The sequence below is a fragment of the Falco cherrug genome, chromosome 1 (assembly GCF_023634085.1).
Source record: "Falco cherrug isolate bFalChe1 chromosome 1, bFalChe1.pri, whole genome shotgun sequence".
In the NCBI taxonomy this organism is placed as follows: Eukaryota; Metazoa; Chordata; class Aves; order Falconiformes; family Falconidae; genus Falco; species Falco cherrug.
In genome coordinates this window covers 117,789,293-118,219,788 of record NC_073697.1, presented here as the reverse complement: position 1 = coordinate 118,219,788, position 430,496 = coordinate 117,789,293, and the positions used below count along the sequence as shown (strand labels likewise).

The 430,496-nt window shown below is 47.0% G+C and overlaps 1 protein-coding gene across 1 annotated transcript; it reads right to left on the bottom strand.

The window, feature by feature from the left end:
- Positions 1-15,062: 15,062 nt before the first annotated feature.
- Positions 15,063-261,141, bottom strand: SHISA6 (shisa family member 6). The gene is given in 8 exon segments (XM_055700786.1): positions 15,063-21,302; positions 28,442-28,594; positions 40,705-40,767; positions 202,231-202,326; positions 245,072-245,232; positions 259,889-260,481; positions 260,483-260,818; positions 260,904-261,141. Coding segments are annotated over 7 exon segments (1,701 nt in total). The 5' UTR covers positions 260,567-260,818; positions 260,904-261,141; the 3' UTR covers positions 15,063-20,751.
- Between the last annotated feature and the right edge of the window lie 169,355 nt (positions 261,142-430,496).

Sequence of the window (430,496 nt, the reverse complement as noted above, 5' to 3'; positions counted from 1 at the left end):
ACCAGAACTGTGAGATGTGGGAAATTGCTCGGGGGAGCTGAAGACACTGGGAGAAAGCCTGTAGCAGGCAAAACTGTAGTCAGTCAGATTCCTTCCCAGTGGGTCAGGTCCCACATCTAAGAGAAGGGAAAACTTCTAGCAGACGTGCGGAAAGGGCAGTTGGGCAGATGAAGCCTGTTGTGGGCAGGTTGACTTCTGTAGCTTCCGCTTTGTGTGCCGTTTGTGGTGTGGGCTTGGTCTCCAGACTGCAGGCATGAACACCTCCAGGGGGATTTGTCCCTGGGCTTTACCTGAACTATGACATTGCATCTAATTTCTAGGATCAGGTGTGGAAGGGCATCCTGGCCCTGCGTCCAGGGATGATCAAGACAGACACAAACTATGTCCCTTTGCCTGTTCCTGTTTCTTCTGGAGGAAACCTACAAGGATCCACGACATGCTCTGCTTTGGATAGGTAAGCACCAGAGCCTTGTGCTTTAGATGCAGATTTTGCATGTTGGGAGACCCTTGCCTCTGTTTGCTAAAGTAGGGGAATGAATCCCACCACCTGTAGCTAGACAAGGGTGCTAATATCTACTGGGCTTGATGCACTTGGCTGACTTGCCCGTGGCTCTCCCAAAGCAGAATGGAGAACGTTCCTCACCCAGTGCTGTCCACACCTGAGCTGCCCTTGAATGCCGGGACATTTCCAAAGCCCCCAAAGTACATGAACAGCATGAAAACGCCACCTGGGATGACCAAACTAGATGAGGTGCTTAGCAAGACAGCACAAATGAAAGGCCATATGGAGCCGCTCTAAAGCAGAATTAAATGACAGAGAGAGAATTATTGCCAGACTTTGAGACTTTATAGGATACGGGTCTTGTCAGATGAACAAATGATGCAATTACAGGTTGGGCTGACAAAGGTAACTGCATAGGCGTAATAGAGCTGTTCCACAGGAGGCATTTCATTTAATAATGCATAATTTGCTAATAAAATTTTAGTTCAGGACATGCAGAGTGAGGGGGTGGGGATGGCTACTTGGCTGATATTAGGAGGAAGGACTCCCCCAGGGATCATGGTCCTGGTGTGCTCTCACGGTAGGGTGATTTTCTTCGCTTCTGCTCCCCATCCCTGGAGATAGGTCATCACAGGACAATTTCCAGAGATGAAACCATCCCCATTTTGACTGTGTGCAATTCACTCAGTCCTCTGTCTCCCGTGCTTTAGCCCAAAGTGTGAATTGGCTTCTCAGGGAAGGTGCTTCCAAGGCTAATTAGAAGAACCAATCCTGGCTCCACTTGGGGATCACAGTGGAGCCAGCACCACGTCATGTTCAGCAAGCTGTTTGCTTGACCACAGGTCTTTGATCCTGCCCCTTCTTTGTACCAGCCAGGCTGGCTTTCTTATCTGTTGGCTTTTGGGAGTCATTTGTTCCCAGATTTTTTGGTTTAGGGACTTCTGGGCTGAGTCAATGACAGCACCTGGTGTCAGCCCAAGCCAGGTTGGTGGGATAGGAGAACCAGGGACCTGGGGTATGTGACAGAACTTCTGGAGCAAAGTGTCAGGCTCATTGCACAGATGATAGTGTGTGGGAAAAGGAACAAGAGGCATCTCAGCAGATTAATGAGACATTTGATTGCCATCTGGGTTATACTCAACTTCAGGTGACCTCTGTATATGGGAGCAGTGCCAGTAGGCAGAAGAATAGAATAATTGGTATGAGTTAATGCAGATAACAATAAAAAAAGCTCTATTAACATTGAAAAGGGATGGGAGTGAAGAAGTGCTTTGTTAGGGGCCATCTCTTCCCCCTCAGTCTCCATGTACACACAGTAGATTGCCTGGTTTAAGGTTAGATCTGTGTCTAAGGAATAGGCTGGGACTGCTGTGAAGTGAGACACATCAAAAGAACTTCCTCCCCACCCTGGCCACCACTTGTAACCCACCTATTGCTCCATCATTCATCCCTGGGCTTATGATGAGCTGATCACAATATGACAATTAGTGATGGCTCCTCCAAACGTTCCTTGTGGCCCCATCCTCAGATCTGTGTTAAACCCTTCTAGCACTCGGTTGTGTTATACACAAAATATACATCGCAATTATTCATAATTATTTTAATAATATATGATTTCTAAGACATCATGGCAGCCAAAAGGGTTGTACTGGGAAATCAAGATGCATCCAGTTCTCCCCTCACAGAAGAGAACAGCCTGAGGCAGTTCATTGCCCATATCCATCTTCAAACAGGCCAGCAAGCAAATGCTTTTGGTCTTCCTGGAAAATTGTTTGATTGGTTAAATGTAACAGAACAACACGGACTTCAGGGCAATGGATCACCGAGACACTAAGAAAAGGGCAGCCCACAGAGATATCTTCCAAACACCCATTTGTTCGGAAAAGAAGCAAGGTGTGTGTTGGCTGGCAGATCCAGATGGAAGGTCCCGTTCCCCAAGAGAGTCTGGGGGAGGCAGAGTGTCCCAGAAGCAGGTGAAGACCATGTGTACAGCCCTAAAGGGGATTTTGGTGCTTTGCCAGGTCATTGCTGCACAAACACTTGGTTACCCAGTTCTTTTAGATTCCACAGAAGATTATCTCATATTTTAACCTCTCCTTGCAAAGAACAGTGAGGAGAACGTGCCTGTGTGTGAATGGGCTCTTGGAGCAGTTAGCTAGAATTGAAGCACAAACATCTCTCTCTGCAGAGCCCATCAGGAAACTGAGGATGCTCTGGCAATGCTGCGGGGGCCAGTTGCTGTTGCAGGCTGTAGCTAGGGCTGTTTCAGAGAGCAGTGTGACAGGTGAAACCACACCAGACCAAGGACTTGCCTTATCCACAAGGGATATCTTGAAATAATTAAGAGAGGGGGAGCTCAGTAGTTCTGTAGGTGCTTGTTCCTGTATCGTCCTTCCTGGTAAAGATCTGCATCCTTTTTCTATTCTGAATTCCTATTCTGAATTTCTGTTCTGAATGCCTGGCTTCAGCTCCCAGGCACTGGTCCTATTATTGTCTTTCCCAGTTTATCGAAGAGCCTTTCGGAACTTAGTGGTTTTCCACATTAAGTTACTTACATGTTGGGAGCACATTGCCTTTCAAGCATCTCCTTAATTAGCCGAACAGATCGAGCTTTTAAATCCTTCACTTCAAAGTGTCCTCTCCTACCCTCAAATCATTATTATGGCTCTTTTTTGCACTTGTTTGCTTTTTGTCATGCCTCTAGTCTGTGCTGCTGGCCTCAGTCATCCCCAGGAGTTAGTCACCTCCCTGCCCTGGTCCCTTTCCTCTGTTGGTACATCTAAGAACAGTGTTAGCTTTCTTGCTGCTGAGTCACATTGAGATGCTGTGCTACTCTGACCCATCAATCCAGGTCAGTATTGGTGCTTTTGGGATCAGCTTTGGTCACAGCTGCATCAGCTGCAAAGCCACGCCAGACCTGTCCACAATAACACCAGGGAGTATAACTAAAAAAAAAAAACCAAACAAAAGGGAAAAATTTGTATGATGTAAATTGGATCTTGGCTGCGCTCATCAGCTTTAAAAACAGCTGCTCTGGGTGCGCTCCGGTCTGCTGTTGCCCTCTGTTTCGCAGAGCACAGCATCTGACAGCTCACCCGAGGCCGTGGCTGCCATTCTTGGTGGAGCTGAGCGAGGGGCAGAGCACTCACCATCGCCAGGCTGCCCTGAAGTGTCCTGGTTTCTGTAGGAAATGATGCCAGCCTCCCCCCAGCCTTTGCCTCAGTCCGCCCCCGCAATGCCCAGTCACCACCTCCTCACAGTGCATGAACATGGAAGGGTCTTCTCACGGCAAACCAAACGTGTCTGGTGTGCAGCAGTGGCAGGAGTTAGGAGGAAAGGACAAGGGACAGCATGTGCGACCTTTCCTGGGCTTTTTTTTCCAGCTGCATTGACTGGATGCTCCCTGACCTGGGATCTGCATCTGACTCTGCATGGAGAGCAGAGCAGGAGGGGTGCAGGCTGGAGGAAAGAAAGCAGGTGTGTTCCCATAGCTCTGTCCTACCTCGGTTATCACAGTGCCCTTCGATACTCACAGCTGATCCTGCAGCGCTTCTGCCCTGCTGCTGTCATGCAGGCTTGGTGCACATGGGGATGAACATGCCACTAACTCCTATTTTTCCAAAACGGGTCAGCAAGTCTTTTAGTGGGTTTTCTGGGCAGCAATCAGGGAAGACCAAGTGCTCTGTCGATATATTTAGAGAAAGTAAAGGAAATGTATCTAGAATTTTTTTCAGTTTTCTGTACAGGCAGGACTGGTGATGTGCTGTGAACACATCTCCCTCAAAGAACTCCTCCAAATGCACCCTCATGGATGCTGGAGCTCCCATGATCACAGACCTGGAGACTTTTTTTCTTTCCTTTGGGAGAAAAGCTCAGCTCCCTGTGTACCCTCCTGAGGTGTGAGTTACTAGTTGGCTGCAGTGTTGTTGAAGAGGCTGGCAGGACAGGGCTGCTGTACTCTGCATGCCCTTGAGGTGGTACGACATCTCCCAGGGAATTCTCAGCACTGTGTCCCACCTCCCTGTGCACATGAACATGGAGGAGGTCGTGTTCTGCAACCTGCTAGGGATGTCCCTCCAGGGCTTTCCATGTGGGATGATGAACTTCCTTCTCTAAAGGACATCACAGCAGCTGGGCTTTGGATTAATCCTGGAAATTTGGTTCACAACTTCAGACAAATCAACCAGGACAAAAAAACAGGCTCTGTCCACTTCAGTTGCAGAGTACCTCAGCTATGCCTGATGCAGCTGTGCCCAGATGTGCCTGGGGTTAGAAACATGTCCTGCCTGTGTTGGCACAAGTTAATTAACAGCCTGAGCTTCCACAGAGTGATGTGACCATACGCACAACCATCACAACTACCCATGGATCCCCTGCGTCTCCATGCTGAAATCCTTTATCGTTTGGTTTAGGGCTACTCTGTTCAACACAGCCCTGCTGAGGGCAATCCCTACTCTGGGATCCAGTTACCTGGACCACACACATGGCTGAGGGGAAGATGGAGCCCCCATGTCCTAGAGAGCATGGCAGGCTGTTCAGGCTGGGGGGACACACTTGGAAGTGGTGGCTACGTGTTGTGGCTCTGTAGTGGTGGTTAATTACAAGCCGAGAAGGTGGCTGCTGGCTTCTGAGACAATGAGAAATTGTCCCGTGTTACACAGAAAGCCTTTGAATTCCAAAGCACCAGAGCCCAGACACTGACTAATAGGCTCTGCAACAGGTGCTAATTTGAATTTACCTTGGGAAAAAGATGTGATCTGGAAGGCAGATTAATCACAAAATCCAACATTTGACTAAATCCGTTTCTTGAGCTCCTTGATCTATCCAATTACTTGCTACCAGGCTACCTAGGAAAAATACCTTCTAACCATAACAAGGGTGGGTTAAAATAATGAATTAGCACCCCCAGTGCTCACAGCTGGGCCCTTAAGGGAGGCAGCAGGTCCAACATAGCCTGGCATGCCTGGAGGATGGGTGATTGCTGCTCCAGCGGTGCCTTCTCCCAGCCAGCACGTGGCAGGCTCCAGGAAACACCCAGATCTCCACAATCCTGGAACGGTGCTTAAGTGTGAGTGTTTCCCATGCAATGAGTGAATATGAGCAGACTGTCATATTCTGAGTGAATTTGTTCCTGGCAAAGTCACGGAAGCGCTCAGGAGCAGGGATGTGGATGAAGGTTACTCACAGCTTGGGTTGTCCCAGTGGGAAGGCAAAACGAGCCTGTTACTGGTCTGGAGCCAGCACAAAGCTGTGCCTTATGGTGAGAGGGGCATCTCTGGGCACACACACTTTTCTGGTGACTAATGGTGGTGCTGAGTGAGCTGAGGCCCTGCAGTGAGCTCTTTGGGGAGAGATCCAGGCCATATATGACCAGCACCCTGCAGGGCTCCTGAACAAGCTGTCCAGCCAGCGAGCAATCTGGCTCTGCAGCCAAATCTACAGCCAGCGCCCCTCTGCCAGCAAACATCTGGAGCTCTTGGCCCCCTTCCTCTGTGTCAGTATGCATGGCCTCATGATTGACAGGCAAATGTCTTCTACTGTCTTGCTTGGGTTAAAAGCTGTTCTCTGCTGCTGCGAGCGAGTGTGTGGGAGGAGGATGCTCCAGTGGGTTGGGTTTAAATCTCCAGCAGCAAAGTCACATGAGTATTGAAAATAATCCTGGGGTCTGTGGGGAGTGGTGCTGGGGTGGGATGGACTGCACGTACTGCCGCAGGGGCAGGATCACTGCTAGCACGCAGGGCAGAAAACAGCAAATCAAGACCCCTCAGCTGTGTCCAGCCTCTGCCTTGCAATGGCTGCAGCAACAGGGTGTCCTAGGAGCAGAGAGAGGAAACCACCAGCCAGGTCCTAAGTTGCTTTGGTTCCTCTCCCTCTCCAGCAATAGCAAAGATGTGCTGTTTTCCTACCAACTCGCTTGCAAACAAAGGTGGCACAAGTTGGCTGTGCTTAGTGGAAAACAGCCCAGCCTGGAAGGACAGAGCAAGCTGATGGGTGACCTAGCTGCAGTAAACTGATTTCAGCATGTCAACAGCCTGAGGGAGCTGAGTTAGCGGAGGAGATTAAACCAAAGTCCAAGCTGGCTGCCAGATTCCTCTGGTGGTGAAGCTTTTCCATCACGGTGTGCTGATTATATTTAAAGCAGCTATGCATGTCCCCAGGCCAGGCTCCCTCGAACCGGAGCAGAACAGACAGACCAGACTGTCCATTCAGCGTTCCCAGCACTCCTCATTTGCCCATCTCGGAGGCTCAGGTAAAAGTAGCTCTTCAGTCCCATAAACAGGGGGTGTTTCTGTGTAAACAGCCACTAAGAAAGCCAGGGTAAATGCCTCTTTATTTTGCTCACAGCAGGCAGCTCAATTTGTCTCTAATGAGCACTAACACGCTCTCCTGCTATTGCTCATAGCAATTACTCTGGACTCACTAGTTGCATACAGATAATTTGGCTAACCAGCTAACAGCCTGTGCCATGCAGCAATGTGTTTGGTGGCTATTCCTGTTAAACACTGTGGCGAGGCCACTGGGCATATAGGAACAGGCCAGTCAGTGTTTTAATATGGGAGAATGAAACGAAGAGGAGAAATGAAAAGGAGAGGGAGAGAGAGGAAAAAAACCCAAGGGAAAAAACCCAGGTGATGCACAATACAGTTGCTCACCCGCCGCTGACCGATGCCCAGTTCGCCAGCAGTGATCGGCAGCTCCTGGACAACTCCCCCCAGTTTATACACTGGGCATGATGTGCTGTGATATGGAATATCCCTTCGGCTGGTTCGGGTCAGCTGTCCTGGCTCTGCTCCCTCCTGGCTCCTTGTGCACCTCCGCACTGGCAGAGCATGGGAAACCGAAAAGTCCTTGATTTAGAGCAAGCACAACCACAACTAAAGCGTCACTGTGTTACCAACTTTATTCTCACACTAAATCCAAAACACAGTGCTGTACCAGCTACAAGGAAAATTAACTCTACCCCAGCTCAAACCAGGACATGCTACACACACGAGGGCACAGTTCAAGCTCGGTTTTTGGTTTAGGGCTACTGCATTTCCCTGTTCCTGAAGTGCCTGGTCATACTTCATGGAGTGTGAAGCCAGGGATGTATTTGCCTTCACACCTGAGCACAACACAACAGGTCAGTACCAGCCTTCCTGCCTGACATTTTTCCTATTAGAAAATTACAGTCAGGGATCCAAAGAATCCTAAATTAACCTTAATATTTATAATGGGCTTCAAATGAGATGGAGCAGTGCTGTCACATACAAAGGTGGCTGCTATAACACGCATGCTCCTTGCGGAAGACACCATGATTGATGGCGCAGTAATTGGAACAGCGTGATGGCTTCTTGATAGAAGGATGGCTTCTGGGTAAGTGGTTAGGGTTTTTTGTTACTAATTAGATTATGTTTCATAGCAGACTTATCCCAGAATTTAAAGCTACCTCAGTTTCTTTTGGTGCTTGCTTTGTCTGCACAGTACTCGTGTGTAAATGTGCTTGTGTTCTCAGGGCTGGTGGGAAATGCGTGGTCCTGGCTGCTCAGGTCTGCATCGAGAGATTCTTTCCAGCTGGTTATTGTTTTCCCAAACTTTACTTAGGGTGATGTTTTTCAGGAAAGACGCTACATCAAATTGAAAACTGGACAAGATTCATCCAAAAGCTATTTGAAAAAGTTCAGAAGTGTGAACTTTGGGGGTAGGAACTAACGGGGATGTGACAGGAGGTTCGGCCAGGTAACAGCCCCCGTGTCATGGATTTTCTATTCTTACGAAAATTCACCCACTTTCAGGTGACTTTATAAGCATTAATATAATAAACATGGCTTCCGTGGCCCAGCCTGCCCTTGCTGCCTCCTGACACATGGGTCAGCCCAGCGCCATCTGCTTCCACCTCTTTCTCCTGCCGGGCTGGGTGGAGTGAGGGAGCCAGAAATGAGCAGAGTTTTCCTCACTAGCCTGCGTTTCATGCAGCCACTGCTGAGCCTACACATCAGAGGAGGGGGGAGAGGTCTGCTATGCATGCACAGCGTCTGCAGCTTGGCTTGTAGGGAACCAGGGAAAAGTGTGGTCAGAGCGGGACAGGAGAGGAACGGGGGTGAACTGGGCAAAGCTGTGGGGAGCTGGTTGGTATCTAAGCTGGGAGCTGGCATGAGGAATATAAGGGAGAATTGGAAGATCAAGCTGGGATTGTATGTTACAGAGTGATTATTAAAAAGAATGAAACTGAAGTGATTCCCCGTGGCTACATACAGCTCTCGAGCAGTTAGGAAACACTGACACCGAAGGAACTGTGCAGCCTGCGGGTCCATTACACGGCTGCAGAGAACTTTTCTTGTGGCCTCGTCTCATGCACTGCACCAGACCTTACCTAGGGATGATCCAGGGATGGTGCTGATGGGACGATGCTGCCTGTAGAGCCCTACTTCAAATTCAGAAGCAGTTTTGGGCATGGAGCAGGGAAGAGCTACCGGCTGGTGTTGGATGGGGTCGTGGGCAGAATGCTGCCTGGAAGTTCAGTGTCTGTGTCTCCATGTGCTGCCGGGATAATCGTGCACAAGAGACGGTGCTGACTGTGCCTCATTTTCTGGTTACGATGGCACCTGATTCGCAGTAATGCTCCAAATTTATAGCTGCAGCTGAGGCTTTTCCTTCAAACCCCAAAAGTGCTGTATGATAGTAAATCTAAAATTCTGTTCCTTTTATACACCCAGCCCTCAGAATTCACTAGCACATCTACTCTGGCCTTCCCAAGCCTTAGCTCTTTGTCTGTACAATGAGGATAACACCAGCCCTTCATCTGGGTGCCTGGAGATAAACTCAGCTTTATACAGCCTCGTCTATGATGGTGATGAATGCCACAGAAACGACTTCTGGAAATGAGTCATTCCTTTTCCAGTGAAGGGTGTGGGATGTGGACAGTGAAAAAGGCATCCTCTCTCAGGGCCAGCACTAGGAATTTGTCATCTGCTGTGAATACCAGGCTGACCAGCGAGCAAGGAGGGGACAATAATGGATGGCATTTGTTCCACCAGGGAGCACCGTTCATGCTGGCCATGAAAGCATGTGGCACAGGACCTGGGCACTGTTAGCTGAGGCATAAGGTGGTGGTGTTGAAATGGTTTTCTTTCCTGGGACTTCAAAGAAAGCAAGAGCATCAGGCCAGAGACTCCTGCTCAGAAGGCACAAGCACACACTGTTTTAAAGAAAGAGGGTCGTCACTGGGGTGAGAGCGGCAGTTCAGGCACTGCAGTCAGAAGGGGTTCTAGCCAACAGTGAAATCTTCAAAATCTTTGAATGAAGCTTGCTTTCATGCTGACAGGGGTTTGATGGCAGAGAAAAGAAGTGTGCCTTCTCTTCACAACTAACTTTATGTACTTTTTGATGCAGAAAAGAAAAAGGATTATTGCTTTCTCTCAGGTAGCATCTTGCTGTGATGGTTATTATCATGGCATCGTAGCTGTTTGCTGTGTTTCTGCACAGACACTGGACTGCTCCAGCCCATTCCTCCCTACGCCTGCCCTGTGTTTCTGACCGGCAATGGCCCTGCACACAGAAATGGTGCCTCCTCCCTCTCAACCGCTAAAGCATTTGCCAAGTATCATGGTGCATGTTCCCTGCTTGCGTGCTCCGCCATCATCTCCCTGTTGGTGTAAATCAGTCTCAAGTCATATGTGAGGAGCAAAATGTGGGCATAAAAGGTAATTTAGAGGAGAGCTGCAAGCAGCTCCTCTTAGTTCTTTGCACGCTTTCCCCTAGTGATTTGATTCATTAAAGTCCGTTTTCCTGAGGAACATGGTCATACCATCACCAGGAGGCAGGTGGTTGCCAGCATCCCTGACTGGACATTCACCTCCAATATTGTGGATGGGGCCAGTTCAGATCTGAGCTCTTCCAGCCAAGAAAATGCTCACTATGTCTCCTGCGCAGCAGTGAAGGCATTGCAAAGTAGATATGTACTGCTGAGCTAGCTACAAGGCCGGTCACGGGGGCTACAGAGCTGGGCTATGATGAAACAGCGGTGGCCCACCCAACCACTCCAGGCTGTGGCAGAAACAAGGACCATGTAAGGTATACAGGCTTCTACCCAGCACAGGCTTGTCATCAGGGAGAGGGGATGGCTATCTCCATCTCGGGCTGCTGCATCAATAACATGATTATCTTTTCCTGGATCGATTCCTGAATTTTCAGTCCTGTAGATAACCAAGCTACATGCCTGATTATGCAGAGCTGCTGCCAGCCCCTCATTCAAGCATGGGATGACTTTGCTCTCCAGGAGCCATCCTGTGAAGCCCCTGCTCCTCGCCAGGGTCTGCTGCATTGAAGCAAACGACCACAAAAGGAGCACAGTCCCCAGCCTGAAGGTAACGAGGTAGCTCCTGAGCTTTGTTGTAGCCAAGCAGAGTTTTGATCATTGCAGGCACCTCAGCCTGACATATAACCTACAAAATCCCTGAGCGGGTCCAGCTCCTAAGGAGCTCTGAGGCAGCAGTTTGGCACCAAGTCTTCTGAAAGACCATTAAGTCAGCCCAGAGTTGATTTCTGACCTGACGTAATTCTGTCAGGCAAGAAGAGACAGCAAAAGGAGCAAAATCCCCACTTTCCGGCCCTTTTTGGATAGTGGAATGGCCATGTGCTGCAAATCACCTGTGAGATTTGTCCTCTGCCCGCTCCACGGGACCTCCCTCTCCCACAGCAGCCCTGTGTGGCCATGCAGAGCTGAAGCACACTGCCCTTTTGGCAGATGCTGAGCTTTGCTGGCAGCCGAAAGTTTGAATCAAAATAAAAAGTGCTTCCCAAACCTGGAGGCAGAAAAGAGCTACTACCTGGCATTTCGACAAGGAGGGAGATGGGGGAACTGCGTCCTTATTCCCAGTCTGCTCCTGACTGGGGTGAGTCACTTCCGAAGGTTGCTCCTTCTGATGTCCTCTCTGCTCTGCAGGGAATGGTAATGCTCCTGAAGGCTCTTGCAAAGTGCCATTAATTATTAAATGCCTTTAAGCGTGTTACTGCCTGGGAGGAAACACCTTGTGGAAACAGATCCCTCCTTCGTGGGCAGAAAACACTTCCAGGTTTGAAGTGAGCTGCAACTCATAGAAGAACTCACTGAGTTGTAGGTTTTGTCTATTAAAATAGCTGAGAGAAAGGTGGTGTCCTGTTCAAAGAATTACTGTGGCAATAAGACTTAGCATTAGCAGCCACATAGCACTTATTACAGCAAGAAACATTGCCCCTCTAGTCTCTCCTGGATGGTTTGCTCCAGAAATAGTCTATCTGGCTTCAGCTTTCACCAGCTGGTTCTTCTGATGCCGGATTAAAGAACTCTTTAATACCCTACACTTTTCACCCCCTTAAAACGCTTATACCTAGTGACCAAGTCACCTCTCAGCCTCTCGCTATGAACTAAAATGCTGAGCTTTGTAAAAACTTCGCTGAAAGGCATTTCCCCAACTCAGTATTGAGCTGGGCTGCTGCTGCACTAAGGCATCTTCCTCCATCCCAGACGTCCCACTCCAGGTCCTGCAGGACTGAATTCGTCTGTGCCATTGTAGCACTCGCTGTTCAGAGGACTCAGCCCTCCCTTCGCTCAGAAGTGCCTTCTTTTGTTGCTTTTTTGCATTGCAAACCCTCTGTGGTTCCGGAAACTTTTAGCAGCAACAATTTCAGCGTTATTTCCAGATTGCTGAGCTCAATGTTGAAACCTCTGTGGTCTTGTACTAAGTTCTGCCAAATGCCACTTGCCACAGCCCTTCAGAGGGTAAAACCCACTGAAACCCACTGCCAGCTCCTCTCTGCTGCACCCCTGTAACATGAGCGTTCTCAGGGATATGCAGTGACAAAAATCTTAATCAGATTGTCAAGCAGCACATGATCCAGTACTGTAGGAAAAGTTAAACATTGCATCTACACATCAACCTTGCCAGCCCAAACTGTAAGAACATTAGAGAATTAATTCAAGTTTGTTTGACAAGATCTGCTTTTCTTAAACCCATGTTGACAGGTGTTAATTATCCTGCAGTCCTTTAATTCTTTATTTCCCAACATCTTTCCGAGGCAACTGAGAGCAGTGCTGATCCTTTGGTTTGGGAAACATTCCCATATGTGGTGCTGGAGCCCAGGAGTTGCGGAGAGCTGCTTGGAAGATGTGATTGATGGAGCAGCCACCCCTCCCACTTGGACTTCTGTCCTCCTTCACACTTCCACAGCATCTCTGGGGTCTCCTGGCAGTGTTTCTGGATTTTGCCTTGCAGGGAGTAGACACGGTCCTATCTTTTTTCACATGTGAAGATCTTAGCCTTCCCAGACAGAAGGATTGCTGCTTTGCTAATTGAATACTTTGCCTCCCTGAAGCTCTGGCTCTGCTCTGTGCTGACCCTGGGGTGAGGACCTGATACCAGGACCGTGCTGTAGGAGTCACCTGTGTTGAAGCTGTCTCCATCAAGGAAAAGAAATGGCTGGCAAAATCCAGCCCTCTTGTTCCTCAGGTAAGCCTACACCCTTACCATCACACCCATCACCAAGTCCTTCCAGATAAAGGTCTTTTGTTTGACAGGCCCCTGCCCCCAGCTGTCTTGCCCTTTCTGTGCTCTGCTACCTCTGGGTCCTCAGTGAGGTTATCTGCCGGGTCATGGGGAGCTGCTCAGCCTGCCCCTGTCCCACCAGACAGGTCTGCCAGATCGGCTCTGCACCATGCGCTATTCCCCAGAGAGGTGAAGTGGAGCCTTCATCACCACACCTTCCCCCAGACACCATGGAACTGTGCCATGCTCTGGCTAGGTTGGTGCCAGCAGAGGGCAAGGACCACTGCCTCCTGCCGTGCAGCCTGGGGACATCCCTGCTGCATCACCCAGGACATGGCACTGGCTGGATGGGCCAGGCGCTTGCTCTCTCCCATGACATCCACCAAAGTGTCCCTCCAGTCACACATGTGAGGCCATACCCTGCGCTGCAGGGACCTGATCTGGGTGGTGCCAGCCTGCCCAGGCCACTAGAGACACCTCTCTGGGCCACCACCGAGATCCTGCAGAGATCACTTAGTGGTGCCAGTGAAGACAGCCTGAACGAAGGCTGGATAACAGAGCGTAAGCTCTTCACCAAAGTACCAAAATAAATTATTGCAGGAATTGGAAATAGTGGGATATATTGTCCTGTGAGGTAAGAATTGGCTCCAGCTTTATCTCGGTCATCATTGGCTCACAGCACCATAAATCCTGCTATTCTCTCTGATACCTTTTATGGGAAACGGAGAAATTAGCTAATTCCCCATCGTTCCCTCTCCACTTATTAGTGCTACAAAGGATTGGGTAATTATGAATAGAACTGCCTGGCAAAATGAAAATTCTCCCTTAAAAAAGCATTTTCATTAACTCTGCTGGGTTCTTGTGTTTCTTTAGATGTACTGATCATGCCTTCCTGACACTGAGCTCCGCTCTTATGGAGCCAGCAGACCCCAGGCACTAACCTGGCCAAAGGGCTATGAAAGGGCTTCATCTTCCCACTGGACCTGCCCTGGAAGGGGATTGCCTTCTCTTGGTGGTGGTGGGGTGTTACTCAAAGTGCGTTTAAGCTGAGCAGCAAAGCAACAGCAAGCTGTGCCTGAGGGAAGGCTGCAGAGCCTGGGGCTTGGTGGGTGGGTGATGGTGATGTGATCACCCCTGCACCACACCAAGGCATGACTGGGGAAGGATCCCTGGGGCATTAGCCCTGGGATGTTATCTCAGCAGCAGTCCTTGAGCTCAGGGCCAGAGCAGCAAGGTGGCAGAGAAGGGGCAGGGCAGAGACGTGGCACAGGTGGGTGAGGAGAGCTTCTCCCCAAGCCCTGCAGTGCAGGGGCGGGCTGCCAGCAGCCCCACGGTGCGAGGGAAGCAGCACCCACAGTGCCTGCCCCCCTTCATCTGCTCCCAGTGCTGTGAAAGGGTGCCGATGCCTCCACAGTTTTTAATTCCCGCAATCCTTCCCTATTACCAGCTATCACATTTTTAATGTAAGCAAATTTACATAATGCTGAAAGCAAATTAATATGAAAATGGAAATATAGGATTTGACACTTCCTCCACAAAAAAACAAGAGAAAAACCTTCCACGTTTCCCAACTAGACATAGTAGTAACAGCCCCAGGCTCAGAGCTGGTAGACACGAAAATGCAGTTTCACCCTCTGTGGTAGCAGTCGGGGCTGGTGAGTGAGGAACACGCTCTGGCTTCTTGGCACTTCTCACATCTTGGAAGAATGACAGGGAAACTCCCATGTGTGCGGTATTGCCAACATCAAAAGCAAAGCCTCTGTTGAAGCCTCCAGCCCTATGGGACATTTCACAAGTTCCGACTTTGCAATACAAGGCTTTCTAGATGGAGAATGAATCATAGTTTACAAATGCAAAATTAAAGAAGGGCAACTTTAAAATAAAATCTTACAGGCTGGCATGACAAAATTTTACAGCAAATAGTAACGTCTCACTTTTCTCCCCCTGCTATATTCTGGCATGATGGTGGAATGCAGTTAATAAATGTGTAAAAATAATGACTCTTCCAGACCTTGTAGCATTCATTTTAATAGGCGCTATTTAACTACACACAGAAATATAGATATCTACCTTTCCAACGCTGGTTACAAAGATTGGGAAGGCTGCCAAGAAAATGGCCTTTTTTTCCCCCAATAGATATCAAAAAAGAAACAATTTATATGTTGAAATTGCCTTTATTTTTTAATCCATAAATATTTGTTACTGACAAAAGTGGAAAAATCCTTAAGACTCTAAATTTTACTAAACTGATAATAGTTTTGTTTACAGTACATACAGAATGTGCTTTTACAGGTAAGTATAACAACAAGAATAATACAGAGAAAAACAGTCAAATACTGCTCATCTTGAAGCTTATTTAATGGTTAACCAAGAGTCTGTGCAAAGTTACAGATACAAATGTACTTCCTCTTCAGTACTACTGTATAATAAACATGGAATCCATAAACTGGGCTAAAGCACAAAAATATCCACTTAAACCCTCTTAGGAAATATTGTCCCCCAAACTAAAAATATTACAGTAAAAGTGTCTTTCTCAGAGCCAAGAAATTCTTGCTACAAAAACGTCTAACGTGTTTGCAGACAGAAGGTCGGGAGCCGTTAGGAAGCACACGGGCAGGGTGATGGACACACGTCTTCCTGCAGCGGAGGCGGTGGGGATGGAGCATCCCGGGCATCGTGCGGTCACGGCAGAGACACGGGACGCCGCTTTGCTCGCTACTGAGAGGAGAGATCTCTTTCAGATTTATGATGATGTGCTCCAACGGGATCGTCCAGCTGTCCCCTTGCCCCTGGGCTGCCAGCGGGTGAAGTATGGGTTGGTTTTCCCAGCTGGGCTTTGGGCTCAGTGCTGGCACCTCCGTGAGAGCCATGAACCACCCGAGGGGCTGGGAACGACACCTACCACCCACTTACAGACGTACAGCACAGAGGTGGCTGCTCTCTAACCAGCAGCCCCAATGCAGGCTTATTGCTAACAACACTTTTTATGAAAAGATTTAAGCCCCTTTCTCACTTATTTCCCCCACTGACTTCTCTCTCGTCTGAAATATACTTGACCGCGAAACCTGCATGTCAAATAGATTTCAGCAGAGTCCCTCCTTCCAGATCAGCACTGAATCTGAAACAAAACTGAGACAAGCTATTTCTCTATCACATGAACTGAAGATGGCAAATTGATCACAAATTAGAACACTCACTTCAAATACAACTAAAGTTACCCTCTTTCATGAAGTTGTGGTGGAAGAAGATGAAGACATCTTCCCAGCCACCAGGAACTACCCATCTCTTACAAAACCTTGATGCCAGGCTCTCGCAGATTCCTGGTGGGAATGCTTCTGATAGACACAAGAACAGAAACACGCATGCGGGAAGCCCAGGTTCATGGGAGCAGCTCTGCAGCCAGCCAGGCTGGCAGAACAGCAAACAGAAATGAAACCTAGGTCAGGAAAGGAGGGCTTACTCACTGGTAACTGTCCGTTTCTTCCCACCCACCCCCATCCCCCAGTAACAGATCATTATTTATAAAAGGAACATTAAAACATTGAAAAATATTTCGTTTTTCCTTAAAACACAATTCACCGGCATGAGAAGACTTTTATGACAAAATTTCCATTCCATGTGGTGCTCTCTGTGGTTCATTAAAAACAGGTTTCCACATTTCAAAGAGTGATTTAATATCGTTTGGAAGCTTAAATTGGTACTGGGTCAGTCGGAACTTAATGACTGCATTTTGCACTATGTATGTATATGTATGTGTTCGTGTGTATATACATATACATACATGTCTCTGTATCAATGACAGAGTTGTATAAAATCCAGTGCAGCTCACTGTTATGTGTTTCTGCTTGGGGAATGCAAATAATTATCAGTTTGTAGGAAATAATATAAACTTTTCTCTTCCCCCTCCCCCAGTCCCTGCACATGCACTCTGGGAACTGGGTGCTCCACAGATGTGTGTTCCCACCTGTGGGTTGGAGATAGACAGATCAATTCTTCAGAGTATATTAGATTAATCAAGGCAGATTAAATTTTACTATACAGAGGAATTTGACTGCTTCCTGCTTTTCTCCTGAATGCAGAACGCTACGGTGACTCAGCCAAGAGGAGAAGAAAGCAGAAAGGTCAAAGAGCAGGTGACAGCGTCCCTTAGAGCTGCTGCCTGCTCGGGACCCTGGCCAGAAGGAGAGCAAGGGAAATCTGGGCAGCTGCATCCCCCCACCCCAGCACTCTCATTCTGGACAGACGCCGGGTTGCAACACATCAGACGTGATGTGGCAGGACAATGGTGACAAACAATATTAATGAAAATGCTTTGCTGTTCTACAGTGTCTGTGGTGAGAGGGTCTCAAAGCACTTCATAGACGTTATGGGATGAACCCTCATAATGCCTCTGCGGAACAGGAAAGTGTTACCATCATCATCACATGTTGACCACGGGGAACCAAGTGCTGGGGACCAGGCTGTGGATCACGACACCTAGTCCTGGACCAAGTGTCCTTTCAGCGACAAACTCTCAGAATGAAGAATAAGGGAGAAAATGACGTAAGAACACCTCTGTGTGCTGAAATGGCTACCAGCCTGTTGCAGCACACAAAGCAAGCCATGGGAGCACATGGTGCCCAGGAGCAAAACGTGGTCACTCAGGGCACGGTGTTTCCAAAGAAATTTGCTGAAAATTTTCTGTGGTGGTGGCAGTCCTGAAGAGATTTGACCTAGAAAGGCGTTTGGATGGTTCTTGTTGGACACATCCACTTGAAACTGTTGAGTGGGTGTGAAAGACGAGGAAATGGGGCTAAGATTTCTTTGGAGGATTATTGCCCAGGTAGGACAAGTTAGCAGAGGGCCTGTGATACGTGTCAGTCAGAATAAGAGAAGGCTCTGAGGTCAAATGGCCTGGAGCACAGCACAGCATCTGCACAGGTTACTTGAGTGAAAAAATTCCATATTTGTATCTTGACCAGCAGCTTCTTAGTTCACGAATGGAACATTTAGGTGAAGACTAGAGCTTGAGACATACAGCTATGGAAATGGAAAGAGAGCAGTGTTCACCTACCCATGGCCTCACTTGGTCACCTCTGCTCCTCCAGCTCTGCCACCTCAACTCCTGGAGACTCTAGGGTGGACCCTCCTCTCCCACAGTGTTCACATCTCCCTGCTTGCAGAGGGGAGATCCTGGCTTTGCTTGGGCCAAGAGAGAATGGAAGAGCCTCAGAACCTCAGCAGGGACTGCCTCCCCATCAGCCATGTGCGTTCCTCTTCTCTTCACAAGAGTCACAAACTTCGGTCTGTGGGAAGGTCAGCAAGGGCAATATCTTCACAGGGCATGCCTTCTGTGAAGGAATATCCATTGACTGAGCTGAGGAGCTTGGAGGTAGTCAGGGGAGAGAAGTGTCCATCAAGGGAAGGGGTCAGGAGATGAGGTGTGAGCCTTTCGTCTCTTGTCCCTCCCGTGCCATGAACTGCCACCTTGATCCATAGACAATTCAGGTTGTTGCCTAGAATGGTTTTGCCCAAGGCTGCGTGGTAGTGATCATCTGAACCGTGGAGACTCTTATTTATTCCTTCCCAGCTCAGTTTCCATCAAACAAAGCCCTGGTGCTTCTCACAGATGGAGTCCTTTCCCAACACAGCCTCCATCAGGCAGGGCAGAAGCAAGCTCATGAACTAGGACCAGCAGCCCCAGGACAGTCTGGGAAGGGGAAAGGCTGCATGGCTATCCCACCGAGGTCTACCTCTAAATCCCACCAGGGGAAGATGGCATGCTCCTCCTGCCTACCCTGCACCAGCAAAACCTGGTGCTGCATTGTGAGCCTCCACACAAGTCTCAGGCTCACAACAACCTGCAATCGTATGCTACAGGACTGACGTGTTGACCTGGGAACATCATTAAGGCCAGGAGGTGGGAGGTATTTAAGGAGAGGGAGAAGGACAGAGATAATTTAAATGAAGTTTAGTGAAGAGATGGCTCTTCACTAGGAAAAGATTCAGCGTGGGAATGTAGGACGTGAAGAGAGCAGTACTGCATGGGAATGTGTTTACAGCCTGAAGTCGGTTGTCGTTTCACCCAGAGGAGATCACACATGCTGTTTGCTTGGCAGCATGGGGGTGTGCATGTGGTGGGGCTTGGAGTGCACACCACGGATGGTGTCCAGCACTGACAGTTACAGCACCAGGTCTGGCTGGCCTTCAGAAACCTCTGAGACCCTTTCCTGGCCACAGAAGTATGTCCCAGTCTGAGTTCTACAGAATTTGGTAGGAACACAAATACAAGGGGGGAAAAATAAAACTGAAACAAAACCAAAGCCAACAAAAACCAAAGCCAAGCCCAATCTGGCTAGAAAGCCGAAGATAAAACCCTCACAAATTCTGGACCCACGAGTCTACCTTTTAAAGATTTTACAAATATACAGTATCTAATTAGCATTATATCAGATATACAACATGCCCATTTATTATAATTATGCTGATATATAATTTATATGCATGAAATGTAACTGTCTTCATGGTTAGGATTGGTACTCAGTGGAATTTGAATTTGGAAGGTTTTCTTGGGGGGCTATTACATGGAGAGAAAAATCATGGAAAATTACTGACCTGCTTTTTGGTAGAGAGAGACACCCTCAGCTTTGTGCTTCTGCTAAGGGCTACAAAAAGATTTGCTACGTATGGAGTTCTAGGTCGTAACTGAGAGGAGAAGATATGTTCAGAAACTGGGGAACTGGTCTGCGATTCTGTGAACTGGGCCAGTGGAGAATGCTGTCAGCAAAAAAAAAACTTCTGGGGAGCAAATCCAGGCTTGGTAAAATGTGGGGTAACCTCGCCTTGCAGGGGTCTCGGTGGAGCCAGGACCTCCCCCCGCACAGGTCAGCAGTGGAAGCTGAACCAATTCTGGTGCTTTAGGTTCAGCAGTGGCGAGAAGCTGGAGGAAGAGAAGCCCCAATCCTCCTTCCTATTTACACGTTGGAGACATCGATATACTAGAATGAGTGGAGAAAAGGGTCTAACAAGCATTTCAGCATATTTGTGCTTATTGAACACATCAACCCCACTACTTCCTACACTGAGAGAGCAGGCGATTTGTAGGCACTAGTATGTTTTTATATTATGAGTATATTTAATATAAACTAAAACCTTATTTCTCAGCCAGGCTATTCTTGTCCCTAGATCTGTCAGTCCCCTAGGAAGGTCTGCCCTTGAGTTCACTGCAAGGGTTACAAAGAACAGATGTATGGTGCTGGCTGATACTGAGCGGTCCAGAGGTGGTCCCCAGCAGCCAGAAGCTTACCTACTTGCTACAGAAAGGCCAAAGATGAAGGCTGGCATGAGGACCGAGAACGGGGCCCCTTCCCCCAAGGATGAGGTGCTGCATGTTGTCCTCCCTGTCATGGGCTGCATGAGACTGCTTCTACTTGTAGCAACTGAAAAGTCCTAAGTTCGTAAAAACAATGAGATGATGCAGGTGAGCCCTTGGAAGGAGCCATCTATTACTATGGCTTTCTTTGACAGAAACTGATGCACGTCAGGAAATTTCCTCTATTATCCCTCCCTATCATCTGTTTGCTTGCTCAGGTTCTTCTTATGTCACCGATGAAGGGGTGGCTTTAAAAACAAGGTGGATGGGACTGTCAGAGAAGTCTTTTCAGACACTGAGTTATTAGAGGTTATCTTGGCCTATAAGGCCACTGCAGTATGGGGTGCTGTGGCCACCCCAGTCCTTAATGAGTATCTACAATGCACGAGGTCATATCAAACAGTCACCTCTGTTTTGCTCGCTGTGCGGTAGTGGTGGTGGTGTCCTGGGATATAATGCAGTTGTTCTACCGTGTTGTGCCGTCGGGAGGCAAATGCTTGGCGCTTGGCAGAGGTTGGGTTCATACCTAAAGTATTGTACAAGTTATTTGAGGCACTAGGATGGGAGTGCATTTTTGTCATCCTGTAGCGATCCAAGACGGGTGTTGATACAAAGACGTCTGTGTGTGACAATGCCCGTGACATAGACTGCTCGGGGTACCCTGACCGCTCCGGGGAGAGCAGGGGGTCTTGGGAGTGGAGGCGCTCTGCGGACAAAAGCTGCTCGTCTGAGAGGATCCGTTCATAGGACATGCTAAACTCCTCGGGCATGATCCTCTCAGGAGACAGCACTCTGTCCTGGGACATGGCCCTGATGGGGCGGCGAGGTCTGTCCCTGTGGTTGGTCTGTTGAGACATCTTGATGACGTTGATAGGGAGCGTGCCCCGGGCTGCCAGGTCAGGCAGGTGTCTCCTCCTCATGTAGTATTCATCAGCCTCTTTGTCAGCTGTGGGAAAGGAAAGGGAACGGTTAGAAATGTCAGAGCGTTGTCCCACGGGGTGAGAAGGGGCTGTGTACAGACACAGCCTTGGAGCAGCCTCCTGGTGAGACCCAAGGGACCACCTGCCAGCGGTGGGACCTGGGCATGGACACCCACGTCAGGGTGCTGCCTGTTGGGGAGACGCCAGCCCTGTGTGGGTTGTGTCCCCGTGGGCTGATGGCAGACAGGGAGAGGTATAATCGCATGCAGGGGGGTGTAAGTGCCCGTGCAATGCATCACACCTTCTTGCACCATGACACAACAGGCCCCGTGTGCTGCCAAGTCCAGACGGTGGCATCGCATGATTAACACGAACGGTGAGTTATGGAGCAATTATCAAATCTGACCTTCACGATACACTTATAAAGAAAGCACAGGGAAGGTGAGCTGAGGCAGACAAGTTCCCCATGTGAGGAAACTCATTCCTCGTTTCTGGCCTCAGATGTGGATGTGCTATGAAATCATGAGTTACCTCATCACATTTTTTATTACTATTTTTGAATATTTGTAAATGTGATCACAAACCAGGTTTGGTAGGCATGGGATGCTCTTTCTGAGATACTGAATCATCTGCCTAAAGTTTCTTTTTCTTCAGACGCCTTGGTTGATATAATAGACTTTGTCCCATGGAATGTTTCTTGGTAAGTTTGCTGCTTCTGTGTCTTAATTGATCTCTTTGTTGCTCAGAAACTCAGCACAAACACGCATGCATGCGCTCCTCTTGGCTTTCAGAAAAATGCTTCAGGCTCAGAGAGGTTGTTGGCTACTGCAGCTGTATCCTGATACAACACTTTAATCCTACAGCAGCTGGAATCACCTGGTTCAACCAACATGTAATTTGAAGAAACAACTTCTCAATTATTTCAGATTTTTTTCAAAAAAACCCAGCAACAGAAACACAAAAGCTTTCTGGTAAACCCATTTGATATTCATGTGCCTTAAACTGGGGTACTGAGGTTACCTACCTGGAAGGAGCACGAGCAGTCCTTGGGCTTCAAGCCCAATGCAGTTTGTGAACTGTCTTGATGTGCCTGTGGCTGCAGAGGTATAAAGTGTGGAACACCAGTCCCTCACCCTGGTTACCCAGAGCTCTCCTGGACTGGCGTGCTTGCTGCTGATGGGATTTGCTCTCCAGAGTATGTATTGTAGGAATGAGTCTTTTTTTTGCAATCAAAAACTTCTTGGAAGAGTATCTCATTACAGATGTCAGACAGCAGCTCCCCTGGCCTCAAACTCCTGTGTCTTTAAAATCACCTTCTAGGAAGCCTGAGAAGGACTGGGGAAATTCCGTATGGCTACAGCAATTCTAGACATTTTTGTTCTATAATGTGGCCATAGACAGACTTGCACACACTTAGTGTGCACAGGCTTGATAATGATGCTTGAAGCTGGGTGCAGAATAGAGGCTAAGCAATTAGTACTCTGGCACTTGGCCTCTGTTCTGGATGAGAGAAGTTGCACTGGATTTGCCCAAGTGACTCTAAATAGATGTAATTAAAGCAGAGAATGTCCCAAATGGAGATGTGCTTGGATGCTCACACCTGGCTGTGGTAATTGCCAGCTACAGCTAAACCAGCTTATGCAAGGTTTACGGTGGTCAGAGCCTGCTAGTGAGCCAGCAGAATCGGCTGATTAAAAGTGGTTGGAATTTTTTCCTTGCTAATTTAGATAAAAAATGCAGCATGGTATACACTTTAAAAAGTTTTGCCAATTAGGAGCATTTAAAAAGATCCTTTCCTTCCCTTTTCCAACCCTGTAAACAGTGTAGCAGTCTGCATGGCCGCTTGCTGGCAGTGGCTAAACCATCCAGGGAACTGATTTCATTTCAAAGGTGCTTCTAGGCTCGTACAGGCTGTCTCCTCCCGTGGTGCTGAGAGACACACATCGATGCTGGCACGGCTATCCTGAGAACATTGCAGGTGTAGACAAACTTCACATCTCCATCTCAAAGGAATCAAAGCCCAAACAGCGTTTTCCCGTGAACAACAAGCTGGTTTAAGCAGGCACCAGACAGACATTTAACAGGCTGTTGCCTCTGAAAGGTGGTGGCAGCTCGTCGGTGTCGCTGAGCCAGTCATGGAGAACGTAGCTTGAAGAGAGGCCGAGCGTGCTGTATCACACGTGTGCCTTCATGCCAGGGGAGAAGCTCAGCACAGCTCTGTAAACAAAGCAATTCTGCACCCAGGGAAAGCAGTGCAACAAATACAGCTCCAGGCTTTTGAGACTGGAGGCACCAGGTGCTTCACCCACTGCGCGGTGGGGGAAACTGTGGACACCAGGTTGCATAGTTTGCTCGAATCAAAATGTCTCCAGGACTTGAAACCATCCGGTCTGATTCATCCCATCCGCATTGCACCACCCAGTTCACTGGGGTAGTGAGGCTCTGATACTGCTACCCCTCATCTTCTCATTGATGCTCATGCGATAACTGACATTTGTAATTTTAGCCACAATAAAACTACAAATATGCTTCTCCCTGATGGATGTGCTTAAAAATTCAGAAATGCGTCCTAAGTGGATTCACAAAGGCCAGGAATGATGAGCAGACAGAAGGAAATCACTGATGTATTGATTGACAGAAATTTCTCTTTTTTTAAATCAGTCTCATACTTCTGGGGCTTCACTTGTTTTTTTCAAACATTTGGAAGTGGGATTACTAGAAACCACATTTTCTGCACGATTTCTGGGCTTTTTAGTTGTGGGGGTTTTTTCTGCCCCTTCTTTCTTCCTTTGGCAGTTTCTAGAATATTGACCAGGACTGGTCTCACCAGACTTTGGGAGTGTTTGTCTGACCTGGCTTTGGGATAAACTGATTTGCCCTCAGATGGCTTTTCCACCCCACCCCCTCCCATTTGGAGGGAGACCCCCAAATGGGTGCTCCTACCCACACATCCCACCTCAACATGTCTAAGATGCCAGAGCAGAAAGGCAGAGCACAGCTTCCCTGGCACTGTCATTAGAGAAACAAGGTGCCTTTGTGGCACTCTGGGAAGAGAATGTGGAAAAGCCAAGGATACTTTTTCTTCCCTTGGTTATATGTTAACATGGTTAAAATATGTATACGTGTATGTGTGTAAAGCCATCATAGTAATTCCTTTGCTTTTCTTAAGGGTAATTTCTTTGCTTTTCTTTCTCTGCAGTTCCAGTGTATTTCTTCTTTGGGCTTGTCTCTTCTGTTTTAATTGGCTTTAACATTTTAAAGCTGCCTAGTCATTTGTGATGATTCTTTAGCCAATACCAAGTGGTTTAATATGCCTGAAAATATTAGCTTCCTGACTGACTGACCTTTCTAACTTAGCTGGAAACAGCGATTCCCTGGAGTGCTGGGCAGGACAGAATTAATACAGCTGCTGTTGCTCCGCCGTGCGTTCCCACACCCACCCACCCACCACAGCTTTTCCCACACGCCAGCCTGGCACGGGGCTTCCCATGGCGGTGGTACCCTGACCCTCGGACCCCTCAGAGACCCTCCTGCCCCTGCACAGGCAGCAGCCCTGGGTGGGTTTCCTGGTGGCTGTGCCGTGAAGTTAGAGCTGGGGAGGCAAACAGCCAGGGAAGGTGGAAGCTCACTGCTCTCATGGGACCGGCTTCTGGGCTGGCTTCTGTGCAGCCAGCAACCTGTTTCCTGCTGCTCCAGAAAGGTCTGGCTCATCTTCAAGCCCTTGCTCTGGAAGGAGAAGCAGCTGTGGAGCTGTTTTCTCAGTCAAATGCCTGCAGAGGTGAGTGCCTGCCCTGCAAACCCAGCGGTGAGGAGCTCCCCTCTCCAAGCTGGGCACCCCCCAGGGACTCGCAGGTGCTGGCAGCAGGTAGAGCTCATCTCATCCTTGTTGCACCCATCACTTAGCTGAGTATCCCAAAGTGAGACATACTTCATTAAGCTCTAGGCATCAAAAATTAGGCTTTCTATCCAGCAAAGAGCTAGGTAGCTTACCAGAGCAACCCTGGTGTCAGTGAGGAACTGGCACCTTCAGAGGGTCCATATGGAGACGCCCACCCTTTGCTGGCTATAGGGATGCCTGCACCTACAGACAGAACAGCTGCCTGACAGCTGGGTGGCTAAAGAAGGGTGAGGTGAGTCTGGCCATACCCTTGCTGAGCTCTGCCTCCGTATCTCTGGCAAGGAGGTACCAAATATTATTTCTTCCTGGCTATCCCTTGATTATTCAATTTAGATGTTTTGGGGCAGAAACTGTCTTTCACTATCGGTCCCTGCTAACGGCAGGAAAATAAAGTGACCTTTAGCTGTCTGCCAAGCCTGAAGAAACCCAGACAAATAGCTGGAACAGTTTAAAAAAGTATCTAATGTCTTTTGTTTTACTAAGAAGTAAATATGTTTGTTAACGAGCTCTTCACAGCATTCATTTTTTTAATCACGGCAGGGAAACAAGTAATTTTAAGCATGAAAAATAAACCCCCAATAATCCATTTGCAAACCCCAGTGTTTAGGTATTACTTCTTCTGGATTGTGTGTTGCCTTTAGCTCCTTCATATGGAATAGGACAATGATGTTGCTGGCATTTGACAAGGGAAGGTCTAGGAGCTGGGTGCCTGTTTTCCTTTGGCTCTGGAGAAGACCATCTATAAGTGATTCTGTGATTCTAGAGGTGCTGAGTATATGCAAGCCCAGTGGGAGCGTGGAGTGCTTAGCACTTTTGGAGCTGAAACTGCTTATTTAGTTAGTCAGACACAGAGTGTGAGGCAGTTGGTTTGACATTTGTCAGGTGCTTTGCAAGAGTGTGCAGGAATTTCCTTCAGGGTTGATGCTGCTGGAAAGAAGTGGGTGAAGGAACCCCACTCCAGCCGATGGCCAAAGACTGACTTGAATGTTCTTAGATTCGTGTTGGCTGTCAGGTATCCTCTGCACGGGGACAGGGATGTTAACTGTCAGGGAAAGCTCAAGAGAGGGACACTGACTATGCCCAGCACATTCTTGAGAACGTTTAATCTTGGTACCTTAACAGAAGCTTATTTTTTTTTTATTTTAGACACATACCTAGGAAATGCAGTGGCAGAGTTCAGTACATAATCCCTTCTGCTGTGATCTACTGAGGGACAGGCTGGACAGGCAGGGGACTGTCCTTTCTCCAGCTGCTGAGCAAAATTTTCTGCACCCAATGGGTCAGACTGCTAAGACATCACTTAGTAAGGTACTGCTCGGTGCACAGATAGCATCGCCTCTGTGTGAATGAATTTATACTCGGTGTGAGTCGGTTAAGCATTGCAGAAGTAGGTAAAGGACAGCATTCAAATCTGACATACATTTCCAGATGTTGGCTGTGGTGGAAGGGGTGGGAATTTCAGTTAGCCATTTGTGGGTTTTTTCCCTGTTTCAGCGAGATACATCAATATCTTTAACTTGGAGCTCAAGGAGATTTCACTGAGCATCTGCACACAGTAAGTAAAGCAATGAATGTACCACGGACTGGAAGAGGCTCTGACCATCCCCCGCCCAACAAAACAGCCATTGCTGGTATCCCTGGTGGGCACTTCTCTAACCTGTTCTCAGTGAAGCCAGAACAGAGGCCTCCCAAACCTGGCATAGGACATATGTGCCCCAGGTAACCCCAGGCACTGCAAATCAGTTTCAAATGGAACAGCAGGTTTTGGGGTGACCCAGAGGGTACATTTCTTGTTCTGAGAAATTTTCATTTCAATTGAGAAATGAAAATCAATCATCACCTCAAAATGGGGACATTTTAAAGCAGTAATATTACAATGCCATGATTTCAAAGGTTTTCCAATATCAGATAGTATCATTAGAGCTGCTCAAGAACATGAACAGTTCATCACTGGGATGCAGCAAGGGGAGAAAGCTTATGGCTGGGAGTGTGAGGTCCAAATATTACCAGGGAACAAAGCTCATGGCAGAAGCAGAGTTGTGTACATGGCACACTGAGGTGGGAAGAAGTCAGGCTCCTAGCACAAAATACCTCATCTCAGTTCTCCGACACAGTTAAGTACATGCTTACTTTTAAGCACAATAAATGTATTTGCCTTAATGTTATATATGTACATAAGTCCCACATTGAAATGCCAAAGAGTGGGCTGAGGTTTTTATGTGCTACATTTCCATTCCATTTTGTCTTCTGAAAAATCTACAGAGATGTCTTATTGATAGTCCAAGGGCTTCCCTGCCACTTAATTTTGTATGTCTCACTTAGCTGGCTAAATTGGGAATGCAGGTTTTATACAGACTAGGGAAGTAGGATCTGCTCCTCATCCTCACCTCCCTTCAATGAAGCTATTGCAAGTATAAACACCTACGTTATTTCTCTAAATTACTCAGTGTGAATACATGGCTGCATCCAGAAAATGCTCATGGAAGCATACATACTACAAACCTAGTGTCAGTCTGGAGAGAGCATTTGCCCACACAAATATCACTTATTTCATAATCCTACAAAGCTGGCGAGTTTGCCACCAGCAAAGGTGATGGGCTGAAGCATCACAGGAAAGCTGGCAGAACAATGCAACACAAAAATATCAAGAAAGGACAGATACTAACTAGTGTGAACAGGGTAGCGAGCAACATGCTGAAGGACCAGAGATGCACCATGGACCAGTGTACAGCACAGGTCAGGACCAGACCCAGACCCAGACCCCACAGAACGGCGGGTCACAGCACTGCTCAAGGCAGGCAGACGTGCTTCTACCAAAACAGATGCTCCCAACCATTTCAGCAGCTTTCTGTTCACCTGGGTTTGTCACCTGGTTCCAGCTACCACAGGAGATGGTGAAGGTATCTGCCCTGGGTGCTCTGAGGTGAGCTCAGCTGATCTGAGGCAGCCAGCTTGGCTCATGTGGACTCCAGCAGAAAGAAAAAGGATTCTCAGGTGACTCAGGAGCAGATACAAGGCAGAGCAGTGGGAGGCAGCACGGCAGGGAGGTCAGTAAGCAAATAGCCACATGTGCTCTCACAGTAATGAAGTGACTCTTTCTCTATAGTCTTCCTCAATGGGAAGCAACAGCCAAAAGAATCATTACTGGACACACCAACTTGGGCAGTAAAATGACAGAAAAATAAGACGGTTATTGCTTTAACATTGTGCCCACTGCGGCTTATGAGCAAATGAGATACAAAGGAAATGAAATGAGCTGACACCTACTTAGTCTCTTCAGAGAAGAATATTTACTTGGGTTTGTCTTGACGGCAGATTCATACGATGGTGGGAGGTGAGAGAGGTTCTGGAAGGACCGGGAGAAGGACAGGTCATAGGGTTCAGTAGCAGAAGTAAGGATGTTGTTCATTCGTGGCTTGTCTGAAAAAAAAACCCAACAAACAGAACAGAGAAAGGCATGTCTTACAGTGTGCACCAAGCTCAGCTGAGAGGCAAGCCCTCCCCTGAGCTCCAGCTGGGAGGAGAGCTGCGTCCGCGTCAGCCTCAGCGACAGGCTGAGGACATAATTCAAACTGGCACCAGCAGATCAGTGAGAAATGGATCCTGTGGCATTGTTTCCTTGTCCACAGTGATGATGGAGAAAAGCAAACTGCTGCCTCGAAAGTGCCTGGACCAGCCAGCTCTCCTCACAGCGGGACGGTGGGGCTGGTGGGCTGTTAGTGCCCTCACTTACCAGGGGGGCTGTGCCACAGCTCTGGGACCACCCCACGGCAGCCTGCATGACTTGGGCAGCATCACCTCCCCTTACCCCAGCAAGATGTGCTTTCCCCACCCCCATAACATACGGGGTTTTTTTAACCAGGGCTGATAATCACATTGCTCTCGCATCATGCCAGATTTCTGTTTAATGCTCTCAACCTGGAGGCTCCTGGCAAAGCCAGCCCATGGCCTCAGGGGTTTTGGTGGGCTCTAGAGATGTTTGTCCTTCCCCTGCACACAGAAAAGTGTGAAGGGGAGCTGTGGGGGCATATCTGGGGACGGTCAGAAGACAAGGCAAGGTTTGGAGAGGTTCATGAGTCAGGAAAGGAGGTGCCATCCCTGAGGGGCAGAGGATGCCCTTCTACTTATTTTCCTTTTGTTGGTCACTGGGGGAGTCCCCAGCCAGTGTCAGAACACCCACTGACAGGTTGGCAATGCTGGGGGTGCTGTCAGTGAAGATTAACGTTGAGCCTGGATGTTAAAATTCAGGTCCAGATGATCTGCAGAGCTTTGAAATCTTGGTCCTTTGCTCCAAGCTGGATGGAAAACAGACTTTCATCAGCTCAGCCAAGGGACAGGGACTGGTTGAATTGCATTTATAACTCCCAGATGTTCAGATATTAAAAAAGGCAGATACAGGAGTATTAAAAGGAGCAGAAGCATCAGTTATTAGAAGCAAAGCTAGAACAGACTACAGTGAGCTCTGTGAGAGCTTGCAGCAGTGATGGGATTGCATTAGCTGAGTCAAAAGGCCAAGGAGGTGCCCACTTCAAGTATGGTCTGAAAACGAAATCATTCGTACCCTCAGCACATGTTGCATTGCTTTTCATGAGCTTCCTCACAACAAAACTCCCTACAGAACAAATCCCAACAGTGCACTCTTTCCCACCTAAGTCCAGGGTATGACCATGAGTGGAGGAGCACTTTCCCCTCTCCTTGAGCACCAGTCTGGCACCAGCATGGGATACCCCAACCTGTGCAACCCCCCACTGCTGCCAGTGCAGCAAAGTCAGGGGGAAGGAAACTGCTCTGTCAGGAACAGGGGCTTTGCATGTTCCAGCAAGCACCTGTGTGCTGTCCTCGGGGCTCAATAGCTGACAGCCAATGTCAGCCGCCCCACAACAGCCCAGCTCTCTGCCAAAGCATCATTTTGTTCCCAGTTCTGAGAAATTATAAGGCACTTTCTTGCAGAATTTAGCAATGGTGAAAATTTCCTCTTAACAATGCAATAACCATCTTGGCTAATAAACTCTTCTTTCCTATTGCTTATGTATGTCTCTGCACCCCTGGAATAAGGTTATTGTCTGGCAAAAAAACCCATAGCCCCAAGTGAGCATATAGCTAATGTGTCATCTCTCTGAGAACATTATTTTCTTGCTGATGACTTCAATCCATGTCTAATAGACTGACTGCAGGATTAGGAAGTGCATCACATTCATCAGAGTGCTGGAAACAATTGATTAGATATTATCCAGTAAACAGAGACTATATCAGCATTGAAACTATGTCCCCACTCCTATTTGTGCTTGTGTGGCAAGGACCCTGGGGTAACATCTCTTTGCAAATTTCTCAGCCAGAACCTGTATCTAATCTCCATTTTGCGTGAAGGTTTGGACATGCTGAAATAAGCCCAGTCATATGTATGGAACTTGTGTTCAGTGCCAAAGCAGGAGCATTAATTGACTGCTTGCATGAGGTGTGTGAAATTAAGTGCCACGCATTTATCTGATGGGCTTGTGCAGAATCAGTACATCTTCTTACTGCTTTTTCCATCCAGTCAGTCAGGAACAGACAGTAATGATTTTGGCAAATGACAAGTCACCTTGAAATCCACTACCCATCATTCAGCCAAATAAGGGATAAACTGAAATGACCAAAGATAATTTCAGGTGGTTTTTTGCATAATGCAGTTTGAGGGCAAGATCAGAGAACTGAGACTCTAGTAAGGAGAAATATCTTGTGCAATTTATATTCTATGACCAGTTCAGCAGAAGTTTCTCAGTTGTTCTTCACTCCTGCAATATATTTGGGTCATGTTTTTCTCTGGTCTCTCTTATTCTTTATTTTTTTTCTTCCTTTTTTTTAAAAAAAATTTGTTTTGTTTTGGTTTTATGGTGTTTGTTGGCTCCTATGGGAAATGAAGGACATAATTAACAGGATGCAAATAATAAGTCTCCCCATTCCCTGCAATACAGCTAAGGTTAGAATTCTGGTTCCCCAGAATTCCCACTCATTCCAGTCCAGCTCTACATTCTGAGCAATGGGAGATGACCACTGGTGGGTAATCTCCCATAGTTACTGGGTTTACCTTTGAAAGTCAGTATTCGTCCACATTTTGCTCACTATCATCCTGCAGCCACACACCATTTTATGCTTCTCTGATACATCATGCATTCTGGGCACAATTTGTCAAGTTATTTGCAGAGGACCATGGGGGAAAGGAAGCTCACCCAGTACATGGCACATGCAACAGAGGTGGGAACATCATCCAGCAGTGTTGTTTCTCTTGGTTTCTGAATTGTCTTTGCTACAGCTTCAAAGCAACCATACCTTTTACAGCTAATGCAACACCTTAAATTCTGTCAGTGTGTCTCCAACTCAGCAGGAGAGGGCTCAACTCTGCAGCATTTCCTCATCTTCTGAGCATCAGCGGTTTCACAGTGCTCTGACCAGAGTGCCGTGTTGCTCCTGCCACTGGCAGGGCTGGTAGCATGGCACAGCACTGCCAAAAACTCACTAGGCTGCACAAAGGTGGCACGATAAGCTCAGGAAGGGAGCAGGCACCTCTGTGGAGAAACACTCTTCCTTTGCAGCTCTAATCTCTCTCCTTGGATGCCTACCAAACAAGATCCGTGCATTTCTTTTGCTTCATAAGCCAGAATTGTTGGACCAGTCCAAGCCCTGTTGTATTTCCATGAGAACCAGGGGACCCCTGAGCCAGGCTCAGGAAGGCTCCCCTGCTCCATTCAGAGCAGCCTCTTGCACAAACCCTTGGGAAGGGGCCACCCTGGAGCAGAGCTCTGCGCTGAGGAACCGGGAGCACTGCCTGCACCAACACGCTGCCAGAGGAACACGCATCCTGCCAAGTCCTGTGCCCTGAAAAGGAGATATGGCCTGCAGGTGGCATGTCACCTGCATGGGTGCTGGGGAGCTGCAGTTCCCCTGTGCACTGAGGACTGCCATTACAGCTGGCCTCTGAGCGCGAACACAGGTTTGCTCCGTCGCTTTATGCACCCACTCCACTGTTTTGTAATCTATAAAGGAACAAAAGTCCCTCTAAGTCACGAGCGACCCTCGTTTCGCTGGCTGTGCTTTGCAAACTTTCTGCAAGCACAGGGCTCAGAGGCAGTTTCAGGATTTCTAAAGCTAGAGACTTGTGGAGATTAGACCTCCAGTCTTCTCGAAGTGTCTTGCTCTGCCCCTGTTCTTGGAAGAGAGTTTCTGTTTCAAAGGGTGTTTACACGAGGCGCAGAACCTTTCACATACAAGGACAGGAGCAGATGATACCCAAGACAAAAAAAAAGTGAATTTATGGCAAAGTTTTAAACAAAGCTCAAGTGGCAAAAGGGATGTGCTCCATATTTGCATATGAGTCTGCACATATGTTGTGTGAATTCTGCAAGACATTTCAACAGATGCCTTTTAAAACATTCACCCAGAGAAAGCAAACAATGTCACCTAGGAGAAGCTGATACAACCAAGCCTTCTGCTGCTCAGCTTCAGCTCAGCATAGCTTCAGTCCTCTGTCAAAGCACACACTGCTCCACCAGCACTGCCTTCTGCTCAGCCATTTGAAGGCTCAGACACAAAGTCTTCTCCAGTTCCGATACAAGCTCTTACACAGGACCACACTCCTCAGAAAAACCTGGTAGTAGCTGATGACATTTGGCAGCTGCCTGTACCAAGACTTTGCACCTCTTGAGCCATCCTGGAAGCGACATACTGTTACAGCAGGCAAAGAACTGATGTTCACAGGCTCGAATTAAGATTTATTACATATATCTTCAATGTTTGTGGGGAGAACTATCTGTGTTTTCACACTTTTTTGATGTTACAAACACTGTTATTAATAGTCTTTTGCATCTCTCATGAAGAATCTCAAAGAAGTTTATACGTTTTCAGGTCAGATCCTCCATGGTGTAAATCAGCAGCTCTCCAGTGAATAGCTGCCCTCATTTATATGAGCTGCAGAGGTGGGATTTTAAATTCAGTCAGTGATAAAAAAATGCTGCATAGCAGGATTATGAAGATTAGGTCTTCCAGGGCTCTTGGCTGAGAACTGGCCAGCAATCAGAAGGGGCAAGATGTGAAGAGGATGAGGTACACCAGCACATTGCAAGCTGATGCCCTTAAATGCTACAATATATACACACAACATAATAATGTACCTGAATCATATCACCTTGGGGCTATTAACATGAAGATGCTTCTGAGTACACAAAGTACTTAACTGAATGTAGCATAGCTACACGCTACAGCACAGGCTGGAAGGAATAATGTTGCCAATTAAAATCAAAGGAAAAACTACAGAAAGTAGAATTGCACTTAGCAATCACAGCAAAAGACATGTTCACTTCTTGAGTTTGCTGCCTTTTCGTGGGGATGCAGAAAACAACAGGCAGCTCTGGCACCAGAGCAGCCAGCATGTACAACTGTGCAGAACTGGGACTAGGACTAATTCTTGCTCAATTTGAGACCGCGCAATTGAAAACCATCAGCTGTCAATTCATCCCACCACTGCAAGTGCCTCATGCTCAGAGCTTGCCATTGCATGGAGGGGAAGCTGGTTCAAAAAGGAAGATGCATCTGCATGTTTGGTCCTGGCAGCAGACAAAAAAAGGTAAAGGTAAAGCCAAAAAGCTGCTGAGATAAACAAACCATCCATCCTGAACAGGCCACGTGGGATGGTCTCCTAAGAGCCCTTTGGGGCTAGGGTGAGGCACAAGCTTCCAGCAGGCTGAGGGCAGTGCATGGACCCCCCCAGCCTGCTGGGGGAACACAGGGAGCTCCGCACCCATGGCACTTCCAGTAATGTAAATGGCAAACCCCACTTTGTCTGAGCCGTTTTACATGTTCTGATGTTCATGATGCTGTGATTTTGCCTCCAGAACTTTTGGTCTTTCTCACCCGTCTCACATTCAGTAGGAATAAAGATGCTGCTTCTCCTTGCTTACGGTTTGAGATCTTCTACTTCTGTAAGAGGAACCTGAGGCCAGTGTCAGAGTTATTTGGCTCGTGTTGGCCCCCTGCTCAACAACTGTATTGCCACAGAGAGAAGCTCCTCAGGCTCCCTTCACAGATGAGGGTGGAGGCACAGTTACACAGCTGAGTTTTACCCCATGAGGTTCAGCATTTTATTTATGGTATGGTAGTCACCTGCTGGCTGGAACATGGGCCATGTCACGGGTGGCAGAACAGTATCTGTCTGCAAGTGAAGGCCCTCATGCTCAGCAGATGGGCTGCACCTCATGCTGAGAGGCTGTTTTAGCCCTGCCGTACTGAGACCATGGAAAGAGAGATTCCTTGGTCCAAACTCACAATGTATTTGGTCTAAGAAGCAAAGAGCAGCTTCCTCAGTGCTGAGCACTTTCAGGAAAGCTGCCACTCAAGTCCTTTATCTGTTCTCAGCCACAGGGCTGTTGCCTGCCCTCTGCATCACCGAATAAAGGCAGGTCAGCACACATGTCATCAGAGGGTGGTCACGTCACTGTAGCTTAAGCGTGGCCCCCCCAAAGCAGCACCTCCCTGCATGCTGGCTCTGCACTGTAGGGCACCCTTAGCAAAGTCTCAGGTCAAGACAGGTAAGTGGCGACCCCGAGTCACTAACGACTTTTCTCCAATCTGCTTCGTAATTGTGTAACTGGAGCTGTATTGCAGCACAATAATCTGCGCACTTCGCTTTGCAAAGTGGGTGGGCAAAGCAGCTGAATCGCTAGCTGGTATCCCCATCCCAATCCCAAACTGCACAGTCGGAACGCTGGCATGAGGCTGCCCAGTCCTGTCGGGTTTACCTGGTTCATCTCTCTTCCCCCGTTCATTAAAGCCCTGCTGCTTTGCAGGAAGAGCAGTGTATATAATGTATCTATTTGTTCTGTAGGTTATATTCTAGAGATCTGATTATCTTCTAATTTCCTCACATATATTTCTACTGGGGATAAATCTAATTTAAACAGTCCTTAATTGTTATGATTTTGTAAACAGTGTCTTAAACACAATAGACACAAAACTCTCAACAAATTGCTGGAGGAGATGTGACAGTACAGGGAGTCATTTTCATATCTTCTGGGATTGTCCCAAATTGAAGCTTCTGGTCTGATGTTAGAAAATTGATGCAAGAATTATTTCAGCAATATATCCCCCAAAGCCCTATTACTGTGTAGGAAGGAAGATGCCCTGGATTTTTGAAGTGAAGAAAAGAGAAAGAAGGAAGAAAAGAAGGAAATACAAGAAAGAAAAGAGAGCAAAGAAGGAAGGAAGAATGAAAAGAAAGAGAAAGGATGGATGAATAAAAAGAAGAGAAAAAGCAACAAAAGAAAGAAGGAAGGAATATAAGAGAGACACACATGCATACATATGTATCTAGGAATTTGTTTAAAGTTCATATGGGTACAGCTACGAAATGAAATTTGCCTCCATCAGAGCAAGCACAGACATCACCTATGGAAAAACACTTGGCCAAATTAAAAACTTGATGTGAAGCCATTTGTTGCTTATGGTGGTTTGCCACATTTTGTGAGATGACTATCAAATGCAATGAACTGACATAAAAGTTATGATATGAACCTCCTGCTAACCAACTATATTATTTAGCAATGTTCTTGTTATTTATATAGATTAAAAAATGTTTATACAAAACTCTTTTGGTTAGCATAATTAAATACACATTAAATATAATGAGATTAAACTTCAGTAGCCATAAAAATAATAAACTTTACAGAAACTGAGCCCAGGCAGTCAACATATATCCCTGTAGCTAATGCTACACTGCCTCAGTTCTGTTTTGTGCCCCTAGTTTCTTTTTTCCCCCCATTTTAATGCTTTTATAAGACAAAAATTTTATGTGTTTATTTTGTATAAAGACTGAATAGCTACACAAGATAAATTAATGTGTCTAAAGATTTGCTTGCATTTCATATTTAAAACTTGTTTGTGCTTAGAAAGTAGCAACCGAGCGCTTACATTCACCTTTTAAATACAGACCCACATTTCCAAAAAATGCTGTAGAGTTCTTCATTTGCAGCTAAAATCTGCAGCTGATGTAGGACTAAAGTCTAGAGCTAGGGAAACCCACACCAATCTTCTGATTTCAGTGGAAACGAGGTCTGAAGTCTGTCACTGAAAGCAGAATTTAGGCTGAGGTCTCTAAGGGACTGTAGATAGCTCCGTAATGGGACGTTTCGTGTATCAACACCAGAAGAAAATCGACCGACTTTAAGATGTGGGATACTCAAAGTCTTGCTGGCTAATTCAGAGCCTTCAACAACATCAGAAATAAAATCCTGGTATTGCAGAACACAGGCTGACAGCCTCACTGCCTGTGGTCATTCCCCTTGATCTCCATTGGAATTGCCTTCCCCAGCACATCGCATTTTCCCAGAACAGGACAGACATACATTTCGCCCCTCTGCAAATCCTCTGCACCAGCCAGGCAGGGAGGAAAGGGAGACTTTCTTCTCTCTTTCTATTAACTGCGCTGTGAACAGCACTATGCTAATTAAATCATAGCAGCCTGACAGAACAGATTATGTATAATCCCACCATTAATTAATAGTTATTCCTTTCTGCAACAGAAGAGTTCAGTGTAATCACACCGGTGATCTCACAGCCACACAAGCACTGCGATGGGCACAAACGCCTTTGCATCCAGAGGCTGCGCACCAAGAGTGACAACCCCCCAGGGCAGGTTAAAGCAGAGGGTCTGGGGGGCTTTAACCCTGGGAACCTGATGTTGGAGCTGAACCGCTCGGAGAGCTAAGGGCAAATCTGCTTGCTTTTTTTATTTCCCGATTCCTTGTGAGCAATAGGTTGTCCTTATCCCCTTTCATTTGTTTCTTTGCAGGTAAAAAACTGCCCCAGCAACACGAGGGCGCGCCAGCATGCGGTGCCGATGGACATCGTGTGTGCTGCTGGAGGGGCCACGGCAGTGGCATCCGCAGGGAGCAGGACACGGGCAGCGTCAGTCCATGGGAACAGCCGTTCACCGTCCTCTGCCTTTCTCAGCTGAACAAAGACAGCGCTGCTGCCAGGGGTGCAGCGAGGTGCCCCCAGAACGCTGCCTGGTGGAATGGCTGCCCCACTGCGAACCCCAATCACTCCCGCACACTACGGTCCGGTTAGGATTCCCAAAACCTTTGGGGAAATGAATGGTTTGGTGCCATTTGCTTACATTTTGCAAAGGACTAGCCAGTACAGGAAGGGGAAAGGGGGGCATGGGGAACTTGGCTTCCATCCCTCCGCCACGAGGAGGTCTCCTGCGGAGCCCTGAGCCCCACGTCTGCCACAGGCAGGTTGTGGAAAGCCTCTGCTGCCCAGCACTGGGTTATACGAGTTTGGAGACTCATTGTAATGGGAATTATAGGAGAAGGTAAGAAACTGGTGAAGTTCCTATGACAGTAGGAGATAGGAGAGAGATCACAAGTCCAGAGCAGCTGAGCTCTCATCCCGACAGCTATTCCAGTTTTCAACAGCTCACACTTCCCTTCACATATACCATGCCAAGTGCATCCCTGCTGGATGGGGCAGATCTCAGGGATACTGTAGGGAGCTCCTCCCGGCAGGGAAGGGATTCTCTGGCTGTTTGGGCTGAAGCGTTTGTTTGGTGGCATGCCACCTACAGCCACTGCCCTGCTTGCTCTGTGCTGGTAGCCTGAAAACCTTTTCTTGCTTGTTTTACTTCAGTTAAGAGTGAGCTGAACTCAGGCCACATGCAACACAGGGCATGTCTTGAGCCTCACACTCGCTTCCTTCCCTCTTCTGCTCCTTTCAGGTGGCGTCACTGCATGGTGGGTGCTAGAGATAGGTTAAGGGACAGAGTTCATGAATGTGGTGTTCAGAAAGGCAACCCCCATCCACTTACAAATTTGCATGATCACACAGAAAATGCAGCCCATGTCCTACCAAGGAAGGGAATTAAACTAAATCCGTGGTGTTGCTGAACTATCTCAGAATTTCAGCAGTATTATGCATACAGCAAGCTCTTTTGGTGCCTTATTTTAAAGGTCCAAATATCTTTTAGACTCACCAAGCAATGGCTCACCAGCAACAACACAAATGAATATCACGAACAAAAGCGCCCACGACCCTATGGATAACTTAGGAACAAAATATAACTCGGAATCGTGCGGTTATTTGTAGTCAGATCATTCAAGTCACTTTGTACAGCTACTGAGATAAAGTAAATGCAAGAAACGAGTGGAGAAAAAAAGTGAAAGTTTCTAATCCAGACTGTGAGTATATCTGCTTTGATTTTGGTCTCTCAAGTACATTAAAATGAAAAGCATCTGTGAGGGCCAGAAGGAAGTTTAACTGTTTTAGCACATGTTGTTACCTTGAGTTACTCAGTGCAATAGGGACCCGATGACGGAGCTACGTTAAAACGTCTGGGCAGCGACAAGGGTAAACGGGACCCACCTGGCTCTGCTGGGGCAGCTCTCAGAGCCCAGCACGTGCTACATTTGAACAAGTAGTAACACCGGAGAGAAGACGATGCAATTACAAACCCTCTTACTCCATCTTTTTCTTCTCTTTTTCTCAGGAAGGTAAAAAAGGAAACAAAATAAGTCGTCTAAAGATCATTTGAGGCTGTCAATTCAGGTTCAGTAAATACTCCCGCGTTACTGCCAGGATTAAAGCTGACGTTATTTCTCCTGTGTTTTTTGGGAGACAGAAAAAAAACCAACCCACCCTAATAACGTAGTCTTAAAACTTAAAATAACTTGCAGGCCATGGAGCTGCCTGACCCACCCTCCAGGAAGCAGAAACACCAAAGGTTTCAGGTGACCTTTTCAAGGGCATTTGTTCTCCCACCCTTTTCTGCAGCCAAGCAGCACGAAAATCTCCGTACAAGAGCACAAATGCACAATAATCAATTCCAGAATAGTTATCAGGATGAAGTTGCAGAATTAAAAACAAAAGCCAGAACAAAAAGAATAACAAAGACGACAGAGATTCAGAGCTGCAAGATGTGTATATTAAGATGATATTTGCCCATCACTTACTGGCTCCCCAGCAGAAGGAAGGTTCCAGCTGCAAATGCTGGAAGAATATATCACATTCAAAGGGTAAAAGGGTGGAGGGAAGAACAAGGACAAGGACCAAGACAAGGGACCAGCAGATGGGAGAAGAAAGCGGAGACCTGAGGGTTCACTCAGAGGTTGGACAGAGATGGGGGAACCACTGATTTGGGTGGCAGGTGATCTGACTGGGGTCTGTGATTGCCAGGATGCAGGGAGGGAGATGCTGCCACCCTCTGCTGCCAGTCTGAGGCCAAGGAAACCAAAAGGAGGTAGGAGCTAGGGCAGAGGAGGGCTGGGGGGGCAGGGCTGAGCAGAGAGGGGCAGGGTTTCTGGCCATGGAGGAAGTGAAGAAACATCTACAGGCTGGGATAAGGTGGTGGAGACAAAGGGAAAGGAAAAGGAGTATCTTCAAATAGTGTCTGAACTCTTGAAACTGGCTAAAGATTGACATGGGGCATCCCCAAGTTTGTTAGGTCAGGAGGACTGGATAGAGAGATGCCAATAAACATGCTGAACCACGTGCAGAGGTAAGACAAACGAAAATCATGAAAATCATGTTTTTTCAGAGCTCAGCAAGAGCACAGAAGGGGTATTGACACTTAGGACGCTGTCTGGGTGCAAAGACCAGACTGAGGGAAGCTCTGGAGGAACTCTGGAAGGGCTGCTCTCACCCTTTGGAGGGATGGGCAGACAGGTTATGTGGTGGTGACAGGCTGCCCCAGGCATCTCCCGAGGTGTCACTTCTGAGGTTACGGGAATAAGTTAGTGCTGGTCCACCCCGTGCTGGGTTTAGGGACATGAAAGGTGCTCTGGGTTTCATAACTTCCTTGGGTCAGGGAAACATCACGTTTCCGTAGTAAAATAAAGGGGATTTGGAAGGGTGTGAGAGCAACCCCTGGAACTGGTTGAGAAAGAGGTGCTTCTGTTTATGAAAGTGGGCAGATGGAGTCCTGAATCGCTTCGTGGTCTTTACCTATCCTGCATGTTAGAAACCAGAGAGACATTGTGCAGTGAATCAGGGGCTTCAGACAAGCAGACCCATGCACGTGTGGGCTGGGCAGCTTGGATTTAGTTGCAAATCCAGACTCTGGCCACATATTGTTATGCCAAAACCATGTCAGCTCAGGAGTGCTTGCCCCATGTTCATTGTCCTAACCTATCTTAGAAATATGCACAAGCAGCACTATCAGCTGAGTGGCTTGGCTGATAAGATGGGCTTTTCTTTGGTTATCATTTTTACCGTTTTGGCCAGTTAAATCTAACAGCACTTTGCTGATGTAAAAGGGGGAAAGGAGCAATCAGACGTGAGGAAACACAAGGATGACAGGTAAAATTGTAAAAGACTAGGCCATATTTCATTGTGCACACCATTTAAAAATATGGTCCCATGTTTAATGTTAACGGAAACCATCATTCATGCATCATTGCCATAGGAACATTTCTATTAACATTAAACATACTTTGATACCAGTAAATGTTACTGGCTGGCAGAGGAAAGTTACAACATGTGTAATTTTGCTCTTTGTTTTCTCTTACCATGTGTAGGTGTCTGGGTGGCACTGTTTAGTATCAGGTGATTATAATTTTGTTCTTGGTCATCTGAAATTCACAGAAAAAAAACTCCTTTAAGAAACAGCTTAGCATACCCACGATCTGCAGATGATAATTACAGCTCACAGTATTCACAGGAAATCTCAGCATGATTAAAGAAAGGAGAAGAAAATGCTTAAGAAAGCAGAAGATTCTGTTATGTAGTTCACTTAAAATTCCAGATGCACGAAGAACATGATAATGGGAAGCTGCTCCCCTTCTGCTGAGCCTGCAAATTAGAGTTATCTGCGAAGGTAAGAAGCATGTCCAGACAGGACCAAACCACAGCTGGTGTACCAACATCAGCAGTGTGTTCCTGGGAGCTGCTGGAACGTGCAGCCCCTACTCCACTGCTCCCCCTCCATCCAGCACAGAAGTTTTCAGCATCTTAACCCCAGCTGTACAAAAACCAGTCTCTCCCACTGTGACCACACCACAACAACAATGTCCTGTGCGAGTACAGGGAAAGATCAAATAAGTGGCCTCATAAATGCAGGGAGTAGAGTTAAATAGCTGCACATGGCCTCTAGATCTTTTTCCCCTGAGAAGTGGGAATCCTGTAAGACCTGATGCATTCAGCATTAAATGCGCTGCGCTGCAAAGTAGGAGGAAGGATCTAGCACTGAGGTTAGTAACTACCATTTGGGTGGGAAAACAACCTTCTCTCTTTCTCACTGTAATAAAACCATTAAAGAAGTGACTGCTGATAGGCTTCTATCATCTCTAGCTTCCAGACGAGCCTTCAAGAAGGAATGAACTCTGTCTGGATCTTTACAACCCATTATGGAAATGTAGGGTGAGAAGAGATTTCAAGAAATCTTCTTGCACCTCATACTCTCCCAGTGCAGGATGGGCTAGTCTTGACATCTAGTCTGCTATTCTTAGAAACCTATCACTGATATTTCACTTTCTCCCCAGAAGATCTGTTTCATTAGGTCTTTCTTACTGCATTTTTAGGGCAATTGTTTCTTTCTTCTCTACCAGGGACATGGAGAAAATCCCCTTTATTTCTGCAGTAGCTCTTTATGACAAAGCTGTTGCTATGTGTTCTCTTAATTTCATTCTTCAGGCTAAACAATGCCATTTCCTTTATGTTTCCCTATAAAACTTGCTTTGCTTTCGATTATTGTCATTCTAGCCTCCTGGGTTCTCTCCAGTTGACCTACATCCTTCTCAAGTCTGGGGCACAGTCTGGGACATGTTTCTGAGGAGAGACCTTACCAGTACAGGGTGGAGTGGCTGGGTTTTTCCCAGTCATCTACTCTTGTTCACACAAACTTGCATGGTATTATTTTTGCCTGTTTCACAAAGTTTGTGATACTTCATGATTCCTTATTGCTTTTCCAAAGAACTGCTACCTGTCAAATCGTTCTCCAACATATACAAAGCTTTTTAGTATTCCTGTTTCAGTCCAATGCATAGCATTTTTCTCCACTTAATCAATTTATTTTCAGCCTATTTATCCAATTTGTCAAGAACATTTTAAATTCCAATCCCATCCTCTAATAGACTTATGGTCATCCAATCTTCATATCATCTGCAAATTTAATAAGCAAATTCCTTTTCCACCAGTAACAAAAAGGCTAAATGCAGAACCACATCAATTCAGCCTCCTACGGATATTTAGTTACCTTTTGTGGTTAGTCAGCTGTTGTGGCACCTACCCCATAGAGGTTCATTCAGAACATGCTTCTCAAATTAGTCTCACATTACTTTCCCAGAAACTACTGAAAATCTTGCTAACGTCATGATCCTTAATATAAGTTGTTTCCTCCTGGCCACAAAACACAGTGGAAAATAAAAATAAGATTTGTTTGACGTGATTTGTTTCTGAGAAGTTCATGTTGGCTGCTACTTTATCTCGCTGGAAACTCATCTCCCTGCACAGCATGCTGAGTGTCTATGCACAGACAGGATTAAAGTCAGAGGTTGTTTATTTGGATGACAACAGGCTAGACACCTTAGCTTAGTTACTTCTCCATCTGGAAAATAAACATTATATACACAGACAGCTGAAAATATAAGGCATATTAGCCTGGCTGCCAGTATGTGATGAGCAAACCTTGAAAAGAGACCAGGTTCAGATAAATGCCTGAAGTGCCCTTGAATAAGTGGCATACAGGTCACCTACGTTAGAATTTCCCTTTGGATCCTCCACTGCTGGCTAGTTTTAGTGAGCCAAAATCCTGCAGTAACTGCTTCCATGACTTTACTTCCATTTCTGTTCCTCCATATAGTCTAATTTCACTTTAATATGAAAACTAGAGCAAAAGATGGGTGGGACATTAAAAATTGGGTATTTCTGAAATCCCTGTAGCTGTCTGGAGGGATTTTCAGAGATATGGGATCAGATGGGACACTTTGCACCTAGTTCCCAGCAAGCATGACACAAAACCCCACTCACTAATTTCTGCATTAGGTTTTGACTCTTTCTGGAGTTTAAACAGACCTTTTCAGTAACATGATTTTAAAAGATTGTATATGATGATAAGTCTGATACATGTCTGAAAGAAAGAGCTGCAGTATTTCTGGTCTCCTTTACCAAAATCAGCAATACCATTTAGGTCTTAACTGAGTCATCTGGCTTTGACTCCTTTTAGATCTTTCATATTTTTTTTTGGTGTGACTAAGAAACCAATTTATTACTAGAAAACTCTTCCACATGTTTACATGTCTAGATCATCAGGCTTATCAAGCAACAACTCAATTATTCTTTTAGATAACCTAATTATTCTGTGCTTCTGAAAAGCTGTGGGACTAAGGTCTGGGGCAGTCTGTATAGACTTATTCAGATTTTGTCCATGACATTGTCAAACAGAAATGTACTTCGAATATTACTGGTATTTAGTCATTCTAGTGGGGCCACTGCAACTGCCAGACACACAGATCTGGAGCAGTCTCTGCAGAATCTTTAGGGGTTTTGGTTGCAAAGGCAGCTGGTTTGTACGGTGTACATCAGGGATGTCTGTCCCTGAGAACTACTGTTTCTCTCCTATGGCTGGTTTTCTGTTATCAAGTTCATAAAAAGCACAGAATCACTGAGGCTGGAGGCACTTCTGGAGATCATCTAGTCCAACGCCCTGCTCAAAGCAGGGTTAGCTACAGCGGCTTGCCCAGGACCGTGCTCATTAGGGGTTTGAGTACCTCCAAGGATGGAGACTCCAAATTTTCTCTGCAAATCCTCTTCCAGTGTTCAACCACCTGCACATTAAGGAAGTTTTTTCTTATGTTTAAGTGGAATTTTCTGGATTACCCTTTGTGCTCATTGCCTCTTGCCCTGTCACTGGGCACCACTGAGAAGAGCCTCACTACCTTCTTTACTTACACATAAATACTATTTACATACATTGATAAGATCCCCCTCAGCCTTCTATTCTCCAGGCTGAAAAGATCCAGCTCTCAGCCTCTCCCATCACAACAGATGCTCCAGTACCTTAAACATCTTCCTGGCTTTTGGCTGGACCCACTCTAACTTGTCCATGTGTCTCCTGTATTGCAGAGTCCATACCTGGTCCCAGCACTTACAGATGTTTCTCACCAGTACTGAGCACTTCCTTGACCTGCTGGCAACGCTCCTCCAACAGCAGACCAGGATGCTGGTGGCCTTCTTTGCAACAAGGGTTCATTGCTTGCTCATGTTCAGCTTGGTGTCCATCACATAATTTATTGGTTATTTTATCGACCACTTACTACCTCATTTATAAGTTATGACATCTCTTTTTTCCAAGTTGTAAACTAGGTAGTAATGAACCTGTTGTATTTTTTTGATGACCTCTCCTTGACATTTGCAGCTGATAAGTTCATTGAGCATGACTATATTGCTATACAGCCACTTAGAACTGTAGAATCATTTAGGTTGGAAAAGACCTTTACCATCATCAAGTACAACCGTTTACCTGGCATTGCCAAGACCACCAGTAAACCATGCCTCTAAGCACCACATCTACACGGTTTTAATACCTTCAGGGATGGTGATTCCACCACCTCCCTGGGCAGCCTGTTCCAATGCCTGGTCACCCTTTCAGTGAAGACATTTTTCCTAATATCTGATCTAAACCTCCCCTGGCACAACTTGAGGCCATCTCTTGACTTTCTCTCAGGTAGCTGTAGAGAGCAGTAAGTGCTGAGTACATCTGCCCTTGTCCTGCTGGTACTTCTCCCCTGAAAGCCTTAGAAAGTCAGCTATTTCCCCAAGGAGGCCTCCATCCTTCCACATGGGCTGTATAGTACCGTGTAGTTCCTGTGCTAGTCCCTCTGGGTTTCAGCCAGGTGTAGGGTGCAGTCATACAAGGTAGCTAAGGACAGCAAGGACTTCCAGCCTGCCTACAGCAAAGCTGATTTACAAATCGAATCACAGAAAACATCCAAACTGTTTGTCTTCTTCTCAACTAATGCTGCTCACACACTGCAGGAGCTGTCAGATAAAAGGTTACACAGAGACAGAGACACGTGTGTGTGAAATGCAAGTGTTTAAAGCAGTAGCAGATGTAGCTTGGACACGTTAATTGTTCCAGAAGGGAAACAACAGAGGCTGCTCTCTCCTGAAAACACAGACTACTCCGGTCCAGTCAACTTACACAACCTCACTCCTGGGTGGAATTTTGTCTTCACTGAAGGCACCTGTGTCTACATGAATAGGAACTACTGTCTTCTGGTTCTGATCAGCTTTCCATTTCATCCCAAGTACTTTCTCTTTCCCCTTCCCTTTTTTCCCCTCGAAAAAACTCAGGTGCTTTGAGGCTACTGCTTAAAAAATGTCATCCAAAATAGTCAAACCCTGAGTTATTGGTATTTTCATGTGGCTGAGCTAATCAGGCATCTGAATGCAGCACCATTTCCCACTTCTGTAGCCTATTGTAAACACGTTCTAAGCAATAAAAAGCTTTAAAATGATGGCTGAGCCATCCTGCACCTCTTCAGGTTTAACAAGATAATGCTGTTAATTGTGAAGTGCCAGTTAGGCAGAAGCATATCTATTGTAGAGACAAAGATCTGAGTTCAAAGCTATTTAGGAGGAAACTCCATTAGGGAAATAAAGGATTCACAGTGCGCTGAATTGCCAGACCACAATACGAAATTTCTGAGCACAGCTGGGGGAGAGATCAGATACAACAACCAGCAGAAAGAACGAGACATTTTGCTGGCAGAAGGGAAACCAGTGCTCCTAGCCCCTTTGCAACTGGGGGGAAGGCATGCAGACAGCCAGGGGGATTCAGGTCCTGACACCCTGGTCAGACCAGGCGTGTCCTGCAGGATGAGGTGGTTTCTGCTGTGCCTGGAGTCAGGGCTCAGGCAGCTGTCTCGAGGTACAAAACCCCAGGTAACTGATGAAGAAAACTAAATAGTCCCCAAAGAGTTCCCATTGCACATCTTGCCCAGGAGATCCTCTTAAGAAACAATCTTTTTGTGTAAGGACTTAACCTTTCCTTTGGTACTTGGTTTTAGTCTTCTCTAGGGTGTATTTTTTCAGTCTCAGGGATTTTGTATCTTTTTTATTGTTAATAAAACCTAGATTTATTGTGTTCTATAATGGAAAAAATATCAACTGTCAGAATATGGAAAGAAAATGCTGTATTTTCCAGCCTGTCTTCCCTAATAAAATTCCTTATAAAAACTGCAAAGCAAGGATATTTTTAATATATGCCAACTATATTACAGATATATGACAGTTCTGACAGTCATGCAATATTTTGCATTAGTTTTACAGCATTTCTTAAAACATTAGAAACTGCTCTGAAACCTATAGTCAACAGGACAAAAGAAAAAGACTGAACAGGAGCAGTCAGCCTGTGAAATGCAATTCCTCACCTTCTGCCCCTCTGGTCTTTTCAGCAACCTCAGCGTTTGCCTACCTTCAACCATTACTCCCCAGCTAAGGTTTTCAGAGAAGGATGCAACAAGCGGTTTATTTTTTTGATGACAAGATAACTGTTCGGCATCCACACTAACGCCGAGAAAATCCCTTTCAACAGCTAATCTTCCAGACTACTTAAAGACCACAAAAGACTTCAGGCTGTAGGAACTGAAAGAAATGCAGACCACAAAGGCAAGGAGGAAAGCAGACCAAAAACCTAGCCATGAGAACGTAAACACTTTCAGCATATAACTACTCATTTATCATCCGCCTGCACCCCTCTGGCATTTTCTACTTATAATTTGCAGTCCAGAGGGGAACCCTTGAGCAAATGTCCTTTAACTGCTGCTGTGCTGGTCCAGCAAAGCTGAGCAAGGTGCCCGGGCAAGGGGAGCAGGCATCATTCCTTTGCTCTGCAAAAGCTTTTACCTTTAGTTTAGGATGGACTGAGATGGTGACAGATGGCAGCTTCCAGCACTGGGGGTCCTCCCAGGCAACTGGGGAGGCCAAGCCACAGTCCTCTGCTCAGGAAGGCTTACCCAGCCAGCCAGGACTCTGCAGTGCCTTATCACAGGTGATGAGCATATGAATACTTAGCCTAATAGATCATTAAATCCCAGCTGTCTTTCATGTACGTTAGCCAATAACTAATTACTTTATACTTTTAGGCTGTGCATATCCTGCTTGCAGAGTGTTCCTGCACCTGGCTAACGATACCTAAATGAACTGACCCCCAAAAAAGGGACTGTAGCAAGGGGCACGCAAGACAAAACCCAAAATTAAGCTACTAGTAAAGTCAGCATGTCAGTCATTAAAAGGGTTGCAAATGCCAGATTAAAGGCTGTCCCCAAACCCTTAATTTGATATTCCTTATGTCAGGTTTTTGTTCTACCATTCTAGCCTATTTTTCAACTGTAATCCTGTGACTCATTCATTGAACAGGATGCTCGGGGAATAAGGCAGCTACTCAAGAGTTATTTTAATCCTCATTAAGCGGTGAATGGCCCTGTTCTTTAGTATCCCACACCATCCAAATCCTGCACTGATTATGGAACTGTTATTTTCCATGCAGGCTTTCCTCTAGCACTCATCTAAGCCTCACAAACAGCTTCCAGCCTCCCATCGCAGGTGGGGTGGGGTCCATCAGCCCCAGATTTAGGCTGAGCCAGAGAGCAATTGTACTTGCATCTGCAAGGTTTTAGTACTTTTAAGGAACAGCTGTGGAACACTCAGGTCAGATTTTTCAGATCACACAGGGGACTTTTAATAGGTTTTTGCAAGCATAAATCAGATGCTAATTAATCATACCTCTTTTGTGGGGAAGGTAAAGCAGGTGCAACTGTTCCTGGTTCACATGTGGGGAAGATGAAGAAAGCAGGTGGAATCACTTCTCTGCAGCCATGCAGTAACACAAGGAGGGCTGGAAATGCTCCCCCAGCCCAGCTCAACCCCAGGCTTGTTACTGTCCATCACAACCCTGCCGGGTGCAGCGGCATGAGCATACCCTGCCTGCCTGGGGCAGCTCACTAGAGCTCAACACTTTTGCACATCATGTTGCAGGTGTTTGAAACTTAAGGAACAAGAAACTGAAGCAACTTCAAAAGGCTTTGATTGACTGACTGACCCAGCCTCTTCCAGGCCTTTCCCACGAGGTGTGCCCTGGGGTTTCACCTACACCAGCAGAGCCTCCCAGGGGTGCCCCAGCATCCCCTGACAGCAGCTCCCCCCCGGCCCGCCCCACTCTGCACCCTCCTGGGCAGCAGCACCGAGGGAGGCTGAAGCTGTCACTGCTGGCACGGTTGCTGCGGGGCTTGCTGGCACAGCAGGGGCAGGCAGGAGGCTGCTGCTTCTGACACCTGGAGCCACCACAGGCTGGTCAGCAGGACCTGCACGGTGCTCTTGGCTGCAGGAACCCCCTGGCAGAGGTGACAGAGGAGTCTGGGTGACCTGGATGCTGGTCAATGCCTACCCTGCCCATCTCCTGGGGCTGTCACTCATGCCTGGTGTTCCTCACATCTCAGGTGCCACACACGTCCCTCCCTCGTGGGACAGCAGTGACTCACGCCCAGAGCTGCTCTGTTCAAACTGTGCTCAAGGCATATTTTATTTAGAAGTAACTTAAAACTGTATGAGTTAACATTTCACAGGGAACTTCAAGTCAGTCATTTGCTACTTGTTGACCTCTTGTTTTTACAGTCAAAAAGGAAGTCTTTCTAAACTGTAAGTACTTGTATGTAGCTACAGGAAGAGTTTGGTCTATTAGAAAGAAGGGAATAGCAGAAACCATCACTCTGTATGAAGTACATGACTTTTGTCATGTACTTGCTTCTGACTCAGCAAGTTCCCAATGGAAAGCTTGGATTTTACTGTTGGCCTTGCTGCAGAAACTGGGTTTTATCAGCAAGGTTTTTTTTAATGTGAGTGTGCAGGTATATCTACTGGCATGTAACATAGGAGTACGTGTGCTATCTGCATGTAGATGCTGATGCGAACATCTAGGTACCACCTGGCACAAAAGAGGGCATTAGTGGGGACAGGAGTCATTTCGCTTCTTCATCTTTGTGACTTTGCAACAGGCAGATGTGTGCATTGCAGCCATAACTGCTTCACAGCAATGGGTATTGTTTATTTGGGTTTTTTTAAGGCTATAGGACATGGAGGCTTAAAGGAACTGTAAGAATTCAAGGAGGAGGTGAACGTACAGCCACAGGTGGGAACAGCTGCAATGGGCACTGAAGTTCTGGAGGTTACATCTCTGGGAAACCAGCATAGCTGACTGACCTGCACCAAAAGACATGTGGAAAATAATCCTTCTCCTCCAAATAGCTGAGCAAAAATGGGCAGCATGAGGAGGACTATCTTGTACAACAGAGCTTCAGCTTCACTCACAGAAATGTCTCCTCTGTCGAAAGCACGTGCAAACTCACACACTCGTTCACGGTGGATTCCCTTCCTCCCACACAGCCCTTACACCAGTGCTGGAACAAGCACCCTGTAAGCCGTGCCCACCCATGAACTCCCTGCGCACAAGCACATGTCTCCGTCTCAGTGCATTTATGTAGATACTCACTGACTCTTTCAAAAGCATCAAAGTGCCAAACTGCAAAACCAAACCGTCTGGAAGAGCTTGGTATGAGGAAAACACAACTTTTGTTTTTGAGCAACTATAGCTCAAAAGTACACTTACAGAAAAACAAAACCACAAGACGATTTCCCAATCTTGGCTAAAATGTTACTTTAAAAAAACAGCAACGCTGCAGTGAAGATAAAGGTTACACAGAGCTCCAAATCTCTCTCTCCAAGGAAACTGATGCCTTTTGAGGCATCTTTGGAAAGGCTGTTTTCTTGATGAAGAATTTTTTTCCACTGTGTGGGCAACAGAGTATGAGGCCTATCAAAAAGGGCAGCTTTTTCCAACGTTAACAGAGCCTTGCTAGGCTCACCAGCAGAAGGCTCTGGAAAAGGGACATACCCTGCACGGGAGTTTATCAATGCCAATGCCTCTGCTTTTAAAGAGCAGTAACTACAGTGACACCCCCAAATGGGAATGTTTGAACTCACTTTTGATCTACACCTTAAAATCTGTCCATAGCATTCCGTCTTTTATTTGCTCTGATTTTCTTTGGCTTTAATTTACTTAGCGCTGCCTGTTCTCACACGTTCCAGCATAAATCAGGAGAAACCAGGGGTAAAATGAATAGATGAAACCCAGATGAAGAGAAAGAGCAAGGACTTTCTGGGAGAGAAAGCTCTGCATGGCTGGTGGCAAACCCCACAGAACAAACTTAGCTGGTGTTGACAGTCAGTGCCTGGGATCCCCTCTGTGTTTAAGAACTTCACACTGACTTCCCAAACACAAAGTAATTAGATAAATATGGACTGGTTTGCTCAAAAAATCAAACAGCTGAGCAGGCTGCATGACTAACGTTAGACAGCAATGCACAAACAGCATCTGGGGGAGCAGTCCTGGATGCTAACCTTTGGAAACACATTTAAAATACACAGATCACTGTGAAAACATATGGTCAGAATAGAACAAAATGTGTCCTTTAAAGGGCATTTCTGAAGATGAAGTTGATTTTAGAAGATATAAATAGTATGGGTTTCTAAAGCAGGATTAGTTAAATGCAATTTTTTTGTGGAACACAGCCAGCTATTGCACATTCAGAGTGGAGAGATAATTATGCTAATACCTTTGGAAGAAACACATGGTCGTTTTTAACCCCATGGTATTGGCAGGAAGAAGGAAAGGGAACACGAAGTCCTCCCCCTGGTTTTCCCTCTTTCATAAAGAGAAACAAAAAGTGAGGATGAAATCACTGCAAGAAGGGTTCTCCAGTGGGGGCGGACTGGGCTTCCACCTTGAGATCAGAAGCCAAAGACCTTCTACACTGCTGTCCTTACGCTCTCTTTATACTGAAAAAACCACAAGAATTAGCAGAAAGGTAAGTGCAGAAACCTCCTTGCTTGTTACTCTACAAGCATAATTCACAGGAAAAAAAAGTGTGATTTGGATTTCCATGGAATCAAATCGCTCAGAATCAGTGTCACCCCTGTCACCCAGGGCAAACCAGGAGGATGCCCGGAGGCCACAGCGAGGAGGGTGGGCTGTCAGCTTCCACGGAGCAGTCCAGAGGCCAGCAGGGCTTTTCCAGCCTCTGTTCTGGCTTAGGAGTGATAAATGTGCCACATTATAACCAACAGGGTGATCAAGATAATCAGATTCTTAAGCTATAAATTGGTTTTAAATCACTCTCCAGTTACAGAAATTCACTTGGTCTTAATCTGCCAGCAAGACATGGCCAGCCTCAGGGCGTGTGGACAGAGAAGCAGGGATTTTATATCACACAGCTCCCAGCCAGGGGCCAGGAACAAGAACGTGCGTGTCCTGATTGTTTGAAGTTTATTTCATCCTTTTGCTGATTTCTGGCATTTTCTATTCCTAGACACCAGACTTGTTTGCATGCTTGTTAACTGCTAAACATGGCTTTGGGCCAGTACTTCATACACAATTAAGATCCAGATACGATCTACCGCTGATCATATTCTTAACTTTAAGCATATAAGTGAAGTCACTAGCACTCTTCAAGCCCTTAAAGTGAACCATGGGCATAAATGCTTTATTAAAGCAAAAAAAAGTGGCACTACGTTGAGGAAGAAGTAAAAGCTCTATTTAAACCCATCCCTAATCCTAGCAGCAATTAAGCAGATGGTTAACTTTAAGCATCTGCTTAAGTCTAACTGAAGTCACATTAAACAGTGGCTTTCAAAATAGCACTTCTGTAGAAACAGGTGTGTGACAGTATCCAAATCTAGCTTTTTTACTAGTAACTACCTTTTCTGTTGCAGTGTTTCCATTCTATCAGACTTGATGTGGGAGTTGACACATGCTCTTTGAAGGAGCTGAGGACAGATGTATTAGCTCTGAACACCAGCATTACTATGTCCCTCACATGAAACACAGATCCTTGGATATTTCATGCCTGCTTATTTTAATTTATCAAAAATAAATATTTATTTTAAAAGCCCTTTCCCATATGTCATGATTAGAAATTTTCTGCTTGACCAACTCAAAAACAGTTGAAATGATAAACTATTTTTTTAAAAAAAAATAATTTCTTTTTGTGTGTTTGTAACAGAGCAACTTAGATGTTGGGAAAATCTGATTACTCTTCAAGAAAAAAGGTTATTTAAAATTAGAAAATCTGGATATGCTTAGAACAACTTGTTTTCTTTTTTTGGAAAGCAGGGTGGAGGTCTACACAAGTGGGTGCCATCTCTCTGATGTCCAGTATTGCCCTTAGGAAGATTTAAAAGTCCAACTAGTCCAGGAAACTTGCCTTGATTTCGGTATGCCAAATTCCTTGGCACATATAATGTTTGGGAAATCCTGTGATAACCACTGAAGTTATATCTCTAAAATTAGCACTGCTAGTTGTGGCATCCTGGTAGCCCTTTCCACAGAAAATGAGCATCCTCTGAAATAAGTGTTTCTGTGTCCAGTTGTTCCAGTTTTAGCAGAAGTACAGCATTTTATCATCAATCTTTAAAGCCCCAGGTTCTTGAACCATTTGATTAGGTAGGAATTTCATCTGCCTTTTAATGAAAGATCACTGCCTCCCTTTTTGTATAGAAGAGGCAACAGCAGCACTTTGCACCTTGAAGGCCCTGAAGGCAAAAGGCAAAAAAAAAAGACATCATTTATTTATTTTGAACCCGTGGGTTTTTTAATCCAACCTCATGTTTGTTTTCAGATCTCATTTGTGGTTTAACACATGTGGCTTGCAATACTGAAACTCCCCTGATAACTTATGCAATATTTACTACCTTTTGGTATTGAAACCTGGCAATATGGCAGGGTATAATATTTATAGCAGTATGAACTACTCTCCTGTAGGTAAAGCAATTTCTATTTATTTACTCACTCACTGCCTTCCATGGGAATACTTCTGTTAGCAAATTTGATACTCAGCTATGCTTGCTGGAACAGCTTTTTTATTTTTTTTAAATTTTATTTCTGCACCAAGCTAATCAAGGCCAAGCAAAGCAGTTCTGTGGTCATATTAATTGGATGTAAGTGGGTGATGTTACTGAAGAGGGTGGTCCTTCTGCCTCCTCAGCCCTCAGCCACATGATTCTCCTGCCTCTTTTGTGAGTGTGTTAGTGTATAAATGACCTTGCAGAAATTTTTCCCTGCTTTTTTTGTTTTTCTCATCCAGGTTAGGTTTTTTGCTAGATTAGGTTCCTGCTCTCCTTTTGCATACAAGGACGGGAGACAAGGTGAGCAGATGGACATGGCGATGAGGATGCAGCTTCCCCTTCCAGAGGTAAAAGATGTTTAGATCAGATTGAAGCTACTGGGGTGATGTGCTAAGTGACTGGTTTCCTTTAGGAATTCTGGTGCAGATGTAAAGCTGCTACAGGAACAAAACTTGCATAAGCACATGACCTGTGTCTTCAGAGTAAGGATCACAACCACATTTCAATAAGAAAGAATGTTTGTCCAAGCTAGACAGTTTCTCAAGCATTACAACTCTGTTCTCTGAAACCTGCAAAACCCTCTAGTTCAATAATTGTTAAGGACCACCCTGTAGCTGGAGGAAAATCCAGACTTAGATAGACCAAAGCATTTCAGATGAAGCAAAACACTTCAGATAGAGCAAAGGGGTCCAGCTGCATCCTTGTGAATGCAGCAAGCAGTCCCGTCCATAGCTTTTGGGTCAAATATCCCTGAGACAAGGGATCCTAACAATTACGCTGCTTATCATGAGGGCTGTCCCTGGAGAGGGAGGACAGCAAAGACATGAAACAGAATATGAAGAAAGCTAAACTACAGATTAAGTCAAGCAAAGCATGCCAGGCCCACCCCAGTGCAAAACACTGACCATGCTGCCTCCACCCTGTGCAAGCATCTCTCTGTAGCACTCACCTAAAGAGGAGCATGTAGTAAGTCAAGAGTTCAACTTCAAGTGAAAGCACATTTGTCTGGAGTAATCTCACAGACAGACATCTGGAGTGATATTTACAAAACAAATATGATTGTTTCCTCATGCTGATCTGGACTCCTTTCAAGGCCCACAGCAACAAACACTATGAGGCCAGGCTGCTTCTCGTGTGAGATCCAAATCAGAACACCTTTGCAGCTGGAGACCAACTCATTGTGCCTCACACAGGGCACCAATCATCACAGCACAAGCAAGACCTGCAAGGCTACAACAAGGCTTTTATTATCAGTCAGATTCTACAGTCTGTGCTGTTGCTCCTTCCTCAAGAAGCCAAACCACACTGCTCCTCCCCTGCCCAACCACCTCTCCCACACTCCTCAGGGCTATTTAACTACTTAGTGAAATGAGCTACAGCTGCACATCATCCATGTCAATCAGCCCACTGCCTTTGCAGCAGGGCCACAGCTGCATATGATTGATGTTAATCAACCCACTGCCTTCATTCCTCTACAAAACACCAGGGCAAGCCATAGCTATGTGAACATCCTTCTTCCTCCCTGTTCATTCTAAAAGGCCTCCACAGCTTGGGGTAAATCCTTTACCTGGAAACTGGGAGAAGAAAAAGGAGAAGTTCCCTGAATAGCTAAGCGGTTCTTGCAGGATACAATAGAGTCATAGAATCACAGAATGGTTTGGGGTGGAAGGGACCTTAAAGATCATCCAGTTCCACCTCTCCCACCATGGGCAGGGATACCTCCCACCAGACCAAGTTGCTCCTAGTCCTGTCCAGCCTGGCCTTGAACATTTCCAGGGATGGGGCATCCACACTTCCCTGGGCAGCCTGTGCCAGCGCCTCATTGACCTCACAGCAAAGAATTTCTTCCTGACATCTAATCTAAATCTAATCTTTTTCAGCTTAAAGCCATTCCTCCTTGTCCTACTGCCTTGTCACTACTACCCCTTTTAAAAAGCCCCTCTCCAGCTTTGTTGTCAGCCCCTTTAGGTTCTAGAAGGCTGCACTAAGGTCTCCCTGGAGCCTTCTCTTCTCCAGGCTGAACAAGCCCAGCTCCCTCAGCCTGCCTTCATAGGAGAGGTGCTGCAGCCCTCTGAGCATCTTTTCCTTATCCACCAAGCAGTCCATCCATCACATCCATGTCTCTCCTGTTTAGAGACAAGGATGTCGTGTAGGACAGAGTCAAGTGCTTTGCACAAGTCCAAGTAGATCACATCAGTCACTCTTCCCTTATCCTCTGATACTGTAACCCCATCGTGGAAGGCCACAAAATTTGTGAGGCACAATTTGCCCTTAGTGAAACCATGCTGGCTGTCACCGATCACATCCTTATTTTCCATGTGCCTTAGCATAGTTTCAAATAATAGTGTACAGGACGTTTTCCCAATGCAGAGAAGGACTATTTTCTTCTCCCTTTTCCCTGTTTCACTCTCCATCTGCTTTCCCCCTTCAGTGCCATGGTAAACTGCTGTCCATATGGTGCTGACACACTGCAGTGTACATAGTCCAGATGCAAAGCATGTCCCTTGAGGAAGGTGACTCCCTCAGCACCAAAAGACAAGCTGCAAAACTTACTGGGGAGGCAATTCTAAAAGAAGAGACCTAGCTCCTGGGAGCCAGGGAGGAACAACCTGAGCAGGAGGTGATGTTATCTAAAACCCTACACAGAATCTACAACCATTCTGAAACAATTCCAAAAACTTAGAGACAAACATTTGGTTGTTACTCCAGGTCTTTGTCAAAGACTAGATGACTGCAGGTCATGAAAGCCTTGAGTGTGTGAAGCTATTCCTGGTGGTAAACATGAGGTGCTCAACATAAGCAGTAAGAGGAGGAGGACATCTCTTTGGCACTGATCACATTCAATATGCCATACAACACTTGTGGTGGTGCTCCAGTACAGCCAGGATGGCACTGTCCTCATCACTGCTGCCCAGACTATGGGCACAATCTGTTTAAGGAGGTAGATCTCACCAATGTAAAGACACACAACATAACGGAACCACAGGTCCATCAGACCTACTGTCAAGTCCCTCATAGACCCTTCTCCCATCCCCTAGTTCACATGGTCCACCACTATCTCAGAGATTGGAAAGCTCACGCTGTATGAGCTGGTAATTCCAGCTGCTTTCCTTGTGCAAAATATCTGAAAATCGCTGTGCTGGTGGCCACTGTCACTTAACTTGGCATCTTCAGGAGACACCTGACTTCCTCTCACCTTGTGTTTTATGACACCTATTTGATGCTGTCAAAGAGTGTTCTGTACACGAAGCTAGTAAGGTGTCAAGTGCCTGCCAGCCAAGTCCTCTTAATTGAACAGCTAAACTGGAAACAACTTTCTTCCTTGCAGTTCCCTTTCCCAGGCTCTTTTCTGGAGCATTTCCCTTTGGAGAGAGATACATTTATCCAAAATCAGGCTGGGGAAATTCTACCGAATACAAGGACAGCCTCATTTCATGTGACCATTTCACAATTGCATACATGGGCTCTCCTCCCTTGAACGCAACTTTTGTTTAGCACCATATGTATTTATCTTGGTCTCTGTTACCCAGATCACCTCCAGCTGCTGCTTTAAATGTGGGAAAGCCAATTGCACTGAGAAATGCAGTGCCCTGGAGCAATACACATAAAGGGCTGAGACTCTGTGCTGTAGCAAATAATGTCTACCATTTATTATGTGAAAGTCAGTGATACATAGCAGCTGGGGGGTGCTGGGCAATGTGGATTCTCCATGCCTGGAGGGACTGAGCTGGTGCCATGCTATGGTGGCACTTCTGGCTCTTTTTCCTTCTACAGTCCTGTCTCCCCACTCCTTCAAGCTGAGCCACGGTGTGGGGAACTAAATTAGGGCATTAAGCAACCAAAACTTTTTTTTTTCATAGCTGGATCAGTCCTACATTTTGGTTGACCATAGGACTGTGATGACAATGAGCCATGGGGATGAAAGACAAGGCTGAAGCTGCCCTTGTGGCATTAAGCACTAGAAACCCACAGGCTTAGAAAAGTGAGGCGGCATAGGTGGCTGTGAGTGGAAATCATCTGGCCAAAAGCCTCTCCTCAGTACCAGGTGCACTCGATGTGATCAGCAGTTATAAATACAACCATGTCAGCTGTGAGCATGTTTCATGGCTCCTGGGCCAGGGTCTCAACACAGCTGATGGCTGGTTTGCGGTACAAAGCAGTCCTAACCCAGCTGCAGGTGCACAGCAAAGCAGCGTCCGTTAGATGGCAAGCGCCTCTCTACCATGCGATGGATGCACTCTAGCCATGTGTCTGCCCATCTGCCTGGCTTAGGGCATGTGTCTGGGGAAAACACACTTGGCAGTACCATGCATTAGGTGTGGCATGGGGAAAAAAAAAATCAAAAAATTCCAAGGATTATACAACAGTAAGCATTTGGTCCAAAATGTAAAATCAGCATCCTTGAAGGGAAGGAGCTGCCCCAGATTTGAGCCAACATCTGTTACAGGGGAGAGTATCTGGGCTCTAAGAGCCACTCCCCATCTGCTCAATGGTATTCTTGCTCAGGTTTGGTGCAGGGTTTCAGCTGAGCTACGACGGCCGAGAGCAGCTTCTGTGCAAACCCACAGCCTTGCAGACTGGGCTCCCCGTGGTGCTGCTGGCCCTGCTCTGCCAGGACCCTGCAAGGCCACCGCTGCTGTCACTGCCAGGAGCCCTGCAGCTCCCTCTACCAGATGAGGTGTCTTACATGGGCCATCCGACATCCAATGCATTTACCATGGCCAGACCTGGCCTGGGCTGCCACTTTCCTGGGACATTCACACATTTCTGCATTACTCCTCTGTGGTTATTTGTCATCCATAAAACTCAGAGTGCTTTGCAAAGCAAACCAGGTATCCCTCTCCTTAGCTCAGCCATGGGGTTACAAGCCCTGGGGAGCCTGTGGTGGGCTCCAGTGCTGGAGCACACTGAACACAGATGTTGTCTCCTCTGCTGTACCCCAAAAGCCAAGAGGGGGCTCTGGCAGCCTGCAGAAAAGTGGACAGGAGTCTGAGGACAGCTCTGTCCTCACCACCTTCACCGGTCCTGAAATCCCCTAGGGAAAGGCACCAACCGGTGTTTGCGTTTGAAAGAGAAAGCCTTGCGCCCCGGTAAGCAGGAGCACAATTCAAAAGGGCTAATGTAATTGCTTTGCCTTTTCCATCAGGGAAAGTTCATTGAAAGTCTGATCTCCTCTCTCTCTCCTCCTCCTCCCAAATCTTTCCCGGGAGGGATGTTGGGAGGGATGTCTGCAGCCCTGACATCCAGGAATCAGAGTCCCCCAGTGCAGTGCTAAACCTCCAAAACACTCAGGCTGTGCCAAACCCCCGGATTTGCCATGTTCCCCAAGAAGGACTTGGCACAAACACTGCCTGTGGGCTGAGCTGGCAAGGGCGAGGAGAGCCTCAGTGCTTCACATGGCAGCAGGGTCACAGGAAAGCTTCTGCCTGGAGTCAGTGGCCAGAGCAAAGGGGTTGTGCTGTGGACGGGTGGTACTGGGACGTGTCATTTCCACAGAGTCGTCCTGGATGCCCTTGAATTGCTCTGCCAAGGTGCAAGTGAACCCCGGGGACCTGCACACTCTGCAACCTGGCTGCACTGCTACCTGTGTTGCACAGGCTGGAAGAAGATGATTTTCTAAGAGTACCTGGGATCACAGCCCGCCCTTTGCATCCACAGACCTAGCAGCTTCTAGTTCTTGCTTAAAATGTCACTGAGTTTTCTTGCAGTTTAATATTTTGATCAGGCTTATTTGCTCTGAAAGGCTATGGCAGTGACTCACTGTGATTTGGGAATCTCTCTTGCCAGTCCCCACCTGCACACATGCAACTAATACGGTTCACTATTTTCATTACACTCTGCTCTTTCTGCTGCTCTCAGCTTTGCCAGCAGCCTGACAGCTGCCGACGATTCCCTTCGGAGAGGCTTGCTCCCCGCCGAGCACTGATGGCAGGAGGGAGGGCTACGGGAGAAGATGAGGACTAGGGGAACATCCCTTTGCAAACTTGCTCTTGGCAAAGCAACACACGATTATCAGAAAGTCAGTTTTCATTTCACAGCAGCCCTCCTCTGCACTTGAAACCCATGCACAGCAGGGAAAGACTTTCCAGGGAGAGAGCTGTGCTATCAGTCCCAGGCACTCGGGAGAATGGTGAAGAGCAACGCGGATGGCAGCGTCTGATGTCCCTCAGGTCCCAAGTCCTGTCTGATGTCCCTCAGGTCCCAAGTCCTGTCTGCTGTCCCTCAGGTCCCGAGCCCTGCCCGCAGTAGGCACCAGCTGCCTGCCACGTGGAACAGCCCACACCCACAGCAACGGGGCCTTTTGCTTTCCACATGCAATCCTGGGATTCTACTTGTAGGGAGGTGGGGACTGCTGCTGAATTTTGGACCTAAGATTTTACTAGGTCTTCCAATTTTTGGTGGCAATTATGGATTTATTAATTTAATAAGTTATTACTATTCGTTAATGTCAACAGACCCTGTTTTTGGTTATCAATATAATATTTTGGGTTTTTTTAACTTGCCTAACTTTTGGCTTCACAGCTTCTGGATTTTACATGGGTTTGTGTAAAAAGAACAAAAAACTTACATTCTCCCCTTTTAAATGCTAATGGATGTCTCTTGTGCTAAGGAGCAATGAGAAGCAGATAGAAGATCAAACAGATCTGTTTTGATCATGAGTATATCTGGGCTGGAAATTAGAAGGTGGTGCTGAACAAGCCACCCAGTGAGGTTCTGAAACCCACCAGGTAAGAGGAAAAGAGATGAGAAAAGTGATGTTTTTAAAGTGGGAGATGGTAGGAAGTTAAGTCACTTGTGAGAGCAGCCTGTAACGATCTTGGTGACACCTCAGTGATCCCTTTGAGCCTGATGATCCTGGGACAGAGGAGTGTCACAGGCAGCATCCCCTGGCTCACAGCTCTGTTACAGGGAAAACACTGGCACCTCTCAGTGCTGCTCACTGGAGGCAGGCTCAGAACAGACTGTTGAGTGAGACTTGGGATTTTTCCTGTTTCTTCTCTCCTGGATATTTTGCATTCTGCAAGTGAAGCAATGAATCGTGATTCATTAGCTCCTGACCAGAATGCAAAGGCTGGGTCTGGCAGTTCTAAAAGCGGGTGATGAAAGCACCATAATTTCATTGAGATGCTCCCTCCCATGCTGTAGCTGTGCAGTGCTGGGGCTACAATGCCGCACTGCTTCCCAAGAGCACAGCGCAGCTCGGCAAGGGGCCGTGGCCAGTGGTTCAGCATGGTGGGAGCTGACTGACAGTGAATGAACATGGCATCTTGCAAAGAATTTTAGCACACTTGAAAAAAATATTGCTTTAAATCTTTAACACCCACCACTGAAACACAGCTGCTCTGGGGTGGAACACTGCAGCCATTCAACAATTCATGACAATGCTAAAAATGGATGAGTGGGATTATAGTAACGGTGAGTACAATTTGCTGCAGGATACAACTGCTGGGATGTCTATGCAGACAGCAGCTCCCCAGGCTCTTGAGAGACAGGAGCATGATATGGACTAAGAGCAGCATTTGCAAGTCGTAGTATGACCAATGCTTGAGACAAGAATTTCTCGTGCAGGAACATAAGCTGGGTGCATAAGACAGTCTAGAAGATTTCATTTAGTCTTTCCCTCTTCTTTCTCCTCTCCTCCTGCTCTCATCTCTCTCCCACTTTGCCAAAGAGCTCCTTTCTCCAGTATAGCATGGATTGCAGGCAGTAGGGAGAAAAGCAGAGAAGCAAGGCTGCAGGCTAATGAGCACCGTATGGGCTGACATGTGATGTGGCCCATGGCAGTAGCTGTCATGGCTTGTCCTCTCCTCTCCATCATCTCCCCACCCCTGTGCACTAAGAAAAAGAGAGACAGTAGATTATGGTACAGAGCTGCATCAATGCTTAGGGCAAAATCCTCGTTTCTTGCAGAGGTCAGGCTTGCTGGCTTGGGCAAGGCTGGTTGGGCTGAGCGTTAAGGAGCTGAGCTGCAGGATGGAGTAGAGGGAGGTGATGTACCTAGGAGGAGGATAGGAAGGCTGGGTTACACTGCTTATTGGGTGTTGGAGGGGCTCAGCTGTGGCTTCAGGCAGGGGGTCCTCAGTGGAAGGCAGAGTGCAGAACTAACAACAGCATGGACAATTTTTCTGATAAAGGGAGTATGACAGCAGCTTTCAAGGGGAAACTTGGAAGTAGAGGTCAATATTCTCTGGGGAAGGGGGTTTGCAGACTGGGACTCAGCATGCCGGGGAGGTAGGAGAAGGGCTTGTGGAAAAAGTGAGAGAAGGTACTGCTCCTTAAACAAGGCTCCACAGTGCTCAGCTCACCAGAGCCAGCAAGTCTCCAGCTGCCTGGGAAAGCACTGCAGCAACAGCGCCTGTCTTCGAGGTTGCTGTAAGTGACACAAGTCTTAAGTAACATGCAACCCGTGAACACAGCATTAAGCCAGACCAGGATATAAAAAAGTATAAATCGCACACTGTAAGCTCTCAGCCATCCATCCCAGACCTCTGCCAGAACAGTGTAGCCAGGGTGAAGGGCTGCACAGCCAGAAAGCTTTGGCTTTTGCTACTCCCTGACTCGCACTGCGATGGGTAGCTGCCTAAGCATTTACAGTGTCCCACGTTAAGCCTGCCAGATGAAACTATTCTTATTCATAGATACTCCCTGAGGCTGGGCAGAGAACAACCATTCTCTGAAATGTTTGAGGTCTTCAAAATTGGCTTTTGTCGCCTCATCAGGGAAGAAAGAGTTATCTACTGATGGACCCCTCGACAAATATCTGCAGTAATGAGACAGGAAACAGGAAACAGGACGATGGCTGAAAGCAAGCTCTGCCCCAGTTCTGCCCAGCAAGCTGTCACGGCTGCTCCCACCCTGCAGTGGGAAATCAGCAAAGCAGAGCCCATATCAGCGTTAGACTGACTCCCAAAGGTCTTCCAGCTCCTGGCAATCCAGTGGGTTACGTGAGCTGTGGCTCCCTGCTTGAGGGTCTTTTTGCCCAGAGCTTCAGTTTCCCTCCATCTGGTCTGGCAGAGACCCCTGCCCTCTCTGTGCTAGTGTGGCCTGATTAGTCCATGGCTATGGAGCATGGGGACACTATACCCGGGGGGAAATTCCTGAGCCAGCCTCAGCAACGGAGGGGAAATGACCTGGTGAGGGTACATCACTCTCTCTGCAACCCCAGATCTCCCCTTCCCCACACTACTTAGAGCCCAGCCACCCCCTGGCTCCTGGCACTCCTGGCACTCCAGGTGTGGAGTTTGACATTGTCACACGCTGCCTTCCTGCTCCAGCTCTGCCACCTGCGTGTTGGAGATGTATCAGCCTGGTGGATGTTCCATGTGCACCCTGTGGCCTTCCTAGGCATGGCCACCATCCAGTGCCATCAGCTGTCTCTCTGCTGGAGGCAGAAACATTGCCTGCCCTTGGGGCCAGGGACGAGGTAACCCTGCTGCTGTACCGTGATGTCCTCCAAAGAGTTGTTGCTCGCTCTGTGCTGATGGACCTGAGGACTCTGCAGCTGCCATGTCCCATCTGCTATTGCAGAGATGCCAGCAGGTAGAAAAATGGGTTCTAGGGAGCAGAAAGGCTCTGGCAGTATCTATGGTGAGGGTAGATGTGACAGTTTGGAGCAGATGGCATCTCTTTGTGGAATCCTGAATGAATTCCAGCCCTGGGAGCACTCTGGGAGGCTCAGTGGAGATGCAGCCATCAGCCCAGGAGGGCTCTGCCATGAGCTCAGGCTTCTGGGGTCCAAGCAAGTGCAGTGAGATCGTGTCCCCTGTGCAGTGTCACAACATGATGACTGTGGCTGCACCTCTGCAGTGTCAGCACTGCTGGGAGAGCAGAGAGGAGGAGGGGAGGCAGCCTGCAAGCTCTCCCATCAGCACCCCCATCAACATAAAATGGGTGCAGGCAGAGAATCCTCTCTTCCCAAGGGAGCTGCAAACAACTTTCTGGCAACATGTTTCCTCCTCACCCTCCTGAAAGATTATTCCCCCTCTTTTTACAAGCAGAGGGCAGTGCCAAGGAAGCATAGCCATTTTGCTGCAGCATAGCGGCAGCATTTGGCACGTGGCCATGCACGGGGAACTTCGTTCAGCAATGCCACCTTGGGGGATGGCCAAAGAGTGCAGAGGGGGAGCACTGATGGGGCAGGGCCCAGGGTCTCTTCTGGAGAGCAGCCCTGAAGGGAAAATTGCTATGGAAGAGCTAACCCAAGTGAGTGCCAGCAGCTTCCAAAAAAAACCAAAACCCCAAACCCAAACTGACAGGGAGTGCTGAATACTTCCCTGCTCACTCTTTTCCTGCAGCAACCATGCCAGGGAGCTGCCTGCCCAAGAGCTTCTGTTGAGTGCTCACCCTCTGGCAGCAGCTCGGGTTTGCAGGGAAGGTCTCAAGGGGTGGCTTCCTGGAGAGCAGAATGTCCTTTCTGCAGCAAAGCCTGCTCTCCTTGGGACGTGGTCCAAAGCCATGAGGCCCCATTGCAGCAAACGCTGAGCATCCAGTCCAGGGTCTCTGAGCCTGATCCAGAGTCTCAGATGCAGGAGAAAGATCCCAACACTCCTGAAAGGAATTGTAAAGCAGCAGCCCTACTGAACACCTGCTTTGGTCTGAAGCCTCCGAAGATATAAACCTCCTCCTGTGAAAGGATCCTGAAATGACAGGCAGTTTCTAACAGCACTCACTCTCCTTGCCTTTCTGAACTGCAGCTCGATGAATGTTTGGAAGGCAAAATAGCTGGTTGGTGAGGCTGCTTGTTGGATCGAGACAAAGGCGGCACTATCCCAGGGGCGTGGATGAAGACACTAAGGACTGTTTCAGAGCATGTCAGGCAGTAACAAAGCAGTCCCATGTCTGGCTCTTCTAACTTTACATGGCATTTCATGGGGCTCAGAACAACCCTTTTGTATCAAGCCAAACTCCCAGCAGGCACAGGGGGGATTTCACCATGGAAGATGGATTTTCCATGCATGAGCATCTTCCCATGTAGATAACACTCCATTGACCTCATATAACTGTCACAGCACAGACCCACATCCCTGCTTGCACAGAGGAGCATCTTCAGGTATCTGTCATCTGTTTTCTCTTGTCATTAATGTGAGCTCCTTGCTGCATATGCAAAGCTGTGCAGCTCACCCACCGGCCTGCACAGCACACGAGCATGTCCCCTCATCACAGTGACAAGACAGCCCTGGGAAAACCCAGCCCTTGTTCCTAACTGCTGTGCAAAGCAGTGCAGTGCCACTGGAGGCTGTGGTGTGTGGCTGAGCGTGGGACTCACTGCCCCTACCTGAGTTGGGTGGTCTCTGCTTCCCCCTTTGTCCTGTTGCTTTCAGCAGGCTGGGGTTGGAGAAGCAGGTCCCTGGTGAGCTCTGCATTTCAGAGTCCCGTAGCAATTCCCATCTGTCAGCCCCAACCTTGTCCTGCTTCTGCCCGTCTCTCTCTAGTCACTCCTGAATTAAAAGCCCTTTCTGTGCTTTGCATGCTGCAGTCTACAGAGTTGTATCTCCTGACTGCCAGCGCTGAGGCGGGTTCTGCTCACAAACAACCCCCCAGAGCCACTCTTCCCTATCTGGAGGGTGGAGGAGGGACAGTTTATGCAGAGCACAGAGGCATCAATATTTCAAAGCTCCTAATGCAATCTCTCCATGAACTCTCTCTGCTGCTCTCCTGTGCGTGCCTCTTGCTAGATGAATCATTAGCAGGGGAACCAGACAGGAGTCTGCAGCGTTCAGGTTGACAGCAGAGACCAGTGACACCACTTGGTCCCCATCAGGAAGTATTATTGCAAACCGCTATTGTCCAACAAAGTCTTCACTTGCTCTGTACTTCGGGTTTCCGAGAGTTGTGTGACCAAAGTTGCCCCCGTCTCCTTGGTACCAGATCCCTTTTATGAGTGCAGCACTGTATCTAAAGCTAGGCAGTCCCACAGACACCCTTCATGTTCTAGTCACGTATTTTCCTGTTTGTACACTATGTTGTCCATGATATTCATGTCCTTTCCCACACAATATGTACAAGGCTGCTGTCTTTGATGCACCTGTCCTGCAAGACCTTATTATCTGCCATCTCTGAGACATAGCTCTTATCACCAGCTGCTGCATGTCTTTGGCCCTTGATGCCTCTCCAGCCATGTCCTGTTCAGATCCTCAAATCACCTGATGTCTTGTTGCTGCCCTTCCACACTATTTTTTCACTGAATGTGCCTAGAAAGGTCTCTCTGCCTTTGAGCAATTTAAAGTTGAAAGTGGTCAAAGCTGAGATATAAAGAACTGCGTTTCTAGCCAAGATACCTCCAGGAGAGAGGGGCGAAAGGCTCTTACAGCTCTGTTATTTGCAGCAAAATTACAAGTCTGGTCCTGCTTAGATGGCAGCAGATAATAGTGTTTCCAGCAGCAGTGTGGGTGATGGGTAACGTGTTCTGTCAATACTGGGGACAAGGTAACTGAACTGCTCTGCTGGGCATGGCCAAAGTCTGCCTCCAGGATTCTGAAAGCAATCAAGGCATGCATATGCAAAGGAGTCTGCCCAGCTTGGACCAGGAGGTCCAGGCTGGGCTCAACCACTGGTGAGAACAAGGCAGCTCTTCACGGAGCGTGTGCCCTTGTACTCAAGGAATAGGTCGTAGTTATCTCATTACAATCTCAATTTTGTCATGGTTTTTGTACAATTTTAATTTTCCTTGATATGCTGTGTTCTAAACACTAAAGGATGCCACCAGCTGTATCCCAGGACTCTGTGACCCAGCCCTGCTTATTTTTTCTTACAGGCATCAGCAGATGGAGACTGATTTCTGAGGCATGCAGTCAGTGTGGCAAACCCCAGCCAGATCCTGCTTCTGTGTATCAAACTGAGCTGTAGCTCAGCCCTGAGTACAGTGCGCTCTCTTCCTCCTTGCTCTCTTATTTACTTGGACCTCTTGAACTGTACTTTTAAGGAGGAGATCGATCAGTCCCTCTTAAATTTCCCTGCAGCCTCAATACTGCCCTGGTGAAAAATGCAAGGATGATATTGTGAGGGCAATCCCAGCACTCCTACCAACCCAGTTAGGTTTGCAATCAGCACCAGTGATCAGGGCCTCTTTCCCTGAGGACAAAAAGCCTCAGAGACATAATTTCATGCTCTTGCTGTCAGCTGCCTTGCACAATTTATCTTCTCATTACCTCTTTAACAGCATTTCTAGTCACTGACTGATCGAGGAAAATAACTCTTGTGGTGGAGACATTGGCTTTGGAAATAAAGCAGTAATATTACTTTGCAGCAATATATATGCTAAGTTTCTGTAGCTGGTGCCCAGATGAGATTGGGAAGGTGGAGGACAACTGGTTTCCAGTGTCCAGTGAGCTGCTGGTATTCAAAGGTATTTGTTTCTGGCTGGTATAAAGTCACCATAAGGCAAGCGGCCTTATCATAGGAGTAAAAGTTGGCCAGAGAGAAGAGGGAAAGGCTGATCTGAAATCAGTACGAGGCAGCACTTACACACTACAGACTGCTGTGTTATAGCAGGTATTTTTAAGAGGACTTTGGTCTTTTGGGTACTCCATGGATGTCCTGCTGCCCTCTAAATGGGGTTGGAGCCCCACTGTGACCTCCAAGGAAGAAGTGAGAAGAAATTACTCTAAGAGAAGAACATCGGACACTAATGACTTGGCAAAAGAAGCAAGCATGTAGATCATACTGTGTGCAGAAACACCACTCTAGGTGGGACAGCTTCCTCCACATTCACCTACAGCCAGGACATCCACCTGCAAACATGCGATGACAGGGAGCTCACTGGTTTGCTTTCTTGGTTGATTCTGCTACTATCGAAGTCCCTACTTGGCCTCATAGTTTCTTCTCTGCATAAATCTCCAGCTTTCCTGGAAATCTCAGAAGGTCCTGCAAAGTTCAGTTCTGAATGGTACCGTAGCGTGTTATGGCAGCTGCAGCTGTATTTGTGGGGTTTTATGAGGACTTTCTTGTTGGACTCCTCTCCAACAGGGAGAGCTGCTTTCTCCCTCTTACTGGGCAAGAGTGCATGTCACAGGAGTCCATAGCTATGTGATTCAGCAAGGAACCAGAAATGCTTTGATCCTGGAGGCACTCTGTTTTCAGAAAGATTCAGCATCTTGCCTGGGCAGCATAAACTTTTTTATGGTAAATTTCATTTTGCTGTGAATTCAGCTTCCAAAGAAAATAGTATTACAAATATTTTGACCAGCTCAGTGCACAAACAAGCCACTGGAAATCTAGAGGCGTGAGGAGACACCTTTTTCCAGGTGTGGGGAGTGGACCACCAGTGCACTGAGTTGTAACTTCCCTCCAAGGGCAAACCTCTCTCAGCAGAGCTAACCCAAGCTATTTGCAAGGAATAATACAAAGGAAAGCAGCCTGCATCCTATGTTTGAGATTCCAACTCAGTAACCACTGTTTTACTTGGGATAATTAATGCTGAAATTAAAGTTCTTCACCTCATCTGTTTACTGTCCTGCAGGACTTGTCAGGAACTAACAGACAAATCTGAGAAATAAATCAGACTTAAGGACATGATAGTTGAGTTGTCAACTCACGATCAGTAGGTAATCCATGCTGCAACAGGAATGCCTCACAGCCCATACAACTAGCAAGGTCCCTGTGAGGAAGGTTAAAGAACAAGTCCTCCCAGGTGCTCGTAGCCCAGAGGCAGCTGTGGGTTGGTCTCTGAAACTCTACTCGGAGGTACCATGTGATACCTGAGCACTGGAGCTTGACCTGCTTTGACAATGATGGTTTCCATCAGCACCAGTGCCACTGAGAAGATAAACATCTAGAACCCAGCCATTTCTTTTCCAGGAGAGTGGTGGTCTGTGGGACATGTCACTCATTACTTTGTGCAGTGAAACAGGGATTAATTACTACCTTTGCACAACGTTGGTTCAAAGAGCAACCCGCCAAGGTCTACTGTGCTAAGGAAACCTTCTAGTCTAAACAGGTGAGACAGATGATGAGTAGTTTAGCAATAAGCATGTGAACAGCCCAGAAAATGTTTGAGTCCTGAGTCCAGCAGGTGCTTTGCTGGGTCAAGATGTAGGCTACAGAGGGAGAGCCTGAGAAGTGCTCTTGCCAGGAGGGATAAGCCCAGCTGTTATATTGCCATGTCTCTGAAAAGGTCAGTGTCTCAGTCCCTCCAGCTTCCATTTCTTTAGGAGGAAAAAACATACTGAATAAAATATAGACACATCAGCAAAGATGATGTTGGCATAGGAGTTCCCCTAGCTCCACTTGGTCCCAGCTCTCCGAGCTTGTTTTGCTATATTTGTTTCCACATGTTCCCCATACACTGGTGTGTTTCAATCCCTGAAGTGAGATGGGAGCTGTCACAAATCATTACAGCATGCACATCTCCATATCTCCCCGCATCCCTTGCAGGGCTGTTGGCACTGCTTGTCACTATGCAGCAGTTCACCTAGGCGGACCCTTCGGATTTCCCTGCTCTGTGCTGCTCTACAGCTGCTGAAGGCAGTGGGTGGTGTGGAGAGCCTGGGGGAGTCCACTGGAGTGGAAAAGGTTGGTGCGGTGAAAAACGTCTCTGCCTCCCCAGATGGCTGTGACAATGGCTAAGGGCTGATCCGAACATGCTCGCTGTCCCTGCTGGTTTCACACGCCATAGCCAGTCCCTGCACAGAAGCCTGAAAGGGAAGAGCAGCTTGCCACCTTGCCATGGCTCAGACTCTGGAGGGGTTGAATGTGGGCTGGGCAAAGGTCTTCTCTATCCAGTCTGTCAGCAGTTCTCCCAAGCTCCGTTCCTCCCAAGTGTATCCTAGCTGCTTTCTGAGAGGTGGGCTGCACCCAGCAAGGTGGGCAGGCAGTGCCCCACGCACCGCTCACTTCACCGCCAAGGCAGAGCCTCCAGGTCTGGCTCAGGAGGCACCTTTGAAATAAGGAGCTGTGCACAGCTGCCCTCCCTGAGCTGAGCTGCTGCTCCCTGAGATGGAACCATTGCCACTCTCTCTTTGCCTCAGTGATCTCGAAAACAAAGTCCACAGGGCTCAGATATAGCTTGTGCTGGAGGGTCTGGGATGTCCTCCCAAGCCTGGTGACCCAGTTCAGCACAGTGCCAAAGCACTGGTGCAGGCACTAGGTCTGAATCCTTGGCCAGCACCTCCAGCATGATCTTGCCCATTAACTCTGCATAAACAAACAATCACTTATAACGTCAGGGAAAATAATCTCACCCATAATCACTGATTAGAAATGTTTGCTTATGGCTGGATATTTATAGCCTACAAGAGGTAAATGTCACCCTCATTGCCTGCATTGCATGGGAGATATTGTTTAATTAGCAATCACAGCCTCTGGGCTGCTGCTGTTTGGAATGGGAGATGAGTGCTGCTGTGCTTTATTTACCCTTTCTTCTTCTTTTCCTGTTCTTGTTCAGGAGTGGGATGTGGCCTTTCTTATCTGCAGTTGCTCTGACACCCACAGAGCAAGCAGGGCACTCTTCTGAGATGCCCTCTTCCAGGATCTGTTTCTCACACACAACAACCACAGCCATCTTAGTCTCTGGCTGTGATTTATACTGTGTTTCCTGACTGCTGATGCCTTCCAGTTGCTCAGCCACGGCACTCCAGCAATGTTGTTCTTCCTAAGGACATTTTGGCAAGAGGGTGGAAGAGGTAAGAACAGTAAGTTCATACTGGTGGAAATGCCTTAACCTTCCCAAATTTGGGGTAGATTTCAAGGCAGGTTGTTCCTTAAGGAAGCCCAGCCTAAGCCATCTGAGACCAAAGATTAGACCAGATCACAGAGGGGAATCAGCTGGAGCAACCCTTGCTCAAAGGAGACCAGTTGTGAGTTGAGCTCTGCAGCCCTGTGCTAATGGAGGCAATAAGGGGACTGAGGGAGTATGGCTTCAAGTCAGAGACAAACCAGAGGTACCTGAGCTCCTCACACATCTAGCAAGTTTGACAGGACCTAAAGAAGTGGGCATGAAGGACCTCTGAAGTCTCAGGATAATCTCAGTTTTCTAAGAGGTCAGGAAGGCTCGTGCACTTTGCACTTCAGCCTCAGGTGGGATCAGTAGTGAACAGGACATGCTTATGAGCCTTTTTTCCAGCATCCCAGATCTGCTGTCCTTGATGTTTGTTGGACACACTCAGAACTACTCAAATCCCCCAGCAGCCTCTGGAGACACAGGCTGTGATTATCTCATCTCTGCAGACAAGGAGTTTGTACATGCTCTGACAAACCAAACTCTGGAGCAACAATCTGTCAGGAGTCTGCTTCACTCACTTAAGACGATGGCAGGGCTGAGTTTCTTCCTTCTGTTGGTACTGCAGGAAGACTATTATAAAAAAGCCAAAAGACACTCAGAAGCTCCTAACCCCCCCTGCTATTTCTCCTTCTTCTTTTTTTTTTTGGGGGGGGGTGGTTTTTTTTGTGTCTAGAGTAGCCAAACGCCTTCCCATGCTTCCTCTGCCAAGACTGGAAGCCAGTGACAGAAGTGTCCTCACAGCACTGGGGCAATACCTCATACCAGCTAGATGCAGAAAGGCCACTATATGTGGCAATGATCAATGAGAAGTTTGTGCACTCTGTTAGCCATCAGGACAAGAGCGACCTGAACTTGGCACCAAGGAGGCCATCCATGCTGCTCTGCTCCTGTAAGTGTTGGAGGAGTGAGCTGACTTGTGGAGGTACACAAGGCCCTTCTGCTGGCAAACAGGTTCTCGAGGCAACAGCACATCTGTGCAGCATAAAGCCAATGACCCAGTAACACTACCACACTGCTGGAGCCCAAATCAGGCCTAACCTGGGTTCCCATGGTACGGAGACACTGCTCCACCACACCTACCTACAAGAGCCCTGCCTAACGTGGGGAGCACCCCCAGAGCCTGGAAGAGCTCAGAACTGTTCCATTTGTACAGGTGATGTACAGGCAGCATGCCAGTCATCCTGGCACTGTTCCTGTGAGACACCGCAGGGTTGCACGGGTGGGATGCATAGACCTTATATTTAGGTTCTGAGCTGCAAGTGCAGCCCTTTGGCTCTGCATTATCTTCTGGGAAAAACCTTTCTTGTCTCTGGCCAATGCTCATACCTTCCTAGGTAGCTGTTTTCAGTGTAACTTTAATCATTGCCTCATTTCCTTTGTATTCCCAGACCATGTACCCAGGAGACTGGGAGGAATGTATCTGAAATCACTTACGCTGGGCAGAGATTTACTAGGCAGTTTTATGAGGCTGTAACTCGTCCACCCACCTCCTCAGCTCACACACACTCTCCTATCACACAGCACAGCTCTCCCCTGTTCAGATCAGGCCCTGACACAGCTGCCCTCCACCTGACTGCACCCACCCAGACCAAAAGGTCTAGGGAAAAACACTGTTTCCTCCCTAGCGGTCGTGCTCAGTGCTATAAAGCACGGAGGTCTGTGTGCTGTGGAAGTCCCAGGTCCTTTGTGGCCAGCAGAAAACTTACGCATTAATGTCTATCATCCATTCTTCTAAGAATGGGCTGAAATGAACTTATTTCACAGAAACCTGACATTTTAAAATGTGCTGAGCAAAGATGTGCAAGGAAAAACTAACTTTGCACTTCCCCCATTCCTTGTAAGTCTGGATATTTACTTGGTGCAGGATTCGCTTCAGCCAACTGGAAGTCAGGCGACTTGCCTGAGCTCTGAGTTCTCAAAGGAGATGGCTGTTCATGATTTTGAAGAGTCAGGATGAAAAGCGCCTGGCACAAGCCTGTGATAAGTGAGCACATGGAGGCTTTGGTCTCATCTTACCTTCTCCATGCTCTCCATCTCTGCAGCCTGGCATGTGAGCACTAGAATTGCACTTGGTTTACACTGCATAGCTACTCCTTCACTAAACTACAGCATATCTGAGAAAATAATTCTGCCTTTCTATGTAGAAATGGTTTGTTACAATCTTGCACCTATAGAACAACACGATATTAGTTCATGCCTTTGCCATATTAATCCTGGACAGAGACCACAGAATCACGGAATGATCAGGGTTGGAAGGGGCCTCTGCAGATCTTCTAGTCCAGCCCCCTGCTAAAGCAGGGACTCCTAGAGCAGGTTGCACAGAGTCACATCCAGGCGGATTTTGAACGTCCAGGTGGAGGACCTCACACTTGCCTTTGGACCTCATGAGGTCCCTCTCCACCCTGCCCGGGTCTCTGACTGACAGTGCAGCCTCTGGGGTATCAGCTGCTCCTCCCGGTTCTGGGTCATCTGCTGACGTGCCGAGGGTGCCTCTGCTCCTTCAGCCAGGTCAGTGGTGAATAAGTTGACCAGCTGATCACTCATTATTTGTCAGCCTGCTTCGTGCACAAATGCTTCACATCCCAGATCGAGTGGAAGGTCTTACAGCAAAGAGTGAGGTGATACATCACTATTTATTACTGCCAGGATGGTGAGAGGACGCACAGATATTCTTCAAGATGCAGCAATTCCTAGGGAGCCCTGGGCTGTGAGGAAAGCTGAGCTGGCTGGTTCAGTGACTGAGCTAGTCCCCAATGGCTTTGGACTTTGAGAAAATGGCACAGACACACGAATGAAGCAGCAGACACATCCCCACCACAGAGAAAGGACAGGAGCCCAGGAAAGCAGAAGCACAGGCTTATGAACAAGGGATCCCATAAGAATACAGAGAGATGTTTTAGGGAGGCAGTGGAGGGAATGAGGAGGCTGATATTTGCAGTGGACCAGCCGTGGACTTAGCTGCTGCAGATGAACTAAGCTGCTTGTGGTGAGGTTTCAGCTTAACTCAGGCACAGAGAGGGTTTCTTGGTTTTAGGAAGGCTTGGGGCAAAGGGGTGCTATGCAGGGGAGAGAGGCATGAATAGAAAATCAACAGGTATAAAAAAGTGGGGGCTGCAGAACTGGGGCTAAGTAGGGGGTGTGAACACCCTATCTATCAGGGAAGAGAAGGGCTCAGCTGTGCTGGTGTAGGCACAGGGGACTCGGTTGTGTAGGTGGAAAGTGGGCAACGGTTATAAAAGCAGGGTACTAATAAGAATATTCTCCCATTAGAGGAACAAGGGTAAAGCAAAGTTCCGCAGGGACTTGAGAGCTGGCATTGCCCTGGTCAGGCAGGGAGGCTGTCAGTATTTCATGGAATGGGAACAGGGCAACAGGAGTTCACAGGCAGCAGGTGGGTAATAGAGGAAACTTCAGGTTTGTGGGGTAGTTACAGTGATGGGCAGGGGCTTACCCCCTCATTGGCATATGTGACCTGCAGGAGCACTAGGTCTGTGTCAAATCACCTGTGCCACTGAAAGAGTTAAGAGGTGCTGGAATATGGTAGAAAGGAACTTCTGCATTTGTTCGTTCCAGGCGATGTGTTAGAGCTGGGAAAACCATGGTCTTGTGATTTACTGAGGGAAAGAGGTCACAACAGCAGCTGGAGTTCAGGGGGTTTGTATAATGCAGGTACCTGTGTGGAGAAGGTGCAAGGGCCTGGAGATAGCTGCTCCTCTGGTGCAGGGCCTGGCTGAGCTGACACTGGGGGAAGGTGAGCAGAAGTCTCCCCATGGTCAGGTGCAGCTGGAGGAGCTGGGGATCTGGGTACCCCATCCATCCTGGATGTGCTTGGTTCTCACCTTTCCTTAGCCTCAGCTGCTAGCTGATGGCCATGGACTTGATGGACCTTTGGACTGACCTGGCATGGTCACTTGGGCCAGTGATTCAGCTGGCTTATTGCTAGTGGTTTGACATCTGAGAAGGAAAGCAGCCAACAGAGAGATGAGCTAAGCCACCCAGTAACAAGACTTGGGAAAGGATAGCATTCATGTAATTGACAAGTGAGTCAACGGCAAAGCTGAACACACGCATGTGAACTTCTCCGGGTGGGTTGAGGGCTATGCTTAGCCTGCCAGGCTGTCCGCTGTAGGAAGACTCACTTATTTTTTGATACAGATAATTAATTACAACCTCTCAGAACAAGACAGCTCGAGACACCTGCATTAGTATGCTTGATACAGTTCAGAGGTGCAGGTGAATTTGGGTGTAACTGGCAGCTCCATGTCCAGCTGTGCTTTAGTAGGCTCCAGGGTGAGAAGCAGCACATCGCTGTGCAACAGATGCCCCATGAGGTGGAGCACCAGAGAGGTTAGAGCTAAAAGCCACAGGGAGCTTTTGAGTAATATAGCCCTGAGCACCAGAATGCCACTTCTCTCTGTTTACTAATGCATTTGGGTGTCTCAGTCGACAACAGTTGCCTTGTGTCTTTTAAACATGCTCTATTAACTGCCATCACATTTTATCACTCCTCCGGCAATATCCAGCAACACCTTTATAATTTATTGTCATTAGTTTTATTCACGACCATCACAGAGGTCACAGCATGGGGGGGAGAACAGCACTTCATCCATTTCACCACTAAACATGTTGGAATAATAGCTTTTCAAACAGCTGATGTTAAGTAGATATGAAAAGATAATGAATAATGAGGAATAAGGGAACTGACCTTTTTCAGACAAGAGGCTCTTTCAGCATCGTGACACTTGGAAGTTGGGTGAAATGAACCTTGACTTCCAAGACTGCTTTTTGACACCTCTGATACAGAAATCTCCCTCTGAGCTGGTCCACTCAGAGTCCCTTTACAGGTAGGAGGAAGTAATGGGAAGCGTTTCAGACGTGTGTGTTGAATTGTACTTTAGAAATGCCAGTTTCTTTCTGGTGAACCTGAAGAGACCCTGGGGGGGGGGTGGGGGGGGGGGTGGGTGCGTGTGTGTGTGTATCTTAGATAGAGATGTTTGTATGTGGCCAGAAGCTTTCTATACAGACAACTTGTACTTCGTGGCTCATACGCTCAGGGGAATGGAAATGGGCTTTGCACACTCTCCCAGCTGGTTTACTGCTGCAGGTGACACTATCCAATCTGCAGAGGAACCCTGCAGAACTCACTTTCAGGCATGGGGACTGTGGAGCTCACTGAAGACACCTTTTCAGATCATAGACTGAGTCTTTTTGTACAGAAAACAGAGCACAAAGGGGCACATGTGAAACCAGATGGCACCCTAAGATGTGCTCAGGATGCAGCTGGATTCACACCCAGCTTAACAGCTGAGCAGCATGTTGAGGACCCATTGCTGAAACGATTCTGATGTGGCCCAGGTCAGAATGAAAACCTTAACCATGCAACATGTGAGAAAATCCTGGAAGCTCCATCACATGCAAAATTCCAGATAGTGACTTCCCTCCCCCCCCGCCCCCCCCAGCTCCCCCATAAAGTCTTGTAGGAGGGAGGAAGATACAGGACACACAATTGTACAGATTTCAAGGGATATTTAGGACTAACTACTTCAAATAAATCTGTGGGTTTTTTCCATGAGGCAAAATGAAAGGGGGAGGGGGAAGGAGGAAAAGCAAGTTTTTCTGCAAAGAGCAAACACTTGCTCTACTTCTGTGTTCAAAGAGAAAAGAAGCACTTCAGGTAATTCCTGCTGTGGCTGCCACCCCAAATTTAGCACACTGTGGGCCAGGGCAAAAGAGCAATCTGACACAAAGCTTGGTAGTTTGGTAAATGAAAATAGATTTTCAGCAGAATTATAATTTTTCCTTCTTGGAAATCTGCTTGTCTGTCTCTGTAACTGAAGGGCAGAAAGGACAATGGCCTAAGGATCGAATAAACTCAAAGTGGTTTGGTTTTGACCAGTCCCCAGAATTGCAGAAATTTGGACCAAGAAGTTTCTTCTACAGAACATAAGAAAAAGTGAAGAAAGTGTTTCTGATACTCTTGATTATGCAATGAATATTTCTGAGTTTTGCATACCTCCATGCAACCTTCTCTTTCCAAAACCTGCTGGTGCTTCAGCCAAAAGGCTCCCCAAACATTTGTTACTAGCACTTTATATATTTTTATTGAGAATTTCAGTAGAAATATTAAACAGAAATGGCCTTAAGCCTAGCCATTTAGGAGCTCAGTTAACCTCCTTCTATCCTGACTCTTCCCTTTAACACAAGTCCTTTGCTGTCTTTATGCAGTTCCTCCTTTCCCTTATAATTCTTCTTTAATCCTCATTTTTCTCTAGCATCACTAATCAGTTCCTCATGTGACACCATATCAAATGCTTTCTTAGAGTCCGCAAAGATGGTATCTAGCATGTTTCTTTTGTCTAAAAACTCCATTACCTTATCAGAGAAAGATATCGGATTAGCTTGCCACAATCTCCTTTGGATAAAGCCATGCTTCATTCTAGCCCATTTTGCACTTAGATCCATGCCTTTAATTACTTCTGCCTTCAAAATCTATTCCAAAGCCTGCATCAAACTGAGTTTATCTTTCAGGCTCCAAATCATGTTGTTTGCCCTCCCATATCAGGATCCTATGCCCACGGCAGATGGCATCTGTTTTGTCCCCAGCAAAGGTACATCTGAGTGGGGTGTGCTCCCTCCTGGGCTGTGGGGCTTGGGATCAGGAGGGGAGACCAAACCTCCCAGATGCTGACCACTGAGGCACAGCTGAGAGGCGTTTCTGGCAGACTGGGTAGCAGTGACTGCTGGAAACAGGCTCACAGAGACCTCAGATGTGGCACCAAGACAAGACCCTAAGAGTAGGGTCCCTTAGAGGGACTGTGTAGGGTTTGCCATTTCTTTCAGGTTACTGGATTGAACAGGTCTGACTGAACGGACCTATCTTTCCCAGCTGCTGCTCTAAACCAAATTTAGTTGGTTTGAAAGCTGCTTGTCTGATTTGGCCAGTTTTAAGGAAAACACTTAAGGAGATCCACTTCAGAGCTGTGGGTGGGGTAGGAGACCTAACAGTAAATGGCCATTTTCCAAGCCTGCAGCCACTGGCCTGGTGGGAGAGATTCACAATCCTGCAGTGCTGCTGCTTGTTTCAGAACCTGCAGTGAAATATCTGGTGCCTCTTGGGGTTGTGCGTTAGCTCCTGTAACCAGCCTCTGCTTGGCTACACTTGCTCTGTCTCCATCCTGGTGCTCCGACTGTCCATCCTGTTTCTGATATCCTAGTCGACACCCACATCATTAAAAATGGAAGCCAAGTCCTCCTTTTATTTTGGAGTCTTATTGAGGATGGCTTTAATTTAACATCCTCCTCATTTTGCAGTAGCCTCACTAATTCTTTTCTCACCTTCGTTTCATTTACATAACCAAAGAGGTTTTTTTTTTTCCTTTGGTTTAACACGTAACTCACTTTGACACTTGGCAGTTCTGCCTTCATCACTATGCTTGTTGACCTCTAAGATGTACTATTTTGCTGATCAATCTCTTTTAGCTTGGTTTCCCAAAGAAAAAAAAGATTTTCATTCTCCCCCTTTGTCTCCTGCAATAACTTTCAAACCCAATGGCCAGTTTCATCCTCACCTGAAGGGATGGTAGAAGCACCTACGATAATTAAGATTCTGTAATTTTTTTTAATAATTGACAGCTGAGTAGATGAGAGACATTCAAATTAGTGTCTCCACTGAGGGAAAGGGAAGCATCTCTCAGCCATTATATATTTAGTTTGGCAGCTGCCTTCTTGTCAGCCAGCACAAAGAGCATGCATGGACCTTCAGGCTGCCCACAGCTAGTGCAGGGTCTTGCCAGGCAGTGGTGATAAGTGGTATGGGAGAATTTCTTTAAGGTTTTGGCTGAGGTTTCTGTTGTTTTCATTTTTTTCTGTGGTGGTTTTTTTGGTAGATGGCGTGCAGGGCACAGGACACATATCCATAAGCAAACATGCTTTCCTGGTTGCACTGTGTACAAAACAAGTTTCTTTCCTTCCTTCCTTCCAGGCTCTGCTTACTCCTAATATGCCATTTCTTAATCCAGTTAATTGTGGAGCCCTCTTCCCTGAAAACCTTGCCTGGATACAGACTCCTAATAGTTTTGTGCTGGAATTTGGTATGCTCTTTCTGAACTGACGTCGTAGAGCTCTTCAGGCCTTGCTAAACACTTCCCTGAGATTATAAGAGGTTTTGGTTTTGAACTGAAGAACTTTACCCACAGATCCACCCTTTGTCCTATTTTTTAATTTCGGTTGAAACCTTTTATGACCATTCCACCCATGGTCATTTTGTTCCACCTGTTGTATGTAATGCCTGACAACTCCGCAGTGCAGGTATTGCCTCTTGCTTATGGAGTGACTGTTTGGTAAAGAAACCCATGAGTTATCATGTCCAAGATACCAGAGTTTTACTACTGTGAGTTGTTCTTGTTTTAAATTATTACCTGGGAAATTAATATCGCCCCGTCATGACAAAATTCCTCCGCTAATAGTCCTCAAATGTTTACCCATTTCCAGGCCCAATCCTGCAAGTTTTCATCTCATTGTAAACACTTCTCCTGCAGAACGTCTTTTACCATTCTGCCCCAGACTTTCTAAACTTTTTTCCAGTGCCTGTTTCAACCCATCATTTCAACTGGTGCATGATTCAGTGCTCAGTTCTCCATATAATAATTCACCCACATCGATAACACATCCTGCAAACTCATTGACTGATTGAAGAGTGGCCTTTTCCCATTAGGGACAATTTCAGCACAAACATCTGGCTTTTGGGTCATGGTACAACCTTTTTCTTTGCAGTCTGTACAGACCAAGGACTATAAATTGAAGGCAACACAAAACAAGGATGTGGCGGCAAAAAAGCTACCTTACCCTTAGCTTTACCACACAGTGCAAGCTACAGAAAAAAAGCTGAAAACCCCAACTTCTGGTAAGAGGCATTGTCAAATACCATGGCAATTCTGGCTTCTAAGGACTTCATCTAATTGGATTAGTCTCATTACGGGAAAGTGATTGGACTTGTCTGGCAATTAAACTGAAGTCCACTTACACACCATATGGCAAATGATTTGGTTCTTTCTTCAGTCATCAGACAAAGGTGTTCTTCTATTGCTCAGTTTTATGGAGGACAATTCTTTCCAAACAGTGCTTCCCAAAAAGTAACCTTTTGGACCTGGAAGAGTGTAACTTGCAGGTCAAATAGAAATGGAATTTGTAGTGTGAAGTTTCTCCTTTCTGCAGCCATTCTCTACGAAGGGTGTTCCAGCCTCCCTGGCAATCTGGGCCTGCTAATGCAGGGACACGTACAAGAAAAGCAGTGTGCTCAGGAGAGTTAAATGCTTTACCCTACATGTAACTGTCAGATATTTGCATCCTCAACTGTGGGCTAATGAAGTCTTTAGCCTGCAAACAGAGTGAAAATCTGAGTCAGGCTTCAATAATCATTCTATTATCAGTGCACAGATCAGAAGCTGCTCTCTCCACCTCCCTTTTGATATACAGCCAGCTATTAGGGAGGCTCTGACACAACGAAATCAGCTCTGTCGTGCTGCTGTGGGATGAGCTGAACGCCCCGCAAGAGGTGCCTCGGATGACTGTGGCTCTGCGTAGCTGGAGCATTAGCTGAATGCCCCAGTGCGCCCAGCAGCACTGTGCAGGCTGCCAGGGAGGCAGCACCGTTTGCACCATTTGCCACCAGCTGAAAGAAAGGTAAAGCAAAGCAAGAGAGTCGATTTTTCATACATATTTGCCTAATTTACACCCAGGCTTTTCAGCCTCGAACCTCACGTGGGCAGATGTACATAGGCGTTTTGTGCAGAGGATTTGGCATTGTGGAACTTGTGCCCTGGAGGATCCTGTTGCAAGTAACTACTTTCCTTTCATTGCTTTAGTTTTTTAAATAGGTACTAAAATTCCTGAAAACAGTGAATAGAAGTTGGGCTTGTACTGCCCAGCCTTCTCTCACAGCTTCAAATCCTCGCTTAAGGGGTAAGTAACATCAAATGCTCATGAAATGCCTCTGACTGATACAAGACAAGCCCTCAGAGAACGGATCTCACTATTTACTCCTTCAACAAATACTTCCCTGATGTTTGGTGCATTCCAGCAACCAAATAAAGGTGAGAGATGTGTCAGCACCTGCAGCAGGGCTGCAGTTTGTGAAGAATCGGGAAGTGATGCAGATTCAAGAGGGAAGCTGAGGCCCTTGTGATGGAGACTTGTGGGCTGTAATTATTTCCCAATTGGTAATTCAGATGTGTTGCCTTGGAAAGCAGCAGATGGTAATTACATTCCATTAGATGTTTGTATTTACTGTGGAGCTGTTTCAGTCCTTTCAGCATGGGGTGGAGCTGGGGCCTGGCTGAATGGGCTGGCTGACATGCTTCCCAGGCGTTGGAGCCGCCAGTGCCTGGTATTTGTTGGGGAAGTGCATGAATGCTTCCACCAAGCAAAATGGGCAGAGATAGGAGCCACCCCAGCGACTGGGGTTCAGACCTTGGGAGGAAAAGCAGAAATTTGCAGTAAAGCATGAGCAGGCTGAAGCATAAGAAGCCCTCCACTCTGGCTGGGGACATGTTATACCCTGTCTTAGAGAGTTTATTCCTTTTGGCTCCCATATGAACATGCCCTTCCAATTCTTCATGCACTAGATGAGATGGTCCTATTCTGTTGCCTCTCTCCATGGTACAGACATTAGGTACCTGGCACTTCCCAAGCAGCACTCAGTCCTTTCCTGTGCTCTGGAAGAGAATTGATGTTATGAAGGGAAAGAGGTGTCGTGATTATGGGTAGGCAAATCTTGGAGTAGAAGGGCGTAACGGAATTGACACAAATCTGCATATGGGCCTCACAGAAGAATCACCCTATAGATTTGTAGGCATCAGAGACAGCAGGAGTCCTGTATATCCAGGGGAGCACAGCAGGAGATCTGGGTATGTCAGTACCACAAGGTCATAGAGAAAGCAGAGAGTGTTCAGAACAGCCACAAAATAATTGAAGGACGAGCTAAATAGGAAAGATTAAAGCCACTAAATTATGCATGGCTTGGCCAAACAGTGATTAAATAGCTGGGCAAGGAGCAAAACTGTTTAGTGTAGTCTGATGAGGCACAGTCTAAAGTTAAAAGGTGAGACTGATGGTGGGAAATGGGGGCTGCACAATAGCGAAAGTTTTCTAAGGCAGTCTCTAATACTGTGTAATACTATATTTCTGAAGGGTGGTAGAAATCCAATTATTTAAAACAAGACAACGAAATGCTGGAGAATATGCAAAGGGACAAGTGTGCTTTGCCCAAGGCACAGTACCAGAGCTGCCTGCGAGAGCTTGTGGTGCCACTTCCAACGTGCTGCTCCGTGCTCGCTCTGTTACTGCTGATCCAGTTAGCAAAGGCTTCCCTGTGACAGGCTGTATGCATTTGGGGGAAGGTCTTCAAAATGTAGTTTGAACTTGGACCGAGTTTTCTTGTTATTACCCAAATTGTAGCAGGGAAAAACAGCCCTGGTGGAGATCAGGTGTGTGGTGGCTTTGTCTGGCCAGATCTTAAACACCTCCAAGGGTGGAGAATTCTTTGTGAAACAGATATATAAATACGATTTTGTGATATTCATAGTAATCCCTGCACTCTTGAAAAAACCGCTAGAATGGCAGTAAAAGGTTCTTTTCCTAGGAAGACCTTCTGAGGGGCACTGGTCAGCTGCAAAGTGTCCTGAGGTCCATTGCCTTTGCATGTGGTATGCAGCCTGCATGGACTGAGTCATTGGTGTTTTCAGGGTGTACTCTAGAAATGAAGAAGATTGGAAGGCCTATGGGGATACTTTAAGAATAAGCTTTCTTTGTAAGTGTAAAATATTATTCATATCCATGATAATTATTAGAATAATAAAGATCTCATTACAGAACCAGCATGACTATTCTCAGGTATTGCACTGAGTCCTCCTTGGGAGATGCATCAGTGTAAGATACGCTGATGTTGCCTTCTAGCAGATACATTTGAACAACTTGTGCTAATTAACATTAATAAATATATGCTAAAAGCATAACTGGAAACAAGGCTACAGCACACAGCTTTGGCTACTGATTGAAAATTGTACTACCAGGTAAAATTTTCTGCTCACTTTCATTATAAATCTTCAAGGGACTTTTATGATTTATGCCTGCAATCAACATAACATTTGGCTTCTGCCATGGGCTGTATCTACCCTGCTCATACAGTTGTTGGGCATCCCTTAATGCAGCACCTAGGTGCCTCACAGCCCGCGGTGTGGTTAACCCTGTAACAGACCTATGAGCTGTTTTTCTGATGGACACAAAGGCCTAAAATTTGCCAGTATGGTTAGGTATTTCTTCTTGACTGGAGATTAAGGTTGTAGAATAGAGGACAACTGTTGACACAATGCTAATCTCGAATGTTGCCTGTTTTCCACCTCTGCTGTCCCATGGTACCTCACAGATAATGGACACAGGAGACCTAACTTGTGCCAAAGCCACCAAGCCCACAAGGGAACAAACTCTCAGCATCTCCCTCCAGAAGAGGTTTTCGTGGCTTAGGCTCCTGTACGGATGAAAGCACAAATCTGGCCTGGTGCTAATTTCTAACCAGATGCAATGTCAATGGCACATTTATACACTTTCTCATTCCTTTCCCTCTGTTTCAGACCAAACTGCCCACTCAGTTGATGAGAATCCACTCCGCAGCACTAGCGGGGCACCTCTCCTGGGCTGCGGGTACTGCCAGACCAGCAACATCCAGACCTGGGTTGCCCACAGGACCTGCCACCTATGTGATGGAATGACTGGGGCAAAGCAGGGGCATCTGTCTTTACCAAAGTTACAGAAAAACTAATGATGGAAAAAAGTCATGACCCGCTGTCACACAGATGGGGGGGAAAGAAATTGCACTATTAAGTCAGTAAATCCAAAACAAGAAAGAAGTAATTTCAAAGGCAGTATACATCTGAAAGCACTGGTTGTCATAAAAATACCAGTTCTCCTCCATAGAGTGACGATTCCCCTTAAGACCAACTACATTTAACAGGCTGGGTGTGAAGGTCACCTTCACCCCAGATTGTGTGCTGGTTTTAAGTGTCAGGCTCGCACTGACTGTCCTGTATCAGCTATGTAGACCAGCTGCTCCTCTCAGGGTGCTCCCAAACCGCTGGGTACCAGGCAGGCACTGATCCCCTTTACATCATCATCACAAAGAGCGTATTTCCCATTTCAGCCGAAGAATCCCATTAGGCATTTGGGCAGTCTTAGTCCTCAAGCAAGCATCAGCATTTCTCCACAGAACATTTTGGAAAATTATCTTTTTTAATAATTTGAAAAACAAACCAGCTAGTCCTCCCTGTAGCCCTGTAAATTATGAATAAAAATACCTTCCCTTTCTCCCCAGCTGCTTCACCTGTGGCTATGGCTTGGTGAAATGGGCAAGATGCTGAGCAACCACCTCTTCCCAACAGACCTCTGCATTCCAGCTGGCTTCCTCCAGCTCTACTGCTCTGGGATGCTCTGCTGTGGTATCATGCCCACCTTGTGCCCTAATCAGTGGGATGAGCACAGACAGCCATAACATCATAGCACCCTTGTGTCGTCACACTGGAACGAGCCTGCAGAGCCTCTGATGTGTTTATATCGTACCCCACTCCCCTGCAGTGCCACTGCCAGTTCCATGTGCAGGGGCTGAGGCACAGGGAGAGATGCTGAGGGTTCCCTAAACCACGTGTGCCAACGGAGATAATCCTGCCTGAGTCCTGGGCTGGCACCTGTGTCTCTCCACAAGAGCAGTGAGTTGTGCTTAGACACGCAGCTGTGTGAAAAGAGATTTCTGGTTGAGGTGTCCAGCAGTGGTTACCCTGACAGACCCTGACAGACAGTGCCCCTTTGTACTCCCAGTTTTTGCTTTGGCCAAGGCTGATGGCCATTTGCAGAAGAAATCCGTTGCTCTCCTGAAAGTGCCGATTTCTCTTCACTGACTAAAGAGGGAGCCTATGCACTTACATACAATGTGCTCCTAAAGTGAGACACTTTAAGCACCAGCTTGAAACTGGTCCTGACGAACCTCTGCCTCCCCCTGTGATGTGCTGTGTTGAATAGAGACCCAAGAGGAGAAACAGCAGAGGAGAGCATGTGCTGGGGGCAGTAATAGATTGCCGGTGACAGGCTGAGCATCAGCGCTTGCAGAAGAGCACCCAGCAATAAGAATGTTTGACTAAGAGCCTCCAGCACAGCCACTTGAAAAGGTCAACCAAGCAATAACCAGGGCTCACTTCTGACTGACTTTGCTGCTGGTTATTATAGACACATGTGTGAAATAATGATGGGGAGGGAGGATATTCCAACTGTCACAGCCCCCTGATAAGATTTCAGTGGTGACTTGCAAGAAAGCAGAAGGTGAGACCAGTCTGCCCGCCATGAGAGTGCAGCCAGGTACGTGCCGCCGTGCTGGACAGCCTGGTAGGCAGCACACTTTGCATCACGTAAGCTGCTGAGCAAGGCAAACGTTTTAACGCAAGGGAGTGCTCAGAATTATTGTAATTCATAAATAGCACAACAAAAGAACTATAAATCCTGTTAGAATTAAATACATTATTGACATATTAATACTTTTATATATATATTATATATATATAATAACTGAGATATGCATGCTTAGTAACAAACACCACAATATTTCTCTCTGGAACTATTCAGTCTGACTTTCTTTGGTTAAGAAATGAGAGGCAACCATGTTTGGGGAACAGCATGTCTCATCCCTGCTACAGTATCTGACTAGGAAAGCTGCTTTGAAGCACTTTGGTATTAAACAGGGAGAAAGGAAAATGGAAACCTCACTGTGGAAACTAATGATGAACTCATCCAAGTTAAAGCAAAAGACTGAAAACAGTTCTAAGCAGTTTAATGACAAAATGCTCTAATCCAATGCTGGTGTTAGAGTTTCATTTGTGGCAGAAACTATACCCACAGGAGTATGGATGTGAATAAAACATTTCATTTTATGGCCACAGAAAGAGGAAAAATACCTTTTGAGGGGTTTAAAAGCTCTTTCATCATTATGCAATTGTTCTGCAGAGCTTGGGAAATCCTCTAGATATAGAATAATTTTTGGATCATATATATGAAGGGTCTCTCTGGAAATGCCAACGAGGGGTGACAGCAAGGTTTGGTACACTTACCCAGGTACTGTGCTTTCCATGCCCTGGGAAACACCCTGGGGAGAGCATTCAGGGAGCAGCATGCATCAGAGTCCTACAAAATGAATCTTAGCAATTCATTTTCCAATGAACATATGAAATAGAAGTTCTAAAGAACCTCCGAGGCATCCCACAGAGCTACACACCACCTAAACAAGGCTGGCTCTAACAGCCCAAAGGACTTTCATAAGCTGCGCCCCAGCAGCTGACAGCACAGGTCAGCTCCAGCCCTCCTCAGATTTGACATCTGCTTTGATAAATGTGCAGTGTGTGGTCTCAGGGAAAAAACAAAGCCCATTGGCATATTTGTGATATGTAACTGGCACATGGTTCTGAATCCAGAGGATTTCACAAGGTAAGCAGATATGGCTACAAGCCAACCACCTTCCTGAGGGAAAAAAGGTGAACAGAAATGAGGCGTCAACATTCCTCAAAACCTTTTAAACATCAAAGGACCATCATCTCAGAGAAGCTTAGGGATGCTTCATCTGCAGTCTCAGACACCAAGAATTCACAAGCTGAAGCCCAGCCAGATTCTCTCAAAGAGAAGAGAGACGGGGAGGAGACAGGCAGCTCTTCCCATGCACTTTGAAATTTCATTTACATTCAACAGCAGCAAGGAAACTATGAATATAACTGGGCAGGGAAGAGACCAGCTTTCAGAGCTCGCCTCACCTCCTACAACTCTGATTTGATTTGCAGAAACCCAGAGGGAGTAGGGAAAGCAGTTTGAGTAGTCGGGGGGCTCTAAGATTGCATCTTTTCTTATTACTTTCCTCTTCTACAACTGCACTTCCAATTCTATAACCAGGAACTTAATCTTCTTCATAATACAGATAAACCCATGCGAGATTTCACTTGCTTGCTGTTTTGAACGAGTACAGCTGGAGGGACTATGTTTGTCTGAAAGCAATTACCCCCCCTATACAGGTAAATTCCTGGGCTGTTGGACTCCAGAATGAATTAGAAAATTTCAGTGTATTGGCACGTTTCTTGCCGAGCTGCAAGGAATATCTGGAAGACTGCTTATTGCCAGCTGCAGCTCATAGGACGGCTTCTGGGAGGCATCTGCTGACAAGTAAGTATTGAAGGGACAATCCGTGTCACTACCTACTGCTGAGTCATCATTCCCTCCCATAGCAATGCAGTGGGCCAGGCCAGGGGAAGCACAAAGTGAGGAAGAAGAGGGGCTATGTCTTCTCTGTAAATATCCATTGAGGATACTCAGGCTGTCCTCAGACTCTGGCTTTAGTAATTTTTCAGGTGAGAAGGGCTGGGCTGGGTCCCCGAGATGCCAGGCAGAGAGCATTTCTGAGCCAGCATTGATTTTTTTCCCCCATTTCCTTTGTTTCAAGAGCAGTGACTGAGCTCTCACATTGTAAACCAAACTTGTTTACCAGGGCCTATGCTTTAAACCACCATACCATTCTTTCAACACCGCATCGCATGTTCCATTATGGAGGATTCAGAAGGCAACGCTGTCTAAACACCGCTCCCGCTTCAACACCACCTTGGTGGCATTTTCCAGTCAGTGGCATAAAGACTAACAGCTGCCTGGTCCTGTGCTACAGGATTGAGAGCACAACAGTGATGATCTCCTGCTCACCACAGCCCTGCTAGATCTGATCCCCAAGTGCATTGCTCCCAAAGATGAGCCTAGGGGGAGGGGGTGACCACACTCAGGGTGCAACTGGAGGTGCCAAATTGTCCTACATGCAGTGTCATCACTGGGTAGATTTTATTCCACCTGCCTGAAACAAAGGCAGCTCTGGGACAGATGTGGAGGGCATTTCACACGGCATGGTTCTGTCATGTGGGGGTCAGGTTGACATGGCCATACCAGTTTGGTCAGTACAGGAGTCACCATGTCTAGTAGGGGAAAAATCCTTCTGCCTCCCTCTGTGCCCCCTGCTGCCATTTCTCCCAGGGGCACAGCGGAAGGTTTGCATCTTCTGCTAGGTGTCCCAGAGAAGCACCCTCGAGGTGCTTCCTCCTGCAGCTTGGGTCTTCCCTCTCTCTTCCTATTGTTACTGCCCTAATACAAAACAAAGTTGAAGGACTGAGTTCATACAGTAACAAACAGTCACAATCTCCTTCTCCATGAAATTAGTTCAGAACAAGAGCAATAACTTTGAGGATCCCTAGTGCAGATTCTGCAAGCCCTGGGTGCTTTGGTGCTCCCAAAGGGTCACTCCACATTTCACCCCTCATGGAACTGGGAGCAGAATGCAGCTGGTTGCTCAACAGCCTGGAAACATCTGCTTTTAGATCAGGCATAAACTTCAGCCTGTTTTCTGCGAGCTTGAAAATATGAGTCAGCTCAGGTCAGAAAGTTGCCCCTGCAGCAGGCACCTAAGTGCTGAACCATTCATTTTGCTCTGTGGAAGACAGTGGAAAGGCTGTCTGGGAAACTAACAGGAGGCTAAAAATAAAAGGATTCTTTTGAAGTTGTTCCCCGCTGCGCACAAGATATACTCTGAGTAAGAGGAGGCAGTAAGCAGGGACCTTGCTATAGCTGTGAAGAAACAGCTTCCCTGGAGAGAAAAAGAGCTTCATGACAACTGACTCCCTGGAAGGAGATGCTGGGATGCAGGCTGCGAGGGAGGGAGGCACCAAGCCCTCTTCCCTGTGGAGGTTGGGCACCAGTCCTATGTGGCCGAGCTCCCCCCTTCCCCAGACACTCATCCCAGGCATCCTGTGACTTCTTGTGCCTTTCAGAGAAAACACTTGTGAGTTTGATACAGCCTTCGGCAAGGCTGGTCTGTCTCCACATTGAAAAATACAAAGCGAGAGTGGTTTCCTTCAGATATGAGACAGAAGAAAATTTGGTTTCTGACTGAACTAATGTCTTGCAAATCAGAAATCCAGAGAAACTTTCACTTCAGCAACAATAATATGCTATGTAAACAAAACAGTATTGGTCCCTGGTAGCTGCTCAGTGTAATTGACACAAGCTGCAGTGAAGCAGACAGAAATGTCTTTTCCTCCCTCAGATTCCCTGCTCAGCATCTCCAGTTAAATTCAGGCTCCTGGACTTTCATGTATCTACTTGCACAAATCCTCCATAATATCCTTTATCCTGGCTGGCTGTCAGGACATACCATACGTGACATCATAATTTCTGCTGATGTATCACAGTTTGGTAAAGCAGGTGAATAAGCAGCAGTACAAGAGAGAGAAAACATGCTGGGATGGTCAGTGTAACTGATCCTGTGGTTTGTGCCCATTGTCAAGTGGTTGTGCCCAAAGGCGGGACGACTGAGGAGGGACGCAGAACCTCACATGAAAGGTGAATCAGGTATTTGCACTACTGTTATCTAAATGGTTAATGGATGACAGGATTCTAATTAACATCGAGAAGATACGAATTAGTTTTGTAATTTTGCAGGCTGCACTGAACAAATACCTGAGAGATCTTAGGAGGGATCCAGTTTTGTGCAAGATCTCCACAGTTCACCACCCCTCAGTGCTGCTGGGGCTTCCCACTGCTCCTGGGAGGACAACTAAGCACCGATGGAACCAGATGAAACAGCCACGCTGAACGGCACAGGCAGCACCACCAACAGAGAGCGTTTTGCCTTTATGTTTGCCTTTATTTACAGGATGTTTCCCCCAGGAGACAGAAACAGCTACCTCCTTCTGAAGTTGGATACCACTTTACTTAAGCCATCTACATTTTCCCTATACACTGCCGTATTTTTGCACCCAGATTCCAGTGATTCTTTCCATTCATGGTCCACACAAATAATTAAAAATACATTTATTCGCTTGTGGCAGCCCATTTATTGAAATTGCCTACTTGTGAGATTGTCATTCTCCCACAATCTAAAATTCTGTACTTTATTCCAGCCACTCTATTTATTCCAAGGTATTTTTCTGTCAATCTCTATTTACACTGCTTTAGTATTTTTCAAAACAGTTGATTAAGTTTGCAATAAATTTTGAAATGTGAATGAGAATCAAAACAGGCCAATAACATTTTCAGCCACGCATATAGAGCCATCATCTGTTATTGGTACTCTTAACACGGCTATGAGTCTCATAAGAAGCCACCTGAAATACTGTATTTATTTTGACATGAGATTACAGTGGAAAGAGTTAAGAAACCAGGAATAAATTTAATAGGCCAGGTGACTAAGAAACTGATGAAAAACAAGGCACTATACCCCATATCTCAGATACATCTTTTAGCAGTCTGAATAGCAAAACAGCCTGCAGATGTTTTTATTAGCCCTTGAGCAAAGGTGCAAGCATATAGGGCTAACATAAAGACCACTTTTACTCAAAGTTTATATCATGAATTTTCCAATTAAGAAAATAAGAAAACAGGATGTATAGTTAAGCTTAAATATAGATATATCCAAACTTGTGTAAACACAGAAATTAATAATTAGTGCATGGTGTGGCAGTGGACATGCTGCTCCAAGTACAAGCTAGTTATAGAAGTTATACAAGCTAGGCACTGTACTATTGTTTGGTTCCTAAAATCCTTATTTTACAAACATTTAGGCACAGGTGAGGTCTCACAAGAGCAGAGGGGCTGTCACCTCCCACAGCCAGACAGCTATTTTTCTTTTGTTGCAGCCTGGGATGTGGTTGGCTTTCTGGGCTGCAAGCTCACATTGCTGGCTCAAATCTAATTTCTCATCCACTGGTATCGCCAAGTCCTTCTCTATAGGCCTGCTCTTAATTGCTTCATCCCCCAGTCTGTACTGGTACTGGGGACTGCCCTGATCCAGGGGTAGGACCTGGCACTTGGCCTTCTTGAAGTTCATGAGGTTCACATGAACAAACTCCTCTAGCCTGTCAAAGTCCCTGTGGATGGCATGCCATCCCCCAAACAAATCAACCACACCTTTCAGCTTGGTGTCACCTGCAAACATGTCACTAGTTGTGACTTTTCATGTTGTTAAATCATCATGTTTCCTTTCTTCACCAGCAAAGCCAATGTCCAAAACTTCCTAAGGAGTCCATATTGAGTAACAAGTGCAACTAGAAAAAGTCATCCAGCTTCCTCCCGTCATCCAGGTAAATGAGAAGAAAACCCCTGCCAAAATATATGCTGCAGGAAGACCTGGCTTCAGGATGAGATGTGGGCTTTGCAGGCCCACCACTCCGTCCCTATGTCTGAGACGGGGACTCTCGGGCCATGTAGTAAACCCACCAGGCTGCTCAGCGCTTCCTTTGTCAAAGTGACTGTGAAAGTTGACATTGCAGGTCTGCAATCCCTTCAACAAGTTAATCACTAATGAAGGTTAATTATCAGAATAGTGTGATTGCAGGCATGGAGCTTTGTCATTTCTAAGTGGTTACAATTACAGTCTCACCAGCAGCAGCTCCTTTGGCGTGAGTCATGCAGAAAATACCTATGGGTGTACAGCCTGTTGAAGCAAACATCCCCAGGTAAAAAATACTGTTTGACCCCTGTTCCTCCAGGAAACCTGCACCCCCAACAGCTATAAATCAGACAGACTTCCTAACAGATTATGCTATCAACAGAGACAGCTGGAGGAGTTCAGGGATGGAAAATGCCAATAGAGCCACACAGCAGAATGGAGTGTTGCAGATGTGGGATTCCATAGCAGAGCTTTTCCTCAGGTGGGGAGGTTTGCTTTGGGGAGCCTCAGAAAGGCAATGAGATTTTCTGGTGCTGGTGAAGCAAGTCTGCTTTGTGCAGGTCTATATTAAACTGCTTGGTAGTGACACAGTGCCCTTGGTACAGTGGGTGTCTCTTATGGGGAAAGCAGTCGTGAGTGAAGTGGAAAAATAGTTGGCTTTCAGAGCAAAACTTCAGGTGACTGAGGAGGAATGGGGTAACTCCAGGAGCTCTCCTTGTGGAGCATGTTGAAAAAGGGCCCCGTCTCTCTTCAACGCTGGACTCTCCATGCCAAGATCAACATCAACAGGCTGGAAGGAATTCAGGGGAGATCACTCTCCCTGGTGCCTGGGAGGATTGCTCTGTGGAGGATGGCCAGGGAAGTCACTTTTACCTAACGAGACTCCCTGGCAACGTCAGCAGGCAGAGCTGATGGTGAATTGGAAGTGAGGAAGGTTAAAGGAAAACGCTGCTGTTTGGGGAGGTGTAGGGGCACATATCACAGAAACAGTGAATGAGTTTGGGCCAATGGCAGCAAAACGTGAGAGCACAAAGTGTCTCAATAAAAGCATTTAGGTAGAATCAAAGAGGAACCAGGATTTATGAATGGATTATGGTCACAGCATTACCTATACTAGGTAAGACCTGGACAGCTTCTAGGAGATACTTTCATCCCCTGAACAGACAGATCACCAAGCCTGCTAGAGGCTGGACAGAGGGCTGCAGGGTGCTTGTCAATACTGAACTGCTGAGATGCCGTGTTTGGGACTGATGGATGGCCGCAAGGCAGCTGCTGCTATTGTGGCAGGCCACATACAGATAGCTGATCTACAAAAAGTAATCTCTAGAGACCCAAAGCATAGCAAACCATGGAGAGTATAGGCATCTCGACTTTTTATCATGCATACATGCTGAGGAGTTATTGACCATCCAGACCTCCCTATTAATAGATTTCTTTTGTTCGGTGTTAATGGCATCTTGATGCACCATGCTGTTATACAAATTGAAAGCACTGGAAGGCAACTTATCCATCAGAGGGCTGCTTGGATGTAAGCAGATAAACAATCGCAACAGCGAACAGCAGTCATCTTCAATGACAGGCATTCTAAGAAACTGATCCTCAGCTCAGCTTAGTTAATAAACTGGGTAAAATATATTATAGCTCCTCAATACTACAAAAAATACTAATCCACTTTGATTAACAATAAAGGACTTTCCTTAATTCTCAGAAACTGCTAAATAATTTCCAACCATTTTTTTGCCTTCATTTCGGTTCCTGGTGTATGAAAAAAAATATCAATTCCAGCTTAAGGCTTATTAAAGTATTATTCTATCTGAAGATGTGATTAGACTGAAATGCACAAGGAGGTTGGGTTTAATGGCCTTGCTCTAGTAATGTCACTAGTTAATTAGAATCCCTTGTGATACCATGGCTGTGGATCCTTCACTCCCACTAGGAAATACCTCTACAGCAGGCTCCAATAAGCAGCCTATCCATTAGTGATGTGTCTCTCACACTTCAAACTGCCACCTGAATCTACTCATTCATGCATATTGTCCCCAAAATCTTGGTTTCTTCCAAAAGATGTATTTCAGAGACTTAACAGCACAATAGCAGTCCTTTAGAAGCATGCGGTCAGAAATTTATGTGAGTTTTCAGTGTAATGGTCTTTGCTCTTCATGGGGTACAGAACACAGAAAAGGGCTGAGGTGTTATAAACAGGGAAAAATGAATCCTTAGAAATCCCAAGCTATGTATTTGTGAGGCAAACAGGAGGCGGGTTGTGGCCTCTGGGTATGATCAGCAGAAGGCAGAGCCTGTGCAGCCACCGATCATCCTGCAGGTAGAGAAGGGGTGGGCAGAGCCCTGCAGGGTGGGCTCCAGCTCACCTGCTCAGGGTTTTTTTTTTTAGGCTCCGCGCTGTTCCCCACACAGGCCACTGCTAAAATAATCCTAATGGATTCTCTGCTCCAGCTAACTGTATCTATCTGCACCTGTGCACTTATCAGCTCACATCAAGAGAGACTCTAAGCTCACGTACTCTAACTGATGTTTCCTCAGAGCCTTCTTGGGAGGAGGGATAGTTCTGTCCTTCCTACTGTTGGGGAAGTCTGGCAAGGGGACATACAGTATCAAATTTTGGTAGTAACTAAGTATGTTCTGTGGGGTTTGATAGGGTCTTTAAAAGCACCTTGTTAGGAGTTACTTGGACTATTTTTACCAAGGTCTTCTAGGTTATTTTGCCAAGGACCGCTCGGCTGGAAGCAATTTCCTTGAGAACTGGGCTCAGACCTGTACCTCAGACTGGTACCTGCTACTTTGTCTGCCCAAAGTGAAAAGCCAGGGTTTCTGCACAAGGCAGAGAGAAAGTTCAACACTTCAAGACAGAGTGCAGAGAAACCAATGCACAAGTTAGAGACTTCCCCAAGGTAGTCAGTAAAAAATGCTGAAGAGGGAGACCCAAGCCTTGGTTCTCATGTGTTATTCCGTGCTTTGCTCCTGGCCTCTCCTGCCACTCAGGTTTCTCTTGTTACTTTCTACACTTCTGACTTGTTAGCAGTAACACCCTTGTCAGCACTATCATCCTTGTCCTCTCCTTGCAGCATGCCATGCAGAGCCCAGCTTGGTAAATATGTTTGGGGAAGTCATCCTGCACCAGCCTTTGAAAAAAAGGCCAGCTGAAAGCTCATAAAATTTTATTGCCTGAATGTCTGTAATGTAGTGAATGGCAATGGCCAAGCCCACGGTCCGTGAAAGCCATTTTTTGAGAGAAGGTAACACCTCATCAGGTATAGGTGATGACCCAACGTAGATAGCCCAGGCACACCAACATAAATGAAGATCGGTGCTCACGCTGGCCTGACTTTACAGCATCAATGCCAGGATGCCTGTTCCACAATTGACTTTACTCAATATCATACCAACAAGAGAAAGGTTAAGGATACTCATGCTATAGAGAAAACATCTCATCATTCTGTGAGATGGAACATGAGGTTGAAAATCAGGTTGTTCCTTGGGTCGTCTCCTATGTCTGAGTTCAGAAAGAGACTGCTCTCAACACAGCACTAACAGAAGTATTGAAACAAAGAGGCCTGGCTCTGCTCATGTATCAGGTTTTCTCTGGTTTTAGTAGAATTACACATCATATAGTCAAAGGGACTGAGATGTGAATAAGTTGTATCAATTGGCACCAAAATAAGGTTTTACTCAAGTCCTGTTGCTGCTAAACACTGTAGACAAGTTCATTTCAACTTTCTGTGAGTTTCTCATAAGAAATGTTAAGCCGGTTAAACTTTGATAAAATCTACATCTAAATAACAGTCTCCTGTGAAGTAAGAAGACTTATGCTGATGCGTGAACTGAAATAAGATTGACATTTGGAGGACGTGAAATCTTTTGGGAAGCCCTAAAATATCCCCTAAGTAGGTCAGCTCAGTGACCTGGATCTGTACTTTTAATACAGGAGTAGCCTATATTTTCTCAAATTGTTTGTTGAGGAGCAAATGTTTTTTTGGGCTAGGGATTTATTTTTAGTAGCTAAATGTGACCTTCGTAGGAGATCCTATAATAAGGAGAACAATGAAGCTGGCCAGGGGTGAGTCATACCACATGCTTTGATTTAAAGTGCACATATAATTTAACCCCTGGTCATTTCTGGAAGAAAGTATCTTACATATCTTCCATGCAATTTTCACTTTAGGAGCCAAGTCAATACTTCCAAAGAGGAAGAATTTCTTGATGACACCAAATACTCCTTGTCTTACAGGGCAACTAATAAACATCACTGGAACACAGGTTTCTTTATGAATCTAAAATAAAAGTAAAAATCTGGGCAAGGCCAGACGTTCCCCCCTGCCTTGTCAAGTCTAGCTCAGATTTCTGCAGTCACCATCTAGGAGTTCTTCAAATCAGTCCCTTATTTCTCAACTTTCCCCTTTCTAAAGGGAGTCTAGTTATCTAAGCACAGAAAGGACTGACCTTTCTTCCTCCTTTGGGATTCCTCTTACCCTGAACTAAAAACCCTGAGTGAGAACTCCATTTCACACAACGCGGCTGTGACAGAACCTGCAGCCTGGAGTGGAAAGAGAAAGCTCACCCCTGTCTCACCAGATCAATAAGATCCTCACCCAGCCTTCTCTGGAAGTAAATCTGAGTTTCCACATGCATCACCTTGGAGATCTAAATTCATCTGGGGCTCATGGAAAATGAATATACATTTGAATATTCTTCAGGCAAGGGATGAAATTAGTCACAAGATATTAAGTAAAAGATATGGCTAATGACAAATGGAATGGCTTCCCAAAGGAACGTTGCAGTCTTTTTGTCCCTTCAGGCCTTTCATAAAGATCTGACTGTCTCATTAAACCAAATGTTCTAGCTCAGCTAGCAGAGGTAAGACAGACACATGGATCACTGGGTGAAGAGTGTGACCTGGCCACGCAGGATGTCAGCAGAAATATCTGTACTGATCTCTAGCAGTTCCAGGCTAGGAAACTTCTGTTGCACACAGGGCTCTGAGGAGCACACCATCCATTGCTACTATCACAGAAGACAGAGCTACTACCTTTCTTCTTTCCAGAGAAGCAGGATGACAGTGGTTATACCTTTGCTAAGATACAATTAAACATGTTGCAATGAGAGTAAATCTATCAGAACTAGTTATTTCTTAGAATAACATGTAGTGCACTGACACCAGATCTGGTAAGTTGGTGAGAGATCACATTGCAAGTCATCTCTAAGGGCTGGGCAGCTGTAGCAGCTCCGTTTTCCATGCTATTTAGGGACCTTGCCATTCTCCCCCATTTCTTCAGTTTTTCGGTTAGATCCAAGAATTTTCCCCTTTTTCTGCCTTTTTCCCCAACAGCTGGACCTGCTCAGAGTTGCGAGTACCATGCAGCAAGTAAAAGTCAGGCAGCACTGCACCACAAGTCTAGAAGTTCCCTGAGATGTGAGCGGAAGGGTAGTTCTGTGCATACATGCTGCTAAGCTGTTTGCTGAGACACCAGAACTTCACTGTGAGTTGAGATGCTTTTGTCAGTCTCCTATTCCTCCACTATGGCTAGTCAAGTTGATGAAATGGTTGGTCCAGGAGATAAAGCCCTGGAGTCTCTCCACATAACTTATGTATCAGCTACACTGGTTCCCTGTGCAGTCAATGAAGGATGAAACTTGTCTCCAAAGACCAATTCAGATTTTGGGTACGATGAGCGTCACCCAAGTGATAGGAAATAAGGGTTTGGTAAAGAAGCATCAGACAGGAGCAAGTTCTCTAGTGCCTCTGGCTACATCTTCGGAATGGGTCCAGATTGCTTTTAGCCTTGCACTGTTACATCATGATTCCATTTTGTCCTCTTCTTCATAATGACTTTTAAAGGGTCTATCAATTATCTGGAAAATTTTTTCCTTCCAAGCTTTGACTTGGAGGAAAAATGCTGATGTATTGATGTTTGTTGATACAATACATTAGAAAAGTAAATCAGACTGTTAAAGCAATATTAAATGGGAGAAAGGTTTCCCTAGCATTTTTAAAAAACAAAATTCTGAGTCTCTTTAAATGTCAGTAACATTATGCAATCATCTGCATAGTTGACTTTAAAAATCAATTTGTGTATTTGATATAAATCCATTTCAAGATGTTAGCACATGTCTTGGTTGTATTATCTTAGTTTTCTTTTTGATTTGTCTATGGAAAGACTGACAAAATAGGACCTGAAAGGGGTGATAAGGTGTTTCTTCTTTCCCCTCCCTGCCATCCTTTTGTAAGATTTGCCCTCAAACTGCTTTTATCTTCAAAGTGCTCTGGAAATTCAGCACAATGTCAGAATACAGACTAGGTCCCAGGTAAACAAATACAGCCAGAAGCCTGATTTTCACTTATTTATGGCTAGAATGTGCAATTCTTGTACTTGTGTTGACAAGTCTTAACTAGAATGCTCTTGTTGATTCCACTGGCAGTAAGCACTCAAGGAATCTCTTCATGAACTGTGTAACTGAAACTTTAATAATAGGATAGGTGAGTAGGGTATGCCCATTGCCTATCACATTATGAATGCCTCTATGCAATTACACTCTTTTATTGCATATATACACCTGAATGTGAAATCATTTGTTCCAACAAATACCTTTTCCTAAGGTAGACTAATAGGTACCATAATTTGAAGATGAAACTTAATTTCAGGTCCTTCCTTAATATGCATTATCTTTTGGTATACTTCCATATCTTTATGCATTGAGAAAACATGGAATAGACCTGAAGCTTTGAGTTTAGCTCACAGTGAGGCATGATCTACAACACCAGAAACTGCCTTTCCCATAGGAAGGTCCAAAACCAGGACGTGTACTAAGCAGTACTCTTGTGAGAAAAGTGTGTGTGTTGACACAGCTGTTGAACACAGTGTGGGGCTCACCCCACTGTCTTCAGTCAATTAAGTCAGCTGTCTTAAGCTAGTTTTGTGCGTTCCTCCCACCATACAAGAAGACAAGCATCTCCAGAGGACAGCACAGAAAGCCTTGGGATGTGATATGTCACCTTCTGCAGGTGCCCATCTCATGATCATAGCAGAAGTCAGAATGCGGCTGAAGTCCTGAATCCTGTCTGTTGGAAAGATCCTTGGCTTGTGCAGGTGGCCAAAACTCCGAGTTTAAGGCAGTATTTCTTTTCAGATATGGGAAATTAATTTCTTCGCTCATTTCTTAATGCAATTCTGTGACCTCTGGGTAGGTGACATGAGGTCAGTCTAGACATTCATTCCATACAGTGGAAGAGCTGTAAAGGAGTCATGACAAGTTGCTGAAGATCTAAATGCAGTGGATAGCTGTGTTTTTGGGACTCGTAACACAAAACTGTGTGTGGAAATTAAGAGACAAATTATGTCTTTCGGCTGAATCTCCATGAGGAGCAGTTTTTATATACTGATTGCACCTCAAATTAGTTTGAATTCAAGAGTTTCAGGTAAATGGGACCTATTTAAGTACATTATAAATTTTTGGGAATGAGCTCAGTTTAAAGGGGTACATAAATTTAGCTGTAGTAATAAATAGTTCCAATAATGCCCCAATAGCAATCATTTTCTTATATATTTCACAAACTCAAAGTTAACTGCTTCAGAAGCTCTTTGGATAGACAATTTCTCCTGGAGTTAATATTGTGATTGCCTCATAACTGTATTGATAGCTATCACAACTACTTATTAGTCTTGAAATTGGTGAGCAATTCTAGCAGTAAACAGCAAATCTCTCACAATAATCTGCTGACTATTATCCTGCTGAAATAGTTGGGAAAGTTCCCTTGAAAACTAATGCTGAATTCCAAACCTACACTGTTCATGCAGCAAATGTGACTTTCAGCTGGTTGGACTCAGCCTCTGGAGCTGCTGATAGGAAAGAAACCTAATTAATGGGAAGTTAAAAGAGAATGATAGAGCTAAAGCAGGATTAGTAGTGTGAGCTTTCACCGTTATTTCTCTATGGCCATCCTAAAGAAATAATCCATTATTGGAGCAAAAGACACGATACAGGCATCCCAAATATTTCATTTGGATGATATGATTTGGAGTCTGCTCTAAAGAAACATCCGATGGAACAGCTGCCAAAATTGCTGGGGAAATGGTTGCCCAATGATGGTAAGCATCCCAAGAGCTGTAAGTGTTCAGGACTTCCTCAGCTTCCAAATGACAAGATGTTTTCTTCCACAGAGGTGACTGGGAATCTTTTAATTAAAATGAGAAGCGGAGGAATAAAAACCTTATGAAATTGTAAACCTTGCAGCTGCAGATCTAACAGCTGGTACACTAAGGAGGGAGGCATCAGGCACCCAGTTTTACATTCCTCAATGTCCTATGGTGTTCAGAACCAGACCAGGTGATTTTGGGGGCAGGAGGAATCATCTTTCCAGTTATAGTCCTTGAAAGCAGCCTACAGTTACTGAGTTCGTTTCAACTCTCCTCCCAGCCATATGGGAGTGACAGACTGGTCACTCCACTCCATACTACCATGACTTTTTACGGATGCTGCCTTTACAGAAGGACCTTAAAAATCCATCAGCCTTTCAAAACCAAGCTTCTGCGGTTCTCAGCACCTTGGTGCCAGAACTGTCCCACAGAAGAACAGAGGTGGTTGTCCATCTCCCACACTGGTCTGAAGCATGTCCACTATATCAAACACTGTGAGCCTCTCTAGCGACCTGGCAGTGCTGTCATCCTTTCCCATGTACGATGTGCAAGTCATCCCCTTCCTGCACTGTATACACTGGGGAAAGCAGTGGAAGGCATCCCTCTGCAACAGGCAGGCAAGTAAGCTCCCCTTCATTCTAGAACAAGCCCTTATTTTGAGTATATGCCTACCAGAAGGGAAATGACCTGAAACTGTTACACTCTAAGGTTTTCTGAAGCTCCAGTACCTGTGCTATCTGAGAAGGAAGGGCAGGAAGATACAAATTAAGACTATTTCACTGTCTCTTGTCCTGATTTTGTTGGGGGAAGCTAGGTGGCAAGAAAGGTGGAGAAGGCTGGTGATCTGGCTGGTGTTAAAGACCTTCACAGGTCTTTGGAGTACAGGTGGGAACACTCATGTTTATTCTGGATAAATCTAAATAAATAACAAGCAGCACATAATGACCCATGGCTGTCTGAGGAGGCGGGTTAGCAGTAATAGTTTCTACCTTTACTCTTGAGGAGCCTCTGACAGCAGGCACCAGGTCCTGTCTGCACCTCGAGGGGCTGGGACTGAAAGGAGGATTTGCCTGCTGCAAAACATTCTGACAAGAGAATGAAGGGACATACCATCCCATTTTTCTAAGTAGTGGCCTCTTCTATAGGCATTTGAGAGGTGAAAGTACCCTCTCTCCTGGCCATGGCCCTCTCTGGGGCACTGAGTATTTGTTTTGCTTGTACATAGCATTATGAGATGCCTCCCAAACCTTAGCACTGTCTGCTGGGATTTATTATATGTACCCACATACACTGCACCTACCAACAGCAGAACATCCTTTCCTCCCCATTTGTCCTGGATTTTGACAAAGCCAAGCTCACAGGTGCCTGCAGGCTCCTTGCAGAGACTGCAATGTGCTGCCTCTCCCAGTGAGCCTGAGGAGATGTCCTGCCATGACAAACTTCAACCACAGCTTTCTGCTGATTGCAGAAACACCCTTCCACATTTTCCTGAATGCTTTTTTGTTTCCAGTGGGCACCACTGCCAGAAGACCCCTTCCAGCCTGCACAGTCGGGCTATGCTGGGTAACCAAAGTCCCCTCATATTCTCTCTACCTGCTGTCATGGTTTAACCCCAGGCAGCAGCTAAGTACACACAGCTGCTCACTCGTAGCCCCACAACGGGATGGGGGGAAAAGAATCAGAAGGGTAAGTGGGAAAACTCATGGGTCAAGATAAAAACAGTTTAACAACTGAAATTAGGGGGGGAATGTAATAAGAAAAATGAGAGCTATAAATAACCACCAAGACAGACAATTGGTGCAAATTAAAACAATTGCTTACCACCAACCAGCCGATGCCCAGCCAGTCCCTGAGCAGCAGCCCCCCCACCAACCTCCTCTCTAATTTTAGTGCTGAGCATGATCCCATGTGTGTGGGATGTCCCTTGGGTCAGTGGGGTCAGCTGTCCCAGCTGTGTCCCCTCAACTCCTTGTCGTCGTCCCCCCCCAGGCTGCTCACTGGTGGAGTGGGTGAGAAGCAGAAAAGCCCTTGGCTCTGTGTGAGCACTGCTCAGCAGTAACTAAACCATCCCTTCGTGATCAATACTGTTTCCAGGACAAATCCAAAACAGCCCCACAGCATCTACTGTGAATAAAATTAACTCTATCCCAGCCAAAAGCAGTACAGCCACCCGCCCTCCAGACACTCTCCATCACTTTGCCAAGGACATCTCCCCATTTGCCATTTCTGAACAAAGGTTTCAAGTTTGGACTGTGAGACACAGGCTGGGGGTACACGTGCAGCATCAGTATATGAAACTCTGGGTATACTAATAAAGAAACTGTCTGAAGCCATAGCCTTCACAGTGTTTTTTCATACTGTTCGTTAAGATTTTGAATATTGTGAGTTCATGCCTCTTACCTATGCAGTGTGAGAATCTCTTTTTCCAGATATAACCCTACCACCTCTCCTGTCAAGTCATAGTGATGACTGGTGGTGAAGTAGATTTTCTTTGTGAATGAGCACAGATCTCATGAAAATGCAATGGAAAAAATGAAATGACTACAGAATTACACACACTTGCTAGAAATCAAACACTTGGCCAATAGGACAGACACACCACACTGTACAGTAGCTGAGGGAGTATAAGCAGTTTGTATAGCACTGTATAAACTTACAGCACTATATAAAAATAACAGCATTTCTTTGCCTGCATTATTATGTCTCAGCTATTATAGATACTAATGAAGATTTTCAGTTATATAAATGTAACATGTTATCCACTAAGTATATTATTGGTAGATTCTCTGATAAATCAATGTTTTACACAAGCAAAAACCTTAAAGTTATGGTAGAAAAAAGTGCCTTATCATCCCCAGCAGCTCCCAAAACCCTGCAATGCAGGCTTTTATTATTTCTGTAAAAGAAAAGAGGAAATCAATAGAGATTCCTTGTGCGTAATCCTCAGCAAGATTAGCACTTTGTCAACCTCTGCTATAATCTCCTGGAAAGCAAAAAGAAGGGTGGAGGGGAGAGAAAAAGAAAAGACACAGGGAAGCCACAAAATGGGAATTTGTTGGGGGTGTTCACTGTGCTTCTGCTAAAGAATATTTAAACGGTGACTCTGGTCTTCTCAGCTTGGTGCTCAGAAATTACAGAGATGCACCTCCAAGCTGTGAAAATCTCCAGATGTGTATTTGGAAGAGAAACATTCCAAACTACCAGCAGTTAAGTTTCTTGCTTTAAAAGGCAATTTAGGGGCTAGATCCAAACCTCAGCCTAGGCCCCGCAATGCCAAGTGTTGCAGAGCCTGAGTTTTGGGTGTCTTACCCTGTGGACGAGCAAGGATGTGAGGGTCCCAGGCAGCAGGGTGGGAGCCAGACCCACCGTGCTTGGAGAGCCAGGGTGCTGCACGGAGAGCTGCCTGGAGCTAGCCAGAGAGGGCATTTAAGGTAACAACTCAAAACTGCCACAGAAAAATTCACGAGCGATGTTGCAAGTTCTGAATAATGGATCAAAGGCTGCAAGGAAGGACAGTAATGGATAAAACTGTGTGTAAGCGGGACAGAATAAGTTATGTCACACACTGTCTATTATTTCCCATACCACTGCAATCACACATTAACTAAATTCACAGATGAGCTGCATGGAGAGGCAATCCAAACATGAGAAAGGAGGAGAAATAATATTAAAGGATCAACAGAAGCCAGAAACATAGGCAGAAAATCAGCAAAGAAGGTTGGAATCACAACGAACAATTCATTGGGAATAATCACATGTTTCAGCTCAGGCCAGAATTATACTGTAAAATCATGGCAGGACAGAAGGGTGGGTGGCAGTGCTCCACGTGAAAAGCTGAAATCACTGAACAGAGAGGTACAGCATACACTGAGGGCAGACTGCTGTAACAGTTGCATCTTGCACTAGCACATCCCTACTAGCTTCTCATTTGCAGGTGCCCAGAAAGCCAGCTTTGATGCTAGGGCAGTTCCCTTTTCCAAACAGTAATTCCTAGAAAGCATAGGAGTGCCATAGCAGGCTACCACACTGCAGTTCAAACAAACAATTCAGCAGCTGCTTTCTGTTTAGCCAGTTGAGATGGGTTGAGAAGTGTCACTGCCATTTAGTTCTGTCTTCCTAATGAAACCATCCTTGGCTTGTATCCAGCTCCACCTGACACCAAAGAGTCAGGAGGTTTAATACAATGACTGATTTCGATGCATAATTTATTGAGAAAAATGGAAATGAACCTTCAAATTTTCCTTGCAGCCCCTCTCACTTAACAGCTCTAGAAACGGCCTTCCAATAAACCCGTGCAATCTCTTCTGTGAGAAAGAACTGTGCATTGCTAGCAACTTTCAAATCTCTGAAGCTAGAGAAGGAATAGGCTTTTCATGCCACTTCACTTTGAAAATGTAAGACTCAACGAAAAACAATCAGAAAACTGAGGATACTTCACAAAGAATTAGCATTCTTGAGATCTGCATGAGTCACCAATTAGCTACAGTTAGCAGGTAATATGTACTTTCAGGTAATCATATATCCAAGCCTAAAGATTCATTCCACATGGAGCATTAAATTACTATGGGGCTTACAGCTGATTGATAATATTTAATAAACATGACTTATTGTTATATGGAATTCATTTGTCCCATATAATAATGGTATAATGGAAAAAATATATACAATTGTTTTGCTTCAAATACTGCTGCTATAAAGATGGAACTCAAGGCTTAATACACTAAGAATTGCTGAAGCAACAAAAAATAGGCTCCATTTGAGATGTGAATTGCCAAATAGAAGAGCTCCTTTCTCTTCACTGACTGTACAGAAGAATAAGCTCATGACTATTAGACAGCCTAATGTATGAGTAAATTCTCTTGTAATTTTTGCTCCAGATCCGTGGAATTCCCCAGACCAACAAACCTTATTTATTAAGCTCCTGACACTGGGATTCTGGACTCCTTACATAAAACTAGCAATAAAGTCTTCTAAAATCTCATTAAAAGATTAACCTCCTATCACAAGCAGCTGGGACATCACAAAGGAGTCTGCTGAGCTCCCAATATGAGAAGGTAGAGTAAAATTGGGGCAAAATTCTTCTCTCAGCACATTCCTTCAATAAATACTGTACAGCTAAGGATGAGACTCAGAAGGGATACATATCACCAAATATTGGCTCTCTAAAACCCAGGAGTCTATGTTCCTTCTACAGCCCGCTCCAGGTGGCAATTCTGATCCTAGATAAGAGAAATTGTACTTGGAAAGATCCCAGTTTTATCTGCTGACTGAAGAAGGCACCTTGGCTCCTGACTAAGACCAGACTGGGAACTTTGACACATGAAGCTAATTCCTCAAGTTCAGCTGTGATCTGTCAGGTTCCAGGCACTGTCAATTACCACACAGCTGTAGCTCCATCAGGTGAACTTTGGTTTTGTTTTAGCCTTGCCTTGAAAGCCTCCAGGGATGGAGGACATCCAGACTTTATTGGTCATATTGCTTTCCTGAGACAAGCTGGTTTTTTTCTGTCTGCCTGGGCTTAGCTATTAAGGAAACAATTTATTAGATCTGTCATCTCATCTGAGCTTACCTGAAATGAGTGTCCTGGCTTTATATTCAGTATATCAGTGCTGGCTGTACCTCTGATTTTTTTGTGGAACAAAGGCCAATTTTCTCAAATCAAGAAATTATTCTACTCTAATATTCACAGTTTTCACTTACTTCATGGTTGATTGGTTTAAATTCAGAGGAAGAGCTGTGCTATTTCACTGTGGTTGTTTGCACACTTCTGATGCATCACTTCAAAGCTGCACATGAACCCAATTTTCATAGGTATTGTGGTACCTCAAGTCCAGCAAGGCATGCTTGTGCCATGTCAAACACTGGACCTTTCAGTGTCTAGTTTTCTGTGCCAATACTCAAAAACAAAGTCTTAAAACTAGTTTCCTGTAACTTCACCTAATAAAAGGCAGGTGACAAGAACACCTGGAAATCTAAGGGAAAATGTTGTCATAAGTACAACGAAAGGAATTTAATTCAACCATTCAAACAAATGTCTGCAGGCACTTTCTTGCGCTACTCCCCGAGCTAAGTGGCAGCACATCTTTTATCTGTTTGATCTGAAAAGGACTGGACTTTCTCTTGGGAAATGTGGTGACACTTTCCAAACATACAAAGTTTTCCATCAACTTAAAGTTAGTTTGGACAGCTTTTGAAGTTTATGTAAGAGAATATATCTGTTGGGTTTTTTTTCCTTATTCTTAGCTATCTCAGTATATAAACCGTACTAACAGCAGAATCCCAGCAGTATACACATTATTGTCTGGTAGGATAAACCACTATTTTGTTGTTAAAAAATAAACTTTTCCAGATAATCCACAAACCTTTCCATTATAACAAGAAACTAACATTAGTCATTTCCATATGTCCTACTTTTTTTTGATCATGACAAAGTTGCTCTGAGTCCCCTCGATGATTGCTGGTACACAGTAAGGCTACCGGCAGATAGGGTGAGTAATCAGAGAATTAAGAAGAGATATGAAAGGAGACACTCATGTGCCAGATTTCTAGTTCAAGTCAGGAGGATGCCAAAAGACTTAAGTCTTACAAGAGAAGCTTGTCTTAAGATAACCTTGAAAGGATATCCTCAAACTGCTTTTTTTTTTGTGAATCAGTGGCAAGTTACCCAAGTTTAAGAGGTCACCAGTGCATGGTCCTGGGCGATTCTCTGCCATACTGAAAACAGGACAATGGAAGGAAACCGTAAAGTGAAATCAATCCCAAGATTTAGCTAAAAATATTTCTTAATTCTTACGCTTGGTCTGCAGTCTTGCTGGAGCAAGATTAGAGAACCTATTGCTGTTGCAAAGGGGGAAGTGAACCCCAAAGCAGTGGAAAGGAAAGGCTGAAGGCTGGCTTCACTGGCCATCAGCTCAGGTGGGAACAGAGAGGTAAGAACCAGTTATGAAGGACAAGACTTTAGGAAGTAACAGTCCACTACATATAACTTTGAAGCCTTGCTAATTGATGTGAGAAATAAGATCAAGTACATCACTAATATATAGAGAAAATAACTTGATGAACAATAGTGTAGGTGACAATTCTGTCAAACATGAATCAGTGTCAATCAAAAACAATTTCTTGAGGCAGATAAGCCAGCGGTACAGTCAGTGTGGGTTTAGTAGGGAGGAACACATAGAATCATTGGTTTAAATGATGCTACTGAAATGAAAATGCATCTTTTATACATGTCAAGGGCCAGTCAGCACAGTATTGCAAGCCCTCTGTCCATGGCACTAAGAACTATTTTTACCACTCCGTGCTACAGCCAGCAAACTGAGATGGAATGAACATCCCGCACCACCTGTGGCAGATTAGGAGATGGAGCCCCCTCCTAATGCTTATCACCTCAGGCTAGACCACATCATACACATGCCCCTGCCAAAAAAAGCCCTGCTCAACCCCACCAGCCCGTCAAGGCTTGGGTACCTGGTCAAATTCCTTTCTTTTAAAGGACTTCTTTTGGGGTGGAGAATTGTCCTTTGGTAACTCATATTTTGGCCTTGATTCTGGAAGATGCCAACAGCCTTCCTAGCTCATGGAAAAAAGCTTGTCAGACATATGCAAAATAATTTTACAGCTTGCAGCAGCCTACTGTATTGCTTTCACACTCAAAAGACAGGGAAGGTGTCCACTGCACCAATAATATTGCCCTCGTCTCCCACTACAGAAGGTCATGGTATCCAGCTGGCAGAACAGTGAATTTTTCCTTGTTGCTTCTTGAGCAAGGACATGTTTCTTCCTGAGCTCAAAACACAATGGAATTTCCTCTGAGTCTCATTGTTAGTGGTTCATTGACTGTCTTTCGGCTACATTAATTGCACCAGAAGGGACTGCCTAACTTCAAATGCAAACCCAACAGTCTGGCGTCTTCTGAAGCTCCCTGAGGGAGACTCATAGGTCCTGTGAGTTGCAAGAGTTTTGCCTCCTTTCTTTCCCAAATTATAATCACCTTGCACGTTTGGACAGAGCATCTGTTAGTACTTTTTCCAGTCCTGGTGTAACCTGCCTATGCATCCCTGAAGAAGGAAAGAACACGACTCAGAAACCAGCGATCTGAAAACTGTTGCTTGACATTTAAATAGCAGGACATATATCCTCAAAATCACAGCCTTGGCTTAAAAATTATGACTATCAAATTCCCTGAGAGCGTTGTGTATGCATTGGCAGAGTCAGGCAGGGTGAATGGCTATCTGGGCATGCCTCTGTCTCCATGAAGTACCCACTGAACAAGGGGAGCCTAAGCTCTTAGATTGGGTGCCCAAATTTTGAAAAAAAGCATGCTAAGATTTGCCTGCAGTCACAGGACAGGAAAGCCTGCACAATCTTGAGGTCTTCACGACATCAAGAGACTGAACCATGCTGCAGCTTACAAAGTCCTAAAGATGGCTCTCAGATGGTTCTCCAGATCAGCCTGATTAAATTAGATTTAAATCAGCCTGAACATGTGAGACATGTCTGTTTGACTCAACAACACTACAGCACACTGTGGATGAGTTTCACGTGCAGCAACCCTCCCTGTGCAATATACATTCAGGACAAGTGTGATTTTCCCCTCTCATCTCTTTTAGGTGCTAACTGAAGTTATTACCTTAAACATGTTTGAATCATTCAGTCTGTCCCTCTGGAGCCAGGCTGGCTCCTTCTTGGCTCTCACTTTTTTCTTCTGTCCTGCTGGTGGAATTGAAACGGGATTTTGCTTCAATGACTGAGCATGGTCTTGTGCAAGGGGTTCATGGGTTCAATGAATTTGTGAAGGTCTTGCTGGCAAGATCCCTCAAGCCACAAGCAGGTTGCAACCTGTCAATAGGCAGCTTGGACACTACCAGAGCTGTTTTGCTTTCCAGTTGTCTTTTAGGTTTGACAGTTTTAAACTGTTTTCTGTCCTTCTACCAAAGATAAAAGGTGATCCCCACTTCCCAGCTGCTCTTACCCCCTTCAGATAGTTCTGCTGGGGTGTCTAATTCTAACAGCATTAATATTTGCTCTAGGAAGATTTGACTTCAAAAAATTCATCTCTGTGGAAAAGCAAAGGGAAGGAATTTGCATTTCTGCAGACCCATACATGTCAGTAGGAATTTCAATTGGATGCAAAATGATCTTGCAGCCTATGCAAATGTAATGGACAGATAGTAATTCTGTTCTCATTTCCCTAATGTAGGCAAATAATCTCTTGCCCTATTAATGAATCTTTCTACACAGATAGTTAGTAGTAAGACTGTGGAAGACAAATTAAATAGAAGCCCTGATCCAAAAGAGACTGGCTACACAACATCTTATGTCTTGCTACATGCTCTGAAAAGGGAGCATGATCACTTGCATCACCCCACAGAGGCACAAAGCACCTTCTGACCAGCGATGGGTGCAGGGACCATGTGCTGGAGGTAGAGGTAAGTGGAGGAAAGGACTAGTGCTGACCTAGCATGTGGGAGGAAACATCACCCAGATGGCTCACAGAACAGTGCAGGATCACAGTAGGGAAGTAAGCCTTCCCAGAAGCAGCTTTTCCTCAAAAAACATAGATGTCTTCAAACTAATGCTGCTCGTGGGAACGTACCAGTGTCAACACATTCTTAATTGGGAAACATGTCTTGGCACCTAGATGGAATTTCTAGTAAAAAATCAGATGGAAGGAGAGAGCTGAGACTTGAGCAGAAACTATTTTTCAAGCCTCACAGCAAGGGCATTCACCTTCTACAAAGAAGATGGAGGTTCAGTCCTGTAGGTTCAAGCACAGCTACTCAAGAGCCTAGGATGAAGGCTGCTGGTCAGGCTGCATTGCTGGAAGGGTTTAATATTTTTTGGTTTTGCTTACCAGCTCTTGTTAAAGTGTGGCTGTACCTCCTAGATACAACAGAGCCCTGGCTGGCACCAACCACCTCTCCACCATGTTCTCCATTCTGAAGCTTTTCATTATGTCCTGCCACCCAAGTATTTTTGGACCAATTCAGGGAAGGACACAGTCTAGTCTGACTGGCTTTCATAGAAATGTGCAGATAAAGCCTGATTCTGCAGGGAATAAGAAGATTTGCAATTTTAATTAAGATGGACAACAAATATTGCAATACACCCACATCAATTAGTTGTCAACAGCTCACCTCTCATGCTGTCTGTTGTAGGTCACAGGTTCTCCCACTTGTCTCAGCTACATTGGGCACCAGTTATTGTAGTCAGAGTCCAACACAAACTGGTAGGCTGCAACAAGGCTTTTACCATTGGTCAGATGCTACTATCCATGCTGTTTCTCCTTCCTCAAGAAGCCAAACCACACTCCTCCTCCACCACCAAGCCCTCTCCCACACTCCTCAGGGCTATTTAACTACTTAGTGAAATGAGCTACAGCTGCACATCATCCATGTCAATCAGCCCACTGCCTTCGCAGCAGGGCCACAGCTGCATATGATCAATGTTAATCAACCCACTGCCTTCATTCCTCTACAAAGGAGTAAACTTACTTTATAAAAATGATTAGACAAGCTGGTTGCAGGGGGGTTAGTTTATAACTGAAATCTTTGCTCCATGGTTTCAGCTGATACCTACGCACCAGTGTCTGCATGCTCAGGATAATTCTTTTAGTCCCTTTATGGACAGACTTAACATAAAGCAGCCTCATTTCTTAATCAGAGCACAGATCTTTGAAAAATGTGTAGGGGTTTATTATATACAAGTTAATGACTTGGCTTTGCTTGGGGCATTTTTAGCTTCCAAGAGGTATTCAAAATAGTAATATGAAGTGATTTGACAGCTAAATTACTGGTCCTGCATCTGGGATTAATAATACAGGGTTTTTTGCTTGTAACCTCTTGCTCAGCTCCATGACTTCTCTATTATCTACTTGAAATACCAATCTAAGAGAGCTTTTGAGTTAATTATTTGTTTTGAAGTCTTGCAGAAATGACGTTATTATTATCTGCTATGGTCAGAAATGGATGCAGAACACAGACCACGCTGGTGAATTCATACCCTTTCCAAAGACCTATGAAGTCCAGCACTGAGGATTTAATGGGAAGCTACTTTCTATTGGGCCAGGGCACTTGTCCTACCACGGGGTTAGATTTATCCTACTTGAAGCACAAAGCTTTAGATAAGATGAGAACCTTTAATGTCCGCCACCGTCCCACAAAACAGCAGTCTAAATAAGAATGTTAGCAGCATCACAGAATCACAGAACTGCTGAGGCTGGAGGCACCTGTGGAGACCTTCCACTCCCAAGTCCCTTCTCAAAGCAGGGTCAGCAGAAGCAGGTTGCCCAGGACCATGGCCAGCTGGGTTGTCAATATCTCCAAGGGTGGAGACTCTACAACCTCTCTGAGAAAGCTGTTGCAGCGTTTGATCACACAGAAAAAAAAAAAAAAGTATTTTCTTTTTTTGAAATGGAATTTCCTGTATTTCAGTTTGTGCCCATTTCCTTTTGTCCTGTCACTGGATATCATGGAGAAGAGCCTGGCTATGTCTTCTTTACACCCTCCCATTGGGCTTGGATAAACATTGATGAGATGCCTGTGAAACTTTTTTTCTCCAGGCTGAACATCCTCAGATCTTTCAGCCTCTCGCCATGCCATAGACACTCCAGTCCGTAAATCATCTTTGTTGCCTTGCTCTGGACTTGCTTCAGGGTATCCCTGTCTTTTACTGGAGAGTCCATCACTGGACCCACCACTACAGATGTTTATCACCCATGCTGAGCAGAGGGGGAGGATCTCCTCCCTCCACTTGCTGGCAGTACTCTGCCTAATCCAGTCCAGGCTGCCATTGGCTTGCTTTACTGCAAGGGCAGGATGCTGGCTCACATTCAACTTGTTGCCCACAAGGACTCCCACGTCCCTTTCTGTAAATCCACCTTCTAGTCAGTCAATCTCCAGCCTGAGTAAATACTATTGTCTGGCTGGCAGGAGAAAGCAGAGCTTATCTTGAGCAGCTTATGCAGGTTACCAGACCCCAGAGATGTGCTTGCAGCTGTGGGTAGTGTTACACATGTGTGGTCCTTCAATTTACATAATACCACAGCACTAATCACTCTGGCTGGGGCTTGCTTCGAACTCTGCCTTAAAACAGGGGCTGTGTGTATTTCTTTTATCTGCTGCAATAAACAGTTTTGGGGATTTTGGATAACAGCCAACATGTTAAGCAACAAGTCAGCCCCATGGGCTCAGTGCAACAGGGTCACCTCCACAAGAGTATCCAGTGTGTTAATGCATAGTTCAGTTCTAGCAGGGGCTAAACAGCAGTCTGCAACCCAGTAAGCTGGAAACCATCTCAGCCAAGCCGTAGCGCAGCACCCTCACTGCCTTTCATTTGTGTCAAAATTGAGAACAGTCCTCGCTAGCCTGTTCAGTGGTTCAGGTCAGTGAGCTGGAGATAGGACCAGTAGGGGAGATTGTTCAATGTTCCGCATTTACATTTCCCTCCATTTGCAATGCTGGCTTCCTTTTATTCTGGTTTAGTATTCCAGAAATATTATGATTTATGCAACCAAATTTCTTTGATCTTAACCAGCTCACAACAGCTTTCAAGATGCTTTGCCTTTGCAGTCTGTGAGTGGGAGCTGTAGCAGACAAGTTCAGGGGATGGACATGCATCTTTTAGCAAGCTGTGACAGCAGGGACCTTCACTGCAGTTATTGCTGGGTAGGTTACCTGATTCCTCTGGATGAGAACACTTAAACATAGGACTTTCTGTCACTGGAAATGTGTGGCCCCAAGGGGGGGGCACAAACTGGTTAAGCAGAGCTGCAACATTTGAGTATTGCTCACCACAGGAAGAGCAATTTTTCAAGGAGGAGCCTTGTGTGTTTAATGAAATCCCCTGAAGAGATTTACAGTCATTCCACAAAGTCCAAACCTGAGAATAAAAAGATTAATTCACCAAGGAGGAAATCAGAACCTTCCACTGCAAGAGAGGACCCTGCATTATCCCTAGAATGGTAATTAATCTGGGTTTATTATATATAATATATATGCTATATAATATATTATATAATATAAATAAAATGTATCAAAACAGTGGTGGTGTTAGATTTTCAAACCCCAGGGTGGGCCAAAGTCGAACACCATGAGCCAGGTACCTTGCACTTTGCACGGGAGCTGTGGTGCAGTCCTGTTGTCCCTGTACTAATGGTACCACGCGTGCCACATGGCCGAGCTGGAGTTAACCGTGACTATCCTGATGGAAGTAAATGTAAATTCAGCACCAGCAGTCCTGACGCTGAGATTGCCTTTGAGCCCAATATGTGCTGCTGTTCAGAGTTAGTAGGTATGATCACTGTGGCTCAAGCCCATTTCACTTAATGCTACTGAGGATTTCCTATTTTCTTCCTTATGGTCTCCTTTTTTAGCCTGGTACTTGAACATGTGTTTAAATACTATCCAGCACTTTCCTGAGCCAAACCCTACTTTTAAGAGAGAGCTTTTATGCTGTCATACTGTCTCCCTAGACTATGACCAGTGAATTTTGTGAAAATCCCAGTCGTTTGCAAAATTAGTGTCTTTGGCATCTCAACAGCAAATTAAGAATGCAGACAATGAACAAAACTAAATGCAAAGCATTCTAATAATCAGGTAGTTTGGGGGCCTATTTTGCTGCAACACAGCAGTTTATCTGCCAAGGTATGTTTTAGCAATAATGAAACTGTTTCTGTGACTTCCTATATTCTTATATTTCAGATTCATACTACTACTCTGGACAGTGTAGAGTCAGAATATTACACAGCTCAGTGAGAATTTCTGTCCCAGGCATAAGAGATGCTAAATATTCATTCAGTTCCATCTAACTATTACTGACTATGATCTCTGTTCAAATCCTTGAAGTCTGATTTTAATTAATAGGAATTATTGCTTAATCTTCAGCCTGAAATTTCATGGTGTTTCCCTCTTTCCTTTTTGGAGGTTGTTGAATATTCATCGCCCTCTCTGAAAACGCATTAATCCAGGAGATTTTTTTTCCCTTGGAATGAAGATAGATGTGTGCTACGAGTATCAGCAAGGTGATGGAGCTGCCTCAGGAAGCCAGGCATGTAAGTGTCCTCTATTTTCTTCCTCTAGCAGCCCCAGAGCTCCTAGGCCAGCTTCTTGAAGGTCTCTGCATAGGTTGTCTGCCACCAGTGGCAAATAAATAGTGACAATCTTGGATAGAAGGTGAAGGAAGGAGGCTGGGAGGGTTTCCATAGTGACTAGACCATCATCGGAGTCTGTGGGTGGAAATGAAATATCTGACATTGTGAGAGCTTCCACCGCTATGAATCTCATATAGTTACGCATGTTTTCAGGTAGCTCCAACATTGGGTGACAGAGGGAAAACTGCTGTGCAAAATAAGAGATCTTGTTGCTGTATCTCCTCACATTTGAGTTCAGCTCCACCTCCGTAGAAAGGAAAAATTGCCAGTGAAACAAGAAAGTCTCCAAAGGCTGATATTTTGGTAGGTGGGAAATGCATCTGCATGGATGAGGGATGCAGGAGGCACTGAGGCACGGTCTCAGCTGAGCCCCGCTGTTAGAGGAGGAAAAGCCTGAGTCAGGACTGCCTGGAAAGAGTCATGGAGACAAGCAAGAACATCTGTTTACAGTCTCCACAGAAGAGGAAAGTCTTCAGGAAAGGTAGTCATGTAGGACCCACAATAACTGAAATCACTAGACCTGATTACAAGAAGCCTCCCTCCAGCCTGGCTTCCTGTCCTAACAGGGGCCAGTAACAGATGAGGAACCCCATGGTGGATAATTATCAAATAAAGTGCCTGGGGAAAATGTTCTCTTTGAACTGCGTCAGTTATTGGTAGTTGGCTTGTGCTCTGAAAGATAACAGATTATGACCCAGAAATATTTCCCATGTGTAAGCGCAAACAAAGTGTGAAGTGGAGCTTACATAAGCTTCACCAAGTAGCGTATAAATAGGTATATGACTGGACACCGTATCTGAAAAACAGACATATGTAATGAAATGTGGTCTGCTGGGTTAATAAATGTCACTCAGGTTTTCCTAATTGCCGTTTTGAACATAGTGTGCACATGTGCAGGAGTTTGAGTGTGCATGACTCTGCCTGTTTCAGTCCTGAGACTTTTCTGTTCTCTGTTACCCTGGGGTGGTTTGCATGGAAATTGTCCACAGAATAATTTCCTGGGCAAGTCTTTTATCTTGGCTATCCTAATAAAACCACACCATCTGCAACTGTTGTCATGAGTTAGTGAGGGGGGGTAGACTTGGTGGGGGCCAGAGCAGCTCCACCTGGGAGGGTACTGTCCTAGGAGAGGGGCTGAGCTCTCTCTATGCATGAAATCCCAGGGCAGGCATTTCGAGCCAGGGTAACTGATAAAAGTCTATATTGACAGCCTGTCTCATGAAACATGATTTGCTATTCCTTCTAGTTCTGTAAACCTAGATAGCTACTACACCTTGGTCAATAAACCTTGATGTTTACCTCAATGATTGTCAATATTTATGCCATTATAGCATGATTCAGGGGTCAATAATCCTGGTTCTTCTCCGGGAGGAAGCTTTAGGTCTAAAATCAAGCAAGCCTTTCATGATAGATTTGTGCAGCACTAAACTCTGCAGGAATCTCAATAATGTAATACTCTGTTTTGCAAATTCTCTTGTTGTATGGGCTGTAGAAGTATTGTGCTTTATTTTACTTGATTTTATTGCCTTTAATTCTAAGTTCACGTTTTATCCGAACTTGGAGTTTGTGTTCTTTCAGGGACAGACAAGCACATCATTTTCAAGCATTCTTCTCAGAAGCTTGTGACAAGCTTTCACCTCTTGAAAAATGCTTGAGGGAAACTGCATGTGCATGGGTCTTTTGCCCAGTCAGACAATAGAGACGGACCACCATGACCTCCCTCCTAATTAATGCTGCCTGGCAATGGTAGCCTGGAGGGAAAAAGAAGTCCTGCATCACCTACAAGCATCCTCTTGCACTGCCTTTGATCCATGGGACACAAAGGGAACTCAACAAAGCAGTGAATGGTCGGGTAATAGCACGTTAAATGGTCGCAATCATCACGGATTAGTTGGTCATGGTGACTAAAGAGGCAGAACAGCAGACTCTAATCTCAGCATCCTGCAGAAAGGCACATGAGGCTGGCACTCACTCCTTTGGCCCCGGTAAAATTGGGTGTAAGTGAAGAACAAAGGTGGGATCATGAATAAGGATGACATATTTTCCTCTTTAAAATAGTTTCTTATTTTCATTTTCAATTTTCTGACAAAAAGGGATGTTTACTTTTTGCCCAGAAAATAAAAGTCTTTCATTTTCAGCTTTTCAGCAGGCATCCACATTACTCCTCTTGCTCCCCAAATTCCGGAGTAGTTCAAGGTGCAGCAGAGCAGCCCCAGCAAGCTGGGACCTGCGCACAGCACACAAACCTGCTACCAGGCTGGACCAGAGAGATGAGAGTTCTGAATTTTTGCTCGAACCACACATATAGCTACTTGCTGATGCATGACATCCTATATGGAGACATAAAGGACCTTTGACACAGAGCCATCACAGTGCTCACTGCTGCTTCTTCCTCTCTATTCCTGCAGGTGTGACACAGGGTGTCACCTTCACCACATGTCTTTTCCCTTATCTTTGGAAATAGTCTGAATTGAACAGCAAATCAGGAGGGTGAACAGAGGTCTTCCTCAGCACAGTTTGGTCTGCTGTGCCTTCAGAAGCCCTGGAGATATCCCACAGCTCCTGCTGTCTGTCCCTTTCTGGTGGACCCTTGCAGTTTTGCTGGGGTTTTGTGTGGGTTTTTTTGTTGTTGTTTTTTCGTTTGTTTGTTTGGGTTTTTTTAATGTGTCTTCTTTCATCTCCTGGCTAATGAGACCGTGTTCACCACAGCGGTAAGGTCACTCTCACAAGGCTTTGCAAGGATCTTTAAGCCAACATGCAGGATGTCATTGCAGCTCAGTTTTCCTTCACAGTTTTCTAGGACACTGCATAGCTGATAAGGTCACATAGCATAAGCCCAGTCTGTGGGTAGCCAAGCATGGAACTGCAGGTTTCAGGGACATAACCTGTTTATTTCCTATCTCTTGTTATTCTCCCCTTGTTCCTTTTCTGTCTGTTTTGACCCAAGAGGACACAGAAAAAAACTTTAACTAAACTTCAAAACAAAATCTTTAATTCACTCTTAAATGTGCTTGTCTGTGGGTTTGTTTTTTAGATCTTGGGCTGGGGGGGGCGGGGGGAAGGAAAAAAAAAAAAAAAAAGAAGAGTTTCATTTTGGATTGACCCAAAAAACCCGTTTTTCAGTTCAGTCAGCAAAATAGACCATCAATTATTCAGCATGTTTCAATCAGCACGGGGGAGCCAGCTCTGCACTGGGTCTGGTGAGTGGTGTGGGAGGCCAGCAAAGCAACTGGGGTGAGAAGATGACAGCAAGAGGTGTGAACCTGCTCGGCACTGATGCCAGGTGGTCTCACACGGCTTTTGCGAGGGGACTATTTTTAACCACTCCTCTTCTAATCTGAGCCGGGTTGCAGGTGAATGAGGTGGGTGTGAGATTCACAGCATTTCTCTTTGTATTGTGGCATGGGTTTGCTGCTCGAGGAGAAATTAATCCTGCAGCTGGCTTCAATATTGGCATCTGTTAGCAGATCCTTTAGGACAGGAGATGGTGTAGCTCTGAAGATGTGCTGCTCTCACCCATGCTCTTCTTGGAGGCTGGCCAGGCTCCAGCAAGTCCTCTCCAAGCAGAAGCTTTCAGACCACTGTCTAAGCAACCTCCAGTCATCAAATCAGGAGCTGCCACTGATTGGTGATTTTGGTGACGTTTTTAAGAAGTGAACTTCTCTGTCTTTTTGTGTTACATCAAATGAACACTTTCTTGAAAAAAGAAAGTTGGGAGGAAAATTTTATGTTAATTTTAAACTTGACAGAATTATCTGGGTCCGATTGGCCAAGGTGGTGTCCAAGCCAAAACACTGTACTACAGGAAAAATAAACTGAATGAGGTTCGGTTTTTTTTTTTTTTATGCAGAAGCTGAGTTTACTTCAGGAAATGTGAGGGGGAAGAAAAAGAGAACAATGAAATCCAAATATTTTTCAATAATAATTTTTTTCAATTTCTGAAAATTTTTGCTGGTTGAAAATTTTTAACCCTTTGCACCCTCTTAATGGGGCAGACAAGAGGAGTGGACCAGGAAGACTCCCTAGTGCTAGAAAGAAGGCTGTGACAGTGCCAAGGCTCACACCTTTATCTCCAAGACCTGGGTGTTTTAACAAGAATAGTGGCCTGAAACAGAACTCACAGTATCTTATCTTTGGCATGAGCTCTCCTCCGCAGCCTCCGGTGGGGAAAGGACCCAGGAGTGATACCAGCCTCTCACCCAGGTGGTGGTGTATGCAGGAACTGTCAGTCCCAGGATGTTAAATATGACCGTTGATTTCAGATCTCAAAGAGAAATGTCTCTAGTCTGGGGCAGTTTTTGTCTGCTATCACCACTAATCCTGTTAATAGAAATTGCATCAATAAACCCAGCTCCTTTTGATGTCTTCCTCCCTAATCTTCATGGTGGATTACTGCAGTAGGTCACCTTGCATCCTCCCTTATCCCTGTTAGAGCATCCTCCTTTGAAATCTGTAATTATCTCTCTGAGATAATTGCCAAAATCATTTGCAGTCCTGGAGAGATCTTCAAAACCTACTTGTTTATGAAAGCAAATAATTCGGGTTAATAAAATATTGTGAGATTGCCACTCTGCCTGTCTAGGTATTTATACATTTAAATCTGCACCTTGGCTGTTACACAACCGGCCTGCACGGCAGCCTGTGCTGCAGGGAAGAGATGGTGGTTACAGGGGGGTGACTCGACCACTTCAGCGCAAACCTCTGTTTCAGGAAGGTTCTTATCACTGCTGGATGACTCCCAGTGAATGGAGGGGTGTTGCTGGAAGAAGAGTTGAGATAGGCTGGGCAAAGGAGTGCTGGTCCTTCTCAGTGCCCACAGGAGCCAGCAGACACTGCATGTGCAGGAGTAATGCTGCTGTGTGGTCAGAGGCTCTTTGCAGCATCACTTGACGTTGATAGACTGAAGGAGTCTGTTGGCAAACAGCTCTGTCTCAAGTGGTAGGGGAAGCAGCTGATAAAAGGAAAGAAGCTATGGGCATGTCCAGGCTGCTTCCCTACAGGGGAACAGTTCTTAGCAGAAGAAAATCCCTGCTGCCGCCTCAGAGCAGCTAAGCTTCAGGTGTGCCAAGCGAAGACAGACTCCAAGAAAGGATGCAGGCTCTGCTGGATACCTGCCATAGCACAGCTGTAGGGGTGTAGGAGCGTCTTGGGGAAGTGCATGGTCCCAGTGATGCTCTATCAGTTTACAGCAGTGCTGCACACTGCTGGGCTTGCCCTGGCCCTGGCCCTTGCCTGTTCCTGGCACCCCCCTCCCCGTGTGGTCTGAGCAGGCTGGCCTGCCTGACTCCCCAGGGCAGCACAGTTTGTCCGCAGGCAAAATTCCACGGATTTGTCAGAGAGCCACCAGCTCCCACCCCGCATCTCTGGCTCTCTGGGTATGTGTCCTGGCCTTCAGCATCACGGCAAGCAAAGGAACTGGGCTGGAACCCCACCAATGCATATTTCCAAACAGAGGACCTGAATTACATGACAAAATGGGCTGAACTAAGTAAACCTGACCACTGTTCACCTCCAGATTCCTCAATCAGAGGAAACATCAGGAGTCTCTTTACCACCAGACTGCCAATCCAGTCACATCTTTGATCCACCTTGGACCATTCTCATCCACCTCTTTATCTCCTGGGAAGCAGAATTCCATTCTGACCTCTGCAAGCCAGGAGCAGCAGGTGTGAATTGCTCTGCAAGTGCCTGAGCCTGCAGGGGAAGAGAAATCCCTGATGTTCATGGAAATTTCCTGTTTTCCAGAATCCTCTCCCCATTTCTTCCTCTCTACAAAATCAATGATTAATCCTAGCTTGCTGCCTTCAGTTAAAATATTTATTCTGGACAAAAATTCCAACTAGCTGGATTCTCTCAGCGGGCCAAAAGAGGGTCTTCTCCCTTCCTAGGCGCCGGGCTGGTCTGAACCACATTATGCCCACAGCACCACAACAAGTGCTTGTCTGTTAATGTGGCACAGACACATCTTTTCCTCTGATGCCACACACCACTATTTTCTATTATTAAAAAATATTATGTATGTGTAGTTGTAAGGCTAGAACTAAATTATTTTTTTTTTAATTTTTTTTAGGAAGTGGTAATTAATTTCCAGTAGAGTTTAGTACTTTTGCAAGGATCTATAAAGTTTTGGTTCAACTTACAGCTAAAGCATTCCATATACGCCTATTGCATCTTGTTAATTTTTAACACTTTAGTGATACTGTGCAGCAATCTCCAAATTCCTCTCCCATCATTTGCTAGAGGTAGCAAATGATGGTTCCTTGAAACAGTAACTGTTCATGAGAGAAGATAATTTTGACAAAACCAAAACACATGTTTAAAGGTAAATAATAATACATTCTTTTAATGTCTCTTCATATTTTGAGAAAGATCTGTGGGGCTGGGTTTTTTTCTTCATTCTAAATGGCATTTGTTTCAAAATTTCACTTATAGTCATATTAAATGAGAAATAAATATCTTCAAAGACTGAAAGTGAAATGGAAATGCTGCAAGATCTGTCCCAAATTTCTGTTATCAGGTAGAGTGTATATTTTCAAATACAATTTTTCTTCTGTTTTCAGAAGGAAAAAAACATCAACATCTCGGCATTTGTCACCTAATTTTCACTCACAACTTCACTTTCCTATCTCATCTTCTCTTAAAGTAGCCAAACTTGCAGAAAAGCAGCTCTCCATAGCGGTTGTACTCACCAGCAAGAGCAGGGATTCCAGCCCGGCTGTCCTGTCTACAGAACCAACCATTTACATAAACACACAGCAGCACTGGAAGCGCTGCTCTAATTAAGTTGCCATAATATAAACCCTGTTTTTATAAGGCCTATAAAATTCATTCTGGGAGTGGACTTGGCATCACCATGGGACCAATCTGCTGCTGTTTGTTTATTTTTTTATTGATTTGTCAAGAAAGTAGTATACATCATGTTCTAAATCTGCAATAGTGTTGCTGTATAATTGAAGGAGGCACTTCTGATCTAAGTCCCTATTTGCAAGCAATTATATGTTGCTTTAAAAAATATGTCTTGTGAAATTGATTTTTCATGTCTCTCGTGAGTGATGAAATATAAGTTTCAATAAAAAGAAGTATAATGGCCAGTTCTGAGACTACCTAGTTAAAATGTTTTCTCTGCTTTTAAGTAATGTCAGTTTGCTATTGCCAGATACAGGGAGTGTGGCACTGCCTGTTGCAGTCAAAAAGCCCAGTAGTTCAATAAAAAAAATAAATGGTATTGAACCCAATGATTCTACCCAGTGAAATGCAGCATTATTTCCTGCTGCTTTTTAATACTTCATCTTCTACACTCTATCTACTCAATGAGTAACCCAGCTTTATTAACAAATAAAAGTTTTCAGTCCTGCTGGCTGGAGAGAAAAAATTAACATGCAGTATGCACAAATTCAGCAGATTTACACAGTACAAAAAAAAAAAAATAATTAAAATTTCATGAGTTTTGGAGGACAACTTTTTGATGTTTTAATGCTAGGGTAAGCGATAACAGAAATATGCAATCATTTCTTTTCTGCTCCTTGCATTTCTCTTGCTCTAGCTTTCTCCCTGCACCAGTTCTGCAGGCTGGACTACCTAGCACAGAGTTTTTATCACCATCCCTCAAAGTAGTCTAATACAAAGTCCCGAATCAAGCTTGCTATTACATGTGTTAGGAAAGAAGGGACAGAAGTGATGTGATTTTTCCTGTGTCACTCAGGGCAGCTCTTTGGGCAACTGCAATTTAGCCCACCCAGGATTATGTGCAGCCAGTATCATTCCATTTGCTACTGGGGCAGTGGTAATGACATTGTGACAACACGTAAATCATTCCAACCACAGGAGGACAGGCTGTAATTAAAGCTTTTTGCAGTCCAAAGCAATGAAGATGAAATGTGAATCAGGCAGTGAACACACACAGGTCAGAACACAGGGTGGCTCCTTTTCTTCTACAGACTTTGGGACTTTCAGTCCTTTACCTCTAAGCCCCTTGGGGACAGTGTGTCTGTAGATGTACACTTTAGGCTCCCCTCAGTCCAATGAAGTCCATGTCAGAACCTGTGCAGGAGGCATGGTTAGAACCTGCGGCAAAATAGTTCTACATAATTCACACAGATGACTCTAAATCCGCCTGCCGTCTCCTATCTTGTGCTTGGCGTGTCGACTGCGCGCAGGATGGTGCCTTTGCCCCATGCACAGCCCTGAGGAAGCCTGTTCCTGTCACCCCTGTCTCAAGGCCCTGTGGCACCTCCACAGGTACCAGCACCTAGCGCAACACAGCAATAAATAATATGAGAATCTGCTTCCCTGATGCTTAGTGTAACTAGCCAGCTTCAGGCTGTTTAATCTGGTACGTAAAGAGAGAGCAGTACACAATCTGTAAACCTGGAGTCAGCGTGACTGATGTGTGCCATTCCTGGGAGGAAAGTTATTTATAGGGGCTTCTCAGCACAGTGCTAACGTATTTTCTTGATACAAATCTCCACTCTGTTGTGCCTTGGCTCTGTGACTTGCTGCTTTCTCCATGAAGCTTTGGCTTTGCACACACTGGCTCTGGGACACCAGGTATTTGCTTCTATCTCTAGAAACCTCTTCTGAGGCACCATGTCTTGAATATGCTATATAAATAATTTGAATAAAGCCATTACTAATTCCATCAACCTGACAATTCCTTGTTTACTCGCAGTCCAGGACAAGGTTTGCTTCCAGGTGAGGAAGCCAAATGCATCCCAGACAACTGAGTTTTATATTACGCATTCCAGGCCCATTTCTGTTGAGCATTTCTATAGCTTTTGACAAGATCTTGGCCTTTGTGCCATTGACAGTCAGAAACATACAAGGAGATGAAAAGGTAGGCTTATTTTCTGAAATGTGGACTAAAACCAAGTCTTCAAGGAACGTCAAGTGACCTGTTCTGTGGAAACATGAAACAGCTTTGTTCCAAAGGCCCACCAGCTTCTTGAACATACTTTATAGAACAGAGCCCTGGCCGTGGTCAGAGTTAATCCTGACGTGAACTCTGCCGCTCGGACCTTCCCTGAATAAATCTGTTTTCCCTCTGTTTGAGGCAGAGTTGCAGGAGGCCACTCAAGCACAGACCTCCATCAGCAGGGGCTTGTCTGGGACTGTTTATAACCTTGTGAGGAGCACAGTTCGCTTTGTTTTTCTTTCTCGCTGTCCTGTTTGCTTCCTTGGCAGGGGCTTACACCCAGATATTTCTCCAATGCGTCAGTAACAATGGTCCAAAGGAAGACTTCACTGTGAAGACACTGGTTTTTTCCATGCACTTCACTCCCTGCTCAGGCATTGTCCCCCCGGCCACCACTCCCTCGCTCACACATGCAGGGCATTTTGGTGCTGTTTTTTCAGACTGGTGTTTTTGAATGTCAATCAGTGTCCATCTTTGAGGCCAAGAGACACAAACCCACCTCATCCCTCAGAGGGAAGTTTCTTCCAGGTGCTGCCTTTTATCTCATTTTCTGCATTTTTAGCAGTATCTCTCCAGTACTGCCTGACACTAGAGCCTCCCTTCCTTCAGTTCTGACTGACACAAAGGATTGGTTTCAATCCAAATTAACAGTTTTCCCCTTCCTCTCTACAATACCCTTTATGGTTTTCCTGCCCTGTCCCAGTGCTCCCAGCACCACAGATGCCTCCTGCTGCCAGGGGAGACCAAATCAAGGGTTTGTCCTGTCTCATATGTCAGCGATAACTGTCAGGGGAATCCCTTTTCCCATTGCAAGGAAGGCCGTATGTTTGGCTCACAAGCCAGAGCAGCAGCAAAATGCTGTCGATAGAAGCAGTTTGACTCAATGTATTTAATTCCTTCGGTTTTGTGAATAGGTACCCCTAGATAATTCTTTATGCTTGGGCTGTGTGTGCTCACAGTCACTCCAGTCCTAAAAAACTTGCAGATCAAGGAGGGCAGAGTGCAGGGGGAACTGCAAATCAACATTTAGAGAGGAGCAAACTTAGTTGTATGTTAAATACAGCATGGTCCATAAGGGGTAAAATGCAGAGTTTAGATGAATGGAAGTGAAGAGGCTCTTCAATGCAGTCATGAGCAGGGTGAGCCCCACTCCTGCCAAGGTAGTTTAGCTTCTGCACAGCCTTGCACCCATCCCTGGTTCCAATGCCGCATCACACCTGCAGTTCTGTCCTACTTGGGATGCATGTGCAGTACCACACACTGTATTTTTCACCTTCCTCAATCTTACTTCTTTTATCATTCCCCTGCTCCTCATCACCAATCCACATGTGGGAACTTTTGCCACTCCCAGAATCTCACCTTGATGCATGCCATCATGACCTCGTTTGAACGGTGCAGTTCTAAGAGATTATGGATATATAATTTAAAGGCATAGCACTAGAAAAATACCCTGCCACTCCTGCTGAACAGGGTTTTTTTTGGTTTGTAACCACAGTTAGAGGCAAAATATTAGCTGAATATTTGTAACTGAAGCTGAGTGAACCAGCTTCAGGGAACCAAAGGTGATTAAAACTAGTAAAGGTCACAACAGGAGTGTATGAAAGAGCATTTTTCAAAGGGAAACAGACCCTGCAGATAGAAGGGAAGATTTGTATAGTAGGATTTGGGTTTAACTTCTGCTTTGTACAAATTTTTTACCTATGCTAAATTGAGTTAGAAGGATGGCATGCAAAATCAGGGAGGCTTGCAGTGACTGTATATAAGGAAGCATGTTTTGTTCCTTGTCTCTAATGAAGCGTTAGTCTTGGCACAGCAGCGAGCACTAAATGAATTAGGAATGCTACAATAGTTTGTGAACATGCCTATCAAACTCAGCAAATTGCCTAGCATTTGGAGAATTAGATAGATGGGGCTCTTCCACATTGTGCTACAAAGATTTGGAAGACCTTGGGAATGTGACGGTGAGAGGGCTGCAACGAAGCAGTCCCTATAGTACAGTACAAGCCAGCCCAGTTCTTTGTTTAGCTTGGGAGGGAGCATCCACAGCTTGCATACTGCTAAATGAGCCTGCCCCTACCTCCCAGTCTAAAGACAGTTGTTTCTGACCCTCCAAGAAACTTGAGATTTAAAGGTGCATCCACTGACAGCTTTTTCTGAGTTGGAAGGCTTTTATCCCCCTGATCAGCAGGAACAGGATTATGACCTATAATGCGCAGTACCTGTGGAAACAGCTTAATCAGTCATCCCAAGGACATAAAAGCAGCTGCATGATCCCAGAGGAGTTAGGGGCTGAGATGACAGGGTCTTTGAGAGTTTGCTGTGGGTGATGCAAGTGTGTACAGTAGAGCTCAGTGCTGGAGTCAGGAGGATCTGGGGATTTTAAGAAGGTAGGCAGGACAGAGAGGGGTTTAGAACTGAGGTGAGTAGAGAGAAAAAAAAGGAAGAAAGTTTGCCAATGAGGTGAGTTCAGGCTGACTGCATCCATCTTCACAGTGAATTTATTAAGTTCATTCTATCTGGGATAATAAAAAAAGGTGTGGGGTTTTTTCACTTCAGAACAATAAGAGCATTTTTCTCTTGACATCTGCAGAATTAAGTATTTTGATTTTTAACATTTGCTAAATTTGGTTGCTTTGGTGTACAGAAAATGAAAACAAAAGTCTCTGAAGCTAAGGCAAGTCATTTTGTCTGTTAGCAATTTTACACTTCTTTCCTGTTTGACCATTGAACTGAAATGAACAGCTGTTTTTCTTACCCCTGTAGATTGGTAGGACCACAACCAACTACAGTCGTTGTCTGTCCAATTGCTTAGAGACAGTTTGAGGGTTTCTTTCCTATTTGTACTTGGATGGGAGCCAGTGGAAAAAGGCCAGGCTCAGGCCCAATTCATGGCTTATTTTCTAGCATCATCTGAGTGTGAAAAATTCTAAGTCCCTTGGGTTGTAACGTAAGACCACTGATGTTCCATTCATCTTGGTTTTATCCTGAACTGGTTTTCTTGTGATCATGTACGAAGACTTTAAAAACTTTTATGGCTCAATTTTTCCTAACCAGGAAATAGAGAAATGAACTTTAGAGTTCTTTTTAACCAAAACACAAGATCATAGATACAAGCTGTAATCATTGCTTTCTAAGAACTGAGACTAAAAGCACATCAGATGTAGTGAACCCCTCAATTACATCTCTAGAAGGCACAGAAAGCAGAGGGCAGGGAGCAGGACAGGCAGGGTCTGCAGGATTTTCAGTGCTTTCCTTCACTGCAGCCTGCAGCTGCGTTTTCTTCTCTCTGTGTGGTGTGTGCTGGGTGGGAGCTCTGCTTTTATTTGTGTGGGAATGAGTTCTGCTCCCACCAAAACTACTGGGAGTCAAGACCACTGTCCTTAAGACCCAGCATAAAAAAGCTTTAAGAGACATTCACAGCAGAGATGTGCAGTTTGTTACAGAACTGTAACCATATGGCGACTCCATAAATCCCATACAAGTGTGTTTGCCTTGTGGAGAAGGACACACCTGTCTTCTTTGCACAAATGACCCAATTTACAAAGCATTTGCTTGAATTCTGCTAGGTTGGAGTTATTGCCCTCCTAAGATGGGACCTCCATGAGTCATGAAAGTGAATATACATTCACATGCCCAGAAGAAGTCAAAAGGAAGGTTCAGAGTGGCATTGCAGGAGCACTGTAGTCTTTGCAATGATCAGAACTTCATATACCACGTTGTCTGTTCTCTTTCTTAAATGAATGGACTGGCTAAAAATATTGTACAGAAAATAGCAGGAAGTACTGACAGAGAAACACCAGCCCTGGGTTTCTTACTGCAGCCTCCATCTCCAGTGACTCTGAACCCAGCGCTGCTCTCCCCTCGGCTTTGTGCGCAGTCTCCACGTGCCAGTTAAAAGCTTTCCTGGGGTTCTAGGCAGCTGGATGTAGCCAAAGGTATCAAAATCCCTCAAGACAGCCCTTCTCCACAGGAAGATGTCTCATTTTTCGTGTTCAACAAAATGAGTGATGGGATGTGTCCTCCTAAGGGACCAGTGGGACAGAAATCCATGGAGTGAGTGGCAGCTGCAAGACACGCAGCAGCTCAGAGCAGGACCACCCTCTGCCTCCACTGCCATACCATGCCTTTTGGTTTCTTTCTGCAGTTTGGAAAGGTGTTCTCTGCAGGACACGGCTGCCGTGTTTACCTGTACCTGTGGGGTCTAGTGGGCTCAGTTCCCCAGGTAGCAAAAATAAATTGCACATATGGCTTTCTCATGCACAAATCAGAAAGGGTTACCACAGTCGTGCAGGGCTACAGGGAGCAAGACGTAACCTTAATAGCTGACATCAGCAACCTTCGGGTCTTTAACATTTCTAGGTGAAAGGTACCTCTGCTATCCATCCCCCACCAAGGCACCTGCAGCACAGCCCCTTCTCTCACACAGGCACAGCCTATTAGACTACGTAAAACAAGGCAACCCAAAGCCTCTGTCCTGCTTTTAGGACTGAGAGGGGGGGATACACAGAGCAGAAATGACACAGATCCAGACAAGTTCAGAGCAGGGCTGGGATCAAGGCTATCCAGGCCTGCTCTCACAAGGACTAGAGACAGAGTAGCAGCAGCAGAGGCGCTATGAAGCCCATCTCACCCATGCACAGAGATTTATATCTCTGAGTGCATGTTGCAAAACTAAGAATGCGTCTTCTATTCACTCTGACCTGTTCAGTGGTAACGTCGACCTTGTAATGGGAAAGAAATCAACAGAGCAGGGGTGGACCTCATCCTAGCTGTGATGTGTTACATTCATGAATGAAATGAGTTCCGAGGAAAACTCATCATTAACAACATGGCAGTAATTTTCTCCTTCTGCAACCTCAGCTCAGGCACCGAAATCTGGTTTACAGAAAAGAGCTATCTAAGATCTCTAATGAGAGACCACGGCGCCCTCACAACTTTCACACAACCCCCTTTTCAAGAGTCATGTCCCCTAAAATAATTCCTTCACATTCCACAGTGTCTTCCCAAGACTGAACTCTTACTTAACCTTTATTAAAAAGAGCTGGAAAGCTATGAAACACCTGCTAATACCCCTTTCACTGTGATGACCTCATTAACATGCAGATCCACATCACACTGAACTGACAGGATGGCTTCCTGAGTTCAACGGACTCTGGACCAGCATCTCACTGAACAAATGAAGCAAATACTCCTCCAAAATGCATTCTAAAAATGATTGCCTTCCTAATCTTAAACTGTGAAGCTCAAGCCACTATCTATGGCTATGATTCTTCCTATATATAATCATACTTTATTGTTTTCTAATGAAATGCACAATCTAGTTAAATGAGCATGAATGGAAGCAACAGTGCTGTAGACAAGAAAGCAGAAGGGATATATAATTAATGTGATCATTGGAAAAAAGCTGTGTGATATCATTCCATCAATTATCAGCCTCTAATAATTCTGTCACCAAGTAAATGAAAGCGTTTTATCAATTAGTGCCAATCGTTTCCCCATAGAGAGCACTGAATACTGCTGAAAACCAAACCACAACTGCAGTAATATAGAAAGAAAAGGAGAGAAGCACAGGACAAGTGTGAAGACAGCTACTCTCTGTATTGCAGTGCTAATCACTTAACTAGGCTCCACCAAAGGCACTGGAAAGATTTGCAACATGAAGTCTAGCAATAAAGAGTTTTCTTGGGAGCAATCCAGTGATTTAGTTTCAGGAGACCAAACCTCATTTCCTCACTGGCAGAGCTCTCTAGGTTGCCGTATCACGGTCTGGCTTGGACCACCCAGCTCTGTTAGGCTTCACTTCCCGGGTGGAGAGGCACCCTCCTGTGGGAAATGCACCGAACTGCCTCAGCAGGACAGTGACATTCTCTTTTTGAAGCCAGTAACGTTTTTAGAACCAATCACATCAACAGCATTTCGGGGGTGTGAAAACCTGTGGTTTGCAGTGACAGTGGGAGAACTCTTTTCTCCTGTCTCTAAATGATGATGGCACAGATATCTGACCTGTCCATCTAGGCTTCTCCTGAGCAGGTAGAAATAAAGACTTCCCTGAAGAGGCTTATCTGCCCTGTAAGTGATGTTCTTTGCTTCCTCTGTTGTCCACAACTAGCTTGATGTAGTGATTGCAATGTCTTATTTTGAACAGATGCTTGTCACGGTGAAATTCACAATTGCAGGGAGAAGTCTTTGGGACCTTTTGCTCCAACTACTCCAGCCTTGCAGCAAGGTCACGGAGAGCAGGGTCAGCTTGGTCACAGAAGGCTGTGCACCTCGCGGGAGAAGAGGACTGTGCAGGGGCAGAGAGAAGTACTGATTGGAAGCAAGATTTGGGAATCCGTAATTACTTATCCAATGGACTTCACGTCCCATAGCAGGCATAAAGGGTCTGCAGCTGTTACTCTCTTATATAGCCTGAGGTCATCGTTAAGGAAGGACTGGAGTGATGTTTTAACCTGCTGGTGTGATTGCTGCCCCTGCAGAGGCTTTAAACCCTTCATGGAAATGTTTGTGAGCACTCAGCAAGAAGCTGTCTATTCAGAGGGATTTTGTTTCCTCCTCTCAGGATGGGAGGCTGGTATTTGACTTCATTATCTTCTAACTTAAAGTTCAGGCCATCTGGCATCCCAGTGTGCAAACAATCTTGTAAATTAAAAGGAAAAATATGGTCATGATTCCCTTATGGCTACAGACATCCAAGCTATTAAATAACTGGTGATGTGCAGAATGTACTTGGAAAGTAACAAAGTTGGTTCCCAACATCCCACCCATAGCAGGTAAAGCAGCATTTTATGGATGAAGGTGACTTGAAAATTAGCTGACCTTCTTCCTTTCTGGTATGTTTTTCTTCACAGACTTATTGCATGGACTACTGATCCTCCTTGAGCTGGATACAGTGCTGGTGACCCAGTGTCAAACAGCCATCATTTTCTAGAACTGTCCTTAGGGTTTTATGCCAGCCTTTTGAGATCAATTCCAGCAGGTTCACTCTTCACCTTAGTCCAGAAGCTAATTTTTCTCTCTGCTGAACCCACAAAACTTTTCCCACTTCATTATTTTTACTAACCTGGAAAACTTTCTCCATAAAAGCTTTTAAATTGCAACCCTCTTCACTCCTTTCTTCGAAGTCCTTCCTGGTATATTTGGTGCCATGCTGCATTTTTCACGAGACTCCTATTTTATTTAAGAGCATTAGCAATTTCAAAAGATATATAAAGATGAAAGATCCTTGCATGTTTTAATGAACCTCAAAATGAGCTTTAGAACAATTTGATTAGAAAGCTTTCAAAACCTCAAGCGCTCTCTTGGGACTGAGCCATAATGAAGGTAATAATTAGCAAGATCAAATTCTAAAATTACTTATTCCACAAATATACGTTTTACCCCTGGTACTTGGAGCCAAAGCCAAATAGGTAAAGGTCTGGAGAAGTGGAACAAGGCTCAGAACACAGAAATAAGTGAAAGTACAGATACCTTGCCTCCACAGGAAAAAAATAAAATAAGGTGATAAGAAAAAAAAGAATAACTCTGTGCTTACTAGCAAACTCAAAGCTGGGACTGGAAGGGATGGAGTGTCCCACCTTGACCATGTGCTAAGGATACAAGCATAGGCTGTGTTAGCTTCCTCATGGCTTGCAAGAAGCAGGGGGTTGCTGTGCTTTCTTTCTCTGTTCTGACTCATCAGGAAGAGCAGACACAGCACTTACAACAGCGCAATATTGCACTGGTTTGCGCCTTCCTGTCAGCAGCTTCTTACTGAACACCATTTACATTATTGTGATCGGTCTCACCCGGCAATCACTTTGGATGACACAAGTATTTACAGTGAGATTCCACTGTAATTCAGCATTAGCTTGCCAACAGAAACAGTTCTGCTGGGGCAAATTACCTGGTGAGGTCCTTACAGGAAAACTCCCCTCAAAGCAGAAGCCAGTACTTGCAGTGTCTGATACTGTGCCTCCCAGCTCTCTGCTTTACGGCGGGGCGGACTGTAGGACTCACTGTCCTTTGCACAATCCCTGGAGCTATCCTGGATCATTGCAGTTCCACCTGTCAACTTGGTAGAGCAGCATCCATTGTCACCTGCTGGGACTGGCTGCAAACAATGACAGTCCACAGGGGCTAAGCAGAATACTTCACAATTAGAGGGTAGGCTGTACAGGACAGTGATGCCTTCCTCAGAGCCTCGGGGGTCTCAGACCCTTTGTTCTGCCGTTGTTCTATGCTTAGCATGCAGAACCAGAAAATTCCGCTAAACCTTTGCTCTACATCAATCTGAGTTTTGTTCCCAGGACAGCTTTTCTCACTAGGTCAGTGGGATAAGTGTCGAGAGCTGTGATACTGCCGTGGCACTGTCATGCACAAGTGGCCTTAAGGCTGGAGCAGGTCTACAGGAAAAGTTCCAGTGTGACCCACTGGACCACTCAAGAAACCTCCAGCACATGCTTTGGACTTCATTGTGCTGGGAGGCACTCCCCCCTCTGCTCCATGAACAGCCTTGGAGCTCTGAGCTGAGCCTGGACACATTCATCTTTTTCATCTGCCCATAGCATCCTTCCATGCACCCAGAGAGCATGGAGATCCATGGCGTATTCTGCTTAGGAGGACCCTGACACTGCCTGGCTCAAGGACTTTAGGGACTTGTAGGCAGCTAGGATTTAGGCTGAGCCCACGTTCTCCATTGGTGAGCTCTCCAGCAGCCAAAGAACATGCATGCTTATGGGCAGCAGAAGGAAAGCAGCTTGAGAAGAGGTCCTGGAAACACTGCTGGCACAGCTGGAGCAGGGAAAGGCAGTGCAGTACAAAAAGCAGGCTCCATGTGGGAATTTCACTTGCTCGCTATGAGATTTGCTGTTCCTCTAAGTATTAAAATATCTCTTTCTACCAAGCTGTTGAATGTGTCACCAATGACAGCAGGTACCAGGATTCTAATAAAGAGCTGCCTTGGGGGAACCGCAGTTTCCCCTTTGCTTCCCATGGAAACCTCAGGTGCCATAGAAATTCAGATCTGCAGCCATCGTGCTAAGATGCAGTGGCTCTGGCACTGCCGGAGCAGCATGAAGCCATGGAAGAGCTCCATCCCCTGGGCCTGAGACCACATCTCTGTGGCTGGTCTGCAGCATTGTCCATATCCGTCAGAAAGTGTTCTGCGTGGATTGCTAACTGTGCCACTACACTGGCTGCATACAAACCACCTTCCTGATAAACAGCAACCAAACCTGACACTTTTGCTGGTCACTTGGGAGATAAAGCCCACCAGAGTGTATGTTTGTTTCATAGTTTCTTGATGCTGTGATAGAGATTAATCAATCATGCCAACTCTTCAGCTTGCTCTGTAATTTAACCACTTGCTGCGTTCTGTGCTACTGCTGTCTGTTTTTTCCCTCGTTAAATGGTCTTCTGCAGTCCCGGTCACCTGTAGCTTAATGCACTGCCTGAGCTTTGTGGCATCAGTTATTAATATTTTTGACTAAACAATTATTTGCTGCCTTGCTGTCCAGCTGATGGTGCTGGATAGCCTGTTAGTGTCTTGCATTCCTCTCCACTGGAATGGTGAGCCTGTGTTTCCAGCTTTTCAGCAGTTCATGTGTAGCTCCAGGCTGGGTTATGTCCTGTGGTCAGGAGCGAGGTTGCCCTGATACAGGAATGTCTGGGTTTTATGAGTCCCTGGCCATGGGAGGGAGGGAGCCAGCAGGCCATACAGAAATCATTCTCACTTGTCAGCCTTGCTGCACACCAGGTGCAGGTCTGCCCTGCAATGGAAGCCCTGGTCGTAGCTCAGCTCTCTGTTTTCCCAGCCCTTCTCTTCCCTGGAGCTCTAAGGTACATATGTGGCACTTCCTGGTTCTATGTATCTGTTACGTAGCCCCTAGAGTCAGGTGAACCGATCACTCTGGATCCTGGCAGGGTGCTGAATACATCTTTCAATGAAGGGGCTTGTACTTGGAGGCAAATACAAAATTGTATCCCTTTGCCTTCTACTTTTACAATTTTCTCTGTGTGTCTCATCACTGCCCTTTTTGGTACCTCCTACCCTTGCTGCTGGCAGGTGCCATGGGAGACCTCTCTGCTCGTGGATTACCCAGCTCTGTGCACCCTGTTATTATGCACGCTGGAGGGAAGGCTGTCCATTAATAATTTCTTTCTGTCGCACACAAAGTCAGGATGAATGCTTTTTAGAAAGACAGATGTTTCCTCCTTATGATCAACTGAACTTTGGGGCTTTGTAAAGCCATGTGGAAAAATGCTCGGGCAGCAGGACAAATGACAAGCAGGGAGAGTCTGGGAAAAACACAGGGGGCCAGTCTGCACAGCTCAGCCTCAGAGATGAGTCAAAAAGGCGATTTCCCAGGAATTACAGTGGAGTTTGTGCAGTCCCAGAACTGACTGAAAATACAGGTCTGGCTATCACTGTTGCTAGCACAGCACAAATGACCTTGAAGCCTTCTAGCATGGGCTATGACATTTGTCTCTTCCCAGTGTGTGACCTCAACAGAGAAAGAATGACTCTTGCTTCCTGGGGCCTAAAGGAATTTCTCCTTAGTAGCACTGACATGCTTTTGGAACCAAATTCTCGGGTTTTTCCCCTACTGACTACCCTTGCACCTGCACATGCATAGCACAGATTCGTGAGAAAAATGTAAAAGAGAATAGTTCAGCTACAGTCCTCCCTCGCTGGGACTGCTTCACGTAGACAAAAAAGAGGCACTGTTTCAAAAATAGGATGATCAGTTTTTGACATAAAAGGGCACTCAGCTCCATCTCAGGTTGTGCATAAAATTATCTTTTTTTTTTGTTCACTACCCCTCCTCCTCATCAGAAAAATCTCACCCCAGGCTATTTTGAAGCTCCAATGTGTTGCGTTTCATTCATATTTTTCAATGTACTACTGAAACATGTGCACTTTGAAATTTCATATCTGAAACGTGTGAACTGCCTTCCACTGAAAGGGAAAGCCTGAATTTCTGAGAACCAGTTCCATTTGTCCTGGTTTCAGGTGAAGTAGTAAGAAGAATGCCCAAGGCATTCACAGAACTGAGGAAATATCACAGAATTAAGCAGCATGCATAAATAAGTGGTGATGAGCTCTTTGAACTGCCTTGCAACAGTTATGACTTCCCCTAAAAGGAATGGGCATGAATTTGTTAATCTTCCATGAAGAGGGGAAGAAAACCTGAACGTGTGTATCTTCATTCCTTGGGGTGCCAGGGCAAACAGGACAGGGCAGGGACTGCAAGCTCTGCTAAGGGGCAGGCTCTGCATGGTATTGCTTTGAAGACAGCCACGAGATTAAAAGAGCATGCTTCCAGAGCGCATCAAGGACTCAAGCAGACAGTCACATCACAGCCACTGTGCCAGCTTTGTGCTGCCTCATTTACATGGACTCTGATCTTTCATGTCTAAGAGATGCCCTCTGACTTGGAGCTCTGCAGGACAGTAGATGATCAGGTTGGCATCAGGGCTTCTGAGGACTAATTTCTTAAATGGAGATTTGAAGAAGAAAGATGGAAAAGCCTCCTGCTCTTGAACCCCAAAAGACCACTATGAGCATGGGAAAGCACTGAAGCTTTGAGCGGGAGACAGAAATAAAACTGAGGAGGGAAACCTGGGAAAGCTTTGATAAGGAGGCAAAGATGAGAGGGAAGAAGGAACTGCAATGCAGAAAACCTGCAAGATGCCAGGGTGAAAGAATGAGGTTTTATTTCTGCCACTGGAGAGCTTAGCTAGGTTTCGCCAGTTGTCTGTGTGTTTCTCCCCACTGGCTGCATGTTTGGACTATCTGTTCTGCAGGACTGGGTACATCTTTGTGCTGCGTATGGCCAGGGCCCAGCTCAGTCCCAGGCGGGTCCCCTCAGTGCTACAGTGCCTGTAGTAATCCCCCCCCCCCCACACACATCTCCTCTGGGCTCAGCCAACTGAGAACATTTCGAGGGGACCCGCATGGGGTTTCTTCTGATCTGTGCTTGTTTAATGAGGCATTCCAGTTTCACAGTGGCTTGTGTTTTGCCAAGGTCACAACAATCTGAGGAGGAACGCAGTGCCTTGTTGACAAGGGCTGAAATTTCAGCCTGCTGCTCTCCAGGTCCCACAAACATCTGGAGGACGTTTCTACACAGCGTGCAAAAAAGCCAGGTGTGTGCTAGTCCCTTGCACCAACCCATTTCCTTAAGCAGCATCATTCTCCACCTAATGTATTAAAAATACTTTTTTTTTAGTGATTTAAAAGGAATGGTCTAAAATACAGGACTATTTATGTTACAGTAACCATGGTCTAGAATGAGCAGTGTTGCAAAGAGATTGCATAGATTATAAGGCATGTAATCATCTTTAACCTTTCCTGCCTGTTAAATTGGTTCATTTCCTTTCATTCATGTATCTGAATTACTTTTATGTAAATATATACTTTTCTTGGCTTCTTTTCATGCTTATTTTTTTGTTTAAAAACAAAAGCAGCAATTAAAGAATGATAAAGACATTACTAAGTAGATCGTATGATGGTTTCCGTTTAGAAAGGAAAGTGTTATCACTTTGCAATTCAAGCGACTTCAGCTACGATAACTCAAAGAGTGAATTAAATGTTTTGTAAATTACTCGTATTACAATTCCTGAATCTCTTATTAAATCCCCAGCATTTCAGCTTCAGGAAAGGAAGGAGTGTGAGTATTGTGCAAGGCAGGAGAAAGCACATTCAGTCCAGGGCTGTGCTATCATAACTGTGTTTGGAGTAGGCAAAGCCCCTAGGAGTGACAAACAGTCACTGTGAAGGCAGGGTTTCCAAAAGAAAGCAAGAATTTCGGGACCCTCTTGCTTTCCAGTAGCAGCCCCCAGGGCATGGAGCAATTTAAAAACTGGTTTGGCTCAGGAAGAGAAAAACCAGAGAAGGAAAGCATCAGGAAAGGCCGTCCCTTAGTTCAGACAGTGGGAGAGTGTGATGCTGCTGGCAATACCTGTTGGCATGGCCAGAAAGACACACTGGATGGACCTTGTGTCCATATCCAGTATATGGCAATACCGCAAACTGTTAGAAGGGACCGGAGAGGACAAAGAGTTGGGATGTCCCCTCTCTTCCCTTGGGATTTCCTGATGGTTTGGTTGATATCAGCACTTCAGGTCTGATGGTGCTCTTTGGTACAAGCTCCAAAATATATTCCCTCAGCTTTCTCCCTCTGAGAGGGCCTCCAGGACGTGCTGCCTGGCACCAGCTTTGACTGTGACCTCCAGTGGCTGCTGCAGCCAGCAGCAGTGCCTGCAGTCCATGTGCTGGTTGCATGCTTAAACCGGGTGCTCTGGTCATCTCTACTGCAGGCTAGAAACTGCAGCCAGGGCTGCTTTCACTTTCCTCCCAGAGACAACCCAGCTCCCTTTTACTGTCACTGGTGACCTTCAGATGACCAAGGTTTCCCTAGAAAATGCAGCCTGTGCTAACTGCTTTTCCTTGCTTTGAAGAGGAACCATTTCCTAACATGAATACAGAAGTCTTCTTTTAGATTTGAGGACTCAAGGCCAGGTGAGTAAATGCAGACACCCTCCTTGCCTTTCCCTCTGGCTGTCATCAGAGTTTTTGGGCAGCTGCTACCCTTGTGGGTGAACCCTGGGATTTCTTGCAAGGCTATGCTGCACGAAGCTTCCTAAGAGAAAGCTCAGGGGACACGCCATTTAGGGCTCCATGTGCTTGTATCACGAGTGCCATATGTACAGACAGCTGTGCCTGCTGCTTTGTAGCCATGTGTGCTTCCTCTTTTCCTCACCCACGTCTCCAATACCTCTTGGGCTGAGTCCCCTGGAATACCCTAACACTGTGGTCACCCAGCTCTCTTCATTGTTTTCTGTTCTGGAGTTGGAATGACTCAGTCCACTGAGGCAGGAAGACTCCCATGGAAAAATGACTGCATATGAGTGCTGTGGGTACTAGGATGCATATCTAGTGTCTCCTTCTCCCTGCGGCTGAAACATTTTCCTTTGCCTGAGCTTTTGGAAATTTGCAAATGTTTCATTTTGCAAATGCAGACCCTGTTCCCTAGAGCTAGTGGCCCCTGCTGGGATGCTGCTCTGCCAAAAAATTTGCTAAGGTACCGTTATGCTAGACACAGAGGAAGGAGGAAATCGTGAACAGGAGTGAAAATAGGTTTTCCCCAAACTGACCAGAAACGTGTTTGCAGAGACAGCAGCTGGGCACTGCTAATTGTTCACCTGAATTCTCCAGGCAATATTCCCTACTGACATAATGGAAAGGCTCCTGAGGATGAGACAGAAACAAATGAAGGCTTTACACTGTTCCTCAAACCTCCTCCCTACTGAACGCTCATTTATCTACAGCATTAGTGTCCAGGCTGCTTGTCAGCCCAGGGTGAACCTGATGAATCCTGTGCTGGCCACATCCAGGATACAGTGGGGGCAGACAACACTGTTGACTTCTGAAATTTCAGAAGCATCTCAGGAAGTGTCCCGTGAAGTGTGATGTTAAACCTCACCTCCCACCTTCCTAATACCTGCAGTCTTCTTTCCAGACTCCTCCACAGCTGGGAGGGACTGATCCAGCACTCTCCCACCTTTTGATTGCAGGAGGATCTGGAACTGTCACCTTAGCCAAGGCTACCACTTCTTCACACCAGCAGGGTTGATAGGTCCTAGGGTCTGCAGCATCCTTTAAAGACTTCCATTGGCAGACAAGTGGTCATCAGTGTGGGCAGGGCAGAATTATTTAGACCCCTAATTAGAGACCCTGTTTATCCCTGATAGCTGCCCAGAGCCCCTTCTGTGCAGATACATCCATTAGAAATGCTAACTTGCATCCTGAGAGCAGGTCCTGGCACTTAATCCCAAGAGGTGTCAGAAAGGGGTTGTTGCATGTAATTAGCTCAGTGCTGACCAGCTCCCCAGGTCAGCAGCACCAGTCCTGATTATGGGCTATTATAATAAGAAGGGCTTGTGTTAAATCAGCGAAGATGCGAAGATGGGAAGCTGGTGATCAGTCCTAGCTCGTCCAATTACCAGGATATATTAGCTTCAAATACAGAGCACTTCACAAACTCAGAGCTGGAGCTACCGGGCTACCTAGCATGGCACTAGGCTGGGTTGCTACCAAATGTTTCACCTGTGTTTCAGTCCCCCATTATTTTAAGGCACAGGTCCTCTTTTTCTATAAATAGTTCTATTTTTCTAACTCACTGTTGGCATTAGCAGATAACAGGTGTTTTTCAGCTCCAGTGTTATGCCAATGCTGATTTATGGGTTTGATTGGGAAGCTACATTGCAAGAAGTTCTCTGCATGGGCTCACCCTGGGGAACCAGGAATGCAGTATCTCTAAAATTGTGAATGATAAAGAAGGAAGTGAAGACAGATTATTCACACGTTGTCAAAATGCAGGGTGAGAGGTCACCCAAGGAAATTATCATTTCAGCAAGTTTAAAGAAAACGGAAGCATTTTTTCATGCAGTGCCTCATTAAACTGTGGAACTCACTGCAACAGGAAGGCTGGGGGGATAGGGCAAAAAAGGCAGGAAATTCAAAAGCAGGTAATCCAGGCAAATAACAACATGACAGTCCAGGTACAATCTCAGGTGTAGAAATTCCTAAATGCCTTCTTACTGGGAGTGGTAGGAGGAGTGTGGAGGCAAAGGAAAGATAATTCTGTGCTTTCATGAGTCTTACACTTTTTTTCTAAGCCCCTTCTGTCAAAGAGGAGATACGGGTCTGGATGGGACTGGATAAGTCTATAGTAGATTTCTGACCAGGAGGAACCAATCCTGTGCTACTACAAAGCAGGGCATATGGTGAGTATACAAAAAGGGAAATGTTTTCTGTAATACCTCAGGAAAACTCAGGTCTCTGGGTGGGTGGTTTGTGCTGACAGCAACAGATCTAAACTTGATGACAATTCCTATATAGAAAACACAGACCTGAAATTACCTTATGCTCACATATATGTGATCCATATTACAATCAGAAGTCACCTACAGTAAGCTTGTAGAAATAGTAATGTGATGCTTGTGTCCTGCTTTGAAGTGGAGGCTTTCAGAGCTAAAGGAAGCCTGTATGAGCAGGGCCCATGCTGGGCTTTGGAGGACTGAAGACACTGCTGAAAGACAGACAGCAGCCCTACAACAGCAGTGCCTCCCTCATCGGTCCTCATTTACCCTGCTGGTACCATCGGGGATGGTAGCACAGGCAGGTGGACAAAGTGCTGTTTAGACAATGTTATACGACCGGTGTTTTGTTTTGGTCACTAAATCATCTCATCCAGGCACTACCGAAACAGGAGTCTTTCTGGGTGCTCCGGTCTCCTAACCATACTGGAATCCAGAATGACAAAATCCACTCAACTATTGTATGGGAAAGTCTGATAATATTCCAGAAATTGTAATGTGGAAATGGTTGATAGGGTCATCGGTTAGTGGGTACTCCTTTTTTACACCAGCACGTACTCCAGCTTTGGCTTACAATGCTCTTCCACCCCCTTTGAAGCCCCTGTTATGTGGCAACCTACCCTCCAGCCAGAAACTCCCCACATCCCCTGCGCTTGGCTTTCACACACTCAGGATAAAGGAAAATCAGTTAACTCCCCTTTTCCACATGATAGTTTGCTGTATGATATGCATTATCGCTGTCACTGCATAAGATATTTGCAATAAACAATTTTTGCTACTCTTAAATAGCTAAGCCAAAACCACCTAATCAATATCTCTGGCTGGGACTTGCTTAATAGCTCGAGTCATGTATCATTATTGTTATACAAGCCAATGTGGACAGTGTCATTTTGATAACAATAATCATAAAATGTGTATGAATTCTAGTGAAGCACCCCACTAATAAACATCTCCAGTCTGGAAAGCAAATCACAGAGCAGAGAGACAGACAAGTGGATATTTAAAATAGTCCCAAAAGTACTTAACAGTTTCTGAGCACCCGAAACAGCCACTGAATGGTCCTAAAAAACAAACAGCAAGTAATTAGGGGCTGTCATGACGGGCTGCAGAAACAAGAGCAGGTTCCAGCAGCTGGCCTGTACTGCATTGGAGACATGCAGGTTTGCATTGATTTTGCATATATTAGTACAGACTTACTTTTCTGATCACTGAGATGCTTCCAATAATGACCAGTTTGGGACTCATGCCTATCAATACCCACACAGAGGGTAATTTGGCTGTGTGCTGAGAAGCCAGTTATCCTTTGAGGCTGGACTCCATTTACCCAAACGCCAAACTTCTGCCAGCAGCTTGCACAGTGAAAGAGAGCTGCTTTCTGTTCGATTTGTCATTGTCCATCTGTGTTTCTGACGGTCAGTGTTGGGAGGACAGGAAATGGGTGGAAAGCCAAACTTTCTGAATAAGGGAGCTGAAATCTGTTTCAGTTTCCACCTGCATTAGAGGAAACTGTCAGGGGGCTGCTCTGGCCAGAGAGAAGAAGGGCACAGATCTCTGTGGTTGCAGTGACTCAGTAGTGATGGAAATGGAACCAGACTCTTCTCATCAGTGTACAGTGAAAGAACAAGGAAAAATGGATTTAAAACTGAAATACCATTTAAATTCCACTTAAACACAAGAAAGGCTTTTCTTCTTGTTATATCCCAGACCCAGCTGGACAGTCCTGGGGAATCTGTGCTAAGCAATGTGAACCTGCACTAAGCAGTGGGGTGGGACTGGGTGGTCTCCAGAGGTGCCTCTAGTCCCAGTGATGCTGTGGCTGACAGAAGGCAGATAGCTATTAACAAATAATAATTATCCTGGGGTGATGCTGAATTTATCTTGCATTTCTGCCGGAGAAACCATGTTGTCCTTTCCCATTACATGTAACAGAGAGACACTTGCTTTGGTTACTGGGGCTGGACTAGGGTCAAACTCCCCCTTCTCTCTTATCTCCTACTTCCTTAAGATCAGTTACTCCATTTATCATCTGACAGCTGAGATTCAGGATTTCTGAGCCCAGTATCTCACAGCAGTGATGTGAGATAACAGACTTGTGGAGTTTTCCTAGCAGTCTAAAGCCCTATTTTGTAGCCTTTGGGGAGGCAATCCAGACCAAGTCCCCATGGTCTGGGTTACTCTGTGCCCAGGTTCTGCACTGGCTATATGAAGAAAAAAAAAAAAAACCAAAACCCAAAAAAAAAAAAACCAAGAAAGAAAAGAAAGAAAGGGGGAAAAAAAAAAGCCCAGAAGGAGATGGAGGTGGGGCTGTGGAAAGCTTCACATGCTTACCAAGCTCAGCCCTTGCTTAGATGCAGACTCTAACCTAAATTAATAGATCCTCTGGGGTCTGCAAAACTGGGCTAATATTTTGCAAGAATAGCTCTCCCCTGCTTCTTGCCCTCCAGTATGATGAAGACAAAATGCCTTCATTATTGCAGCATTTAACAGTGTGCTGTGTTTATGAAGAGGCTGGAGGATGTGAAGGAATCCAAACCAATTACATTAATCTCACAGCAAATAAAGCTGCAAATATTTACCTTCACCATTCTGCTTTATCTTATTGGACAAGCTCTTGAATTAATCTAAATCCAGTCCTTTAACCTTGTTAGATGGATTGTTCTCTCTGACATCAGGAGGTCACCTAGACTTTACAGTTGTTCTCCACAGGCAGGCACCAGCTCATCTGTAAATTGTACTTTGGGCATATAAGTCCTACTTAAATCTCCTTCATCTATTGTAGTCCCCGTCAGAGGAGCTTTCCCTGCCTCCGTCTAGTTGCTTTGTGTTTCAGCACGATACCGCAGTGCAAGATGCATGCAGAACAACCCAGCCAAATGGTTAACAAACAATAGAGCAATATTCAGATATTTTTGCAAGACTTTATTCCTGGTATATTGCTAGTTCACTACTATGAAATCTTTTCTCACAGGAATCCATTGATACAGGCAAAACTCTCCTTAAGAGGATATACCTCAGGGAAGTCTCTAGTCTACTACAAATAAACCTGGCCTGGAAAGGTCCAGTTTGGTTGGATTTTGGGTTTGTTTGGGGGTGGGTGGGATAGGGGGGTGGGTTTTTTGTTGGTTTTTTTTTTTCCTCTCATGTAGACGCCCAATTCAGTGCTTTGGGGTGTGGCCTCAGCAAATGTAATGAAGCAGAAAGCACTAGGGGGTGTGAGTAGCAAATGAAGTTCTGGTGCCTGTAAGGAGAGAAGCAAGTGCTAGGGATGGACAGAGTTCACCTGTTGTGTGAAATGGCTAACTTCTCTATTGTTTTGTCTGTGTCTCTTAGCACTCTTTTCCATCACAGTCCCTTCTCAGACTGCAACTCCTACACCTTACCAATACATATACCCCCAGTTTTCTGAGCTCATTTTATCCTACTGACCTGCAGTGGCCTTCTATGCTGCCCAAAAAAGTGATGCCAAGTGTGTTCAGTCCCAGCAGTGTTTGCTAGAGCATGCTCCGTTAGACAAAGTTTTGTAGAAACCCAGATACACAGGTTTGGAGCCCATCTACAAGTAATATTAAGCAAAGGAGTTCTCTTACATGGTAGAGTTCTTTCTGTCAGTCTTTCCTAACTAGCAGACCAGTAAATATAATTTTTCCTATTACCACTGAAAGTCCCCAGGCTTTCTTTTGATCTTAAAAGAGCCTCAGGACTGGTCTGAATTTATCATAGCATCATTTAGGTTAGCCCAGCTGTTAACCTAGCGCTGCTAGATCTGCCACAAAACCATGTCCCCAAGTCTTATGTCTACTTGTCTTTTACATACCTCCAAGGATGGTGACTCAACCACCTCCCTGGGCAGCCTGTTCCAATACCTGACCACCCTTTCAGTGAAGAAATTTTTCCTAATTTCCAATCTAAACCTCCCCTGATGCAACTTGAAGTCATCTCCTCTTGTCCTGCCACTTGTTACCTGGGAGAAGAGACCAACACCCACCTCATCAGCCTCCTTTCAGGTAGTGGTAGAGAGCGAGAAGGTCCCTCCTGAGCCACCTCCTCTCCAGGCTAAACACCCCCAGTTGTCTCAGCTGCTCCTCATAAGACACATTCTCAATATCCTTCACCAGCTCCATTGCTCTTCTCTGGACACGCTCCAGCCCCTCTGCGTCCCTCTTGGAGCGAGGGGCCCAGAGCTGAACCCGGGGTTCGAGGTGCAGCTGCACCAGTGCTGAGCACAGGGGGATGGTCACTGCCCTGGTCCTGCTGGCCACGCTGTCTCAGACACAAGCCAGGATGCTGTTGGCCACCTTGGCCACCTGGGCTCACTGGGGGCTCATGCCCAGCCGGCCGTCAGCCAGCCCCCCCAGGCCCTTTCCCTCCGGGCAGCTTCCCAGCCCCCTGCCCCAGCCTGCAGCGCTGCTGGGGCTGCTGTGACCCACGGGCAGGACCTGGCATGGAGCCGTGTTGAACCACCTACAATTGGCCTTGGCCCATCAGTCCAGGCTGCCCAGACCCCCCTGCAGAGCCTCCTGCCCTCTGGCACATCAACACTCCCCTCCAGCTTGGTCTCATCTGCAAACTGCCTGAGGGTGCTCTTGATCACCTTGTACAAGTCACTGATAAAAATACTAAACAGGACTGGCCCCAGTACTGAGCCCTGGGGAACACCACTTGTGACCAGCCACCAGCTGGTTGTAACTCCATTCCCCACCGCTTGTTGGGCTCAGCTGTCCAGCTGGCTTTTAACCCAGAGCAGAGAAAACCCATCCCAGCCATGGGCAGCTGGTATCTCCAAGAGATGCTGTGGGAGATGGTATCAAAGGTTTTGCTAAGGTCCAGGTGGGCACCACCCAGAGCCTTTCCCTAATCCACTCAGTGGGTCACCTTGTCATAGGAGATCAGGTTCCTCAGGCAGGACCTGCCTTTCACCAACACATACTGACTGGGCCTGATCCCCCGGTTGCCCTGCACATGTGGTGTGATGGTGGTCAGGGTGATCTGCTCCACAACCTTCCCCAGCATCGAGGTCAGGCTGATGGGCCTGTAGCTCCTAGGATCCTCCTTCTCACCCTTCTGGTAGATGGCATCACAAGGCTGACCTTCAGTCAGGAGGCCCTGCCCGGTTAGCCAGGGCTGCTGATAGATGGCTGAAAGCAGCTCAAAGAGTGCTTCCACCAGCTCCCTCAGTGCCCTCGGGCGGATCCCATCAGCCCTGTAGACCAGTGTGTGTCCAAGTGATGTAGCAGATCCCCTGGAGCTCTGTCCCTGCGTGGGGCAGCTCACCACCGCCACCCAGCACTGCTGTGGCAGTGGGAGCTGGCCTGGCCCAGGGGGCTGTGTGGTCCCACCAGGCTCTGCCTGGGAACCTGCACCCATCATGGTGGGTGCAGATCTTGGAGAGGCCGCAGCTCCTGCCAGGTGGGTTCCATTGCTCCCTGGTCAGGCTGGCAGGGCTCCAAACCACTGCACCAAGCCTGATTTGCCTGCCCTGGTTGCTTATGCTCCCTAAGGGCTTCTTTTATAGGTGTGGGGGACTCAGCTGCTGTTGCTCCCAGCCCCACCAGGTCCAGGCAGATGCTGTGGTGGTGGTTGTGGGCTCCCGGCGGCTCCCTCAGCTCCCCATGAGGTCCTCCTGGTTCGGGAATGCCCTTGTGCCCCACACCAGAGAGTTCCACCGCCTATTCTGCGTTGCAGCACTCTCCAAACTAGCCAGCTGCAGCAAGGTCTTTTACCATCACATACCAACATACTCTTCATAGCAGTCCCTCTGCTGCCTTCTCCTAGTCTCTCCTCTTCCAGGGTGTGTGTTCTCTCTCTTCTCTCTGTTTCTTCCTCCTCTATTTTCCTTGGCTGCCCAACCTCTTAACCAAACCAGCCACAGCTGCACCTTATCTACATCGGCCAACCTGCCGCCCCTGGAACCAACCCACATCTGTATACTATCAATGATAATTAACCCAGCTTCATTCTTCTACACTCCTGCACCAGAGCTGATCACCTCAGGGACTAAGTGCCCCTGGCTGAGCTCGTTTCGGGTTGTCCTGGCTGTTGTGACAGTGCAGTGGCCATGACTCGGTTGACCTTCCCCTGGGTTAGCCATGTTCAGGAGCCAGCCCACCATAATGGCCCCTGGGAGCCAGGTAGCCCTTGGCATTATCTGAGCCTGGGGAGGGTCATGGGCAGCTGCCAGGCCTGGGGTTGGTGAGGAGGAACGAGGCTGCCATAAGAAAAATATGTAAAAATAGCCAGAAGCGGGTCCAAAACAAGGAGGGAGAAGCTGTCACCATCCATGCTGAACTCCTCCCAGAGAAGGATGCTAATGACTATGGAATGCTAATGACTTATTGTAGCCTCTCCTAATCCCTTTCTCAGGGAAAGCAGGAACTGTTGATTTTAGGACATGGGAAGGGTGAGCACAATACTAGAGGACAGAGGTACAAACAAGGGACCTTCTGTATAAGTTTTAACTGTTTTATTAATTAGATTTTTCTCTACTAGTTAGAGACTTTGGACAATTAAACTATTAAAACATTGATTGAAGGAATGAATTCTGAGTTCCATGTACAAATAGCAAGCTCCTTTCGCCCGTGACAGTGTGTGAGTCCAATACTGCTCTGCGGTTTCAAACCCCACAGATGTGTGTAGGGGTGTGTGGCAATTCCTAGGGCAGTCGTTGGTGATACGTACCAGGGTACACCCACAGGACAGGCCTTAGCACACAGTAGCCTAAAGTCTATCAACACAAGTTGTTCCAAAAGATGTTGCCTGAAGTTTGGGGAATGTAAGAGTTTAGTGAAGTTCAGCGCACTGTCATGCTGTCTATGTCATGCTATAACGCCTGTAGGGTTTTTTAGTTATTCCGTGTAAACACTTGCAACCTACAGTTCCAGGCAGTTGGTGGTTTATTTATTTAACTTCCACTCCCTACACTTTGGAGCAGCATTTTGCTTACAGCAGTCCCAGAGCACAAGAGAAAAAAAATTGTGAGGAAGTCAATAACTCCCCCATCTCTTCACTGAGGAAATATGGACTCGCTGGCTCGTGGAAGCAGTGACCCATGGCACACGTAACCAGCCATGGCACACTTTGTGTGGCTTCCCACAGCCTGCCGAGCTCTCCTCAAGCTGCCTGCTTCTCTCTGTGCACACAGGTTGAACTGGGGCTTCAGTAGGCAGGAGGTAGATACCTGAGCACATGGTGTGAGATACAAGCAGGGAGGTCTCTACAGGAATAAGGAAGGAAGATCTGTGTTTCCAGAAGAAAGTGCTGACTGAACATAGAGTCTCCCTTCATAAACTCATGCTGGCGAGAGGGCATTTGGTCAACCAAATACAAACTCAACTCTTCCAGAATTCCTAGGTATTTAGAAGGTGTTATATAGTACCTCCTTCCTTTCCATTTAGGTGAGTTAGAGTGAAACAAGATAGTTTTAGGTAAAGAAATCCATTCTCTTGACATTCTGTATCCCATACCAGTTTATTCCCCTCATAAATTAAACTTAGGTTTCAGAAATCATACAAATTCTCTGAGTATTCTGTGAGTTTCTTTGATGGCAGAAGTCATGTGAGAGTGACGGAAAAGCTTCTTGAATCACCGAGAAGATCCAGATGCAAAATGAGTTGGAAGAAAACGAGTAATGTGCTGCTCAGTAACCATCCTGCTCTAGTCCTTCCTTGGCAAAGGGTCCTGAGCAGCACACCCTGATGCACACTGGTCTCTTGATGTGGAGGGTACTGTATGAGATGAGGCAGTGAACACAGTGGTGCCGCTTGCTCTGAGAGCATACCATGGTCTGGAGGACACACTTCTAGTGTGAAAAGTGAGCTGAACTACTGAATGGATCAAAACAGAAGAATTGCTGTGAGTCAAATACAGTCTGCAGACAACTGTAGAGGGAGGAGAGGCTGGTAGTGGGGACATGCCTTTGTCAAGAAGAAAAAGGCAGCAGTTGGAACCTGGAATCAGACGTGTTTCTACAAGTATGTTGCAAATATACACAAGTGAAGGAGACTCATAAATAATCTGGACGTTGTTGAGTCTCCATCAGATGAAGCCTTTAAATCAAACCCAGATATTCTTACAAAACAGCTGTCCTCACTCGAGCAAAGCTACAGCATTGTTGCAGATACTGTGGGGAGAGATTTCTCTGGTTTGAATGCAAAACTTCAGACTGAATGGCTAGTGTGGTCCCTCTGGCCTTCTGGCAGGCAGGGCTCAGAAATGCTGACCAAGCACAAGTCCGGCTGAAGTTGAAGAGGGTCAGGAGGAGTCAATTCCCAGTGCAGCTCACCCAGCCCTGGCTGCTTGAGGACAGCCTGACAGCGTGATGTTGCTGAGGTTTCTGGAAGGAGCACAGGGAGTTTTGAAGCATTTGATTCAGTATTTTATTTATTTTCCTGAGACACTAGGTGCAGACTTTGAACTAAACAGCAACCATTGCTCCTGGGTGTCCTCTCTCAGAGGCTTCCGTGCAAGATATCCTCGCTTAGGCTACTGTGACATATAAAAGCAATTAGTCCTCCATCCCAAAGTGATGCATCCTATTACTTTGCCCAAAGATCCAGGGATCCCAAATGTCCCAGATTACAGCACATCTCACAGGGTATTGCAGGGTGTCCTATTTAGAAGGAGATTTCCCCTGCTCTACCAGTAGCTGTTAAATAGTGTAGTCTAATCATGATTCCCAGCACAGGAAGATGCTCAGCTGCTTTCTGCTGCAACCAGAGAGTTTTTCCTCATATTCTACTCATGAGGATCTGCCAGAAAGCCTTTGCCTCCTGTGTGGTTGCCCTGATAGCTGTGTCTCACTGCACCATTTCAAGGAGAAGCTGTTAGAGCTGCAGGCAGAAGCCTGGGCTACTGACTGAGGCTGCAGTTACACGAACTGAACAGGACTTGGAAAACAGCTGGACATCACACAAGAAATGGCTGGACATGTTGGATTACTGTGTGAGATGTGACAAAATTTGCAAACAGCCCTCTGAAGGATGGTTGGATTTCATGGATAATGGGGAATGATATGGGAAATGGTCAGACTTCACAGGTAACCTGAGGGGAGTCTTGGGGAGCTTTTGAGCCCAACAGCTATGCAAGGCCAACAGCATCTGCATAACTGTATTAGCAGCAGTTTATAAGGCCCAGAATACCAGCACACCAGTATCAGACATACCGGATTTCAGTTCATATATAGCAAAACTGGTACAAAAGGGGAAATAGTAACTGGGGCAAGGCTTTTCATTTGGGAGGAGACTGAGGTGGAAGTACAGAATTACAGGGGTGCAAAAAGGGAGAATCAGGAAATAAGAAAAAAGACAAAAATGTATGCAATTGATATGATTATTTCGGCCAGTGGTACTTGTTGGGTAACCGTGCACTTGGTCACCACAACTAGAGCAGAGCAATACACTGACATTCTTGTTCCAGCAACATCACAACAGTCAAGTCTGTCTCTGTGGTGAGGAGGGGTGGGATGGGAGCAGGGAAGGATGCTTCACCAGTCTGTCAAGCAAGCACCTGGACAGATGGATTAAGGATCTTGGTAGCATCATATTGGTTCCTGTTCCCAGCCTGATGGCACTGGCAGCTGCCTACCACTTCATAACAGGGGCAAGATGAGATACCACATGAGGAGAATTCCCTTAACGTGCTTGATTCTTCACCAATGTTTTAGAACTGTTCTTACACTTAATTTCCTCTCTCTCACAGATGATCAAACAATATAAAGAAGGAGAAATAGCTTTTCAGGAATCACTCCCTGGATTTGTTTCCAGTCTTAGGGACTTTGAGGATTGCACAAGTGTAAAAACATCACTGTTAAGGAGATATTCCTTGTTTGTAGTGCTACAGGAACAATCCCCTTCCCTCTGCCAGGGAAATGAATAGTCAGTCAGGGGAAGCACTGACCATGTCTCCCATATCTGCTCTGTCTTATAATTCTCTGCTGAACTACTGCGTGAATACAGCCCAAAATGAGAGGGCACTCTTGTCCTGCATGTGCGCCCATGCAACTGGCATACTCGGTTCTCCCCGCAGCACAGCAGATCTGAAAAGCTCACTCCTGTGACTCTAACAAGTCACCAAGAAGGAGCTCTGAGGGGCAGCAAAGGAGCTGGCGTGATGGAGTGGAGAAGCAGAAGGGAGTGTTTGGGACTTAAAAAGCCCTAGGAAGTATCTTTGTTAAATGCAGTGGAGCTGGCAGGGTCCTAGATATTTACAGCATTTTGTGAGTCCTTGATTTATTATTTTTTTTAAATGTCAGAATCAGAAATTTTTTATTAACTTGTCTTAGTTTTGCTGAACTAAGGAAAAGAAAATCAAACAAGCAATTCCCTCCACTCCAGATGAAATGTTTCATTTTGATGTCTTTCAAGGGAAATCATTTATATTTTCATTCAGAGCTATCTCATTATGAAACATCTTTCAATTGTCATTTAAAGAAAAATCTTGAATTTGAAACGAAACACATTGTTAAACACAAAGCAACAGACTTCCAACTGAAAGCAAGTAGCTGATTGCTTGCCAGTGAGCAGGACCCCCACCCCAGCACACCGCTCCCACTGTGCACAAGTCCTATTCTGCAACCACATCCAGGCAAATGCCGATTCAGAGGCAGCACCTGCAGTCCTGGCAGCCCAGGGAAGAACCACAATGCACACCCTGTTTAAACATGCAGACTTGAAGGATGCGTCAGTATCCAAGTAGAGATTAAATACAACAAGGAAATTGCACACAGCAATAACAAAGGCGGGACATGGTAATAAGCCTGAGTTCTGGGTCATTAATTCCTTGTTATCTAGCTTCATTCAAATGCTCTGCAGATACACTTTGCCTCCCTTTATTTTACTGAACCCAAACCTTACCCTGAGGTTCCCTTCTGCTGTTCACTTCAAAAGGCATTTTGGCGCTGTATCGCCGCTGAGCTCCATACTTGGTGGGATTCCTTGTAAGTTATGTATGTTTCATGAGAACAGCAATGGTGTCAGCTATATTACCTTGCCGAGCAACATGCAGAGGCAGAGGGGTCTGCAAAGGGCTGTTCCCAAGCGCTTCAGCCTGCAAGAGAGACAAACACAGGCAGGATCCCAAGACCAGGAGCCATAGTAACAAACAACCTGTAGCACCAAGTTAGACCATTTCACCCTCAGGAACAAAACTATAAAGCAGGAAACAGGAATTCTACATGATTCCATTTTAAAGAGCCTATTGCTTTTCAGGAGGTGAAAGAACAGCACAAGTTATCAAGTACTGAAAGTCTAGGTAGCCCATCTCATCATACTTGGAAAGGTGACCCTTGACCACAACCATAAGGTGTCCTGGGAGGGATTCGGGAGCCAAGCGCAATACTGCTGTTGGAGCCGCAGTCACCCTTACCTAGAGCAGGGATTTCACGTGCAAATTAATCACAATTTCTAGCAAGTTATGAAGGTGCCTGTGCCACTGTTCCTCCTTCCTCTCTCTTTGCAAAAGCTGAGCAAAATTTTTGACCACATCTCCATTCACTGTATTGGATGCAGCAGTTCTCAGGTTGGGCTGGGAAGCCTAGGCTGATGTGAGCTCTGCTTTCGTGGTAACATGCCTGCATTTACTGATAAGCACATATTCTCATAGGAACTGGGGAAAAGAAATGCAATTGCCACATTTCTGCCACCACGGCTAAAACAGAAACTAATGAGTGGCTGACCATGCTAAAGGCATACACTAAAGGCAGCTGCTTTCCCCACCTAGATCAGAGAAGATGCAGTTTTCTTTAGGTTTAGTTGCAGCATAAAAACCGGACTGAAATCTTACCTCCTCTACAGATACGGCTGCCCATTTCCTGATCTGCTGTTTGCTGCATATTATTTGACCATCTCTGGAAACTCCTAATCCACATAATTAAAACCAAACCAAACCAACAGGTTATTTTTAGAATGGCTTTTACTTTTCAATTGCCCAATATCTGTATTTTATGTACTAAAAGGTGCAATTCATTCAACCATAATACATATCCAGAAGAGTCCTGAGAGGCTCCATACATTTGGATTTGGCTAGATCTAGACAATGAATTTCAGTTTAATATTGCAGGCTTATTTGTTTTGCTATTAATTCTAGCAAGGAAAATTGATCAATTGTTTTAATTTTAAATTAGAAAGCTAATCTCTGACTTTGGTTTCCCTTGTGGTCTTTCAGTTGCTGCCTCTGAGTGGCAAAGATCACTTTTGATTTTTCTTTTCTGTAGTTAATTCAGCTACCCCATATAAAGAACATCAGCTGCCCTTTCCCCATCAGATTGGAGATGATGCAGTTTTCTTATTTTTAATTATATTAATTCCAAAAAATCCTGAAGAATGATGTGTGATTCTATGGTCACCGCAGATTCTGAGGGTTGGCAGAGTCCTGCAAGGTCTGAGAGTAGGCAGGCTGTGCAAAGCCTCTGTTTCCCAGGGGCAAAAACTTTTTAAGTCTTTGATGTTTTGAGATCTTTACATAGCCATTGACTTGTTGTCCCCTTTTGTCACAGTATTTCTATAGACGATGACCACATTAGCATAGACTTTGGAATAAAGGTCACCTAACACATCCTTTCTGTTTTCTGGCACCATCTGCTGCTTTCCCTCTTCCCCTATCATTCTCCCACCTTCCTTGAATTTCTCTTGCTGGCTGTATTGCAGCTTGGTACTCCTCCACCTCAGAGTTGTTGGAGGTTTTGGGTGCTCCTTCCACCTCCTTCTTTTCCTCCTTCTGCTCTTTTTTTTCATCTTAATCTCTCAGAAACCAGCCCTCCCTACATTTAGGTCCAGATTCTGTCCCAAATCTCCCATACCTTTTGCTAGCTCCTCTACAGACATGAAATTGGGGTCTTGGTTGAGGGTCACCTTTGCCCCCACCTCTTTTTTTTCTTGTTTTGTTTCATGAACCTCCAGATGGTCTTTTTTGGGAGTAAGGATGTTCTGCAGAAATAAATTTGTTGAGCTTTGTTTGCTGTGTTCCTCTTTCAGAATCAATTATTCTCGCAATTCTCATTTGTTAGCAGATTTATTGCTTTGATTTCTTCCCGCATACTGATATGACCAATTCTGGTCCCTCCAGGTACCTAGAATGGTGATAAATTGCATTTGTACTTAGTGGGTCAGAGGCTCCAGATCAGATCCTTGTGGCAGCTCAGGAAAGAGGTATGTTGTGATTTCATTTTAAGTTCTGCAAACGAGCTCTGGTTCAGCCTGCCTCTTCCCTTGACACTTTTGGTCTGGTCTAATTCCAGTCCCTGCAGCTCTGCTCTGTAAAGCTGATTTTGTGAGCTTAATTTAACTTGAGTTGATGCTGCATAGATCATTCTGCAGCCAGAGCACATTGTGCTCTGTGATCCTGCTGATCTTCACCAGATGAACCAAGCCAGACTGGGTCACGGCACCAAGACCATGGGGAAGGCGCTGTGGCTGTGACCAGCCATGGGAACTCCGCGCTCTCTGCTGCAACAGGTTATGTCACTGCTGATGACTCACAGAAAAATGGAGTGGCTCTCAGGGGGTCACCTAGTCCACCCCCCTGCTAGGAGGTGCTGACCCTCCCAGTGTGAATCCTGACACATCTGTTTAACCTGGATTTAAACACTGCAGAAGGCTGAGGAATCTGTTAAACTGTGGGCTTGATTGCTTGTAGACGGATTTATTTCCCCTGCTGCCTGTGCTAAGTGAAGGGTGACAGCTATTGCAGGAATGGGAGGTTTCTGTGATTTCTATTTAAAAGGTTATTCCACCACTCTGAAATTTGCTTTAATTCCAGTTTGCAATAAAAAAGAGAGAGAGAGAGAAAAAAAAAAATTGCTCCCTCAAAAATGTTCTGATTTTGGGCAGTAAAAACACAGAGGGGTGTCAGCCTAAAACTAAAACTAATGGAAACTTGCAAAAAGCTCATCAGTCAAAACATTTTGTTCCTGAAGCTTCTTTAGTAAACAAACAAACCAATGAAGAGACACTTACGGGAAGTACTTCCTGGGGGGAAAATAAACAAAGCACAACTTGGACACAACGATGTTATTCACCTGGAGGTGCCGAGGCGTTCCCAGCCCAGCGCCCTGGCCAGGGCCATCCCCAGCCTGGCACTGCACTCCCACCCTCAGCCCCGGGCAGGATCTGACCCCGACCCAGCAGCACTTATCCCTGTACCAGCTACGTTGCTGGTCATCCCTGCAAAGCTGGAGGCTGCTGTGGGACAGGTTAGAACTTTCTGTTCCTGCTGGCTGTCAAAAGCCTCCGAGATCCTTCCTGATGTGCGAAATTGAGCTCTACAACTTGAGGGGAGCTACCAAGCAGGTATGTTTATTGTTTAGTGCAAGGGGCACTGCTCCTCCTAACTTGCACACCGTTTCAACAAGCAATGTGGTATTTATTATACAAAGTCATGCAGATACAGAAGGTTTCCGAACATTCAGAATCTCCTCCCTCTGGTGCCTCTTCAAGATGAACTTGTCACCATCTTGGGCAGTTACCTGAAGTTCCTGTTTATCTTTGCATACATTAGCAGTCTTTGTTGTTTAGTTTCTGTTATCTTAAAACATCTGCTAGCTAAGGATGAGCCCTCCCTTATTGTCCACTCTAAACATGCCAAGTAATACCTGCCCACTGGGCTGGTTTTAATCTGTATCAGCATGATCCCTGCGCAGGGGATCCACCCTCTTTGGGGTGGGGGCCATGTGAGTAGGAGGTCGCTGATCTCCTACTACCACAATTATTTTACCCTGGTTTGTTTTCTTTTAGCAGTGAAGGCTCCTTATTTACATTCTTGTTGAACTCATCTACATCAGTACTAATTGTCCCTTCTCGAAGTGCCAAGCGCTAAGCTCCCACCCTTCCCTCTTTCTTGGGTGTTCATGTTTCAGTTATCTGTGCAGCTTCTGTCTGCAGCAGAGTTTTAGGTTTTCCACTGTATCATTCCAGAATGGCTCTGCCACTTGGCCAGGGGCTGTGAGCTCCTTTCCAGCACCCACACTCTACCTCACCCTCAGGGTGCTGTGGCACATCCCTCTGTTTAAAACAGTTACTGCTCTGCCGGGCTGAGCGCCCAGGCTAAACCCAGGGCAGAGGCAGCTGCAGCAGCTCTGCCAGGCACACCTTCCTTTCGCCCTGGCTTTATTCCTGTGCTCCCGGCTGTCACTGCTTCCTCGCAGGCTGCACAGGACACCGGCTCAGCCACTGGATGGTTGTTCAGGGCTGGTCTAGGAAAGGCAGAGCCCCAACAGCTTCACTGGCACTTGGTGGAAACTGTACCATCACTGGGCAAGAGCGGCCACAAAATCAGATTTTGTAAGAACCCTCATCAATTATTACGCTTTGGGATTACCAGCCAGCCTCAGAGCCATGCTGCTAACTGCAGATGGTCTGCAGTCTGCCCCGGGGACAAATATGTGGGTACAAGTGATAGCCATTTACAGTAGCCAACAAAAGGTTTTGTAGCCAAGCAGCTCCGAGTGACACAACCTTTATGGATCCTTCCTTTGAAAGCCAAGGACATGCATCAAAAAGGTCCTTAGGCTGCATTTTGATGACTTGTCTGTGCAAGCCCGTAGACACAACTATTCATGTTGCCTCTCCCTGGGGACAACAGAAGGAGCCTTGGGGGATTTGGAAAGGTGCAGCTGACATCTGTATTGAGCTGTGCTTGACCTGTGTGGGAGATGCAGTCAGTCTCACGAGGCTGGGAAGACATGTCCAGCCTTGAAAATTCTTAAATCAAGAATGTAGTGCCGCTGGCAAATCTATGTCTTAATCTCATGCCAAATCTGTTCCATCCACTGCTCCAGCTCATGCCACGACTATCACCATGCTTGGAAAGCTGAGATAGGATCTGAACTTTTAAAAGGATGGGGGATGGGGGGAAGGATAGATCTAGTTATCTAATGGATTGCAGGATGAAGAGAAGCTAATCGCATCTATCTTGCTACTCAAAAATCCAGTTAATACCTGGTGCAAATGAAAGGTGATTAGGACATGGTAAAGCAGCGTCCTGCCACGATGCCAGTACTGAACACCATAGAGATTATGCTGGGAATGACAGTTGCTTTCCTCTGGCCTCAAAACTGAAAGCTTTTTACAGAAGTATGCATTTATCATAATGCCAGTGAGACACAGAGAAACAGAAAAGGGGCCTGGGGCAGGAGCCTGAGTATTTGGTTTGCTCTGCACTGCACTGTCCTGCAGGCAGGCAGGCAGGCAGACTGGAAGGTAGAAGAGGTTAGAGAAGGGATGTATTGTCTTCTGGGCTCTCTCTTTCTATATCATAAATCAGCTTCTCTTCTTAGATAATTTGTATACAATATAACTTGAAGCTAAACAAAGCCTGTGGAATGATTTGTGCCCTTATGAATTCTTAATTCAAGCAGGACAGCAGATAATGTCTCTCAAAATGTTGCTACTGTGCTTTACAGTGGTAGCCAATTAATTACTGCAGGGCTGGTGTTTCAGGGCCACCTCATCTCTTAAGTAAATCTTCTGTGTCCAGTGACAGAGGGAGTTCCTGTTCCACAACCATAACACAGAGGGACAGCTCTGCACTGGAAAAATAGCTTTGTCTACAGCAGGAGAGGTATTCTGATGCCAGGAACAACCTAGCCAGCCACTGCAGAGAACACTTTCTGCTCATTAGATTTGTGTTGCATGTTGCACTGTTAGCCTTGTTTAGCATCCTTCCTACATGTGCTCAGGCTACGGAGAGGATGCAGTTTGGTGCTTGGCACCACCTGAAATATTCATTGCTTTGTCCTGATGGCTGGGCTCTGTGCTGGTGGAAAGCAGTGGGTAATCCTGTATCTAAAGGCAGGCTCTTAGTGGACCAAACAAAGCACATTTGCTGTTAGCAGGTCTTTAGGAAAGATCAGCTCCAACTGAGGCTTCAAAATACTGAGTATGTTTCTCATTGTCCTACAAAGGCCTGGCCACAGCTATTGATGTGTGCTAGTAACTCCATCAGTATCTTGGGTCAATAAACTTTGTCATTATCTCAAGATAAATTAAAATCTCTGGTTAGTTTTACATCTGTTTATTTAACACCAATACATTAAGAATGTTCTGCCCTTGGCAATCAATGAAACAAAGTATGCAGTGGGATTTGGGCTGGTTTCTAACCTTTGAAGTTAAGACAGGTATAGAAATCTGTCTGCAGTTTCCTCTGTAACAGTTTGTTCTAGGAGAAAAAAAAAAGTTTGAATGCTATGCTCTGATTCTAATAGAGAATTCTCTCTAAACCTATTGTGGACCAAAAAAACCCCAACCCTTACTGCTGAAGGAAATGCTCAGTTGGGGATTTTATAGGTTTTTCTTTAAGATACAAATGGGGATTAATGAATAACCTCTCACTGCCCTCAATGGCGGCTGGGTGCCCAACCGTATGTGGTGCTTTTGAAATTTTTCAAATGAACTAAGGCCGACTGCAGTCAGTAGGAGTTATTCCACAAAACACAGCAGATTTGGTATTGGAACTGCAAGAAGAAAGATGACCATGAATAACAATATGTACCAACTCGCGGCCTTTTGCTAGCCTGCCTCATCTCTGGTTCTTTGTGCTCTTAGATGAATTACGTAAGCCTGGTGAAACTCTTAAGTGGTTTATCTCTGCACCGACTTTGCAACACAGTAAACTGGGAAACAGAGAGGTCAAACCCATAAGTCTTCTCCAGAGCAATGGGCAGATTACTGGGAGGTAGAAGAAAAGCGCCCAGGGGTCCTGACTCACTTCCAAATGAGAAGAACGAAATCATTAATGGAAAGAAACAAGATCATAATAAATCTTGTTCTAAAGTCTTTAATAATGAAGCTTTATTGTAAATCCATCAGAAAGAAACGTTAATATGGAGCCACCAAATAGGTCAGGTTAATTACATCATCTGAAAATGGTGTGATACCTCCAGCCTTCATAAAAAAGGTAATCAAATCCCCCGGGAGCGTGAGATGACTTTTTTTAATTAGTTGAGCATTAAAATCTCTGTGCTAACACCTCACAGTATTCCTCTAGCTTAGCTAGGATGATACATTTTACCTCCTGTTTGACAAAATATGACATTTACGAGGTAGGTAGTAATTGGGGCTGCTTATCTGTGTGCCAGTTTGCATCCTGCATGGATAGCCCATCATAGTGTCATGGGAAACCTCTTCACTGGATTTGCAAACTTTGCTGCAAAAAGATATTTTAAGGGACTTAGATGGAGCACCTTCCCTCCTTTTGTGCTTCGTGTGCAGCGTGTTCCCCCTCTTGCACATTTCATACTCAAGCAGGCATGCTGAAGAGCGCAACCACCATCAATACGAGCCTGTGTTGGCTGACTTAAAGGGGAGGAGAGAGCTGGGATGTGTGCTGAGCCCTTCCTGCAACTCCCTGGGTGACACTAAGGGAGACACTGAACTCTTCTCCACCCCACTCCCTTGCCCCAGTGTCACCTCCCATGTCTGCAGTTCAGGTTCTGTTTGGCTCCCAGACTCTCCCCAGCACTACATTTCTAGCAAAATCCCTAAACCTGCAATACCTTTGCACTTCCCAGATCCAGGAGAACATGGTCAGCATTTCAGGAGTGCCAAGCTGAGAGCATAAAGCACACAGCCAGGGATGCACCAGATGCGTGGCTCCATTTCTGTACCCACCTGATGCAGTTTTAACATTAAACCACAATGGGAACATATGCACAGCTTGCTTCAAACAGAAACACTCGTATAGATCGTGCCGTGCTTGGGATCAGCCATAGCTCCTCATTCTGAGTTTCCTTTGGTTTTTCTTTCAGACACAACCATCTGAACAGGGTTGGCCAAAACCAGTTTTTGAAGGGAAATCATCTTTTCAAAAACAACAAACATTTCCCTTGAACAATTTAATTCCTTTTGAAATAATCTCTTGGTAGGTTTCATGTTTTGGAAACTTGAAACATTTTTCAATTCTCAAAACAGGTTTTTTCTCACTTTTCGTCCAAAAATACACTTTTCCCAGGAACTGTTTATAATTACAATATATTAGCCATTCTTGTTTCCAAAATATCAGTGAAGATATGTATTACTGAGTTATTTAAAATATCTATTTATATTTTTCACACTTAAAGCAAACGGCACTTTTACCAGCCCTACTGCACATTCCCCAGCAGTGATTCCAGCAGACTTGCACTCACTGGCAGGATGCTAATAGTGTCACCAAGGTTCCTGCACCCAGAAAAGGTTGGTTTAAGGCTTCAGTAATTGCTTTGAGTTCCACAGACTAATAATTCCCAGGCAGGAGAGCTGTGAGTCACCAAGGCACTCTAATCCTGTGACCTGCAAAAGTACCTGGAGGAGGCAAAGGTTATTTAAGAAAGAAACCTTTTTCATTTCTGGTTAAATCCAATTTCTTTCTGTTGCTTTGCCAGTCAATGTGTAGTTGACTAAGGAGTGCACAATGTGACATATAAAAGTGGTAGGTGTTATTACTAAGCATATTAAACTGACAAGAAAAATACAGGGCTCAGAGACAGCTGAAAGGCACTTTTAAGTCTCACCAAGAAAAATAAGCTTGTGACATACATCATCTTGACCCAGGGTTGTACAAATGAACCTCAGAAGCCCAAAGAGAGATGAGGTCCACACCTCTAAAAGACAGCTAGAAGGTTGGACAACCATTCAAAAGTTGGGTTTTGGAAAAGTAAGTAGGAACTTAAAAGGTTCTGTGAAAAAAAAAAAAAAAAAGAAGAGAAAAAAGAAGATTGCTTTCTATAAATAAATGTGGGCAGGGAAAATGCTGGGGAGGGAGAAGATCTAACAGACAAACTTGGCACAAGAACAAAAAGTATACACTAGCCATGAATAAATTCAGACTGGAAAATTGAAGGAAGTTTTCAGCCATGAAAGGAACAAAATCCTGAAACAGGCTTGCACCAGGAGCAGCAGGAGAAAGAGAAGTAACTGGATCCAAGTTGAAGGGCAAGAGAAAGGCATGGAAAGAGAACACAGCTTCCCAGGTCACACAGTGAGCCTGTGGCCCTAATCCTGCAGAAATCAACCATGTAATGAGGGCCTGAGACCCTCTGGTGATGCAACAGTCCCACCATGTCCCAGGGGACCTCAGCGCTGGGCGAGATGGATGTGGACCTGCAGTGATGTGCCCATGAGACCCTGTCCATCCCTCTCAAACCACCCCCCAAAAACCAACAGGACATTTCCTCCCTGACATTTCATTTTCTCTAACTGCCGGGTCAAAGAACACTTTGTCAAGGTCACAGCAACTCTGGTTGCTGCCTTTTTGAGCTCATTCGAATGACATCAGTGTGAAACAGCGATGAGTCTGACAGCTGAACTCCAGGCTTAGATATCAAGAGGTTCCATAAAAACCAGAGGTCTCTCAGAGAAGCCCTGGTCCCTGGTTGATAGCCCTAGCCTTACCTGCAGGGGTGTTGGATCCTTTTCTTTCAGTTCTCATTTATTCCGTGGCCTGGGCCACCCCTCCTCACCAATATAATGGTGCTAATGAAGAGGGGGTTTTGAGCTGTGGAATATTTTGCCACTGGAGAAAGTTCAGGAAAAAACATAACAATGAAGTTATTTTGCTATGATCTGAAACTGTGTTTAAAATCAAGAACAAACAAAACACCCCACAAAAATGTCTAGGGTAAATGAAACATTTATGGATTTCTCTGTTTTAAAATTTGAAATTAACTTGGGATTGAAGCGTTTCAAATGGAAACACATTTCAAATGGAAAAATTGAAATATTTGCATTCAAATCTGGAAAATGAAACGTTTTGACCTATTTTTCTTAATGCTTCACTCCCTCCTGCCCCAGTCTACCAGGATGTTTTGCCTGACCAGTGCCATTTTTCTCCATTAAAACAGGTTTGCACAAAGCAGTTTTCCCAGCTCTTCAAAAGAATTTAGGACAACTTCAGGACAGGTCATCCATTCTCTAGGAGAATCATGAGCAGAGAATAATCCTATGTTCATTTTTTAATTTTTTTTCCACAATGTTTAAATATCAACTCCACACATCTAGGGAGAGCTCCCAGGAAATGGGCACCTTCCCTACTACATCTGCCAAAGCACACGGAGATAGCTCCTGGAGAGGCACATCAGAGGAGCCAGGAGCTGACATCCAAGACATGAGATCAAGGTGATCTGTCTGGGGGATCTGTTTGCAGTGACAGGCAGAGGAGTGCAGCTACGGGCTCTGCAGAGGCATTGAACGAAGCAGGACTGGAAGGAGAATATAACTCTGGTGGGCACCACAACTTCTGAGTTAGGACAGCTAATTTCCCACTGCTGGTAAACCTCACTGCAGAGATTTCTTGACTCCTTGCAGAAGCCAGGTTGCTATCTGGCTTGCTCTCCCTTTTTGTGTTCCCTTGCCAAGATCACTAATAAAATTATTACTACTATTTCTGGGGGGTGGGGGGGGTATACAGCTGATTTATCTGATGTTTGCAACAACAATGAACATGCAAATCTGGGAGATTTGCATGAGATCCTCTCAAGTAGGGTTCAAGGAAGTTTTTGCAAGCAAACTTTTTTTTTTTTTTTTTACTTTAAGTGTGGTGGTTTAGGATTCATCAGAAAAACACATATATAACCAAAAATGTCCATTCAGAGCTTAGCTAGACATGGAATAATACTTGGAATATTACTCTGTTAAAGATCAGGTTTCCAGGGACTTACAGATTAGGGATGCCGTGGAACGGCCCTCTTAGGTTTATATGCAACAGAGCAAACCAAACTCCAAACCTGAACAAAATGTTCACGGACCAGGAAGAAAACTAAACCCAGTACCAAATGAGTCTGGAGGTGGCTGATTTGTTCAACTTGAAATGATACAGAATTCAGGCCTGGCACCTGAAGACTCCCTGTTATTTCAAGCAGGTTTTGCTTTGAGACTGAAAATGAAATTGAAAGTAAAATATTTGGAACAAGAAGCACAGAGAGCATTTGAAAAATGACTGAAGAAAACGTTTGTGTAACAGTCGGCAAGAGACACCACTTGGCTTTTTGCTCAGCCTCACTGCTAAGACTCATGCAGAGCCCAATATTAGAGACTAGGTTAAATAAACCCCAGAAATAATGCTAGATGTTCACCATGGGACTGGTAAAATGTGTTGCTGTTCTGCATAAGAAAAGACTCCTCTTTAAATGCACAGGCAGCCTTCAGCTCAATTTACTGATACAAACAGGGCAGCTCAGAGTCAGAGTGAATACAGAAAATGTTTTCTTATATGCAAATGAGAGATCACATTATTTCATAGAAGTAACTATAATAGTTGGAAATTAGCAAATATTTCCAGATCCTTGTTAAAGGCAAAAAAAGAAAAAAGCTCATCTAATGTTCCTGGATAAAAATGACATTAATTGAAAGTTTGATTCTATCCCCTAATGAATTTTCCTGTTGCATTGTAATTAGTAAGTACTTACATCTAAGAGAACTCAGTTTCCCTTCAAATTAGGGCATTACTTATAAATATGTTAATGTTTTAAAACTATTTCTTAAGAATGCCATACATTGCTCTTATAATGGCTGTCAGGGTGAGGAACATTAAGAAACCCTTAATGGATGTTATAGCAGCTATTGTGCAGGAGGCTGTTGGGGGCCAGCTAAAAGCCTGCCATCCATCCTCTACCAGGAGTCCTCTAAAACCAAAGACCTCGCGGCTTATCTTCATGGTGACTCAAATAGACCAGGTCTTACCGTAACCACCATGGGGGCATCTTTCAGAACCACCCCGAGATGTGGCGTTTGTTGATACCTGCCACATTTTATCATTTCAAGGCCAGGCAGGATGGATGGAGGCAGCTGTGCCAACTACAGGGTACCTGGGCCAGTCCATATGCAATTGCCTTCTGGGTCACCTCTGAGCCATCCCAGAGGTGCTCTGGAGGGCAACAGGGTGGACAGGCTTTGACTGTACTTGACCTTTAAGTTTGTCCTTGAGGCTGCTCTAACAATAGAGCAGATACCTCACTTGGAGGCTGCCTGAAAGTCTTTAAAAAGGACTTCAAGGATATTTTTTCCCCTGTTCCTGGTAAAGAAAGAAAGGCAAGGAAATGAAAACATTGCAAGAAACAAGCCGCCACGTGAACGTGCCTTCCTGCGCGGTGTCTCTGCCACTGTTCCTGCTAATGCAACACACACCCACGGCCAGGCTGTGGCTGGTGCTTACAGCATTGAGCCTCAATGAGTGCTGCAGGATCCAGGCCAGTTCCCATCAAAGTCAAGCTGATTATTTTAATTGGCTTTGTTTCCTTCCAGCCCCTGACTCTTTACTCCACTTATTATGGTAACTGCTTTGAATGTTAAGTCGTTAACCTCAATCACAACCTAATTAAAAAGTCCACCATAAAATGCCATGTTTTTGCCATCTTCACTTGAAATAATTAAGCAAGTAGTAGAAAAACAGCTACCACTCCCACTTGTCATGCCTGTCTGGGGAACATGGCACAGAAGCAGGAACCACTTGCAGTTTTGGGATTGTCACCTACTGATGGCACTTACCCTTCTCGCACCCTGCACAGGCAGCACGGCTTTCTGCAGACCTCTGAGGATCAAAGGAGAAAAACGTGGAGAGCAGGGGTGGATGAGTGGTCCCATCATGCTTCCAAAGGAAAAAGAGGTTTCTGTTACACAGGAGAAACCCTGGGGGCTAACACTTTGAAAGGGACGTGGTGGCAAGCCTGGAAACCAGTGTCCAGGACTGCCAGCCCTAGGAAAGGGCTGGAATCAGGTCCTTGGTGAAATTGGTTTTAAATTAATGAGTGGGGTTTTTTTTTCTTCTTTTTATTGTTATTTACTTTAAAATTACATGCTTATTTAAAAAAAGCATGGTGACATTTTCCCTACTGTCACAGGTACAAAAGGGTTACAGAAAAAAATATTTTTAATTGGCTGCTCCCTTAATCCAGGCAATGAAGGTCTTTTCCAAAATACCACTTGCTGGGAGCCTTGGGTTATATCTAGGAGAAGTGGTCCTGTCCATCAGTATCTCTGGATTAGTTTTTCTCTTATTCCACTATCCAGAAACCTCCACAAATTTCCCTGCTCAGAAATACTCCTCTGACATCAGCTTTCCTCCCCATGACAGCTCAGAAACCCGTAAAGAGCTTTTTACAGTGCAGCTTGGACTGAAATCCCTTATCCCCCACCATCACACGCACATGCTCACATTCTTGTATTTACAGATGACAAATGTTCTTCACAGGCATGAGCTGCATACATGCACACACAAATCTCAGCACAGCAGGGTCCTGAGTGCTGTTGCTGGAGCAGCAGAAAATACTACTGGTAAGCACTGGTGTGCTGATAGCTAGGGCAGAACTGCATCTTTTTCAGGAGGCTGCAAAGTCTGGGAAGTGGTATATAAAAAGCTGGGTATGGATGTGTGCCAAGAGGTAGTAAACAAACTGGGAGCTCTGTTTTTCCTCTGGCTTTCATTCCACAGCCTTGTCTGTCTGTGGAGGAGAGTGCCCGGCTGTGCTGGGCAGAATTTTTTGGATTCTAAACCTGGTGCTTTTTTAGGGGGGAGATGAAGAGGGGTTGTAATTAACCCTGCTTTCTTGAGTGCCAGGTGAGCAGCAGGAATTGCACGGACTCTGGATTCAGGCCAAAGACAGTAAATGACATGAGAACAAAGTTCAGAGCTTCCTTTAAATCTCATTCACATAATGAAAGCATGAAAGCAGATTCACACAATGGATGAACATGAAAAGCCAAACATATCGATCACTCCGTACATCGCTGGCAACCAGCTGTTCTGGCAGCAGTCTCACAAGGGCTTTGCTGCAGTCAGACACAAGATAATGAGGAGGAAACAGAGGAGCCTGGACCGGGTGGGTTTTATTCCTAAGGAGAAACTGTGCTTGTCCCAGCATCACCTGTGCTAGTCTGATGTTGCTCACGGTGCCTGTGGTTTCTAGATGGTGGACCCTGTCCAGCAGACGTATTGCTGTGTGTCTGCAACCTGCTGCACAGAGGCAGAGAAGCAGTGTCAGTGCTGCAGGAAGCGTCAGGACTCCAGAGCTGCCCTGGCCGAAGGGCCCAAATGTGCAGAGCCTCTGCTTCATTTGGGCTCTGCTCCACGATTCACAAAGCATATGGCGTGCAAGGTAAGACAACATTTCACATTAATTCTTGTCTGTGCAATTAGGCAGAATGAGGTGGCTTCTGCGCCAGAGAAAGCGGAGGCCTCTGCCCACCCCAGACAGACTGCTGCAGGCAGGGGAAGCAGCAGCACGGGGCTGCCTGCAGCTTGTAGGCACGGAGCAATGCTGATGTGGGCAGGGAGGCTTTAAGGAGAATGGGGGATGCCAGGCAATTTACCTTCCACTGTTTTGTCGGCCTCTTCATGCTGTTCCCTGTCTCAGCCCAAACTCCTTCGGGTTTGCACGCCGCACGCTCCCTCCCAGCCCCCATTTCCCTTCAGTCATCGCCCTAATCTAGATGCCCTCAGCAATGCTCTCAAACCTCTGCCCCATCTGCCTGCCTGAATCAGGAAGCCAAAGGTCCTGGCAGAAGGCGATGGTGGACCCCAGATTGCCCCTGGACATCATCCTCCAGGAACCCATCCACAAGTCCCAGCGGCACGGCGATCAGGGGAGGGCAGCAGCAGGACACATCCATTCTGAGACCCACCGGCATGGAGGTCCTTGGCCTACCAGTTGCCAAAAGCACCAAACGGCCTTCAGCCTCTGCTGAAGCCCTTCAGATGGAAAGCAGCACAGGGAGAGACAACTTCTGGAGGCTGCCCACCAGCTTTTCCCATGGGAATCCTCTTCCTAAAGTCCCCTTTTGATCTTTCATCTGGGAAACTGTACAGAGAAGGGAAGTAGAAAGCAAATCATAGTTCCTGTGACAGCAGCACTGCTCCTGCCTTCCTTTAGAAACACCAGAACAGAGATAAAAATAAACCAAGACACTGCAGAGTGTCTCTCTGTCCATGCCTAAGGCTGTGGCTAAGCCTTTGCTCCCTGCACTGTGAAGCCCTCAGAGCCCTTTTTTAGAGCTTCACAGGCTCCTCCAGCTATGCCCTTGACCTTCAATCTTCCTTCAGGGTCCATCCTTGTCACTTTGATCTCATTCCCTACCGGCAAGAATGGCCTGTAGCTTGTTATCCATGTCCTGCTGGCCTCCAGAGCCTCACCAGAGCTTCCACTCCTCTCTTTTTGCTCAAGTAAGGGTTAAACAGCTTTCTGACTGAATCAGGCTCCTCCTATTCTCATATGGTTTCATATAATTTCTTCTGGGGGAAACATGTGACCTGCATGTCCAGGTCCTGAGGACTCCATGCAGCTGCTGTAGAAAGCAGGTTTTAATTCCGTGGGCACATAATACCCTTTCATAGAACACTGTTCTGGGTCCTCACAGTGCTTGGGGTCAGCTGTGGCTAGGAGATGTCTTTTTCATTTGTGGTGAAAGTTTGAAGTAGGATAATAACAGATGCAGAGACTGCAGAGAGAGAAAGATGGGTTTGTGTTTAAGGAGGTGTCAGCGTTTCTGTGTGATGTCAGATGAATCCTCACCCTGTCACCGCATGGTCACTTGTTTTCACCCTTTTCAGCTTTTGGCATCTACAGATTCATTTGCAAAGTCCTTGGTACTCATAGCTCTGTCTCCATTGTGTGAGGCTTTGTTTTCACCCTAACTGTTCTAGACCCAGGATAGGATAAATTTTCTTCTTGGAGGTGCTATTTTTTCCCCAGTAACCATACAGGCTGCCTACCCAAGTCAAACAACTAACTACCAGACAGCTAAGGCAGCAAGAGAAATCCTACCTGGTATATCAGCTTAGGGATGGGGATCTTTTACTTTCCATGCTCTCAACCTTATTGTCCTTTTCTCTCACTAAATGATTATCCTTTCAATGCCAGGGTTTTCATTCCCACAGATTACAGTTCACTGAGCAACACAAACAAAAAAAACCCAACAACCACCAACAGCAAAAAACCAAACCAACAAACCAACTGAAACCACAAAAACCCCACAACCACAAACCTGGACAAAAAGGATGTTCAGCATTCAGGTCCAGAGCTGGAAGATTTTAAAGGCAACAGAACTGCAGCTCATGTGAATCAAATGTTCTATGAGCAGAGCTCATGTTTGATTTGTTGTTAATCAGCAGCTAGTCTCAACGCTACAGACACATTATGCAGTAACCCTAAGCTGTGGTCTACAGGGCATTATTATTGTAAGACAATACAGGACCCCCTTCTTTTGGTTTCCTTTGTTATGTGTTTCATTTGTAGAATCCATCAGTAATTATTAACATTGACTCATTTATCACAACATTGCACATTTCTAAATTTGTCCAAATATGCTTTCATCTGTCGAGGTGTAGAAAGAAGAGTACACAGAGGTGGACAGTAAAGATGTAAAATGAATGCTGGGAGAAATCCAAGAATCACAGAATCATACAATGGTTTGGGTTGGAAGAGACCTTAAAGACCATCTAGTATCACCAGGGACACCTTCCACTAGACCAGCTTGCTCCAAGCCCTGTCCAACCTGGACAAATGTCACATAAAGATTTAGAAATCATGCTTTTAAAAATAAAAACCAGAATCAGGATTGAGGTGGTGCTTAGCTCTACTTCCTGATGCCTTAAAGGATGATGTCTCATTATTTGGATACATTTGTGTGTCAGTTTAATGTGCTGTGCAATACACCTTCCATTATTCATACCAGGTAGTGTGTGGTAAAGTACAGAATTCTGTTTTGGGTTTGCTTGGACTTTCACTAGTAAAGAGGCTCAAGAGAACAGGTCATGCTGGAAGAAAATCAATTCTTATAGACTTTCTAAAGCCTTTAATAAGAGCGATAGTAAATCAAGAGCTACTTTTACTGTAAGGAAGCCCCATGCATTTAGTACCCTTTTGTCAATTCAGTTATCTACATAAGCGTGGAAAGTTACAAATATTGCATCTCTCTTTCTAAGACCTCAAGAGCTAAGGCTGCCAGAGAAATAGGCTTTATTTTCTTATCAGGATCCAGGACTATGGCAATAATCATAATAATCACGAATTACAAAACTCTGAAATGCACATATTACTATGTATGTTGTATATACTACATTGAAACAAGATTTGCATCATTAATGGAAATCTGTGTCTCTAGTCCATTAACAGGTTTGGAAATATCTGGCTAGGAAGCTTGGAGTCCTTAATTTTCAATAGGTTGGACTTACTTCTTGTAGCACTATGAGGTAATGGGATGACTTTGAACACCTGATATTGCTACATCTGCAAAAGCTGCCATTGGCACACGACTGTGTCTGCATTAGATAAAAGCACAAAGGAAGGAGAGAGGATCAAAGGCTCAGGAGGAAATGTCTCAGAGGTCTTCTTTCAATCTCACAAGTGTGAGACTCCTTACAAGCCTAGATGGTTAAAATGATTTTTGTGTGAGACGCAGAGAACAAAGATGAGGATCACAAAGGCATGTGATATGCTTTATCCCATGATTATGTATCATACAGTTATACCTTATCACTGTCTTGTGCAGAAGCCATATGGAACACTAGAGGAGTGAACAGAAGAAGCCATAAACATTCTTTTTCGTGCTTGTTCCCAGTAAAAAATGCTCAGTAAGTACAAAATCGGTCATTTCCTCTCCTCAGAGAAGTCTGTGTAAGAGAAACAGTTAAAAAATAATTATGTCGTTTGAGCTAATAGAATGTACCTTTTCCAGCAGAGGCTTACGAGCATCTTCTGAGGCCACATGGGAACCTCAGTGGCTTTTCAAACTCAAAGGGACTTTGCTTAAGTTCCCTTCCAAAGGAAACTGCTTCAGCTCATTATTTGCAGACAGCATCTGTCACTTTTCTATGCCAGTGGATGCTGATCATCCTCAAAGAACATTGTACAAATGTGCAGACTGCTGTGTGTTGAGAAAGGACTGCTATTATATCAATTTTCCACTTGAAAGCAGCAATAACAGCAAATAAAGCCTGAGCCACATGACTCTGTTGGATCTGGGGCACTTCTACTGAGGCATTCACCCTAAGTGAAAAACAAGAAACTGAAAGGGAAGGTGTGGACAGATGCGGTGCTGTCGCTGTGTTACTGAGCGCTCCCTGGTAGCCTGTGCAGTGCAGAAACTGGCTGCTCCTGGCTGTACTGGTGGGCAAAGCGGATCCAAGGGGATCTCAGCTGGGTCCTCTTGTGGACCTTGTGAAAGAGCTTCTGCTCACTGCTGGGCTTGGGACCCATGTGTCACCTGGTTGCACCTACTCTCCTGGAGCAAAACCTGTCACAAAGTGCCGTTTCTGTGAGAACGTATGGTGTAAAGGACAGAGCTGTATCTTGACCAACAAAACATTTGAGGTGCTCTCTCCTGTGAGATCAGTAGGAGCTGAGTTCATCAGCTCCCTTCCTAGGTCTGGATGAGGGATGCTTGTGGTGCTGTGTGTTCCCATCAGCAAGCACAGCAGATACACGGAAGCTGCAAGGAGAAGGGCTACTGGACATCCCTCCTTCCCTCCAGTTATCCTGGCAAATACCACTGTGTTAGCTAGGTTCTGCTGCCGTACAAGTCCATCTGCTATTTTGATTGCTGATCATGTATTAGCTTCCATGCAAAATCCCATCAGGCTTTTCTGACCAGACCGACCCGTTCCTTCACCTAACTGGCCAAATGGGCAACGCACAGGTCTGTGGTGCCACCGGCACAGGGCTCTTCCCTCAGTCCCTGCTAAGGCTGGCACAAGCAGTTTTTCTGGGGTGCTACAGCAAACATTTGCCTATAGAAAGTAGGGACAGTGGAAGAAACAGCAACTGGTTGCTGCCTCCAGCTCTGAGCAGCTGTATCTGGTCATACTCTGTGTACCTGCTGATAACCGAGGTCTGAGGATAGAGCATTTAAGGACATTCAAATCCGAGTGGGATCAGCAGGTGCTTTGCTGGGAAAAGGCAGGCCAGGGATGAGCACAGGTCACACAGAGCTGTCCTTTGTAACTTGTCCTGTAAGGCCATGTGGAGGGGTAAAGATGGATCAAATGACAGTTCTTTGTCGTAAGCTTAGGGCAGGTCTCTGGAGCAATTATACAGAACGATGACTTCAAAACAAGAACAGCGAGTATTCTGTTGCATCAGCATCGCTCTCTGGGCCAGTTTCACAGGGCACCTCTGTCAAGTGCTGTCAAAGCTCATGGCAATAGGCAGTACTATGGCAGCAAGGCACCTCCATGGGCACCAGGTTTATTTCTGGAACAATTTGTTGCCCTCAAGATTGGGTTCTGGGGCTGCAGTCATACAGACTTCCCATCCTGCAGCTAGGAGATGCTGCAGCTCAGGCAAATTTACCATCCCTCCTTCAACTTTTGCAGCAGGTCGGTGACTCTGGGATATGAAGAGACAATTATTGCACGGCTGCTGCCACATTTATGCCCTGAGACTCCTGTAAACAGGAGCAAGAATCCTGACTAGCTAGGGGTGAAATTCGAGGCTAATCACAACATGTGCAGCCTTTTCTGGTTGCTGTACTGGGATTCTTTCTTCCCTCTAATTCAAACATTAAATTAAAAATTTAATTTAAATAAAAAAAAAAATATTAAAAGTTGGATGTCTGCACTCAACTAGTTGCCTGGACTCCCTTATTTGGAGGAAAGAGGAATCTCTCAGAGTCATTCTGTGTGTTTCAGGCATTTTAAGTGGCTTTCTCCTAGTAACTAGTGAGGAGACTAGATGATTCCTGGATGGCTGAGGTTAAGTGAGATGACCTTCTTCCCTCAGGTGCTAAAGTGAATGGAGGAATAAGGTGAAAATGTCAAGCAGCAAGTATTTCTTGGGCATGTCCTGACTTCTAAGACCACTTCATCACGTGGTCTACATTCTCTAAAACCTCTCCAGCAGAATCTAGCAGGCTACCTGGGAGACTTAGAGTACAGCAGGAGTTAACGGCAAACTTCCCCCTAATTTTGGAGGAAGATTTCATTCTTGGTAACTTGATTCATCACATCTGCATGTGTGCCACCCCCAAGTCAATACTCAAACTTCACTAAGGCTAAGGTTTTTGAGAAGCTGTAGAACAGGCACCTATCATCATCTTGGCTGCTCCCTCTTTCCAAGCCTTGGCGAAGAGGCACTTGTAGACACACTGAGGAGATGGTTGAACAGCATCACCCACCAACAAGCTCCACAGTCTCCTCTTTGTGCTTCTTTCCAAGAATCTGTTTGCTTCCACATAAGACAGACAATACAGGCATAACAGCAGGGCAGTAGCCCATGCCAGACCTGCATCTAAAGGAAGGACAAAATTAAATAATCTGCTCCTCTGGAAAGGATGCTCAATGGAGAAAGTCAGAGAAAATCTGCGTGAATTCTGACCCAGCTGATCTGCAACATTTGCATGTCATGTGAAAAATCCCCACATTCCCCAGAGCAAGCTACAGACTTCTCCATATCATCTCTGCAATTCAGACATGTGATTTCCCTATATGAGCAACATTGAAGCTTTCACATAGAAAAGCCATTTCAATTTTCATCAGTTCAAATTCGGATTGTTGAAATAATGGTCCTGTGGTAGGAGGAATGAACCTTCTTCCTCTGACTGCAAAGCGAAAACAAGTGGCAGCCTGCCTCCTGCCTTCTTATCAAGCCCCCCAAACTGTTTTGTTGGTTTTTTTTTTTTTTTCTCCTTGAAATACAGGAAAGTGAATTTTGAAGAGCTGTTGATAAGATTACATGAAATGCCCCCTTCAGAAGAAGAAGCTTAGAAATGCGCAGGATGTAATATCTAAGAAAACCCAGATGAAGGATATTCACTGTTACCCCAGCAACTGCTTGGAAAGGAAATGACCTCCCACAGCAAAGGGAGAGCTGTGAGTTTATGAAGAAACATCTCTTGGGAGCTGGTTATGATCGCCCACCTACATCCGTCCTAGGAGCCACTAATCCTCATCATGTTCTGAAAGGAAACCAGACGTTAGGGGCATGGTCGAAGCCCTCCCAGGGTTTTCCAACGACATCTGTAAATGGCTAACCTGGAGACAGAGCTGGCAGCTGGCAGCTGCTCTCACCGTATTGCTCTTCGCCTTTTTTGCTACAGGCCAACAAAATTTTTCAAATTTTTATTTTGAAGGACTGTGTTTCAGACACAATGGACTTACTTTTTTTTTTTTTTTTTAATGCTTGTGGAATATTTTGAAAAGGTTACTTGGCTTGCAATTTAAAAAGTGTATTTCAGTGTTCACGTACCAAATGTATTTCACAAAACGTTTCAAGTTCCTTCAAAAAGCCTGAAGTGTCTGGGTGTTTTTTAAAACTTAAAAATTACTGTTTCAGTTCTGTCAGAGCTATTATTTTCCATTTATTATTTTTTACATAACCTTTAGGATTAAAAGAGTCGTCATTCTCCCAGGGCTTCTGCATCATTCTAATAGGAAGTGGCAGATTTCGAGAATATGTATGGATTTCAGGGAACAATAATTCCTTCTGTGTTTTATTAGAATGCAAATGGCCACTCCGTATGCTGGATCTCCTCCAAAAAGGTTCAGATTGAGAATCAGATGGTGTCTTTAATAATTCAGCCTAATTCTGCTCTCAGTAAAACCAGTAGTAACTGTATTGATGACTTCAGCAGGAAAAAATTAGGCCTAGTATTAAGAGGATCTCACACAAGAATGATGTGCTGGAACGTTAGCATTACCAGATCAGAACCTTTTGTCCCCCACGGTAAGCTGTGAGTGACAGCACATCGGAAAGGCACCAGTTTCGCAGCTCTCCATCAGGGATTGCATTGCAAAGCCACGCGGTAGGTATTTACATGTGATACTTGCAGGAGGTAATTACAGACCTCTCCTAGTCAGTGTTTTAGCAGCCTTATTGCATGTCAGAATTTAATATTGAGGTGAAACAAATCCTTTCTGGAACTTCGCTCCTCCGAGCTGAGTGTCAGGCAGCGGCAGACTGAGCAGTTGCTGCTTGCAGCCAATTTACTTGAGCAAGGTTTTGAAATAACTTTGTGACAACCTCCTAATGAAACTGGGGACAGGGCTGTTCAGAGGATTCTTATTGATTTGAATGTCCACTGTTTTCCAGTCACGGGGAAAGCTTCGCCAGAGCCATAATTGAGCACTACAGCTCACGGCTCATACATCATTTTAAGCATTCACCTTTTGGAAAAGATGGGAAACAGCAAAACAAATGAAGGCTTTAATCCTGGTGTTTTACCCACATTAAGTTATTACATGAACATTCAGAGAAATCAGACAGCGAGCCTAGGCTGTGCCTGGGCAAAATAGCCAATTACCAACAAATTTTAAAGCCCTTCTGGATGAGCATGTGCTGAAGGTGAAAGCATCTGGGAATGGTTGGAGGCAGGGGCTTGGACACCCTGGCTGCTGCTCCTCTGCTTACTGAGGGTGAGCCAGCGGGGAGCTGCACCCCATGGCCAGAGGAGGGGTGCCAGTGGCCAGCGGGGCTGCTCCCCGGTGAGAGCAGCCAGCCTCTGCATCCCTGTGATCGTACCGCTCCCACACTGCGGTACCCAAGCAGTTCCCAGAAACTGTAATGCCAGTAACAGCCTTCCTTCTTCAGCAGTAGTTTAAGCCATTCATTTACAGCTTGGGATTTTTAAAAATTGTTTGTATGTGAAAGAATATATCTGTCAGGGAGACAATGTGTAGAGTGTAAAGGAATAAGTGAGTCAGGGTAAATGTCTGCATGGGTCTGTGTGTGTGGCTCGGCAGGAATTAGGGAAGTGATGCTGAAATGAGGTGGCTTCTAGACCTGTGTAGGAGCCGGTGTTGGCACAGGCATCAAGAATATTGGGAGTCCTACCAATTCTTCAGGAAGTCTAGTAAAGTGACCTTGAATATCCTAAAGAGTGGGGGTTTGCTAGTGAAGCTTCTGATAGACGAAGATAATGCTGGTATGTCTTCTCTAATTAGATTTTTAAGTGCTTCAGGGTGAGGACTGACTTTTCACAGGGGACACTACCACATCCAGTACAATGAAGCTCTGAAGCAAGGCAGAGAATCTGGCTTTATTATCTGAATAATGGCCAAAACATAAATAGCATAATAATAAGATGAAAATGATATGATGGAACAAGAAGTAATACTAGTAATATGATAATAGCAATAATTATATCCATGGTACTAGTTATAATTATCTGACGGTCTTTAGCAGACCTGATCAGAGGGCTGAGTTCAGAAGGGGAACATGCCCAAATCTGTGCGAGAGGAGCCCCGGGGAGGAGCTGGTGGCTGCAGTGGTTCCTTCTCGGCACGGTTTGGCTCTGGACACCTCAGTAGGCAGTTGGATGGTTTAGCGTTACGGTTCTGGATGGGAAGATAGGAACCTGGAGATGGGGACAGGTACCAGTGTCTGGAATAGAGGAGTCACTGAAACAGGTCATGTGGGGAGAATTTCTCTGCCCAGGTTACCTCTCTGACACGGAGGAGCCCCACCTAAAGCAGTTATTGTTGGTGCTGTGGTTGTAGTGAAGAGAAATGGGCACTTCGCTCCATCCTAAGAGACGTGTCTGAACTTGGACTGCATGCCTAACTTTTTGGCAATTTATACTCTCAAGACTTCATTGAAATTGTCAGCACTCTGGGGAGCAACTCTTTCTTTTCCTGCAGCCATACAGCACCAGTGCAAGACAGTCCTGATCTTACCCGGGTTCTGTAGGTCCTACTGAAGTACCATTAGTCAACAGTAACAATAATTACAAATTACAAGTCTTCCTTAGATAAGTACTGAGTAATCCTGCTGTCTGGTTTCTGATGAATAATGTCTTCCAAGCTTTAGGTAGGTGGCAGATAATACTCTGCTACCCATCTGTGAGCCCTCAGCTGCAATTTATACCTATCAGCATAGGTATATACTATGTATCAGTTGACACTGAGCCCCACTACTGATACAGGCACTAAACCTGGCACAGCTGGTAAGTTTGGAATTGAGAGCAGCTTTCTAAAATGCCTCCCATGCAACCCGTAGTGGTGGCAATCACCTTTCTGCTCCTGCGTCGGCATCCTGTGGTGTCACCAACACAGGGAACGGTGATGGGAAGTATCCTGAGATACTGCCCCTTCTGAAGAGGCTGTGAGCTGCTGAACTGTGGCGAACTACTGGCAACAAAGAAGTGCCAGGTAGGAATATCTTCCTGTACAACTCACAGCCAGCCATAGCTTTACTGCTGTTAACTTTGTTTGGGATTTTTAGCTGAAAAGAGATTATCTTGTAAGACTGGAGACCATCAGAGTGATCCAGAAGACTCTACCTAGTGACTCATGGCACTCTCGAGATGGCTTTGCACTCCTCGCTCTCCTTGCAAGAGAAATCAGTCAGGTGCATGCAGTGCAGTGTGTGAGGGTGGGCACATGGCATTTGCTTCTTCAGACCAGACCTTCCAAAATCTTGCTTTAGCACTAGCACTTTACTGGACAAAATGGGAGTGGCTGGAGGTAGAATAATCTCCTCACCAAGAGCCTGAAGGCGCTTCACTGCCAAGTGCCACTGTCACTGGAGGAATGTGCCTGGTGAAGCAGCATTAAAGATGTTGCACTTGGATGGAATCCTCTCAGCTTGGCTGTGGGGTATTTATCACTAGCAGCTTTCCCTGTACAAAACTTACTAGACACCAAGGACAAAGCTAACATAGTCCTGACCTGTAAATTTCTTTAAAACATGTGTTTTTAGGGGCCAGATTTTCAATCATTTTTACGCAGAGAAACTCGCCTAGGTTCAGGTGATGGCTCTTTCGTGCGGGGAATGGGACTTCAAATCAACTGGACTGTACCCCTTGCTGACAATAGCACATTTGTCCTCCACAAAGCAGGCGTGAGTCTTCATTTAAAAGTTCTGACTCCTCCGTTAAGTAGCCCATCACCCAGTACTTACTGCGGAGGAGATGCGCACATGGGTGCACAGTTGAGATTTTCCTCGGTCCCTTTCCCTTGTCTGTCCCTGTCTCAGGTAAACCCCACTGACTCTAGGTCAATGCACCAGTCACAGCATTTCTTTGAAGACCATTAACAGTTAAACCTAATGAAGCTATGCTGGTATTTCCGATAGCCCCTTCCCTCCCTGGCTGCACAAGAAGAGGGGAATTGGGGTAAACTAGCAGGTTATGGTGGGGCTCTGTAAGATGGGATCACTGGTAGCCTGGGAAAATCAAATTGTTTATGATACAGGGAACACTACAGATAGGCATTTTTTCCTGTAACAGAAAATCGAGGCTTAGATGAAAGCCACACATTTTTTTATGCAAATTATATTTTCAATGAAAAATAGGATTTTTTTTAGTCTGAACTTGTTCCTTTTTCAGTGGGTTTTCTTCCCCATGTTTTCTGGCTTCGTTTTTTTATTCAGAAAATTGTATTTGTTTTGTGTATGTGTGTGTGTGTGTGCGCGCACACGTGCATGTGTGGATAATAGATGTTTTCTAAGTGAGATTGTTCATTACTGTCAACCTCCTTTGCATTCCTATAATTTTGTCATAAATATGTTTTCCCTCAATGCTAAGTTGAGTTGACCTCAGATTAGTATGGACCAAGAGTAACTTTGGGACTAAATTGAATGATGCCTCTGGAAATGGAGAATGTGTTAGTTATGTCAGTGGACAGATTCCCTGACAGGAGCTTATACCAAGCACTTAAAAACCATCTTCAGCATCTTATTGTCTCTGATGAGATCGTGATTCAGACTACTTGAACAGTATCTCAAGTATGCAAACCCTCAGGGAGTAGAACCGGCTCCAAGGATGGCATTTTGATACATAGGTTAGAAAAAAAAAATCAGGTTTAATTAGCTTGTCCCTGTCAACCTAAAGAAAATTGTCAAATAAGATCGCAAATGGGGGATAAAGACAGCCATAGCCAGGTATACTACTCAAACCACAGACAACAGTGACCACAAAAAAAAAAATGCTGCTGTCAGATGTAGCCAAGCCATGGATCTCCCAATAAAACCACCCCATCAATCCTCCTTTCCTTCCCCAAGCAATCCTTCACCATGCAAGCATGCACCCACCAGGGAGATGCCTGCTTCACCTGCAGCCAGAACGCTGACACAAACACGCTGTATTTACCACTTCTGATAAATTAGCCAAGCTTTGTTTGGGGCTTCACAGCCCTGTCTCCTGTAAAACCTGCTCTGGTCTCGGGTCTCAGCCAGTCACCGATAATTTTCAGGTTCTCCTTACAGCCCATATTTGGCTGGGTGTTCACATTCAGGCTTTTGTTTCAGTTTTCAACGTGTGTTTTTCAAGTCATGGTTTTAACTGGTTTTGGACAATTATAACCCCAAGGGAATGAACCATCCAGACCTAGAGAAAGTTTACAAAATTCACCGATACTGCCAAGTTACACCTGCAAGGTGCTTCACAAATTCCTGCTATTTGCAAGGAATCCATGGAACTAGTAAGTGTTTACATATATCTTAGCTAGAACTGGAAAAACAGAATCCCAGTGACATTTACAGAAAATAGTGTAATGGCTTGAGCAGTACTGCAGTGCAGAATTCAGCCCATGGCACAAAACACTTGTGAGAAAACATTGCATACAGCTCCATGCTTCCCCATGTGCTGGGTGGGAATTCTTGACGAGAAGATTTCAGTGATCATTACGGTCAGTTTAAATACCAAGGCTTAAATATAAGTTTGTCTAGCATCTTTTATTGTGAAAACCTGTTTCTAGGTGATAATGACTTGAAAAATTGAATTAATGAGCTGAACCCTTCTATGCTTGATGTATCTCTCATGGTTGAATTTTTTTTTTTCTTTTTCAATTTTAAGGAAAAAAAAAAAAAAGGTTTATCCTTTTCCAAGTAAGACAGAGCAAGGAAAGAAAACTGCCTATGAATTTTAATAGCTTTACCTATTTGTTTTGAAGTGCAGTAGGGCACTCAGGGTGGCAAAGTGTCTCATTTAGTCTTATCCAAACTGTGTTCAGAGCAGACCTTGGCCAGCATGCAGGGAAGCATACCTGGCACAGCAAGCGCATGGAGATCTTAATGAAATATTGAGCAGGTACCCAATCAAAAATAACATCTGCCTGGTGCCCAGGACGAGACCAGAGCTCCGTGTGCAATCATGTAAAACCTCAATCAGAATATGTACATAAAAATGAGCCCAACTTAGAGTTATCTTGGTTCTGTCACCCTCACTTGGAATGATGACCTTGATGTTCTTTTAATGCAGTGATTTTGGGGTGAAAAAATTTACATGCTCAAGCCACTGTGCACCTTTGCTTGGTTTCACCACATAGATTGGATGAGTCTGATGCTGGCTGCTTTTAAAAGCTGATAATCATAGAATCATTTCGTCTGGAAAAGACCCTTAAGATCATCGAGTCCAACCACAAGCCTAACACTGCCAAGTCCACCACTAAAACATGCCCTCAGTCACCCCATCTACACATCTTTTAGATTCAGGTTTTGTTTTTAGGAACCACTTACATCTGAGTTCCCAAACTGCTGTCAGCCTATAATTCTCCTGGATCCCCAGCACTGCTATAGCTTGCTGGTACCTCTCCTTTGCATTTAAAACATACAATAACTGCTTCCAAGCACTACCTGCTGCTCTTCACTGCCCCTTCTTACCCTCAGCCAGCCCAAGCACAAGTCTGGCTGGCCTTCTGCAGCAAACTGTCTCCACCACGCATGATATTAGGGGAGCAGGAAGAAGATCTCAAAGAGGATTTTGACTTTGACTTTGCCTTCTGGGGGTGAATGTCTCATTGCACAGCAAAAGTGGTGTGAAGGTTTCCCCCTCTTCAGAGGATGGAAAGGAAGTGTGAAAATAAACTGTGTCCTGCTTTTTGTGTGATACCAGCCATGAAAGTACAATCCACCAGGAAAGTCCTCAGAGGAAGAAATGCCTCCCCTATTGATGTGCTCTGAACTTCTCTAGGACTTATTAGTCAGTAATTGCATTTGCCCGGAGTAAGATTTCAATTTGGCAATTCTTTTCTTTTTGAGAAAACTTAGTAGTAATTATGAGTGGCCACGCTGGTGGTATCATGAAAGAACAGGAAAAAAAAAAAAAAAGGTCCTTAGGCTGCTGTTCCTTTACCACCTCTTGCCTTTGCTTAAATTATCAGTGAAGGTGGCAGCTGGCATCAAGGGGGATGCCTAATTATACAGCCCAGTTTCAGCATTATCTCCATGTAGAAGGGAGAGCACGGTCCAGGTTTGCTTACCCTGACCCAGCAGTGCTCTCCAAGCACCTTGGCTTTCAGACTACCCTGGCTGTCATCTTATTGCTCATTTTGAATGATGATATTAGCAGAAATAATGTTGATTGAGACATCAAATGTAATTACAGACGGATTTTGGCAGGTCCTAAGTAACTGAAAAGCACCCAGTGAAATTTTTTATAGTGCTCTGAAAATGCAGCCATATGCTCTTTGCACTTTCAGCTCCCAAACGTCTTAAAAATGCGAGTGCTTTAAACCAACTCTATTTATTGCCGTTAAGCCCAGGTATTTGACATTTCTGAAGCTGAGATAAGGGAGAGGACTCTCCTACACCACTGTGAGGCCACGACCAGCTCCAGGGACATGCTTTAACATTACTGAGACATTACTTTAACAGCACTGTGATTCTCTTCTGTGTGTACCCGAAGTTGTGTTGCACCTATCAGTCCAAAACCAAGGCCACCGCTGCAGTGTGTGCCATCAGGGGGTTTCACGCAGGGTGTGCCAAAGAGGTACATACGTGGAATCTCACACCTACGCTTTTCAAAGCTGTCTCTGGCAAGCTAAGCTGCTGGTCACTGCTGCTGGGCTCACGTGGCTCGACAGGCAGGTGGGTGTGGGTAAGGGTTTTCTTTTGTTCTTTCATCTTTCGATACAGGGTTCCTGGGAGAAGGTTTTCTTGCCTGGTGGTACTGCTTGCAGAAAGGGGTGGAAGACCTTTGGATACCCATCTCACCCAAAGGACACTGCTCTGTGCACAGCTGCCCTTCCATCTCCACAGCATTGCCTGGCCATACGGTCCTGCTGCTGCCTGCACACCCAACCACATGTAACTACTGAGTTTGCTCACGGGTTTCACTAAACACATGGCTACTGTCCAGTAATGTATGGTCTGCTGTAAGCCTAATGCAGAGCACTACAGCTCCTGCGTGAGTCAGGTTTGATTTTCATCCGTACAGGTTGTAGGTAGCTAAGTGATGTAGCAAAGTGACATTGAGCTGAGAAATCTATAAAGTGGAATGTCTTTGTTTTCCGTCTCATGGAATTGTTAATGTCATCTTTGGCTCTCATTTGTGCCAATTAGCCAAAGCCCCGTGGAGGAGGACCAGATATATAATTCCAGCTGGAGCTGGTGCGTCATGTGTGGTTACTGCTGCAGGTCCTCAGCCCAGACTCATCACTTTTACAGCTAGTCACCGAGTTACTCTGGCAATCCCATCCGGACTGTGCTTATTTAGCCCCTTTGGTCTGATGAAACCGGTAATAAATCAACTCCATAATGAGGTGAAGCTGCTGTTGGAACATGTTTTAACTACATAGCCACTCCAATAGGCTTTATTAGCTAGAATAGCTGCTCGATCTTTGGTAATTTTGTTGGGAGCCTTTCTAACTGGTTTGCTTAATGGATAACCTCACATGATTTATATATACAGAAGGTTTGTTGATCTGAGGCAATGGATTGAAGACATTGATTGGAGTGTTGGGATAACGGTCCATGGCAGTACCCAGGATGGAGCATCTTTGTTCTCCTGGGACAAGGGATTTTGCACTCACACAATATTTATTCTTTAAAACAAATCCCAAAGCTACATCAGTACTACTCCATTCCTTTTGCCTCCACTAAAATAAAGCAGCCTCAATATTATAGCTGGTATCAATTTTGCTTAAAGGTTAGTAATTCCAGCGGCATCTAGGGGATTTAAACACCCTGACTACCAGCCATACCACAAGGATCGAAATAACAGAAATTTTTCTAAATGCTTCCACACTGCTTTTGCCTACGGCATGCACCAGCAATCGGTTATTTTCCTGGGTTTCAACCCAAATTTTTCTTTCTTAATTGAATATATTTCCCAGTTACATTTGCCTGTATCCTATATGTTATGTAAATATGACATTTATTGTTAAATAAGCCCTGCTCATATATACAGTCATCACTCAACCATACTAATGAGAGGCTAACTAGAATTTGTAAGCTGCTGCTGTTCTTTCAGCTCTGTAATTATATCAGTGATATTCAACCTTTTTTTACCCTGTGAGCCATAAGGCCTGTTCTGTGGTCACTAAAGAGCTACATGCCTTCTCCACAAAATGGAAGTGCTTTTGAACAGGGCTCAAACAGATGGAAGACAGATGGCCTGAGCCCTATTGACCTTTCCTTTGCCCTTCAATGGCACTGATTACTTCTCCAGACATTCTGGAGGCTCTGTTTTTCCCATAAGCTTTTTAAAGTGCAGCTCGAGCTCTTGAGACCTGCTGCAAAAATATATAAGATGAAGAGGGGTCTCAGATTCCTATCAGCATTGCCTAACAGGGGGTTTCTACCACCTTCTTTGGGCAAGACTTGTAGGATGTCTTCTCATGTGGCCTTCTCCTGGTCTCCATTTCCAATACTGCCACTGGAAACGTCCTAGATTATCTCTCTTGGGATCAGATGAAGGCTTTGTAGACTTGTCTTGAGTGCAATTTCCACTAGATTTCCCCCTGCTGCACAGGAGTGAGCATGGCTTTGTTGGTGGCATCTGCAGAAGCCCTGCTGATAGTGAGCAGATATTGCAATCTGTTCTTCCAGCTCCTGCCCATGCAACAAGCTAGTTCTCTGCCTGTGCATGGAGACCACAAAAACTAGCAGTGTCCTGAACCCTGCAAGGTCTCCTGGGAATTGATGCACTTACTAAGTTGAAGGCACTTTGCAAAGTGTCAAAGTTGCAGCTGCCTTTGTACCAGCACTACTAAATCCACATTTGACTCTGGTGTCACCAGGGGCAGCCAGCTGCCCAGGTCGTGCCTCACTAGGTGGCATGAAGGCAGAGACAGTTTAGCAGCTTTAGCATCTGAATCAAACGTTGGAGTTATGCTCAGAGCCCCACAGTTGCGAGGACAACTGGGGCAAGGCTAAGCTCTGCCCACAGTAGCACCTCTGGTAGGACCTGCCTCTCTCTTTCCCTGGCAAAGGACCTTATCCAGCCACAGGAGAAAGCTCCTCCAGGAAATTAAAGGAAGATTTGACAGGCTCCTTCAAAGTGTGATGAGAAAAGAGACTAGTTGAGTCTTTACCCCAGGCATGAGGCCAAAGTCGAATTTTTGCACCCAGCGTTTGGTGTGGATGTAATTAACACATGGCCTGCTCTCTGCGGGGTGGTTAATAGGAGGGTGAGAACAGACGGGAGCAAATACTGGCCTTTTTTAGCACTCTTTTGCAGCTTCTGTTCGCTGAAACGCTGCAGTGTATCATTATCTGTTGATTGCAGTCTTTTGCCCAGTTTTTGCTCTTGCCCAGTCAGCACTCATCTCCAAGATGATTTGAATTAATTGTGTGAAGGATTTCACAAGACTGGAATATTCAGAAACCTTCCACTGAAAGCAAGACAGAGTGGGTCTGATTCTGATCCCACATGGTTTCATATGGGCAGAGCTGCAAAGCGCTGCTGGGGTTTTATGGCTGCTTTTCATCTCAAGGGAGGGAAAAGCCTGCATCTGCACCTCTTTGTGCCACAGGGCCAGCATCTTACCAGCAGAACACGTATCTGATGGGTGCAGTTTGTTTTCTGAAGCCCTTTCTTTGTCCTCTAAGGATGTTCCATACTCTCTTTACAAACACGAGATTTCTACCATTTTTACTGTAAATTCTGGTTTCATGCACATGGTGCTTATAGTTCCTGGTTGCAGTAACGAAGCCTGCGCTGAGGATTAAATCAGGTTTACCAGATGACCATGGCCAGGACAACTGTTCATCCCTTTCTCAAAGACTGGGACTGCATGTGACTGCTCCCTGTACCTTGCTGTTCCCCATGGCTTTCCAACAGAGTTGGCGGAGGTGTGGAATATTTATTAGCTAACTCTGTTGACACATTAAGTGGATGTTATCCAGATCTACTGAATAAATACAACTATGACTATTAATTGTTTCTTTCCCCAAGGAACAGAATCTTATCAAACCAAATGCCACTTTCTCAACTAACGTCTCGCCACCTGCCCAAACCAGAAGAGACAGTCTCCTTATCTTTTTGATGATAATGAAAATAATGATGATGATGACAAAAATGATGATGAGAATAATAACAGCAGCAACAATAACAACAACAAAAGGAATATCTTTCTTTGAATATAGTCTTACGTTAGGGCTCATGAATAAAAAAGGATGCAGCTTGCTGGAACTCTTGATTTGGCAAACTGAATGAAGAACTCCAGGGTCTCAAGGATGCTGCACGTGCGTTGTGCTGGCAGGTTGGTATGTCAGTTGGTGTTTGCCTCTGCTCCGCAATGCCTGTGTTGTTTGATTCATCCAGCCTCAGCACATCAAACAGGTTCCCAGTCCCAGCCTTCCCACTGAGCTGTATAACCATGTGTAAATGTCCTTATTTCTCCATGCCTGCCTCCCTGCCTATAAAGGGGCACTCCAACTAGCTTTTGCACAGCTGTATGAAACTTCCAGACACTGAAGTGCAGGGCAGTTAGATGCTGGCATTGCATGTAAATCGTTAGTAGTATCAGCTTGCTTTCTCCTCCTTTCTTCCTCCTACCTCTCAGATATGCAGCATCATGCTGTTCTCAAAGTTCACACGCTTGAGAAAAAAAAAAAAAAAAAAAGCTGATTTTTCCACTGAGTGTCAGCATAGATCAGAGGCTACAGTAACATCTTTAGCATGGGCAGATAATAAATGAAGTCTGAAAGTTCAAGTAATTCAAATTCATCATATGAAAACGTACCAGACTAAATCTCAAGTTTGAAGGAAAAGATTGGAGCAAAAATTTAAGCTTTTAAAGCAGAGCAAATTCTTAGTAATAACCAAGTTTGAGGTTTTGTTTTTAATTAAAATCAATTTCCTTGACTATTATTTCTTTTTATTGCACAGCAGGTTTGGATTTTTTTTTTGTAAGTAGTAAAATAAAACTTTTTAAACATTTTCTCCTGCCTAGAACTTCCATTTCAATGCACTGTACACACAGTGCGGTGGAGTCTGTTTGCGTTTGATTCAAAAGCCTTACACTGAGCCACTCTTTGTGGGTTGCATTATTTTTTTCTACATGCTCCCAGACACAAGCCTGGCTAGACCTGCCTCTGCTGCTCCCTCTCGAGCCACCCTCCTGGAAAGCAGGTTAAAACGAAGCAATGGTGCAGGGAGACTTTTTCGCAGGCATTCATAAATTGTACTTCTGTTTCCACTGGGGGGGCTATTGAAGCCCTTCAGGTTGGTGCCTAATGAAATGCAGGCTCCCTGTACGCACTGTGTGAGGGAATGAACAAATTCAGGTTTCCTTTTTACTTTCCTAGATAATAACTCTTTTGTTTTAACTAATCTGTCACTTTCAGGGGTGATTAGATGCTGTAGCTGAATGAATCCTATTATTTAAAGCCTTTCCTGCTTCTCAGTGTGCATTCTGACTCATGTACCTATTTTCATGTAGAGATTATTTAGAGAAGGTTGGGTGTTTTTTTGGTTTTTTGGTTGGGTTTTTTTTTTCCCCTTTAAAAATAGCAGCCAGCAGGTTTTTGGACTACGCCTGTGAGTCTGGCCAGTCGTTGGTGCCCAGCCTAGCGAAAAGAACAGATGCTAAAACGCCCTTGCTAACGCTTGCTGCCTGTGCTTGCCTACTGCAGAAGGGGCTGCAATGGAAAGAGGGATCTGAACCATGGTATTTTCAGGCCTTTAAGTATTAGATATTAAACCAAAATGATACAGTAGAGCTGGAGCAGGGCATTCCCACACATCCTCACGCCTGAGCTCACCAGCTTCAACTGGCCCTGAGCACAGGCCTGATGCTGGTGGGAAGGGGCCCCAGAGCTGGTGGTCACTGGTGGCAGTGGAGCGGGATGGGGGGCAGCGGGGGACGTGGAGCCGCAGCTCGCCCACCTGTTGTGGGGATACGGTGCGCCCGCCAGGGTGATGAAGAGAGCGAAACTCTTCTTCCTCCAGTTCTAGGGAAATGCGTGCTGGGACCCAGCGGATCGGATCGTGGCAAGGGAGGGAGCTGTAGTCACAGTTAAGCCAGGAGCAGTGCACCACCTGCTTTAATATAAATACCACTAACGTACATGCATTTTCATTGAATTCCCCATGTACTACACACCCACGTACTCCATGTGAAGCCATTACCTCTGCCTCATTCTCCCAGTCCAGCCTACGCGCCTATTTAACTTGGTGCTCCCTGTCCAAGATAATTTTTACATTCCTTGTTCTCCCAGCAAGCTAATGATCTCCTCCAGCATGGTCCAGTATCTTCTCGACATATCCTTCTTGAACCCAGAACACCTGAGACTCAGCTGCAAAAGTAGCCACGAGAACCTGGAGTCAACATCCAAAAAGGTCTAATAAAGAAGCTGCCAGATACAAAGAGAAGGAGGAGGGAGAAGAAACAGGAGCTGGTAATTTGTGTGCCCCTGACTGAGGGGATTTATCTGTATGTCTAGTTAATAAAAGACATTAATTGATTCATGTTTTTTATGGCTGCATACAGAGCTATTTCTGGCTGGAAGGAGACACTCTTAAATGGAATGAGTCAGACCAGACCTGTTATGTCACCCTGGGACCCTGAAAGACTTGTTAATAGCTCTGAAAAAATCAAGTTTCTTCAGAGGGCTATTTTCTCCTCAGACATCAAAAGCAGAGGAAAAGTATAGTAATTCTGAAGGCTAAAAATGATTTTTTTTTACATGGTCCTTTGCATTTGACAAGTAGCAACAGAATAATCAAAGAGCTTTGCTCTCCGTGAGACACTTGCATAGAACTCTCAGCAGGATTTATCGGTCCAGCTCAACATAATCTGCAGAGACATGGCTCTTAGCTGAGCAAAGTCCTAGCAGGTCGTAGCTCCTCAGTTCACTTCCTACAATGTCTCTCAGATTAACTTCACAAATCAAAAGATTGTACTGAGAGAGTTTTACAGGAAGGAAAATCTGTCTTTTTCTTCCTAAAAAAATATTAAAAAAATGTATTTGTTTACTAAACCCTTTTCCCACACAAAGGCAGCTGTTTCCTAGCCAGGAATAAGGCACTTTTATAAGATGCACTGGGTAAGTTTGCCTTCAGTGAAGGTTGGAGTTGCAGCTCAGGTGTTTCACGTTCCCTTTCTGGGTCCGTGCCCTGCTGCTGCCACATGCCACCTCAGGCAGGCAAAGGCTGCTGTGACACACACTGGTGGCTCTGCCCAAGAATGGTGACACCTCCTGGGATGGAGGCCAGGAAAGGAGCGAGAGGAGATGGTGGTCCAAAGTGACAAGTGACATCTGAGGAATCCCACCTGTGCCTTCAGTCCTCTGACAGCTTTCAGTTTGGGAAAGGAATCAGATAGTTTTGGACTGAGAAATATGTATGCTTTGTTTTTCATCAGAAGACCAAAAATATCTGCAGAAAATGTTGACAAATTGAAAGCATTTGTCATTTCTGCTTCTGTTTCCCTGGTGACCAAAAAAAAAAAAAAAAAAAAAAAAGTATTTCCAACTAAGCCAAACCCTGCAGCTCATAGTCTTGTCCAGTTCATCCTCATATTTGCCCTTGCTCTCGCTTCCATGGTTCAAAGCAGCACACTGTTGGCAGGAGCCTGGAGGATGGGTCTCCCCATCACCTACAGAGCTGGAGCCTGTTTGACCTTATTTCTACCTGGCCAGGGCTGTTCGTGACAGCATAAATGTCTGTGTTGGCCTCAGCCCATTCAGAAAGTAATAGTTATGCTTTGTTGTCACGTCAGCCTTTGCCAGGGAAAAATCATTGCTCTCGTGGTGATGATGGGACAATTTTCTGTTGTTTTCTCCAACCTTGTTTTGGTGTTGACATCTCGAACATTCACAGTTTCTGGACATCAGAAGAATCCATCAAAGGGCTCAGCTCTATGTAATAAATATGCAAAGCAGAAGTCTGGGTTTCTTCTGAACTTTTCTCTCACTAGGTGGTGAGACTAATTTAGCAGCATATGGTTTGTAAGTCTGCATGCAGCCCTGGCATGATATCAGTAGCTGGCTTAAGGTGTGGGGGGGGCGGAGAAGTACAGGCGTGTTAAAATCTTTATGGTTCAGACAAACCTGCCTCCAGCCACATTCACACTGCCATCTTCCTTAAGGAAAAAGCATCCTAGAGAAAAAAAGATGCTACTGAGGCAGCCCCGAAGCCTCTGCTGCTGCGGGGTCTGTTGGGAGCGTGGCTGTGTGAACTCCGTTCACAGGAGAAGCTGCTGGGCTGCAGCGTTCTAGTCCGGCCCTCTGTGCCAGAGAATGAGGGTGTATTTCGAGGGAGACCCTTTTGTGAGAGTGTCTCATGCTGACATATGCAGATAAAGAAATCTCAGCTCCAGAGTGCTCTAGCACCAGCACCCTCCTAAGCCCGTTCTCTGGGTGGCTGCAGCCTTCTGGCTCCCCAACATGAATTCTCCTGCTTATGCATAGCAATTGGTGATTTTGCTGTCTTATCTTTTAAGTCAGTGAAGACTTACATTGAAACACCTGAGAATCCTTAAAGACAAGAAATTACAGTGGCAGAGCAAGGATCAATACAAGCAAGATAAATACAGCTTGTGCTAGCAGGAGCTCTTGTACTTCATAACACAAATCTTAAAATGTGATGGCAGCTTCAAATTTTTTTTTCTATAATGCCATGCTTTTTAACTGTGATGCACTGTGTTGTGACTCTGCAGAGTGGGCTTCAGCTCATGCTGGAGTTTCCTGCTCGTTTTAAGGAGCAATGCTGCTGAAACAGTCACATCACTCCTCCCCTGCCCTTTGCAGCTTGCTCCCTGCCACGCCTGTCTTCAAACCAGCACAGCATCCATGAGGATACATAGTGAACTGATTCGGGTTCAAAGCAGTCCCGGTTTGGTTTCATCCAGCCTGAATTCTCTAACCTGGCTCATTGATGGTCACACCAGTGCTCGTCCTGGAGCAAAGGAAGATGAACTGAGGGGGAGGGAATGAACAGGCAGGGGCAAGTGCCTCTCCTAGCTGTAGTTTTAGGGCATGTCATTTTAAGCTACACCCAATCCCCCTGGTTTTAGCTGCAAATCTTGTACACAAATTCTAGCTGGTCATCTAGGCTCTTATGTACACAAACTCACCTGTCCTAGGATGAGCTGAACTGCTGCAAACATGCCCACCTCTCATCCCAGTGAGCCTACATGACCAGTTTAGACTAAAAGCCCCATTTTTAGATGGTATAAGTAAGATGACATAAATCCCGTCTCCAGGAGCAATGTGTAAGCCTCCACAGCTACTGTAAGCCTTGTAAAGCATGGGGTCACCTGAGGAGGAGGGTGGACTGCAGTGTAACGGGGCAGGAGCGGTCCTAGGTACCAGCTGCAGGGCTGCCCCTCCTGTCCATGGAACTGCATTTCCTCCTCTTGTTGGAGAGGTCTGGAGGCTTGATGTTTGAGGCATGGGACCTATCTTTGCAAGAAAACCAGTGGGCATACAAGAGAGGAATGTCGTAGCCTGATGTGATTTATTTCTGATGCATTCAGTTCCTGCAGAGCAAGGTTGTGAATAGATACCACTCTTGTGAAAGTCTGAGCAGCTGGAAGCTGATGTACACAGAGGTACAGCAGCTCTTTCTTGAGGGATATTATTTGTCCTTTCAGAAAAGAGATATAAAGATCCAAATAATCCACCCTTCTCTGGGAAATTGTCCTTTATCCTGCTCCCCACCAGGCACTTTGGCTTGTTGGCACGGGGTTATTACAGAAACATTGCCCCTGCTGGGCTCCAAACCTCTCAGAGTGCTCCCAAGTGAGAAAAAGGGAACCATCCTCGAAGCCTTGGACTATGAATGCTGGGGCAGTGTTCCTCAGAGAATCGACGAAGCTCCAAGCTACAGAGTTTGTGTTCTTGTCCCAGTGCACACCAACACACTAACTGGGTGACTGTTGGAGAACTGCACAGCTCTGACCTTTAAAAATCCTGCGCTAAATCTCTCTACAATCTTCACCCTGGTATTGTCCTTCAGGTTACACGTGATTTTCCCTCCCAGCTATTAAGCCACAGCTGGTGATGCAGGATGATCCCATGTCTCCCAGTCTTCCTTTTCCAGGCTAAACAAGCTAAACTTTAGTCTCACCTTGCCTAGCAGGACAACCGCTTCGAAGAAAACCCCCTTTGCAGCACAGTTTTTTGCCTGCTCCAGTATGAATTAATCATCCTTGAACACAGCAGACAAAAAGAAGCTGCTCAGTGGCTCCTGCACCTTCTGTGGGTGATTTCCTGTGTAGAGAGGACTAGATAATAGCTCAAAGGCATCATTTTTTGGTGCCTTCGTTCTGTTTCCTAGTGGATGGCCTATATCCATCCTGAGGATCAGGGTATCTGCTCTGTGTAAGGACTACGCGTTTACCAGAAGGTGGGGATCCCCCAGACAGATGTACTAGAGATGTCTCTTTTTGAGTCAGTCACCCTGGGTAGCCACTGGAGAGATCAGGCATGGTTAAGATGAGGCTCCTCTGGCCTGCTCTGAATGAGTGATTTGGGATGCCCTCCATAGCAGGGCCTCTTTCTTCCTAGGTAGTACCAAAGCAGAGAGAGTAGCAAAGTCAGACGGAGATGCCATATTGACTCTGTTTTGTCTGTGCTGCCTGTTTCAGAAAGAAAAGAGGAATATCTGCTGTAACTCATATAGGCCTGGCAAACTGGTATGAGCAAACACGTAACCACAAATGTGTGCCTCTCTCCTAGGCAGCAATGCAACCTGGTCCTATTCCCATCAGCTGATGCACCAAAAGGGACCACAAATCACAGCTCCATCACAAGGTTCATTGCAAACTCTGAAGAAGATATTGACACCCCTAAATTTCTGCTGATAGGAATGTCTGAATTGGCATTTGTACAGACATGGGGCTTTTGCTGGGTATTATCTCTCAACTAACAGCCAGTCCTCACACTGCAGGATGGCAAAAGGGAACCTGAACAGGACAAGTTAACCCTGCTTATGCCTTCTCATTTCTTCTCAAATGCTGCTCAGGGTTTGCTGTAGAATCCATGGAAGAAAAGGCCGTTATCGCCAAATCTCATTTTCGCCAGCACTGCTCCCAGATCCCAGAGACCTGGAACAGAAGGCTTTCTGGATTAGACTGTCCTAAAGCCTGAACAGCACCTCAACCTGGGTACCTCAGCATCCTTCTGAAGAAAATATATTTATTTCTGCATAAGCAAGTGACCAAGGCAGAACCCTGACACCATCAAGACATGAGGATAATCCAGACCCTGTTGTTTTGGTGCAAGGACAGACTGAACAGGTCCCGTTTCTGTCCCATCCATGCTGCCTGGGTCATCCTGAGGATACCACAGACCTGAACCCCCTTTCTGGTATGCTCTGAATGTCACCTCAGCTGTGTACAGCAGCCACAACTAATGCCGCAGTCCAAGGTAGATGTAGTGACTGTATCTCCTTCTCACACTCAATCTTCTGTTTATCTCCACCAAACTATGCATCATGTTTGATCCACGTTCCAGTCCTGTTCCTGTCTCTCCTTCCTCAACTTCAAAATTAAGATAGTCATCCCAATTTATTTGATGACTGCCTTGGGAAATATTGGTACAGGAAAAGGCTTTGAAAATGGTAAAAATATACTGTGTTGTGATTGCCTTCCCCAGTTCTGTGTCTCTTGTGTGGTTCCACCTAAATATTTCAAGGTACTTCCACCTTATCTGCATATGAGAAAGAAGACAGCAGCTCTGAAAGGCTTTTTTAGAAAATCTAACAGCAGCTATGTCTTTTGTTTTCACTTGTCTTGTACAAATCCTTATTCACATCTAAGGGGGTGAAAGCTCTGTAATGAGCATGATCATGACAATGTACAATCCCCTTGACAACGGGAGGAAGAGCTCTCTTCTGTGGCAGGTTGGAGGGAGATGTGTGACGGAGGCTGTGGACACGCTGTCCCAGCGGCCTCCTGCCACGTGCCGGCTGTGGCTGCCTGCATCCCTCACGTGCTGTCGGGCTCTGCCTCGCTGCTGCTTACTTGAAGAATTTCAAAGGACCGCAAGGCGCTTCAGGGATCCTGAAAAATAAGACCTGAATCTCAGGATCAGGTCAGGGAAAGTCAGGTCTTCACGCAGTGCACTCGAACATGCAATTCTGTGCATGGGTGACAAAGTGTCACCATACATCTGCCAGCTCTGCACATGAAAGACGCTGCAGGGGAGCCCAGAGACCTCACCAGAGGTGGGAAAAGCCACCAGAATGTGGAGCATTTTGCACAGCCTCTTCCTTTCACTCACCAACATACAGGTCAGAGCTGACCATACTGGCATCAGGTGTTGCCCTGATGAGCCAGGGGAGGATGCTTCAGCATCAGCGAGATAGGGAGTCGCTGGGCTGTGTGTGTGCTTACGTGGCAGAGCCTGTGTCAGGAAGTGCCACAGGGCACAGAATGGGGCTGGAAACTGCCAAGCTGCTGACAGGACCTGTCTCTCTCTCTGCTTTGCTTTTGGAGGGCAGGAATGGGAAGAGAGCAGCTTGGCACGCTGTGGGTACTGCGCCCCCAGTAAGATATTTCATTTCCAGTAGGCAGGGGTCAGAGCCTTCACTGAGCTTGAATGTGCGAGACAGAGATAAACAGTGGGTGATGTGAACAAAGTGCTGTGGTTTTGTGGGCTTCAATGCCATGTGTCCTTTTGGGCTGCACTCTGGTGTGGTGGCACTGGAGGGTAGGTCACACATTTATCTTTTCCCACTCATCTTTCCTCTGCACTGCTTAGATTCAATCGTTTGCTGACTTGTGCCAGCCCTGCACTTGCCTAGACAGAGCTACAGCTGATGAAGCTCGCTCTTGGTGATTTGGAGCCTGCAGGAGGCAAAACACCTCCCTGCCACCCCCTGGGACTATCAACGACCCACCAAGGGCTTAAACTGGGGTCAGCTCAACCACCACATGAGATCTGTGTTTTGCTTGTGCTCTGTTTCCATGCAGCAGCCAGAAGAGCTCAGGAGGCTTCGTCTGGGGAACAGGACAAAGCTGGACACCCCACAGGCTGGGTGGTCCTGAGCCAGGAGCCTGAGGTCCGAGCAGGCTGAGGAACCCTAAGAAAAAAAAAGGTTGAGGTGTCACCAAGCACAGCACCAAAGCTGTGTCCCCTTGCCAGCGTCCCAAGACCACTACGAAGCAGTGAGGGTCAGCTGTGCCCCCCCCACCTCATGCCATCTACAGGCATGCCACAGCGAGTTGACTTTTCAGTTGTGAGCCAACCTCTTTCCATGCAGGGGCTGATCAGTTCTTGCTCCCCTTAGTTGGAGTGTCCTATTTTCCATTCGGGTCATACCAAACTGGAACGAATGGAAGGTATTTCTGGTACTCTGTGGGTACACAGCATTAACTGTGTTACAAGATGAACCCCTGCCCTGGACACTTACGGGACAGCATGAACTCGAGGAGGTTTTCTCCAGTCCCAATAGTTTGAGCAGTTAAGCCTCAGACCTGAACATTCTTATTTCCATCTTTTAACGCCTGCAGTAGCTTTGCCTATCTCACTAACCGCAGAAGTATCATGATCTGTGTTCTGTGTCCTGCACACGCTTGATCTCAATAGCACCTTGTGACAGTGAGACCACAGGCTAAAGCTCACACTGAGTCAAAAAGTATTTCTTGCTGTCCGTTCTGAACTCAGCATTTTTAATTCAATGCCTTTCAGTTGCCATACAGACGGTATCAGTAGTAGTTGCCAAACTACCTTCTCTGACCCAAATCTACTCTGCAAACTTTTATCTGCAGCTCCCTCCAAGCATAGACACTTTGCCAGGCACTTCTAAAGTCTTTATTCATATTATATCTCCTAATATGAACCTCAGGTTATTCTCATCACCTATATTTGAACTGGCTCTATTTTTAGTTTCCTGGTTTAAAATGAATATGAGGACATGCCTTTTATAGACTGTACACTCTTGGTATCTGAGTATATCTTAAATTAATAACAGCAACGTATACTTTGGAATAAAACTTGTGCTATACTTTAAACAATTGAGGCAGGGTGATGACATAACAAGAACAGATGAGTACAGTACCTTAATAAAGATGTGAAGGGCTGTGTTTCCAAAGAGAAATCTGAGTTGTGTGCACAGATATGGCCTCACACAGAGGCGATCTACTCAGAAATATGATGGTGCAGGATGAGGCTTTTCACTCAGCAGATCTGCATCTTGCTGCCTGCACTAACATTTCTCGTGTCATAGTCAGGAAGACAAGCGGGTGAGCTCAATCTGTCTCACGCATTGATCACAACATTTGAACAAACTCCCACAGCAAAGACCAGTTTGACTCCTAGAGTCAGGGATCAATTTTCAGCCTGACCAGCAAACTCCTTTTTGTTCATATTATAGGCATATTTCTTCCAGGAACATCAATTTATTTTATTTTATTTTTTTAAGGGCTGTAACATCTCTTTAATTCCTTTCTTGTTCAGAAGGGGAAATGCACACTGGGAACAAACCCGCCCTTTTCTTAAGGGGCAGGTGTGCAACAGCAGCATGCTATGGTCTGCACTAGCATACATAAGCTTATTTTCTGCAGCAGGCCATTGAAATCAATTAAAAAATACCAGTCATTGGCAGAAAGTGGGCTTGGAATCAGCTCTTTAGTTGAGGAACTAGGCTGTCATCCAGGAACTGTATGTCAGCTATACGAATTACTGGCAAAACCCCCAGTTTCTCTGTTGATTCATTGGATGCTAGGACTATCCAAGAGTCAGAAAACAGGTCATGAAGAGATCTGCTACTGGGTGAAGGCTTCTTGCTCCGTGTGTCTTCTGGCTATGGGCATTGTCCCATCATTTGCCTCCAGCTGAAGCACTGCTCTCTGTTCTGCAGCCACTAAATTAGGAGTGTCAGTGAAAAAGAGGTGAACCTTGCTTTTCACCTGTCAGAGAAAAAAATCATGTCTTCAGTCTAACCACCAGTCCCAGAAACTGCCACAGACCTGGGTTGTGGCAGCTTTACTCCATGAGAGTACCAGCAGCAGCCCAAATGCACGAGAGTACCAGCAGCATGGAAATGATGCCTCATGCAGGAAAACCTTTGTAGAAATCATCACGACTGCCTTTATATAAGGAAATAAGGGCACACTGCTGCAATAAGTGATTGTGGGCATCTGTTTTCAGGATGCGATGGCCCCTGTATGAGGGATTTCAGGACCCTGAGAAGTTTTAAAGCCACTACCTGAGGGCTGTGGATGACAGAATGGGTTTGCTCCAGTTCTGAGGAGAACTGGAGGTGCTGTCAGAAGGGAAACAGCTGTCTCAGGAACAGTCAGGAGCCGAGCAGTGGGAAGGGGCTCAGCCCTCTAAAAGCGGTGCTTTCTGGGACAGCTGCTGGGGGATTCAGTGCAATCCCGCCTCTCCCACCCAGTGTGGGACCATGAGCGCTTCTTCCCAACAGATTATAACCTTTAGGGCACTTGCTGATGCCCTAAAAGAGAGGTAGCAGAAGAGTGCAAGGTTTGCTTTGGGAAGCTCAAGCAAGGAGAAAATACCGTGATCATCCTTTTCAGTCCATAGCACTCTCTCGCTTCCCAATGTGATCTGCTCTTCTGTTAGGGTTTCTTGGAACCTCCTGGCTCTACAGCATCCTGAGAACCTCTAGGTAGCAAGTCACCTCCATCTGCAGCAAAATGACAGATGAGGGCTACCCATTCCTTCTCCTCAAGCCCTGAGAGGACGGTGGCACCTTGACTCGACCGCCCACCCACTGCTGTGGCAGCAGGAGCAATTCCAGCCTCAGGGGACTGTGAATTCATCTCAGCCTCAAGGCAGTGACAAAGGACAAGGTAGTGCAGTTGCTCCCCTTATCTCCTCCCTGCTCCTTGGGAGCCCTGTGCTTTTTGTTCATGGAAAGCAGGAGCAAATTTTGCACTGCACGGACTTCCCTCACCTGAGACAAAGGTGTGCCACAGCCTGATTTCATGACCCGAACTCAGTCCCAGCAATGCCATTCGAGCAGGTGGGGAATTGCTGAGCTCCGTCTCTCCCTGAGCACACAAAGACAAACTCAACAGCCAGAATTTTCTTCCGGCTAAAGCAAGACCTTTCACATACATGCCAGAGGGAAACTGCTCCTTCTCTGGAGCAAAAAAGAAGTTTCTGCTTTCTAAGACCTGGGTGTAACTGTGCAAACTTCTCAGCACTTCCTCCAGCATCTGCTGTGCCAGCCTGTGGAAGCAGAGGTCTTACCCTTGTAAGGACCCTGTCTCCCACAAGCCCAAGGCTGCCAGCAGTCCACATTGCATCCTGGCAGGGCAACAGTCGTCCTAGTCCTGCTGGTGACCTCAGCCTGTGGCATCAGGCTGGATGACAGGTGCAGGCTCTCTCCACTGAGGATTTTGGTGCCTAGCTGAAAGTACAAGCCTGACTTTAAGCCAGAGAGGGTAGGAACTGTCTAGCTTCACTACAGCCCTCTAAAGTGTCCTTGCAGCCCATGGATGGAAGATTAATGGCTCACTGACAAATGTCACCAGCATTAGTCACTACGAGACAGTCTAAACGGAAAGAGGTTCTTGGCCTGTGGGATCTGCCCTGTCCTGGAAGAGGAAACCTGCCCTGCCTGAATGCAACGGCAGCTGCAGGAAAGGGCAAAACCATCTACACCTGCTGCCTCTGAACCAACAGAGCAACACGAACAGCAGCAGGTCTTACACACCAGCAGATTACAGTTCAGCTTCTGTTATTTCAGCCAAAGCTAGATTAAGGGCCCAAGACACTAAAAGTCAGAGATTTTGTGCTTAGGCGAAGAAGATTTTATTATCCTTTTGACTGCAAAACAACTGCGGTAGGAAAGCCCTCATTTGGCTGCTTTGCTGTATGCCTCTTGGAGCACGGACACCAGACCTGCGGCAAAGTCACGACAGAATTAAACAAAACGGACTTTTGATAATATGAGGAAGAATTCCTCCAGCTGAGGAACAGAACAGCAACTACATGACTACAGAACCATAGCTGTGTAACAGCAGATCTGGGACAGCAAAGTGGTGTTGTACACTGTGAAAGTTAAGGTTCCAGCCTCAAGAGAGATTGTTGCGCACCTATAAAGCCAGGACAAGAAGGAATGAGACATCTGGGGCATGTCTCCCTCTGGTTTGTCCCCATCTAGGAATCATGGTTCCCATCTTCAACCTGTGGCCTTTAGCCACTAGCACAACATAAACTGGTCACAGCCAGGGGCCCACATGCTGTCAAGAGATGAAGGTGAATCTGTTTCAAAAGAGTAGAAAAAGGCAATCAGTAAGTTCAAGTCTGTCTCTCAAGGACTGTTTGCAATGTGGCATCTGTTGTATAAACCCTCTGCAACTGTCCACAGATTTACACGGTCTATTAAAGCACAAACTGAAGCTCCTAAGACCAAATAATTTCCATACGAGTAAGTACCGTATCTAGAAAATAAATCTGGAAAGCAAATGTGGGACCTGTGTCTCCAAAGACACTTCTCTGATGATGAGCCCATGTTTCTCCCAAGGAAGCGTAGAAGATAAACCCTATATAACACAGTGGTTTTGCTATAGCAGTAGATTTTTGGGCATGCCCAAGCTCTTCATCTGTCAAACTCTGACCACGGGATTCAGTCATTCTGGTGAGATCACTGGTGCTTAAAGAATTACAGATCCCTCTGCAAAGTCCCCTACCTGCACCCAGGAATCTCCAATTTTTCATAATATATGAATTTCTTATTTACAGTCTGCAAAGATCATTAGGACTGAGTGTTGACCTGCTGAAGAAACAGTATGCCAACTCTAAGGGTGATTCTTAATGTCAGTTTAAATCCCTCTTTGGGAAGGTAACCAGTCTGAGATGCTCAGTGACACTAGAAGGAAATCATAAGGCTTTTTATACATCAGTTCTTGATAACAAATATAGAAAAAGACACTCTTCAAAGGGAACTTTGTGGCATGCACCTGAAGCTTTCTGTTTCATAGATAGCTGGGCTGCAACTGCCAGCTTTTCACCAGCCTTCAGCTCAGTTTTCAAAGGCACCTGCCAAAGCATCATGGAGAGTTGACAGACTTTCTGTGAAAGGGCATCCGATAATAGGCAGGGCTTTTTTCTTCTCCTCTCAGCTATTGTAATTTATTTTGATATACTGTTAACACACAGCAGAAAGAAAAGGAATCCATTCTAGAATATAGATTACTGAAAACCATCCACAGGAACTCAGCAGAGTGCTGGATGCAATGGAGTTTGTAGGACAAGGAAGTGGGCAGCAAAATAATTCAGTGACCACAGATGGAGAACAAGCTGAGTGCTAACTTCCGTGATTTACATCGGCATGGAAACATAAGGTCCTCAGCAGTGGCAGTGGTGAAGGCTAATCCCAAACTCCTGTGCATGCCTGGGTCTGTAAAGGGGGCCACATGCTGAAGTCGAAAGCCAGAGGTGCCTCATGGCCTTTTGGAAAGTGTCAGGTGCAAGTTTAGCTCCAATACCGCAAGTTTCAGTGCTAGCTGCCAAAACACATGGCTAAACCCTGCCTGCCTGTGTGCGTGCAGAAGGGCACAGGGTGGCCTTTCCCTGGCTTGGACGTGAGATATGGGGTTTACCCATCCCTCAGTGGGATAGAAGAGGCAACCCAACCTGACTGGCATCTTCTCTTCCCATGTCAGTGCTGCCTGTGTCTGCCAGGAAGCATGTTGGATCAGGTTGAGTTACAAATGCCATTGACCAGGGACAATAAGATCCCAAGCGACCACGAGGATCTCTGCCCACGCACCAGCCAGGCTGCCCATGGGGCCAGCTCGCTTCCTCTCCACAAGCAGCAGGCACCACTGGCTGGCTGACTACGGAGCAGCCGTGGGCTTCTTGCCACGAGAAGCTCAATCTCCAGGTTTAGCAACGATAGATGTGCTCCATGCCCTGCTTGGGGTAATTTTTCTGCTGTTTCTTTAATAAGCTTGAGGAAGGCTCGGTCTGAGATTAGCTGCCAATCCTCCTCCTGCTCATTGCTCATGGCACAGGGCACACTAGCTCGGAAAGCCACGTTCCAAAACAGCCTCTCCAGGTTGTGCTTTAAGCCAGGTTTGTGGCCAGTTTGTCTGAAGACAGAAATGTACGAACCCATCACCTTAGTTATTTTAACATACTTTGCAGAAGGTGAGCCCAGGGGTTGATATGGTTTTGGTCACGTTCACCCCATTCCTTGCCTACAACACCGGCATGCTGCACAACCGCTGCAGGCATCAGTATGGTTCCCATGACCTCCCACCCAGCTCTCCTCCCACCCAGCTATTCAGAGGGCTATAAAAAAAAAGAGCTGTCCAGACTCTGCTGAGAAATGGACGGTCGCGTCTGAAGTTGATTAAATAATTCAGAGCGGATTGAAATGCCCTATTGTGTAATGGAATCTATCTGCAAAGCTATGAAGCAGTTTCCACATCCCAATGATCCTATTTTCAAGTCAATACAATTAAGTGTCGTAATATGCAATAGTTGAAATTAATCTGGAATCAGAATGCAAGTGATCTTTATCACACACGCTGCAAGACACCATCAAGATCATTAGATATTATCCAGGACGAACATAAAATGATTCATTGGGATGCAGCAGGCTCTGGCTTGACATCTCTCCATTGATGCAAAATGTTTAACAAGTGTTTAATGAGCAAAAGGACTCAACATACCTAACCCTCGGTTTCTTCGTAATCTATTCGTGGAGTGTTATAGATGCAGGTAGGAAAAAAAATGACCCTTAAACTTCTCTCTTTCCCTGTATTAATGAGTCTACTGCAAGTTCAGATTACTAATGAGGGGGGGAGGTAGTAAATTCCATCTTGGAGCTGATTCATTGCATGTTTTGTAGCTGCATTGGCCCAATGCTGGTTGCAACAGATGTAATCCAAGACCCCAAAATAACAAATTAAGGGTATGAAGCAGCACTTTGGGAAAGGAACTGGGACACAAGGCTGCCAACCAAGCAACAGGGAACCATCCACGGCAGCAGGGAACCAGGGCAGTGTTGGAGAGAGGAATCAGAATCCTCAAACTGCTAATGATGATAACATTAATGAATCTCTTTCCTCCTATTCATCTCTGAATCATATTTACATGCCAAAAGACCAGTAAAACTGCTGGTTCCTGAGATGATGCTTGTAAAAGAGGCTCAGTTTGGGGTCTCCAAAAGGAACATCTGTGTGTGTAAAAGCGGAATGGGTACAATGTGTGTACAAGAGGAGGAGGTGGTGTCATCCAGTATGAACACCTGGTCCCATTTTATCATGTCGTATCACGTTTAGTCTGTATGCAAAGCCTGCAGCATGCTGAATATTATAAATCCACTGAGGTGTCTGCACAGAGATTAGTTTGCATACAGATATGTCATTTATGAAATACAGAGCTTGTCACAGACATCCTTCAGCTTGCAGAAAAACCAGTGCAGGTGGGAAGAATGTGCAAATGAGGGAACACAATGGATGGGCAGATCAAGACATTTCAGGAAGGAAACCTGATCCTCGTATTGACACAGGATGTCCCACAGCCCAATCATCATCGGCAAGAGTCACACAAACACGAACTTGGCAATGATGTCTTTAGCAAACATAGACTTAGTCATGAGTAATTTACTCTGCACTTCCTCTCTCTGTGCAGAAGGAACGCATCACCTTGCCGTGGGAGCAGGAGAGACGTGGTGCTGGGAAAGCTCTGGAACTCCCAGGGGAGAAGAAGAGGAGAACATGGAGCTGCCGCCCACCTCAGCTGCTGAGACACTGAAGCAGCTCAGGAAGATCTTGGTTGCTAAGTACAATCTAAAGCTGCGTTTGTCCTCTTCCATGTTTGCCTTTGTAGGAGGTTCTCTTGTAAACAAACACAAATGTGAAACTGTCAGATAAAGCAAGCTGTTGCTTTACTCTTGAAACTTGTCCTGCAATAAGCCTGAGTGACCCTGCTGACCCCAGCCCCCAGCTCCCGCCTGTGGGAGCACCGTGCACTCCCCGGAGTGGGCTGAGTCTCCAGGAGGCTGCGGGGTGCTACTGGTGGGTGAGGGTCTGTCCGTGAACCAGCAGCACAAGGTGCCAGCCCAGTGGTGAGATGACAAGCAGGTGAGGAGGGGCCATAAGACTTAGCTGCCACCTGAAGCTTGTCAGCTTTCCCTCCCATCCTGACATTACTTTGTCTCCTCTCACTCTTACAAACCCCTGCAGCTTCCAAACCTCAAACCCATGTGGTTGCCGTCTCCCACTGCTCTGGCACCATGGGATGCATGGTCTGTCTGTCCTCAGAACAACTCATGCACATGGTCTGGGCGGGGAAGGTGATCATTTTCTAAGGTGGGACTAGATCAAAAACAATTTGCTTCTTTTGAATACGCACCAAAAAAGCTGATTTGAGGGAGATTTTGCCAAATATCTGTGAAAAAGCAAGAGTCAGCACCAGCTGACCTCTCGCTTTCCCCTCTGCTTGTATTTGGATGCTGTGCATCAGTTTGGGTAACAGGGGGAGGAATATTTATCAGTCAGCAATGGGTGAGGCTGTATCTGGGGCGTGTGATGTCTAGTTGGGTGTGAGGTCAGGCTGAAGGACACATACTATGTTCCCACACACACCAGGCACAAAACTAGCTCAGACTGGACAGCTGTGCCTTACATGAAGCATTGTACCATCGAAATAGTCTCCTGACCCACTTTGCAGATGCATGAGATACAACCATGCTGCAGGACAGTGAGAACAGAGGCCCAGACAGACAAATCCCACATGTAGGCTGTAAATCTTGCCATATCCATACCCAATAGCACAAGATAAAATGGGACTGCGGGTAGCTTTTATTGCTTACTCCCCAGGCTGGCTTCTCTGCACCAACATCATTTTTTACATTGCCCACACCGCAGGACGCTGGTGCAGCCCCCCAGAGATACCAGCAGCAACGTAGTTGGGCTTGAACAGCCACATCACACTGACTTAGACGCATGGTTCATTTTTCCTCCCCTGCCTACTGGTGCTGCTGGAGAACATCCTAGGTGTCAATTTTAGCAGGATGCTTGAAGAGACTCCTGCATGTGCTCTGACAGAGCACGTCTCCCAGTGAACCCAGGAACAGCGAAGATTTGCAGCCTTGAACCACAAGTGAGAGGTTCCATTTCTGAAGGTGTTACTGGGCAGGCTGTGGGGACACTTGACTCTCCCTGAGTTTTCCAGACATGCTTTTCAAGTTGTTGCCCTGCCTCTGCACCTTCTCAAGGATCTGGCCTAGACTTACAAGAATCTAGCAGATGGTAGGAAAAGTCCTGGTTTTCCCTTTAAGATGACCCCGCAGTACAGGATCTAAAATCCCACGTTCCTCCTGCCTCACTGTTCCCTGACCCCTGGCACTCCATTCTTCTGGGAAATTATGCTTTCCCAGCAAAAACCTCACTGTTTTTAATACTGTTGCAGAGTTACCAGGAAAACAAAGAAGTTGTTTATTGACGAAGCAAGCTTATCATCTGCTCTAAAGAATTTCTACTCTTGTCACAGACTGGTGAAATACAAGGAGCCCAGCTCCATTCAGAAACTGTTTGCAAGCTCTGAGGCTGGTAGTAAAAGAAACCACACCAAAATAAAAATCATTGTTACCTGAAAACTCAACAATCATGATCTGCAGTAGTCAATGTGGAGTTAATTTACTGCTCTTTTAGACTTGTTCACCCGCTGTGGTTGAATATCCATGTGGGTGCTTGCTCCATGTTGTCTTGCAGCTGTGTAAGTTCCTACACCCGCCTGTGTGGCTGAGCAGAGCTCCACAGAGCCCTGGCAGGACAGCGAGTACAGCCCATGTCAGGGTAGTCTCCACCTGGAACATCTGAGAGTAGCAAGATGCTCAGAGAGAGAACAGGTTGAAGAAGCAGCTTTTTAAGTCAGGTTAAAAAGAGGGATGCACAGAGGGATGTGATAGCTCCTGTCTCCAACGCTCCTACTTGTTTCACTGGAGCACTGTACTCTCATAGCAACTACCACAGCAACTGGAGCAATAGTAGCTACTCCTACACAAGCCAGGGCAGGCAGGACTCATCTGCCTTCCTGGTGGCTAAAAGACCTAAGACCAGGGCTTCTCTCTTGCTAGAGGGGGAAAGAAGTGTCTCGTGACACCAGTGAACGCTCCTTTAGATGTGCTGGTGTCTCCCAGGTGTCTCTACATGGAATTGCAGGCTGCTACCTCAGAATAAAATGTCTAACTTCTACCTGCCTAATATTAGATGAGATTAGCCCTGCCATGTTTCTCACCATGGAGACTTTCTACGACCTAAAGACTTTGGATTCATTCCTAAGATCATCATGACAGACTGACAGTGAAGTCTTTTACCATGGTTTGAAGAACGTACTCTGTAGTGATTTTATAGACTTAAATGCCAGGCAGTGATGCATTGCCCAATGGAGTGTCATATGAGAATCATAAATCACAATCTTGCAGGAGCTTGTGGATGTCAGACATGTGAATATGCTGATTTCGTATCCATGGTAGTTTGGCATGTCTCACATCTTTGTCTTCTGCCCCAAATAGATTAGCTCTTAAACATTACTCAGCGCTTGGAGTTCTGCCACAGCACAGAAGACAGTTGAGAAAACACCAAAAATGTGTCTTCCAGTGCAAAGAAATAAACTTCATTGGCTTTGTTCAGTCTGAAAGCAGAACTGTTTTCCATGGCGGTGTAACAACAAGGCAGGGCGAGGTTATTTGGCTAATGGTAGTTGAGGCGGAGATTTTAACACATGCACTGGAACTGAAATAGGACAAAATCTGAGCATGAAGCTGCTCAGCTGAAGCTCAGGGCTGCAGCCCTTGCTGCCATCTCTCCCACCTACGTATACAGCTGTGTGGCCAGTGCACAGTAAACACAGGAAATCTATCATGTAACGTTTCCAATAATCATCAACAAATGATGTAGGGCACAATCCTTATGACAGAGCCCCTAAGTCAGTCATTTGTTATATCCACAGGCCCTGCTTTCACAGCACAAGTAGGCAATCAAATCATATCGCAGACAAAGACAAATCTACACATTTGCATTTGCACACGCAAACAAGACAGTTTGCCTGCAGAATGCATGGAGATGTTATTCCCTTGCACCAGTCATGAGAGTCACGACTGAGAAGTTAGAAATTAACATTAAAGTACTATTAAAATAAAGTGCGAATTTACAGGTAGCTGAAAAGTCAATTCAAAAGCCAGGCCAATCCACACTTTTATGTCCATAAACAGCCAACATATAGTTTCATTTCTTCTGATAATAAAAGCTTTTTATTCACTTTGGAAAGCACCACCCTATCTGGAGGCTGTTGGTAGAGGTGGCACGCAAACAGTCTGGATTCCCACCGCCCATTCTCCCACCTTCCCAGGGATAGGAGATGTGCTCTGTGGGGCTTCCAGCAAAGCCAGCGGGAAAGGTGGGGAAAAACCACTGGCCCGTCTACAGAAGATCAGAGCCACCGAGAATTTTCAGTTACAGAAGGAAAGCAGGTTTTATATTAGTTTGGAAGGAACTGGGAAAGTATATCGTACAGAAAACTACTTGAAAATAGTTCAAATGTCTACAACAGAGGCAGGATTTATGGCCCTGCCCGGGGTTATCCATGTGCTTGATGAAGGCTATCAGGACACACCGCACCTCTACGGGGGTACGCTTCCTATCTCACCCTAAATATACTGTCAGGCCTGATGTGATATGACTGTCAAACGCCTTTTGGATGGAGAGGAGAAAGGGTGACCTTGTGTGACATGCCATCCACGAGTTTTTCCTTGAACCACTTCAGTTCCCAGCCCGCCTGAAGGTTCATGGTGGTTTTCTCTGCTTTCCTCCCACCAGCGCCGGGCCAGGCTGGAATTGCAGGTTATTGTATTACAAGTCCCACGGGTGCTGCCTCAGCCTCAGTAAACTTTATTTAAGCACACACAGACATACACAGACAATATACATATATTTGTTTCTTCTCTGACAGTTCTACAGGACCAACACTGCTTTGGATGACACTCGTGGAGATTTTGAAAAAGTGCAGGAAATGTAGGAAAAAAATAAAGGTCTTTTAATAATTTGAGAGTCATGGTCATCCACAGAAACAACACAGGTGCATTCAACCAGGCGAGCACATGGACACATCTCCACATACAGTACATTGTGTCTATATAGGTATCTCCATATACATTGTGTCTATATAAATGTACAACAGTCTCAGAAGTCAGCAGGACACAAAACCAGACGAGTACTGGCATGGCACATGCTTGCACTCCCAGTGTCGCAACCCACTGCCAGTGCACCAGTGTGACTCGGTCAGGGTGCGGGTGTGAACAGAAAGATGCTCCAAACATAGGCTCACTGTACACTATAAAAACTCACCAAATACGCAACAACGTCATAAAATGAACATTCATCTGGGGTTCTGGTGACCAGCTACTTTGAGTCAGATCTCACAGCTTTTGTGTCACCACAACTCCTGGGATATATGGTTACTTATCTAATATAGCTACAACTGTCTCTCAACATATATTTTATATACAGTACATATACACAGAACATACACAGAGCAGTATATGTATATTTTTGTGTTTTCATGTTTGTACATTATATCACAGATTATATGAACACATAAAATATACGTTTTAGGACCTAAAAAGAAATAATTTTATAAAATATTCATAATACCTCCCCCCTCCAAAAAAAAGCCCAGTAGTCAAACAAAAGAAATCCAGAAACGCGCTCGTGAAGTGTCAGCTGCCTGCCCTGAGACAGCATCGCACTCCCTCCCCTTCCCTTTGTAAGTACAGCAGCACAATGGTGGTTTGCAACCATGCACCCAAGAAAACACAAAGCAGTATAAATTGTTGACCTGTAAAGTCAGAGTGGAGTCTGGAGCCTGGCTGTCTGACTCGACACTCTCCCACTGTCTCCCTTGCTAGGATTTAAAAGCTTCTGCCAGGAGCACAGTATTTTACCTGCAGCGATATTCGCTAGACTAAATCTACTGACTGCAGTCCAATACTGTTATCTCATAGCACTTAGAACCCAGCTTCTGAGTTATAGCTTGTTTATTTAAAACAATCTTTTTATTTAGCAAAAAATTGTTTCCACTGTACCCTTCGTGTGTCCTCTTCCTAATGTGACAAACCCGGAGGAGATGAAATTATGGAGATCTGGCCCTCCACTTCGATAAACATCCTTTCCGTAGTGACCTGCCGAGGAAAATAAAACAAAGAAACCTTTACTCAGTGTGTAAGTGTGTATGTATATACACACATATAAGCTATACAGTCCAGCTGTCACCCTCATATATGAGCACCAAGGTCCCACCACATGGTTACATTACTAATGGCAAGCAGAGGCTATAACAGAGCAGAACAGATAGAAGAGCGTCAAAGTCTTATTGCCTTATTGGCAAAGATAGGAAGAAGAACAATTGCATATTTTGGTAACTGCCAAGGAACAAACAGATTCTGATAGGCGAACCAACCAACATGCCAAACCAGGCACCTCAGTCTCCGGGAAACTTGATCATCGCTGCCGGGAGCAGTGCGCCGGAGGAATTGGTCCTGCTCAGACCTACAAGACTAAGGAGCTAAAGGAAAGCAGAAGAGATGTGGCTTTGATTCCTCCCGATTCCAGCCAGGCCCCTGACACCACCACGTCCTGTTGGTAGAGGTTTTATCTCAGCACAAAAGCAAAGGTGCGAGTACCACTCTTGTCCAGGCTGGACCAGGTCCCCGTTAACGGTATGATCGCAAACTTTGCCTTTTAGCCTTGATTTGCTCTGGTCCTGAATGGCATCCCTGGATAGTTTCTCAAGTGCAACTTGTCTTTTGCAGAACGCTTCCTAGGATTTTTCTCAGTCCGTGACAACAGAGCAGGTTCAGGAGACACCCAGCTTTTTAATATTTTAATATATTAATAAAGAAAAAGGCCTTCTGCCTCCCTGTTTCCATGCAAAGCTCTGAAATGAGGACATAGATAATTTTTCAGATACTCTTTATCTTCTCCTCCCTTTTTCATGTTGTTAATTTTTTCTGTTCCTTTTATTTTTGAAAGAGGCAAAGATAAGATAGGTGTGGGGGGAGGGAAGGCAGCCAGCCTCAGGGGCTGGGAGTGCAGCTCCCTCCCTGTTAAGTCTCCATCTTCTCCATGCCTTTCTGCACGAGCCCGTGATGCATCACTGTTCTCCTGAGCTGTGGTGGCTGCAAGTCCAGCACGGCAGATGGTCCAGTGCAGGGCACCCGGGCAGGACAGCTGAATCAGGAAACTGGGGGGGGTGGGGGGGTGGGGCACGACAAATGGGCATCAGGGATCCAGGTGGAAATGCAGCCTGGGGCTATATTCTGGCTGGCTCACATTGCTCCTGACAGATGTTACAGCCCTTTACTATTTTTCAAACACTGAGACCAAATGCCGTTTGTCCTCATCCATTTCCAGGCTCTCTGGCAACACTGTGAAAACTACTAAGAACAGAGACTTTAAAATCTCATCAGTCTGCAAAGTTTTGTTCTTTCCATTTTAGTCAGTCATTCCTGCCCCAGTATCCCAGCAGCTACTAGTGGTTTTGCAGGCCATTACTGCTGTCACCCTGCATATGAGTGGGCTGAGGGTGAGCACCGCCGCAGGGTGTGAATTGTCCCAAAATGTGCAGCTGTTCTGCCCTGCAATGGATCCCAGCGGCTCTGAAGCCCACTCCCCATTCAGGGAGGACACCAGATTCTGCCCAGCCAGGACAGCCCAGCACAACTTTTGCCATCACATGAGCATCTTGAGGGTTCTCAGAGGAGGCTTATGTACAGCAGGCAGAAGATGCTGAGACTTCTGAGAAATATTTATTCCTATCGAACAGAAAAAGCATCCCACTCCCTTTCCTCTCACATTTTTTCCGGTCAAGGTCAGTCAAATGTTCCCTGTACACTTCTCAAAACACTTATAAGGTGTTTCTACAGGTTTGGGAGTGTTAGACAGTTTTCTTTTTACAGTTATAGTAACGCAAAGTGGTAGTAAAAACCTTAAAAAAACCCATACATTGGCCAAGAGTTTCCAGGAAAAAAAAAAAAAAAAGAAAAGAAAAGAAAGAAAGAAGGATTTTCTGCTTCCACAGCAAAGATCATGGGCTCATTCTCTCTTCTTCCTACCTAGCTCCTGCAAGCTCTGGCTGTGGTGTTCCTGGAAAAGGGTGGCAGACCTTTGCTTCTGAGTCCCTGGAAGAGATTTGTGCTTCATGAGATGTTTGTTCTTGTCCTGAGAAGCCTGCAGAGATGGTTTGTGGCTACAATACCCAATTTGCTTTCTTTTTCTCTATCACTTTTCTGTAATGTGCTGCATTATTTTCTTTCCAGTAAGCCAATTTTTGCTCATGTGCCATCAATTTCTATGCTCTCAGGGCTAGCTACTCTGGTGACTTGATGCTCTATCAGTGCCATAAATTTACCGTTTTAAACAAGAATAAAAGAAACACACAAATAAGTGCTATCACCTCTAGCTGAAATCAGCTCTTTTATATGTCCCCTTGGAGATTCTGTTTAAGACAGAGATCAAGAAGGGGAAGTATATATATATATAAAAAAAAGTAAACATTTACTGGCAGATTGAAGATCATTCATCAGCCATTTGCTCTCTGAACCTTGCTCTGCCCCTTCTTATAGTAGGCAGCAGTTAAATTAAAACATCCCTGTGATAACAATGTATTAGCATTTGAACAGGAGTTATGTTTTCCCATGAGAAACTTGAATTTGTAGACTTCAAGTAGCCCGAGTTTTCCCTTTTTATGGATACATTATAGGATGTTACATTTGTTTTATATGTTTTTGGGTTTTTTTTTATTCCTGCTCACTTGTGATCATTTCTTTTGGCTTCACAGTGTAAAAATGAGGGTACGCAGCTTTTACTTTTAGAAGCGCCTTGGGGGCTGCCGTAAGCACTGCTTGACTGAGATGTTTCACCCGAGAAATGAATGCTCCCTTGCACCTTACCAAGATGCATCTGCCCAGTAGCCACAGCAGATCTAAATAAAGGCAAGAGTGAGCAGACAAGGCTGCCGAGCGATGGGAGCGCAGGCAGGGCCATGCCGGACCACAAAACCTCCCTGTGCCATGGGGCTCTTCTCCTGCTGCCCTTCAGCGGCGTCCTTCACCCAGCTGCCAGGGGTCCTTCCACCGCTGGTGGGGAGGGACTGGCTCTGCCAAAGGGGCTTCAGCCCCCGCTGAGCCGAGCTGCTGATGTCCATGCCTGTCTCATGGGCTAAGGAGCCCCTGGCACTGACCCAAGGTGTTGGCTTTTAGCAGGCTGAAGCTGGGTGTTTCCCTCTGCCCTACGGCGAGGAAGCTAAAAATGGCCTAATTCCTTGAAAAAACAGTGTAATTAAAAATAATAATAAAAAAAAAAAGAAAGAAAGAAAAACAGACTGATTTTCATTTCGTTTGACTTCGGGGATTTTTACTGCCCATCAACCCCCAGCTAACAAACCCTGCCATCCCAGGCAGAGGGGCATCTCTTTGCCACCCCGCAGGGTTGCCCTGAGACCACCTCGGTTGCACCAGCCAGTGGGCTGCGAGCTCCTGGGGCTGCCCAGTGCGGCCAGCATAGAGCCATGGGGCTGCAGCACAAGCACACCGTAAGATGGACATCTCCGAGCTAAATCTGCCCTGTGAACAAGGTGGGGCAGTTTGGTGGCTCCCTTGTACCTGCTGCCTGCAGGCATTACACACATCGCTCTCCCTCGGAGCAAAGGTGCCTTTTGGCGCTGTGCTTCCCTGGGAGCACACACGAGACATTCCATGGGCTGCAGCCACCAGGGACCTGAAATCCAGGACCCAGAGGCAGCACCCAAGACCTCAAAGAAGTCAAATGGAGCAAGAGCAGCAGGCCAGCGTTGCGAGCAAGGCAAGGCAGCCCAGCCCAGCACTCATGTCCTCGGGCTCCCAGCATGTACTTTCCCTCTTTTACAGCTCCCGCTTTGGGTCAAATTAGCTGCCGTCTGCTAGTTTTCCGTATCCAGGTGTCCTACCCAGCTAGGACATGTTAATTCTCTCTGGGTCTTGCTGGTAGCTGCATGAGATCACAACCAGTGTCATCCTTTGAGCAGCCACCGAGCAAGCCAGCAGCGTGGCTCCGTCCCCTCCACGTGCCCCTGTGTCCCCATAAAAACGGGAGCTGTGTCCCTGTCTGCAACGGGAGCCTGCACAGCACTGGCGGTCTGTGAATGAAACACGCCGTGCAGAAGCCAGATTTGATTACGATGGAGTCTCACAACACGCACTACTTCCAAAGCAAAGCAACCACCCACATACCTGATCTCATGGCACGGAACATGCAATCTTTTAATACAGTGTTCCTCTAGAGATTTTGCATCTCTAAGGTCTGTTTCTCGTGGTTAGGGTAAAATTTAAAATGCTGCTTCAGAGCACTGTGTCTGACTCCCTGGAAGAGGCTTCTGCTGCTCCCTCACTCCCTGCTCTCGCTTACACTCATATCCGTGTGCTCTAATGCATGTAAGCCCTCAGATGCACACAAGCTCTCAGGCTTTTTCATTAAAAGAAATGAACAGGACTCCAGCAAGGCTGTGTGTTACTAAAGCAAATGAAGATTAACACTTACACAACTTAAAATTTCCAGAAGAAATTGAAACAAGGCGAAACATGACTTTCCCCCCCCCCCCCCCCCCCCCGTCTCCTTCAGTTATAAGGCACAGCAAAGGCAAAGAGCAGATGAGCATTTTGCCTGCCACGGAATAAAGGCATATTCTTCAGGGCATACAGCTCAAAGAGGGAACATTTCATTACAATGGCATCCTGCATAACACACATATGGAACAAACTCAGTCACAAACAGCAATTACAACCCCAGCTCTGATTTAACAGAATTATTAGAGCTGAACTAAAACGCTGTTATCCACCTCTTGGAAACATTATTACTGAGTGCAGATTACATCACCCTGAGAAGGGCAGACAGGGACTGTCGTGGACAGCCTTTTGCATGATACACTGTGGGATTCTGACCTTATCCTTGTCACAAAATTTGTTGGAAAAAAAACCTACACCCAGAGAGGAGTCCCCACATCCAAACTCGTAAGCGCAAGCATTATTCTCAGACAGATCTCTGTGGGAAAAAAAACCCCACAAACATTTTGGGGAGGAAGAGAACCCCTACAACCTGCTTGCCTCTGATGCTGCTCATTTCTGCTGGAGTGATTCTTTTGGAGCCATTTTACACATATCAACAGACCAAGACACAGGGCATGAGCTGCCAAAATGACTGTAAAGTGTTTGCTGAGCACATGGCAGACTGCTCTGCATCGCTCCGTCTATCCTGTCAATCAAATACAAACTAGTGCTAGGGGAGGCACGGCTCCAGACCCGAAACGAGGAATTCCTGCGTCCAGAGCTGCGCAGGGCAGCCAGCAAGCACACAAGCCATCTCAATTTGAGAAAAGTCTAATTGCAGAAATTGGCAGGTATGGGACATGGCTGGGGGCTACACCATGTGCAGGCAGCTGGGCTTCTCAGTATCATACCACAGCATGGGCTGCAGATTAACAGAAATTACAATCACAAGAAGGGGCACCCAAGGGATGTCACTGAAACAATACCATTTTCTTTTTCTAAAAAAAAAAAACCCAAACAAACAGAAGTCTTCTGACACTTGTCTGAATAAAGGCACAGCAATGACCACCACCATGTGTTTTCTGGTTTAATTCTGTAGTTCTGGAATCACTGTCTATCCTGAACATGTAAACAGACATACAAAAAAACCCAACAACCAACAGCTGGAAAGAGTTCAGTGGTACTTAAGGTGAGCTGTCAGCATTGGGCAGCCAGATATGGACAAGATGTAGTCCAAATCAATGCAGGGAATAATAGGGTTTTCTATGCCCTACAGATATTCCTTGCTTTAAATTACACGGGTGGTCTGAGAGCTGAGTTCCACTCAGTCTGTCCTAATAACATGACAACCTATCCATAATTTCATCCTCTTTCAAAATAACTGCCTCTTCTTTCTTTACCTCCTTTTCCTCATGCTAAGCCTTTGTCAGATCTTTCCTGCTTCATCCCTCTTCCTCTCCATCGCACATGACTGCTGACCACAGAGACCCTCCTCAAACCAGCCCCCACGGGACCATCTGGCCACAGACTGTGCTAAACAGGGGATGGTCTTGTCCATTTTCTCACCTGGCTCCCTGTCCATGGCACAGCAGGAATGGTTTTCTAGGTCAGGGTTTCTGTGATCCCCAAGGTCCCCAAGGCTTTTGTGATGTTTCTGAAAGTGAACCTGAGCAGACAGAGCCAAGTCTCACCCACTATGAGCCAGGTGGTCCCGTCTCTGGGGCTGCTCAACCAGCTGCCCTGGGCTCCATCCAGCAAGGACATGGCTCTTGTGTAACGGACTGCCCATACATCAGTAAACACGGGATCACTCCCAAGCCAAGGGGGGACTTTGGGGTCAAAAGAGAAGAGGATCATTCCAACTGAAACTTGCGAGACCTGTACTTTTCCTTTTGATTTATTTCGTTGTGACTTCTGCACTATCAGCTTTCAGAGCACATTTGCATCACAGCTTCCAGCCTTCTTTACAACCAGGAGGGGTAAAAGCTTACTACTCACAACTGAATGCTGGAGCTCTCAAGTAAAATTATTGGCCAGGAATGGGGCTTTATGGAAAATGATGCATACTGGAAGATTTCCCACAACATCACAAGAATGGGGAACCGTTCCCTGGCATGGGGTTTGGATCAGTCCAAACTAGCAACCCTGCCAAAAATATGCCCACTTACTGCACAGCAGACCAAGCCAAATCAGTGCAGGGAGCTGCATGGGTCCAGGTCGTGCTCATGTATCTTTCTGGCATTGGAAAAGATGTAGAAAGTGAAGCTAAAAGCTGTGCTGGCTTTCCTCGGCAGTGACCAAGAGAACACCTCCTGTTGTTAATCATTTACTCTGTTAACTACAGCAGTTGTCTTTGATATTGCAGCTCCCCTGCAAGGTGTAACAACCTGAAAGAGGCTTCATGAAACATCATTTTTAGGTTCTGTTAACTTATAAAAAAAAAAAAAAAAAAGATTATGTGAAAGTAAGATACATGACTGCAGTGCTAGAGGGTCTCGCTGGCAACATGCAACAGGGATGACAAAAACAGTGATGATATCATATTCTATTGAGATGTATAAATAAAAACACTGTCAAAGAAAGAGGATTAAATTGATAGGAAAATAAAATACAGCACCTCTCCAGGGCTCTAAATGCACATGCTGGTGAGCAGAAAACCTACTGAAGTACCTGTGCAGGAACCAGCTCTGCCCTCACGGTCTGCTTCTCATCAACACACGGCTGTGCCAGGTTACGTACACATGTCCTCAAGCATGCTCTGAAGCCCCACAAAGAGCAAACATTTAAGCCCCCCAAAGCCAAGAAAGGACACTCCCTTCCTCGGCAGTACAGCAGAGGGTAGAGACCCCACGGATGTTGCCCTTTATGCAATCAGGGACGAGGGGCTCACACAAACAGGCTTCCTGGATAACTGTACCCCCCATTCCCTCTGCTGAAGCTGTCCTTCTCTGCATGGAAGAAAAGAAGGAAGGAAGAGAGACTCTGATTCTTTTCCCTTGAGGACATAAGGACCCCTTTTCATCACGTGTGCAATTTACAGCAATGCCATCACGTAAAATACAGTGAAAGCACAAGCAAATCAAGACAGTCTCTATAAAAATCTCACCCAGCCACAGTCCTTACCCAGTGAGTACGAGAAAGCCACGACTAAACCTTTAAGAAACCAAACAGGCTTGGGGCTCCTCTTCAGAGGCGTCTCAGATACTGAAAAGCCTGGCGTGACTGCACATCGGTTGTTCCCACCAGGATGAGGAAGAGCCGTGCTGCTGCACCGCGGCACTCGCAGCGGTGAGGTTACAGCTCCAGCCCCACGCAGGGCTGGTGCCAGGTCAGACCTGAGCAGAGCAGGAGGCACGACCGGCTTCCAAAGAGGTGCTCTAGGGCAGCCGTGTGTCAAGGGGATCCTTGCAGCTCAGGCTGTCAAACATTAATGGCAAGTCAGCCCTTCATCTTTCTTCTGCATCCTTAAGCACACCCTATAATTGTACAGCCAGTGAGAAGGAGCTCAAGTTTTTGTATGACTCAGGGGAAGGAGAAAAAGTTTCCTTCTGGGTTTTTCTGGTTTTTTGGGTTTTTTTTTTTACCAGGCCACGATTCAGTTCACTTCTCCTAGTACTCACACATTCATGCTCCCAGGGAAACATGATAGAGACTGAGGACTGTTTTATCATCCTGCTGAATTCTGTAGCGAGGAAACAATTACCGCAGGTTGATTTAAACTACTCCATACAGAGAATATGAGTCATGATTAAACGCTGTAGGTTTTCACAGTAATGTGTATACAGCTTTATCTAGCTTAGTGCTTAGCCTGCTCACCCAGCTCTCAGAAGCAGCAGCTTTAATTTCTCTCCCTGCCAAGAAGCCCTCCAGGCCATGCTTATTCCCTTCTGGCAAGCACCTCAACGCAAGGCTATGGCTTTTCTGATCTGTTCCAGGTGGGACTTACAGTCCATCCTTTATCCACATTGCACCAACAACTGAGTGCTGTGTCCCCAGATCCCTCCACGCTGGCAGGTCTGTGAACCAGGGGAATTTGGTGCTATCCAGAAGTATTCCTTTGTACGTAACCCCAGTCCCACCTGAGGGAGGACTGAGTATCTCCAGGCTTCAGCGCACGAATCCCTGTTAGTCTGTTGGGAGATGGCTAGTCTTTGCCAATCCCCCCTGTTTCCACCTCCTTAACAACAGTAAAAAAGAAAAAGGAAAATTAAAAAAGAAAAAAAAAAAAGAGGAAAAACAGCGCTTCCCTGGCAGAACTCTCCAGGGACAGTTGCAGTGGGGTGAAGGAACAGACGGTGGGAGATGCATCATCACATCAGCCACTGTCTCCAAGGCCTTTCTTTAGCATCATGGACCTGGTGGCGGCTGGTGCAAATGCTGTGGCTCTGCTGACTGCCAGGCATTTGCCCTTCGCTGTCTGCGTGCTGTGGTGGTTGCAGCCCAGTAGCTATGACTTGCTGTTACCAGTGAAAGTCCCCGGGGTTTGTGCTGCCCCGGCAGCGCGGGGGTCCCAGGGCTGGGCTGGCCGGCCCCCAGCTGCCTTGGGCTCATTTGAGCTGTGAGAGCAACACGGTGTCTGTCACCCACCCCGGGCTGGCCCTGCGCTGGGACCAGCCTGCGGCAACAGCCTGACAAAGCCAGGTCCCTGTAGATAAGTTTTATGTATCCATTTTAAGGGCAGAATAAATGGGCCTGTATTCATTTGAATTATGAGCACTAGTTCTGTTGTAACTGTTTCTTGCGTTTTGATTAGTGTTCAAATGTTAAATAACTAACAATACACTTTCAGCTCCGCATACGAAGTGAGCTCCCTTTGGCTATGTAGGATTTTGAGTGTAACGCTGTATCCATGAAGTGTGGTCATAAATCTTCTCCCTTCTCCCAGTACTAATACCCAGATCAGTATGGAAGAAATTCAAAAGTTTCCAGCCAGAGAAAATGCCTGCTTAGATGCACATAAAGTCTTTTGGTTGACACATTTAGAGAAACCATCTTAATTAAGTATCTCATAAATATCTTGGCTGCTTTCCCTGTAACAGTGTTAAATTCCATGGCACATGAGCTCTCCCCAGCAGCGTGGGGCAGGTGAAGGCTGGTTCCATGAACCTCAGCCCCACAGAACGTCCTGCTGGTAGCACAGCACCAGGCTTCACCACTTGCTTGTACTTTGCTGTTTGCTCCCACTGCCCCTCGTTGCTGAGTGTCGTAGGCAATGCAGCACAGGGGCAAAGCGTGCCCATTTTCTTATGCACAAGCTGCATTTCTTAATTGCTGTCAGAGCTAAAAGCTTCGCTGTCTGTGACAAGTTTAGTACTCCTCCTCCTCCTCTCTGTAGGAAACTGGCTGTCTCTTGCCCAGTTCCTGGTCAAAGCTACGTTGGATTTTAGCCTGTCGGTGCAGCACCAAGCGCTGAAGTTATCATACCTTTAAGCTTCTCACAATAAATTGGTGTTATTAAGAAGTCATAGCTTCAAAGAATGTATCTTGTGCTCTGCTTCTCTGCTTTTAATTGAGGTGACCAGCAGAGGTGGCAGAGCTGCTGCAGTTAACCCCAGGTGACCTCAGGTAACTCCAGGTATCTCAGGTGACCTGGATGCTGGAGGTACTTGTGGCTTGGACATTTTGCTGTGTTAAGAGAAAGGGATGAATCCCTGCTTCCTGAGGACAACCCATGTGCACTGGCAGCTCATGTAGAAATTTGAAATAATGGAGGACTGATGGCAACACCTGCCTTGGTGAATAAGCAAGGGCTCGAAGAAGACCTTGCACATAGGTGTCCTCCTGATTCAGGGTCCGATTCTGACCTGGGCCTACTGCTCCTGCGTTATTATTCTATAAGTTACATAATTATTTATATAATTTGCCTTTCACTTTTATTCTCCAGAGGGTTTCAGTGGCCAGGGTACGGACAAGACACAGCTGGACATTTAGCTTTTATTTTAACTTGCAGATTACAGTGGGCACCTCCACTTCCAGCCACTGTTCTGCAGCCAAGGCTTCTCCTGTTTGCTGTATTTCCTACAGCCCCCTTTCTTGAACCACACTTTCACAGCCTTCCTACTGGAACAGCAGCAATTACCTACATGGAAAAGTAACCTGAGGGAAATGTCAAGTGCCTTTCCAATTCTCTGTAATCTGATTTAGCAAGTGGAAGCAGAAGGAAGCAGAGTTGCTGCTCTGTTACAACAGGTGCTCAGAAAATGATGTCAAGAACCTATACACTAGAGAAACCCACTTCTGCAAAGGAGATGAATATGTTGTTACAAAATTACACTGGAAATGGGAAGTCTCCAGAGGACAAGAGAACGGCACAATCTTTGAATCAAACTGCAAGACCTTTTAGCCTTGTGTTGGGATTTTGTGTTGCATGGGTTCCTGCAACTTCAGCCCTTCATTTCGAAGTAATAACATCTCTTGAGATAACTAAGAGAAACTGGTTTATGCTTGCAAGCTTAACTGACTTGAAAACAGCAGTTTTAATTTCATATGAAGACAGTAATTTCAGAAATGTTTAAAATATCTGCATTTACAATTATCTTCTTGAATGAAGAAGCTACAAAACTTCAGATACGGTCCCCAAATGCATTTGGCTTATGAAGTTATTTCTCCACAAACAGAATTTTTAGAAATACTTGGCTCACATGTGCATTAACACTGCAGCCTGCAAGTTGTGCAATGACTTTCAGGGGAAAAGGATGATGATGACTAAGTTTTCCTTCTGAGTAAGGCAGTAAAAGGGAATGTACCTGCTGCTCTCCCAGCTAACTTTGAATCCTTAAAGTACATGATCTCAGGACATCTTTCGGAGACCAGGGCTAAAAGGAGAGGAAATAACTGTATGTATGTCCTAATCATCTTCTGCAGGACCTGGTCCTATCACTAAGAACAGAAAGGGCAGACCACAGATTTGACATTGAAGAATGAGATTTTGATATTACAGTTTGGGGCTGCTTCTGCTTAAGGCAGGAGAAAAGCTTCATTTGAAAGATGCAATAGCATACAACTTACTAAGGAACCTTATCGGAAATTGAAACAAGGAGAATTTATGAGGGGAGACAAAATGGTTGGCCACGTGGCATGAGTGATGGAGCACTCCGCTTTTCCCAGGTGTACAAGAAAAGGAAAATGGCTTCAGGCAGTCCCTGCCTATGTGCTGAGCCCGTGAATTCACAGCAGGCTGTGAATGTTCCTGCTCCCGAGTGCTAGGGGATACGTCTGCCTCAGGTGTAAATGTGCATGTAGACTACCCCTCAAAGATGTTCTGCTTTCCAAGCCCTATCCTATCTTTTTATGTGCAGCCCCAGAACTGATTTTCTCACTGTTATTAAGCAGTCCTCACTAACGCAAGAACGGCCCTTAGTCTGCTCCTGTCCATTCAGGGTACGGCTATAGAGAGATCAACTATTTGTCCTGGATCTTTTCTAAATGCAATCATACTTTTAAAGCTATAGAGAAAAACATCCTGGGTAAAAGGAGAATGGCAAATGGTACGGTACATTACGTGCGATGAGGACAGCAAGTTCCTATAGACTCCTGGTCTAATATGGCTCTGTCATTAAACTGTTCCATTGCTGCTTTCTTTAGAGCAGAAGGAGAATGAGCCACAGGATCCAATACAGAATCATTAGTAGTTGTCTGTTTATTAATCTTGCCGCTGCTGGCTGTCACCCCTCCTGCTGTGCTCCTGTCATCAGCAGTGTTGCACTGAAGCTGCAGGACCACGGCTGCGTCCAGCTGCACAGGAGGGGGCCATCTGGACAGGTCCTGAGCATCCCACAGTGCATCCAGGGCTGCCCTGTGCAGACATGTAGAAACCTCATAAGCTCAGCAGGTGCCTTCCAGCCGGGAAACTGGGGAGAAGCGAGCACCTGGTAGAGTTGCAGGTGCATTAACAACCAGACACTTCTGCCACAAGCGAGGGAGGGATAGATGAGACTGGTTTCATTTTTAAAACCTCTTCTTTGTACTGAATTAAGAAGAATTGTTTCAGCAGTCTGTATCCACCCCCACCTCCCCCTGCAAGCTCCTCATTATCTCTGTCGGGCTTCCGTTACCTCTGTTTGGTCCTGCAGCACATGTAACGGTGTATTATAAGCATATATATCTACATATATACAAGTAACAGTGTGTTGCTTGAGAATGGAGCCCATGCTGGTGCCCTCCACGCTGGATCATGGGCAGAGGGCACATACAGCTCTGCGTGGAGTGCCGTTCCATAGCTCCCAGCACGATCTGCGTGCTCCTGGCACTGCGTCCCGGGAGGCTGTGCGCACAGCTCCCCAAGGCTGCACATTCCTAGAGGTAGCTGTAAGTTGCACTGGTGCTGCCTGTTTACTTGTTTAAATGCTTATGAAGAGTGGCTTCTGGGTATTTTATCTGGTTTAATATGATAAATCCAACACTTACTCATAAAGATCTCCATAGCTAGGAGGAATGTTGGTAAATAGCACTATGCTCAAGCTCTCCACTTGAGTAGCATCCACTTTTATTGGGGTTAGATATGCAGGAATATGACAAGGAGACATTCCCAAAGTACAGTGAAGCATCCGATGGCACAACTTGTACCATCATTAATGACAGACACAAGGCCACCGATTCCCTGTGTTGTGCTTTGAAATTGTGCCCTGGAGTGCCTTTTAGCATGGCTTGCTCCAAGCCTAATCCACTTTCTAGCGACGCTGTGTCTCTGAACGCTGTATGCAGTCTCTGGAACTGAGCAGCTGCTCAGGAAGCGAACAGCATCATAGCCAGTCAAGCTATGCTTCTTCTGCAAGAGATTTGCTGATCTAATTTAGAGAGGGCCTAATATTCCCCTTCTAATTAATTTGTTCTGTTCGCCTGTGACTGAACTGGCTTTTGTTCTTTGGGAGCTCCTCAAAAATTAGATGCAATACCTGATGGAATTTAATTATATAGGCTGGGAGAAAGTGATTAAGGGCAAAGGGAGGGCTGATCACACCACACACATGCTTCAAGGGTATTAGCAGAAGGGAAGGTAGAGGCCGCTTCTTCTCAGCTGGAGGGAGAATTCTGAGGAGTGATTGTCTCCAGTAGGAACTTTAAGGTTAGAGATAAACATTCTTTGATATCTGAATGCCTTTGCAAGGGTCAGATGTGTATTGCTAGAGCTGTTCAGATCTGTCTTAGATACCATTGCAGTGAAATTAGGTCTGTGCATCACCCTTGGCCTTGTGCAGCAGATCTCGATTCTGATGCTCTTTAATCCCCTTGGGAGCTGTGTGCTTCCCTAACAGGGAGATCAGGCCACAAGAGAAGGATCTGCCAAGGAGCTGAACACAAAGGTGCTTGCTCTGATCTCTGCCAGGGCCAGCTTGTCCCAGAGCCTGGGAGGCCCTAGACCACATTTCCCAGTTCTCAGTGGGAGAACCGAGTTACCCAAGATGCTAAATGCAGAGGGATCCAGAAGTAGGGGCTCTTAAGCCTAACTTCTACAGAAAATCTGCAAAATTGCACAGTTCCACCTGTGCCTGGTCACCACAGCCATGCCAATCTCTAGTTCATGCCATAAGAATAACTCTTATTCAGAGAAAAGTCATGGAATTACATGAAAGGGTGGCTAAGGAATGAAATAGCAAAGTGAAGAAAAGAGGGGAGAGGAAGAACCGGGGCAAGTAAGTATGCCTGATCACAAGAAGCTGTTTGGTTCGACTCCTATAAACTGCTTACAGTCACACGGCTGAAGGCATTCAGTGCTGAGTGACCACCAGGCTGTAAAAGGCACCAAGTGCGGACCTCCCCAGGCACAGCCTGCATTTTAAGGTACTTGAATAGCGCTGATGTTCAGGCATCATGTGCCAGCCCCTCCTATAAGGACCTGGGTTCTGAAACGGTGGGGAGAGGCGGTCTGGGATCCAAGGTGTCCAGGAAGCCAAAGACACCCAAAGTAATAACCCCCATCAGTGAGGGAGGGTTTCCCAGGGCAAGGGTGGCTGCAGCCTCCTGGGGCTCTGCGCTGGCCCAGGAACAGGCCAAGTGAGTGACTTTAAAGGCAGGTCAGTGTCAGGAAGGTGACACAGAAGGTGCCTCTGCTCCCAGGCAGGCAGGACCCTCCCGTGAAGGCACATCAGGGGTGCAGGAAGGGGTGCATGTACAGGGATCTTCCTGGAGGAGATCTCCTGGGCTGTATATTCTTACCCTAATGGCAGCATTCAGGCAAGTCCTAAAATAAATGGAAATGGAAGAAAATGCTGTCAAACTATTTTGCTTTAAACAAGCTGGTTAAAGCACTAGTACTTAGCAGCCTGTCAGATATGAGGAAAGATTTTTTTCAGACCCGATACACAAGTCTTGTTCTACTTAGGAAACACGCATCCTCACTTGGGAGTTGGGCAGCAAGGGGTCAGGGGAAGCAGTGCAGAAGCTGCTTTTGCTCCCAGCTCTGGTGCCAGAGGAGGCACCAGCTCCAGGGACAATGACAAGGAAGCTCATGAGACTACATCTAATACTTTGAGACCTGCCATGGTGGAGCACCCAGTCCCTGTCTGTTTAGTGATTAGCAGTAGCTGCTTAAGAAAAGTCCCTATGCTAATGAGCACCTTAGGGCAGTGACAGAGAAAAAGGACTTCCCTGCTGAGTGAGGACCCCTGAGCAGAACATTAGCACTTCTGTGGTGTGCAGCAAACGCGTTCCTGCCTGAGCAATGTCTCACAAATATCAGTCTTGTCAGACTGTCCCTGACTGTCAGCGATATCGTTTGTCTGATTGAGAAGCTGATGGGGGTGACTCAGCGCCCATCCTATTGTAAAACAGAAGACTGTCTCCCAAAACCACCTGTGATTTATCAATAAACTATCTCTCTCGACTCCCACAAGCCTTCAGGAGTATCATGCTGCTGCAGCTGTACTGCTGCTCTTATTCCAACCAGCTGGACACAGTAAGAGGACCTGCTATCCTACCTCTGAGCTGAGAAGTAGACAAGTCCAGGGCTGTACGTTCCCACACACATATCATCTCAGCCAACAGAGGGGTCAAAGCTACCCCACCTGCTGAGCACAGCCTCATTAAGCACAGCCACATAGTCCACGAGAGCCTGCAGTAAACGCTCCCAGATTTGTATGAGAGAGGGTTAGAAGCTGCTATGAAAACAGCCACGCATATGAGATGCTTCACAACTCACCCACTATCTCTGTTTGCAGCCAGCTGGTGGCTCCCAGACAGCCTGCACAGGCGGATGTGCCTGGGATGCTCCTGCCTCCTGACACACCGAGCTGCTGGTGCTGGTGCTGCTCGAGACGCTGAGCACTTTGGACTGGGAGGTTTGGCTGCTGCAGAGCCTGGTGCTGCCAGCTTGGAGGATGGTGTGAGTGAGTCCTTCCTGAGCTCAAGAGCAAAATGAAATGCTCTCGAAGAGCTTGGTTTGCATGTGAGTGTCACAATGAGAAACCAGAAATAAGTAAGACACAGCTTTGCAAAGTCTTCTGACACCGCTGGGTCTCAGGTCCCAGAAGGACAGTGTCAGGCACCAATTCCCTGCTAGCAGAATGCATCCTATGCTATTTTTCACTCTGTACTCAAAGCCTAGTTCAATGGCTTCTCTGATTTTACCCTGCAGCATGTACCAGTTTGGCCCTTTCCAGTATTTGAAAGGGTTTTAGATGTGTGCACAAGATTTTAATGTAATGAACTTGCTATCCAGGGAGGGAGGTGTGAAGTGGAGAGAATGTGGCAAAGTGGGAAGCCTGAGAAGAAAAAGCACTGAGTGGATTCAGAAATGAAAGAAATCATGCACTAATTTAAAAAGCTAGATTTGGTAGGTTGCTAATGCTACGTTAAACTGTCTAGTCTGAGCTATACATTTGTTTTGCTGCTTCCCAGTTTTTGTTTGTTTTGTTCATTTTACAGTTTTATGGCTGTTGACCTCAACAACATGACAATTCTGACACAACCCTGACAGTGGTGATGATAATGACCAGCAATGGTCTCTTGTGATTAAGCAGTACCTCGGCATGCTGGCCTTTTTTGCTAAATAGCTTTTAAAAAGGTGAGTGATAGTATGAAGTGAAACAGGAACAAGCTTTGGAAGGGAAAGCAATATAGATTCCAGTTTGGTTTGGGAAATTTTTTCACTAGTGTTATGGCATGTTTTAGGAGGAAAACAAAGATTTCTTAGGTGGCTTATGGTAAGTTGTGTACTGTCACTGGTTCTTAGGGCTTTTTTTTTTTTTTTCTACCCAGTGCAGTACTGTGACTTTTCTGTGCTCCTGCAGCCCACACACCAAATGCAATTCCTCCTATTTTGTAGTTGTCTGCATCTGGAACTAGGACTCCCAAAGCAGGAGAGACATGGTATACAGCCAGGCAGCCTTCTCAGAAGGTACCACAGCCCTGTCTGGCAGCCTTCCTCCATAACTAGGACCAGGGACAAAGATAAACCTGAGTGCAGGGTACTGTGCAACAGCACCCACACCACATCATCCCAGATCAACATCCCCTCCATGCTCAGAGAACTGGCAGCATGAACAAAATAAAACACAAGGTATCCGGAGACTAATGTTTCTGCATCTATTTTGGATTTAAGTAACATTCAGCTGCTAAATGTGTGAGATTTACCTCTCTGTGCCTGACCCACAAGTTAAAACGAACCAGAAGACATCAAGAAGACTTTAATTCAGCACAGGCTTCTAGCTTGGGAGATCTCAGGCAAAGCTGGCTGGAAACTGGGGCTGGAATTGCACAAGAATAAATTGTCTGATCATTAGACAAAAAATAAGAGAATCTATCAGGCCAATCAAACACTTCACTCTGGACTTCTATTATTTTTATACTATTTTTAGGTGAGAGCTTGTTGAAGTTACAGCTTGATTAAGAGCAGGAAATCTTGTCTTTTTTTGTTGGGAGAAAGTCAACATTAAATGCATCAGTGTGTTGAAAAGGAAACTCAAGGAAAAATACACACTGAAAAATAGAACCAAACTGTCTGCAGCCTTACAGGGATTGTCATCTTCTGGTCCAACCTGAAAGGCAGAAGCCAGCATAGACATGTCACAGTGCTCCACAGCTGGGATTTGGGGAGTGCAACAAGCCTAAAATGATAAGGAAAACTGCCCTTGGTGTCCCAGAGGATCCTGGTAATACTGGACATTAACCAAAGATTTTAGAAGTATAGAAGAACTAGTGTTTTATAAAATTTAACTATGGGACAGGGAGATAATCTTCCTAAGAGGACAGATTATCATCCATCTGTGACTGGTTGGCTTTACATCTTCCTGTGAAGAAGCTGGCCATTGCCAGAGCCAAACACGAGCTGGGAGAGCAGATCTGAGTAGGCTGGAGGTGCCAACGGTCCCCTCGTGCTTTGGGAGTACAGACAGGGAAACCTAAATTGATCTGTAGCTCTGTCATAGACTCTTCCACAGTCTACAGATTCTGTCACAGAGTTATAGACTCTTCACAGAGGACGACTGCCTCTTGTGCTGGCTCTAAAGGGCTGCACTGCTCTAAATCCAAGGCAATATATTGCTAATGGGCATCACAAATAGGACGCTGCAGGAGATCCTCTATCCCCCACACTTCCCAGTGGGAGTTTTTGTGTTGCTGAACTGTTTAAATTTGTGTCTCTTGATTTCTGTATGTTACTTGAAGGAGAGGAAAGGCATGGAAGTGGGCAATCCAGGCCTTCATATGCAAACGCTGCTCAGCTGTAAGTGACAAGATAGCAGGGACAGAGCCTGGCTTACACACATCACAAAGCTTTGTGGGATCAGACCCTGTGATACTGATAGGCTGTTGGTGCAAGCCATTGATTAGCCTCTCAAAATGAAATAATTAGAGCTGTAGATATGGCATCATGATCACAACTGTGTCTTAAAAGCAAAGAAGTAGCTGAGGACTGTGGGCTGCTTCCTTCCCTGCACCGCTGCAGCCCCTGCAACACGCTGCGCAGCGATGAGCCGCCCCCCCCCCTCCCCCCCCCCCCCCCCCCCCCCCGCATGCTCTCCACCCCTGCTGCTGCAGGAGGAAGCAAATGAGTCCTTCGGGAGCTTTAGTCCTTTAATGAAAATCAGCCAGTAACAAAGTGTGCTGTTCAGATACACTAATGAAAACAACGTTCCCTTCCCAGGGACAAAGCTTCTTGCACTTCTCGGGCACTCTGCTTCCAGGAATCAGTTAATTTCAAGACATGCAATGAACACGGAACAACACGGACCCAACAAGGAAAGCTGGATGGAGCTGGGGAGGCGAATTACCCGTGCTGGTTTGCCCCAGTGCCATTGTTCCTGGGCTCAGTCCAACGGGGGTTGGCGGTGTGGTGGCCTGTGCTGAGCCTCAGGGCTCCTCTCCTGTTCTCTCCCAACTCCTCCCTTCCCCCTTTCCTCACGTTCAAACCTGGACCGTACAAAATGTCAGTAAGACTGACTTTTCAGACTTGATCTCATCAGATCAAACAGCAGATCTGGATGATTCTCTCCTCCCTTTCCTAGCACATAGCTATGAAGCAGCAGGAAAGACAGAATGGAGAGCATGGAGAGACATCGGAGAGACCTGAGAAAGAAAAAAAGGTGAAGAAGAGATGACAGCAAGGAAGAGGAAGAGATCAGTGTAATTTAACTAAAACCCCTTAACAGGATCACCTCTATCCACTCATACCAGGGTACAGACTGCCCCAGGCAGCTGCTGAAGAGAACAGGGCATGGGAAATGGAAATCTTACAGCTCACAGATGTGAAAGGTGCATCAACAGAATTGGGCAAAGATGACAGGTTACGGAAAGTGTCACACACCCAAACACAAACTTTTCCCATCCTTATCCTGAGCTTTGTGCCTGTGGGAGTGGTTTGGGTTGGTCAGAAGATCAGGCTGTCAGAGATTTCTTTTTTTATGCTGGTAGGAGCAAGATGAAAGCAGGTATTTTTCCAGGAGTCAAGCAATTCAACGTCCATGTGTAACTTACCGAGCTTTTTCAAAGCCCATGGCAGCCTGCACCGCTTTGCATGTGGGACAGGTGTTTGGAGCCAAACTATTCCACCTCAGACACAGTGATCCTTTTTCCTTCTGTCTTTAGGAAACAACAGACTTTTTAACAGGATGCTGGCAGTTTCTTCTAGCAATTCGTCCTGGCACACGTTTCTCTCAGTTTCCCAAGCAGTCAGCTCTGTTTGCAGTGTTGATTTCTTTCAGCCCAATATGAAGCTGGCACAGGGAAGCCCACAGGTGCCTCACACCTGTGATAATGGGGACACTGAGTCACACTGTCTGCCTCTGGATCTTCTGTGCTATCATTCAAGCTGCTCAAAATTCAACTCAACTCTCTCTGGAAGTCCAGAAGGACACCTGACAATTTCCAAAGGATCCCAAAATGTCATCATGAAGGGAGTCACAGTTTCCATTACATTCCTGAAGTGATGCTCACCCTGTAGCTCAAGCATTAAGAGAAGGCAAACTGTAACACCCTGCTCAGGTCTTGCCTCTGCAGTCTAATGTCACCTTCCGTGATGAGTGATCTAATCCAGCTCTGAAGGGACTATACGTGAGGCAAGTGAGCCCTCTGACCAGACATCTGTATGCTGAAGATCTAGCCCTCAAGGAGAGCAGGAACGATTTATCATTTCCAAATGAACGCCATATCTTGACAGACGCCAGCTGCTGAGGGTGCCTCTGGTGAATCAAATTTGCTACGAGAAACTCCAGATGTGCCTGGGTGGAAAGCCCTCCTTGCACATCCCGCTGGGGAAGGAAGCCCCACTCCATTGCCCGACTCCCTGCCTGTGCCAGGGCTGTTTGGGCTCAGGGATTTTCCCTGTTGCCACATGCCACAGCAGCACCTGCTCTGCCAAGCACCAGTGGTGAACTGGGGGAAGGTACCAAGTGGGGAGACCTCGCGAGAGAAGCCTTTTGTTCTTCTGAGCTGGAAACAAGATTCTGGTTGGGTTAAATAGGAATAGTTTGGAGGGCAAGAGGCTGGGATAGTTTCAGGGCATGGTTTAACTCCTGAAAGAGTGGTGCAAAAGCAGTTATGCCATCCAACCTGGAGCTGGCTGCAGGCTGAGCTACGCAATGGCTCGGTGTGCCTGGCACAGGAGGGGACACAGAGGCACTGTCAGCTGAAGAATTAAATCTCCCATTATATTTACTGTCAGATAAACAAGGCTCACCTGGTACAGAAGGCATTCATTTGCCCTCAGTTTTCCCTCAAGATATCTAAGCCTTCACCTGGCTGCTCCTTTCTGCATCCAGTGGAAAAGAAATTAACATCTTCATTCCAAGGTAGCTCAGATGAAACTGTCTCAAAGGTTTCCCTTCAACAGGAGCCCTTGTGACCTGCTCAGACCTAGACCTCTGAATTTGTCTGTCAGAGAGGAGATTCTTGGATGTGACTGTCTCTTGAGGTGGGAGAGGCAGCTCTCAACCCTTGTCTAATGGCCCAAGCACCATGGGGATGTGATGGCTGTCAGTTGCTCCAAGACCTGGTTAGGAAGACTTTGCTTATTTAACTCTCCTCAGCTGGCTATAACAAACATAACAAATGCTCCCCATCCTGGTTTGCCATCAAATCCAGGATACTTCAGACTTCTCCTACAAGGAGGAAGTTTAAAGTCAGTGGTATGAAGAAAACGTTTAACTTTTTACATATGTGAGCATGGTGGGTGGAGGCACTGCCAAATGTAGGAGTATGATGGAAGGAGTTGCAGCAGTGATGCAAGGAAAGCTGACAGCCTGGACTTGGTTGTGATGTTAGACTGCTTGGTCTCTTTGGACAAGTCATATATCCGCCTGTGCTTCAGTTTGACAACTGGTAAATGGTGATAATACTTATTTTCTCAGCTGGGCTTTGGGAGCATCCTTATAAATATTTATGAAGTGCTCTGTTTATAATTGTAAGTAAATAAATGGGTATATGGAATTGACAGTCTAAGGATGCAAGTTGTTCTGTTTCACACAAATATAGTCATTTCTGGTTTCTGCATTCATTTGGAAGCAAAGAGGTTGGGAACAACTACTTCAAAAACTCACATCTCAAACTGAGCCCCAATTAAGAAAGAAAAGTCAGTACTTAGGAGGCAAATCCTGCTGACATTAGGAAAGACTGGGAAAAACTCCTGTAGGTACTTCATGTGCCTAAAGATGTAGATAGGTGCCTGTTGAAGTTTATAGAAGTGCTGAAGTGTCTAGATCCTTTCTTAAATCAATTTGAGAGAGGACATCATGCTCAGACACTCAAAAGTATTTGGGATCTTATCACCCACTTACTTTCCTGTGACATCCATAGTAGATTACCTTTGGGGACCTTCTGGGAATTGTCTTTTTGCATCCTCATATCCCCCTTTTCCCTAATAAGCAGTTGTCCTTGACCTTGTCCTTGTCTCCAGCTCAGCTGTAAACTGCTAGTACACATTTCTAATAAACCCAGTGCTCATGTAATGGTGGAGCTCCCTGGGCATCAATGCCTCCTGCTATTGTTGCCTAAACTCTGAATCCAGTGACGGCCCTTCCATGGCACCCCTCACTACTTCTACCAAAGCTATTGCAGTTTCATAGAGATGAGAAGACTAACTCTTCTTTGAAGGGAGTTGACCTGAGCAGTGTTTTCAGTATCTTGTTTGCTCATTCACCCACCTGCAATAACCCAGACATAATGCAAGCCCTGGATCTAAGCAGAGTAAGCGTGCTGCTTCTGAACACCTAGAACTTCCTAGAAGGCAGAGATGGACAACAGGGCTCAGAAGACCTGTCTAGTACTTCTGGCTTGACTCCATGATGGCTAGCTGACTTTGGGAAAATGCTTCATAACTCCTTCTAAATCACTTTCCCCATGAATTGTGGATGTTGATTCTCTCCACCATTAAAGACTCAGAAACACACTAAAAGTATCACTTCAAAGCAAGGGAGGGTTGCTCTGGAGGGAAGGAAAATCCTGCTTTAAAAATGGCTTTGGAACAACAGGGATGCTGGTCCTGCATGATGATCAGAGAGTCTTTTATTGATTATGAACTGATTGTAATTTCATGCTTCCCTGAATTCCTAGACCTGGACTGCTCTGCAGCTGGCCCCTGAAGATGGCTCCATCCTTTACTGTGACACCTCGTGCTACCGAGCAATGGGTGATCATGGCAGAACCTTGCATCGGCACACACTGTGTGTGCTGCAGTAGCTGAGGTGCTTTCTAGCAGTGGGATCCCCACCAGGATCCCGAAGTAGACATCCCTAAGGAATCCCCAGCTCCACAAGAGTGGGAGGTGGTTTTCACAAAGCAACTTGCTGCCAGGCCTGTTGCGTATTTTAATTGCTAATGTGAATGTGCAGCATGTGTCCCAGTGGAGAGCTGGTAACACACTTAAGATCTCAAGTCTAACAGGCTGAATGTCACATCTATGTCTCGTGTGCACTTTGTGCTTGACTTTATTTGTTCCAAGAGGGTTTGGGGTTGTAAGTAGAGAAGTCCAGACTGGGCTGGAAATGGCTGAACAGAAACAAAGGGAACAAAGGTCTACAACCAAGCCTAAAAGACAAGGGTAATGTTCTAAATAAAATTTTAGTGAATAAGAGGAAAAGAAGAGTAAGTTAAAAGGTTAATGAGAAGAAGAGAAAGAACTGGGAAAGCTTCCTGGAGGTGTTTTCATGTATGCTGGTACTGAATGAAGAGGCTGGAGAGACCTGACAGATGAGCGTCTTCTACTAAAATAACAAAATACTAGTAAATCAGTATGTGTAGACAACTGGAGGAGTCTAGCACTCCAGGGGTGTTTAAGGGAGGCAAAGTGTCTGGGAGATGTCCTGGCTGTGAAGGGCCGGTGTGCTGAGCCTTATACTGCCAATGCCAAGAACAGGTATTACTGTCTGCAAATTGTTGGAGGACAGGTCCTACAGCTCCTGGCTTACCTTGAGGTACCATAGGTGCTCTTCCTCCAGACACCTAAAATCTCTTTTTGGAGGAGTAACACGACACAGCTATTATATCTTTGCCTCTCTCTTGTCCTTCCAAAGCTGCAGCCCTAGAGTATGGACACAGAAGGGCTCACATCCATTAAGTCAAGTTGAAACATGGGATTTCAGCACTAGATTTCTTCTCTGAGATCCCTGCAGGTCCAGGGGAGTTGTTGTTCTATACCTACGCTGTCATAAGCCGAAGATCATGAACTGCTGTGAGCAACGGCACAGCTTTGCCTTTGGTTCAAGCAAGCGAGCTCTCCGCTGCAAGCTCTCTCTCCGTACAGAGGAGTCCCTTTCTCTCTGGCCGTTGGGGATCTCCTCCCTTTGCGGTGCTGCAGGATATGCCAGTCTGCCCCACGTGATACCAAACTCCATGAGAGTGGCATCACAATTAAAAACCACTTAGGGCAGTGTTAAATGAACCTTCGGCGAGATTTACTGGAGGAGAACATGTGGCACAGCTGTACAGTGTAAGTCAGGCTCCATTTTTATGACCAACACTTTTCTGGACCACTGTGCCCAGCCATCAGGACATGCTGTCCAGAGCTGTGCATGCCCTGTAGCTCTTCATGTGCTGTGCCTTTCAGTGCCTGCACCTCTGACCACACACCACCAGCCACAGTGGTGACTGCACCAGGTAACATCTGTCTCCTACACAGCTGTGCTCCACACACCCAGAGCATCCCACCACCCCTGCATCCTTCTGTTCAGCTTAATGGGCAGCTGAAAAAATGCCCCAGCACCTGCCTGTTTTACATTAGCATGGGAATACTTTACTGCCCATGCTGTCAGGAGATGTCATGGAGCTAAATTGCACAAGACAGCCACTGATGGATTATGGCACCCAAAATTAACAGGAGGGATATTTATACGTTCACTGCCGAAGCCTTGGAATGAGTCCCTTTTTGTTTGGCAGCACTCCCCCAGAACTGCATTAGAAAGCTGCTGAAGGCTAAGGCAGATGCTTGCAGAAAGTGAGTGCTGGCTTTGTTTACTAGGTAGTTACTCTCACAGGGGGGAATTCAGCCAGTCACTTTGATCTTAAAGGTGACACCATTATTTTTCTGCCTTTCTTGAGTGAAAGTGAGCTCTGCTTTGGCCCCTTTTTCAAGCAGTTTTGCTTGGGGACAACGATTTTGTTGGGCTGAGTCACTCAGCCTTTCTTTTTCTAGTCCTGGGCCAGATTTGCACATGATCTTGGTTGCCTTCAGTCAGGAAGAACTCTGTCACATTTCCTTGACCGCAAACTCTTAACAAGAAAGTATGCGCTAGCTCAGTAAAATCATCGCAATGCCATGTGGAAGGATGCCAAGGTCGGCTGGTAAAGTGGGGGCTACTGTAGCAGGTCTCCGAGTCAGGCTCCGTCCAGCAGCTCGGTCTGTGCGATGCACCCTGCCCCTGAGCCGGGTGTATCAGCAGGGATGTGACCAGCGTGAGTCTGTCCCTGGAGAACCAGGCTGGGATGCACGACTACCACCGTTGAACCACCCTCTTGATTTTAGCCTGTTCTTCATAAGAGGTGTATTAACTTTCTCTCCCACTGCTCAAAACAAGAGCTCAGCAGGCATCTTAATTTTAACAAGCAAGAGTGGTTTTAACCCGTGAATCTGCAGCTGGTGTCAGAACTCCTCCCTGACTCCAGGGTAAGACGATGATGAGTAGCAGAAGACACACACAGCCCTGGTACATGACCTGGAGGACCCTGTGCCCCCAGGGCAGGACAAAGCTTTGTCCCTCTGCCTTGTGGTGCTGGTGTTCGCTCTCCCTCCCTGATAGTCCGCTGGCAGTCAGCGAGCTGGCCTTCAAGGCAGATAACATGCCACGTTGCTTTTTGGACTATTTTCTGTTTGGCTGAATTGCTAATGCCATAGTAATTACTTAGGAAAATTCCTTAATCAAAATCACATTTGTGGAGGTAATGAGCAAATAGGTCAAGGAGAGCAATGTGCCTTATAAGCAGGAGCCACTTCCCTGAGCATCTGCAGAGCTGGCTGCCTCGAAGGAACATTGGGGATGCCCCAGAGGGACCGGGCTGCAGTCCAAGGCATGTTTGAAGTGCAAACAGTCCAACCAAGACTGCCCTTTTGGGTGTTCTATGCACTGGTGGTGCTAAAACACACATCTCCTAGGAGGACTTTGTGTAGCACAGACCCGATTCAGGCAGCACTCCTTGTTGCTCAGTCTTCCAGGAGCACATGGCTTTTAAGGAGATGCCCTTAGTCTCTGAATAGATCTGACCATCAGCTTTGGTACCCAGAGGTCTTAGAGGAAACCTGGTTGATAGAAACAGTCCTGGATTCTTGGAAGGGTGAGATCAGATAGGGATTTGGGTAGTCTAAAACATTGCAAGCACAGAATAGATTTTCTCAAAAACTTCATATTTTAAACAACTAAATACAAAGATGTAGCAGGCACTACTGAGACTTAAAACCCCAGCTAGGTGTTCAGCATCCCCAGCTAGCTCCCTGCCCAATGGACAGCTTGCTGGCTTCCCTCTTGCTGATGTTGGAAATCTTTTCACTAGATTATAATCTTCATACTGTTAAGTTCCTGTGTCAGCCTCAGATTTGAGATTTCAGAATAATTCCACATCACATACAACCTTTTTGTTACCTCACTCTACATCTTCTCTAGATTATTCAAAGATACACTGAGTAGCACATGTCCCAAAGCAGATCTTCTAGGACTCTAATCATGTACCCAGCGCAAAATCTGAGTGTTTGTTCTCATCCATTGCTTTCTGTCATTTAATCTGTTATTAATTCTTGAGAAGACCTCCCCGCTTATCCCATGGTATTCTCAAGCACTGTTGATGAAAGACCTCACTGACAATTTCCAAAAAGAAATGACTACATTGCCTTGACAGAATCACTTCCATCCACATGTCAGTCGATTCCTTCATGGAGAGCTAGCAGACTCATAATGCGTGCTCTCCTTTCACAAAAGCCATCTTGACTCTTCTATTTCATTTTATTGTAATCCCTCTCTGCACCTGCTCTACCAGCCCGTCTTTCACACTCCCAGCATCATCTCTAAAGCCTTTCTAAAGACAAGCATTGCCACCGACCACTCACCCTGCACAAAGGCTGATTAAATAGTCAGACTGAACTTCAGGGTAACTCAGCAGCTCTCCTTTAAAGTCCCTGGAGTGAATGTTGTCTAGTCCAGATTATTTTTTACCATTCCATTTATTTTATACAAAACTTCACTGATTCTGCAGTTTTAGGGAGATCATCAAAAACAGCCCCTACACTGCATGTGGGAATCTCCTGTCCTCCCCTGCTACAGAGGTTAATGGTGCAAAGGTTAAAATGTCAGTGGTTTTAAGTACCGTCATATTTTGAGGATGCACATTGTCACAATTTCCTGGCAATCTCTGCTAAAAAATTTCCCTCCTTTATATCAAGACATGACATTGCACAAGAAAAAAAGATAACATTTTTCTGTTGCAAAATCTCCTTTCATTTAGCACAGGGGAAATTCCCATCCCCAAAACTGAGGGCAATTCCGGATTTAAGCCTCTGCAACTCTGATAGTAGGAAGGAAAATTTTTATGTAAATCTATTTCTTTAGCTATAATAAAGGAATTGGCATAAATCACCAACAGAAAACCAAGATCAAAAGCAAAAAGAATCCCAAAACCTATCAAAGCCAGATATTTCATTGCACATGCTTCCTCCTGGGAAAGGAGAAGACTGCATGCCAGCCCTGACTGAAGTTAGCTGTGGTCTTTAATGAGTTGCTGGAAAGCACATGGACATTCCCTTGAGAGGAAGACCCAACCTCCCTTCCCAATTTGTCCTTGTTTTGGAGAGGATTCACCTTCTCCAAAGCCATGGCAATATCTGGACTTTGCCCCATGTCTCCTGCCTACCCCTGATCTAAGCCAACATCCCTCAGTTGGGCACTTACGTGCCAATGCTAAAGGTGCCAGGACGTCAATGCCAGGATGAAAGGAGTCACCCTTTGAATGCAGGCAGTGCCTCCAAGCTGCATGGGAAGTGCAAAAGGCCATAGCATCATGCCAGTGCCACAGCGCTCTGGGACCCCTTCATGCAGCAGGGTGTCCTTAAAGACCCCAGTACATGCCGGGGCAGGTGGGACGGGGGGAATCTGGGAGGTTAGTGCTTGTGCCAGCCTCCGTCTCCTGGTTTCTTGCCATGGATACACTCACCAGCAGGGCAAAGGAGTTATCGCTAATTGAAAGTGCCCCAGAAAAGCCTGAGTCCCTGATTTATGAAGGGCAGTGCAATTAGCCTCATAAACAATTCAAGAATGTAAATCAGGAAAGGGCTGGCTGGCAGCAAGACAGTGAAACATTAATGATCTTACAGCTGCTCAAAGGTAAATATTTCATTAGCTCCACCAAGTATCATTCTGACAATTATGTTAAACTGATGTTCACAGGTGTCACCCTGCAACTTAATACAACGCTGGGACCACGTCTGCCTGAGCAGAGCTAAATCCCTACCTGAGCGACCGGTCAGTTGGGGCTGTCAGCTCCTGAAGGAGCATGCACACCTGTGAGCCTGGACACATGTGGCCATGGGGGCACGGCATGACAGCAGAAAGGTGAGGAGTTCAAAAAGCAACATTTGTACTTCTGTGAAGAAACCGGCACTCCCCAAGCTGCCACAGGATCTGCCAAGGGCAGGAAAGCAACTCTGCACATTGAACTCGTGAACACTAAAGGCGGCCAAGCATGGAAGGACCGAATGTCTCAAGACCATTGGGTTCTCCTGCAGAGGAGGAACTAGATCTGCAGTGCAGAACCCTTGCTCTTCTGTCTATTAAATTGCATAACTTGAGAGGAGGAGGGCCCTGATCGTTTTCTCAGTTGCTCACTCCTCTAGGTCAACTATACTGCTGCTGGTGTTCATCACTTGCTCTGCCTCAGGCACCTGTGTTCCTTGCTTTCCAGTCATATTGACCCTAAATCTGTCAGGTGCTCGTTGTGGTGCTCACCCCCACGAGGTTCTGGCTGAAGATTCTGGGGACATTGCACAAAATGTTGATTTTTTCCATTTTGCACCCATCCAAAATTAATTTAGAGAAACCGAGGCAGACAGAGGAGCTGACACAAATAGCACATGAGGAAAAGCAGTGAAATGTAGAATGCACAAAAGGAGGATGCAGAGGCATGTCCACATGAATCTTTAGGAATAGAATATAAATCAAAATAATATATATATTTAATATATTATATATTTTATATAAACTATATATCAAAAATAGAATCTTTATTAGATACGAGCTATTAGAAGTGTGCCAGGGCTGAAAAGCCATGGGGTATAGTCAGGAGTAACTGACAGAAATGGTTTTGCCCGGACCCTTGGGTAAAAGAAAGCAGAACCTGAACTGTGGTAGAGGTTGTGCAACCGGACCCTGCAGGGGTACCAGGGAGTCTGCAGCAGCCACACCGCTGGGAAATGAGGCACAAAAAGCTGTGTGCTCCTCAGCACAGGCAGCGAGAAGGCTGTAAGTGGCACAGAGTGCCAGGTGGGGAGGGAACATTCAGTTTGACAACTTGGATAGAGCAAAAGCAAATCAATAAAAAATGCTAGCCTGGATTTAAGGGGGGGAAATTCTGCTCAAAATCCATGGGTGAAATAGTTACGGAGGTGTTAGAAAGAAGGCTACCACAGGACCTGAAGCTTTCTGCAAACCTGCACAGCGAGGCACAGGTTTCTACAGAAATCATTGTGATATTCTCAGTCATATACCACTGAGAAAGTGCGTCATTGTGGAAGAGTTTAACTCCCACCTCCAGACCAAAGAAATAATACCACTGCTAGTAGGAAAGCCCAGTTATTTCTGCATGTAACAGCTGACGCATTCCTCCATCAGTCGGGAGGCCTAGGGCTCATGCTGCCTGGGACTGGAGCTGGGTTGCAGAATGCAGGCCTTCTAAAGAGACTGCAGCAAGAATTCAGGTGTAACTTGACTGCAGAAGACAAAAACAAAGATTAAACTAAGGAGACAGTCTTGGACACAAATGGTCCAAAGGGCTCAGAATTTGAATGCTGGGAAACATAGAATTGCCTCAAATCTTGAGACTAAGACTATCAAACCAAACCAAACTGAAGGTCTTGGCTGTGACAAACATCCCATGATACTGTCCAAAATCAAGGTTTGTCCCTATTTTAGATGTGTGACTCTTTGCCTCATAAAAAAAAAGTCCAGGATCCTTGGAGAAGCAACTGTGCTTTGATTGGGAAGCTGCAACTACATTTGTAGAAGACTCCAGGCGATGTTCTGCTGCTGCCTTGCCCTGTATCTCCAGACAGCTGCAGTGGGGCGTTTCACAGGCTGACTCCACACAGACCAGCCCCCCAGCCATGCCAGGGGCTACAGAGCTGCAGGATGTAGTCTGGGGGCAACCATTTGCCTCCTCCAGCCACAGGTAGACAGGGCTGTTCTCCTCTTTTGTCAGTCAAGAACTTATTGCCCAGCTCAGATGGGTACAATCCAGCTTCAGCACCTGCCAGCTACCCATGGCAAAGCCTCGCAGGGTCCCCAGGCTGTCTTGGAGGATATGGGAGCTGGTGCTGCCTCTTTAGGGCTGGCACAAGGCTCTGCCTTTGGTTACTGACAGTGTCCTCCAGGACAGGGCCACCTCTGTGACCTCAAAGATGTCAAGTGACAGCCATAAGCTATACAATCCCTCTCTCGCTTGTCAGAATGCCTCACAACAACTCATGGTGACTTGTCCAACCCCTCATTACTACTCTTCCACCCATGAGTCATGAGAACAGCAAGTCCTGATTAGAACCCATGCTTATCTACCTGAATCATTTGATGGACAAGCCCATTCAGAACCATGTTAGGCCAGTGGAGAAAGGAGACAAGTGGAGAGGTAAGTGGAATCATTAGTCCAGGTCCTAGTGTTGCCCTCTGCCATAGCAGAGGGATTGAGGACAAAAAAGAAAGGACAGTAAGGTAGGTGTGACAGGAAGGCTCCTCTTCCACCTTAGCTCCTCCAGCCATGTCACACCTGAAGTCCTTTGGGGTCATTCTTGTACCTCTTAAATGCTCATCAGGAAGGACAACCCACACACAGCAAGTAGCCTCAGAAGCAAGAGGACACCAGCTAACTCTGCTGCACGGTTCTGCCAGTGCCAGGCACTGAAGTGATGCAATCAGGGCAGTCAGAAACCTGGAAGCTTGAGATGAGAACCTCTGACATCCACATTGACCAACCCCAAGGCAGCAGTAGGATGCTTCAGAGATGGAGGTAATCAGAGCTACCTGACTGTAGCCTGTGCATCAAGGGCCCTTCCAACTTCCCTTCCCCCGCCCTGCTTCCTGATCACTGAATATATTAATATTTAAGTAGGATTCAATAAAAAACCTTTTTCTGCTGAGCTGTACAACCTGGATGCCATACTCACCATCTCGGGCAGCCTGCAGCAGTTCGGTTTACTTAACGCTGCACTTAACCTACAGCAGGGACACATCTCCACACCTTTCTTGCATCCTCCAGCCATCACAAAGGCTAATTCCTTGCAGGGTTCCGCAAAGATCCTTCCTATAAGGGCCATAGCACTGCTTGCTGCAGGAAAGGTGGGATGTATAGGTACCTGAATCTTGAGTTCAGGCTGCCTACGGGAACAATACAGGGATGTGGCACACGGCCCCAGGAATGAGCAGGGCTTCAGGTCCCTCTGGCAGGCATGGTGCTGGCAGCATAACTGCACCCAGCCGGCGGAGCTTGCTGAGGAATCCTTCTCAGGAAAAGCTGTGGATCCAAGGAGGGGAAAAGTGAACTGAAGTGCCACAGAGGTGGCATTACTGCAGTTGGGAGCCATTGGGTAGAAAGCTACAGATTTGAGAATTAATATTTATCTTACTCCCTTTTCAGAGGGGTCATTCCGAGCATTGGGGCACTGCTCCGTGACAGGCAACAAAGATCTTGCATAGGGTTGGTTTAGAGAGCAACAGTTATACACAGAGGTGATTTAACACTAGAAGATAGAGGTGTTGGCACAACTGACAAAGCAGGGACAGATTCGGGGAGAGAGCTGCGAAAGGCCATCCACATATATTAGAATTATTTTCCTGAGAATGATTTGATGAGATGTGAACTTCATTATTTGCTAATGTCGCAGTACAGAGCCTTGTCCAAAGCCCTGGAGAGTCAGAAGGAATCTTTCCATTAACTTTTCTGATTGTAAGTGAGATTGTGACAGATGTACTCCCTTTTCCTTCCTCCTCAAATATTTTAAATCAAACAGAAAGAGCAGTTAGAATTGTCCTTTTATGGAGGAGGGCATCATTCCTTCTTAGGTGTGCTCATATAAATAGCCACATGGGAGTCTTTTTAGGTACCTGCAACAAGTAAGATGGTGTGAGGGTAATAAAGCTTCAGAGAAGAGGAACTGAGGCAAGACCCACTGAATTCCCAAGCTGCGCACACACACGGCTGACGTGCCAGAAGGAACAGGGACTGCACCAATGATGAAGGTTGTTTGCAGCCAACAGTAAAAGCTGTCTTCAGATCTTCAACATGAGCCAAACCTTCCTGCTGCCTTTCAATCTAGAAAAAATCTCTTGCTGAAAGCCACCAGCAAACACCCCCGGCATACCCCAGAAGGGGGGAATACCCTGCGGATAAGAATGTTGTGAAGGGGAAGCTGCGCCGGCTCATGCAGAAAAACACTGCTGAAAGAAATGGGAAGGCAGACCTGCAGAGTATTCCTCGACCCTGACTGAGCAGAGCTTGAGACAAGACAATAAAAGGTGACCAGCTAACCCTTTCAGGATTTAGATGCCTAAACCAGAACATTAATCAACTAGGTTTTCAGAGACTTGAGCAGTATCTTCTGCTGCTAACTGCTCCCACTTTCCCCAGCCAGGGTCTTGCAAGGTCTCTGAAAGCTGCACATCTGGATGTCAGCTGAGCTATCCATTACATGCTCAGGGACTGATCCAGGAGAAGTTAACCATGACTTCTCCAGTATCACCTTTATTCTCAAGTGTCTGTAAGCTGAGCTGGTAGTTTTCCACGACAAGATTGCAAGAGTGACTTTTAGCTTTGCAAAGCCTGTGTCCCATGGCATTTCATGGAGGCTGTGGCCAGTGGTCACCGGTGGCGTTTACTGTTCCTGGTCATAAATACTAGGAATAAACCAGTGAACCTTTGTTTCAGTATATTTTTGCCTAATTTTAAGGTCAGGAAAGTCAACTGGGAAGCAAAGAAAGGAAGCTGATAGTGATGAAAGCAGAGCATAGACTGAGTTGCAATATTTGGGCAGGGGTCCAAGAAGATGGGAAGGAAAGTTTACTGATTATGGCACATTCTTAATGGAGTACGGCTTCCAGCTCCTCACCTCTGTTTACACTTGTACAGAGTGTGATAGGATCAGCAATCATGAAATGGGAGAAGCTCAACATGTAGAATGTCCTTATAAAGATTTCATTCTTCATGGTGTCAAAAGCAACTAGTTACATTACTTTCTGGAGGCCAATTTAATTGTTGTCAATACCAGTTGCAAATTGGCTTTAACATTTTAAATTGATGTTTTCTGTAAACTGCTCTGATTAATGGAAGAAAACATTGTGTTTCTGCCTTTCTTCTGAAGATCTAATGCATTTTACAAACAATAATTGATCTAGCAAGACACAGAGAAGCAAACAGGGAGAAGCAAACCTGCTACAGGAACGATTTTGCCCTTCAACAGCACCTGGTAGAGCTGCAGAATGGTACAGGACAGAACAGCTGGTTAGACGGTGGGCTTAGCTGTTTTCCCCAAGGAAACTCCTGAGCAGCTTAAAACTAAAATACCTTAACTGCAGGCAGAATTGGTTTGGCTGTAAATTGCCACCATGGTGTTAAATTTGAGCCCTGGAAAATCCCAGACCTGCTGGCCTGGGACCTCAGCCCGCTTCATCTTAAAGTGCATGTGGCCTTGAAAGTGCTGGTAGCCAGTCCTGGTTGGACACCAAGTTTCCCAAGCACCTAAGCACAGGCTGTCCTGCATGCTTGCTCACAGGCAGCCTCTAAAAATCCTGCTCGAGGCTGTGTGACACAGGGCACAGCTCAGTGGTTACAAATTCAGCACTGCCTAAACAGGGTAATTCCTACCAGCCCTGCTCCTGATTGCACCCCTACGTTTCATCATATTACCTCCTCCTGAGCTGATTTTGCTGGTTAATGAGTTAAGCCAGCTGATGGAACCAGGGTCAACGCAGAGGGCACGGCCATGGCAGAGGATGTCAGAAGAGGACTGAGAACTCTGTGTCAAAGGCACAAGAGCCATTAGGGTGAGCCAACTGCCTGTGAAACTGGAGCTGGAGAGGAAGAACGGGCAAGCTGCAGATTCAAATCAAGACATAGGCCAGGGCTCAAATCAAAACCTCTCCGGGAGCATGACTCCCCTTGCCTACCGCATCCTCCAGCCCCACTGGATCCACTGCCCTCCCACTGCTGGGGCTGGGGCTGAGCTTTGTGTTGCCCCCGCTCCTCCTCTGACAACCCTCTGCTCCTGTTTCCCAGGTGCTCCTAGCAGACCTGATCCTGATCCTGATCCTGATCCTGATCCTGATCCTGGGCAGCTGGTGAGTGCTGAGGTGGCATGGCATGGCATAGCAACAGCTTCAGCCCAGACACCCAGTGCTCCCCAGGGAAAGGAGTATCTCCCAGTCCTGCCCCTTCTCACGGCACCTCAAATTCTCCAGTACCCCCATGCCAGATACCTGCCCCAGTGGCCCTCTGCCTTTCCCAGACCTGGAGGGGGAGGACAGAGCGCAGGTTGAGGGGAACCACCTGGCATAAACAACTTTCTTTTCTGTCACCCAAAACGCAGACTTTGCAGTGTGAGCACCATGGGATGAGGGCATGAAGTGGCCTCCCCCTTAGGTGCTGTGCTCCAAAACTGTTTCCATCTCTGCTTTTGTATGTTTTGAGAACAGTATCACTTTGCTATTCCTGGTCCAGCTGTACAGATTCAGGAACTGGTAAAGCAGCCAAATGCATCAGGTTGGACCTCCTACACACACAGAGCCTCTGTCCTCCGTAACTCCTTCTCACTGCTCCTGGCCACCATTCCTGTGCCTCTCCTTCACCTATCAGTCCCATTCCTGGTACCTCCCCAGTCCCACCAGCCCTGGGATTTGGTTTTAAACCCAGCAACTGTTACAAATATCAAAGCCTGGTTCTGGGAAGGAGGCCCATGCGCTCCCACTCCCGCTGTGTGTGCAGCGAGCAGGCAGCACAGGGCACGAGGAGCTGATGCTGCCACATGGTGCGATCCAGGGCATCACTCAGCGTGTTGCAGCACATGCCCACAGCCACTCTGTCCCCTGCAGCATGCAGGTCCCTGGCTGGCCACACACCTGCATTAGACTCCCAGACTTTTTCCACATTAATGCCTCTCCTCCACCAGAGCACTGTGCCAGAAAAGCCCCCTTCAATTAATTTCCACATTCTCCATGTGTTTTGTTGTAGTGTTTTCAGCAGGTTGCGTTTCGCTGTGAGGCTTTGTTTCAAAGTAAATCTATATGCTTAATCCTCTCTCCTGCTCACAACTTGCATTAGTCTTTCTTAAAAAAAAATGCTGTTACCATAGTAACCTACAGTTTCTAGATATCGCTGTAGATGATAAGTGCTGCCATGCCTGGCTTTGTGGCTCTGGGACTGCACTCTGTTGAACGAATGTTAAATTCCACCAAAACACTTTCAGCAGGCACCTAATATTTATCCCGTAGCTCTGGATGTTGCTACTCTGTCATGGCTCTGTGGTTCGTGGGAGTATCAAGAGTTCATATGTGTGTATATACACACACACTCCACCTACTCATTTTTTCCCCCGCAACAGTTAGTTAGACATTTGTTTCTTTAATTTTTTTCAAATTTGTCAGTCGTTAGCTGTTTTGACGCATGAAACCCTGACATCAGTCATGGGAGATATTTGGATATGAGACACAAGAAGTGGTTGCAAATGTTGTTGCTTTTTATTCTCTAGTAAGTTCATGGGTAAATATATTCATGGTGGGGATATTTTGTTGTCTCATGTGTCTTGTTAGCAGGCCACAGTTTTCCCAAAGGTTCCTTTTCATACATTACCCTAAAACTTTACAGCTCAGTGAAACACTCAGGAGACCAGAACAAATCAATGACTAGAGGCAGGAGTAGGTGCAGCCCCAGCCCCCCTCAGTGGGGGAATATCCCCACAGCACTAGGTCCTGATCTCTGGTAGCAACAGAAGAGGGAGGATGAATGTCCAAACGAGTAAGATTAAGAAAGGATAAGCGAAGAAATATTTAACAGTTTAAAAGATCCATTTGGAATCAGGGCGATTAAGCTCATTGCATTGCAGTTCATTCCCCTGACTTTCCATCCCATCCCTTCTCCTGTGCTTCCTGGATTGCCTGTACTTTGGGACAAAGTCTTTGCTTTTCAATGCAAGTGTAAAAGCTCGCGCTTGCTGTTCAGGCACAGGATGGGAGGTCAGGTCTGTGCTCATGTGAAGATGCAGGATGGAGCATCCCTGCGCACTCGGAGGACTGCAGAACACCCTGCAGCACGCGCCCCCTCGGAGGCTGCTGACCCGAAGGGAAAGTGGGGGTCCCAGGGCAAAACTGCTCTCCCACACCTGGGCAAAGTGCACAGACTACTCAGGGACAGGTATTTACAAAGCTGTAGGTATTTACTGTGAACTCAAGGGAAGATGGTAACCCCAATACTTTTCAAAGAAAGGCCCTTGCCCCTCTGTGCCCCTTTTCCCCATTGCAAAATGGAGACCAGTAATGCCACAGAGTGTAGGAGGGCATCACACGCTCTGGTACTAGAGGTGAGTGAATACCTATGGTATCTAACACCGAATATGCTAACTTAGGTCCTACATAAGTGAGAAACCTAGATGACATCAACGAAGATAGCAGCTAGTGTCCTATCTTAGTTGCAATTCCAGAGCATCCACCTCTCCCCACACTGCTGGACTTTGGGCAACGGTATTTTGGATGCCAGGACACTGAGTAACTCTTACTCTTGAAATGTTCCGAGACAGAAAAATCTGTCATTTTCTGGTGGCTCAGGAAATGTATTAACCCCTTTGGGTTCTTCCTGGGAGGGAAAGCTGTGGGAAGCATTGGGGCTTACTGTAACAGGGGTGTGCCTGGAGGAAAAAGCAGATGGAGTAGCACTGAATTGCCTTGTCTTCTGCAGATCCTAGAGGTTTCAAAGCTGGTCCCATTTCTTTCTTTTCAAACGTCAGTGAATGGCAACAGTACAGAGAAAAGAAAAACCCTGTTCCTGGAACTCTCTGGGTGTTTTCCAAGTGGTTTCCCTAATTCTTCACCCACCTGCACCTTAACTAGTTTCTCACAACAGAGCACAGGGGCTGTAAAATGCTACTGTGGGGACTGGGGGATCATTTTACACCTGCTTTGTATTCCCCTGAACAGCTGTAAATGACAACACAAACTGTGAAGCAGCAGGGAATTTGAACGCCTTCAACATATATTTCTACACTGATCCTCGGTAAATTAATTCAAATAGTTGCTGGGGATTTTGGGGAGAAGTTAGAGAATTCAATGAATGAATAAAGGAAGCAATTTGAAGCAGAGACCAGCTGGGGACTTGGGGGAAGGGAGAGAGGGGAAAGGGAGAAGGATGGACAGGGATAATGGATGTGTGACCTGGAGGAGATGTGAGCAGCTGGCTGCCCTGGCTCACCCTGCGCGTTAGGGAAGGGCTGGAGCCTGCACTGAGCCCATAGCCAGGGGAGAGGGGGACCAAGGCGGTGATGCCCTCCCCTGTGCGATGATCAGGATGGAAGCACTCCCCATGCTGCTCCGCCTATGTTTGGCTAGAGATGCTAGCTACAATTTCCATAAAGATTAAAGGCCTCTCCTGCATTTGTTCACGTTCAGAACAAGCTCAGAATATGCCTCTGGGTGGAAGGCACTGCTGAAAACAGCACTTTGAATACGTACGTCTCTGGAACATCCTGACTCAAATGGCTTATTAAAAGCCTTCCCCAGATACGTCAGGTTAATCAGAGTGCTAGCCTGTGTTGTTTGTTGCATTCAAAGTGGTAATCCTGTCAATAAGCTGTTCTTCACACCTGCAAGTACCCTGTCCCTAACACAGGTGAAGAGCAGAAGATTTTTCACACTGGAAAATCATCTCAATTTCCCCCTGCAGTCAGCTCTTCCCTGGCACATCTGGAGCTGGTTTCAGACCAGCATAGCCTGTTGGTGATGCAATTTGATATTCTGAGAATTAAGAGGCCAAAAGAATATAAAACTAGGCCAGATCCTTTTCTCCAGAAAGTAAAAAAAAAAAAGTCTTGTCATTGCTCTTACAGCCTCCTGATCCTGGAGCTAGTCAGATGCAGCATAATTCCAGGCACAGGTTTTACCTACCTGTCTCATGCCCAAGTAGGTGACATCTGGGGACCTTTCACTGCTGAAAGCATTGCACAATGGCAGCAAGGACATCCTTGTCCTGAACATATTTGGAGAGGTTCTCCTCCCACATAGCTTCCCACACGAGTCTAATGGTCCTGAGTATCCCCTCTCTCACAGGCTGGCAAGAGTATCAAGGTGAATTGCATGAAAAAGAGCCAGTGTGGAAGAGCCAGAATGAGACTGAGAGAATAAAGGATCAATTCAGACCATGTGCTGTCCTGGAGCATCACAGATTTGTACCACAAGGATTTACATAAACCAAGCCCTTGCCCCATCACTATGATAGTACAGCACTGATTCACACCAGCCAAAGATCTGGTTCAAATTCTTACTTGGAGTCTCTTGTGTTTGGGTCTGGGTTTGGAATACAGTAATAAGACGGCTCCCTGCATGACTGTTAGTCCTGAGCTGGCTACCCCTCTATCACCAAGGCAGTCAGAAACCCCCCGTCTGACAATTTCTGCAGGGATTGAATCTTGTGGGTGCTTTGTTGGCCACATTTTGGGAAAAGCAAACCAAGCCCTTGCACCTGACTTTCAGAAGCCCTTCAGATATCCAAGGATGGTATTGGAGGTAGTCATCTGAGCTGAGAATCTAGTCTTAATTTTTCCGCTAATGCTAATGTCCATCAGTATCACTGTCACAGGGACTGGCCTCATCTTTTCTGACACGTCAGTTGACTGTGGACATTGCAGGAGGATTGCCTGTGGCTCAGACTCTGTCTTTTGTGCCAAATGCAGCACCTTCCTCCATGGGAGCATATTGCTGTTTGTGTACGATGCTTTCCAAGCCCGCAGGAACTATTGACCTTTCTCCCATCTATCCTCATCCTTGCCGATATTTGCTGGCCATCCACTGAACAAATGAATGGCACTGACCTTCATGGCAGATGTCAAGATAGGTAACAGGGCCAAGGAGAAAAGACGGGGGAAATGTTGCTAGGGTTTTCCTTCCCACACCCCTAAAGGTGCTACCGCGACAGAGGCACTAAAAATGCCAATAGATAGCTAATGAGATGGATTTCCTGTAATCTCAGGTTCATCATATTTTACCTGTTACTCACAATAGCAAACACTGAACTAACAAGAGGTCTGTGTGGGCTGGAGGAGCAGTCCTGTGTACGGAGTGTGCTGTAGCTCATACCAATTAGGTGGTGCACAGCTGGAGAGGTGTGCTTTGACCCAAGCAATCTGTAGGCACAGCTTTCAGGTTTTCTTATCTGCAAAGAGCCTACCCCCACCAGAATAGCAGCACTGCATAATAGTAATGAACAGAAATCTCAGTAGAAGTGGGGGCGAGGTGGAGTGGGTGGAGGGGGATGTGAACTGTCCCCTGGCATCCCAAAAAGACATAAGCCAGATTCTCACAGGAAAGCAAAAGTGGCAGTCATCTCTGGAGCGATGCTCTTTGGGCACTTGGGACACTCAAGCTCAGCAGAACCCAGCGTGAGAAATGTATTCAGCTTCCAATAAATAACCGGCTCCCCCGTCACCTGGGGAAGGTGGCCACTGTAAAGGAGGCCGAAGCCTTCCCAAAACCAGCTGCCTTGTCTGAAGAATGGCAGTTGTCTCCATGTGTATGACGGAGAGATCTACTGCTCTTTTTCCCTTAAACAAGCATTAATTAGACCTGGGTTCTTCTATCTCAAAGCTCAACAGCGAAGTACAGAGTAAAGCTAACCCCGGGCCCTCTGTCCCACTGCAGAGCTCACGGAGTTCTGAAACCACCTGCCGTGAAGTGCCTGGGCAAACACACTGCGGACTTGGCCTTGATCTTGAACTCTCCTTCAGGCATCTGCGACAGCCAGAGACGGTGCCCATGGCTTGGCGACTACCAGAGGACATCGTACGTTCCCATTCTGCCATCTCCTGCTGTGACCATTTGAGGGCTGCCTGAGTACCTGAGTACTGAGGCAGGAAGGGTAGCAGCTGGCACATGGGAGTTGGACTCCTCTTCATCCTCACATCAGGAAACACCAGGCACCACCCAGCAAGTTGATGGCTGCAGGCATGCCCTCAGCAGCACCTGCACACGCTGCTTTGTTTGGACTCTGCTGCCTCAGACACAGGCCACCTCGATTTGTCATTCTCACCCACAATCATTTTGTTCACTGACACCAAACAAGCCTAATGGAAAAATGAAGCTGGTTTGTTTAGCAAGACTTCAGGGCACCCTTCTAGTTACAAATTTGAAAACAGAAGTTCCAAGTAAAACAAATACAAAACTCAATCTCAGCTGGTATGTAATAACTCTAGTCCTTTCTGGTTGCTTAACCTCTCATACTTCAGAGACCTGAGACAAACCACAGCCAGCAGACCTGATGCTTTTCAGATCCTGCTGCAAAACCCCACACCTGTGGTGGTCTCAAGCCAATTTGCAGCACCAGTGAGCAGTGCTTTGCCTGGATCCTGCTACTACATATTACTGCCTCTATTTTTTTCCCCAAGCTGTCCCACATTCCCCTCTTTTTCACTCCTTTTTCACTTCTTTTCTTCTTCTTCTCCACCTAAAGCAAGTATTGATGGTGACTCCTCTTCTACTTCCATACCAGGGCTTACCAGCTTTACTCTAGTTCAACATGCTATAACCCAGTCATGTTTTCCAACTTTTACTTCCTTCCCAACCTAAAAAATTTTAGCATTCACTTACACAATTTCCTGATTACTGCAATAATGTGAAGATTAGGTGGGTAACAGAGTATAGTCACAATGGAGCATTGCCCTATTCTGCAAAGAAACACTATAAAAAAACATCAGCTGTATAGTTGTTTTATGAGAGCATGACCTTTTGTAAGTGATCAGCTTTCTGTCTCATCTGATATATGGGGACACGTTAATAACGGACACGGCTGAGCCAGGAACAAGTTCTTTTGGGCAAGCTACAAGAGCAAGTCCCCCTGTCCCCCCCCAGCTTTGGCAGGGGCTCGCTGTGACTTTCGGTCCAACTGGCTGCCCCGAGGCCGAGGTGATCCATTACCCCTGCAGCTGCCAAGGGCTGTGGAAGCTGCCTTTGTAGCTGGGTTTGGGAGTATCTTCTTTTAGTGACCTCCTGTTGCCTGTGTCTTGCCTGTTTCAGCCCTGACTGAGCTGTGATGGCTTTTCTCCTTCACACAGTATGGGCAAATGTACAGAAAAGCAGAGGTCGACTGAACAGACTGCCATCTTCAACAGCATGTCTTCTCCTTCCCAACCATTTTGCCTAGCTCATCTCATGCCCCAGTAGTCAGCAAGGACCAAGCAGACTCCTTACTGGGTGCTGTCACTTTGCAGTGTGACCATTTGTACTAGCACCCCATCACGATACCTGTGCTCTGGTCCTTGCATCCTTGTGTGCCTCCACTAAGGTAGTAGTAAGTCTTAAAAACGTGCATTGGAGTCATCAGCTACCAACAGATGCCAGAGAATTCTGTAATTAGCAATTCCTCTTGCAAGCCTTCCCATTTGCCTTTTCTCACACTTGACAGTGCCTAAAAATGACACCTAATTCAGCTTCCACTATCCAGCTAGTTTCTTCTGCTGCAATCAAAGAATTTATTCAACATCCTTGTTCAGGATTTGCCTGCTTTAACTGACCAACAGGAGCCAAGGGGAAGAGACAGGATGCCTTCAAAAAGGGAATCATCTCATCGTAAAGTTTATGTCAGAGTTGTTCTCTGATGGTGTCCATACCTGTTTACTGGCCATAAACCCTTATTTCTTGTGTTTCTATCCTGGGACAAAATCACATATCCTGTCAAGGGCCACTCTCAAGCCCTAGATATGCAAAAGCACCTTCTTCCAGACAGCTCACCTCCTGTACTGTTCTCCAGCCCAGCATTTTATTTCAGAGGTACAACTCCCTGGCATAAAAAAAAAAATATATATATATATATAAATAAACACAGGGTTCACTGGCCTTTGAGTAAAAATTGGAGAGCAAGAGCAAAGAAATCCTTATTTCTCAGAGAAATTATTTTGTTCCCAGCAGCAGGGGAGGCTTCCAGAGAATATGGTCACCTGTTCCTGTCTCCATAGGGTGATGCACGTTGCAGCAAAACCTTTCTAAAGGTCACGGCAACAAGGCAATGGAAACCAAACCATCAGTGCCCTCAGCCATGGGCCCTTTCCACAAAGAGCAGAGCACATCAAGCCCTGCAGGTTGTGGAGCAGTCTGAGCTCCTGCCAGCTTCCTTCAGAAGCTTCCCCGGTAGGGACCATTAGCAAAACCTCCTCTACGAGCTGGGTGACACAGGTCAGGAAGTGCCACCCAGAAACTTCTACATGAAGCTGAATATCTTGTGACTGAATGAGGGCACGTCTTTGAGGCACATGTCCAGTGGCACCTGAGAGATGGCAAGTGATGGCAAGTCTACCGTAGCCCACTTAACAAAGGGGGTCTGCAACCATCAAGACATTGTTTTGACAATTATCAATATATGAAGCATTAAATAAATCAGAACAATATCTTTCCCTAAAGGCTGGCATCCTTGTGCCACTGGGGAAATCAAGGCAGAATAGAGCCAAATGGTTTAACCAAATTCACCCAGCCAGGAGAAACCAGAAAAAAAAGGTGTGTCCCCGTTCCCAGGCCAATGCTTCTGGTGGACCTCCGGCCAGTGTCTTTAAGCTCCCAGGATGCCCTTTAGGCCACCTTCCACACTCCCCTCTCAGCACAAGCCTATAGTTCACCTGAATAAATAAGGTGGCCCCAGTTATGTGGATTTCTTTCTTCTCAACTGCTGTGTGCAGAGAGCCCGATTATGCTTTATAGTGTATGTGTTTTGTTGGAAATACACAGTGTTCGAAGCTTAACACCAGCATTTCGGTATAAGCTGAATTTATACCTCACTGATTCTGAATTTTTAAAACGCCTAGAGAGAACAGCCTCTCTGTTCAGCAAAAACCTCACCACTGATCCTTGCACTCCTTTGCTCTGGTTGCCTGTTAAAGACGTCTATTATCATAATTTCAGGTTCACAAAATCCACTATTGTAAAGCGTGATGTTCTGCTGACTTGTAACGTAGGACTGGCACAGCCACCCCTGAAGAGCACAGGAAAGCAGCACTTACCTGGGTTACTTTTGGAGGTGCGCACGGGGGTGTAATGGTTTTTGGAAGATGTCCTGACTGGGGTGTTTTCTTTGGGGGAGGTATCTATGGCCGAGATAGTCTCTCTTTCACAGTGTGCTATTGGGATTGGTCCCTGCTGCCTTAAGATGTCAGCCAGAGCCCTGGGGAGAGAGAAATAGGGAAAAAACGTATTTTCACACAGTAGGAATGGCGTGCAGTGTTTTCACTTTCACAGTCACTGTGTGCATCCAGCAGTAGTTGGATTTCTACCGTAAACAGAAAAAAGCAACGATAACAAAAAGGAAATATATGGCTTAAAAGCTTAGCTTCTTTATGTGCATCTGCTGCGTGTATTTACAGGCTTGCCTGGCTATTGTTTAGCTGTTCATATGCTTCCACTAATTCACTTCACCCCAGGGTTATGTTCTTTCTCCATCACTTTCCCTGCTGTCAATGACAGTGCAGATGAACTGTTCTCCATAGCACAAAGAGTCACCAGAGCCCTGAGACTCAGGTGCTGTGATCTTCTAAAGGTTACACCAAAACTGCCCTGCCCAAGCCAAACCTCTTCAAGATAAAATCACATTAGGGGTCTGGTCCCCACGCTCCTTAAATCCTTGTTTTTTCTGCAAGAAGCTCAATAAGCAGCAGTGGTGGGAGTGGGTTTCTCAAAGGAGAACCAGCAGTCCAGAAGAAAAGGATTGAACAGTTTTCATGGGCTAATGTCAACACAGCTATTAGCCTGCCTTTACTTTTTTGTCCATTAGGGATTTATTTAAAGATACTGAGGTCTCTCTGCTATTCTCCAAGAAAAAGAAATGTCACACAGTTCAATCTGCATCCAATGTTTTCTCCCTGGACGAGTGGATACTCAAAGACTTTTTTTCCTCTGTGAGTATCATGAACACAGTGGAACAATTATAGCGTGAAATGCCCTGATTTTCTTAGTGCAGCCACAAGCTATCTCTTGAGCCATAGGAAAAGGAGGAAGGGGATGGCTTGCATGGTTTATAAAGGACAGTGGCGTTCTAAAGATGATAGAGTTTGAAAGGTTCTTTTCTTTTGGCAGAGGGAATATGCCTAATGTCACCTCGGGTACCAAGAAAAAGATGTGAGGAGGAGAAATTCCTTCCCTGTGTATTGACGAAAGAGATGCTGGTGTTGCTCATATCTACTAGTGTTCCTTAAATGCCATATTTCTGGTCTTTCACATAAGAAATACTTTGGGGCCTGAGTCCATTGCATTTTCCAAATCATTTCCTCTACAGACTGCTATCCTTGTGCATAAAGAATTGCAACACTAATGTGCTCTACAGAAGAAACTCTGGGAAGATCTCAGGGTCTCCAGAAGAGGATTACATTAGTTCACAACAACCCTGCACAGAATAAGAATACTTTTAACCTCATTTGATTATAGTTTATAGAGAGGGCAGGCATAGAAGCAATAACATCTTATGATATGTGTATGTGCACACATAGTGACACAAATGGAGTAAAGGGGTTGTCACATGCAGCGACATGTGAGTACAGATTTTTTTTTTTTTTTTTTTTTTTTTTTGTGCTAGGAGAGGTGAAAGTGGCAGCAATAAGAGAGAGATACTTAGTCCTATTCCAAGTCCTTTTGTTTACTCCTGTGGTTAGTCCTCGCTGAATAAGAGGAACTGCTATTTGGTGTTCTCCAAAAAACGCTGAATTCCCATTGATTGACACAGATCTGTGGGTGCTCGCCATCTTTCACAATCATGCCTGAGTTATCTCAAACTGGCCACCAACTTGCAGGACATGTTTGAAATTTTGGCCTCTTGCCCGAGGTTGTAGAGAAGATGAGTGGCAGGACAAGAACCTGCAGCTGGGGCCTGAGGTCCAGGCCCTATGGATACTGCACGGTTCCCTCCTGAGGAGAGGATTCATTCAACCACCAGTAACTGTGATGGCTTTTCTAGGCAAATACCTCCCCACTGCCTTACAGATCTTGCTGATGGGGGAGGATGTGGGAAGCTAATGAGGTCTGTCTATTTGGCACTAGCACTCAGTACATCCTGTTGAAGACAACACATTTTCTAAAGACAGCAGGTTGGCAGAACTGAGCCCTTAGTACATATCTCCAAGATATATTAAACATCAGATGACCATTTAATAGTATCTGCAGTACAGAAATGCTGAGAGTCATTTTTCAATCACAGAGATTGTATTAGGACCATTATTTACTAGCCCATGGTGGCTTGGGCTCGTTTTGAACACTTGTCAAAGACACTCTTAGTGTCAAGAGTGCAATCACTCAGAGTGCAGAGGAAGATGACAGCATGGATAACACTAGAACACTGTAGACCACTTAGCTTAATATAACAGAGCCAGCTGGTCAGGAAGGGTCGGGTCAGGGACCAGTGTGTGCTCAGAAGGGGCTGTGTGCGGTGAGGTACACAGCAGCAGTACAAGAAATGCGGAGATGGGGAAGTATGGCTGGCGGGTGCTGGCGGGATGGAAGTGGAGGAGTACCAACAAGTTCTCCCAAAGCTGAATGTGTTTAACCTGACAAAGAGAGGCTAAGAGAGGACCTACATCCCGCTAACGGGGAGCTGCAAAGGAGACAGAGTGCAAAGCAAAGAAGATGAGGCAATTGGCACATCTTGCAATGAGGGAAAATCCACTTGGTTATAAAAGAAAAAAAAAGTCACAGTGGGATAGCAAAACACTGAAAGAGGGACCCAGAGAGGCTGAGGGATCTCCATCCTTGGAGGTCTTCAAATTCAGCTGGCTAAGGCCCTGAACAACCTCCTCTACCATTGAAGCTGGCCTTGCTTCAAGCAGGTGGCAGGACAAGGGACCTCCAGAGGTCCCTTCCAACCCAAATTCTGCTACAGTTCTGAGTCTAGAACCACCTTACCCTGCAGGTCAGCTTGTTTCTCTTGATACTGTCGTCCTTTCTCCTACTATTATTACCATTTGAATGGGGTTTGGTACAGTCCTAAGAACATAGTTTCCCTACCTCCTGGATGGACAGTTTACCTCAATTCACTAAAAATAAGTGAGGCAATGTCAGTGAATATACTCTGGAAAGACTGGAGGTGGTAAGAAGTTCCTCATTCTCTCAGTCATTATCTACCTGAGAGCCGAACTCCAAGCCTGCCACCCTCCTTAAGGACAAAACCATGTGTCCAGAACAATATTTCAGTTCGTGAACAGTTTCTTATAAAACTGTGCTTGGTAGTTCCTTGGTTACAGCCAGGACCTGAACTCACTGATCCTTACCACACAAAACCATACAACTCAGGTGATAAGAACAAATTTAACCCCTTCTTTGTCTTTCATCTTGAAGGAATCTTAATAAGAGCTGCTGCAGGTGGGTAGTTGGTCACAACAGAGTGAAGAAATGATTTCTAGTGGGGTGCCAGCCACCTGGGAGGGAGGAGACTGTTACTCAGATGAAATGAAGGAATCACAGGTGGTACTCAGGAAAGTGATGTCTGCCGTGTCAGACTACACACAAGTTAAACTGAACATAACTAGCAAAAGCAGACCTAGCTCCTAAGTGTATAGGACTGAAATAATGTGACCTCAGTAATGCTGAAGGTGTGATCTCCTAAACCAACCAAACTGTGTGTCCTGAGTGCTCACTCTTTGACCTCTTCTTTAACGTCTACAGAGAGAAAAAAGATGGTTCAGCACCAGCAGAACAAAACATTATAGGTGGAGGAGCAAGTCAAACTTGGATCAAACTGGTTAGTTCCTTGCCAATTCAATCACATTGTTGTGTGTGATCCAGTTTATTTCCATAAAGCACAGCGGGCTGAGTCCCACGATGGTGGAAGGTCGGTCACTTAAGTGAGGAAGGATTTGGTCGGCATAAGACTCTTGGGTACAGCTGTCTAGGTGTCCACTGCAAAAGCTTCAATAACAGGGTAACAGAGGCACTTGAAATATTTGGGTCTTCCATGTGCAGCCATCTGGGTACAATGAGTCCCACTGATGTCAACAGCATCCTAATCACCTGCACAAGGCTTTGAGACACTTCAGAAATCTTTCTGTGACGACATATCTCTTATCTCAGGAAAACAAACCTCACTCCCTGGAACGTGTTACCTGTGGCAGCGGATGGAGTAGCCAGAGTTGTGTAACTGTACAATCGTCTCCTGAGATAATGCTTTATGACAGCTTTTTCATTAATGTCATTTACGTAAGAACACTAAAGCTTCTTTCCATGTACACCTAGAATAGACATGGTGACATCAGGGGTGTTGTTCCAGACCAGTGCTGGACTAGCAGCATGGGAGAAAAACCTTCTGATGTCTGACATGGCAGGACCTCCCAAGGCAGAGCAGGTCAGGTCCTGCTCTCAGGAACGGCAGCAGGGAAGGCTCTCGTGCCACTCTGGAGTAAGTGAGTACTTTGGGAGGAAACACCGTGGGATGAACACAAGGACCCTGATTCAAAGAGGGAGTTGTGGCTGCTTTCAAAAGGGAAAAAAAAAACCCAAAAAACCAACAACCAAACAAACCAGGTCTTGTTGGAAATACAAAAGGGCCAAAAGGGATGGATGTAAGCAGTAGGGTAGCAAGGCTGGGCATCAGCTGGGGCCCTGGTGTTGAAAGATGAAATGAACAGACTTGGCTAAAGAGAAAAGAGAATGAAGACAAAGCAAACTGTGAGAGAGGCAATGGCAGGGGGTGGCAGAAAACCAGAAGAGAACAAGGAGAAAGTGAGCGGAGTGATATAAAATGGAGGAAACAGGAAGAAACCACAGTAAAGACCAGGCAGAGTATGAAGTTCAGCAGGTATGTGGAGGGGATCCATCTCAGTCCTAGCACAGAGCTGTGGGAGCGGAGAGGGGAACTTCTTTGTGCAACGGGGAAGTAAATCATCAGTAGTGATTCTCCAGGATTGAGGGAGATGATCCTTCCTGGCTACGTAGCCCTGGTGAGACACATCTGGGGTTCTGTGTCCAGTGCTGGGCTCCTCGTGCACATCATGGACTGGGTTCGATGAAGGGTCACAAAAGTGCTTAAGGGCTTGGAGCATCTCATATATGGGGGAGAGGCTGAGACAGCTGGGACTGCTCAGCCTAGAGAACAAAAAGCTCAGGGGGATCTTATCGATGTGTATCGATAACTGGCTGTAAAGCTGCTGGAGCCAGGCCCTCCTCAGTGGTGTTCAGTGACAGCACAAAAGGCGATGGGCACAAATTAAAATACAGGAAATGCCACTTAAGCACAATAATAAGCTCTTCCACACTGAGAGTGTTCAAACACTGAAACACTGCATCAGCAGGTCAGAGAGTCTCCATCGTTGGTGACATTTAAACCCCAACTGGTCACAGTCCTGGGCAACCTGCTCTAGCTGACCCTGCCTGGAGTCTGGACTGGTTGATGATCAGAGGTGCCTCCAGCCTTAGTAATTCTGTGATTTTGTAGACTTCGTGTAGCCAAACCAGGCTGTCCCACTGGAGGGTCCAGCCCCAAGCACGATAAAGAAATGGCCTCAAAAACCAGCAGAGAGAACCCCCACCAGGGAGCTGATCCCAGTCCTAGATCCAGACTAAAGGAATGACTCCAGTGGGCTTTCTTCAGGCTAGGCCATGTCACTGACAGCAGACCCAGGCTGAGAGGGCTCCAGGTCCACTTTTGTAAGTGGCTTTTCCTACAGTAACTTTCACACTGTGAAACACCTCCATCGCCACCTCCAGTGCCTTAGCTTCCTGACCTCAGTCATTCCAGTGCGGTAATTTGCTTGTCTCCTGCCCCCATGGGGAGAAATTTGTTGTTTTTCAGTGCTTTGTGGGCTGAAGGAGGAAGGATTTGCTTGATATCACTGAGAGAGCTTGAGGCAGGGCTGGGACCAGAGCCCAGTTTCCCTGTCTAGTGCCCCCTTCACTGGCCAAGGAAGATCCACCTGAAGGAATGCATCCCAGCCATCCCTGGTAATTTGTCAGTTTTTTTCAGGACCTATCTGTGGAAATGTAGAATTCATGTCAGTGCCCCAGGGGTGGCAAGGACTTTCTGGACTGTATTTGATGGGGATAGCTCCAGTCCACACATGAGCCTCCTCTCTTGGGCTGGAGAGAAAAAACACAGATCCTGTGAAGACAAAGAGCAGCTGAAACAGGGAGGAATGTCTGGTTTAAGAAGAGAGTTTGTGACACATCGGTGTTTGCCTCTGCCGTGAGCTCTGAGGCATGAGGTTGCAGGGGTTGTGAAGGACCAGCTTGCTTCAGCACACCCTGCCCACTTACCAACCCAGCTGAGAAACTTAACCTGCTGTCTTAATTACCAACAAGGTAATGGCAGGCTGGAGGAGTGTTATCCCTTACCACAGTCTTTTTTGAAAGCAGTGTCCTGCTTTCCTGATACCCACAGATTTTCAACACTAATTGCTCGTAACAAGTGTGGGCACAGGTGTTCCTTCTACTGAAGACAAGGGCAGCTTTGGTGACAGCCCCAGCAGGCCAGGATATGGCCTGTGGGAAATAAGACTGGAGTAGAGAAGTCTAAGGATGCTGGATATGAAAAAACGATGGGAAGAGCTGACTACTTCCAGTAGCACAGGTTGTACACATGCAAAACTTCACTGAGTTGCCTTCTGAAAATCCCCTGTCTTGCAGACTTCACACACAGGGTGATAGAAAACAGAATTGCCTGTTCAATGTCCCTGTGAATTTGGGGAAGAATGGAAAAGGAATGACCAAATGGATCTGGCAGAGTACAGTAAGAAGAGCAGTGTCTGGCTGAGTTAAAAGCCTGCTAAAAGCATAGCTGTGATAGAGTTCGTGGCAGAACTCCAACCAACTTCAGCACAGCCAGGATTTCAAGGCAAGTCCTTAAAAAAAGAGGTTAAAGATCCCCCTATGCTTTCTTACTAACCCGGAAAGAAAGAGGCCGTCGGAGAGAGGTGGTTCCCCCAGCCATGTAGCCAGCTCACCTATAAGGGACAAGTCTCTCCAAGGGAGAAGATTTCAGTCACCAGCAAGTCGCGCAGAGCACAGCCCTGCATTATTCATGGTTTCTTCAGTGCCTGTCCCCAGACCTGCTGCGTGCCTTGTGAAGTTTCCAACGCTGGCCACACTGAGCTACATGCTGCCTTCCACTGAGCTGGGTCTGTGCTGCCCTACGAGATGGGCTCCCACGCTGTAGTTTCCGCAGGCTGTGCACCGCTTGCCCATGTTATTCCCCTGTGCTAGCTGTGAAACAGCAGATGAGAAGGCAAGGGTACACTGCCTGTCATCGGCTCTCCCCATCTCTGCTGCCTCCTCGGCATCACCCTCAGGGCACGGGTCTGGCCACATTCTGAGGGTGCTCTGATCTTACTACCAGAAGGATGGGGATTTAATTGGTTACACAAACACCACTGCAAACTGGTACACGGAGGGAAACACGGGGATGCTGCTGCCAGCAAACCCTTCTGGGAGGCAGATTCCTTCACATGGAAGTGACTCTGCCAAAGTAGCTCTTGTATCTGAAAGTGCAAGGGCTCAGCGGTGTACTGGAGATGTACCAGTCCCAGGTCAGCAAAAGGGACAACTGGTCTCTGCAGCTGACAGAAACAAGAGCATCTGGTGCTTCAGAGCAGGGCTTCTGGGGAGGAACACTGGAAGTGGTTTGTCACAGCAACCTGAGTGGGCATGTGGTGGATGCATGTATGTACACACAAGAACAGGTGAATGCACCCATGGAGTAAGAACTTCCATGAGTGAAGCATTTGTGCACCTGCACCCAGCATAAGTGAGGAAATATTCTTTCTTAAAAATAAGTACTACAAGGAAAAGTCAGATGTCTTCTGAAAAATCTTTGTGCTAAATACAAGAATTATACGTGAAGCTCCTGGAATTTAGTCCAGCTTTAATGACAAATTTAAATGAAAGCCTGGTTACGAATGTACTGAGGACCATATCGTTACCCCAGATCATGACAGCAGAATGAGGCTGGCAGTTTTCCTGATTCACTTTCCTTGGTGAACTCAAAACTGACACATGGGTGACATAATTACATCACAGACACACACCCACTGTATGGAGGCATGTATGTGGAAAATACGTTTCAGCTGAAATAGAAGTAGTATAGGTGTTGCACTGTTAAATTGACAAGAAAACAACTGTTGCAGTGAGTCATCATCTCTCCTGTCTTCATAACATGCGGCAGAATCAGCAACTGGGAAGTAAAGCTCTTGTCTTTGGGACAGGTTCTTTAGGCTATATATCAAGGGCAGTAAATACTAGCAGTGCTTAGACGGCACATCTTGCACAAGTACAAATCGAGTAAGTGTCCTACTACTGATGTGATGTGGGCAAGAAATTTACTATAGTCACTAAACTCACAACAGGTGATACCAGTTCCTTTGAACAGTGATACAGCAGGTCCAAAGAGAAAGATACTGTTACGTAAAGATTTTGTGATTAAAAAGTTAAAATAAATCTTTCCAACGGATGTTTCTTCGCAGAGAGCTGTTACACTGAGCAGAAAGTGGCCAGGGCACCAAGGGTCAGGATCTACCTCTAAACCATTATTGAGCTACCTAGGGACAGCGAGCGGCACGAAGAAGCCGCTGCCCCCAGAAGTCCCGTCCCCCAGCATCGCTGCGGGCTCAGAGCTCGTGGCAAGGCAGACGGTGGGCTGCCACCGGCTGTGCCACCGGGACTGCTCCTCCAGCACCCACCTTCCCTCTCAGGCTCGGGCCCCAGAGCCCACCTGGCTGCATGCCTCTCTGCTTGAGAGAGCAAAAAGGACACGCTGCCAAAGAGATGCACCCAGAAAAGAAGGCAGGAGTGCTGGGGAGAACCAGAGGCAGTGGTACTGTACAGAGAAGGAACTGAGCGCTGGCGGTGATCCGGGGAAGGAGATAAAATAAAAATAGCAGGTCTTGCTAGGTATTTTACAGGCATGAAAGTCTGTAGGAGTTGTGCTAAGAACTCAGCTGGTAAGTTTTTTAGTCTGTTATTGTTTGTGCTTGCGTATCTGCGTGCACTAAGCTCTTGGTGGATATGCAGCACTTCAAAAAGCTCATGAGAGCATAAAGAAGTTTCATCCACAAGATACCTATTTTTGCACCAAATCCTATGTTGTAAGCAAAATTAAGGGACTTTAAACTTATTGACTAAAACTGTACTTTCTCTGACAAGCCCTGTCCTTGCAACAAAGGCGATTCAGGCAGGAGCTGAACTACAGCAAAGTATTTATTGTGAAAGAATCCCAGGCTTATCTGCCTGGGTAATGAGACATTTGAGACCTCCATGCGACACAGTGCACACATCTAAGGAAATACAGATTGCCTCTGCGAGTAGGGGCAAAGGCAAGCAAAAAAGCACCATGATCTCACTTTCCTGATAAGGTTCAGATCTTCTTATGTGAAACAAAGTTTTAAAAGGCATCTGCTCTCCAAAGACCCACAGATCAACTGCTAGTTAAGGATATAAGATTGCAAAGCTAAAAAATACAGAAGTTCAGAGCTAGCCTGGATTCCCTCGACACCTTATGATGGAGGGTTACCAATAGAAAAAGTTAATCAAAAAGCAGAAAAATACCAAATAAATGGGAATTAGAGACACTGAAATGATTTGGTAAGGCAGCGCGGTTTCTGAGACTAGCCTCTCTTGCTGGGAGAAGTTCAAAAAGAAAGGAGAAGACTCAGAAGCAGCCAGTGGAAGTCTGCAGCCAGGCAGCCTCTGCTCTTCCCAAAGCCCCAGGCTCTTCATAAAACAGTCAGAGAGGAAAGCATGGGGAAAAAACAGTTACCAAACTGTGCAAACTGTGACCAGAGCTTCAGACTGAAGCTTCCCCAGTACATGTAAAGTGAAGCAAAAGGGAAAATATTTTGTACAGGTACATGCATACCAATATAAATTCTGCCTTGATCTGGCCAGCTGGGAATAGGCAATTCATCAACGCAAACAGGACAGGATTCAGATCTTCTCCCAGCACAGGAGTTACCTCAAATACACTAAGGTGCAGTATTGGTTTGAAACAGCAGAACTACTCATCAGTGACTTCTCTGCGGTCACACAATTGTGCCTTTTTCTGTTTTACCTGAGTCGAGTCTGACACGTGTTTGTGGACCTGTGTTCTGTGCCTGTGAGAAGGACAGGGCACTGTAGAGGCTCAGAAACTCTCAGGAATAAACACTACAAAGCAAGGCAAAGAGTAGATGAAAGGCACGAGTGCGATGAATGAGACTGAGTGGAGTAAAAAGAAGCACAGCATAAACCCAAATCAGTGCAAAGAGAAAGAAAGCAGTGACAGCACCCAAGAAAGAAAATCTTCTGTATAGTCGCTATGACCAGGCATGTGTTCGTAGCGCTTTCTCTGTCCTGGGGGAGATATGAAGTTTGACTGTTTGGCTGAAGCAACACGTACCAGCGAAGAGCGGAGCTGAATGAGCCAGCTGTGATCACATTTTTAAAAACTAAGTCTAGAGAGGTAGTTTTCACAGGCTCCAGCCTTAGCGAAGAGGGCTGAAACTAGCTACCCTCCAGAGACCTCTCTAGCGACCGTAGGGCCCAAGAGCTGTGGTGAGATGCAGCCTGCAGGAAGAGAAAACATCCTGCATTTTAAGTTAGCATCATGTAAAACTGCATGCAGCCTTCCCGGATCTGTGGAGAAACCGACCATTGCCTCTGAGTCCTGTTGAAATTCAGAGCCACGGAGTAAAAATGGCAAGAAATTGATCAAGTTAACTGTGGACTCTGCATGGGAAAAGGATGTTCATTTATAAAAACAGTCTCTGTTGTTATTCACAGAGCAGAGGATGCAAAAGCAGAGACCAAAGAAAACAGTAACACAAAAATCTTTCCTCTTTGTAGCAACAAAGATGCCCTCAGAATAGGGCAATGAGAAGCACTAGGAACAGAAGGTGCTGATTTCCCTTCTCCCTTTCAAAAGCCAAAACACTGACCAGACATGCTCCGTGCAAGGACAGATACAGAAGATGGCCTTTTAGCAGGATATGGAGCTAGTTTGCCGAGGAAAATCCCAGTGCTGCTTCTCAGCAGCTACATGAGAACAGCTGGGCTTCCATCACTGCCCCAGGGCCATCAGTACCACTGTCTCCCTCTGGCTTGCAAGTAATGGCTTCGGCTGCCCATGCAGCAAGCAATTGGTAACGTTTCAAACCCTAGCTGCAAACTATAAGCAGTTTCCAATTTGTGCATTCCTAACTCGGCAGAGAGTGCGATGGTTACTGTTGCTGAGGGCTAAATGGGGGTCATAGAGTGATACTAACTGCAGTGAATTATTTACTAACTGTAGCGCGGGGATTTAGGGTCATGGCCAGGGGAAGAGAATATTCTGGGTCACTACTCCTTGCTACAGAAAAACATACCCAGCTTTGAAAACAAACAGCTGACACTCCTTGTTCACTGTCAAAGATTCCCTAACTCATTGCCATACTGAAAGTAGAGCAAATACTCTGCCCATTTAAGAAATGCTCGAGGAAAAAAAAACAAACCAAAAAACCTGACAAACTGATGAAAATAAACGATCCTCACAAATGCAGTCAGTGAGCAATAGCAGATAAAACCTTGCAGGGTACAGCTCTCAGAAATCAGCCCCGGTTTCTACCTGGAGCCCAGCGTGCATTAGTTCTGGCTATGTAACTCCAAAGCAAGATCAAGACAAGAGGCAGTCATATATGGTCAGGCTGAAAGATCCTATAATCATTAAAAAATCAGCTAAGTTTAAAGCATTACAAGTGCTTCCGTAAAATATGAATATTTTAGCTAATGTTTTTCAAAGCACTTCCACTTACTGCTCTTAGAAACGAACTTAAGTATCAGTTACTGTCACTGCTCAGCCCAGAATCACAGCAGTGGCTCTTCTTTAAAGGTACGTGGTAGTGCCTGAAAACAGCATCTGAAAACAAGACCAGATTTCCAGCTCTTAAATGCACATGCATATCTCAGTGCACAGACAGCCTTTCATTTCACATGAGAGTGACGATTCTCCTGTGAATTTGTAAACCCTCCTTTTTATCAAAAGACATCAAATGAGCCCTGTCTCCATCAAAATGTTCTAACTGAGTTAATGAGGGTTTTCTGTAAAAGCTGGGTGAGAACTTAGCAGAGAAACAACATCTATACACAGTACTGCTAACCGACCATTTACGATGAAATAAAATGTAAAGTGTGATTTTGCTTATGGTGAAGTTCAAGGACGACTTGCTTAATCTCCCCTGGATGGGGGATGCTGTTCACGAGGGGCTGTTTCTAGCCCAGTGTAATAATTTCTGTTTATACTGCTGTTTTGCTCTTCCCAGAGGTTTTGCTGGGATACATGCTGAGATCTAATGCACTTGTCATCACTACAGCGCATTATTCTGGATGTTACACTTAACTCCAATTGACACAACCACAAACAGATAGAAATATCTGACTACATTCTGATTTTCTCCCTCCCTGTTACTCAGCAGCAGTTCTCAGAGACAAAGACAAACCATTCCACTCCTCCAATTTACATTCTGCCTGGAGTGCTGGCAGCATTATTCCTCAGACCGATGCAGACCCTGTCTGCTGGAGGTGCACTTCATAATATTTAAACCATCGTGCAATTTTGATCAAGTTCAGGTAACATAGCTCTGAAAGGTATAATCTTTTACCAGCTACCACATTATAGAAGTCAATCATTTCCTTAAAATGTTCTGAAAGTCAAGCTTTCCAAGCACTCAATCTGCCATTCATACTTCTACACACAGGTGAATCATTTTACCAGACCTTATCTAAATAAAGGAACGCAAGCATCATAGGAATGAAAACATCAAGAATAATACAGACAAGTCTGCCAACACTGCCTCTGATTTCAAAGGGTGTAGGATCCAACCCTGTAGCCCACTGGAGCTAGAGCAAAAGTGACATACAGTTATCCAAGTCAGATTTTCAAATTTAGTGTGAAGATAAGGCCCAGACAAAGTTGCCTTGATGCCAAAAGAGCCGTACAGTTGGGGAACTAGCCCTTAGTTAAGAAAAGACCGCAAAGAACCTAGTTTCTGACTAAGCTGCCTTCAGGACCCTTTACTGTACAGACACAAGTGACCTAAAAGATATTACAATGTTTTTAACACTCTGGAGTTATTTTTTTGCAAAAGGAGAGACAAGGGGCAGGTGGGTTTGTGATTGAATATGTGGGCCAGACCCTCAGCGGGTGTAAGCCAGCGTTACTTGTCCTCATTGAAGACCCAGTAGTCCACACCAGCCAGCACCCCTGTGTGTGCCATCTTACGAAGGCAGGAGTCTAAATAAAAAACATCTTCCCAAACAAATAAAAACTGCGTCACTCATCTCTTTTTCTTTGTAAAAAGCTAAAATTTCTCCCATCACACTCTATTGCCTGCGATTGAAGTTCAGCCTTAAAAATGTGGTCAGTTATTTTAATTATTTTGATTAAAATTTATTTATCAAAATAATTTTCATTAAGCATTATCTGCTAGAGATATGGGCTTTCCCCACTCATGCTCACAAATGTTCTTATAAAGAAGCTCCTCACCAGTTTTTATGTTCAAGCATAGGAACCTCACAGAGGTACACACACTATCTAGGGGGACTTTTTCACCAGAAAATAAATACGAACTGAGAGAGTACGTGCATTTGTCTGAGGGGAGAATCATTACGGAAGCCTGAGCTTCTGCCTTTAAATGGGATTTTCTCTGACATGTCGAGAGTGTTCTCTCTTATTAAGCAATGTGTAAAACCACCGTGAAAAGGATACCAAACTACATCCCTAGCAGCCACCTAGGAAGGACAGCTTTCTAGCCTGAGTTATCTGGATTTAGAGGGGAAAAGAAATAGAAGAGGAAAGAAAAAGAGCACGGCCTGGCACCGCCTCTCTCCCGAACACCTCTGGCGAGCCCAGGGCAAAGGCGCCCGCCAGGAGCCAGCAGAGCAATGTCTTTGGCACTTCAGTCTAAACTTCTGCGTGGGCGGGGCGGGCCGGGCCGGGCCGGGGGGTCTAGGGCAGACCGGGGAGTCCGGGCGCCCCGGCGCGGGGCGCGGGCAGGAGCGGGAACGCGGGCAGCGCGGGCAGGGAGGGCAGCGCGGGCAGCGCGGGCAGCGCGGGCAGGGCGGGCAGCGCGGAGCTGTCCCCCGCGCCGGTGCTGAAGGCGGGGCCGCGCCGCGGAGGGGTGCTGCGAGGAGTAAGGGGAGAGGTCCCGCGGTGCTGCCCCCAGGGTGGGAGGGCTGAGCGGGTCCCTAGACGGGTGGCGGGGCGGGAGGGACGCTCCGAGCGGTGGGGTTGTCCCTGGAGGGCCCGTGCAAGGGAGGAACTCCTGGCTGGAGGGTGGGAAGGGAAAAGCCTTGGAAAGGTGGTGCAAAGAGGGAAATCTCGGACAGCCCTCGCAATGGAGAAAACCCTCGGGCGAGGCGTTCAAGGGGGGACCCCTCGAAATGACAGCACAATGGAAGATCAGCTGCACAGGTGGCGCAAAAGGGGAGCCCTTAGACAGCCATCGTAAAGGTGAAATACTTGGAGATGCAAGGGGGGAAACTCATAGTCAGCCAGCGCAGAGGATAAGGACTCAAATAGGTACTTCAAGGGGGACTCCTTGGACAGGCTGGGCAGTGTGGAACCGTCAGACAGTGGTGCAAAAGGGGACACTTGGGACAGCCAGTTCAAACGTGGAATTCTTGCAGGGGTCATGCAATGGGGAAATGCTTGGACATTGCGCAAATGGGAAACGCTTGGATGGGTGGTTGAAAGGAGGACCCCTTAGGTGGGTAACACAATGGGGACACCCTTGGACAGACGATGCAAAGGGGAAAGACTGGGAGAGGCAGTGCAAAAGAGGAACCTTCGGAGAGGAGGGTGTCCCTAGACAGAAGGGATGTTGGAAGCAGGGGGAGGACCGCACCTGTGTATGTTCATCTCCCGGGGCGGGCGCCGCGCCTTGTCGTAGGCCACCTTGGCGAAGACACCGGCGATGAGCACGAAGGCGATGGCCCCGCACGAGATGTAGACGGTGGCGTTGGTGCTGTCCTTGTCCGGGTCGTACTTGTTGGCGTCCCCGTCGGCGCCGTTGCTGCCGTCGGCGGGCAGCGCGCCGCTGGCGGTGGTGGGGTGGGCCCACTCGGGGCTCTTGTAGTTGCGGCACAGGCTCTGGTTGAGCTTCTCGGCGCGCTTGTTGCAGCAGAAGCGGTAGAAGCAGGTGCCGCAGCAGTAGCGGAAGCCCGTGAGGCTGTTGTTGCACTCGAACTCCTTGTCCCACTGCCCGCTCACGTCGTAGTACCCCCAGCACGTCTCGTGCGCCGGGGCCGAGCCCCCGCCGCCGCCCCCGCCGCCGGGGGGCGTCCTGCCGCCCCCCGCGCCCTTGCCGCGCCCGGGCAGCGCCGTGGGGGCGGCAGCCCCCGGGCCCGCCAGCGTCTGGTTGAGGAGCTCCTTGCCCGGCTTGGGGGTCCGCCGCGGCGCCACCGCCCCCTGGGTCCGGTTGCCCTTGGCGCGGGGGGGGGCCGGCCGCCTGCGCGGCCAGCAGCAGGGCCAGGAGCTGCAGGGAGAGCAGGAGCAGCGGCAGCAGCAGGTGCCGCGGCCCCATGGCGGGGCCAGGCGGGGGCCGCGGGGCGCGGCGCGGGGTGGGGGGCGGCGGGCGGGCGGCGGGGGGGCTCAGCGGCCGCGGCGCTGCCCCATGGGGGGGCGCGGGGGGGTCCCGCTGCTGCCGCGCGGCTCCTCAGCGGCGGCTGCCCGGCGCCGGGAGCTTCATGCCGGCGCGCAGCGAGCGGCGGAGCCCGGCGGCGCGGGGCTCGAGGCGGCGGGGTCCCGAGCCGGCGGGTGCTGCTCCGGCGAGGGGCTGCGAGAGACGGGGAGAGGGTCAGAGCGTGCCGCGCCCCGGGCACCCCGGCCCGCCCCCGCCCGCCCCCCGCCCACGGCCTTACCATGCCGGAGCGGGACTGCAGCGGGGCCGCGGAGCCGGCGGGCTGCCCGCGCTCCTCGCGGGGGCGGGGGCGGAGCGGCGCGGAGCCGGGCACGGAGAGGGGCGGGCGCCGAGCCGAGCCGCGCCGCGCCGGGCGCTCCGGGGTAGGCCCGCCCACCGCTGCCGGGCCGCTCCTGACATCACTCCGGGCCGGCGTCAGCACACGCGGGGCCGCTGCTCCGCCAGCGCGCCGGGCCGGCGCCCCCCGCCGCCCCCCGGCCCGCCCGGGACAGCGCGTCCCGGCCCCGGCTGCCCGCAGCGCTCGGGGTGCTGACGCCGGCCCCGGCCGCGCGTGGGAAGGGGCCCCACGGGCGCGTGCGGGGGGCGTGGTCCCTGGTGGGGTGCGTGATGTATGGCCCCTGTACCTGTCCGGGGTGGGGGGTGAGGATGCGGTGTCCGGCGATGTGTGGTGTTCATGGGGATGCAGTGTCCGTGGGGATGTGGTCCTTACAGGGGTAGGTGAGGAGGTGGTGTCCATGGGGATGCAGTGTCCGTGGGGATGTGGTCCTTACAGGGGTAGGTGAGGAGGTGGTGTCCGTGGGGATGCAGTGTCCGTGGGGATGTGGTCCTTAAGGAGGTGAGGATGTGGTGTCTGTGGGGATGCAGTGTCCGTGGGGATGTGGTCCTTACAGGGGTAGGTGAGGAGGTGGTGTCCATGGGGATGCGGTCCTTATGGGGATGGCCATGGCACGTGGTCCCACTGGGTCAGCTGTCTGTGCAGCCCCTACAGCTGTGCATGGGACAGCAGTGCCCACAGGGGCATGCGGGGGCTGTGATGGCTGGAGATCTGTGATCTGTATGGTCCCTAGTAGTCTGTGTCCTGGGTGTTGTTCCTATAACATGTGTTTGGTGTGTGCATGAGTTTATGGATCAATGTGTGCAGCGAATATGGTCCCTATGGATATTTGAGGGCTATGTAGACCCCAGAGGTTTGGAGGAGTGTTAGGGACCCTCTGGACGTACACAGTGATACGTTCCCTGTCACTGCATGTGTGGGAGGTTTGATCCTTATGGATGTGTATGAGCAGGCCCTATATATGCACACAGGTTGTTTGGGTCAGGTCCACATGCGGGCTCCCGGGATTAATGGAGCCTGGATGCCCAAGCAGGTCTGCCCCAGGCAGCTGGGGGGCAGAGCTCCCTCCTCTCTCCAGGAGGTTCCCCTCCCAGGGCAGTGCCTGCAGCACAGCCTGGTGCTGGGCAGATGTTGGTCCCCGGGCTGTCAGGCCGTGTTGCCCACCAGGGCCACGCTGTCCCCACTGCCCTGCCACCCCCTGCACAGAGACGTGCCTCCCAGGCTTCACAGGGATTGCTGCGCCAGCCTGGGGCTGTTGGCACCTGCCGGGGAAGGTGCGCTGAGACCGGTTGAATCCCAGTTCCCTGCTGCAAGGGCTCAGCTATTGCACTCGGGGTGGGGAAGGCGGCATCCCCCACCCCAGCCTGTCTGAAACACCCCCCACTTCTTCAAACTGGTTCCCCTCCAGGGCAGCTCTGGGGTGCAGGAGGGATGGGTAGCAGTGCCCTGGGCTAGCCATACCCAGGGACCCGGGCACAGGCACCACGTTTTTAAGGCAGTTTTGGCAAGCTTCCTGCCAGTTTCACTGCTGCGAGCCGCTGGGCCCCCATGTTGAATTTCCTCAAAGTCCTGGTGCTTCCCCCATGTCCCATTGCAAACTATACTAAAGCCTTTACAAACATTTCCTGAAGACATACAAGACATTGCCAGCTGTAAGGACACACAGAGGACAGAGAGGAATCACAGCAAAGAGAAGCACATGAAGACGGGAACTGAAGGGATGCCCTGTAGCTGTAGGCAAGCAGTTTTCAGGAGAGCAGGGAGGGTGGTGTAAGGGGAAGAGAGCAGTGGAGAGAAGGGGGAAACCTCCGCTGAAAAATCACCTGCCCTGTGCATCATTTCCTCAAGCTACCCAGCTTTGAATGCCCACAGGTCATGGCTGGGGCTGTGTTATGACTCGGGAGACCCCACGGACTGTGAGGGTGGCTAAGAAAGCTTTAGCTCTGCCATCTAAAGCTGCTCTGATGCTGGGGACACATGGGGGAATCAGACAACTGCTTCATTCCTCAAGAAGACACACTGCAGTGGCCCCAGGAGTACCAGGTCTCACCGGTAAATCAACCCCACAGGGTCCCCCGGCCTCAGCAGTGCCTGACCCCAACCCCAAAAGTGAGGCAGAAGAGGGCAGCCAAAGGCCAGCATGGCATGGGACCACCGGGTGGGAGTTTAAGCTGCTTTAACGCATGTACCCTTCTGAACCTCGAATATTGTGAGCCCAGCTCATCTGTCCTCCCTTTGGGGATTATGATCCCATTATAGGTCTCCTCCAAAACCTTATGGCAAAGGGTGTAAAGCAGATTTAGCTGATGCTGGGAGGCCATCTCCAAACATCATGAGCCCTCCAGCTCCCCAGCATGGCTCCATCAAAATCACCATGACAGGCATTTTCAGCCCTCAGCTGCTGTGAAATTCTCCCCCTACTTCTCCAAGGTAGGTGCTTTGCAAAGTGTAGGAAGCATCAGGATGTAATAATCTGCATCTCCCCCTCATCTGGTTGTTCTCTGCACACTTACACAGGAGCTGAGGTCTCTGCAGAGGCACTGCGCTGGGAGAGGAGCTATCACTCTAGAGAAAACCCAGCATCCTCTCCATGTGGGCAAGGCCACCTGCTGAAGGCAGTCCTCAGGGACAAGATCTGCAGCTCTCGAGACATAAACTGTTGATGCTCCTCTGTCCTTACACTAAATGTTACAAGGGCACAGAACATGTCTAACAAAACAATAGCTCCCTGGAGAACAGCACTGTTAAGTATTCTGCCCCACAGAATATTTGGAGTCTGAGACCTGTCTGTTTTTAGCGTGTCTGCACAGCCTCCAGCACTGGCTGAAATTTGGACTCCTCATGCTCCTGTGATACTGCTATGGCTGTATCAGATCAAGGTAATGATCAAACATCCAGATGCCTCTCCCGCCTACTGCTCTATTTATCATCATCGATAAACATGCTAAAGAAGGACAAAGTCTCCATGGATTTCCTGTATAATTCCATTGCCTTGCACCCAGCACCAAAATAATGGGATGGAAGGAGCTAAAGCAAATATGGAAAGAAGGGAACTAAGGAGCAGTGTCAGGTTCTGGGACTTTCCTGGGGCTTGCAGCTGCATTGCTGGCTGCAGAAGGGAAGGACAACAGCCAGGACACTTGTGGGAGAAAATTACTCTGCTCCCCACCTAGCCACACTCTGGGAAGATCACCCCGACAGCAGCTCCGCTCCCTAACTACATCCCCACCTCGAAGCCACTACAAAATCTCCAGCACTTTCTCTTTTATCTCAAGTCCCATCCTCTCCAGGTTGTTTTTATCAGCATGCCTGTTTCAGAGCTGTTTTCTTGTTTATCTTCTTTGCTGGTTGCTTTCATCTCTCTCCTGGAGATGCCGCGGCTGCTGGTGGTGAAGGGAAGCGCAAGTTCAGTAACTTCTGCTTAATTTCCTACACAGAATCATTCACCTTTAGCCCCTTTTCCCTGCTGCCACTTGTCGGACTCTGATGACTTTGTGAGGAGTTAGTAATGAGTCTGATGTGCTCAAAAGCTGATTCTTCCTCGTCAAGGGATTCAATTGTGACTGTGAATCTTTATTAAAATGAGCCCAGCACTTTGGACCTAATTTTTCTTCTAAAATTAATGTAGCTACAAGAAGCTAATAATAGGAGTTCGGAGGATTATATCCATGAAGCTGAATTCTTTCTTGCTTGACTAGATTTGGGTTTGCTTCATGAATGTAGGGAAGGTGCAGGGTGTATCCCAGGTTTGTTACAAGCAGAAAGCTGCTTACTCCCAGATACAAGGCAGGCAGTGAATGGAAACCAGACAGGGAAATGTGAGGGGAGCAAGTGCAGTGGCAGCAGACACAGAGGCGCAGGGCTCTCACGCACAGCAGCGTGGGCAGTGCCAGATGTGACCGGCTTCTTACGCAGTTTCCTCAGCAGCTACTTCAAAGGAAGGGACAAGAAACTAGCTAAGAAAAGGGACATTTCATCAGCTTTTAGTGTTTGTTTATTCTCTGGTACCTGAGAGAATTCTGTGCTTTATACGGTTTTGTGGTGTTTGAGGAACTGTGATTATCTCTACCCATGGGAACATCTTGTTTTTTCTCATTTTCCCTATCCAGCCAGCCACTGTGGCAGAGAAAGCCACAGGCTTATGATGTCCTACAGCCGTGACGTATGTGTCTGTCTTTGGGGTATTCTCAGCGTTTAAGCCTCGGTTTTCTGCCTCAGTGAGGGGGAGGAGACCACCAGGCCCTTGACAGCGGTGCATGAGGTTTTGCAGCTCACCCACCTGTGCAACTTGGGGGATGAAGATGCTGCTGCCTGCAGCAATGTCAGCAGCAGGAGGTGCCATAGACTGGGCAGCCCAGCATCCAGGGAGAAATTCAGTGAGGTCACTGGCGTCTCACCAGCAAGAGCTTTGGCCAGGCAGTTCATCAATGCACTTACTTGAAATGTCCATGTGGGCCATCTGTAAACAGAAGACAAAGAAACTTCTCCAGCAAATGATTGATTCCTCATTATTTATCCAGGTCTTCTTACAGAAAAGGCTTCAGAAAGTACTTTTACCATGGCACCTCTGCAAACCTCGAGGTCCCTGTGGTCAGGTGGATGGACGCAGGCTCAGTGCCTTCTCCTGGTGGAAGAAGCTCAGGCACAAAACTAACTGGCCAGACCCACAGAGTTCCACCAGTAATGCTCTGTGCTGTGTAGGGGGACAGTGCTGATGCCCACACAGCTCACATAATTGTTTTCTGCTGTTTTTCCTTTTCATTCTGCTTTGAACTACTCTAAAATACACTTTCACAGCAAACACTGGTGTGGGGGTACCAGAGGCATTTTGCTCCTTCCTCCGTGCATGGAAGAAGATCTGCTTGCAGAAAGCCAGCTCTAAGGTCATCTTGTGGTCCCTTCTTACCTGATAGAAACTCGGTTCACCCCCAAAAAATTCACCTGGTAGCATGTCTGCACTTTGTGAAATTTTGTGGTGCCTTCTTGATAGTAACTGAAGTTCTAGCACAAGGGAAACCCTCCAACTATTCACTGCAATATGTGACAACCCCTGGGGATCCAGGCAGAGAGAGGGGAATACAGAGACCTCAGTATGGGCTGCTTCTCCTTTACTGGTATCTACTGTACAACGGTTCCTCCAGGCCTGCCCACCAGTTTGGGGAAGATATTTTAAACTGCTTTGGCTTTCTACATTTGTCACTGCAAACTAGGACTTTGCTACAGACTGGGTCTTTCTCACACCCTGAAGTTAATATGCCAGTTAATTGTAGCATGTGACTGATGCAGGTATCTTGCCCCCATACTGGAGATCGGTGGTCAGTTTCCTTTATCTTGCTGTATGGGCACAGGAGGGAAACTGGTGAGTTTTTCTTTTACATATCATTACTGTCGTGTTATTATTTCCATTACCATGATGGCACCAACCTGTCTCATGAACACAAGGGCAGACTTCTTCTCTTCACGGCACTTAGCCAGGAACCACTCCATCACTGTCCAACAGACCCAACCTTCTCATAGGACCTGGCAAATCCAGCAGTCACTCTTCCATTCAGATTGTCCTACAGCTCAAGGCACTTTATCACCAACCAGTCTGAGCCAGGAGAAACTGTCCAAGTCAGCAGAGAAGCAGATGGAAGGAACCAGATTGCATGCATCCAACACCTTGCAGAGTCATTACCTACCCACAGGCTGGATGCAGATGATAACACAAAATGAGAGATATTAACATTGGTGGTGATGATCACAGGCATGTCTCCAAGCCCAGCAGTGTGATGAGGCGCTCGGATAGCTTCCTCCGCTGAGATGGCCTCCTGGCTCTGTAACTCCACCAGCCCTGTGCCCATACCCACTTCACCCAGGCTACCAAGGATGAAATAGGCTCAGACTATGAAGAGGCATTTTTCTTTTTTTCCAAACATCTCATCCAAGAGTGGTTCTTCAGTTATGACAGTTTTATGTGGATGTATTAATTTAGCAGTAGAAACCAGGCACTGAAATGCCACAGAAGGGTAAGTTTGCAGCCTGCTGTAGCTGGGAAGATTGTGGATCCCAGACCTCATCTGCTCACAGACCACCCAGGACTGTAACAGTTCATTGCTACCTGTCCCACACACCTGTCTTATCCTTGCAGGAAGGCTCCAGACCCTCTCTTAAGACTGGGAACAACCCAGACTTCTTGGGCTGACAGCAATCTCAGGAAAGCTGTGGTTATGGTACTCCCAGCTACTATCACATAAACAAGAACCCTTTCTTTTATTGCAAATCTGAAGACTCCCGGGCTGCAGAAAATTCAACCCATACTCCTGCAGTCACAGAACAGCAAGTCATCAGCTTGAGTGATTAGGTTCAAGTGCTTGTCCTCAGGACCTAAGCAGCACGTGTCAGTATCCTTGGTTTTCTGATACCTATGCTGAAAGAGCAAAGAGGATGGAAGCCAAGAGTATGAGGGTCATTCAGTATCAGTTGGGACATGCAAGCTGAACACAATGAAGCACTTGCAGCTGCCTCTGTGGCTACACTACAGACCAAGAGCATTTCTCTATCAGCCTTTTCTTCTGCTGTCCCTTGCACTTTTGAAACCTTTGTCATGTTATGACTCAAGCCCACAGCTCTGGGTGCCCACCTCCCACTGTGGAACTGGATTTCAGTCCTGGAGAGAACTACCTACCTCCTCCACTGACAATATCACCCTGTCTGGGAGGGCCTTTTCAGGTCACCTTTCAACAGCTTCTCTGCATTCCTGCACTTCAGTAGAAACCTAGGAAACACATCAACTCAAAAAAGGTAAAATCAGACCCCAGGCACTAATGTCTTAAACATTACCTGAACACTTCACAGATAAAACCAGGGTTTCTTCCAGGGAAGGAATTTCTCTTGCTTTTCTAAACCATTCAACAGCCTCTTAGGAATGAAGAGGTGGTTCAGCTGAACTTGAGCAAGGCAGAGCTGATGCTAAGCAGAAGGAAGCAGTTGAGTGTTGCCTGCTTGGAGGAAAGGTCACATGCACAACCAGCGTGCACCTTCTGTAGGTGTGGATTGCCATTGCATTCTCTGCTCACTTTAGTTGCTCTGTTGCAGTGGTCATAGTTCAGACCTCTTGTTACTTCTGATCAGTAATGAATCTCTCTTCCTCTTGCCCAATTACATGGGTGGTCGGGTACCCAGAATGACCTACCAGTGGTTGAAGAACGTTGCCCCTCTGCTGCTGCTCCAGTGTTCTTATTAACGTAAACACAGAAGGCAAAGCAGAACGTACCAAATAAAATGCTTAATTGCACGAGTGTTTCCTGAAGGGGGTACAGACATGTTGCTTACCGTACCTCTGGAGGATGCAGAGAAGCTATAGTGATGGGCAGACTGTGAGATCCTACAGGGAAAGGATAGGATAGGATAGGATAGGATAGGATAGGATAGGATAGGATAGGATAGGATAGGATAGGATAGGATAGGATAGGATAGGATAGAAAAGGGAACTGTTCAGCAGAAATAGGCCAGGCTGTAGGTACTGGGGGACTAGAAGGATGCTAAAATGGAGTCTGCAGCTTGTTAAAACAATAGGACTCCTGTATTTTATGCCTAGACTATCAGGCTTGCTTTGTAGTCAGTACACAAAGACAGGGGGAGGCTGTGCTGCATGGATTTGCAAGAGCTTTTTAAGGAGAAACTAAAGTCCTGGGAAAAACAAAGTCTGCTGCAGTTACAGTAGGTATCACATGGATGGCAGCTGCTGGGGCTGTTCCCATCCTGCTGAGTCCTGTGGCTGAGTCAGAGCCCGCAGGATGAGAAGGGGCAGGAATATTGGCCCAGACTCCCTCAGTTGTGTGGCTGCAGCAGTGGGACTCATGCTGGAGGATCTTCTCTCTTTCCCTGTGCTATAGCTGGAGGCAATTCCTGCTGTGCAGCTCACAGGTGGGGAGCTGAAGTTTGGCGTCAAGGAGAAGCAACTGTCCCCAAGCCACTAGAACCTCTCTGGAGCCTGCAACTTGCACTGGGAAGGCTGAAGGACCTGGAGTCTGCTCTAGGTGTCTGCATCGACCATCTTCTTTTGCTGCCTGCTTGAAACAGCTGCGCAGCATCCTAGTCACTGCTGAGTTCCTCACCATTAATAAATACTCTGCCCTGGGGTGTTTCCCTGTGCCCCACACTCTGCTGCTGGCATGGTGTGACCCAGCTTCCTTACGAGCAGGAATATTGTACCTTCCCTGGAAGGGCTTCACCCGGCATCTTCTCATCACAGCCTCTAAAGGGGGTAAGCGTAATGAGGAACAGAGGCTGAGATGTCTCCAAATCTAAGGATCTACAGAGGCTTTTCCTGACCCAACAGTAACTGTGTCCTTTGTAAAGGGTCATTTCTATGTCTTTCAGTCCATTATCTTCATATTTCCGTGACTTTCAGTCTCTAATCTAGATTGGAAGCATGATCCATGGTCATCTTCCTACCCAGCTGGTCAGCCTAAGAGATATCCATGCCATCACATCTCTGGGGAGGCACTGTCACCCAGGGTCCCGGCCACAACAGCTTCCCCTTGTACCCTGCTCTCAGAGAACCAGGCCAGCATGAACCTAGAAGCAAAGAGGAACATGACAACAAGCCTTCCTCTTCCTCGCAGTGGGTGAAGCAGCTCGGGCGAGGAAGTATTGTGGGGCACATTGAGATGTTGCAGTGATAAAGAGCACGGAAGAGCTGGTCAAAAGGGACACTGCCTACATATTTTGCGTAAGATTTTAGCAGCACAAGAGCAAGTTCATGGCTCACACAGTGACCTGAAAAAAGACAGAGGGGCTATTCAGCAGAACAGTCTGCCCATGTTCGATCCCGCTCTTTGCAGCCGGTATGTCAGTAGGGCAGGTTTCTGCATAAAAAGCACGACAGTGCTTTCAAACAGTATGACACATGCTGCTGTCTGTTTCTGTAAGTCCCTCTCTTTCTCTTCACAGCTGAATTTTACACCTTTTATAAAATCCCCAGGGACAGGCCAGTTTTTCCCAGTTACTCATGGGCCAGGTGAATGACTGGAAAATGGGAGGACTCAAAGGTCCTTTGAACAGAACTCAGAGCACTCTGAAATTAGAATATTTTCCAAGGCTGAGAGGGAGACCAAAGAAAGCTGAACCCCAGGCTTACAAAATTCAGAAAAGAATGAGGGTGGGAGCACTGCTTGCATGGCAGGGCTAGGTAATCTCTGCCATGTACATGAGCAATTCCAAAATACTGAGCAGGGAGCAGTGGGAGGAACAGTCTGGTGCACTGAAGGCGTGCAGTGCTGCTTAGGCAGCATGCCTTTACTACATCCCCTGGGGTTACTGGGAGCAATTTTCCTTAAACCTTTGTGCTGCTGCCACTTTTCTTGTTTAACCAGCCAAAAGCACATGCTAGGAGTCCAAGTGCTGCTGCTGAGCGTAGTCCAGGAGAGGGCAGGCATCGTCCCCAGCTGTGCAGCAGCGCAGCGGAGCTGGGCAGAGATGCACGGGAAGGAGCATACTCTGTCGGGACTTCTGGTCCTGTGGACATCAAAATGCTTCAGAAAACTGGGTTAATTACACCAGAAATAGTGTCTGGAAAGGACTGGGAGTGAAAGGAAAGCTGCATTTGCTGTATTGCTCTGGGTGGGAATGTACAATGCATGTGTATCAGGTCTGTATTTGAAATTCCCTTTCACTCCCTGCACACTTTGCAGGATGTGTGCATGTAGAAGTGAGCACAAAACCAAAACCTGCAACACCACTAAGCTGTGGTGGTGTTTGCAGGAATACCTACATGGTTCGAGGGCATTTTTTGCCAAGCTGTATTCCACTTGAAAGTGACTGTGCAGCTGTGACCACTCACCCATATGCTGATTCCGTGAGCATCTTTCAGAGCTGTACCATTACAGACAGTGTAAGCCTGGGTGACAGTTTAGTCCTCTGAACCCACCTGGCCAGCTGTTAGAAGAAAGGGCTGAGAGAGAGAAACCTGATGGCAAGAAAGTAGACCCTGTAGTAATAGATAACCAAAATGGAAAGGCAAAGGATTCATGAACAATGTGCCCAACAGCACAGAGGAATTCAGCACAGTAACAAGAGGTAATCTGGGATCCCATGGAAACAAGAGGAGTCCTAGCTTTGATATGAGGCTGCTGACTGGTGGAACTGGTCATACTGGCACTGACACCACAGGAATAATCTGGGTGTTCGATAAAAAGCTCTGCTCTGCTCTGTTTGGTACTCTGCAGTCATGGGCCTGACTGTGCAGACAAGATGGTCACCCTGGGTTAGCAGCCAGTGTTACTGGTCTTGCCCTGCCCCTGCTGCTCTCCCAGGATACAAACAACACCTTGTCCCCTCGCCCTGCCATTTATTTAGCATTTGTAACTGGCTCTTACATTAAAGACACTCTCCCCTGCCTAACTCCCCAGCTACAGCTGACCTGGACCTGATCTGCCCTTACCTGCAGTGGTTTTGTTCTAGCTTGGTTTACAGAAGCCATGCAAGTCCAGGAGCCCTTCAGCAGAGGGCCATCACCAGGATGCCAAGCCCTGTTTGCATCTTATTTGCCAAAAGCCGATACTCTGAAGCACTGATGAATCAATGGGCACGTCCCACCTTTGCAGCACAATAAACAGACCATAATGCGCAAAGGAGAAGCAGCTGGGAGACCAGGTGACATCCACACATTCAGGGCTAGAGGGCCAAGAAATCCAAGCTCTGGAAAGCTTTTCTTTTTGCAGAGTTGTCTGTAGATGCAATCACCCTGAGATGCCAAGCAATAACCACTCCAACAGCTCCCGTGGTCAGAGTGCAAAGCGCTCTGTGGGGTCTGCAGGCTGCTTCTCCCTTTCTCCGTGGCAGCAGGGAGAGCCAGCTGGTGTGACACACCGGCTGCTCGCCGTATATGTGTGCCTGGGCGTGGGAAACAGTTAGCAAACTTGCTTGGACTTTGAAACTTTCCCACTCAATTTTTATTAATTCTTCCTTTGCAATAAACCTCAATATGTTTCACTTGCATTCAACAAGCAAGAGGGGAGCACTGCCTCAGTTAAATTAACTCCCACAAATCCCCATCACTGCTGGGGAGAGATTGTGCTTCCTAGCAGATAAAGCAGCTTCTTTATATTTCAAAAGGTTAGAGATTAGATCTGGTTACTGTTATACTTTTATTAAAATTCCTATTTACATTTTTTTTTTTCATTTCTACAATTACAGAAAAGGCAGAAAGAAAATCTTCAATTCAGAACAGCTCCTGAACACTGAAATATCCCTTGGCTGTAGCCTAAATGCACGTGAAAAGTGAGCGCCCCGCTTCCCTTACCTGCAGATGGGCAGGAGGAGCTGGTGCCTGCTGGCTGCCTGTCCTCCTCCCTACACCTGCTGCTGAGTGCACAGAAGTAGCGCGGAGCTTGACCGAATTTCTCAGGCCGGTAGCAAAAGGGGAGTTGCCTCTGAACAGAAGGTCCCCAGCGCATTTTTTCTCCCAGGCAATAGCTTTGAGTTATCCCAGATGTGAGGCTCAGATGGATTTGGAGCCTGGTCCCTGCTCCATCCCCCTGTGGTTCTGACAGGGCTGTAAAGGCAGACAGTGAGCTCCTTTATTTACACCACTTTATATTACACCAGATGCTATGAAGTCAGATGTCACAGTGACAGAGTGGGACTCTGGGCTGCCACTCACATGGCGTTGGCTTTTGACTGCCTACAAGTGACAGTAAAGGGAAGAAATGAAACCTATAGGCACTTTCCAGATGGAAGGAAGAACTGGGTTCCTTAGGAAGAGCATGGAGCCCCAGCGCTTACCCACGTGGAGCAGGATGAGATTCAGGGCATGCACACATTCAGTGACACTGCTCCAACTCTTGACAAGGGAGGAAAGAGGAGACGGTATCTCTCAAATGCCAGTGACCCCTGCACTGACACAAATCATGTTCACTGCAAATCTACAAGCCTGTGACCTTCCTGCTCTTGGCTCACATGCACAATAAAGCAGTGAGCAAAGGAGACACTTAATAAACAACAGCGAAGAGCAAGGCTGCTCCCTTGATCGAACAGCACCTCTTGGCCCATGGGGAGTGAAGGGGAGAGCATGAAGGGTGGCCTCTGCACAGAAATGTAGGACATTGCAGGTGGGGATTGAGAAAATCTTGAATTTACTGCAGCTGATGAGAGCCAGCAATGCACTTAGTGTAAAGCAGCACTGATGGAATACAACAGCAAAATAGCACTTCCTAAAAGATTGTCCAGGAAAGGGTATTTTTAGGCTGTGGAGGGTATGATGCTTTCCTCAGCAATGTCCAGCCCAAGGAGGTCTCTGCTATCCCTAGGGTGTAGGAGCAGGTGGAGGCTGGTAGCCAGAGATGAAGGGAGCAGGGTGGTAGCTGAGAAGGTGGGGGACCCTCAGCTGCCGCTGGCTGGGGGTGCATTGGTCTCAGCATGAGGCACAGGACAGCCGGACAAGGCAGAGAGATGCTCTTTCTTCCATCTCCTTGCTGTGCTGCGCAGCAGTTGTGCTGGCTGTGCTCGGTCCCCACATTGCTCTCAGCACTGGACAACCACAGGCCACCCAGAGTGTGACCCCACGTGATGAGCCAGTGGTCCCAGAGTCCCACCTGGGCAGTACCTGAGCGCTGCCCCCCTGAGCCGCGCGGCGGTTAGTTACTGATGGGTAGCACATGGGGGACTGAGAACTAGAAGCAGCTTCAAGCCCTTGCTCCAGGGGCTGCATCCCTGATCGCTCTGTGGGGTGTGGAGCTTGCCTGCACGGGGGCCCTGAGCATCCCCACCAGGCAGAGGGAATGCAGGCCTGGCTCCAGAGCTGGCCAGGGGCTGGGAATTCACTCCCCCTGCGGGGGGAGGAAGCCTTTAAAAATGCAAAAGCTTCAGCGAGGCAGCCGATGCCACAGATGCTGCACTCCTCCAGCTCTGGCCCAGGGTGGCTCTTTGCAGAGCCTGGCAGTCTGCACAGTCCCTGCATGTTCTTCCAGTGGCTTCATTTGAGGAGAGAATCCACAGTCCTTCATTCTGATTGTTTTAGCTCCTGTCTTGGGTGCATGGAGATGCTGCTTTCAGGTTCTTCTGTGACATATGGGGGAGTGGGTGCGGGGTGACTGGAAGCCACCTGGAAACCAGTAGCTTGCCTGTCTCTTCATGGCTGTTTATTTTAATAGGGTGTCAGCAGCCTCAGTAGGACAGAGACTGCAACTATAAGAAAATCATTTGGGAGAAATGGCTTCTTCTCTACACTGCACCACCTATAAGATGTTACGCAGGTAACTCTGCTCTGCCCTTTGCCTGTCCAGGCAGCATCCAGGCAGTGGAGCTGGGGGAATTTGCTTTTAGGTGAACTCTCTGTCCCCTCTCTGCATCCCCCAAAGGAACACTCTGCATGTTCTCGCCTCACTGGAATACTTTGAACTGCATCAAAATACAGAAGCCAAGTCTGGGGCTCCTACTTTGCAGGTGTCACAAACTGGTGGAAGTTTTGTTAGAAACATTTTCAGCCGTGCTTGGGCTAGAGGTATGGTCTGGTTTTCACAAGCAAAGCTGTGAATCATTAACATGGCATTAAGAGTGTACACACCTTAAACATCAGCCCCCATGCCCTGTCCACTGCAGCAGCTTCATAAACTGGGATTATTCACTTTGCAAGCCTGTGCCAGGGATGGTGAGGGGAGCTATTTGCACCAAGGGCTTCTGCATAGACCCTTTGACGGGCTGATAGCAAACTGCCATGACTCCTTAAGCACATCAAAGGGAAAAGCAATGCCTTGTGTCTTCCCAGGTGGTCTCCGGGAATGCACCCACAAACGAGGAACACTTGTGATGCAGATGAGGTGGAGGCAGCTGCAGAGAGCGGCACATCTCCCAGCACAGCCATTTCCACAGGACCTGGCTCGCTGGAGCCAGCTCGGGCACCTACAGGTTTGTGCTGAAAGCGAGTATCTCTTTTTGTCACTACAGAAAAAGAGAAGCCTCCAGAAATCACTTGTTTTGGGATTAGGTCAATTGTGTTCTGGATGTCCTGGGACATTTTTTTCCCTGGAGAATGAAGGGAGAAGAAAAGCTGCTCAGGTCTAGTGGGGACTGTGTGTCTGTGGACTTGGGGCATGGATATGTCCCTGGGACAGATGCACAGGCATATCCACTCCCCAGCCCGTCCCTGTTCTCTCTGTGTCTCTGGCAAGGACCACTGGTGCCAGGAATGGGAATATTCACTGTGAGTCGGGCACAGCAAGCTGGCACCTGAACAGAGACCCTAAATCCTGCTTTACACGGGCTGCTTCATTGCTAGGATGTGGTGGCAGAACCTGCCAGAAATTCAGCTCTTCTCCTCTCCTTTTTTCTTTTTCCCCTCTAGCAACATCTTTTTCCTTCCCATTACTGCCAGTAAGTGTCATGGAGCACAGAAACAAAAATCCATACTGAGGATTTTTGGCTGCTTGCTTTCTGACTTATAAAGGTGTCCTGTGTGTTTGGGATGATGTTTCCAGGTAGGTGTGCCTGGATTTTATCTTGGGGAACATGAGGGTGGGTTACAGCTCCGCAGCCTTCATCCTATAATTATCCTTTGTACTTCTGTAGCAGCTTTCTGTTGGAGGACCACGGAGCACAGCATCACAGCCCTGGGATCAGTGGAGATCATTTTGTGTCTCAACAGCTGTGTCTGGCTCTGGGAAGGAGAGCAAGATGTGATACAGAGCACACTCTGCTTAGGACACTCACTTCACTGAGGGCAGGAAGCAAAAAAGAGTAACACATTCAATTGATGGGGCGGGGAGAAATTTAGGTTGGCAGGATTGTAATTACCTGTTCTGGAACCTGGCCAAGACTCCAGGTTTAACACCGCTACTTGTCGGAATCTGGTGAAACCGGAGTATGGAATCACAAAAGAAAATCCTGTTCTCCTTTGCAGGGTTTCAGAGCTATTTTCTACAACTCAGTTTCTCAGAAAAGGGGTCAAGATGTCTTCTCCGACCTCCTGTTTTTTAAACAATAACAAAGAAACCCTTTTCTGCCTGTGGTAGAAAAATCTAAGTTCTTAGCAGCTTCAGAAAATTTCCAAGGCATTTTGATGTTTCCTAAACAAAGTGGGAGGAGCTGGGTGTCGGGGTTTTATGGGAGCTTTGCCTGTCTCACCAGTGTCACCCCACGTGGTAGCGCGCTCCAGATTTCTCCCAGAAACATTCCTCTGTGAGTAGAGGTGGGAAAATCTGGGGCTGAGAACACAGCTGTGTGGAAGCTGGTGTAAACCAGAAGAGCCGTGTGTAAGTTAGAGGAGCTTTGCTGAGTCTTTACAGGGTTGACAATAGTTAAAAATCATGGGAAAGGGTAGTCAAAAAGATAGCAGAAATTAGTAGAAACAGGGAAAAGACTTTTGGGTACCTTTAGTGCAACAGCCCATGGCAGGAGTGTGACCACAGCTAAGGAAAAAGATGAAAGACCCATCGATGTGTCCAGGAGGGGCAGCATGCAAGTGGCACTGAGTGGGGATGGGGGGGAATGGGCAGCAGCAGGCAGGGCTGAGCCAGGGCAGCGGGTCCTGGCTGTGAGGTGCTGTGGTCACTGGTGAGCCCTGGTACAGACATTGGTGGAGCTTCCTGAGGGGCTTGGAGGAAAGGTCTTTGTAGCAGACATTTCCCACCACTGAACAATCCCCTGAAGCGTGGAGCCCTTCACCAGCCTGTGGGACAAGGCTCTGGGCATCCTGCTAGTATTTTCCATTTCTAATTGGAAAGACTCAGTATGTCATGACTTGTAATTTGGAGCGCACTGATGTGGATGCATTGGACCTGCTGAGGCTCCAGCTGATGTTCTGGATGGGACCTGTGTCGGTGATGGGAGAAATACCACCCCTGACCCGCCCAGTGGCAGCACACAGGCATTCTTGTCCCGCTTGCCCCCCCCCGTGGTGATTCAGCCAGCCAGGACCAACCAACCTTTCTATTAGGAAAAAAGTGGGTGATTTGCACTGAAATTTTCTGACGTGCCCTGAGGTTTGCTCTGAATGCAAAGCCAGCAGGAAAAACAATCACCTAAGCATGGCAGGCTCCAAATAGGAGTTTATATTGAACATTGTGTTGATGGGGAACTCGTTGCCACAAGAAATATTGATGGGTTTAAAAGACTGTCAGACAAATCCATGGCAGAATAATACCCCCGGGGCTATTAGACACACTAATGCAGTTCCTGTCTGAGGAGATCTCTGAAGTTCAGCCTGCCTGGAGCCTGGAGGCATGCAAGGAACTGTGTATTGCTGCTTTTCTTCTCTTTCCCTAAGAACCACAGCTGGCCATTATCTAGACACATCCCAGGCTTGTTTGCGGGGACCACGGTTCTCTAATGTGCCAGTCCTCCCTACTGCCAGGGGATATCAGACTCAGGAGGCAGGCTGAGCGCGTTTAGAGGGCTTGCAGACTTTCTGCAGGGTGAGTCTTCTCTGTGACATGAAAGGACATTCAGGCACATGTTTTGAAAGGGGCAGGAACTACCTGAGACTGTGTTGGGGTTCCATCCCACAGAGAGTGGGAGGTCTTTGCCCTGGTGTCCCTCAGGTGTCCCCCAGCCCTTTCCACCTGTCTGTGGTTCCAGTACAGTGACTTTGCTGTCCCAAAGCGAAGCCTTCTGCTTCTGTGCTCCTCCTGCGCTCTCCAGTATCCCTGTGCCCACCTCTCACAGCTTCTGTTAATTGAAAGCCAGACTTGCATAAAGCAAATGATTTCTAGGTGCCCACAACACTAACACCACCTCAATTGAGTTCTTTGGATGAGAATTTCCTTAGGCTGTTAGTTCTTCTCAAGGAGACCAGGCAAGGGGATGGGGAGAGCAGGCCATTAGCCATGATGTTCTGTGACAAATCCTGGCCGCAGTGCAGGCGAGCGCACCTTCGCCCCTCAGATCTCAGTGCTCTTCTCTCCCAGGCTGGACAAACCACGTGTCACAGGACAGATCAGCTAAAAGTGTGGTTCATCTGAAGGCTTGGCCATTGGGTTCCAGTCTATCAGCTGCAGTAATAAAGCCTATGACCTCTGCTGACAAATACTTTTTCTGGAAAAATAGTAAAACTTTACTCAGACAAAAGGGTGATGGGATGTGTTGAAAGACACTGCCCACTCCCTGTGTTTTTAACAAGCAGAGCAAGACTGTCAGTAAATGTTATAAAACACAAAAGCTATTGGAGTAAATCTTAACCATGATGGAGTGATCAACTGTGGGATGAGTTCCAGGGACAAAATGCTATCAGCACAGGCGATGTGTTTCTTTTTTTGTCGGAAGAGCAAGCATGAATCTCCCTTCCCACCCCCAAAAGTAACCAGCCATATTTTTCATGATGCACAACCAATAGGTCTTTTCTAGTTTTACTAACTTCAGGATAATGATGGTCTCTTTTTATCCAGCAAAGCAAACAAAGAAATATACATGTATAAAGTTCGGTTTTAAAGTCCCAGGATATTTGTCTCCTCTGTCCTTTATCCACAAGCCTCAGCCTCACACCAGTTCACTGTCTGTCTGCATGCATTTATTTCTCTACTTATGTTTTGAGGAGATGCATTAATTTTTCAGGGATTCTTCAGTGAACAGGAGAGGTAGTAATTTGATTTATGAAACTCATTTGCTCAAAGTTGCATGCCAGCAGCTTGTCCCCATCTCCACATGTCACAACTGCCATCCAGCTGGAGCTGGAGGAGTGGGCTAAGGAATGCGTGGAGAGGGGCAGTTGTGAGCCATGCACATGCACCACTGCCCAGTTTCCCCAGTGTATTCAGCAGCAAAGATCCAGGTTTAAGCTCCGCTACTGGATCAGAGGCAGGTTTGGGCAGAGAAGAAGAGCACACAGTGTGCAAGAGGAGCCTCCCTACCCCAGGGGAGACAATGCTGAGGAAAAGACTCCTCTTCTCCCATCAGGAGATGTCTCTTGCTTGCCTTACAGCACAACTATAGCAGTCAAAATTTTGCTGGGGAAGCCTCCATCCAAGGCTCCACAGAAATGTTGCCCACATTTTGATGCTAGTGCTGATCAAGGCTAAATTCATAATGATGCAGCTCTGATGGGGTTGCCTCAGTTTGTGACCGGGCAAAATTCAGCTAAGCTAAAACCAGACCTGTCACTTGAAGACCCTCATCCCCATGCCCAAAGTACCCGGGGCTCCTGCCGACAGCTCCTGGAGGTGGCAAGCTGAGAGCTCAGAGTCCTGCCACAGGCAGCTGTGCTGCCTACTCCCAGAAGAAGGGAGTGTCACTGGGACAGCCTGAAAAATAGCAGCGTGCTCAAGGAATGCAAGAACATTGCTGCGGCAGCACCAGCATGCACAGGCTCAGCAGCTGGGTAATACCTGGATCCTGGAGCAGGGATCTGGAGACACACAGTTTAGTGTCTCCAGCTCTGCTTGAGCACAGCACAAACCACTTTCATCTCACAAGAACTGCATCAAGCTGTGCATCTACCACCAGCCTGGGGGAGGACCTGGCCTGTTAGCACAAGCTTCTGCTTGGCGCTGCCCAAGCAATGCCGGGCAGGGGAGACCCTGAGCAGCAAGGGCGGTGGGAGGGAGAGGTGACTGCTCTCACTTCTGGTCTTTTAAGTTGCAGAGCCAAAGCTCATGTGGTGTAGTTCAGGAGTATCTGACTCGTGGTACTTACTCCCTATTGAGATCCCACTCCATGAGTGATTTCCTGCAGGGCTCATGGCTCCCAGCCACAGCTACTTCGACCTTCCCCACGCTGCCAGGCGGTCCCACGCTCCTTCCTCTCTGGGACACTGAATGTTTAAGTCAGTGCCACTGGTCAGGATGCCCCCACCGGGCCGAGCGCTCTGAGGGTGCTCCCAGGGAGCAGCCCCTGCGTGGGGGGACAGCCACTGCTGTGCTGGCTGGGGGCGGTCACTGCCTCTCTGGTCCCCCATCCCCATGTGTGGTGGCCTCTCGGGGCTCTGTCTCCAGCAGCTCCCCACACTCTCTCCTCACCACTCTGATGAGCACCACGTCATCAGAGCACAGTCTGAAGGCCTCAATATCTATATATTAATTAGCCCTTCCTGATATTATTTACTTATCAGCTCTTTATTAGAGAGCTCCCTTTTATACACACATAGGTTTGTCCCCTCGGCACTTGCTTTGTTCTGTTATGAGATTATATCGACGTGTTTGTTCCCCTGTTTACAGACGTGTTGTAATCCTGCTTCACTTAAGTGTTTAATGAAGGTATTTACTCTAAATTGTTTGCTGGGATTTTCTTCTACAGTTCAGGGATAAGAAGAGGCTGGAGCACGCTATTTCAGTCCCATGTTTTATATTAATTGATATTTTATATCAAATGGAGGAGACTTAACTGGCCTAAATGGTTGTTACATCTGAGCCAGTGGCTTTTCTTGGAGGACTGAAGCTGATGGATTTTGTTTCAGAAACTGATGGGGATGCTTTGTGCTCACGTAACAAATCCTCATGTGCAGCCACAGCAACAACAGGCACAAGAGCGATGCACAGTAGCCGTTGCTCACCTGCCAAGGCTCCACAGGGCAGGGTAAATTCCCAAGAGCTCTTTGGCATAGTCCAGCCCAGGTGTCATTCACAGCACTGGGAAACATTTGGAAAAGTTGATGTCACCACATGTAGAGGTGGGTGCCAGCTGGAAATGGCACTGGTTTTATGCACGTGCAGCTGGTGGCAGCCATGGGACAGCTCTGCCCTTCGTGGAGCTCAAGCCAATGTGCCACGGCTGCAGTGGTGTTCGATGTACCTGCAGAAACAGCCCGTGCTGCTTCCTCAGCATGACCTGCACCCTCCTCACCCCTGAAGACCAGAGCCCCCACCCACGGGGGGCACCCAGAGCCCCTGGAGGAGGGGTGATGATGTCTGCCTTGTCTCTGGAGCTTTCCCTCCAGCTTCCCACCAGGCCAGCTCCCCTGTCAGCTCTGCCTGCACGGGGTCCTGGCACTCGTAGGGCACCATCCCTCTGAGCGGCAGCCAGCCTTGTTGGGGGACGGCAGCTCTGTCCTGGCTCTCAGCAGCTATGACAAGGATACTGTCCCTGGGTGATCATGTTGAATCACAGTCCAGGAGTCCTCAACAGTTCCTGGAAAATGTAACAGAAGCTAAACTACACAAAGGGAAAAAAGATCACTCCCCTACCCTCTGGGCTCTGAAGCAAAGCTAAACCAGCCGTCTAGACCACAGCAACGGGGCTGTTGCCTCCCCCTGAGCACAGTGCCAGGAGAGCTGCACTGTCCCCTTGGCACGCCCGGGCACCCTGCAATGCACGGCTTCCCCAGCACGCTCCCACGGGCCCCCCAGACATGGCCCCACACACTCCATACAAGTGTCACCGCAGGCTCTGGAATAATGAGCAGATTCAGCCAAATGGCAAACCATTCAGAGGCCGCCCACCAGCAAAAAGGGGGATTACATTTGTTGGTGAGTAAATGCTTGTGCTAAGAATAGCTCCTTCCAGCTTTGCTGCTCACCTACCTTATCCTGCTCCAATTACCTAACTTAATTTACTCCAGCTGTTCCTCCATATCTCTATGATCTATTTTCTGCCTCCTTCTGGTTTCTCTTTGATTTCTCTGTATATTTTAACACAGCAGATTCATTTATCTCTTAAAGTGCCTCTCCTTACAGGAAGACCGTATACAGCATCGCTATGTTCACGCTACTTTCACTCCCAAGCCCCTCGCAGCTAGGCTTTGTGGCACATGCAGATGCTGGCAGCACACTCTCCATATGCATAATATATTCAGCCCAGGAAGCACTTGTTCCTGAATGAAACTTATTGTCCGGACCCATTCCCATCTCTTTCAGCAGACAGGTTTGAGGAGGAAAACCACAGTCTGAATTGCCGAGGTATGTCCCATTTGAAAACTGGGCTCAGCCATCATTTCCCAGAGCCCCTCTTTCAGTCTTGTCCATGCGTGACAGCCCCGCTCCCAGGCGCGTGGTACTATTGCTTTTGCTGTCACTCTCAGTGGCAGGACTAGCCCAATGGTGCATTTGTCTAATTTCCTATTTCAATCAGGGGAAAGATGGTGACATGGACAAATTTTGGTGCAGCTGGAGCCAAAAAGCAGTTCTGCTCCGTGTATGACACCTGGAACTGGGCTTCCTTTCTCCTCTGCAAGTCCTTTCTTCTGTCAAGCCCAGGAGCCGAAGAAATTAAACCACCCCCGGGACACCCAGCAGCTTTCTGCCTCACTCTTGCTGCTCGTGCTGAAGAGCCCCAGACGCCACAGCAAGAGGCTGTGGCATGGCCCGCAGAGGGTCCGCAGGCAGCATACCCCGACACCCACCACGGTGGAGCAAGGACCAGAAGGGACATCCTCGCTGCCCACAGGCCCTGGCACCCACTGCCTTGCTCAGCCCCAGCTGGACCCCTGCAGTAACTGGGGGTCAGGGTGGGGGGCTTCCTTCAGGCTGCTGGGAGGGGGCTTTGCGGGAGGGCTGGAAGCAGCAGTCATGGGGTCACTGGCACTACCCTCAGCTGGGACCATGGGGACAGCGGGGCCGTCTGGGCTGGGAGCGGGACAGGAGCAGGCACGGAGCAGGATGGGAGTGGGGCAGGAGCTGGGTGGGAGTGGGCTGGGAAAGGCTGCGAGCAGGACGGGAGCGCGGTGGGAGCAGGCAGGAGCGGGCGAGAGAGAGGGATGGCGGGGTGGGATGGTGGGATGGCGGGATGGCGGGGCGGGATGGAGGGATGGCGGGATGGCGGGGCGGGGTGGAGGGATGGTGGGATGGAGGGATGGTGGGATGGAGGGATGGCGGGGCGGGGTGGAGGGATGGTGGGATGGTGGGATGGCGGGGCGGGATGGAGGGATGGTGGGATGGAGGGATGGCGGGGCGGGATGGAGGGATGGTGGGATGGTGGGATGGCGGGGCGGGATGGAGGGATGGTGGGATGGTGGGATGGTGGGATGGTGGGATGGCGGGGCGGGATGGAGGGATGGCGGGGCGGCGGCGGCGGCGGCGGGGCGGACCCGGAGCAGCGCCCGGAGCAGGAGGCGGCGGCACCGCTAGAGGGCAGGGACACACCGCCCGGGCGGCGCCGAGCCCGGCACGGACCTGCACGGCACGGCACGGCACGGCACAGCCCGGCACGGCATGGCACGGCACAGCACGGTCCGGCACAGGACAGTCCGACACGGCCTGGCACGGCACGGCACGGCGCTGCACAGCCCGGCACGGCACAGCACAGCCCGGCACGGCACGGCCAGCGGGTGCGGGGCCGCTGAGGACAGGGCACTGCGGAGGGTGGCCCCGAGCAGCAGCTGCAGCTCAGCCCCGCTGTCCCTGCGCTCGCTCAGCTGCTCTCCCGAGCCGCCTTCTCCCCCTGAACCCTCAGCACGACAGGAGCCTCGGCACCGGGACCGATGGCCTCGTCTAGCCACAGTCCTCCAGACGCCTTCTAAGAAACCAGTGGGGAAACTGAGGCACGCTCAGACATGTCCTTAAAGCCTCTGCAGGGCTGCGCGTTCCCGGCACACCGCAAATGCTGGGGAACGGGGATGTCCCCGCTCAGGCATCTGGCAGTAGCCATGAGGCAGCCACGGCCACAGGGTGCCAGCTGCCCCAGCCGTGCTGGCACACCTCGGGGTGACCAGCTCCCCCCCATGCTCTCCTCTGAGCTGCTCGTGATGAAATAGTCCCTCGTGCAAATAGCTTTGATGTGTCAAGGACTTGACTTCCCTGCTCTGTAAGGTTTTTGCTAACAAGTCCTACTGGTATCCAAAGCTGACAGAGACAGTGGGACCCCCTCCCCACAATGGGATCTTTAGCCATTTTGAGGGTGTTCAACCCCAATTCCATCATCTTCCTGCACCCCAGAGCATGCCCAGGCACAGTGTACTGCTGGGGATTTTCCACTGCAGATACACAAATAGTTTCTTCTATAAGGGCATCTGCTCTACCCTACAGCTTGCATCCCTGGGCAATGCTCCTTTAAGGAGGAGGCAACAGCTCTTCCTCAGCAAGAGGTGTCCAGGCTCATGTTCTTGCCAAAAGGGAGAATGGGAATTTTCTAATGGAAACCTAGTTATTTAGGACAATACTATCCATGCCTGCAGGCTGGAAACGTTGCTCGCTGCAAAATTGGCAGGTACCTGTCAAGCAGCCAAGGGATTACTTCTTCCCTTCCTGCTACAGCTCGCTAGCGTTTGGGCCCTCTCCATCCCTCCTATCTAGTGCTTCACACACTCTCCGCCTTTCATCTCCTGGTGGCAGCATGATCCAGGTACCTTGGACCAGCTCCAGTCTCAGCAGGATAGCAGGATGGGAACAGCTGACATTGGGCACCAGTCCCACCACAGCAAGGGTTTCCTTAGCTGCTTAGGACAGCCCTGTCTGTTTGCTGCACCCACACAGGCAAACACCTCCCCATCCAGGAAAGTGACCGCTGTCCTTTGAAATCCCCATTTCCCCCGATGAGCAGCTGTGTACCATGTCTCCTCATATTGTTCTTTTGCCTATGGCTGATGCTGTGATTTTGCTGCACTAGTGGGCAACCAGCTGTGGGAAATGACCATGGAGACACAGCAGCAGGTGGAGGAAGCTTTGTGTTGCATGTTGTAGGAAAGTCCTTTCAAAACTTTGCTCTCAAGGTACTGCAACTAGAGCAAAAAGACCCTTTGGTGTATGAGGTCGCTGAGCCAATGTGTTAAGATGTCCTTTCCAAGGCTGTGCCTGCAGCCTGCTGCTCAGGGACACACTGACAAAAGGGCCAAGGCTTCAGGTTCCTAAGAAATCCTGAGCCTGAAGTGTCTCTGAACCATGGTGGCAAACGCAGCTGGCCTCCAGAACAGCCAGCCCTGAACCTGAACTTCTCCCGTGGGACTCCCATCCCACCGAGCTGCTGCCAGGCCCTGTTTCCCGAGCAGAAAGGCAGAGCTGGTGGTTTGTCGTGACTCATTCACAACTGGGAAGAGGTGAGGAGGGCTTGGTGACTGCCTCAACAGCTTGACTTCCTTCACATTGCCCATCTGAAACCAGGGCATGCAAGCAGAAGCAGAGCTTTTACTAAACAAGAGAGCTGCAGTCTGAGGCAAAAGCAAAGCACCAGCAGCCCAGGGTGGCCCAGCGCCCTGCAGCTGAAGACCAGGGACCGAGGGCTCCCTGCTGGTGTCATTTGGGCAGGATGTGCCATGCATGTACCATTGGCACGATGCCTTTCTTAAGGCAGCTGCAGGGAGACAGGCTGTCACCCAGCAAATGTCCTCAGCTTGCTTAGAAAATCCCGAGTCATGCCTGGGCTGATGACAGTGCAGGGCACAGCGAAGTGACCAGCTAGTCACAGCCTGCTTGCACGGACCTGTACAAAAACCTGTGCAGGTTGCAATCAGACACAACCCACACATGATTTATAACAGAAAAGTTATCTAATCTGAAATAGATGAAACAGTAAACTGGATTGTATAAATATTTTATAAACAGTAATTACTTGTGTCAATTGGGCAAAAAAGACTGAGGTTGTTGGCCAAGACGGACTGTAACATTTCATCTGTGTGGCTGTACATTAAGCAGCAAGCGGCTGTGGAGGTGAAATCCCACAGCCCTGCAGAACCAGAAGATGCTCCATGAGTATGCAGTCCTGCAAATACTGAGCACTGAAACCAATTGAAACCACCCCTTATTACATGCTTATCACTCACCCATGTTCATTAACCACTCCTCTGGGTCATGCATGACACATGCGTGTCTAGCTGTCACCTCCTGACAGAGAGCTGATACTGAGAAGGTCTCAGCACCCTCAGTGAGGAGAGGAGGACTCCGGTAAGGATCAGCCACTTTTACAACAAGCAGAAGCCCATGGAATTGGCCTGTGTGGGCTCACCCGAGCAATAGAGGGGAGAGCAGAGCCTGGTTCCATGTGGGGGAGCCTGCTGTTTACGAACAGGGAAGGACCAGTGAATCATGAAATGATGGAGTTCTTGTGAAATGATAGATCTCAGGGAAGTAAGGCAAAATATTTTCACTGAAAGGGCGGTGAAGCATTGGAACAGGCTGCCCAGGGAGGTGGTGGAATCACCATCCCTGGAGGTGCTTAAAATACGCGTAGATGTGGTGCTGGCAGCATGGTTTAGTGGAAGTCCTGAGTTAACATTGGAGTTGATGATCTCAAAGGTCTTTTCCAACCTAAATGATTCTATGAATCCCAGCCCCACTGGTAATCCATCCTCTGGTCAATATCAGATTTCAGCTCACTAGATATTTTAGAACCCCACACTCCAAATACTCACTTTCCAAACAATAAAGACAATAAAATGACATTAAAATACACTAGCAGTTACCTTGGAAAGAGAATCATGATAAAGGTCACTTTTATTTAAAAGGCACTAGTCACTCTTTTGTTTAACTCTTAAAGGATCATTTAACATTACATGAAAGAAGTCTGGATTTGAAAGAGCTTCTTTGGTAACAAAAAGGTTTTAATGTGAATTCCACCAGCTGCGCAGAATTTAACCTGTTCCTCGTTGGGATGGCCAGCAGTGGCTGCCCAGGATCCACCAGTGTCCACCTGGACATTCACCCCTTTTTCCTGGCTTTACCAGGCACCGAGCATGATGGTGGGCAGGACTTCTCTGGGCTGGAGGGCAGAGAAGGACATAGATCTTGTACATGGAAGGATATCAGAAGCTTGTTTGTGTTATGTTGGAATTAAGAAGCATCTATTTAAGAATAATCCATGAAGAAAATGACTGCTTTTTAAAATTCTAGCTTTCCTGGATTTTTCCTTTTTTCCCTTCTTCAGTTTCAGTGCCACTTTTCTGAAGCTTGTGTCATACTTTAACCAGACGGGGATGACTACTGTCATTTTAGGCCCTGTGGGTATTCAGCAATAGCAGAGATCCTTCAGGCATCATTTCAGAAGGGCATTGGTCTTCCTGCTGATGCTGTGTCACATCTGCTTGCCCTGTGCAGATGTCTCAACCACATCTATCATCACATGTGGGTGACTGAATCCCTCCCCATAGAGCCAGGCAGAGCATTTCCACTTCACCAAATGCATTTCCAGCAAACTGAGACCAATTTCATGCATTGCCTCAATTCTGGTCAGTCAGAAATGTGACAGATATTTTCCGACCACTGCTCATGCTGACAAACATGTGAAGGGAACTGCCTGGAGCAAAGGCCACCTTCCTTCCCACAGGCCCAACTTCACTTTCTTTCCGCACAGTTCCTGCCTGTGTTTGCATCCCAGGGAGCTCGGAGGTAGCAGGGTCACTGCATGAGGCAGTGCTGCTGTCCTACAGCAAGGCTCATTGATCCAGCTGCATCTTCTCTCCCTTGTCCAGGCTTCTACATAACAAAGAGCTCTTCCCAAGGAACTGTCATCCTCATAGTGGAGGAGACATAGTGGGTATTTTAGATGGAGTTACAGGGCCACTTCTCAAGGTTCTGGAGGGAGGGGTAGCACCACCCTCAGTGCTGGAGGGGCACCATCAACATTCGAGCACACATGTGCCAAAGTGACCTACTCTGCAAGGTCAGGGATTGTCACGATCTATGCTGAGCACAGCCAGAGTGGTCCAAGATGTTGTTGCTCTTTGCCCAGACACTGGGTCTCCTTCTTAAGATGTGCTAAGTGATCATGTGAGCACAGCTAAGCTATTTCACAGCAAAGAGGATCCAATCATGGGGAGCAAAGCACCAGCTTCTGTTCCTTCAGATGTGGAGAGCTGACTGCTCCTAGAAGACCAGTTGTGGGTTGTGACCCTTCCCTGGTACCCCAAGATGACTGTGAGTCATCCAAACTTGCCATCACCCCCAGACTGGTCAGATATCTTTCACGCTTATCACTTGCACGTGCTTATTAAGCACTGTTCCTATATACACCTCCACCTACCTGAGACCAAATGCTTCCCTCCCATGTATCACTGATGTGTTTGTAGTTAAGCAGCAGGAGTCTTTCTACCAGCTTCTGTTTACTATCTTAGACAGGAGAGAACTCTTGCTTACCCATGGGCATCGGTGTATCTAAAGACAGCTGGGGGAATTCAACTGCTCCTTAGGAAGAACAAAAAGTCCGGATGCCTGGCTCCTCCATAGCCACAGGACATGAATCAGAGCAGAGTCCTAGGAAAAGATGAGATACACAGAGACGTATGTGTCCAAATCACCATCGTCATCAATGAAAGCAGCACCAGAAAGGAAAGTTCAGTGCAAGCACTGGATTCCAGCCACTGGGCTGTGTAAGCATCCTGACAGCTAGATGGATGGAAGAGAAAGAAAATTCTGGGCACTGATCTGTGATATTAGAAAATATAAGCACAACTGTCTTTCATCTGTGTAAATCAGTGCCTGAATCGCCTCACTTCTTTCCTAAGACTTGGAGCACAAAAGGTATGTCTTTTCTTCATCCTTTATCCTAAAATCTATGTGTATGGTGTAAGAGGTGATTTTCAGGTCACTGACACAAGAAGTGTTATAGCACTATAGACCCAGCGACACTTAGCCTTGCGTGGGCTACAGGAGCAAGTTTTCTCCTCTGGGAAGCAGCATGGGGTGCCTTAACATTTGGCAGCTCTGGGCTGGTCTCTTCTTCCCGTGACACGTTAGTAAGAGGCTCTGTGGGAGATGGTGAGCCTGTAAAACCCTTCAGTAACAGCAGGGAAACCAAAATGCCGACACCTAGGGCTGGATTCTGTCACCCAAACAGGTGCCTGGCACTGTTTGAGATACCCTGGGTGTCCAAGGATCTGTACACAGGGCTGTTGGATATGAGATGGCACCTGCAGGGGGGTCCATACCCTCCTGGCACAGCCGCAGGCAGTACTCCACAGCATCTCAGGCGCACGAGCCTGCTCTGTTTCGGTATTTCAGTCCTTCTGGCCTTATATTTTCATGTCATGCTCCTGATAAATTGTGGAGCTTGAAGTTTGCCAAGTGCTGCTCCAGTGGCTTTTGCAAGGTGCTGTGTCAGCAGTGTCACACTCCTGTCCCCTGGTCCCAGGCACTTACTTGCTCCAAGTCAGGTGCAGCTGCCACATTCACAGTGGCCAGGGCATCCTCGGTAGAACTGGATGGCAACAAAGATTTCACCAAAGACTCTTGATCCTCCTCTCAATCCTCCACCTAAGACTGGCACTGATGGGAGTGGCAGGTGCTTTGTGCCAGATAGTTTTTAGCTCTTTTATCATTATTGTTAGAAAAGTCTGTAAGGAATAGCAGTCAGCTGCCCAGGAGTATTAGAAATGGGCTGGGCAAAGCAAGGCAATTACTGTTTGGCTTCTCAGTTACAAATGGGACATCTCTCCACCTATTAGCAACACACAATGGAGGAAGAAATATCATTTCCCCTCCGCTTTTCATTTCAGATTCAGAATTTCTACTCCGTTAGTGAGTGGTGGCCAGCTCCTCAGTGGGACGGGCTGAAAAATGGTCTTTGCAGCAGCGCTGGCAGCGCGGCCAGCCCTGTTCCCGCTCCCAGCACTGTCTCGGGGCCCCATGCTGGAGCAAAGCCTGGGATGGACGGGATGCTGCAGACCAAATGCTCTGGGGCAGCGGGGGGTGTCCAGGTCCTTCCACAGAGACCAGTCCTCCCTGCTGCAGGACAGAGAATCCAGCCTCATCATGGGGAATGTGGTACAAGCGTGGCAGTGCCCTGGGGGTGCTGTGTAGGCTGACCCCTTGCTGACACTGGTGCTGGTCTTACCTCCCCACGTAAGGGACACCAGTGCTTGGCAAGGGTTTGCCCTGGTTCCAGACCTCTGCCAGGCTCCACATGGACTATTAAAGCCTTCCCAGTAATGCTGCCCTCTCCCCTGTGGGATGTTAATCCAGTGCCTAATTTTCCCTGCTCTGCCAGGCATGAGCCTCAGTTTCTTAGTGCTCGTTTTATCGATTTTCATTTTTATGTCTGAAGCAATTGCTGTCACGCTCTACTGTAAGCAAGCAGCAGCCTGCCCTGCTGACACGGCCCCTACGGCTCTTCGCTTACTGCCGCTTCATGGGTCTCAGCTCCTAGTTAAGCTGGAGCAAGGGTGGGATGAGGAACATTGTCCTCAGGAGACACCATGCCTGTCTGCTCCACTGGATAGAATCGTAGAATCACAGAATCATTTAGGTTGGAAAAGACCTTTTAGATCATCAAGTCCAACCGTTAACCCAGCACTGCCAAGTCCACCACTAAACCATGTCCCTAAGCACCACATCTACGTGCTTTTTAAATACTTCCAGGGATGGTGATTCCACTACATCCATGCACAGCCAGTTCCAATGCCTGACCACCCTTTCAGTGAAAAAATTGTTCCTAATATCCAATCTAATCTCCTCCTGGTGTAGCTTGAGGCCATCTCCCCCTGTCTCTGGTTACCTGCAGGTGAAACAGGCTGGTGACAGGAGTTGCCCAGCACCACCAGCTGTGGTGGTCCATGGGTGGGGGGGTGCAAAGCCAGCAGGAGGCCATGGGCTTGCCCAGGGCAGCTCTCCAAGACAGTGCTCAGGGTGAACCACTTGTGAGTCTTCCTTCTGCTAAAACATGAACCTGCATCTGGCCCCGAGTGTCATCACTCAGCCCTGTTCACCAGTGAGCTCAGGCTGTTTCCCTTGTGGCTTTCTGCCCCCCCCACCCCACCGGGACTCTGCCCTGGCTCACAGAGAAAGGGGATTTGTCCCCATGGGGTCATCATAAAGCAATGCCATGATGCTGACAGCAAAGCTGTTTAGGGGATCCAGGGTTCAGAGTCTGGCATGGGCAGCTTGAATTTGTCCTCCATCCATCACAAAAGCATCACTCAGGGATGGCCCCCACCCAGCAAAGCGCTCCAGCACACACTGAACTGCAGGCATGTCAAAATTACAAGGGGGACCAGTAAGACTGGAAATTTAAGGGCTGCCAGTGCTTTCTATTATACAACCTTACATTCAGCTCCTTGCTCCTCTGCCAGGCTTGAGACTTTGGGCCTGAAGTTTTCCATGTCGGGGTTCTGGCACAGGCTGAACCATTCTGCTGTGTTTTATGCATGCAACTTAGCTATTTTTGAGACCGAGCTGAAGAGAAAAAGCCTCATTTTGTTAAGATAAGAAACACTGGAGACTTATTCTTTGAATAATTCCAGCCCTTCTGTGCTTTGGAAGAGGGACTGGAAATTTCTCAGAAAGCTGAAACATTTTTGTTTCATTTTTCCTGTGAGAAAAGAGCATTGACTTGGTTTCTCTCCAAGGAGTTGGTGCTTTTGGACCGTCTCTGCCTGAGGGCAAACAGGCACATCTCTGGTAGTGCCCAGAATATTCCCATTCCACTCCTTTTCGCTACATTCACGCAGCATAACGTTCCTGCCACGCACACTCACGGATGCAATGCAAAGTGTACGTGTGGCCACCAGTAGCCACTCCTGCTGCCCACCTTTCAGGGAGCTGCCGGAGTGACATCTGGGGAAGCGTGTTACAGCCCCTCTCTATCCCACTTTATGCAGCAAAGGACTGTACAAGCCCTTTTCACTTTTTTTACCTTCTTCTTAGACAGGAGAGGCACGTGTGCAGAAGTCAACTCAGGAGAAAGGTGAAATCGTGTCCAGCGTGCACAGAAATGGGGATGCTGCTTGGGTTGCTGAGGTCCAGCTGCTGTCTGCCTTGCAAGCCTGACTGTGATTGATGAAGCCATCTTCTACCAGACAGGTGAAGAGAGCTGTTTTCTACCTTCTTTTATGTTCACTGCAATAGTATCGCTGTTCTTCAAATGCACAGGTGCCTAGAAGAGGAAAAAATAAAGCATGTTCCTCTAGCCCTGATGGGAAGGAGACCAGATGCATTATTTTTAATCAAAACAGATAAGCAAGGGGACAAGTGCAGTGGGAGGCAGGAGAGGTTCAGACACCAGCTCTGGGGAATAAGGAGATGGGACACTGTGGGGCAGCTGCAGGAGGAGTTGAATGAGTCTGAGACCACAGTTCCAAAATCACAACTTGGGAGAGGACCTCAGCCTGGGGACCAAACTGAGCCAGTGGGATGCAGCAGGAAGAAGATGGGAAGCAAAGTGGAGCCAGCAATGCTGTGCTGGCCTGGATTTAACAGCACCGTGGGCACAGGCTCCGGGGTTTGAGCAATTCACAACGAACTGGGGAGCACAGGGCTGCACTTGGAGGGATGGTGGGGACCCACTGCGGGGCTGTAAAGGACAGGCCTGGGACATGCCCAGACAGATGCACACACCAAGGCTTTGTGGACCCACCTCTGAGGGGAGAATAGTGAAAAAGCAGTTGTGCACGCACAGCTCTGGCGAGGTGCAAACCTCCTAATGCCTATGCAAGCCATGTGGTGGACATGGCAGGGTCTGGAGCTGCCTTTAGGTAAAATGGCCAGTAACTGGCTACAGCTTTTATGTCCCTTAAATGCACAGGAACAACATAAGATTTCTTCTTGGATATCTGGTAGAGAACTGCTCACAGGTCCCCTGGATTTCATACCCAGGAGCCTGGGGCAGAGCTGCGTGATTCTTCCTCAAAGGTCCTGGGGAGTCTTGGCTTTCTGCAGAGGATGGATGCCACCATGCCAGGAGATGCAGCAGTGCCACGTGCTACACCACATCCCGCACCTCAGGCTCTCTTATTCCGTGGAAAAAAAACTTCCTAGCAGAAGTCTCTGGCTCACACCAGAGGGATGAAATCTGTTTCAAACCAGGTCCTTGATGTGAACAGCATCATTTTGTCCCCATGCTGGACTGACAAGCTTTCATACTCTACATTCTGTCATTGTTCCTCAAGGCTGGTCTGCCAAATGTTTAAGCAGTCTTTTACCTCCCCGTTTCTGTGATGAGGTTTTCTTTCTCCCTCCCTCCAGGACAGGTCTTTAGCTAAAGCTTGCTGGAAATGCCTGTTTATTTTCATTAGTGGTGCTAGCCCCACTACCCATAATCCCTGGAGAGCTACTTTTATTGCTGCATGATGAGGGCTGTCAAAATTATTCCATCAGGAAAAGAAAATTGGATTTTCAGCTGCATTTTTTTAACGGATACTGTCTGTTTTCTGAGGAAAAGAAATATAAAGAAAACTCAAAGAAGCTTTCTTTTCACTGAGCAATACAAAAATACATCTGAGCAATATAAAAGTACGTTGCTGGATTCCAGCTAAACTGTCAAGCCCGAAATGTCTGTAGTTTCCACTGGAGTGAAGGACTGAAAAACTAACATGTCCGAGGGCTGAGACCTTGCCCCGAGCTGCTCATCCCACAACTCTCTGATGAACAAATACCACCTATAGGGAGGTATTTTGCAGGAAGATGGCAGCAATCATAAAGACTGCTCCCAGTGAAAGCATATTTCAGTATTTGCAGAGGACAAATGAGGGGGAGAGCAGCACAAGGACAAGGGAGGGTATGTGGGGTAGGAAATTTGGGTAGTAAACACAGTTTGCAGCTGTTAGCCCCAGAGCAGAGAAGGCAGCCAGAAAACCCTCACGCTCCCCCAGTTCGCTGGCAGGTCCGGCTGCAAAACCTGCGGGAGGTGGCCACGGTGAGACACCTCTGTCCCCACACAGGAGACAGCGTCAGTTCCTCCCCCCCACCCCAAGAACTGTCGGGGGTGATTGGCAGCATTGTTCTTGCCTTTTCCTTGTCCTTATGCAGAGGAAGGATCTGCAGGAACAGGTTGTGAACCTGCCGTGTGGTCCTCGGGAAAGGCACCAAACATCACCAATCCAGGACACGCAGGACCAGCCACCCTGTAGTAGCCACACATGCTCGGGAAGGCACCTGCACAGGAGCGGAGGCAGGTATGATGAGCGCTTGACTTAGCTTGAAAGACATCAGGCTCCCAGACGCCTGCACAAAGCCCAATTTTATTTGCATATGCATGGAAACCAGTGTGCCCTGAGTTAATGAAACAGGAGCAAAGTGACAAGTTCTGGGAGACCCAGGGGACCTCCTGCAGCTTTCTTCTTCAGTGAGAGCAGCTCTCTGCAAGAGGCCGTTAAAAGGGCCTCACCTCTGGTGACAGCAAATAAAGACCTATCAGGAGGCATTTGACTGTGGCAGGAATGGCATCATTTGCCTGGCCACATGTTCAGAGCAGAAGACCTCAGCTTAGCTGCTCTGGCATCACTGAGGACCAAGGGACACCTACTGAGAGCAATTCATTGGCTTCGATGGCTCCAGACTTGCGTTTCTGGCTACCTCCCAGGCATTTGACCTGCTAATTGCATTTCACCCTAAAGCAAACCGCTCAGTTATGTTCTCTAGAGGTGAAGGTTTCCAAAGAAAAAAATTGTGAGCAGTTGTGCCACAGCAGCAGTGGGGACATGTTGCAGTGAACGCATTGACTGACTGCTCTGTGTTGCACAGCAAGTCCAGGCAGCAAAGCCAAATTGCCCCAGAAGGACAAGAAGGTGGCAATGAGGTGGAGCCCTGCATGGTGTGGGCCAAGCTCCAAGACAATAGTTCACAACCCTTCAGATAAACCTTGGGGCAGGGCTCTCCTGTGTGTAAGACCCTAGTGAGAATTGAGGAGCAGATGATGGTTGGCCACTTGGTACCTTGATGTGTCCCTTCAAACTCACCTATTCATGGTGCTTTTTCCTCCCCCTTGAAACAGGGTGCTGGAGGTTGGGAAGAATAAGCATGACTTGAGTACGAGGTCCTGGAAAGTCCAAGTGCCATTCTCCCACTTCCTCGTGTCCTGTTGAAACGCAGTGCAGAACAGAAGGCAGACTTCAGAGCATCACTGTGCTAATAACAGAAAATGCGATGGGGCACGCCAGTGATGGGAGTGTGCTGGCTGGGAGCAGGATGTCTTGTCCCTAAGTCCCAGGCCAGAGCTCTGTCGGCTGGTGCACTGCATAGTTCGGGGTCATTAACAGACCAGTAAGCAATGCCTTACCTGGAGCTGGGAGCTGTTCTTCACCACCAGTCCTTCCTTGGGGAGCAGTGCTGGTTTGGGGGTACTCCTTGCAGCTCAGAGACGGCGTTCAGCAGTGCTTGAGGCATGATTTGGGAGCCAGCCAGCCACTTCAAGGGGCTGCACACTGGAGGAGACCTAGCTACACAAGAAGCCACCTGCTCCCCGTCGCATAGGGCTGCATCAGCCACCGATGGTGGGTCATGGTCCCCAGTCAGAGCTGGGATGGAGCTGGGGGCTCCCTGCGTTCACCCACGCAAACTCTGCAACTTCACTTGGAGAACCCAGATCCAAAGTGGTGCCCTCAAACTCTTGTAGCCCACACGGATCAACCTCATGTCTTGTAATAATGGGGGGGACCCAACGTGACACCAAACAAAATCAAGCCCCCCAGTGAACCTGGCGCTCTGACACGGGGGGGCTGCGCAGCAGCTGCTCTGCCTGGAGAACAGCTTGTTCCACTGTCCTGGAGAAGACAAGGAAAACAAACCTCCCAGGGCCGTTCTGCTTAACCTGCATTTAGGAACAGTCGTCACTCAATCCAGCAAGGAACATGTTATCATTTACTTGCTAGCAGAGATGTGAGCTTTTGTTTATTGAAAATAAAACATACACACTGCTTAAAATGCTTTGCAAAGGTGGCACGAGGGCAAGGCTGGGGAAGAGCAGCACGCTTCATCTCTCCTTGATAAATTACCTTTCACAATGCTCCAAGCACCTCTTTCTGACAACAACCACTTAATAACATACGGGTGCCGCAGTTCTTTCATTACTGGGAAGAAAGAGAGACATTTCAAAGAACCACAATATAGCCAGTTCTCAGGGGTTCACTTCCTGTGCTCTGATACAAATTATTAAAAACATTTTTCAGCAAAGCATGGCTTAGGCGACCTTCAGCAGCTTTCACTACAAATAAAACCTTAGACACACTTGGCAAAAGAAGTAAAAGGTTGAGGGGGGGAAGGGAAATTTGAAACATGGAAATGTAATAACTTTCCATTATGCAAATTTGATTTAATCAGAGATGAAGCTGAAGTGCAATAAAAACATACTTTCATTAAGTTTATGACTTTCAGACTGTATAATACCCCAGAAATATCAATTATAAGGTTACCATAGTGATACATGGTTACAACTTCGAAGTGATCCATTTCCTTCCCGGTAAGCGCACTCCAAAGCTGAGCCAGGACCTGGTTTCTCTGCTCAAACTGGTAACAGCCCGCAAGTCAAAAGGAAAATGGTTTTGGCAGCTTAGGTGAGTCTTAAACCTTACACTCCGCTCAATTCCCCTGTGCCCGAGGGACTGATGGGCTGTCCCCTCTGACCGGGGGTGGGGTGTGCAGGGCACACATTCCCATTTCCAGCACCCGAGGTCCATGGTAGCTGTGCAGCCCCAGAAGTGAGCACCCCATGAGGGACATTTCACCACAAAGGGACAGGCTGGGGTGTGTTGAGCTGCATCCTACTCCCTGGCTTGTAGGATGTGGGCTGTGAAGGTCCCAGGTGTGTGGCACAGTCTGCAGGCTGGCACTAGACCTCCTGCAACGGTCAGTGCTGGTCACCCAGTGCTTTCACTGGCAAAGCGTGGATGATCTATAGGGCGGGTTTATTCTGCTCATGTGTAACACAGCCCAGAAAAGAGCTTCCCCCCGCCCAGGCTTCCTTGTTGTGGGCAGGAAAATCCCAACTCTGAATCAATTTCTTCCCCCCCCCACCTCTTTCTACCACTGCTCAGTAGAGTCCTGCCCAACAGCTCAGCCCAGGTGCTGGTCTTTTGACAGGTCAGCATCTCTTGATGAATTTTACAGATCACAGTAAATCCACAGCTCAAGCTGTGTGTTGACCAGGGTTTAAAGACCCCGTTGGCCAGGAAGCAGCAGGGCAGGCTGCTCCGCAGGGGAAGGAGAGGCAGGAGCTGCACAGAGCTGGCAGGAACAGTGGTTTCACCAGCACAGGGATCTTTCCTACAGTACTGAGCAAAAAGCAACCAAAAAATGAGAGCAGCCTGTCTCAGCACCCTCAAAACTAGCTGGCTGCAACAAGGCTTTTACCATCCCATACCAGGTTAACTTCAGTAAGCAGTTCCTGCACCTTGCCCCAGCACAACCATCAATCCCCCACAAGGCTTCAACAGTTCATCTACTGTTTGTGCTGTTTCTTCATACCCTTCGGGCCAGTCCCTCTGCTTCTCGCCTCTGCTGCATCCTTCTCCTTGTCTCTCCTACATACAGGGCACACTCTCTCCTCCCTCTGCTTCTTCCAGGTCTCTCTTAGTTAGCTGTTCCTCTCCTATCCCCCTTAGAGCTATTTAACTACTCTCAGGAACCAGCCACAGCTGCACCTTATCCACATCAGCCAACCCACCGCCCCTGAAGCCAGCCCACAGCTGTATGTTATCAATGTTAATTAACCCAGCTTCATTCCTCTACCGCAGTCAGGTTCAGCCAAGAGGCCAGATTGCCAGAAAAGATCATAGGGATGAGCAGGGTATAAGGACAAGCCGGGAAGTCGAGTTAGCAAGTTGGGATCAGGATCAGGTTTGGAAAGCGTTTCCAGCATCGGCCACGCTCCGGTGCTCACCAGGCAGGTCCATGGTGACAAGGAGAGTCTGAGTCAAACTTGGACTAGCCAGGCTGGGGTCGTGAGGGCCTCGGCTTGAAAGCAGCTCACGCAAGGAGAGAGGGACCTTGCCGAGGTTTTGTGGCCCATCTGGTCAGCTTTTTCTCAAAGAGGTCAAAGATTCTCAAACAGCTGCCCCGGGCACATCCAGCTGGGGTCCTGGATGCACCTTTGGGGCCTGAGACCGTCTGGGCTTCAGCCCGTCCTCCACCTTCCTGTGCCCTGGACACTGCACCCAAACCAGGGCTTATGCCAGCCATGCCCAAGTGCCAGCGGGAGCTGGACGTGCCCTGTGCTTGCAGCAAGTATTTTCCACTGCTGACTTGGCTGCTTTTTCAACCGGGCACTACTGAAAGGATAAACAGTAACCAGGTCTTGAAACCACTTAAGGTTCAGAGTCCCATGATCACAGTGCTGCCAGTTTTGTCAGTCTTTTAGAGATCTTGGATTTGTTTCAGCCTGGAGTGCAGAGCACAGCCAGGGAGAATGGGAAAACATCCATGTGGGCAGTTTGTAAAGATGATGTTGTTTCAAACCCTGGCAAAACATCGCTGCCAAGCTCACACTGCTCTTGTCTTGACTTCAGGGAGAAGACAGGTCCCCATTAAGTCCCTGTTTTTAAAGCAGCAGCTTCTGTTTCCTGAGGGAAAGTTCCATAATTAGGTGGCCACAGATGCAATGAGAAGACTTAGCAACTGCAGTTGCTCTGGAGTGAAACCCAGATGGTAAATGTCACTTTAAAAATCTCTTATTTTCTGCATGCTGTCAGGCAAATGAAGTGTGCTGTGGTACCTGCCCTTTGCCCCTTGCTGTCGTGCCATTACTCAGTGCCCAGCATCCCCATGCAGCAAACTAAAGATTAAAAAGTGGTGTGTTTGCAAAAAAACTCACCTGGGGAGAAAATGAAGCGATACCTTCATGTAAAACATTTGACACAGCTACTGATTGTGACCTATTGATAAATGCATTAAGCAAAGTGGAACACCAGTTTTAATTCAAAAGGAAGTAATTTTATCTTCTTTTTAAAGGTTATAATTGAAAAGTTTACAGCAACTTCACACAGCTTACTTGCAATTTATAATTGCCTCTGTACAAACACTTCTGTTAAAAATGCCAGCATAGGGAAATGCACAGTGATCTTCTTTTTCACTTCTCATGGCCCCTAATAAGGTATGCATCTGCTCTGTGGTAATTACATAAATCTCTGTTGCCTAATCCTATTTTGAAGCAAGTCCCCAGCGGAAAGCCAAAGCACTCTCAGAGGCCACACCACCTCTGCTTGTGTCCAACTGCTAAATTAAAAAAAAAAATATATATTGCATGTACTTAAGTAGTAAAGTGTTGGAGTAATGACATGCTCACAGTTCAGATCTTGGGTAATCACCTTTTTCCTTGATTTTCAGGCAGTGGGAGAAACTGTACCTGCTCATGGGCAGTGACAGTAGGGACCTTGCATGGCCCTTACTGGGAGTGAGCAGACTTTGCTACTCGGTGTTTATCTGGACCTCTTCCCACCTGCACGCAGGTCAGGCTCAGAGAGGCACAGAGCAGCAGCTGGACTGGGAATTTCAGGACTATCGCTGCTGGACCCAGCAGCAGCATCCCCCAGGAGGCTTTCCAAATTTGCTCTGCTAGCACAGAGTGCTGCTGCTGAAACGGAGGGATTCAGGGTGCTTGGGTTGTGCAAGGTGCTCTGGCTGTTTTCAGTTTTGGGTGATGGTGCTGGGGCTTTCTGGAGCTCTTTACCAGTGGTTGTCAATGGTCGGGCACTCCTTAGCTCATGATGCTTTATCCAGGCAAAGCCCTGCAAGTCTTCACACAGGCTTGTCAGAGCTTTCCAAAGCACTTAGAGTAATTGAAGGAAACAGTTCAATAGAGTGGGTTGAAAATATTTAGCTGGAGCTTGGTGTGGCTGCTGCGTAAAAAGGTGTGTTACGACAGCTTGGTTTCCTTCGGTACAAACTTCTTATTTGTAGCTCAGTTGTTACATGGGGAGAGGGATTGACCCTTTGCCCTTAGTTCTGGGGTGGACAATGGAAAGACATTCCAGACTGCTACATGGAAAGGAAATTAAAAGTCCAGAAACGAGTGGCATGCTTCTAACAGGGGCATTCAGCTTGAGGTACAGGGCATGATGCTGTATCAATCATAAGGCAATCACACATTTACCGTGAGATTTTAGGACCAACAGAGCTACAGAGTCTGGATATAAGACACATCAATGTTCTGTTCCCCAAACCCCCCTCCTTTTTTTTTTTTTTTTTTGTCTTGCACTGCTAGCTGGTCCCACCACCGCCAGGAGCTTCAAGAATACCACAACTGGTGGGTGTATTTCTCGCTGTCAGATCTAAGCTGCCAGCCTGAACTTGCACTGTATCTGCCCATCTTTGCTTGGATCGGCTCACTGGTAGGTAGGTCAGCCAAACCAAATCAGTATTTTGTGCCACAGAATGGCATTGCATGATGAAGTTAAGTAGGGCAAAGTGTGCTGCTTCCTATTTGATGGCAACCTCTCACCCACTGCATGGAAATTTCAGATTCCAAGGTAGAATGTGATTAAAGTCTAGCTGCAGACCTGATGTTGCGAGTGAATTCTCTGAGGTCAAGCCACTGCTAATGGAGCAGTAATGGATCTGATTTCCCAGCAGGTAAGGCTGCCTTTCTGCAGGAAGGAGGGTTAGGAAAGCATGCCTGGATCCTCACCCCACGCTTTCTAAGCAACAGGGAGCTGACTTTAGCCTGCTGTCTCTGACTCAGAGAGTCAGTGCTCGTATATCTTGCAGAGCACACTACTGTGCTGACAGGCAGATTTTGGAAAAGAACATCAGTTCAGAGCAACCATGTGGCACCAAGGACTGAGGATCTGTTCCTACCTGGGACTCTTCACCATGAACCTTTGCAGGATTAAGGCACCTGAGCCAAGCCATCCCTTCCTGTAAGACCCTCCCTCCTCATTCCCACTCGCCCAGCTCTAGCTTTTGTTGGAGGGTCAGTTTGTCCACACAATCATCTTCCATCGTGCAGCACTGCCCCTTTGACAGGAGCTTGCTCAAAAATTGTTGCTGGGACCCTGAGGTTCAGTGGAGGATGCTGCATTTCCCCAGCATTTGCAAAGGCTATGATTTTTTGAAACACATACAGTAAGGAAAGCATTGTCTAGTGGATTAGGGCCTTGATATTTCTAATCATACCCTGCCTCAGCCTCTTTGAGTGCTGAGAACCCTATTCACTGGTATTCAGTGGTTTCTCTGGGTGCTATTTCAGATGCAGAATAATTAGCAACACGCAGGAAAAGCAACAAAGCCATGAATGGCATTTAGTGACAATTATTCCACCGAACCATTTCTTACTATTATAAATGGAGCTTATTAGCACTAAATTGTTTCCATAGGAAGCAGCATCAGCAATAAAAAGAATGGCTGCAGGCTGGCTCAGTGGTGCGGGAGTCAGCACAATGGAGCCTGCCCGGCTCCTCCTGGCTGCAGGAATGTGCAGAGGGAGAAACCCACATGCCTGCCACACTTGGGGAACTTCAGCTTCACTCTACCAGGTGGCTTGGCCCCCTGTTCCAGCCCTGCATCCCAGCATGGTGATGCAGCTACCTGTGGTGGACAGGTCTCACACCACTGGAGTGAGCTGGTTTGCAGTGGGGCTGGAGACAGTACATGAGAAGTGGGAACAGGAGAGGCTGCAAGGAGCTCCCACCTTTCATTTCATCCCTTTGCTCAAAGGGGTTTCTCCTAGGGGAGGTACTGCTGTCCATCCTTGATATCCAGTTGGTAGCTCAGGATATGATGCTGCTCCTGACACCTCCAGAGACCATCCCAAAACATGGGGAAGCTTAGCCCAGGCAGGCTGTGATGGAGGAGTGGACTCCCTACTCCTGTCACCTGTGCGTGCTCCCTAAACCAGTTGCACAACTGCCCACTAAGTAGGGCTCTGATGTCTGGGAGGTAATTAAGGCTCAGGCATGCAAGAGCCGTCAGCCACGGCCAGCAGGAGAGAAGAAACAGGGGTTTCTCCAGCCAGAGGTTTCCAGGCTCACTCCTCCCTGGCTTTACAGCTCTGCAGGCACCAGGCAGCTGGAAATCCAGGAGTTTCTAGGAGAGGCGGTCAAGATTTAAAGATGCAGCCTACAGAAACAAAGGCATAACAGTTACTTAAGTAAATACATGACGTGTTCACCGTAGTGGAGCGTGACAGCCCCACAGATTTGTGAGAGTGTTTGCTGCACACTTCCCTCCTGCTTCACAGATGATTTAGTGCATGCTTTCATTCATCCACTGCTCAAAATTTGTGGGAGATTCCCTCTCCCTCCCCATAAAATACCTCCAACCACCTATAAAATGTAAACTAACACACCTGCAAGACAACCAAATAGAAAGCCAAGTGCGCATGGCAGAGACCACATCCACAGACAGCAAAATAAGTCCTGATGGCTTTGATGCAGGGAGCTCAGGCTCTCTTAGAGGAGGAACATTCATTTCCCTTTGTTGGAAATTTGATTTCCCTGCTTTTTATCTTCAGGACATGATAACAGCACCAAACACTGCAGAGAGCTTTAAAGGCAGGCAGCACACGCTCCTGGATTAATCACTTGATTCAACTTCTGAAGGTCTGGGATCCTCTCCAGGGTCTGCCCTGTACTACGAGGGATTTTTCTTGTCAGCCCCTTGGTTCTCCTACCTCCTGAGATGTGTAGCAGCAAAGTGGTCACGACCACTTCACTCTGATATATTCAGCAATTAGAAGTATTTGTGACTGATGATTTTTTAGGCATTTCTCTAGCAGATCAGGAAGTGTAAGCAAGTGACCAGCGCTGGACGGCCGCTGCCTAGCTCTGCTAGCCAGTAGTTTCATGGAGGAAACTCCCATTGATTCATCAATCGTACACGAACATTTGCCATTGCTGCAAGCTTTGCAGGTGGTGAAGAAGCATATTCTGGAAGGGGCAGAAGGAGCCAGGCCAATTAATAACACATTTGTTATTGGAAGGAGAGAGGGTCACTGCATCTTCGCCGTGCAGGAGGGGCTCAGCAGGTGGCAAAGTCCCCCCCAGCGATGGAAGGCAGCAGCCACTGCATGGAGCATCAGCCATGGTGAGCAGCAAGGAAATTAATTAGAGCTAAAGATCAGCAGCCAAAGAGACACGAGGAGTAAATGTCACTTCCAAAGTAGGGCAGGGAAGTAACTTTGGACTAATTAACCACAGCTTCACTGCAGGAAAAGGACATGAATGCCAGCTGCAGCCTCCCACGTGCATTTTGGGCAGAGGTCACCGAAGGTTAACGTGGACTAAAATGAATATGAATCACTTGCTCTCTTGCAGGAAGAACACATAATTCAAAAGTAAGTTTACTGTTGACAAAGCACAGCAGAAAGCACCACGCATCTGTCACACATGCTGTCTCCTTGTGGCTGTGCAGAGCTGCTGTAAATAATGGTCATAAATACTGTAACCAAGTTAATGTTTGCCTCACTCATGTTATTTGTTACTATGCACAGAGAAAGTTGTATTAAAAGTCAAAGATGGCTGCAAAGTCACCTCTCACAGACCAGCAAAACACAGGGCTATGTCAGGCTGCGCGCTGCTGTGGGTGTGCAGCCTGGCAAGGGTCTCTGTGGTATTTCAGATCACTGCTGTACCCGTTTTTCCCCAGGACCCTGCCTCATTTGGCACGCGGGAGGCTTTCCTACAAGAAATCTGTGCAGAGGACTGCTTCCAGGCTGGTGCTGGCAAGGACGGCACAGTCCATCTGCAAAAAACACCCACTGCGGTGGCTGCGAGGTTTCCCCGGGCAGATGGGAGGGGGCACATTTCTTCCCAGTCTCCCTTGAAGCTGCCTGAACTGGGGTAACCTACAATCTGGGGCAAAGCTGTGGAAAAGCTGCATCCCTCCCGCCCTGCCAGCTGAGAGCAAGCACACAGCATCCTCTTCCTCCGTGCTGCCACCTGTGAGCAGTGGGCACTTGTGAGGGGCAACAGAGCTGGCTGCTCCCCGGGAAGGGATGTGGAGGGTGCCAGCTGGGCAGGCGTGACCATCTTCTTGCCAAGGAGGATGCGGTCCCACGGTGCCCACACCAGGCAAGAGAGCAAACCTGGTGACAGGAACTGGGCTCAGCCCAGTAATTGCCAGACCAGTGCATCGTGGCAAAGCAGGTCTGGGGTAAAGCCTGGAAGCCAGGTGAGCAGGTTGGGCATCGGTGGAGCACCCAGAAGCACAGCCTAGGTGAGAGCCACGGGCAAAGGGACTGAGCTTAAATGCAGCTCCCAAAGTGGGGAAGAGATTTTTCACACAGCTGTTGTCCCAGCAGCTTGGTTCGAGTTCATGTAGCTGCACCACAGGTCAGAGCCGACCTTGAGGACGGCAGGCAGACCCCTGGGAGGGGAGATGGGGGCTCATTCAGGGCCTTGAGCAGCACACTGACTGCTGTGCCAGCCATCTGGACCCCCAGAGTTTGGACAAACCTCTGGCATTTAACTCTCATGAAGGGGATATTTGCGGGAGACAACATGCGTGGTACCTGAGGACAGTCTGTGGAAATCCTGTACCAACATGCTGGAGTTCTTGGCACCTCAGCTCACCCCTCTTTCCCTCTTCTCCCACAGCAAGCTTTCAAAAGGCACCTGAAACCCCAGGCAAACAACCGTGCTCAGCCCAGACCTACTGGTTACTGCTGGTTCCGGAAACGAGGAGGATTTCTCTAGGGCCCCAGAGAGATCCCAAGGGCCAGAGGCTGCGGAAGATAGGTTGCAATGCATCCCTTTGCCATGAACAGCAAGGAAGCACAATCCAAATGTCTGGGGATTTCTTAATGTGGACTGGAAAGATTCCTTCTTTTCAGTATTCTTTTCAATATTCCACATTTTGTATTTTTGAGGGTGTGTTGCCTTTTTATGCCTGACAGTTGATGAAACTGTGTGTACATGTGTATGCCGAGCATCCCAGCAACTTGATTTCATTATGCAGAATGTGCCCAGAACTAGCTAGGGAATCATTAATGCACATGGTCTTGCTGCAGGATGGAAGGATGGTTTCCCGTCCCCCTAACAAGCACGAGTGACGACTGGTCCTCATGGTGTTACTTGGTTAAACATGGGGAAAAAAATAAAATGCAGTCTCTGTTGAGCTGGGAGAGGACAGCAAGAAGATGAGCATTTAGGGATACCTTTGCAGTGAGAGTGAACAGCAAAATGTTGTGCTGTAATAGATGGGCTAGTGGAAGCCTTCCTGTAGCTATTCCTACAGACTGGCATGGAGATGCTAATGCAGGGACACCAGTGGCCAGTTCCCAAACGGGAAGAGGAATCAGCTGGAAACATTTCCTTAAGACTAACAATGTCCAGTCCAGTGTCTCTGTGAATGACGAGAAGGCATTGCTCATGACAGTGGCAGAGAGCAGACAGAGGGGTGGGGGATATCAGTACCAAACACACACCTATCTGTGTTTGCCAGATGACATTGCTGCCTTGGCCAGAGCGAAAAATCCTCTCTCCTCCCAGCACTGAGCACCTGGCTCACAGCACAGTGCTCTTATCCATGGGCCTCATCCCATCATGTCGGACAACCTGTGTCTTCCCAGAAACCTAGTGGCAAAAATCTCAGTGACAATATCACATTCTGTCTGTAGTTCATTCCATGCCTCTCTTGCTGATTCCAAGATATCTCTTCCTGCCTGCATTCCAGTGAGAATATGCCTGGCATTAGCTTACAGGAATGGATTCAGGTTTAGTCTTTCATTTCAAGACAAAAAAAGCCCAATAGCACTCAGTGTTTTCTCTCTATAAGGTAACTTTATCCTTGTCAAGACAGCTTTCAATCTGTTTTCTAAAAGGAAGATAGACTGAGCACTTTACATCACACTAGCACTTTTTCTCTGGTAGTCACATCCTTTTACAACCCTTTATCCACCCTTTCTGTGTTCAGCTTCCTGAAGTGCAAGTGCCAGATCAGATTGAGAGCGGCACAGCCAGCACGGCTGCTGCTCTAAAGGGAGGGGAAATGCCCTCTCTGCTCCCTTGCCCCCATTTCCATACACAAACATCTCATTACTCCATGCCAGGGTGCTGTCTAGGGAGCTAATGTGGGATTTCTGAAATAAAATGCTGCAAACACATAGTTATTGAAGTTGTTCAGATCCACAGCACTGTTCCCTTGTTACTTTTCAGACAAAGGACAGGGTTGATCCACACATCTCCGGGCTGTGGCTTTGTCAGCCGGTAGGTGAGATTCACTTGCTCGTTGCTTTGCTACTTGTCTGTTACACACAGCACTCCAAGGGCTTCTGGATCCTCAGTTATTTTGAAAATTGAGGCACCAAGGAAGGAACAATTTTCTCCTGGTAATGCACTGTCATTGGGAAAACAAGCCTGGAAATACAAAGGTGATTGCACTCCAGACCTCATTTCATTATCCTGGCCTTGTGGCCCCTGTGTTTGAAGCTGAATGAAGAAACTGTCTTAGGTTATTTACCATCTTGGTTTTAAAGAGTTTCAAGTGGTAGGGTTTTTTTTTGCCTGCCTAAGCCAAGACTCAATTAGCCTCATTAGACCTTGTTTCTAGAGTGACTCTGTCAGGACATAGCTTGCAGTTTCCAAATTTCATCCTGCTTTTTGATGCTGTCACGTGGCAAGATGCTGCTCCACAGAAACCCTGCATGGGATCTTTGCCTCCTCTCAGGCAGGTGAAACAGCCAGCTGTGGGTACCAATGCATTCAGCCAGCAGCGCTGTGCGTTGGCTGCACAGAATGCCTCAAGGTTACACTGCTGTGCCTCCTCAGCGCGCTTCGCATCCTTCGGACCACACTGTGTGGGAGGAACAAGGTGATTATCATATCCAAAAAGTTGCCTTGCCCAATGAAATGGAAATGTGATTTACTGACATTCTTACTGAAGTGTGGCGGTCATCCAGAAGAACCAACACCCACTGCATAAATTTGATACTTTTCTTGCTAAAATGGGCGAATGCCCTATTAAGAGGAAGAGAGCCTTCCCAGATAAATGAGATAGATGGGGCACTGAACTGGTTCCAACGCCCACTAATTTAAGAGCATCTCTGCTGAATCAGATCTCCCCTGCACTCCACCAGAAATGCTGGGGTCTGTTTCTAACAGATCGCCTGTCTTCCCAAACACACACAAGCATGGACAGCCCAGAAAGAAGGCACGTTCCGAGCTAGGAGCTCTGTATGAAACCTACACGTACCCAAAACCCAACGCTGAGCCCTTCACCAGATGTTTACCAGCTGGAGAAATAGGCACTAAGGCCAGGCAGCTTTTCCCAGGTGTTGCGTCTGGGCATCTCTTGGGCATCCACGCTGGACCATGTGCCCCACAAGTATTTTGGACTCTGGAACCTCCTAACCACATGTGTCTGCTTTCCAGAGGCCACTGTGGCTCCTCAGGCAGCTCAGGGAAAGGTGTGAGCTGCTGGGCTGGCTGGCATGCCCGCTCTGGGGTAACAATTTTGTGCTCCGAACATGGGTTAAAGGTTCACATGGGTTAAGTATTTATGGGCTATAGGTTAGCATCAATGACATCATGCAGCATGGAGTTCCACAGTTAATTGCACATTATATGAAGAATCACATTTTCATAATTGTTTTGAACCTGCTACTTGACTATTCAATTTATTAACCTCTATCACATTCCCCCTCAGTCATCTCTTCTTAGGATTTTAGTCTTAGTCTGTTTTTCTTTTTAAGACTTTAATCTTTGTCTGTTTGACCTAACCTACTAATATGGATCCATTCTGCTAATCCTTTTCTGAACCATTCCTAGTTCTGCCATGCCTTTTTGTGACCAGGCAGTCAGAAGCGCGCACTGAAATGTGGGAGCACTCTGGATTTACCTAGTGGCCAAACAGTGGTTTGTGTTTCTTTCTCTCTTCCTTTACAGATAATTCCTCACCTTCAGTGGACTTTTTTGCCCCCCTGTAGAGTCCTGAGCCATTAAACTCTGCCTCCCAGCTGTCTTGCCTTAGTGCTGAGAGGTGGTTCAAAGGCCACCGCTGTGCGAGCCAAGTGACGCCTGCTTTTGCACCAGGGCATGACTTTCTTTGTAGTTATTTGAATTACACATGCTACTTTATTGCACAGTCATTCAGTACAATTAGACCCTTCTACAACTGCCTTCAGTAAATTTTCTTTTCTACTCCCATGAATAATGAAGTATCCACAGGCTACGGCTCTTCATTATACAGTCCCTTCTCCAGATCCGATATGAATATGCTGAAGAGTCCAAGTCACTGCACAGAGCCATGGGACCTCCTTTCATTTATTCCAGCCCATTGCTTCCTCTTCTAATGAGTTTTTTAGGCCATGCAAGGGATTTCCCGCTTATCCCACTGCTTCACTGAAGCAGCTTGTTAAAAGTTTCTTGAAAATCCCAGTTCTTATTCGATTATTCATTGATTCCTCCAGAATCCTCCAGCGGACTTCTCTGCCTTGAATCTCTCCACCATTGTATCATGTTTATCACTCCTCTGCTAATTTTGTTCTTCATTATCATCCCTACTGATTGCCTGCAGTGGAGATCAAGTGTACTGATCTGCAGTTTCTCACATCTGGGCTATACAATTTTAAAAGAAATTAATTAGCGCTTATTACTGACTTTCTCACTTGTACCAAGGAATTTTTTTTGCAGGATGCTCTGCTCCATGGTTAGTAATTCAGCAGTTTCTTAGGTAAATTCGTCCTTCTCTGCTGATCTGTTACTGTTCATCTTACTGAGTTGTTCAAAAGCCTCTTCTACCGACTTCTAAGTCTGACACAGTTCCTCTATTCCATCTGCCATCAAGATGGGTGGGCACATTCCTGAGCACCTTCATTTAGCCTTAATGTGCCCTCCTCTTCCCTTTTATACCTTGGTCCGGTATTGGTGCTACATTTTCTAGTGGTGTTCTGTTCTTCATGAATTTAAAAGGCATATATTAGTAGTTTATGATGCCTTTAGCAAGTTGTTCCTCAAAGTCTCTTTTTGGCTCTTGCCAGAGATCTACTGCTTCCTAGACTTTGAAAACCTCAACACGGGCTATTTTGCTGATTTTTGTCTACCTGTTAAGTGCTATACGTTTCCTCTGAGCCTTCCGCACACTGTCTTCAAACAATTTTCATGCTACCAATAGATATTACTTACCCTTGAGCTGTTCCTTTTTGTTTCTTCTAAACAAATTTCATTATTTTCATGTAGCTCCCCTTTTGAGATACAATGTTTACATTGCAGTAGACTTTGCTGGCTTCTTTCCTCCTACAAAGATACTGAACTTGAGTATATTACAGTCACTACTACAGAACAGCTTTGAAGATGATCATTTTGAATCAGAAATTTAATTAGAACTTGAAGACAAGAGCTGTTTCTTCTCTTCCTAGCTTCCCGCGGTCCCTTACGTTGTCCATGCCCTGGGTTACTTTCATGCCATGCCAGGGTGTTACCCATGGGCTAATGTTTGCTCTAATGCTCTGGGGGCTGCCGCAGTGCCTAGGGCCAGGTGCAGAGAGCCTTTGTAGTCTTGGTTATCACCGTTTTGGGGTGTGCATCCTGTAGCTGATCCAGAATATACCAGTCCCTCCAGAGGCTAAAGGAACCGCTTGGTCTGACAAGATCAGCTTTTCAAAGCACTCTGGGTGATTCAGTTGGAGATCGAAGTCCTGAATCTACGTGTGCACTAAGCGTTGCACTCTTGCTGTGATCAACAAATACCTTGAGCAGTGCTGTTGTAAAGCTCTCAGACGTCCCCCAGCAGCCTCCAGCCCAACTCCAGATGAGCACAGATCTCTCACAGGTGCCCTGTCTCCTGGCCCTGTCCAGGTGTCTCACACACCCTCCGGATACCTACCGTTTGGTACCTAACCTGGATTTAAGTCTAATCAGTTTGGCACCCTGCTAACATATAGGTATCTACATGTAAACATATAAATGTAGGTGTCTTAAGGTGGGATTCAGCCTGCTCTGGTCAATGGTAATAAAACTATTAGGACGGTGATGCATGTTTTGTAATTTATGGGTAGTTTCTATGCTGCTGAAGTTAATCAAAATTGTGCAGAGCACTTATAGTGATGGAAGACTATTTGTGAAAGAGAGATTTAATTTATTATTCTTTATTAAAGGCTACAAATATCCTAGAATTGCAGGAGCTTGGCTAAGGGCCCCCTTTCTCCAGCTCTGTCCAGGGTTTGGTGATGCCATCCTGACATGCGAAGATCTCACAGAAACCTTTCAAACAACAGTGACATTCTCGGTTTTCCCCACCCATTTCATTTCGCCCTCCTTTTAGTCTCAGAGGCGTGGTGGAGAAGAGGAGGAGGAGGCAGTTTTGGCAGTCCTGGGAAAATCAGCAGTTCCCTGGCACTGGCAAGAAACAAGGCAAGCAGAGTTTGCCTGGTAGTGTCAAGGCACTGTTAATATTTTTGGAAGCATGAGTGGTTTTCTGACCGCATGGTTTGGGGAATGTGACTCATGCTTCCCAGTATCCTGAAAGTGCTGCAAAGTCTGGTCTGTATTGCAGGTTTTGTGGGATGCATCCCAGTGGGTCTCTGTGCTGTGGCTGTTCCCATTAAGCTGCTTCCCTGAAGATGAGCTGAGTCAGTCTGCCCCTCCTAAGTGCCTGTCCTCTGTTCCGCGCTGTGGTGTTTTATGGGCAGGGACCCACAATACACAAAATGAAAGCAGCTTCCCACTGACCAGTAACACATCAGTGCAAAACCAGGAATGACTGGGACTCCCAGCCCAGTGAGTTAGCCCAGCAGCTGTACTCCTGGCTCTCCTGGCACATCAGGAACGGTCTGGTGACAATGCTGCTTCTGTCTGCTGGCCTTTAAGGTTGCACTGAGAAAAGCAGTCAAATTGCTTTGTTTCAATAGCGACAAATTAAACATAGCCAGTGGGTAACAACGCTCTGTGACAATGTTCCGTGCCTCAGAATTTTTGTTTACATCATGATGAAAGGAGAAAAAAAAATCTCCAAACCTCTGGACATTTTCTTGCTGATCCAAATTGCTCGAATATTCATTTGCAACATGAAAAAAGGGGATTTCATTATGAATTTCCTCACTAAGGGAACCTTGACATTCAGAAATCCTCTGCCAAACTCTGCTAAAGCCAGTATGTATCCACCGAATATTCAGGCTTTCAACTAAGCAGTATGTTTTTATGGAAATGTGTTTTGTCAAATGTTCCCACCAGATCTAAATGAAACTTGTTCCTGCATCAAGATGCAAACATTTTCTTTTGACAGCATTCAGATATAGGGTAAGGTGGTATACACCCATATTTAAGCAGAATGCCTCCAATAAATGAAAAAAGGAATGTTTTGTCAGTATTGATGTGACATCAGAAAGTCGTTTCTCCCTTTTCCTGTCAAATGCCATGGGAATGTTACCACAAATATTCCCACCATGAGTCTGTGATGGAACCTCATGCTACCAAAACCGTTGTGACTGGCTCTACTAGTGACAGCAAAGCAAGACCACAGAAGAACCTGTACAAACCCTGGAGGTCCCTGTGTGCACTGCCTCTGCTGTCGCTGATATTGGGCTTTCATCAAATGGCAGCGGCGGCGGAGCCCGCACCCAGATCACAGCTCCAAAGGCATGTGTGGATGGCCCAGAAGTAAAGACAGAGCAGATGGGTGGTGCATACACACGGCTGGCAAATGCTTCAGGGCTGCAGGGGCTGCAGGGAGCTGAATATGTCGGGGCTGTCAAGGGTAGATGTGTGTGGCTGTAGCTACCGACAGCCATACGCTGGTATCTCAGAGCTGGTGTTGTTACGCTGCAGCCAGCCTGCCTCTGACCTGCCCGGGGCTTCAGCTCTTCCCGCAGCCGTGGCAGGGAAGATTTGCCACCTCTCAAGTGTATTTGTGGATGAGGGGTTAGGGGGGCAAGGACGGCAGGGGAAGGTGTGACAAGTGTGTCAGCAGCACCAGGGAGTGAAGGTGGCAACGTGGAGTGGGGACAGTCTCAGGGTGTTACACACCACAGGCGGCTTCGCTCTACAGGTAGATGGAAATGGGATGTGGCAGAGTATCCATGAGAGTCATCATCTGTTACAGCCAGGAGACCACGACAAATACCCTGCCCTGCAGGGGGTCTGCATGCAGCTCAGAGATGTAACATCACCTGGCCTGTATCTTGCCACAGAGTGACGATGCTTTGGTCCTGGGTGACAGTGTGAGGCCAGGGTCCGATCTCCAGCATCTATTCCAAACCACCAGTTGACACTCCCTAACTAATCCCTGGAGAGATGGGGAAAAAATTCCCAGACAGTCTTCTTTCCGAAGAGGGGAGAAGGGGTTCTCTTTGTGGACATGGGGCTTTTTGCAAATCGTAATGGTCATAAAAGGATAAAATCGCGCAGGTGGGAAGGGGCCTCAGGAGGTTTCTAGTCCATCATCTGCTCCAATTCAGACCAGGTTGTGTTTGCCTGCCCTGGGCAGGTCTTGAAAACCAACAAAGACAGAAGCTGTCCCCTGTTCCAATGCTTTACAGTCCTCATGGGGAATCATTTTTTCTTTATCTGGTCAGAAACACCTCTTCTAAAATTTATGACCATTATACTTTGTTCTCCTGACATGCATCTCCATAAGAAGCCTGGATCCCATCTTCCTGGTAACATCCCCACAGGCACTGGGAGGTCCCTGAAGTCTTCTCTTCTCCCAGTTGAACAGGGATGTTCACTTCACTTCTTTTCATATCATACAGGATCAAGCCCCTTGACCATCTTGAGGCCTCCGCTGCAGTTGTTCTGGTTGATCAGTGTCTGGGGAGCCCAAAACTAGGCACGACATTTTAAAACAAAGTAATGAATACTAAATAAAAGGGGGTAAATAATATATTTGGCTTTACTGCCTCTACTGCTGCGAAGAGAGCCCAGGGTGCTTTAGCTCCAATGCCGCCAGGACACACCTCTGACTCGTTTTTATCCTACCATGCACCACACTCCCAGCTCCTAGTTAGCAGCCCCTCTATCCATCCAGTCAGCCCCCAGCCCGTACCAGTGCAGGGGGTCACCTTTGTCTTTGTTCCATGAAGTTCTCGTTGGCCCATTCCCGTTCTGAGCTGTCCAGGTCCCTCTAAACAGCGACCCTGCTGCTGAGCGTGTCAACTGCTCCCTCGTGGCTGGTGTCATCTGCAGACGTGGTGAGGGTCTCTTCCTCTGAACTGTTAATAATGATATTATTAATATAATAATATAATATAATTATATACTTAATACAAATATTGATATAATGGTATTGTGATAATAATAATGATATGGATACAGGAAGAGGAAGACCTCTAGGGAACCCCAAGTATAACTGGCCTCCAGGCAGAGCCCAGTGGTCCAGACATCTTTTCAGATGAGACATCGCACACCTCTGCCTCGTACAAAGACTTCCTATCCACCATGGGTGTGGAAGTGTGGGCAGAGGGATGAATCTCCCTGGATCTGAGACCTTTGGGTAGACACGGATTGGTACCGAGGTTGTACCGCTGGCTGCCAAAGCATCGCCCTTCTGCAAAGAGGGATGGAAACATCACAAGAGGTTTCTGTTTGATCAGAGGCTCAGTACTGGAGAAAACAGCACAGCTGCTCTGTGCTACAGGGATTTCTAAGCAACCAGGACCTGTGTGAGAATTAGCTCTGTCCTGAGCTGTGCCTTTCTTTACAAAATCCTCAAGGAAGGCAGTTCTGATTGTTTCTTTACTATTGAAATAAATCTGAAAGCAATGTATAATTACCTGTCAGAGGCTCACAGAAGTTGCATAACTTCTCAGGCTTCAGAGGATGTAAAGATGATTTTGCAAAGATGATTTATGGAGGAAAGTTGTTGATAAATGATAATGATAAACTGTAATTACAATGTATATTAGATAAAAAAAAAATATCCCCGCTCACTAAAGTAAGGTGGGGGGGAGCAGGGGAAGGTGCAGCCGCTGCGTAGCTGTGCTGAGCTCCCACCACGTTGCCTGCGGGATTTGAAGGTCTCGGTGGTCAAGTGGCTGGGCAATCTTGCTGTTTGTGTTTATCACAGCGTGCTTCAAAAGGGCAGGTGGCCAGCGTGGCCCAGAGCGCTGCAGGCTGCAGAGGGTGCAGCCAGGTTTAGTCTGCATCTCTCTGGCCATTACTGAGATCCTGCTGCTGCTTTGTGGTCCACCTCAGGGCAAAGCAGAGCTGACTCTTAGATACTGCACACTCAGTAAGTGTGCTGAGGCCAGTGGAGCCGAACTGCTGATCATCAGTGTCTGAATGAGACTAACAGTTTAGAGCAACGTTTTCACTTATATGGGGTTCTTATTCTCTTTTTTCTTTTCTTTTCCTTTTTTTTTATTTTTTTGTATTTTTAATTACAAGGGCTATTAAATTTTATGAATATGGTATCTTTGCTCCTTGAGTTCATGTTAATTCACTTGAAAACCTATTAGTGATGGAAGAATCTCTAAAGGTTTTCTCATTCCAGTAAATACTTGGAAAAAATCCAGATAAAAGTCGTAGTCTCAGGTTCCTTAAATGTGTGCAAAATGCAAAGCCGGGTTTCCATCTGACCTTGGCTCTTGGTCATCTGCTGGCCCAAACTTGGTCCTCCCAGATTTCCCAGAAGTGTCAATTAATGGTGGGGACTATGGCTATCTCATAGGTTTTTCCGTATTTCCACTCTGTCCATGACATAGGAACTCCACAAAGTGTCTTTATTATCCTATGGCTTGATATAAGGAGCAGAAGGTTCCCAAGCCTTGAACTGCACCTGACACACATGGATCTGGCTAAGTTGGCTGGCAGATTTGGACAGTCCTGATTAATTGCCCGGATAAAAGGAAGAATTAGAAGCAACAAGCCTTTGAATGTTTTCAGACCTTTAATCGAGACTTTCAAGAAAAGACTCCTCATATAGGTAGCCTCAGTGACATTGATGTCCAAATGGGTTCATCCAGCTCTGTATCTGGGCTAGTGAAGGCTGCTCATCATGTTGCCTGGGGGTCCCTCCCATGAGACTTTTCCCCAGCCTGTCTATTTGCAGGGGGGTGGGAGGTTGGACATGGAGGCTGCGACAACGTGGTTTGAAAGCCACAGGGTTTCACATCATGACAAAACTGCATTTACTGCGGTCGCTGCAGACCTGTCCCTTTGTTCGTGCTTAATATAGAGCAACTTGCTACAGGCTTTATTGAATAGAGACTTCAATAAAGTGAGATGTCAGGGAAGAAGCAAATCCAGCTCTTCCAGGGCTGTACAAACCTGGCATTATTGTGCCCACTGCCGCTTTCTATGGGGTCCTGGTGGGATTTTTCAGAGTGCTGGTGCCTGTGCATGTGTTTGCATTGCTGCAACAGTTGGCTGGAGCACTAAGACAAGACGCTTACTCCCAGTGAAGCTAGCAAGCAGTGTGTCACATGAAGCAGGGACATAAGGAAGACATCACGGGGTAATTGCTAATTTTCCTCTTGAGTTCATTCGTTTTCCTGTGTGAGCAGTGGCACATCCAGGTGAGCTGGCAGTCACTAGGTCCCCCAGCCATGCAGACCAACTGGACAGGGTAGCGCTGTCATCTTCTGTGGGGCGACCACACAGTGAACATGAACAGTGTATAGTGAGGATGCTGGAAGCCATGCAGCAAACTGACAAAGTGGAGAAGCTGCAATCCAGACCCCCAAACCCAGCTGGTGATGGTCTTTAACTGCAGAATGAGCAGTCATGCCAAGGAAATGCACATGAGAAGGCAAAGGCTTTTAAATCTTTCCTTCTTACATCTTTATTTGCTTTAAGTCTTCTAAGGCAAGATATTTGCTGAATATCCTGCCTAGAGACAACAGAAGGGCCAAAGCAGAGCCCCCAGGTACTGTTCCTGACCTGCAGGAAGCTTTACACTTCTGCAAGTCAAGAATCCAGCTGCTATCTTTGGCCCCACTGCTCAAAAGGTCCCTGCTGTCTGTGCTGAAGACTCCCCAGACGTTTTGGAGAGGTTTCTTACTTTCTGCTTAGATCCAGCAGGAAATTTCCAAAGCTGTAGAGCAGAGGAAGCAGCTTCTCCCACACTTTTCCAGCATGCTCCTTCCTCAGTGGGACGCTTCCTGAGACAAAGAAAAGCAGTGCTGGAGCTTTATTTCAGAGTAGGATGCAAGAGGGATGGTTTCCCTCCAGGACTAGGCACACAGTAGTTGGTTGGCTGCTGCCTGATGAGAGCCCTGGTGTTGCCTCAGAACTGAGTACAGAGGCTGAACTGCTGCAGCTGTGCCTGTGGGCTGGACCACCCAGGTCTCAACCCCTTTTAGTGGCAAGAAAGCTGACGGCGCATTCCCTCTAAACAGCTTACAAAGTCGATCCATGTGGCAGGTGACTTCCTTGCGCTAACAAGAACCCCATGTGTTCTCACTGACATATTGTGCTAGACACAGCCCAGCAATAAATACTGCCTGCATTGCTAACCAAGAAAAATGTTTCCAGAGCCACTGAGCTGTCAGCTTTCCTGCCTGCTGCACATGAGCGAGTGGCGCCGAGGACTCTGTGACAATGGTTACAGAAAAGCCTCCTACCTGCCTGCGCTTTGTTATGCCTGGGAAGTGCCTGCTGGCAGCAGCTCCTGATTTTCCCAGTCATCTTCAGGGATTCGCATGTGCAATAAGGATGGAGGAAAGTTGCTGCTCATTGTCAGGCACCATCTGGGGCCATCCATGGAGAGAAAGTTTGGAAGGAGATAAGCCTTGCATTTGGGATTTTGCTTTGATGAGGAGGATGAAAACAGTTGTTGGTGTATATAAAGCTAGAAATATGCAGATCTAAAACATAAGCAGTTTGGGAAAACTTTCAGGAAAGACAGCTGTATGAGTTGTCTCTAAAGTGGGGCAGGACTGATAAGAGGGATGAGTGGAATTAGCTGTATGAATTTAGCTTTGGGAACTGTCATGGACATGGCTAAATGAAGATACACACTCCTGCTTAGAATCTGAGTTCTGGTCTCACTTTCTGCTGTGTGACACCATGTGGCATGTCAGGAGGCTGGTCTGGTGTACCAGGGAGTGTTGGAGTTCAGGTGTTAGGAGGGATGATACATATAGCAGGACACACAGTGTGCCATGTCATTTGAGAGCAGTTTGAGGTATGTGTGGATGTAACCAGAGTTGGATTTCAAGAATTTGTTGCCCACAGCAGATTCTGATGGTCAAAGGAGATATCTCCTTCGATGAAAAGCTTAGAGAGGTTGTCTAGAGTTGATTGACAGGCTTCACAGCCCGCTTTGTGCATGAGAGGGGTCAGGCTGGGACACGGCACTAAGACAGGAGTGAGAGTCTCAGAAAATGCCCTACCTGGGGCAAGGGTGCTCTTTGAGGCTGGTTACTGGCAGCAGAAGCTTGCCCAGTATCACCAGTCTGCACAAAACACCAGAGCACAAGAGGATGCTCCAGGCCATCGGCATACATCCTAACACCTCTCCCCAGACCATGTTTTACCTTGTTGCCTACAGATGCCCCTGGCAATAAAAAGACACTGGCATCTTGAGCTAATCCAGTCTGCACAACAGACTCAGGTTCAAGATTTTAAAAGGAAACCTGAAATGCAGTTTCATTCTGGAAGAGACAAAAAACATCGGCTGAGCTACAGAGATTTTTCTTTTATTTTTTTCATCTCTTGTGTAGAAAAATTTGTTTGGTTTTCTCTTGCTTTGGCCAGACTGGGAATAAACCATAAAACGAATGCTTTGCAGAGCTCTAGTTGGCCATTTTTTGCATCACGGCCAGCCCGCAGCTCCAGTTGCAGCCCTGTCCCAGGAGCAGGGAGGTCTGTGAGGCAGGGGTCTTGGGTGCATTAATTCTTTTTTCAGAAATCTGTATCTGAATAGGTAGAAAGCATCACAGGAGAAGTGTCACTAAATCTGCATTAACGACACATTTTGGTGGTGAATTATGATAATATTTTTAAATCTTTATGATAGCCCTACCTGGAGCTATCATGAAGCAGTAAAGAAGCCATAAAAGTGATAACAAAGAATTCTTTCCCGACATGCAGCCAGCCTGATTTTACAGCTACAATTCATGTTAAGTGTGCATTCATTAAATTATTCAGAGATGATAATGTCTCCTCTTCATAATCCTTAATCACCATGCCAATATGATTCTGCTTACACTGGCTAAAGAGTAGCTGAGGGAGAAATGTATTTTGGCAGGGCAAGGATCACTAACATTTTACAGTAATGGTAGATTAATTAGTGACAGATGATGATGGAGTGTGTATCAGAGTAAACACAGCTTCTGCCTCAGCACTGCAAGGACTCACCATGGTCAGCATCGTAACAAGCAGTGCCTCAATCTCCTACATCGTAAGATGGGCACGCTCCCTCCTCAATGTTACCCCCTGCGTAGCCAATATAATAAAACATTTATAGAGGATAGAGAAGAACCTCTGTTGGCAAAAAATCATTGGGTCAGAAGAGACTGCTAATATGTTTCTCTGAAGAATGCATATATTCCCATGATCAGTGCTAGCAAGGCATTCACCCTGGAAGGACTTTTTGTGTCTGCACGTTCAAGAGGGCAAGTGCCCTATGTATGTTTTAGCGTGGGGTGGTAAGTCTGTCCTTGACTTTTCTGTGTGTTTTAACCCAACTGCTGTGACCTTGTCTTGAGGACCCAATAACCCATCCCTCCCTATTCAGGTACTTAGTTTCCTATATCACCATGACAGGGATAGGTACCTTTGAAGGAATCTGGCAGGGGTCCTGCCTCCCTAGGTGGATAGGATGTGTTTGAAACACCCCTCCTCACTGACCAGTAAGGAATAGATGCAGTTTTCTTGGAAGGACAGGATTCCACTGCTACCTTTTGTAACAGTGTCTAGTTTTGTTTCCTTTTTTCAGTCAAGTCTCCAGCTTTTGGGCAGTCCCAACGCACATTATCATTCAGCTCCTGACCAGAAGTCTCAGACCCCAGTCCCCAAGGGCTCACCGAGACACTGCTCCGGTGACTAGAACTCCCCTTTTCAATGAAAGGTCATGACAAACCTTTCTCTCCAGCATGCACAAGCGTGACAAGAACCAGGAGCTGAATGTAAGACACAAGCAAATCAGAACCAGAAATAAGGTGCTAGCATTAGTATGTCCCCTGGAAGAACTCTCCAGCACCGGTTCCTTGCTGCACCTGCCTGGACAATCTTTTCCTTTTGAGACATCTTGCCCAGGGCTCAGTGCTTCCACACCAGCAACCCTGTTAAAGTTGTCACCAGGAATCCAGAGCTCTTTTTAGTTCCATGATAAATGGAAAATCTTGAGCTTCAGCTTAAAAAAAACCCAAAACCCAAACACACCAAAAAAACAACCCTGCAGGAAATGTCTTCCTTTGGGCCTCATTCCTCTCCTCACTGACTGCCTGCAGGAACATCACTCACCTTTTAATGAAACCCAAAGGGAGGAACGTGTTCTGCTTGGGAGCAAATCACATGTGGTTTCCATCTGGCCTCACGAGTGCGTTGCGCAGCGCGTTCACTGGCTGTGCTGAGAAACAAGGTAATTATGAAGCCCGCCGGTAAGCATCCATTTTTCCTAATGCAGAGCAAAGGGTCCCTCACCCTCCCACCCCGCCCAGCGTACCCATCAGAGGCTCCATGGGGCACCCACACCTCACTCCTCTGTAGCACGTGATTCAAGGTTCTTTGCGTCATCCCATTTTTTCCTCGTAAGGAAGCACGAAGCCCGCCATACTCCTTTATGCAAGCTGCGTATTATATATATATATATATATAATATGCCAACATATTGTGTTGGCAAGGCTTTCTGTGGGAATGGGCAGCAGTGAAGCGCGTGTCAGAGTCAGGCAGGGCAGTGCCATTAACAAACGTGTGCGTAGACGAGCTTGCTCTCTCTCTGGCATTTCCTTGGCTGGAGTCCACGAAGCCTTTTCCAGGACCTACTTAGGAATTTTCTGTCAAATGCTTTTCCACTGGGAGATGTGATTCCAATACCTGTTTTCTTTTTTTCTGAAAAGACGTTCAGTTTTCCCTAGGGTTGTGGGTAGCCTATCCGACCTGTATCAGATTATTTTATTTCTTTATTCAGACTGAAATGCTTTGTATCAAATTAGTTCAGAATCCTGTCAAACAGCGTTTCTCTGCTGCTTGCTGTCCGACAGGAGCTGCTCTGTACCAAATCCCTGTCCCCTCCTGTGGAGTGGGTTTGGAAAAAGACCCCCTCACCTCGGACGTGCCATGCTCTGTGCTGTACAGGACCAGAGGAACCCTATGGCTGATGAGCAGGAGCCACAGTCAGGCTGGTGGGCACGGGGAAAGGGGAAGGCAGGTTATCAGCCTCCCCAAAACAATGTTGTATGAGTTTACTTGAAACCAATGGGCCTGGGTCCTGCATCTCCCTTTGCAAACTGGTCCTTGGGGGCACCTGAAGCTCAAAATGAAATTTCAGGATTTCTGAGCCCTCCATCAGTGGTTGTCAGAATTGATTTACTGGCTTCGATTTACGGATGGAGGAAGCAGCATCCAGGTATTTTTTTCTGTTTGATTTAATGTCACTCTGTCAGTAACTGATCTCAGCTGAATTATAATCAAACAAAAATGAGTGTGTCTAGACAGAGTTTTGCATAGTTTAACAACATACTTCCACTTAATTTGGTGCTGGTTTATGCATGGAACCACAAGGAAGGACAGGCACAAATAGTTCTTTCCATCGGCAGTGACATTGGACCCAATGTCCTCACATTGCAAATATCCTAGAGAATGAGCACCTCGCCAAAAGCAGAACCTGCTGTGGACCTCTGGCACCAGGACGGGCAGCTGGAGAGACAGAGACAGCCAGCTCCTGGGCAGGTGACACAGAACTGTGTCTCTTCAGTCTCTGACATTAAATAGGGGGAGCTTCTGGAACAGACTGCAGCCGTGGCCTCTCACAAGAATACGGATGCTCACCCACTGATGCAGGAGAAGCTTTCCCCTTGACCTAGGTGGACATCGGCCACCCTGCCCTTTACACCAGGTAGTAGTGACACCTCTCCAAGGAGGGCACAGAGCCTTGCTTTATTCTTGCTTCACCCTCAGATAGGGAGGGAGGAGACAGGGCCTAGCAAGCAAAGAAATAAATAACATACACATTTAATAGAGTATAATCAAACTCATCTGCCAGTGGAGCATGCTAATTAGCTTAATGAGATTTCTTGGAATGAGAAAATATTACTTATTTCATTAACTGCATGACAATTGTGCTCCTAAATGAATCAAGAAATAAATCTAAGAATTAAGACGTAAAAAAATAAAAAGTTAATAAAATAACCACTGACAGAAAAGTGCTTTAACCCAGGAGATCAGGTTAGTCTTAATATCCAGTAATGTTTACTGAAAGAAATTACATGAAGCATCTGGAATGTGACTGCCTGCTTCTAAGACAAGCTGTGAAAAACTTCTGCCCCCATGTCCCCCAGGGTCCCAACACTAAGGATTCTTCTGTAGCAGTTGGACCACAAGCTGAACCTGGGCCCGGAACAGCAGGTGCGATGGCCTACAGTGCAGGGCATCTTATGGCACTTGCAGCAGCAGCGCTTTTGAACTGGACTCTATCAACAGCACCATCTTCTTCATCACTGAGAAGCTTCTTCATCACAAAGAGCTGAGGATGCGGCTTGGGGCAGAGCTGTTACAATAGGCCTGGTCCTCTGGGACCTGCCACGTAGGTCTCCAGAGATGCTAGTGGAGTTCAGACACGTCCTTTCCTGGACCATGGGTGAGATGTGGAGATGGGCTAGTTTGCTTTGACAGTGGAAAGCAGCAAGAGTTGCTAGGGCTGGGATTCAGCTGGTAGGCTAGTAGAATTTGATGAATAATAGGAAGATTGTTCTGTGAATAATGGGCATATTGGATGAATAATCTCTTGGCAAATAATATCTGATCTGCTTGAGCTGTCACCAAGGGACATGTGCTGCCTGCGTATGCTGTGAGAAGGCACTGGGTAGTCTGCAGCTTGAGATTTAAGCTTTGTTAAACAAAGCCAAACAAAACCCATATGGTTTACGAATAGAAAAGGTTTTCATCCTGTTAAAAAAATGCAAACGTGTAATCAATGGTTATGTCGAGCTGCCGGGTAAGAAGTGAGCTAAAATGAAACCGAACAATCTGCTTTTACTCTGTAATGGCACTTAAAGGAAAAATGCAAACAAACAAGGTCAGGGCTTGCACTGTAATACACCTGAAGGTGCATAACGTTAGTCACCTTAGCAGAGCTCAGAGCCTCCCTTCACCTCCAAAAACAGGGGACCAGTGATAGAAGCCCCCAGAGCATTTCTGTGCTGCTTGAGCATGGGGAAAGGCTTGGGGAAAGGCACAGTCCACAGGGCTCGACCCCACACATGCTCCATGGAGGGAAGTCTGAGCATTCTCCAGACCCGCTCCTAAACTGCCAGGAGAATATGCAGCACTGTCTGAAAGTAAACTGGAGGTGTCACAGTGAAAGCCCACAGACAGGGGGAACCTCATTCTTGTGGGGAATGGAGAATTTTTGATGTAGCTGAGGAATGGACCCTATGGGATTTGCTAAGCACATCTGCACTGCAGGCTGAATCAGTCCCTGCCACCCAGAGGGGCCCGCTTTGCTGTCACCCACCCCGAGCCTGCTGCTGAGCTCATTGCACCCCCAGGATCACAAGCTGAAGCCATTTCTCCCTCTCACTGCCTGGCTGCTTCGTGCTTGGGGTGTAGCTGAACAGAAAAAAAAAAAAAAAAAAAAAAGAAAAACGCTCCAGTGCAGGGACTTGTCCTCTGGCATTGCCCTCATTGCTTGAGCTTCCCCATCTCCCCGCTCCCTTCTGGTTTTCTGTAGATGCGTGTCATCTGCTCAGTGTTTAACCCTTTCCCATAGATCCCTCAAAGCTGCTGTTGTACAGCTACATTGACTGTGCCAAGCCAGGGTGAATAAACATTTATTTCAGTTGCTTGTGACAAAGAAAAGAAGCAGGATCCTTGCTGGAGAGCAGGATCTACACCATGGCAATGTGCTGTTGAAGTGGTATCATATTGGGGATGGGTCAAACTGGTCTCAAGAGCAGAACCACAGCCAAATTCTGTCTTTTAACAGGGTTGTGAGAATTGAGAAAGCACTCACCGTGTCCCCTGCACAGAGCCTGCTGCTCAGTCCAGGCTCACAGCCTGTGGGCTGACATCCAAGCACAGCACCACAGCACGGTCAACTCTCCCTGGCTCTGCCATCAGCTGAGGTCCAGTATCTTCTGCAAAGTTCATTTCCATTCTCGATCTTCCTTTCTGCACATGTCCCCAGCACAAACACTGTGCAGGCGCTGAGGTTTTCAGCCAGTGCTCTACCACATCCCGCAGCAGAGGCAGGGCTGGAAACCAGACCTGTGAGCCAGAGGACAGCTCCAGCTATGCATGGGCATCAGCCCCCCATTTCTGCTGAGCCTGTCTGCACCAACAGCTTCAGTTTCCTTGCTGCACATTGCACTTCGTAAGTGGTAGTGATGAGTTTCACCCCGCACTGCATTTTCAATGAACTGCTCTGGGTAATGTACACTTTGAAAATGATAGCCAGCAGATGCAGTGTTTCTTTGGTCTCCTGAGATCCCTGTTTGTTTAATAAACTTGTATTTTTCTGAACAGCACAGCCCATTGTGAAGGTAATCTTAAAGGGAAAAAATGCCTGTGAACAGAACTGATTAAATATCAGAAAATACAAAGCATTCTGAAACCCAAATGACAGACGCACCTGATGAAAAATCCACAAAGAGATTTTAATTAAAATTTATTACAACAGGCAAAAATAAACATCTAAAAAGTCAAGATTAAACCCTTCAATCAATACAGAACTTCACACTGATAGAATACTCTTCCTCCTTTCTGACATCAGCCCAGTCCTTCCTCTGAATGCCCCTGTAAACATACGGGCAAAGAAAAAAAGAGCTGATGCAGCAGATTTAACAGCCAGATGTAACCAAATGCCCTCAGTCCACCAATATCTCCTCGTGTCTATGACCCGTCCGACCCATGGCAGCAAAACGTTTTCAGTTTGACTGAATCAGTTTGCAAAACATCAGCTTCCTGGAGCCCTTTCATCTGATGTTCACCTGCAAATTTGGAGGACAGAAAATATTTGCTCCACCTGCAGGCAAAGAGTTTTGATACCTTCACCAAGGGTTTCACCTGGCCTCCCCCTCGCTGAATGAAGCCTCCGCTGCCACCTTCCAGTGTGAGCATTTTGTGTGCCTTGAGTGGAAACCCTGCACATCAGTCATGCAGCAGAAGCTGTGAGGTGGCCCCGAGTTACTGCTGGGCAGCAACACCCCATTGATCATAGTGTCCCCAAGAAGGACTCAGGTCCTGCTGTGTCCCAGCATGTCACCTGTGTCACAAAGCAGCTCTGAGGCTGCTTCTGGGTGAAACAGCTCTGCCAGACTGCTGTCAGTGTGACCCTCCAGGCAGAGTTGTCCTGCTTTCCTGGGCGCTGGGACGCACTGGGGACCGTCTGCTCTCCAGGCTGACACTGCAGCACCCTGAACTTTCGAGCCCTGCAGGGTTCATGGTTTCAGGAAGGTTTGGAGAGCCGTTCAGTCTCTCTCAGTGAATGTCAGCGCAGGGAGCAGCTTTGTGGACATCGGTGGACTCAGAGCTTCTCCTTCACTCCTCTGGTTCTGCTGCCATCCTCTGGCAGCTGCTTTTGCATGATGCGCTCTTCCTTTGGACAGACCAGGCCAAGCTCCAGGTGAACAAGGAGGTCACTATTCTCTCTTCAACACACGGATTTGATTTTTCTTATCTTCCTCTCCTAGCAAAGCCTTAGAGCTGAACAGCTTGTCTCTGGCAGGCCAGGCTGAAAGGACATCTGGTGCAACGATTCCCACCAGGTCTCTGCTCTCCATGTCTTCAGGAACGGGACCTGTCACTGACCATCTTGGGTGGGGGACAGTGTCTGATAGATCAACAGACCTGTCTGACACTGCCATTCAGATGCAGCTCCAACAGACATTCCTTTAAAAGTGCAGAGGGTTTGAGTGTAGAAATGCAGATAAGAGACCCCCTGCCCAGATCTACCTGGGACAAAGTGCTGAGGCTCCATTTGATGTAGCGGAGATTTTATTTTTCATTTTTCAGTAAACAGCAAGGACTGAATTCCCAGTGTCTGACAAAATGAGATGATGTCAGTTACAGACAAAGCAGTTATTCTGGTGCCAGGCGTATTCCATTTCCACATCACAGGGTTAGTCAGTGATAACCAGGCTGGTGCTGAATTCATCTGGTTACGCTGGGGTAAATTTGATGTGACACTGCTAAGAGTCACCATTCTCTAAGGGTAGGAGCAGGGCAGACTCATTCGCAACATTTTCAAGGATTTATTGCCCCTAAAGTTTTTGTTATAATCTGTCTGAATATCTCATCTTAGTTCATACCTGTAGTTTCTCCTTCTCCCACCAGGTACTGCTGTGAAAGACTTTCCTCTGTCTTCTTGATCTGCTGTTCCCAACAGTATCCCCCGGGTTCAGGAGGGAGGCAAAGTGTCCCGTGGAGGTGAGGGCAGATTTCAAGAAACGTTGTTCTGAAGACCTGGGAACTGAATGCCTTTCCTTGTTCTGGTGGTGGTCTGGAGCTGTTTTACTGAAGCTGGGGTGTAGACACCTGAAGGAAGCATGAGATACTGTCACTGGGAAAGGAAAAACAAAGCTGGTTTCTCTGCAGCTGACTTGCCTCTATGCAAAGCAGTCCGTATCCCTGAACAATCCTGACAGTGCAGGAAAAAAGACTCCTGACAAGCATATAATCCAATTAGCTTCTCACTTGCACATCAATTCAGTTCTAGCTCATGAAATTGCTTGTCATTTATCCATCACTGCAAGAGACTCCAGAATCCAATTGCCTTTCTTGAAGCCAGAAATGAGACACTAACAACAGGACCCATTAGAGATGTCACTCAGGGCTACCACTTCTGCTCTCCCAGATAATGGATGAAGCTCTGTAGCAGACTGCAGTTCTGGAAGAATTCAGGGCAGATTATCCCTCTTCTTTGGAACCTGTGCAGAGTCCCCCAAGACACACAGGGGATGTGTCAAAACAGGCCAGCACACCTCCAAAACTCCACCCCGCTGAAGCAATCCAGACTTTTAATTACTTGCACCAGCTGTTGGGGGGATTTATTTTTTTTTTATTGTTGTTCTGTTGTTGTTGTTTTAACAATGACTAATTTATTTGATGAATTTCACCTTTCTTTCCTGTTTACTAATTGTCTACAGATAGATTGCAAAAATACCATAGCACTTTGGAGACTAATTCTGGAAAAGCCAAATGTCAGAAGGCCAAAGGCTTCCAAAGGGGACTTCATCTGTTCTCCAATGGTAGAAGCCAAGCACACTGCGTGGGAGGGAATTCTAGAAGCAGGCACCGCGGTCCAGCAAGGCGAGACAGAGGGAAGACCCTGTGAGCTGCAAGCAGAAAGGTACCTGGTGGCAATGGAAGTTCCCTGTGCACGTAGACAGCCCTGAGCAGAGAGAAACCAAATTGCTTCCTGAGGGTCACTGAAAGTTTGTGGGATGCAAAACACCTTCACTCACCAGTGGTCAGAGTTCTGGACAAAGACCTACAGCCTACTGTCCACCCAGACTTCAGTGGCTTTGTCCTGCAGGACAGAGGGGCTCAGAGCCCCAGTCTGAGTGTCTGTCCTGCTGTTACCTCAGGGCAAGGTCTTCTGTTTGGTTCTGCCCTTACTAGAGGGGCTGTGGGGGTGCAGCTCGTGTTGTTTCTGTACACATGTATGTATGGGCTCCTGCTGACAGCAAACAGTCTGCCTGGAGGCACCTTTCTAGCACAGTGAAAGGCTTGAAATGTCCTGAGCAGAGGTCAAAGCCATGCCCTTGCAGCTGGTAAGGGCTGGAGCCCCAGGGATGACAGCACCCTGGGACATCTCTCCTATGAAGAAAGGCTGAGAGACTTGGGGTTGTTCAGCCTAGAAAAGAGCAGGCTTTGAGGAGACCTTGTTGTGGCCTTTCAATATATAAAAGGGGTTTATAAGAAAGACAGAGAAAGGCTTATCAGGGCTGGGAAAAGACCAATATTTCCTCAGTCACTGAGGTTCGGGTACCTGAGGACATTCTCAAAACACAGACCACCGATCCGAGTCGTCTTACTTCTCTGGAGAGTCACTGGGATTTGAAGCTGCTGCAGCCCCAGCATTCACCCAGGCTCCTTCACTGTGCTCACCAAGATGAGCTGCAGGATGAGATGCTCCGGGAGCAGCACGCATTTATGTTAGCTAGAGCATCCTCTTCAAAGCAGAAATGGCTAGAATGAGCCCCCAAGTCAAAAAGTAATTTAAAGAAACTACAAAACCAGCTTCTACCCTTGACTGAGCGTTGCCAAAGCCAAGTAGGTTTTGGTGCTACATCTGTCACTGCTTTGATGCTGAGGCTGGGACACGGGTTTTCATCAGGATTAATATCAGATAAATCACTGTTGCCCTCCCTCCTCCTGTTGGTTTTGAGTTTCTTTCAGGAAACCTCTCTGGTGACTCAAGGAAATCCTTGTCTCGTTACCACCCACAGAGCAGCGCGCAGTGCTGTGCCCTGTGTGTGTTTATGATATTAACTCCTGCACTCTTGTTCAGCTGTGGCAATAACACTTCTTATGGGTGTGAAGATTATGAGAGACCTAGTCACTCAAGAACAAGAGCTTAGAAGTGTTTAATAGCTTTATAACTCTTTTCAAAGGGATTAGTCCCTTCTTTTTTTCAGTTTTTTTCGGCACTTGACATGGCACTAAAGCAAGCTGGCAGTGTTCTCAAGTCCCACAGATACAACAGCTGTTAATTCCCCTTATAACTTGTAAGCAGAGGCTGAGCTTACTTGTGAACTCGGGCCCTGTTGCATGTTTCGGTGTCTCCCTGGCACCACGGTCTTCATGTGAAAACCAGCAGAAGCTCCTGCACAGTTCACCTGGGAGCTGCACAGCTGCATCCACACTGGGGTGCAGGATCTGGCCCCTGCAGTCCTCTGTGCCTGCTGTGAGGAAAGGGCTCACGGCAGCATATTGTCAGCAGCGTGTCAGCTGCCTCTGTAATTCATCACTGTGCCTGTGGCATTTAGTTTTGGGCAAGTGGTGGGTGCAACCCCTCTGTGGGAGAAGCCGGATCACATGCAGACCAAGACACCCTCAGGTGCGATCCCTCCTGCTTTCCAGCAACAGACTGGAGGAAGGGATTCCTGATGGGAACATTCTGCAAAATATTTTTGAAGGATATCTGCCAGGGGTGATCCATCATTCATTACTGCATGTGCAGCCAGGAAGCAGACAATGTGCTTTAACCGATCCTCTCGAGATACAAGAACATGACATGTGACCAGCACCCAGCCAGAACAATTTGGGTTTTGAACAAGGGATGTTCTCCTCTAACAGGCTGCTCAGCAACTGCAGCTGGGAAATTATTCACAGAAACTCTACACTGAGTGATTTCATAAATGTGAGAACATAATAATCTGCCCACAAGCAATGTGTGAGCAGAACAGGAGTTACACAGTGGGAAAAAGCTTTGTGAAAATCCTTCTTCTCCCTGCACCTTTCAGAGCTTTTATTTCATCTCCTCAGATATTAACAGGTCAGGCTGCATCCAGAAGCAAGACAGAAAATATGGAAGAAGCACACGTTTTGGAAGGAGCAGAACACACTGGCTGCCTGTCATTATCAGATTCAGGAGCTCGAATCGGGGGGACTGCATTTGGTCTGATCTGAGAATACCCAAATTTCTCTGACACAGCAAGGGGCTGGTTGGCCTGCTCTGTGCACATGTAAACCTGGTTTGCCAAGGGCAAAACAAAACTCAGAGGTGACATTTTGCAGAGAACAGAGTCCAAGAATTGCATCTTCAGAGTTGGCCTGGGTCGTGCTTGCTGGTGTGACCAACCCCCTGCACCACAGAAGATGCGTGGACTGCGGGTGGGGGGGGTGGAGGGCGCAGCATAAGCCCACCCCAGGCATGAAGAGCTGGTCACTGCCCTGGAGATGGACCAGCTCTCTCAGGGTGCACCCACAGCTTCAGCTGAGCAGGGTATGGGCATCACTGAACGCCACTGGCTGCCCTGTGTGGTCTCTGGCAGCTTCAGCCCTATCTCTTTTCAGCCCTATCTCTTTCCAGCCCTGAGGAAGCAGATTTTGCTCTGAGCTGCTCCCAGAGTTGTGACAGTCCTCAGAGAAATGTCAAAAAGGGTTGCTGAGCACTGTCCAACTGTAGCGTTCTCCAAAGCCTACAGAGCAAACCTGAGTCACTGTTTGGTCCTAGGAAAACCTGAATTTTTGCCTGCTAAAGCTTCTCCAGATGAATTTCATTCATCTTGAGATTTATGTGGCATCAGCTTCCCATGAGACCAGTGCTGTCCACTCCCTCACCGACCCTTCTGGTAGTTCTCCTTGCTAATAGCAGAAGGACTTTGGAAATGTCTGTGTTTGGGTGATGAAAGGTGTTCAGTACAGCACAACAGTCCTGAGACAACCTTGAAATCCTCCTGGCATGCTTCACTCAAAAAGCCATCACTTCAGTGCCGAGGTTTCCCCACAGCTGTTGCAGTGCAGTAATGACCTGGCACTACAGGGTCTCAGGTCCGGTCAGGATTTGTCCGGTCTGAGGTTGTTCTGTCTGTGGTAACAACGCTGTGAATATCATCTACCCTGGGTCAGCTCCACTTTGGGGCAAAGCCCTAACTAACCCTCTCTTGCTTGCACAGTGAAGAGCAGCCCCTTTTTCTTCAGGGGACTTGGGGAAACTACTGAGGATTTAGCTGGAAGTCAGCGAAAAGAGAGCAAACTGTGATGTGAAAACATGTAAAAATAGACTCAAGTAGACCTAAGGCCAAGGAGGAAGAAATCCTCACCATGAGCATTGTACTCCTCTTGGTGGAAGATTCTAGATGATGGCAAATTGTTATAAACTCCTCCAGGACTCCTCTGAGGACCCTGGAGATCACGCAAAGTGTGAACATAGCCCCAGAAAACAGGCATTGGTACTAGGGAGGTTTTTTTTTGTATAACAAGTTTAACCATTTTATTTAGGAGGTTTTCCTGTATTAAATAATTTGGACTACTAAAATATTACTTAAATTAGCAATAAATTCTTTCCTCCATATATAAGATGTGTTCCCTTTTGCTCACAATAACATTTTGACTGTAACAGTGTGATTTAATATCCTTCCTGCAGATGGTGAAGGAATGCTACCAGGAGGCTCTTTGAAGTCAGATACATTTCAGAATAAATCTGCTGAGCAGGTAGGTTTGCCCTGGGAACAGTCCCCAGTTTGCTGCTTGCCAGGTGAAGTGGACAAGGTGTTAATGAGGTCAATGAGCCTAAAGATGAAAGGCAGAGGGAACGGCTGTTTCCAATGACAGGAGCTCATTAAGGCCAGAGTATTAAGTGTTTCCAGTGTGAGCACAGGGCATGAAGCCGTAATAGGAGTCAGAAGGATCAGTTCAGCCTGCTGGGAGGCCAGGTCACCTTGGTTCTATTGGGCTGTTAAGATGTCAGTCATGAGCATGGTGACTGGGGTTCATGTATTTGCTTTGCTGCAGATCCCCTGGATGACTCTAAGCATCTATCTATGCCTTTTTTTGAGCAATGACTGAAAAGGACATGTTTCTGTCCTGGCAGAGATGGGCAGGATGATCTCCCCCACCAAAGAGCTGGAAATGCAGGGGGCGTCAAGATCAGACAAGTGGGATGTGTGTACGTATGCATGCGTGTGAAGGGAGTTCACAGTGTCGGTATTGATTTGGTGAGAGACACTCCTTGCTTCAAGTCAATATAGCACCAGAAAAAAAAAGTCTGAGCAGAAGTTAGGTTAAAAAAAAAATATCTCTTCTCCACTGCACTGGAGGCTGGGCCAGGTGGCAGGCAGGCAGTGGGTGTGCTTTCCCACTCCAGCACCCCAAGTATGCAGAGCTCACATGCACAGAGACATTCCCTCTGAGGCACCTCAGGGGAAACTGCCTTTGATTTGAGGCTGGAGCCCATGAATGGGCTTGGGTACTCAAAGGCTGTTAGGGGAATTGCTTTTGAAGAAGGGGCCTTCAGCCTTTGCAGCTGGGAGGGTGGTCTAACAGCAGCCTGCAACTGCTTGAAGGGTTGTTTACAAAGACAATGAATCCAAACCTCTTGGCAGTGGCGGACATCATGGAAAGGTGCAATACACAAATTATAGCTGGGGGGATGCAGCATGGACATTAGGAAAATCATTTGCTCAGTAGCATCAAGCAGAGCTGCAAAAGGTCACCCAAAGAGGCTGTGGGATTTATCTCCGGAGGTTTTCAAGACTCAGTTAGACAAAGCCCAGGTGACTAGATCCAGCAACATCCAGCAATAACCCTATTCCAGGTGGGAGTCCCTTCCTACACACCCTTCTCAGTTTTCCCTCCCCAGATAGTTCCGGAGAATTCCTGGAGGCACTAGACCAATGGATAAAGATGCAAAGTTGTGTATCACATTAAGGACAGCATGTTTCAGAGCAACACCAGACTCCAGGCTAAGGAAAGACGGTCTGGGTTACAGCTCTGGTTTAAGCCAGAGGCAGCCTTCAGCCCAAATAGCATTTCAGGTCTACCAACGCCCCTGCCTGCTGCTGACAAGGCACAGCAGTCCTAGTCAGCAGCTGGCAAAACGTCTGTTGTTCTGGCAACAGATTATTTCCAGGTTTTGTAATGAGCCAAAATAGAGGAGGAAAAAAAGAGAGATGCAAATAGTGGGAAACATTTCTAAAGTAATTTTTCTTACTAATCAAACAGACTCACCCAAGCTCATTTCATGCCTTTGACCTAGATGCAGACTAATTTTAAAGCATCCCATGTCTTTGCTCTGGTTGAAGTTGGCATCAGCATCTGCACAGTTGTGCACCAGGGGTTAGAATCAGCAGAAGCTGTGTTATCCAGCCCAGCTGCAACGGTTGCCTTCACCCAGTCGCTCCCACAGCCTTCCCTTTCTTAACTGCCACATCTCCCATTTGGACACAGCAGCAGGGACTCAGCTTCCAGAATTCTGGTGACATTTGGTGGCTTCCAAAAAAGCTGGGATGTGTTTGAGTTAGGTCACAAAGGTGAGGTGCAGACAGGGTTTTCTTATGGTTAGAAAAAGCCTGTAGCATTTGAGAGAACATTGGGCAGCACAGTCATATCCCAGTCAAGCTATTAGGCACATGCCCCCTTACCCAGCATAGCCCCACATGTTTCCCCTACCTGCTAGCAGAGCCTGTGGGAGTGAAGTGTTACCCACTGTGAAGGGATATATAGGGTCAGAGAGCACTTAAGACAGGTGTAAGTCCTTTGAGCCACATAGGATGCATCCAAAGGTGTTAATGGGTCAGGTTGTTGTCACCCTGAAGCTCTTTCACATCTTGGAAAGGTAATTGCAATTAGCAGAGGTTCCTTATAGCTAGGAAAAAGCAAACATCTTACCTATCTCCAGGAATGGTGAAAAAGAGCAATTAGGGAACCTGAAACAGGTCCTTCAGCCTCACCTCGGTCTTTGGGAAGGTAATGGAGCAAATCCTCCTTCAGTGCTTGGGGAGAGACAGTGACGACTGACCAGGGGCAATACTAATCTGTGTACTATAGAAAGAATTGTCTGTAATATTTTCTAAGTCCTTTATTCTGATGTGGAGCAGTGAAATGTATTTTCACTAGTAGCTGGAAATCCCTCCTTTAGCCCTCTGATTATTTTCTGGTAACACAAATTTAGTTCTGAAAAGGAGCATATTTCCAGAATGTCAAAAATGGAGGTGAATGAGAACCTTCTGCTATTCAGAAAGAAAATAAAATGGCTTTAACAGCCACTGCCTACCCTTATGATTGTTACTACTCAAAACAGAAGCTTGTCTGTGGTGTAAAATAAATGTCCTCATTTATAATCCTTGGGAATCACAAAAGAAGCAGTCAAAGCCTTACTTGGAAAGAGACATATGACCATTGCAGAAATGAGAGGAACAGCAAGCAATTACAGATGGCAGAGAGACTCTTTGAGATGCTTTGGAGCTGAGGCAGTTTCTGCTGAGAAAGTGGAAATGATCGTAACTGGAACAGCACAAGAAGGGCACTACCTAGGAGATTCTCTTCTGGCTTGACCCAAAGGATGCTGACAGGGATGTAGGAAGGGCAGGGGTCTGAAAGGTAATATTTGGACCTACTGTTTTAAAGGGAAAGTGTTAGCGTTAAAGTCTTAGATGAAGAGGATGGGCCTTGACCTTGTTCAAGGTTATGCTTAACTTGTAAGAGGCACCCAAAACAGGAGCAGGCATCTGATGATCTCACACCTGCTAAAGAACAGGTCTGAGGATCTTCACACCTTCCCACCAGACTGGTTCCCCAGCTGTGTTGTCCCATGGACAAGCAAAGAAAAAAGTGGCCAGAAGCATCCTGATGTGGCAAATTCTTCTTCTCTTCCCAACCTGAAGTGAGGATCATGTGTCTTGGAAAGAAATTATTTGACCAAAAAAAGAAATCAGAGGTGAGTGAAATTAAGGATGGTGTGGAGAAAGAGGAAGAGACCGGAAGATCATTTTTAAGCCTGGTATTCTTTACTCGGCTTGTGGCCCCCAGTTTGTCCCAAAGTGGGACAACATGAGGGTAACTTCCTCAGCAGAGCCCACCTCTGATGCCACCACCCCTGCAAAGGTAACCTGCCCTGGGTCCTGCCATCTGTGCCACCTCTTCCTCTGAGGAGAGGGTAGGTGGGATGAGAGGGTCCCAGCCCAGCCCTGGCTCTGCTTCGCAGGGGCTGCCTCGCTGCCCATAGCCAGCCTGCTGCCGCCCATGCGCTGGCTGGCAGCCCACACACATGCACGAGGTCCCATGCTGGTACAGGAGGAGCAAGGTCTGCCTGAGAGGTTGGCACCACCGTAACCTGGAGGTTTTCCTGCCTAGATCTGTCTCAGGGAAAGGTGCACAATGTTTGTATGAGGGTGGAGTAGCCTGAGGGATTTAATTTTATTTCATTTTTGCCTTTGGCAAAAGATCCTGACATTAATTCATTAATGTTTGCAAAATACTTGCAGTTTCTCTGACAGGAGCCTCTACAGTAGTGCCTAAAATTCAATTATTCAATTATTAATTATTGCTATCGATAATTCAAGCATTCAATTATTCATTTTTATTATTTCTGTTACTCAGACCAGAGGCTAACATACACTGAACAGCTCCTGGCCTGCCTAAGAGCAATGCACCCGCAGGTCCTGTCTCCAAAACTTCTTTTCCTTGGCAAAGAGGCTGCAGTTACCAGCGCTCCTGGCTCGCACAGCCCTGCCTCCTCCCTCCCGACCCCATCCTGGGCACGGACCACGGGTCAATCTCGCACCTGCTTGGATGCGGATGGCAGAGCTGAGCTCTGAGCATCTTTTACCTGCTGGGACAGGGATGTGGTTATTAAAAACCAAACCTGATGTTCCATCAGTTTTGCAACGGAAAGTTGGGAGCTTGATTCGTTATGAAGCAGGGAGCTGTTTTTACACATGTCCCAGCAGTTGGATGATATCCAGGAATACGTGTAGCACTGGTGATGGTGTGGGCATATTTAGCTGATAGATCACATCTGAAAGGAGCATTTTGTTAAGTCCCCTCTGTCACGGTCTTTTTTTTCTTTTTTTATGTTTTGGTTCAAGCAAAGCTTGTTTTCTTTACACGAATGCTTGAGACTGTGGTAAAGGTCACACAGCCTGCAGGCAAGTCTGCTCACAGAGACCGCAGCATCTGCACCTCGCACATAGTCATCCTCACGCTCAATGCTGACCAGAGAGCAACACAGGCTGCAAATTCTCCCCCTTTTGGAACAACGACATAAAACCTGCACCACAAAACCTGGCAGCAGAAAACAACTCAATCCAAGAATCAATATTGTTTGCAAGCAGAAGTAAAATTCAGTATTTTTTATTAAGTGGCCTTAAAGTTAGCAGGGAGCCACCCTCTCCCCCAGGGGTGTGATTCCTTTGAGGCAAATGAATCGCTCCTCGGGAGGCTGGCTGTCCCTCGACCACCTGCAAAGGGCCTCCAGGACAGCTGCTCAGCTGAAGACATCTATGATGTGAGATGATACGACCCCTTCCTGGGTGCCCTTTACCCTGGCAGTGCCCGGAGCACCTGGCGCTACCCGGAGCTGCCTGGTTTCGGCTGCCGTTACTGACAGCCAACAGCACAAGGCAACAGGCTGGCAGGAACGTGCTTGCAGGAGGCGATACTGAAAGGGTTCCAGCAAGGGCTGCCTGCAGCCGGCGGTGGGACCGTCCAGCCAGTCCGTCAGGCAGCAGAGGGGGTGAGGCAGGGTCTTGCTGTGGGTCAGCCCCACCGTGGGTCTCGCTGGGGGCAGCAGCTGCGTGTACCAGGTCCCACTGGCAGCACGCTTGGCTGTTGCTGCCTCTGGAGCTCTTTGGGCAGGGGACAGTGATACCTTTATCTTCAGCCTGCAAAGCCAGCAAGGCTTCCCTGCCGATGCAGGCATGCTGAAGTGCTTCTTTGGGCTGAAGGATGGACAAGCATTGTTTTCCAGCATCTCTTCCTAAAGATAGGTGTCCAAAAAGGTGACCTATCCTAAAGTAATTTGGCTCTTCTCTAGTCAATGGAAAGAACCCTTCATCCTGCCTTAGGCACCTGTCTTAGAGATGAATAATTTCTAGAAGCAGTTACTGAACCAGAAAGAGTGTCTCTAAAGAATTCAGCAGTACAGGGAAGCAGAAAGGGCAAATCCAGCTCTCCCAGTGCTACTAATGCCTTTGACTTGTGCGCAGGTTTGGCCTGAAAAGCCAAGTTAAAGCTGCAGACGAAATGTGCCACCATCAAGGAACAGCAGGAAACAGCCGGCAGAGCTGCTTCTTGGCAAAACCTGACCCAGTGTGGGAGTATGGGATGATGCTCTGTGGAAACAGGGATCTTCTGGCTGCCTCTTTGTAGACTTGGACAAAAAAGAGCAAGGCAACAAGGGTATGGTGAGAGCTGTGGTTATCAGAGAGCAGAGGTGAGTGCTAGGGACACCGGAACTCTAAAGCCAGAGGCCAAAGATAGTGATGTGGGAAGTAAAAGACACCTGAAATATAACAGAAGTTGCCTCCAAACCCTGGGGACAAAGCCAGCCCCCTGGATAGTGGAATTTACTGTGGACTTAGGGTTTGTTCTGTTCATGTTTGGTGGATGGATGGATGCCAGGTGAGGGAGTCCCACAGCACAGCCCTGCTGCACGGGCTACAGTCTCTCTGCTCTCTACCGTGTTGTGACTTGAAGTCTGTCAATTCCCACTCTGCAGGGCCCCCACGGCCAAGGAAAATCTTTGCCAAACTTACTCAGCCCCCCATCAGCAGAAGCCAGAAGCTCTCCCTGCTACACAAGAAACTATTAGCACCTCCCAATGCACAAGCTGACATATTCTGCAGGGCCTGCGTTGCTTAGCAAGATCTTATTTACAGGGAAATCTCTCTTGTGTGGAAATAGATTTTCTCACACATCATTTGCCCTGCTTTCCTCTTACACTGTGAGATTTTCCTTCATGCAGTGACACGAATGAAGGTACAGGGGAGAGCCCCCCTCTTCTCCACCAGAAATATTCCATAAACATGAGCTTCACTTGAAATAGTGTGGGGAAGTGTGACAGCTCCCACTGATGAAACCCTGAAAATAAAGCTTTGATGAACCAGGGGTATCACTCAGCTGCACCCTGCGCTTGCTTCTACCCCCAGTAACAGGTTTTCCCTGCCTTCTGTCCTGGTGCTGGGAACTTTCTCATCCCTGCAGCATTTCTGCACATATCTAACACACGACATCCCGACATTAACATCCATCACAAACAAAACTCCTCTAGCGTTGTCCCCAGCAATAACTTTGGGCAGTTTGGCATCCATTTCCCACAGTGTTGAGGGAAGGAAATTTTTCAGTGGGCCAAAGTATATTTGGCGTTGGTTTTTTTTTTTTAAAGCCAATTGTGAGGCTTGTTTTCTGTAGGTTCAACTCAAATAAAAATATTTTGCTTTTTTGAATCCTTGGAGAGCTTTGGTGTAACTCAGACCATAGTAAAACTGTGCTTTCCTGGAGTGAGTAGTGTAGGCTCGTACAAACATGAATAGCAACACCTATGTGAGTTTGGAGTAATTAAGCCAATATTTCTGTCTCAAAACCTATATTTTTGTCATAAAATCTGAATCAGACACATTGTATTGAAAGTAATTACCCTAAGAGAGACTCAGTAACATAACAGGCAGTTTCACACTACGAGGACATGCTGTTAGCTACCATATCTAGAGGTATTTGTAAAAGTTGCAGAAGGAAGTTCTAGGGTCTGTAAAAAAATGCAGGACTGGTCCTGCTCCCAAGCACAGGCTCTCTGGGAACAGCTGAAAGCCTTTTCCTTAATGCATTTTCTTTGCCAGGCACTGAATGGTAAAGTCTCATCTGAACAAAGCACAGATGTCGAAGCTGTTTTCAAACACTAATGAGCTCCACAAATCTTTACCGCACAGTGCTTGCATTATTTTTTAAATTAACATACTTGCTCACTGGATCTGTTCAGGGCTGGTGAGCACCTCACCCCTACCCCCACCCTGTTTAACATTTGTGCTGCCGAGCACAATTGACAGCCTGCTAGTACAGCCAGGAGCGGGCAACGGAGTGTTTGGGGTTATCTAAAAGCTCACAGCAAATGCAAAGCTCAGGAGGGTTTGCAGGGTTTGTCCCAACCTTGTGTGACGTCCTTCTTCATCCAGAGCACCGGTGTGGGCATTTTGGAGGCCAAGCCTATCTTCACAGGTCATCTTCCCTGACCCTGTCAGAGTTAGTACTGGTCTTCTCCCCAAGGAGCTCCAGGAGGAGACGATGGGAAGCTCCAGCACGGGAGCAGCATGTTTCTGCAGGAGTGGGTGGCAGTGCTGCACTTGGAGCTGCATTCTCTGCCTCTGGCTTTCTGGGATGTGTTTAGAGCCTGTCCTGCTTGACAAGCAAAGCTCTCAAAAGCCTGAGATGTAGCTCATCCTGACCCAGCTCTCTTCATGAGACGTTGCCAGAGCAGGAATAGGAGAAGCTGCTTGTCCTGGGCCCCAGAAGGTTTCCAAAGAGATCTGGCAGCAGAGTTCCTTCCCACCCCACCCCCCATCTGCTACCCGGCTTCAGTGTGCCTCTGCCCCGCTGCATCAGGGAAATGCCCCCCTGGCTCCCAGCCTGCAGAGCATGCTTGCTCCATCAAAAGGGAGAGCAGATTTGTGTGCAGGGATGGGAAACGGGCAGCACCAGGATAACCAAAGTTACTGCCAGGCTCATTTCATTTTCTAAACAGCAGCTGCTCCCTGTGTTTATCCAGCAGACCAAGGCAAACAAAGGAAAAAACAGAGGCGGGACCAGTGGGGAGCCACTGTCAGGCACGGCGTGCAGGTGGGTGTGATGGGCTTTCCTCCTCTGCTGTAGTTCCTGGGGAGAGACTAGATGGGATGCATCAGGCTAAGGAATCTCTTTTAATGGGAAAATAATGAAGAATGAGTAACAAGGACTCTATTTTCAAGGTTTAATGAAACTCCATAGAGTAAGATTCATTTACATAAACACCTATCCTGAAATGAATATTTATAAAACATTTTATGGCCTCCCATGTAACTGTGATTCAGACCTATGGGACAGTTATATTAACTGCAGCATCTTTTTTTTTTTTTCTGCTCATGTGGTTCAGCTTGTGACTTGAAGGCCTCGTCTGTCTCTCCCACAGGGCAGAAGGGATGAATAAGCCTGATATCTTGCTTTAACAAATTTAGAAAGACAGACACTTGGGGTCTAACATGGCCCAGCAACTCCATGTTTACTCCCGACTGTGTTGTAGTCTCATGTTTTAACATGCTGGCAAAGGCATTTCTCAAAAAACCAAACTTTTTTCCCCCCTCTTTTTTCCCTTTTTTCTTTCTTTCTTCTTTTAGGTGTAAAACCGAGTTCCAGAAGCTTGGCTTAATTACACATACAGCCGCAAGGACTGTGGGTGTTTCCCCGGGAACATCCAAACTACGTTTTGGAGCAGATTAATTGCCCTTTTGGTGGCACCCTCCCACGCCCTGCTGATTCCAGGTCTAATTCATACAAAAAGAAAGACTGAAATGAAGGCGTTAATCAGACATGACAGAGAGCCAGGGAGCTGACTTCTGTCTGAACCTCACTTTCCCTGGCCCTGATGGCTGCATACCATCCAGGTATTTCTGGAGCTGTCTTCTGCTTGACAGCCATCCCCTTGGACTCATCAATATCTTCATTTTCTAGTTCATCCCTTCCTTTCCTTGCCAGACTCCTCAGCTGCCTGCTGAGACCCGTACAGCTTCAAAGAGCTGGTGCTATCAGCAACAGGTGCCCGCACGGCTAGCACAAATGGACACCTTGCATTTCCAAGCTGAGTATTTAAAAGGGGAAAATGATTGAAACTCATCTGAGACTCCACGTACTTCCAGTTAAGGACGGTGCTAGGTTAGAAATGCTGGTTCTGGATTCCTGATACTACATTTGACTATCCATCACTATCACAAAGTGCAACTTATTTTTAGCATAATCCTTTAAGAAACTCCAGTGAGATCTGTCGATCCCCGAGAAGAAGTGACAAACTGGGACGTCTCCCAGGAGCAGGGGAGCATCGCATATCTGGGCTGTCAGTAAGCAATATGCACTGTGGTCCAAATGATACTGTTTAAGTAGCTTTCCATAGATTTCAGCACAGTATCAGTTTACTAAAGGCAGCACTGCTTAGCACAGAGGCACTTCTGAAGGAGCCTCATGCAAGCTGCTGTGTCAGCATTCACCTGACATTCCCTGCAGTGCTGCAGAGGGCTTGCAGCGCCCAGGATGGGGTGGGTGCCCCAGCCCACCCTGTGCCAGGACCCCTGCATCTGCTGCTAAAATTGCAGAAAGATCCATGGAAATTCCTGCAAAAAACTTTCTCCACCCTCTCTTCTAAATCAAACATTTTTAATTAACATCCAGTATCGAAGGCTGCAGGATGCATGCCCCTTTCTAGAGCTGCAGTTTGACACCTTAGGGACTCAGCCAGCTCTCCTTAAACTGGGCTGACTGGTGCCTTCATGGCAATGGCAATGCTATGAACATCTTCACCCATTCTCCCTCCAGCCTGGGCTATTCTATCTCCTGCAGCCCTTGAAAGCTGCATATTTGGACCAGTCTGTAAAAATAATTGCCCAGTTTCTGGGTCAAAGCCTGTGGTGATCAGCACCAACGATAGCTCTGGTTTTGAAAACTTGGATCCAGCTGAGAGGGAAGTGACCTTTCTGGAGCAGAACTATGCTTTCTGAAAGCTGATGGTAGGGCATAGCCGCTGAAAGCATTTTGTTCTCTACACTGCTGAGCCCTCTCACAAAGGCGTCTGTGCTGACTTTCCTCCCTAGCCTAGTTTAATTATTTTCCTTACCTTGAAATAACAGCAATACTTGTAAAAGGAAAAAGAAAAAGAAAAAAAAAAAAAGGTTTTGCTAGTGAAGGTATGAAAAAAAGCACAATAAAGTGGTGCAGAGCAGGTATTTTGGTGAGCCTTGCAGGACTCACAGTACTTCTGAGCTTCTTCAGCTCTTCATTGAGGGATACGTAAGGGACCAATGAGCCTCGTGTCAACTGGGAAACTGGGAGCTTTTCTTCTTCTGTCTCCATCTACACATAGACAATCCTGTTATCACCTGTCATTTTTCACATGACACGTGATCATGCCGAACTGACAGCGATGTTTTGCTCACACTCAGAGATGATTTGCAGCCAAAAAAAAAATCTTAAGATGCAAGAGCAAGAAAACTGTGTCAATGGTGTTTGGCTGTAGCCCAAGCCCAGTAACACAGCAGGCATGGGAGCTCCCTCGGATGTTTTTGCTTTTTTGCGTGATGAACTCCCACTTGAAACGGCTGATGAATTTCAATATTTGGACAGATGGCTGGATTCCCAAATCGGATTTTAAAATACACATTGAAGCTCTTCAGAAATTGCGCTATCTTCCTTTGCAGGGAGTTATTTGCTTGGAAGAAGATACACTTTTTTTGTTGTTGTTTTGATGACCACAATTGGTAACCTCTTCCCACCACAGACTGCGTTGGACCTGTGATCGTTTCCTTGCTTGACGTCCCTGCCCATTATATTTGGAAGGGCTGTGCTAGGGATCATTGCATTTACAATAGCCTGATTTTTTTCTGCAATCAAAAAGGGTTCTGGTGTTACCAGGTAACACACTCTAATAGGTCCACTCTCCCATAAATCATATCCAAACTACCACTTCCCTGCAACTGCAAAGCAGGGGTGAAAATCATAAAATCACATAGTGGCTGGAATGATAAAAATGAAGTTAGAAAAACAAAATTATAATATGATATGCTTAATCATAACCATTTAACTTTCCTCCTTCCTCCAAGTCAGTGTCGTTCTGAAAACACTGCCCGTGAACCGGGCCCTGTAGTTCCCTCGCTCTAAACAAACCCCCCACAGTGGAGAAGACCCTGACAGAGGCCTGGCTAAGAGCACAGATGTGGTCAGGAGAAATCAGGATTGAAAGTGAAAGTGCCAAAATCCCAAAGTCCTTTGGCGGTTCTGAAGAAAAGAGGAGAAGGAAGCTTGTGACACCAGTTCTAGATCTAAGTTAAGGTAGGGGAACACCCCTGCGCTGCTCAAAGCCCCACTCCCCTGCTCAAGTACCAACCCTCCCCTTCCATTACAGGGCTTAGGAAAGGTCCAGGTGATAAAGCTGAGCCTGGAAGGAGCTTGTAGTTCCTCAGATGTCTGCTGAGTTGGTGCACAGCTTTCCACCTTTGCTGCCCCATGAACCTATTGCCTAGAGGACACTTCTGCCCAAATCTGCGCTAAAACTCTTTCTGGAGGAAAACATCGGTGCTAAAGTTCCTTCAGTGCTGGGGCAACAGTAAAGCATCTGCAAAATCACAGATGAAGGAAGAAAGGGAGCTGATCTCTGGGAAGGCACGAAGTTACCTGCATTTTTTGCATCACAAAGAGGGGCTGGCTCAAAATGCTGTGTGGAAGGGAGGTGATGTGCACCTGCTTGGCAGTGAGCAACCCTGCAGATCCTATACGGGATGTTAGGTCATCTGGAAAGCCGTTGGCATCTCTTGTCCCTCCCACCAGACATAGGACAGCAAAAAGAAAAGGAAAAAAACTTCTTAGATTAGAGTTGTTATTTCAGCTCTGCCTGGAGGGAAAATGCCGTTGTGTGCTCCTTGTCTGCAGGAGACACCAAGGGGTGGAAAGCCCTTGTTCCCCTGTGTGAGAGGTGCTGGAGCCCTGAGCAAAGTGGGTGCACGGTGTTGGTCCCAGGGCTCAAAGCCGTGGTGACACACATTCCCTACGACATTATCAGCACAGAGTCATCGAGGCCACGGTCACTGCTCCATTCTCATGAACCCCCTAATGAATCACGCCTACTCCACCAGCCCAGAAAGTGCCTTTCCCACTGTTGTATACTGTCAGGTATAGGCATCTTCTCAGAGCGCACCAGCGTGGGCCGGGGGCCTGGGGCAGGCTGGCGGGGGTGGAGGGCTCAGGTCTGGCCTTGGCTCAGCTGTGAACAACAGCCGGGGGACCCGGCTGGGCTGCACAGCCCCTCACCCTGTGCAAAACAGACCAAACACTGGGGGCTTCTCACCTAGCTAAGCTGTGCATGGCTTAGCCTAATTAACTTGTTGTTATTGTTTGAAGTCCTCTCAGAGATTTAGATTACCAAAATACAAATGGAAGACACGTCTCATAGATCAGAGAGAAAAACATGCTACAACAGAAGGCACTTGGTGGGGCTGTTGGCAGGATTAAACCTCGCACACGTGCCTACAGAGCCAGCCCTTTGCTCTTAAGGAGAGTGGGACACTCACAAACCATATGTTGTAGACTGAATCTCACTCAGGATGAAGATTTTTGCTTTGTTAGCATTAAAAATATGCACTCCAAGTCTTGTTAGAATGTAAACTGCCTGGAAAGTTCTGTTTTGTTTCTCAAGGAAGATATTTATTAAGCTCTTTCTTTGATCATACAGAGGGCTAGAAAACTTATCTATGGCAGTGCAAATAAGACTACTAACTATTTTGTTCCAGCAACCAGAACAGGTTGGTTTAGTGACAATGATTTACAAACAGCTCTCTTGTTTGAGGCTATGGTGTTAATTAATTGCTTCTGGAGTATTTGGATAAAAAGTATATTTACTTATGCAATGCTCAAATGCTAAATATTTTGTGCATTTCACAAATATTTTTAATAAGTGTCCACAGAACAATAGATCAGCCAACAAAGCAGCTGCAGAACAGGCAGATCAGACGTACTTCTGAAATAGTCAATTATTTAGATTAATTAATAAGTAATGACTATGCATGCATTTTGCATATAATTTGATTATTACAATGCCAGACCTTTCAGCTGTTCCTGTACCAGTCAGCTGGTATGCCTTCAGCAGACACACTCCTCACAGCAATCACAGGGAGAGCTGCTTTACAGAAACTTCAAGGTTTCCCTCCCAGTGCTGCTGCCGCCTGCCAGGAGTCCTTGAGAAACCCAAACAGCATCTCTGCGGACTAGCAGAGGCTCGTGTTTAAACTGGTTCCAGGGAAGAAAAATATATGTAGGTATCTAATAGAGTAGGTAGGCATCTATTGGGATTTAATCTGTAAATGCCTAGGAACCTGAAGCCAGATTCTTATCTGTATTCAGGCACCCTCCTCCCACAAGGTTACCAGGGATTATGTGCTTTTAAAAATCCTACTGGGTGCTCATTTGCATATTTACGTGCCTGACTACATTAAAAAAAAAAAAAAAAGCATTTCTAGCAGCCAAGTCCAAAGGAAACCAAGGGGAATCCCCTGGTCTCTGCTCACTCCGCAGTTTGGGGCAGGTTCCTGCACTCGCTGACACTGCTGCTCCCCCGTGCAGCCCTTCAGAGGTCCTTGTCCATGTAGGACCCTCTTCTACCAACCACCCAAATTATTTCTGTCCTTCCACCTTTTGCTGGAAACTTTCCTGAGCTGCCCAGTTGTACTGAAACATGCCTGGCAAGCTCTAATTACTATCCCCAAACCACCGTAAGCCAAGGGTGGCACATGAATATCCACGTATTCGCATTTTGATGAATGTGTATGTGTCAGGGGCAGGGGTGTGGTGTGTCTAGTCTAGTATTTGTTTATAATGAGTGCTGAAAACTGAGAAATAGTACTCTACAGTTCAATATTTTAAAAATATTTAGTTTATGGACTTTACATACCATATCAACAGCAGTGAAAATACATGGAGCATGTTGTGTGCAGCTATGAAACAACTTCTCCCTTGGCTTTGCTCTGCATTGCACTGTAAACACCCTGCTTGTTTTGCAGTGTGAATGGGTTAGGAATGAGAAAGGTCTGATGTTAAAATATCCCATTCCTGTGTACTTACAATAGGTGGATTTCTTAGGCCCCTATATACATGACTTATCTGGGAGGGATGACACACGACTGCTGAACGACTGACCATTGCACTTTTGGAACTGCAAAACCTAATGGATAACCACGATGTGACCGTTTGGGAAATTAAACATACCCAGGACTGTTTCCATCCCTGACTTTGGTGTAACATGACTTGTAGCCATACCACTGAACTCCACAGAAAGGAGTAGCTGAATCCAAAAATCTCCACGCTAGCCTCCGAGCCATCCCTGAGCACTGCCTGGGAGAGTCCTGGTCAGCACATCTCCAAACTGTGCCACGAAGCATGCTGCTTCCATTGCCTGGCTTCACTGAGCTTCTTCGTCTGGATAGTGGCTCAAGTTCCCCCAGATGGGCTGTTGTTCCTGGGGTTTACCCCACTGAAGCCCAGAGAGCCAACAGCACAGGGAGAAAGGGTCCTCCGGGCTCCCCCTTCCCCCTGCCTCACCGCGATGGAGCAGGAACACATGCTGGACAGACATGGGGAGACTCCCTGTGCCAAGGCAGCCCTCAGCTTTGCTATTCGTACAAACTATTCTCCTTCACAAAAGGACGGAAAGAAAAAGAAGGCGGGGGGGGTGGGGGGGGTGGGGGGGTGGGTGGGAAAGGTTGTTCTGCTTTAAAATGTTTGAGAAGTAAAGCAGTACCTGCAGGAGGAACCTCCTACCACTCTACCCCAGCCCAGAAAGCTCTGCAAAGGGCAATGGAGAAGTGAGACCAGACAAAAGCTGTTTCTGGAAGCACACGTGCTCTTCCTTGACATTGGAGTGTCATTCAAGATCAAAACACAAAGGTGTATATCAAGGTGTCTTGGCTTCTTTCACAGGAGCTGAGAGAGGGAGGGTGGCAAAACCCCAGCAGGCAGGGAGGAGTTTTATAAGTTATGCAGGTGCCATGGGCACCTGATACTATCAGAGAAATGAAACCAATTTAAAAAGTATGCTTTTTAAAAGTGTCTTCCTGGACTGAAGTGGGGCATTAACCCCTCTGAGGCTTGAGCCATGGATAAGAAGCACAAATACAATCCCCGTGCCCAGCATCCACGAACATCTGAGCTGTAAGTCTGATTTCCCACGGATACCAAGGAGGGGGAGAGGCTTGAGGACCACGGGCTGGCTGCTCATTGGAAGGTGTCATGGCTTCAGGCTGCTTCAAATAGTGACCTTTTCCCTTCCCTCACAAGCAGGTCTCCAGGAAGCCATGAGGCTATGGGGCTGCTCTCAGATGCTGCCCCATCCCACTGCATTTACCAGGTAGGAGCCAGATTTGGCTTCTCTGACATTCTTGGCACAGCTGGGCAGGCAGGCGGCTTCAAAGCTGGGGTCATTTCTGAGCAACAAGCGTGAGCACCTGGTGCCCTGTGCCTTGGCCCTAAACTAACTCCTGCCGGGTCATTTCCATTCCATCTGTGTTCCCTGTTATCCCCAAACCTGTGTTCCCTAGGCTGTGGGACCTGCGCTGCCCATGCTGGGTGACTGCAGTGGTCAGGGTGGTGTGGCAGTCACTTGCAGGATAAATTTGGGATAGCCCAAGGCCCATCTGAGCACTGGTCTGGACATTGCATCCATGGAGCTATCTCAGAAGAGCCTATCTATAGAAAAAGCTTAATCTAATAGAGAGAAAAAAATGTTTAATAGCCTTGCCCAGAATAGATTTGGTTTTATATCTCCTTGGGTTCACCTGATCCAAACAGAGACATAAACCCCCATCCAAAGCCAGTGTGTAACTCTAAGAAACATCCTCTATAGATTGCAATTAATTAAAACAAAAAGAAGAATCCACCAGCTCTAACTTAATGACCTGACACACGGAATACCAAGAAATGGAAGCTGATAGAAGAGGGAAAGGCTTATTATCTGGACGAATATATCTGTAGAGCCTAAAGGCAACCATGTCTGTGTGGCAATAAAGAAGCATCACCTTCTCAAGAAGACACCTTTCAAGCTCCAAAAAGGTTAAATTTTGAAGTTAAATCCTATGATAAATAAAATATTACTGAACACTGCACGACTGCAGGAAGAGCTATGGATTAGCATAGCTTGAAATGAAAAGCTAGTCTATGTGTGGGTGTGCAGAGGGGGTTGAGCACAAGATGCTTGCCAGATACTTTGGATCCTAAAAGCAGTTATAAGAGAAAAGGCTTATAAAGAGCCTCAAAGACTTAATGGACATGCATGGGGTGCTGAATCCAGAATCCATCTAATATATTTGTATGCTTTGAAGGCTGAAAGTAAGGTTTAGCCCTGATAGTTCTCCAGTCTGGAGGCACACTTTTGTGGTTTTAAGTCTTTGAGGCTGGTAGCCCAGCTGGCCTAGGGTGCAGGAGCAGTTCTGTGGCAATCCCTTGCCTACAGCGTGTTCCCGGGTGTCACCTCAGGGGCTTGTGGCAGCAGAAGTCACCCAGGCATGTGTGCTTCGCCTTGCCTCGAAGCACACACTGGCTGGTTGGTGCTTCCACTGCAGTGCTTCACGGTCACATCTGCAGCAACATCCTCTGCCGCATCCCCATCAATGACCTTGAAGAAGTACCAGTGTAGCAGGGTGAATAGATAGGCAGAGCTCCAGGGTCTTTTTCCTCCTGGGATCTCCTAAGGGTCACTGCAGTGAGCTGGTGGGATTGACACTCACAAGGGGAGTAGCTCTAGTAAGCCAGAAAGTCTGCTTTTCAGAAGCAGGGCCACATCGTACGTACCTTTAAGGTCATAGATTTTACTTCACTTATGGGATAAACCAAGAGCTGAAGTACTATCTGTAGCCCTCATTCTGTTGAGGAGAAGTAACTCATTAGAGGGGATTATAGCAAGTAAAATTTAAGGAAATTAAGGTAACTCATTAGAGGAGGATCATTTCTTTTTGCAGCTTGCACCTCTAAAACCTCTGCTGCAGGTAGCTGTGTTTCCCTGTGGAGCTGCATGGTATTGCCAGCATCACAGGAGTCCTGTCCCTTTCAAACCGCTCGGGGAGGCTTTGGTGGTTGCTGCCTCCAACCGCGCCCCACCCCCCCCCACCCCCCCCCCATTAGTGCCAAGATAGCCCAGCCTGTGCAACTTGAAAGAGCTTTTCTCTTCTTTCATATTTTTCCATCCAGAAATAATGAGTCTCGCTGATGGCCGGAGAATACAGTGAGTGGGAAGGTCAGCAGAGGACAGTCCGCAAAGGAATTGAAAAAAAAAAAAAAAAAAAAAAGAAGATATGGCTGAGGTAGAGAGCCACAGATATTGGGAAGTGAAAGATCCCCTTGGAAAGTTCTCTGCCATAAGGGTCTTTAAGCCTTTGCTGGAAATAAGGCCAAGGGAGAGACAGAAAGATAAAACAGGGATTACAGTCCAGAAAGTACCCCAGGGGTCTCACCTGTCGTGTCAGAGAAAACAGGAAGAATTGAGCTGGTACTTTGGGAACTGGGGTTTCAAGACATCCTCTTGAGAAAGGCACCATATCGCTCAGCCCTGGGGAGTGACAGCTGAGCAGTGGGGACATCTGTGCCACACACCTGGCCACGTGGTGCCAGCAGGGTTGGCAGCAGTGTGAGGGGGCACAAGGACCTCAATGACACATATCAGCAGCATGCCAGCCTGAGCACAGCTGATGGACAATGTGGTTAATAAGGTCTTCTCGCCCCAAACTGACACTTGGTTGGAACCATGAGTTCTCAGTGGGACTCACTGTGAAGCCTTATATGTTGGAGCACAACTTCCAGAGCACTGCTGGGTTTAGGAATCACAAGGACCATGGCCTGACTGACACAAGGCACGTGGGACAGGCTGGCACGTACTAGGAGCTCTCTCTAAACTACACCTGCCCTATGCAGAGTGATTGCAAGAGCTGTGGAACTGCTGCAGCAGCAAAGGGGCAATGCAGAAGGAGCACTCAACTCCCGCTGCCCAAAGCAGCCCATGGAGACGCAGGCAATCCAGGCTGAGTGAGGTCATTTCACTTCATTCTCTGCATGGAGAGTCCTGCCTCAGGAACTGCCACCTTGACCAGCTGGAAGAAGAAAAAAAATCATCTTTTCTGCTCATTTTGCAGGACCCAGTGTGATGTCCTGCTTGCTTCCCATAGCAAAATGGTGAGTAGTTGCCAAGTGGACTTGCTGGGATGGGTCCAGGCTGTCACTGCACAATTTACTGAGGGAGCTGAAAAAAGCAGCTGCCTGCAAGCCAGGAAACTTTCAGCCTTTTTTTGATCTCCTTGAAGGTTTGGAGCTTTGTGTTAGCCAAGGAATGCAGGTGCTATAGCAATTAGGAGTTCACGTATTTTCATGAAGCCATTGAACATCCCAATTATTCTGCGCTGACAAAGGCTATATTCAGCACCGCATCTGTTATCTCCATTTACAGGAGCTCTTTTGTAAACCTACACATGTATTACTCTTGGCTAGCTCCTCTGGGAAATCTGCCTGTCTCACTTCCAGCCTTATGACTGTCCAATTACTTTTGTTTCTGCCTTTGCCCTATCCCATCCTATTGATTTATACCCTGCTTTAAGGGTGGTTTTATCCAGTCCCCCAAAGTGGAATAGGCTGTCACTGTTAGTAGTGAGTTATCAAAGCCAAAAGGGTCTTGAAGCACAAGAAGGTGATCTCTGTGAGGGTAAACAAGGAACTTGCATCAATCCTACAGAAAAAGAGGCTGGAGCAGAACTTAAATCCCAGCTTGGAGAGCTCTCTTAGGGAGGGCACCATGCAGCAAGGCTCCTTTGCACACAAGATTCTGCAAGCATGAGACCCCACTGACAACACAGCTGATGGTACCACCTATCAGGTGTGTTGGTCAGCAAGATTGCCTGTCCCACTGGGTCCAGGACAGACAGCCAAGGTCCCAGCACTGCTCTGCAATTGCAGAAGATCGAGGCAGGGCTGCAGAGGGACATCGGTCAGTAGTGCTGTTCACTACTATAGTTCATTACTCAATGAGTGAGATTTGACCTGTTGGATGAACGTGGGAGTAGTTATTTGAGCAAGGTGAGTGCTCTGTATTAGAGGTACAGGGCACAGACCTCAATGAGGTTTCTGAACAGAGTATTGACTTCCTGAATTATCTTCAGGGGTAGTAGCTGGTTTAGATGAAAAAGGAGCAGTACCACTCAAAATACCATGCTTGTTCTATAGACTAATGCAAACTGTGAAAAAAAAACTGGTGACAAAATGTGGTCCAAGTTGTTTGCTTCTTTCCTACCTATCACTGCAACAGGGTGGCACTCCCAGAGGTGTCTGTCACCCAGATGAGCTTCAGCAGTCCTACCACCCACCTTATGCAGGATGACTCCAGTGAAGTGAAGGCAGAGGGTTGGTGTCGCGACAGAGGGAAGTCTGCTGATCACTCATATTGAGTGACTGTGTCTTCCCTCCGTCGTGACAGGTTGGTGGTCCACAGGCAAAAGATATTGGGTACAAATCCGAACGCAGCTCTGGCACGTACAAAAGCAAAGCAGACTTTGTTCATGTTCCCATCCTCTCCTGGAATGAACGTCTCTGTATCTGAACCCATCTTTTGTGCTTTTCACTGGGATCTGTTTTGCTGTTTTTTTCTGGAAATATTAGGTCTTCGTCTCATCTTGCCTGTAGCAAAATGTTCATGTTTCTTTCATTTATTTCATCCACTAACCTTTTTCTTTCCCCTCCAAGCAAAGCCAGTCATTGTGAATGCTGCATTCACCTGGGCATGAAAAAGAGGGATCTCCCACACTTCTCCTTGCAGAGGTCGTGCTGTTCTTGCCTGTTTTGGGTGACTTTGCTAGATTTTCAGCTGTTGCAGTTCACTCTGAGATGAGACTGCCTCAAGCAGATGTGGCAGAGCTGTCTTGGAGCTGTCTGACCACTTGAATGTACGAGGCTGCAGCCGTAGCATTGTGGGCTACAAGTTGTTCTATGCAGACTTCAAAGCAGGCTTGGTTTTCAAATAGAATAGATCTCACCTAGAGGCTTTGGGGTCTCAGCCCTTCTGGACTCCTACGTGAGTTAAAGAATTGTGATGCTGAATAGTTAAAACATTGCCGGGCCATGCCATTAGCCCACCCAGATATTTACAAGAGCTAGAAAAACAGATGCTCCTTTATGCACCTTTTACCTATATTGCCTAGAAGACCCATGATGAACAGTGCAGTTCTTGATGCTGCATTGATTTAAAGCTTGTGGGCCCACAGAAAGTGCTTTGGGATGTATCTGTTAATTAATAGTGCATTTTGGAAAGACATCTCTCCTCTCTAAAAGAAGGGATGCTGGACAAAAATGAAAAGAATATGCGGAGACCCCCAAGGCAGAATCCACTGAGTGATGGATCTGGTTTATGTATTCTTTGCAGAGGACCAGACCTCTTGTCACTATTCCCATAATGCTCTGTTAATTCAAATTGAACTTTATACCCATATGTATGAGCTCTAAAGGAATTAGTCTGTGAAGGGGAAAGACAATTTTGTTTATACACTGAACTCATGTCTGAATGATTTTTCTCAGGTTTCTGCCACTGACATCAGCAGCCTTTGTCAATGCAAATCCAAGGGATGTGACTGTGTGACAGGACTGCTGAGGTACTCATTAGATGCTGTTTGTTTCTATCATCAAGACTGGATTTAATTTAGCTGTTAAGTTTCATCTCCAGCCTTACCTTAATGACTGGGCAGGACATGAAATCTTTCCCTGGTGCCAAGCAGTTCGCACAGTTGTTTCAGCTAGTGTGTCAAGATGAAGCAGAAGGAAATGGAAACAGAATCCAACAAGGACCACATGAAACCGTGTCTAAGACTCCTCAAATTTCGTTGTACCTCAGTCACTAATTCACTGTTGGTCTTCAAGGTCAAGACTGAGGCAGGTCAAACTGGCTGAAGGAAATTTAGGCTGTTTAGTTCACCCTTTTTTTTTTCTGTGTGTGGTGCAAGCAGTTCTGGGATGAGGCTCACACACTCAGGTGCTGACGACCTCCCGAGGTCCTGCAGAAATCTGAAAGCCCTTTCTTCGCTTGCATTGCAGAGACAGTCTCTTGGCTAAACGTCATTGTCTACCGTTTTCTGTCCTGTTGTATCAGTCATGATGCAGGGTGTGCGTGCCAAATACCACCTACACCTGAGGTACCTACCTACCTTTCTCAGTGGAGCAATGGAATTCAGTGGGCATGAAGAGGAGCAGATCTGAGCCTGTTTAGAACCAAGCAGCAAGCTAAAAGAGGAGATGGCTGGGAGGGGGAGGGAAGCTTTATTTGCAACACACCTGTTTACCTGCCTTCTCTAGTGGGATGTGATTGGCCCCCTCAGGAAGGGTTTAGATCTTCAGCGGTGGATTTCAAGCACCTTAGTTTTCAAGAATGGCCCTGCAGCACCCACAGCTGCCAGTGTTGCAGAGTATTTGCATTACCCCACACACCATGGACTTTTCACTGCCCACTTTCCAGCTGGTAAGTAAAGTGTGATGGGTTTTCAGACTCTAGCAGCGCTGCCACTCAGAGGAGCTGTCTGGCACAAAGACTGCTTGGGTACAGAAATGGCAACCATGGATGACAAGGATCATAGAGGATAATCGTCCCTCAGAAGCCTGGGCATCCTCCACTAACATTGTGGTCCCTTCATGTGTCCCCAGTTGGGGCAGCTCAGCACAAGGTCACTCAGAAGCAGGGAAAGGACAAGTGTGGAATTTAGGTGCCTCTGAAGTACCCCAGTGCTGCCTGGCTCCAGCTGCTGCCGCAGAGGAACGTGTGGCTTGGCTAACCCCCAGTGTCACATCTGCCTGCTTCAGAAAGATGGGTGAGATATGCTGGTCTCCAAGCCATCTCCTGCCCTTCACTCAGCCTGTGGGATCTGAGCCTGGACCTGCAAGGAGACGGTGAATGCTTGTTTGGAGCAGCTAGACGGGGAAGAATGTCAGGAATGTGTATGCTTCTGCCTTAGAGCCTTTGATCCTGTGTTCTCCAAACAAGGAACTTGCTGACACTCCTGTCTGGGCCCATAAATAAACTGGGTCATAAATAAATTGTTCTAAGTAGGTTTTACCTTAACGCTGCCAACCAGCAGAGCAGTCATATACCTTGCCCACAACCGATCTCACCGCCCCTCTGGCTCTGGGGGATCTGCCCACCGTGCTCTTTGAAATGGCTCAGGAAAGAAAAAAATGCACACTAGCTTCCTTATTTTTTCATTCTGTTTTTCATAAATTCCACATTTCCAGAATTTCATTCTAGTTATATAGACTTACTTTTCTGGTAACAGAGCTGTCTTTCAGTTTATAAAAGTGCCAGTTCAGTACATCTCTGCAGAATATGATGGGACTGGAATTGAATTTCCTGTTTGTTTGGGTTTTTATTAGCACTTTGTTATCAAACGATCTGGCAAAAGTAACCACATTTACTGTTGCTACATTACATTCAGTGTCACCATATCTCCATTTATCTTCCTCCTTCCAAACGGAGAACAATAATACTCTATGGGTTATTTCCCAGGTAGACCCAGCCCCTTCTGGGCTCCCTCCCCTGAACTTCGGCTGGGCAGACGGGTTCTGGGGCAGGAATTCAACATTTTCACCTGCACTGGGAGGGAATGAGCAGGGAATGCAGCATGCAGCACTGCAGGCTGCTGTGAGCGCTGCCAGCACCAGAGTTACTGTTGGCAGGACGGGAGGTGTCACAGCAAAGAGCTGGCCGTAGTAACCAGAGGGGATTTCTGACAGTACTTAGTGTGGTTTTCAGACAACACAATCTGCAACGTTAGGGACGCCTCTAAGAGGAGATGCCATGGAAGGACAGGGACTGTGTTTTCTTACCAGCACAGTTATCTCTGTTCACCTTAGAGACAATAAATGTGGCAGGAAAGAGAGGAGAAGGAGGTGGTGGGAGGAGCAAGAAGATTTACATGATGCTGGGAAGCAGAATAGCCTGGCACTGGGGAAACCAGCAGGGACTGGGAGTAAGGCACCTCAGGGAGGACAGGCTCCAGGATCATTCTCACCTCTGGGTTTGGGCTTGCCCCTGCCATCACACCTAGTTCATGCATGCACTGGAGCAGGACTGTCATGACTCATTGCGTGGCGGCAGCTGCGAGGACCTGTTGCCACTGACTTGAGAGAGGTGGATGTGAAGTGTAGGGACTGATGCTGGAGGGTGATGTGCACCTTGCCACAGCTCCAGCTGCCAGCCCCCATAGTGAAGGGCTGTCATGGAGAGAACAAGGAAGGATGATAAAAACACTTGGTTCTCTTTACGTCGCAGCACCGAGTGTCTCTGGGGATATGGTTGATCCTTCCAGGTGTGTCTTGCACCACTGGGTTTTCTTGATTGCCCATGGCTCCTAATGAAAGGCCCCAGCTCCTGCTGAGTCTGAGGGTGGCTGTTCTAGGAAGAAAAGACTGAACAGGGAGAAAAGTGCTGACAGTCGCTTTTGATTATCCTTCCCTCCCCAGCTGTCTTCTCTTGATTGGTAAGCAGAGCAGGGAGCATTAAACAGACATCCCTGGCACGGAAAAAATGGACCAAAAGATCCTTACAGTTGACTGACACAATTACTTCATCACATCTCTTACGTGTTTCCTTGTGCAGTGATATTAGCATGTTCAAGTCTGAAAGGAGCCATCTAGCACAGACCAGAGCCTTGCCCACATATCCAGAAGTGGGTTGCACTGATTTAGACTGACACACTTTCTGCTTGACATGACTAAGAGCCTGTTTAAACAAACCCTCCTATTTAGCAGTATTTCCAGTGAATTGATCCAGGACTGGAAGAGCCAGACAAACTCACCTTCCTTCTCTCTGCCAGGTGTCCATTTATAAAATAAGGATGTGATGTGTCAGAGATGTGTAGTGGATGCAGCTGGGTATCTATTGGACCAGCTCATCCTTAAGAGACCAAGTTCTGGTCTGATGCATATAAGTGATTTCTTCTCCTCTGCTGACTCATTTCCCTGGGTGAGTGGCATGAGTACCAGCAATGCCCTGACTGCATTGTTAGGTCAGTACCTTCCAAATTAATGTTTTCTTTTTACATCTGACACTTTACATGAACACCTGGAGCTGCCAGAGGGCTTGTCAAACTGACAGAGGCGCAGAGCAGCGCACACACAGCATGTGCCACAATGCTGCCAGGGAATCCAACCACCGCACTCGCAGTGCTCCGCTTCGCCTCCTGCCCAAAAGGCTGCCGTTGGCTCGCCTCTCGCTGGCAACAGCTAAATAATAATCCGGCAGACCCTTCCGCAAGGAGCAAGCACAGACAGTTCAGATGCGCCTGGATCTGTTCAGAGCTGCAGGAGTCCTGGAGACTTTGGCATGCTGCTGCTGTTAAGCCTTTAATTTGCAATGTTGTAATTAAGGCCAAATGTAGGGAATTCCCTTTTTTGTGTCTGGAGCATGCGGCTAATGCTCCCAGCAAAGATGTGTTGGCTGTTGCCTCCACCCCTTCACCCCCATCTTTGTGCATAGTGGCATGGATGGGGTACCTCACGGAGGGGCAGGAATTACCCTACCAAAGTCCAGTGGTTTCCCTGAAACAGGAATGCACCTCCTAACCTCTATAACATCCCCCTTGCTGAGCAGCAGTTTCATAGGACAATTCTGGCAGGGGGTGAGCTGCACCCCTCTCCCTCTAGAGCCCAGCGGGTCCCAGAGGCCAGCTGCCCCCCTCAGCAATGCAAAGCAGGGGAGCTGGTCTCCCCCCAACCCCACTCCCGACCAGTGCCCTGCCCAGAAGCAATCAATCTGGCAGTTCATTTATAGCCTTGGATCATGGATGTATTTGCTTCAGTGAGCTTTTACATTTTTTTTCAATGCATTCAGTTCCCTGTAAGTAGTGTCTTTTAATTTCTCATGAATAATTATTAGTCTATAACTCCAATCAGTTCTTAAGATCCTGCACCTCATCAGGAAGTTAATTACACTTAGTTAGCAACTGCAACAAAAGACGTGCCTCTTGTTGACTCTGCACCAAATCCTCATTTCTTCTCCTGACAGGGCTTGTCTTATCTCACTGGGAAGCATCTTGGCTATCGTTTATTTACAAGGCTGTCTTTATTTCAAAGAAATACTGAAGTGACCTGACAGGAAGAAATCTGAGAAAATTATGAGAAAGGACTTGCTGATGGTAAAAAAAAACAAAAAGCAACAAGCTGAGATTTCCAGTAATAAGTGTCAACTCAAGCAACGAGACGTCAGATCAGCTTATTATAGTGCATGAAAGGCCTGCTTTCTCAACCTGCTTGCCTTCCTGTATTCCTCAGTTACTCAATGGCTGGTTATGAAATTACTTTTTATTTTCTAATTTGCATGGGGGACTGGAAAGCATGTGCAGGTTCTTGAGCTAGCTCCCTGCAATTCTCTCCCAGCTTTGCTACAGCAGTTCCTGAGCTGCCATACATGGTCCCTCCTGGCCAAGGTTCCTCCCTGAGCATCAGCAACACGTGCATGAGCTGCTCCAGGCTCCTTTTCAACCTCCTGTGAGAGCAGGCTCTTTTCATGCCCTGAATGTGCCTGTGTGTCTCCAGGAACCGGGGAGAAAGCCTTGGCAATCAGATCCATTGTTGACATCTGCCACATACGTGTGTGCTTGAGTGCTTACAGCCACTGTGATCTCTCTCCTGTCTGACAGCTTTCCTCTGCCATGGCTGTGATCAGGCACTACAGAGCAAAAGAGGCAAAAAATTGCAGTGAAAAGCAACGACACACCAAACATCTTAGAAGGGAAGAATAATTTCAATCCCTTTTACTCCCTAAGGTCTATGCTCTTTACAGGATTAGAATCAACAATATCTGGTGGTGGCGAGTTCCTCAGTTACCTTTCTCACCATGATGACTCACATTTCTCCAGCAAATCTGCATTTTGTGGCATTCCCATGGGATGTGGTTAATGTTGCTGATGTGCTGCAGATCTCTCCTTTCCTGATTGGAGCTATGCCTCGGGAGGTTTGGGGTGGTTTAGAATTGCCAACTCTCTGTAGTGGTTTTTCTCTTAAACTAAAGGATTCAGTTAATCTCAACATAATCTCCATCTTCCTTTAATCTTGCAGTTTCTGCATTTGTGCCTTTTGGGTCACAGTCTTGCTAATTCTGATCTTTCTCTTACTTGCATCTCATGTAATACAGTGTTGCTGGTACTATAACAAAAAAGTCCTCTGTCTTCATCTGTCTCATGACACCACGTGGTGTCTTAGGAAGAATTAGAGAAAAATCATATAAACTCCCCCTGGCATTCCTGAGCGTTGCAGCTGTCACAGGTGGCTTAAAGATGCACTGTTACAGGGAAAGGGCATGTATTGAAATGTGTGAAATGCTTCTTTCCTTCAGATCAGTATTTTGAGACCTGTTACACTTATTATAGAGCCCAAATTTCATTAGCTATAAAGTCATCCAGCTTCCCCTGGGGCTGTCCTCTGAACAGGGAAGTTTCTTTTGGCTTCAATGACCTGTCTGCACTTCTGATTTTAGCAGCAGTTGAAAAGGAGAGGACTCATTTTTCTGAAGATTTTACAGACCATCTTCTCCAGGCAGGAGCTCTATGGCAGATTTCCATGCAGAGTTATAGTGCTGCTTAGCCTGCATGACGTCCATCATGCCCCTCTGCATAAACTGGTCATAAAAGCTGGTATTAAACCAGCTCACCAGCTGGTCAAACAAGAAATCTGCATTGTAGGTTGGGACTTGAGGATCCTCAGAGGTTTTTAGAACTTTCCTTCTATAGAAGTGCTGCTTAAGAAGCCTGTTACTTTAGGTGATTGCATCTGCAAAACTACACCGAGCGGCCACCCCGAGGAGCAATCCTGGCCCTGCAGCTGGCCGGGACTGGGGGTGCTGCAGGGGGGACCTGACTGGAGGGGACACCCCAGAGATGGGAGCCAGCAGAGCATGTCCCACTGGCTCTGGCACTGCCCTCAGGTGGCTCTGGGGACACCTCTCATGCCACCTGGGTCTGCTTCACTGCTCAGCCTCTGCCTGGATGGGCTGCAGTGCAGAGTTGCTTAAGGATTTCAGCTGCAATCAAACTCTTTCTATGGTTCACAACCTTTAAAGGGCTTCATGTGGTTTGAGAAAACTTGTTGGTTCAAGTCCCCTTTTTCCTCCGTGGTCTGGTTTGCCTCACTCTCCCTAGCAGGACTGAACATGACCTCAGCCACCTCCCCAGCCCTGCTCTACTTCACATCCAGGAGACCAAGTCTGGGCACTGACCACATAACCCTGGTTGCCTTTTCCTGGAACTACCACCACCAAACGTCTGCAGGTGACTCCCGGTTTGAGCTTTTGCAGCCCTGCTGCTATTCCTGCCTGCCACAGCGGGTTTACCTGAGAGCCTGCATGGCTTTGTGGCCAAACCCAGCTGTTCTTGCCTTCTAGCTTCCTCTAGCATCTTGCTGTTTGTTTATAAAAAAAAATTTATGTCTTTCACATTCATTAGCAGTTTGCCATCTGCTGTCTTAATAAAGTAATAAATGAGAGTCATGGTGAGTTTCCTGACAGGGCTGAAAGCTTCATTTGCATAAGTATTTTCATCCATCTTTTCTAATTCTGCTCACTTTCATCTGCAATGTGTCCTGACTCTTTTTGTTCCTATCTTATCTCCCTAAACAGTGTGGCATCGCTGAGACAGGTGTTTATAAAAAATGCCACCGTGAGATCCCAGGTCTATCTGTCCTCAGTGCCTTTCAGTGTGGAGCTGCTCCAAACACGGAGAGCCTTCTTCACACCAAAGCAGGGCAGCACCAGGGGCTGGTTCCCTGGGTGCTGCTAAGGTTTAGATACGTGAAAAAGGACCCATTTTAGCAGCTGTTGTTCCTTCTTCCATGTTGTTCCTTCTTCCATGTGGGCAGCAGGAAAGACTGATCCTGTTTCCCAGCACTTCTGAAGGAGTTAAAGATGCCAGCAAAGAGTGCAAGATTGCTTCCCTCCCGCCTTGCCTTCTGCTTATCAATTATTTCTCTGTTGCAAGAGCAGCAGTGGCTAACGATAGGCTGGAGTGTTTCAACATTCATCACAAGGCTCCTTACAGCCCTTCGTTGAGACCGAAATTAGGTTTTGCAGGCAGGTTTAGTGCCAGGTGTATGAGGGGGGTGTGAGAATCACTTGCATCTTCCCGTACTGCGGTTAACAATGCTCCACAAACTCAGGTTAAAGGGAGGCTGCCCAGCGGGGTGGTCCTTCCCCACACCCCCATTTTAAAGGCTCATTTTCCCTTCTGAGGGTAAGCAGGGCTTTACTCCCTCACTCTGGGGAGGCTTTGCCAACAGGAGTGCGATCACCCCCCTCTCTGCTCCAGTCACCCCCTGCCCACAGCTGGCTGTCCCGCAGCGCATGGTGGGTCTGCACACCCTTCTTTGTGTGATGGACTTGGTGGGGATGTGAGTCGACAGCAGCATCTCTCCCAAGGGGACAGTCTCTAGAAGGGCCAGCAGGCGTGTGAGTATCTGTGGGGATGTGAGTCAACCACAGCATCCCTTCCAAGGGGAACAGTCTCTAGAAGGACCAGCAGGCATGTGAGCATCCGTTGCATCTCACTCTGAGGGCAAGTTTCAGTCCAGCACCAGGATGGTTCAGCAGCAGGCTCAGAGGGCTGGGAATGGTCTGGGATCTCAGCAGCTCTCTCCAGGAGCCCTCGCTCTCCAGATGTATCAGTCAATGCCTAAGAAGGATTAAAAACAGTCCCCGTGACCTGAGAAGCAAGCTGCATGGCCCACAGGGTCAAACCTGGCCTTGGGATAATTTATGGACTTGGCCACAGAAAACTCGTGTGATATTAAGCACTTTTTTCTTTGTAAGACAAAAGCTACCACAGATCAGATAAGTTCAGGTAGGGGGAGAATGGTAGAATGTGAGGCAGACAGCTGGGTCATTTTTTGCACTGGTTTTGTGGTGGGTTGTTTTTTTTTTTTCCCCTGACAAACAGTTGATGTACTTAAAAAGTGCAGTTTCAGAACTTTTTGTGAATCACTAAATAGTTTCAGCTGGGGAAAAAAAGGAAAGAAAGAAAAAGAGAGAGAGATGAAACAACCCAAGTTAAAGGCAAATCATTTCATTCCAACTTTTTCCAGATGCACCATTTTGTTTTGAAATCTGCCTATAAATTATGATTGTAGGAAAAAAAATAAAAAGCACCAAGGTTAATTACAATGTGGTGGGGAGGTGGGGTTTTTGCTGAGGGGGTTGGTGTGGGGTTTTTTTTCCTTTCTTTCCTTTCTGTTGCTGTTTATCCTTTGACTTTTGTGAGGAAAATGAGAAGGCACTTGCATCTCTTGAGCTATCAGAGGTAGCTCTTTTCTTGGTGACTGGTTGAAAATGTTTGTTTAGAAGGTCTTTATGGACAGAGTGAAAAGAAGAATTTGTTCTGCCTCTCCCCTGAGCTAAGCCCTCGCCCTCTGGAGGGATGTAAAAGATGTTAGTGCTGCACTGCAGGACTCCAGCCTGCTTATGTCCTGCCTCTTGCCTGCCTGTCAGTGTGGATTGCATGCTGCAGCGTGGTAGTGTGGCTCCATCCTTGGCATGACTACGGCAGGCAAGGAGATCAGGTTTGCACCTCCATCACTGCAACCTTATCATCAGCACAGTAGGTCTGGCTGCTCCTGTCACCCTCCCTGCCCTTCAGGGCTTCTCCCCAAAGCTGCTGAGCGCGTGCCAAAAGACACCCACCTTGCCCCAGCAATGTGATGGAGAGGACTCGGCTTCAGGCAATAATCTCCACTTCTGAAGCAAAGCATTTCCCACTCCAGTGAGGGACAAATCATGTTCAATGCATTAAACACTGGCACAGCTCTGTGAAACGATGCTGGTGCAATTTATCTGTCCCTTATGTAGGCAGGAGCCGAGGCCCCTCTCCAAAATTCAGTTACTTGAACTGTGCTGGGAGGCAGCAGTCACCTCTGCTCCCCTCCATCGCTCAAGCCTCTTTTAACCTAGTGACAACTCTGCTAACAGCCAAAATCAGTATCATCTCAGTGTCCCAAGCTAATCACAGTTATAAGGCCAAAGAACCAACAGCACAAGTTTCAGAGTGAGGTGATCTGTTGGTTTGAGTTTCGCCTCAGAGGCACTGGGAACGACTGGGATTATTGCAGATACCTGGAAAGGGAGCAGAGTCCCCAAAGACCCCAACTCCTTTTCACTGGGAGGACCAGAGAGGAAGACAACAGCAAGGGCAGTGCCTGCTACATGCCACCATTGCCTCTGGGCTACTGGAGGCTTTCTGTGTGCTGGGGAGGACACCGGGCAGCCTTCTGCCCACAGCAAGTTCCTGGAGGACACCGCAAGTGTTAATGTGGACCAGGCACTATCTCCCCCGCCCTTAGCTTCACCCAAAACTGGGAGGGATCATGTGTAAATGCAGAGATGCAGAGGGTTGAATGTGGCTTGATGTTGCCCATCACTGGAGGAGTTGGGAATTTGTCTCCTCAGAGCCTCTGTGCAGGAGCAAAAACTGAAAGACATATTTTTGGGGTGAGAAGATTTCAGGACCAGCCACTGAGGCTGAGCGTGGAGGTACCTGGCAGCAGATGTCACTAGCAAAGGCAGTCCAAGGAAGCTGAGAGAGGCAGAATAAGTTCCTTCCGACTGACAGCTGCCCTGGTAGCAGCAGGGGCTCAGGGCTAGTCTGAGTGGGGCCAGGAGCCCCCCTGAGCTGCAGTGAACAAAAGTGGTGCCTCCCTCCCCACAACTCTCTGAGCATCAGCTCGAAGCAGGGAGACATCTCCTGTGGTTGTGCTGTCAGTCAGATGCTGGTGCCTGTAATTAGGAAAGGGCTAAATCCTGTTGTTAGAGAGACCAGGCACTGGAGACCGTCTCCTTGGAGACCAGAACCAACTTTGGGAAATAAACAGCTTCATCTGGAGCTGGATTTGAGTGCTGGGTTGGTTATGTCCACGGGGCAGACACACATCACCAGCCTAGTACCTTTGAAACACAGGTTATCTTGTCCAGGGACAAATGGACACACACCAAAAGGCACACAACAAAGACCTAGTTCGTTGTTTCTTGTTGTAGTCGGCTGTTTGTGCTGGAAGATCAGGAACAATGAAACATGCACCAAAAAATGCTGTCTCTGTCCCTGTGCAGGGACTGGATTTGTCTGGGAAACAGCCTCTGATGGGTAAGAGTTAAGAGAGCATCAAGGCGGGGAATGAGTATGCAGGTGTAGGCACAGAGCTGGTGGAGCTGGGCAGTCTCACTGGTGAATATCTTTAGAAGTATTGTACATTTTTGCTGGAGACTTCTGTGTTTCCCAGATGATCCTGCAAAACAAGGTGGGCTGCAGTCAAGGTGCACCACTGGGAAGCAGAGCAGAGCAAACACAGGGCGTGTCCCAGGAGCACAGCTAAAGCAGGGGAGTCTGCAGAGATGGAGCCAGATGCAGGTGCCCAGCAGGAGCCTGGCTGGTGGCTGTCTGACTGCAGGCCAGTAGGAAATCACAGGCAACAGCCTTAGGGAGTGAAGCTGGGATGCAAGTGTGAGGGACTGAGGCTTAGAAAGCAGAACAGGCATTTCCCCGTATTTGCTGCCTCTGCTAACAACGCACATGGTGACACTGCAGGGATTGCTCAGGGCTGGAAAGGCAATTGCTTGAGAATGTGCAAAAGAAACAGAACCTCCAGGGAGGTAAATTCTTTGTTTCATCCTCTAAAGGGCCAAGTGTTTTGTGGTTTTCCTGATTAAGCCTGAGACAGGAGAGTCTTGCCCCAGTTTTTCTTACTGTGATGGATCAGATTGTACTGGTCCCTGTGCAGACATTAGCCAGGGAGGTGTGTGCTGCTGAAAGGGCTGTCCAAATCCTGGAGAATGAGGTAGGACGATCTCCTTGCAGTGGAAAATGGCCCAGGGATTGCAATTCACCTAAGACCCTTCTGCCTAGAAACATGCCCCTGGTATCGGGATACTTCTACCAACAGCTTCTCAGCTGTCGGCATAAGCCTGAGTTAGGGGAAGGAGGATGGCAGTGCCTGTGTGGTCCAGGCATTGTTTCATTTTCCATGTCCCATTCCTGCCTCCTGGCACCCCAGGGACTGTTACCACATCTGTTGTCCGGTCTTCTTCCAGTGCCCTGAGTCTGGCCTCTGTTCTTCACCCATGTTTGACTGCTCCTTTCCGATGCATCACACCTAAGACAAGGGATCTGGAACTGAACACAGGAAAGAAACCCGATGTAGTACCATTAGAGTATTTCCAAAGTGATGTGATTCGTGTGCCGGAGTGCTGTCATTGCATAAAACTATTACCCCACCCTCCGCATACAGCTCCTGTGGTCCTCCCAGGAAGGTGGCAGTTACTGCAGGTGGGGCCACAGCTCCCAGTTCTGTGGTCAGGAGAGTGGGGAACCGAGCTTCTGTTTAGTTTCTGACACGTTCCTATTCTGGGCAGGGGTGCAGGCTTCTTCCAGAGAAGCTGCTAGCATTGCTTCCTGCTGGCATCCCATTTTCCTCCTGGATTTCCACCACCTGACAAGGAAACCTGTGGGCTGCCAGGATATGCCCGTCCGTGGCAGAGCAGTCCGTTCATTCCCTGACCAGAAGTGGGCAGAGTGGCTGGACCCCCAGTTCATTTACAGATGCACCAGAGGCAACATTTCCTTCTTCTGAGCATCTCAGGAGCTTGATTAGAAATGCTAGCTCTGCTTTCTTATCCATTAAGTGCTTGGCTTTGTGATAGCTGACAAATAACAGAGGTTTGCAGTGCACACGAATTTTTGCTGCTTCTGCAAACTTCAGTAGGATAAACAAGTGCATTTTTCATTCATTTTAGGAGCATTGATAGCAACTTTTGATTTCAGCTTGAACTGATAATTTTTCTTCTCACATTACCTTTGACATCTATAGCTCTAGTTTTGTCTGGAAGGGCTTTGAAAAGCTTTCTTCAGATTATCCATCCTGGCAAGTTTGAATTCTCAAACGTAGTGCCAGGTTGAAAGGTGACATGGTCATGAGATAACTGCGTTTCAAACGATCCCCTTTTTTCAGGCTTTCAGGCAGTCACACCTTCGAACGCTCTCAGTCACAAACCACAAGTCAGAGGCATCTCTGCGTTAGCACAGGCGAGAATTGACAGTACTTAATAAAATTGACTATCATCTCCGGCAAGAACACAAAGAACTTACATATCTGAAAGCAATGAATACCCCTGAGTGAGGACAGGCTGCTAAACACAAAAGCACAGAGAAGGGGCGATGGGCCAGTTTCACTGCAGGATGCTCTAGGGTAGCCTCTTGCTGCACAAGGCTTTGCTTAGCACCTAAGTCAAGGCAGAGTCCCAGAGCGGCCCCGCCAGGGGCATCTGCACAAGGATCCAGATTCCTGATCCAGATCAATGTGGCATCAGCATTTCTTCTCTCTTTTGTTTGATGGAAAAGATCTAGTTTTATCTGACCTGCACAGCTTACAATATCTAGCAGTGAGGCAGTCTTGGAAGGTGGAGAGAGGCGCTAAATGGATAAAATGAGGAACACACAGACAAAATAAAAAATCAGAGAATCATCTTTAGAGGGAGGAGTGGGATCTGTCCCTCTATTCCCAGCTCCCTTCTGTGTATTTCTTATCCTCATACAGATACCAGTATAGCAACAGAGGGTTTAAATTAGGTTTAAAGAGGGTATGAGCAGAGCTGGGACAGAGCAAGTACTGGGGCTGCGAGGAGCACGCTCACAGCTGAGTGCCAGCACATATGTTGGTGAATGAACAACCCAGTCTGTCCCTTGAAAGCAACACTGGCCAGGGGGACGGCATTTCTTCCCCCTGCTCATTTGATATTCCCAAATTTCCTCTCGCACTCTATAAGAGATCCAGCTAAGATCCCACATTTGCACTATTTATGAACATCCCAAGGGAACTGCCTGAAATATAGACAATTTGCTCCAACAGGAGCAGAACCCTGGACTTTGAATCCACTTGTGTTTGCCATAACACAGCACTCAAAATGGGAGCAGCAGGTTTTATTGCAATGAAGCAGTGCTCATGTACCAAGAACGGGCTGACGTGTGTGACCACACTTCCTGCAGGAAGATCCTCATTAGCAATCTGAGCATCAGGACTATCTCTCCAAGGAAACTGTATTTTACCCTCTTCCCTCACAGCCAAACTTCACTTAATTTTGGCAAATTCCCCTACCAAAAAAGCCTTCCCTGAATCCCCATCTTATAGGCACAATGTTTAGCGCATCACTTTCTCCACAGAGACAGCACTGCCTTACAGATGGGCTTGTTACTTATTTAGAGTAGCATTTTGTTCCATGTGCTCCTGCTTTGTGCACCTCTTGTTAACCCTGCACTCCTGCTGTCATGAACATCGCCCTCCCCATTGCAAACTGTCGGCCATCGTCTGCTTTTGAAGGGCAGTGTGGCCCATCTTGGTCCCTACCGGACCCAATAATGGAAACCCTGGGCTTTGCAGAGTTTTGGCCCAACAGGACAAAACACTATCCAGTGGGTCGCCCTTGGTCACCCTTCCCCCTCCTGGGGCCAAGCCAGCGATAGGAGCCACTGCAGATGGTCAGCAGCACTTCCTTGTGCAAGAGGAGAAGCCAAGCTGCCCAGCACAGCCCCAGGCGCTCCACTCTGCCCTTGTCCCAGGAGCTGGGCAGATGTCTCCTCTGCTCCTCCCCCACCAGTGCCTCTTTGCCATAACCTGTGAGTAAGACAGGAGTTTCCATGCAGCCTTCCTCCACGGCCAGGCTGAGGGACACGGCAAAGGGCAGCGTGTCCCGGTGCAACATCTGGAGCAGGTTTGTGTGGGCTGGGGCTGGGGAGGAGATTCCCGCAGGGCAGAGGGATTACTGAGACAGCCCCTGTGCTGCCCTGCGCACAGCCGAGTGGCTGCCAGCTCACAGGGATTGCTCCCAGAGCGCTTCTGCAGAGAACACAGGCAGCCCAGGGATCGGTGGTGGCAGAACCGATAAAGATGGGCCAGGCTTTACAAGCCACTCTGGCAAGTGGAGCTGGGGCGTCGGGCCCTGCTCTGACAGCCTCGGGAGCAGCAGGCACCGGCAGCTGCTCAGGGAAAGGAGCCTTCCTGCAGCTCTCTGCAGAAGAGCGGTCATCATCAAGGCCATTTAAATACGATCCTTTCAACTTGAGAGAGAAATAGCAGCCAATAACCCTGAACCCCAGGATGTCTGCTCCAGGGGGGATGTGGCAGCTCAGTTTTCCTTTTTCTTCTCCCTCGCAGGCTCTCTTCATCACTCTTCATCACATCAGGAGGGCACATCACTGCCAAGGTGCCCGTGCACAGGGTGGTGCAGGGACGTGAGGCAGCAGCTCCACGCAGGTTGCTGCCCGCATATCCATAAGGAAACGCTGCTGCTCGGATAGGGAGGACCCAGCCCACGCACTCGGCTGCTCTGTGCCAGCCAGGCATGTGCCGGGATGTTGGTAGGTGCGGGCATCACCATGAAAAGAAGTCAAAGCCAAAACCAAAGTACATTTTTCTTGGCTCCTTGCAAGGCTGCACAGTAGCTTTCTCCTGGAGTTGCTCCTGAGCACAGACTTGTAGACATCCATTCCCCTCTTCGTTCAGTTCTGTAAGGAAATTGTCTCTCAAACTGCTTTTAAACTGAGTTTGAGGCAGGACAAATGCCAGCACTTCGCAGGGGGGGGGATGGTGGATGACCTTGGTCAGGGCCCCAGAGCTCCAGGAAAAAAAACATTTTACATTTCAAGACGTGGATTTACAGTCTTATGAAGAAAAGCAGACTCTTAACCTCCTGCAAATGGCTGACATGCGGCTTCCAAGGGCTAATGAATTTCCTGAGAACTCATTTGTAAATCCAATAATTAGTTTATGAATAACAATTAATTAAAAATTGGCTCCCCCAAGAAATGTAGCATGTGATCCTGTCATTTGTCCTGATTGATCTTCACACAAGAATATTGCAAACGCCTGAGACACATATATAGGAAAAATTAACTGAAACCTGGCACAAAAGCTATATTTGAGTAAAAATTGATTGAAGTGAAATGTAATTATTAATGATTGTCATGTATAATTGCTGTGATTATGGGCTGCATTCTGGGGAAGGGACACATAATTCAGACAATTGGCATGTCAGAGATAACTCGATTTGTCATCACCTCTCTCCATAATCCATTTCCACACTGCGGTGGCACGGTGCTGGACCGGAGACATGTCCCTGTGGGACGGAGCGGTACCCTGCCAGGCTGCGCTGACCCAGCAGCAGCAGTTCCCTGCCGTGTCTGGAGGGGACATTTATCTGAGGGTGACTGTCACTTCACAGCCCGAAGCTCTTTATCTTAAATGAAAGCCAAGCCGGGAAAGATTTGTGCTGCTCTGGTCTGGTGTGGCTTCCTGAGCGCAGAGGTGATGGTACCTGAGGACTGGGGTCATGGTGACCCAAGTCATCTTAAAAACCTGTTCAAAAGGGGTTTGTTGTTCTTGTTTTAACGAGCAGTGAAAGTACCAGAAACCTGACGTTCTCAAGGGCAAAACAGATTTTAAAGTGACAAGAAATGCTTTGAAATTTGGCCCCCCACTGAAGGAAAAAGATCAAGCACGAGGACTAAGTTCTGACAAGGAGACAAACATTCCATTTCATGTCGATGGTAAATTTTAGTTGACTAAAAATAGTGTTTTTAAAGGGGGTGTTCATCTCACTTAGAAAGAAACGGCACCAATTTTGTTTCAATGTGACATGTGCCATTTTTCTTCTGAATTTTTTGGTTCAGCAGCTGAAGCCGAATGTTCATTATTTTCCCAAATCTGCATGCAACCAAGTTGTTAGTTTGAAAAATTAAATACGAGATATACCAGTACCTTTTGTCTGCTTTTCAGTAGCTGAGAGAAACCTAGACTAGCTCACAGCTGTACTCACTGTGCTTTTGGGTCTGTCACTGAATCTGCTTTTATTATTTTTGAAATCGTTTTAGGCTGATTCTGCATATCTTGCCATGCTTAAAAAGAAGATAATTTGGGTTCTTGATTAGTTTTTGTGTACAAAATTTTAAATTATTTAGAATAAGTGAGGCAATTCCAAGGAAACAAACAGTAACAAATGCCTGTAGCCGCAGTCAGGCTCCATCCCTCCTGTTCCTCAGACCCAGGACTGGAGCGGGTTGCCCTGGGCTCTTGCTGCAGTCAGCGGAGGCGCACACTCAGCCAGCTCCAGTGAACGATGTTCATCCTCCATGCCCATCCCTGGATGAGGCAAATCTGCACACCTGGGTATGGTCCCACGAAGAGCCCACTACTTTTGCCTGGAGAACAGAGTCTAAAGGCCCTTTCCCTGTGTGTTTGCAGCAGGCTGGTGGGCTGGGAGAGGAGTCTGGGCAGAAAAAGAGAGGTTCTGGCTGTGCAAAACCATCTGCCACCCGCTGAACCATCTCCCCATGTGCCCCATGCCCAGGCAATGTGGGGCCACATCTTTCCCAATGAGGGGCAAGGATTGCAGGGTGGATGGATGTTCTGGCTGTACGTTCATCTCCCCACACAGCAGCACAACCCGGAGCCTCGGGATGTGCTGGCCAGACTCTGTGCAAGGCTTCTGCACAGCAAGAGCTTTGTCTTGGTGGCTTGAAGCTCTCCAGTACCCCATGAACACACAGGACAAGACCTTTGTTACCAGGACTGCTTGAAAAGCTCCCTTTCTCCTCCAAACCTCTGTTGCGTGTGTGCCATAGCTTCCTTGAAACAGTCAAAACCTCCCATTAAAACACCAGCTTACAGCAATTTCAGTGCCAAGTCCAGAGTCCAACACAAACTGATGTGCTCAGAAATGAAAGCTGTTCCTAGACGGGGTTAGGGTTATGCTAGCTCACAGCAGGAAACGAGGGCAAACTGCAACTGAGGGATCTTTTCATTGCCCTCCAAACCGTCATTATAAACCCCGAAATTCAGTTTCCTGCTACACAGAGAAGAAACACGTCGCAGTCCAGAAATGCACAGTTGAAGTACTAAAGCAGTTTTAATTCTGTCTTGCAATAACGATTAGCAATAACATATTATTGTCAGAAAGCATCTGAGATCACACACATCCAGGTTTTTAAAGCTTATTTGATCTTTTTCCTTTTTTCCTCCTATTACTTATATTTAGTCCTCCTTCCCCCATATGAAGAATTCTTTGAACTGCTTGAATAGGGCAGACCATGCCATCCTTCTCTGATGTCAGTGAAAAACATCACCCAAAGCTTCATCCCCTCTCTGGCTGGTTTCCTAATGACCTGGCAAACATGAACTGTTGCTTCAGACATCTTCCATTTCCCCCCAGTTAGGCTGAAAAATAGGAAAATAAACACATGTCCATGAAAGCAAGAAAGAGGAAGATGCACACAAGTTATCCATGGGGGTTCCTGCTATAAGCACCCAAAACCTCCCACGAGCTGAGACCTGGATGAGTCCTCTTACCTTGGTGTCTTTTTCTTCAGCTCCACACACACAGAGTTTATCAGTTCACAGGTAATTTGATGTACTGAGGCATTTGGGCACGGAGCAGGTGAAGAGCTTTCCAGCAAAAATACTCTCTGGCAAGCCCCTGCAGTAATGCTGCACAGCGCTGCAGGGCTGGGCAACTCTGACCTCCAGACGAGCCCCTCTCCCATGCTTAGTCGCACCATTTGCAGCGTTATTAGTTATTAGACTGCAGGATGAACACCTGAAGTTACACCTGAAACCAGGGCATATTAAAAGCAGTCTGATGCTCTTTGCCAGCTCTGAAGTTTTGAGAAAAACAACACCACCAAGTTACCTGTTCATGAGCCAAGGAGCTGTAAGGCAGCCATCAAAAATGTTTTGAGGCAGATGTGGCACAATAAGTTCAGGCAGCCAGAGCAGAGCTATGCTCCCACGGACATGTATGGGACAAGTTCAGAGAGGGAAGTTTTGGTTTCCACATGTTGAAGCTGTCGGAGAGTTCAGTGAAGACTGTCCAGCTCATTGAGCCATGGTGGCAATGAGGAGCCAGACCTCTGGGGCATGCTTGGGTACCATCTGTGGGTCATCAGAACCCAGCTCTCACTTTCAGGAGGTGAGTAGATAGAGGACGACAGCATTCAGGTGACAATGATTTTTAAAATCTCCATGGTGATGTCTGTAGCCCCACAAACCTTCTGTGGAAGTTTATTCTGGAGGAGAGTGACATGAGGTTTATAGGAGGGCAGAATGGGGCCCCTATCACTGGATAATATTAAAGAAATATTGGGGCAGAAAGCAAATTCATTCTCAGAATGGTGTTATAGCTAGAGGTTAACTTCAAGACACCAGGCAAGAAAGCCTGACATGAGAATATATTTTGTTTTGGCAAAACAGGCGAACAGAAATGCAAATTTATTTTTTTTTCTCATCAATGGAGAAGTCATTCTGAATGTCATCTGTGAAGAAGCATGTTTCATTCGAAAGTACTGACTCCAAGCATTTTCCCCAAATTGAGATCTTGTTAAGATGACAAAGTTAAACGAATATTGTTGTTACAAAATGATGTTTTCTATCCCAGCTCTATGCCCACTGAGATGGATTCATCAGCCTGATACCCTGTTCTCCAGCCAGCACTGATGGGGTCTTCAGGACCAGACCATTTAGAAAAGTCTGGGAAAGGAAGGCAGTGCTGCAGCTCCTGTGCGTGACCCAACTCATTGACAAGGACATTGTCTGATGATCGTCTAGACCCAGCCTGGACCCAGGAACTGGTGGGTCTGGAGAAGTATTTGCCCTCTTGCATCTCTTAAAACCAGAACTATGTGGCAACTTTTCACCCCCCCTGCTGGCTCTGCTACTAAGATAGAGCTGAGTTTTGCACCTGCAAGGCTGTTCATCACGTTCCTTGCGAGTTTTGTGCCTAAGTGAATCAACTTCCTACTTATTTATGAGAAATCCAGCTTTTCCTTTCCTTTCCCTAAACACCATACATCATCTCTGAGTACAAAATTAATTGTATGGGTGCTTAGTATTAAATATGTTAATTGGTTTATGATTTTAAATTAATTAAAGTATGGTCTTTGGGGAAATTTAGCATCTTTAGTGAAACCATTTTGTTGCTTGTAATGAGTCCAAAATCAAAATATCCCATACTTCTCCAACTTTCTGTTGAGTTAAAACTCATTAAACTTTATTTATTTTTTTTTTATTTTAACTTACCCATTGATTGACTTTTTTTACCTCGGTTAGTGGCTACAACTGTTTAACGTCCTTGTCATCAGGACCAACAGTCTATTTGTGCTATTAGTAACCCATGAGGAATTTGTTTGTCCTGCTAAATCTGTCAGCTCCATTCATTCTGGAGAAAGTTTAAGCCATGGGTTCCCATTTAAACCTGTGTCTTTGAGTCCCTCCAGCAGCCCTTTGAAAGAAAGAAGTGTAGGGTGGCTTGGGGAAAAGCCTGTCTTGTTGCTGCCCTGTGCTAAGTCTGCTCAGAGGCCAGGTAGGTCCCTGGGGGTCCTCAGCCGGGGTCTGTTGCCCATGCTACCACCAGCCGTGTCAGAAAGGACATGTGTCGGTGCGCATCTCTCTGTGCTTCCCCACATGGCCGCAGCTGCTCTCTCCTCCTGTGCATTCAGTAAGTACTTCTGGATGGTGCGCATCACCTTTCATCTCCTTCCCATCAACCTTGTGGGGGGGACAGAGCAGCAAACGGCAAGGCAGAGGGCACAGATAATTTACGGGGAAATTGTCTTTTCCTGTGGTCGGTTTTGCCTCCTGGCAGTGAGCAAAAACAGCACCATTATCTGTTTCTGCCAGCGCTTCTAGTGCTGAAATGTCTCTAATTAAAGGCATGCCGAGTTGTAGATATAGGATATCTTAATTACATGTGTGTGAATAAAGCATTTAACAAGATGTAAGAGGTCTTTCCTTTCCCCTTGGAGCCATCAGATCAAAGAGCAAACCCACCCCCCTTGGAAACAGGCAAACCGCCTTGCTTTCTGGAGGGCTGTTTTGTCACCAGACTTATCTCCCGACTTTTCTTGGGCTAGTGCCAAGCTCTGAACACAATTCAATAAAGGCAGAGATGGCACGACTGGCACTGCAGGAGCTCCTTCCCTTTGAGAGGTAGCCCCTGCTCAGCTGAGCCCAGCGATGCCCACGATGAAGCCCTCGGTGACTCAGGGCGATGTCCCTCTCGCTGCAGGGGTGCAGGCAAGCCTGCCTCCTCAAGAGAGACCTCAACTGCCCAATTTTCTGCCAGCACCCACTCAAGTAGATGAGCTGAATGGCTTCATTCACTGGCTTCTAGCCCCCAGCTGGCAGGGAGCAGGTCTACCCTGATCCTGTCCCTGCTGTACTGGGGCCAATGACCAACCTGTACCCCGCCATAGATGCACCATTTCCTTGGAGAGGATCGTTTTAACAGGTTCCTTCTCCCTCCTTCCCCCAGGAAGATCTGACCATGCTGTGTTGTGGCCACCTTCTATACCCATGTGTGACTGGGCACAACGTGAGGCCATAGGCAGGGACAAGCAAGTGAAGGCGTACATGGCACTGCCGTAAAGTGCTCACATCCACCTGAGAGCAGAGGTTTGGTTCCCTGGACTGTTCTTGCACCACACATTCAACAATTGTTAGTAAAAATGAGGAGTCAAATAAAAGTGCTGTGAAGGTATATCCACACCGTCCCCAAACATTGTCCTCTAAGGACATTGATTTGGGATCTTGCCTTGTCCACTCCAGAGATTCCAGTGCAAGATGAGAGAAAGTCTGGTTTCAGGTGAGGCTATCAAGAGATGAGCCTTTAGTGAGAGGAACAGAAAGCCTTTTGCACAGAAGCTGGGATGTTTTGCCAGAGGAAAGTTCCCCCGGTACAACTGAGGAGTGAAGGGGACCCTGGTTATGAATGCTGCAGCATCACTTGCTCTGAGAGCAAAAGTTCCCACAGACAACTCATCCAGCCTGAAGTGACTTGCAATACCTTTTGGGGCAGCTTCAAACTCCCATGCAGAAGCCAACAGCATGATGTGGCAGGTTTCCTTGACAACATCTCTAGCCCTTTGTGGCTCTGGATGACACAGGAATTTAACACTTCATCCAAAACTATTTGGCTTGACAAAACCAATTAAAGATCACCAATGCTTTTTTTCTGCAAAAAGCTGGAAGTGGCCCTGAGCGACATGGTTTCCAGTGGCTTTGCATCAGTTACTGTCACCTGCATTTCAAATCAAACACAATAGTTTGGGAGCATCCCTACACTGAGACTAATCTGGAGCTGTGTCCAGGGCAGCTTATGGCTTGATGATAGTTTGAGTGAAAACAGCATCTAGAATCTGTGTGTTAAGTGAGTGAAAACACTCATTTCATTCAAAGTTAAGGCAAACCGTATTTCTAAAACATGTAGTGGTCTTCTAAAATAGCTTTTTAGAGGGTGCTTACAAGAGGAAAGGTGTTCAAGTCACATTGGTTGTAAGACTTCACTGGGTTTTGAAGGCTTAATACAGGCTCCTAAATCTCAGCTCAGCTCCCTACATCTGCAATGAGAAAGAAGATGCCCTGATGCAAGCCCTGCCCTCCATGGGAAAGGCAACTCAGCAGCCGAGGTCACTCGCTCATCAGCATTACTGCATCCCTGGCCCGGTGCCAGCAGAGCTTCCCTAAATGATGCTGCTGGACAAGTGTCCTTGGCAGGAGGGGAAGCACACTTGGCTTGCAGAGCCTTTGCCACGCCAGAGGGAATCCACTGGGAATGAGGCTTACTGGGGAGTGCTGGGATGAGGTGAAGGAAAGGTCAGGACAACTTCACATGAATGTTTTTTAACTGCATGCAGCTCGAAGGCACTGGACAGAAATAACAGCAAAATACAATACTACACAAATACAAATACAAATAAAATAAAGCTCTGCTCAAAGACAATTGGCGGAAATTGAAATGCAAAATCAAGCTTCCTATTCAAAGTAAATGGTAGGCATGTTGGAAATCCCTCCTGTGCTCCTGGGAGCAGCAGCAGAGGTGCAGACAGGTTGATCCTTTATTCCCTTGTGATTTTTGTGAGGGTGTGGTCGGTGTGTGCCTAACCAGGGATGCTGTGCATGGCACTAAATGTGTGGGATCTCTGTTCTACCCAGGAACAACTTAGCCTTCACCAGGTGTTTGGCTTAAATACAAAATCTGATCAGGTCTCCCCATTGCTTCCACCAGAAAAAAAGAGAGAGAAGGGAACAAAACCATTCAGGATGCTGGGATTTCCACTGATCACCAAAACCATGGTACAGCATTGCCAGTGCCCAGCTCCTGCTGGTCAAGCTCCCTCCCTTCCCAGGGGCTCCTCCAGACCCCCACCACGTGCCTCCATCACCTGCACAGCTCCCAGTCCTGGGCACTGCAGGCACCTTCCAGGGATGCGCACAGAGAACGGGGCTGCTCAGGTGCAGCCTGCCCCAGCCTCTCTCCGAGACACCTTTCATCCAGCAAGATAATAAAAAGCAACCACCCATATTTCCCCCGAGTTTGAATAAGCTTTCCCTCTTCATGACATTACTGTTTTCTCACAGATCAATTTCTCCCCTGCCTGTCTTGGCTTCTTTTTATAGTGGATTAAATTGTTTTGATTAAATGAAAATGCTGGTGTATTACCAGGGAGGCTCAGGGCTTCTGTATGATAAAAACAAATTGCAAGGAGGTGGGTAGGACAATCACTAAGTGAGGGCAGAGCTGCTGCATGTTACAGAAAGAACCGTTACACTGAACATTCGTCCCTGCAGTTCATTATCTCATGGCAATAAATTTTATATCTCAGCTTTTTTATTGCCATAAAACATAATGAACTGTTTCCAAGTTAAAGCCGTGATGCTGGGTATAATCTGTCCAGCAAGCAATAAAGCAAGGTGCTTTTTAAAAATTTCCTCCATTGCTTTAATCCCAACATAGGCAACCTTCCTGAAATAATTCAGGGGAAGCAGGGGCTGGGAGATTCTGATGAGTCAGCACCGAGTGCATTGAGAGGTTTCAGGGCACGTTCAAGCACGCACTTTCGCTAGTTCTCCTCTTGCAAGATGCAAAAAGGCAGACTATCTACCCGAGGTGACTCTGGCACCCTGTTGCCATAGTTACCCGAACACTTTATAATCATCAATAGATTTGTTCTCCTAACACACTGCTGTGGTCAGGGATTAATAACATCTACTTTATAGATAGAAACCTAAGGCAGAGAGAGTCCAAGGACGCACAGGAGCCGGGGGCAAAGCCAGGAACTGCAATGCAGCCTGGTGGTGTCTTTGTTAGACCCTAAAAACAGCCTTGAACTTCTGGCTCTGGCCTGGTGCCCTCTAATCCATGGCATTTTCCACTGGTAACAAGCAGTCATCCGTAGCACTTCACTTGCTCTTCAGTTTGATGCTGAAAATATTTTCACTGGTTGCTGCACAGACATCCCATTTGGGAAATACTCCGGATCCCTTCGATACCACCTGCATCAAAGCACAAGGGCAAATCCCTCATCTGCTCAGGACACAGGGTGGGGGAAGGCAGCTGCGGGGTTTCAGATGTGGTATTTTTCTCTCCAAATCCATATCTGAGATACATCTGGGAAAGCAGCACAGAACAAATCATAAATCACATTTTTAAGTATTTTTGGCTATGCCATCTAAAAGGGTCGAGGGAAAGGCTACCAAAGCATTAGCTCTGTAAAGAACAAATATCACCAACACTAAATCATATTTGCCTTGAGGTTTCTAGAAAAAGAATACCTTATTTTTGTTGTTGTCTTACCTGGAATTTTTACAGAAAAACAAGCTAAATTCTGCCAGCCAGCAGATAAATTTAACTCAAAGCCTATTGCAAATTTCAGCCTAGGAAAGTCTATTTGCCTTACCAATTCCGGCCCTTAGTAGAAATGGTTATTATTTCTTCTTAGATTAGATTAATGCATAAAGGTAAAAATACTGTTTAACACACACATACACATGCATACACATTTTTTCACAGATGATATGTATCCAGGTTTTCAAATTGATCCCCAGAACTGCAAAATTAGTCCTACGGGGCTGAGAGGCTATTTCTGAGTATGTCTGGCATTTACAGAGGGTAAAACACTTTGAAAATCCTGCTAATCCCTGACTACATTTTGAGACCTCCAGATAACTTTGAAAATCCAGTTTCCATGTCTGTTCATAACCAGGGGCTACTTCCACATCTAATTACAAAGGCAATTCCGTAACAGCTATGAAGCAATTGTTAATTGACTTTGGACTCTATTTTCATTATTTTCCTTTTCTCTGAGATGGTGTAAATCCAAAGTAGCTTCACTGAAGCTGCTGGAGTTAGGAATAGAGAAATGAAATGAACGACTGGAGCAAGCATGTGGTACAGAAGCCACGTGAAAGTTGTGTCGATGTTCTTCAAAAATGTTGCCGTAGCGTGCAATGTTCTGCTATGGAGATGGAAAAGCTCCTGCCTAAGGTAGGAGGTGACATAAGGAGGTGACTTCATGGCTACAAGCAGAGGAGGCTTGGTGTGGCACATGCAGAGTGAAACCTGAGGCAGACCTGTTAGTGCAAGGTGAGGAACCAGAGCGTGTGGGAGCAGTGCTAAGGCTTTCACCGCCTTGCTAGCAACACCTAATGTGCGTAGCACTGCCTCATGGCCCTTCGCACTGCAGGAAAGACAGACCCAGAGGCTGGAATTCCTCCACTGGTTCTTCCTCAGCTGTGCTGTCTGTCTGTGGATGGGACCTTTAGCTCCTCCTTCCTCTAACATGGTGCATCTGTTTAAATGATGGACCTCCACGCGTGTATAATGACTTGCAATAAGGAGACTCCTGAAACACTCATGATCACACAAAAACTCTCAGCTTGCTGGGTCTAAAAGTGACCTGAGAGCATCCCTGCTGTTGTCTGAGCTGTTCTGGTCTCGGTCAGGGACCAGGACTTCGCTGTCTCAACCAGAACATGTCCCAGGCTCTGCACAGCCTCCCTCTCCCACCACAAGGCAATGTTTAGGCTGCGAGACAGCACTCAGGGCACCAAAACCGGAGCAGTAATTTCTGGATTTGTGCTTTACTGGGGAACAGGTACTCTGAAACAAAGTCACTGGACAACTCTTCCAGTTCAGCTGTACTGAACTCTTCTCCTGGACACAAACTAAGGTGCAATCAAATATAGGTGTATAAAGAAGCCAGTGTAGGTGTATAAAGAAACTTACCATCTCTGCTGCCTGACACACTTCAGTTTCAGCTTCTTTAACACTGAATGACCAGCATCACAGTAAACACCTCTGTGGCCTGATCCGGACCCTGCCTGAGCCAGAGGGAACCCTTGCATTGGGCAGTCTCACCAATTGCTCATGCAAAGTGCAGGATGAAGTGCATCTTGCATACAGCCCCAGCTAAAGCAGATCAGCAATTGCAGGGAGAAGAGGACCTGCATCGCCAGCCAGACCTGCTGGCTGCACCTGTTCATCCCCATGCAGAAAAAAGCATTTCTGTAAACCACAAATTTTCATTAGCTTCTGCCAATCATTTCTACCCATGTAGCTTAATTAAAATTTACCATTCAACTCTCAGACAAGGGTTACACACGAAGAAGTTTAAAAGCCTCCCTCATTACCTTCTCCTTGCATTTTGGGAAAGGTTCCCTGAATGGCCCATTTAAAATATAAATACTAGCTACTGATTTTATTTCATATTAAATGTCCTGCAAAGTAAATTTCAGAAGTCTTTGCACTTCATCAACAAAATTAAAACAGTTAAGGAAGGGATTTGCTAATGAAAGATGCTAAAATCGTCTGTCTAATCAATCCTGAAAAGAACATGCTGAAGCAGAGAACCTTTACTTCATGTCAGCATTTCCCTGTCCACAACAATATTAATTCAAGCATCATGGACTGGGTTAAAATTTAGTGAGACAGAGATTGTTGGAGCTTCGCCACTCGTTTGGGTTGCACTGGGTTTATGGGTAGAAGGTGCTCTCCAGGTAAGCGTGGGAGCACTTACAGCCCCAGAACAGAAGAAGCTTCAGGGTCTGTCCAGACTTCCAGTAGTGAAGGAGGATGGATTTATGGGGTACTCCATTGCCAAGCATGTGCAGGAGGCAGACGCAGGTGAGAACACACAGAAGGAGACAGAGAGTAGAAAGGAAAAGACAGATACAGCCTCAGACCACTATTAGCAGAAATCTGAGATCTGGGGGGAAGCAGTGCCTGGAAAAGTCCCAGGACTGAAAACCTATACGGCCTTTACTATGTTGTCTTTCTTAAAGTCCAGGAAAACAAAACTTTGTGAATTTGAGGATATAACAATTGGCATCTCATATTCAATCACAATTTATCCCCCCAATTAGATGTGACTCATAGGGCTAAAGATTTTACCAGGGCCAGGTGGTCTTCTCAGAGCCACACAGGCACTGCAAAGCTGTGATCTGAGCTAACGGGTCACCTTGGCTCCTTCCATGGTCATCCAGGTCTTGCCAGGGCTGCACAGATGGTTTGGAGGAGGAATAAACACAGCACCTTCAGACTCAGGGGGCCAGCAGTGAGGGGCCACTAGGTGTGGGAGATCACGTCAGACCGGGGTCTCGTGGGATCTCTGGGAGGATGCAACAGAAAATGGTTAAAGGACTTTGGGAGACAGGACCTCAGGAGAGCCCCAGCCCCTCCTCAGAGCTGGAACAGGGATCAGGCTGTTGTATGGGCCCAGCAGAATGCTGTGCTTGTACACAAGGTCCTAGCCATTGTCAGGGCTCATCCACAGATCCCAATTCTCACAAACCTGCCCTGTTTGCTCAGTTACTGGCTGGGCTGGGTGGGGCTGTTCTCCATCCTTCCTCCCTCAGGGGGATCACCATGAAGGGAGCAGCACAAAATTCATACATCCAAAAGAATGAGACTCCAGAAAGGATCATAAAGAGAGGGAGAGAACACAAGAAGGAGTTTAATGGTTTGTCCCAGTGATGAGAGCCCTCCGGAGGACAAGGAGTGTCATGTGGAGCTTGGTAGGAAATGTGACATTATTCCAGGTCAGGGATTTCTGTCTGCTTCATTAGAGAGAAGCTGCAGAGCCAGAAGGGCACACAACAGATGAAAACCGATAAAAAATAAAAATCATCTTTGGGTTTTGTTCAAGCAGCTCTTTTGTGCAAGCAGCTGACCAAAGCAGAATGAAGGTCTCAGCAGCAGTTCTTCGTGGCACCCACATCAGCTTGGCTTCTTAATGCCATTAGCAAATCATAATTACTGAACACTTCAAACCCAGCATCTCCATCCGGGCAAACACCAGCAGGCTGGCCAGCATGGTCAAATATGTGAAATCAGCATGCATAGATTGTGTGTGAGCACAAGCATCTGTGGTGGTCCACCTGCCCATCCTGACCCATTAGCTCTCAGCTGCAACATCATTCATTCACGGCAAAGCTCCGTCACACCAGCTGCTCTCTCACATAAAGGGCAACCCCCCTCACCTTCCCGGCCTGTCCTGCCTTCCCATAAATTCCCATGCCCTTAGCAAAAGAGGGATGCTGTAAATACAGACCAGAATGGAAAAAGGCAGGAAGAGCCAGGATGAGTTACAAGGATCTGCAAAAGAGGCCATAAAAAATGATCAGCCCTGACATAAGAAAACTGAACCCTGAGTACTATTGCTCCATAAAATTGACACCTGGTAAACATGGAGCACATGGAAAGAAACTGCAACCACCTTGTCCTTCCATGGGATTTACTACGTCTGGGGCAAGAGCAACCCATGCTGGAGTTAGCAGAGTTCAGTGCCGCTGTAGTTTGAAAACAGTAAATCAGTGGCCAGTAACGACCACAGCAGATGGGAGCTTTTCCCTTGGCCACTTCAGACGAGTGTTTCTAGGAAGCCAAAGTCTGGAAATGCCCACCAGCAGCAAGTCTAGCACCCAGAGCAGCGTGAGGGACCCCTGGGTCACCAGCAAGCAGGTGACAGGAGGTGAGAGGCTGAGTGTGCAACAGCCACCCTGATGCTTCTGCCACCATACCTGGCCAGAATTCCCGGGAGGAGAGAGAACGCAGGCAGGGGGGTTGTCCGGGACACAGGCACAGTAACAGACTGTTTCCACTTTGTTTCCCACGTAGCCAGTTCCCTCGCTAAGTAGTTGATTTAAATAAGAACATCTATCTTCTAAATTGTGTGTATCAAACAATCAATCACTTGGAGGCTGAAAACCTCCCCAAATCTGTAATTATGGTGTCACAGCTGATTGTGATGAAAGTGAAGCTGTCAGGGAGACATTTGTGAGACAAACACACTCGCACACAGCAGTTTTCCCCAGAGTGCTATGGCAAGCTCTCCTGCCATATGGGGCCATGATTAATAGCCTGGCCTATATGTAAATATTTAGCTGTTTAGGAAGCAACAGGATCCAATTACCTTTCAATCCATTTCTCTCCTCATGATAAAATACAAAGCAGAATTTCTGATTTTTTTCCTAAAAAAAATAAAAATAAAAAGATAAAAAAAAGCACCGATGACTCATATTCTGCTGGTGATATTAAAGACATTCTTCTCTGTGCCCGTGGTAACGCAGGCTGAGAGCTCAGCTGGGCAAGGCAGTTGAAATCTCTTATTTTCTCATTACTATAATGTCCCTCTCCAAGGAAGTGAACGCTGGCACTTTCTGCCGATAACCCCTCCTGACTGTCACCGTGACAGTGGCCTGGAACCAGAGCTCTTGCTGGTACACGATACAATCTGAAGCAAAGCTTTTATCATGAGCCCTGTGGTTTTTAAGATGATTCTTACAGCTTGCAGCTGCTGGGAGGAAGGGGGGAAGATGCTGAGAATCGCAGCGGTCCCCCAGGGGGAGAAACCAGGCATTTCTGGCTCTCACAGCAGCAGGGACAGTTTGAAACTCACTTTGTGTGCATCCGGAATGGTGAAGAGAGGAGAAAAATAAGCCTTCGCAACAATTTCTTTTTTAAAAAAGATGTTTATGACTTTTCTGGCAAGGTCAACCTTTCTGTCTGTGTTCTCCTTTCCCAGCAGAACTACCCACCTCCATGCTCCAGCTCTCTTCAACCTCTCCCCAGACCCCCAGCACATTCCCTCCTTCAGGCAACACTGGGAACTTCTCCTGGCTGGTTACAAGGACAGTTTGCCGCCTTCCTTGATGTATGAATGCTACCACAGCCTGGATCACCAGGCTTCCTCCAGCTCCCAGCTCTGGGCACAGGGTCATAGCTTGGAAAACCTCTTTGGGCATGGTAATGATTCCAGAGGGAGGTGCTCAATGAAACACAGGTCAAGGTGGTGTGTCCTTCATGGCTTCAGTCAGATTTGTCTCTTGAAATGATGCTGCTGAAGCAAAGTGCAGATGGGATGGCCCCTTGGGTCACAGGAGCCATCTACATCAACTGTGGCCACGGCTACACCATCAGCGCTTCCCAGCCCCTGGATTTGCAGAAGTCAGAACTCAACTAAACATTAGTAGGTTTTAGGGCATTCGGAGCAGAGAGCCATTGCTCGAGACACAGCCACTGAACACTGTGTACATATTAACAGGGCCAGGGCATTAACGGTGCCTAAAGATCCCATTTGGCACAACGGGATTTTCAAATGCAGGGACTGGAGTCCTGTTGGTCCCTCGTGCAGCAGAAGGATGTCATCCAGCTCCCATGGGACCAGATGGGTACGCATTTGGGCATCCCAGTACAGGCTGGCTTTTGCACCAGTGCTTGGGCAATAACACCAATGAGTTCCCAGCATGGCTGGGACATGGCTGTCCCTGTGGCTGTTGTTGAACGGCACTGAGGCCAGTGCTGGGTGTGCTATGGCTCTGCTGTTTTAAACGCTGTCAGTCATTAGCACGCCTTGGTTGATGAGGCTGGGAAGTTCAGGGCCTGAAGTCATGTCACGTTCCTGGCAGGCAGGATGCCCAGCCACTTTCCAAAGCCTGTGATCGGTGCTGTAAGTTGTTCCTTGCTGCTCCTACACAGAGCGCTGCCCAGGGACATCACCTCTGGCTGGCCCCTCAGCTACCCTGGTACTGCTGCAACTCATCTCCTGAGGTCTCTGCTGACATGCTGGCCAGAAGAGTGAGAGCAGTGGCCTGATAGCCTGAATCCCTGGGAACAGCAGGAGCATTGACTCTGCATATGAAGGAGCAAGATAAATCAACCCATACTGCTGCGTGACCTCTTCCAGGGCCAGGGGGCTATGGATGCAAGAATGGATATGCTGCACCACCACGATGAGGCAGATGGGAGAGCCATAACATGTACAGAAGGAAAAGCATTCAAGGGAGGTGGAACCAGACCTGTCCTAAAAATGGAAACCTCAGAGAAGCTTTCACATGAGATCAGAGCAGCAAAAGCCGCACCAAGATACTTTCCAGTGCAGCTGGGAGATGCTGAGCCTCATCCACACCTGCAAACTCCCGGGTGCTGCCCAGCCCAGAGGACACCCAGATCCACCGTGTCTGCTGTCCCCCAAGGCCTCCCGGAGGACACCGGCTGTCCTGGGACACTGCCCACACTGCACAAGGCAGCAGCAGGAGGGGACTTCCAGGGGAGAGTTTCTACAATGGCAACTTAATATCTAACTTGGGAAATGCTTTTTTCTGTGAAAAGGGACATTATAGTCTCCCCAGCCCCAAGATAATTGCCCTTTTAGCAATTTCTAGCCAATCCTAGCTGCATTTTAATCAAAATGGGTTGATATAAAACACAGCTTTACCATTGCTGATAAGAGAAGGCCAAATATGATTAAGAAAGGCATCATCTGCCCTGCAGAAACACCTTGCAATGAGCATGTTTTTAAGTTAATCTCTTCAGTTGTATTTCCTAATTAAACTGGAATAATTTTTATATATATATAGTGTGTGTTTTTCCCCATCATGGACTACTGAATGCAGAGTTGAAGTATTTTGGCTCTTTGAGATGGCCCCTTTAACAAGTTTGAATTTCTTTTAAGCGTAACATTAACTTCCAGTTTTCTAGTGTTACAATATTTTGTTGGAGAGTAATTATTGGCTTTTTCTGTCATTTTTCCCCAGGAACTGTTTCTTCCTAGTTACATTTTGCACTACACCGATCCTTGGAGATACTCAAGCCCTGCCTGGACAGGGCCATCGCAGTCCCCATGCCCAACTGCAGCCACCCGGAGCCGGGGCAGCGGTGCAGAGCACCAGGACATGCAGCCGAAGGAGCAGGCAGCGGCAGCAGCATCCCTGCCCAGGAGCAGGCTGCAGGCTGCTCTTCCAGCATGCAGTTACAGCATCTGCAGTCCGTCTGACCAACCCAAACTGCCTTCTGTGAAACTGGAGCATCTGTAGGGTATCCATATCTGGAAATGCTGTGCAAAACTCTTTGTCTACATGTAGAAGTCTGGTTTGGTTTGGTTTGGTGGTGGGGTTTTTTCCTACTGCAAAGAGGTGCGTACAGAAGAAGCTATTTTGCATCCATCAGGAAACTGGGCTTTGCTTCTCCTCAGTCCCTCTGTGAGCCTGGCAGTGTCTCCGGGGAGCTCAGCAGAGCTTTTTCTGACTTATGCTGATCCAGATGGGCCTCAAACAGAGCAAGGCGGTGGGAAAGGCTGCTGCTTCCAAGAGAGAAAGAAGAAAGGAAAGACTAACAGCAGCAGGCAAGAGCCATGCTGTGAGTGCCTGCAGCGTCGGGGAGGCTGGAAGCGGTGAAGAAAAGGAGACTCGGAAGGTTTCAAACCGTTTCCACATGGGGCTTGCTCAGCAGTTTCTCCTCTGGATGGATCCAGGTCAGCCTCAGCCCTCTGGCCACAGCCATTTCAGTGTTTGAAGGGATGACATCAAAAGGCAGCACAGAGGCACTTGCAAGCACTGAAGCTTGAAATGTATTGAGTGAAGGAGTCTCTGGGGATCAGCCACAGGTATAACGCTCAAGTCGATCCAACAAACTGCAGCATGGATGGGGGCAGGGAAGGGCTGGCCATGCAAGCCAGCACGAGGGTATATATCATCATCAGGGTCAGTAGTCACCATGTCTTGGATGTGGTTTGCATTAATGCCAGGTCTGGTGGGTTCACTTCTCCCACAGCTCTGCAAGGGAAGCAGCGCTGGGTACCTTCTCCTCTGGTCTGTGATACAAACACATAACCAGCTTCACCTTGCAGCGTCCTCACACACTGCTCACTGTCCTCCTGTCACTGCTTCAGGCCTCAGTCTGTCAGTGCCACACAGATGATTTTCCAGCATTGGGGAGGACCCTGATTTCCAGGGTAAGCCATGGCTAAACAGCAATCTCTGCTGCATGTAGATCCAACGCCCGCTGCAAAGTGCCGTGCAGAACGTCCTACAGTATCAGCACAGGCTGGGCACGTCCTGTGTGCCACTGCCCATCCTCTGCCATCCTTTGCTTCCTGCCATTGCTTCCCTGGTCCAAGGTAGCAGGAGCACAGGGGCAAGGGAAGGGTGCCTGGGGACCATCAAAGGCAGAGGAGGATGGTTTAGCACCATAGAGACTGCCCAGACAGAGTGCAGGTGTTCTGAGGGAGAGAGAAGGGATGATCTTTTTGCAACCTGGCATACAAAAACACACTCTGTCACCCAGAGGGAGCACTGTGATTGTGTAACATGGATCCTGCCAAAGGCATGTGCGAGCAAGCAGTTACCTCTTGGGAAAGCTAAGACTGGCATTCAACACTGTGCAATTGCAAAGAGGGAGAAGCAGAAGGTGGAGATGTCGTTAGACCATTAATAACTATATGCATGGTACAGCCATTGCAAAATGATTTGACAAAATAAGCAATTCCAGAACGAGTGCCTCCTGCTACTCCTTTTAATTTAAGCACCAGTAGCACTGGCAAATACCCCTGCTCCTACTGGCATGTCTCCGTGTGTAGCCACAGCAGCAGAGGGTTTGCACACTAGACCTCTGGTCCAAGAGCAGATGCTAAAAGGTCCAGTCCTGTTGGCTGGGGCAGGCTCAACATCAGAGAAAGACATCATGCTGTGTGGAGACCTTTGCTTTTACATCATTTCCAGCTTGTACATGGGGGTCTCTGAACCCAACAGTGAAGCGCTGCTGAAAGGAATGGTCCAGGATCCTGAAGGCCTGCGTTGTCTCCTTCCACGTTTGCTTTCCCTGTTCCCTCACCCCAGCTAGAGGGACATTTTCAAAAGACCCTCGCCTCTTTGGATTTCCTTTGACCACACCACTTTTTTTGTGCTGTATTTCATTCTCCAGATAACAAACATGCTTCAGCAGAAGCAGCCAGGCTCCTCGGGTGCACAGCTCTGCCTTTGCTGAAGATACTTCACATAACCAGTCATGCTACGTGAATACCAGTGATGGTCTCTGGCATCTGGTGAAGTTCTATACTGATGTTGTGTCCTCTACAGACATCCCTGTCTATTGAAATGAATAAGACCGTAAACCCTGTCCCGTAAAGGACTGCAATGGGTATGACTCACCAGCACCGTGCCATGAGTGACATTTCCATTTTTTGAAAGAGGCAACAGCAATCTTCAACTCCCAAGCACAACTAAGCAAGTCATGAGCTTTCCTATGCTACTAATTAGGAGAGAGGGACAGCATATGTTAATTATCTCAGTCACAATGAACAGTTTTCCCAGATGTTCATATAGCACGGGTTTATTTTCATTTCCAGATTTTTACATAGATCCTCTAAACTAGCAACACGACGATCAATTTCAACATGGCAAAATAATCTCATCTGTGAGTTCTTGGTGAAGATAAGTGACTACAAGTTGTAAGTCTTTGCTTCAAGGCATTTTCCTGATATATAAGTAACAACAACATAAAAGCTTTACCACAGGCTTCCAAGAAACTGAAAAGCAGAATGCTTTCTCAGATACCCATAACTCAAAACTAGCCTGTTCAATTCAGCACTTACTCATACGGAGAAAGCACTCTCCTCTGGGCTGAGCCAAGACATGAAAAATCAGATGAAGGTTGGAGTTGTCATCAGAAAGTTAGAAGAATGATGCATTTACAATTAAGGTTACAGTGGATTCTTCTAGCCTTGACAACAGTCATGACAGTGGCTCTGTAATGCCTGGAAAGTTCTTTGAGATCACCTGATGAAAAGAGACTTTTAAAGAGCCAGGCACTATAGTGATACAGGCAAAGCCAGAAGGAAATTGACTTTGTTAAGCAAAGTGTTTCCACCTGCTTCCAGCATCCTTAGGTCAAATTCCGCTTAAGCCATTTGTTTCTCTCTTCATTTTTTTTTTTAATGATGATCTCAAAAAGAACAGACACTTCAAATGAGAAAAAGATGTAGGAATTTTCAACGAAAAATAAAAAGGAGGGGTGTCTGAACAGCAACAGAGACTAGGCCGAGCTTGCCACATTGTGCAGCCCTTCATGACTGAATCCAAGTGCTGTGGGACTCCCAGACATCTGTAATTATTCCCACAGGGACCAGGGTCTCATGCCTATCAGCCTTCATTGGTCCTCAAGCCTGCCAGGACTTCACTGCCCAGCTGAGCTGCTCTGTGGGACCTGGAGACACCAGGATATATGAACAAATTGGTCAAACCAGAGACTTGTTCAGTCTTACAAGAAAAAGAAGTCAAGGGCTCTTAGCCCTTCGCAGAGCCAACAAGTAACACAGTTGAAACTAAGGTCACTGAGCAAGTTTATCCTGACATCCTACTTCCAGGTGAGAGTGCACTCTGCTCTTGCAGCTTCAGCATCCTTCTCTCCCCCCTTGCTTTTCAAGGGCTGTCTTTTTAATCCTCACACAAGGCTGCTTTGCCTGCCCCAGTCAAGCTTGCTCACCTCCTCCAGCAAGGGGATGCAGTGATAGACCCCACAAAAGTAATCCTGAACAGTTTTTTGGTCTAGGGGTAAAGTCGGGCATTTGCTCCCCTGTGTATAGCTGTGTATTCCTCTGACTGAAACCCTTCACAGTGTAGCTCCCAGTCCACACAGAAGACACAATCATGCTGTTTTCCCACAGCTCCTACATCCTTCCCACAACAGTGCGTCTGCTTCAGCAAGTGCATGCTTTGCAAAGTGCACCTCTTGGGTAGCAGTAGAGAAGAAATGGTGAATTCTGTTGTCTTGACCCAGTAAAGCGGGTGCTGAAAATGAAAGGGTCTCCTACAAGTAGGTAAATGACCCCTTCCATCACTGTGGTACAGCAGTTCTCTACTGACCAGGGGAGGTCAATCAACCATGTTTCATCAGAATGGTTGCAGAAGTTATGTTTTTTCATAAGATACTCTCTCTGAGAAAAAAAACTGGTTGAATCAGCTAGGATCACACATAAAGGAAAAAATATGGCAAGCAGAAAATTGCAAAGCTTTGAAAAGTTACAAGCACTTAGAAAGCATCTAGAACAGAAGTCTTTAGGTGACCTAACCCAGCTGCTGCAAATGTTCCAGCAGTAATAAACAAGAGCCATTTCTCTCATCCCTCTCCTTTGGGATTCTCTGCTGCAACATTGGTTGGTACTTGAATTCCCATAGTTTATAACTAAGCTATTGTCTGTTATCACAAACAGAGTGACATTATTACAGAACGTACCCTGCAGCAAGATATGAATTAGAGTCAACCTTAGCAGACACCAAATATTTACTTTAGAAAAAGAAAAGATATTATTTCATAAATCAAAAATTGTTCCCTTGGACCTTAAAAGAAGTTTAAAAGCAGTCTCGGTAATTACAAAGCACACCATATAATGCCAAACCAATTGAATCCGTGGCTGACCCATCACTCGTGTATTCCCACCTCAACCCTCTGCCAAAGTGACTGACTCCCATTGGCGGGGATCCCTGATCGCCATTCACTTGTGTCTTACAGGGGATAGAGAAGCAGTTTTCAGTTGAAAGGCTAAATTCCTTTAGGGAAATGATATGAGGTGACACAGAGGTGGTGTTTAATGAGCTGGGGTTATTAGCAGTCTTGTGTATGTGTTGGGTGTTCAAAAGATGAGACTGTCTATCTCTCTTGCCATTACCTACCTTTGCCTCCTTCTGTATGCACTTTGTAGCTTTTTTCCTCATGCCCTGCACATTTACACCCGGTCTGTCCCTAGATGACCCTTTCTTGGCCTGTCCTGTCACAGTGCCTTCACTGTAGAGCTCTCTGCACCCCTCCGTGGGTGTATTCATGGGAACTGGTTTACAGCAAGGGGGTGACAGAGCTATTCATTGCTGTCCCACCTTAATCAAAGGAAGATGCTGATTTATATCACATGGGGATCTGGACCTCCTTGGTAAACTGTGTAACCGTCAGTTAATGCTACCTTGCTTGGTGCCTGGACATCCCAAACCAACCTAGACCTGTGGCAGAATCACCTTGGAAATTGATCCATGATCCCAGTTAGGTTCTCTCCTGCTAACACACTCTGGACTTGGGGAGGATGTTTTATTCTTCCTGTTCCCCTAAGCAGTGAAGAATAGTGGTCTGATTAGCAACCACGAAGTTTCCTTAGAAAGACCAGGGTTGGCCTTGCATGTTGTTTCTGCTCCTTGCATTGGTGCACAGGGTTGCATGTTGAACTGGGGACAGAGACCACCTTTCAATCCTATCCTGACATCCCTATTCCAGCTGTTAAAAGCCCTAGAGCTGTGCCTGAGTACTGCTAAGGCTAGGCCCTAAACCAAACCAGGTCCTGTGAGCACAGCAAGGCAAAGGGAGTGTTGCCTTGGCCTTTCTGCCAGGCAAACGTGTTCCATAGCTGGAGCATTTTGAACACCTCCTGTTTGAGGCTGTGAACCATTTTGCCTCTCTGCAGAGCAATTTTCAAGTCAGGAGAGGGTTTTCAACCCTGCCAGACTCACATGTCAACTTTCAAGTCATTACATTTCTCCTCAAGCATTACGACACTGCAATATTCAGGGTTTTCCTGGATGCCTTCACAGGGAGATGACCATCAGCAGAAAGGAGTCTAGCCATGTCAATGCAGAAGGCAACTAATGCTCTGCTGACTGCAGGCCAAAGGGGTCTAACAAGGCTGCTAGCTCTTCTCCCCAGCCCTGGCTCCCTCTGTGAGCAGGTTGCTGACATAACTGCGTGACACAGTTACACTGAAAGTTCTCTGAGATACAGTCCCGGTTACTAAAGCTGTTGTGGTCCAGGTATCTGTCCCCATTGCGCTGCCACAAGTCAGCACTTACTGGAGCAAAGCTGATGGAAGGAAGGAAGGAGAGGTGCATCCACACCGCAATGGCCCTGACTTACCTCAATCTACTTGATTAAGCTGATGATGAAAGCAAGTTTGCACAAATTGCCAACCTGAAGTGTCTGCAGCAGCTGATGGCCAGCCCACCCATTCCAGAGAGTAGGCAGCTGAGACAGTAACAATTTCAAGAGCTGCGGCAATATCTGCTGAGCTCATTTGCCAATGACCTCAGTGGGGAATGGTACTGCCAGCATGGCTGGGCTGGCCGGGGTGACCCTCGCTTGGCCACGCTGAACCAACCTGGCACAGACCGTGGTGGAGCTTCCTGTGGCTTCCTGCAGCCATCCCATGCTCCTACTCTTACCCTTGGGACAAAATTCTGAAGTTGTCACTGTCCCCAGACTTTTCTAGGTCCTGCCACATGGCTTCTCACAAAAGAAAAAAAAAAAAAAAAAAAAGAGCAGAATTCTTTGACACTTTGGAAAGCTGCTGGATTACCCAGTCCTGGACTGCCTGCCAGCTCAACAGCACCACGAACGGATGCAGGAGCAGATGCTCAGTGGAGTGCTGCTGTGTTCCTCCACAGGAGTGTGGGGCCAGCTGGAAGGACACTTGGGGCTGGCTCTGGCACCACTAGCTCAAGAGGAAAGGCAGCTCTGAGGATAAATCAGGCCCTGTTGGGATCACTGGATCCAGAATTCCCAATGCAGTGACTAAAGCAGGAGATTCAGTAATTTTGCTCTTTTGGAGGAGACTTTGGTGCATGCAGATGGTCACCAAGATCTCTGACTTAGAGTTTATTATGAAGATAAGACTTTAATACAGCCAGTATCTAACAAACTTTAGCATAAGGAAGTGCTTAATGAGGGGGTATGAGGAATCTTTGTTTCTCTGCATCAGGCTGCTTGCAAACCACTCCTCAGGTTGTTCCACTTCAGTATGTGCCCTTTAAGAGGACAGTGACCTTGCCATACTGAGCAGGGTTCACTCATAGGACACAATCCTACATACCCAGAGAAAAGCATGTGCATATTTATGACTTCTCCAGCACAGGATGATTGATAGGGCAGGAAATCACTGCCTCAAGCAAGGGAAAATCCTGACTCTAGTCCACATCAAGTTCTGGGCTAGATGAAAAATCCCAAAATCTTAATTAACAGTAGTTTTATTCTGCATATATGGGCACTGGGCATTACATTCAGCACAGTGGGCTTGGAGGGACACAAGGTAGTCAGGATGACTCTACAGAGTCCTCTGTCACAGACACTCACTTAACGGAGTCTCTTGAAAGGACTGAGTAAACCCTACAAGCTTCAACCATCACAAAACCACTTTGATTAACTCTGCCAGGTCTAGCTGACTTCTCCAGCTGGATGCACTGGTCCCAGCTGAGGGAAATGAGATGCGAGGATGACTCCAAATCTCTCCTCTATTTCAACAGCCAGATGCTGACTTGAAGGTCACCTGAAGTAGCCTGGACAGTCTGGAGCTGCTTTAAGTTGCATGTAGCTGTTGATGTATTTGGCAGGAGCACCAGATCTTTCACTTCTGCCCCTGAAGGGCAAGGGAGAGTGATGTGAATTCATTATATCACCTCTGCGCTAACTCCAGGTGCTGGTTAAAGAGCTGCTTATTTTTGAAACGTATCTGCAATTCTGCATTCCCTTTGGACCCCAGCTGAGGCCGACACCTGCTTTTGCACAAGTGTCTTGAGCCTCCAAGAAGACAGTCCTGCATCTGATACTGTCCTTCACTCAGACTAGTCCTTTTGTGGACAATATTCCGGCTGAGCCCTCCCTACTTTCACAGGTGTTCAGTGCTGATGGAGATAATGATGCAGAGCAAGAGTCATGGGACAGACAGGAACAGTCAGAATGACTCTTTGTTCTGCAACTGTCATGCAACATGAAGTTGCTGTCAGAGCCCTGGCAGCATGGGAACCGATGCAAGTGCCCTCAGCAACTGTGTTTTAATGAGGTGTCTCCCACACGTGCATGGCGTAGGGAGCCCTAGTCAGCTGCTGATGGAGAGTCGCAGGACAAAAGAAAATGACAGAGAAATGTTGGTCTCATTAACAGGAGATGGAAGCCCAGCAGGAGATCTCTTCTGGAGGCACAGAGGATGATCACACCGGCAGCAAATGCTGTGCAAGAGGCTGGCACAGCAGGAAAAATGAGACTGAAGTAGCCTACAAGAGCCTGTGTATGACATGGAAAGGGCCAAGCTGGTGAGATACAGGCACAAATCTTTGTATGACAGATGACACATGGGTATCAGACCTACAAGGAGCAGCCACATCCTTCCTGCTTGGCCTGAGAGCTTTCTAAGTGCCCTGCCCCTTTCCATTAAAATGGACCTGCCAGCACCCTTCAGGATGTAACACCCTTAGAGGGGGAATGAAGCAACAGAGGCCAGTTCTGGGAGAAGTACACACTGAACATCAACACTTCAGGGAGAGGGAAAAAGCTGAGTCAAGGACCCCCCTAGAGCAGATGAAACCTTATAGTCAGCATTTGGTCCTGTCATCCCACTGGTTTGTTCCTTCCAGCTCTTGGCTTAGGTGGGAACCAGCAAGAAGTTCACCACACTGCAGTTTAGAATTGCCCTCCTTGGAACACCAGCAGTTCTGTCTCAGGATGACAACTTCTCAGTGGACTGTATTAGTCTGCATTTAGATACCTAACCCAGCCTTCCATGCTGCTGTTAGGATTCTGGGTGCACAGCCCTACAGCTGTAACGCCACTGAGATACCTCATACTCCGATACCTGCATTTAGCTATAGTCATTGCAAATGAAATTCTACGCCAGGAGCTCTTAGAAGCCTCTCCTTGTGCTGCTAGAGTCATTGGCACACCCTGGCACAAGCTGAACTTGTGTCCTTCTGGTGCAGAACCCTTCCCTGGGGGCTCCCCTGGTGGCACAGGGAGCAGTAAGAAGCACCAAGGAGCACCCTGCCCCTAAGAGACACTGAGGCCACTTACCCTGGAGTGCTCACATCCATTCTGGGTTTGCATTTTAAACCAATTTTCTACAGCTCTTCACATTCTTCCTGTTCCTTATTATGGCTGGAAATATTAGATTCAAGGCTCTGCATGTTAATTCTTCCCTATTATACTCTCCCTGCTCCTGTGCCGCTGGCCAAATGATCCCAAGGTACCAGCTTCTTTGTTTCACAGAGAATGCTTGCTTGTAGAAGCTCATCTTTATTTATCAGGAATTGTGTTGACAAGCCTTTAAAAACCCAGCTGATCTCTATTGCCTGCTTACTGAAAAAAATCAAAAAAGCCTGGAAGAAATCAGATAGAACAACCATTAGATTAAATAAAAGTTGGCCCCTCCATCTCCCTTGATTCCCTAATCTCCTCTGCAGCAAGTGTAACGCATGCTGCGTTGATCTATGGAACATGGGAGGCTGTGCACTCTGTGCTTGTGGGCTGGAATTATATCAACTCCTGTACAGGATAATTGAGCAACACATTTTATTGTCCTCATCATTTTCACAGCCTACAGTGTCTTTTGGAGAGAGGTGGGGCAGGGGAAAGGGAAGGGAAGATTTTCTGCAGAGCTGAGCCTATGGGGAAATTACAGTTCCTCCCACTGGCTCTGACTGTGGCAAAGATGCTCCCGGCAGCAGTTGTCGCATGCCTCTAGCAGCAGATAGCAGGGAAATTCCAGCTTGTCCTGTCTTATTCTCATTCCCACTTCACCTCCAAGATGTAGGCAGCAGCCACAACCCCTCTGAATTTCTCACAAAGTGAAAAATTAAAAGGAACCAGTAAAAATGTCTGAGTACAAACCACATGACAGAACTTGACCTTCATTCCTTTGACCACCAGAGCTGTGCAGCCCTACTCTCCTTCAGAGGCTTATAGTCTTGAGGTTCAAGTACCAGACGTGAGTGCCCACCTTCTCCTCTTGACTCCACCCCATCGTCACCACTTCATTTGTCCCAGGTGATGTTGTCTTGCTATACTTCAGTAGATAGAATTCTCTCTTCACAGGTGTGTGTCCTGAGAAGGTCCTGCAGAGGTAATCAAAGCAGAGAGCATCCTAAAGACCTGAAAAATGAGAGAGACCACATGTTTCAGAGACTGTCCCTATTGCATAGGGTTAAGAACTGTGTTTTTTACCCCAGGCCCAGGTTTTCTTTACCTAAGTGACGCACTGAATTTATAGATGATGTAAACATCCCTTAGAGTCCAAAGTTATAGCCAACATACCCTTTCAAAGGCAGGATTTTTTTTTTCTCATCAAATTCCCAAGCTGCTCATTTAGATGGGAGGAAGCGAGACCTTACAAAATAAGCATTTACATAGTTCCTGATTTAATTAACACTCAATACTCCCCTGTTTAGTGTGTTGAGTCCCAATCAGACCAACATATCCTCAAGCTTCCCCACATCTAAGCTGTCCCCTATCCCTGCAGTGTTGCAGGTCACTCTGGGACTGAAGTTGAGCTCCTCAGTGCTGTAGGACTGAAATGACACGAGAAAGAGTTGTAGCATCCTGAAGGTCTACATTGTGGTGACATGAGGAAGATCCAGGTCTCCCAAGCCTGGTCTGCCACCCTGTGCCTCTGTTCCCGTGTGCGCAGAGTCAGTGTGCTGCTTTGTTTCTTCGCTTAAACACACGCTGCTGCCTGCCTGAAGACAGAGAGGAGATGCTAAAAGGGTCTGTTGCAAATGGAGTAGAGAGAAAGGAGGCAAAGGTGATAAACACTGGCAGCCCTCAGCTTCAGAGACACTTGAGATGTCAGTGTCCGGGCTCGCCATGCCCCTGTAGCTGTGTATGCACATGAGAACAGTCCCAAGCCCTGAGGAACAGAGAAAAACTGGGTTCAGCCCCCAGCCCACACCACTTCTCATCTTCTGGGCTGAAGCTGCCTCTCATGTGGATAAACCAGAGCCAGGGTACATGCCTGTTTGCTCCCACCCACTGGTCTTTCCAGGTACACTGGCCCATGAGCCCCCTTACAGCTGCCACCAGGTGAGCACTCTTGGGCACACTGATGTCAGCTTGAAGGCTGGATTTTTCCCTTTAGGCGCAGCTCCCCGCAGCCCCATGGTTAGCCTCAGGTTGGAGGGCTGACCCTCTACTTTGTGTCACAGGGGCTTTTCCCACCACTTGCATCCATGGGTTCCCAGTCCCTTCCCAGTGGGGGTGAATGGCCAGGGGTGTGGGGATAAAGCTGAAGGGGTTGTGCAGATCTGAGCAGTGCCTAAGCCTTGCACGGGCTGTGGGCTGATGGCCACATCTGACTGAATCTCAGACCCGGCTGATAAAGGAAGGGACGTTTCAGTCTGGCATATCACAAGCCTGGGTTTAATGGAAGAGGAAGGGGCTTATGTGGTCTCACTGGTGCGTTCTCTGAGCTGTTCAATGCTGACAGTCCCCAGTGCTGCATCCAGCCCTGCTCAGTTCACCAGGAAAGTCTCCGTCTATGACACTTTCCCTGGTGCGTCACCAGAATGGTTTCAGCCTCCAGCCTCCACTTGCTCTTTTGCCCTTCTCCTCGATAAGGACAGCTTTTCCAGATGGTTAAAGCACACAGCCTCGGGGCAAAGGTTTTCCTTGAGGAGCCTGCTGATGCTGAGGGTCTGCCTGGCTCAGCACCAGAGCTCAGCTGCAGCTCTTCAAATGCAAAGCAAAGCTGGCTGGTGACCCTGCTCCTCTGCACTGTGTGCGGAGTGTGAGAGATCTACCAATTTTCCATGACCCAGGATTTTTGTTTCTAAATGCAGCGAACAAGCCCAATAAAGCCAGACGCCTTGCCTTATTCATCTTCATTGCTATTAAAAGACCCACAAAGTTTTCAGCTTAAAAGGCGGCTGTGTTTTGCTTTTAACACTTTTGCCAAGGATGACAGTTAAAGAACAGACTAACTTCTGAGAAGGACTGTGTTACACTAAAGACTTTTCTTACTCTCAGGTGGATTCAAGGCTATGAATCACTCAGTTCTCCAGAAGTTTAGCACCTGCTGCCATGAGGTAAACACATTTTATCACAAGTGCATTACTCTGACTCACTGTAATAAGCATAGCTTGCGAGGCACGGTTGTTCCAGTCCTAAAGCTGTTTAGCTTGATATCATGGTGTGATCAGATTCTTTGAAATACCATTGAGCATGTTGATTGCCCTGGAAATTGTCCTGAGTTCACCTCACTACTCTCACTGTCTAAGAATTAAACATCTCCCACCAGAGCTCAGGTTCCTCAGCTCCCTGGGCCTTCAGCAAGGAAGGATGAGGGTCTCCATGGGGTGAACCTGCTGCCCTCCAAGGTGACTCGCTCTGTGCTGGTGTGTGTCTCCGCTGTCGCGGATGCGTTGACCCAGGCTCACATGTCTAACTTCAGACTCTTGCTCAGATGGGTGGATCTGACCCAAAGCTCAGACTTGAACACCCCCCCAGGGTTCACCAGAGCTGACTCCCTTACCTCTCTTGGACACCCCAGGAGAGGAAATCCCCCTTCGCAAGCTCAGTCCAGGGACCAGGGTGACCATCTATAGATAAATCTTTTCCATCCCTTAACAGCTCCCTCTGTGCAAAACAATGTGCATGCTTCATTAACTCCCCACAAGATAAAACAGCGTGGTGTCCTTAGGCAGTGCCTTTGACTGGTGGTGACCGTAGGAGACAGTCACATGGGGCTGGGAGGACACAACCCCACACATGCTACAGCCTGTACCAGGTTCTTGTACTGAGCCCAGGAGAGCTCCCGGCCAAGGACTGAGTTGTACGTGCAGCACTCTAATAGACAGCAATAATAATATTGTGGCAATACAGATGTGAAAGCTTCAAAGTGAGCAGAATTTCACTCAGGCTGGCAGACAGACAAGACAAAGTGCCCACCCCAGTGGAGGGCAGTCAGCTGAGGGCACAGAGGTGCCCAGGAGCAGGGTTGGGGATGCTGGAGCAAGCAGAATTGTCCTGCTTTGTTTCTCAGCAATATCACACAAGGTTCTTCCGTCAGCTACTGCAGTCACTTCCCTTGGCTGGAGCTTTCTCTGCCAGGTGGGCAGAGGTATAAGTAGAAGAGGAGCAATGCTTCAGAGAGATGAGGTGCTGGTTACTGGCAGTAACAAGATTAGGCCACTTATTTTTATTACTGGGTTTGTTTTGTTTTACACTGTTTGGGAGAGCTTTCAACTCCATCTGTGGAAGTGTGATGCGATTAACCAAGAAGTTACACAAAAATGTTACGAAAGGTTCTGCCTCTTGTTTGAAGCAAAGTTCATCTTTATTTGGTCTGGCAGCACAACCCAGAGGGCTGAGCTAGTTCCTGAGAAAGACACAATCAGGGACAAAACCATGTAGTCTGGGGAAAGACTGGGAATGGATTCAAGTGGGAGAGGGAGACAGAGCAGCTGGGAAGCTGCCTGAGGAGCAGAGCTTTTGAAACTGTGTGTTATATGGCATTTAGGACATTTGTTTCCATCTCATGAGCAAACCCAGGGACCTGAGGTGGAAACACGAAGGCTGGGAGACCTTGTGCCCTTTACATTGGCTGTAGGACAAGCAGTTTTACCAAAAAACTCAATCTTTCAGTGATTGTAGAGGAGGGGAGAGTAATAACATTCACAAATTAAGAAGCAAGTATCGCGCAGCTAAGTGAAGGCTCATTAGCACTGCATAGAGCATCATGCACTGTGAGGATGAAGGAACATGGGACCAGAGGGGACACCTCACAGTGCAACCAGTCCCTGTTATTGAAACCACTGTGACATACAATTTATTTTGGAAACAATCCTTTAAAATCATGTAACTTTTGGCCCTTGGCTCCAGGCCCTGTTGGAAGGATGTTCAAGAGCTTGAAAGAAATGTGCTCTCAGAGCAAACAATTTACTTTTGTTTATCTGCTTATTCTGTTTTCCCATAACGATACAAAACGACTCTGCTAGTGCTCAGTTGTCCCCCTCTGACAGCACACAGCAAATACCTGGGGGGTCACAGGGTGCTACTCGTCTTCATTAGGCAGAAGAGGAGTCAGGATGGGGTGCTGCAACAGCACAGAGGAGAGAGAACTAGTTAACTGCAGTCCCAAAGGGATGTTCAAAACTGAGCCAAATTAATGATTTTCAGCTTTCCGACTTTTTGTTTTCATACACGGCAAATGGCCCGTGGTGCAAACAGGACTGACAGGGAGGTGCTATTGCAATTCTTTTCTTTAAATGAGAGGGAGGATGTGCAGACCTGTGTCAAGGGCACGAGTGCTGTAGGTAAGAGTAGCTGCAGTGGAAGGTTTCAATGTTCAGAAGGAGGGAAATCAGGAAGGATGAGTGTTTTCAGGGTACCTTTTTGGAGCTCTCACCCAAGAAAGGATGCCATGGCTTCCCATCCCATTCTCTGGACTTCTTTGTGCTTCACTTGGTGGCTGAATCATTCCAAATCCACAGAGATGAGGATCACACTAGGAGCATACATCTATGATCATAAAATAAAAATTGAATGACAAAAGAGTGGGGGAACATGAGGCAGGGAATAATTTGTTATAGGAAAAGGGACCTCATGCCAGCATGAAGACAAGCAGCTCCAGAAGGTGAACACATGAAGAAGAGAGCTGGGTCACCAGTGACTGAGCTGAGGAACAGAAGGACTCCTTTCACACTTGGTAGTTGAGCAGACATTTTCCCTGACTTGAGCATAATGTTTATGTTTGACTAAGTATTTTCTGAGCTTGGGGAATAATAACAAACTCTTATTTGTAGATCAGTAGGATCTTGAATCTACAACCACTTTATAGACAAAGATGTTGAAAGAAAAGGGTTGAGAAGCATCCAGCTAGATGTTCCCCTGCGGGCAAACAAGGAGATCCTCAGCCAGAGCCTGGAGAACAAATTGTGGCACAATGTCCTGCACCAATCTAGCGAACTGACCCAGGAAAGATGACTAAAATGAGAGCTGATGTCTACTTTTCCCCAAGCACAAAAGGTTTTCTTCTGCCCCTTTTTCCTCTGTATTTTGGGTTCAGAAAGGAGGCTGGCAGCTTCGGTGAGGTGATTGCTTTTGAACATGACCCATGATGGTGATAAAGGAATTAAATCTTTCATATGAGGAGAGGCTGGAGAGCTGGACATCCTGGAGACAAGAAAGCTCAGGGACATCTTTTCAACATGCATATATGCTCAATGGGAGGGAAAGAAGAAGTGAGCGCCAGATTCTTCTCAGGAGCCCCCACTGACAGGACGAGAGGCAATGGGGACAAGTTAAAACACATAAAATTCCCTCTGAAAGTGCACACACACACAAGGTTTCTTACTGTGAGGGTGGCTGAACATTGGCACAGGTTTCCCAGAGAGGTTGTGGAGGATCACCTGTGGAGATATTCAAAACCAAACGACACAGCCCTGGACAACCTGCTATAGCTGACCCTGCTTGAGCAGGGAGAGATTGGACTTAATGACCCTGAGAGGTCCCTTCCAGTCTAACCAATTCTGTCATGATGAAGGTCCACACCTACAGGAGGCAACTAGGATCCCAAATCCCACTGGTCTTATCTAGGGGGAGCTTGACCTATGACTCCTCTGTGGAGTCGTTCTCTGTTTTTCAGGAAAAACTCCACTAAATCCCACATAACTGCTGCAAGAATGTCTTTTCCTAGAGGGCAAACAGAGCGTACAGTCCAGGACCATGGTGAATTCTGAAGCTGTGAAGAAGAGAGATCCAGCAGTGTCCTCCAGCCACAGGAAAGATCTACTGTTGGACAACTGGCACCCCTGACTGTGCAAAGGACAGTGGTGGCCTCTGGATACACAGCACCTGCATTACCAGAGACATCCATGATGGCCTCCTGAGGGCCCTCGCTCCTGTAGGTCCCTGGCACAGGGTGGGCTTTCCCCAGTATGGCCCAGTCAGCACTAGCTGAGTTGCAGCAGCAGCATCCCTGAACAGGGAAGAGCCAAGCCCAGGATCGCAGCGGTTTGTGCTGCCTACTGCTTCATTTCTGAACATCATCATTACAGTCCCAGGGTGATACTGTCAAGCTTGGAGTTAGCAATTTTTCTGCAGCTGTTAGAGCTGAATGTTTAATCCAAAAAGAAAACATCAGTCCCCTCTGAGACAGACATCAAACCCTTCACTTGAAAGTGTAAAGGTCCCGAGACTGTAGCTGTTGGCTCAGGACATCACGGCATGGTCAACGTGCCAGCAACTGAAGCATGGCAGTAGGGCAGGCACACGTGCCGTGGCTGGTGCCATCACCAACAAGGAGCGTGCAAAGCCAGAGAGCCCACACACACCCCAGGGGGAGAAAAATCTGCCGATTCACAAATGCACGGTGCATGGGGAGGAGGTGAGGGGCGAGAGGGAGGGCAGGTGTTCAGAGCGCAGGGGTAGTGTAGGGGATGGAGGGCAGCCTGGGGAGCTGGTGTGTTGCGTGTGAGACAGGGCAGATGTGCAGGGCAGCTCAGCAGGGGAAACTGAGGCATGCACGAAGCCTTGGAAAGACCAAAATGGAGTAGGAGTTGTGAAGAGCTGGAGGGTGGAGAAGGGAGGTGCCAAAATAAGACTGCAAGACACTGGAGGTGGCAGGAAGAGAAAATGGGAGTGGGACAAATGAGGTGACACCACTTTGGTGGGTTAACCATGCTACCTTACAGCCTTCGTTGGGCTCCAAGCTCAGTACACGTCTCCAGACTACTCTGGTGAATTGACCTCACGAGCACAGCTGGTCCAGCCTGGACCCCTCCCTGCCCCCGGGGTTGTGAGATGGAGCGCCAGAGCTTCCCAGGATTTGACAATAGCAGCAATTAATCAGCAGAATTTATTTTTTTTTCCCCCAAAGACACATTCTGCTGTGCTCTCCTTTGGTTTTACAGACCCAGCTCTTTGTACAGACTAGACTTTATTTGGGTGAAATGACTTCTGGGGTTTTATTATTGCTGTTCTTGTTCAGGTTTGGGGGATTTATTAAAATCAATTTCTCCAGAAACTGAGAATAATGAAAATGTCCATTCTATGCATTTTAATTTGAAAATTCTGGTGGGGAGAAGCCAAGTAAAATATTTCATGGATCATCTCTTTTTCCCCAAATCTTCAATTTTGCTTTTTTCAGCTGGGAAAGGAGAGTATTTGCCTATACTTTCTGTGACTGCGACAATGTGAAGAAAGTGCCCCTTACAGAGAGAAAGTCACAGGCCCTTAAAAGTGCAAAGGGGGTGAGGAGCTGCTGGGAACATCTCTGTTTATGAGTGAAAAGGTTATTTTTCAAGTTGCTTTCCCCGACTGTCTGATGTTTCTGTGATTTCCTCATTGAGGGAAACATGGAGGAAGCAATGCAAAACCTGAACTTTCCAGTTTGAAAACAGAGCTAAAGCCCATCCTATTCCGAAAGCAAAATGCTGGTTTGGTTTCCAGCTGTTGCCTGGAAACTTACATGAAGGGCATCTGACAATTCTGTCTCACTTAGAAATTTTTCCTGGGAAAACCTCCCAGTTGGCAATCAGCTCTGCTTTTTGAGCTTCCCCTGTCACCAAAACCTCCGCTGACAACTTGTTTTGTGGCAGAAGCCAGATAGAGGGATTTTCATAATCCTGATTGTGAATTGTCATCATCACAGACCAAACCCACCGCTCCCTGCTTGTCCTCATTGACAGAGTAATTGATTCCTGTAACATCCCACTGACTGTTTGTTTCAAACTCTTTGTACCAGAGATTGATTTTAATGAAACGTTCCAGTTTTACACACATGAAATATACCAAATTAAGTTTTTGAAAGTGAAATAACAGTTATCAAATGCTGCCACATAAAGGCTGTCAGACCAGCACAGAGAGAGGTGGGGGGAATGAAAAGGGGAGAGGGACCCCTCTATCTCTTGCAAAAGGTTCAAATCTGGATCATGTTTGCCCCTAATATCATCAAATCTGCACGTTATTATACCAGCTATGAATTCTGCCTTCTTTTGACTTTGTAGGACCTTAGCGGCAATAGGACATGGGTGATAAACGATTCCCCTTCTCCCCAGGTAGCCCTGTCTCTAGGTGCCAAGTCCTCATTTCCTCGTAAGTTTTTTGAAATCTGGATTTGGTCCCTCACACATCCCAGTTTTCACGAACAGTTTTATACAACCTGGAAAAACAGTTGAATACTGGTGTGAAATTTACTGATTATATTGGTTTTTTAAGAGATAATGGTTTGTTTAAGATAATAAACAAGGGATAAATAGGAAAAATTACAGATGGGCTTGATAGATGGTCAGTGAAAATGGCTGCTGAAATTCTGCGTAAATAATTTAGTCATCTGCTTGAGGCAAGGTGATCCAAACATCACTTGTGAAACGGTGAGGTCTGAGCTGGCCATTGCAGCCTGGGACAGAGCTCCTGTATCCATGTCAAAGCGTGCAATCCTGTCAGAAACATTACAGCAGAACTGGAAGAAGTTCAAAGAGCAACAGAGAAGCTGGAAGATGCAGAAAGGCTTCCATACCCATAACATCTGAGTAACCTGGGACTTACCAGACTATAAAAGGGTTAACTACAGTAGATGGCTCTAAAAGCCCGAGCTACCTAGAGGAGGTGGACAAGGATTGAGTCTTGTGTCTGCAGTACAGGAGCTAAGGGTCATTAGACGAAGCTAGTAAGAGGCAACTTTAGAAAAAACTTCAGGTGGGGTTTCTTGATGCAGTGGAAAGCAAAGCTCAGGACCTCATAGAAAACCAATGACAGCTAACAAAATAAAGCACAGAATAATTTCTGTGTCAGGATGTAATGAAGCGCGGAATTGTTCTGCAACCGCTGCTGTGTAGTGTTCCCCTTCACTCATGGAGTAAAAGTGAATGTAAGAGTTCAGATCACAGCATCTACCCACCAGAAAGCTCTAGTCATGCTGAATTTTAGCTTTCATCATCCTGCTGTTTATTTTCAAAAATGTCTGTCAATGGATTACGCTGTAAAGATGATGAAAAAAGAGGCTTGAACTGGAGTTTTTTCTGTGATACTAAAACTGATGCATATGACTACAATAATGATTTTCTTTTCTCAGAAGAACCAAGAACTGAATCAAAAGTCCCGATATCCCTTGACAAATAACCTGGACCCATCTCCAGTTATCTGAGTTCTTTTGCAAAACTTCACATTTATCCACGACGTCCAAACACCACTGGAGCTTTCTGATCCTGATCTGCTTTGGGAAGCAGTAGGAAACACTTTGGGTTTCCTTATCATGGTGCCAAAGAAAGTCAATATCCCAGGGTAATGCACATCCTTCTGCAGAGATCACATAAAATTTGGCAGATTTGTTCAAATTGTATCAGCAATGTTTGCTATGAAATCAAAGTGACTGATAGAGAAGACATTCAGGGCATCGGATGTATCCCTCACCTCATACACAAGATGGGGAAAGCTGCCACTGATGAGGGCCAATATGTGGAATCCAAAACTGTCCAAGTCTCTGTCAGTCCTCAGCTACAACATCCACAGGAAGAATTTGCTGGGCATACCTGTGGTGGATACCATGGCCATTACTGCCTGTTGCCGTTTTGCACTAGCGAAGGATTTCTGCAGCTCTGCAGCAATCTGAATTCATTCCCTGTTCTTAAGAAAAAAAAAATTCTGCAAGCTCAGCTTGAAGAGGCAGCTTTAAGAACGCATTTCCAAAATTGTGGTTACTGCACGCTCAGCTGACATTCGTCAACTCAACTGTCAGAGGTCTGGAGCAAGGCATAGAGGAAAGAAACCTGCCTTGGAGAAAGGCCCATCTAACCTTGTGTCCTGTGCCTAGAAAGAATCAGAGTGCCTGCTTACAATATGAGAAGAGACTTTCTCTATGTCCTCCTCTTTGCTTTCAGTCTCTAATTTAGGGAGTTTCTGAACAAGAGATTATAAATTACTATTTAACAGGTATTCATAGGTTTTTAATTGCTTCACAAACTCAGGCATCATTTCAATATTCACAATATCTTGTAACAAAGTTCCACAGTTGTAATTATAAGTTGCATGGAAAACACACCTTTTTTTTTTTTTACCCCTAACTTGATGTGTGTTACAAATTTTTCCCTCTTTGTTTTAGGCTATAACGGACTAATTATGCCCTATTCATCTGTCTTGTGCCACTTAGAGTCTTTAGGACTGTTATTGCACCTCCCAGGACACTGCTTTTCCTGATGGAAGAGTTCCCTGCAGTTTCACCTTTCCCCTGTGGAGATCGTTGTATACTTTTGAACATCCTTCTTGCTGTTCCCTGTATTTTCCTAGTTCTATGCCTACTTCTCCTTCATGTTAAAAGTTTTTGGATAATCCATGTACACTGCATCGACCAAGTCACACTTGTACACATGCCCCTCTTCTCCTTTAAAGAGCGCTAATGGTTCTGCAAGACATCACTCCCCCTGATAAATGCTATGCCGATGCCTGTACTTTTTATCGTATTTATCCATGAGCCTGCCACTTCCAAACCCCAATGGGGATTTGAAACTATTCATTTTGTTAATTTGTGACAGTTCCTCCAATTCATGTCCCATAAAGAAAAGTTCCATTGCTGGAATTTCCCTAAGCTCCTCCACAGGAAACATCAATATGAAGAATTCATTTAGCTTTTCTGCTCTAACCTTATCTTCCTTGAGCCGTTCCTGTCATGCCTCACTCATTCACTGGCCTTGTAGACTCCTTGGCAGTGTTCCTGCTGCTGATGTGTTTCAGAAGGATTTATTAGTATTTTTTATACTGTTAGCAAGTTGTTCCTCGAAATATTTCTTGGCCTGCCTTATTACGATTTTCAATTTATCTTACCAGAGCTTATGTTCTTTCCTGTTTTCCCCATTTAGACATAACAAGCAATTTAGGGCTTGCAGCAAGCTAATGCTTTGTGACGTAAGTTAGAGCGGGGAAAACAGCATGACTGTTCTTGAGCAGGAATGTTGTCATGGTATCCCTCAAAACCTGGATTAGAGGTGATACACTTCAGACCTGCCATCGCCTTAGAAAGCCTAGTTACCATCACGTGGCTGCTGCGGCGCGGGTGCACAATGCACCGGTCCGAGGCTGCAGCCCCTGGGACAGAGCTGGAGCTCACCCAGCCGCGCGGCGGGCCAGGACACACAAAGCAATAGCCACTGATCACCTTTATAGGCCAAACAACCCGCAAACAAGATATACTCACATCCCTTGTGTGACCCCAAAGGCAGGCGAAAGCAATGTGCTGAGGTATCTGCACCAGAAACATTCACACCATGGGAGATGCCCACCGCCCCCCATTCCGAGGATGGCTCCGTACTCCGTGTTCACTAGCTCCGCACACCTCAAAGAGTGCTTCAGGCTAAATCATTAACAGAAATCCTTGAGAAGGACAGGGGGAGGGCTTTAACTCAAATAGAAACTTTTAAAAGAGCATGTGTATGAAGTTGAGACATGTTCCCAAGCCTCGATCCTTTCTGTGGAGGAAATTTTAGGATGAAGAGCTCTTGCATGAAAGCCCAATCCCCCAGGGTGATATTGGTCAAATGTTCTGACAGCTTGAATGCTGCCTGACAGAGGAAGAGGCTTCTTGGGGCTCTGCTAACACAGTGTAACTGGGTTAACTATATTTGGACTTTCTAATTACACTTTGTTTCTCCCTTAACTTTTTGCCACGAGTTCAGGGTTGATTTCAAGGTAACTGGAAATCAAAAGGAATGTGCTGGTCCCCAGCTGATATGACCCCAGATGTGGAGACCCTTCCTGGAGCTCCACAGCCAGGCTGCTGCTCTCTGGAGGTTCCACCCAAGCTGTCTCATCTCCTTTGCCACCTTGATAATGTTCCCATGTCCTCTCAGCTCAGCTCACTGCCTCCAGCCAGCATCCATCAGCCTGGTCTGCAGAGAGGGATGGCTCGCCTGCAGAACCTGACCTGAAGAGACTGTAACCAGCCAGGTCTGTAGTTTTTCTACACCATGCCCAGCCTTGCCATAGGTATGCAAAAGTGTCCTTCACCACAGGAAGACCAGACATGGAGCTCTTGTACGCTCCCTCTCTACCAGGGTCAGCAGCACCCTCCCTCCCCACTCCCGTATAAGTCTTGTAACAGGAGAGTCACCCACCTAGCTCTCCATCCCAGGGGCTCAGGCAACCCTTATGCTCACCAACACAGCTTGTGACTTACCCCTGCTCTCCTGAGGCTGCAGGGGCTGTTGGAGCTGCTGGATCCTGTGGTAACACAGGATGCTGGAGAGCTGGAAAGATCAGGGCACTGCAGTCAGCCGTGCATAAAGGCCACAGGTGATGCTGGCTTTTCTGGTACCTGGGCTGCTGGGCAGTCCTGTGGAGATCCTGGCTTGGTCTAAGTTCTTCACCGTACCCTGGTGCCCCCAAACTCTGTAGCAGACTGGCAGCATCTCAACCGCTCTTGTGAGCCACAGCTGCTGCCCCAGGGGCACGAGCACAAGGAAAGGACCGTCCACCTCACAGTGAACTTCTCCTTGGGTCATGAACTGCTTCAGATGGTGGAGCTCATGCTCCATCAGAGCAGCTTTGCTTGCCCAACAGAGGCTGTTTGTAGGACAATAAACTATAAACAAACAAAACTGATACTCCCCAGCTAAAACCTCTTCAGAAATAAATTTCAGTTCCTGAAACTGCATTGATGAGAAGGCAGGTCTGGGCAGCAGCTGCAGAGGCTGCTGTTAGAGCCTTCAGGGAGCAGCAAAGTCCTACTGCACTGGCAGGTGCATTTAGAAACATCTCATCTCTATTTTACGTGATACTGCAGTTTCACTGGGAGTTGTATTCTCTGTAAATGAAAAAGCCATATGAGAAAAATGGTTGCTTACCTGGGAACTGGGACTTTGTCCAAGATATTAATACATCCCTCCCCAGGTAACAGCTTCATCTCATTTTGCTAGTGGAAGATAAGGATAGGGAAAGGTTGATTCATAGGAGGAAAAGCACCGAGAAGTATTAACCAGTACCTTAGCAGAAGTTACTGTGGTGGCTTTGGACTTTTCTGAAGTTCTGCAATTCCATTTTATAATGGTCTGCGACTGTTTCCATTACAGAAGGCAAAATTGCCAGGTAGGAGATCTTGGAATAAAGGAGATATGAACCGTGGTGTGCCCAGGCACTGGCAGACATTTGTCAGAGGAAACTTGTAGGATCATTCGTCTCCAAACATTTTCACCCTAGCTGGAGAGCATGCATCAGCCAGACCCAGTGGTGCACAAGAAAGGCAATGATAGTCAGACAACCAGTCACCCCTGCAAAGAAAGGCCATGCTAGAAATTTTGGAGGGTGCTGCCTGCTCAGGCAGTGGGGCAAGCCCTCAGCAGCAGTGTCCTGGAGCCCAGAGTGACCTGCAAGTGCCAATGTGCCACAAGAATGGGGCTTCCCAACAAGGGCAACAATCTGGGAGCCAGGAAGGTAGGGACAGTGTCCTGAATGGGAGAGCACAGCCCCACAGCACCCAAGCAAGGTGAGCAGAGCAGGTCCCACAGAAACTGCCCAGTGATCACCAGACAAGTTCAGAGTGACAAGAACCACTCCAGGTTCAGTCCAGGAAGCCCCATCAGCAAGACAGGGCAACGTAAGAAGCAGACCAGGCACAAAGCTATCCACAGCACAGCTCAGGCTGAGCTTCAGTGGCTCTTCTGGGTCAATGGACACATGGGGAGGAGGTCCCACATGAGGGTGGTCAGGACAATTACTGTCTGTTGGTGCTGACCCTGGCAGCAGGGGCAGATCTTCTTTTCCCACTTCTGGTGGGAAATCACAGAGGTTTGTGACTAAAAAAACCCTCCCAACAGGCTGGTGGGCAGCATTTAATGGGGCTGTCCTGTTCCCCAGACCACAGGCAGCTGTTGCCCAAAGTTCCTCCAGCACAGCTTGAGCTATGAGGGAAGGGAAGGCTCCCAGGAATCTTTTATGGGCTTTAAATCATCCTGACAAATCAGAAGCACCTGTCCATCTGTTGATGCCAGAAGGGCCTTCATTAGAACCAAGTGAACCCCCTCCTCCCTGAACATGCATCTCAAAGCTGTTCCCCAGCCTCCTTCACACTTCCAAATCTTGTTTTCCATGGCTGCTCAGAACTGAGACCGAGGAAATTTCAAGGGCTTTAAATAACCATTTGCAGTTAATTTGGTGAAGCCTCTCTAGACAATTAGCGCTGGAGGCGCTCCTAGCATCCCAGGACATCTGTGTTCTCAGCATCAGACCTGGGCTCTGCCTGGCACACTTGCCACTCAGTGCAGGGAGGGAGTTGCCGTACACAATTAAGTAGCCAAGACACTTAATTTAAAGTGAAGTGAAAATAAATGGGTGACTTTAATTAGTTATTACAGTTTATTAGCAGCTCATATCCTTTGGCAGATACCGTCTTTATTCGGTATTTAACAGGATTAATAACTTCTTAAGCAGGCATGTGACAGCAAAAAGCAGTTAAAGTTTACAACTGGGAGACAGGCACTCTCTTGCCTATTCCTTTTTTTTTTTTTTTTTAAAGAAGGTCATTTTTTCCTGTCTTTCCAATGCTATTTGCTGACTTATTGGCACAGTAAAACAATACGCTATTGCAACAGGCAAACAGATGTTTAGCTGCTCTTAACTCACCCTAACTAGCTATGATTCTCAAGTGTCACAGCATCAGCCATGAAACCTGCCTGGAGTGTGCTGACTGCCCTGGAAATTCAGAAGTCTATTAACCAAAATGTCCCAGTCTTCCATATCCTGGTGCAAACTGACCTCTGCCTCTCTCCCCTTGTCCCACGATCATGTGTCAGGAGGATTTAAAACCTGACTTCCAACGGGGTGAGGGTCAGAAAGTGGTGCTGAGTTTCCATGAGTAGCAGTTTCTCCTTCTAGCCACCTTCCCCTGGCTTCCTTCACCCTTCTCTGCTTCTCACAGGTCCCTTTTCAGGATGCCAGACTTTGCTCAGGACCTGTCCTAAGTGCTTCCCCCTGGGAGAACCATTCCCACCAAAGTCCTTATTTCCTCCCACCAGTATTCCCAGCATTACTTTCTACTGTGGGCATGAAAGGCTGTTTGGCACTCCTGGCCACAGCTCTTCAGCCTTTGGCCTGCTTAGCCAACAGAGTCATGGGACAAGCTGATCTCCATGGTTCCCAGCCCTTTTATCCATACTGGTTCAAAGAGGCTTTAATTTCCCCTCCTGGGACGTAACTCAGCAGTTCAAGAAGTCACTTTCTTCTAGCTCTGAACAAGCACCTCTGCCAGAACAAGAACCATCTCACCATTGAATGTCCCTGGACCCTCCTTGTGAGATAACCTGCATGCTGCCATGACCACCAAAAATCCGGGTGGGTTGCATGGGTCAGTAGCGATGCCCAGGGACAGGGTCCCTCACAGCAGCAGCATCTCTGCCCTAGTCCAAGCAGAAGCAGTCTGAGAGTGAGCATGCCGCTGCATCAAGCTGCTGGAGGAGACAACTTGCTCCTTGCTTCAGGGGTAGCTCAGGCAGCCAGGCATGGGGAACCCCCTGGAGATGGATCCAGTCTCAGCTCAGCGACCCCAGAGGATGATGTTAGAGACACCCCACGACCGAGGCACAGCACATTGCTCTAGTCCCAACGTGGTGCAGCTGACCTGGCAGCCCATGTTGGTGGCAGTTCCCATAGCAGGCTCCTTCTTCCCCCTTGGCCCAACCTTGGCTTCCTTGGGTGGCAAACGCACCCTCTGTCCATGTGTCTGTTTGAGTCTTTGTCTGCAACTTCATGATTTTCTGTTGCACATCATGGGGATGTAGTTCTCCATTGCAGTTTTTTGCAGTACAGTTTCTTAATTTAAATGAGAAGACAATGGCTGTCTTACTGCTGTCAGCACACAGATTTTTAGTGCTAACCTTTTTTGAAACTCGTCACCGAATCAGTGGGATAATATACCAAACGCTGGAGAGGAGTATTCTTTGGAAAGAGTCCCCTAGATTTAACCATGTTTGAGGGGGAGATGGTAAGGAGCATGGTGTAAGCACACTTTTCTAAATGTCATCACTCATCTTGTCCATTTATCATGTTTGTTCTCTACAATGGTGAAGGGCAAACCGATTACTAGGGTCAGGACACTGGAGGACTGATAAGGGGGTTGTGTATCGATTCATTCTTAAGATATAGGAATTAGAGAGGTTCACCAGATGCTAAACTTCCTAACTCAGAAAGTTGGGTAGGATTATGAAATACAAGGGAAAAGAATCCAGGGGAAGCAAGTGCCTCGTGACATCTGTGTCAAAAACCGAGTGTTGAGCTGTGCAAACGACGAAGCAAACTCAGTGCCGCCACATCTACACTTTTTTTTGACAGGCCAACAAATAACAGATTCTCCAGGCAAGACAAGAAGAAAGAAGCGCAATAAAATCAAAGCAGGGCACACTGCTGCCTTCAGACCAGGTTCTATGAACCTCAGCAATAAGAACCAGGAGTTTTTAAAGATTCATTTACCCACGCTGTTCCCAGTTTCGCATTGAGGAAAGAGCATCATCTGGCAAATTGCCACTGCCCCTGACCTTGCGAACTGCTTCAGCTTTTGTTATCACTGCAAACTTCATCCTTGAAAGCGACCTAAGCAAGTTTAGACAGCCTATTAACTGTCCATTATTAGTGCACACATTCCTGTAAGATTAGCATTGCAAACGAGTAAGAAGGGGCTAAACCCATCCGGAACACAATTTGCTACAAACGGGTGTGCTGGGTTCTCTAGCCCTGTGAAAGACCAAGGCATGAGGAGGAGCAGCAGGCACATGCTATGCATATCAGCACCAGTCTCACAAATACAACAGCGGGGTGCGATGTTACAAACTGAAGCCAGCAGACATGGGTCAGGACCTCGTATCAAGGGGTTCAATCCACCTCCTTGTGGCCATTTGAAATGTCAGCATGGGGAGTGGGATTCAGCTCCAGATCAAGGCATCTGCACTTAGATGTCCACCTGTAGGCTGCTTCTGATGTCTAGCAGGGCAGATCTTCTGAAGTCTGCAGGGGCAGCTTCTCTGCGGGTGACTCAGGTGGTTTTGAAAATATGTCTGGGAGCCTGAATCAGGCCTCAGCAAAATGCACAGAGCCAGTGCCTGAGGTGTGAGGCCAGTTACATTACCACTCTCACCTGGACTGCATGTCTGACTTGCTTTAATTAAATGACTGTCTCATGTTTAATGAAGCTCTCAATTTCCACTACACCCAGCACACTGCCCTGTTTATGATGCTCTATTACACTGACTCTGTGTGATCTGTCAAGGTCAGTTTAGAGTGATATTATTTACTAGACAAGGATAAATCCCTAGATATTTACAATCATTGAAGTAGAAAGCTATCATCACAGGATCCTGTTTCGGTAACATAAGCCTCACAGCCTGGGCTGAATATGAAGTTCTGTTCACCAGGGTTGTTTACAACCAACCTGCTTGAGTAGCACGGCTGTGCTGGGATGGTACCCTTGGGTGCAGGGACGCTCTGCACCAGGCACAGGGCACCTGAGACTCTTGGCTGTAGTGCCAGGCTGGCACCACCTGGCTGAGGGTTGCTGTTCATTCATAAGGAGAAAACCCACCATCCTTCTAGATGTTTCAGGGTTACTTATGCCCATGTGTCTAAGACAACATATGTAGGTCAGATCCAGGGGTGTCTACCCAGAGGCGCTCTGGCTTTGGGCTTTGCCCCCCTGCTGAAGGTGAGGCGCATGAATAAAATCTTTTAGCAACAGCAGTGGCAGCTTAGGTGGATGTGAGAGTAATAGCTCATTATTTTGTGAGCAGGGAAAACTTCAAAACTCTTCAAATAGTAAACGTGTGAATTCTCCTTTTAAGAAGAGCTAAATAGTAAAATTATAATAATTCCTAGAAGACAGTGAAATGCAAAAAAATCTTGTCACTGCACATCTTGCAGATAATCTACCTCCTTTCTGTGTGCTTTGAAGACCTGTGGAGTTGTTTATTCACACCTGGAACTTTTGCAAAAATTACTCATTCTAATTCTCCAGTTTCACTGCTGTTTGAATTTCCTGCTTTATCTGCACCGCCAAGGCCCAGTCTCAGCTGCTGCCCTGGGCCATCCTGCAATGCAGAATGTGATGTCTTGCTGTAAGCTCTGCACACACACACACACTTTGTTCATTTATAGAGTGCTGTGTGTCTCAAAAAAACATGGGCTCCAAGGAGTGTTTTATACAATATTTATGTTTCTCAGACATATGAGAGGTCATTCACAACCTGACAGAAGAAAAATGATGCCTCTGCCAGTGGGAGGTCGGTTTTGCTGCAACATCAGCAGAAAGTAAATTAACTCCCAAATGAGAGTTCATAATGTTTCTAGCTGTCATTTTCATACCGGTTTGGACTACGCTTACATCTCCTTTCAGAGGGAGGAGAAGTTTCTGCAAGTCTCTGGTCAGCACCAGGTATATCAGCTACCAGTGCTGGAGAAGGAGCACAAAGGTGATCAAGCACTTGGTCTCATTAAAGGGAAAAAGATACTTAAGCTGCAGCTGAAGCATTTCTGGCTGTTATTGCCAATTGTCAACTAAAGAATGAAAACCTTGCACGGAGCAGCAGAGCTAGGCTTAACACCTCCATTTGCCGACTGGATTTGCAGGTTTCCAGCAGCTAGCCCTTTCCTCCAAGGACTCTGAAGCCATTCAAGCACATGAAGTAGGGAAGTCTGGCATTTCTTTATCTCCGTCCTCCTTGCCAGGACCCTAAGCACAGAAAGGTTAAATGAGATCTCCAGGGTCGTGGTAGCCACAGGAAGGGAAGTGTGCTGACTTCAGCTTCCAATTCACAGCACTCAGCTGCCTTCGAGCTGCTCACAATATGTTCAATAAAAAAAAAAAAAAAATTAGTCATGAGCATCCCTGAGGAGCTCTGCTGTAAAAGGGCTAAAGACATATATGATAAACATTTGTGATCAGCAGGCGATTTAAAGCAAAACGCCTCTGCCTCACTCGAGTTGGGACTGATGCTCCTATGTTGTGACTGAGTCATTGAAGTGCTTCATTAATGCAGGGGTCTAGTCCTATTTCAGGAATCTTGAAATAAGCAAGACACCTACCCAAGGCTGACAGATATGACAAAGTATGTCCAGGAGAGTGTCTTCCTGGACAGCCAGCTGGAAGGCAGGCAGCATATCCTATGGCATCTCCAATGGCATTAGACACCAACGTTGAGCCAGCTGAGCCCTACCTGGAGCTGAGCAGGCTGCAGAGCAATGGGGCCTGTCACTGACCAGCTCCCACAGAAGCTAAGGTCCATCCAGAGTCCTGGGTGTGAGCTGTGGCTTGTGTATCCCCTAGTCCAGCTGCTGCTGCAAGGCTCCAAGTCAATCAAATGCTGGTCCTGATGCAGTGGCAGCCCTGGGGGGTGCCTGGCTGCACCATTTTCACTCCCTGAAGTCTTGTTTCACTCTTCTGTTCCACTCTTGACCTCTGTCACTTGCTGAAAGGGAGTACAGCGATAACCTTCTGCCATTCACCTGAGTGAAGAAGTCATGTGAGTTTCCCAAGTTATGGTGTCAGCATGTGTGACAGCCACACCTGGGAGATGCTCTCATCGCCCCTGGTACAGGACAGCGCTTTGCTCTGTCTGCACAGGAGGTCAGACAGCCTGATCATGTAGATCTCTCACAATTCTGCCTTATTTAAACACAGAGCACAGACGCTGATTTGCCGTTCTGAGAAAGCATGCCCTAACTGGCAAGGGTCAGGAAGCCACCAAGACCCTGGAGAGAGCAGCGGCGTTTGTTCTGGAATGCAAGGATCTTCACCTTCCTGGCTGTGAAACTGCACAGTTCTGATCTTTTCACTGTGGTCTTAAAGGAGCATTTGGCTTTAGCCCTGCTTATCCTCCCGATATTCCCATGCTTCTTCTACCCCCATGCTTCTTCTACCCAGAACTGACAGCTGAGCACTGACCAACGCACGGTGCTGACTTCCCAAGCAGACTGGTTTTATAATTATTCTCTCCAGTCTTCAAAGTTTGCTGTTTCTAGATTGCATGAAGGTTTTAAAAGAATAAATACTTCAGGACCTTCTCCAGAAAACACTGGAGAATCGGTCTTTCCATTGCGTGGTGTCAGGATTAGGTCCTATCTCTATTGGGGTCTGATAATGACTTTGAGGTTTCATGGGTCATTCAGGAGAACCAGTCATTGGCTTGTAGGAGGTGGAGCACAATCAGGGCAGATGGTATTGAGGCACATCAGACTCCAGCAAATGCCTGTTTAATGCGTGCACAACTCACTTTTTGGAAGTTTAAAATGTGAGCGTGACCATATCTAAAAGGGACAAGAAAAGATCTTTGAGCACAAGTGGATCTCCCTGAAGATTTATTTTGGGAGTAGAGAAACTCAATACAATCTTGGTTGACATTTCCAATGGAACGGATTACCCCTTTGGTTGAACTTGTCATCATTAGAAAGCCCACAGACGTGGCTGATGATAAATGCTCAAACATACTGGCGTCTTGCCTACCCAGCTGCAGCCTGTCAAAGGTTGCTCAGTGGAGGTCACCTTAGATGCTAGAGAGTCAATGAGAATTTTTTTGCTTCTTTTTGCACCTCGCTGAAGAGCAGTACAGAGTGAAGACATCAGCTAGCCAGTGTGGATACTTACTCGCTGCTGCTGTAGATGTTGTGGATGGAGATCCACAGCCAAATTGGAAGAGTTTTTTTTCTGGGCCTTAAAACCAAACAAAGTCAACACTGTATGCAGTTAAAAAGAAATTGAGAAAGAAAATACCAAAGTGAATTAATTGCTCTGAGTCTCTATCTGTAGAGAGTTTTTCAGTGGCTCCCCCTTAGATTTAGATGATCATGTTTAAATTAAGGAAACTAATTAAACACTCATCGGCTAGTTTGCAAACAGCAGGCAATTAACTCCAAACACACTTGCTGCTCAAGTTAGCTCAGCAGCAATGGAGAGAGCATCCCAGACAATACAAAATATCACACGGTCTTGAAGCTTTGCTTTACTATATATGCTACAGACCAGAGCTATGGAAGCTGTAGAGCTCCTTTGGAGCAGGTATTACCATCACAGCAGTATGCTGGTCTTGCTCAGTTTAGTGAAATGCCACCACTTCCAGGCACCAGGAATATTGACAAGTCTTCCCACTGGGTTGAAACCAGGAACCAGAGCTCAGACAAAGGTGGGTGTCACCAGAATTCTTAAAGGAGGGGAAGGACCAGATGATAATGTTGTGGGAAAACACAGCTTTGACCGAGTCAGATGAAGAGGTGGAAGACCACAACCTTTTCCCTCTTGACCACTTCCAGCCTTGGCATAAAATCACCAAGGTGTCATAAATGTGGAGCAAGCCCTGCTGCGCTCCAGGGGCCGGCACCACTCCAGGGCATGTGGGCAGCTCCACCTGAAATTGGCCCCTAGGCATAAATGTAACTGTGGAGTAATTTCCACATGATTTCTCACTGCCCAGGATATATTTTTATTATATTTTTGCTAAAACCCAGAAGAGCAATTTCCAGGGAAGATTCAGCACAATATAATCAAGAGGGAATGTGGCAAGAAAATGGTTATCTTCCTCTGCAGATAGCTACTAGATATATTTTAGAGACACCAACCCAGACAGCTGCATCCATGGCCCCTTAAACAATTTCCATGCTTACACCGTTACCTGCAGTGCAATTTTAACCTAAAGGCAATGATGTGAGCAAGCAAAGTGGTTACAATGTATAACCAAGGAGTAAAAGGGCAGTATTACCTGGGATGCCACTTGAAAAGGTAAAGCTGGCATGAAGAAAACACACTCATCCTTTGCAGGTGGATTAAGCAGGACAGGATAGCACACAAATTTTAAATAAACCCATTGGCAACACCTCTGTGAGCATTTGCAGCGTGAATGGCACATGAGGCACAAGTGGGGACGGACAGGAAAGCCGTGCTTTCAGCCACATCCGAAGCAGCGTGTGGCCAAGCTCTGACTGCACGGCAAGTAAATGCCATCAATTTTATGGGTCAGTGCCCAACACAGCAAACTACCAGTAGTTCAGAGATGACTCTGCATAGCAGGTGTCCAGCCTGGATTGTCACTGAAAGAGTAGAAAATACTACGAGCCTTATCATTCCCTCCTTTAAGAGCTGCAGCTGGGAAGGAGTGAGTGCTTGGTAAGATTCCCTGGTGGGTTGTGGGGGCTCAGCCCATCAGGTGGCAGGGGTAACCTCTCCTCTCTGCAGCTCCCGGGGAACCTGGAATGGTTGGGTCAGATAGCTCACTGTTGGGCTGTCCTGTCCTAGCAGTACCTCCTGGACAACTCCAGGATTTGTCCCTTTCCACTCTGTGCAGGGGACACCATGGCAGTGAATGGGGCTGCAGGGCACTTGGCGTTTGCAGAGTGCCTGGCAAAAGGCACCACTGCCAAAGACTGTTCCTATGTTTTCCTCCCAGTAGCCAACAAGGAGGGATGCTGCCAGCAGTAGCAGATGCTGAGGTGTAAGGTCACTTGATGTCTTAATAGCTTAACACGGAGCATGAGCTGAGCTTGCCCTGATTCGCAACCGTACGTTTGTTCACCTGGTTTTCAGTGAATACGGCGGAGGGACTTGACAAAACCCTGGAGACCCACAAAAAATTAAACTCATTGACTCAGTAGATGAGCAATGGCCTAGGTTGTGTCCTGTGTTGCTCTACAGCTCTTTTCACCCCACACTGGGACAGATGCTTGGCATTTCATATGAGGGAACAGACCTACAAGGTTGCAAAGGAACCCATAGACCCTAGCCACCCGTACCACACCTTTCCCAAGATAAAATCAGCTCTAGTTCTTGTCTAGCTTCTTCATGAAGATTTTGGTAATGGATTCAGATCTTCTCCATGCAATGTATCAGGTGTTATTGTGACGATACCATTAGGTGAATGCATCTTGGCCACCAAGGACATGGCACAAGGCCCACCTTTACAGCAGCCTTTACAAGTCTAGGTGTGGAATTGCCATCTGTTTCCCAAAGCTGAACAGCCCCAATTCATCCAATCACTCCAGGGGTTTAGGTTAGCGATTTTCCTCAGCATTTACCTCTGGAATCTTCTGGGTTACTCCAGCTGCCATGCTGTGCAGTGCTCCAAACTGGGCATGGTGTCCCAGCCGGATCTTCTCCTGGTAGAGAGTCCTGGTGACCTGAGCCCTGCCTGCACACAGCCAGGACAGCATGCCCCTTCTGTGGTGGTGGGACACTGCGATGTCACACACACGTGTGTGATCTCCTCTTCCATCCCTAGCTGGATCCCACCTAAAAGGAGAGTTTTACATCATCCTTACTGAACTCTGGACTAGAGCTTTTTTGGGCTGTTTCCTCAGTCATTTAAAGTCTTTTTCAGCCCTTTGCCATCTGAAGCCTTTTGCAAATGCAAGGAACACGAGCATCTTCTGTTTGATAGTACAACTCATGGGCAGGGAAGTTGAATAGCCCAAGGTCCGGGGAAGGCCTTAAGGATAAGCTGTTCCAGGCTGAAAAAGAGTTATTGGTAGCTGCTCTTTAATCCTGGTTGGCTGCCCAGTTGTATCCTCATATGGTAGATTAATTTCATACATATTTCTTTAGCTTGTTTATGGCGATTTAATGACTGTGAGAGTTAAAAATGCCAGTGCATCAGAACAGATAAAATCTATTGCCTTTGCATTGTCCAGAAGATCAGTTACCCTCTTACAGAAGGAAATTAGATGGGTTTGATATGATAAGTTTTTGACAGCCAAGGCTGACTATTACTCACCTCCACATATTTTCCAGGTACTACTCTCCTTAATTATTTTTCCAGGAAATAAAGCCGAGTTACAGGATTCCAGTACTGAGACAGAGACAGAGGACCTAGAGTACCCACTTTTTCCCTGTTCCAAGTTTAAAATTCATGTGCAAAGAACTGCAGTGAGAATGAAATGGACTGTGCTGCCACAGCAGCCGCTGGTGCTGTCCTCGATACCCCTGTCCTGTCACCCACCTGGTGAGGGGTGGCTTCCCTAGACATGTTGTCTCCAAAGCAGACCTCTCCTTGCCTGTGCTCCTGTGCAAGGATGCACCAGGCTCCCACAGTGGCAGTTCTGACTGTATCCATGGATTTTCCCGTGAGGAGGTACCCACGGCTCCCTGGTCTGGTCTCCTGTTGACAGGGCTGCAGCACCTTGCTGGCACTGCCTGCCGGGAGCTCCTGTCCCCCGTGTGCCAGCTGTTATCTGGCAGTAGTTACACTGTGACCCAAACTTTGCTGTAAGCACCCACCAGCTGAACATCTGTGTGGCCTCCCCTTCAGCCCCGAGAGGCAGGGCTGGCATTAAGCTGCTCCTCAGGTGGAAGAAAACCTATAAAGTCCAATTGGAAAACTCCTAGAAGATCTTTTAAGTCTACTCACATCCCAAATGCCACACGGCCTAGAAACTTCAGAGCTGATTTATTGACCAGATGCTGCTAAGAGCCGGCACACAGGCTGCTGGAGAGAGCAGAGAGACTCTTTTTCATAAGCGCCCATGGCAGAGGGCAGCATGAGGGCAGGGTTCAGCAGCCTGGCCACATTCCAGGGGCTGTATCCAAAGGCACACGATGCCAGCAGCCTCCTTGTCACTTCCCAGCTGGATGGCCGTACCCACAGACCTACTCAGCTCCCACAAGTTCTTGCTGTCCCTTGTTGGTGGCTCATGGGGACCGGTGCCGGGATGTATGGAGAGAGGTCTCGTAAATTGCAAGCCTTGCAAATATTCCAGGAGCTGGAATTTCTCTGACCCCACAGACTTGTGTATGGTTTTTAACTTGATCCTGTCCCTTGGCTCCATCCTCTTTCTGATATTGCTAGTTTTGCCTTGCTAAGGCTTATTTCCAGCCAATAACTGATAAATGCTCCCCTCCTAATTCCTCTTTAACAGAGTTTTCTTTTTTGCCTGGGAACCAGCTGCGAAACGCAGCCTTGACAGCTTTCCTTTTAACCTCATTTCCAGAGCTCTGCTCTTGTTTAACAATAAACCACACACATCATTTGCTGTTATTCTGTAAGTAACACTCTGTGATTCAACTCAGATTTATTCAATTTCACGCTGGAGCAAGCTATTTATTCCTGAGTCTATTTTCTCATAAGCCTAAATCACAATTTATCAAGGTTAAGCATTGTTTTAATTTAAAATAAAATATGAGAGAACCCATTGCAACAGGAGCACGCTCTGCGGCAGCCAGGTGGTTGTCTCGAACTTGCAGCTCCCAGTTTTTCCTGTAGCCTGTTCACAAGGTGGTGGGGCGGGGGATGGACAGGGGGATGCACTACATCACATAGGGCTCTGCAGAAGAAGCAACCTGAGGTGTGACAGCAGGCTCAGAGCTGAAGCATTGCATTATTATTTTGAGGGGGGGGGGCGGGGGGATGGCGGCAGAATTGAGGTAAGCATAAAAGGTTAATCATCCAGCCCTGAACACCAGAGGAGCTGGGGGAGGCAGGGAAAAGGGTCTCACAGCCTGTTAGGACCTGTTGCACCCACATAGCAGGCAGGAAGGGGTGAACAGCAGCAGCTACACAAATTGATGTGATCTACACAGCAAATGCCCATCAGCAGGCTTAGAGACCGGGGCAGAGGACGTGCTGTCTTCTGAAGACCCGAGGTCACAGCACTGACTGCTCTTCAGGTCCCCCCAGCCATGGATGAGGTGGCCCTTGCTCAGAGGGAGAGAAGGAGAAAAGCTGTTTAGGATGACACCAAGAGAGCAGAGAGCAGGATAAGCCATGCATCTGGTCACTCCTGCAGCGCACAGCAGTGATGGATGAACCCTCAGAGCTCTCCTGTCCTTGTAAAGGCGCTGGGGGTACCAGCGTGTAGGTATTTTGGAGCATAAACACCCGCCTGCAGCATTTGCCTGCACTCGGTGGGGCCTTGGTGTTTCGCAAGGACCTTGTCTTGCTTTCCCCAGCCAGCAGGAAGACCCCTGCCCTGTTCCTCTGGGAGCCCATCCCTGGGGTGTGTGCTGTCCCCAGGCAAGCAGACCCCTGCAAGAGCCAGGGGAAGCCGAGAGGAGGTGACCCACTGCTCCAGTGCTGCAGGGGTTCCCCTCTGCCATGGATCACCCTTTTGCTGCCACCGGGCACTTAGAGAACATCTATGATATACTGCATGAATCGAGATGAAGTTATATGATACAGGGGGGTTAGGAAGGTTAATTAAATGTTGCTAGAGGAAATCTAATGAAGGGAGAGTTGCCAGAAAGCAGTGGTATGTACCAGGAGATGTGTCCATCAGCTGTGATCATGAATCAAGGACCGCAGTCCCTCTCTCGAGGGCTGTCCAGACAGAGCCGTGCTGGACGGGTGTCCCAGCTCTCCACTTCACAAGCCAGAGGAAATCTCCTGAGAAACAGGAAGAGAGAGAGACATGCAGTCAAACAGCATCCCTCCTGTCCTGTGTGTGCTGCTTTTGGACTCTGCAGCTCCATCCCTCCCCCCGCGGGTCCCCAGCCACCCTGGAGCTGCTGCCTGCCTCCCCACTGCGGTACCCCACGGCTCTCCCTCAACAGCCAGCGCACACCTCCCTCCTCTGCTAAGCAGGGCCAGAGCCTCAGCACAGAGCTGGTACTAAAAAACCCTGCTGGGCATCAATAAAAGAGAAACAAGAGTTTGTGAGCAAAGAAGGGCCATAGATTTGAAGGGAAAGCTGCTGTAACAAGAACATTTCTGTATGCTGGCATATGCTGGAAGAAGAGCAACTAAAAAGTGTTAGCATGATGGAGATCACTCCTGGGAAGGGTGTCATAAGGCAGGTTTTCTCGTTTCCATGTGGAAATGAGATTGTAAAGACTTGAAATGAGTCACGAGACACACACAACTGCTGTGCCATTTCTAAAATGCTCACCTGCCACATGATGCCACCCGTATGCTCGTTACTTAATGGAAGCAGGGGTACTGCCAAAACCCAGAAACGGGACTGTTCCTAGTGTCTGTAAGCACATTGTGAGGGGCATTCATGGAGCTTTAGATAATGGAGATATTTAGATAAGTGGAGACTTAGTCTTAACTACAGCAGCGGGTGTCTGCAGAGCAACAGACGCTGCCAGACAAAACTCCCGGTAAATCAGGAGGAGAATGGAGAAGCAGCTGGTGCAGTCGCTGTTAAAGGCAGCAGCTCCTAGAAAGACCATGTTTCATAAAGCTCTGGCAATGCAAGCCAGCCAGCGAGCATGCACAGCCTGGAAGGGGTGATACACCGCTGCAGGGGCCAGAAACAGATCTCCCCCCGCAAGAAGCAGTAGCAATGAGAAGGTTAAGCAATGATAGCCGCAGGGTTTCGTAGGTGCTCTGAGCACTGGCTCACCAGAAACATAGCTCCCTGGGAGCGGTTATTGGTTACCTGTACATTGTGCAGTCAAGGAGCTGGATGGAGACCTTCTCCCTGCTGAGCTAGAAACAACTGTCAGGTCACCAGAGCGCCAGACCAGGCAGAATGCAGCCAGCAGCCATCCAGGTGGAGGAGGACAGCAGTTCGGGAGGTGCAGAACTGCAGATGTGTCTTTGAAGTGCAGGAGGTGTGTATGAAAGCACAGGGAAAGCCTCAGTCCCAGCAGCACAGCCCTCAAGGATGCAGTGGAGAGGCCTGGAGTGATGCTCTAAGAGCGAGCACGAGTGCCACCCTGCCAAGGAGACGTGACGTCCCATAGACACATGGGCATCTTCCTGGTCCCTGCCAGGAGACAGCTTGTGGCACTGAATGAAAGCCTGGGACATGCTTCACTCCATCATTTACCCCCCACCAACAGTCTGATGGCAACTTGGTTTATTCATGTCCTACCAGGAAGGCTGTTCATCACTTTGCATTTTTCTGGAGAAAAAAAGAGGAAAACCTGCTGAGGATGGTATCTGCAATGCATTTAGTAACCTACAGAGGTCTATTTTTATCTGGTTTAGGGTTCAACATTTCCACCACAAGACCTTTAAAGGTATGGATTTAAGTGGATTTAAAACCATCAGCTTTGTAGGGAATGTATCCAGAAAATTCCTGCCTCAAGGTCGTTCAGGGGCTGAATGAGATGCTCTTCAAATTATTATGGTGGGTTTCATGAGGACTGAAGAAAAGCGGTGTTGAGCACAGGAGGGTTAAGATAGGCATGAAAAGATCAGTGTTAGGAAAGTGTCACTAACGCTACGATGAGCTTTGCCTCGTGTGTGATGCTGCACACTAACCACCTTGTGCACTACGGGGTGTGCTGGCTGGTGCACGTGGGGTTCCTGTGGGACACGGGGCCCCATGGCTGTATCTCATTCAGGAGGTGCCACAAGCTCTGGAGCAACGCTGGGGTGTGACCCTCTCCCCATGTCTGCAACACGCTCAGTCCCACCATCCTCGGCTTGCTCTCGGGAGCCTGGTTAGCCCAGCAAGGTGCTGCAGGGGGTCTCTGTGGTGTGGGCTCCTCCTGCCTCAGTGAACCATGGCCAAAGGGAACTGGTGACTCCTACAAGCTCTGCAGGCAAAAACCTCATGCTGGAAGTGACTTCTTCTCACATACAGTTCAGGTTTCTCTGGTTCAGATGAGCCACCTGCAAATCGCCACAGCCTGAAACACATGCAGAGATCCCTGCAGGAAGGGTCGGCATCACCTGCCCAAGGCAGAAGCACCAGCCCAGGGCTGAGCCCCGTGGCCAGGACAGACTCCAGTGCAGTGGGGACAAACAGAGGGGCTTCATCTCCAGAGCTGTCACCCTGAAGGCTTAAAACAGCACGGTCCTGCTCCCACTGCATGTCCTGAAGCGCTTTGCAGGCAGCAATGCACGATTTCCTGAATGCACTCTCTTGCCCTAAATAAAAGATTTAAACCCCAAAAGTAAAAGTCCCAGAAAGACATAACTGGGGGGGACGGGGGACGGGGACACAACCAAAATAAGAAAATAAAAGAAAACAAAACCAAAAGCTGTTCAGTGTAGTTGCAGTTATTTCTTGCCAGGGCTGTTCTAGAGGATGCTATCTGCACCTGCAGACAGTCACATGCAGACATAATTTGCAAACCAAGACTTCAAGACAAGAAGCTTTCTCAAGTAAACATTTTTACTTCTATTAAAAATACAAATGAACCCAGCTGCAAAGGGCCTTTTGTGAGCTGCGAAGGGGTGTGATCTGCTGGAGAACCTGATTCTTGAGGCTGGCTAGATATATTTTTCAGTGCAAAACTTCTTAAAAATAATCATGATTGTTAGATTTATTTTTAATTTTACATTTCTTTGAAGTTATTTTTTTTTATATCTTTTCCTCACCCATTTACTCTGCTAGCAGAAATTGTTTCCCTATTTTTTCCCCTCTTTTCCCTTTTCCAAATCCTTACTGTTGTGTGGTGGCAAAGTGACAAGAGAGCTTTGATACTGCACAAATCTGTCAGTCTTCCAGTGCTGGCAAAGTTTTGCAGGAAAATAGAACAGTGGAAAGAAAAATTGCAAAAGCTGGGAAAGAAACAAGCATTTTTTGGTACTTGAAAATGTAAAGAACTTAAAGAATATCCTCCCACAGGAAATTTGAAAAATCTGAACATTGTGAAAGAGAAACAACCTGGACTGGTTTTCCCCAGCAGTTATTAATTTTTGACCAGTTCTCTTAATCTCCAAGCAGAATGACAACCCTCTGGCCATGCGTAGCACTTTTCTGTAGTAGACATGTTTTGCTAGTAAAGGTCTTGGATTTAATCTGCAATGGGGAAACTGAGTCACGATGAGCTGTGATAAACTCAGGCTAGCAACAAGGTAGAGAAGAACGCCAGGTCCTTTGCAGCTGAAGGCTGAAGGGTTTTTATTGCTAAATTGGAGGATGACTAGAGAAAGACAACCATGCCTGCCTGACATGCCTAATGTCATTTATTAGTGAATGGCTGAGGTGATGGGAAGTGACACCATCTCTCAACCCAGCCGCCACAATGATGCACCAGGAGCGACTCTGAACGTCGGAGCTGGCAGACAGCCAGGGTTTAAAGGGTTACTGTTTTCCATCAAACCAGCCAGAAGATTAAAACAGACATTGGATGGATACAGAGGGGTGAAAGGTTTCTGTTAATCGCAGGTGTTTGGTAACGCAGGACTTTTTCACAGCTGTCATGAGCTGTGTCAGGGTTTGCTCCTTGGGGCTGCCCTGCAGAGACACCCCTTGCAGAAACCCTCCTGCCTCCTGTCCTGCTCACTGGAGCAGCTGCTCCAGGAGCATCCAAGTACTCTGCTCTGTTCCCTACCTGCTAGTCCTTAAAAACCCACCTGCCATCCATCTGACTGTGTGCAACGCTCGAGTACCACCTGAGCTCTTCAGCCACAAAGAGTCACCATGCCCTGGATCCCAGGGAGGGTTTGCTCCAGGGTGAGGACTCGTGTGAGATGGAGCATGCCCTGACCTCCTGACTGAGCATTACTCCAACGACCGACACCGTTGCAGGCATAGCCCAGCTCTTAGATTTGCCAGGAATATCAGAGACAGAGAGCAAAGACAATTCCCTGCTTGGCGCTCGGGGCAGGGTGCAAAGCAGCAGCCCAGGAGTTTGCAGCTCAGCTCCTCTCTAACTACCCTTAAGTGGAGGGAAAAATGAAAACCCTTGGTGTGAGGACCCGCGGGGGAAGCAATTAGCAGACACCCACCTCTGCTGTGTGCAGAGAGTGGCAGCCTGTGTCTGTCTCAGTGTCCCGAAGGTCACAGCTCGATTTAATAAAGGTATCTGCCTAGAAAGGCAACCTGATTTCCCATGCTGGAACAGCAAGCAGCACTTATTATCTAGACCTCAGGGCTTTGCTAATGAGCTCACAAATGTCTCACCTGGAGGCACATAGGGCTGAATCCTGCTTGGTGGAGATGAGAGTTGTTCCCTTTTAACAAAAAAAAGTGGTCTGTCTCAAGATGAGTCTGCAGTGCCAAAGTCCCAGCTCCCTCCTGCCAGACTGCTGCTGAGATTTGCAAGGAAGGATAAGCAGAGCCAGCGCCTTCCTGGGTGCTCCAGCTTGAACACCCCCAGGAGCAGTTTTCCTTTAGATGAGCACCGTGTTTTATTGTCAGGGTACTGCAGACAGAAGTTTTCACCTGTAAGTGAACAGCCGGTTGTTAATAACCATCATCACCACAGCCAGCACTTTCCACTGCTGCCAAATCTGCCCTGGTTCTACCCAGCAGAAGTTTATGGGTTTGTGAAAATTAGTTCACTGCCTGCTTTGCTTCAGGAAGCAACATGGACCTTCAGGAAGCAACTTCCATACGGGCTAATGTGTCCCTCGCCATGTGTCCTGGGACAGAGGTATCCTGCTCTCTCCACCAGTGTTACCCCCAGCCCAGGCTGCCCCTGCTCCCACCTCCAGGTGGGAATGACTCAGCTCGGTGTCAGCCCCAGGCTGCCCAGCTGAGCAGCTTGGCAGGTGCTGTGGGTCATGTTTTCATTTTTTGTCTTTCTCCAGCATGAGAGGAATGAGCGTTTTCCACTGTCCTTTTTACCTCAGAGGTAACCCTGACAATACAGGGACTAGGGACATGGCAATAGTCTTTATTACCCTTCTTCTTTGCCTGGGATGTGTTATCGCCTGCAGTGAGCCTGGATCTTTAGGACTGATGGTCTGAGGCTTGTTCATTAGGTAAGTCCCTGCTCTGTGGGGATGGTTCCTCTACAGCACGGTCAGGAGAGGAGCAGCCCAGAACAGGACAGCGGCTCTTTGCCTTCCTCCACACCACTCCCTATTTCACCCTTCTGACAAGTCACATCCCCCCCAGCGCTGTCACACACAGAGTTGAAACTGATGGCAAAGATCAAAGAGGACAAGGAGGTGGCAGGCACCTTCATTATTTTAGGAGTTGAAAGGGATGTTTACAGCTTCCCGAGTGAAGTTATGGCTCTGAGGTAACATTCCCAGCACTTTCAGCATTGTTGCTGTCACCTTCCATGATTAAACTTGTTCCCTTTTGATCCTTTCGTGCAATGGGATCAAAACAAAGCAGGCAAAGGAACAAGATCCAGAAGTATTTAGTCAGCACCCTGTTCAAAGGCTTTCCTTTCTTACTGAGCTGGGGGTAAATGAGCCAATAAAACGTGCAGACAATTAATAAGAAGGAAAACAGATCCTAAAGAGGCAACTAAACCATGGGGACAACCATTGTGCTTAGATGTGAATTGACACCCATCACTGTGCAAGTGCTAAGGAGACTTAACTCCAGAGAAGGGCAAAAGCTGAATTTGAAGGATGGGTAGCAAAGTTCCTACAGATGCAGAAAGATGCTGAGTTTGATAAGTACCTCAGTTTCTCTCTGCAGCCAAAGGAATAAAATCTGCCAGCTCCCAGAAATCTTCATCTTTCCAGTGGAGAAGCATTACTGAATTATGGAAAGGTGTAAAAACCAGAGCTACCTTTAAAAGATCTGTTAAACCTGTGAGAAGATCCCCAGAAGGATTCTCCTTAGACCAAGCTTGTTGACTGCAAAGTGCTCCCCCACCGAGCATCTCTTCCCGATGTCACCGCTGGGGTACATCACGCATGGTCTGCATGTGCATCTCAGATTGGAATCAACGTGTCTAATAAGGTATTTTCAAATGATTGTTTTTCATGGTCTGCAAGTTTTACCACTGTGTCTTGAGAGAAATATGGCAGGCAAGAGGAGGTACAAATGGAGCAGGGCACAAGTAGTATCATGTAAGAGAAAGCAGATGGGATCAATAGAGGGTATGACCTGATCTCTTCCGGTCCAACACAGGGAGTAGAGATGAAAAGGCATCTGAAAGGGCAGACAAGAGGCCTCTGCCATGTTTTGTTCTCCTTTGTTTCCCACTCTGAGTGACTCCGTTGCTGTTCTGGGTGATGACTCCAGTGGGGAGCTTCATGGTACAGATGAGCAGAAGCAAAACAGGCAGCACTGTGGGAGACTGGGCAGGAGGTTTCTGCTGTAGCCTCTCAGCAAGGTAGAGAAGAGTTTGCAGATGTTTGTGTCACAGCTGGGCTCTGCCCAGAGTGAATCCTTGGCTGCAGGTGGAGCTGAGACCAAGATGCTCAAGAGATGAGCAACTGAGAGGCCACCCATGTGGAAGAGTCCAGAGTGTGACAGCACATTCACCACTGCTAACAGGGCTGGCAAGCCTTGCCCAGGAAAATAGCTGCTAACAGGAGGTGTCTGTGAGACCCAGGTCTCCAAACCTCAGGGAAGTCCTTTAGGATGAGGATTTCCTAACTCCGGGACACAGTTTATTATAGAGAGACATTCACTTTGTCATGTTCTCTGTCCTCAGAGCCATATATGACTTGTAAATCATCCTCATTCCTCCTCCTTTTTGCTTCAGCAGGTGTTTCCAGAGAGGGAATAAGGCTGCAAAAAGGAGAGCTAAAACAGTATAAGACATGACACTTAAAGAAAAATAAAAAAGGGAAAAAAGGGGAAAAAAAGTTGTTCCAAATCTCTTTCCTCAGACAGCCACATGTGATTGCAGTATTTATCAGCCTTTATCTCAACACTGAGCAGTTCCAGTTTACAAAGAGTGACACACGCAGAGCACGAGCACAAAATAACGGGGCTGCCAAAGGATCCTGAGCAGAAACAAATCCCACGGGCAGCTCAGCAAGCAGATTGAAAACACACCAGGAGGCCACGTGGCTGGGCTGCTTGGCAAGGAGTGTGGCAGTGGCTGCAAAAACTGGTTCCTCCAGGGAACAGCCAAGCCCATCACTTGCTGCAGGAGAAAGCTGCTCTACTCCACTGTCCTGGGACTCCAGATGGGTGGTTTGTAAAAACATAGTGCCTGGAGCAGGGAACCATTCAGTGTCCTTACTAGTCAGTCTTCCTGGAGAATGCAAGGAGAATAGTTCATGTCTAATAGAGGGTAGATTTAAACCAGGTATAAGGACATTTTTTACAATGAGGATGGTGAGACACACGGCACAGGTTGCCCAGAGAGGTGGTGGATGCTCCATCCCTGGAAACATTCAAGGTCAGGCTGGACTGGGCTCTGCGTAGCCTGGTCTGGTTGGAGATGTCCCTGCTCACTGCAGGGCAGGGTTGGACCAGGCGACCTTCAAAGGTACCTTCCCACTACCTGATTCTATGATTCGATGCCTTGTTGTGTTGGTGTCCCTTGCTTCAATAGGGAAGCAGGATTTGCGTCCTCTGCTGTGGCCAGGCTGCGCCTGCTGACCTGCAAGGATCAGTGCATCAGTTCAGCCTGTGCTCTTACTGATGGTAAAACTCATAAAACGATAAAACTCCCAGGAGAAAGTGACCCCACAGTACTGGGACCAGGAGGGCTGTGGCTGTCACTTCACTGTCACTCTGGGTCACCCTGGTGCTCCCCTCTTCTCTGCCCTCATGTGAGCGAGGGAATCCCCAGCATGACCCTCTTCCCTGTCAAGTGCCAAGGAAAGGTTGTTCTCACCACTGGCCTGGACCAGAAGGGTCCATCCAGGCTGAGGTTTGAGGCTCCAAAGCTGGTGGTCCTCGGGTGTCAGCCCCAAGCCTGAGCCGCTCTCTGACCCTCAGCCTTCAGGCATCCTGCATCACCCACACCTCAGGCTGTGCCTGGCCCAGCCACCTTTCCTCAGGAGACATCAAACCACTTCAAAGAAGTGTCCAGGTGACTTAGGGAACAGTGCCCATGGTGGGGAGCAGCTTTCTCTCCCTCTGCTCAGCCAGTCTTACCTGTGACTTTCTGTGGACATTTTCCAGGTCATATTTGAATTCCCAAGAAGTCCTCTACAAACTGCCTGTTTCTCCTGGCCACTAGCCACAGACCTTCAGCAAACAGCCTAACACCCGGGGGAGTGGGGGGGTGGCGGGGGTAGGGGGGGGGTTCTAGCCTGAGAATAAACCTGGTAAATGTGATTTTCGGGGGAGGATTTTGAGCTCATCCTAAAGATACCCCTCCAGCTGTGATTTACCCTCCCTACCCAGCTAGTCAACCTAACTCAGAGCCATTTGGGATCCGCTTCCCACTTGCCGTGCATGGCCTTTCAAGAGCAGGAAACACATTTCTATTGTCTGCTTAAAGGCATCTTTATTTTGCCATTATACTTCTCAGTCATTTTCCTGTAAATCTCAACAAAAGAGCCAGGGTTACTGGAAAATCTGTTTGAACAATGAAAGCAGCTTCACCCTAAAACTTGCATGCACCTGAATGAAGATCCAACTGCTACAGTACAAAATGCACAGAAATAATGAGCAGAAATGTGTTCGGTGATCCCATTCCTCACTCCCTGACGGCAGCCATTGCTGGGACCTCCCCTGCCTGTTATGAAAGAATATAGGGGAGATTTTCTGCCCCTAGGGTTTGGAATCAGTAATTACTGAGAAATAGGCAGGCTACCGAATTTTGGCCCAGCCTGAGCGTCTGTTAACAGTCAGGGCTGAAGGAGAATCACAGGTCACACCTATGCAGGGGGTTGGGGGTACCCCAAGACCTGCAGCAAATACGAGAGCAAGCGGGATCTTCATGTGCATTAGAAAGGTCTGCATCTCTCCAGTGATGGACGCGCTGCCCTCAAAGGCTTTGTGGGACATACTGGACAAGTGGGAAGTGGCTGAAACTCAAGCAAAGACTTTTTCCTGATGAGGGTTCAAGAATTCCAGCCAAGGCTTCGGTGCTCAGAGCCAGCAGAGTAAAGAAAGCAATAAATATTCACGTCCCTGTATTTCCTGAGACAGTGCCTTCCCACAAACAACATGACTTGATTTGCCCACCGCATCCTCAGTGCCCAACATTTCCATGGCCCCAAACTGGACCTTCTTGTCTGGCACGTCAGAGGCAGCACCCAGATTGAAACTGTGCAGTGGGGATTTTGCCTCTGACGTGCCCTGTGTATGCAGACAGGGAGAAAAAACTAGAAGAGCTTCAGCCCAAAAGGGAAATAAAACAACCTGCCACCTGCTGTCGCCGTATCCATCTGTCTCTCTCCATGCTCCTGCCACATCTGCAGTAGCTGAGCTGCACCACAGAGGAAGGTCTGGAATAGCAAAGTTGCCTTGACACAGCTTGGGGCTGCCCAGACTCCTGCTGCCCCTGTCACCAGCCAACAGTCCTGGGCAGACCTGCGACTTGCAGGAATTCTGGCTCTCCCCATCTAATAAACCTGTCATCTAATAAACCTGTTCATTAAAGTGCACCCAGCTCTCTGCAAATTCCATAATGAGGCATCTAAAAACATGTATTCAGCATTCTCCCCTGATTAGGTGCCTTTGCTAGGGAGTGGTGACACTCATGTAATTAACACAACCATTAAAGCAACTGCTGGTTCATTTTCTCTGCTGAGTTATGACATACCTCCTGATAAAATGTGCTCTGTGGCTCCCGAGAGCCAGGCACCCTCTGCCCCATTCTCTCTTCACATACAGGACCCACATGCCACTGGATGTCAGGGCCCAGGCACCCCCACAGGCCAGCGGGGACCCCCAGCCCCTTGCGTGCTGGCAGCAGGGAGAGGAGATGGCACGTCCCTGCCTGCCCACCCGTTCCCCATCCTCACCACTGCACCATCTCAGCTCATCTGCTCTTTTCTGCATCAAAAACCTGCCACTAGGACAAGTCTCCAGCAAAGAAGCAGAAGCTGAGCTGGGCATGAACCATGCATGAGGAGGAGGAGCTCCTCTTAATTAATCCTCCTCAGTTAATCACCTTGACCCTTGCCCTCCCTTGGTGAGTTCCCATGTTCCTGCTCCAAGTCTGGCTGGTGCAGTCTCTACATTTGGTGACACTTTCAGATCTCAGCACTTGTCAGAGGCAAGGGCAACACCCTGAGTCCTGCAGGTGGCAGAGGCAGACGAGTTCAGGACAACACTTGACCTCCAGGATCTCATCTCAGGGCAAAGGCTGCCCTTAAACCAGGGAAGAGAAATGAGGAATTCCTTCATCAGACCTTCCAAAATGGGTTTTCAAAGATCTGCTGTCAACTTTGTGTCAAGGCAAGAAGGAGACAAAAAACCCGTCTGGGCACTGACTTACAAAGTGATTTACCTGGCCATGCTACAGCAGAAAACCCGAGCATAAAGCAGGAGAGGCAGGTTAAATGCTCCAAAGTTCTTTGTCTTGTCAGCATTAAAGTGCAGAATTAGGTCCTGTGAGATGTATTCTTGTAAAAGTATCATTGAGATGAGTAAATCCTCCCAAGGCACAGTTGAAAATTTCACTTTTAATGAAGAAGGTAGTTTGTCACTTTCTGATCAAAACCATCCACAAAAATCAGAACTAAATCACATTTGGCTTTAAACTTTGGCCAAGAAAACACGAAGTTTGAATTTCCTTATGGCAAAAATAGAAAGGAAAAAAAAATTGATGAAAGCAGTTTTTCATTAAATTGTTGTTCTTTCACAAACCATTTCCTTATAGAACTGAAATTCCCAGCAAAAATGTCCAAACTGTTTGAAGTGTCTTACTCGCTGTCCCACAAGCTTTGGGTAAGAGGCATTTATTTAAGATCCAAAAAATAAAAAGCATTTCTATTCCCTCAGTGGCTAGGGCAAACCTGAGATTCTCCCACAGGCATGCAAGGCGATGCAGCCACCGGCTGCCTGGAGCATCACAAGCCGCTTTCCATATCGAATACCCCAGGCAATCTGGCATCCTTGGCGCAGCTGGGTAGCTTTACCTCTAAGGACCGATGCCCCGTTCTCCCTGGCCAGCTTTTGCCTTTGCAGACAGACTGCCTGAAGTCTGCCTGTCCTGGTGACACGCAGCGCAATGTGCCTTTAGCCCAGACTCGTAGATACCTACAGATGCACTTAACCGGCATGCAGGTTGATTTACTGGATCATGGTCGTTTTTATGGCAGACCTAGCAAAGACCTTCTGAAGTGTCCCAAAATGCTCACGGCCCATACACAAAACCCCAGCAACCCAACTAGCAACACAACTAGCAACCCAACTAGCAAGAGCATGCTGTGGAAGATGCTATTTCCTCGCCCCAGCCCTCACTTCCTTCCCACTCCCATTAGCCCCAGGAGCCGTGCCTTGCTTTGCACTAATGACGCACAGCACCAAGCACCGTTACCTTGGGTTTTTTCCCTGGTCACGGTCAACATTTAAATTTACGCCGTGCGCCTCTTCCATTTAGGAAAGCAGAATTACAGCAGAGATTTGTATTGGTTTAACAAAACTATTTGCTAGGCAGCTTTGGAGACTATTCAGCGGAGAGCTGGGTTTCATGCTAATTTTCTTTTTAATAAAGAACAAATGGGCAGGAGTTCCACACAAAAGCACGTAGCTGCGCTGAAACGAGCGGGAACGGATCTACGAGCGGCACAGCCCTGCTGTGTTATTATGTTTTGAGGGTGAATAACTCCTACAAATCATTTGTATATGTTGTCTAAATGGAACGTGCAGGGAATAATTTGAAGCAGGAAAGCATTAAGAAAGTGAAGGATACACTACTGCACTCGTTTGCTCAGCTTAAACTCCTTTCCTTTGTTTGTTGCCCTTGTTAGAGAAATTGTGCCTTGGTTAAACTTAAAATATGAGTGTGATTATAAAACCCAAATATAAACCAACACAGAATAGAAACCACTATTCATAGCCACAGAGAGCAGGAGCTTTACATAATTTCCATAGTGTGTCATGCATTTCTAGGAAGGAGAGAAAGGTCTTGAAAAGAAACAGCTGATGGGGAAATCATTATGAGAGATTTTTATGCTCACAGGGTAGTCTTAAATGAGAATAATGTTGCTCAGGAAAATAACGCTTGCAAAGTTATTTGGGCCTAAAGTTCCAGATAGGCACCGCATGGGGTTTGCAGGAGTGCTGAATCAGGGTGGAAGAGGCAAAACATTTTCACAGGAGCTACAGAGAAAAATAAGCACTTCTGGCTTGCAGTGTGCCCCCGCCAGGCTGCAGGGGAGGATTCCTCCCCCCACCAGCCCCTGCCCTGCCTCCCACCCGGGGAAGCCAGAGTGTTGGCAGGGAGAGCAGGGAGCAATTGGTGGGGACCGGAGCATCCAGCGTCCCTCGCTGCACGGGGCACGCTGCACGAGTTATGGCTTAGCCCAGAGGCACGAGCACTTTG